We start from the raw sequence: 563,439 nt of genomic DNA, 5'->3' as shown, positions 1-563,439 counted from the left end.
AGAGTCTTATTACAATAAAAAATATGCATTTTTATCTTAAATATTTAGAGTCATTGGTAAAACATAAGGAAAGAATAATTTTGAGAAATCTGAAATGTATACATCATGTATTTTCCAACAATTGAACTAACTGCAATCAATAACTACTAAGGGACTTGAAGAAATTTTCAACATAGAGGCAGGTATAATAGTTTCTTTGTTAATCCAAATTATTCCCCATTATCTTTTACATGTTGCAATCTATTTCTCACAGTTCAAGATGTTTCTCACAGTTAGAAGGTTTATAATTTAAAGCATTCTAAAGAACATGAAAATATTTTGTATTGGCTTAAGCAGTTTAATCTGTATTTGATTATTTTAAATTACTTTAAACATTTTCCATCTTTTTAAAAACTCTATCCTTTTAGCTAAACTTATTTACAAATCTGACATTCACATTAAATTAAAATGATTACAAATCCATGAAAAAGTGTTCCAGAATTCTTGAGGTTTTATTATGATTAAAAAATATGTTATGTGCATCGACTTCCTAATATTGACTCTTATCTTCTGACCTAAAGAAGCCTTCGCTGTATTAGCAGAAGTTTATCCTAAAATCTCAGCATTTCCACAATAATGAGAAAACAGCAGTTTAAAAGTTCTGAACCTACTCATGACTTTACTGTTTCTACTTTTAGAACAGGGCTGACCTTTCTCAGGCATAAATTTTTAAGGAAACATTCACATGACTTTTGGGGACTTTAAAAAATTAGGAACTTTACCCTTGAGTTTGATATGATTGATGTCCATACATTTTTCACTTTATAACCATGGAGAATGGCTATGATAAAAATTGATGTTATTTTGACAATTTGATGCTAAAAACTCTAAAAAACGTTCTTTTCTAAAAATAGCACAAAATGTCTATTATGGAAATACGAAACTGGTTAATCGAATCCTGGTTACCTAGAAATTATCATTTCTATTACATAATCGTTTTGTGTATGTGTGTCCTCTCTTCCTAAGATTTTGAGACTTAAAAATTTATGTGAAAGAACAGTGCTTTATCTATGTAAACTGGCATGTGTTGAAAGAACATTGTGAAGCTGGAATTTGCATTTCTTCTTTTAAAAAAGAGCAAGAATATTTCTGCTGTTTAAATTTTAGTACTCATCAAGCCCAGCTCAAAATTTACTTTGTCCTTCATATTTACCCTGGTCTTTCCAGATATATTTAATCTTTCCTCTACTTAAAGATTTCAACAACAACAAAAAACCACAACCAAGCTCACAGATACAGAGAACAGATGGGCGGTTGCCAGAAGCAGAGAGTGGGAGGTGGGCAAAATGGGTTAAGGGGGTCAGAAGGTACAAACTACTAGTTCTAAAATAACTAAGTCATGGACATGTAATGTACATCATGGTGACTATAGCTAATAAGACTGCAGTGCACACACACACACACACACAGAAGCAGCCCTTGCTTTGTATGGTTCTGATATGCAAAAATTTCAGAGACTACAATTTAGTTAAATAACACCAGTCTCCAAACAACACAATTCAAATCACTTACCATTTTATATTAGCTCTTCAATCCACACATCACTATGTGAAAAACAGATGCTCATCACAATCAAATCAAAGAAGTTTTGAAAAATATGGTGGGGGTGCCTTGGTGGCTCAATCAGATAAGCATCTTACTCTTGGTTTCAGCTCGGGTCATGATCTCAGGGTCCTGAGATCGAGCCTGTGTAGGGCTCCCTGCTCAACACAGAGTCTACTTAACTCTCTCTCCCTCTTCCTCTGCCGCTCCCCCATCAAATAAATAAATCTTTAAAAATAAAAAAATAAAAATTTACAGTTTAAAAAGTTGTATGAATTAATAAAAAATAACTTAATAAACATTCTATGGTTAGTATATGGCTTGGCACATAGTAAATGCTCAATAAGTGGTAACAATTATAAATAATTTAGAATGGGAAATAATACTCTCTTGTGCCCAGATATGTGATTGTTCATAATCAGATGTAGTTTGCAGCTGTGTTCTTAAACTGCAACAAAGTTCAGAACTATTTAAAATATAAAATCTCGGGCGCCTGGGTGGCTCAGATGGTTAAGCGTCTGCCTTCGGCTCAGGTCATGATCTCAGGGTCCTGGGATCGAGTCCCGCATCGGGCTCCCTGCTCCTTGGGAGCCTGCTTCTCCCCCTGCCTCTCTCTCTCTCTCTCTCTGTCTCTCATGAATAAATAAATAAAATTTAAAAATAAATAAATAAAATAAAATATAAAATCTCGGGGCACCTGGGTGGCTCAGTCGTTAAGCGTCTGCCTTCAGCTCAGGTCACGATCCCAGGGTCCTGGGATCGAGCCCGGCATCGGGCTCCCTGCTCGGCGGGAAGCCTGCTTCTCCCTCTCCCACTCCCCCTGCTTGTGTTCCCTCTCTCGCTGTGTCTCTCTCTGTCAAATAAATAAATAAAATCTTTAAAATATATATATAAAATCTCATTAGTAAGAAACAGACTCAGTGGATGTTAAAAGTTACATTAGAAAGTTATTAAGTAAAGTAAGTAATGTCCTCCTTAATAATACTTAGAAAATTTTGTGGTACTCTTGACTAGTCTTTTCATTAGCTTGAAACTTATTTCTCCAACTCAGGCAAGATTATCCATCCAGTCATTCATCTAACATTTATTCAGTGACTCCAATATGACCGTGTCCAGTGTGGATGATATGAGCTGGTCTGTCTGAACTAGTCTCTGAATCATGAATGTCCATCAAAATAACCTGATAACCCGATTCTCTCTTACTCTTCATCTATGCTGCCTTCTTCCTCCCTCCCTTTCCTTCCCTTTCCCTCTCCTCTCCTTTTCCTTCCTTCCTTCCTTCCTTCCTTCCTTCCTTCCTTCCTTCCTTCCTTCCTTCCTTCCTTCCTTCCTGCCTTCCTGCCTTCCTTCCTGCCTTCCTCCCTGCCTTCCTTCCTGCCTTCTCACCTCTTTTCCTCTAAACCTTCCCCAGTAAGGAAGAGATTTTGATAACATCATGTCTGCCTTCTTTCAGAATATAACCTATAAACTCTGAATTTTCCCAGAGTGACTGAACTACAAATTGGGATCACATATTTGATAAATTAATTAAATGATGTTGAAGTTTTTCTGATTAAAAGTCAGAACAGGTGAACAGTTTATCACAATCCAATACAAATCTTTATCACTTCCTTTTTCCCTTCCTCCAGTTGCACACGCCCTGTGCAAATTTGCCATTTCTCTTGTTCATTCTATTCCTCTTTTATGTTTCTCGTTAAAATGTTACATTTATACCCAATATTGTTCACACTCTACAAGGTTTTTATCACTTAGATAAAAGCAATCTACTTGATGCACAGCTGGTTTCCAGTATGATCTAATTGCTTTTGTGATATGTCTCAGACATCTAATGCCACACAGAGCTTGCTGAGCTTTTTCACATAAGTAAATTAAATTACTTGCAGATGAACTTGTTTTATAACATGTATCTGGAAAAAGTTTCAGCTCATTTAGTGAAATGTCTAACAACAAATTCCATTGAAAATGTGCCTGCATTCACTAGATAGTCCATTGTGTATCTTATTTCTCTGATTTATTTTGGTTTCTTCCCACATATTTCTAAACCATAATTTTGTTTATAAATATTGATGTTGTTTGTTTATACCAAATTTCATTCCTTTATGTTAATGGTTTCTTTTTATTTTCAATTCCAATACACTAATCAAAATTTATAATTAAAGAAGTTTAGCTGAGTTGTATTTTTGTTTGGTTTGCATGATTACTGTTATTAAAATAAGCCATATCACTTAAAGTCCATGAACCTACATTTCTAAAAATTAGCTAATTGGTTTTAATTTTACATCCCTACACCATTTTTACAGGATCAAATTTTGTCATCTTGCTTTAGATTATGCTTATTTTAACTTTTAAATTAAAAGATTGCAAGTTGAATACCATATGTTTATTAAATGCTTGCATAGCTTTATATATAAGTGAACCCTTTTTGGTTTTATTTTATGAGGTATTTGGGGTAAAAATTACATCTGGAAAGAGTAGCAAAGAAAACAAAACAAGTAATGGTTCTACTAAAAGTTTAACATTATTACCTTCATGTTTCATTTTAGAAATTGCGATTTTGGTAAAAATAATCATGTTTACTACATCCATTACTTTGTATTATCTTAATCTAATGAAATATCAAGCAGAAGCATGGGTTGGATGGTTGGAAGCACTGGTAGCAGAGAGACATTTTGCAGGCAAAATAAAATAACACTACTAAAAAACACTTATTCCTAATTATTTAAGAATTGAGAACCTAACATTTATAGACATTTTTAAATTGTGATGTATAAATACTATATTATCTTTCAGCCAAGTATAAGTAGGCATGTATTTTCTATGATTATTCAATCTCATCAATGCATGTATATAAAATGTTTGCCTGCAATTTACAAAAAGGGGTAACTGCTTAAAATTTGCATATTTTTGTATTTTCAGCAATCACTAAGTAAGCTTTTAAAGCTCTAAGATGTGTAAAAATGCCTGTACTATGTATAACAATAGAATAAATTAGATACTAATGAGTATTGGAAGCAATCAAATAGTCTAGGGGACTAAAATGGAAATATAATGACAAAGATGGATTAAGAATATTGATGAGAGAGAAGCACAATTAGAAATTAGATAATAAAAGCAAACTGCCATAGGATTAATCAAGTAGATGTGTCACTTGAAAAAAAAAAGTTCAATAGGGTATAATCATCATGAAATGGCATAAAATATATGTGTTACATTTGTGCACAAACGAATTTAGAGATATTTGGGCAAAGTTTAGAAACACTGAAACACTGAATATATATGCAAATATAGTCATGATTGGAAGAATTCAAACCATATTACAAGGTAGGCATTTACCTAACTTTGTCCATGAGGCCCCTTTCCAGTTTGCTGCATGGACCATGGCATAGAGCCCAAACAGAAAGGACTGGTCCTACTGGTCTGAGAAGACAACAGGTTAGAAATCACAGCTGCCAGTAGATTTAGAAATTGGAAGGCAAAATCCTGAGGCCAAAGGACCAAAAGCTTGGTATTTGGGGACAGCAGTTAAGTATATTTGACACATCCCTGAAATGTCAAAAGTGAAGGCTCTGCTAGACCTCAGCAAGTGGTCAGGAGTGAAAGGGAAGCCAGCTGGGCTGTTCACCTGCAGCCTGTCAGAGGTTCTGTTTCCTTAGATCTCGCTCATATTTGGACCTTGTGGAAGGTTGTCAAGAGAGGTCACTATTGAAGGGTTTTCTAATAGGGGACATATTCTCAGCATAAAGAATGGTGTCATTGGTAGACATCGAGCAATGGAAGTGGGGTATTCTACGTGCCTTTCCAGAGGACATGCATCACCCTTTAAAAGAAAACTGCAATAATGTTTCTAACACTAAAGTATTCTAACAATCTGAAAATGTCTACAAACACACACACACACACACAAAGTCACCTTTAACCACCTACTAAAACTGGAGGGTACCACAATCTAACTGCAAGGAAGGTCATTGAGAGGATGTGACTGGCTGGTTGACCTGGGAGCTGAGCCCAGCAACTGGAGGCTCCTCACCCACTACCTGTCCTTGGCATGTGGCTTCTGCTTGCCTTCCCCACTCCCAGAAGCTGCCCCAAGGACAAAGCCTTGAGATAGTGATGTGGTGTTAAAAGCATCTGGCCAGTATATGTACCCACGTAAGGCCTCTATATAAACTTTTAAGATTTGGCAGGCGGGTGCTGAGACCTATTTGTCTTGCTGCTGCGCAAGACAAGCCTCCTATGTAAGTTCCTTTGCTTATTAGACCTGCTCCCTGCCAATCTGGAGTGGCCTGCCTTTTCCTTCTGTCTCTCCCTGCCCTCCGCATGAGGGACCGGTTCACATTTCACCCAGGAAGCTTCCAAGAGGGTTGTGAACCAACAACAAGGCAACTGAGTAAGGCTTCTTCTATTCCTTACTTTTCCACTCCCCAGTCCCTTCTGACTCTGTTTGGACTCTGTCATGTGAAATCTCACTGCTCTATGACCTCAATGTTGGAGATGCCACTTAGCTCTCCAGGCAATAGCCCAGCTGAGCTGTTAGCCAACAGCCAGCATCAGTGGCCAGCCATGTAAGTGAGTTCTTGGTTATCCTGCCCATCCATCCATCCATCTTCAAATGACTGAAGCCCCCACTACCATCTCCCTATGACCCCTGAGCTACTTCAAACAAGAATAGTATGGAAAAGTCATGCCCAAATTCCTGACATACAAACTCATGAGCAAAAGAAAATGGTTTTTTAATCACTTATTTTGGGGTAATTTTTTATATGTCAGTAGTAATTAAAACAAGAAAGCTCTGATCATTTGGATTATTCAGGAAATATTCACTTTCACTGCTGCTGGACTTAGACTTAGGATTTGCGTTAGCCGAGAAAAATTCTTGAAATGGGCTTGTACAGTGGACCTCGCCCTCTCACATTTTTGCTATTATGAGGAGAAGAAACTTGTGACCCTTTATATGTGGGTGCAGAATGAATACATGAAGCACAGAATGGAGCTTGGTTAGCAGCAAGAAGCCAAGCCCAGGCAGACATACACCCTGACACCCAGCTATCCATCTGAGCCAAGACCAGTAGAACAACCTCAACAGAGCTGCAGATATTAAGCATGTATTATGCAGGTATTATGGCACTGAGATTTTGTAACTGCTGTGGAACAATTTGATAACAAAGCTGACTGATAACAGCAGCTCACTCTGGGAACAATATATGGGTATTATTTAGGCTGGAAGTGAAAATCAGAGATGGAGAAACTATGGTTCAACTAAAATAATGAATAACCCAATTCGTATAGCGCAACAGTGGTGATTAAGAGCATGGGATTTGGACATGTGCCTGAAATAGTTGTAGTTACATCTAGAAAAATTGTAATTTCTCTTTTGAAACAGAGGAGAAAAAAGCAGTGGCTCCAGAGTGTGAGACAGCTATATAAGAAGGCTAGTTTTCTAGGGTAAAGATTGTAGAGTGCACAGGATCACAAGATAATATTACCATACATTTTAAACTTATCAGGTACAAACTTTAAAATTTATGGAAAGCAAGGGGTACCTGGGGGGCTCAGTAAGTTAAGCCTCGCACTCTTGGTTTAGCTCAGGTCCTGACCTCAAGGTCCTGAGATAAGCTTGTGTTGGGTGGGTGTGGAGCCCACTTAAGATTATCTCTCTCCCTCTCCTGCTGCCCCTCGCCACTCCCCACTCCCCAACCCCCTGGTGCATGCCTGCACATGAGCACTTTCTCTCTCAAATATTAACTCTTAAAAAAAAAAAAAAAAAAATGGAAAGTAAAATAAGCTGAAGACTATCCCTAGTGACCTCATCTACATGTCACAAGGAGTTTCTATCTCATCTTCCCATTGGAAAAGCCTACTGTGGTTGTAACACACAAACATGGAGCAAGACCCCATTCACACTCTAACTTCCCTTCCCTTCCCATCCTCTGCCTTACCTGATCTGATCTTATCTTAGTCAAGCCACCAAGAAGACCAGAAACATCCTCTACTCTCCTATTTGTAAAGTCAGGATGTAGCCTGCCTAGCTATACTCTACAACAAGTAGTTGAACATATAATTATCCAGCACTGCAATTTTAAAATTTACCATTAAACAATCATAACTGTATTGTCTTCACTTTCGTTAACAGATCGTAATTTTGTTCTTTGAAAGGGTGATTTGGCTTTAAGAATAGTTCTGAGAGAACAATTTGCATTTTCTCTTCTTAAACAGGTCTCAAGATTTTCCTTCTCTTAAATAGGAATGATGATCCGGATGACCCACTTATAAATGTTAGTGTTCAGCTTTCATTTGCAAGAGCTCATAGAGAACTGCCCTCTGACTAATCAAAACTCACTTATACCACTAAATATCCTGATTTTTTATCTTGATTTTACATTTCAATTTTCATGCATAAATAACATGTATAAACTTTAGGGACTCTTATATTAACAGGGAATACAAGATATTGATTTGGTTTGGTTGAAATACATAGATTCTGCCTAACATGACTTACTCCAGTCCAAAACTTCTTACTACCCAGCTTCCTTCTAGCCACATTTTTGGGTCTGATTGTCAGAAAAATACACATGGAAGAAATTTAGTGCAAATTCGGTCTCATCATCAGGCTGCCTTAAAATGTATTTGGATCAGTATGAAAAATATCACAGAAAAAAAGGGAGAGGTGGTCCTATGATGACAGGATGGTTTCAGAATGTGTGAATATTTATTGTGAAAGCTTGTGAACATTTAATTAAGTTGCCTTATCTTTTGTCTTAAATTCTTAAAAAGACAACCATATTAATCCAGCCTAATAATCACTTCAGAATTTTAAAAGTCTATTGATTTTTTTTTCTTCTAAAATCTCAATAAGATCTGTCCCTAGAGAATTCTATAAAAGGGCAAAAGATGTCTTTGCAGCCTTGACTCTTTCAGACACTTGGCAGTTTAATGACTCATTGTACTTATAAATGTTCCTGATAAAGCTCTTTTATTTTAATTCTGTAATTTAATTTATATCATTACATTTCACACAGAATTTTCTCATTTCTGCTACCTGATTCACACATCATTAAATGTCTACTTATGCAGTTGATAGTCTCTTATAAACATCAAGTATGTCTTCTCTACTTGGCCTTTGATAATCTTTTGTAATCGATCTCTTCTTGGAAATGGACAGAAGTGATTTTCTACATTCAGACATCTATAACATGGTGTGTGAAATCACTTATCTTAAAATAAAACTTCAATTGCACATACACTGATACTGAGAAATAACTATTACTAAAGGATAATGCTAAAAATTAATTATGTCCCTTAGATTTAGGTTTGCCCAGATCTTGGAGACATTAATATTGAGTCAGCTCTTTGCTTACTAGGGTATTAGTTTCCCACAGCATAGTTTGAAACTTTAGATCAGAAGATGTACAACTGAGTATTAAATATATATATATATATATATATATAATTTTACACTGAAGCATAAACTGTAATAGATATGAAATTCCAATGGAAGTTGTCAAACCAAAATATAATCTTCCAAAAGATAATTATGAGAACTGTTTATAGGATTCTTGACTCCCTTCACCTACCTTGAGAATATAAAGTAATCAAGTGAAAGCATCGCAAGGAAATTTTCTTTGATGAGGGCTTGTGCCTCCCTCTGAGCCTTCCTCCTTGTCAAAGAGGAAATGTGAGGACTCTCTCCCTTTGAACCACAGGCCTCTCTGGTAGGGTCAGGTATAAGTTCCCTGAGATTTGCAGACGTGGGAGACTGAAGTCTGACTAATGTCTGATAAAGTCAAAGCTACCTTTGAACTGGGATATGACTCCTACGTGGAAAATCTAGAGACCAAGGAGAAAGCTGATAGACTGTGTGGGGGCAGATCTAAGGAGTATCATTGCCATGAGATAGATTTGCTCTCAGAGTTCTCAGACATGAGTTGCACAAATGTTTTCTAGAGATGAGAGTCTCATATATAACTGGGGACCACTAAGAAGCTGGAGGTATAATTCCTGATATCCTGGGAGTCAGAAATGGTTATCCATGAGAGAAGGTCAAGGGGGAAAGATAGCAAAAGTCCCCCAAAGAGCCCTGGAGAGAGTTAGCTTTAACCAGCTGCCAGGCTTGGGAAGCTGGAAAGGATCCACAAATAGAGATTATCCAATTACCTTAAATCCCCTCCCTCCCTCTACCTTGAATATTTTGAAGGCAAAATGTAAGGTAGCCGTGGAAAATCTGGAATAACTCCGAGACAAGAAGAGCACACCTCAAGTCAGGTTTGAGGTTTTTATTTTTGTAAAGAACTTGAAATTCCAACTACTAAGTTAAGACAGCATTTGAAAATTAAAATGTCTTGAAAGACTTACATATAGGCAAGCAGAAAAAACAGGGGACCAACCAAAGCTTTCATACAGGGCCAGGAAATTTTTATCCCAACTTAGTGCATCTTAAAGGGATGATGGGTGACAAAAAAAAAAAAAAAAAAAATAGAGACGTTATTATGTCATGAGTTTTGTTATTTCAGCATGAAGATGACATAATTTTTGAAAGATTAAAGAAAAATACCTTGTATGATTGAAAATGTATTGTACTTTATTTAGTAAAAATAATGACATTTTATGGTTTTAAAATATGATATTAAAATCAACTATTGCTAATATTACAAGATTCCCAAAATTATATTATTTGAAACTTATTTTAATAAATGTCAGATTTGGACTTAACTGGAGTTTCAATCCAGAATAAATAATATTAATTGGCTGTTTCTAAATATTTTTTTCAACAAGTATTAAAAAAATGTCTTCCGTGTTTATCCTTCCCTCATTTAGACCTAGCATGATACCTGACAAAATATATCACTTATAAATGTTTGGTGACAGACTCACTTGGGGGGAGGCAGTCTGTTGGTTTTGGATAGTCAAATATTCAAATTAATACAAACTCACATTTCTAGTTTACCTATGTACCACCAAAGAGGTAATTATACCTCCAATATCAGAAGAGAAAAAAATCAAAGCTCAGTAAGTTTAGTTTCCCCAAATCACACCGCCAGCAAAGCCAGTATAAACCGGCTCCTTGACTCCAAAGGCTGCACTATTTCCTCTACATTTTATCACTCATGGTGAGCCAGAATAATTCATAACATACCTGCATATTTTTCTAATGGAATTAATTAAAACCAAATCGAGTTATCAATATATTACTGAACTAGGTCACTTTATAAAAGTCTTGATAAAAAACAAAACAAAACACTACAATCTCTCAGACATACCAATTTGGCTGTTTGAAAAAACAAAAACAAAAAAAGTTTGTTTTGCATGGTTTGTTAGCAAACTAGGAAAATTCTGAAGCTAATTTGTCTTAAAATATTTACAAAAGATAAAAAGCATCCATTATTCACATTTGCATTCATCAGTGCCTTCCCTGGCACTGCTTTGTAAGCCTGGGAGATTAATCTGTGAACAAGACAATATTTTTATTCTTATGCAATTTACATTGAAATGGAAGAAACAAACAAGTAAGTTTGAGGTGGTATTAAATTCACCAAAAGGCTTCTGTGTAATCGGCATTTTTTTTTTTTTAAAGATTTTATTTATTTATTTGAGAGAGAGAGAATGAGAGACAGAGAGCATGAGAGGGAGGAGGGTCAGAGGGAGAAGCAGACTCCCTGCCGAGCAGGGAGCCCGATGCGGGACTCGATCCCGGGACTCCAGGATCATGACCTGAGCCGAAGGCAGTCGCTTAACCGACTGAGCCACCCAGGCGCCCCTCGGCATTTTCTAAACAAAAAATAATTTTAAAATCTGTTTGGAAGCAGATATTTTTATTAAGATTGAAACACAAGTGCTTATTCATTGGCTAAATACATGTCATACTGAGAGACAAGTACTAAAAAAGTTGTACTTTCGTATTATTAATAGATATAAAAATATCCTTTAATGCCTTCAGCAGCAATATCTTAAAAGACCACAAGATGGTGACATTACTCTATAAGAACAAGGCTTTAGTTCCAATAGTATAAATATTTTTCAGTTTTCTAAATCAAAAGTTGAAGCTTTCAGGGTTTCTTTTTTACTGTTTTGAAAGTAAAGTTGGGATTTCAAGAATATATAACTGTTGAAATCACATCAAAGAGTGATTTTCCAAATTAATATTTTAAAAATCTATGAGATATTTTAAACAGCAGTATGAATAATGCATCAACCAGAGCTTTGGCAAACACTGAATATTTCACTTTTAAAATTCTTGACCTAAAGTTATGGTGGCTCATCTGTTATGCTTACACACATTTTTTTTCTTGTGGAGTTTCACTATTTGGACTTGCCTTGGCTGTCCTTGATAACAAATTGTGGAATGGTTATATGTCAAAATCACTTAAAATATCTTGATATCAGAAAAGATTGCATTGATACTTTCTAATTACGCTAAACAGACGACTATTTCAGGCTATTTGTGTCAAAAGCTAAGAATTTGTACTAGCAAAACACTAAAATAATCATTTATGTCTTCTCTCTACATCAGATTTTATTTTTTGCTTATTTATCAGATTGTCTGTTGTCAACTCTACATCCTATTCATTCTCCTCTGAATCAGGAGAATCCCTTTCCAGTGTGGTCCTATGTTAAGATCTAACAATGAGAGGCTCTCATTTGAGATTTTAAAGACAGAAGAAAAAGAGAAGCCCTTCTTTTCCGTGGCATTTGCAAACAGAGAGGCAAGCAGCACATAAGAGGTATGCGGCAACTTCCAGAATGAATTCCTATAAATCTTCCATCTCAGTGCTGTAGGCACCTGGAATGAGCAGGTTTTCCTGAAATCATTCAAGTTGATAACATCTAAGTGAGCTTCTACAAATTACCCGTTTTAGGGTTGTAGGCAGCTGATCATTGACTGCGATGTAATTTTGGTAAACTCTAGCAGCATTTTTTCCGACCTTTACTCCCCAGTCCGTTTCAACAGATGTGTAAACCTCCTACTCCCCGTATTAAAACCACTCTTTCTTGGAAGACATAGAGTGGCATCTGCTTTCCTGACGTGGCCCACACTGATACAATCCTATAAATTCTGAAGGAATAAAATGAGAACAGATCATGTGAAAGTGTGTATCTATGTTTGAATTACCAACCTTAAATACGTAAGGTGACATAGTAACCTCAGAAGTACAGTTATAACAATCACAACAAACCTTCCCACTCAGAAAGAAGAAAGGGAGGCACATAGCAGTCACTGAGCCATAGCAACTGTGAATTTCTTCCAGCAAATTTTGCCAAGAAAGCTTATCTGGAAGATAAAGAATGTTCCTTAGAATCTTGTTATGTGGGGCGCCTGGGTGGTTCAGTTGGTTAAGCAACTGCCTTCGGCTCAGGTCATGATCCTGGAGTCCTGGGATCGAGTCCCACATCGGGCTCCCTGCTCAGCAGGGAGTCTGCTTCTCCCTCTGACCCTCCTCCCTCTCATGCTCTCTGTCTCTCATTGTCTCTCTCGCAAATAAATAAAATCTTAAAAAAAAAAAAAAAAAAATCTTGTTATGCTTGCTTGCTGGGAGTAGCTCCCTAATCCTTGTCCTTTTGACTTTACCCTCTGGGTTATCCGTTGCTTTTTCTTTTTTCTCTTCAGCCACTTCTTTCCAATAGAAATTCAGGGAACTTCAGGTCAACATCTTGAAGAGCCTCGCTCTTAATTCAGGCTGGTTGCACCCTGGCAGTATGATGCTCTCAAACACCTTATTGGCCTTTTGTCGATTTTATTCTAATTAATTAAATGTTGCTAATGTGCCAATAGCAATGCCTACAATTATTTTCAAGATAAAGCTCTGTCTAAAGTTACCTAGCTTTCTTGGAGGAGCCAAACTCTTAGTCTTTTTGTTCTGAGCCACTTTCTGCAATGAACACATTTGCTAAGACCACCGTGATCCATTTAGAGTTTTTACTATAAAGGGCTTTTTGAACAAACCTTGGGCTGAATTTTGTTTGTAGGTTGAGTTTTAGTCATTCTTTGTTACTCAGAGCATTTCTAAATGCATCTTTTACTGTTTGGATAACAGAAGGAGTTGTATCTTTCAGCACTGCAAGGATATCTCTAATAAATTGCATTTTTGAACTGACTCTGAAATATGAAAATATTGTTGAAGTTTTATGTTGCCTTGTATCAGAAACTGCTATAGTCTCTTATTAATTATAATAGTCATCTTTAGAGTCTATACACAAAGACATATTGTTTCTAAATATTGACAATATTATTTTTGTTCAATCTGTACAATTCTTTTTTTTAATTCTTTGTTTTTGGGGTTTTTTTTGCTTCATTTCACTTGCTGGGACACTCAGTACAATGGTGAATGGAAATGATGTATCCTTTATTCATTCCTGATATTAGAGAGAAAACTCTCAGTGTGATGAGGGAGCAGAAGGCAAGCTGAGGACAAAGCATAAGCTGACACCTCATGACCAACCGCCACATACACGCCCCCCACAAACTCCCTACCCTGCCCCATTCCCAGGTGGGATATGTGTGACATTTCTCAGGTACTCCTGGCTGCCCTAAAGCTATGGGAAGGAAAAACAAATGGTTAACTAATAGAGATCACAGTCCAACAAGACATGAGTCTCCCTCAGTTTACAAAATGTCTTAGTGATTTACAAGAAAAAAGCATTCTTATCAATAACCTGACTTCCAATCAGAGAGGGAGACAAACTATATGAGATTCTTTTTTTTTTTAAAGATTTTTTATTTATTTATTTGAGAGAGAGAGAATGAGAGACAGAGAGCACGAGAGGGAAGAGGGTCAGATGGAGAAGCAGACCCCCCGCTGAGCAGGGAGCCCGACGTGGGACTTGATCCTAGGACTCCAGGATCATGACCTGAGCCAAAGGCAGTTGCTTAACCAACTGAGCCACCCAGGCGCCCCAAACTGTATGAGATTCTTGACTCCAGAAAATAAACTGAGGGTTGTGGAAAGGGAGGTGAGTGGGGGGATGGGGTAACTGGGTGATGGGCATTAAAGAGGGCACGTGATATGATGAGCACTGGACAATATACTTAACTAATGAATCACTGAACATTATATCAAAAACTAATGATGTACTATACCTTGGCTAATTGAAATTAAATAAAAAACGAACAAACAATAACCTGACTTCCAGAAGGAAACTCCCAACTGTCTTAATGTTAATGCCTTACTAGAGGAAAAAACAACCTTAACTTAACAATAGCAAGGCCTCCAATATCTTGTAGGCCCTCTTTAGCATACAAATATTCTTTTGAAAACCTCCCTTTTTCCTTACCCCCAACTCTCAAGTATATAATCAGTCACCCCTCACAACCCCAGTGTAGCAGCTATTTATGCCCACGGGGTCCTATCCTGTGCTTTAATAAAACCACCATTTTGCATCAAAGACATCTCAAGAATTCCTTCTTGGCCACTGGCTTCGGACCCCACCCACATTGAAAACTACATCAAATGTTTCATCACTGAATGTGAGGTTGGCCATAGCTTATCACATACATTTTATATTAAGGAACTCTCTACTCCTACTTTACTAAGAAGTTCTTATCACTGATAGATATCAAATTTCTTCAAATGCTTTTTCTGAATCTATTGAGATAATTAAATGATTTTTTTCCTTACTCCACTAATGTGGTGAATTATAGTATTTGGTCAAAGAATGTAAAAAAAAAAAAAATCCTTGAATTCGCAACATAAGCCCAACTTTCTCATGACATATTATGCTTTTTTATACATGGCTTGATTGGCTTTTTAAATATTTTTTCTAGGATATTCGCATTTCTTAAGTAAAAATTGGCATGTAATGATCCTTTCTTGAAAAGTCCTTGTCAGGTTTTTGTATCAAATTTTACTTGATACAAAATGCTGCCTTCACTAATGGGTTAAAAAAGTTTCAATCTTTAAAAAAAAAAAAAAGCTTTCTTTCTTTTTCTATTCTCTGGGAAGTTTACCCGCCCTTAAATTTTCAATGAAATTCACTGGGAAAGACTGGGATATTGTATTTGAAGACCTTAAACTATGGTTTCATTTTCTTAATAGTTTTTAAATGATTGAGATTATCTCATCTCTTATTTGTGTTTTCTAAGTTCTTTAACAAAATGTGTTCATTTCATCTAAATTTTCAAATATTTTCAACTAAACTTGTTCATACAGTTATCTTAATACCTCTTGATATATGAACTATATCTATGGTGATATTTCCTTTTACCTTCTTTATATTAAGGTTTTTTTCCTTTTTTTGATTTAACTAGTTAGTTATTCTTTCAAAGTTTTTCTTTGACCCAACCTTTGTCTTATTTGATACTTACTAGTATATGTTACCTATTTCATTAATTTAATTCATTAATAATTTAATTTACTCCCTTAATTTTACTAATTTATCCTCTCATCTTCATTACTTCTCTCCAGTTTTCCTTGATTATATGTCATTGTTTATTTTTCAATTTCTGGAGTTGGATTCTTAGATTTTGATCTTCAGTCTTTTTTTTTTTTCAAATATATCTATTTTAGCTTTATATTTCTGGAAGAAAGAAGTAGGAGAAAATAACAGCTGTAAAAGATAAAGAGTGATGGACTATGCAATAATGGTGAAGAGGTTAAGTAAGATATAAAAACTATCCATCGGATTTGATATTGAAAGTCAAATTGCTATGGATTCAGATACAATTTTTTTCAAATTTTTATTTAAATTTTAGTTAGTTAACATATATTGCAATATTGGTTTCAGGAGTAGAAATTGGTGGTTCATCACTTACATACAACACCCAGTACTCATCATAACACGTGCCGTCCTTAATACCTTCACTCATCTAGCCCATCCCTCACCCACTCCCCTCCATCAACCTTCAGTTTGATCTCTATCATTAAGAGTCTCTTATGGTATGTTTCCCCTTCTCTTTTTTTTCACTTCCCATATGTTCATCTGTTTTGTCCACATATGAATGAAATCATATGATATTTATCTTTCTCTAACTGACTTATTTCACTTAGCATAATACCCTCAGGTTCTATCCATGTCATTCCAAATGGCAAGATTTCCTTTTTTTTCTCTATTTTTTTATTATGTTATGTTAATCACCATACATTACATCATTAGTTTTTTTTTAAAGATTTTATTTATTTATTTGACAGAGAGAGATACAGCGAGAGAGGGAACACAAGCAAGGGGAGTAGGAGAGGGAGAAGCAGGCTTCCCTGCGGAGCAGGGAGCCCAATGTGGGGCTCGATCCCAGGACCCTGGGATCATGACTTGAGCCGAAGGCAGACACTTAACGACTGAGCCACCCAGGCGCCCCACATCATTAGTTTTTGATGTAGTGTTCCATGATTCACTGTTTGCGTATAACACCCAGGGCTCCATGCAGTACATGCCCTCTTTAATACCCATCACCAGGCTAACCCATCCCCCCACACCCCTCCCCTCTAGAACCCTCAGTTTATTTCTCAGAGTCCATAGTCTCTCATGGTTCATCTCCCCCTCCGATTTCCCCCCCTTCATTTTTCCCTTCCTGCTATCTTGTTTTTTTTTTTTCTTTTAACATATAATGTATTATTTGTTTCAGAGGTTCAGGTCTGTGATTCAACAGTCTTACACAATTCATAGCGCTCACCATAGCACATACCCTCCCCAATGTCTATCACCCAGCCACCCCATCCCTCCCACCCCCCACCACTCCAGCCACCCTCAGTTTGTTTCCTGAGATTAAGAATTCCTCATATCAGTGAGGTCATATGATACCTGTCGTTCTCTGACTGACTTATTTCGCTCAGCATAATACCCTCCAGTTCCATCCACATCATTGAAAATGGCAAGATTTCATTCCTTTTGATGGCTGCATAATATTCCATTGTATATATATATATATACCACATCTTCTTTATCCATTCATCTGTCAATGGACATCTTGGCTCATTCCATAGTTTGGCTATTGTGGACATTGCTGCTATAAACATCGGGTACACGTACCCCTTTGGATCCCTACATTTGTATCTTTGGGGTAAATACCCAGTAGTGCAATTGCTGGATCCTATGGTAGCTCTATTTTCAACTTTTTGAGGAACCTCCATATTGTTTTCCAGAGTGGCTGCACCAGCTTGCATTTCCACCAACAGTGTAGGAGGGTTCCCCTTTCTCCGCATGCCCACCAACATCTGTTACTTCCTGACTTGTTAATTTTAGCCATTCTGACTCACACCACATTTTCTTTACCCATTCATCAGTCATTGAACATTTGGGCTCTTGCCATAGTTTGGCTATTGTTGATAATGGTGTTATAAACATCAGGGTGCATATACCCCTTTGAATCTATATTTTTGTATTATTTGGGTAAATACCTACTAGTGCAATTGCTGGATCATGGGGTAGTTTTATTTTTAACTTTTTGAGGAAACTCCGTACTGTTTTCCAGAGTGGCTGTACCAGTTTATATTCCCACCAAAAGTGTAAGAGGGTTCCCTTTCTCTGCATCCTCACCAAAACCTGTTGCTTCTTGTGTTGTTAATTTTAGCTATTCTGACAGGTGTGAGGTGGTGGTATCTCATCATGTCAGATACATTTTAACTAGATAACTAACTCCGAAACTGCATCTTTCTTTATTCTTTTTTTTTTAAGATTTATTTATTTATTTGAGAAAGAGAAAGCTCGAGTGGGTGGAGGGGCAGAGGGAGAGGAAGAAAGAGAATCCCAAGCAGACTCCCTACTGAGCATGGAGCCTGACACGGGGCTCTATCTCACAACCCACGAATGAGATCATGACCTGAGCCGAAATCATGAGTCAGACGCTTAACCAACTGAGCTACCCAGGTGCCCCTACATCTTTCTTTATACTTAAGTTGACTCCTTTGATAACAACTTGGCTTCAGCTATTGAATGGAAAATTGTCTAAAAGTTATCAGTGATAGTCTAGGAAAATCCTTTGTCTTGTTAATGCTTATTATCATGTTCTACTTTATTTGCACTAACTTGTTGACATAAAATTTGTAATACAGAAGAGAAAATCAACAGAATTTTCTAAGCAAGTTGAAAATATACCCAATAAAATATTTCTAAGTATGTTCAGACTGTTTAAGTCAAACCTTTCAATTCTATGACTAAACAAAATAATCAAATTATCTGTAATATTTTATGTGTAAAAATGTGCATTGGGACTCTATATTAATAAAACTTTCTAAACATGTTAGAACTGAGAGTGCAATAATATTTATATTAACAGAGTAAATCTAGAAGAATATTTAATGACAGGTAAAAATTTCATGATAATCTATTAAATGAAAGAGTAGGTTGAAGAATCAAGGTATTCGAAACCACCAGTGAAAATGATAGCCCAAAATATCAGCAGTTAGAAGCTGGATTCATTCCAGATGAAATATAAATAATTGAAGTTTTTGAAAAGATTTTTTTTTAATGCCTAGAGTCTTTAGAAAGCTAAATAAGGAATTGCATCACTAGAGAATCTTCTCCAAAGTTGAAAAGGCATAAATGATACAAAAAAACAGGTATGAAAAAGTAAATAAATTGAAAATCTGACAAGTCAAAATGCTATCTCTAAAAGAAAACTGTCCAATAGAAGAGAGCTGAACACAGTCAGAAACTTGGTGAAATGCAGATAATGAGGAATTTTTATAGAATCCAGTATTGAGAGACAATTAAATGTAAAAAGTACAAAAGAGAATTAGGAGACTTGAAAGATAAATTGATAGGCACCACCTATAATAGGAATCCAAAAAACAAGGATGAATTGTAGAAAATCACTTAAGAAAACAAGAGCTGAGTGAAAGACCTGAGTCCTGAGAGGAAATTTGCATTCTGAGTTCCAAGCCTGCTTGGAATTAAATAAGATAAATTCTTACCTAGTTATATTATATTGAAAGTGAAAATTATCAAGAATTAAAGATAAACAATTATACATGCAAATGGAGAGGAAAGTCAGATCACCAAAAAAGATCATGTTAGAGCCGATTAGAGACAATAGACTCACAATATACTTACTATCAACAATAATAAATGCCAAATGACATTGGTAAGACATGCTGAAGGAAATAACATTCAACTAAAAAATTTTTATTTCCAGCTGAATTATTATTTAAGAATATCAGTGGAGTGGCTGGTTGGTAGTCAGTGGAATACGTGACTCTTGATCTCATAGTTGTGAGGTCAAGCTCCACATTGGGTTTAAAGCATACTTAAAAAAATAAATTTTTAAAAAATTTAAAAAATAAAAATATGAGCAAAATAAAGATAATTTCAGACATAAAAAGAATGAGTTCATAGTCCACAGATACACACCAAAAGACTTATTAAAATATATACTTAAACAGGAAGAAAATTGAGCCCAGATGTGAGGAGTGGTTATATGAAAAATACAATGAAAAATGGTAGAATGATTTGTGAGACATATGGTCGCCAATTGGTGAGCAAAAACAATGACAAAGATTCTAAATCAATAGCAGCAAGAGAGCGATTATTCAGACAGTGGTTAGGACAATTAACTTTTTTGTCTTTTGAAGAGATAATGTTGCATAATTTTACATTGTGTTAGAAAAAAATAGTTAAGGATGCATATTACATATTTAAAGTTAACTGTTGTAAGAAGAGTTATATACTCTATTACTTCTAAAACAACAGAAGTGTGAGGAAGAGATAGAGAGTACATTATCTGCCCACCCAGGTGCATAAAACAAAAGGGAGTAAGGAATTAAAAATAAAAGGTAAAAAATAAAACTGATAAATAGAAAACACAAAATAAATCCCACAGTATATACAATCACGATAAATATAAACTAGTTATATCCATCTATTTAAATAAGGGAATCAAAACATAACTATGTTTAATCTGCTCACAAGATAAATGGTAAAGTTATACCTCACAGAAAATTCGAAAAATAAAAAGACCAGAATATATTAAGCAAAATCTTTCAGAAAAATACTTTTCAAAGTAGAGCCAATGAGATAACATTAAAAACAAGTGAATTTGGTGAAAACTGATCTATTTAATATAAAAAGAAATAAATTTGAATTTAAGGTCAAAAGTAGAGAAGCAGATGGACACAGTACATAACAACAAAAGACATAATTCAACAAAAATTGGGTTAGGCTTACTAGTGCTCAAAGATATCTTATTATCCAGCCATTCTAGACATATGGAAACTTGCAATTTTCATTTCCTTTGCAGTGAGGTGGTCCTATGTGAGTAATTCTAGGTAATGAAATGAGAAGAGAAAAGATGTGTGTCCCTTAGAAGCTGAGGCAATGGAGAGTCCATGTATGATTTCTCCAGTCTGGCTCTTCTGCCACAAAGACTGAGGCTGTCTGTTCTTGACCAGAGGTTGCCAATAAAAATATACTGTGACCCACATAGATAGTTATAAATTTTTTTAGCCAGTTTTTAAAAAAGTAATATGAAACCAATAAAGTTAATTTTAATAGCATGTTTAATTTCACCCAAATATATCCAAAATAATGCCATTTCAACATGTAATCAGTATAAAAATTACTAATAAAATGTTTTGCACTTTTTCCCTGAAATTCAGGGTATTTTGCGCTTACAGCATATTTCTGTTCAGATAGCCACATATCAAGTGCTCAGTAACTAATAAGAGTCTTACTATATTGGACACCATAGTTTTACAAAGTGGACTTGCCATGTGGAGCTCACATCACTTAGGGTTGCTGAGTTACCGTACAGACGACAATTTCCCTGAGGAATCCACTAGATTCACAATGGATTTTCTATGAGAAAGAAATAAATCTTTGCTGCCATGGAAAATTTTATTCTTTATACTGAATCATATTCTACATATCACGAAGATACAAAGATAATAACAATCATGATTTTCTAGGCACACAAAAGTATAGCTTTGACATATATAAAGCAAAAACTGACATAATTCCAAGAATAATTCATAAAAAATGATCATTCAAGGAGATTTTTATGTGTGTCTATGAAAAAGTTATAGACAGTAGCTCAAAATTTAATAAGATTATAGAAGGTTTGAATTAAGGTTATTCTAACGAACATCTACAGATGGAACCTATATCTAACAATAGATATTATTTGTTTTCTTAAGCATACATGGAGCATTTTCTTTATAATTTTCATGTGCTACTCTTGAAAGCATTATCAATAAAGCTAAAAAATTCACATCATACAATTTACTCTCACCATAATGTGAATATGTTGTGGCACAAAACTAAAAAGAGATAAAAGTCTTGTGGGTTTAAAAACTCAAATATAAGTATATTCTTTAATGACTCACAAAGAACAATGATGATAGGTTTCCAAAACCTTTTTTAGTGAAATTTTTACAACCTTAAATTCATCAGTTTAATAAGAAACTGAAAGAAATTGTTAAGCAGTCAATTGAAGAAGCTTGGAAGAGAACAGAGACCTATTTTAAGAAAGTGGAAGAAAGAATATTAAAAACAAATAGTATAAATTAATTTTGAAAAACAAGAGGAAAGATTTCTTAAAAATTAAAAAAAAACAACTATTTGAAACCTCTAGTAAGACAGATAAAGAAAAAAAGTGATAGTACAAATGAATTATATTACAAATAGAGAAGGAAAATATAAGTATATAGAGAAGTTTTTTTAATAAGGAAAAAATTTAAGAAAGTTTTGAGACGAGAATTTTAAAAGCTCTGTACTACTTGCCTGGTAGACTTGCTTAGCACTAAATAGAAACAAAGGAGAGATAAAAGAAAATTATATCAGTTGCCCTGTGTGAAGTGTATCTTGGAGTATGCAGGGTAATTATTGTTACAACTGACATATCCCTGCTGTTTAATGTGTATAAGTATATTCCCTCATACGGAAGTGTGCAAAACTGTCCTGTTTCTTTTGTGTGATATTTCTCTATTAATTATGCATATATTTGAGTGATGTTTTAATATTATAACAAAAAATAAATTCAAGTGGTATTATACATAGAATTTTTATTCAAAATATTTTTATACCACCTCCTACAGTATTTAAAGCTGACCAGATGCAAAGTATGTTAAATAAGTGAAAGTTTATTTCTTTTGGTTCTAAGATGAATCATAATTATATTTTAGACTGAGAAGGGATATGGAAAATCCCCCTTGTAAAAGAATTTTGATTATCTTAATATTGATTTGTTTGTAAGGGAATGGGAAGGAAAAGTCGAGTCTAAAATGAGAAACCTGCACTTTTCAAAAGCTAAATTGGCCCTGAACTCAAAACAGTTTAATATATTAGAGATGTTCCTACTGATGGAAAAATAGGCTACTCTGTGAAAATGCTGGCACCATATAAAGTTTTTGCTCTATAATGTTCTACACACAATCTAGTAGAGAATAAACATAAGGAATTAGCATTTCTGTGGTAAATGAGATCACGCAATCCCCATGGTATGCCATGAAGTAAACTCACAACACAGAGTTTAAGTTATTTTGATGGATGGACTAGATATGGAAAGCACAACGCAATGAAATTACAAGTTTCTTGCTTTAGTTATCAGTTCTTAACAAGACTGATAACAGGTTGATTTATTAATTTCACCCAGGCAGAAAGATAGAGTGGGAGGATATTGGAAAGAAGAAATGTCAGTATTTCAAGTTATCAGATACAGATACTTATGAATAAACCAAGATATCCTCAAGTACATAACATAGAGAAAAAAGGATAGCTATCTAAATGTGGAAAGGGACTTGCTGTTTACCACAAAGACAAAGATGCATAATGTCTTTTAATCAATATGTAAAGTGTTACAGATATAAATGTCATGATTATTTTCAGTTCAATTCAACAAACATTTATTAAGAAACTATTACCTGCCAGCCATTGGGAAAGGTCCTGGGGACACACAGATACAGAGTTAAACTGAGGGTTGCAAAAAGCTTCTGGCCAAGTAAGGAAGAGAGACAAGTAAACTAATAAAATCTGAGGATTTAAAGGGATAGCATAATTGAAATATGTACGTAGAATCACTATAGAATAAAAAGAAATTCATCTTTTTTTTTTAAAGATTTTATTTATTTATTTGAGAGAGAGCACATGAGAGGGGGGAGGGTCAAGGAGAGAGGCAGACTCCCTGCTGAGCAGGGAGCCCGCTGCGGGACTCGATCCTGGGGCTCCAGGATCATGACTTGAGCCGAAGGCAGTCGCTTAACCAACTGAGCCACCCAGGCGCCCCAAAAAAGAAATTTATCTTACCTAGGAGTCAGAAAGCCTTTCTGGATGAGATGACATCAGATCTGAGTTCTGAAGACAGAGAAAAGAGCTTATGTCTTTGCAATGGATAGAGTGTTACTAGGTTAGTGACTGCAGGCAAAGTGGTGTCCTGATGGATCATGACTCGGTGCTAACATTTTGACCGTAATCCTGGGTAAAATAACAAACAACTTATTTCAGTTTTGGTCACCTTATCTATAAAGAAAGGATTTTGCAATACGTACTTTTAAAATAGTCATGAGGTTTAGAAATATGTATATGAAAGCACAATAATAAAAAATTAATAGCAATAACAACAATAAATTAATAATCATATTTCATGAGTGCTTAATACAGAAAAACTAAAATGAACACTTTTCATACATAATCATATTTAATTTTGAGCACAATCCTGTGATCCATATTATTATCCTCATTATAGTGGTATAAATTTAGGCTTAGAAATATTAGACAAGCTCTAAAACATTATTTAATATTACATTTCAATATCACCAGCTGAAATTCGATTAGGGATGGAACAGAGACTGCAGAATTTAGCACAGTTCTTTGTTCATAGTAAGGGTTCAACAAATATTTGTTAAATTAATAAGTGTTTTGGAAAGACCCAGGCATGTCTAATTCCAAAAGTCACACTCTTAAAATTACAAAGTAAGTAAATATTTTGGAAAAATAGCTATTCACATTCACTGCCCATTTTTATTTATTTTTTTATTTTATTTATTTATTTTTAAAGATTTTATTTATTTATTTGACAGAGAGACACAGCGAGAGAGGGAACACAAGCAGGGGGAGTGGGAGAGGGAGAAGCAGGCCTCCTGAGGAGCAGGGAGCCCGATGTGGGGCTCGATCCCAGCACCCTGGGATCATGACCTGAGCCGAAGGCAGACGCTTAAAGACTGAGCCACCCAGGTGCCCCTCCACTGCCCATTTTTAAATCAGGTGTTTGTTGTTGTTGTTGTTATTGAGTTGTATGAGTTTTTAAAATCTTTTGAATTATCAACCCTTATCAGATATACCATTTGCAAGTATCTTCTCTCATTCAGTAGGTTGCCTTTTCGTTTTGTTGATGGATTTGCTGTACAAAAACTTCATTTGATGTAATCCCATTTGTTCATGTTAGCTTTTGTTGTCCTTGTCTGAGGAGACATAGCCCAAAAAAACATTGCTAAGACCAAGTCAAAGAGCTTACTGTCTATATTTTCTTCTAGGAGTTTGGGGCCCCTGGGTGGCCCCAATATATATATTTTCTTCTAGGAGTTTTATGGTTTCAGGACTTACATTCAAGTCTTTAATTCATTTTGAGTTTATTTTTGTATATGGTATAAGATAACCCAGTTTCATTCCTTTGCATGTGGCTGTCCAGTTTTCTGAATGCCATTTATTGAAGAGACAGTCTTTCCCCCATTGTATGTTCTTGCCTCCTTGGTTGTAGATTAATTGAGCTGATAAGCATGGGTTTATTTCTGGACTCTCTATTCTCTTCCATTGATCTAAGAAGACACACAGAAGGCCAACAGGCACATGAAAAGACGTTCAACATCACTCATCATCAGGGAAATGCAAATCAAAACCACAATGAGAAACCACCTCATACTTGTTAGAATGGCCATTATCAAAAAACAAGAAATAAATGTTGATGAGGATGGGAAGAAAAGGGAACCCTCACTCACTGTTGATGGGAATGTAAATGATACACCCACTATGGAAAACAGTATGAGTCTTCCACAAAACAAATTTTCAAAATAGAACTACCAAATGGTCCAGCAATTCCACTACTGGGTTATATTTCTGAAGAAAATGAAAACACTAATTTGAGAAGATATATGTACCTTTATGTTCATTGCAACATTATTTATATTAGCCACGATATGGAAGCAACCTAAGTGTCCATTGATGAAAAAATGGATAAAGAGGATATATATATATATACATACAGTGTGATATTATTCAGTCATAAAAAAGAATGAAATCTTACCATTTGAAACAACAGAGATGGGCCTCCTCAGACAAGGACAACATAGTGATTTATTCACTGGGCTGAACTTAGTGATGTTATCCAATGCTTCCATGGTGTCAGTATTATATCTAAAACAATAGTTAACATTTAAATTGCATTCCCAACATGGCATATTTTCTTGCTGAATTATATATCTATAAAAGCTTTAGTTTTCTTCTAGTGTATTTTCAGTTAGTAATATTTTCTAAAACATTGTTTGTCTGTGATAAACAAACATACCAGTGCCTAAGTCAAAGAAATCAGTATCAATATACCTCAAATTTCAAAATATGACTTTCACTATTTAAAAAATCTCCTTTTGTAAACAGTAACTTTCTTATATGTTTGCTTTTAAAGTATGCATCTTCCTACAATATATTTTTTTTAATTTTAAGAAAAAAATTATCTTCTTTTGTATACAGGTTGCCAAGAAAAGTAATACATATGATTCCAATTCATAAGGGCAGCACACTAGGCAGTTACTTTTAGCATCTGGTTTGTTATAAAGCTCAGTATACCCTCAAGACATACCCTTCATAAACACTGAACACGAGAAACACTGTTCATATTAAATTGGGCTGCATGAATACAGAAGTCATGAAATTAAATTATTACTGGTATTCAGAGAAAATGGTAGTATTCCAGCCTTTAAATAAGAACTCCACTTTATTCCTAAAAACTGAAGTTATTAAACTGTAAATCAGAACCATGCTGGGGTTCTAAGCTATTCCTGATTTTCAAACCACTTGAGGTATTTTAGAAATACTGTTCTACATTTCCTCTCCCCTCAAGTTTACTTTCACAAGACACTGAAAGCCTTTCAGATGATTTGTTTTTCATTTTCTTATTTTTATAAGCAGGCAGCATAAATTATGTAGCAGGTGCTGAAATATGCACCTGACCTAGAATATGTGAATAGATGGATTCACAAACCACTATCAAGTACCATACATAGCGCAGCACAGCTCCAGGGCAAAGGATGCCTTTTTCATGAAGATACCTAATTTAAACATATTTTTCCTCTACCTCATACATTCTCACCATACTTTTTGCTACGTTGGAACTGGAATAGTGCAGGATTCTATGAGCAATATTTATTTATAAAAAAAAATCATAGGGGTCTGGAAAATACGAATGGTAGAACCATTGCTTACATTGTTAACCCCACCTGTAATGCTCTCTTCTTTCCTCTTTCCTATCTGAATTGAGCTAAGTCCTCAGTTCAGTGTGGGAATATTGAAATCACTGGGGTTTTTTAAGATCATAGAAACCTGAGTTTGGATTGCTTCTTCTCTAGATGCTTGCAATAAGTCTGATGCAACTTCCCTTCCCTTCCATTTCTGAAATGTGGATGTGATTGTGAAACATTCTGCACCAGAGAGGTGAGGGTGAGATTGTAGAACAGTGCAACAAGACAGGCGTCAATCCCCTTAAAACTTCTCAGCACACAGCCAATCAATAAATGAACTTTTATTTTGCTTAATCCATGAATATATCTAGTCTGTATATTATAGCAACTGAAATTAGATTCTAACTAGCATGTTTATATGTCATGTATACATTATGCAGATACATACAACCTAAAGAACTAGTCTTACACTTAATAGAAAAAGATTGCAGCATTCTCATTAAAGTCACAGATAAAACAAGAATGTACCCTATCACCTCTTTTGATCATTGTTGCAGTAATAACCACCACTGTAATTATGTTAAAGCAATATATTCAAGGCATTAAAAAATTGAGGAGAGAAAATAAAATTATATTTATTTGCCAGTTATATGGTTGTAATGTGTAACATTCAAGACAATAAATTAGAAATATATTACAAGATAAAATATATTTTAGTTTAAAAAGATAAACATCAATACAAAAGGCATTTATTATAGGTTAAGAAGTATTTAATATGCTGTATTTCTAATGACAATTTGACATTTTTACTCATGAAATTTAATTTAAAATTATAATTTTATGTTATGTTTATGTTTTCTTAATAAACTGAATACTTAAACAGAGTTCTTGCAAATTTATGTTATTAAAAGTCGATTTTAAGTCTTGAGTGATTTGGGTTTCATAAAGGAGGCATCAGTTGTCCTCATTCTTGGTGACAGTTAATATAGTGAAGCATTACAGTCAATCAATATCTCTCCTATTCTTTACAAGTGGGAATTAGGAGAATTTCAAGAACTGTTTGGTTGAATTTTCTGGAAATCTAATAGATATGCTGACAGTTTCCACGTAAATATTCTAGCTGGAATATTTTAAGGGAAGAAAAAATTTGGCTCAGAGAATCTTTGGCTTAAGTTGTAAGAAATGGAAGACTAAAGTTATTATTTTTATATAAAAATTAAACAGAACTTAAAATATAGTAATACATTTCTTATACTGAAATAACACATATCAAATTTTTGCTTACTCATCTCAAAAAAATTATATTGAGCTTGTTTTGATGATAACGAGGTACTTATGAAAATCCAAGATAGCTATGAGAATATATGATTTAGCTTTTACAATCTCCTACTTACTTTGGCTTCTGTCCTTTTGTGGTGTTTTATTGCAAATAAAATGGTAATTGCAATTGATGTCATTGAAATAGCAATAATTAATAAAAGTACATCTTATTTGGTTTTCGATAAAAAGTTATTTGTTTTTGTTTTATATAACTAAAACTCAGCTTCACACAAAGATTTCAAAAGGTCAGTTGTTTACATTTTCAATAATGGGATAATTTACATGGGGAACACATATGCTTTGATAATATAAATTCTGAAATTCTATAGCTGGTGATTTAAGGTTCATGCTCTCCTCTCCTCCTCAATCCAACCCTTCAGCCAGCTCTATATTTTTACTATCTGTCAGTTAAATGTTCCTTTCTTTGTTCATTCCCATATTTACTATACATGTATACAATGGAGTATCAAAGTATCCCACTAAATTGTCTACTGCACTAATTACAAATCCAAGCTAATCTCCATAAAACATTTGCCTCATTATATTACTTGCTCCTAAATTTTCAATGTCTTCTTCATCCGTAGGATAAAGTCTATATTTTTATCTTGGTATTTAAAGCTCATTTCACTCTGTCTAAACTACTTTGTAGCATTATCTTTTATTACTCTCCAACATGAGCCCTTAGTTCTATTCAAAATAGCAAAAGGATTTAAGGCTGTAAGATAACTTTTACTAAGAAAGGTTGACACTAAACAAGTAAAAAAAAGAATCAGATAGTACCAAATGTTATGTAGAAAATCAAGAAGAGTAACATAATAAAGAATGAATCAGATAGTGTCAGTAGGAAATATTAGATAAGATGTTGCTGGTGCTTCACTCTCAGACTCTGATATTTGAGCTAAGAGCTGAATAATAAGTAATTAATCATGTGAAATTCTGAGAAAAAATAGGTTCCAGGCCCTAGGAACAGCAAAGACCTCAAGGTAGAAACCAGGAACATGTCCATAGCAGCATATTCAAGAAACCAAAAGAAGACCAGTGTGCCTGAAGCAGAATGAGCAAGAAGGAAAGATCCAGAAGGGTCTGGGTCATGACAACATTATAGGCCATGGTGAGGAGTTTAGGTTGTATTCCAAGTCTGTTCATAATCTGCTAAAGATTTTATGCAGTAGGGTGACATGACCTAATTTATATATTTTTTAAAAGTATCTTGGTTGTCAAGGATGGAACTGAAGGGGAAAAAAAAAAAAAGCAAAATATCTGATAATCCAAACAAGAGGTTATATTGGTCTGGGTTTAGAAGTGATTAGCAGAGATGTATTGGAGTGGAGGATTTGGAGTTAATTATTGAAATGGAGCCAAAATACTTGCTAATGTGTTAGGTTGGGGAGTTAGAGAAGAATCAAGGATGGCATTCAGATTTTTTTCTGAAGCAACTGGGTACAATTTACTTAGATGAAGAGTCTGAGAAAAAAAGAAAATCATTCATTTAATCATTCAATAGTTATTTTGAAAATTACTATGAACTATTGTTTTAAATACTGGAATTCTAATGACTAAACAAAATACATCCTAGTAGGAAGGAGAAAGAAAACAAACAAAATACAATGTTAGATAGTGATAACTCTGATACACAGACACAGAATACAACATGACTCTTCAGTTGGGCAGACAGAGAGATTTGGTGTGAGGAAGTGACACTGAAGTTAAGTTGAATAGCAGGGAAGTCACTGGAAAGATCATTCTAGGCACACCAAACAGTGATACAAAATTCTAAAGTGACCTTGATGTGTTTGAGAAATGGAAAAGCAAGTAAACACAGAGCATGGCCTACAAAATGGTAGTGTTGTAACATGAAAGGTGAAGGCCAGATTCTGTAGGGTTTTGCAACCAGGGTAATTTTGAAGGTAATTTATAGGATGACTTTAATCAAGGAGAGTGCATAACCTGGTTTACATTTTAAAGGATCATTCTGTTTATGGTATGGAAAACAACTTACAGGAAAATAAAAGCAGAAGAAAGGAATTTGTTGAGAAACTATTAGTTTCAAAGGAGATAGGAGCTTGAGTAAAAGTGGTCATAGCAGAGGAAAATGGGGAGAGGAAAATAGATTCTGAACAGGTTTTGAGAGTGTGGGTTTAAGAGTTCTGTTTTTTAAAAAGTGAAGTTTGAGATGCCGAGCAGAATAAAAATGAAGAGGTCAACGGAAGAACAGCAATGAATTGTGAGAAGCTTAGATGTGTGTTCAGGGTGGGAAATTTAATGTTGGCAGTCATCAGCCTACGAATAGAATCTTAAAACACCCTGTTTATAGAGAAGGAAAGAGTCAAGGATTAAACTCTGGAGTACTCTACTTTTAGAAGTGGGTTAGAGGCGTAGAGATGAATAAACACAGTGTTTAGCACATGGTTAGGCTCAATAGTTGTTTCTTGAATTAAATTGGCGGTTGTTATAATACCTGTTAACTGGATCACCCTGTTCACAGAGAAAGTTTTATTAGCGCAGTTGCAGTGGAAAAGTCAGGCAAAGTAATGGCAGATCTCCCAATAGGATGTTACTTGTTTTCCAATTCAAAATTAGTGAAAGTTTTGTAATTTTAGGACATTTTAAAACTTGATTTATAATTTTCAGTTATAATGTATGTGATTAAATACTAAATACAGATCTATAGTTATAAGGTATGAAAATCCATTTTATACTAGTTTTGGCCAAAATATGGAGGGTAAATACATCGGTTCAAAAACAAACCATTGGAAAGGCAAAGTTGCAATTCACCAAATCAGATGCTTGTATGTATTCTCCTCTACTTCTCCATCTTTTGTCTTCACCTCTCTTCATTTTCTCCTTCTAAGCCTGACTTTTCCCACATGGTAGAAAATTGCTATGGGTAATACCAGAGTTCCACACTTAGAAAATTCTCTAAACCTAAATTCCCTAAACCTCAGTTGACTTTACTATAAACTGGAGTTAAGAGGAATGATACAATTTATCTAATGATAAGGTATAGAGGTATGTAGAGTGCTTGGAACAGTTCTTGGTTCAAAGCCCATTTATTTATTTATTTATTTATTTATTTATTTATTTATTTATTTTAAAGAATTTATTTATTTATTTGAGAGAAAGAGAGAGAGAGAATAAGAGGGAGGAGCAGAGGGAGAGGAACAAGCAGACTCCCCACTGAGCACGGAGCCCGACTTGGGGCTCCATTCCACGACCCCGAGATCATGACCTGAGCCAAAATCAAGAGTTGGTTGCTTAAACTGAGCCACCCAGGCACTCCTCAAAGTCCATTAAAAAAAAAAAAAATCTCCCTCTCTTTGCCCTGGAGGAGCTTTTGGTCCAGTATGGCTGTCATATTAAGATAAACTGGAACTTTACTTTTGACAAAAGAATATTAAAATAAATTACAATTTTTTTTGTTATTCTCTCTTTTTTTTTTAAGATTTTATTTATTTATTTGACAGAGAGAGAGACCACAAGCAGGGGGAATGGCAGAGGGAGAGGGAGAAGCAGGCTCCCAGCTGAGCAGGGAACCTGACATGGGCCTCAATTCCAGGGCTCTGGAATCATGACATGAGCCGAAGGCAGATGCTTAACCGACTGAGCCACCCAGGCACCCCTTTTTGTTATTTTCTAAAATAAAATCTAACCACTCATTTGGCATTGAGATTTTTATCATATTATGTTAAAGTAAAAGGTGATATATTAAGATTAATTATTTCCATAATTGTCATGACTATATTTTGCATTAACATTCAATTCAACTCTAAGAATTCTATATACTGGCATCTAAATAACTCAAGTACTCACTACTGGGGAACAGAAAAGATATGGTTTACTGCTACAGAAATCATAGTGAAACACAAAAGGGTTTCAGTATCTTTGCATATGAAGGCACAGACAACAGCATATAGTAATTTTATCCTCAAATTATTTGATGCAATATTAAATCATTTACTTTGGTACTGTCCTTTTGTTCAGAACCAGAATGTATTAATGAGGTTCACCCTCTTTGTAGAAAGATTGAATTATTCTTTAGAATGCAAAATTCCTTGCCCCCTGGGGCACCTGGGTGGCACAATCAGTTCAGTGCCTGACTCTTGATTTTGGTTCAGGTCATGATCCCAGGGTCCAGGGATCAAGCCTCACATCGGGCTTCCCACTCATCGGGGAGTCTGCTTCTCCCTCTCCCTCTCCCTCTGCCTCTGCCTCTCACCCTGGCTTGTGCTCACCTTTCTTTTTCTTTCTTTCTTTCTTTCTTTCTTTCTTTCTTTCTTTCTTTCTTTCTTTCTTTCTTTCTTTCTTTCTTTCTTTCTTTCTTTCTCTTTCTTTCTTTTTCTTTCTTTCCTTTTCTATCTTTTCCTTTCTTTCTTTTTCTTTCTTCTTTCTTTCTCTTTCTTTCTCTCAAATAAATAAATAAAATCTAAAAACAAACAAACAAAGCTTCAGTTTATCACTATGAAGATCTAAGAAAGATTTCTTGATGGTTCTGGCAGGCGGAGGGGAATAACAACCATTGCAAAATATGTTCAGAACCTTCTCCATAATAAAAGCTACTTTCCAGGTAAAAGACCTGTACCAGAGCCTTTTCCAGAATGGGGAAGGGCATTCCTCTAAACTTAACGTCCTCTGGGTTTGCTGTCTCACCTATCACGGAAAAAAAATTCAACAGAAGTCAAGCCTTCAAGGATGTAGATTGAAAAGACTACAGCCAGGGAATGAGGTAGGGACAGGATAAAAAGTTATACCACTGGAGAAATACTGAGGTCAGAGCCCACATATATGGACCCACTAAAACACTGAGATTTAATCTGAAGGTTATAGAATGCAAAAAGGGAAAAGAATGACAAAACAGAAAACATATAAGAAGTGTGGGACATTACCAAATGTTTTAACATACATGTAATTAGATTCACGAAAGAGAAGAGAAGAAAGAGAAAAGGGAGCTGAAAGTAATGATGGTTGAGAATTTTCCAAAGTGAATGCCAGACATCAAATCGCAAATCAAGGAAACACAGAAAACACAAACAAGATTAAGAAAAAAAAAATTAACCACATCATATTCATCCTGCAGAAACCAGAGAAAAATGTCTTGAAAGTAAGGAACATCTTATCTACAGAGGAACGAGGATAAGAATTTTAGTGGACTTCCATCTGAAGCCATGCTAAGTGGAGATTTCAAGGAAAATGGTATGAGTCTTCTGAAATACATAGTCTCACAAGTTTGCATAAGATATGAAAATGTAAAATAATGATATATGTCAAACAAATAAATTTACACCTGAACACAATGACAATTTAGACAAATTATGCATTATTCAAGCAACTGTAAGCTTGATTTTGGAAAATATTAATAAAGTTTTATTTTAAGATGCCAGAAAGACTTAGTCCAAATGATTTTTGATTCTCTGCTTGAAAGTTGGACATGTAACAGGGACATTAATATATTAATATTAATGCTATATAGTGTATAGTAATATAGTTTATAGTAATATATAATTCATATTAATATAGTCACACTGGATATTCATTTGGATTAGAGTTTTTCATAAATATTTCCCTAAAACTCATAAAATTCATGAAACTGTCAGAATGAATTTAATTCTTATTTTTGTACTGCCTGAATGATGTATCCTTACAACATAGTTTATATGGACAAAATAAGTACATTTCGATAAGGATTATAACAGTCAAATAATCTATTTTAGCAATTTCCAGAGTATTTGAAGGTAATATTAAAAAACACTGGTTTTAAAATACAAAGATCAATAAGTTTTATTTATGGTCCAACTGTTAGAGAAATATATTAACTTAAATATTCTTTTTTATCCTAAATGCCTTAGTAAACTTTCTTAAGAATAGCAAATTCTGTTCTGTCTCTGTAAAATCTACCATATCAAATTATTCATTTGCCTCTCATTTTCTGGCACCATGGTGATTAATTTCTTTTTACTTTCCCTTACAATTCTGACAGGCACACCAGGATTCTTGTTCAAGATCAAGAATAAAAGGCTAACAAACACCATCATATTGTCACAGCCCATACAAAAGAATGCAGAAGGGATTGAGCTTGTGAATGATGGAAATGCCAGTGGAACTTTTGTCTATTACCCAGTATCCTCAAGAAGAATTATCAAATATTATTTGCCCTTCAAAACTGTTTTCCCTTCTGGGGGAAAAATAAATTATGTAAATAAAGAGTTAGAAGAGTTTGATCTTCATTAGTAAATGACAATGGACAATTTTATTTTCAACTATATTGAAGAACTTTAGCAATGCTATTGAATGGTTAGACTTCTGACTAGACACTAGGTTTTTTTGCAATGAACAATGCTTTCTCTGCCTGGTAGAGGTGTCTTTACATAAAGTCAAAATAAAATATACTTTACAACCAAAAGGATTTTTAAAGTGCTACATTAGGCACACAAAACCATACATATTAATAAAAATAATGCAATGACAAAATAGGTAGTAATTTTCTTAATCTGAGAGTAGAATATTTTGGTAAAAAAATGTGCTTTTTTCAAATGTATTAGATATCATCAAATTACATACCAAGTTGTGCTGGTTATATTGGCATTATCATGGCTTAGAAACTTTTGTTTCTCCACACCCCACCAAAGCTTGGTGTTAGCAAATATTTTCATTTTGTCATTCTTTTATGTGTAAAATAGTATCTTATTGTTTATTTTGTGTTTTTCCAAATATTATAAATAGAAAGGTTGAGTATTTATTTATATGACTCTTGCTCACTAGGATCTTCTGTTACATAGTTTGTTCACTTTTCTATTCTGTTGATGATTCTTAATAACTTAGAAGTATTCATTACTAGTTCTTTGTCAAGTATTTGTGACATCAACAACAACCTAGTTGTGATTATTTTCTCCCAGTCTGTGTTTTTTTAATTAATTTTTTTGTACCTTTTATAAAAACATGCATTAACATAGACAAATTTTTTACAAATTTTATTTCAGGTTTTATGACATTGAGTCCTATTTAAGAACTACTTCACTACTACAAGGTGATATATTTTCTTCTAAAAATTTAAAGCTTAGTTTTTATCATTTAGCTCCTTTGTCCATCAGGGATTTTTTTCATATTTGCTATGAGGTAGGATTTTAACTTTCTTTTTTCTACATAGAAAATCAGTATTCTCTGCACCACCGAAGAATCTATCCTTTCTGTGCTGATCTGCAACGCTTCCCAGTTCATGAAATTAAAGTTCCATTTGTCTGTGGATCTGTTCCTCAGGTTTCATTAATTAAATTGTTCTAGCAAAGCTTTCCCCAATACCAGCTCCCCCTGAATGGATATAGCTTTATAGTATATCTTTATATCTAGAAGTCAAATCGTTCCCCAAATGCTGGATATATTTCATTTGCCCATCACTACCACTCTCCACCCTGCCCCATCCTCTTCTATGGTTTTCATACAAGTGAGTATTGGACTTTTTTTTTTTTTTTCACTTAATAGACTTACTGGTTAAAACAGTTTTAAACCTTATGGAAAAATTTAGCAGGTTGTACAGAGAGTTCCCATATATTCTCTTTCCCTGTGCACAGTTTCACCTATTATTAATGTTTTGCATTAATGTGGTATCTTTTTTATAATTAATGAATCCAGTCTTAATACATTATTATTAACTAAATTCCATAGTTTGCCTTAAGGTTCACTGTTTGTGTTGTAAAATTCTAGGGGTTTTGACATGCATAATTTCATGTACCATTATAGAATCATACAGAATAGTTTCATTGTTCTGAAAATTCCTTGAGATTCACCTATTCATCCCTCTCCAGACCCTTGAGCCCCTGGCAACCACTGATTTTTACTGTCCCTACAGTTTTTCCTTTTTCAGAATGGTCAGAGAGCTGGAATCATGTAATAGCTGTTACAGATTGGCTTCTATTATTTAGTAATGTGCAATTAAGTTTCATCTATCTTTTGTGGCTTTCTAGCTCATTTTTTGTTGTTGTTATTGAATGATACTGCATTGTATGGATGTACCACAGTATGTTTATTTTGTCACCTATTGAAGGATATTTTGGTTGCTTTTAGTTTAGAGCAATTATAAATAAAACTACTATAGTATATTTTTGAAGAGGTATCTTTTCAGATTCTTGACCATTTTTAATTGTTTTCTGATTGTAGAGTCTGAAAAGTTCTGTGTATATTCTGGATACCAATACTCTAACAGCTATGTGTTTTGCCAATATTTTCTCCCAGTCTGTAGCTTGTTTTTCTTTCTCTTATCATTGTCTTTCACAGAGCAAAACTTTTTAGTTTGTTTTAACTTACCAATGTCTTTTCCTGTGGCTAGTGGTTCTAGGGTCATATTGAATAAATCATCACCAAACCCAAGGTCACCTAGATTTTTTTCTTTTATTTTCTAGAAGTTTTATGGTTTTGCATTTTACAGTTGGGTCTATGATTTATTTTGAGTAATTTTTTTTGTTAAGGGTATAAGATGTATGTCTACCTCCTTTTGCTTGCTTGCTTGCTTGCTTGCTTGCTTTTTTTCTTTCTTTCTTTCTTTCTTTGCATTATACATTCCCACCTTTTCAATTCTTTTTTTAACAGAATTAACATTGCATAGAAAGGACATTATTAGTTCTTTGAAGTTTTAGTGAATTTCACCTTTAAAATGGTCTGGTTCTGGTGTCTTTGGGGGATGAGTAGTTTATCTTGATTAATAATTACAATTTTTAGTGCTTAGGGGATTTTAAAGATCTCTATTTTTTTCTTGAAAGAATTTTGATTATTGGTGTTATTTTAGTAAATAATCCATTGCATAAAAACTTTCACATTTATTGACATAAACTTTTTCACTATATATATGTTATGATGTATATTAAATATATATTTAATTTCTATCTCCAGTTATTTCTGCTTTTTATTCCATATTTTAATGAAGTCTTTTGTTATTGTTTTATTTTTCTGATAAATGTTACTAAAGATTTTTCTATTGTATTATCCTTTCTAAAAAATCAGCTTTGGTTTTGATGATCTTCACATGTATATTGTATGTTTCACTATTTTTATTTTATTAATTTCTAGTCTTACCTTTATTGTGTTCATTCTCCTTTTCTTTCACCTACATTCTTGTCCTTGTAAGTTTCTTGTGTTAGATTCTTAGCTCATAGAATTTCAATTTTTCTTGATTGAAAATGAAATATTCTGAAATTTTGTCATATCTTTTAAAATTAATGCATTCTGTTCTATTTTGTAACATCCATTGATTTTTTTCCCTCTCAAAGACATGGATTTTCTTTTCGGGGCATTTAAAACTTTTACAACCTATAGTAATTTTTTTACTATATTAGTTATTATTGCATGTCTCACTTAACTGCATTGTATCAAACAATAAGGTCTCTATAATATTTATTGTTTTAAATTTCTAGAGACATAATTGTGAAAAGCACATGTTCTTTTTTTGTAAGTATATTTGCACATAAAAAATGTATTTTTCCATATCAGGCTTCAGAGATTACCATATTTCTATTAGATAAACCCATCTTAAATCTTTATTTTTATTTCTTAATCTCCTTTATCTCTTTATTGTCTTTAAAATGTATTAAAATATCTCCATTGACTCTGTATTTAAGAATTTCTCTATTAATTTTTCAGATTTACTTTATAAATGTTAAAGCCATGTTATTGGATGTATGCAAGTTCAATTACTCTATGTCTTCTTTGTAGATTCTTCACTTGATTACTAAATTGTATTCCTATCTCTCATCTTTTTTGTCTGACATTACTATTGTAACATCAAATTTTGGGGGCGCTAATATTTTTCTTTTCACCCTCCTCCCCACAACTTGAATCCATTTTCTTCATGCTCAATAATGTTCTGTAACAGTTCTTTCTGTGAGAGCCTATGAGTTGAAACTTTGCTTAATGTTTTATGACTCACAAATGTCTTTATTGTTTCCACTTTGGATGATAGCTTGGCTATCAAAAAATGCTAGGCTGTCTAAGTTTCCCAGAACTTAGATAATATCCTGGGAGAATATTCTGGTATTTACTGTTGTTAATGAGAAGGAACCTTTTAATCTAGTTATCAGACCTTTGTAGGTATGTTATTTTCCTCTCACATACTTTAACATTTTTGTTTCACCTTTAGTATTTTACAATTCACTTTGAATCTCTGAGTAATGGTTTCATATTAGGTTAGTTGGCTTAGTACACAGAGTGGGCACTTGATTTGGGGATTCATAAATTCCTTCAATCTGGATGATTCTAAATTGTTGTCCATTGATGTCCAATTTTTTTCTTCTGCAATTCCTTATGTTTAGTGCACTAGTGCTCAGAATATTCACAATATTCTTTTTTTTTTTTTAAGATTTTTTATTTACTTGACAGAGAGAACAAGCATAAACAGGGGGAGTGGCAGGCAGAGGGAGAGGGCAAAGTAGGCTCCCCATTGAGTAAGGAGCCCAATGCAGGACTCGGTCCCAGGAGTCCGGAATCATGACCTGAGCCAAAGGCAGACGCTTCACCGCCTGAGCCACCCAGGCACCCTATTCACAATATTTTTGTAGAAGCGCTATTTGTCTCTACTACATTATAATTGGGCTTGTCCATGTGACTTGCTTTGACCATTGAAATTCAAGTGGGAGTGGTATGTGCCACACTCTAAGCAGATGCATTAAGATAGTAATGACATGGTTGTATCGTATCCCCCCATTCCCCATGACATGCTTTGTAAATAAGAACTCAACATTTGTTATTTTTATTACTAATACATTTCAGTCATTTTTATTTAGCTTTGTATGAGCAGAATCTGACATAAAAACCTATGAAACAAACATTAAAAATTCTCAGTCTATCCTCTTCTAAATCTTCTTCTATTTATATTTTTATCTTTTTTCTCTGGGAATGTTTCTCAATATTTACTAATCTAATGTATCAGTGAAAATTTCTATAAGAAAGTGATGGTTTATTCCAAAGGATTTAACTGAAGAGTATTTAATGGATTAGCTGTTTTCAGAAGTGAAGGTATGCCTAAGAAACTAATAATGAATGGTGAAGCACCCAGTGAGAAGTAATCGTGGACATTGTTACTATCCTAGGCCTGAAGGAAAAAAAAAAAAAAAAAGGAAGAGAATGGTTTTAGAATCTAGTACCTGCGGAGGCAGTGTAAGAAGGTAAGTTCTCTAGGGACTATAAGCAAAGTCACAAAGGAATGCAAGTATTGTCAGACCGTCATGGGGCTTAGCAAGAGTACAGAAAATTTCTCCCACTGTGTCTATTCTAATAACTTCCAATCTACTGCAGGAGCCTCCCTGTGTCCAGTCCCAACTAGATGTCAAAATGTAGGAACTCCAGATGATGCAGCCTAAAGAATTCAGTCTCTAAGAGCATAGAATATGGTGCAAAATGGCAGGGAACAGATTTAGGTTTGGGAGAAGAGGAAAACAAAGAATGGTCAGAACACTTTTAAGACTTACTTATTTGAAAGAGAGAGAGAGAATGCAGGGCAGAGAGGCAGAGGGAGAGAAAGTATTAAACAGACTCTGCGCTGAACGCGGAGCTAGATCCCACCACCCTGAAATCATGCGCCTGAAATCACGACCGAAGCTGAAACCAAAAGTCGGATGAGACTGCGCCAACCAGGCAGCCCACTCAGAACACTTTTAAACCACTGATTTCTCTGTTTGACCAAGTCTAGTAAAGAAGTTGTGGATGAAACAGGAATAAAAACATATTCAACCCTCAGGTTACTATGTCATAGGTTAAGAATGAAATCAAAACCAAAACAAAACCTTTTCTATTCTTGATTTGTGATTAATTTTTGGTATAAGCATTGAAAAAACAAAGAGATCAAGAATTCATGGGTTTGAATTATTAATTAGATTTAGTGTGGGGAAAAGGATTACTCAAAACATAAAAACATTTTAAAAAAGAAGTCACATCTATTGACACTTTCATTTTTTAAATTAGGTAACATTTTAGGTTATAGGAAAAGAAGCTGGATATGCATAATTCAACTGTTATTAAAAGAATAGTGATGGGGCGCCTGGGTGGCTCAGTTGGTTAAGCGACTGGCTCTTGATTTCAGCTCAGGTCATGATCTCAGGGTCCTGGGATCCAGCCCCCATCAGGCTTTGCACTCAGTGCAGATTCTCTCTCTCCCTCTCCCTCAGTCCCTCCCCCTGCATTCTCTCCTCCCTCTCTCTTTCTCTCTAGAATAAATAAGTAAATGTTTAAAAAAAAAAAAAAGAATAATGAGTAGACTTCCAATCTGGCTATTAGAGAATAGGTTGTATAAAAATAACCTGTCTGCCAAAACAACTATAAAAACAACACAAGGGGCACCTGGGTTGCTCAGTCAGTTAAGCCGCTACCTTCAACTCAGGTCATGATCCCAGGGTCCTGGAATCGAGCCCCACGTCTGGCTCCCTGTTCAGCGGGGAGTCTGCTTCTCCCTCTGTCACTGCCCCTCCCCCTACTCATGCTCTCTCTCGCTTTTCTCTCTCTCAAATAAATAAATAAAATCTAAAAAGAAAACAATGCAAACTACATGAAACACATATTTGCATGTTTTGTAGATCAGCAACACAGTCAGAACTTGAGGCCTGTGATCCTTGAGAGAAGAGAAATGCATGGACATGAGTTCCATAGTCATCTTTGCTTCTAACTTTGCCAATTGTCAGTGAAGGACAATAGAGTATGAATAGAAAGCTCCACTCACACAGAGCTGAGGAAGCAGAGATAATGAAATCTAGGATCTCCAAGGGGCTGGAAATGGAGGGAAAGAAAATGCTGAAAAGGGAATCCAAAAATTTGCATGAAATTTTCTTTTGACAGTTTGGATGTCAAAGCCGCTCAAAGGAAGGGCATATCTCAAAACAAACACACTGGAAAGCAGAGCTGGGATGCTAAAGATCTGAACAGAAGTTTTTAACAGATTTATAGTTCTGGGAAGACAGAAGCTGGAGTTCAAGAGACCTGATAAAGACCTCAGGGTCTCAGCTGAGATTCTTGAAGGTTTATGCCATGGGAGGAGGGAAAGCAGAAGTGTATCAGCCTTCACATAGCCAAAAACCTACTCTTGACAATAATAAAGTCATCTTCATCTAATAATTGCATGGTCTTAAAATATTTTCCCACAGATTGCTTATTGTTTGCCAGAAATAAAAGCAATAATTCTACAGTGGAAAAATCAGACCTGGTGAAATGATCAAAATAAATTTCACCAATGAGGAACAAATGGAAAATATGTGCCCCTCAGATATAATATTCTGAGAAAAACACAGCATCATATATGTAATTTTTCAGGCAAGAATACATTACCTGAATCAAATCAGAAAAAAAAAATTAAAAAAATTTTTTCTTAATAAAAGGTGAGGGAGCCGTATTCTTCAATGTCACAAAAGGCAAAATAAGACTGTAAAAATGTTCCATATTTTAAAAGGCTGAAGTGGCGTGATGACTAAATGCAATTTCTGAACTAGACTAGTACTGTACTGGAGAGGAACAAAGGCTTTAATGACATTATGGGTGAATTGAAAAAATTGGAGTAGGAAGTGGTAGCTTAAATGAAAGTATTTCAAATGATGTTAAATTTACTGCATTTGGTAACTGTACTTTGATTAGGTAATATCTAAATTTTTTAAAATTATTTATTTGAGAGAGAGAGAGAGAGTACAAGAGAGAACAAGCAGGTGGGGAGCGGCAGGCAAAGGCAGAGGGAGAAGCAGACTCCCCACTGAGCAGGGAGCCCCATGCAATGTGGGGCTCAATCCCAGGACCCGGGGATCATGACCTGAGCCAGACAGATGCTTAACCAACTGAGCCACCCAGGCGCCCCAGTAATATCTCTCTTCTTAAAAAACAGACACTGGAACATTCAGGGGCAAAGAACTATGATGCACCCAAACAACTTTAAATGGTTCAATAAAAAACTATGTATATATATGAAGAGAGTACACATGCATCAAATAATTTAAAATGAAATAAAATAAAATAAAATACTAATGTTATTCTGAATAAAGGGTATATAGGTGTTCCTTTAATTCTTATAACTTTTCTCTAAATTTGAAATCACTTCTAAAAAGTTTCCAAAAATCAAATACAGTAATCTCACCAAAACACTGAACAGAAAAATCATATGTTCTTCTGTTAGGTACAGAAAAGGCATTAGATAAAACAGCACCCATTCAGGATAAAATTGTCAAAACAATAGCAATAGAAAGGAATCTGCTTGATCTGATTAATAGTATTTGCAAAATCCCTATATCTAAATCATACTTAAAGGTAAAAATGTACTTCTCCCTTAGGTCAGAACCAGGCAAAGATATTCATTATTATTACTTCTATCTAGATTTTTACCCAAGATCCTACTCAAGAAAATAAAGAGAGGAAAAGTAATTATGCAGTCAAATGCTCTACCCCTGAGCTATACCCCCAGGAAAAGTAATTATGCACAAGGATTGAAAAAATTTTTTACAGATCTAGTACCCAGATCTTGCTTTGAAAAAACTACTCTCCATTTAAAAGACCAAGGTTCTCTGAAGAAATGACTGATTCTAGATCTGCAGAATGCAAAAATGAGCCTGGAATATCTTTTTCGTCAAGAAGAAAATACGCGAAGACTAATGGTGTCAGGATACATGGAGGTAGAAACTGGCTGGAAGGAACCTCCCCTAACAAAATGTGGGGCCTAAGTTTAGTATCAAAATGAATAATGAACTTAATGGCTGATAGATAACACATTGAAGTAAAACAAACACACATAGATCCACAATAATATTAAAAAGAAAGAGGAAAGGGAAAATGTTGGGTTAAGAGGAATGTACTAAAAAATAAAAGAATCAGAAAATTATGATTTTCTATCTGCTAATGTAGTTTTAATGACTCTAACAAGAGTAATCAATAGGATATAAAACAATTTGTGACATGTTGGATAAAAGTATATTTACAAGATCTCAGAGTGTCACTCCACAGATGATTTATTAACTACAAAGGAGAAAATGTGCTTTTACAATGGAAAGGTTTGTGTGTTACTCCTGGCATTGCCAATAGTGGAAAGACCATATGCCTCCAGCTATGATACAGTAAGAGGTACCTAACATCACCCATACCATGGTCTTGTCAAAAATAGTTGACCTAAGTCAAGTCATAAACATATTTATTAATCAAAATGTGGGCTGTTCTGCAAGACAAAAGGGCTGGACTCTTCAAAGAATCAAATATGAAGAATGGCAGAAAATTCTAGGACTTCTACAGATTGTGAGAAATTGAAGAGACATAACCAATAATGATTCATCAATATGTACTGAATCCTCAATGGTATAAAACAAATTTGTAACAGACATTTTTGCTACAACTGAGAAAATTTTGCTTGTTGTATCATGACTTTGAATTCATACTAATTTTCTAAAATGTAATATATTGTGGCTGGGTAGGAAAATGTCCTTGTCTTAGATGATTCATGCTGAAGTAGTTAGGAGTGAAATGTCTTGATGTTTGCAGCATTCATTTAGAGAGAGAAGGGAAAATAGAGCAGGTAGATAGCATATTAGCATATTAACAATTGGTCAATGTTAGTGATGGGTACACAGGTGTTCACTTTACTCTTCAGTCAACTTTCCTGAGCATTTGAAATTTTTCAAAATAAAAGACAAATTTTTAAAAATTTAAAAGCAGACCTCTAAACTGAAGCATGTTTTTGTTTTTGAAAGCTGATTTCTCATTTAAATGAATTTGACACGGGTCCAGACTAATTATCAAAGCATGAGCATTTTGAAGGATACCATTAATTGAAATTCAGAGCTGTGATACTAACAATTCAGAGTGAAGTGGCTATATTATGAACAACGTGCTTTTTTCACAGGGTCTGATCCATATTATTTGGAGTGTTTTTCTTTTTTGATTGAAAACATCAAGGTTTTATTTAATTGTATAAATTATGCCCTTGGTTTAAAAACTCAACAAAATAGATGCAAAAAATTAATTACAATATTGTCAGAATCAACCATTAAACAGCACGATACAAGCATCGTAAAATTAGCATTTTCATCTAATTATGCTAGTGTCATCTGCTAATTTCAAAAAGACCCTATACACAGACATTATTTTTCAAAGCATCCTTACACAAACCCTTAATTCATTTTGAGCCTTGTAACAACATTTAGAATCAGTCAAAGTTCTGAAAGAGATGATCCTTACTTCTCAAAAAGAAATTAGGAGAATTATGGTTTATTAACTTTGAATTCAAAGAAGGTGAATGCTATGCAAAATGATGGGGTTTTTTGCCTTAGTTCTTATGACTGGCAATGCTTCCAAAGATTAAGTTATCTCAAATTGCTCAATATAACGATTTAGTGAAATCTTGTCAGAAAATATTTCTTTTATTTCTTCTTATTCCTTTCTCACAGGCATTAAATGTTTTTGTTATACTAAGAAATGTGTGCAGTGATCTAAGTGTATTGTGAGGGTAAAGGTTGAATTTTCCTGACAATCTCTCAAATATTCCTTTCCCAATATGCAGCCTACAGATAACGTTGATCACTTCTGTGCACTTATAATATCAATCACTTTATTAGGTGCTTAATAAACATCTGCTATTAAAAATAAATTCTATACGTGAAATACTTTTCTCAATAGACTGCACCTCCTCCTTTTAACCTCCTTATGGGCAAAATTGTTCTTGATTGGTTTATGATTTCTTCAGTCTCTCCTTCAATAAAGATGTATTGAAAGCCTACTACAGTTCATAGTCTATGTTAGCTTCTGGATTTGCAAAAATTATTAAGGTGTGTTCTCTGCCCTTTAAGGGATCTTAAATCTAGGGAAGACAAAGACATTTGAAAATAGATCACAAAAACTTCATCTTATGATAGCAATAAAATAATTGTCTGCAAAGAGCCATAAGACCAAAATAATTGCTGATGATATGTTGATCCTTATCCCAAATGGTTGATTCCTTCACTTTTATACAAGAGAAATGATAATTATTAAGGCAAGAGCAGATAGTCCCCTTAAAATTTATGGTTCTTAATTATTAGAGATAAATCAATGTTTGTTATTAAAGATAAATAGTAGGTATTGAGGATAGTTGATGAGAAAATAAGAATCTAGAAAAAAAATTATTGCAATCTGTTAATCATTTACACTTATCTCAATTAATCTTAGTTCTGTTTTTGTCAAACACAGACTATTAAAAGGAATTTATGTTGAAAATTGCGTTTGAACCTTCTGAGTTCCTTTAATTCTTGCATTTGTTAAAAATTCAATACTTTTTCTATTTTATTTAATCCTGCCAGTATTACTATACTAGTAAAATCAGGTGTGAATAAGAGATTTCTGATTATGAAAGCTGCTTAGGACCTGTGAAAACATCAAGTATTCTCATTATATAAACCTACTTCTGATAGAATTAAAAACTGTGACTGTTAACTCTGATATGAACTAGACACTTGGAGGAGTATATTTAAAAGCTTAGGTTAAAAGAAAATTTGGGGGGCTCAAATCCTGGGTTGTAGGAGAGAGTTCTGTTGTCATTACAAAACTTTATGCATTTGAGGAAAGAATATCAATCACGGTTACTAATGATTCTATGGGAATGCAGGTGCTCAATTTCTGCCATTGCTTCTAGTATTTTTTTTTTCTTGTCTTAGAGAATGAGGTGTCCATAACTCATCTGAGGACAATCTTCACCCATGTTTGGAATTCCATCACCACCTGCCACGTCAGAGACCTTAATTCTAGTAGGTTAAAATTGCCAGCCAAATACTGATCACAGCCAAATCTCTAGCTCAGAATTTTTTTCAAGAACCAGGTCCCGTGAGTCCATCCTTTCTGTTTGACATTTCTAGTTATATATCCTATAGTCACCCAAATTCAAATGATAAGTTTGAGCAAGGATTATTAGTTGCAAGCAACAGAAGCTGACTCTAGATCGTTTAAATGTCCAATACAATTTTTGAAAGGGCCAGAAAACCTGAATTGAGACTTAAAGAGCTAGAAATGGTTACTAATATTGGGGTGCAGAACACTTCCTCCGCCAGTCAACTGAGCACTAAACACCAAGCAACATTTTTCCACTGGGCAACTGATATTGCAGTTTCTACCCTCCTATGATGACTACTACTATGACTATCAATACTACTGCTGCAATACTATCAGTACTACAAGCAATAGTAGTACTACTACTCGAGAGAGGGAAGAGAAACAGGGAGAGAGATCAACTCCAGCACTGATTGCTTGTGTCACCAGCTTCAAAATTAAAGCCCATTGCAAGAAATCACTGAAGCAAAGATCATATGCCCGCCTGTATCTGCTCCATTTGAAACTGGGAAAGTTTCTAGTCTAATGTTCACAGTTAAGTTCATTATCTTCCCTCTCTCTTTTTACCCTATTTTTTATTTCTCTAAATGACATCACAAACCAGTCAAACTTGAATTGCATCTTGGACTCCTCACTCCCCTATTTTCAATCATTCCAGGTCCTATATATCAATCTTCTTAATAGCTATTAGATCTATCTTCTTCTTACTGTCTTAATTTAAGTCCTCATAATTTCTCATTTGCATTATTGCAACAACTTATTAGATTCTCTGCCTGCCTCCAGTAATCCCTCTGCAATCCATTTCCCAGATGATCAGAATGCTCTTTCTAAAATGAAAATCTGGGACACCTGGGTGGCTCAGTCGGTAAGCGTCTGCCTTCGGCTCAGGTCATGATCCCAGAGTCATGGGATCAAGTCCCACATCGGGCTCTCTGCTCCGCAGGGAGCCTGCTTCTCCCCCTGCCTCTGTCTCTCATGAATAAATAAATAAAATCTTAAAATAAATAAATAAATAAAATAAAATGAAAATCTTCCCAAGTGTCTCATATGTTCTAATCCTTCAGTTTCTCTACTAGCCTTCAAGGCAGACTAAAGTAACTAGGATGTCTATATTCAAAGCCATTGCTATCTGGTTTCTTTTTGTCTCCCATGTCACTAACTTAGTTCATGCAAATCACTACCGCCAACATCACTACCATTATCATGACAACCATATATTAGTTCAAAGCCTATGGAAGTGTATACAGCTCCATTACTATCATGGACGTAACTACAGCAAAACAGTGTGAAGCTAGATTTAGATTTCCTTTAATAACAAAATTAAAGATAACAACAAAAATGGATGGATAATTGTTTGTTTTTGCTTCCACGTTTTACATTTTATTTTTTGTTTTTTAAATTGAGATATAATTGACATTTAACATTATATTAATTTCAGGTGTACAGCATAATCAGTCAAAGCTTGTATGCACTGTGAAATGATCATCACATTAACTCTAGTTTCTGAAACTTAGGTAGTGACGAGAGAAACCCCAAGCAATGAATTGGAAAATCCAGAAAGAAAGGATTCTGATATGCTTAATGGGGGGGGGGGTGCTATATGCTTTCCATTTTATTTGTTTTACTTTCCATAAGAAATTAATACCAATAAAAAGCCAAATGATCTTGCATCTGACCTTAAGGAATACAAACTTGAAACTTAAACCTTTGTTATGAAATATGAGGACTCTGGATTGTGAATGGTTTTGCTGTATAGAGAACAAATTAAAGGTTTGGTGTCAAAGATCCAAAATTTAGAGTTCCAGATTTACCACTAACCAGGAATCTTGGAACATTACTTTCTCAGAGCCTCAACTGTCAAAAAGTTACATAGCAATGCCTGTCTCAAAGAATAAGGTAAGATTATGAAAGCATGCAGCATAGTGGTAGACTAAGAGTTAGTTTCCCTGTGTTCTTTATGTGTCCAGACACTAAAATTTAATGTGAATACAATTATAATAATGACAATAATAGTAATCAATATTATTGAGCCTTTCCTATGTGCCATTAATCTAACAGGTTTTTAAAAAAGATTTTATTTATCCATTTGAGAAAGAGAGAGTGAGCAAGAGAAAGCACAAGCAGGGTGAAGGGCAGAGGGAGAAGAAGACTCCCTCCTGAGCAGGGAGCCTGATATGGGACTCGATCCCGGAACTCCGGGATCATGACCTGAGCCGAAAGCAGACGCTTAACCAACTGAGCCGCCCAGGCTCTCTAATCTAACAGTTTTATGCATATAATCTAATTTAATCCCCACAACAACAGTTTGAGGGCTGAATCAAGGAAAGAACTAATTGTAAAGGATATTTAAAAGTATATTATAAATTTACATTATTTTCTTATACGCAACTATGAAATTATAAACTAATTTTAGAAAGCTAATTATGTTCAGTAAAATCAATCTCCAGTTCATACAGAAATACACTTCCAACTGTAATATGACAGAAATACCCATACACTTTTAAGGTGCTATTTTCGTAAAGTGATCTGATGTTGATGGCAAATGGTTTTCTCCCACCCAGAATCTAGGCCAAAAGGGAAAAATCTCTTTGTAGTCTTATTCTGCAGACAGATTTTTTTTCTTATACTCCCTTTCACTGGGTGAGGTTTTAAAGATCCTAGCTTTATGTAGTGGTCTCAGTTTCAAATCCACTCCTTATTCAGAATTAAGAATCAAGACTCTTGATTACTAAAAAAGACCAACAACCACAGGCTGACATAATTAACAGGCTAGACTTATGATTCTGCCTTCCAAGTTCTTCCTTTCCTTTTCTCTATTGCCGTGGGGTTTTTTTTCTTTTTTCCCCTCCCTCCTTCCCTCCCTCCCTCTCCTTCCCTTCCTACCTTTCTTTTTTTGTCATTTAGAATTTACTTTGTTGTGAGAACAACAAAACAATGAAAAAATATGTATTTGGTTTTATCTACTATTTATAGTTAGGATATCTCTTCTGGACTACTGCTGAAAACAGAATACAATATTAGTTTTTTAAAATACATTTTACTGAAACCAGAACAGAAAAATAGGGAATTAGCAAGAGATAAAACCAGAATTAACATCATTTATTTGCAATGTACTTGTTTTTTCTAATTTCTTTACTTGTTTATAGATTTATTGTCAATATTTTTACAACTATTCCATCAAAAGCAAGTAGACACACATACAGAAGAGTACATAAATTAAAAGTTTAAGTTATTAATAATAAACTCATCCATGAAAATGCCACCCAAGAAGTAAAAATTACCAACATCTTGAACATACTTAAAACATTTAGAAACTCTATTTAGTTCCCATTCCATGTATATGTATATATGTGTGTGTATATATATATGGAATTAAGTTATTACTATTGTTTTATAGTATCAATATGCACTTAGACTCACTAGACATTTATGTCCTCTGCTGTTCTTCATTAAGTCCTATGTCTGACTTCCCATCCGTAATATTTTTCTCTCCCTTAAAAAGCACCCTTTCATATTACCTTTTGTAAAATTATGATCTGTTGAATTCTCAGTTTTAGTTTGTCTGAAAATATGTCTCATGTTTCTTTTTAAAGGATCTTTTTCTGAGTTTGAAATGCTAAGCTTGCAGTCATAATCTTTCATTACTTGGAAGATGTCATTGTGTTGTCTTCTGGCTTCTGTGAGAAGTCAGTTGTTTGTCCTGTGGTTGCTCTTGTGACTGTCATTGGTCCTTTTCTCCTGGCTGTTTTAAAAACCATGAGAGACGATGGACTCTGAGAAACAAACTGAGGGTTCTAGAGGGGAGGGGGTGGGGGGATGGGTTAGCCTGGTGATGGGTAATAAAGAGGGCACGTTCTGCCTGGAGCACTGGGTGTTATGCACAAACAATGAATCATGGAACATTACATCGAAAACTCATGATGTAATGTATGGTGATTAACATAACATAATAATAATAAAAAAATAAAAACTTTCATACTTGATTTTTAGTAGGTGTACTCTAATGTAGATAGGTGGAGTTTTCTTTATGTATGTCCTGCTTGGGTTTCATAAGTTTTAGGACACTCTCAGCTTCATCAGACATTGCTTCTGCCCCCAATATATCCTTCTTTTTGTACCTGGATTCCAATGACAGATATGTTAGATTTTTCATTTATCTTCATTACTTTTATCCTCTCTTCAATATTTTCCATTATTATGTCTGTCTGTGTCGTTTTGAATGTTTCCTGTCCTATATTCTAGTCCACTAAATCATTTTATTCAGCTCTGTCTAATCTGTCCAACTGGTCTATTTTTTTGAAGAATTAGACTTTGCATTGATTTTTTTTTTTTTTACTGCTTCTAATTCACTGTTCAAATTTTCACTGTTGTCTTTTACTTCCTTGAATTTATTCATCATAATTGTTCTGCAGTCCATGTGTAATAGCTCCATGATCTGTATCCCCTATGGTACTGCTTCTATTTTGTATTCTTTCTCTCTTTTTAAGAATATTGTCTTACCTCTTCATATTACTATTAGTTTTTGAGTGCTGAACACCATATATAAATTTTGTAAAAATATTATTTTCTGCATGATATTATCTCCTTTATCATGAGCCCTGAGTTCTAATTTTGGTCCTTACAGCCTTGTGAGCTTTTTGAAAGATTTTTAGTTTCTCAGCTATCTGGGAGTAGTGGCCTCAAATGTCCACGATTTTTTTGTTTGTTTTACTCTTCTCTTTAAATTTTTACTTACATTTCTTCATCTTCAAACATTTTATTTTATTTCATTATTTTTTTTTATTTTTCAGTTTTTCTAACCAGCTTCTCTAGGGATGGTTCAATAATTACTTCTTTTGCCATTATCAAAATTTAATTACTTCTAAGATAAAAGATATAAGTGTATTTACTGAGAAGTCAGCTTATAAATGTTCAGGTTGGAGGTCAGATCATCTGCCCTGGTGAAGAAGGCTGTGCTATGATCTCAATGTTTGTGTCCCCCCAAAATGCATATGGTGAAATCCTAATCCCCAACATGAGAGTGTTAAGAGGTGGAAACTTGGGCGCCTGGGTGGCTCAGTTGGTTAAGCGACTGCCTTCGGCTCAGGTCATGATCCTGGAGTCCCTGGATCGAGTCCCGCATCGGGCCCCCTGCTCGGCAGAGAGTCTGCTTCTCCCTCTGACCCTCCCCCCTCTCATGTGCTCTCTCTCATTCTCTCTCTCTCAAATAAATAAATAAAATCTTTAAAAAAAAAAAAGAGGTGGAAACTTGAGGGGTGATTAGGTCTGGAAGGTGGAGTCTTCATAAATGAGATTAGTGCCTTTCTAAAAGAGACCCCAGAGAGATCCCTTGTCCCTTTGCCATATGAGATTATAGCTGAAAGGGATTATCTATGGACCAGAAAGTGAGTTTCATTAGACATTGAATCTACTGGCAACTTGATCTTGGATTTCTCAGCCTCCAGAACTGTGAGAATTTCTATTGTTTATATGCCACCCAGTCTATGGCATTTTATTATAGCAGCCTGAATGGACTAAGACAAATAGCAAGGAGGCTTTGAAAAGAAAAAAAATTACTTTGGACAGTTGTGTGACATCCTCTGTAGGTAATTTAAAAAAAAAAAAAAGGAAGAAAAGAAAAAGCTAGCTAGAAATTGTCTGGAAAACTGTGTGGACTCATAAACTGTGTTATTTTAGAGTGGATCAGAATTTCATACAGCAGATATCTCCCTAATAATTTTCTTTGCCTTGAAGTATGTGCACTATCCTCAATTTAACCAATCTTTATTCATTGCTTTCCTATACAAATTATCATTAAAAAAAATGAATTGGGTTTAGTCATACCCTTGCAGAAGTTCGCAATCCAGTGTGTATTTTTGTGTATGTGCACATCTGCTACACACTTAAGTATGGGGTAGGAAAAACATGCAAAGACTGTATTTAATTTTAATATAAAATATACTGGGGTAAATCTTAAAATGGAGCTACAAAGCACGGGTTCATGAAAAAAAGGAGAATTCAATTGGTACTGAAGGGATATTGTGTAAATTCTTGGGAGTATATTTTAATGGTCTGAGTAGGATAGACAACTATGACAAATATTGGGAGTAGGAAGCACATTCCAGACCCATGTGAAGAGCCTGAGCAAAGGTCTTCAAGGAGTAATACATGGCGGTTGCTAAACTAACTAACACTAACTAAACTAACTAACACTAAACTAAAATGCATCACTAATAATAATAAGGTCAGATTAAGATTTACCAGAGAGCTCTAGCTATTTGAGGATTAAACCATAATGACATGGAGAATTTCATTCATCAGAAATTCCTATAGGCAATTTTCACAATATAATCACAAAAAAAGAAAGACCACACTACACAGAGGGGGTTCTAGATATTTCTTTTCATGAGGAGAAATGGAAGATCAGAAGGTGTTGCCAGGTCCTTGTCAGGTTTTAGACTAACCAAGTGCATGTGACAATTGGAAGGACATATGTTAAAAATAGATGGGATCCTGAGGCCAAAAAGCCCACAATAAAAGTGTAGACCCACTCCCTACCTTTCCCCTGTCTATGAATTACTATAAATACTTTTAGAAGTTTTCATCTGTTTACCCCCCTGTATTTCTGTAACTGATTATGTAATTAACAATTTTAGATAATACCTTTTTACTCCTTCTCCTGTAGATGAAATTTACCTCATATAGACCTACCTTGCTCTCTCATTAATGAATATAGCTTTATCCAAATTTTAATAAGTGCTCTACTATTGAGAGAATTATAAATTTTTCATTACAGAATCAAGTAGAGTTCTATGGATTTCCTTTCTTGTACAACTTAATTTTCTGAAGTTAATAGCTCCCTCATTTTTCACTTGCCTGATTTTCTATAGGCCTATTCTTAAATTCAACTACATGGTAAGATTAAGCACATACTTGTTTCCTCTGAATATTCATACTCATCAAATAACTATTATTTTTTATTTCTTCCTGTTTCAAACTGGATAGATTACTCTCAAGACATGCTGCATATCTATAATCCTGGGCTTTTTTTATGGTTCTTTTATGTTGAACGGTTTGCTATTTCTTATTATTTTTCTTTTTCTTTGCTTACTGCTTCCCTTATATTAGTACCTTCATAAGTAATTGCCTAAGTAGAAGAAAGGTGCATATCTGAGCCCTTGAATGTCTGCATCCCTTTATTCTGACGTTACAGTTCAATAATCAATTTGCTAGGTCTATTATTCTAGGTTGATATTTAGAATTTTGAAGACTTTATTCCATTCTTATGTCATGTAAGTTTTATGTGTTTAAATTTCATTCTTTTTCTCATTTTTATATAAATTGTTTTTCCTTTCTTCAAGTTTTTACCATGTCCACATTAATCTCTAGAGTTATATTCATATTTTCTGATTTGTAAAAGGTTTGTCTAATCCAGTTCACTGGTCACTTAGAGAGCCTTTTAAAATGAAAGTCTCAGCAGTGCCTGGATAGCACAGTTGGTTAAACAATCAACTCTTGGTTTTGGCTCAGGTCTCGATCTCATGCATTATGGGATTGAGCCCCACATCAGGCTCTGCATTCAGCACGCAGTCTGCTTAAGACTCTCTCTCTGTCTCCCTTTGCCTCTCCCCCTGCACACAGACACACATACTCTCTCTCTCTCTAAAATAAATAAATCTTAAAAAAAAATGAAATGAAAGTCTCATGTTTCATGTTCTTCATGTAAGGATTTTTTTCCTTATTTAATTTTTTGGAAAATTTTTCCTTTAATTTTTTTCTATTATCCTTTTCTTGAAATTTTAAAATCAGAAAATCTATTTCTGTCTCTCTCTTTCTGTGTGTGTGTATCTGTGTATGTGTGTATATGTGTATGTATCCCTGTTTTTTAATCTTTTCTACTTTCCAGAAGTTATCTTTGACATTATCCTTTCAGTCTTCTACTGGATGTTTTATTTATGCTATTACAATTTATTTCTAAGGCCTTTTTTTTTAATCTTTTTCTCTGATTGTTTCTTGCCAATATTACCCTGATAGCAAAAAGTATATTAAAAATAAATGTTCAATACCATATTCATCAAGGAAATGCAAATTAAAACAATGAGATACCACTATACATCTATTAGAATGGCCAGATTCCAGAACACTGACACCACCAAATGCTGGCGAGGATGTGGAGCAACAGAAACTCTCAATTACTGGTAGAAATGCAAAATGGTACAGCAACTTTGGAAGACAGTTGGACATTTTCTTACAAAACTAAACATACTCTGACTATACAATATAACAATTGTACTATTTGGTATTTATTGAAAGCAATTGCAAACTTAGGCCCACAAAAAAACCTACACACAAATGTTTATAGCAGCTTTCTTCGTAATTGCCAAAACTTGGAAGAATCCCAAAAACCCTTCAGTAGGTAAATGGATAAATAAATGGTGACACATACAGACAATGGAATATAATTCAGTACTAAAAAGAAATGAGCTATCATACCAAGAAAAGATATGAAAGAAACTTAAATGCATATTACTAAGTGAAAGAAGCCAGTAGGAAATGACTGCATATAGTATGATTGCAACTATATGGCACTCTGGAAAAGATGAAACTATGAAGACAATAAAAAGATTAGTGTTTTCCATAAGTAGGGTCGGTAGGGAGAGATAAATAAGCAGAGTACAGAGAATTCTTAGGGCAGTGAAAATACGCGGTATAATGTTGTAATGATGGATATATGCCATTATGTATTTACCCAAACTCACAAAATGCCCAATACCATGAGTGTTGGACTATAGACTGTGGGTGATTCTGATGTTTCAATGTAGATTCATCCTTGGGACAAATATACCACTCTGGTGGGGGATGTTAATGATGGAGAAAGTTATGCATGTGTGGGGAGAGGGGGTGTATGGGAAATCTGTAGACCATCCTTTCAATTTTGTTGTGAACCTAAAACTACTCATAAAAAAGTAAAGTTTACAACAAAAAAGGAGTGATGAACTAAAAAGTTGATTGGAGGAGTTCATAAAGAAAGACATGTCCACTCACTGATATAATTTAGAATTAGCAGATGGAGGTATCATTTTCACGAAGCCATCTCTCCAAGGCGGATTGTGTTGAGAGGAGGATTCTTTGACTTGCTGTCTGGGAGAGGTGGAATAGGAAGGCATGGACATGTATCCAGCTATCTTTTCTCTGAGAGTAGAGATGTGGATAAGGGGTAAAGGAATCGATCATTTCTTTGCTAACTTTCATCATATCTGAGTGCTTGATGTATAAGAGTCCATGAGTATTTACCATTCAATTTTTCCATAGAAAGAATTTTGTCTTTCTATGAATTGGGGCAGTGGAGTAAGGTGGGGAGAAGAAAGGAAAAGAGCAAGAGACAGAATGACTTCTGCATAAGACAAAGATCTCCTGGCCCATATTGTATAATCATTCATCAGTTTTACCATATTCTTCCCTTTAGAGTTCTAATTCCCTGAAAACCTTCTACTGTCCTTTAAATAATTTCTTTTAATCTCCTTCCTGCTTATGCCACATGCTTCTTCTCAAAACAATTTCAGAAAAAAAATATTTTAAACTCTTCTCTCAAAATTTTTTACTTCACTGATGTCTCTTAGATTTTCAATTGTCATCACATCTTCTTTCCTAAATCTGGTGACAAATAGGTTTCATGACAAATGCCACCTGCACTAAACTATAATGGCTGTTTGAAAGACTGTAGGGAGAGGGGATTTAAGGCCAATTCCAGCTTAACAGAAACGAGTTCTGGAGCTGATTAGTGATGTTTGCAGGAGTCGAGGGAATGAGGAGTCTGGGGCAAATGCTGTGTTTGCTGCTACTGATTTAAACCTTTCACACAGACAACAAACTCTTTTCAGTTTAACTTTTTACTGTTTTTATTACCCATTTGTGACGCTGACTCATTTATATAACTAACAACAACTTTAGCACAAAGTGTGAAGACATGATATTAACTTTATCTACAAGACAATTGCATCATGTATGAAACATGGAACAAGACCTCACTTACCAAGTCCATAGAATATTTGTGAAAATCAAATGAGAGAATATGCATAAAAACACCATGAAAATTTCCATCTTGATAAATTAGTAAATGTTTTCTAAGGCAAAAGATACGTTATTGATCTTCCTTTTCACTAGGCAGTACCCAAAACAAAGCTTTGCACACGACAGACATACAATCAATATTTTTTTGAATTGAGTTGTGTCACTCACTTGCTCTATGAAATTCTTTCCTGATTATTTTGACCTGGAGAAAGACAAAGAGAGAGAGTGTTTATGTGTGTGAAGGAGCAATGGAGTGCTATAACTATAGTAGGCCAAAATCAATAAATTATCATTTTGAACATTCACACATAATTGATAATGGAGTTCAGCATATCTCTTTTGCAATATAACGTCCTTAGGGGAAAGGAATTGTGTCTCATCCTATCTAGAAAATTATGTAGTAAAATGTCCAGCACTATAGACATGAGATAAATAATAATTATTGTTGGTGAATTAGCCTGGTGAAATGTTCCCTAATAGCATCCCATAAGACTATAAAATATGACTTGTTCTAAAGTTAAAAGTAAAGGCTGCTAGTTCTTTAATCCCCCCCACATTTCTTTTTCATCTTGGGGCAAATGGTTTTCAGGACCATTAACCTATTTAGCAGAATTCCACTTTGTTATTTGCCAGCTTCTATACCTGGATTTTTGTAAAGCCATACCCATTCTATCAAGTTTATAGCATTTCTACCAGAATGCTTACTTAGGACTTCCAATATTAAGAATGATAAAAACAACTTTCCAACTCACTGTTTCATTGAAGAGCATGAAACACATGCACATTTAAACTAAATATGACTATATTCCCTAATTCTTCCTAGCTCAAATCTGCTCCACTTTCTGACTCTTCGAATCACTCAAAATGAATCATTATTTGTTTATTCATTCAAACAAGGCAGGTTCTAATCATCCTCATATTTTCCTTCTCCTTGACTACCATATTCAGTCATGTACTAAGAATACTTGATTTTACCTTCTAAAAACCTTTGACTCTATTCTCAGTTCCACTGTCATTGACTTTGTCCAGGTCATTATGATTTTAGGAGACAGTAGCCATAACATCTTAACTGCTTTCTCTCCCTTTCCTCTCTTCAAATTACTGGCAATCCTGCACCAAACTTTGTTTTCAAAAATTAGTGTCACACTCCTACTTAAGAACCTCTGACAAATGATCACTGCTCACGTTATAACCAACACATATCTCCATAAATCTGGTTCTAACCTTTTTTACTAACAACACCATACCTCTCTTTTCTCCTTTCACAAAAGCCAGTGTCCCTGCCACGCTGACCATTTCAGCATCTATCTCTTTTACATTGCTATCCCTTGGCCCAGAGCAATCTCCTTTCCTGCAATGTCTTTCCTTTCCCATGTTTACTATGGAACATCTTCATTAATCCCTCACTAGTTTGAAATTGGCCGCTGTGAAGCAGACAGTCTACAGATGTTATATATTTGGGTGGAACAAGTTCAAAAACAAAATGAAATTGAAATGCCTTTTGATATGCTTTACCCTCACTCTCCACCATTCCTGAGTGTCTTACTCTATCCTGATCCAACGTTACCTGACAAGCTTCTATTTGCCTCTGTTTCTAATAAATAATAGCCTTTATAACACAGGATTGTTTTATTATTATTGTTAAGCATTTGTCCATAAATATAGCTTGCTAAAAATTTTTCCAATTTAGGCTGACCAAAAGTACTGGTTTTCCCAAATTGTTCTGATTCTAGCAGTGAAAGTCCTGCATCCAGGGAAATCTCTCCGTCCCAGGCAAACCAGAACAGTTGTTTACGCTACCAATATCCCCAACCAGAATCAATCATTTCCATCTCTGGGCTCCTTTTGTACAGTATGCACACTTACTTTTATAGAACTTTATACATTTTTTGTTTTGCATAACATTTGTCTGTTTTTCTCAATTTCTTTTTTTTTTTTAAGATTTTTTTATTTATTTATTTGACAGAGAGAGAGACAGCGAGAGAGGGAACACAGGCAGGGGGAGTGGGAGAGGGAGAAGCAGGCCTCCCACCGAGCAGGGAGCCCGATGCAGGGCTCGATTCCAGGACCCTGGGATCATGACCTGAGCCAAAGGCAGATGCCCAACGACTGAGCCACCCAGGCGCCCCTGTTTTTCTCAATTTCTGATTGCTTATGGATTTTTTTGTGCCCTTAATTCCCCAAACGGCACCCTAATTTTTAGGGAAAATATAACTAAATGAATTCCACAGAAGAATTCAAATGATCAGCCATTGGCCTGGAAAAAAACGTATTTGTTGAATCAATATTTACTTTTAATGGGAGGACTTCAGCAAATAATTTGTAGATAGAATGGGGGAAGTGGAAAATTACTTGAGTATGTGTTCCTGCTGTGATATGGATGAATAATCCTGAATGGACCTAAAACCAGCATAGCTGTTGCCCAAAATTTAGACTCCAGGCCCTAATGCATTAAACTGATCCTAGACATATGAGCCATATATAAATTCTTCTTTGTTTCCTCTGTATTATATGTTAACTTAATTTGTTGTTTTTACTGTGAAAAAAACTATCTTAACTCTTTATATGATCTATACAAATTGTCAGATACTTTTCCATTACTAATGACATAGTTCATTAGGTCTGTGGTCAGAGAGATTACTTGGAGAAAAAAATTACATATTTATAATGCATATATATGAAGAATATTTTTTAGAAAATATTATAAAAGACAAATCTATAAAACTCAGACTGCCAAAATTTGTAATATTAATGAAATACAGCTATACTGAAGCTGGGAGTGAGGCATAATCATCTTTTTCTACCAAACTTAGTCTGAGAGTGAAGCAATTTTCCATACTTTGTTCTAAGAGCAGGAAAATACAGTAGTCGACACAGTGGGTTCTGGACAGAATCCTCCCATAAATGTGAATTTGAATGTAACCTTTGGAAATGTATCTATCGTCTCTATAGTTCAGTTTACTCAGCTGTGAAATAAGGAAAACATCTAACTATCTGGATTTCTATGAATTAAATATCACTGATTAAGCAGTTAGTACCACAAATAACAGGTAGCATATCCTTGATAAATTCCAGTAGTTACTGTTACCACTTTATTTGAATTTGTATTTCTAATGGTTGGATAGGTGGATATAACTAAAAAGTCACAAAATGTGTACTATGTTTGTTTTCTTGTATCTGTTACTTTCCCTAACACATTTGCAACTGATTGAAATATATATATATATATACATGATTGAGAGAGATGAAGATCAAGATATAACTTCCTTGATAAAGACTGAACTGGTGCACAGCTTCTGTGTACAACACCAGCATGCTTCCTTATACTTCATTCCAGAGTTCACTTACTCTACCAAACTGCAGGCCTCTTTCTCATAGGGACAAAGTCCAGACCAATTTGGTTATCATACGACAGGGAAAGCAGATCACATTGTCTTCTCAGTACCCACAGGGGATGGAGTTAATAACTCACTGTTACTCCCTTGACAGGAGGAAGTGAGAGAATGTAGAAAAGATGAAGGTTTCCCCATCTGCGCTTTTCCCTCTTGGAAGTGGAATGGAAATTTTCTCCCTTTATGCAGATATAATTAATTAGTGGAGGAATAAGTATTTGTCTTTAATAATGCATGATATTATTTTTATGATAGTTGACTCAAAAAGGATGTTATATAATTAAAAGCAGTTATAAACCAACAAAGTAGCAATATGATCAATTATTTACACTAAATGTTATATAATCCTAGCTATGCTACAAATAGGAAAAGAGGAAATTGACATACATGATTTGAAACTCCTGTAATACAAAAAATCTGTGCTTACTACAACCTTAAGAAAGCCCACATATCTTTAAGTTTGTCCAAAAAATAATAGCAGTTTAGATAGCCTATAATCCTGTTTTGTTCTCAGGCCAAAATATAACAATCCAAAGCATGCTGTTTAGGGAATTTGAAGAAACAGTCTGAAAAATTCTATCATCTTGTCAAAGAAGAGAGAGGAGATCGGGGGGAATGGATGAGAGGACAGATAGGTTTCTCTTAAAGAGGGATAAAAAAACACCTGCCTTGTGTGCAGTATGGGTTTCTTATAAGTGCTGACCTAGGCAAACACTCCAGGGATCAGGGAAAATTGGTGATCTAGTAAAATATGGTCTTTAGCTAAAGGTCAAATGAAATTGTACTGGAAACCTTGGGGATACTTTAAAGTGGGAGCTAAAGACAGGGGGCTGCTCATTAGAGCTTGTGCTTAAGTACCAGTTTCACTTTATCAGGGAAATTGTTCATTTGTGTGAAAATTTGACCTCTGTCAGTTTGCCAAGCAAGCTGGGCCCGCGGGTGAGCTCAGGCTCACGTGTGCTTGCAGAAGTTAAAGCTACCTGGGGACTACTTTCAAAGGACACTGCCAAGGTTAGCAGACCCAAAATTTGACCTTCCTCTTCTTTCTTTCCATTTATATCTGTTTGTAAAGTTCAAATGGTTCCTTTTTTTTTCCCCAAAAAAGAAAGCACTTCAAATGCAATAAAGTGATAAAAGATTCCAAAGGGATGCAGCTATAAAAAGAGAAGGTGAAATAAAAATGTTTCACTTAGGAATCCTGGTTTTTTAGGGAAATATAATGCAGACAGCTAATAACAATCACCCAATTTCTTAACCTAGATTAGATTTAGCTTTAAAATTTTATGGCACTACCACCTTTTACCCAGAACCATGTATTATTGCTAATGCATTAATGAAGGAAAAGAGGACAGAGGCTTTTTTCACAGGATGTTTGTTCTCCAGAGAAGCTAATAATCCAGAATTCTTTTTTTTTTTTTTAGATTTTATTTATTTATTTGACATATAGAGAGAGAGAACAAGCAGGGGGAGTGGCAAGCAGAGGGAGAGGGAGAAGCAGGCTCCTGCTAAGCAAGGAGCCGGGTGAGGGGCTTGATCCCAGGACCCTCGGATCATGACCTGAGCCAAAGGCAGCTGCTTAACCGACTGAGCCACCCAGGGACCCCCAGAATTCTTTAATGCTCCAAATATGTGGACCTTCCTATCACATATCCATATAAATTAATCTACAAAGGAAAGGGAATGATGGGCCATGATTTAATGGTATGGATATATAATGATGAGACTATCATTGAATTTTAAAAATCGGTATTAAGTAACTAATACATGCTAAGATTTTTATTTTTTCTTTCATATGTCTATATGCAATTATTTTGCTTTTGAATGTATCTATTTGCTTATTATCAGTGTCCTTGACCTACTGTCTATGCTTCCAGAAGGAATGGATTTAATCTTATTAACTGCTGCATTCCCGACATCTAGAACAGCACCTGACATATTTGTTTATACTGTTTCTACATAGTACTTATTTGTACTATTTTACTCTTTCTATATGCATAAATACACATGACAGATATGCCCATATATATTTTCTCCTATAATCATTTTAACAACCCTGTGAAGTCGTTATTTAAAAAATAATAATGTTGATGTTTACTTTCATGGCTACTGAGTCGTAATGTGGTAACTTTGTAATTGCATGGACTTCTCCCTTGTCACAATAGATTTTATTTTTATTTGTAATATAGAAAGTATTTTGATTTATATTGTTGGCATAGAGCTCTGCACAATTTTCCTAGCATAATTAAAATTACTATAGTCAAGCACTTTACTAGGAGCTTTGCCCACATTATTTCATATATGCGTGGGAAGGTAAGGCTATTATTGGCTTGAACCATAAGAAATTTTTGATACCCCATTATTTTTAACTTGCATAAATAGCAATTTCATGTGGTTCAGTCTGATATTAATTCCATTTACCTGAGGTTTAGAGAAATTAAATAAGTTGTATGAAGCCCAATATCAGTAAACAATACACTTAAGAGCTGAATCTGTATTTAATTACAAATGCCATCTTCTTTTTCTAGCTTCTAAAAAAGGGCTTTCGAGTGGAATCTCAGCAGGATAAACATGACACAGTATTTCAGATATTCTCTTTTAAAACAAACATGGAATTATATGGAGTAAAGTGCAAAATTACACAAATTCTTAAGAAAACAAGAGGCTCTGGAGACATTTCACACAATGTGGAATCAGGTCGCTGTTAGTAGTACTCTACTTGAGATTGGTAGGAAGCAGAGCACACTCAATCCCAGAGATCCCTTCCTTACCACTATTTTAGAGTAATTGCCTATACTGAGATTAGCCATTGATCAATACAATTGTATAATCTACTGAGGAAGAGGAAAAGGTTATTTTCTTTGAAGGGAAAAAATCAATTTCTTATAAATGTCATAAATATGCAATAATTTGCTTCAGAGTCACTGTCAAAGTAAATCTTAATATATTTGCTAATAGTTTAAAATGAATATGGATGGGTATGGAATATACGTAGGTAAAATGTGCTTTTTTTGGAAAATTAAAAAATATTTTGTCCCTTTTTAAGTTATGTTCTATATGCCATTACTTTAAGTTTTTTTTCAATTGCCAGTTAGTTAACATACAGTGTAATATTAGTTTCAAGTGTACAATATAGTGATTCGACACTTCTATAGATCTCATCACAAGTGCATTCCTTAATCCCCATCACCAATACAATTCATCCCCCCACCCACCTCCCCTCTGGTAATCATTAGTTTGTTCTCTAGAGTTAAGAGTCTGTTTCTTGCTTTGCCTCACTCTCTCTTTTTTTCCCTTGCTCGTTTTTGTTCCTTAAATTCCACATATGAGTGAAATCATATGATATTTGTCTTTCTCTGACTTTTTTCACTTAGCATAATATACTCTAGCTCCATCCATGTTGTTGCAAATGGCAAGATTTCATTCTTTTATTTAAAGACTTATTTATTTGAGAGAGAGAGAGAGGAGGGAAGGGCAAAGGGAGAGAGAGGGAGAGCCCCCGTGGGACTCAATCTCATAACCCTGAGATCACAACTGGCCAGAACCAAGAGTCAGATGCTCAACCGATTGCTCCACACAAGCACCCCAAGATTTAATTCTTTTATATGCCATTACTTTCTTCTCTTTCCTTCTCAATATCAAAAATTATAGTTGCTACATTTCTATTATGTTATAAATCATTAAAATGAAAGACAGTATTTCTGAAAATTTTTATTATATTGAAGGCAATATTTAATTTCTGGTTGTAATTTAGAAACTTATGAAATCTCCAAACACTTTTGATTTTCTGTATAAGCAGAAAATGAAAAAGATTCAAAGATACAAAGTATTCAAAGATTCAGAAAAGAGACTACTACAGGTAAATAGTGCAGTGACCCAAGTGTCATTTAGATAAGTAATTATCTCAATTGACTTTCAATGAAATACGTTCCTTTTCAATTAGAATTCTAAGTGGGATCACATAAATTATTTAAGGAACTGATTATTTCAGTTACAGTCATCGCATACAGCTTTCTGAGCAGCCTTACTTTCCTAAAATAACATGTATGCTCTACAAATATAAAAACAGAAAAGCAACTTTGACTTTTTTTTTTTGCCTTGAATTCTTATTCAATGAGCGAAAGATTGTATTGAAGAAAATGAAATGGATATATAATTTTATGTTTAGCTGATTTCTCTACTTCCTCAAACTCCTATTTACCTATTAACAAAGCAATTAGAAAAAAAAATTATCATGTAAAACTCTCATTCCACACTAGCACCTAGTTAGCTTTCCAGTGTATTTTATCAAGAAGTAATAAGGAGGGCAGAAATGGTGTTTGTTTTTAAATACTATATAATGAGATTAGGAATAACTTCTATAATCCTCAAAAGAGAAAGACAGGAGAGTTAATTTTTTCCCTTAAGGAGATGGAGAAGTTAAAGTCTGGCTGAACACTGAGACTTGAAATAGGTAAGCAGCACTAACAAAGATGCAGTGCCTCTCACTATCACAGACAGCTGGAGTTAATTGTATTAGTTATGGTAATAGTGCCCTCCAGAGGAATTCTGCAGGAATTTGAAAGGCATAGGGAAAATTAAATGCTGTGAAAATGATGAATTTAAATACACACTTAAAGTAAATTACTGTATTAATCTTACCTAGATATTAATGCATACATTAATTTAAGTTCAGTGCTGAGAGTTAATACTATATCCATCATTACAAATATCAACAAGCATACACTTTTTATTATTTTAGGCCATTTTTGAATTCTTACATATTATACTCTTAGTATATTCTAAAATATTTCATGTTTAAAAAAAAGTCATGTTATTTTAAAGTAAATTTAGTTCAAGGAAACAGTAAAGGACTGAGATTAAGGCATTCAAATTTGTGACTTGTTACTTTTCCTTCATTGTGTTTCTTTCTGCGAGTTTCTAGAAATTAGTGCAAATAGAGCTATATTCTTGTATTAATATCACTGAAATTAGGTAAAATTATAAACAATCAACATCAATTATTAGAAGTAAATATATGGGGGGTTCAAAGTACCAGATTATAAATAGCAAGTTCCAATTAACACCACAAAATGTTCAGTTAAAATAGGTAAAATAGGTAATAAATACATGAAATGAAAAATAAGCCTCCTTATATTCGTCATTTAAATATTTATACTTTCTTAATTTTAGAGAATGCATAATGATTATTTCACATGATGATTTATTGTTATTATCATCAACATTGTTTTTGCCATTTCATTATGCTAAGCACTGAGGGAAATGCTGGGAAAAGAGAATTCATATTTAAGGATTTCACCGCTTTTTACCTCACTCACCATTGCCAGTCACCACCATAATTCACCAAATGCATAATTTTCTGCATTTAAAATCTCGGAGAAAAAAACAAAATATCAGAAAGCAAGTTCCTCTCAGTAGTTTACTAACATCATTGTAAAGAGAGTGAAATTTTTCTTTTAAAATTTAATACCAGAAACCAAAAAAGGAAGAGAATGACTGGAAGACAAAAATAAGACCAAAGAACAAAGACAACAAACAAAAACAGCAACAAATATGGTAGACATTAATCCAATTATATCAATAATCACATTGAATGTCAATGATCTAAATTCACCAATTAAAAGACAAAAATTATCAGAGCAGATCAAAAAACAAGGTCCAACTATACGTTGTCTACAAGAAACCCACTTTAAAGATTGACTGATTGATTGATTGATTTTAGAGAGAGCCTGATGCAGAGCTCGATCTCACAACCCTGAGCTCATGACCTGAGCCAAAATCAAGAGTCGGTCACCTAACCCACTGAGCCACGCAGGTGCCCCTCATAAGTACCTATTTGCTTTTTAAATTACTGTTTTAGAATCACTGTTCCTATGTTCAAAAATAAATTTGGATTATATTTGTTCCTTTCCTTATCTGTTTTCCTACTTTGATGGGATTTGGGGTTTTTGGGTATCTAGTTCATAACCTCATTAAAGAGTAAGTTTTCCATTCTTTCAAAAAGTTTTGCACAATCAATTATCTGTTTCTTCAAGGTTGTGCGTATCTTATATTAATGCTTTAAGAAAAACAAAATAAAAAATAACTTATACTCTATGTCGGAGGCATGTCCATTTGATCAAACTTGTATTCCTCAAAACCTTATGATGTAATGTATGGTGATTAACATAACATAATAATAATAAAATAAATAAATAAATAAAAACTTGTATTCAAGACTATTGTTCTAATATTCTATATGCTTCTACTGCTTTTTGCTTTAGCAATTTTTCAAAAGTTGGATTAATATCTCAAAATTCTATTGTGGTTTTTAAATATTTTGATTATTTTAATTTTTGCTCTGTAAATCTTGAAGTTATGTTGTTAGGTATGTTCAGGTTCAAGATTTTTATGTTTTTATTGAATTCCTATATCATATATATAGAATATTTTTACTCACTAATGATTGTTTTGCCTTCAGTCTATTTTTTCTCATACTAATACAGATATCACAGTTTTCTTTTGCTAAGTGTTTGCCTGACATATCTTTTTATATTATTTACCTTACACCCTCTTCTTTATTTTCTTAATGTCTCCATATTTCACATTTTCACTTTTTGTATAATGTACTTATTTTTGTTTTAAGATTTTATTTATTTATTTGACAGAGAAAGAGACCGCGAGAGAGGGAACACAAGCAGGGGGAGTGGGAGAGGTTGAGAAGCAGGCTCCCGGCTGAGCAGGGAGCCCGATGCGGGGCTCAATCCCAGGACCCCGGGATCATGACCTGAGCCGAAGGCAGGCATTTAACGACTGAGCCACACAGGCGACCCTAATGTACTTATTTATTATTTATTTTCCCTTTCCTTTTAGAAATTTAATTTCATGAGGGCAGGAATATTTATATGTTTGATTCAGTGATGTACTGAAACATCTATAACAATGCCTGGCACATAATAAGATCTCAAAAGATATTAGTTGAAAAACAAAGATATTAGTTCAATGAATATCACGATGTCTTTCATAAATAACATTTAACTGGATACCTTTATATTTTAGTCTAAACCAGAGTCTCTGTCTTTTAACTTGAAAGGTTCTTCCTTTTTATTGTAATTATCAACATATTTGGATTTATTTCTACATTGTATTTCTTGCTTTCCATGCTTCAAAGCTATTTACCATGCTTTTTAAAACAGCCTTGTTTTTCTTAATCCACTTGTTAACTTTCTTCTTTTATCTGATTTTTCTTTATTCCCTTTACTGGTTTCAAAATATACATATTATTTCTGTATTATTAAGGATTACAATAAAAGGTTTTTTTCCATATATATGTGACTTAACATGGTCTACAACGAATCTTAGACCTTGCTAATCTCTTGGACTGGGGGACTTCAGCAGGGCACTGTGTGTTGTATCCATCTCCGTATTATCTGAGGTACAGATCTCAGGTCTTGATTTCTCACAAGGAAACATTTTTCTTTATCTAACAGGGAAATATGTTGGTTTTTCTTTTCTTCCAAAACTGGTGGCCAAAGTATGTCTAATACCTCTTTCACTTATTGGGAAGTTCCTTGTAGATTCAAAATTTATTACAAGAGTCTTTTTAAACTCATACACCCAAAGTAATCACAAGGTAAGCTTATGCTCTTAAACGTAGCTTCGTCCCCTCTTCCTGCATGCCACTGGAGGTTTCTTGTCTTTTGTAAGAACTCAGATGAGTAATTCATATCATTCAGCACTTCAAATTATTTGTAGAGATGAGGGAGGATTTTTGCATTCGTTTAAATGACAAGTTAATGGAAATAGCTTTGTTGCTGTAAATTATTACGCTAATACTACTTGGTGTGAGTTGTTGTTTGTTGTTGTTTGCGAAAGAGAGAACCCATATACACAAGCAGGTGGTGAGGGGGCAGAGGGGCAGAGGAAGAGAGAGAATCCCAAGTAGGCTCCATGTTCCATGCTCTTGAGAATCCCAAGTAGGACCCTGAGATCATGACCTGAGCTAAAATCAAGAGTTGGACGCTCAACCCACGGAGGCACCCAGGCACCCCAGTGTGAGTTTTAATGGAAAGTGAGGAAGCTGCTCAAACATATATAGCACCATAACAGCAGGATTTCTAAAGTAGAAGTGTACAGAATATCACCAATATTTACAGAAATATTGTAGAGTTTAGTATATTCACAAGGTGTATATTGGGAATTCAAGCTAATTTCACTCATCAGGACTAATTATAGATCTATAAAGTGATATAAAGGCCTCCAACTGATGCAACTGAATCAGTGAGTGTTTTATAATAATCTACAAAGGGAAAAATGATGATTATTAACTAGATCTGTAAGAAGGAAGGGCCCAGGTGCATTGTTAACAAAGACAGAAGTTTTAGGAATTCTTTTTGATAATTATTCTTACTTATAGCAACAGAATTCAATTAACTTGAAAATGCTATTACTACATTTTTAAAGCAATATTTCAGTGTATTTTCAGAATAGACTTTTCTAATTGAATTTTTAATTAAATAAAAAAAGGAAAAATAGCACTCTACCCTAATGTAATCCCATTTCTAATTACGAATATTGAAATAATGTAAAGTTACCATGTAGATATAACAAACTCACACTGCACCAACTTTCATGTGATTTTTAGGAATTACCAGTAATATCTACTATTATGTTTTAACAAAAATGGATGAGCTTCACTAATTAAGCAGATGAAATTTTATCACATTTTATCCCTGTATAGAATCTGGGATAAATAATTTAGTTAGTTCTAATGAGGCTCAGATTTTATACACACACATACACACACATACACACACATTTTTTAATAACATCATAATATGTTAGTATTGCAAAAGATGTAAGTAACCATTAACCCTTTAATTTTTATAGGCTTTATAGATGAAGAAACTAAGATTAGAAGTTTAAGAAATTTACCACAAATTACAAAATAATTACAACAAAGCTGAGCTACCCAATTAGGTCTACTAATTCTAGGTGGAAGCTTTTTTCACTAAGACTAATGGTTCTCAAAAGTCATCGATAAGCTTGCATGTCCTAGACACCTTTGAGGAGGGCCATGAGTTCAAATAATTTCATAAAAATACAAAACTTAGTCTCCTTTTTCATTTTGTTGACATTTGTACTGATGGTGCAAAAGCAATTATGGATGAAACTGATCACAAGCCAAACAAATGGAACTAAATTGTTCTAGTTGTTATTGTGTTCTTCACTAGCCTACAGGGACAGTTAAAAAAAAAAAAAGAAAGAAAAGAAAAAAGGTAACATTCATTAAGAATGAATTGAGTAAAAAAATATTTTTTTTATAAAATCTGATTAAGTCATATAATCATTCTTTGTATAAAATCTCAAACTTCAGGGGCACCTGGGTGGCTCAGTTGGTTAGGCGTCTGCCTTCAGCTCAGGTCAGGATCCCAGGGTCTTGGGATTGAGTCCCACATCAGGCTCCTTACTCAGCAGGGAGCCTGCTTCTCCCTCTCCCTCTGCCTGCTGTTCCCCCTGCTTGCGCTCTCTCTCTCTGTCAAATAAATAAATAAAATCTTAAAAAATAAAATAAAATCTCAAACTTTAAATACAAGTTATTTTAACACTTTGTTTAATCAAATAAGAATTGCACATAGAGCATGCTTGTTACATGTTAAAATATAAAATTATCAGGAGGAGAGGCAAATGTGCAACTGCTCGAATTGAAAAATGAACTATACATTTCTAAAGAACACCATTTTTACTTACTGGAATGAGTGACAGAGAAATTATGGCTACTCAACTTAGGTATTGAATATTTGGTATTTTTTTAAGATTTATTTATTTGAGAGAGAGAGAGAAAGAAAGCAGGGGAGGGCGGGGGGAGAGGGAGAGAGAACATCCTCAAGCCAACTCTCTGCTAAGTGTGGAGCCCTACATGGGGCTTCTCAGGACCCTGAGATCATGACCTGAGCTGAAATCAAGAGTCTGAAGCTTAACCGACTGAGCCATCCAGGTGCCCCCTTGAATATGTGGTGTCCTTAAAAATGAAGTGAGCTTGTCATTTCAAAGAAAACAATTATTTGTTGCCAAAACAAAACAAAACAAAGCAAAACAAAAAATCTTAATCTTTGAAGCAAAAGTCTGAATTCTGGAAGAATTGTACCCACCACTCTGAACTCTTCATGTTGCCAATACTTAAACAGATTAGTGGTGATTACTAATAAACGTGATTTGTTTTTGGATATTCTATAATGAAACATGCCAATACCTGGAACAGATGCATAACCCAGTAAATCAGTATTTTCTAAATAAACAATGCTTGGTGTTATAAAATAATGCATGAGTAAAAGATCTATTGCAAGATAAAACTGTGAATTTTAATGTAGCTGTGTGTAAAAGGTTTGTTAACAGGATTTCATATTCCATATTGTACTAACACTTAATGAGTGTTACTAACATTTAATGAGTTATGGTGTAGTATCAAAGAATAATATCCACACTCATTTGAAAAGAATAGTAACACACTGAATGCAGAAAAGTTTATCAGAATCTATCTGCTTTTCTTAAACCAGACACTAACAGGTTTTGCAAAATGTTTTAAAAAATGCTACTTCTCTCTCTCTCTCTCTCTCTGGACACTGTAGTTATTTTTTCATTAAAATGTCCTATTTATTTGTCATATAATAGTTTATTATTTACAAATGATACCATGCCAATAAAAGGATTATAAGAGACTACTATGAATATCATATGCCAACAAATTGGACCATCTAAAAAAATGAATAAATTCCTAGAAACATATAACTTACCAAGACTGAATCAAGAAGAAATAGAAATCTGAATAAGCCAAATACCACTAAAGAGATTGGATCAGTAATCAAAAACCTCCCCCCCACACAAAATAACCCACTACCAGATGATGAATTTTACCAAACATTTAAAGAAGAATTAATACCAATCCTTCTCAAACTCTTCCAAAAACAGAAGAAAAAGGAATATTCCCAAATTCACTTTACAAGGCCAGTATTATCCTGATACCAAAGCCAGACAAGGTACTACAAGAAAAGTAAATTATAGGCCAATATCCTTGATAAACATAGATGCAAAAAAATCATCAACACAATATTAGCAAATCAAATTCAACAGTACACTGAAAGAATCATACACTATGATCAAGTGAGAGTTAGTCCAAGGAGGCAAGGTGATTCAACATTCACAAATCAATCAATGTGATATTTCACATTAACAAAATGAAGGATAAAATAATATGATCATCTCAATAGTTGACAAAATTCAACATTCATTCATGATAAAAACTCTCAACGAACTGGGTACAGAGGGCACGTACCTAAAAATAATAAAGGCCATAAATGACAAGCCTACTGCTAATATCATACTCAATGATGAGCTTTCTTCTAAGATCATGAATAAGAAAAAGATTCCTACTCTTACCACTTTCATTCAGTATAGTCCAAGAAGTCCTACCCAGAGTACTTAAGCAAGAAAAAGAAATAAAAGGCGTTCAAATTGGAAAGGAAGAAGTAAAGTTTTCTCTATTTGCAGATGACATGGTATTATATATACAGAAGACCTTAAAGGCACTACAAAAAAAATTAGAACTAAAAAACAAATATGGTAAATTTGCAGGACACAAAATCAAGATAAAAAATCAGTTGTGTTTATATACAATAACAACAAACTATCAGAAAAAAATGAAAAGAATCCCATTTACAATAATAAAAATATATATAAAAAATAAAATACTTAGGAATAAATATAACCAAAGAGGTGAAAAATCTGTACAAGGAAAATTATAAGAATTAATATTGTTAAAATGTCCATACTATCCAATGTGATCTACAGATTTAATACAATCTCTATCAAAATTCCAATGGCCATTTTTCACAGAAATAGAACAAACAGTACTAAAATTTGTATGGAATCACAAAAGACCCTGAATAGCTGAAGCAATTTTAAGAAAGAAGAGTAAAGCTTGAGGCATCACACTTCCTGATTCAAATGATATTACAAATCTATAGTAATGAAAACAGAATGGTGTTAGCATAAAAACAGACACAGAGATCAATGAAACAGAATGGAGAGCCAGAAACAAATCCACACATGTATAGTCAACTCATTTACAACAAACGAGTTAAGAATATACAATGGAGAAAGGATAGTCCCTTCAATGAATATGCTGAGAAAACTCAAAGCCACATGCAAAAAAAAATGAAACTGGACCACTATCTTACACCATACACAAAATCAACTCAAGATGGATAAAATACTTGAGTGTAAGACCTGAAACCATAAAACTCCTAGAAGAAAACATAGGAGAAAACATAGGAGAAAATCTCTTTGACATTAGTCTTGCCAGTGATTGTTTGGATTTGACACCAAAAGCAAAGGCAACAAAATCGCAAATAAACAAGTGGGACTGCCTCAAATTAAAAACTTTCTTCCCAGCCAACCATCAACATCTATCAACATCAACAGAATGGGAAAAAGTATTTGCAAATCATATATCTAACAATGGGTTAATATCTAAAATATACAAAGAATTCATACAACACAATAGTGAAAAAAGAATCTGATTAAAAATGTGCAAAGAAGTTGAATAAACATCTTTCCAAAGACATACAAAGAGCCAACAGATACATGAAAAGGTACTCAACATCACTAATCATCATGGAAATGCAAATCAAAACTACAATGAGATGTCACCTCATGCCTGTTAGAATGGCTATCATCAAAAGGACAAGAAATAACAATTAACAAGGATGTTGAGAAAAGTGAACCCTCATGAATTGTTGGTAGGAATGCATATTGGTGTAGCCACTAAGGAAAACAGTATGGAGTTTCCTCAAAAATCCCCAAAATAGCTACCATATGATTCAGCAATCCCACTTCTGAGTATATATCCAAAGAAAATGGAAACAGGATCTCGAAGAGATATCTGCATTCACGTTCTGTAGCCAAGAAATGGAAAGAACCTAAGTATCCATCAGTGGATGAATGGATAAAGAAAATACAGTATTTATATACAACAGAATATTATCCAGCCATGAGAAAGGACACCCTGCCATTTGCAACAAGATGGATGGACCTTGAGGGATTATGCTAAGTGAAATAAGTCAGATAGAGAAAGACAAATACTGTATGGTCTCACTTATATGTGGAATTTTAAAAAGCTAAATTAATAGAAACAGATAGTAAAATGGGAGTTCCTAGGGGCTGGGGACTAGGAAAAGAGGGAGATAATGGTCAAAAGTACAAACTTCCAGTTATGGGCGCCTGGGTGGCTCCATCAGTTAAGCGTCTGCCTTCAACTCAGGTCATGATTTCAGGGTCCTGGGATTGAGTCCCACGTCGGGCTCCCTGTTCAGCAGGGAGTCTGCTTCTCCCTCTCCCTCTGCCCTTCCCCTCCGCTCATATTTTCCCTCTCTCAAATAAAAAAAATTTAAAAAAATCTTTAAAAAAAAAGATTTCTGTATTATATCATTGAAAGTTGCTAACAGAGTAGATCTTAAATGTGTTCACCATAAAAAATAAACAGTAATTAGGTGGCATTTTGTCGGTGTTAACTAATGCTACAGAGGCTATCACTTCACAATATATAAGTGTACTAAATCAATATGTTGTATACCTTAAACATGCACAATTAGATGTCAGTTATATCTCAATAAAGCTGGAAAAAATAAATACACAGAAATATATATATATATTTTAAATGTTTCTCAATTTTAATTTCCAATATGGTAAATCCTAAAAGATATAACTTACATAAACAGAAGCTATTCAGCAGTTTTTATCTTTATTTATTTTTATTTTTTTATTTTTTTAAGATTTTATTTATTTATTTGAGAGAGAGAGAGTGCAAGAGGGGGTAGGGTTAGAGGGAGAAGCAGACTCCCTACCAAGCAGGGAGCCCGATGTGGGACTCGATCCCGGGACTCCAGGATCATGACCTGAGCCGAAGGCAGTCGCTTAACCAACTGAGCCACCCAGGCACCAGCAGTTTTTATCTTTAAAAAGATAAAAGATTCTTGAGACCAAAAAGCTTTTAGAATTGCTCCATTAGACTTAACTCCATTTCTAATGAGACCAATCTAGTAATCTTTTTTTTAAAGATTTTATTTATTTATTTGACACAGAGAGAGAGAGGGATCCCAAGTAGGCAGAGCGGCAGGCAGAAGGAGAGGGAGAAGCAGGCTCCCTGCTGAGCAGAGAGCCCGATGTGATGCGGGGCTTAATCCCAGAATCCTGGGATTATGACCTGAGCTGAAGCAGATGCTTAACCAACTGAGCCACCCAGGCACCCTCTAGTAATCTTTTTACAGAGAAGTATGTAAGAGCTACAACATACTCCACTTTAATCCCAACTCCACTAAACCATCAATGAAAACTTTTAGATTTCATATGGGTGACAGAAAAAGAGAGTGACAATTTCAAACCATAATCAAGTTTCTAAGAGAAGTTTATAAAAGACCTTGTATAGTCTTGACCTCCCTGTCCAGGCCTTGGGAACTAGTGAAAGAGGGAGGATTAAACAACTGGATTATTACCAGTAACCATTTAGTTGTATAAATTAAATGTGTCAATAGAAAGTGTTAACGGAAGAGATGGGAGAAAATGACTTTGATAGTTGTCATGCCAGTCACTTAAGGTGCTCAAACAAAGCATGGGAACATGGAATTTTAGTTGTAGCAACTGATAAGATAAAATCAAGGGTGAACAAAAATCCTTTCATGGTGTTGTAGTGAATCATTAAACATGTAATAAGCTTCTAAACTCACCCTGTTTGCATTTCTAATGGAGACAGAAATAAAATTTAAAATAGAGAAGAAAATATATGGTGATCATACTAACATACAGTGTGTTGTGAAATATTTAATCACAAAAATGCCTAAATAATTATAAAAAGTATTAGTTCATAAATGGAGTTTGAATTCCCATAAGCAAAATTTTCTTCAATGTGCATTTTTTAAAAAATTCTGGGATAGTTGTTTTGGATAAAAAATTGTTGAGAGAATACGGTGAAGCAAAAATGCTTTGTTAATCAGCTAACTGTTAAAGATCTTGGTTTGAAACTCTTCTTTTAGAGATGGGACTGTAAAACCCAGAAAGGTTAAATGATATGGTCAGGGTCAGTATTTGACTTCCACCTGGTCCAAAGAACAAATGCAGAGTCAAAATCAAAAGGGGGTAAAAAAGAAACTTTAGAAACACAGAGAGATAATTGCACATTTTAGCCACAAGTAGAGTGTGCAGCCACAGAATAACAGTGAGAAAGAGACCTAAACCCTCAAAAACCAATGTCAAGATAATAAAGTCTTTATTACGGAGCCATCACATTGGATTTTTTCATTTTCTACTTTATGAAGCTAGCTTTCATTTTTAATGAATATACCCATTTTCTATGGTTCTGCATTTTAAAATAGAATTTCAAATTCAGAAATTCTAAACCTAACAGTGGGCTTCGCACTGAATCTACCATTTTAATCATTTTTAAAGGACACTCAAGTTCATTAATGTATTAAACATTCTGAGTATATTTATGTGCTAGATATTCCTATACATAACAGATATATTTAAAAGATTATGATTGAATCCCTGCGTTCAAGAGTTAATGTTAAAAAAAAAGAGTTAATGTTCAGTGGAAGAGAACAAAATGACAATTATAGCTCAAGGTATTGTGTGATAATAGCTATGAGACACAGAGGCTCTATTACAAGAGTTTAGTATAAAAATAATGATAGAAGAATATTAGCTATCAAAGTGGTCTTGGTAAGTTAAAGATATAGAATCCAGCAAAATAAATTTATCTGCCAAAGAAAATTCCCCCAAATTTTATAATATATAACAAAGTAGAAAACTAACTGCCAGTCAATAGAGATAACAAGATACTCAAAAGTTAATAACAAAGCCTAAAAAATAAAATACGATAAACCAAAGATAATACCAATATAACTGACTCTGGTCAAATCCTTAGTAGATAGACATTTTAGATTGTAATATGTTAGGCAGTATAACAAATTGGAATTTTGGAAGTTTTTAGTGGATTGATAAAGGGGCATAATAAAAAAGAGAATTTGGTAGGCACAAACTCTGCATTACTTTTAGTGGAATTCTGAGCTTATCTGATATCTGATTTCTTGGTCTCTGAGAAGCACTTTTCTCCAGATGGTATTTCTAAGTCCAGGTACTTATTTTCTCTGATATCTTACATTATCTTTCTATAAGTGATTTTAAAGTAAATTAAGGTATTAACCAAGTCAGGAAAATATTAGGATTCCCAGTCATTGTTTGATGAAATACATCTTTAGCACTGCCAAAATGCTATCAATTGCTTGGAGCTGTAGAGAATAACCAAGGAGAAGACACAGTCCTGTCCTTAGGACAATTACAGTACATTTGTAACAATAAACATTAATTTTAGAAAAACAATTCAGAAATAATGCATGACAATATGGAGTTAAATGCAAAGTCTGCATCATAGGTAATACAGAATATTGATGGCATCTGGAAAGGAAAGAAAACACAATCTCCTTTTTTAATTTAGCAAGCTAGATTATTATAAAAGATTCCTTTTGAAGTCAGATTTGGATGAAATTCTCTGATTTTTCTACGTGTACTCAGGCACGTCTTATATTTCTTCTGGCTCTCAATTTTTCAAATATAAATGGGATGTATTTTCATTTGCCCAGCCTTTTTTTTTTAAGATTTATTTACTTATTTATTTTAGAGAGAAAGAGAGTGAGCACGAGTGCAGGGGGGCGGTGAAGAGGGAGAGGATTTTAAGCAGACTTTGTGCTGAGTGTGGAGCCCAACATGGAGCTTGATCTCACAACCCTGAGATGAGGGCCTGATTAGAAACGAAAAGTTGGATGTTTAACCCACAGCACCACCCAGGCACCCCTGTCCAGCCTTTTTTTTTTTTTTAAGATTTTATTTATTCATTTGATAGAAAGAGACACAGTGAGAGAGGGAACACAAGCAGGGGGAGTGGGAGAGGGAGAGGCAGGCTTCCCATGGAGCAGGGAGCCTGACGCGGGGCTCGATCCCAGGACCCTGGGATCATGACCTGAGCCGAAGGCAGACGCTTAACGACTGAGCCACCCAGGAACTGCCGCCCAGCCTTTTTAACAGAATTTTTGCGAGGGTCAAATGATAAAGCATGTGAACTGAATAGTACAATAAGAGATTAAATGGGCATCTGTATTTCAAGATATTTAATTTGGAGGCATGTGATCCAAAAAGTTAGGGAAACACTACGGAAAAAGAAAAAAGACATATTCTACAATACCCAGTTCAGTGGGAGTATTTCTTACTCAACAACCATGCTGCTTTATTCTTTATGTTTTATTACTCTTATTTTCAATAAATTCCCATTTTAACTCAAAGTTAACATCTGTATTTTACATTTTTTATGTTTGTGTAATATAATTAAATACTGAAAAGAAGTTATTTCATAGTGAAGGATTTACTTACATTTCAATATTATATCAGAAAATTGTTAAGGTAGGTCTGAATACTTCTACAGCATTCTCTTACATCATTGCTATATAAGGCAGAGTCCAATTCAGTCACTTACCATTAGCCATATGGCTGTCATGCAGATTGGAATTCCCTGATGATCAAAATTAGAACATCCTCTTCCCACAGGCTGACTTATATAGAAGTTCAAATTATAATCAATTGTTTGCAAAGTCTGAAGCAGAAAAATAGGAATTTTATAATTTGAACATTTAATGGCAGTAGACTAAGATGATGAGACTCATTTATTTTTATGTTGGAGATCATCTATCCCAGAATTTCCCAAATCATATTATAATGGGTTGATGAAGAAAAATGATATGTTGTGTAAAACAATTTGTACTCAACTAATTGTAGAAATTTGCTTTCTCATTGCAAGACTTCTTATAGCTTTTCATACCAGAGTGTTCATTCTTATGTCTCAGAGGGAAATCTAATAAGCCTTATTTCCCAAATAGATTTTTTTTTTTAATTTGGCAGGGGATGGGAGCTGAACATCTGATCTCTCCCAGTACTAGAGATCCAAGAAACCCAGGCTTAGACTATGTAATTATAATACTTAAAAGGCTCCAGTTTCTCCTCCCAAGATGGGTGGACATCTTTTCTGTGGCATGTCCAACATCTATGGGGAAGGGGAAGGAGCCAAGACCATCAGAATCAATGAGATTCAAATTAATGAGAAGTGATGGGAAGCAGAAAGTGATACCTCTAAATATATGTCCATCAGAATTTAATGAATCAAGGAGATAGAGCTTTTAAATAATACAACCAACATAAATATATATTTATATTTTTATAGTTATCTGGAGAGATCAGAACATAGTGTAGATGCAAAACTTTGTATAGCATAATGAAATATGCTTTGCTTTAAAAGGAAAGAGAGGAGGGGAGAGGAAGGGAAGAAAAGGGAGGAGAGATGAGATTAACTTCCTGGATTGTGAACTATGGAAGTGGTACCTGAGAGTTGCCAAGGGCACCTGAGAATGGTGTAGAAACAGAACCAGAAATGAGATAGCAAGAAAGACCAAATCCTGATGATAGTATTGAATTCTTAGATCAAGCAGTATCTGAGGTCAACTATATCTCTTAATTTTTTAATTATATAAACTTGTAAATTCTCTCTTTCCCTCCCTCACCTGCTAAATCAACTGGCAACCAAAATAGGTTTTACTGATTCACTTGGGCAATAACTGGATAGGTTTCCTCAACTTTGATTTCATAGTTGCCTTTTGCATGTTTCTATTACTGACCAATCACCCTTAAAATTGTCATATTCTTTATATATACGAAGGTCATATAATATACAGGAAGACAATACTTTGGGGCATGTCTTGTTCCTATCCTATATCTCTTTGAGGTGATTTATCTCTGTTCTGACCAATTATGCACTGGTTTTAAATTTATTTCTCCAGGGAATTTTGTTTTATTCGTAAGTTCTCATTTGTTTTCCGTCTGTACTACTTGCAGGCATAATTGTGAACTCAGTGAAAAAGCTCCAACCACCTTCTTTTATGTAAATCTCTCTGATCTAATAGGGTACTTTTTGTTATTAGGACTCTAGCATATATTCTCTGTATCCTAAGCACACAAAACAGTATCCAGCACCTCGTAGGCTTGAAGGTTGTTGGATTTCTTCCTAGACAGAGTAATTAATCTGCAATTTTCTCTTGCTGGGACTTTCACCGTGCTTGAACTGCACATAGACTGAAAAATTTGGTCTGCCTCTCTTTCTCTCACTCTTTGCCAAGAAAAGATGTTCTTAAGGTCACTGAGATTTTTAGGAAATAAATATTATACAATTGTTAATGATTATATAGTATTATGTTTTTTAACCTATTGGTGGTAATTTCATATTGAATAAGAATTACTTTCAAAAAATGAGTATCTAATGGTGAAATTTAATTGAAGAGAGTTTGAGACTATTAACCCTGTTTGCCAACTTAAATTATATCAGTATCCATTTTCCCCTTAAAATTGCTAATATTGGGCACCTGGGTGGCTCAGTTGTTAAGCGTCTGCCTTCGGCTCAGGTCATGATCCCAGGGTCCTGGGATCGAGCCCCACATCGGGCTCCCTGCTCCGCGGGAAGCCTGTTTCTCCCTCTCCCACTCCCCCTGCTTGTGTTCCCTCTCTCGCTGTCTCTCTGTCAAATAAATAAATAAAATCTTTTTTAAAAATTGCTAATATTCTTGTTCATCTGTTTCTCCTACTTCCACTGTAAGTATTTTCATCTTCCTCGTAGTTCTTCTAGGCCTTCAATAATGAGTAAGCTTCATCTCATAAATAAACTATTCTGTTGAGACTGTTTGGAGCAAAGTATTATATATACTGTTTCCTGGATTAGAAAGAAATGGAGCCAAGATCAGTTAGTGATATCTGCCATATGGGGAGGAGTAGTTGTTCATGTACAATAAATTTGCTCCTCGAAATTTAGCCAAATGTTTGTACGATACCATTACGATTATTTGACTAGACTGTATATCTACAATCTTCCATGTGACCAGAATTAGAAATTAAAACAGGGATTAAAAATGTTTTTAGTCTTCAGGGGTACCTGGGAGGTGCAGAAGGTTAAGCCTCTGACTCTTGGTTTCAGCTCAGGTCATGATCTCAGGGTCCTGGGATGAGCTCCACAGCACCAGCACAGGGCTCCCTGCTCATCAGGGGGGTCTGCTAGGCTCCCCCTCCCTCTGCCCTTGCCCCTACTCATGCTCTCTCTCTCTCTTTCTCTGACATAAATAGATAAATCTTTAAAAAAATGTTTTCAATTTTACCTGATTTTTTTTATTAAAAAAGTAAAACCTTAGAAATACCAATAGTGGGGCGCCTGGGTGGCTCAGTCGTTAAGCGTCTGCCTTCGGCTCAGGTCATGATCCCAGGCTCCTGGGATCGAGCCCCGCATCGGGCTCCCTGCTCGGCAGGAAGCCTGCTTCTCCCTCTCCCACTCCCCCTGCTTGTGTTCCCTCTCTGGCTGTGTCTCTCGCTGTCAAATAAATAAATAAATAAATAAAATCTTTAAAAAAAAAAAAAAGAAATACCAATAGTTCCTTTAAAACTCTTTTTGTTTAATTTATTTTTTTTAAAGATTTTATTTATTTATTTGACAGAGAGAGAGAGAGAGCACAAGCGGGGGGAGCTGCAGGCAGAGGGAGAGGGAGAAGCAGGCTTCCTGCCGAGCAGAGAGCCTCAAGTGTGGCTCGATCCCAGAACCCTGGGATCACAACCCGAGCCAAAGGCAGACACTCAACCAACTAAGCCACCCAGTCGTCCCCCTTTAAAATCTTTTAATTGAGATGAAAATATTGTTTTCTTGGAGGTGACAAATGTGGGATGCCCTGGACTTAAATCTGAACTCTAGCTAATGACAAGTTTACTAACTTAATGTAGTCGGAATTACTCAGGAAACAAAGGCAGATTATCTCATGTCTTATGGCAAACAAAACGTATATTCATTAATTAACCTTAGAATATATTATTAACTAGCACTTCTAAGGCTTAGCACATCTTTAACTGTGTTAATGACAGTATTCCATTTTTCTATGTACTATTACTAGATACAGGGAAGCAGAACAACTTTGTTTTTTGGTTTTATCAAGGGGAAAAAGTAAAATTGACAAATTTATCCCTAATATAGCAGTCAAAAAATCTTTCACTTTTTCTGCATTTTCCATATATCAGTGTTTTCTTTAACTTTAATCCACCAGTGGGGGAGGTGGGGAATATCATATTTGCTTGAAAGAAGCATATATTTCTCATGAGGCATGATTTTTCTCAAAACCAAGTCTGACTTCAGCACAATCACAATGAGCTGTTTCTTGATTTTTAGAGAAGCATCTAATTTCCAGAAGGTGGCGCCCTAGAATAGTTGGGACCCCAAATTTGCTTTCATCTGAAACACAGCAGAGGTGCATTCATTAACATTCAAGTTAACCAAAATTCTGGAAACACAGAGTGTGTACTCAAACCAAATAAATGCCTGCTGCCTTGTATTTGATAGCTTTTAAAGCTCTGAGTATTTTTCTATGTCTCTGACCTGACTTCCTGTCTGGGAAAACTAGCAACACAACAGTGTAGATATTGCAGCATTAAAATAAAATAGATAAAAATATAATGGGACATGTTAGAAAAGTAGGCCAGTTTTACAGAAGAGTATACCAGCTTCTGTTTTGACTTTCAATAAAGTTCATTTATAAATGTACTTGAATAACCTTTGATGCCATAGAATTGTATTATATGCAAAATACATGCAAAATCAGATAATTATGGAAATTTATAATTTCCCAGAGATTATTAAAGAAATAGCTGAAATTATAAAAACCTTGGTTTGTAATTTAAGCATATGGAGAAGCGGAAAAAGAAGTAGAAAGTAAGAAGAGATATAAAAAGAATTTCTTCTTTAGAGAAGAATTCCATTAATTCTTGAATTTTCTAAGAAGAGTTCTTAGAAATATCTTTGTCTAGTGAAAAGATATGTGGCATTATGGAAGTAATATAGTTTGGCTATAGTAAACTGATCCATTTTCTATGAGGGACAAATTGGGAACATGTGTCATCCTGCTGAGACTGCAAATATTTCCAACACATTTATTTATTTTTATTGGCAGTAAGAATTTATTCAGTGGTCAAAGTCAAACTATATTTAGAATGTCGAAGTCCACTTACACTGTCAACTAATAATTTTCTGAGATAATTGGAGGTTTTAGTCACACTCATTTATGTCCTGAGAGCTATTTGTCTGAGTATGATTGCTTACCAGTTAGTATACAAACCACAAATGCATCTCTTATAGAACTGTAAGTATGTGACAAAATTACAGGCTGCCTAAAGCATGTTTCAAACACATCATGTAAAATGTATCTCATGCAGCACTTCTACCACAAATGCATTAATGAGCGTCACTCTTACTTTTTGAAACTTTAAGGTGCTCCATAGTTTAAAATACCTGTTGAGGTCAAGCACAGATACCTGACTTACATATTTGAATATTTATGCTGTTTTTTGTTTTTAAAGATTTTATTTTTTTATTTGACAGAGAGATAGACAGAAGAGCACAAGCAGAGGGAGTGGCAGAGGGAGAGGGAGAAGCAGGCTCTGCACTGAGCAGGAAGCCTGATGCGGGACTCGATCCCAGGACCCTGAGATCATGACCTAAGCCGAAGGCAGACGCTTAACCATCTGAGCCACCCAGGCACCCGAATATTTATGCTGTTATATGAAATCTATTTTTCTTGAATATGCAACAAAAATGTTTTATCCAAAACATTTAACCCAAAATCAATTTAACCCAGGGGCGCCTAGGTGGCTCAGTTGGTTAAGCGACTGCCTTCGGCTCAGGTCATGATCCTGGAGTCCCGGGATCGAGTCCCGCATCGGGCTCCCTGCTCGGCAGGGAGTCTGCTTCTCCCTCTGACCCTCCTCCCTCTCATGCTCTCTGTCTCTCATTCTCTCTGTCTCAAATAAATAAATAAAATCTTTAAAAAAAATCAATTTAACCCAAAGATGGATTATTCAAAAGTAATCATCCTTTGGTCTTGGTTAGATTATAACGTCTCTGCAGCCTCAATACACAATGCATTATAGAAATATATATACTACACTCATTTATAGGGATTTGTGAGGATGTTTGCAAATTGAACCAGCAATTTATCTTGACGGAAAAGACTGAGCATACCAAAATTACATGTGACGCTTTAGCAATATTACTATCTCTACTAATAATCCATCCCTGAATATAATAAACTCTCTTCAATGATTTTAAAATATGTAAATTAAATTTATTTTTCTTTAAATTTGTCTTAAAATAGAGTTTAGAGTTGTTCCCAGTTAAAAAGCTATGAAACAACTCCTTCAAATATTGGATTTAAGTAGACCAAATATTCAGATTCAAATCGATGTTTCGAGTTCTTAGGCAAATATCAACCAAGACAGGATGTCAAAAAAAAAAAAAAAGTAAGTAAAAATTAACCTGATTATGGGGCTTCCAGTTCTGGCTGAAATGAGTAATGTTTATCAGATTTAAAATTCTGCTGCAAATAACTACAAAACTAGACAAAATTGGAAAACAGAGAACTCAGGGTTGTGATCAGTGAGAGAAAGAAAACACGGAAAATGAGCTCTAAGTTCATCCTGGGCTTTCTGCTAGGGATTACTTTCCAATTTAAGAAGTGGAGCTCAGACACAGAACAGCAATCTCCCTGAGGAGGAGGAACAAAGATTGGAGTTCTGCACCACCAAAGTACCTGTTATTCGCAGGGAAGGGTCCCAGAAAGAAGGCAGCTGGACAGAGAACTCCACAAATCTGGGTAAGAGTCACCTTGCGTCTTTGTGCAAATTCTAAGCTGTGCATGTGTAGAGAGAGTCTCCATAGGCATGGCATACTGTTCTGGAGATCTATAAACCCAACTGAGAGTCTAGGCATGGCAGTACTAGAATATATCATAGACCTCACCAGCCAGAAGGGAGAGACTGTGTTGAACATCCTAGTATTTAAGTCAAAAATCCAGAATTGCCAGGCTTCGTGCAATGCTGGTCTATCCCTGTATTGTAATTAAGCTCAAAATGATCCAGTTGAAACTCTAGTAGTAAAGTCACTTGCCTGCCAGGGCAAAATTGAAGACCCTTCACAGTCTTCTGAATCCAGATCTATAAAGGTGGGAGAAATCGAAGGTGATAGGCTTTAGGACAGTAATTGCATCTGAGAGGAGGGGTGCGATTGTTTTGGAAGGAGTCTGATGCAACTTTCCCTGGGATGATGGAAATGTCCTATATTTTGACAGAGCTCTGAGTGAGGTCTATGCATTCTTCCAAACATCAAACTGTGCACGTAATATCTATACATTTCACTGTATATAAATTATGTCTCCAAAAAAATATTACATTCAAACAAGATAACAGGAAAAAAGGGAGGTGCACTTAAAAAAGTCGTGCTAAATTTTTTTATGGAATGGAAGAGGAATTTCCTTCCTTACTGTATTCATTTTGGCTCCAAAAGGCAACAAAATGAATAAAGAAATAAAAGTTAATTTTTTAAAACTTTTTTTAAACAAATGTATGTGGTTAGTAGAAATAATAAAAAAAGGCACAGAAGCAGGTTCAAGATCTATTGACAATAAATTCTTAAAATAAATGTATTGGTGCTTATTATGTTCAAAAAGCAAGAGAATAGGAATAAAATGCAAGACTGTAAAAATGCATATATACATATCATAATATAAGGCAGAAAGTAATAAATGCCTCAAAAGTTGTTGAGATAAAGAACAATGCAATTTTAGAAAAACAAGAGATGTTAAGAAGGGTTTTATCTGGATAAATTAAACCCAAAAAGGTGAGCACAGACTCAAAAGTAACTTAGCCATCTTGTTGCCAGGGACACTGTACTTTGTAGCTGGAGTGCAATGATATTCTCGAAGGCCTAAAAGTATTCATGTATTTTCCAAATGCCCAAAATATAATTCCACTATGATTATCACTATCCTTTATGTTCAAATTCTAATTATCTACGGTAAGGTAAAATATAACCATTAGTAAATAACATCAGCCCAAACCGATCTGGCGACTTCAACTAATTTCCTTTCACTTTCAGGAGAACAGTTAGCCAAATATTTTCTTCTGATCTCTACTCCTCAAGCTTCATATTTCAGCTTTGTTCTCACCCTGGCAACTCTATTAGCCATAAGGCAGTGAGAATTTTCTCAGGTTGCTCCAAAGAGACATACCTGAGCAAGAGAGGAAAAAAAATGCATATAGCCCTTTGGTCTTGGATTTGAGAAACACAAGCTTTGGCGTAAGGAGGAATACACTTTTAGTTTTGTTTTTATTTTCTTAAAAATGTAGAAAAATTTAGGACGCCTGGGTGGCTCAGTCGGTTAAGCATCTGCCTTCGGCTCAGGTCATGATCCCAGGGTCCTGGGATTGAGTCCTGCATCGGGCTCCTTGTTCAGCGGGGAGCCTGCTTCTCCCTCTCCCTCTGCCTACCACTCCCCCTGCTTATGGTCCTGCTCTCTCTCTTGCTCGCTCTCTGTCAAATAAATAAATAAATAAATAAATAATCTTTTTAAAAAATGTAGAAAAATTTACTCACGATGTCTTATGCAAAAAAAAGTCTGAATTCCTTTTAAAATCAATCCTGTGTTTCTTTTTGTGCACTCTGTACTCTGAATATTAATTTTACACACACTTAATGATCTAAGAGAGTTTTCAGTTGTTATTAAGCTTTAATTCATTTTTTTCAGAATGGAAATTAGAATTAATTAGATACTAGAATTAATTTAATGATTACTGGCATCAATATTCAGTGGAAAAATTTTTAATGCAAATATTCTCTGAAAATAATTATTGGACAACAATTAAATTTTTATTCTAAATTGTGGAATATAAATATTTGTACTATTCTTATTTTGAACATGCACCCAGCCAGGAATAGTCAGTTTGAATCTTTGACTTAATTTTTGTGAGTAATGAAAGTAAAATTTTAAGAAAAATAATCATTTGAATTTATGTATACTATAGTAGTTAACGTAGTTTTAATTTAAATTCTGCAACAAAGATGCCCAAAATACAGCAGTGTAAACAAGACAAAATTTTCTCTTTCGTGTTTTCTCTCTCTTCTTTATATCTAAGGTAGGGATAAGAACCAGCAATTCAGGGGCGCCTGGGTGGCTCAGTAGGTTAAGCAACTGGCTCTTGGTTTTGGCTCAGGTCATGATCTCGGGGTCATTTGATTGAGCCCCACGTTGGGCTCCATACTCGGTGAAGAGTCTGCTTAAGATTCTCTCTCTCCCTCCCCCTCCCTCTGCCCCTGCCCCACACTCTCTCTCTAAATTAAATAAATAAAATCTTTTAAAAACAACAACAACAACAAATAGCAATTTAGCTTTACCTTCCTCAGCACAAGGTATCCCTTTCCAAGGTGGCTATTCTATTCATCACCATCTCCCAGGAGTTTGTGTTGGGGAGGGGGGAAGGGCAGATGGGAGAATGCGTATACAATCCTTTTAAGGGCACAACTGGAAGACTCACGCATCACTTCTTTTCACATTTCACTGAGAACTAGTAACTTGCCCACATCTCATTGAAAGGGGGGCTGGGAAGTGTGGCCTTTGAGTGGGTGGCTATTACTATAAGGAGGGAAAAGGATACAACTTGCAGCCTGCCACCAAATTTCCAGGTGTACAACTTCGTTCCCTATCTCTGCTCCTTCTACACACATGTACACATCCAATAGTATAAAGTCTCATTCAAAAAACAGAAGAGCACAGTGTTGGAGGTACAGTGGTGAGCATAGATAGCTGCCTTCTAAAACAATGAAGAATAGGAAAAGCACAACTCTCATTTTTCAAAGCGATTGTCAAATCCTATTGGATAGGAATTTCAAACATTCCCTTGTCTGGCAGCAAAATTATCAGAATAAATCCTGATTATATTTTCTGGGAGGAATTCTTTCACCCCTTGTCATTTATGGTTCCTGTTTTTTTACTATGGGATATTTTTTTACTATGGGATATTTTTTTACTATGGGATATTTATCCATTATTTCTATTGCCATAGGGACTGGTTTTCTTGTGACCATCCTGATTTATATGCATTGCCCTGGTGTAATATTGAATGAATGAATTCGTTGTTCTGAATGTGTCCCTTTCACTCTCAAAAGAATTTGATGACCCTATAATTATCTCCTTACAAGAGAACTGGATGCTATTCAGACTGCCTACATTCTATGGCCTATATTCTGCAAAGCCACTTTGGGAGGCTTCTGAAATTGCTTTAAAGGTCAAACACACCTTGGCTTTTACAAATCAATACAATCCCTAAAAAACTTAGTAAGCTTTTGATCTAGTTACTGACCATCAGATCCACAGGCAAATAACCATCACCAAAGATCTAATCTAGACAAGGTTTTTATGCTTGCAGACTACCTTCCTGTATTTACTGGTTTCTTTGCTCAGCACGTTTCTGCTTCCCTTCAATTTAATGGTGTCTACTTTGAAACTATCTGAAAATATTAGTTTAGATAGGAAAGCATCACCCTTAATCCAACCTTTGAAACTAGAATGGACCCCAATTAACCAAGAAGTTTTAATGTGGGCACTGGATGCGTATTTACTGTTAAAGCAGCTTCTTTAAAATCCCCTCTTATAACCAGCCCAAGTATGTCTTTTCATAGAACTTTGCACAACAAGAAACAGCCAACATATCTAAATGGTCTGTGTTTTTTCAGTGTTCTGAGTTCTGAGTTCACGGAAGTTACGTGCGTTTTCTTTCAGCAAGTAGTCTACCTTTTTTAAGGATGACAAGTGACAGTCTTACCAAATGTTGTATGATGCTGTCATTGGGATGTTGTAAATGCTGTGTGCCAGCCTGCAATATCTGTGCTCTTGCCTCCCACTACGTGTTAGACCAAGGCCTCTTTTTTTTTTTTTTTTAGTATGGTAGAGTTCCACTTCTAGTACCCAAGTTAAGTTTTATTTAAGATGAAGATGTCATTAGAAAGAGACTAAAATCCAGCATTTTAAAGATTTTATTGATTTACTTGAGAGATAGATAGTGAGAGACAGAGCACAAGAGGGAGGAGGGAGAAGCAGGCTCCTCACCAAGCAGGGAGCCTGATGTGGGGTTCGATCCCGGGACCCTGGGATCATAACCTGAGCTGAAGGAAGACGCTTAACCGACTGAGCCACCCAGGCACCCCCCAGCATTTTAAATAAGATAGATGTATGTCTCATAAAATAATTCAGAGCAATCTACCATTCTCAACATGTAACTTCCATCTCTGGATTCAGGGAAGTGGTGCAACTTTTGCCTTCATATAGTGATCAGTAAGAGGGAAAGGTGCCAGAATATTGCACGCTGTATCATTGTAAGGACAAAACCCAGAAGTATCAAATCTAACATCTGTTTAAATTCCATTATCTAGAATTTAGACACATGGTCATACCTTTCAGTAAGGGGGGCTGAGAAAGGCACTCTTTAATGGAATAGATATGTGACCCATCGAAACTATATTATGGAAAGAGATGAAGAACAGATATGGGGCAACAACTCATAGTCTGACATGCTACTGTGTTATTCAGAAACAAATCTAAATACTTAAAGCAGGAAGAAAAACATAATTCAGAGAATATAGTACTTTCAAAAAATGATGAAAGGAAGAGCCAAAGCTGTGGGCTCTAAACTGGAAAAAATACTCCAGAACAGACATATCCAGGAATCGAGGCCACCACTGTAACTACTGAGTACAAACATTCCACTTTAAAAGCAACCCCTTAAACAGAAAACTGGGAATTAGCTGTCACCACTACTTTTGCCATAGCTGCCTCCCAACACCCAGGGAAGGAGGGAGGAGTATTGCTTTGGAAACCATGAACTTGCTTGGCAGTAGAAAAGAAACTCCAAAACAACACAAATATTCCTTGCTTTCACCTTTTAAAATGTGTTCCAATACATCTTATTGGTAGAACCTAATTCTCACCCCGACTCCTGGGAAGTGTCACTTTAAGCTTTTCGGAATCTACAGGCAGACACGTACAGAAGGAAAAAGGTTGGAATGGTGTTTAGTGAACCAATCCACAGCATTTGCCAGTGCTACTAATAAACAATGAGCACCCCAGGAGAGCAGATATTATTAAAATACTGTTTTATTTCAAATGAATACTCTTTAATGAACTCTTCATTTGTGTTTATTCTTTAGTAATTGAATAATCCTTTAGAATAAAACGATTTGGATTAATTTCACTAAGAATGGCAAAAAACATAGTTTGTATAAGGTTTGGAAATATTAATATCAATTTCTTGCTCCTTTATACTAGACTTTAAACAAACACTACTTTTGAAGGTCTGAAAGTTCTATCTTTACAAGGACTTCATACTTTATTGATACACTTTTTCCTTATGCCCCAGGCTAAAGTGAATGAAAGAACAAGCAATTTACTTTTCATATAGCAGCAATGCAACTAGCACTTAATTTCAAAATGACTTGATCAGGACATTTCTTTTCTTTGTCGGTTTCCTAATATTTGAAGTAGGAATATACAAATAACTTTATCATATCTGCAACTGCCTTCACTTGTTTTTCAATGAGGTACTAACTGGGTTCAGATAACCATACTAGGTAGTTCTGGGGGAAGGAAATCTAAGCTCCATGATAGGAGGGACCTTGCCAGTTTATCAGACCACACCCAGAACCAAGCAGGTGCTAGGCACCTAGTAGATAACCTATCAGAATTCTTGACTTAATAAGTGAGGTCCTATTTTCAAAAGGATTTATGCAAATAATATTAAGAGGAATGGGGGGTAGGGAAATTGCTGAGCATATATGAAACTTGCATGTTGCCAGTCTCAAGGTTGTGAATTATAATGCTCCTTATCAAAATTTCAAGATTACTTTTAAATTCTATCTTATTGTTAAAGCCTAGGTTGAAGAATCTTTCCCAGGTGTGAGGCAAGACTACAGGCTGACTAGCAAGGATACTTATAGAACCTATCTTGGAATGTGTTTTCTAAAAATTAAGGCATTTAAAAAAATAAAAAATTAAAATTAAGGCATTTTGAAAAAATAAATTATATTTACTTTAAAGTGGGAGGAAATAAACATATGTAGGAAAAAAGTTTATATGTACTTGGACATTAATTTCTTAATGCCATGAGCAGGAAAGTTTTAGGAGTCTATCCACCAAAACACTTAAAACTCTTGTTTCCAACACTTTTTAATTTTTCATTTTATAATAAAAAGCAGGGATAAGATAACCTAAAGTAATAGTAACACAACACACAGGAAATAGAAGAAACTGATACTGTAAAGATTGCCTTTTTCCCAAAAGACTTGCAATTTCAGCATTGACGGCTAATCATTTTGTCTTAAATGTTTTGCCTGAAAAATGAGTAACTTTTCGGTAAGAGACAAAGTTTTGCCTGTTTAAGTAGTCGGCATTGAACAAAACCATGAGAAAGTGAATTATAGAAATAGCACAATTGTCCATCTGATTTTATTTTTAATTAAAAGTTCTACTGAAATAGCTAAGCATACATATTAAGTAAGGAAATAGATGGTATTGAAGGGCATATTTTCAAAGAAAACAAAGTACTAGGTACATTTCGGTACCCATTCTTGTTAACAAATAATAGTTATCAAACCATGCTAACCTTAATCTTTCAGTTCCTCCAAGATTAGATTGTTCCCTTTCAAAACAATTCAGCTCTCTCAGCTTCTCCTCAAATGTACACGAGTATACTATAACAGGATAAGAGAGTTGTAGGTCCAAAAATGCCCAATTTTTCAAGGGAGTATTTTCTTAAAAATTAGTGGCCCATTTTAGGAATTAATGTAAGGAGATAATGAGTGCTTAGCATAAATGTATTAAGGAAAGATCATTACATGTAAAGCTATTTTTAAACCCCTCTACCTCTCCAGAGTCTCAAAGTTCAGAATTGCAATCTAGGTTATGATTAAAATATAAAGGTGCAACCATTTTCACTTTCCATTTGCAGGCGAAGATTCTACTTTGTCTTAATCTCTCACACCTGTGTTGCTCTGTAAGGAAAGGAGTATGAGGGAAGGATGTACATTTTGAACCTTTGATATTATAAATATCTTTTCATAAGAGCACTGAAAGTGAATTAAATTCACAATTTTCTGTTCTCCATCCTTCCATCAAAGAAATCCAGTCTTAAAAAAAAAAAAAAACTAATATAAAATTAAAAGAAAGGAAAAAAAAAAAAACAAGAAAAAAGTGAGGATCCTATGATTATATTTTGGTAACAAAAAAACTGACCCAGGGCGCCTGGGTGGCTCAGTTGGTTAAGCGACTGCTTTCGGCTCAGGTCATGATCCTGGAGTCCCTGGATCGAGTCCCGCATCGGGCTCCCTGCTCAGCGGGGGGTCTGCTTCTCCCTCTGACCCTCTTCCCTCTCATGCTATCTCTCATTCTCTCTGTCTCAAATAAATAAATAAAATCTTAAAAAAAATGTTAAAAAAAAAAAAAAACTGACCCAACATATTTTTGGTTGCTAAAACTTTCTCCAATAAAGCAAGCATGCTTCTGGTTGAACCTTGTTCCTGGATCCAATTAGATAATTTTATGGGCTGCCACAAAATTTCCACTCATTGCTCATTTTCAACAGCAGTATACCAAAATAAGAACAACAAACTACCCACATCTATTTTCTTGTTAGCCTTCTAAATATTCCTTTTTATTTCTGTTTCTTTGAAATATGATTAGATAATAAGAAATATTTTAAAAATCAAAATTTACAATAGTCCTGAGGTTGAGAAAACAAAATGGACATTTTCCTAAACTTGAAAAAAAAAGAACATATTAAATAAAGAAAATAACTTGATAGTCAAACTCACAGAATGGCTAGACTAGCATTTTCAAGGGTTCACTTCTGCTTCTCCGAATTGAAACCACTTGGTCCTGTCCCCAGCCACTCCTGCATTCACATGCATAGTAATATGACCAAAAACACGGAGGAGAAATATGCTCACCTTATCCACTTTTTTCAAAAATATATTCTTGTTTGCATGTTGCTGTTTGGCACAAATTCTGTTTAGCACAGAGAAGCTAATTCATTGTTAAGTTTTGTGCTTAAATGCTGTATTCATTATGTGAGCTCCTTTTTTCCATATAGCCCTCCAGGCTTTGATGAAAAATAGATTCCTAAACAAGCCAAACCTGCCAAACAGGAATAAAAGCTTTCAGTGGAAGCATAATGTTCCCTTGAAACAGAAGTGTTTTAGCTTGTACAAGCATATTTCACTCTTGAAAAGAAAGGAGATCACGTTTCATTTCAGGAAGATGTATGCTTCAGGTAAGACATTGAAACAAGTAAACTTCCTGTACTTAACCAAATACATAGAAGAGTATTTGAATTCCAATGTATTGTTGAGGGAAAGTAGCTCCTTAATCATATTGTAAAACTTAAATGGTAGAGGAGTTTAAAATCTGAGTAAGTTTGTAAATATTCTCCAGATGAACTGATTATGCCTTGATTGTCCCTTTTCTCCCGCGCTCCCTCTTTCCCTCCTCCCTCTCTTCGGCTGACCCCACAGATATCATATCCTTTATGTCATCTCCTAATTCCTCACTTTTACGTCTATCAGAGTCTTGAGCCAATTTCAGTCATGTCTGCTGGTAGATTTTTTTCTTTGTGCACTTTTTCTTCAGTATCTTGAAGCTGGTGCCAGTAGTCTATAGACTGCATGCTGATGATGACTCCAAAAGGATTTTCTTATTAAAGGAAGGGTGGATATTCTTAACATATGGGCTTCATACTGACTGGAGTCCCTGCTGGAGAAAAGCAGCTGGTTTCCTTCTGTTCTGTCTCCAGGCTGGGCTCCTGCCTTGTCCTGCCTGCTTGCCGCTGTGCTGGCAGCTCACAGAAGGCCCACGGGAACGCATATATGTCCCAATCACCCCATTACTTTCTTACCTGGCAAACAAATAGATCTCTGGTACTTAGGATTAAAGACAGAAATGATATGCTCTACTTTAAAAAAGTAATTATAGTATGTAATTTGTGTATAGTGTCAAACTTTTTAACTGTGTATCAGGTAACAGCAGAGAGGTTAAAGAACACATGTCACTTGCGTTATGAATAACGTCACCTAGGTCATTAGTAACGTCATCAAGAGCTCAGATTTGAATCCAGGTTTTCTTGTTCCAACTCAAGGGCTCTTTCCATGACGTGCAACTCCTATTCCATATATGTCTACTTGCCATCTGGGCCACGCAGAAAGTAAGTCTGTGAATTGAGCATCAGGAAATAGTACCAGGACCGAGATGGCAAAGAAGACGGCTGCAGCCAGCTTCTACGCAAAAGGATCACGTTAAGCAGATGAGTTAACTGATTCATTGATTGAACACGCTCATTTATTGCCAGTGTCAGCCTCCAGGCCATGATTTCACTTTTTTTCCTCTCAGAGCTGGGATCATTTTCTCCGTGAGGAAGCCCTCTTCAAGTAAGCAAACAGCACAGTGTAATTCTCTTGGATCTTAGAAAGAAAAAGTGATATAGTAGTCATTTCCTATCTAGAAATATATTGCATTGGATGTCTGATTAAATTATTAGTTTCTTTTCCAAATTTATGATCCAGTGAAATGATATACTGATAATCATAGCGAAAAATGAATCCTTATAATTATTTAGGCATAAATCTATTTCTTATCAGCTCTTAGCAATAGTCCTTTAATGATACAATTTGTCCATTTTTAAGTTATTAGTTATTTTTCTGTTGGATGGAATATTTTCAAGAATTATTTTCTGCTACAAGAATAAGGATGATGTGTATCTTTGAATGTCTAACTTAACACAAACATGTTTCTTTTCTTGACAACTTTATTTTGTATTTCTAAATATTTTCCTTTTTTATTGTGATTTTTTTTCTTCTTGGGTTATTTAGAAATGTTTTGAAGTTGAATATTTATGAGTTATTTTGTAAATTATCTTCTTTTTATTGATATTTAACTATATACTGGGGTCAGACAGAATAGTCTATGTAATACTGACTTTGAATTATGTTAAAAGTCAGAGAATATATGCCCAAGTTCCGTAAGCAATGCTTGTCCTTGAAAAGAATGTGTAATTTCCATTAATTGAATGCAAAATTCTACATACGTCCATTACATCAAGCTTGTTATTTTTTTCAACTCTTCTGCATGCCTAATGATATTTTATCTAATTGATCTATAAATCTTGTGAGATTTCTATGCAATCCTTTCATTATGAAAGTGGATTTGTCTGTTTCTCTTGTAGCACTATAATGTGTAACGGCATGAATTCTGAAGGAATTGCTTTTAGTATATACACATTTCAGATACCTACAAGGTGAATTGAATCTTTTAGTTCTATAAAGTGCTTCTTTTCTCCTCCAGACATGTTTTTTGCAGGTAACGGTCTGTTTGGGCTCTTTTTAACATAATGACACCAGTTTTCTGTTGTTACCATTTACCTTGGGTATGTTTTCCTGTCCTTTTCATTTTAAGCAATCCTTATTCTTGCATATCTAGTATGTCTCCATACAACTGATGAGCTTTTTTCTTTTTTAATACAATGTCACAATCTAGAGATTTTACAAAATATATTCAGACCATTTATATTTATGTGTTTCTGACACACACTTTTTTATTTCTACTGTTTTAGAGAAGGCTTATATTTGTACAATTTTCTGTATTTTCCTGACACCACTGGACCTTCTTCCAAATTGATCAAGGGTCGTTGTTGTTGTTACTGCTTTCATGTCCTTTCTTTCTGCTGTAGAAAGATATACCCTCTGTTATCTTAGGGGTTACATCTAAAAATTTAACGTGCATTCTTGAAACATCTAGAGTTATCTATATCTGTACTTCTTCCTGGACAATACAAAGAACTTTTAAAATTTGGATCACCCAACCCTGACTTACATAGCCTTGTGGTCTAGTACTTAATTATATCTAATTTATTTTAATCTCCAAATTAACAATTATTATTGTTTATACAGCCAATGTTAGTTTAGAATAATTCACATATTTACTACAATTTTACTCATCATTCTTTATGAGAACATGTTTTCATCTTGTTCTACTTCTTGAAAGACAGTTTTGCTAAGTATTGATTGACTTATGTTCCTCATCTGATTTTTTTCACCATCATTGTTGGCTCTCCCTTTTGTTGTGATATTTTTGCTTAGGTCGCATTCTGATTACTTTCTTATAATTGTGCATCTTTGAATAGGAGTGATTTTTTCTGAGACAGCTCCTTCTTGAAAGACTGTGTATGAAGGAAACCAGGGAAATTAGCTAAGTGAGCACACAGCTTGGATTCAGATCTGTTGTTCAAAACATTTTCTCATCAACACTCTACCTTTTGGGTAAACAGTCTCCAAGACAGAAGGACATCTACCTGGCCCACAGTGAAGGCCGGAATGTATGATCAGATGGGCCATGACAAGGTTATTTGTCTTCAGCTAATTGAAACCAGTGTCACCACTTTTGTTCTCCTCTACCTCTTGAGACTAATAGCCCGTTCTCTAAAAGCATGCATGGGATGTCTGCATGCTTGCTTACTCGGCAACCCTGTTCTTCAATTATTTGGAGAATTCTCTTTCTTAGAGTCTTCATGATGATATTCTCCTCCCACAGTATTGAAATAATTCTATACATCTGATTGGTTATTTATTCATTGTGTGTTTTTGTGTGTGCATGTGTGCATGTCCATATGTTTGCATATACACATGCATGGCTATGTACTCAAACTTCAAGAACAAAATGTTTATCCAGAGAAATTAGTGATATGAGTATTTTCTTTTTATCTGTACTCTGATCAATTATGTTCTGATTGAATCCCCTCACATATGCCCTATTTTCTAGTTCCCAATGAGCTTTCAATTTATCCAAGTCTAAGGACCTAAAAATAATTCCACACACCCATACCTAGCTTCAGATTATCTGAATACATTATTACACACATATACGTGCATGCACACATGCTACACACACACTCAAACACGTACATCCTCAGGAAAAAAACTGCTGTCCGGAGGTTTTTAATCTTTTTTTCAAACTTACAGTGATTTTTATACAAGTACAGTACTTAGCTTGCTAATTTTTATATAATACGATGTAATTACCTTTTTACCTCATGCTTTAAGTTTATGTTACTACCAATCAATAATCTTTTATAATACTAGTTGTCCAAAAGATGATATCAAAATCACTAACATCAAGAGTGGGTTGTTGAGTTGATCTCTTAAAATATAATAATCCTTTTTTTCTAATTGTTAAGGGTTGATTCTAACTCTTGCATTTCCTAGCTATATAAGCTCCTAAAAATGCTTACATGCTTTGTGCCTCAATTTCTTCTAAAATGAAGAAATTGATAATCCCTATTCAAAAGACTGTCATGAAGCTTAAGTTTTGTATTAGGATTAAATAAGTTAAAAACAGAAAGCACTTAGAATAATGCTTTGCACATTCTAAGTTATCACTCAATAGCTGTTTGCAATGGTTGTAATTATTAGATTATATTTTTTCTTCCTAAGCAGCATGTTCCAGAATATATTCTGACAGACAATGTTCCAGAAAATATTAATGAGTGTGGCTAGAAGGGGTATGGCCATGTCTGGGTTTTCATTCTCCTGTTAACAGAACATATAGTTAGGCTCATGGTCCAGTCTGGGCTAATCCTAGTACTTCACTCTCTGCCTACCACTGACCGCTGGGATTTACCCAAAAGATGTGCATATTATCTAAGCCAGCTCAATCAGATTCCTGCTCTAAATTGTTAAACTGATGTCATTTACTATGCAGGAAAAACATGCTTCCCAAAAGTCTCTACCCATATATCCCATTCAGAAGAAAAACCCATTTTGCTGTAGTAAATACAGAAGACAATATATTTAGAGAAAAAGAACTTCAAGAGGGAAAAAGAGAGGCTTAGTTGTGACAGTGTTCATGTTCCTAGTTCACGTCATATTCCCTATTGCATTTTCTGCCACTTGTGACCAAGAGGACTGACCAAAACAAAAGTGCTCTCAAAAAAGTATCTTGAGTAACCCAGAGTTAAAATACTGCAAATTATAACCCTTTCTTGACATTTACAAGGCTTAGTAAAATTTCTTTGTATTTCTACGTTAAAACAAACAAAAACATGCTTACCTTTGTGTAAATCAGCATTTCTCAAACATATTTGGGCGTTTTTTCCTGACAACTTCCTGTAACAAATGACAAATTCATGTTTCATACCACAACCTAGTGTTTCACAGTGGTCTGAGAACCACTGATATGGGATTCTCATGATTCCACATTTTAGATCTATATTCCCTATAAAACTTTACGATTGTAATCCATTTTTAATGGTGTTAAGATTTTTTTATCCAGGTGATTAAGTGTGTCTGCCCAGTTACATCTATTAAGCAACCTAGTATTTCTTTCATGTCTAACTTAAACTAAAAATTGATACATGCTAGGGTTGATTCATGCATTTTCTTTTTAGTTTCTTTGATGCATACATCTATAGCTGCTTAGTTAGTACATTGTTTTAATTACTGTATCCTTAAAAATGTGTATTATTTTTCATATGCAAGTCCCTACTAATATTTTTCCATCCATTTCTTTGCCAAAAGTGCCTTACAATCAGCTTATCAGTTTCCCAAATAACGGTATTGAATTAAATGTATAAATTCTTCCAAAGTTTATATTTTAATTTTACTTCTTCTCATCTTGAAATATTGTGTCTCCACATTTTTAAGGATTTAACACATTCTCCATACATAAGCATATCATTACAAACAATAATAATCTCCTCCTTTCTAATGGTTATACCTTCATTTATCTTATTGCATTGGCTATATTTCTAAAATAATTTGACAGAAGAAATAATTTTCTTATTCTTGATTTGAAGGAGAAATTTCATGTTTCTTCATTAAATAAAATTTGGTTGTTAGTGTGTGCAAATTATTTTTTATCTGTTTAATTACGTTTTTTTTTCATTTGTAGTTCACCATTTAAAAAAATCATAAATAGATGAAAATATCAAATCCAAAAATTATTTTTCTGCTATGATTTATTGATGAACTACTTATTAAAAGATTCAATCTTGGGCAGATTAAAAAAGAAAAATTATATTGGGGCGCCTGGGTGGCTCAGTCGTTAAGCATCTGCCTTCGGCTCAGGTCATGATTCCAGGGTCCTGGGATCGAGCCCCGCATCGGGCTCCCTGCTCGGCCGGGAGCCTGCTTCTCCCTCTCCCACTCCCCCTGCTTGTGTTCCCCTCTCTCACTGTGTCTCTCTCTGTCAAATAAATAAAATCTTAAAAAAAAAAAAAAAAGAAAAATTATAAAATGTAAATATAAAAGTTTCATTAATAAATTGAGTTGGTTACAAAATCCCAGAAGTGTCCATTAATTCACTTTTTAAAAAGTGAACACACATCGGGGCGCCTGGGTGGCTCAGTTGGTTAAGCGACTGCCTTCGGCTCAGGTCATGATCCTGGAGTCCCGGGATCGAGTCCTGCATCGGGCTCCCTGCTCAGCAAGGAGCCTGCTTCTCCCTCTAACCCTACCCCCTCTCATGTACTCTCTCTCTCTCATTCTCGCTCTCTCAAATAAATAAATAAATCTTTAAAATAAATTAATTAATTAAAAAAATAAAAAGTGAACACACAGACACTTTTATTTGATACACAAATGCCCACATCTATTACAACTTCTTTAGAAATTGCAATAAAATGATCTCGATGCTTTTTGTCCTCTATTGCTTTCTGATACTAGACACCAATATTTACTATCTTGTTTAATTTTGTGTGCTTGTGTGTGTGTATGTCTGTGTGCATATGGTATGTGTATGTTTGAGTAACGTATTTGACAACACTTTTAACTTTGCTTTGATGCTTTTGTGTTTCTGTTGCAAAAATTACACAATTGAGAATATATTTTTGAATAATGATTTTTAATCCAATTAGCTACTTGTATTTACTGTCATTAGAGATGCAATTGATCCTACCTGAGTCATTCTGTTTTCTGTTCTTAACACATATTTTTAATTTCCTATTGCCCCGTTGATTATAATGTAAATGTCATCAAATTTTGATTCTTTTAGCATTCTAGAAACTCTACATGCCATTTGTCTTCAACTAATAAGACTCTGTAATACATAACAATTATATATATATGCTAAAAATACATATGAACTTATTTTTTTCTTTTTTTAAATTTTTTTAAGATTTATTTATTTATTTATTTAGAGCATGAGGAGGGGTGGAAGGCAGGGGCAGTGGGAGAATGAGAGAGAATCTCAAGCAGATTCCACACTGAGCACAGAACTCACCATGGGACTTGATCTCATGACCCGGAAATCATGACATGAGCGGAAACCAAGAGTCAGACGCTCAACCAACTGAGCCACTCTGGCACCCCTGAACTTATTTTTTCTTAATCATCAATAAAAAGAAAACAGCATAATTTTATCCCCTTTCTTCTTGTAAAACAGAAAATTAGCATGCCTTTCAGTTTTAGTTGAAAGACTACAATTTTCATCTAGTTTATTAATACCAAATAATTTTTGAAGTTATATTTAAAATTGTCTGTAATAATTATTAAGTCTAAGTCAGTGTTAACCAATTTTTAAAAGTTACTCTTAGTTCCTAATTCTTGAATTCTTATCTTGATTAAAATTTTGTTAACTGATGCACCTTTTCCATTAGAAGGGTACAAAGATTTCTGAGCACATACTTACATGTAAATATGTTTTAGCTGGTCTCACAAAATGGAAAATTGAACATTCAAAACTATGTAACTATGTAGCTATTGTTCCCTTGTCTTAAAGATGAAATCCATGTATAAGCTAACTTTTTTTCCTCTTTTCTTCCCTCTTCCCACCTCACCTCTTCTTTTCAAAGGTAAATACTTTATTTTTTTAAATTTAAGAAGTTTACATATTTTTTCTTAATTTTTTCTAGTTGTGTGTGTATGTGTCATATACGTATGCAGGTTTGATATGCATGTTCAGAGCTTTACTCAGCCGTTTGATTTACAATCTTTAATATTACCTTTCTATTTGTTTCATTTTATTTTTAGAATTTCAGTATGATGTTAGATGTGCTTACTCTGTTGCAATTGCAATAGCACCTCCCACTCATTTCCATCACTAACTCTTTTTCCTTTGTATTCAAATTTCATTTTCTATTGTGCCAATTCTACTTTTATTTATTTTTATTTTATTTATTTATTTATTTATTTATTTATTTATTTATTTATTTAAAGATTTTATTTATTTATTTGTCAGAGAGAGAGAGCACAAGCAGGGGAAGGGGCAAGCAGAGGAAGAAGCAGGCTCCCCGCTGAGCTAGGAGCCCAATGTGGGACTGGATCCCAGGACCCTGGGATCATGACCTGAGCCGAAGGCTGACGCTTAACCAACTGAGCCACCCTGGTGCCCCTGTATTTTAAATATTTTATTTATTTATTTGACAGAGAGAGAGAGCATGAGCTAGGGGGAGAGGCAGAGAGAAAGGGAGACGCAGATGCAGGGCTCTATCCCAGGACCGTGAGATCATGACCTGAGCGGAAGGCAGACGCTTAACCAACTGAGCCACCCAGGCACCCCCCAATTCTGCTTTTAATGGATATTTTAAATGTGTGACCAAATTTTTAGTTTCTTTACATTTCAACAGCTCATTAAGCTCCGTTTTTATTAACATCTCCCTTTTATCTAATTTCTTCTATATTTTTATCCTGTATTTTATTGCTATTTTATTTTGTACTTTATTTTTATATTATATTTAATCAAACACATGGTTCCTTAATTTTATAAAAAGCATATAGCTTGGGGCACCCAGGTGGCTCAGTCAGTTAAGCATCTGACTTTGGCTCAGGTCATGATCTCAGGGTTCTGGGATGAGCCCCGCATCTGCGTCTCCCCACATTGGGCTCCCCACTCAGCAGGAAGTCTGCTTTTACCCCCTCTCTCCCCTTCTGCTCCTCCCCCTGCTTGTGCTCTCTCTGTCTCTCTCTCACATAAATAAATAAATCTTTAAAATATATATGTAGCTTAAGTTTTTATACAATTTACTTAGGTATACTATAGCATATATTTTTCAAAAGTAATTTTTCCTTTCATGTATTGTTAGTCATTTTACTTCTTACAAAATATTTTCACATCTCCTGTGTTGATTTTTTTTTCTCAATTACTCATCTTTTAGGAATGAAGGTTTTCTCCACTGATGACTCATAAATAATGTCTGTAGCTTCTCCTGGTTCCTTTTATTTTTACCTGGTTACTGTTAGAACATGTTTCTTAGGTTTTTGCTACAGGAACAGTAAATATGAGCAGACTTAGTTTAATTACTGGTCACTAACAGTCAGTTTAGCTAAATTCTGAACTTTATCTCTCTTGCTTTCATTGTCTGGTTGACCACTTTGAGAAGGTAGATATATTTCTAGGTAATTCTAATCAATATATAGTCCTTTTGCCAAAAATAGTCTAGTTTTGCACTTTCTCTTCTCCCATTCCCAGATGTAGTAAACCAAATGCTTAGCCACTGTAGACTCCAGATATTTGCATTAATGCAAAATTTAATCTTAGAAAGCATGTAAAAAGAGGGTTGATAAAGCAACACTTGCTTCAGATATCCTTTTTTGGGTTGTTAGGAAAGTTGATCAGACCCTAGATACAAGTCAGGCAATAGCAGGGAAATGAGTCATCTCCTTACCATTTTTCAGGCTGGCAGATTTATTCTTCAGATAACAAAGTAAGTGTCAGCCATTTTTTTTTCCCCTTCTATTTCAGTTTGATCTACTTTGACTCACATATGGTGAAAACTGGGGTGATCAAATGAATGGTTGTCAGTCTTTGTGGCTGGCAATGTCATATTCGTACTATGAATATATATAGTTCAGTTTTTAAATTTTTTTTTAAATATAGGATTAATTTTTTAAATCACATACTAACATCCAGATGCCATTCTAAAGAAAATAACTGATCTTGAAACCCCAATTTCTTTTATTATCATTATTCTAAGATTAAGGAACTGAACTCATTTACTAAACTCAGTCTGTGAACCAATTTTTATTTTGGTAATTTATAAACTTTCAAGGATGTTTTAAAATTTTCTGATTCTGCCTTACTGTTTATTTTTTTCATTTAGCCTTTACATACTGTTAAATAACAAACATTCAACCAAGTAAATTTTAAAGATCTAATTGGCTTTATTAAACAATTCATAAATCATCAACATCCCATCTAGCATAACAGAGGGACGTTCTGAGGAGTTGTACACAGTGGAAGGTTTTTATAGAAGGAGGATGGGGCAAGAAAGTTATTAGCAAAGGACAAGGATTGTTTCAAGCAAGGCTGCTTGCTTTGGGGGAAAGGCTAGGGGTCTTATGCAGATTACCTAATCTTCCCTTTGGGGTTGGGAGGAATGGAGAGGGCTCTAAGCAGACTCATTGGTGCTGATGGAAAAAATCCTGACTGACCAGTTAAGACTGCATTTCTAGAGGAGATGGAAACTGCAATTATATTAAGTATTAAGCCCTGGTTTGGAAACTAGATCTAAGTGACATCATTTTGGGCCTGTGGTTTTCTTTTAAACAATACTATTTCACTCAACTCTTATACTATGTTGATTTTTAAATGCATTCTTATTGTTGTAGCTTCTATGCAGTGAATAATATTATGTATGCCTTTCAGATGTATATTTTAAATAGAACCCACATATTTTAAAGGAACGCTTTGTGGTGTATAAGTTGGTACAATAAATATGTCCGTAGAAGCATTAAAATTACCACTGTATTTATATTATGTTTTTTCCTACACTTTTTTTTTTTTTTTTGAGAGAGAAAGCACATGTGCGTGAGGTGGGTGGTGTGGAGGGGCAGAGGGAGAGGGAGAGAGAGAGAATCTTAAGATCTTAAGCAGGCTCCACATCCAGCATGGAGCCCCATGTGGGGCTCGAACTCAGGACTCTGAGATCATGACCTGAGCCGAAATCAAGAGTTAGATACTTAACTGACTGAGCCACCCAGGTGCCCCTCCTACACTTGGATTTTTAAAAATGTCTAGGATCACTCTTTAAATCATATTCAAATCAAATTCATCATAACAATAACTCTTTCAAAGATTCAGCTGAAATCTAGATTTCTTGAGAATTCATATTATATGCTAAAGATTATGTTAATGCTAATATCATTAAGGAGGTATCTCTTCATACCTGTAATATTTTGAACATTTAATTCACCTATAAGTCTGAATGTATTTGGTTAAAAAAGTGGACATGTTTCTAGCTACTAGAACAGTAATAAATACCATGTGGCATGCGTGCCTATGCTCCCATTTCTGCATCCAGGCAGATGGTGGTAATGGGGCATTATCACTCCCTGAGCTTTGCTCAGCCACACAATTCTTCTCAAACTGTGTCCTGGAAAGCTACTACATTTCATTTGTGAGATAAAACTATTTACTGCTTTAGTTTCAGATCCATATTAGAGTTCTCCCAAAGGAAAAATTGTTATTGACTTGCTTCTGCTACTTATTTCAAATATTTACAAAGAGGTTAACCTTTTGCATGTATGGAAAATTTTGCTAAGCTATGTTAGTATTTAGCAAAGAAGCTTAAACTAGATGGAAATAAATATGACAATCAATCAATATTTTTATATTTATTTAAAAATGCCTAGATTCGTGTTTTTAAAAAGGTAAAATAGATTTAAAAAATTATATATTGGAGGATCTGGTAGAAAAGCAATTTGCTTTAGTTTCATAGAATTATGTTTAGCGCCTGGAATTGTCCTATTATTGCTTCCCAAGAAAATATTTAAGGGTTAAGTTCCTGGGTCAGATAAAACAAAGTAGTTCAAATGATTTGGGGCCAGAATACTATGAAATTTAGCCTAGTTATATACCTATTTGTGTTTTTACTCTAATTCTTGGCAGTTTGAAATGACAGAAAACAATCTATTGCTGGTACTTTATAATGAAAATGTATAATGTTTCATAAATATAAATCCTTTTAAAGAATAGTTTCATATTCTAAAAATGTAAATTTGATATGCCTGTAATTGATTACTATAAGCATACTAATATATTGTTATTTAAACAATTTCAATATGTTTAAATTAAACAGCTAATTTTAAAAACTAGATCAGAATTAACTAGTGCTTTGTATTCCATGCCCCCTCAATGTAAGAAGAGTGACAGAAATTCCAAGTTGCAAAATATAGGGGGAAGCACTTTTTTCCAGATGAGATTTAATCTATACAAGATGTGTTGTTGAATTCTTTAGCCTTCCTCCACTTCCTTTGCCTAAAGGGAAATCTGGCTCTACCCAGGACCTGCTCCTTTGCAGCCCTCCTGTGGAAGCTGTTCCTTCTCCCATGCCCACATACCAAGGAACAGGAGGCAAGGCCAATGTTCATCTAGATTGCCACTGCCTTACAGGTCCTTCATTTCCAACATTTTATTCTTTTTTAAAAAAATATATATTTATTTTAGAGAGAGAGCACGTGGGGGTGGGTGGGAGGCGTTAGGGGCAGAGGGAGAGGAAGAGAGGAATTTTAAGCTGACTCCACACTGAGTGCAGAGCCTGACACCCTTCGTGGAGCTCCATCTCTGGACCCTGAGACCATGACCTGAGCCGAAACCAAGAGTTGGAGGCTCAACCGACTGTGCACCCAGGTGCCCCTCTAACACTTTATTCTTAAACAACAGTTCATACGTAAACTCTATTCTTCAGAATCCCACGACATCTTGCTCTATTGCCTACATCCCTGGTACTTACTAACATCCACTGACCTTGTTTCTCCAAATCTATTAGGGACTTCTGCTCCTAGGGCACCTGGTTCAGTGTGTGCATTTCACATTCTAACTCCAGGCCTCCCAGAGAACTGGAAAACCATTTCATCATGAATGCACTAAATAAAATGATTTCCTCCTCTTAGTAACAGCATAGTCATGTTTTTTCTGGTCTCATGGCAACACCATAAGGAACCACATTTCCCAAACTTCCTTGCGGTTTTATATTCAGGCCAATGGATGTGAAAAGAAATACATGCAACTACCCAATAAGGTTCTTAAAAGGAAGCCACTTGCCTTTCACTTTTTTCCCGCTTTCTAGTTCCAGAAGTGGACAAAGTGAGGTGATAGTGGCTTACAGTTTTCTTCCTACTTCTCAGACTATTTTGTATTTTCACTTTGGGGTCCATTCTTTAAATATGCGTTGTCTCCCACATCAGAATTCCATTTTTAGATTGATTAAATCTTTTCTTAATTAATTAAACCGTCCTTAAACAAGGCTCATGGGTTCAACTGTAAAACCTATCTCCTGAATTAAAGAACCATATGTGCAAATATTTACTCAGCATCTTCACTTAGATTTTGTACAAATCCTCAAGTTCCACATGTGTGCAAAATCAGGCTACCTATTCCCTTTGCAAAATTTATGATATTAGCAATGACATGGAGCAAGTATACAGGTTAATGTGCTATTATAACTTGAACAACCACCCTCTGTGTCAAGAGATGAACCTTTCCTGCCACCCAAAAAGCCCCCCATGCATCTCCCCATCACAATACCCATCCTCTCCCCCCAAATAAACACCTTTCTGGTATCACACTGTACTTTTCTATATAGTTTCATCATCCAAATGTATATACATAAAGTGGATGGCTTTGTTTTGCCTTTTTTTCCTTTGGCAGTCAGGTGGGAGTGGGTATGTTTTTATAGTTTTTTTTTTCAATTAATGTATTCCATTTTCATTCTTTTTTTTCCTTGCAATATATTTGTTGAAGAAACTTATTTTTCCTATATCGATTTCTATCCTCTTTTTAGTTTAACATGTTCCTCTGCCCTCTATGTTTCTTGGGCATTAGTGATTGGATTAAGGTTAAATTATTTACAAGACTTCTTCATGGTAGTTTTGAATTCTATGTCAGAAAGCACAAAATACCTGGATGCCTTTCTTTTTTCTGTTGTTAGCAGCCTCCAATGCTTGATGCCTAGATTTTATAATTCATGACATTGTAAACTATTGATAACCCAATTTATCATTCTTTCTTCATTTATTAGTTGTGATACTTCTACAAAGAGAAATTTTGCCTTAGTTATGCAGGGATCATTTCATATAAAAAAAGACAAAACAAATATTTTATGGTGTACTCTATCAACCCTGTGTTGTACAAAGGCAATTAGTCATATGTGTGTATGTGTGTCATTATGAATTTATGCATTTAAACACATATGGTATGTTTTCATCCATTTCAGTTATTATACTTTTTGGCCAATGAGAGCCTTTTCAAGTTGGCTTTCACTTCCTATTGATGCACCCTTGTATCTGCTGATATCTTCCTTACTAATTACAGTAATAGGATCTCTTAGACTCACCTCGTGCATTATTTTCTCTAGATCAGAAATGAGCTGGTCTCCCAAGTAGTCCTGCTTTTAATAAGTAGTATTTCAATATCACAATCTGGATGTTAGTGATGCTTACTGCTATTGAGATGGGCGGTTTTTTTTTTCTAGGCCTTTCCAAGGAATACCACTATAGATAGATAAATAGAGATGAGAAAAAGAGAGAGCTTTTTTTAAAAAAAAACTTCATGAGTGGGCAACTGAGTGGCTTAGTTGGTTAAGTGACTTCCTTCGGCTCAGGTCATGATCCCAGGGTCCTGGGATTGAGTCCCACATCCAGCTCCCCTGCTCTGCTGGGAGCCTGCTTCTCCCTCTGCCTCTGCCTGCCACTCCCCCTCCTTGTAATCTCTCTCTCTCTCTCACTCTGTCATATAAATAAATTTTTTAAAAAAAAAGGGCGCCTGGGTGGCTCAGTTGGTTAAACGGTTGCCTTTAGCTCAGGTCATGATCTCAGGGTCCTGGGATCGAGCCCCATATCGGGCTCCCTGCTCACTGGGGGGTCTGCTTCTCCATCTCCTTCTGCTGATCTCTCACTCATGCTCTGTCTCTCTCAAATAAATGAATAAAATCTTAAAAAAACAAACAAACAAACAAAAAACTTCATGAGTTCACGCTGATGCTTTCAGTTCTGATCCTATACTAAAGAAAACTCATCTCAAGGGCACTGGGGATGCTAGAATACTCATTTGTTTCATCCAGCATTACACACCTTTCATTCTCTTATTTACTCTTTTTTTATTTTATTTTATTTTATTTTATTTTTTATGTTAATCACCATACATTACATCATTAGTTTTTGATGTGGTTTTCCATGATTCATTGTTTGCATATAACAACCAGTGCTCCCTTCAGTATGTGCCCTATTTAATACCCATCACCAGGCTAACCCATTCCCCAAACTCCCTCCTCTCTAGAACCCTCAGTTTGTTTCTCAGAGTCCATAGTCTCTCATGTTTCGTCTCCCCCTCCGATTCCCCCCCCTTCATTTTTCCCTTCCTGCTATTTTCTTCTTCTTCTTTTTTTTTTTTTTTAACATATAATGTATTATTTGTTTCAGAGGTACAGGTCTATGATTCAACAATCTTACACAATTCACAGCACTCACCATAGTACATACCTTCCCCAATGTCTATCACCCAGCCACCCCATCCCTCCCGCCCCCCCCACACTCCAGCAACCCTCAGTTTGTTTCCTGAGATTAAGAAGTCCTCATATCAGTGAGATCATATGATACATGTCTTTCTCTAACTGACTTATTTCGCTCAGCATAATACCATTTACCGAATTCCTGTATAAGTTCTAGCAGTTTTGAGGTGGAGTCTTTTGGGTTTTCCACATAAAGTATCATATCATCTGCAAAGGTTGAGAGTTTGACTTCTTCTTTGCCAATTTGGATGCCTTTTATTTCTTTTTGTTGTCTGATTGCTGTGGCTAGGACTTTTAGTACTATGTTGAATAGCAGTGGTGATAGTGGACATCCCTGCTGTGTTCCTGATCTTAGGGGAAAGATCTCAGTTTTTCCCCATTAAGAATGATATTCACTGTGGGTTTTTCATAGATGGCTTTTATGATATTGAGGTGTGTACCCTCTATCCCTATACTCTGAAGAGTTTTGATCAAGAAAGGATGCTGTACTTTGTCAAATGCTTTTTCTGCATCTATTGAGAGGATCATATGGTTCTTATTCTTTCTTTTAATAATGTATTGTAACACATTGATTGATTTGCAGATGTTGAACCAACCTTGCAGCCCAGGGATAAATCCCACTTGGTCATGGTGAATAATCCTTTTAATGTACTGTTGGATCCTATTGGCTAGTATTTTGGTGAGAATTTTTGCATCCATGTTCATCAAGGATATTGGTCTGTAATTCTCCTTTTTGATGGGGTCTTTGTCTGGTTTTGGGATCAAGGTAATGGTGGCCTTATAAAATGAGTTTGGAAGTTTTCCTTCCATTTCTAATTTTTGGAACAGTTTCAGAAGAATAGGTATTAATTCTTCTTTAAATGTTTGGTAGAATTCCCCTGGGAAGCCATCTGGCCCTGGGCTTTTGTTTGTTGGGAGATTTTTGATGACTGCTTCAATTTCCTTAGTGGTTATAGGTCGTTCAGGTTTTCTATTTCTTCCTGGTTCAGTTTTGGTAGTTGATACATCTCTAGGAATTCATCCATTTCTTCCAGATTAATTTGCTGGCATATAGTCACTCATAATATGTTCTGATAATTGTTTGTATTTCTTTGGTGTTGGTTGTGATCTCTCCCCTGTCATTCATGATTTTATTTATTTGGGTCCTTTCTCTTTTCTTTTTGATAAATCTGGCCAGGGGTTTATCAATCTTGTTAATTCTTTCAAAGAACCAGCCCCTAGTTTCATTGATCTGTTCTACTGTTCTTTTGGTTTCTATTTCATTGATTTCTGCTCTGATCTTTATTATTTCTCTTCTCCTGCTGGGTTTAGGCTTTATTTGCTGTTCTTTCTCCAGCTCCTTTAGGTGTAGGGTTAGGTTGTGTATTTGAGACCTTTCTTGTTTCTTTAGAAAGGCTTGTATTGCTATACACTTTCCTCTTAGGACTGCCTTTGCTGCATCCCAAAGATTTTGAACAGTTGTGTTTTCATTTTCATTGGTTTCCATGAATTTTTAAAATTCTTCTTTAACTTCCTGGTTGAACATTCATTCTTTAGTAGGATGCATTTAGCCTCCCCTCTTGTGATTGAGTTCTAGTTTCAAAGCATTGTGGTCTAAAAATATGCAGGGAATGATCCCAGTCTTTTGGTACCAGTTGAGACCTGATTTGTGACCTAGGATGTGATCTATTCTGAAGAATGTTCCATGGGCACTAGAGAAGAATGTGTATTCTGTTGCTTTGAGATGGAATGTTCTAAATATATCTGTGAAGTCCATTTGGTCCAGTGTGTCATTTAAAGTCTTTATTTCCTTGCTGATCTTTTGCTTAGATGATCTGTCCATTTCAGTGAGGGGTGTTAAAGTCCCCCACTATTATTATATTGTTGTCAATGTGTTTCTTTGCTTTTGTTATTAATTGCCTTATATAATTGGCTGCTCCCATATTAGGGGCATAGATATTTACAATTGTTAGATCTTCTTGTTGGATAGACCCTTTAAGTAGGATATAGTGTCCTTTCTCATCTCTTATTATAGTGTTTGGTTTAAAATCTAATTTGTCTGATATAAGGATTGCTTTCTTTTGGTGTCCATTAACATGGTAAATGGTTTTCCACCCCCTCACTTTCAATCTGGAGGTATCTTTGGGTCTAAAATGAGTCTCTTGCAGACAGCATGTCAATGGGTCTTGTTTTTTTATCCAACCTGATACCCTGTGTCTTTTAATTGGAGCATTTACATTCAGGGTAACTATTGAAAGATATGAATTTAGTGCCACTGTATTGCCTGTAAGGTGACTGTTCCTGTATGTCTGTGTTCCTTTCTGGTCTTCGTTACTTTCAGACTTTCTCTTTGCTTAGAGGGCCCCTTTCAATATTTCTTGTAAGGCTGGTTTCATGTTTGCAAATTCCTTTAGTTTTTGTTTGTCCTGGATGATTTTCATCCCTCCTTCTATTTTCGATGACAGCCTAGCTGGATATAGTATTCTTGGCTGCATATTTTTCTCATTTAGTGCTCTGAATATATCATGCCAGTCCTTTCTGGCCTGCCAGGTCTCTGTGGATAGGTCTGCTGCCAATCTGATGTTTCTACCATTGTAGGTTACAGATCTTTTGTCCCGAGCTGCTCTCAGGATTTTCTCTTTGTCTCTGAGACTCGTAAGTTTTACATTAGATGTTGGGGTGTTGACCTATTTTTATTGATTTTGATGGGGGTTCTCTGTGCCTCCTGGATTTTGATGCCTGTTTCCTTCCCCAAATTAGGGAAGTTCTCTGCTATAATTTACTCCAATATACCTTCTGCCCCCCTCTCTCTTTCTTCTTCTTCTGGGATCCCAATTATTCTAATATTGTTTTGTCTTATAGTATCACTTATCTCTTGAATTCTGCCTTCATGATCCAGTAGTTGTTTATCTTTTTCTCAGCATCTTCATTTTCCATCATTTGGTCTTCTATATCACTAATTGATTCTTCTGACTCATTTATCCTATCAGAGTCTCCATTTTTTATTACACCTTATTAATAGCCATTTTGATTTCCACTTGGTTAGATTTTAGTTCTTTTATTTCTCCAGAAAGGGTTTCTCTAATATATTCCATGCTTTTTTCAAACCCAGCTAGCATCTTTAAAATCATCATTCTGAACTCTAGTTCTGACATCTTACTAATGTCCGTATTGATTAGGTCCCTGGCAGTCAGTACTGCCTCTTGTTCTTTTTTTTGAGGTGATTTTTTCCGTCTTGTCATTTTGTCCAGAGGACAATAGATGAATGAGAGAACAAAATGCTAACAGGGTAACAACGACCCCAGATCAGAAGAGACCTGAAACTGGGAGAAAAGAAAGGGAAAGAAAGAAAAGAGAAAAAAAAAAAGAAAAAGATAAAAAAAAAAAAAGAATATGATCAAATATGATCAGGCTGGTGCCTAGATCAGTGCCACACACTAGATTTTGGCCATATTTTGGTCTGTTAGAAGAAAGTGCCTCCCAAAATTTTAAAGGTTTTATAAAAGGAATTGATAAGAGAAAAAGTTGATTGAAAAAAGAAAGAGGAATTTGGAAAAAAAAAAAAAAAGGAAGAATGTGATCAGGCAGGAGACTAGAACAAAGCCATACACTAGAGATTTAGGATATATTTTGGTCTGTTAGAAGAAACTGTATCCCAAAATTTTAAAGAGAGAACAACTTATATATACCAAAAATAAGGTTAACTACTATGAAGGGATAGAATATGACTCTAAAAATGAAAAATAAAAAAAGATTTTTAAAAAAGAGATTGATAAGATGTTGGTTGAAAAAGGGAAAAAGAAAAATTGAAGAGGAAAAAAAAGAAAATTAAAAAAATTAACTTTGAAAGACTAAAGAATCATGGGGGAGAAAGCCAAGAATTCTACGTGCAGTATTCCCCTAGTGCTGGAGTTCTGCTGTTCTCATTGATTGGTGAACTTGGTCTTGGATGGTTGTTCTTGCTGATCTGTGGGAGGGGCCTGTCGCAGTGGTTCTCCAATGTCTTTGCCGGAGGCGGGATTGCCCCGCCCTTGCCGGGGGCGGGCTAAGTAATCTGCTCAGATTTGCTCTGGGAGCTTTTGTTCCCTGCAAGCTTTCTGCATGGCTTTGGAGGACGAGAGTGAAAATGGCAGCCTCCCAATCTCTGTCCCGGAGGAGCCGAGAACTCGGGGCCCCACTCCTCAATGCAGCCCCAGAGAAAAGCAGTCAATCACTCCCGTCTCCCCAGTCTCCGGCCGCACTTCGTGCTCACCTGGCCTGTGACTGAGCATTTCTATCTCTGGCACTCAACCCCATGTGGAGTCTCCAAACCCAGCAGATCCCTGCGGTGCGCTCCCGCACCGCTCCTCCTGGGGGAGGAAGGGGAGTCTCCCTGGATCTGCTTCTTTTTGGGTCCCACTTCCAGAAAGTGGTCGCTTTTCCATTCAGAGAGTTGCTGCTATTCTTTCTTCGATCTCCTGTTGAGTTCATAGGTGTTCAGAATGGTTTGATCCCTATCTAACTGAATTACTGGGACTGGATGAAGTTTAGGTCTTCTACTCCTCCACCATCTTGCTCCTCCGATACAGATGTTTTTATTACTACCATAAAATACACACAAATCTATTATAAAAAGTTAAAATTTATCCAAATTTACATACACACTTACAGATCATACATGGCTCTATTCAGTTGAGAAAAATGTAAACAAATGTAAACATGCAGTATTAAATTATAATTGCTTAAAATGAACTTAGTACATACTGCATTACTGTAATAATTTCATAGAGACTTCCTGTTGCTATTGTGGTGAGTCCAAGTGTTGCAAATATCCACTTAAAACGCCATGTGATGCTAGTCATTTCCACGTGAGCAATTCCTCTCTCCAGTAAACTGCATATTGGAGCAAAAAGTGATTTCTTGAGGTTCTTGCATATTTTTCATCATGTTTAGTATAATATCATCAGCCTGAATAACACCATGGGACCCATACAAAGTGTCACTAGAGATGTTGGAAGTTTGCCCAAGAAGCAGAGAAAAGTCATAACATTACAAGAAAAAGTTGAATTGCTTCATATGTACTGTAGATGGAGGTCTGTAGCTGCAGAGCCCACCGTTGTGAAATAATTGAATCCAGCATATGAACTATTGTTAAAAAAAGAAAAGGAAATTTATGAATCGATGATGGCAGCCACACTAGCAGGCATAAGAACCTTGCACTTTTTGTGAAATATCTTTTTATCTCATTGAAAATGCAGCTTTTATGTGAGTGCAGGATTACTAAAAAAAGGCATACCCATATACCTAATATAAGCAATATATACAACTGAGTCTAATATGACTCAAGACAAAGCAGTCATTAAATGACATCTTAAGGCAAAAGAATGGTGGAGGATCTAAAGCTAGAGAATTTAATGCCAGCAAAGGATGGTTTGATAATTTTAGAAAGAAGTTTGTCTTTAAAAAATGTCAAGATAACAAGAGAAGCAGCTTCTGTTGATCAAGAGGGGGCAGTCCCCAGATGGCATTAAGAAAATCACTGAGGAGAAAAGATATCTGCCTGGACAGGCTTTTAATGCAGATGGAAGTGTCCTATTCTGGGGAAAAAATATCACAAAGGACATTTATTAGTAAGGAAGAGAAGCAAGCCCCAGGATTTAAGGCAGGAAGGGACAGGCTAACCCTATTATTTTGTGCAAATGCAGAACTGCCCTTATCTATTAAGCTTCTAACCCCAGGCTTTGGAGAAAGACAAACACTAGCTACCAATCTTTTTCTTGTATAACAAGAAGGGCTGGACAACAAGAACCCTTTTTTTCTGGATTAGTACCATTGATGCTTTGTCCCTGAAGTCAGGAAGTATCTAGTCACTGAGGGACTGCCTTTTAAAGTTCTTCTGATATTGGACAATGCCTCTGGCTACCCAGAACCCCATGAGCTCAACACCAAGGGCATCAAAGTGGCCTACTTGCCCCCAATCACAAAGTCTCTATAATCAGGGGATAATAAGGACCTTTAAGGCTCATTACACACAGTACATATGGAAAGGATTGTCAACACTATGGAAGAGAACCTTAATAGAGAGAACCTCATGAATGTCTGGAAGGATTACACCATTAAAGATGCCATCGCTGTGAAAAAACCATGAAAACCTTGATTCCCAAAACAGTAAATTCCTGCTGGAGAAAACTGTGTCCAGATGCGGTGCATGAGTCCAGAGGATTTTTGACAGAGCCAATCAAGGCAATCATAATATTGTGGATATGGCAACAAAGGTGTAGGATGAAGGGTTTCAAGTTATCGATTTTGGAGAAATTCAAGAGCTAAACGGAGGAATTAAGACAACTTGATGGAGATGAGTGCTTCCAAACCAGTGCCAGATGATGAGGAAGAAAATATAGATGAAGCAGTACCAAAAAACAAATTAACATTAGATAATCTAGCTAAGGAAGGGTTCCCAATTATTCAAGACTGTTTTCGACTTCTTTTAGACATGGGCCCTTCCATAATACATGTGCTAGAAGTAAAGCAAATGATAAAGAAGGATTGGTTCAGTATAGAAACATTTTTAGAGAAATGAAAAAGCAAAAAAAGTCAAAATTACTGTGTATTTTTGTAAAGTTACACCGAGTGTGCCTGAATCTCCTGCCTCCCCTTCCATCTCCTCCACTGATCCCTCTGCCATGCCTGAAATGGCAAAACCAAGCCCTCCCCTCCCCTACTCTTCCTCCTCAGCTTGCTCAGTCTGAAGACAATGAGGATAAAGACCTTTATGATGATCCACTTCCATTTAGTGGACAGTATATAATCCTCAAGCTGTACAGTTCATAAACTTATGTGTGTGTGTCTTTGTGTGGAAATCTAATAACTATATGGCAAGAACTGTATGGGACATTTTTATGTCATTAAGTATTCATTGTGTAGAACATTGTGTATAAGACTTGTATGGAAGTGGATAGCCTGTCCTTACATAGGCATAGTGTGAGTGATATTTAATATAAAATAATCATGTGTTAGTTTTCTTTCTGTTTTATAACTTTACTTTCAAAAACTCACATTACCATACAGTAAGTCTCTCTAGTAATTGGAGAAACTGAGTATCAGACTATCATCACAGGTAAATGGCTTTTTAAAAATGTAACAAAGGAGGCGCTTGGGTGGCTTAGTTGGTTAAGTGTCTGACTCATGATTTTGGCACAGGTCATGATCTCATGGGTCATGGGACATTGGGCTCCATGCTCAGCATGGAGTCTGCTGGACATTCTCTCCCTTGGCCCTTCCCCCAATTCCCAGGCCTGCATGCACTCTCTCTCCCTTGCTCTCTCTCAAATAAATGAATAAATCTTTTTAAAAACGTAACAATGTTTCCTATACTGTATTATGAATATAAATGTAATGCTGTAGGCTATAAAAATTTTATGACTTATGCATCAGTGCATAGGCAATTGTTTGATTACACTAGGCTATCATAAAGCAATCATATTGCTGTGTCTGTTATCAGTGCACGAATCATGGTACCTGTAATAAATATCAATTTGTTTTTCACATTATCTTTTATTTTTGATGTCTAGTCTTAGTAATATATATAATACCTACAGTGTTTTGTATTATATAAGACAATATTATGTAGGTTCTGACAGACGATTCATTTTTTATTTTATTTTTTTTTAAAGATTTTATTTATTTGACAGAGAGAGACACAGCGAGAGAGGGAACACAAGCAGGGGGAGTGGGAGAGGGAGAAGCAGGCTTCCCGCTGACCAGGGAGCCCGATGCGGGGCTCGATCCCAGGACCCTGGGATCATGACCTGAGCCAAAGGCAGACGCTTAACGACTGAGCCACCCAGGTGCCCCCAGATGATTCATTTTTTAAACAAATGACCTAAACTTTGTATCAATAAGTACGGTACAGTACTGTGAATGTATTTTCTCTTCCTTATGATTTTCTTGATAACAATATGTGTTAATCGACCATTTACCTTATTGGCAAGGCTACCAGTCAACGGTAGGCTATTAGTAGATATTTGGGGGGAATCAAAAGTTACATGTGGATTTCTGACTGCAAGAGGGATCAGCATCCCTAACCACTGCATTGTTCAAGGGTCAACTGTAGATGTATGAATATATGAGTTCATTTATTTAAGCTAATATCTCCTCAAAATAAGGATAAATAAGAGCTTCAGATTTTTCATATATAAGAAGTTTAGGCAGTCTAATTGATGAGAAGTGAGGCTTCTATTGGATTATACGTGTATAAGAAAATGTCAATTATTCATGTAAAAAGACACCTAATAGAGACTTTTGGAGATTAATGTTTTCCCCAAGCACCTCTTGCCTTCACTTAGGTGAAAATAATATCAGGGCTCATGATAATAATAATAATACATTTACCTCATCATAACCCAATTCCAAATTAGATATAATATAAATTATATATATAATTGTTTGAGGTCTTCTCTATATCCATACAGCAAATTGAGCTGAGAAAGTTCAACTTTATGTCTAGCTAAAAGATAAGTGTCTCTGTGTGTCTGCATGATATATATAATTGGTTCAGCAGATGAAGAAAGATGGGAATTTCAGATCATCCTTCCAGGAACCAGGTTAGCTCCATAGTCTATAGACTTTCCCTCCACCTTACTGACAATACAGGTGGTTTGGCTTGATTAGACTTTGACATGTCTTATGTTGGCATGATCTTTATCTTCTATGACATTTATATATGTTTTAGAAACTGTTACATTTCCAAGGCCTACAATTTGTTATCTGATATAAAAATCATTTTTCTTCAGGCTTGTAATATATTTCTCTCACCCTCTTCTCATGTCCCCCCTGCAGATATACGAATTCAGTAGTATAGCCAGGACTTTTTGAATCAAGAACAGACACCTCCAAACATTTTCTTTGTTCTTTTATAAAACAAACATTTTTGTTCCCATTCTGGACACTGGGGCTATTTGGATGATATCTGCACCGTTGTAGATTTAGCAAATGGAAGCAGCAGGCAAGGGCTGCCCTTTCTCTGATAGGTGCCTAAACTCTGTCTGTACTTTATCCTGAGGCCAGATGAGTGATTAACCCTCAACAAAAAATTGATCTCTGAAAAGTTGAACTGACTGGAAGGTAATAAGCAATTGCAGTAAACTAAGTTGTCATTATTAACATCTTTTAAATATCCCATTTGAATTTAGCTGAATGTACCAACAAAGAATAAAGGACTGTTCTTGTGCTGTCTGTTATACTTCCAGTCTCTGGTTTTCCAATCAATTTAGGAAGCAGCTTCCAGTTTGCATATTGTATTAATTTTATATTGCTACTATAACAAATGATTACAGACTTGGTGCCTTAAAACAAAACAATTTTTCATACAATTCTGTAGGACAGAAATACAACATCGGTCTCATTGTGCTAAAATCAGTGTTGGAAGGGCTGTGTCCCTTTCAGGAGGCTTTTAGGGGAAAATCTGTTTCCTTGTCCTTTCTAGCTTCTAAAGGCTGTTTGAATTCCTTGGCTTATGGCCCCTTTTTTCCATTTTCAAAGCCAGCAAAAGCAGGTTGAGTCTTTTTCAAATCACATCACTCTGACCACCTCTTCCATTTTTAAAAATCCTTGTGATTATGCTGAGCCCACTCAGGTATTCTCCCTATTTTAAGGTCAGCTGATTAAGAAACCTAATCCATCTGCAACCTTTAATTCCTCTTTCCCATATAACTTAAGATATTCACAGGTTTCTTATGTATTAAGAAATGGAAATATTTGGGAAGGGGGCATTTTTCTGCCTATTACACATTTTTTTTTTTCGTTCTGAAGTCTTATTTAAATCAGGAACCAATAGCCATGTCCTCTCAATTATGTTGTAATTGCTTTTAATCTGTATGTACAGTTCTGCCTCAAAGTCAAGGTATATGACTCACGATTATTTTATTCATTACTTCATAATGCAACGTGTACATATTTGCCAGTTGGTACTAAATAATGTTTCTATTTGTTTATAAACTAAGAAATAATTTAGCTTCTAGATTGTGATGGTAAGGATGGGATTTAAAATTATTATAAAATTCCTTAAAATCACCAAATTTAATATTAAAAAAGTGAATCTGAAATTTTGTTTTTATTACATTTTCAATATAGATAAGTATTTCTCATTCTCCTTTATCTCATGATAATGAGATTTTTCAGAGAGGCCTCTAACCCATTTCAAGTTTTAGAACTGTGAGAAATACTTGAAAAAATATTGTTATTAATAAAAATTTAAAAGTTTTCAACTCTTTTCATTGGAGATTCTTTGAGTTGAGTTGGTACTGTGTTGTGGTGCCTAAATTCAGGCATGCTAGATGTGATATTAGTATGATATGATCACCTATATGTCTCTTTAATCCTTGCTTAAAACAATTCTGTAAACACAAACTTGGAGACCTTGGGTAAGTTAATTCACCTTTCTGTGTTTCAGTTTTCTCATTTGTTAAGTGGCAATAATAATATCACAAGTTGAGATGAGAAATAAATGTATTAATACATGTAAGCATGTATATGTATATAGAGTAGCAGCACAGAGTTGGTCTCAAAATATTAGGTATCACTACTATTATTAACAACAACAAATGCAGGGGGGAAGATGGTGTAGGAGTAGGGGACCCTATTTCAACTGGTCCTGGGAATTAAGCTGGATATCTACCAGACCACTCTGAGCACCCACGAAACCAGCCTGAGATGTAAGAAGATCTGGATCTCTAGAAACAGAATATCGCAGGCGGTTGGTTTTGAGGTACGAAGTGGGGAGCCGTGATGCCGCGGGCACATATCGGAGGATAAACGGCAGCGGGAGGGTGCCTGGAGGTGGGGATCCTACACCGCCGGTGAGAGACAGTCTCACGCGCTGCAGACAGGAAGAGACTTGCAGACCGGTAGCGTCAGGGAAAGGACTCTAGGGCAGCCCCCCGGGGCAGAAACCTGGAGCGGCGGGGATGCTCGGGCGAACTGGGAGCGGCTGGTGGTTTTAGAAGTACAAAGGGCAGGGACGTGCCCCGACCTGGAGGCAGCACTGGGGGTGCTGTGGAGGGGTACACAACCCAGGCCGCTGCAGTTTATAGCAGCACGGACAGAAACGGAGACAGTGTGGCCTGGAGAGCTCATTGAAGAACAGACTGAGGTCTCTGCTCCGAGGCAGAGGGTTGGAAATGGTCTCTTCTGCTCTGACTCATGGAAGAGACACGAAAAGCCGCCAGGGAAAGCCACCAGAGAACAAAAGTCCCAAAGACTGATTCCCGCTGAGCCCATCCCCTACCACAGGGGGGCAGGGCAACTCCGCCCAAACAGGGTTGCCTGAGTAACAGCGCAGCAGGCCCCTCCCACAGAAGACAGGCTGGGAAAACAAGAGGCCAGCAACCCTAAGGTCCCAAGAAAACAGGTGCATCTTGCTTGGGTCCTGGTCAATAATTTGGACTCTATACATTCCCTCAAACATCCATCAACAGAATGACTAGGAGGAGGAGCCCCCAAAATAGAAAAGACTCAGAGATTATGACTTATGCTGCAGATTTACAAATGGATGCAGATATAACCAAGATGTCAGAGACGGAATTCAGGCTAGCAATTGTGAAGACAATGGCTAGAATGGAGAAATCAATTAATGGCAACATAGAGTCTCTAAGGGCAGAAATGAAAACTGAATTGGCAGAACTTAAAAATGCTATCAATGAGATCCAATCCAATCTAGATAATCTAACAGCTAGGGTAAATGAGGCAGAAGAGCGAATAAGCGACCTGGAAGGCAATATAATAGATAAAAATGGAAAAGAGGAGGCCAGGGAAAAACAACTCAGAATCCATGAAAACAGAATCAGAGAAATAAGTGACACCATGAAGTGTTCCAATGTCAGAATAATTGGAATCCCAGAGGGAGTGGAGAGAGAGAGAGGACTAGAAGATGTATTTGAGCAAGTCATAGCTAAGAACTTCCCTAATCTGAGGAATGAAACAAACATTCGAGTCCTAGAGGCAGAGAGGACCCCTCCCAAGATCAAGGAAAACAGGCCAACACCCCGGCATGTAATAGTAAAACTTGCAAATCTTAGAACCAAGGAAACCATCTTAAGGGCAGTTAGGGGGAAGAGATTCCTTATGTACAGAGGGAGGAACATCAGAATAACGTCAGACCTATCCACAGAGACCTGGCAAGCCAGAAAGGCCTGGCAAGACATATTCAGGGTACTAAATGAGAAGAACATGCAGCCAAGAATACTTTATCCGGCAAGGCTTTCATTTAGAATGGATGGAGAGATGCAGAGCTTTCACGACCAGCAGAAACTGAAAGAATATGTGACCACTAAGCCGGCCCTGCAAGAAATATTAAGGGGGGTTGATATTCAGCACAGGGTTGTAGATTGGATAAAAAGACAGGACCCATCCATATGCTGTCTACAAGAGACTCATTTTGAACGTAAAGATACATCCAGACTGAAAGTGAAGGGATGGAGATCCATCTTCCATGCCAGCGGACCTCAAAAGAAAGCTGGGGTAGCAATTCTTATATCAGGCAAATTATATTTTAAACTAAAGTCTGTAGTTAGAGACACAGAAGGACACTGTATCATTCTTAAAGGGTCTATCCAACAAGATCTACCAATTGTAAATATCTATGCCCCCAACACGGGAGCAGCCATCTACATAAGCCGACTGTTAACCAAAATAAAGAGTCATACTGATAACAATACGTTAATTGTAGAAGACCTCAATACTCCACTCTCAGCAATGGACAGATCATCTAAGCAGAAAATCAACAAGGAAACAAGAGCTTTGAATGATACATTGGACCAGATGGACCTCATAGATATTTATAGAACATTCCACCCTAAAACAACAGAATACTCATTCTTCTCGAGCCCATATGGAACTTTCTCCAGAATAGACCATATACTGGTCACAAATCAGGTCTCAACCGATACCAAAAGACTGAGATTATTCCCTGCATATTCTCAGACCACAATGCTCTAAAACTGGAACTCAATCATAAGAAAAAAATTGGCAGAAATTCAAACACTTGGAAGCTAAAGACCACTCTGCTCGAGAATGTTTGGGTCAACCAAGAAATCAAAGAAGAACTTACACAATTCATGGAAATCAATGAGAATGAAAACACATCAGTCCAAAATCTATGGGATACTGCAAAGGCGGTCCTAAGGGGGAAATACATAGCCATCCAAGCCTCACTCAAAAAAATAGAAAAATCCCGAATTCACCAACTAACTCTACACCTTAAAGAACTAGAGAAAAAGCAACAAACGATGCCTAAGCCATGCATTAGAAGAGAAATAATTAAAATTAGAGCAGAAATCAATGAATTAGAAACCAGAAACACAGTAGATCAGATCAACAAAACTAGAAGTTGGTTCTTTGAAAGAATTAATAAGATTGATAAACCACTGGCCAGACTTATCCAAAAGAAAAGAGAAAGGACCCAAATTAATAAAATTATGAATGAAAGGGGAGAGATCATGACTAACACCAAGGAAATAGAAACAATGATTAGAAATTATTATCAACAACTATATGCCAATAAACTGAGCAATCTGGATGAAATGGAGGCCTTCCTGGAAACCTATAAGCTGCCAAGACTGAAACAGGAAGAAATTGACAACCTGAAAGGCCAATAACTAGTAACGAGATTGAAACAGTGATCAAAAATAATACCAAAATAATACCAAAAGTAATACCTATTCTACTGAAGCTGTTTCAAAAAATAGAAACAGAAGGAAAACTTCCATACTCATTCTATGAGGCCAGCATTACCTTAATCCCCAAACCAGGCAAAGACCTCATCAAAAAGGAGAATTTCAGACCGATAGCCTTGATGAATATGGATTCCAAAATCCTCAACAAAATCCTAGCTAATAGGATCCAACAATACATTAAAAGGATCATCCACCACGACCAAGTAGGATTTATCCTGGGATGCAAGGGTGTTTCAACATTCGCAAATCAATCAGTGTGATAGAACACATTAATAAGAGGAGGGAGAAGAACCATATGGTCCTCTCAATTGATGCAGAAAAAGCATTTGACAAAATACAACATCCTTTCCTGATTAAAACTCTTCAGAGTATAGGGATAGAGGGAACATTCCTCAAGTTTAGAAAATCCATCTATGAAAAATCCACAGCAAATATCATCCTCAGTGGGAAAAAGCTGAGAGCCTTTCCCTTAAGATCAGGAACACGTCCAGGATGCCCACTCTCGCCACTATTGTTCAACATAGTACCAGAAGTCCTAGCAACAGCAATCAGACAACAAAAAGAAATAAAAGGTATTCAAATTGGCAAAGAAGTCAAACTCTTTTCACAGACGACATGATACTTTATGTGGAAAACCCAAAAGACTCCACCCCCAAATTACTAGAACTCATCCAGCAATTCAGTAATGTGGCAGGATACAAAATCAATGCTCAGAAATCAGTTGCTTTCTTATATACTAACAACGCAACTGTAGAAAGAGAAATTAGAGAAACGATTCCATTTACAATAGCACCAAAAACCATAAGATACCTCGGAATAAACCTAACCAAAGAGGTAAAGGATCTATACTCTAGGAACTACAAAACACTCATGAAAGAAATTGAAGAAGACACAAAAAGATGGAAAAGTATTCCATGCTCACGGATCGGAAGAATAAACATTGTTAAAATGTCTATGCTACCCAGAGCAATCTATACCTTCAATGCCATCCAGATCAAAATTCCAATGACATTTTTCAAAGTGCTGGAACAAACAATCCTAAAATTTGTATGGAATCAGAAAAGACTCCGAATCACCAAGGAAATGTTGAAAAAGAAAAACAAAGCTGGGGGCATCACGTTGCCCGGTTTCAAGCTATTTTACAAAGCTGTGATCACCAAGACAGCATGGTACTGGCATAAAAACAGACATATAGACCAATGGAACAGAATAGAGAGCCCAGATATGGACCCTCAACTCTATGGTCAAATAATCTTTGACAAAGCAGGAAAAAACATGCAACGGAAAAAAGGCAGTCTCTTCAATAAATGGTGCTGGGAAAATTGGACAGCCACATGCAGAAGAATGAAACTCGACCATTCTCTAACACCATTCACAAAGATAAACTCAAAGTGGATGAAAGACCTCAATGTGAAACAGGAAGCCATCAAAATCCTAGAGGAGAACATAGGCAGTAACCTCTTTGACATCGGCCACAGCAACTTCTTTCAAGATACATCTCCAAAAGCTAGTGAAACAAAAGCAAAAATGAACTTTTGGGACTTCATCAAGATAAAAGGCTTCTGCACAGCAAAGGAAACAGTCAACAAAACAAAGAGGCAACCCACAGAATGGGAGAAGATATTTGCAAATGACAATACAGATAAAGGGCTGGTATCCAAGATCTATAAAGAACTTCTCAAACTCAACACCCAAAAAACAAATAATCAAATCAAAAAGTGGGCAGAAGATATGAAAAGACACTTCTCTGAAGAAGACATACAAATGGCTAACAGACACATGAAAAAATGTTCATTATCATTAGCCATCAGGGAAATCCAAATCAAAACCACATTGAGATACCACCTTACACCAGTTAGAATGGCAAAAATGGACAGGGAAAGAAACAACAAATGTTGGAGAGGTTGTGGAGAAAGGGGAACTCTCTTACACTGTTGGTGGGAATGCAAGTTGGTATAGCCACTTTGGAAAACAGCGTGGAGGTTCCTCAAAAATTTAAAAATAGAGCTACCCTATGACCCAGCAATTGCACCACTGGCTATTTACCCCAAAGACACAGATGTAGTGAAAAGAAGGGCCATATGTACCCCAATGTTCATAGCAGCAATGTTTGCAATAGCCAAACTATGGAAAGAGCCGAGATGCCCTTCAACTGATGAATGGATAAAGAAGATGTGGTCCATATATACAATGGAATATTACTCAGCCATCAGAAAAGATGAATGCCCAAATTTTACATCAACATGGATGGGACTGGAGGAGATTATGCTAAGTGAAATAAGTCAAGCTGAGAAAGTCAATTATCATATGGTTTCACTTATTTGTGGAACATAAGGAATAGCATGGAGGACATTAGGAGAAGGAAGGGAAAAATGGAGGTGGGGAATTGGAGGGAGAGATGAACCATGAGAGACTATGGACCTGAGAAACAAACAGGGTTCTAGAGGGGAGGGGGGAGGGGGGATTGGTTAGCCCAGTGATGGGTATTAAGGAGGGCACGTACTGAATGGAGCACTGGGTGTTATACGCAAACAATGAATCATGGAACACTACATCAAAAACTAATGATGTATTGTATGGTGACTAACATAGCATAATAAAATTAAAAAAAAAAATGCTACAGGCTAAAGGAATTTTTAACTTCAGGATCAGACTAGTGATACCTTTAAAGATCTTCTTTAATGGCTCTACAAAATTAAAAAATCATTTTTAAAAAGCCAATCAGTTCTTTGAAGCCACAAAAAAATTATAAAGTCACTTTATTTTTTTATGTATAAAGAAAAATCACATTTTTTCTTTTTAAATTTTTAATTTAATTTTTTTATCATTTTATTTTTTGTCATCATGATAAGTATAGTCTTTAATCCCCATCCTCTATTTCCCCCAATTCCCCACCTGCATCCCCTTTAGTAACCTTCAGTTTGCTCTCTAATAGCTAAGAATCTGTTTCTTGGTTTGTCTCTCTTTTTTTTCCTTTGCTCCTTTGTTTCTTCCACATATGAGTGAAATCATGTGGTATTTGTCTTTCTCTGACTGACTTGCTTAGCATTATATTCCCTAGCTCTAACCATATTGTTACAAATAGTATTCCAGTGTGTGTGTGTGTGTGTGTGTGTGTGTGTGTGTGTGTGTATACCACCTCTTCTTTATCCATTCCCCTATTGATTGACACTTGGGCTGCTTCCACATTGGCTATTGTAAATAATGTAATGCTGCAATCAACATGGGGGTGCATGTATCCCTTTGAATTATTGTTTTTGTACTTTTTGGGTAAATACACAGTAGTTGAACTACTGGATCGTAGGGTAGTTCTATTTTTAACTTTTTGAGGAATCTCCATACTGTTTTCCATAGTGGCTGTACCGGTTTGCATTCCCACTAACACTGCAAGAGGATTTTTTCTCCACATCTTTGCCAATACTTGTTTTCTTGTGGTTTTGATTTTAGCCATTTGACATGTGTAAGGTGATAACCTCAAAGCAAGTTTTGATTTGCATTTCCCTGGTGATAAGTGATGTTGAGCATCTTTTTATGTGTCTGTTATCCATCTGTATGTCTTTGGAGGAATGTCTCTTCTTGTCTTCTGTCCATTTTTTAATTGGATTATCTGTTTCTTTGGCTGCTGTGTTTTATCAGTTCTTTATATATTTTGATACTAGCCCTTTATCAGATATGTCATTTGCAAATACCTTCTCCCATTCAGTAGGTTATCTTTTGGTTTTGTTGATTATTCCCTTTTTATTCACATTTTTATTTTGACATTGTCCCAATAATTTATTTTTGTTTTTGTTTCCCTTGCCTTAGGAGACATATCTAGAAAAATGCTCCTACAGTTGATGTCAGAGAGATTACTGCCTGTGCTCTTTTTAAGGATTTTTATGGTTTCAGGTCTCACATTTAGGTCTTTAATCCATTTTGAGTTTATTTTTGTGTATGATAAAAGAAAGTGGTCCAATTTTATTATTTTTGCATGTGGCTGTCCAGTTTTCCCAACACCATTTGTTGAAGATACTGTCTTTTTCTCATTGAATATTCATTCCTCCTTTGTCAAAGATTAATTGACCATATAATTGTGGATTTATTTCTAGGTTGCTGTTCTATTCCATTGATCTATGTGTCCATATTTATGTCAGTACCGTACTCTTTTAATTACTACTGCTTTGTAATGTAACTTGAAATCTGGGTTACAATAACTCCAGCTTTGTTTTTCTTTTCAAGATTGTTTTGGCTGTTCAAGGTTGTGGCTCCATACAAATTTTAGGATGGTCTTTTCTAGTTCTGTGAAAAATGCTGTTGGTATTTTGATAGGAATTACATTAAATGTATAGATTGCTTTGAGTAGTGTAGACCTTTTTAAAAAATATATTTTATTTATTTACTTGAGAGAGACAAAGATAGTGAGAGAGAGAGCACCAGTGGGAAGGAGAAGGAGAAGCAGGCTCCCCGCTGAGTAGGGAGCCGGATATGGGGCTCAATCCCAGGACCCCAGGATCATGACCTGAGCCAAAGGCAGCCACCTAACTGGCTAAGCTACCCAGGCACCCCAGTATAGACCTTTTAACAATATTTGTTCTTCCAATCCATGAGCATGGAATGTCTTTCCATTTCTTTGTGTCATCTGGAATTTCTTTCATTGGTGTTTTATAATTTTCAGAGTACAGGTCTTTCTTTCACCTCTTTAGTTTATTCCTAGGTATTTTTTTGGTTTTGGTGCAACTGTAAGTGTGACTGTTTTCTTGATTTCACTTTTTGCTGCTTCATTATTAGTGTATAGGAATGCAACAGATTTCTGTACATTGATTTTGTATCCTGCAACTTTACTGAATTCATTTATCAGTTCCAGTAGATTTTTGGTGGAGTCTTCAGGGTTTTCTATATATAGTATCATGTAACCTGCAAATGAGAGTTTTACCTCTTTTTTACCAATTTGGACGCCTTTTTTTCTTTATGTTGTCTAATTACTATATCTAGAACTTCCAGTACTATGTCGAATAAAAATGTTTGAGTGGACATCCTTAACTTGTTCCTGACCTTAGAGGAAAAGCTCTCAGTTTTTCCCTATTGAGTATGCTGTTGGCTATGGGTTTTTCATACAAGGCTTTATCATGTTGAGCTCTATTCCTTCCAGACCTACTTTGCAGAGGGTTTGTATCATGAATGGATGTTGTACTTTGTCAAATCCTTTTTCTGCATCTACTGAAATGACCATATTGTTTTTATCCTTTCTCTTATTGATGTGACATATGTTGATTGTTTTGTGAATATTGAACCACCCTTGTATCCTGGGAATAAATCCCACTTGGTCATGGTGTATGGTTTTTTTTAATGTATTGTTGAACTCGGTTTGCTAATATTTTGTTAAGGATATTTGCATCTATATTCATAAGAGATATTGGTCTGTAGTTCTCTCTCTTTTTTTTTTAAAGATTATTTGAGAGAGAGAGAGAACACAGCAGGAGGAGGGACAGAGGGTGAGGAAGAGAGAATCCTCAAGCAGACTCCTCCTTGAGCATGGAGCCCATCATGGTCCATGATCCCAGGACCCTGAGATCATGACCTGAGCTGAAATCAAAAGCCCGGCGCTTAACAAACTGAGCCACCCAGGTGCTTCTGTAGTTCTCTTTTTTTGTGTTGTCTTTATCTGGTTTGGTATCAGGGTGATACTGGCCTAATAGAATGAATATGGAAGTTTTCCTTCCTCTTGTATTTTTTTGGAATAGTTTGAGAATAGGTATTAACTCTTCTTTAAATGGTAGAATTTGCTGTGAAGCCATCTGGTCCTGGACTTTTGTTTTTTGGGAGTTTTTTGATTACTGATTCAATTTCATTGCTGGTAATTGGTCTGTTAAATTTTCTATTTCTTCCTGTTTTAGTTTTGATAGGCTATATGTTTCTAGGAGTTTATCCATTTCTTCTAAGTTGTCCAGTTTGTTGGCACATAGGTTTTCATAACATTCTGTTACAAATGTTTGTATTTCTGTAATGTTGTTTGTTATGCCTTCTCTTTCATTAGTGATTTTGTTTATTTGGGTACTCCTCTCTTTTTTTTTTTTTTTTTTGGATGAGTCTTGCTGGAAGCTTATCAATTTTGTTGATCTTCCTTTTGCTGCGTTTGGGTTTTATTTGTAAATTTATTAAAATCACCTTGATATAACCACATTTACCATATTTAAACTAAAATAGAACAGGCTGGGCTAAGAAAGACTCCAACAAGCTATTAACTCTGGTTGTCAGAATTAAAGTCACACCTGCTGACAAATCCTGAGTTTCATGACAGAGTCAGATGAGGGATTCTTGTTTTTGTTTTAATATTTTATTTATTTATTTATGTATTCTTGTTATTTTATTTTAATTTTATTATTTATTTATTTTTATTATCATGTTCAGTATTTATTAATTTTAGAGAGAGAGAGAGCATGAGCGGGAGGGGAACAGGGAGAGGAAGAGAGAATCTCAAGCAGACTCCATGCCCAGCGTGGAGCCCAACATGAGGCTCGATCCCATGATCCCAAGATCATGATCTGAGTCAAAACAAAGAATTGGATGCTGAACTGACTATGCCATCCAGTTACCCTGAGTTTTCATTGTTTTAATGAACCGTAGTATTCATTATTAACATGAAGATAAAAAATGGCAATTCCTGAAAAAGATTGTGGCTAGATAATGTGACCTATGAATTAGAATAGTTTGGAATAACATTTTATAGATTAATTTTTTTTGGTTAACACTTCATTCTATACACTTCTTACTTACATCTCTTGGAAGTCTTTCCCAAATCTATCAGTTTAATTCTTGACTGCACTGAACTGAAACTATTCCCCAAATCTATCAGTTCAATTTCTTGAGTAAAGCAGTATAATAAATCTAATTCATTTATTTCTTAGGTGATTATGAGTTTAAGTTTAGTGCCAACAGAATAAAAATCAATTGCCATTGCAAAATATTGATAGAGAATCATATTTGATAGTGAACCACTATTACAATTATCCCTTTTTTTTAGTCTTTAACACACAAACATATAATTGTTAAGGGAATTTAAAAATTCATAAAAAAGACACAAATACTTCTCAATTTCATTTTCTTATAACTCAATTATAATTTTTAACTTATTAAATCATCTGTTCAACAAATACAGATGTGCAACTACTGTGAGTAAAGCAAAATACTAGGTACTGAGTTTTAAGTGAGAAAGATTAACATGGTCTAATGATATAATGGGAAAGTGAAATCTTACATATATAGCATCTATAGATGTTATCCTGAGGCAGTGAGAAAACCACTGAAAAGCTATATCCAGAAGATATACTCGCTTAGTCTCTTAAATACATCACTATAATATTTAAAAAAAAATGGATTATAGGACACAAGAATGGATGCAGAAAATGTAGAAGCAGTTTCAGAGACAACGCCACATTCCAGTTAAGGGGATAAAAGCTTTAAACTAGCATTGTGGCAGTGGCAGACAGGGAGAAGAAAGATTTTCTACAGGAACTGGTAGTTTATTTGATATAGGAGAATAAAAATGAGGTAAGATTCAAAGATGAAACTCTGGTTTCTGGTCTGAGCAATTGAGTGGATGGTCAAGTCATTTTCTGTTACAGAGAACACTGGGATAGGAGCAGGTTCTTGGGTGAACTATGATACAAGTCTTGGACTTTCTCTTGGAGGTTAAAAAATTTCCAAGTGGTGGGCGCCTGGGTGGCTCAGTCGGTTAAGCGTCTGCCTTCGGCTCAGGTCATGATCCTGGAGTCCCGGGATCGAGTCCCGCATCGGGCTCCCTGCTCTGCGGGGAGCCTGCTTCTCCCTCTGCCTCTGCCTCTCTCTCTCTGACTCTCATGAATAAATAAATAAAATCTTAAAAAAAAAAAATTTCCAAGTGGAGACACTGAGAAGCTAATAATAAGAATAGTCTAGGAGTCATTAACATATAATGGTACTTTAAGCCACAGGAAGTATGAAATAACTTACAAGGAGAGACTAATTGAGAAGAAAAGAAGCTCTGACAAGTGTCAGTGGAAAATGAGTAATAAGCAAAGGAGTCTTTGAGAAAGAATAAACAAAGAAGGACTCAGAGAGTACAGTATCACAGAGAGTCAAAGTAAGAAAGCAAAAAATTTTAAAATGAGAAGTATGGTGAAAGGAATAAGGATTGTAGACAGATAGAGTAAAATAGAAACTGATGAATATTGGAGTGACTGGGTGGCTCAGTCCAGTAAGGGCCTGCCTTTGGGAGCCCCAGAAAGGATTCCCTGCTCAGTGGGGAGCCTGCTTCTCCCTCTCCCTCTGCCTGCAGCTCCCCGCGCCCACCGTCAAGTAAATAAATAAAATCTTTAAATAAAAAAAAAGAAACTGATGAATGTCAATGGAATTTACTGACATGAAGCTCATTTGTGAACCTAATGAAAGTTATTTTGGAGAAATAATGAAAGAAGTTTGCAATTGTTGGGGCGCCTGGGTGGCTCAGTCTGCCTTCAGCTCAGGTCATGGTCCCAGGGTCCTGGGATCAAGCCCCACATCAGGCTCCCTGCTCAGCGGGAAGCCTGCTTCTCCCTCTCCCACTCCCCCTGCTTGTGTTCCCTCTCTCACTCTGTCTCTCTCTGTCAAATAAATAAATAAAATCTTAAAAAAAAAGAAGTTTGCAATTGTTTAAAGAGTTTTGGGAAGGGGAAGAAAGGGTCTAGCCAACTTACAAGAAAATTGGTTATGGCAAGGAGAAAAAAGTTAAGACTATGTCTAGGAATGGAGTAATTGCTGATAAAGAGACTGTTTAGCTAATAGAAGACTTTAACATGCTAGCATACTTATAGATAATTGAATTCAGAGGGAGATGACAAGTGGAGGCAAACGGATCTTCAGTAGGAGAAGGAGTTCAAGAGGAATATTGACTTTTGATTGATTCATGAAATTCCTGTCATAATTCAGGTGGACTTACTTTTCTCTTTATAGGAGTTTCACAAATCCAAAGTCAATACTCCCCCTACAGACTTTAATGTTGTGAGCCCCAATGGAGTTTTAGATTATTCATGAATAATTTTATTTGCTAAGAAGCAGCTTCAAAACAATTGTTATATATTTACTCATCATATTTGTTTTTTGCAAGTTCTTTTATTTCTAATTAATCAAAGAATTTTTTGTTTCTTTTTATGTTTTCTCTAGGAAAATTCCTATCCTCTTTTATAATATCATCAGGTATATATCTGGAGCAGAATCAACCCTCTCATTTACATAAAATAAAAAATGGCATATTGTTGGAAAACAGATCTAAATACCAGTGAATCACATCAAGAGCAGAATGAGCACCAAGAATTTCAATCTGTAAATCAGTTCCTTTTCCCTAGCCCAGTCAGTCTGGGTTTTGATCAGCTAGTAGATGAGATCAGTAATAACATTCCGCTCTATCAGAGTGAAGTTGAAGAAAACACTGTTTTTGTACCCAGTGCACCAAGCGGAGACTCACAAACACATTCGTTAGATGAAACACACCAAATATCCTTGAATGAATTAACTTCTAAAAGCTCAGAACTCTCCTGTCACCAAGTTAGGAAAACACCAGTAATTGGCTTTAGGAGCTCTTTGCTACCAAATCCTGAAAACATGAACAAAGGAAGCTCTTGGGGAAACCCCATAGGAAAATATCATGGTGTTGATGATTACAGATTCAATATTTTAGCTTCATCATCCACTAGTTTGGATAAAATTAATTCACAGAGAGAATTAGAAAATGAAAATCATAACTACCACATAGGATTTGAAAGTAGCATCCCTTCTACATATCCATCCTTTTCAACTGACTTCATGCCAAAAGAAGAGAATAAAAGATGTAGGAATATGGACATTGTGGAACATTCTCTGATGCCTTTTGAAGGTTCTTCTTTACCCAGGACCTGGGAAAATACATGGCTAAAGAATAGAGAGGTATGTATTATATATGTTGACTTAAAAAAAAAAGAATCTGAAAGAATCATCCAATAATGTACTGGATTAATTTGGTAATGAGAGTCACTCATCTTAAATAGGAAAATGTATTAATATTATTTGTGAAAAAAATAATTTATTATTCACAAATTCTGTGTTCCTAAATTAATTATTTTTTTCTGAAGAAAAAGAAATTTATATCATTTTTAAAGGTCCAGTTTAGGCAAAACTAAATAAAATGTTATAGTCCTTACATTTTATTGGATAAAAATATAATTGGAGGTTTTGATGAAAGTACTTTTGATTCTTATTGTTATTATGCACACAGAAACATACATATATCTCATTAGATTTATATTTTGAGTCATACTGTCATAAGTTAAAACTTTATGTCATTATGGTAGGAAAAATGTCCTTTTGCCCAGAGGCTCCTAAATTATACTGTTGGCAGGCATCTTCTACTGGGATCATTCCAAGAGTAGGAAATTAAGCAATCATGTGCAATTCATCCTAATGGTTTCATCAGTAGTTCTCCAATTTAGTCACCATAGAGTTTCTTGTATAATATTTGAATATTTCTCTGCTTACCCTGAGTCTAGACACAAGTGAAACTAGAAGTAAACAGTAAAAAAAAAAAAAAGAAAGAAAGAAAGAAAGAAGAAAGAAAGGAGGAAAGAAAGAAAGAAAGAAAGAAAGAAAGAAAGAAAGAAAGAAAGAAAGAAAGAGAAACATTATTGCAGCTGCAGTTTACAGGGTGAAGCAAAAGAATTCCTCATTTATTCAACAATTATCATATTCTTAAAACAAACATGATATACTAGGCATAATGAATGCAAAGAAAAGACATGATACTTGATTCAGAAATAGCATATTGCTCAAATTAACTTGTCAACAAATAATGGCAACAAAGTAAAATAACAGAATGAGTCCACAGGAGAAGAAATACCTAATTCTGTCTGAGGCATATGCAGAGGAGGTAGAAACTCAACTGATGTGCATTAAAAGTCAATGAATTTTAGGGTCATCTCTTTCTGATCAGGGCAGAATAACAAGTACTAAACTTCTCCTGAATCAGGCACTGAACAGAAGGCAGTACAGGACATGACCCTTGAGAGAAGGGAAACACCCTAGTGTTGCATGATCATTCTCCTTTCAGCTTGGGGGCACTTTCTTGCTAGTAGAGCAGGATAGTAGAGCCCAATTTAACCAGCATTATCACTAAGCTTGAGAAGGCAGAGCCTGCATTCCAGAGCAGAGTACATTTCCAGCTATGCAATGGGTGGAAGTCAGAAATCTGCATGAGATTTACTGTAGATTTTTGGCCAAGCAAGTGTGTTCACCACACACAAGTGGAAGTTATGCAGTGCCAAAGTTCTAACCTAGCAAGAGAAGACACTGAGCTGAGTACTTCAGGCATTCAATTGAGATTACCCAAAGCTATCTCTTAAGAGTATAAAACAAATACTCTAGAGTGAATGCTGCACCTACCAAAATAGATGTGGTTTAACAAAAAATAAAATAAAGGCTGAAGAGACCAAAGGGTCTTACTGCCTGCCAGAGAAAATTATATGCATTGTAAAAAAAAAAACCAACACAATTTATAATGTGTCATGTATAATGTTGAACATATAATAATAAATACACAGATATGTAAAAGAAGCAAGGAATTATGGCCCAAAATCAAGAAAATAACCCAGTCAATACAAAGAGATTCTGACACAGTCCGGATGTTGAAATTAACAGAGACTTTAAGGTGGTTATAAAAAGAATGTTGAAATAGATGAAGTAAAAGATGGACATGATGAGTAGACCAATGAAGAATCTCAAAAGAGAGTTAGAAACTACAAAAAAAAAATAAAGACTATGAAAATTCTAGTACTAAAAATATAATACCTGAAATGGAAAATCACCCAGTGATTACAGATCTAAGAAGTTCAACATTCCCAAACAGAATAAATACAAAGACAACCACCTGTAAGACAAATCATAAACATCTGTGAACAAAAGGTAAAGAGAAAATCATAAAAGACAGCAGCAAGGGAAAACAGATTTCACACAGTGGAACAACAATCTGAATTAAAGCAAATTTCTATCAGAAACAATAGAAGCCAGACAACAATGGAATGACATTTTAAAAGATATATATCTATACCTGTATAATATATAGATATATCTATATATAGATACATATACATACATTATATATATATATATATCCATACTTTTGTATCCATTGAGTATACACTTCAAAACTTAAAATGAAATAGATATATAAACAAATATTGAGAGAAATTAGTCAGCTAACATGCACACAAAAATACTAAATAAGTGCTTTGAATGCAAGGAAAATGAGATGGAATCTAGAAATGAATAAAGTGGGGTGCCCAGGTGGCTCAGTCGGTTAAGCGTTTGCCTTTGGCTCAGGTCATGATCCCAGAGTCCTGGGATCAAGTCCTGCATTGGGCTACTTGCTCAGCGGGGAGCCTGCTCCTCCCTCTGTCTGCTCTGCCTGCCACTCCCCGTTTGTGCTCTCTCTCTCTGACAAATAAGTAAATAAAATCTTAAAAAAAGAAAAAAAGAAAAAAAGAAACGAACAAAGAGCAGTATAAATAGTAAATATATTAGTAACTATGAAAACCTATTTTTGATAGCTGTGTAAAGCAAAACAACAGCATTTTATTGAGAGTTATTATATATATAGATAGATGAAAATATATGATAACAATAGCATAAAGGATGGAAGGGGTAAATGTTATTTGCTATTGTGAATTCTTACATTGTAAATGCAGTAGTAGAGTATTAAGTACACTGTGATATATTGAGGATGCATATTGTTATTTTGAAGCTAAGACAGCCACTAGAAAAATAATACTGAGAAGAAAAACTAAAAATCCAACAGAGGAATTAAATGAAATGAAAAAAAAATTAAATAAACCAAAAAAAAAGCAGGGAAGGAAAAATAGAAGAATAAAACAGAATAGAAACAAATAGAAACAAAAATGAGTATGGCAGTCTTAAATCCAACAATATCTATAAGTATACTAAATATAAATAGACTAAACTTTCCAAGTAAAAAGGAGAAATTGACAAACTAGATTAAAAAAAAGATTTAATTACTATCTACAAGAGATAAACTTAAGGCACAAATAAGTTGAAAGTAAAAGAAATAAAAAGATATAATATTCAATCAGCAAACAAAAAGCTGATTATTAATAGCAGAAAAAGCACAGTTCAAGGCAGAGTATTATTAGTATTTGTATTATTATCATTTCATAATGACAACAGGGTCAATCCGGAAGATACAATAAACTTAAATGTGTTATGTACCTAATAACAGCTTCAATATATACAAAGCAAAAATTACTTCTTTTAAAGTTAATCATACACCCACCTTCTGATGAGCCATTTATGGATTTATTGATAAGAAATAAAACACAGGTCCACATAAATATTTGTATATGAAAATTAATAGTTTTCTTTATAAAAACTATGAACAACCCAAATGTCCATCCACAGGAAGATGGATAAACAAATTGTGAAATAGTCATCAATAGAATAGTACTAATTGGCAATAAAAAAATGAACTATTGATGTGTGGCAACACAGATAAATTTAAAAATATACATCATTTGAGTGAAAAAAAAAAAACAGAAAGGAGAACATAGACTTAATCTATAATGTTAGCAATCTGAATAACAGTAGTTACCAAATGGATGTACAGTTTGACAGAAGGAGGTATGGGGGCACTTTCTAACATGATGGAGATGTTCTATTTTTTTATTGTGATATTGATAGCATGGTTATCTACATTCCTCAAACTTAAATTATATATTTAAGAGTCATACATTTTCTATACACATGACTTCACTTAAAAAATCCCCCATAAATAAAAATAAAAACCAGAATGAACTGAAGGGATGCAGGATGAGATGTCCCAAACTGTGCCACTTTGGTATAAAGATTATATCAAGTTAAAAGTAATAAATACCAAGCAGATGCTGAAAAACTCTCCACTTCCCCCATAACTGCTTGAATTTACCTTGGAAAGGAGAGCCTGCAAAGGAAGAGAGCTAATAACAGAGACTTCCCTTTACCTAAGGAACTTATGTGCATAATAGGGCAACCCTTGTTTTTCAAACATTTCCTTTCACCTTCTTGCTAATGGCTTTCCTCCCCTTTGTGTCCTCAGGCCCCTACCCCTCTCCTCAGTTCATATAAACTTGGGGTTGCCTCATTGTTTTTATAATCTCCTGTCTGTGTGAATTCCCCATACTCAAGCCTGTAAAATTTGATTTTCTCCTGTTATTTTGTCTCCTGTCAATCTGATGTTAAGTCCAGCTAGAAGGACAATAGGGCAGAGGAAAGTCTTCCTTCCTGACAGAATCTTTAAAACAAAATTAAAATTGTAGAATTGTATTAATGTTTTCTCCACACCAAACTATATTAATTTAACAGTTTTTATTTTAAGCTGACAGGTTTTTCTCTTCAGCTAGTTGAAGTACCTCAAGGCAGTAATAAGACTCTGGCCTCCTTCTGCGACAAAGTAAAAACGTGAGTGTTGCTATTTCATTAAACTTTGAAATTTTTGTACCAGCAAAAATTTGTCTATTTTAATTTAACATCACTGATTAATTTTGGATGTAAAATGTTAAAGTTTTTAAATAATTTTTAACATAATGAAAAATATAAATTTGTGACAAATTAGTTCATTAACTTCTGGTATTGTTTTTGTTGTTTTTAGTCAAATAATTTTATTCTCTTGAAAATTTAGTTAAAGCTAAATGTTTCATAATTTCATACCTGCCCTTGCTATCTATTGATCATTTAGTCTGCAGTGATTTAATTTCTCCTTTAATAACATAACTGACTGACTTCTCTGGTTCTGTCACAAAATAGCATTGATTTATCCTTCTTATCTGGGATATACTGTTTAAAATGGTGAGAGTGTCCTCCTCTTAATAATTTAATCTTATCTTGAATGAACTGCCAAAATAAATGAGCAAATGCATGGGTGTTTGTCCATCGAAAAACAAATTTATTCACTAGGGGATATTACAAAAACAGCACTGATCCTCTTTTTGCCCCATTAAAATGAACTTATAAATATAGATGTCTTTTTTTAAGACCAGTTTCTCATTAGCAGTTAAAATTTATATAACGCCATCTCTTCTATTGCTAAGGTTCCTGAAAGTTTTGAAAAATTAATGCATTTACATTTTGTTCTTTTGATTTTTATCTATTTATAGCTGTTTTAAAAATAATAAATACACATATAAATGAACTACAATTTATTTATCAGCTATAGCAGCTTACTACTAAATGATAGTTTGGGATTAAAGACTGGAATCATTTATTTAATCATTAATTTAAAAGGTTATTGGAAAGCCTAATAACTAGTCCATGTATGAGAGATATTCAAATGTAGAACAAACAGAAAGGCAAGGTCTCTGCCCTAAAAAACTTGTAACCATATTGGAAGAATTGAAAGGCACACAGATAAAAAACAAAAAACAAACAAACAAATAAACCAAGGAGCTCAAATCCATGAAAATATTTAATGTTTAATCAATATCTCACTTGTTAACAGAAAAAAATTAAAATGACTCTTTGGATTCCTAAATTAGGATCTTTAAAGATATCAATATTGATTCTTTTAAGAATAAACTACTCACTGTCAAAAATTGACAAGCACTGCCAGGAACTTTACACTTTAAATCTAAAATGTGATCATTTCTACTCTCCAAGCAGGAGAAAAAGCTCTCTTAATATCACAAGATATCATTCAGTATAAATCCATTGACAAAACACTTATTACTAGTCCTTCCCATCACTTTTTTTTAACATAATGTAATATCCTTAGATGAAATCTTTGTGGATGCAATAGTGACACAAAATATTTTATGTAATGGTTTGTCAGTAGTTCATGGTGCATTTTCTGAATTTTTAAATGTAATTTTTCTCAATGGTTCTTTTCAAAGTAACCATGAAAACTAAAACAGACAAACAATAATCTACTTTATAGAGTAGTGAAAGGAAGATATAGGTTATATTCACACACACTTGCTTTTCAATAATCTTTTTCGATGTATATTCATATATAAAATAATTAAATTTATAGATGCATAATTATTTTGTACACAAACACACAATTCATTCAACAGCAACTATTTCGGAGGATCTATGTACTAGGCACTGTCCAAGGCTCTTAATTCAAAAGAAGATCAAATTGAGTTTGAAAGCCAAATTTCATAAGAGGGTCACAATAGAATGGATTTATGTACCCAATTTCATCTGTTTTTTTTGTCTAATATTTAAATAACCATACATAAAAGTGTTATTGATATTTCTGTTATACACCCTTTAAAGAAGCTATCTAATTTGCTGGATTTGGTTTCTTGTTGTGACATATTTTCAAGCCACATCTTTCAAGGAATGTGTCATATTTTCGTAAAAAATGTAATAAAATGGCATAGCATATGACAAGTTTTGAATACAGTAGACACTCGACAAAATTTTAGGAGAGAATAGGTGATTAATTTGCATTTTAAATTTAATTCCCCCAAACAGTAGAAGCTTAAATCATGTATGCATGGAGTAGTATCCCATCATATGGTGAATGATAAATCATAAAGCCCCTCAACCAGAACTGGAGTCTATTCTTTTATCATAGTTATAACAAAGGAGAGTGGCCCAAATGGGGTCTCAACCTGTAGTTCTGGAGTAGCAGCAGTAATGGCTTACTTGGGAAACTGTTAGTAGGGAAAATGTGAAGATTCCTCCATAGAGCTATTGAATCAGCAAGGATGAGGATAGGACTCAGAAAATAAAGTAATTCTGATGCATGCCATGCACTTTTCATTTGTCAGGCCCCTCAAGGAGGGGATGTTTCTGTGCAATTTAAGGGCATAGAGATTAAGCTACTTCAGTGAGCCTGGCACTACTTTGATGCTGCCCAAATAGAATGAATGCCAAGGATGTAATTCATATCGATACATTACATAGAATGCATAGTATACCTTCCATACACAGAATGTATAACTTTCTCTTTGGGACTAGCACTACAAAATTTAGATGTCTGCATAATTAACAACAATAACAACAACAACAAAACCCATGATTTCATATTCATCATCAAAGGCATTTTAAAACATCTAAGTTGCAAATAATTTTATGTTGTATTCTGCACGTGGGCAATAACACGGATCGACAAGGATTCAGCTATAATAATATATAATGATAATTATGATAATCATATGGGTATATGCTTACATTCTACAAAAATCTTTTGCATGCCTTTTCACTTTTAATCCTTGCAATGAACCTTTGAAGTAGATACAAATACCTTCATTTGTACAAAGAACTGGTCAAATAACTTGCCTCTGACCATAAAACTACTAATTGGAAGAATCAGGATTCAAGCTCAAGGCTTCTGATTCCAAGGATAAACTATTTTGCAATTCTCTGACTCATTTGAGCAATAAAGAATTGTTCAGTGTGTACAAATGACTTCTGGGCTAAATTACTTACGTAAATCCAGAGATTTGTGTAAAATCCAAAAATTTACAGCCAAGAATGGTATTTACCAATTGGACATAAGGTAATTTATTTTAAAAAATCCTTAAATCAAAATGAGTGACTTCCAGCTTGAGAAATTTATCAAAAACCAAGGGGAGGCATTTAGGCTTCGAAAGTAATGTCAATGAAGGAAGTAATCATTATTCAGAGTGACTTCTCATGCTTAATGAATGACAATGTAGTCTTAATTGCTTCAAATGAGATGCTCCTGGGGAAATCTAAAGAATGGTCCTTTACAGTTATTTTGGTATAATTGTCATCTTTACCAGTCTGGCCTAGCTAACAGCACTGTACCGCAAATCAGCTACTGATTGTTTTCATATTTTAAATCTTCTATAGCAAAACTGTGCATGAAGTTTCTTATAATCTTCTCCTAAGTATTGTTTTCTATATATTTTTCAGAATAAGAGAGACATATCATGCAGCTGACATTAATTCCAATTCAGGGAAGATCTGGAGCACTACTACAGCATTTCCCTATCAGCTCTTTTCTAATACTAAGTTTAACATAAATATTTGTATTGATAACTCAACACAACTACTTCATTTTATGCCATATGGTAAGCAACCTTGCAAATAAGTATAAAAATCTACATAAGCTGGTATAGGCTGCATAGCCTTGAATCCACAGACCGAAAGCATTTTAAGAAGTGTTATTAAATGCTAGTATTTTGCCCTGAAGTGAAATTAAGAGGAAAACAGCTGGAAACCTTTTGTTGACATTTGTTTAGCTATTATTTTTAAGAGCTCTCTTCACATAGCTCACCCCAGGACACTTTACTTTCCTGCTATAAAATAGTTGATGGCAAGAGTAACAAATTTTTAGCATATTAAAAACAAAACCTAATTTCAAAAAGAGTATAGATAAAGCATGTGAATGAATATGAATGAATATACATGTATGAAAATGGCAATACTACCCATTAGAAACAACTATGTCATTCAAATGTGAATAAATTAGGACATAAAACAGGCAACGATACATAGTCTTTATTCCCACTGTAAAAACTATAGGAGCCTTATGCAATAGATCCATTGAATCAGTCTCCGGGGATGGATCCTGGAACCCAGAATCTGCATTTTATCAAACTCATCAGATGATTCTTATTTTTCTAAAGTTTTAGAATCTCTTTAAAGTTGTTTAATATTTTATTTCACTGTTATTGTCAACTGTTTTGCAAAACAATAATAGTTCTTCAAACATTAGTTGTTACTAAATGAGTTTCTGCCTATGAACTGTTTTTTCTTGACAAATAATGAGCCAACAAATATTTTCTTTCATTGATTGTTACTAATATAATTATTATTTTGATTTTTTCTTTCTTTTTCTAGTCAAGATTCTGAGTTAGTGCAGATGGCTACAAACATAACAATGTTATGTTGGAATATTTAGTTAGGGCCATCTGGTTTGAAACTAACAAAAACCAACTCCTGCTGCCTTAAGAAAAAAACACTCTTAAAGAATATAGAGATTTCTTACAGAATTTAAGAGTAAGAATTCAGCAGATTCAGGAATGTACTAAAGGCACAGATGAAATAAGCAGTCCAAAATTCCTGTATGCATCTCACCTCATCTCTTCTATATAACTGTTTCTTAGGTTTCCCTTGCTTTCTGCTGACTTATTTCCCTTGCTTTTCCAGAACACATGGAAAGCCAAGATCTCAAGCTTAAATGCTATTTGGCCAGCTCCCTAAAGAAAATTCAGTCTCTCTATTAGATCTAATTCCAAATTTCTAAAAGTAGGATTCTGATTGCCAAGCCAAAATCAGTGGTGTTGAACCCTGAGCCAATCACAATCTGTGTTATCTTGGCCTCAGTTGCTGGAGAAGAGGGAATAACCCTGAACTAGGGAGACCACTTCTCTTCTTCCAGCTTAAAATATTTAACTTCCAACATCTCTCTCTCTCTCTCTGGATGTTCTTTTGTTGAATGTGGCAAGTTGGAGGTCATTTTTTACTTTTATGAGAAGTTTCAGGAAATTGATTAGGTCACTGTGTCTAGTGTTAGAGATGTATAATAGTAAAGAGGATGTCTACTCTCAAGGATATTAAAAATGTTTATGAGAAGGAGGAAGAGGAGGTGGAGGAAGGGGTGAAGTACAGAGGAAGAAGGAGGACGAAGCAGAGGAGAAAGGACACGTTCAAGAAAACACACAGAGCTGCACATGCCACTGTTGGGAGGAAAACCTTTCCTCTATTCACTTACATTTGAAGGGGGTGGGGTGGTGGCTGTGACTTAGCTGACAATAGATTAGTAGGAGAAAAGGCAAAGTTATTTACACATGTATGCAGGGGTTACTTGCTGAATACCCAGAGGTAAAGGTTTATATACTAATTTAATATAAAAGTATGTGTGTGTGTGTGGGCAGGGGGTGTCACTTGGAGCTTCAATAGGAAAATAGGAACTATATATATGTATTCATGATAGTGGATGGGCAGTCTGTCTCCTTCCTGGAATTTGCAGGAAATTCCCTCCGAGGGAAGTTAATGGAAGCTGTATTAGGGAGTCTCTGCTTTAGTCAGATAAAGAAAGTTCAGATAAGATTTCAAATGTTTTCACTTTGAAATAATCTTTACGCCAAAATTGTGATCCTTTCAGCACTTTATATAAGTGTTTTACTAGTAAATACAGATGTGCTATAAAGAACAAAATAGTGTATCTGAAGAATATATCAAGAATGACTTTAACAAAAGGTAGAAGCTGTTCCTAGAAATTTAGGGAATAATGAAATCTAGATAAATAAAGAGGAGGAGATGGGTGAGGATAAGGCATTTTCATCCAAAGAGAACAGTTTCCCCAAGAGTGAGGAAATGGAATCCTTTAGAGAATTAGGTTTTTTTGAGCAAAGAATTCTGTGTTCCATAATCTTCAATTATCACCTCAATGAAGATTATTCCCTTGTCCTTATTTCCATGTACAAAATTGCTCTAGAGTGTCTTTCCTTTCAGATTTAGATGATTCATGGTTAGAACTGTATTAGGAGGCCATTTGTGACCCGCAAAGTGTTGGAAGTAGAAGTCAGTTTGCAAAGATTAAAGAGTGATTGAGAATGGTTTACAGAAGTTATCTACTTTTTAAAGAAGTTTGGCAGTAATGGTAAGGTTAAAAAAATACTATCATAATGGAATGAAATGGATGAGGGGAGATTTTATTGGAAGATTAAACAGAAACAGAAATTTTAAGAAAAAACAAAAGCATCTTTGGATCGGAGAATATTGAATATATAAAAGAAAAGGGACTTAATTGAAGGAAATGGAACCTAGTATAGGAAAAACAGAGATTAAGAAGTAAGATATAGCAAAAAGCAATGATTCTTATATCTCAAAAGATGGGTAAAGAGATAGAGGATGATGTGCAAAAAACTAGATTTGATGCACAGGGTAGTTAATTAAAGAATCTTTAAAGAAGGGCATTTTCCTCTTCAATATGGTAGGCAATATGGTCAACAGGTTGAGAAGGACTGCATAAAGTGGAAGAGTACAAGAAATTGGGGAAAGTATTATCTTAGTTGCCAAAGTGAAGGTACGAGTATAAAATATACTTAAAAGAAGCCATAGTACTTGTTGGCTTACAATATGGATGAGAAGTTTAACTTACAGACACTTAATGGCTGACTTCAAGGAGAAAGATCATAATTTCAGGTCTAATTTGAAGTAATAATGAAACATTCAAAGAGTAACATGAAACATAAAGTAGGAGATAATTAAGCCAAAGTGTAGGAGAGAAGTAAGAGTAGAAATTGGATTATGGAGTCTGTCACATTGAATGGAAAGATGGTTGTAGTGAAATAATGAATTCATGCATGCCCCCTATAGCACTGGGGGTGCAGCCTGGAAATGGGAGAGCCAAATTAACTAAAATGAACTGGTGTCTCTGGGGATAATTTCCTGCCATCATATACTGCAATATCCTCCCCTCCTTGTCAGAGCCCTTACAGTCATGATTTTGCTGTGGCCATATTTTCTTCTAGCTTCCAATACCATTTCAATCATTATTCCCAAGCAACAGAGTATTTAAGATACTCTCTACCATGTCAAACCATTAACACAACCCCTAATTCCATGATGATATTTACCATTTTTTCTCTGACCATTTCTTAGAAAATACCTTGATCTACCATAAAACCCACACTTTAAAATCCAGCATTATTCTCTTCCCCCGTTTTTTTGTGGCAGGTCCTGCAATGTCAGTTGCACTACATTTTGTTAGCCAGTTTGTGTCAAAAACCTTTTCTTCCAAACAAAAAGGTATGGAAGTAAAAGAAGCTATAGCAAAAAACAAACAAACAAACAAAAACAAACAAACAAACAAAAAATAATTGCAAACTAAACACAACTCAGATGAATACAATTGAGAGTTTGCAGTATGCTGTTCAAATTCCCACTGGTTAGGGGTCATAAGTACAGTCTGTTTGCACTTGCTTCATTGATTGAGACTGCGAGATCACACTCAAAGCATGGAGATATATATAGATATATATATATATATATATATATATATATATATATATATATATATAATTTTCAACTATCATCATTTATGGTTATAAATGAGCCCTGTACTATTTGTCATTTATAATTAGGAAAATATTTAACAGACAAATATTACTGTAGCAAGTCAGTATGGTTCTGGCCACTATTAAATGGCATATGTATGTAAGAGCTTAGTGGGGAGATTATGGAATGTAAAGACAAAGGAATTTACCTTATAGTATGCTTACATTTTGAGCTCCATAGAAGGTAGAGAAAAAAAGCACATGTTCATTAAAGTTATTATAATGCTGTCCAAGATGGAAACTTGAGTGATTCTCACATGGGAAAGGAAGAACGATAAGCTTGGAGACTTAGAATCATTGACAGCACAGGCTTTGGAATCTGACAGATTTAGGTTAGACTCTTGACTTGCCACTTATCACTCACTGAATCTCCTAAGTCCCTATGAGTAACCACAGTAGAATACTTTTTTAAAAAAAGATTTTATTTACTTATTTGAAAGAGAGAATGAGAGAGAGAGACAGGAGAGGGAGAGGGGCAGAGGGACAAGCAGACTCCCCTCTGAGCAGCCCAATGCAGGGTTTGATCTCAGGACCCGAGAGATCATAACCTGAGCCAAAATCAGACCCTCAACCGACTGAGCCACCCAGCTGCCCTCACAGAATACTTTTTTATGCAGAGCCACAATGTATTAAGATTTTAACATGAGGAATACAATATCTAGCTCTGTCAGTAATATGAAGACAAACTGATTAAAGAAAATACAAAGAATTGTTTTTCAAAGTATCTCCAAATTTAATCAGACTAATAAATGAGATGCATCTCATTTTAATTCCTCTTGATGGAGCTAGACAGTTACAATAGTTCATAATGTATATATCTTTTTTTGTGCTCAAAACCTTTATCCCAGGCAATATATGATAAGCTCTTATTAACTTTTTATTATTCACCTTTGTTTTTAGCTAATTATCTTGTCAAAGACCTAATTGCAGAGATTCTACATTTTTGTACAAATGACCAGTTATTCCCCAAAGATCATCTTCTAAGTATATGTGGCTATGAAGAATTTTTGCAGAAGTAAGTATCTTATTAAGGTAAAATTTGATCATTGTTATAACCTATGCTAAGGCATACTTCATTTTTTTAAAACATACTTTGTACAAACACTATACTCTTATAACTAACATAATTAAATCAATTTTGCCCTTTTTAAGGTGAATTCAAAATTTTATGACTCATGGCAACAGTCTCACTCTTGGTTTTATTTAGTATTTTGTGTATTTATGGCAACATGTATTTAAGCGACCTGTGACCAGGAGGGTGATATTCTCAGGACATGGAAATTTCAGTTTTGAAACCAAAAAAATCCTGGGCAAAACAAGTCACTGTAATAAAGCTTATTAGAACTGATCACAATTTTTTAAAAGTAACAAGTTATTTTGTAATAAGTAATTTTTTATTTGGAATAATATTAGTATGCTGATTAAATGCTGATTTTTAAAAATCACAGAGGGTTTCAGTATGAGCATTGTAACATTTTCATAAAAGAGTAACCTTCATTTCTTTAGTCAGGCAGCTCTTATAACAATTAGAAAAGTCTAGGTAGGTCAACTGCAGATAGTTATTTGATAGAAAACTCACTTTCTCTTATTATATCACAATTATGACTATTCTGAAATTCCTTAAAGACCAACCTTGAAAATATAATACAATTTTAAGAAAGGAGATATTCCTCTGCTGGTACTGCAGTTATTCTAGATAGTAAAGTCATAAACTAAAGTAGTCAATAAAGTGAATTGTCATTTACATTTTTTCCTTTGTGTTTCCACAAGTGTCTAAAGAATGACAACAGTCTCATGGAAGTAAAAGTGTATTTGGTTTCAGATACTCATTGTCACTGTCATTATTATTCCATCATAAATGTATGTGAAAATTTGATGAATTTAACAATATTATCAGCAAATCCAGTCCTTTATTGTGCAATGTTAACTGTGAGTGACTTTTAAGACAGAATATTTCTCTTTTTGTAATCCCAGTTATTACAAAATAATAATAAAGATTTATATGAAATCACAGATGTTTTTGTACTGAACTCACAGATACCCCCCTTCTCTATTTGAACCTATTAACATACCCAATGACTAGGCTGCTACCCTCTTCCAACATATGGTATTTGAAAGTATATGCAAAGAGCAAGGAGAAATACTTGAGAAATGTAACCTTATACTGAATACTCATTAAAATTCATCTTCTGAATGTATATGTCTCCAAATTCTGGACTTTGGCTAATGTCAAACATTAGATACAAAAAATTAGAGACATTATTAAATTTATGTATTTAGTGTTACCAGTAGGAAATATCATCCCACAAGCAAAAGTGATAAAGAGATAGAAATTTGGAAGAGTATAATGTGAACAAATTTATAATGGACCTTGTATTAATTGCTGTTTCAGATGTGTAAGTCATCCATAATAGCTCAATTGTTGACTGGTAAAAATGTATATATCATTTTGGGTTTTTTTCTTATTAATATGAACATAATAGATTTCTAAAATATTTTATAGTCATTTGTTTCTAACAAAATTTCATTTACCTGGGTTTTTATTAAGATAGTAAAGTTACAAGTATTAGTATAGATTAATTATACTCATTTTTCCCTACTGGAATTTGAAAGATATGTATATATCAGGGATTTACTTACTATTTAAGATTAACATCCTATGTGTTTGGTATGACTTTTTAAAATAAGCATAACATTCATTATCATTCTTTCTAACATCTAAATCATTCAGTTTTGTTTTTTTGTTTGTTTACTCTCTTGCAATTTGTCTAAAAAAATATGTCTTGGGGTGCCTGGGTGGCTCAGCTGGTTCTCTCTGTCTCTACCTATCCCTCCCTCTTTCTCTCCTTCTGTCCCTCCTCTCCCACTCTCTCTCTCTCTCTCAAAAAAAAAAATAATAATAATAAATTTAAAAACCATGTCCTTAAATACTTGGAAATCTTCATAATGTTGTTCTATAGAGGGAACACAGGTAACACACAATAAAGTTAATAATGTAATAGGTAATAATTTAGACTCAGCAGTTATAGTACTACATCTGGAGTATTTGACTAGCTTTGATTGTAATAATAATAACCATTTATCAAGTGCTCATTATTTGGTTACCTCATATTGGGTAGACTTCTAAGTCTTATGACATTATCAGTATGATAGATACTGTAATTACCCTTGTTTTACAGACAGGAAGTCTGAGGCTTTGTTTAAGATCATAGTTTAAGCTGGTAGAGTGAAGCCTGAATTCAAACCTGGGTTTGGCTGTTTGCCCTGGGTCTGAACTATGAAACAATAGTGCAAAAGCTCTTGAAGGATATACAAGAAATAGTAAATAGGTTCTTCATGCTGGAGCACAGGGTGAAAAATATGTGTAGTTTCTTAGGTGTCTGCAGGAATGGGGTGCAGAGATTGTATTAGTCTACTTCAACTCCTATTGAAAACCACACACATATAAGACATTTGGTTAAGCGCCCGGCTAGCTCAGTCGGTAGAGCATGAGACTCTTAAGACATTTGGTTAATCATTGAGAATACAAAGGTAAGTTACATATAATCTTTACCCTCTCCCTTGCCTAAAAATTCATAAAGCCCTGTAATGCCCTATTATGTGGACAGTATTAACATTATTATAATCCAAATGCTTGTAGATCACAGAGGGATTAATGGCAAGAATATGGAAACCGTGCAAAGAAAAGTCAATGATAAACTTGTATTTAAAGAATAAATACTGAGGAAAAAGAATCAGTACCATGTGATAAAATGTTAATGGCCTTAGAATATATAAAATACACTTAAATTTTGTTTTGAAAAAATAATTATCAAGAAAAAAACAGGCTAAGAATGTGAGTAGCATGAATAGAAATTCAATAGACAAGAAATTATTTAAAGAATTTAACTAATAAACATCCAATTAAAACAATGAGATACCGTTTTTGCCCCTCAAATTCTTAAAATACTTATGATGAAATTCAGTTGGAAATGGACAATATACAAACAGCTGCTAGAAATATATATTGATATAGCACTTACTGAAGAGAATTTTGTCAAACATGTTAAAGGTCTGTAGAAATGTGTCTAAAACTGATAGATCATCTGTGTTTCAGCAATTCTGCTTCATTGAATATTTCTAAGTAACAATCATAATACAAAAAGACTTATTATAAAGGATATTTACCATAACATAATTTCTAGTATTAACAATAAGAAGAACAGAAACTGGGAAAAAATGGAATCTCCAATAGTACTCCGAAATAGAAGTAAGATAGGTCATGAACATAATTGTATTATAAAATGACATAGAATATATAAATTATTAAAAATATAGCATCATATATCTTGAAATAAAAACATGCATCATAGTTTTTAAGGATGAAAAGGTATCTTTTCAAATCATGTTTAAATATATTAATTTTTGTTAAAACAAGTGTATTTCTATTCAGAAAGTAAGAAGAAATCTTTTTTTTTAAAGATTTTATTTATTCATTTGAGAGGGAGTTAGAGTGAGAGAGAGAGTGCCTGAGCACAAGCCTGGGGGGAGGGGGGAGAGGCAGACTCCCCGCTGAGCAGGGAGCCCAATGCAGGGCTCTATCCCAGGACCCTGGGATCATGATCCCAGCAGAGGGCAGACGCTCAACCGACTGAGCCACCCAGGTGCCCCGAAAAGAAGTCTTATACACTAAAATGTTAAAGTAGTTAATTTCACCTTGAAAAAGAACTACAATACAAATGATAATTATTTATTTCATTTTAATTTACAAAACTCCGATAAACCTGATTTTTTTGCTATCAAGAGATTAAGGTGGGGCGCCTGGGTGGCTCAGTCGTTAGGCGTCTGCCTTCGGCTCAGGTCATGATCCCGGGGTCCTGGGATCGAGCCCCACATCAGGCTCCCTGCTCAGCGGGAAGCCTGCTTCTCCCTCTCCCACTCCCCCTGCTTGTGTTCCCTCTCTCGCTGTGTCTCTCTCTGTCAAATAAATAAAATCTTAAAAAAAAAAAAAAGTTCTTAAAAAAAAAAGAGAGATTAAGGAAATAAATAATTTCTCATGGAGATGAAAATAATAACAGTAAAACAACAGCAAAATCTACTTCCCTTATTAAAAGTCTTTAATGGAGTAAAATTTTCACACATAGAGAAGCATTATTTCCATTTTACAGGTGGGAAAATTGAGGGTAGGAGAAAATAGTAACTTATAATAATAAAATAATAAGGTTACAAAATTTGGAAGCAGCAAAGTCAGGATAGCACAAGTTTATCTGGCTCTGAAGCCCGAATCTTTCTAATATATAACAAAGTCCCCTTCATAATAAAGGGCCACTTGAAAATAAATATTATAGGGATGATGTTTCATTGGGGAAAATGACCAGTTACTTGGGTTGTAAACATGGGTTTATAATTCAGCACACAGCATTTAGGTCAAACACAAGGAAATCATAACTTGTAGAACACTCATTTTCTGACATATTTAAATTTTTAACAATTTTAACCAGAAAACATTTAGAAATGATTTGACTAAAACAAAGGTAAATCATAACCACTAAAGGTGAGCTTGTTAAATTTCTGATTAGAAAAAAATTTTCTTTTTGGAATTTTGAGACTCTTTAAGCAATAGGTATTATCAAAACAAATTCTGCACACTATTGATAATGCTACTCTATTACTGTTGCTTTGGCAAGATGAGTTTAACTTCCTTTAACTTCAATTTCTTTATTTAAAAAAAAAATATTTTTAATGTATTGTTCTACTTTACAAGTGAGCCATAGGATTACATTTTAGTAATCTTTAATTCCAAATATAAGAATTTTATTAAGCCTCTACTAATCTTTTCAGGGTGTATGGATTGCTTTGAGCTCCAGTGAAGTGTAGGTCTAAATAAATTAAAATATTATGTGGTTGTTCAGATACAGTGAACTTAAAAGTAGAGAAGTATTCTCTCTTCCCCTGCCCCACCAAAAAAACACTATTATTTTTGTGGAATGATTTAGAAATTTTTTTTTTCATTTTAAATTCTCCTTATGTTATCAGAACTATGCTTTTCAATCTGTTCTGCATTATGAAGATAGAGATAAATTATATTTAGTTGCTACTTTTGCCATTTCTCATCTATTTTAGACTAGGTAAGGGCAAATCCTTAAAATGTAAACTCCTTGGTTTCTTCCAGTCAGTATATTTGTCTGACTATTCTAAGACTTTTTGCACCACAATTAAAATGCCAATGGTCTGGATATTTTCTCATAACTCTGTTAATCGTGTATTTATGATGCTCTATTCGTATTTCCTCCTTAAGTCATACTTTGTTATTGCATTGAACTCACCTGTCTTTAGAGGCCCAGGGATATTACTAACCTAATAATTTGGACTCTATGAAAAAAAATTTACATTTTCCAAAACAGTACATTGAACAAAACTGAATTTAATAAAGCAATTAAGATACTATTTATATTCCATAACCTATTGCAAAATTAAGAAAGATAACTTTTCTAGGGAGTACAAATTCCCTTTTTTATATGTCAACTATATTATTATGGCAATTCATTTATAAAATAACATTCATCCTAATTTAGTATTACCAACTTTTTCTGTAAATTAAAACATTCCGTTTTCTCTCTCTCTCTCTCTCTCTCTCTCTCTCTCTCCCTTTCTCCTCCCTCCCCCCCATTTCTCTTGCTCTTGCTCTGTCTCCTCCTCTCCCTGTTCAATGTTTCCATAAATACAGGAATTCACTTTAATAGCATGTCTCCGTAACTATTCTCAAAAATGAGAAGGTTCCTGACCTCTTACACCTAGATATCATGTCTTTACCACATACTTCAATTATATCAAATAGTTTCATTAACTACAGTATTCTCCTCAAAAATTGCTTTCTTTATACATGGTTTTAAATAATATAATATATTATGAACAAAGAAAAAATTAAAGAATTAGGTCAGAAACTATCAATTTTCACATAGGCTCAAGATAGCTTAATACAAAATGGTCAGCACTATGAAGTATGGAATACAGAAACTGCAAATTAGAATCGGAATAAATTAAATAGAGAAGTAATAGAAGGATAAAAGGAATCTTGTACATTCAAAAAATATTAACATCTTCCATCATGTTCCTGGTCTGTCGACCCCAAATTAATTACTACAGTAGGAAATGTCCTTGGTAATTTCATTTCCTCTTTTCCCATGATTTTATCCAGTAGGCAGACCCCATCAGGCTAACCAATAGCAGGCTTGAGGACAGGACCTACTACTACTACCTCTTTTCTTCCCCGTTAGACGCAGTACAGATATAAAACCCAGAGTGTGCCTGCTTCTGCTTTCCTTCCAGGGAGTAACAAGACTCATATCTTCACCTACTCTTGTAACCATCTTACATGAGCTTTTTCTTCATAAATATACTTGTAATATATGAAGTATAATTTTACTTCATAATTGTACCCCTTAGTATCTAGCCCAGCATTTACCGGGAGTGCAGGGTTTTCTGTTTCTTACTCCTAACCTATGTGATGTAAGTAATTTCTTCTCTCAAAAGTCTTGCTATGTGTTTTACTTTCTAATTCAGCTTAAAAACAATGTTTCTTAGGTGCTGTGTGAAACAATAACATTTACTGCATTTTGTTGAATAAATCATGACTGTACCGTCAGTAGCAATTCACAAGTGCTGCATAAGAAGAAACCAAATAATCTTTCTTGAAAATTCTGCTTGGGCCAGTTGTTTACAGTTATGACCAGGTGTTATATTCTTGATTTAAACAAAACAAAATGAAACAAAAGAAAACTGTTCTTTATGATTTCATTGACTTTTTCAAGGAATGCTAGAACCCAGAGTGCTAAAAAAATGTAAAAAGAAAAAAAAAACCTATGTAATTAAAAATCTTACTTTGAAATTGTCATATACATTCTTAAATCTAAATTTAAAAGGCATTATCTACCTCTTTATTCATCAGCAGCATTGATTAGTTTGATCTGGCTATCTACTTGGGAGTCTCTTTTCTCTCTTCTGACCTTTCCTAGTAGAGAAAATGTTGAATAACCTTTGATTAGAGTGAAAAGTCCTCTTTGAAAATTAAATCTAATTAGAATTTTAAAATAATCTTCTTAAAAAAACCTACTGTTTAAAAAAATTAGCTAATCTCATGACAATTTGTATTAATTTATTCTTTAAACATTTGATTATAAATTGGAATTGTTTTATTCAAAGTAATCAGACTATTAAATACCAGTAAGGAAAACGCTAAGTTATATAAAGTTGAAGCTATATAAAGTTTAAACTTTATATATAATGTTTATACTCACCAGCAGTAAAAACTGGGTTGTATATATTCCTGGGGGGGAAAAATGAGTCTCTTTCTTCTTAATAAAATTAAGGATTCCATTTAGCAAACTTGAACAAATTATTTTCAGCATATTTGGAACAGCCTAAGATTACCAATATTATAATCGACTCTTTTTAGCTTTTTAGACTTAATTTGGTCAAATAAATAGCTTAAGGTATTTTTCTCTTTTACATAACTTTGCTCTTCCTCTTATAAATCACAAAATCATGTCAGAGAGTGAGAAAAAAACATGTCATAACTTTGAGAGCTCTCACATATAATAATAAAAGTTGTGTTCTGGTAATAAATCATTCATTAAGAGTATCTTGAGTTACTTCAATTCAGTTATTAGATCTCCTTCAGAGTACTTTTCCTAACATTTAAAAATTAATTTTGGGGTGTGCCTGGGTGGCTCAGTTGGTTAAGCGACTGCCTTCGGCTCAGGTCATGATCCTGGAGTCCCGGGATCGAGTCCCGCATCAGGCTCCCTGCTCGGCGGGGAGTCTGCTTCTCCCTCTGACCCTCCTCCCTCTCATGCTCTCTGTCTCTCATTCTCTCTGTCTCAAATAAATAAATAAAATCTTTAAAAAAAATTAATTTTGGCTTCTATCTTTAATAAATAGTTAGCTAAAATAATGATAATAATATACTGTATAAACTTGCATTTGGTTTTAACCAATAATTCTATAAAGGAACAAATGTCCTAATATGTGAATACTCTCTATATAACTTCATTTGAAAGTAATTCCCCAAAGAAAGAGCTTGTGCTAAATAAAGGTTGTTTGTTATTAAAAGCTACAGGTAAGAATTATAGCATATTTCAGACCCAAGTTTTCTTTGTGTATGTGTGTTTGTTTTCTTTTTTTTAATTTAATTTTAATTTTTTTTATTGTTATGTCAGACCCAAGTTTTCTAAAAAGCTTTGTAATGCTTATACACGCATCATAAACCAACAGACTTGATTCTTTTTATCAAGTTTTTATAAAAGATTTTATAAAAGTTTTACAAGTTTTTATAAAAATAAAAACCTGTTGCATGATTTTTCCAAGAAGACAAAGAAAATCAGAACTAAACAAAGGTATATAATTTAATTTTATTATACCAAAACTATAATAATCAATAGGCAGCTATCAAGTTATTTTTGTTACTTAAAAACATTTACTTCTAAAAACTAAGAAATAAAAATCCCACTCCCACCCTCCACAAATTTTGAATCAACTGGAGTTCTATTTTTCTTAAGGTAAAGGAATTAGCTGGAGAATATGTGAATTGCGTAGTATTTCAAATTAGCCAGTATCATCTTAATGAGGCCTAAATGAATTATTTTAAGTTTAGTTCTTGAATGTTTTGTATTAGTAAAGTCTAAAGAATGTTTCTCCTCTGGAGGTTTGTGGGAAAAATAATGAAACCTTTGAAATGGGATAAGATCTGTATTTTTTATTTTCTTGAGTTGGTGACTGTATTACAAATTTTGCACACCATATCTCCAAAATAACTCCCTGGAGTTTAGTATACATTTTTGCAAAGGACACAAAGTTCCACATTCACCGATATGTTTCCTCCTTATTTACTTTCTATCTTCTTTATTTATTTAAATTGTTGTGCTAGTATTTGTCTTTTGTGAATGCACAGCTTAAAAGAGGGCATTATAAACTTGAAAGTTGTTACAAAACATTTCCTCTAGATTAAAAAAAATTGAATTTAAAAAAGTATGTACTATATATGTAAAGAAATACAACCATATTCAATTGAAGAGGCATGAGAGATAGTTGCCTTTTTACAAGCTGGAGGGAATTCTCTTTTTTTTTTAAGATTTTATTTATTTATTTATTTATTTATTTATTTATTTATTTACTTGCTTACTTACTTACTTACTTACTTACTTACTTACTTACTTACTTACTTACTTACTTATTTTTCTGATGTAGTGTTCCGTGATTCATTGTTTGCATATAACACCCAGTGCTCCATTCAATATGTGCCCTCTTTAATACCCATCACCAGGCTAACCCATCCCCCCACCCCCCTCTCAGTTTGTTTCTCAGAGTCCATAGTCTCTCATGGTTCGTCTCCCTCTCCGATTTCCCCCCCTTCATTTTTCCCTTCCTACTATCTTCTTTTATATATAATAATGTATTACTTGTTTCAGAGGTACAGGTCTGTGATTCATCAGTCTTCCACAATTCACAGCGCTCACCATAGCACCTACCCTCTCCAATGTCTATCACCCAGCCACCCCATCCTTCCCACCCCCCACCACTCCAGCAACCCTCAGTTTGTTTCCTAAGATTAAGAATGCTGGAGGAAATTCTGAAGAAAAAAACAGGCATCCGAAAAGAAAGGTTTAGATCTCTTAGGTGCAGTTCCGTCTTGAATTGCAGCTGCTGGGATCAATTTATGTCCCATAGAGGGTCCCTATTCAAAACCATGACCCTCGTCTACTAAACACCCTATGGCTGTGAGCCCTAGTTTTAGAATAGTCTCACTAAATCATGAAGTTTAACTTGTCCTATTCATGGTTTCCCTGAAAGCAAAATAACAATAAAATTGAGGAGCACTGGTTGAGGAAAACAATGTACCACTGATCTTTATTTATGTTGAGTAGCAACAAATAACACTTTAAGCATAAATCCAGGGTGTTTTCGTTATTTACAAAATTTACTAGAATTAAGGATTATGATAGATGTAACATCATCAACATTTTTAAGTGGCAAATACAAAAGGAATATGTGTATGCACAGAATACACACACATAAGTATTTGAAAAATATTCTCTGGAGTGCTACAATACTATTATTTTAATATTTTGTTATATTTACCTTACATCTCTTAGTCAACCTAAGTATTAAAAGGAAGCTTAATTGTTGAATTTCCTTAAAGAAATATCTTTAATAGCTCTCAGCAATCCTGGCTCTCAGTTTTTATAAAATCAAATGGACTTACATTTTTTTCCTATATATGACTATAATATTTCACAATGCATCTCTGTGACTACTTCTTACATATAAGAACAGAGAATATTTAAATCTAACTAGGTGATCCTATAAAAAAAGGATATGTATTTATTCCAATAAAAGAATAATGTTTGTAAATGTGAGTTTACAAGGAGTGCCTATCCTGATGGTAATCAATATTTGTAGGTCCAACATTACTCAGGATGTCTTTTTTTGCCCATAAGATAAATTTGATGTATTCATTTTTTGGTGTTAGGTAAAGTCATTACTCTCTCTTTATATAAACACACTGCTATAGAAATACTTTAAAATAACATGAGCTACTGGGCGCCTGGGTGGCTCAGTTGGTTAAGCGACTGCCTTCGGCTCAGGTCATGATCCTGGAGTCCCGGGATCGAGTCCCTCATCGGGCTCCCTGCTCAGCAGGGAGTCTGCTTCTCCCTCTGACCCTCCTCCCTCTCATGCTCTCTGTCTCTTATTCTTTCTGTCTCAAATAAATAAATAAAATCTTAAAAAAAAAAAAGAAACATGAGCTACTTATGAATAGGAAATAAGAGTGCAAGGATTCAGCTTTTTGGTGTTTAAATCTTAAATGGCAGGTATACTCATAACAGTTCCTAAGATAGTAGCTAACAACACATAGCTGGAATCAAAGATTTGTTGATGGAATAAATAAATGGATGTGCAGAATTTTGATTTACTAGTATATATGAAGAAAAAACCTAAACTTTTCCTTGTATCATTAAGATTCAGTTCATTTAACAGTCTAAGATTTCTTACATGATTATTAAATAAAATTACTAAGAACCCATATTTGAAATGTTACCAGATTGAGAAAAACATCTAATGTGTATAATCTGAAGCAGATAATTCCAATATTCACATTATAAGCATAGTAATACCTAACATGGCCTTTTCTCTTAGTGCTCAAATCCTGTTCTCCATTATTACCCACCTTAGCTGCAATGTTTTTTTGTTTCTCTTTCTCTTGCTATGGTAGGCTTTTTTCCTATCTTTTCTGATACCTAGAGTCATCTAACACTGATTGATTTTTCCTTATTCCATTTACTCATTAAATTCTATATACCAACCTTCTTTCTATTCCTTAATGCTTTTGTTTTCTTTTTCTCTCTTCTCTTTCCTCTAGATGAGCTCTGTCCAATGGAAATGTAATGTGGGCCACATAATTATTTTAAATTTTCTACTAGCCACTTTAAAAACATATAAAAAGAAACTGGTAGAAATAAATTTTAATGCAATATTTTATTTATTTAACTCAAATATTTTATTTAACCAAAATGGTATCATTTCAACATGTAATCAAAATTTTAAAAATATTGAGATGTTTTATATTCCTTGTCTGTGCTAAATTTCTTCAAAATTCAGTATGTATTTTATGCTTAGAGCACATCTTAATTCAGACAAGTGACATTTTAAGTGTTCAATAGCCACATGTGTCTAGTGGTTACTATATTGGATAGTATAGCCCTAGATCATCATAAACAAATTGACCAAAATGGTGGTCTTACCAAGTAGATTGATGGCAAAGTGGTGAATAGTAGTTTATAGCTCTTAGAAAGCGTATGGTTATTGGAGACTCTATAACATCAGAGACTTAATCTTAAGTGACAATTCTAGCACAATAATAGTTTTTGTTATTGCTAACACACATAAAAAGGACTGCCAGTATTTTAAATATGATATCTAAAAAATGAGGTACTAAGTAAAATCTCAATACAACATGTTCTGTAACATAAATTAGCTTACCCATAGACGTCACATGTAAAACATTCTGGCATATTAATGTTTTGTTCCACTAAAAACAGTGGCTAAAAGTAAAGTACAGAGGAAGCTGCTGAGAGTGACAGTATTGTACACAGTGACCAGTGACCATTCACCAAACGTGCATTTCTTTTTTCTCAACTCAGCCTCAAGCTCTGTCTTGAAAATGCTTACTGCAGAATGCCACAATTTTTGTGCATTTTGCTCTTGCCTCTGTATTTAGAAGCATCAAAGGTTTCTTATATCCTCTTCCAACCAAACTAGTTGGCTTTTAATTTACTATGATATTTCTTTATATTTTTTGAAATTAGATGCATCTTTTAAAAATTTTATTGTATTTAAATTCAATTAATTAACATATAGTGTATTATTAGTTTTAGAGGTAGAGTTCATCAGTTGCATATAACACCTAGTGCTTATTATATCACATGCCCCCCTTAATGTCCATCACCAAGTTACACCTCCCACCCACCCACCTCCGCTCCAGCATCCCTCAGTTTGCTTCCTATGGCAAAGAGTCTCTTATGGTTTGTCTCCCTCTCTGATTTTGTCTCATTTTATTTTTCCCTCCCTTCCCCTATGATCCTCTGTTTTGTTTCTTAAATTCTGCATGAGTGAAATCGTATGATAATTGTCTTTCTCTGATTGACTTATTTCTCTTAGCATAATACCGTCTAGTTCCATCCACGTCATTGCAAATGGTAAGATTTCATTTTTGATGGCTGAGTAATATTCCATTATATATATATATATCACATCTTCCTTATGCATTCATATGTCGATGGACATCTGGGCTCTTTCCATAGTTTGGTTATTGTGGACATGGCTGCTATAAACACTGGGGTGCAGGTGCCCCTTCGGATCACTACATTTGTATCTTTGGGGTAAATACCTAGTAGTGCAATTGCTGGGTCATAGGGTAGCTCTATTGTCAACTTTTTGAGAACCTCCATACTGTTTTCCAGAGTGGTTGCACCAGCTTGCATTCCCACCAACAGTGTAAGAGGGTTCCCCTTTCTCTATACCTTGCCAACATTTGTCTTTCCCTGACTTGTTAATTTTAGCCATTCTGACCAGTGAAGTAGTATCTCATTGTGGTTTTGATTTGTATTTCCCTGATGCTGCGTGATGTTGAGCATTTTTTCATGTGTCTGTTGGCCATTTGTATGTCTTCTTTGCAGAAACATCTGTTCATGTCTTCTGCCCATTTCTTGACTGGATTATTTATTTTTGGGGTTTGAGTTTGATAAGTTCTTTATAGATCTTAGTTACTAGCCCTTTATCTGATAAGACATTTGCAAATATCTTCTCCCATTCTGTTGGTTGTCTTTTGGTTTTGTATGAGTTTCCTTTGCTTTTTATCTTGATGAAGTCCCAATAGTTTATTTTTGCTTTTGTTTTCCTTGCCTTTGGAGACACATCTAGCAAGAAGTTGCTTTAAAACTGTGCTGATATTTTTATTAAGATTTGTATATGTGTGTCCATGTGTGTTCTGGTTAGAGACCTATATTGATTTGAGTGGTGTCTTCCAACCCTATTTTCCCAAGAAAACTGTTATTTTTAGCCCACAATTTGCAAAACACCTCACTGCCCCCTTATATAAAAAGAAACATGTGGGAAAAAAGAAAGAAAAAAAGAAACACGTGTATCATATTATACCAGGAATGCCTGAATCTATAAATAAATTTTAAGTATGCTATTTTTACTCCAAATATTTATGTTCTAATGTCTGGTCTTATTTTGTCAAACCCAGTGTCCTTATTTGCAAAATGAGAGATTTGGGCCAGAACTGTTCTTCCTTTCCAGTTTTGAGATCTTTCTTCATGCAAAATCATACATGATACCCCATAATTAGAATGATAATTAGTTATCTTCAGGACTGGATTAATATAGTAAAATGCAAATCTACCCACCAGCCCACCAAAATTCTCATGAAACAACAGGAAAATTTATTACTAAAAAACATCCTGGTAAAACAAGAAGAGTGACAGCATGGGAAGGACGAAAAAATTGCAAGGGGATTGTGGAACTCCTAGATAAAATGCCAAAAGATATTTAAAATAGGAGGAACTTGGGACATTCACTTGACAGCTTTATAAAAAACAAAACAATTTCCTAAGGAATGATGCACTTTCAAAATTAGCTCAAGGAGAGAAGTATAAAAGTAGGAAAACAATGAACAGTGTGGAGTGAAAAGTTAGTTTTCGGCAAATTGCACCAAAACTTCAGGGACTAGAGATTTTCCAATTATATAAACTGTTCCAGGACAGAGAAAACATATATGTAGTTTACAAGGCTGGCCTAACTGTGATGCCTAAAACAAATAAAGGTAATAAAATATTAAAATTATAGGCCTATCTAAATTTTGATATATGCAAAAAAACCTTAAAAATCTGCTAACTAAATCTGCTAGTGGGACAAATCTACACAAAAATGTAAAGATAATTTACATTAGGAAAATCTATTAGTGTAATTAGTATATTAACACATTCAAGAAAAAAAAGATCTTCTCAATATGATGCACCAGATACAGAAAACCTATCTGATAAAATTTGAAACTTATTTATAATTTTTAAAAATCATTAACAAAATAGAACACGAAAATATATAGCAGGAATACACAGCAAATATCATATCTGACTGTTAATCATTTGAGGCATTTCCTATAAAAGCAAGAGAATGAGAAGGGCGTCTCTATCATACTACTATCCAAGAGTGTTCTAGACAACAGGAAGCAAAAATGTTGGGAAGAAATAGATAAAACTCTAATTATTTTAAAAGAATATAATTTTCTATTTAGAAAATCCAAAATAATCAACTGAAAAATCATTAGGTATTACAGCAGGATTCCACAAGCTAAGTCAACACATAAAACCAATTAATAAATATGAAAAAAAAACTTTGACTTATAATATAACAGAATCTTTAAAATATCTTGCAAAAAGCATAATATGTGTAATGATGACCTGAAAGAAAACTAACACTTTACTCAAGGGCATAAAAGAGAATTAGAGTGCATGTAAAAATATACTTATCTTTGAAAAGAAGATTCAATATTATAAAAATACCAATTCTTCTTACATAATCCCATAAATTAAATATAAGTCAACACTATATTAGCATTTTCTCCCTAGCACTGGCACACTAATTCTAAAATTGTTCTGGAAGAGAAACTGTGCAAAAATAGATAATATAATTTTTTAAATAGTGACTTTCATTTCCACACTTCAAAATATGCTAGAATATTGAATAATTGAAACAATTTGGTATTGGCACAGGAATAGATGTGTAGATTAATGGGATATTTAGAGTCCAGAAATAGATCAGATATTTATGAAAACTGGTCATGTGATAAATGTAATAGGTCAGAGATGAAAAGAGGTCATTAAAGATGTTCCAGACAATTGCCATTATGTTGGAAAAATATCTAAAATTGGAGCTACATATCACTTTTTACTCAACAAATGCATTCCAGATAGATTGTATATAAAGACATAAGTATAAAGAACAAAAAAGAAAGTGTTGCTATAAAAAAAATTAAGTCGAATTCTTTATAGATTATTGATAAAGAGGAATCATTAAAAACTATTACTGCTAAATTAAATGTGGAAGAAACAACTTTAAAGGATTAGAGCAATTCCTCATATCAGTGAGGTCATGTGATACATGTCTTTCTCTGACTGACTTATTTTGCTCAGCATAATACCCTCCAGTTCCAACCATGAGGAATTCTTAATCTCAGGAAACAAACTGAGGGTTGCTGGAGCGGTGGGGGGTGGGAGGGATGGGGTGGCTGGCTGATAGACATTGGGAGGGTATGTGCGATGGTGAGCGCTGTGAATTGTGTAAGACTGTTGAATCACAGACCTGTACCTCTGAAACAAATAATACATTACATGTAAAAAAAAAAAAAAAGAAGAAGAAGAAGAAGAAGAAGATAGCAGGAGGGGAAGAATGAAGCGGGGGAAATCGGAGGGGGAGACGAACCATGAGAGACTATGGACTCTGAGAAACAAACTAAGGGTTCTAGAGGGGAGGGGGTTGGGGGAATGGGTTAGCCTGGTGATGGGTATTAAAGAGGGCACATACTGAATGGAGCACTGGGTGTTATACGCAAACAATGAATCATGGAACACTACATCAAAAACTAATGATGTAATGTATGGTGATTAATATAACATAATAATAAAAAATAAAATAAAAATAAAAGATTAGAGCAATAATTATAAAAATCTAAACCAATTCCTTATTCAGGTTGTTCTTCAAGTCCAAGTACATGCTCTTTATAAAGAAGGTGGAACTAGAAATTAGAGATAATTACTTACAGGTTTGGTTTATGCCAGAAAGAAGCCATAAAATTGTACTCAACAGACCCTGCATCCTATATCAAAGGATTTCTTTACTCTGATATTAAAACTTAGGCGATTGAGAGTCTATTTAGATATTTTTAGTTAAAAAATGAAATGTTCTAAGATGTCTTTTTTATAATTCCCATCTCTAACTTTGTTTTATTTACACTTTTCTTGATCTCATCAGTTTAGTGATAAGAGAATATGGAACTACAATTGAAAATGGTCTCTAATTGGGCAATTGGAGGGCAATGGGAGAGAAATGAACTGAAGTCATTTTAGGCTCAAAGGCTTATTTGATAGTGTGATAAACACTGGGATTAAATTGAGGTTACAATGGAAAAGACTTAAGATACATGTTATTTAAAAATTAGGTAACCACTGGAAGATTAAAAATACATTTATGTCTCCCAAGCCTCAAAAGATAAAGAAGAGACTCAAAGAAGACTCAATCTCAACAAATGAAGGAAAATAATTAAAAAATCATAGTTAATATAAACCAACTATAACATAGCAAAAGGCATTGCTATGAGTGAGATAGTTTAAATTTTCTGATTATAAAGCAGTCTCAGAAAATGAGTTAAAAGACATTTAGCTATAGGCTAGAGATATAGCTAAAATAAAATGATTTCATTTTTAACAGAAATATATATGTACTTGGCCACTTATTTTGACTTACAAAAGAAGTGCCATAAATGCCGAGTAATTGTTATTCTGGAAAAGAGAAAGAGAATTTTTCTTATCTGTTTTATTTTTTACAGTTTACTACAATTCAAATGTTTTCCGTGAGACTACATTCCTATAAAGTAAGTTTAAAAAAATGGAGAGATGAGTTATAGGGGAAAAAAGAGACTTGCAAAATCTGATAATTACCCCAAATCTGATAATTACTCAGATCTTGCCATACACACATACACACACACATCCATACACAGAGAGAGGTAAAGATAAGGGAAGAATTAGATCCTACTTTTAGAAAGGGGTAGAATTGGCAGATATAGGTTGTCCAGTTAAATTTGAATTTCATAAAGACCCCCAATTTTTAAATTATATATAAAATATTACATGACACATACCCATACTAAAAAAATTATTCACTATTATCTGAAATTCATATTTATCGGCCATCTTCTATTTTATCTGGAGGCCCTAGTAAGGGGCATACATACAGGTGGGTGAAGTAAAAAAGTTAGTTCAAGAAAGTAGTAACGATATCTGAGACTGAAGTCACTAGACTGGGGTCCATTGTCCAGACTTCAACACACTGAGGAAAGGAAATTTTGATAGCAAGGTGGGCTACTACTCTTAAGCTGGTTCCCCGAATAAGAATAGGAAAACAGGACTCTAAGCATGGAAAGAGGATTTGGGGTTGGGGGGTGAAAGGAGAGGAACTTGAATCCATGTGAGAATATGGAGAATGCCCTTGGAGCAGAACTTGGGTGATGAGGAAGGCAGGAGCTCAAGGAAAACACATGCCATTCCTTATGTTTAGACTAGCAATAGAAATAACTCAAGGAGCAATATAGAGCTCGTGGAGAGCACTGGGACAGGAATCTAACAGGAGGAAGGGACATAGGGTGTAGAACACATGTTGTGAATACTAACATTCACCATTTTGACAACTGGATAGGTGTTGAGTTTTCTTAAAAAAAAAATAGCAATTGTCAAAATAAGAACATTTACAGAAAATTTAGTAGCTATTAACAGAGTAATGCTTTATTTTTCTGCCATTGTTGAAAATAAGTGGTCCCAAATATTTAGTGAATTTTCCAGATAAATGAATGTATCACCTTAAGGGCCTCCCTCAAATGTTTTAACATATAAGGTTTTTTCCTCTTCTGAAACCCTTCATATATTTAACTAAGATCCTTAAACAAAGTACATGAACAAATTCATCCTTTTTAAAGACTCTTACAGAGGGAGAGAAGGAATGGAGGAAGGAAGGAAAGAAGGAAGGAAGGAAGGAAGGAAGGAAGGAAGGAAGGAAGGAAGGAAGGAAGGAAGGAAGGAAGGAAGGAGGGAGGGAGGGAGGGAGGGAGGGAAGGAGGGAGGGAGGGAGGGAGGGAGGGAGGGAGGGAAGGAAGGAAGGAAGGAAGGAAGGAAGGAAGGAAGGAAGGAAGGAAGGAAGGAAGGAAGGAAAGGAAGGAAGGAAGGAAGGAAAGAAAGGAGGGAGGGACAGAGGAAAAAAGAAAGAAAAATTATGCCATTAGAAATTTCTGAAATATGTAGGGATATTTTTTCTGTTTAATTTGCTCATCAACCCTTTGCTGTAGATATTAATAATATCAATTCTAAAAAGTATATATTGAGTTTCAGATAGTTTAATTGGCCTGCCTATCATGGAGCTAGTATATCTGTCTCTAAAGCCTATGACATTTCCACCTCACTGCTCCATATGGTCTCCACATATACTTTGTGTCATCAGTTAGACCTCCCAGAAGCATGTTGTCCTCAGCTTTGAGATGGCCGGATAAAACTAACTCTGAATATGGAAAATATTCTTTATTATAATTTATGTCCATTCTAAAGGTATCTAATCATTTTCTAACTTGATACACTTTATTTTTTTAAATATTTTATTTATTTATTTGACAGAGAGAGACATAGAGAGAGCAGGAACACAAGCAGGGGGAGTGGGAGAGGGAGAAGCAGGCTTCCCGCGGAGCAGGGAGCCAGATGTGGGGCTCGATCCCAGGGCCCTGGGATCATGACCTGAGCCAAAGGCAGACGCTTAACGAATGAGCCACCCAGGCGTCCCTAACTTGATACACTTTAAAAATAATTGTAATAGCTTGATAACTGTAATATTTTAAGTTGTCATTTAAAAATGAATATGAGGATATATTTTTAAATAAATGTATAAAACTAAGGCTATATAAAAAACTTTTACCAGACTAAGTTCCAAAAAAAAAAAGAAAAGAAAAGAAACAAAGTGAGCAAAGAGAGAGAGGAAAACATACACTTGGGGGTTTTATGGGAGGAAATGACTGTATTCATTTTTTTTCTCCCTAGTGATTATTCTTTGGGGAGCCACAAAATATTTCAGAAAGATAAATCTGTTATTCAACTCAATCTGCAGAAAAATGGGAAAGTTCCAGGAAAGTTATCTCGACAGGTAAGATTTTCTTAGCCTTGGTTTCAATTTGCAAGCTGATCATTTTAAGGACAATATTCCTATCTTTATGGATTGTTGTCAATTTGGAATTACATAGCTTAATGAATACATGTTCATTTGAGTATATTTACTGAAACATAATGAAATATTTATCTAAATGCCTGTTAACAATTTGGACTGAAGCAATTACATGAACACATTACTGCAACCTTAGTATAATAGCAAATCAATTGGTCTCTTGGAAAAATCATTTATGAGAAACTTATTAAAGTTATTACATTCATACTATCCATGAAGCCACTAGGAAGTGAACAGAATAAAAAATGTGAAGGGGAAACCACTGAAGAAAGAAAAATAACACAACTCTCATTCTATCTGAAGACTGTTTATGTCGGTATCAACACAATTTAAATCAGGACAGATTAATATTCATAATATATATAATAAAACTACCTCAAAAGGGATTACTGTACTTTAATGACACAATTTCATGCTGTTAGATATGAATTTTATTCCCTATGTGATGGCTTGAGTTATTTCAAACCCAAATTGCACAGTATGCAATGAACTTTGATATTTTGGCAGCTTTATCTGTAGAATCTTCCAATTACCTGCTTTAAGCAAAAATCCCATCACCCTGTCATTTACATCAGAAAACAGATTTCCAGTGCATGACTCTTTTTCTTTTTTTTCTAGTTTGAGGTGTTTCATCATAAAAAGTGTCAGGTGGTGCATTAGGTTGCAATATATCTATGTGGAATATAACATAATGAGGCCAAAAGAGAGTTGTTTAGAAAAATCTTTTGGAACTGGTACTCAACTCAGCCAGTGTTGACAGCTCCAGAGCTATGCATCTGAAATCTCCACAGAGAAACATTATAAAGTACAACTAATACTCTCAATATTAATATATCCTAAGAGTCTTCAAATTGTCCTCAATGTTTTGAAAAAGCTGAAATCATAATGTTTCATTTCAACATGGAGGAAGATGAGAAAATGTATGATTAGAATTTCTATTCTCCTTGAGAACTTTCATGTTGCTAAAAAATAACTTATCTCATTGGGAGTAATTCACAAATCACTAACATTTGTTTCATGTAAATTAAGGTTTATACTTAAATCCATTTAACACCACTACTCGGATACAATGTGTACTGACATGTATTTTATGTCTGGGAATTCACATTTCTATTATATTTAAACTTCACAATAATTCTATGTGGCAAATATTATTAAAAATAACGAGAGTGAATCACAGGGAGCTCCATAACTTTCCCCAGATCATATTCATGGGACTAGTAAGCAAGCAGAGGAGCTTGGGTCTGAACCCAGTCAGTCTCCATAGCCCATACTTTATGCTATCAATTTATATGACAAGTACATTTAAGATTTAGAGGTGACTGAACTCAAAAGGTTTAGATGTGACTTTCAGCACAATTGGTAAAAATTCTAGCCATATATATATATATGAGTATATATATATATTCTTTTTGTTTGTTTGCTATTTTAGAGAGAGAGTGGGGGAGGGGCAAAGAGAGAGGAAGAGAGAGAATCTTAAACAGGCTCCACTCCCAGCACTGAGCCTGACAGGGGCCTTGATCTCAAGACCTTGAGATCATGACCTGAGCCGAAATCAAGAGTCAGACATTTAGCCGACTGAGCCACCGAAGCGCCCCTTGTTTTGTTTTCCACAGCTATTCTACTTACCCCAAAGTCTGGGACATCATAGGTGTTTACATGTATTAACTCACAACAGCTCAAGAGCAAAAAAAAAAAGGGATAATTACTATTATTTTCCTTTTTTTTTTTTAAAGATTTTATTTATTTATTTGACAAAGAGAGAGAGAGAGAGAACAGGAACACAAGCAGGGGGAGTGGGAGAGGGAGAAGCAGGCTTCCTGCGGAGCAGGGAGCCTGATGCGGGGCTCGATCCCAGGACCCTGAGATCATGACCTGAGCCGAAGGCAGACGCCTAACGACTGAGCCACCCAGGCGCCCCTATTATTTTCCTTTTTTAAATAAAAGTACTGAAAATTCAAAAGAGTAACTGAATGGCCCAAAGTCTCACAGCTAGTAAATAAGGGAGATGGGATTTGAGCAAAGCTAGTCTGGTGACAGAGCTCACTATATCACAATGCCAGCCAATTAAGTATCTCTGGGGTATTGTCATATGCTGTTGGGACAAGCATATAATCATTTCTGGGTGTAAAGTGTATAACTGTCACTAGAAATGCCTGCTTTTCAATGTGTCACTTGGATCATAGCAGGAAGTAAGTTACATGGCTGCCTTTTTTATGCTTCAACTCACAAACTTTACTCCTACAGTGAATATCACCATCTCTTGGCTAATTCAACAGTGTACAGGTAAAGAGTATAAATGCTTTTTCTCATCCACAACTTTTCCTAGCACTAACACTGTTATTTAGAAATAGATAATATGCTTGATGCACAGATGTTTATATATTCTCCATTCACTCAAAATATTAACTATATGACTGCTGTGTATTAGGCCCTACTTTAATGTTAGTTAGAGTACTGAACAAAATCAACAAAATCCCAGCCTCATTCAGCCAGCTCTGACTCTCAATTAAAGAGTGGTGGTGGCCTCCATACAGACTATTAGAAAGGCATTCCATGTTCCCATCTCCCAAAATCCTGGTTCTTGAAGGATTTTTTTTTAGCATCATATTTCTAAAGAGAAGATATTACATTTTATTAAAATCTATAAAGATTTACTTTGATACCATGCTAAGTACATTACATATATAATCTAAAAATAATTAATTCAACAAATATTTCTTAAATACTTTTTACATGATATTTAGTACTTGCCTTTGAGGATCTCATATGTGAAGGAATAGGTTAGTGAACCTACTTAAAATTCAGAATTATGAATGAGAAAATATATATGCAGATTTATACTTATTTGTTCATTGAACAAATGATAATTGAGCACCTACTATATACCAGGCACTCTTCTAAACACTGGAGATACAGAGACAAACAAGACATCTCATTACTTATTCTAGAATGCAGAATTCTCATCCTAGTAAAGAAGACATGCAATAAACAAATATACATTTAAAAGGCTGATAGACTTAGGGGCATCTGGGTGGCTCAGTCAGTTGAGTATCCAACTCTCGGTTTTGGCTCAGGTCATGATCTCATGGGTCATTGGATCAAGCCCCACAAAGGGCTCTACCTACCCTCAGCAGGGAGTCTGCTGAGGGTAGGTAGATTCCCTCCCTCTTCTCCCTCCCTCCACTCATGCACGTGCTCACATGCATTCTCTCTCTCTCTAAAGTAAAATAAAATATTTTTTTAAAAAAGTCTGATAGAGATATGTGCTTTGAAAGAAAAGATAACTATGCTTCTAAAGCCTAGGGTAAGAAGACCTGATACAGATGAATATGAAGGACCAGCTGTGGTGATTATTTTTATGTATAAATCCTAGAGCATATAGACCTAGCTTTTAACTTAAAAAATAAAGAGTGTTAAATTTACTGATTTGGCAACTTGTTTAAAAACAGATTCTGGATTCGTACTGCCAAATTCAAATGTCTGCTCTTGGACAAATGCTTATATTCACTCTAGTTTTCTGGTTTAAAAAATGTGAGTAATACATACCTAATATGATTATTATTATAAGAACTTAATTGAGAAATGTAAATGAAGAGCTTAAATCAGTGCCTGTGCCTAATCAGGACTACACAAGTATCAATTATTGATGTAATAAACTTAGGGTGTTAGACTAGATGGTATTTTAGCCTTTTACTATTAAAAACGCTATATGGTAAGGAGATACTGAATGGTCTCCTCTCTTGATTCTATTGTTTAATGTGGTGTCAAAATTCTCTATGATTTTCATAACTTTTGCTGTATAAAAACATTTATAAACAATTATATTTTCTTTCCAGTAAAATAACATAAAATGGCTTATGATATTCTTTCTATATAATACTAGGAACATAATGATGATTGTCATTCCATTAAATTTATTGACATCATTGCCTTACAGTAGATACTTTAGAGTTCTCTAATTCTACAAGCATATTGCAAAACTCAATTCATCTCAGATGCCTTTCCTATTTTAAAATTGCTTGTGTTATACTGAAATATGGTAATTTAATTCTTGTTCCATGAGATTATTCATAAAATACGTTGACAGCCCTTAGAAATCTTTCTAGATTTCAAAATTTTACAATCCCCGTCCTGATTAGATGTGTATAACTGAGTCTTTTACAAAAAAAAAAATTGTTCTTTCTTTATCTCTCTCAAATTTGATAAGTATTGCCAACATTGTCAATATTAATCATAAAATCAAGATTTCATTCTAGCTCAAGGAAACATTCACAGAACACATACAACAGTAGATTTTTGTATGAAAAAGGCAGAAAAGAACATCTCAACTTTTTCCTTAAGATGAAAGGATGGATGGTCTTCAGCTTTGAAGAAAAGTAAAGTGTAAAATACAGTCCATGGACAACTGCTCAAACCTGTTCTCCAGACTTTTGAGCTCCTTTAAACAAAAATAATTTTCTTATAAGTGACAATATGACAAAGGCCAATTTCTCCCCCAAAAGCATCTCTGGAAGCCAAGGAAAGTGGTTTTAAAATGAATATGATTATGCTATACAGAAAGATGCAAATAAGTCATTATTTATATGCTTGCTTTTAACTTCAGAAAGAGGTTTCTTTTCTTCTTCTGAAAGTGTTTCTTTTTTATAGCATGCATTCAAAGTATTGTATTATAGGGATGGCCTTATTTTCTCCATGTAACAGCTTCCTTACTCTTCCTCACAAAATCACCCAATAAAAATATTAATATACCTTTGACCTTAGGCCGTATAAAGGTTTTCCTTCTGATGTTCTCTGTCAGGAGTTTTAATAGGCAGTTTTAAGAATAGATAGTATATTAACATACAAGATTACATGCACTCCAGGCATTTAGGGACACACTCAGCTCTCAAACTTAAAGCTATGCATAGTGAAATAGTGCCATTATGAGGGAGTATATTGCATTCTCCCTTGCAGACTTGCATAGGATTTTCATGAGTGCCTGTTGCGGAAGAGCTAATCGAGGAGTTATGGGCGTGTGTGTGTATGCGTGTGTGTTTGTGTGTTTATGCATATGGACCACAGTACTGATATTTTATGATGAGTAGTTTCTGCTCATCTTGGGAGAAAACACATGCCTCCTGATAACTCCTCTTACACTAACATTTGGGAGGCAAGATGTGGTAAAGTTGAAAAATGGAGTTCATTCTGAGTCTGCCAGCCAATCTGGCAAGCTGTCAAGTCTCATACTGCCATGGCATCCACAGCCTAAATGTAAAGAAACTGTGCATGTATGTCAGTGAACTAGTGTCTCCAAAACTGCCTTCTTGTTAGGAGAACTTAATGTTTGACCTTGGTGCTGCCAGGATGTTTTTCAATTGTCCTTGAGGTTTATCCTCAACCAAAGCCCAGTTTTCTGATTCACTTTTTGAAAAGAGTGCTTACAGATTTAAGAAGAATCTTGTAAAGTCTTTAAAACAAAGTATTAAAATGATGAATGAGGGTTATCAAAAGATGTGAATAAAATGATAGCAGGAAGTTACAGACTTATTTTTATCTGGTACTCATTCCTATTCACTCTATAAATATTAATATATTCTGCTGTCTACAGCATGAAGATGACCACAGTCAGTTTTATCTGAACCCACTTCTAGAATTCATGCATATTTGGAAAGTATCCAGGTAAGATATTTTATTTTGTTCCAAGACTAGTTTCTGACTGAGTTCTCAAGTGCCAAATCACAATATTTTTCAGTTGATTGTAAAAACTGTCCCTTCACTAGTACCGTGGAAGCTGTTGTACTTTTAATAGATATCTCCGTTTGGCAAATTTTGTTAATAACTATCTATTCTTCACAGCTGTTCAGATACATTTGAAGAGCTGCTAACACCTTCCAGAACAATCTAACATTCATTTTAAAATCTCTCTGCTACCAGTTCTTACATTTTCAAGGATTTTTTTTCTCATTCATTTTGTGAATTTGAGTGTGCATGTGTCACTAAGCTCTTTGTATAACTGAATTTCCATACTTTGCAAGTCAAAACCTCCTGCTTTAAATTTCTTTCTTGAACTTCCTAAAAATAATTGGTATATCATAAACAGAGGAGTGTTAATTCAAATTGGAAAACTCAAATGACAATAAATGAACATATCCTAATTGATTCTGATATCTAAATGTATGTATGTATTATTTGAAAAATAGACCCATCAAGAAGCTAAACTGGGAGAAGATATCGGTGCTACACTATGGGTTTATCTGGAATTAAAGTTGTTCTGAGCTGACTGAGCAAAAAATGGGGTATCGGATGTGTATATCATTAATCTCTGAAGCAAATCCCAATATAAAAATATGAGTTAAAATTGTTTTTAGTGACTATTCATAATAGCTATCAATCACTTTAGTGGAGTTATTGTACATTTTGCATACATTATCTCATCTAATTCTTCCTACAACCCTGTGATAAGACACAGAATTTACTTCAGAATCAAAGAAACTAAAGTTCTAGAAGATTAAATACCTTACCTAAGGCCACTCAGTTCATTACTGGTAGGACCAAAATTAGGTCTGCCTGAAATTTGTAAAGACCAACTGTCTGAAATTTACAAGGACCATATATATATATTTTTTATTAAACTACTGTGTCTTTCCATATGTGCCTCTCTTTATTTCCCCCAAAATATTCGTCCTCAACAATAAAATCATAGAATGGGTAGGACTAGGGAGGACTTTCAATATAATCTAACCCAAATTTTTATTTTATAGCTAATTACATGGATCAGGTATAGGCTCCCATCAAAATGACATATTAATAAAGGCTGTAGTTTCCTTATTCCAAAATAAATTTATCCAAAAAAAAAAAAAAAACCTGTAGAGAGAGACATCAAATCTGACAAATTCTTTACAAAGGGAGAAATCCTTGGGAGACAAAGGACTGTTTTGAATTAGTTTGGTGGAAGGTTGTGACTTACATGTAGACAGCTGCTGCCTGGGACACAGAGAAACAAGAGGAGGCTAGAATAAGAAGGTGAGAGCAAGGCAGTTTTCCTTCTGTTCCTGCCTCACCCTGCCATTGTCTGGTCCTTCACAGAAGACTGGTGACCTTGACCATTGTGCAGTACAGGTGTTCACAGGGTTAAATTAGGGCAAAGCAAAAGCTCTGCCACAGTGAAGACTAGAGGAAATCTGACAGGGACAGACTAGCCTCAGAATCTAACTCCTCCACACCTTCTCTTTAACCCCAGGATAGTGCTGCTTATCCTCTGGTAAGGAAACTAAAACACAGAAAATTTCAAAAATTTGTCAACCATCATACAGATAATTAATGCTCTAGCTAGGACTAAAACCAAATGTCTAACTCTCAGTGAGTCTTATTCCACTTCAATTGTATACGTTGTATATAATTTTATAAGTACATATAAAATATTTATATATAAAATGTATGTAAAATATTTATATATAACACATATATAAATATAAAATTTTATATTTACATATAAAGTTGTATACAGAGTATATTTTTTATTTTATACATGGTATTTTATATTATTGACATATATTTTATATTATTTTATATATAATGGCATTATATAAGTGTGTATATGTGTATATATATGTGTGCATGTGTATATATTTATCCATCATCCATTGATGGACATTTAGGTTGTTTGTATGTCTTGGCTATTGTGAATAATGCTGCAATGAACTTGGGAGTGCAGCTATCTCTTCAAGATAGTGATTTCATTTCCTTTTAATACAAGAAGTGAGAATCCTGGATGTAATGATAGTTTTACTTTTTTAAAAAATTTTCTGAGGAACCTTCATACTGTTTTCCAGAGCAGTTGTACCAATTTACGTTCCCAACAGTACACCAGGGTTCTCTTCTCCACAGGTTTGACAAGAGTCTTTTTGATAATAGCCATTCCTAACAGGTGTGAGGTGTTATCTCATCATGGTTGTGATTTGCATTTCCCCAATGATTAATGATATTGTTCAGGTACTTGTTGTTCAGATGCTTCGTGACCATTTGCATACATTTTTTTTTAGGAGAAATGTCCACTCAAGTCCTCTGTCCATTTTTTTAAAATTGGGATTGATTTTTCACTGTTGAGTTTTACATTTTAGATATCAATCTCTTATCAATATGGTTTGCAAATATTTTCTCCCATAACCTAGGTTGCCTTTTCATTTTGTTCATTCATTCCTTTGCTGTGCAGAGCAAGGTTTAAAGTTTAAGATAGGGGTGTAATTTCATTCTTTTGCATGAGAATATCCACTTATCTCAACACTATTTATTGAAGAGACTATCCTTTCCCCATTGATTATTCTTGGCTCCTTGTCAAATAATACTTGACCATATATGTATAGATTTATTTCTGGGCTCTCGGAGTCTGTTCAACTGGTCTATGTGACTGTTTTTATATCAGTGTCATAATTCTTTTGATTTCCAAAGCTTTGTAATATAGTTTGAAATCAGGAAGTGTGATGACTCCGGATTTGTTCTTTCTCAAGATTGCTTTGGCTATTCAGGGTATTTTGATGTTCCTTATTAATTTTAGGATTGTTTTTTTTCTTATTTCTGTGAAAAATGACACTGGAATTTTGATAAAATTATATTGAATGGGGCACCTGGCTGGCTCAATCAGTAGAGCATGTGACTCTTGATCTCAGGGTCATGAGTTCAAGCCCCATGTTGGGTGCAGCGCTTACTTAAAATATAAAATCTATAGATGGCTCTAAGTAGTATGGACATTTTAACAATATTAACCCTTCTGATCTAAAATCTTGAAAGTCTATTTATGTGTTTCAATTTCTTTCATCAATGTGTTATAGTTTTCAGTGTATAGATCTTTCACTTCCTTGGTTTAATTTATTCCTAAATATATTTTTTATGCTTTTGTAAGTGGGATTTTTTTCTTAATTTTTCAAAACTTTCATTGTCAGCGTATAGAAACCCAACTGATTTGTATATATTTATCTTGCATCCTGAAACTTTACAGAATTCATTCATTAGTTCTAAGAGTATTTTAGTGGAGTCTTCAGGATTTTCTACATACAAGATTGTATCATCATCAAATAGACACAATTTTACTTCTCCTTCCAGTCTGAATGCCTTTTATTTCATTTTCTTGTCTGATTACTCTAAGACTTCTAGTACAATGTTGAATAGGAATGGTGAGCGTGGGAACCCTTATTTTGTTCCTGATTTTAGAAGAAGTACTTCCAACATCTTACCACTGAGTATGATGATAGCTGTGGGTTGTCATACATGAACTCTATTATGTTGAGATGTTTTTCCATACCCAATTTGTTGAAAGTTTTTCTGAGAGGATGTTACATTTTTTCAAATGCTTTTTCTGCTTCTATTGAGATGATCAATGATTTCTGTCTTTCATTTTATTAATGTGCTTTATCACATTTATTGATTTGTGTAGTTAAATCATCCTTGCATACCAGGGATAAATTTTCTCGGTCATGGTGTATATGATCCTTTTAATGTGCTGTTGAATTTGGTGTGCAAGTATTTTGTTGGGAAATTTTGCATCTATAATCATCAGGGATATTGGCCTGTAGTTTTCTTTTCTTGTAGTGTCCTTCTCTGGCTCTGGCATCAGGGTAATTCTGGCTTCATATAATGAGTTTGGGAGTGTCCCCACCTCTTCAAGATTTTGGAAGAGTTTGAGAAGAATTGACATTAATTTGTCTTTAAAAATTTGGTAGGATTTATCAATGAAGCCATCTGCCCCTGATTTTTTTTTTTTTGTTGGGAGGTTTTTGATTACCAACTTAATCTTATTGGTCGATTCAGATTTTCTATTTCTTTCTCTTTTTTTTTAAATGTTTTATTTATTTATTCATGAAAGTCAGAGAGAGAGAGAGGCAGAGGCAGAGGGAGAAGCAGGCTCCCCGCCTAGCAGGGAGCCCGATGTGGGACTCGATCCCAGAACCCTGGGATCATGACCTGAGCCGAAGGCAGACGCTTAACCATCTGAGCCACCCAGGCGCCTCTCTATTTCTTTCTGATTCAGTCTTGGTGGGTGGTATTTTCTAGGAATTTATCCAGTATTCTAGGTTGCCCAATTTTTTGGCATATAATTGTTCATAGTAGTCCTTTTGCTCCTTCTTTGTTTCTTTTAGCAGTTTTTTAAAAAGATTTTATTTATTTGAGAGAGAGAGAGAGAAGTGGAGGGAGGGGCAGAGGGAGAGAGACAAGCTGACTCCCCACTGAGCAGGGAGCCAGATGCAAGACTTGATCCCAGGATCCTGGGCTCATGACCTGAGCTGAACACAGACAACTGACTGAGCAACCCAGGTGCCCCTTAAAACAGCTTTTAAATTAAAGTCTATTTTGTGTAATATAAGTAAAGCTACCTCTGCTCATTTTTGGTCTCTATATGCATGAAGTACCTTTTTCCATCCCTTCGCTGTGAATGTGTGTGTCTTTGAGGCTGAAGGGAGTCTCTTGCAGGCAGTATATAGTTGTGCCTTTATTCACTCAGCCACTCTTTGCCTTTTGACTGAAAAACTTTACATTTTTTTTTTAAGATTTTATTTGTTTATCTGAGAGAGAGAGAGGGAGCACAAGCAGGCGGGAGGGTCAGAGGGAGAAGTGGAAGCAGACTCCCCATTGAGCAGGGAGCCCCATGCAGGACTCAATCCCAGGACCCCAGGACCATGACTTGAGCAGAAGGCAGACGCTTAACCAACTGAGCCACCCAGGCACCCCACACCTTTTTTTTTTTTTTAATTTTATTTATCTGAGAGAAAGAGACAGCATGAGCGGGGGGAGGGGCAGATGGAGAGAGAAAACTTTACACTTAAAGTAATTACTGATAGATAATGACTTAGAATTGACATCTTGTTAATTGTTTTCTGGCTGTTTTGTCCTTCCTTCCTTCCTCTCTCCCTCCCACCCTGCCTGCCTTCCTTCCTGAATTGCTGATTTGCCATAGATGTATAGTTTGATTCCCTTCTCTACCTTTTGAGTATCCATGATAGGTTTTTGTTTTGTGTTTACTCTGAGGTTTACTTGAAATATGTTACAGATATAAAATTCTTTTAAGCTGATAACAATTTAACTTTATTTGCATAAAAACTCTACTATTTACTCTGCCCCCAAATCTTATGCTTTTGATGTCAGAATTTATATCTCTTTATATCATATATCCATTGACAATAATTACAGCTATAACTATTTTTAATACTTTTTCCCTTTAACCTCTATACTAGAGTTAAGTGATTGACACATCACTATTACAGTATTGTGAATCCAACTATATACTTACCTTTCCAGAAAGGTGTATTGCATATTTTCATGTTTTCCTGTTACTAATTAGTATCTTTTCATTTCAGCTTGAAGAACTAGCATTTCTTCCAAGGCAGGTCTTATGGTGAAGCATTCGCTTTGCCTTTGTTTGTGAGTCTTTATCTCACCTTCATTTCTGAAGGACAGTTTTGCTAGGTAAAGTATTCTTGGGTGGCAGGGGTTATTTTTGTTTTTGTTTTTTCTTTCAGCAACTTAAATTTATCATCCTACTCTCTCCTAGCCTGTAGGATTTCTGCTGACAAATCCACTCATAGCTTTATGGTGGTTCTCTTTTAAGAGGAAAAATTTTTCTCTCTTGCTACCTTTGAAATTCTCTCTTGTTTTTGCTTTTAGACAGTTTTATTATTGTTACGTGTCTTAGAGAAATCATTTTGGACTGAAATTATGAGATGAACTATTATTAAATGAACTTGGATGTCCAAATCTCTCCCCAGGTTTGGGAAATTCAAAAGCCATTATCTTTAAATAAACTTACTGCTCCTTTCTCACTCTCTTCTCCTTCTGGGACTCCAGTGACATGTACATTGTTTCTTTTTATGGTGTCCCATGAATCCTATAGGCCTTCTTAATTCCTTTTTTTTTTTCTTTTTGTTCCTCTGCTTAAGTAATTTCAAATAATCTGTCTTTGAGCTTACTGATTTTTTCTTCTGCTTGGTCCCTTCTGCCGAAGCTCTTTATTGAATTCTTCAGTTCAACCACTGTATTCTTTAGCTCCAAAACTTCTGGTTCTTTTTTATCTTTTCTATACCTTTGTTGAAGTTCTCATTTTGTTCTTATATTGTGTTGCTGATTTCATTAAATTGTCTCTCTGTGTTCTCTTATATTTCTGAGTATCTTTAGAACAATTATTTTAAATTTTTTGTCAGGCCATTCATGGATCTTCATTTCTTTGAGGTCAGTTGCTATAAGTTTACTGTGTTCCTTTGGTAGAATCATATTTCCCTGACTCTTTGTGATCCCTGGAGCCTTGCATAGGTGTCTGTGCATGGGAAGAAGCAGTCACATCTTCCAGACTTTATGGGCTGACCTCAGGAAAGGACCTTCATCTGTAGGTGAGACACAATGGAGCATGCTATGACCCTCGGTCTAGTGATGCCAGGCACCAAGTGCAGAGTCATGTGGAAGACCCAGATCTGGTGAGTGTGATGACTCCTCAGGTCAGGCCCCTGGGGCCCACAACATTAACTCTGTGGTCCTTTGAAGTGCTAGGGTCCTTGAAATGGCTGCAAGTGCTGTTGGCATCTTCAGTGGTGCCTCCAGGTCCAGTACCTAAGGACCAGGACAGGCAATGGTTGTTGCTAGAGCTGGTGTCATGCATACACACAGTTGCAGGGGCCAGCTGCAGGTGCCTATGTAGTGGCAGGGGCTGGTTGCAGACATACATATAGTTGGGGAGGGCAGGGCCAGCAGCAAGGACTAGGACTAACTGTAGGTGCATTGGCACTGTGAGGACCCTGGCTGTTGGCATGCACTCCTGTGGCTGCAGACCTTGGTCATGTGCACAGCAGTGGAGGCTGTTATGGGAGTCAGGCTGGTTAGATGCAGGTACACAGCTGGAGGGGCTGGTTGCAAGCAAGCCCAACTGTGTGAGTCAATGACAGGAAACAGGGCCAGGACCAGGCCCACAAACAGCTGTGGGGACCCTGGCTGTTCAGTGTGCATTCCTGTGACTGCAGTGTCTCCATAAGACATATGCACGGCAGTGAAGGCCAGTACAAAATTCAGGCCAAGGGCTTGCAGGTGCACAGCTTGGGAACCAGTTACAGGTCAGCCCTGTGGTGGCAGTGGGGTGAGGAAGGGAGTGGAGAGGGACTCAAGCAGCTGCTGTTTGTGAATGTGAATACCTGTGTGTGGGGGGAAACAGTGAAATTTGCAGGGGAGGTCTGCAGCTGCTATGTTGGTTGTTGGTTTCTTCAGTGGTAAAAACTACTGGGGCCCTCTGCAGAGCAGGTCACTGGGAACCATAGTAACTCCCACTGTGTGACTGATACTGGTAGACCTAGCCCTTCTTCCTTGTTCCTAGCTGTCTTTATGCATCTCCGCTTTGCTGGTGTCTGCATGGAGTAAAACCAATGCAGGTCCTTCTTGTAGTGGCCCAAAAGGCTGGGGAAGCTGCTGGTTCACCACTCTCCCTTTCCCAGCAAGGGGGTTTCCCTCTTGGCAGTGAGCAATGCTGGCCTACAGGATGGGATGAGGCAGGCAAAATGAAACTGCCCGCTCTTCCCTTTTCGTGTGGTTATTCTCAGGTTTTGTAGTTGTTGTTGTTCTACAGTGTTGTGGAAGTTTCTTAGAAGGATTCCTAAACTCTTCCAGAGCTGTTCTTGTTCATGGGTAGTTGTCTAACTGTGGGAAGAAAGAGGCTGGGATCTCCTACTTTGCCATCTTGGTGACTTCCAGGACTTTGCTTTCTGAAATACAAGGCTATTCTGCCAGCCCTCCTCAGACCACTTTATGGTGTCATTAAAAGATCAAACACTAGATGGCAGGAGCTTTGTTTTCACTTTTCCTCTTCCTGACTTCCTTTTAGAAGTTGGGCAAATCACATACCTTCATTAGTTTCTAGGAGGTTTTCTATAAAATAAATATAATATTTAATAGCAAGGTGCTGAACTAGGTATATATTCTTGAGGGTCTTTTAAGTGCTAGGGTCAGATTTTATATAAAAACCTTCTCTCCAATAACCAAAATTTTTCACAATTCTTTTCCTATACCTCCACTGACTTTTTACATAGTCTGTGAATTTTGTCTTGAACTGTTATATGTAATGCAACTAAAATGATGATTTAATAAAGGCTGAGAAGGCAGCTATTGTAAAATATATTGGTGTGTTTTAACACTGTTTTTGTGTTCTATGATTTGTTCAATTCAATTCAGGAGTTTTTAGGACAAATAGGAAGGGAAAGTCATAATGTTTAGGAAAATAATTTTGGTAAGTGAACTCAAAAGAACCTCTACTAATCTCACGCCTATTCCACCAAAGCATAGATCAAGTTGGAGCAATAAGAGCAGCTCAGGAAAGAAAAACACAGAGGTTTGATGTCAAAGACAACCTTATCTATTATAAATATATGTCATTAATTCTGAAAGCAATTCTCTTCAAGATTTTGCATATTTAACAATTCTTGATGTTAGTATTTGTCATTATCTGCTCATGAATCCTTTTGTAACTTACATTTTGAATTAAGAGTAGTTTGATACAATGAACAGTCTTTGAGAGGTTTGGTTAATTTGTCATGGACTTTTTTTGGAGTTCTAAGGTTTTCAAATATGTTTGTAGCCTATCAAGTTATGCAAAACTTATAAACATTCATCTGAAATGGTTTTTAAAATAGTGTCAATAGCAATCCTTTTTTAACCATGTCTGCTATAGAATCATGGACAAAACAGAGCTTATGATAAATATGCTAAAGTTAATATTAGTTTTCCTCCCCACTTTTAAACAGTTGTTTTTTTTTTTCTTTCCAGACAGTGCCTCTCAACAGTAATCAAAAAATATGACTTCCACCTGAAATCCCTATTGAAAACCCAGGTATTAACTTTAGTTACTTCACCCGTCAATTCCACAAGCATCTATTAACCATTAACTCTTTTTCTAAAACTTAACAGTTTTCTGAAGATACAAAGATGAATAAAGTAGAAGGTCTATACTTGAGCAGCTTTCATTCTATCATGGCAAAACAGACAAGTAAACAGACATGCGTTAATAAAGTGTCATAGCTACTGCGAAAGACCTATGTGTATATAGGGCACAAAAAAAAGTTATCAATTTTACCTATTTGATCTGAATATTGAAAAATGAGTATGCCAGCTAGGGAAGTGGCACGGTGAAGGAAGGTGGGGAGTGGGGATAACTTTCAGCAAAAAAACACCATGAATAGAAGCAGTTAGGAAAAAAGCCTGCTATGATTTGAAAACTGTATGAAATTTGGAATGGCTACAATTAGGGTTCAAGGCCTGAAAAGAGACCAGATGAAAGGGGCAAGCAGGGGCTGTTATATAGGATCTTAAGGACACTTTATGGACAATTTAATGACTTTCTAATTTATCAGCTGATGACATGGAGCCATTATGCAAGGCAGTAGAATGACAGATGGGTGATTAGAGGAGCATTTCATTAGCCCAAAGAGATGATGAGGGTATTGACAAAAACTCTACAATAGGGGTGGGTAGGAGGGGACAAATTCATAATAGGTAAAAATATGCAACTTATATGATTTGGTGAAAGACTATGAGTAAAACAAAAGAAGAGAGTGTCTAGAATACCTCCACATTCCTGGCTGCTAACTGACTGCATAGAGACATCAGTTCACTAAAATAGCAAAGAGAAGAGAAGCTAGCTTGACATGGAAAAATGACGGATTTAGTCCAAGACTACTAAGATTTGGTCGCCAACAGGGCATCCAAAGTGTGGTCACCATTAAGCAGATCATTTCTTATAGCTTATTCTTCCAGGGAAGGGTTAATCTTCCACAGATAAAACAACCTATGATTATAGAAAATTGTGTAAGACAGTGTTTTGTTTTTTTTTTTTAAGATTTATTTATTTATTTGAGAGAGAGAGAGAATGGGGGGAGGGGCAGAAAGAGAAAGGAGAGAGAAACCCAAGCAGACTCCAAGTTGAGCACAGAGCCCAGCACAGGGCTCGACCTGAGCCGAAACCAAGAGTCAGACAACCAACCGACTACACCACCAGGCACCCCAAGACAGTGGTTTTAAAACAAGTGAGGATTTCTTTCTCCATTAAATAATTGACTCCTGATATATATATGAAAAGATAAAGAACCTAGGTAACTAAAAGATTCTGAAAATAACAAATAATATTTCTTGATGAAGATACCAAACTCATGTGAATTCCACATAAATATTCAAAGACACAGTGATAACAAACACACAACTCATATACCCTTCCAAAGTGTAATCTTCTCATTCTAATTCCATTTTTCTTTCTTGAGCCTGGCTTAAATCTGGAAGTTCAAAATGTGAAATGTGAAAAAAACTCACAGATTGGTTTAAGCCTCATAAAAGTGTCATAATTAGTACTTCTTTCAGCTTGATTCTTCACATTTGTGATAGTCATTCTTTCTAATGTAGAATTTGAAATTTACCAGGCACCCAAAGCAAATGAAGACTTCATTCCTAGATCATTTATGTCTCTTGACTATATGGAAATATATTTTTGAGGTTATGGTAAACTACTTATGAATGAATTGTAATTACCTAAATGTCTTGGTACTGCTCATGTATCAAAAATGCCTTTTTATACACACACACATACACACACACAAACATTGTTGAGAATTTGTAAAGTTCTTAATTTCCAAGAGGTTTGATCATCTTACTCATACATAAAGCCTCCAATATTTCCACTTTAAAAGAATCCATTGATTCTTGTAAATTGTTCCAGTATGAATTAAAAGTTGGCAAAACATCAAATATCTACTGTCTTTACATTAACACTGGCAAATAGTTATCATCACCCACATCTGAATTATTTTAAAAATAGGCCACAGAGTCTGTGATTTTCCAGATGAACTCTTTCAAAACAATGAGCTTTTTAAATGTGATTCTTCCTATGAAGTATCACTGGTAAATATCTGAGAAGTGAGGACAGACTGTGATATGATCAATTCACAATTTTGTGCTTCCTATTTATTTGAAAATTGCATTTAGTAGCATTTCATCAATGTTGAAAGCAGTACTAATTTGAAAAACAATTTTTTAAATATTTCCCAAACTTGGATTATTAAACATATTTTTTTTAAATAGCAAACATGCAGGCTGAATAAATATGACATGAATATTATTGAGTAATATGGATAATTTAAATTTTCAAATATTTTATTTCCCCAGCCATTGTCATTTAACATATTTTAGACTTGACTTATTTCAGATTGGACATTCTGATTATTATGTTTGCTAAATAGATAGTTTTGTAAGTAGTTTACATAGAACTTTTCCTTTGAACATTTTCTTCCTCTCACCTATTCCACTAATACCTAGAAAGGTAAGGAATATTTTCTATATTCATCCTATATTCTGCATTCATCTCTAATATTTCAGAGAAATTAAAAATAGAAGAGAAAGAATTTTCCCCCTAAGATATTACTCAATGCTTACTTAATGCAAATTAGTGAACTATTTACTCACTGGAATCAAGAGAAATGGAAATCAGAACCATACTCTGAAGTTGCTGATGATCTAGTTGGAAAGACAGCATATTCACACATATAATATACATACAGAGCAAAGCAGTGTAAAACAAGATTTCAATCTATGTGCAAGAATCAACTTCTAATTCAAAGTGCTTAAGCACTGTCTCTAAAATTTTTATTACAATGCCAAATAGCCCTTTAGAGAAAGTTAACAATCCTACCACTGATGATAAACTTATACTAGAATCTAGCAACTGGTGAACTAACTGTAAACTAGATGGAAATTGATTGAGAAAAATCTACTCATGCTTCAAAACATGGTTTGGCTTCATGAAATATCTTCTTGGTCTACAAAAAGCTATAAACCTCCAAACACTTTACCATCTAGCTCATGACTCAGAGAGTGTACCAACTAGATAACAAGAATGACATCTCTATTATTCAGGTGTAAGTAACTCAATGAGTAAGGAAGAATAATAATTATCTCACAGTTTCCTCTCCCTGAGACCAAAATCCAACTGTATTCAGCCTCTAGACAGAGTCTAAAAATTCCATATACAAGTAGAAATAAAGGGGGCACAAAGGGATCTTATATATTTAGCTTTATTAGAACTGAAGCTCTTTTAGTAACAGGTAGATCTATTATTGGATTTTAGAAGTTCAATTCAAACATAATTTAAACAGAGTGGCAGTAAAGACAGAATTTAGGAGCAGAGATTCCAAAGTCAGATATCTGTATGACAGCCCTCCATCACTATGGAAGTTTTTATTCAACTTTCCTAGAGTTCATATTATTCATCACTAGAGTGAATATAATAAAATATAATGATATTTTTTAAAATTAATAAAAAGTGGATGTGATGTGTTTAATATAACATAGTGGTTTGAAGATAAAAAGTGTTCAAGTAAAAATAAGTACAAGTATTATTTTATTGCTATGAGAGTTACTATTTTTAACACTATTACTAAAGTAGAGGACTGTACAGGATCCAGAAGAAAAATGTCAAAAACCGATTTGCATTCACAATAGAATATAAGAAGAGGTAGAAAAGGACCAAAAAAATCATAAGAAGAAAATAGAAGGACCCAGTTAAAGGTTACAAAAGAAGTCAAGGAGATGAAGGAGATAAAATCAGGTCACAAGGAAAATAAAACACAACTGCAGAATTGGAACCTGCCTTAGCAGAAATAAAGCGCATACTGAAACTACTAAAAGTCAAACCTATTATGTATAGAACATTCTCAGACTTAAAGAATAAAAAAAAGAAAAAGTGAAACTAGATTTTCAATAAGGAAGATAATCACTAGCCAACATAATTTGTATTCCAAGTGAAATGGAAAGCACTGACGGGTTCCGTCAAAGGAATAACATGATCTGACATTTTATTTGGGATTTATGCAGTGAATTATATAATACATGAAAAACATATAATAATATATATACAAATTAAAGAATAATATCAGAACAGGCATTCTTATTAAACAATAAGTTTAGCAACAAAATATTGCCAGTATCATAGGATCTGCCCATGTGCCATGAACGTTGGGGTCCCTCTTTTCACTACATCTGTATCTACATAAGAGGTAATCTTTGGAGAAAAGTGTTCTGTAGCTTTTCTTTTCACCACTTCATCTTTTCCCATTTCACTATCAAAGGATATCTAGGGGCGCCTGGGTGGCTCAATCGTTAAGCGTCTGCCTTCGGCTCAGGTCATGATCTCAGGGTCCTGGGATCAAGCCCCACATCAGGCTCCCTGCTCCATGGGAAGCCTGCTTCTCCCTCCCCCACTCCCCCTGCTTGTGTTCCCTCTCTCGCTGTGTCTCTCTCTGTCAAACAAATAAATAAAATCTTTAAAAAAAAAAAAAAGGATATCTATGCATTCATTAGCAATATAAAGTTTAGGTTTCCTTTTTAATATCTACCTAAATGGAATCAAGCTATATAAAGTTTTTGAGCCATGTATCTTTCACTCGTTGTTTTCAGATTTATCCACCTTGTTCCATGTGGTTATGATTTGTTTCCATTGTTATATGGTACTCAATTAGATCAAAGAACCTCTATGTATTTATCTATTCTACTGTTGATGTATACTTGAGCTAATATCAAGAATTTTTCTAGGGTATATACCTAGGGTCATAGACCCTTTTCTAATAGGGTCACATGTATTTCATAACAGATGAGAGTTCCCATTGCCCCATTTTCTCACCAACGTGTGGTACAGTCCAACCTTTTAAAATTTTGCCTAAAGAGGTGTATGTTTTGATCATATTTCAGTTTTAATTTTCATTTCCCTGAATATGAAAATTCATTATTCTTTACTTTTTAAAATAAAACATCAAACTGTCAATCTTTTTATTCCTGAAGTATTATTTATTTTTTAATTATGTTCAATTAGCCAGCATATAGTACATCATTAGTTTTTGATGTAGTGTTCAATGATTGATTATTTGTGTATAACACCCAGTGCTCATCCAAACACGTGCCCTCCTTTATACCTATCACCTAGTTACCCCACCCCCTCCCTTCTGTAACCCTCAGTTTATTTCCCAGAATCCAGAGTCTCCCATGGTTTGTCTCCCTCTCTGATTTCTTCCCATTCAATATTCCCTCCCCTTCCCCATGGTCCTCTGCGCTATTCCTTATGTTCCACATATGATTAAAACCATATGATAATTGTCTTTATCTGCTTGCTTTTTTCACTTAGCATAATCCTCTCCAGTTCCACCCATGTCAATGCAAATGGTAGGTATTCATACTTTCTGATGGCTGAGTAATACTCCATTGTATATATGAACCACATCTTCTTTATCCATTCATCTGTTGAAGGATGTCTCGGCTCCTTCCACAGTTTGGTAATTGTGGACACTGCTGCTATGAACACTGGGGTCCCTTCTTTTCACTACATCTGTATCTTTGGGGTAATTATCTAGTAGTGCAATTGCTGGGTCATAGGGTAACTCTATTTTTAATGTCTTGAAGAACCTCCACACTGTTTTCCAGAGTGGCTATACAAGCTTGCATTCCCACCAACAGTGTAAGAGGGTTCCCCTTTCTCCACTTCCTCACCAACATTTGCTGTTTCCTGTCTTGTTAATTTTTGCCATTCTAACTGGTGTATCTCATTGTGGTTTTGATTTGTATTTCCCTGATGTCTAGTGATGTTGAGCCTTTTTTCATGTGTCTGTTAGCCATTTGTATGTCTTCCTTGGAGAAGGGTCTGTTCATGTCTTCTGCCCATTTCTTGACTGGATTATTTGTTTTTTGGGTGTTGAGTTTGATAAACTGTCCTTTTTTATGATATATATATATAGTCAGACTTCTCATCCATTTTCTACATTACCTTATCTTTTTCAAATAGATTCATGGGAACTACTTATATATTTACTCATCATTTGATTATGTGTATTGTAAATATTTCCTTTTAGCTGGTGGCTTGTCTTTCCACCTTCATTATGGTTTGTATTTATTAAATTAACTATCCAGAAGTTTAATTGACATAAAATAAAACACACTCATGTTAACCATATAGTTTGACTAGTTTTGAAAATGTATATGCCTATGTAACCACCACAGAAATCAAGATATAAAATATTTCCATCACACCCAAAAGTGCCCAACTGCTTTTTTGCAGGTAATATCTTCCATCCTAGATACCATGCAACCCAAGATATATGGATTTTCTTTGCCTTGAACTCCAGTAGAATTTTACTATTAAGTGATAAGAACAGGACTCTTGGTTTTTGTTAATCTTAAGGAGAATGTTACAGTCCTTTACCAACTGAGTAAGAAGTTATTTGGAGTTTATGTAGTTTTGGCATGAAGTTAGTTGCCCTTTACTAGGTTGAAGAAGTTTCCTTCTATTCCTCGTTCGCTAGGAGTTTATATTGTAGATGGGTGATAAATTTTGTCAAATGCCTTTTCTGTATCAATACAGATAGGCATATGGTTTTTGTCATTATTCCTTTCAAATTTTAAAAATATTTTTGCATTACTGGGATTAACCATACTTGTGAAAATTTAAAACTTTTTATCTGGCTTCAATTGGTTAATATTTTGTTAAGGGTATTTGCATTTATATTGATGAGATACATCAGTCTGTATTTTTATTTTGTTGTAATGTTGTAGTTTGATTTTGATGTTGGAGTAGTACAGGACTTATAAATTGAGAGATATTCCATTTCAGTATATTCTGAAAGAATTTGAGATTTGATTTGATTTCTTCCTTAAATGTTTGATAAAATTTACCAATGAAATCATCTTTTCTGAGTTTTCCTTGTGGCAAGGATTTTAGTTATAAATTCAATTTCTTTAATTCACATAAAACTACTCAAATGTTAAAGCCATCAACTTCCCTCTAAAGCTTAGCGGCATCCCACAAATTTTGATATGCTGGCCATTATTTCTTTAAATATCTCTTAACCCCATTCTTATGTCTCTAGAACTACAACTGCATATGTGACTTTGACAGCTCTTAGATGTCATGTGTTAGTTTTTCTCCCCACTGTTTTCTTCCCTTCATGTTTCATTTAGGATAATTTCTCTTGACATATCTTCAATTTCACTGATAATTTCCCTAGCTATGTTCAATCTGCTGATGAGCCCACTGAAGGAATTCAGCTCTAATATCACATATATTTTTATATTTCTATCATTTAAATTTGCTTTTCTACATAGTTTCCATCTCTGTGTTGAAGTTCCCCATCTGATCATGCATGTTGTCCATATTTTCTCCTAGATCCTGTAACATGTTAATTATAGTTATTTTAAAGTCCTTATCTGATTATTCCAACATCTAGGTCATATATAGATTTGTCAATTGTTTCATCTACTGACAATGGGTTATTGTATCTTGCTTTTTTATACAAATTGTAATTTTTGATTGAGTGCTAAACATCGCATGGAGAATAGTAGAGAATGAGGTAAATTTAATTCACAACTGCAAATGGGCAATGTTCTTCTTCAGTTATGCTACTACTATGCATGGCTGATATAATCCAGTCAAGATTTGTGCTTTATTTGTGTTTTATTATCATTATCGTAGGGCACTTCACACTTCAAATTCCTTCAAATAGTGGTTAGCCACTATTACCTGTACTTAGAGTGGGGCTTGTGCTGCCAGAATTTTTTCCTCAGTATTCCTGCTTCACTTTCAGCTTTCAACAGCCCCTGCTCGCCTATGCCACAGAGATAGTCCCTATCAATACTCTTGTCTCTCCCCCGGCACTACTCTGCTCTTTGTTTATTATTCAAAATAGACTCATCCTCTGTAGTAAGGTAAAGGGAGGTCTGTGTTGTAATGATCAGTCACAGCCATAGGCAGACTGTGTTCTACTGTCTCGAGATTGGAACTTTCTGAGAATCCCTGCCCCTCCACATGGCAGCCAAACTGTGCCTTATATCTGTGGTTAATCTTATACAGAAGATGATTTTCTGCCCTTTCTGACACCGGTAGCTGGCCTGTGATTGGTATCAATGTAGGATCCTGACTCAAGACAGAGTATCCTTCCCCTTCCCCATGGGCCAAAGGTTTTTACTTTGACTTTCCCCTCACTGGCAAAGGATCTTCAGCTATGTCTACCTCTAACCCACAGGGAGACTGCTTTGCTTTCTCTCCCTTTCCCCACAAAGTAAGATTTTTTTGCCTGGGATCAGGGTGACAGAGAGTGTTCTGCCCTTTTAATGTTTTAATTTTCCTAGTACCAGCAACCAGCAGCATAAGACTTTTGCTTCTTGTTAGAGAAGGCTCCACAGAAATGGACAGGCCTTTGTGCCTGTGTCCCAGAAACAACTGATCATCTGTTACATACTGGACCACTAAATGGACCTTCATTTTCCTGAACAATATTTCCCCTAAACAGCTGGTAAGCATCCATGGAAAAGAGCTTAAATAATGATTGTAAACTCTCCTTATGTTATAAACTCCCAGATATTCCAAACTGACATGCTAGCTCATACCTGGCCCTTTAAGAATTTGTTGTAATTTTAGTTAATTTATTCTTACCCTCTTGTATAGTGGTCACCTCTTTCTCCTGTGCTCTGCTAAAGGTCAAAGACTTTGTATGCCCCATCTCTCCTTGGAGGGGCCTATCATTCTTTGGAATCCAATATATTTGGTCACTTGTGACCTCAAATCTCTAATGAGGTCAGGAAAAATTATGATTTTTGTATATTATCTGCCTTTTTTCATTGCAACGGTGTGACCAAATATCTATATTTTAAGCTGAAATGGAACTCCAAAGACTAATTTTTTTAAAATTTTTTTTATTGTTATGTTAATCCCCATACATTACATCATTAGTTTTAGATGTAGTGTTCCATGATTCATTGTTTGTGCAGAACGTGCCCTCCTCAATACCCATCACCAGGCTAACCCATCCTCCCACCCCCCTCCCCTCTAGAACCCTCAGTTTGTTTTTCAGAGTCCATTGTCTCTCATGGTTCGTCTACCCCTCCGATTTCCCCCCCTTCATTCTTCCCCTCCTGCTACCTTCTTCTTTTTTTTTTTCTTAACATATATTGCATTATTTGTTTCAGAGGTACAGATCTGAGATTCAACAGTCCAAAGACTAATTTTTAAAAGATTTTATTTTTAAGTAATCTCTACACCCAACATAGGTCTCAAGCCCACAACTCTGAGATCAAGAGTCACATGCTTTCTGACTGAGCCAGCCAGGCACCCCTCCAAAGACTATTTTTAATCTTTAAGGAACAAACAATTTATAATAGCAATAACTAGTTCATCTGGAACAAAAATAATTCTAACTTCTCAATTTGTCTCCAAACTCATTAATTGAATTTGGCAATTTTCAGTGTGTAAATATAAGCAGAAATTCACTAAGGTTTATATAAAACTTGGAAAATGGCAAGCTCTTACATGGCTGTTCCTTTGGTCTCCATCACAGCTAAATAACAGTGGGGAGGAAAGGATATGTTGTTTTGTTTTGTTTTGTCTTCCAGAAAGATGCAGAGGAGAAAAGTTGTCACCAATCTTCCCCAATGTTCAAAATACTTTTAGGATATGCTTAATATCTAAAGTATTAAAATGCTGCTCCTCAGAGTCCATGATACATCAAATATTTCCTAAAATAGGCTTGGAATATACCACATAAAATAACAAAAGTGCATTATTGTCAGTTTTCACTAACCCAAAGAGTCACAAAGATAGAAAGAATTTAGAGGTAGTCCAGTTCAAATCCTATGTAATGCAAAAATCTCTCGACATTCCTGACTGTTTGCATACCTGTAATGTGAAGGAACCCTCTACTGACAGGACAGTCTCTCAAATTTTGAACAAATAATTTTTACAAAGATTTTCCTCATACTGAGTCAAAATGAGTGTCTCTAAGTTTCCAACCATTTGTTCTAATTTATCATTCTAGAGCTACTTACAGTACATCTAATCACCTTTTCACTTAAACAGCCTTCAAATACTTGGAAATAGTTATCATGTTTCCTTTTCCTTCTTTTTCTTCCAAGCTAAAGTTTCCTAGTACCATCAACTACCTTTAGTTTATGTCCATTAAACTATAGTCTTCTGGCTCAGGTCTCAACACTGTGTGCTCCATCTGTGACCCAAACTCCCTTCTCCATCACGTAATATTAGATGTTCTGAAATGTTACATGCTCAACGTTCAATTTTTCTTTCCTCCATAGTCTCTTTTTAGACAGTCATATCTAAATTCTTGGCGAGGTGTCACCTCTATGAAAATTATGGTCAAATTTAGTTTTATTTTCACTTGAAATCAGATGCTAATGCATGTTTCATACCTGTAGAATCTCTCATATGGCGGATCAGCCATAATAGGATTTGTAAATTTTAGGCTGATTATTCCCCTTCTATGAGGGTTTGTGTGTGTGTGTGTGCACGCGCACATGCACACATATACCCATGTGTGTTTATATTAGAGGAAACTCCAGGGTTTTGGAATTTAGAAAAGTGTTTCCATAGAGCAGTTTTGCATTTGTTTCTGCCTGGGTCCAAAATTGTCACTATATTCTGGAACAATTTTTTGGCATAAATTCCTGCCATAGTATAAATCCATACTTCCCAGCTACACATAGAGTTTTTCAGGTAGTCATTGTCCTCACCCAAAGCTCCTGGGTAAAGAGAGCCTTTCTCAAAAGCTCTCTTGGTCAGTAGGCATAGTTTTTCTCCCACCTTTTGCAGGTGACAGTCTATCCAGTGTCAGGGGTTTATTCAGAGATTTCAGCTCCAGATCTGCTCCTTTCCCTACTTCCCCCTACTGGTTTAGACTAAAATCTCAGCACTTGTCCCATCTTGAGCAGTAAACACCAGTCGTTAAACCTGAAGGCCTAAATCTAATCTGGTATTTCCCTCAGGCCATTGTAGCATCAATGTTGAAGACACTGCTCTGGCTTTAAGTTCCCTCTTTAAATTTCTGTCACCCAGAAATGTATCCTTTGTTTTGAGCTAAGCTATACATTTACACTTTTTTCTTACAGTTCATCTAGTGTTTATATGAGCATGTGTTCTGTGTGTGTGTGTTTTCTCAATCCAACAGTTGGCAGAGCTAGAATCTCATTGCATTTCCCAATATCTGGAGGTTGTGTCTGCTTGGTTGTTGCTGTGGAAGGTCAAGCTTTGCATATCAAAAGTCACATGCATCATAATCTCATCAAAAATCTTACCAACATTTGTTGCCTTAATTAATGGCACCCTATCTTCTTGGTTTCCCAAGCATAAAATTTTAGAATCATTTAAATCCAAACTTTCTGTTGGCCCACACATCCAACTAATCATCAAGTTAATTCTACTATTAGAATAATTCACATAGCATATTCTAGCAATCTCAGTGATTCAGGAATGTAATGAATATAATATTTATCTTTCAGAATTTGAGGAAGATTAAATGAGATAAATAGATCAGATATGAAGCACTTCAAGACTAGAGTTAAGAGATGGAGTAAATTAGCTACTCACTGACCCAAGTCAACTCAGCATTTGCATTTTAATTAGTAATATTTTAAGGATTTCCTCAAATTCACATCACACATCTACTTCAAATGTATGAATGAAAACTAAACATAGCACTAATACATGCCCTTCTTACAGCTTTTATTACCTTTTAGTTTTTATTTTATTGGTTATATGGAGATGTACAGTGTCTGATTTCTCATATAAACTGAAAAATTTGTGTGAATGAGTAAAAATAAAAAATGAATTAATTAACTAAAATTTAACCCTTATTCTCTGCCAGACACGTTTTCATATTTCATCTTATTTAATCATTATAGCAGCCCTATAATTAATTATTATTTTTCCAATTTTACAGAAAAGAAAACTTAGATCCACAGAAGTTAATTAGATAATAGTCGCAGGTACAAATGGAGCAGAACCAGGATTTTAACACAGATAACCTTACTGGAGAGCTGAAAACAAAGTCTACTATACTGTTTGGAATGAGTATATTAATAGTATATCAATAGTTGGGTTGCTCTTCTTTAGGAAAGTCTAACTTGTCAAGTCCAGTTTCAGATGTCATATCCAGAACTAAACTCCTATTCAGATTATACACATGGAAAATGTGGTGGGGATATTAACTTCCTATTTATGGAGAGTATATGGCTTTCAATTTAATTAAAAATGAAGTAGATCTGCTGTCAGTCATGTCACAATGTTGACTCATATTGAGTTCAAATGCAAATAAAACAACTGGCTTTTTCCATATGAATTACTCATAAATTTTTCTTCTCCATGTTATAATTGAGTAGTTGTGTTTTTTTAATATGGAAAAGATTTAAGATATATTCCAAATAAATTGCATCTTCTTATTTTTCATCCATAGCAAAATGTAGATAATATTATTGAAGAAGTAAAAAATATATGCAGTGTTCTGGGGTGTGTGGAGACCAAACAAATTACAGATGCTGTAAATGAACTACGTCTAATTCTTCAGAGAAAAACAGAGGTAAATATACTCATTTATTAGACAGTAATTATTTTAAACCCGAGTTCAATAATTAAGAAAAGTGAAAGAATTTTGAGTAAGTACTGTGTGTTTGTGTGTATGTGTCTGTGTATGTGTTTGCACACATATATTTCAATCATTTGGGGCTAATGGAAACTTGATTCTATACCAAAAGGATTTAATTAAATTAAAAGGAAATTTCTTACACCTTTGAAGTTTGTAACTGCAATATACTTTCCAAGTGAGACCGAAATCAATCCTACCATTCTACCTAGAGGAATACATTTATATAATAACATTCACAGGCAAGTGTTTATATAGACTATTAATGGGTCTCATGTGCACCAGTATATGCAGGGGCAAGTATCCATGCTTACATGGACAAGCACATATACAGGAAAGAAAAGACTAGTTTTTGTGCTATCTTTTGCTGAATTTGCAATGCACACTGCTTATATGATCCCAAAGCATGCAATAATATCCTGTTTCCTTCAGTTTAAAATATAACTATTAGGTGATTTTTTTTTTTAAATCTCAGAAATCTGATGTAGAATTACATGTGTAATTATTGTCCAAGAAAAAGATTAGTATATTTGGTCACAATAAATCCATTCAATCTTGTTATTAGTTTAGCAAATGATGAAGCAGAAAGATATGATGATGATAATAATAACTAATACTTGATAGTGCATTGCAATAATAAAATAGTTTCACTTATTTATTATTTCATTTTTATTTTATTTCAATGCATCCTCATATCAATGCCATGAAGTTGGTATTTTAATGTTAATTTTATTATTAAAATCTGATGCTTAGAATGTTTATGTACAGAGGATTAATAAGTGGCAAAATAGAGATTTGAACCCAGGCCTCTTCCTCAATATATGTGAAACTTCATAGCAGAGAGTGATTACATGTATTCCTTATCTGTATGGAAAGGAACAGCACAGACTACCTTGAATATGCCAGGCTTCTTCTGTAAAATTGGAACAATAATAATTAATTATAGGGTTGCTATAATGATTAAATAAGATAAAATGTGAAAAAGTGACTGACAGCCTCTTCCTCAATATATATGAAACTTCATAACAGAGAGTGATTACATGCATTCCTTATCTGCATGGAAAGGAACAGCACAGACTACCTTGAATATGCCAGGCTTGAAATTTCAAAAAGATTGATTTAGAAAGTGGACAATTATATTAGTATATATAAATCATCATCATTGTTTCAAATAGATGACTATGAAAAAAATCAGTAATTTCTTAATGTCTTTTATAAGTCTTATTTTAACTAGAGCTTGTTTTTGTAATTAGAGAGTAATAATAAATATAGAAATTTAAATACCTTGTTCACATTACATAGTGACAGTGATGACTCAGGAGCAGTGGAATCATCCTATCAAAAGATTTTCCAGATAAACATCCATTAAAAGCTAAAATCCCAAAGCAAAGAAGAAATCAAAATTTAAAAAATATAATCAATAAATACCAAAATTTGATGTCTGAAATTAATAACTATTTATTTTATTACATTTTTCTTAAAGGGAAAATATCTACTCTTATACCTTCCAATTATAGAAGAAAATGAAATAACTATGTAGTCTCCAAAGCTGTTTTTATATGTACATTTTAATATTCATGGTCTTCTTAAATGATAACAAGGTAAAAAATTTGAAGTGATCACATTTAATCTGGTCATATTTTTTACTCTGTGTCAGAGTGGTAAAATTATACATAGTCTTGAAAAGCCTATCATCAGTATGATGTGAAAATAAGTATTTTGATGAACTCAAAAACTTAAGAATTATATGATGCTAAGAGCTTTTCTTTGTGTATAACCCAGTTATACACAAACAATGAATCATGGAACACTACATCAAAAACTAATGATATAATGTATGGCGATTAACATAATAAAATAAAATAAAATAAAAAGAATTTATATTAATATATTGAAAAAAAAAAGAAGAGCTTTCCAATAGCTAAAGTTAAGTCAGGATAACAAGATAGTGAGAGTTAACTTTCAACAAGCTACTAGTTTCTCTTAGATGATCACATTTGGGAGACAGTATAAGCTGATGATAAAATACAAAGAGTTTAGGGTCATGCAAATATGACTTGAACTCAATATCTACCAGTTTTTAGCTGAACATCCTTGGGAAAATTAACTCACATCTCTGAGTTTCAGCTTTCCTCACTGCATGTATGCATGCATAAAAAACTAACTAAATAAATAAATAATAACAGAATTTGCAGGGTTTCTATGAGCATTACAAATAATGTTAATAAAGGTCCAGATGATAGTGTTTCTTGCATGAGTCATTATTATAACTGGAGGTAGTGGGGATGGTGCTGGTGGTAGTTTTGGAGACTCCTTCCCATTAGCCAACATGAAGGTTTTAATTTGCACAAGCACCACTTAGGTTCTCGTTTTCTCACAACCATTGATTATAGCCAGCCTCATGACTGATGTGAGCCTTTGCCAGAGGAGGAGACCACATGCATGAATGTGGGCACATGTCTTTCCATCTGTTAAGACCACTTGGTTGTGCTTCAATTTTTATGTCCGGCTTTCAGTGAATCAGTACAAACAAAAAACTGATCAAAGAATGAGGAAAATCTAATTTTAGGATAAAACAGTTCTAATGCTATTAAAATATTACTAGATACAAAAAGCTTTATCTTTAAAACACTCATTTTCTGAAACTCCCTAAAAGAACAAAAATAACAATTTTCTTAGAAATATCAAAACTTCAATATAGTTGAAGCCAAAAGAATCCTTCAAAGAAAAACTGAGTATTTCCTAGGAAAGCTATGAACAATTATAATTCTCAAAAAAAGCTCATATTCACATTTCACATTTCTTATCTACTTATGAGCACTAAATTATATGTGATTATTGACACATAAAAATAGAGTTAACAATCACGAGTTTTATTTCATATATGTCAATGGCAAAAAATAGTTTAATACCCCTTAATAAGCAGATTCTTATTTTGAATACACTTTAAAAGTTCACTTATTCTAACCTTCATTCAAACTTTTTGTTCATCTCTTTCTCTAACCTAACCATGAGCCCACCTATATAAGAATGTTGGTACAAATAGTAAGCACATTTTTCAGAATTCGTGTAGTAACCAACTGCAGTTAACAATGCCAAAGTATCTACAGTGTGTCTACCCACCATGAACCTAAGATTAAAGAAATACTGAGAAAAATTAATCTTCTGCCAACAAACTCAAATTTGAGAAGCTTTCCTTTCCCTTGGCTGCATTTTTTGGTCAACTTGCAAGAGACTATTTCCTGCCATACAGAGAAGTAATTAGGTATTTATTAAATGTAAGTTTTAGCAAGATGATGAATTATATCACAAATACAGTTATACTCTCGCTCATGCTCTCACTCAGCATTGGAAACAATTTTCCATCCTTCAAAATTATATTCCAGAATCTAACATAATATATTTCCATTACATGTTCATACAATAAATGAAACACAAAGTGAAAAATATGGTCTTACACATTGTGCTGTAGGTGGATGTCATGGTGATTTTAAACTACAAGTTTATATTTCTGAATAAATTGAATTCTAGTGAAGTCAGGCTAACATATTTAATAGTCTCACCCACATGGATGGGGTGAAGATCTTATGTGTAGTTACTAAGCCTAGTGGTTGAAACTATGCTCCAGTGAAATATTATACCTAAGAGAAATGCTTCTGAAAAGGTTCATGTGAACAATGCTTTTAAGTGAAAAGCTGTATATAAATTTAATTACATTTTAAACATGATACAAGTGTTTTCTCTCCAAAGGAATATTGTAGCAAGTTCTTTGTTACAAGAAAACAATTATTCCTCAGTTTGTTTGAGAAACTGAGCTTTCATTAATTAAAAGAAAACTTGTCCAAGCAAAATTTTTTTAAAAATTAGCATTAGTTTAAATGGATCATATTAGGAAATGTTTTTGCTTTTGTACTGAAACCTTATTTTTAGTGAATCTGTGAATCACCTTATATAGGTTTTGTGATAATGAGTTTATCACCAGTGATTCCTAAACCAATAAAGTAATTTTAGGCCTCTGACAAATATAAATGCAAATAAACAAACAAGCAAATAAATAAATAAAACCATACCAATGGAAGTGAACAAAAATGACAATAAAAAATAAGATTTCAGGTAGTACTTTTTTAAAAAATTTAAAATGATATGGTCACCAGTGTTTTACTATCAGTTTTTTAAAAATCTCCTAAGAATAAATAAAAAATGAAACCATATCATGAGTCTGTATAATTTTGCCCACGTCCATCCAGCCCTCTTTTCATTGCAGCCCAAAATTGCAATTGAATAACTGCTAATAATAAGAACTGGACATATTAAACAGAGAATTAAAATGCACTTATTTCAAAAAATCATTCACTGCTGTGAAAAGGGAATTGAGGTTAGCCAATATATACAGAACTTTTCTAATAATACTAAATAGGCTTAACTTATTCTAAATTTTTTTCAGTCAAAAATCTAGACTGTTTACTAAAATATTCAGAAGGCTTTTCTTTCATCTTACAATTTAGCTTCCTTCTGTTTATGAAGCAACACTGATATATGACACCAATAAATATTTCGTGTTTTTACCATGCCAGAGAAATTTTAGTGTTTAGATCTGGATATTATCAGTTTGATTGTTTTGTGAATTTGTTTTCTAAATAACAATTGTATCTTTGCACTTATTTTTCTTTTTCAGAATTTTCATCAAAATTCAGAGACTTCAGCAAAAGGTAAAACATACATGTACCCACATTAAAAAAAAAAAGTTATAGAACCCAAAATAATTTATTGTTTTTTCAATTATTCATCCAAATATAAAGGTAACACATACACAGAAATATTTTTTGAAGTGAAAATGCTTTGCTAAAACTCTTTTTACTGATGGAAATGATTATTCTACAAGTGAATAAAAATCCACTCTCTAAACTTCTAGCCTGACATTTTTAAGAAATGGGAAAAGTCAAGAGATCTATAAAAATGAAAGGAATACTGAAAATATTCTTATAACTATTCCAAGAAACTATAAAATTTTATTTAGCTAATTATATGTTGATGCAAGAAGAGTCAGAAAAGTAGCAGATGTCTTTCTTCAAAGTCACCAATTTCAGATTTAAATTCAAACTCTATTTGAAAGACCAATCTAACATAATATGTAGGAGGATTAGGTTCTGGAATAATTAGTGTTCACAGAGGCTCTGAGCCTATAAAACTGCAAGCCGCAGAAGGACTTCTCCTCTACAGAAAATAGTGGATGAATAATAGTATGATATAGAGCAAAGAACCCAGCTTTTGGAATCTGGTTAATTTCAACTCTGCCACTTTTTGACTCTTTGTGATCTTAAAGAATTCTTTGATCCTAAGTTTCCCTAATATGTATATAAGTCATGATAGTATTTAATGTGCAGGATGTGGTCAGAGTTGTTCCTGTTTGCAAAAGTAAATGGTATTTGGCATATCAACACTCTAAGTACCTTCAAGGAAACTGACCCACGGAAGTTCAACTCACACTCTAGGTGTAGAGGTCATAGTGAAGTGCAAATGATAACCCCAACCTGCCTTCCAAGCCTTAATCGTTTTGGTGAGAAAGTTATGGACAGAGGGATATCTTCTCAAATCTAATTCCCACCACTCAAAAGAAGACACAATTACATTTGAAGAACTCCACTTCACATCACAGAGGAAAATGGGATGGCAGAGGGCATGGAGAAAAAAACAAATTGCTAGTGCAAAAATCCCTATTCCAGGCATTCATAAAACTCTAGAATATCATAAACGAAAGGGAAAGATAGACACCCCCTAAAAATATCACTAACCGAGTCCAAGTGATAGAATGAGGAGTCAACAAGCTGGAGGTATGCTTATACGGAATTGGACCTCTGAATAAAATGCCCTTATCCCATATTCCTCAGGGGTTGAGATATAAGATCCCACAAAACTATGTAGGAATGTTCCCAAAGGTTTATATTCAATGCTAAGTCATCACAGATTCTAATTAATGTATTTGAATCAAATATATATTGCCACTGTTTCTCAATTTTATGATACTATAACTCTTTTCTCAGACTAAAATCAGGTGTGATAAACATTATTACTCCATATTTCACCACCAAGCCCAGTATCTTGTGTCCCTAGTACATTTCTGAGGATATCTGAAATGTACTCTTCATCCAGAATTCTGATAGTAAAGCATAATGCATAAGCACACATCTCTATATTACCTCAAAAAAGCAAATTATAACCAAGAACTGTATTTCTGCACAAGAAATCAAGAGTAATTTTTGAGTAATTATCCAAATAATTAAGATTTCCCAAAATACATGCTGGGGCTTGAATTAATAAGATCTCTGAACCAACTTCATGATTTATTTTAGATGTGTATTCATTTGCACAAGATTGGGGAATTAACAAGAAGTTTGTTACTTCCCTGCTTCAGAGTACCAACAGCACAATGTGGGGACCTGGGAAACATGCTTCTATAAATTTATAATTCCCTGCCTCTGTTGGTCAGGAGAATCTCTGTTGGTTGGCCTCCAGAGTTTGATGAATCCTATGCTGCTTTACTCTTCTGTTTTATTAATTGCTACTGCTGATTTCCCAGAGAATTTTAATTAGAGCTCTTTCATGCTGCTTGTCCCCTCAGACTGTTTCAACAAAGGACACCATTTTAAGTAAAAATTTGGCCATCTTATAAATTTTGTACAAATTTATGAATAACTAAGTGAATAATAGCATGTGTTGAACAACAACAACAACAACAACAACAAATTTAATTATGGACAGACCTACTGAGCGGCAGGATGTGGGAAGAAGTCCCATGCTGAAAATAGCCTGTTTTTTTGAGTAGCCAAATTGTCTGGTATTGGAACGCTGCAGACTAATGGAGGAAAAAGCTGGCTCTTTGTATTAATTTTCTTTGCAAAACAACTAGAGACTACAAGCAATTTATGCTTCAGAAACAACTTGATGAGGAAGTGCATGTGATTGAAAAAAACAACAGCACTATTGTGTGCCTTGACTTGGCGTGCATCAAATCACATCAGATCACATCAAATCACGGTCATTTTTTTAAGAACGAATTTTCTAACGGTGTGCTTACTCGTTCTCTCGATGACTCCTCAGCGGCCTGGGGTTCAGTCACAGCGCTCTTCTCGGAGTTGTGGGCGCGCCCCGCTCAGGCGCAGAGGTGCGCCAAGCCCGCCGCCACCGTGGGCGGGGCGGTGTGCCACAGGGGTGTCGGGACCACATCTGGGACAGATGAGAGCAACGTCCTGGTCAGCGTGTGGAAGCAGAACCTCGAGTCTGGAGAAGAACTGGGGTCCCAGGCTGGACCACTACAAAGGCAAGGCCACGCAGCCCATCTTCCTCATCAGGTATTCCCAATACCGCGTGGACGCCTCCTCGCAAAAGGATTTCACTACCGACTCCCCTAGGTGGCAAACGCGCTGAGCTAACTGGTGTCCGACTCGCAAGCGTGGCGTTGAAGCTTCAGGAAATCGAGCATTCCTCCATGACTCATGTAATAGAAACCACTGACATCATCAGCAAACACGTGCCAGGAGTCTGCAAAGTCAGCACAGACTTGCTGAGGGAAGGCGCCCCCCTCCAGCCTACGGAGTGGAACCTGCCCAAGTCTCCGCGGAAGCCAGACACGGAGGGTATTACGAAGGCAGAGCCCGAACTGCATCCCAAACTGCATCCACCCAGCAGACGCCAGGCCGCAGAACAGTTCTGGGGCCACGCGCTCTTTCGCAGCCTGGTGTGTCTGGCGCCACGCTTCCTGCACACGGCTGGCTCCGCCTCTCCCTCGGCAGCCGCGGCATTACCCGCGTGGTGGTGCCGCCCACTGGCCAGGTAGCGCTCCGGACCCTCGGGGACACCGAGTTCAGGCCTCCTGACAGGATCGCCCGCTCTCCTCCGCCCTGTGCCTAGTTCAGTGGGTTCCACGAAAGAACCGCAGAGTCCTTCTCCGTCTTCCCGCCACCACGGGCTAAGCTGCGGTTCCATGTCATTTCTCCAGGACGTAGTGGCGGAAAAGTAGAAATATCTAAAATGTGGCCTCTCCGCATGTTTTCCTGGCCCAGGATGGGAAAGGATAGCATTCAGATCAGACCAGCCTGATTTCTTTCTCAGGGTTTTCTGCCTTCGCTTGTCTACCAGAACGAACCTGTAGGATTTAAGGAGCCTATTTTGGGGATTGGTCGAAGGCTGACAGATGTTGTGTGAGGACGATGGACAGATTCACACCGAGGGGTCTTTGACCATGACCACAGCGAGCTGTGCGAACCCTCCGGAGACTCCTTCGGCCAAGCCCGTCAAGGCATGAGGACTCCGCGGAGGGCACCAGAGCTTCCATTCACAACTTCACTTCAGACTGTCTTTTCATTTCCTAAACCCTTTTATCGCTTAAGTATTTGTCGAAGATATTCCTGATCTGGCTCAAAAAATAATAATGATTGAGCTTTTACATTTGAGTTTACTCATTTAACTCTTGAAACACTACTATAGTGGAATATTAAAAACAATCACAAGTGAGCATATTAAAGTATATGCATATTAATGCATACAAAATGTCAGTGGTGAGAATTATTCACTGGCCCCGCTAAGAAGTCTGACACTGAACTCCACCCGTGGGATAACGTTCATCATCCTCAAAAGCTTCTCCATTGTAATGGCGTCATCTTTCCTGATTTTGATTCAGAGTTCACAACCTGTACTACCTGGTCCCTTTCATCAGTCTTTTCTTCCTTCCTCTCAGGTAGGAATTTTTCCAGGGAAGAGAATTTATTGGGAGAACGAAAGCCAGGAAAGTTTACCTTAAATTCAGTGATTAGGTCTTTTCATATGGTCTAGGATATATTGGTATGCCTTTATTTAGTACACACTTAGAGCTATTAGCCCCTGTACTTAGTCTTTTTTTTTTTTTTTTTTTTCATTTTCTTCCTTCATGACAAGTTACTTTTAGGAATAATCAATAAACCCCTCTTAAAAAACTAATAGTAAAACTTAAGGCTTTGATTTTGAAGAGATTTAGTAAGCATCATAAATCTTTCATTTCAGGCTTATTTCAGATCCAACCAGGTACTATTACTGTTCTCTTTTTACAGCAGCACAATGTATATGATTAGGGTTCAGTTAATGGTAAGCATCATAGCATTGTCAAATTTATTATGATTAATTTTTAGATGGGACTTGTTTGAAGAACTTACAAGCCATTTAGAAAATCTGTTCCTTGTCTGAAAATTAATTCTAAACAATAATAAACTGGAACAAAAAATACTCCAAATTATAGAATGCCAAATTAGTAATCAAAAACTTTGGTTTATGATTAAAGGCCATGCTTCCAAGATTTCTGCAACTGAAGATATGAAAGCTTATTGATTATATACACTACTATCAGCTAATTCAGGCTGCATACAGATGGCTAATTGGCTTCAGTTGGTGGATGGTCATTTTAATTAAATTTTATTTAAAATTTATCATAAGATATTTCAAAGCTGTAATTCATGGCTTACAATAAATATGGCCCTTCAAAGATGACCCTGATTTCTATCCTTTTTTTCCCCTTAGGCTTGATAGAGAAAGTGACAACTGAACTATCCAGGTCCATCTACCAGCTTATCAATGCCTATTGCTGCAGCTTTTATGCAGATTTCCAGCTTCTAAATGTACCTGATGACATTTCCTATATAAATCCTGGGCTCCATTCCCACCTTAGCTTCACAGTGTATGCAGTTCACAACATTCCAGAGACTTGGGTGCACAGGTGAGTGGTAGTGAGTTTTTCATAAAAATGTTAATTTTTACATGGCTTCTAATTAGAGTATAATTTGTCTTGTTCTTATTTGCAGGAGCAAATATTTTGTAAAAATTTTGAAATTTAACCAGTGCAGATTTATCTTAAAACCATTTTTAAAAACTTCATTTCCAAATGCACATTCCTTTTTCCTCAAGTCTTTTCCCATTCTCCAGATTAAAAATCGCTGCATATTGTCAGTATATCATTAGGGAAACAGAGAATGCTCATCCTATTTAGTGATTGCCCTAATATTTTTTAACATTTGAGTTTAAATGACTAATGCTAATTAATAGAACAGAGAGAGAGAGAGCACACACACAGGGAGTAGTACTTAATAGAAAAGAATCACTCTGATACCTATCAAGTTGTGAGTGGTAGATATTTTATGAAATTAGTACCTTGATTAAGTGGGAATTAGCCAAGAGTTATTTGAGTTACAATGGAAATTAACCACAATTATGCATGGAGCGTTGCTAGATTTTAGGTTGGCTCTATTATGTAGCATTTTTTTGAATAACATAATTAGATTAATATTATAATCATTATTTTAAATTCCTTATAGATTAAATCTATAAGAGAATGTGGATTAAATCAATTAAAGTTAATAAGAGAATAGTAATTTATAAATGGATTTATCGTACCCACCCATTTCGCACCTCAAAGAAGAACTGAAACCATTTCAGTAAAGAGAAAAAATTGCTATATGTATTTTTGCAAGTAACTGACCCGTACAAATAGTTAATTAGAAAGAAAAAAATTACCTTTGTATGTAAAAAACACTACCTGTGTACACATACACATAATTCTTTAAATCCATGAGAGGAGGGGTCCCTGGGTGGTTCAGTTGGTTAAGTGTCTGCCTTCGGCTCAGGTAATGATCTCAGGGTCCTGGGATTCAGCCCTGTGCCTGGCTCCCTGCTCAGTATGGGATCTGCTTATCCCTCTCCCTCTGCCCCTCCCCCCCATTGTGCATGCATGCATCCTCTCTCCCTCTCTCTGTCAAGTAAATAAATAAAATCTTTAAAAATCAATCAATCTATGAGATGAGTATGTAAAAAACACTATACACATACACATATTTCTTTAAATCCATGGGATGATTCTTTTATGCCTTTTCTTTCTTATAAAGGCCTGATGTATAATATAATAAACTGCTACTCTGATGGTTTCTTACAATATTTTAACCATTAGTACATACTTATTAATTTTAATTAACATGGAAAAACTATGTAGCCAGATAAATATGGATAAAGCTACATGCACAAGTCTGCATGTATATATGGTGTGACTGTTGTTTATTTTTTTCTATTTTTTTTTCTATTCTCTGCTTCACTTATTTCTGATGTAATACTTATGATTTTCTTCCTTCATTTAACTTTGGACTTAGTTTGTTCCTCTTTTTCTAGTTCCTTCAATATAAAGTTAGGTTGTTTATTTTTTATACTTCTAATATAGGAATTTATAGTTATCAACTTCTCTCTTAGTACTGCTTTTGCTGCATCTCATAAGTTTTGGTATGGTGTGTGTTCATTTTCATTTGTAACAATATATTTTCTAATTTCCCATTTGAGTTCCTATTTGACCATTGATTATTCAAAAGTGTTAAATTCTATAAATTTGTTAATTTTCCAGTTTTCTTTCTGCTATTGATTTCTAGTTTTATCCCATTGTGGTCAGAAAATACATATGGTATGATTTCAGTCTTTTCAAATTTGTTAAGACTTGTTTTGTGACCTAACACATGATCTATGCTAGAGAATGTTCCATGTGTTCTATAGAAGAATGTGTATTCTCCTGTTATTGGATGGAATGTTCTGTATTTATCTATTAGGTTCAATCTGGTTGTTGTATCCATTATTAAAAGTGGGCTATTGAAATCTATTATTGTGTTGCTGTCTGTTTCTTCCTTCAGTTCTGTCAATGTTTGCTTAATATATTTGCTCCAATTTGGGGTGCATATATATTTACAATTGTTATATCCTCTTGACGAATTCACCCTTTTTATCATTGTATAATGTCCATCTTTATCTCTTGTGACATTTTTTGACTTAAGGTCTATCATGTCTTATGTATGAAAGGCAACCCCTACTGTCTTTTGATTGCCATTTGCATGGAGCATCTTCTTCTGTTCTTTCACTTTCAGCCTATATGTGTCCTTAAATCTAAAGTGAGTCTCTTGTAGGCAGCATGTAATTGGATCTTGTTTTTTTATCCATTCAGCTATGCTATGTCTTTTGATTATGGCATTTACTCCATTTGCATTTAAGGTAACTAATGTGTTTTGTTGATTATTCGTAATGACATACTTTGATTCCTTTATTTTCTTTTGTGTATCTTCTCTAGGTAGGCATTTTCTTTGTAATGACCATAGACCTTATATAAAGCATCTTACATTTAAAACAGCTTCAGTCACTTACAAAAACTCTACTCTTTTTTTCTCCCCTCACCACACTTTATGTTATTGATACCACAAATTACATCATTTTGTTTTACATATTGTTATAATTATAGTTTTTTAATACTTTGCCCTTTACATTCTATACCAGAGTTAAGAGTGGTTCATGCACAATTACTAAAGTATTTTACTGTATTCTGTATTTGTCTACATATTTACCTTTACCAGTGACCTTTGTGCTTTTGTATGCTTTTGTGTTGCTATCTAGCTAGCATATTTTTATTTCAAATTTGAAGACTACCTTTAGCCTTTCTTGTAAATCAGGTCTTGTGGTGATGACATTCCTCAGGTTTTGTTTATCTGGGGAAGTATTTCTTTCTCCTTTATTTTTGAAGGACACTTTTGCCAGATATAATATTCTTGATTAGTAATTTTGACTTTCAGAATTTTGAATATATCATCCCACTCCCTTCTGGCCTGCAAGGGTTCTGCTGAGCAATCTGCTGATGAACTTATAAGATCTCTCTTTTATCTGGTGGGTCACTTTTTTCTAGCTGCTTTCAAAATTCTTTCTTTTTGACTTTTGATAATTTGATTTTAATGTGTTTTAGTGTGGTCTTCTTTGGGCTCATCCTAGTATGGTTTGCGGGGTTTCTTGAATCTGGATGTCAATTTCCTTACACACAATTGAGAACTTTTCAGCTATTATTTCTTTAGATAAGCTTTCTGCCTCTTTTTCTCTATCTTCTCCTCCTGGACTCACATAATGTGTGTATTTGTCTAGTTGATGATGTCCCAGAAGTCCCCTAAGCTTTCTTTACTCTTCTTCATTCTTCTTTCTTTTAGTTCCTCTGATTGGATAACTTCAAATGACTTATCTTTGAGTTCATTGATTCTTCCTTCTGCTTGATCAAGTCTACTCTTGAAACTTTCTAGTGATTTTTTTTTTCAATTCAGTCATTATATTCTTCAGTTCCAAAATTTCTGTGTGGTTCTTTTTAATATTTTTTGTCTCTTTGTTTATAATCTCATTTTGTTCATGCATCATTTTCCCAAGCTTGTTGAACATTTTTATGATGATTATTTTGAGTTTTTTGTCAGGTAATTCATATACTTTGATTTATTTAAGGATGGTTTCTGGAGATTTATTTTATTCCTTTTGTTGGGCCATATTCCCCTCTTTCTTTGTATGCCTTGTTACTTTGTACTGACGTCTGTGCATTTGAAAAAATACAGTTTTATTGATTGGTTTCATACAGAGAAATAATGTCACCAATCAGCACAACTAGAGATTCTGGGGCCTTTCAAATCTTTTCTATTCTCTGGATTTGTGTGTGTAAATTCCCAATTAGAGAAGTTTTACTTCTTTCTTCAGGCGCTCATAATTTCTTGCTCTCCCTAGTGTCTGTCTACGGCACTACAAGTTTCCTGGTGCTGCTGTAAACTCCCCAGCTGTTTTTGTTTTTTGGTTGTTTTAGGATTTTACATATTTATTTGAGAGAGAGAGGGAGTATGAACAGGAAAGGGGCAGAGGGAGAAGCAGACTCCCCACTGAGCAGCCTGATGTGGGATCAACCTGAGCTGAAGGCAGATGCTTAACCTACTGAGACACCCAGGAGCCCTACCCTCATCTGTTTTGGGTTCTCAGCTCTTCCCTGGCATCCAGAGTATGCCAGGTCCCATCTATGCTATGAGTTGGGTAAGACAGAAACCAGTCTTTCAGGCTGCCACCCAAAAAGCTGGAACATTGGACACATACTCCAGCTCTTTTTCTCCTTTGGTAGAAGCCAGAAGTTGGGGATTTTTTCCTGTTCATTTTGCACTGAGAAGCCAGAAGTTGATTTTTGTTTTGTTTTGTTTTGTTTTCCTGTTCATTTTACAATGAGTTGGGGATTTTTTCCTGTTCATTTTGCACTGAGATGGGACAGTGGCAAGTGAATTTGTGCTAGTTCAAACCATTGGCTTTGTTCTCAGAGGCCCCCAACCTGGCACCCATTCCTATTCAGCATTTAGATTTAGGCAGGACAGAAACTAGTCCCTTAGATAGCCCCTTAAAAAGTCTGAATGCTAGACATATGTTCAGTCTTCTCTTTCCCACCCCAGGGAAAGGCTGAGAGTTGGGAGTTTCCTCCTGATCACACTGCACTCTGCCAGGGAAGGAGTTCTGGAAAAGGACACAAATTTTCCTACTGATTTCTATGTGACTGGTTTGTGCTTGCCTGGAGTGCAAGAGTTTCTTGTTTCTGAATTTCTCACGAAGGGAATTGATCCATGTATTGTTGAATTGGTGTTTCCATGGGGGAAGGAGAGTCTGGGGCTTTCTGTTGTACCATCTTGCAGATGTCACCCAACATAAATTTTTAAAGTTATTTTTAAAGCATACTTTACACAAGCAGATGTAACTTTATCATTTGACTTTTAACTATAAAAATAATTGACCCATATAGAAATATAGAAATATATATAAATATAGAAATAACTATAAAAATAGCATATAGAAAACTGCTCTCTTTATAGTTTTCAGCTTTTTGAATATTTTTGTTTTTAGCTATAAAGCATTTTCTTTTTCCTGTTGGCTTACATATGCTGGAAAGAAGTTGTGCCAAGTGAGAAGCTACAGAAATATTCCAGTCAAAAAATTGTTTTTTCTCTTGGTCAACTGGAATGAAATGTAAGTTTAATCTTTATTTTGGCAGTATCATTTATCCAATAAAGATCAAGGATTCTTTTTCTCTCTTTTTTAAAGTGGAAGGTGTGATTTTTTTTTTAAATATTGCCAGTTGATGTGATTCAGTGATGTGATAGATATGCTCATACTAATAGATAACTGACCATACAGTTCAACAGATTAAAAGTCCATTTAGAAATCTAGACAAGTGTCCAATCCACATTACCAAACTGATCAAAAAGGGAAATTGGAAAAAACAGAATTATTAATCATTCACAGACTGTGGATGTAAAGATACCCTCTATTTGGGGTTGGGGGAAGTAGATTCCAGGTATAACAATGAAGAAACATGTAATCTTCACTTTCCCATGAAAGCCAATTATAAATTTATTTAAACAGTCAAGTTTTTTGATAATAATTATCTATGCATGTGCAAACTACCATCTAATTTGGGTGATTGGCTCCTAGTTTCTCATTTTAGAGACACTTATTAAATCAAGAAGGAAAAAAGTACCTTCTTGACACAGTTCATTCCTTCTTGCTCTCCTCTGTCCCCTTCCCTCCACCTCAAGTCTTTACTCAGAATCTCAGGGAGTTCATAGGCCCTATCTATGGCTATTTCGTGATTATTTCCACTTTTTCTTGCTGTTCCTATGACACTACTCCATTAGCTTTCAATCATTTCTCTGGGGTCTCCAATGCTGTACTGACAGTCAATTTTCTTCCCACCTCAAATAGAAGAAAACCAACCTATGTCTCATCCCCCCTTTACCAGATCTGGCTTTCTTGGAAGATGCTTTGATTCCCCAATATTGTCCTTTTTCACTGAGAAATATGTGCTGAAATTTCTGGGACTCCGAGGATGGTGTTAGATAGCACCACTTATCCTAATCTTAGTGTTACCACAATCAATGGAGACATGACATGTGGCCTTCAATTTTTACGTACTCCATGGTTCCTTCTATGCAAAAGCAATTCCTCCTTTTACTAGGACTATGACAACATTTATCTTCCCTTAGGCTCTTAATTCCCTTAACCAAAGACCTGATATTCAATTACAAAGTCCTCTTCTATTGCACAGAATGAATTCTGCTTGTGAAATTCTTCAGTGGTTCCCCAATTCTCATAAGGTAAAATACAAATCCTTTAGCACAGCACACGAGGCTCCCAGTGGTTTGGCCCCTGCCTATCTCTGCACCTTTATCTCTGAAGTTAACCCCACTCTACGGCCCTGCACCCAGTCATTCTGCATTTGATCTATTTACCCTAACTATAAACTGAGAAGTCATGCCTCTGCTAGGGGTCCTCCATCTGTCAAGAGTACAGTGTCTTGGGCACCTGGGTGGCTCAGTTGGTTGAGCGACTGCCTTCGGCTCAGGTCAGGATCCTGGAGTCCCTGGATCGAGTCCCTCATCGGGCTCCCTGCTCGGCAAGGAGCCTGCTTCTCCCTCTAACCCTCCCCCCTCTCATGTACTTTCTCGCTCTCTCAAATAAATAAATAAATCTTAAAAAAAAAAAAAAAAAAGAGTACAGTGTCTTTACTGCCCACCTTGGGAACACCTAATTATCTTTTTTTTTTATGTATGTTAATCACCATATATTACATCATTAGTTTTTGATGTAGTGTTCCATGATTCATTGTTTACGTATAACACCCAGTGCTCCATGCAGAACGTGCCCTCCTTAATACCCGTCACCAGGCTAACCCATCCCCCCACCCCCCTCCCCTCTAGAACCCTCAGTTTGTTTCTCAGAGTCCATAGTCTCTCATGGTTCGCCTCCTAATTATCTTTCAAGACACTCTTTCACCTTCTCTGTAAACTCTTTTGTATCATTAGAAATAATTGGCCACTTTTCTTTTGTTGGTTGATGGGAACTTCAATCTACTCTCTTATGGTCCCTTCCTGAATGTGTTTGCTTATATTTCTGTTTGCTTTTGCCAAATGATACAAAGATCTTTTTTGTGGTTTTTGTCATTTTATTTTCTTTTTAAAATTTTTCATTCTGGCCATAGCAGTATAAGCAGTATCAGATAGAGTAAGAATTCAGTAATTGTTCTTGGGCAAATGAATGAATTTCATGTAACAAGTGATTCTTTAAAAATATTATTAATCAGCTCAATGACTAAAATTATTCTTCTGACTTAATTAAAACTTACTCCTAGTTATTTCAAAAAATCAGATTAATTTTCAACCAATAGATATGTGCTATCATTTAATTCAATAAAAAAACCCTACTAAATCTAAAGTCAGTTTTTTAAAAATCCCCCCCAAAAAAGTCCCCAAATAAATTGAAAATCCTTAGTGCTGTTGGAATAACTACACTGATATATTTTTCTTCTGTTCCTTCAAGACTGTACATGCGTTATTTTTACGGTGAGTTTTTTGTTTCCCTCAATAGAGTTAGTGACCTCAACCTAAAATTATTTTCATTTTATTTCATTTCCATTAAAAATAGTTATTTACCATTTTTCTAGGTGCCTGTAGCATTCTTTATATATTTTATTAACATATATCTATTACACAATAATTGATTATACATTTCATCACTAGACTGTACACTTAAGGACAGAAACTTTGTTATTTAATAATATATGACATAGATTTTGACTACATATTTCAATCATGATAATATACCCCAAATATATTATCTCATCTTAACAACAAAAAAATGAAACAGGTATTGTCACCCTTTTTTAAAGATCAGAATATTGAGGTTACAAAGTTTAATTAACTTGCCCCAGGTCTTACAATGAGTAAATGGCAGAACTAGTGCTCAGACCTACTCTCACTCCAAAGCTGATGTTTTTACTGTGATTTCTATACTATTTCTTAAAACATATAAAATCCTTGGCAGAGTATTAATATTCTATAAGTAGTTCTTTCATCTTAAATTTAAAAAAAAAGTTCTACTCCATTCTCTTACCAGCAGCCACCCCATTTTTTTCCCTCTGCTTTAGTGTAAAACCCTTCCAGAGAGTTGTATATATTCACTTTCTTCAGTTTTTTTTTTCTCTGCTCTAAAATATACTCCAATTAGGCTTTCATCTCCTCTGTTTCACTGATATTGCCCATTAGAGTCACTAGTGACCTGCATAGTTAATCTAATGTTAGTTTCTCAGTCTTCATCTTACATGATCTATTTAGGAGCATTTGGCACTGTTGATCTCACCCTCCGTCTTGACCTATGCTCTCCTCTTGGCTCCCATATTCTTTTTGCTTTCCTCCTCCTGTACTGGACATTCCCTCTCTATTTTCTTTTCTTTCCACAGACTGATCATGGTCTTAGCACTTATGCCTCTTTTCTGTTGTATTTACCTTTCTCCTTTAGCTTTCTCTTATCATCACATAGCTTTGAATGCCGTCTATATGTCAGAATCTCCAAAAATTATATCACCAACACAGGCATCAGTCACAAACTCCACACTTACACATTCAGCATGTCTAAAACAGTACTCTTAAGCTTGCATTCCAAACTTGTTCCATCCATGGATAGCCACCCTGGACTGTCATTTTCAGTGCCAGTTGTTCAGGTCACATCTTTACCCTGAATCTCGTTCTCTTAGATCCCATGTCCAGGAAATCCTACAGGCTCTCCCTTCAGAATACTTCTCATCACTTTCTTTGGTCTAGGCCCTCATTCTCTCTCCCCTGAATTACCACAGTAGCTATATAATGGTCTCCCTACTTCTCTTGCACCCCTATAGTCCTTCTCACACAGTAGCTAAAGTGACTTCTTTTAAAATGTAAGTCAGGCTATGTTATTATTCTGTTTAAAAGTCCTGAATTGGCTTCCTGTTTAACATCACAAAAATCCTTACAATGCTGTGTTGTCAAATATCAGTATTAAAAGGAGAGTTCTAAACATTGTGATTTTATTAAATCTCCCATTTTTCACTATGAAATTTACTCTGGTCTTAGGGAAACTATTGCATATAGAAGGAAAAAAATTTCAGAAAAATTTTCGTGTTTATTCATTTTTTCAGCAGTAGAGTAAGGTAAATATATGGTTAAAACTTGCAGTCTATGCCAGCTGCTTGCATAAAAAGGAGCACTTCAACTTCTTACTGATTTGTCCCTTTAAGTGTTTTTCTCCTTTTTTTGGTCTAAAAGTTCATTCCTTTGATTTTTCGATAGCTGTGTAGAAGTTTAAAAAAAAGATTTTCCAGTGAATGTGAGATTATTCTGGCTTTAAAAATCCATAGGTATTCAAGAAATGAATAAATAACTATTCAGAGAGCATGTATTCTTTCCTAGAAGAATTTATTCTTATTAATAAAAAATGACAAAATGGAGATTGACAGTAACTATCCACTGTAACTTATTGAATTTTTGTCATTCTTGAGGTGAAAGCTCACTAATAAGTGAAGTTAGACATGAAAAAGCCAGACTCAATGAGAAAAAGAACACTCTAGATTAGGTGAGAAATACAGTGAAATTATAGCTTTCATTCTAGCACAGAAACATGAAAACTGAATAGAAAATCAATTATAAGTAAAGAGAGAACATTCAAGAAATTACTGTGCATTCCACAAGAGCATCAACATTTTATGTTGAGTTTCAGAACTTCTTCTAAGCTGAGAAGTATGTCCACATTATCTTAAGTGGATATTATGAGTGTGAAAGAATATGAAGGAAAAGAAAGACTTTTAAATATCTAAATATAAAACAAATTAATTTTTTAATAATCTAAACTTTGCTAATCTTGAAAAAATAGATTTTCTTTACCATAGTCTTCACTTTATTTCCCTTCCCTACATTTAACTAGAATTAAATTTCATCTGTCTACAATGGTTAATATAAATCATTACTTTATTGATTGAATAATGAATGTATTACTGATGTATTGCTACCATTTGCCACCTATTGTCTTATACAATGTTTGATCCATTATGTGGATAAGGAAAAATGAGGCTTATTAGTCATAGGGCTGATATTTGAATGCAAATATATCCAGGTCCAAACTTCTCACTGTCCTCTCCACACAGCTTACATATGGACATCTCAGAATTAATATTAATCAATTATATCATGCCTTAAACTGCACATATTACCCCATCTCAATTTCCTTTTTATTTTATATTTCTGTATCAGTTAAAGTTATCAACTATAATGTAATCTAGAAGTCTAGAATTCATCTTTAATTCTTCATTGTCCTATTCTACTAATATGTTGTCAGTCAAATATTAGTTATTCATTTTACCTCTAAAATAGCTCTTCTGTCTTCTCTCTTGTTAGCTGCTTTATTGCCACCCAGGATCTGGGGCTCTTTATCACAGGGAAGAGCATATTGGGGAGATGGGTGTGTACTTCTTCAAAATCAGTATGGTCACTAGCTGAATTGACACCTCATTATTTCTTAGGCTGGATTCTGACCCCCCCGCCACTCATAAAAGGGGGTCACCAATGTCTTATTTGACACTTTGAGTAAAGACTTCTCCCTAATATCCAGATTAGACAGCCAACTGCTACTGTGAGAAAATGCTCAATATTACCTGAGGATTCAACTCAGTCAGCACCTTCCAATTGAACATTGGCTTTGGTCATCATCAGTCCTCTCCTAATTACCTACTGTTTAAACAATTTGATGTCAAAATTCAACTGGGAATCACAAGGCCAGTGGATTCTGTTTATACTCCTCAACCTAATACCATCAGTTATCATACAATACAAGCTGTCCCATTTGCTCTTCCAGTCACTTTTTTTCTTTTCCCATCCTTTGGTGAATCGGCTCCCATGAGTCTTCACTTTGCTAACCTCTGTTTAGTTTTTCCATTTCTTCCTAGCATTCTCATTTTCCAGCAAACATATAAATTTCTTGATGTCTTTCATTTCCTTGTCTCACAAATAGATCTCTCCTAAATGCCATACTTGTCTTGATATTCTTATAATAGAATCTAATTATTTCTATATGACTAAGATGACTCCAAAAAGGAAAGAAAAGTACCCTTCTCCCTACCCTCCATTAGAGACCTCAGATCACACTCTCAACTTTCTAACAAAGCTTTTTCTTCTTGGACACTTATGCCACCCAGGTGTACCCCTCCCAGTCTTTATAGTATCATTTGTAACCTTCTAGACGTTCTCTTTTATATATTAATGGATTTGATATCTGAATTCAAGTTTTTCTCACCATTAACGATCCTGTGTTTATCCTTGGTTGCATTTTTTGCCCAATATCAACAATCCATCCAGGGTCTGTATTTGGGATTCCTTCACCTTGACCTATCCAGAAATTGGTATGTCCATTACGTTTTATCAGTCATCCCCCAAAAGCCTGGGGATCTCTTACCCAGAATGGTTCACATTTAAAATCGTAAACAACTCTCTATACTTTTAGCTTTCTTGGGAAAATATTCCCTTTTGCCATTAAGAAAAAGCTCAAATTCCCTTGCCTGGCATACAGAGTTCTTAAGCATTCTGGCAACTACCTACCTTTTTCAGTGACATCCTCTATAACTTCCCCAACCAACTTGACCACATCCCTCGTTCTAGCCACAATGAGGTACTCACCATTTCTCAGCTACACTTAATCTTTCCATGAATGAACGACCTTGTCTATGTACTTTTCTCTTCTTGGAATATTTTTTTCCCAAATCTCCATCTAATTATAGCCAACTTACTCTTTAAGACCCATTTCAAGTTATCTCCTTCCTTCCCCCATTCCCTAAGACAATGTTAGTCATTCTTTCTTCTGTGTTTACAAAGAGTAAATGCATAAGTCATTATAAATTTTAAAAATAAGCTTACATGTCAAAATTATAATTAAAGCAATCCCCATTGATTGAATAACCCATCTCATTACTCTATATATTTCTGCCATATTCCCATTTTTACAAGATCAAACACAAAAGTTCAAAAGGATCCCTCAATTCCTAGCTGAATTGGTCACTAGCTGAATTGACACCTCGTTATTTCTTATTAATTATTAAAGTTAATTTTATCACATACCATTATATTAAAAAATATCTATGAAAATATCATTGTAACTGGGTAGATAATCTACTTTTTTCTTTTATTTTAAGGATCAATTTTCCTCTTGAAATAAAGTCACTTCCAAGGGAATCCATGCTCACTATAAGATTGTTTGGGATTGCCTATGCAACCAATAATGCCAATTTATTGGCTTGGACTTGTCTTCCAGTGTTTCCAAAAGAGTAAGTATATCATTTGTTCTTAATAAAGCTCTCATATCAATAAAAAATCTCCTTGGAAATGACTATTTTGCAGTATGTGGAATAATGAGAAAATCAAGAAGACATTTTATTCAAAATTGAGGTAGCTCAATATAAATCATGACTATTGAATGTGGAACTGAAAGCAAAAATGTAGAAATGGCTTTAGAAACAGGCTTCATGCTCAATTTGTCAACTGGGTCATTTATAATAAAAAGGTATTGGCATGACCAATTTCAATTGCTTTTCCTTCTCTGACCAACCAGTTTCTCTGGCATTAGTAATTCAGAATGACTTAGATCAATACTGTCATTTAGGAACAATGTGAATCATGGAATTCTGGCTGAAGTAAAATTATACAATGTAACTGGTCTGCTGATCTTTTATTGCCAAGAAGAAAATATTTGGTAACTTGAAGATGAAATCTTTCAGAAAAGTAAACCAACTATGAGTTCAGATAGTCTATCAGAACTAATGGCCATTGCAAAATTAACTGTTGACTTAACCATAAGGATTTGGAAAAATTAATACTTAGAATATTGATAAAGTCAATTACATGGTTTTTTATACTATTAAGGAAAAAATATTTCAATTAAATCAGCTTAGTTAATTTTCACATGGCAGGACTTGCTTTACAATCAAATTATAAAATACAGGACCTTCAAAAAATTAGAGTGTATATTGCTATTTTAATAGTTACAAAGAATGTTTGTAACACAAAATGTAATAATATAATAATATAAATAATATAAAAATGCTAAGAAAATTCTTCATCAGTTTTTGTTCCCAAATTTAGTCATTATAAATAAATTATGATCCAAACAATTGTGGTAAATCTTTAAGATCATCTTTTTGGATTAATTCTGATCTGGTGTGTGTGTGTGTTGCTCTATTATTTGTTTTCACGCGTCCATTTCCTCGTATATGTTTCTTGATGACAGTAATATATTTATCTTTGTAATATCTATCATCTAATATTGTAGCTCTTTTTTCTAAAATTTTATTTATTTATTTATTTGACAGAGAGAGACACAGCGAGAGAGGGAACACAAGTAGGGGGAGTGGGAGAGGGAGAAGCAGGCTTCCTGCAGAGCAGGGAGCCCGATGCGGGGCTTGATCCCAGGACCCCGGGATCATGACCTGAGTCAAAGATAGACACTTAACAACTGAGCCAGGCGCCCCTAACATTGTAGCTCTTATAAATAGGCGATCAGTGGAGGTTTGTTTATTAAATTGAACTAGAAAAAAATCAAACCCTATAGGAGATTTAGAATAAAGTAAAATTTCAAAAGTCTATAAGAAACTGTTTAGCCCTCAGGTGGCTGGCTGGCTCAATTGGTAGAGCATGTGACATTTTTTTTTTTTTTAAGATTTATTTACTTATTTGAGAGAGAGAGAACATGTGGGGGGGGAGAGGGCAGAGGGAGAGAGAATCTCAAGCAGACTACCCACTGAGCATGGAGGCCAAGATGGGCCTCTGTATCATGACCCTGAGATCATGACCTGAGCCGAAATCAAGAGTTGGATGCTTAACTGACTGAGCCATCCAAGTTCCCCCAGCAGGCAACTTTTGATCTCGGGGTGGCAAGTTCAAGCCCCATGTTGGGTGTAGAGATTATTTAAAAATAAAAATTAAAAAAAAAGAAATAGTTTAGCCCTAAAAGTAATACCTACTGCTGTTAGCAGATGTTTCAAAAATCTTATTTGTGGGCTAAGAACTTTCATTACTTTCTCACTAGGAGCAGCTCTGCAAGTGCCCTTCCTTCTCTTGAGTGAGTTTCTTTAAAGTTTCAACTGCTGTGTTTGTAACATCTAGCATGTTTGTAGAATAAAATTTCTAGCTATTCACTGAAAAAATTCAGTCCATTTTATTCCCTTCCATCATCTAATACATTACTTTGCACATAACATGCAATCAATAAACATTAAATATTTAAGAAGTTTGGAATATATCTTTCAGACTAATCCTCAAGGCTTTTTTCTAGATGGTTATGATAGTAAAAATACTATCTCCATGTTGTTTTGTCATGTATCATTTACCATTAGTAAACATTTTTATGTGAGTGCTCATCTGGGACTGATACTAGGTGGTGTTTTCCTAAGGGAAAGAGATTGAAATTGTGGATGATGAGACATCACATCAGAAAACAAAACTTACTTCAAAGAGCACTTTGATAAGCATTTGTAAATATATTTCTAAAAGAGCATTTCTCATGAAAAATCAGAAAATCTGCTTCTCTCCTGGGCTAAACAATTTGAAGAAATCCAGATCTTTTCAAGACATCAGAAATCCGTCATGTAGGGCAATTAGGGAATGTGATGACTCCCACTGTGTTCATTGCTCTGAGTGACAGAGATTCTAACCCAATTTATTTGATGCAGGTATTTCCAGATCACAGCAAACAGGTCACTTAATTTCATTTCCTTTCATGGAATCACCCCTGTCCATAAACATTTCATATTAAATCTGTCACTTATTACAGTTTGAATTGCTCATACCTAACCATGTGGAGCTGTCATGAGCACTTACATCTTTATTTGTCCAACCTACACACAGCCTGAAAATATGCCGAATTAAAGGCTTCCTATCTCTTTGTGGTTTTCAGAAGAACCAATGGGTGATTAAACTCAAATATATCAGGTATGGCTGCATCAGGAATGTCCACAAATAAAAATAAACTTAAACACTTTGAAGCACAGAAATTCACCTTCAGATCTATAAAAAACATCCGAAGTACAAAGGCAAAATTTTGCCCACCGAAGTTTTATAATCCTCTCTTTTGCAGATGGAATTTCCACTGCATCTATATTCACGATGCCTCCATACTGCAATAAGAAAGTGCTTTTCTTATCTCAACTTCTGTGAGCTAGCTTCCCTACTTAAGTTCAAAACAAATAGTGTGCTAGTTACTTAGCATTTCTAAATTGTGATAAACTCCTTCAACACAAAAGTCCTCAACATTGAATAATAGATTCTCCTGGGGAGATTTTAAAATAAATCCCAAACCCAAATGTTCCCAAATATTCTGATTTAATTGATCTGCAGTGGGGTCCAGGTATCGGTATTCTCAAAGCTCTCTGGGTGTGTAAAAGACCAGAAAAATTGGAGTATTTTCAGATTTTCAAAAGAGACCCAAAATAAATCTTAATTTCAAAACAACTTGATTCCTTAGATTGTTGCCTAAGTAGCCAACCCTGACCCCACTGTATCTTATCATTTCAGATATATCCTCAAAATCAAATTTATAAAAAAAGTTGTGGGTGGGAAGTCCTTATTATCTATCCTTCCTGTCCAAGAGAGACCCACAAAGCTCAAATAGTAAAAATACCTCATTTACAGATGGAGATCTCTATGATAAAGGAAGGTTACGGGACTTTTTATAAGTCACCAGCCTAGAATAGAACAAGAACCAGAATGCAAGTCTGACTTCTCTCTACATGTGTTACTACCTTAAGCTAGCCCCCTTCCTGCCCTTAGGTGTCACACCTTGCTCCATGAATGCACTGTGACAATCTCAACCATATACAATAAGCTTCTGCCTCAGCTTTGCCTGTGCTCTGCTCTTGGGCATGAAACCTATTAGACCTATGATCAGCAAAATCTCAGAGTTTTATAACATCAGATCCTATGGACATGCTCGCTGCCCATATTCGGAGTCTTTTCTATTCTTGGTCCCAGAATGCCGAGCCATGATGCACATAAAATCCTACAGCTAAAAGTGACAATAATTATTTTATTCAAACCATTTATTTCACAGCTAGAGGAACAGGGGTCCAGAGAGGGTAAACCAGCCCATCTGTTCTGGTGCCACAGATTTGAGGTTGGTTTTTCTAGGCCTAAGAATTTATACAATATTGAAATCAAATAGATCCTTAAGGATATTCCAGAACAAATACTTTGAAATGTTATATTTAGCAGTGTGGCCCTTTTTCTAATGGTATATAATTCAAAATCTCAGAGTATAAGAGTGATGACCAGTCCATGTGTTTTGTTGGGTGATGAATGGGAAAAGGGGATTTAAAATCCTGGCATCCAATCTATTTGCCATCTCCTTACCACCTTTATAACATGCACCTCCAACCATCAAGCCATATGAAAACAAATATAAAACTCCTTTGAAAACCACTGATTTTATCCAAGAAGTTCAAAGAAGTTAAACTTAGCCTACCTTATGAAGATAGGGTACAGATGTCTTGAAATAGTCTGTTTTTTTTTTTTTTTCCACAAAAGAAACTGTTTCCCATTTCCTATCTTCATCATGTTTTTAATTGTTTGCTTAATTTTAAATTGACTTAATAAACCTTCTAACAGTAGTAATATAAAAACTACTGTGGTCCCCACTGGCCTGGGTATTAAAAGTTTCCATTTTCATCTTCTTCCTGAGACCACCATCTTAGATGTGTTTTCTTCACATCTTAATTCCACTAATCATCTTCATCATCCCCATATTTTATTTACAGGCATCTTTGGGAATTTATTAGAGATTACAGATATTAATATATTAGAATATATTAGATATTACAAATATCTATTTGTAGAGATATTTGCAGTATCTCAAAAGATGTTTAAGTACAATCCATTATCAGAAAATTAGCTAATATTAAACATACAGAGAGCCCAAAGAATGGTGCCAGCCATCCTTTCCCTCTTGAATTGCCTTGAAGCATGTGGTATATAAGCTTCACTTAGACAGCTACAAGTTTATTCTCCCTATTCTCTATTGCTTGGTAAGTCTCTTCATATACATACTTGATTCAAATGTTCGGACTTCATTCTGTACAATATGCCTCAGGGTTAAGCCCATAGCAACTGTTAATCCAGACTTCATCCAAGGAGAGTAATGAAGATACTGACAGTTTTTCTTGAGTCCCTTCATCCACTGTAGGAATTAGCTTAGAACACTTAAGATTTTCAAAGCGAAGTATGGTCAAGACATGTAAGTATAGTAAGGTCATAAGTGTAATTCATCATACAACTTAGCTGTGAAGAAAAAATGCAATAAATAAATCACACTTTTCCTCATGAATTCCTGCCCTGTAACTAATAAGGAGAAAAAACTTTACATCAGTGACAAAATATCAGGCAATTCAGTAATTTAAATAGTTCTTTTAGAAATATACAGCGTCTTTTGGATAAAACATTCAGTCACTCAGATAGCTTCCTGACACCCTGATTCTCTGTCTAAGAGGGTGTCTGCATTCACAGGATCAGAAAGGAACAGATGCTTTGGCCTGGTGACTTCCGATATCCAAATCAAATGCACGTTTTAAGCTGGTGACTGCTTGTTACAGCTAGTGTAGCTCATGACTGGGGCTCTTCTAGCTTGGCTAGGGCTTACTGGCATTCCCTGAATGACTTGGGCTCTCTTAGGTACCGTAGAGCCATCCGAGGTTTAATTGTGACTCCCAGTTGACATCAGCTTGGATTGTTCGATCAGATGCCCTTATCACAGAGACACCTTATCCCCACCACATGACCCCTTTTGGAGGACCCCTCACCCAGATATTTTTAGCTGTTTCTACATTTCATCCTTTCTATACAGAGACCAAAGAGGGCCTAATAAAGCTAAACTCAAGAGCTCCTTCTGTCTCTTTGCCATGTGGCCCCAACTTTAAGGTCATGACACGAGTAGGTACAGGAGTGGCTCAAGATGTGATTTTCCTCCAGGATTTGAAGCAGAGTGCTAAAGGAGCAAGCACCCTCTGCCTTGAACTGTGCTCATTTATCTAACACTTCTCTGCATTTGACTTCCAAAGGCAGAAAAGGGGGAAATTGGGACACCTCTGCCTGTCATACCATCCTGTTTCCTCTTTATCTTCTGCTTCCCCTAATCTCAAATTGCCAGAAAGTGGTGGCGATCTCCACCCAATATGCCACATGCTCCTTCATTCCTGTTAACCCTTAACCATGGACAGAATATTTTCTATAAATATTATGGGGAATATTAACATCTGAGTCCTCCAAGTTTGGTGTTAGATGTGCTCCTTCTTCCTCTTGCATTCTGCCTGAAGCTAATCCAAAACTTTTTCCAGGCAGATGGATGCTTCAGACCATTTTGGGGAAGGTTATATACTCTATAATGAAAAATGAATTAATAATTTTCTAATCTTTATATCATTAAGCTGACTTTTAGGTTGCTAATACCATCCCCTCTGGATTGTTATCTGAAAAAACAAGTTTCACCAGCTGAAGGAGGTATGGAACAAAGGGATAAAGAAAATTCAAAATTCATCCTGCTAGAAGAATAACCCTGGGTCTTATAAAAATATCTGTCCAATAATGTTTACAAATTATACTCCCTTGGGCAGATACTTTCTAACAATATCTTTAGACATGGAAAATAAGCAAGCCTCAGAAAGCTAAAGGTTTAAAGAGAACTTTACTTGTTAGATTTTTCCTTCATATTTTTTGTAGTGTCTGTTAAAGGGAATAATGGAATTTGATAGTATTTTTTTTATTTTCAAGTTTTTATTTAAATAGCAGTTAGTTAACATAGAGTGTAATATTAGTTTCAGGAGCAGAATTTACTGATTCATCACTTACATACAATACCCTGTGCTCATCACAGCAAGTGCACTCCTTAATCCACATCACCCATTTAACCCATCCCCCCCCACCTACCTCCCCTCAGCAACCCTCAGTTTGTTCTCTACAGTTAAGAGTCTGTTTATGGTTTGCCGCTTTCTCTTTCTCCCCACTATGTTCATCTGTTTTGCCCAGTGGGGGCAGGGCTTAGGTTTAGGCCACCAGTGTTGGTGCTGTGCAGTTTAGTGATGTTGGTTTAGGCTGAGGGGTCAGGGAGAGGAATGGCAGCTCCTTTGTCCCCCCATAGGGGAGTCTGTGCTTGCTGTTTTCAGGGAAACCCTCCTAGAAGAGTGAATAATTTCCTGTCCTGCATCATAGGTGTTTTTCAGATCACTGTTTTCATGCTATCTGTGTCTGGGTTACTTGCCTGCCTGGAGCAGCACCATGCACTTTGGATTTTAGGCCAGCCAGGGCAGCTGAGTTTTAAAACTCCAATCTTTAAGGGTACCGGGGTTACTTTCAGTTAAGTGTCTTGACTCTTGACCTCAGCTTAGGTCTTGATCTCGGGATTGTGAGTTCAAGCACCATGTGGAGCCTACTTGAAAATCAATCAATCAATCAATCTCCAAACTTTAGGGACCTGCTGTGGCAGGGACATACACTGGTCTTCTGGGGGAGGATCTCGCTGCCCTGGTATTTGTGCAGATTTGACCCAAAAGGACAGTTGCACCAGAGTGCAGGAGTGTGGGATTTGGAGCAAAGTGCACCAAGGAGCCAGTGTCCAGGTTTGCTGCCATGAGCAGGTGTCTCTGCATCTATGCTGAGGGTTGGGGGGAAGGAAATGGTGCCCACCAGCTCCTTTGTCCCCAGAAAGGCAATGCCTCCTCTCTCAGATGAACTCCAAGAAGGGGGACCCATCTTCCAGTGCATCTCAGGTCATCCACAGATCATGCCCTATGCTTCCTGAAGTACCTGCCTGCCTTCTCTATAGGAGCACTGCAGCGCCCTCAGGGCTTTATACCAGCCAAGCCATGAACCTCTAAAACTCCAGTCTTTGAGCCCTGCTGGTGGCAAATATGAAAATCAGCCCCTCTTATTTTCCTGGTCAATGGCTTTGGGGAATTGTTTTCCTTGTGCAATCCCCTGTGTGCTCCTCTTTCTCTTGTCTCTCTCTGTGACCAGGGCTCCCACCCCTCCACACATCTCCACACCTCCTACCTCCCATGATGTGGCCTCCTCTCTCCCTCTAGTTGTGTAGTTTGTTCTGTAAGTCCTCAGATTGATTTCTTGGGTATTCAGAATGATTTGATATTTATCTAGCTGTGTTTGAGGGACAAGGCAAGCCTAGGGTCCTCCTACTACTCTGCCATCTTAGCTCCTTCCCCCTCTATGGTGTTTCAAAAAGACTTGATGTCTTAAAGTTCTTTAAAAACTTTCATTTTTGTTGTCTTGCTTACATTTTTATTTTGGTATATTAAAGTCAAAGACTGTCCTCCGTGATCACTGGAACATTTTACTAATAATCTAATTTATACATACAGTCAAGTATAGATTCCCTTTTAATTCCTATGAAGATCTGTGGATTTGGATGTTACTGAAGCTGTTAAAACCATCCATGAATTCTTCCTGTCTAAAGTCTTCATGTATGCATCCTCATTTACAGTGGTAATTTACAACCTATTTTTAAACATTCAGACTATGAATAATCTTTCTATTTAGAAGCATTTCCTCTCTGAAGTCCCACAACTATTTGATTCTGCAGATCGTATGCTAACTTAAATATTTTCTTTCTATAAATTTAGAGCTCATACCTTTAATGATGCTCAGGAAATTTAGTCACTTTGTGGAGCAAACATGTTCTGAAGAGTTGATATCTTTATTGACTTGAGGTACTCATAACTCCAAGAATCTCAATCCCATCTTGTAATCAATACTGTTGGATATTAAAAATAAATTCTACCTGTCAGAAACTATTGTGGAAATAATTTTTTCATGTGGAAAATAAATGTAGCTGTCTGTGAACATAACCATGCATGTCGTATATTAGAATTAACTACTAATCAGTATCTAGACTTGTGGAATATTGTATTGTATTTCTATTCTAGCTACTGAATGAAGCCACAGAAATAGCTGGTTATGTTTACATTCCAAAAGAAAGCATTTATAGATAATAATAACTTCCCTCTTGAAGTGACTCTTGTCTATCTATATGTGTTGTCTTTTGTAGCAAATCCATTCTGGGGTCTATGCTATTCAGTATGACATTACAGAATGAACCTCCCATAGAAATGATAGCTCCAGGAGTGTGGGATATAAGCCAGCCATCTCCAGTGATCCTGCAGGTAAGAGTCAGGCTATGAGATTAAAGTATACATGGGAAAAAAAAAAAAAAAAAAAAAAGTATACACAGCAAGTATTGGTTGATAAGTAGCTTCTCAATTACAGAAACAATTTTCTTCTAGAATCACACATTTTAATAGTCTTCTCTTCCTCCAATCTGCTGGGATTTGTAAAACCTCTAGTTCTTTTATTTTGTATTCAGTACTCTCAAAGCACTTTTCCTCCAGCTTATATAATAGCAATTTCAAGCCATTCTCCATCAAACATGATCATGAAGGAAAGAAATGAAGTGTTGCCATTAGTATATTCATTATGTGGATTCACTATTCTTTCCATTGTCTGAAAACAGACATTGGTATATATTATTAACTTGGTACTTTACACCTGCCTTTGCATTGTGTCATGTTTCCTTAAAATCCTTCAGTTGTACATTTCCTATATGACTAGTAATTAGGTCAGTAGTGGAGGAGAAACTGCAAACAAAATCCATTCAACATACTTTCTTTACTTTTAAGACCCCTCTTCTTTCTGTGATTTGTTTTTTTTTTTTTTTAAGATTTTATTTATTTATTCATGAGAGACAGAGAGAGACAGAGAGAGAGAGAGAAGCAGAGGGAGAAGCAGGCTCCCAAGGAGCAGGGAGCCCTCTGTGATTTGTAATCATGAATAAAAGGTGGCTGGGCGCCTGGGTGGCTCAGTTGGTTAAGCGACTGCCTTCGGCTCAGGTCATGATCCCGGAGTCCCGGGATCGAGTCCCGCATCGGGCTCCCTGCTCGGCGGGGAGTCTGCTTCTCCCTCTAACCCTACCCCCTCTTGCGCTCTCTCTCTCACTCTCTCTCTAATAAATAAAATTAAAAAATCTTTTTAAAAAAATGTTTAAAAAAATTAAAAAAAAAAATTAAAGGTGGCTAATGATTCCAGACTTTGGTCCTTACTGCTGAGAGCTCCTTGTGTGTTCATCATTATAAATGATCATATTGGTCAGATACATGAAGCATGGCCATTCTCATATATGGAAATGCAGGGAATATGGACTTTCCATCTCTATAGGGAAAAACTGGGAACTGCTATCTGGGCAGCACTCTCTAGAACTGGATTTCTCAACTCAACACTAATGACATTTTGGACCAGATAACTCTTCGTTGTGGCAGCTGCCTTATACATTGTGGGATATTTAGCAGCATCTTTGGGTTCTACCTACTAGGTGCCAGTAGCACCTGCCTAGTTCTGACAATCAAAAAAAATGCTTCTTGATATTGTCAGATGTCCTCTAGGGATAAAATTGCCCTCAGCTGAGCAGAGCTGTTCTAGAGAAAGCTAGTGGAGTCTCTTGAGTTCTTAAGCTTCCAGGTTTGGGGTGAGGGACAAAGTGTAGCAAGATGTTGAAACTAGAAGAGAAAAATAATACTAATAAAAATGTGGCTTCCACTGTGAAGGAGGAAGTCCTTGCCAAACATCGATTTACTTCTAATTCATTGATGTGATGATGAAAAAGAGTGTCTAGTTTCAATATTGGCACAACATCGTAGATACTCAACATGTAATGGCTTATTATTTAGCAGATGTTCCATTGTAACATGACGACTACCTTTCTTTAAGAGGCCAAATGCAGGAGCACCTGGGTGGCTCAGTTGGTTAAGTATCTGACTGTTGACATCAGCTCAGGTCATGATCTCAGGGTGGTGAGATCAAGCTCCAAGTTGGGCTCTGCGTGCTCAGCATGGAGTCTGCCTGAGATTCTCTCTCTGCCTCTCCCCCGATCATGATCTATAAATAAATAAAATCTTTTAAAAAATGCATTTTTTAACAGACTATTGCTTGCCAGATATAAACTACCTCAGTTTAATGAGAATTTTCCAAGTCTGACCATTGCCCAAGCTTTGAGGATATAAAGTTATGATTCAACGGGTCTTTATCAGCATTGGTGGGGGTGGAAGAAGTAAGAGAGACTATCAGATGATTCTTCTCAGATGAGAGGAATAGCTCCTTTAGAACACAGATCCTGGCAAGTGGAATCTGAGGATTAGTTTCAAGTATTCAATAGGAGCATAGATTTCCAACTAGACATCTGGAGCTATAACCAAATTTATCTTTAAAAAAAGGTGGGGGGGACATGAAAATCGTTCAACATCATGCAAAAAGTTAAATAATCTAATTTTTATAAAATAATTTCAAATGGTATAGACATAAAAGGAAACATCTCAGGATATTTGTAATTGATGATAAAATATACAAAATAAAATAGGAGTTATTAAAGTTAAAACTCTTACTAACCGATGTCACTCTAATTATATATAGCTAAATTTAGAGTAGAATCTTTCAGCCTAAAGATTATAGTAAGGAAATTAGCAAATTCTGCAACCAGTATTTGTGTTAAGGAGTCAAGATGGGTATCAGGGAAAGACATCGGGCTCAGAGTTAGAAAATCTGGATTATAGTTTTAGCTCTTAAACAGAAAACTTTATAACTTTGGACAAGTCACCAAACATATTTTCACCTCTGTACAATGAAAGGGTTACACTATGCCTATCCAACTTCTTTCAGATCTGTACTTTTCTGATCATCTTTATTAGATAGCTACTGCCCCATGATTGCCACCCTAGTATGAGAAAGGATATGATATGTCACAGAACCTGAATCCTTTAAGTCCATCACTTTTTTTTAGGTTCTATGGCTTAAGTGCCACCGAAAGCAGTGGGTGGAGTGAAGTATATCTGAGTTCAGAAATGGACAAAGATTGGGGCGCCTGGGTGGCTCAGTCAGTTGTTTGCCTTCAGCTCAGGACATGATCCCAGGGTCCTGGGACCGAGGCCCGCATCCAACCCTGCATTGGGCTCCTTGCTCAGCAGGGAGCCTACTTCTCCCTCTCCCACTGCCTGCCACTACCCCTCCTTGTGCTCTCACTATTTCTCTGTCAAATAAATAAGTAAAATCTTAAAAAAAAAGAAAAAAGAAAAAAGAAATGGAGACAGATTATTGCATGTTTCCATTGACCCGGATCTCCCTCAACTTCCTACCTCTCTCTGTGTACAATCAAGTAGAGTGGCTCTATCATAATTTAAGAACTAAGAGCAGAGTGGAGAGGGAGGAGCAAGATGGCAGAGGAGTAGGAGACCTAAATTTCGTCTGGTCCAGGAATTCAGCTAGATAGGGATCAAACCATTCTGAACACCTACGAACTCAACAGGAGATCAAAGAAAAGAATAGCAGCAACTCTCGGAACAGAAAAGCGACCACTTTCTGGAAGGTAGGACGTGTGGAGAAGTGAATCTGAGGTGATATTTGGGAAGATAGATGGTGGGGGAGGGAGCCTCCATCAGCTGCTACTGGCAAGTGATAGAGCAGCAGAGGACAAAATTGGAAATTTTAGAAGTCTGCTCCACTGAGGGACATCGCTCCAGTGGCTAAACAGGGGGTGGAACACTTGCTGGGACGGTGTGGTTTCAGGACCCTCGGGGTCACAGAAAGACCGGGGGTGCCTGAGTGCAGCAGAGCTCCAGGTATCAGAGCAGGGAAGCTGGCTGCAGAGACCGAGCCGAGGAGTGGGCTCACAGCTTGGGGTTACCATAAACCGTGATCTGCAGCACAGTCGGGCCACTGCTCTTCCAGCAGGGATCCAACAAGCGGCAGATCCGGGGAGACTCCCCTTCCTCCCCCAGGAGGAGCAGCGCAGGAGTGCACTGCAGGGATCTGCTGGGTTTGGAGACTCCACATGGGGTCATGTGCTAGAGATAGAAATGCTCGGTCACAGGCCGGGTGAGCACAGTGTGCGGCCGGAGACTGGGGAGACAGGAGTGATTGACTGCTTTTCTCTGGAGGTGCACTGAAGAGTGGGGCCCCGAGTTCTCGGCTCCTCCGGGGCAGAGATTGGGAGGCTGCCATTTTCACTCTTGTCTTCCAAAGCTGTACTGAAAACTTGCAGGGAACAAAAGCTCCCGAGAGCAAGACCAAGCAGATTACTTAGACTGGACCCGGTGAGGGCAGGACAATTCCGCCTCTGGCAAGGACATTTGAGAACAACTGAAACAGGCCCCTTCCCCAGAAGATCAGCAAGAACAGCCAGCCAAGACCAAGTTTACCGATCAATGAGAACAGCAGAATTCCAGCGCTAGGGGAATACTGCACATAGAATTCATGGCTTTATTCCCATGATTCTGTAGTCTTTCAAAATTAATTTTTTTTAATTTTCTTTTCTTTTCATTTTAGAGTCATATTCTATCCCTTCATAGTGCTTAACCTAATTTTTGGTATATATATAAGTTGTTCTCGCTTTAAAATGTTAGGTTACAGTTTCTTCTAACAGACCAAAATATACCCTAAATCTCTAGTGTATGGCTTTGTTCTGGTCTCTTGCCTGATCATATTCTCTCCCTTTTATTTTTTTAAAACCTCTTTCTTTTTTCAAACAACTTCCTTTCTTATCAATTCCTTTTATAAAATCTATTATAATTTTCATCTTTACAGTCATATTCCATCCCTTCATTGTATTAACCCTTATTTTTGTACATATATAAGCTTTTCTTTAAAATTTTGGGAGGTACTTTCTTCTAACAGACCAAAATACACCCAAAATCTAGTGTGCGACACTGATCTATGCACCAGCCTGTTCATATTTGATCATATTCTGCTTTTTGTTTGTTTGTTTGTTTTTTGTTTGTTTGTTTGTTTTTCTTTTGATTTTTTTTTTCTTTTTTCTTTCTTTCCCTTTCTTTTCCCCAGTTTCAGGTCTCTTCTGATTTGTTTACTGTATATTTTTCTGGAGTCATTGTTACCCTGTAAGCAGTTTTTTCTCTCATTCATTTTTTCTCCTCTAGACAAAATGATAGGATGGAAAAATTCACCTCAAAAAAAAAAAAAAAAAAAAGAATAAGGGACGCCTGGGTGGCTCAGTCGGTTAAGCGTCTGCCTTCGGCTCAGGTCATGATCCCAGGGTCCTGGGATCGAGTCCTGCATCGGGCTCCCTGCGCTGCGGGGAGCCTGCTTCTCCCTCTGCCTCTGTCTCTCTCTCTGTCTCTCATGAATAAATAAATAAAATCTTTAAAAAAAAAAAAGAAGAAGAGGCAGTGCCAACTGCCAGGGACCTAATCAATATGGACATTAGTAAGATGTCGGAACTAGAGTTCAGAATGATGATTTTAAAGATACTAGCTGGGCTTGAAAAAAGAATGGAAGATATTAGAGAAACCCTTTATGGAGAAATAAAAGAACTAAAATCTAACCAAGTCAAAATCAAAAAGGCTATTAATGAGGTACAATCAAAAATGGAGACTCTAACTGCTAGGATAAATGAGGCAAAAGAGAGAATTAGTGATATAGGAGACCAAATGATGGACAATGAAGAAGCTGAGAAAAAGAGAGATAAACAACTAATGGATCACAAGGGCAGAATTCAATAGATAAGTGATACCATAAGACAAAATAATATTAGAATAATTGGGATCCCAGAAGAAGAAGAAAGAGAGAGAGGGGCAGAAGGTATATTGGAGCAAATTATAGCAGAAAACTTCCCTAATTTGGGGAAGGAACCAGGCATCAAAATCCAGGAGGCACAGAGAACCCCCATCAAAATCAATAAAAATAGGTCAACACCCCAACATCTAATAGTAAATGTTATGAGTCTCACAGACAAAGAGAAAATCCTGAAAGCAGCTCAGGAGAAGAGATCTGTAACCTACAATGGTAGAAACATTAGATTGTCAACAGACCTATCCATAGAGACCTGGCAGGCCAGAAAGGACTGGCATGATATATTCAGAGCACTAAATGAGAAAAATATACAGCCAAGAATACTATATCCAGCTAGGCTGTCATTGAAAATAGAAGGAGAGATAAAAAGCTTCCAGGACAAACAAAAACTAAAGAATTTGCAAACATGAAACCAGCCTTACAAGAAATATTGAAAGGGGTTCTCTAAGCAAAGAGAGAGCCTAAAAGTAACATAGACCAGAAAGGAACACAGACAATATACAGTAAGAGTCACCTTACAGGCAATACAAAGGCACTAAATTCCTATCTTTCAATAGTACCCTGAATGTAAATGGGCTAAATGCCCAATCAAAAGACATAGGCTATCAGTTTGGATAAAAAAACAAGACCCATCAATATGCTGTCTGCAAGAGACTCATTTTAGACCCAAAGACACCCCCAGATTGAAAGTGAGGGGGTAGAAAGCCATTTTACCATGCTAATGGACACCAAAAGAAAGCTGGGGTGGCAATCCTTATATCAGACAAATTAGATTTTAAACCAAAGACTATAATAAGAGATGAGAAAGGACACTATATCATATTTAAAGGGTCTATCCAACAAGAAGATCTAACAATTGTAAATATCGATGCCCCTAACATGGGAGCAGCCAATTATATAAGCCAATTAATAACAAAATCAAAGAAACACATCAACAACAATACAATAATAGTGGGGGACTTTAACACCCCCCTCACTGAAATGGACAGATCATCTAAGCAAAAGATCAACAAGGAAATAAAGACTTTAAATGCCACACTGGACCAAATGGACTTCACAGATGTATTCAAAACATTTCATCCCAAAGCAACAGAATACACATTCTTCTCTAGTGCCCATGGAACATTCTCCAGAATAGATCACATCCTAGGTCACAAATCAGGTCTCAACTGGTACCAAAAGAGTGGGATCATTCCCTGCCTATTTTCAGACCACAATGCTTTGAAACTAGAACTCAATCACAAGAGGAAAGTTGGAAAGAACTCAAATACATGGAGGCTAAAGAGCATCCTACTAAAGAATGAATGGTTTAACCAGGAAATTAAAGAAGAATTAAAAAAAAAATCGTAGAAACAAGTGAAAATGAAAACACAACTGTTCAAAATCTTTGGGATGCAGCAAAGGCAGTCCTAAGAGGAAAGTGTATAGCAATACAAGCCTCTCTCAAGAAACAAGAAAGGTCTCAAAGACACAACCTAACCCTACACCTAAAGGAGCTGGAGAAAGAAAAGCAAATAAAGCCTAAACCCAGCAGGAGAAGATAAATAATAAAGATCAGAGCAGAAATCAATGAAATAGAAACTAAAAGAACAGTAGAACAGATCAATGAAATTAGGAGCTGGTTCTTTGAAAGAATTAACAAGATTGATAAACCCCTGGCCAGACTTATCAAAAAGAAAAGAGAAAGGACCCAAAATCATGATCAAGAAAATCATGAATGAAAGAGGAGAAATCACAACCAACACCAAAGAAATACAAACAATTATAAGAACATATTATGAGCAACTCTATGCCAGCAAATTAGATAACCTAGAAGAAATGGATGCATTCCTAGAGATGTATCAACTACCAAAATTGAACCAGGAAGAAATAGAAAACCTGAACAGCCTATAACCACTAAGGAAATTGAAGCAGTAATCAAAAATCTCCCAACAAACAAAAGCCCAGGGCCAGATGGCTTCCCAGGGGAATTCTACCAAACATTTCAAGAAGAATTAATACCTATTCTTCTGAAACTGTCCCAAAAAATAGAAATGGAAGGAAAACTTCCAAACTCATTTTATGAGGCCAGCATTACCTTGATCCCAAAACCAGACAAAGACCCCATCAAAAAGGAGAATTACAGACCAATATCCCTCATGAACATGGATGCAAAAATTCTCACCAAAATACTAGCCAATAGGATCCAACAGTATGTTAAAAGGATTATTCACCATGACCAAGTGGGATTTATCCCTGTGCTGCAAGGTCGGTTCAACATCCACAAATCAATCAATGTGATATAATACATTAATAAAAGAAAGAACAAGAACCGTATGATCCTCTCAATAGATGCAGAAAAAGCACTTGACAAAGTACAGCATCCTTTCTTGATCAAAACTCTTCAGAGCATCGCTAAAGTCAAGGGAAGCAAGGGCAAAAATGAACTATTGGGACTTCATCAAGATAAAAAGCTTTTGCACAGCAAAAGAAGCAGCCAACATCAATATCATAGAAGCCATCTATGAAAAACCCACAGCGAATATCATTCTCAATGGGGAAAAACTGAGAGCTTTCCCCCTAAGATCAGGAATACGGCTGGGATGTCCACTGTCACCACTGCTATTCAACATAGCACTAGAAGTCCTGGCCACAGAAATCAGACGATAAAAAGAAGTAAAAGGCATCTGAATCAGCAAAGAAGAAGTCAAACTCTCACTCTTTGCAGATGATATGATACATTGTGTGGAAAACCCAAAAGACTCCACCCCAAAACCGCTAGAACTCATACAGGAATTCAGTAAAGTGGCAGGATATAAAATCAATGCACAGATCTGTGGCATTCCTATACACCAACAACAAGACAGAAGAAAGAGAAATTAAGGAGTCGACCACATTTACAATTGCACCCAAAACCATAAGATACCTAGGAATAAATCTAACCAAAGAGGCAAAGAATCTGTACTCAGAAAACTATAAAATACTCATGAAAGAAATTGAGGAAGACAAAAAGAAAGGGAAAAACGTTCCATGCTCATGGATTGGAAGAACAAATATTGTGAAGATGTCAATGCTACCTAGAGCAATCTACACATTTAATGCAATCCTTATCAAAAAACCATCGACTTTTTTCAAAGAAATGGAACAAATAATCCTAAAATTTGTATGGAACGAGAAAAGACCCCAAATAGCCAGAGGAATATTGAAAAAGAAAAGCAAAGCTGGTGGCATCACAATTTCAGACTTCAAGCTCTATTACAAAGCTGTTATCATCAAGACAGTGTGGTACTGGCACAAAAACAGATACATAGATCAATGGAACAGAATAGAGAGCCCAGAAATGGACCCTCAACTCTATGGTCAACTAATTTTGACAAAGCAGGAAAGAATGTCCAATGGGGAAAAGACAGTCTCTTCAATAAATGGTGTTGGGAAAGTTGGACAGCCACATGCAGAAGAATGAAACTGGACCATTTCCTTACACCACACACAAAAATAGACTCAAAATGGTTGAAAGACCTCAATGTGAGACAGGAGTCCATCAAAATCCTACAACAGACAGCAACCTTTTCGACCTCAGCCACAGCAACTTCTTCCTAGAAACATCACCAAAGGCAAGGGAAGCAAGGGCAAAAATGAACTATTGGGACTTCATCAAGATAAAAAGCTTTTGCACAGCAAAAGGAACAGCCAACAAAACCAAAAGACAACCGACAGAATGGGAGAAGATATTTGCAAATGACATATCAGATAAAGGGCTAGTATCCAAAATCTATAAGGAACTTATCAAACTCAACACCCAAAGAACAAAGAATCCAATCAAGAAATGGGCAGAAGACATGAACAGACATTTTTCCAAAGAAGACATCCAAATGGCCAACAGACACATGAAAAAGTGCTCAACATCGCTTGGCATCAGGGAAATCCAAATGAAAACCTCAATGAGATACTACCTCACACCAGTCAGGATGGCTAAAATTAACAAGTCAGGAAATGACAGATGTTGGCAGGGTTGTGGAGAAAGGGGAACCCTCCTACACTGTTGGTGGGAATGCAAGCTGGTGCAACCACTCTGGAAAACAGTATGGAGGTTCCTCAAAAAGTTGAAAATGGAGCTACCATATAATCCAGCAATTGCACTACTGGGTATTTACCCAAAGATACAAATGTAGGGATCCGAAGGGGTACGTGCACCCTGATGTTTATAGCAGTAATGTCCACAATAGCCAAACTATGGAAAGAGCCAAGATATCCATCGACAGACGAATGGATAAAGAAGATGTGGTATAAATATACAATGGAATATTATGCAGCCATCAAAAGTAATGAAATCTTGCCATTTGCAAGGACGTGGATGGAATTGGAGGGTATTATGCTGAGTGAAATAAGTCAATCAGAGAAAGACATGTATCATATGATCTCACTGATATGAGGAATTATTAATCTCAGGAAACAAACTGAGGGTTGCTGTAGTGGTAGGGGGTGGGAGGGATGGGGTGGCTGGTTGATAGACACTGGGGAGGGTATGTGCTATGGTGAGCACTATGAATTGTGTAAGACTGTTGAATCACAGACCTGTACCTCTGAAACAAATAATACATTACATGTTAAACCAAAAAAGATGATAGCAGGAAGTGAAAAATGAATGGGGCGGAAATCGGTGGGGGAGACGAACCATGAGAGACTCTGGACTCTGAGAAACAAACTGAGAGTTCTAGAGGGGAGGGGTGTGGGGGGATGGGTTAGCCTGGTGATGGGTATTAAAGAGGGCATGTACTGAGTGGAGCACTGTGTGTTATACACAAACAATGAATCATGGAACACTACATCAAAAACTAATGATGTAATGTATAGTGATATAACATAACATTAAAATTAAATTATATTAATAAAATAAAATAAAATAAAAAAGAACTAAGAGCAGAGTTTTAGACAATGTTGCTCTTGTTCTATTTCATATTCCTCTACTTCCCCACCTCCCCATTCATGTCTAAATTCACTATATTCTGGCTTGTTAGTCTTAGTTACCCGATCCAGTGGTGGTTTTATTTCTCTTCAGACTAGCTTTTGCAACTTTTGGCACTCTTTCCTATTGGAGAACACTCTTTTCCTCTCATTATCCTTTCTCTGTTTCCTTCCCAGGCTCCCCTTCTGCTAATCCTCCCTGTTGACAGTTCTCAAAAGTTCCATGTACTGCCCATTGTTATTCTCAGTATATATACTCTCCTGGGAAAACTTCTTAAAAAGCTTTGTTGAGATAGAATTCACATACCGTACAACCTTCCCTTTTAAAGTGTGCAATTCATTTTTTGGGATTTTTTTTTTTTTTTTTTTAGTTCTTTCAAAGATATGTACAATTACCACCAACATCAATTTTAGAGCATTTTCATCACGTCAATTAGCAAACCTATATCCTTTAGCTATCACCTCTTATTCTCCCATTTTCCCCAACTCTAAAAAACTGCTAATCTACTTTCTGTCTCTATAGATTCACCTATTCTGCATATTTCATATAGATTAAATCATACAATACTTGGTCTTTTGTGACTGGCTTCTTTCATTTAGTATAATGTTTCACAAAGTTCATCTACATTATAGCATACATCAGTATTCATTCCTTTTTTATTGTTGAATAATATTACATTGGCTGGATATACTACTATACTTTATCCATTCATTAGTTGATAATGCATTTAGATTGTTTCTACATTTTAGCTATTGAGAATGGCACTGCTGTGAACATTTGTGTACAAGTTTGTGTGTGGATGTATGTTTTCATTTATCTTGGAGATTATATATATATATATCATTAGAATTGCTAGATCTCATTCATTTCTAAGGTTTTATTCACAATATCTATCCAGGTTCACTTTTTAATCTATCTCTAGTTCGTATATTTCACACTACACACTTCAGACAAATATAGCCACATACCTGCTGAAACTCCCACCTGGATATTCTACAGACAGCTTCAAAGAAAACATATCCCAAACTGAGCTCATCTTTCTCTCCAAATTGCTCTCATCCCCTGAATTATTTATGTCTGTTCATGCCCCCACATACACGTACTTGTTTCATTTGCCTCATCCCTCTTTATCCCTACTCATACTCAGTCTGTGCTATACCCTGCCAATTTACCTCCCATATGTTTCCCACGTGTATCCTTTCTATTCGCCACATCTGCCCTAGTTCAAAAATTCCCTCCTAGGTTACAATAGTTTAGCTGGCTTTCTTGTTTTTAGTTTTGTCATTCTATAATCCAAAATCCATAAGTTTGATCTTCCTAAAACTTAAATTTGAACCTGCCACTCTTCTATTTACACTCTTCAATAACTCAGCACTACCTAGAGAATTAAGGTCACGCTCTACAGCATGACTCCCCTCCCACTGTTTCTCTTGCCACTCCTTAGCTGACACTTCAAGCTCCAGCAACTTTGAAAATGTAGTTTCTGACATGCACTGTCCTGCTTTTACCTTATGTGCATTTACAAATACTGTTTCCTGCTTGTGGTGTGCCCTCCCTCTTCCTCTCACCATCCACACTGCCTACCCCTCCTCTGACATTATTTGTGTAATTAATATTCATCTTTTAGGATCCATAGGCCCTCCTCTAGGAATCTCTCCCATATGCTCTCCTCTCTTTCCACCCCAAGCAGGGTTAAGTGACCTTCCTTTGCATTCACATAATAACCAGTAAGACTTTTATCAACACATGAACCACATTATACTTCTTTCTCATTGACTTTTTGCCCATTGACTTGTGATTTCTGAAGGCATTGGGTGTTTTATCCCTAACATCTAGCATAGTGCCTGAAATATAATATTTGTAAAATCAATGCTATGTGTCCATACATTTTATCACTACAATAACCCAACGCACAGATGTTTCTAAACTTTGCACTTTATTGCAATTATTGGAATCCAGATTCTAGAGTGTTTGGTTCTCCCTTTTATCTAAGTGGCCTTCCTCTTAAACTAATTCATACTTACTTACTCACCCAAAGTATTTTACTTTACCGAACATTGTATTAGATGCTTACACTTCATTATCAACAATGTTAGGGGGAGGCAACAGTCTTATTGATACCAGGTCTTTAGAACACAGTACCTTTTGCATCCTAATGTAGCAGATTTTTGTTTTTGTTTTTGTTTTTTTCCATCACTCCTGAACTGCCTTATGGATCCCTCTTTTACATTTCCTTCTTTAAGACTCACCACAATTACCATCCAGTTGGTAGGCATCCTTCCTTACCCTGAAATACCATAGTACTTATGATCTAACGTTCATGTGCCTCATAATATCCAAATACATCTACAGTCCAGGGGGTAGTTCTTTGAACAAGTTGACAGAATCATGGGGACCCAAACTGGGCCCATTGGCACCTCTGGGCATGGTTGTGGGTCATGGACACCAGGGACATTCACAGCAGCTTCCTCAAGGAATTCCAAGTCATAAAGTCACAGTAGGAATCATAGTGGTGAAGTGTAAATGGAGAAGGATGAGGAGAGGAAGTGAAGTAAGAGGCATAAATAGAACACAAGAAGTCAATATCCAGATGTATAAGGAGGTGTGAATTAAAGGACTGGATAATCAGGTCTGAATATTTTCCTGCATCTCAGAGAAAAGAGCCTCATAATTTTTTGTTGTTGTTGTTCTTGAAATCAGGAGTCTATCCTCAATGCTTGAGGCAGGAATGTAATAAATAGATGTTATGGCTCATGCAATGGAGACATTTGAGGAGATCTCCTGGAGCACTCCATTAAAAATACTTTTGAGACCAAAGCAGGCTTGGCTAGTTACAATCATAGAAGGAGAAAACCAGAGTCACATGTTTGCCATTACTGACTTGAAGCACAACTTCGGGGTACTATGTATCTATATTGTACCATACTTTAATTGTTAATGTATACCTTTTCTCCTTAATTAGACTTTAAGTTCTTTGAAGGTGATGGATACTTTTTATATCTTCCATAAAGCATGATATGCAAAAAAATTCTAGAGCAAATATAATAACATATACTTTGTGGGAACTTCACTTCTGTGAAAAATTACAACAAAAGGCATTTGGGAGAAATTCCAATATTTCCTATCAGTGGGTCAGGAATCAGTAATTATAGCCTCATAACATATGACATAATGCAGTCTGTATAGGGACTCATTCATATATCAGAAATTAAAAATTCATAAGTGAAATATATCAAAGAATTTATTATATATTTGTGCACAGGGATACTTCTATATTCTCATCCAGTAACTTTAGTTTCCTCATCCACCCTGCTCTTCACTTAAAACCAACATAAAATTGAACTAGTTCATCAAATACTATTTCTAGTATTTTTGTTTCATGTGTTTAAAATATTTGAGCACATAGAGTAACATAACCTGCCAATGCTAGAGCTACCTCTCTCTAAGGAACCAAAATTAATCTTTTTGTCAAGAGGGAAAATTTATTATAATATCGCTTTTCTATGACTCATTTCTTTTATCATGTTGGAGTATTAAATGGTACAGTATAACAAAAATTATACCAAAAACAAATGTGGCAACAAATTTTATAGGTTATAAAATTGCTAAAACTTTTTTCTAGTAAATAACCCAAATAGATTCAACCATATTTCAAGCTGTAACTCACACAGTCTACCTTATGTTTCTCAATTTTCTCTGAGATCCCAAACTAACATAGTTCAGCAGAGAAAAATTATTTAGATTTTTTTAATATAAAAAAATATTATAACTTTAAACACACATATGGGCATTAAAATATCTAGCTCATTTACATGGTTTGAAACTGTATATTTTGTTAACTGTTTTTTTTTTATTTTACTTGATTCAGATTATCACTGAAACATGGTTTACTAGAAAACACATTCTGCCAAAAAAAGTGGCCTGAATTCTAGCCCTGTCTATAAATCTGAACTACAGAGCAAGAGCAAAAATACTGTATTTGGTTATACACTTACACAGATCTTTACCAGAAATTTCATGTCTACAAAGTGGTTTACAGCCCTGTAGATTTCCTGAAGTAGAAACCAACATAGAGTAATTCTTTTTATTTTCTCAGGTATTTATATGAGAAAAGTGTAATTACCATCTACATTTTTTTTAAAGATTTTATTTATTTATTTGAGAGAGAGAGAATAAGAAAGAGAGCACATGAGAGGGGGGAGGGTCTGAGGGAGAAGCAGACTCCCTGCCGAGCAGGGAGCCCAATGCGGGACTTGATCCCAGGACTCCAGGATCATGACCTGAGCCGAAGGCAGTCGCTTAACCAACTGAGCCACCCAGGCGCCCCTAGCATCTACATTTTTTATCATTTAATAATAGAAAGATATCTTAATACTTAACTGTATAAAGTATATAATTTCAGCATTAAACAACAATGTAATATTTAAATTTATGAAACTTCATATATTGTTATTTTTTCTCATTTTTCCTCAGATAACATTACACATTACTAATTTATGCCACTTATATAAATAATTGAGGATTTGCTAAATACCATATATATTTAAATACCAAGTCCAAAACCTAATGATTCTTTTTGTTTTTTTAAAGATTTTACTTATTTATGTTAGAGAGAGATAGAGAGCACACAAGTAGCAGGGGGGCAGAAGGAGAGGAAGAGAGAGAATCTCAAGCAGACTCTGCACTAAGCATAGAGCCTGACGTGGGGCTCGATCCTGCGACCCTGAGCCAAAATCAAGAGTCGGATGCTTAACCAGCCACCCAGGTGTCCCAACCCTAATGATTCTTTTAAAAATTATTTTTAAGTGGAAAAGAACACAGAAATAACATAGGAATTTTCCTTTAGTTTCTACAAACTAGGTAGAGAATATTAAATTAATGATGCATTTTGAGGCATTCAATACATGGCAAACCATTTCTTTATTTCAGATTGACTTTCCAGCAACTGAGTGGGAGTATATGAAACTTGATTCTGAAGAGAATAGAAATAACCTTGAAGAACCACCAAAAGAGTGTTTAAAACATATTGCCAGACTTTCACAGAAACAATCTCCCTTACTGTAAGTGACCCAGGTCTTGTGAGTGAATTTTGCCTGCTGTTTTTGATACATGAATTATACTGGAAGTCACATCTGTTGGATGATCAATTAATGTTTAGGAGCTAAATTAGTAATTCTGTATGTTTTTTAAAGATTTTTTTTCCCATTGCTTTTAACAACTTTAACTTTAGTCAAAGGACAAATAAAAAGATTGGAAATCATTCAGTTCAGTACAACAAAGCAGGGACTGATTAGATATATATCAGCATTTAACAAGGAAAAACCATTGCTCAACCATCCTTCAACTGAGTAAAAAGTTGTTTTAGTAAATAAGTAAGAGCAAAATTTAATTTTCATGGCAGATTTAAAAAGAATAGATATAAATAATGTTTTAATAGCACTAAGTTAGTGACTAAGGAGTACTTAAATTTTGTCAAACACTAATTCTCTGAAAAATAAAATAAAATCCCAAGAAGAGATATAAGAGAACTAGTGATATTAGTACTTTCTACTTGGTAATATCTAAGCCATAGCTGATTGTGCTCATTAATAGCATGCAAAAGCATAAAACTAAGGAAGTAACTTTTTATGTGTATACTGTGATAAGATATGAAACGTGATAAAGCCTTTCATTCCAAGAATAAGAAATTGTTTAAATATTTTGAACAGGAGAGTCATGTGATCTAAATAATCTTTTTGAGTAGACCCTTGGACCGCAAGTTGAAGAATGGATTAGAGAGAAATTAAGAATGGAAGCAGTACAGCAAGAAGGTTGATGTAATTTTTTAACCGAGAGGTCGTGGTGACTAAAACTAGGGTGATGACAATGGACATTGGTAAAAATGGCTGGATTTGGGACCAAGATCTATTTTGGAAATTGAGAAGACATGACTTTATAATTACTAGTAACTAGGGGATAAGCCAAGTGAGAAAGCAAGAAATCAATAGATTGCCTATTTGAAATGATTGAATAGGCAGATGTTAAGAGTCATTTTCTGGAGAAGGAATAAGTTTTGGCCATTTCAGATTGAGGCGTTGCGTGTGATCAAGATTTCTGTTTTGGGTAATATTATTGCCCTTATCTCTAATTTCACCTTGTAATACTCTTTTCCTCATTCACTCCATCCAGTGACATCAGTCTCCTTTATATACTTCCAATGTGCTGGTACCTCTCCCATCTCAAGACCTTTTCATTTTGGTGTTCCCTCTACCTGAAATACTCCTTCTTCAATGCTTCACATGACTGAATCTCTCATCCTGTAGGTCAGGTCTTCACTGAATTGTGATTTTCTTAAAGAAGCATTCTTTGAGTACCCTACCTAATGAAGTTTTTTCTCTTTACTCTCTGTCTTATTACCTTTTATTATCACACTTAACACACTCTATTATCATCTTGTTTGTTAATGTTTTTTCTTGTCTTCCTCATAAATTTGTAAGAACTGGGAGAGCAAGGAACCCATCTATCTTGTTTGTCACTATATTTCCAGTACTGTACACTGTGCTGATAAATAATACATGTAAAATAAATGTTATAATGAATAAAGTTCTTTCACATAGTATCTGATATAAAAAGTTGCTTAAGGGTTATAAATGATGGACTATTCTCATAGTCCTCATGATACATTTTGATAATCCATTGTTATACTAGACTACTGTCAACTAGGTGAAGCATTTTTTTCTACTACTTACTCAAAAATACAAAACATTACATATAACAAATGTGTCGCATATCAGACTAACATATTTGTAATGTTTTTTTAAAATATGAAAAAGGTGCCATGCTTTGAAATTTTAAGTATATTCATTTTTTTTAAAGATTTTATTTATTTATTTATTTGTTAGAGAGAGAGAGAGAGAATGAGAGCAAGAACACAAGCAAGGAGAGTGGCAGGCAGAGGGAGAAGCAGACTCCCCACGGAGCAAGGAGCCCAATGCAGGACTCAATCCCAGGACCATAGGATCAGACCTGAGCCAAAGGCAGATGCTTAACCGAGCCACCCAGGCATCCCATGAAATTTTAAGTATATTCAAACAAACAAGATCAAAAGCAACAAATAATGACTGTAACTCCCTTTATATATTAGGAGTTTATGTTTTTAAGTTTATCCCACTGAATCCCAACTTGTTTTAGACCTCAGTTTCTATTTAAATGAATAATTTATACATAAAACAAGTGACATTTTCCTCTGTTTCACTTACTCAAATACAAATACAATATTAAGCTCAGTACAGTAGAATTTCATTCTGATTGTGAAAAAGATGAACAGGCTTCAATGTGATAAAATTTGTGTTAGAATCAGATTAATTTCAAAAAAAGAATCAGATTAACTTGTTTCAAAATACCACATTTTGTCATTTATATAGTGACAATTATTCCTTCTTTCAAATTTATCTAACCAGAGTCAAGAAATTCAGACTCAATGAAATTCAATGAAAATGTACCTATAATATTTGTAAAAATTTTAAAAATATAGATTCTTGAGGACAGCTAAGAGTGTTTCTAATATGAAAAAGATTCCAGAACAAAAGATAGAAAAAGTTGTTTTGAAAGAAATTACTGCTTCCACTTCTAGCTATGAAAGGCACCTATTACTAGACTACTTCTCCTGACTTAAAGGAATATGAGACAAGAAAAATACATATGAAACAAATGTTTTCAGAAATTGGATGGGGCTTGAGGTGCGCTCATGAATAAAGTGTTTTTCAGCCTGGAGGCACTTTCTACATCATGGCTCTGGGAGGTATAATCAAAGAAGTGGTCTTGCTGAGATTAAAAAAAAAAAAAAGTGGGCAGAGATCAGAGTTTAATGATGCTGAAGCAGCTGGAATTTCTAGAGCATAATAGTAGAGAAGGATAGGAGCTACAGAAATACATATCTGAGTACTTAGCTACTCATGAGCAGGTAGAGATTTTGTAAGCCTGCAAAAGAGCCATCACAGGGAAATGTGAAATGAATGTAGATTCCACAGGTTGCACAGTGCGGGAAGACAGAGAAATATTGACCAATAAGAATGAAAAAAGATCCCAGAACACCCCAAGCATTCAACAAAGAAACCAGAAAGATGCATATTAAGAGTAAGTGTTCTCTAGCCCAAGATGAAAGACTATGCGAGGCCCAACCTATCATTAAAACAAGTCTCAAAAGGCTAAAGTTGATCTGCTAGTGCTTAAACTGCCTATTAAAAAAAATCAAAACATTTAACACTGAAAAGATGGCAAAATGCAGACAATGTAGCATTTTAAATATTTAATGTACAATCGATAATTGCTAAACATAGAAGGACTCAGGAATATGTAACCAGAGCCCAGGATAGGAGGAAGCAGTTAACAGAGACAAATCCAAATATTTTTAAACTAGCAGCTAATGATTTAAATACAACTATTAAAAAGACATCTATGGATTTACAAAAAAAAAAAAAAAAAAGGTGTATATGAGTGAACAAATGAAGTCTCAGTAAATAAAATTGTAAATTTAAAAGCTGAAAAACAATATCTAAATTTTCTAAAAATCACTGGAAAGGCTTAATAGATTGCATAATAAAGAAACAACAGTGAGCTTGAAGAAAGGGCGATAGAAAATAAGCCATGTTGAAGTACAGAAAAAAAGAATCCTAAAAATAGTGATAGATCCTTGTAACCTATCAGACAATACTGACAATATCTGTATTGGACACACAGGAGTGGAGAGAAAGATCTAGGCCAAAAATAAAATAAAAAAAAATAAGTGATAATAGTCAAAATTTTACAATTTTTTTTGAACTTCTACCCACAGATATAAGAAACCAAACACACAGACACACCCACACATCCATATTATAGTCAAATTTCTAAAACTAAACATAAAGATAAAAATTCTTAAAGCGGGCACCTGGGTGGCTCAGTTGGTTAAGCCACTGCCTTCGGCTCAGGTCATGATCCTGGAGTCCCGGGATCGAGTCCCGCATCGGGCTTCCTGCTCGGCAGGGAGTATGCTTCTCCCTCTGACCCTCCTCCCTCTCATGCTCTCTGTCTCTCATTCTCTCTGTCTCAAATAAATAAATAAAATCTTAAAAAAAAAAAAATTCTTAAAGCATCAGAGAAAATAAACAAATTCCTACAGGGGAACAACTATCATATTAACTCCAGATTTCTTATCAGAAATAATGGGAGCCAAAAGACAGTAGACTATTATCTTACATCTAGAAAGGGAAAAAGAAAATCTATCAACTTTGAATTCTATAACCAGTAAAATTATATTTCAAAAATGAAGGTGGAATAAAAATATTTCCAATTAAACACAGCTGAATTTGTTTATGATCAGCTTATCTGTACTGTAAGAAATCTTAAAGGAAATACTACCAGCTGAAAGAAAAGGATAAATAGATGAAACTCAATATATAAGAATAAATGAAAAGCACTACAAAGGGAAAATAGGTGGGAAAGAAAATTACTTTTACTTACACACTTACCAATTTCTTTAAAAAATAATTAACTATATAAGGCAAAAATAATTACAATGTACTGCTGGATTTGTACTATATGAAAATAAAATGTATAACAACTATAATAAGAATGAGAAATGGAAGAATGAAAGCATACTGTTTTAAGGTTCTTATACATAAGGCGAATTAATATTAATATTAATATTAATTCACTGTTGGCTGTGATGTGCTAAAGATAATATTGCAATCTCTAGAGAACTACACCACCCAAATTTTAGGTGCACATTTACAGAACAAGAGGAATACAAAAATGAAATACAAGAAAATAATTCAAAAGATGACAGGAAAAAAAGGGAAAAGGGACAAAGAAATGATTTGAAATTATATCCATACTATGTTAAATATAAATTGAATAAAAACTCTAATTAAAAACAGAAACTGTCACCTACCTTACAAAAGCAACATGCAACTTTATGCTACTTATAGGCGTATATTTAAATATAAGGATTCAGCTAGATTAAAAATGGAAAAAGATACATAAGAAAAATTATATCATCTTGATAGATTTGGGGAAAAAGACAATTGACAAAATTCAACACTCATTCATAATAAAAACTCACAAAACTAGGAATAGAATGGAACTTTCTCAACCTTAAAATCCCGAGTTAAATCTAGATCTATGGAAAAATCTAGAGTTAACATCATATTAAATGGTGCAAGAATGAATGCTTTCCCCCTACAACTGGAAAGCAAGGATATCTATCTAAATATTTCTCTTCAGTGTTGTATTGGAAGTCCTAGCCAGTGCACTATTATAAGAAAAAGAAATTAAATGTGTCAAACTGGGAAAGAAGGAAATAAAACTTCCTCTATTTTCAGATGATATGATTATTGTAAGATCATAGCATTTAGCATCAATGTACAAAATGCAATTGTATTTCAGTGAAAAACAGAAAATAAATTTTGTTTTAAAATTCAATTTACAGGGGCACCTGGGTGGCTCAGTCAGTCAGGTGTCCCACTCTTGATTTCGGCTCAGGTCATGACTTCAGGGTCATGAGATCAAGTCCCTTGATGGGCTCTCCACTCAGCAGGGAATTTGTTTGTCTCCCTCTTCCTCTGCCCCTCGCCCTACTCAATCTCTCTCTCTCTCTCAAATAAATAAATAAATCTTTAGGACATTGGGGAGGGTATGTGTTGTGGTGAGTGCTGTGTATTGTGTAAGACTGATGAATCACAGACCTGTACCCCTGAAACAAATAATACATTATTTTTTAATAATAAAAAAATAAATAAAATAAATAAAAAATAAAAATAAAATAAAATCCAATTAACTATCAAAACCTCTACATTAAAAAGTATAAAACTTTGCTAAGAGAAATTAAAGAAAACCTCAATAAATGGAAGGTTATAGCATGTCATTGATTAGAATACTCCCTATTGTTAAGATGACAACTCTAATTCTCCCCAAATTAGTCATATAGATACCACTATGCACCCATTAGAATGGATAATATCTTAAAATGGGCAAAATCAAGTGTTAGCAAGAATGTGGTACAACCAGCACTATCATACTCTGCACATAATAGTGTAAAATTTTACAACCACTTCAGAAAATATTTTGACAGTTTCTTCAAAAGGTAAACAAACACCTGATATAAAACCCAGTCATCCCCCTCCCAGGAACTTCCTAGGAAAAATGAAAAAATACATCCTTACAAACACTTGCATACAAGTGTTTACAGCAGCTTTACTCATAATATCCCCAAACAGGAACTTCAAATGTCCATCAGATAGGAGAATGGATAAGCAAACTGTGGTATATTCATACAAAGGAATAATGCTCATTAGTTAAAATGTATGGACTATTGATATACTCAACAATATGGATAATTTTAAAACATACTGAGTCACAGAAGCTATAAATAAAAGTATTTACTCTATGATTCCATTTATGTGAAGTTCTAAAATAGGTAATATTAATCCTGAGTGAAAGAAATCCTGCCAGTGCTTACCTCTGTTTGCATGAGAAAACTTGTATCTTGAAAGGAGTATGGTTTTTATTCAGAATATGCATTTGTTAAAATTTATTGAACTGAATGTGTGCATTCCTTTTGATGTAAAGTGTGCTTCACTAAAAGAAAGTAAAAGAAAAATATCTTGTTCAATACTGGGGAGAAAGGAATTTAATCAGAACAAAATAATTTGGTTTAGTCAGAATTTGATAATTTTGTAACGGAATTTTTTCTTCTGAGGACTTTCTGGTGGGGAAGGTAGTGACAAAATAGGACAGTAGCCCAAATATACTTCAAAAATCTCTATAATCCAACCCTTTCATTTTGTAGATGAAGGTGGCTTTTAAAAATGTAGAGAAATATTAACCTTTAAAATATTTTAATATTTCTTACTAACCTTCTTAGAAGTTTTAGCTAATTTAAGCTGAGCAACACTGTCAGTTTGGAGGAGACAGTGTTCAAAAGCTGTCATTGTCATGTGAGAAATGCTGTCCTCCAGTTGAACTGTGGTTCTGAATGCTTCTGCCGGAGTGTGATCAAAACATGATAAACTGTCAGCAAGTCAATGGCCCTAGTCCTAGATTTCGATCTTCTGTTTGGAACCATTCTCCAGGGGGAAACACTTGGGCATTTAAAGAAATCCTATTCACTGGCATTCTAACTCCAAACTTCCAGCTAAATATGAGAATTTAAAGCCCAAATCCAGGGATGAATTGAAATCTTTGTTTTTGAAGCTTAGTGCAGAGTTTTCTGAACTCTCATGAAACTTGCTTTGAGATGAAGGAATATCATTTTTTAAATATGTCATTGCTTCACAGGCACACTTGGGTCTAAATTAACTTGTAAAGAAAGTAAGAGAGTAAATTTTCGATTACCTCTGTTCTAAATAGTACATGTGGCAGGATTCAGATAAAACTTCCTCTGCCCTAAAGGAGACAGAGATTTTGTTAACCAAAATGACATTTTTGTCATTATTATGACAAAATGAGAGGGAGGAAAAATAAATATGAATTATCTCAACTGAACTCTCTTTTATTTTTCCATAAAAGAAGGAAGTTAGTAGGAAATAAGCTAATAAAATAACCTATCAAATTGTCCCAAGAAGATAAGGGACATGTTTTCCAAAGTAAACTAAAATGAAATTCAAAGAACTGAGTAAGATTTTGTACTATAACATTTGTTAGTGTAGCAAACTCCAATAAATTACAGTTTCCAATCTGGTTTTGCAGACTCTCTGAGGAAAAGAGAAGATACTTATGGTTTTATCGCTTCTACTGCAATAATGAAAACTGCTCCCTTCCTTTGGTCCTGGGTAGTGCCCCTGGATGGGATGAAAGAACTGTTTCAGAAATACATACCATTTTGAGAAGATGGAAATTTTCTTGCCCTTTGGAGGCACTTGGACTTCTGACTGCTAGGTAAGAATTGTATAAAAAGCATGATATTACAGATGAGAAAAATTTGAAGAGAAAAAAATAGGACTCTATGATTAATTCAATAGCTATTCTGGTTGTTCCCAATTTCAATAGCTATAGATATTAAATTTAGAAAAATGTAAACTATGAATATAAATTTTAAACAGATCTAAGCTATAATTCAGTCTTCTGTACTAAACTGGAAGTATAATTAATGGTCTTAGTTTCTTAAATGAAGAGTTGATTACTCTTACAGAAATAACAAAACAAATAGGGAAAAATAAAATTCTCTACTCTTTACCCCTCTCAAAAGAAAAAAGTCCTTAATAATTGGGACCATATCTTTTATACAAAATGCCCCACTTATAGTAGATGTACAATAAATATGCCAATGATAACAGTAAGAAAAAAAGGGAAAAAGTTATCCCTTATATATTCTCCAGAACTTCTCACAGAATAAAATACACAGGGATGCAGTTGGAGGTGGAGTAATGATGTCTTCTCATAGTTAGACACGGGGAAACATGTGGGAATAAGTGTGGAAGCTGGCTCTGGTTTGGGGAAACAGCTCTTCCTTGGCTTCTATTTTATATTAAAAGCCAAGAAGAGCTATTTTAAATCGGTCTTGATAAGCATCAGTTCACTGATGCCATGAAGAAAGTCTGCAGTCTCTCAATCAGAGAAGAATTGTGGAGCCCAGTTTAATTCTGAATTCTCTCTCAAGGTCCTGACAGAAGGGAAATGTGGGGGAGAGAGTGACACAAAGGACTTTTCAAACTGATTTACTTAGGTTTATGTTAAAATTAGTGTACTTTCCAAAACTTCTGGGATAGAAAAGGAGGTGAAAGTTTTCTTTTTCTACCACAATGAGATACCACTTCACACTCATTAGGATGACTATAATCAAAAAGACAAATAAGTATTGCCAGGATGTGAAGAAATTACAAAACTCACGCATTGCTGGTGGGAATGTACAATGATGCAACCGCTTTGGAAAATAATTTTCAGTTCCTTAAATATAAAACATTGAGTTACTGTATGACCAACAATTCCACTCTTAAGTATATACCCAAGATAAAATACATGTTCAATCAAAAACTCACACATGGATATTCAGAGAAGCAATATTTATAATAGCCAAAAAGGAGAAACAACCCAAATGACCATCAACTAATGAATGGATAAATAAAATGTGGTCTATCCATACAATGTAATATTATTCAGTAATAAAAAGGAATGAGTAATAATACATGTTACAACATGAGTAAACCTTGAAAACATTATGCTGAATGAAAGAAGCCAGTCACAAAAGATTGTATGATTCCATTTATAAGAAATGTCCCAAATTGGCAAATCTATAGATACAAAAAGTAGATTAGTGGTTGCCTAGGTCTAGGGAAGGTTGGGGAAAAAGGGGTTGATTGCTAATGGTATGAAGTTTCTTTTTGTAGTCATAGTTACACAACTCTGGGAACATGGTAAATACCATTGAATTGTACACTTTAAGTAAATTGTATGGCATTTGAATTATGTCTCAAAAAAGCTATTTAATCTTAAAAGAATAGTTATAAAGGTAAACAATAGAGGTATGAATAATATTTCTTTTTTTTTGTATTTTTTTATTATGTTATGTTAATCACCATACATTACATCATTAGTTTTTTTCTAGTTTTTTTTATTATTATGTTATGTTAATCACCATACGTTACATCATTAGTTTTTATTTTATTTTATTTTATTTATTTATTTGACAGAGAGAAACACAGCGAGAGAGGGAACACAAGCAGAGGGAGTAGGAGAGGGAGAAGCAGGCTCTCCGCTGAGCAGGGAGCCCGATGCGGGGCTCGATCCCAGGACCCTGAGATCATGACCTGAGCCGAAGGCAGACACTTAATGACTGAGCCACCCAGGCGCCCCAACATCATTAGTTTTTGATGTAGTGTTCCATGATTCATTGTTTGCGTATAACACCCAGTGCTCCATGCAGAACGTGCCCTCTTTAATACCCATCACCAGGCTAACCCATCCCCCCATGACCCTCCCCTCTAGAACCCTCAGTTTGTTTCTCAGAGTCCAGAGTCTCTCATGGTTCGTCTCCCCCTCTGATTTCACCCCCCTCATTTTTCCCTTCCTACTATCTTTTTTTTTTTTTACATATAATGTATTATTTGTTTCAGAGGTATAAGTCTGTGATTCAAGTCTTACACAATTCACAGCGCTCACCATAATACATACCCTCCCCAATGTCTATCACCCAGCCACCCCATCCCTCCCACCCCCCACCACTCCAGCAACCCTCAGTTTGTTTCCTGAGATTAAGAATTCCTCATATCAGTGAGATCATATGATACGTCTTTCTCTGATTGACTTATTTCGCTCAGCATACCCTCCAGTTCCATCCACATCGTTGCAAATGGCAAGAATTCATTCCTTTTGATGGCTGCATAATATTCCATTGTGTGTGTGTGTGTGTGTGTGTGTACACACACCACACCTTCTTTATCCATTCATCTGTCGAAGGACATCTTGGCTCTTTCCATAGTTTGGCTATTGTGGACGTTGCTGCTATAAACATCTGGGTGCCGTATCCCTTCGGATCCCTACATTTGTATCTTTGGGGTAAATACCCAGTAGTGCAATTTCTGGGTCATATGGTAGCTCTATTTTCAACTTTTTGAGGAACCTCCATACTGTTTTCCAGAGTGGTTGCACAAGCTTGCATTCCCACCAACAGTGTAGGAGGGTTCCCCTTTCTCTGCATCCCCGCCAACATCTATTGATTCCCGACTTGTTAATTTTAGCCATTCTGACTGGTGTGAGGTGGTATCTCATTGAGGTTTTGATTTGGATATCCCTGATGCCGAGCGATGTTGAGCACTTTTTCATGTGTCTATTGGTCATTTGGATGTCTTCTTTGGAAAAATGTCTGTTCATGTCTTCTGCCCATTTCTTGATTGGATCATTTGTTCTTTGGGTGTTGAGTTTAATAAGTTCTTTATAGAATTTTGATATCTCTATAATGTTTCTAAAACCTAATTTTTTCACTAGATGATATAACATCTTTCTAGTTTCTAAAGCATAAACTGGCTTTATGGAGGGGAATTATTATTGTTTTACTAAGATATTCCTTGGTCTATTTTAAAGATATTTAAATGTGTCAACTAATACTTTTTATAAAGTTTATGGGATATTTCTTAGAAAAATCTTTTTTGAATACCAAGTTTTTAAAGGTTATAAAAAATTTTTGATCTTTTTTCAGAGGTAAATAGGTTGTTGCTCTCACATAACAAGGATCTGGAATTCCCAGCAAACAGATTTCATTATATATAATGCATATACCAGAAACATGCAGATCACACATGAATATACTTTCAGTCAACATAAGCAGTAGGCATTTACTCAAGGGGTAAATCAGTAATGAGCCAAACCTTCATACATGTGCAAATGTACAATTAACAGCGGATTATTTTAGATCCTAAGTGTCCTTCGAATATTAAAAATTAGCTAGGAGACCGCTTCTGCAACAGCCATGTGAAAGCTGTATCTTGCAATTTTCATGTAGAAGTGGCTTCATATCACATCTCATGCACCTAGCATTGCACAGCCAAGGACCATGTTGAACATCATGCCAAAGACCATGAGTTCTGCAATTCCAATACCAACAAATTCTGATGACCTGAAGCTTAACTCTGATTATGGTCTCAATTTCATCAATACAATGTCTGTGTCCTAGGAGCTCCTTCGGGCATATGGGTTGGACCTGTTCAGACCTTTTGTTTCACAACACTGAAATGTTGAGTGGAAAGTACTGAGAGTCCTATTTCCCTTTTCCCTATCTGTAAGGTAATAGTTATAATAAGCCTCTTCATATGTGGTCTGAGCATGTCATACGGCTACACCCTTGCCTATCAAAACAAACACTCCAATGGTTATTCAGCAGCAATTATCACCAGTAGGCAGGTGAAAAAGCTGAGCACACGTTAAAACTGCCTCATAGCTTCCTAACACCGGAAGAAGTCCATGGCTATTAGCGCTCCTGCTCCAACCAGCACAGAGAGCCCCAGGTAGATATACTGCGATGACTCATCCTCTGATAATAAATCCTTCATGGTGCCTCCAAACCAAAACCATAGTCCAAAAGCAATGACAGCTGACCGGGTCAGCCAAAAGAGCAGGTTGAAGCCAAGCAGTAGGTACTTGATGCACCCCGAACACCTGCAGAGGCGCCCCACGAGGCCCACGCTCTATTGGGATCCTGAGTCCCCAACCCCGCACTCGAGCTCAGAGTTGGGGCACCCTCTTATAAAAATCTTTGTCAGAATAAAGCCTATAATACTGCTTAGTCTTCTTGCTTGTAAAATGAAAGGACTCACTAGACGGACTTCAATATTCTCTGATCCCTGATAAGTAAGCATAATTCTGTTTATAGTGAACCTTCTCTACCTAAATAGATGCTGAAAATCTATTTGACACAAAATGTTTTAAATATAAAGATCAAATTATTACTTAGTGACCCTTAGTACTATCTAATTTTAATAGTCACAATAACCCTATGAGACAAATACTATTATTATTCCAATTGTACCTGTAAGGAAGCTGAAGCTTACAGAGATTAAGTTGCCCAATGGAACGCTAGTAAATTGAGGAGCTCAGGTTAAATCCAGAGATTTAGAGCTTGAGGTCTTAACTGCAATGCTTACAGCCTTTCTACATAAATACTCTAGGCTATTTACATATTAAATTTGTAAGTAAAACTATCTTAAAATGGTCTTATTATAGTAAATAGCAGTACTGAACTATCTAATCATGCTTGGATGTTTCTACTTCGCTGTGTAATTTTTTTTTTCTGAACAATCAGATTTTTAGAAATTATAGGGACTGGTTTCAAAGTAGAGTGCTGTTTATTAAGCATTATTCAGGAAACTTAGCAGAAATTTGATTTATTTGAACATTGGACAGTTCCCTATCATGCACCAAAGAAGGTCACTGGGAAGGTTAAAATATTTCCATTGCACTCATTCTATGACTCCCACTCTCTTTAACTGAACTACTAAAAAACTTGAGGACAAGCTGTTTCCAAAAATGAACCTTTCAACTTCTCTAAATTCAAAAGCTGACTTTTCTGAGAACAAACAGTTTGTGCTTGTTAAGTGAGTTGTCAGAGTGAGGTCTTCAGAAATCTGTATTTTTTTCTCCTTTGAATAGTCTATTTTTCCAATGGTTTAACCTCTTGAGAACTGGTGTGCTCCATTTCTAGCTCAGAGAATTTTAATATTGCTGTTTATTTAATCCAACCTAAAGATTCACCACCTCCTTTTGGTTTATTTTTAGCACGAGACATGTTGAGATTTAATTTACCTAGTGTGGGGCATGGGGTGTTAATATTTCCACTACTGAGTGCCAGCAGTGTGCTCACTGGGTACTGATATTTCCATTAAAGAAGGCAGTGCTGTCAGAATACCAGAGACCAAGGGCTAAGGTCTGTGGTTCCTGGCAGATGGTTGCTATTTTCTTGAACTCTGATGTGCAGGCATAACTATTCAACTGCTAATAGCAAGCAGAAATTACCCAAGGAATTAAAAGACAGTTCAAGGAAAGTATTCATTTAAAAATAGCAACTCTGAACTGGCATCAGAGCACTACATCAGAAGCTTAAATAAAAATTTGACAAGGTACTAGAACTTGCCATCCTACATGATGTAAAATTATTATTTTGCAGGAAGAACAATGCTTAACAGGCAGTACCTTAGCTTCCAAAATCAGTTTCCTTGGAAAAATGTTTCAAAAACATGTTTGCATGAAACCACTATATCTTTTATTGTAGAGATTAATTTACACTAAAGACATTCTTTTTTTTTTTTTAAGTTTCTACAACTTTTTTTTTAGACTTTATTTATTTGACAGAGAGAGACAGCAAGAGAGGGAACACAAGCAGGCAGAGTGGGGGGGGAGGAGAGAAACAGGGGGAGGGGGGAGAGAGAAGGAGGCCTCCCGCGGAGCAGGGAGCCCGATGAGGGGCTGGATCCCAGGACCCTGGGATCATGACCTGAGCCAAAGGCAGCTGCTTAACGACTGAGCCACCCAGGGACCGCTACACTAAAGACATTCTTGACTAGCAGGGCACCTGGGTGGCTCAGTCATTAAGCGTCTGCCTTCGGCTCAGGTCATGATCCCAGGGTTCTGGGATCCAGCCCCGCATCGGGCTCCCTGCTCCGCGGGAGGCCTCCTTCTCCCTCCCCCCTCCCCCTGCTTGTGTTCCCTCTCTCACTGTCTCTCTGTCAAATAAATAAAAAATCTTTAAAAAAAAAAAGACATTCTTGACTAGCATTATAAGTAGGTAGCATGGAATATGGAAAAGGAGACAGTTATAACTTCCACATTAGACTAATTAAGTGATGGATGATGGTGTATCTTTCCCATTTATATATTGAGCACAAATATGTGTGTGTGGAAATTCACATGCAATGAATCAAAGAAACTGAATAATAAGTCATAGTGACTATCTCTAAAAAACAATTTCGAGAAAAAGACTAATGCTAAAGATCACCCCACAATATATTCCATACTATAACCAAAGTATTAAGTGCTATATGTGCCCAAAGGAGAGGGAGACAGATTCTTTCTGAGAAGGTAAGGAAATCTTCACAAAGGAATTGAATTCTGAGTTGAAATATTCATAGTAATTTCCTGAGTGGAGAAGAGAGGAAATGGCATTTCAAGAAGAAAGACTAGCATGTGCATAGTTATAGAGGTTCAGAGAATAGTGAGTAATTTAATATCATAATAGAAGGGAACTGTACTGTGAGACAAGACTGAAAAGGATAGGTCAGTTTAGGATGTTTTAGGTCTCATGAGCCAGGTAGTTACTATGGACTCATTTCTGCAGCCCATGAAATTTTATTAAGAATGGGAGTCATACTATCAGATTTATGTTATACAAAAATAATGCTGACATCATTGTGAAGGATGGACTAAAGAAAGAAAATGAGAGGAAGGATTTTAGATAGATGTCAGGTATTGAAATAGTCCATTTGAAAAATGGTCTGGGCCTGAAAATAGTAGAGATCCACAGAGCAGATCTGAGAAACATTTCAGAGGAAACTTAAGAAAAGAGAAGAGATAAGGAAGACTTTGAGCTTTCCGTTTTGGGTAAATGATAGAAAACTATATCATTAATCAAAACAAGGTTTATAGAAGAAAGAGAAAATTTGGGTGATGTAAGATAGAGAGTTCTATTTTGGAATGTTGCATAATTAAAAACCTGTGGGGCATCCAGAAGGAGAGACCAGTATGCAGTTTTATATTCAGACCTGAAGCCTAGTAGAGAAACCAAAACTTGAAAAATAATATGTGAATTATTGGCTTGAAGGTAGTAACTGAAGCCATAGAAGTAGAGGTACTGTGTGTATATATGTAGAGGAAGTTAGAAAGGGGCATAAGATGGAACCCTGGAGAGTAGCAACATTTTAAGAGCAGTATAGAGCAAACAAAGGCAGGAAAGGCAATAGGAAGAGTGACCAAGAGGTCAGAGGAGATGGAGAAAGGAGTGGTAATTTAGAATTCATAAAAAAGGTTTTCAAAAGGGGTGCCTGGGTGGCTCAGTTGGTTAAGTGTTGGACTTTTGGTTTCAGCTCAGATCATGATCTCAGGGTCCTGAGATGGAACCCTGTGTTAGGCTCTGTTCTCAGTGTGGAGTCTGCTTGAGATTCTCTCTCTCTGCCCCTTCCCCTGCACTCTCTCTCACACACACTCTCTCTCTCTTTCTTAAATAAATAAATTTTTTTAAAAAGGGTTTCAAAGGTTTTGGAGAGGTATTAAGTAGAATTAAGTCTAAAAACAAATCAATGGATTGAGACTAGAGCAGTCACTGATGGTATTCATGAGACAATTATAACAATGCAGTAAAGTTGGATGCCATATTTCAAGATCCTAAAGAGGAAATAGAGAGAAATAAATTAAATAAATTGTGACTCTTGAAATAGGATTGATGGTAAAGGCTTTGAGGTTTGGGGTTGGGTATGCTTGTTCAAATAAAAAAAATTCAAACATGTTTACAAATTGACATGAAGAATGATGCACAAAGGGAAGATCAGAAAGTAGAGGGATGTTGAAGTGGTGCAATGAGGTTTTAACGGCCAAGAGCCTAGAACAAAAGTACAAATGGGAATTTTATCCAAGGAAAGGAAGAGAGTAACTTCTTCATCTCAGGTAGGAGGCAAGGAAAATTATGAATACAGTTATAGATAAATATGAATATGGGGAAGAGAAAAATGTGGAAGTTTCAATATTGTTGATGAAGGAAGAGTCAATACTCTTCTGATATACTGATAATGAGAAATGTAGACTAGCATAAACCCAAAGGTGTATATCTTGTCTGTGTGCACTTTTAGAGAGTTTTTGGAGTTGCTTCCAAATTTCACAGTTGACAGCATAAGTTTTGAAATCAGACATATCTGACTCTTCCATTTATTACTTGAATGACCTTGGACAAACTTCCTTATCTATAAAATGGGGGGTAATAACATTATGTGCCTTATAGGATAAAGTACTTACAAGAGTATTCAATAAAATTCTACCAATCATCTTTATCATTATTATCCTCTTCATCATAATTATATTAAGAGTTTAGAGTTTTCAGATTTTTTTAATGCCAAACTATAAAAATTGATAAATTGATAATTTTATTTCAATTAAGCTTAAATAAGTTAAATTCACTTGTTAAAATGTATATGATAAATATTTCACAGTTGAATAATGACATAGCTTGCAAAGCACTTTCGTAATATATTATATGATTTGTTCTATAAAACAACCTCTTTAATATTATTACCAACATTTACAATTTCCCCCATTTTACTGATCCCCATTTTACAGATGAAGAAACTGAAACCCAATTTGTCTATTCATTTACTCAATGATTATTTACTGATGGCTTACTCATGTAAGGCACTTCATTTGGCACTAGAACTAGCATAATGCACAAAATTGCATCTTTTAAAGATCATTCTGGCTTCTGAGTGAAGCATAAATTTGGTGAGAGAAGCAAAAGTAAATGAGGGACAGTTAGGAAGCTATAGAAGTAGTCTAAGCATCAGAGGATAGGAAATAAGCCTTAGAAGTGTGGTAGTGGTAATGAAATAAAATGAACAGAATCAGAACATTTAAAAGTGACAGGATTGAATGAGGAAGGACAGTGAAAAAGGAGGGTGTCAAAGATAACTTCTAGGTTTCTGTATAAATGCAAGTGAGTGGAAAATAGAAACATTCACTAAGATGGACACTCTGAGTAACAAATAGATTTTAGAAGAAGAACCCTGCCATTCAGGTTGGGGTAGGCTGGCTTTGACATGTGCTTGAGATGGCTGGTGATGGTTCAAGGAAGAAATCTAAGCTAGAGATCCCAATTTGGAAATCATCCACAGAAAGATGGGAATTAAGTTAAGGGTATAGATAAATTTGCTTAGAGAGAAAGTGTAAGATGGGAAAAGAAGACCCTTCATATCTAAACTCAAAACCCCTTATTATTTTTAATAATGTCATGCTGCTTTTGCATGTAATGTTGAATCCATCCAAACACAAAATTTCTGGGGCACCTGGGTGGCTCAGTTGGTTAGGCATCTGCCTTCAGCTCAGGTCATGATCCCAGGGTCCTGAGATCGAGCCTCTCATTGGGCTCCCTGCTTGGCGGGAAGTCTGCTTTTCCCTCTCCCTCTGCCCCTTCCCCCTGCTCATGCTCTCTCTCTCTCAAATAAATAAATAAAATCTTAAAAAAAAAAAACCACAGAATTTCTATATGGTGCTTCCAGTATACCACTTGCTTTATGTGGTGCCTTTCTAAGCTCGCCTGTATGTAAAATCAAGTGTAATCATATAGAAGAACAAAATCAGTAACTTTAGCTCTTTAATTATGAATAAGTCTAATTAATACCATAAATATATAGTTAATTCTCAATTTCTATATGCAAATCCATGGGCTTTCCATCAAGAAATATCTCTGCACAATTCCTAATGTCTCTTTGGATCATTCTTATTCCTACTGGGTTATGACTGGACCAATGTCCTAGTCCAATTAGACAAATTATATTACTCACTATTATGTCTCTATTGATCATTTAGAATGTCATAAAATAAATAATACATTCAAGCTCATTTTGTGGATTTCATGTAAGTCTATATGATAATATTTAGACAAAAGAGAAAAAGGCCTTCCTAGAAGTACTACAGAAAGCCTGTTGGCTTAGTATTCTGGATATTTGGATTCTAGTTTCAGTGCCACCAACAGATGGCCTTGGGCAAACAGCTCAAACTCTCTGACTCTTAGTTTTTTCATCTGTATAATCAGGAGATTGATCCAGGTCTCCAAGTTTCCTTGAGTTCTAATATTCTGTAATCATGTGAAAATCCTTGAAGGAACATGAATTATTCAGTGGGTAGAGGTTTACAATCATCTTAAAGAATCCTTATTCCCCACTTCCCCTAGAATAAAATTTCTTCTGTCATATCTGATCATTTTTAGTACTAGAAAAATAGCAAATATATTCGTATTGACATTTTTCTTCCAAGTTGATGCTGAGTGTGTCATCAGACTCAAAACCTGCTGGAGAAACAGTTCTGCACTTCTGATAGTTTTCTAATTCTAATCTGACATTGGGGCTTTTAACTATGAATAGCCTCATGGCATTCTGCATGAATTCTTACTGTGTATTCCGAAGTCTGACATTTCTCTTACACTTAAATTTGATTTCAAATTTCTTTGCTTTTCATTTTACCCAAAGTTGCTTTTTTTAAGGGTTGACATTTGTTACATTGCATTTGGCTTTTACCCATCACTTCAAAGTTTTTTGAGTAAGATATTGACCCTGTATCATTTTTCAAACTAGAAAAAGAAGAACAAAAGAGAAAAACGATGATATGGGGCGAAAATAAGAAAGGAATAGAAATGACAAAAAAACAAGTCAAGTGAAAGAAGTTGACATGTGTATTTTTCTGTTGAAATTTCACTCCATGATGCCACTGGCCCTGTTGAAGGTTGTCTGGATCCTTGGTGATGTTCCTTTCACCCTCTGAGAAGAGTTGTCAATGATTGAGGGGAGAGAAAAGGAATGATGATCCCTAAATTTGAGCATTGGTCATGTGATTTCAAAGCCCGTTTGTCATTCAGGGAAAAGATAAGTTGATGGCTGCTGTCTTCAAAACAGACCACAGGTGCAGATTCCTTAATATATGGCCCCACAACAATAACACATGCCAAACTACATTCTCAAAACTAGGTTTGCAGTCCCCACGGTGCTAATAGGGGTGTTGCAAGGTCAAGACTATTTCCACAATAACTCTAATATGTCACTTGCCTCTGTCACATGTATTCACTTATGCATGTAGAGTGTTTTCAGACATGCAGTATTGCATCAGATCTAATACAGAAAGAGATAGGGGAATCTAGTTGTCTTCTATTAAGCCAGACATTATAGATACTTGTAAAAATCTAAAAAAGTATCATTCTTCTCTCTAAATATTTTCTTTGTTTTTGAAAGTATAGCTGTTTTTCATAGGAATATATTGTTTATGTTAACATGTAATGGGGTAATTGATGTTATCTTAAATGAATTGATAAATATTTCTTAAATGTCCTGGGTTTGTTTCTAATATGGCAATTCTTGATAGATATAACTCACATAAAGAAAAATTCTTTGGAATCTTCCATAATTTTTAAGAGTGTTGAAAGGGTCTTAAGACCAAAAATAGGAGAACCTCTGTTGCACAGCAACTTAAACACTGGGCAGTTCCTACTTCTACATTCAGCTAAAGAGTTATCTAAATACTTGATACTCTTCCTTTCCTGCCCAGGTAAGGATTACTATTCCATCTTAATCCTCTGCTTAACCATAAATTTTGTGTTTACACTGTTGGCAAAATACAGAGCTGATATTTCACTAAAGTTCCTTTGAAAATGTTTATCTTGAAATTGCTTTCATTTTACTTAATTTTTTCACCTTTGCATTTTTTAGCCACATGTCTTTAGTTTCCTTTTATTAAATTTTACAACTCTAGTCTTCAAGGAGCAGTTTTTTCTTTGTATCTAAATGAACTCATTGGACAAAGAACTATAGGCAATTTTTAAATATTTCCTTAACAATTATTGTACAGAGTTATATTTATCTTAGCTGTGGTATTATGTCCTTTTACAGATACCAAAGACTCCGTTGTTAGCTCAAATTAGAGGAAACTAAGGCCTGAATAGATAGAATCACTGCTCATGAAACTCATATAAAACTGAATAGTAAGCCAGTGTGATGTTTTGCTTTTGACCAAAATTGGTTTTGCTCTCTATTCAGACATGCTTGGAAAGTAAATTAAATAACCTAAAGTTACTTAAATGGACAATTAAAATGATGAATAACCTTAAAGAAGTGATTATTTCACATGAACTCTTGTTACACTTAATTTTAAAAATTCATAATAAATAAAAATTCCTCACCTTACATGATCTTCTCTCCAACAAGTCGTAGAATTTTACTGACCTTGCATCTTTTTAATATCTCAAATCCGATAGAGTGCCATTTATTACATTATAAATGATTTATTTTCTGAATGATTATAAGAAAGCTTCTTACAAATTTAAGTAAATGAGGTCCTCGTTAATATCAGCCTAATGAATCTTCTAATGATACTTTCATTTCTTCCCCAGACTCAAGGTATAATGCCCATGCCTCTAGTAATTAGTAGTCCCAAGGTTAGCAGAATCACTAGAGAGTGGCTCCTGGTTTATTATTGGCAGGAATTATATGTATTTTTCAAGCAAGTCAGGTCACTGGAAAGTACAATAACCTGGCTTATGGAAAATTTGAAATAGTTTGCAGTCCTTCTGCCACATATAACATTTCAGTCTGTAAATATCCCACGACATTCAGAAAATCTGGGTACACTCACCTCATTGAGGAATGCGTTACTGAGCATGAAATGCCAATAACTATATCCCAAGAGAATGTTTAAACAATTTCAGACAACATCACAGGGAAGAAATGCCAAGAGTTGTGGAACGTATTTGTCCATTGATCTTTGCCTGAGTTCAGGGCCCTGGAAAGGTGTTAAGCAGAAATTCTCCAGAGGCAGAGATCCCTATTTGGACCTATTATGCTAAAAGAATATTTTAAGTCAACCAAAAAAATATAATACTTTTACACAATGATGTTTATTCTTAAAGGAACATATGATTTGGAGCTTTTTTCTAGTGCTGGTAATGAACTTGCACTTATTCATATATATTCATAATTAGTTAAATGAGCCTTACTTTTTAAAATCATTATATTTTAGTAACCCATGAAACTTGCATATAGAAAGTTGGAAAAACTTTAAAAATTAAGCTTAAGAAAGAAAACTAAAATCATCCATGAAATTTCCATTCAGATATTTATTATTAATATTTTTAATGTTCTCATCTTTTTGTCAAGCTTATGGAAAAATATGCACATTTTTAAATGGCATTATACTGCATATATTTTTCATTATATTTTCATATCACTAAATATTCTTTTAATATTTTTCGACTACATGTATTCTATTATATGGTCATAGCTTATTTAACTTTTATTTTAGACATTTATGTAATATCCAATTTCATATATCCTCACATATATCTCTGATTATCTTCTTAGGATAAATTCCCAAAAGTAGATCATTAGATCAAGGAATAATCAAATTTAAAAATTTTTTTTAAAATGCATGTTGCTATATATTGCCATTATGTATGAAGGGACACATTTCCCAGGAGCTTCACTAACACTGCCAACATCTCTCTTAATGTGGCCAACTCTTCCTAAAATAATCAAATGAAAGTTATATTTGTATATGCTTTAGTGTTGTTAGGCCTTAGTCACATCTCAGGATGTCATGTGGTTAGTTTTTTAGCAATTTCTCTTCCAATTTCTTCCTAAACTTCATGCAAGAGTAGTGAATAAAAAGATCCACTCCTTTCCATTAATGTGTAAAAATGTTCTTCCCAACAGTTTCACATATTAATACAAGTAGATAATTTTTTGGGGGCTGTACAGATGTAACTAATGTTTGTTCTCCTATTCCTGAAGGAGTCTGAAAAAAAATAATACATCCTTCTTTTTTATTACATTCAGATTTGTTTTTCTCTCACCCTTTTGACTGAGAGGAAACAAATTTTAAAAACCTGGGACTTACATAAGTGGTATTTTTGAGTTAAATCTATTACTACCAATGTAAATTATTTCAGAGCACAGCAAGAAATAAAATGGGCTCAATAATATGATTTTTCTCATTATTATCATCACGATCAATGCATTTTTATTAATGACCCAATATGTACGGAGCATGGTGCTAAATCCTAAGAATTAAAAAAAAAAAAAGAGGCTAGAACAGTTGATTTATTCACTAGTTGAAGAATGATGACACATATATAAAAAATGATAAATTCCAATAAACACTAGCATATCTTAATTGCCCAATGGAGTCAGCCAGTCAATGCCCTTGGAGTTCAGAGAAGTGATTAGTAAAGATTGGGATAGTTACTTTTAAGAGGATTTGATCCACATTTTGAAAGAGGACTGGAAATTTAACAAGATAAGAGAAGCTCTTCCAAATGGGGTTACAGAGCTCACAAAGGTGAGAATGCACATGACATTTTCAGAGGAAAATAACCAGTAAGCCAAAGCAGTTTATTCAGTATTACAATAAGAGAAAAATCTCGTGTTCTTCTAGCCTTGGCTATCTAGATAAGCAGTGTGGGCCTAAGAGAGGTACGTCGGAAATAGAAAACCATTTAATGTTTTATGAGAAATGAACTTAGAAATAATTTAGGGAAATTTATAAGGTATTACTATGAAAAATGTTAGTACCAGCATGAGATAATTATGGCCTAGACTAGCTAGTTGCAGAAGAAACTAAAAACAGGCATAATGCTAGAGTACCATTAGGATTAAAAAAGCCAACTGAACTTGGCAAATGATTAGATATAAAGATAAGAGACTACTAAGAACTTATTATTCAGCTGTGCTTGTTTCAGGGATTCATAATGAATGAGCCTGCCTTCAACCAAGTACATAATATAGAATCCCCTGAGAAGGCTGTGACAAACTCTACAGGGGGCTACCAAGTAGCTGGAACAGCTTCCCAAGTAAATTGGTCCTTGAGTTTTGACTTCAAAGATGAATTGAATTTTGCCAGATGAGAAAGGGGGGAAAACTCAATGAAGAGGGCAAAAGAGGGAGAAAATATGACTCAAAATTTTAGACCTACATGATTGGAGAAAGATAGTAATGCAGACCAAAAGAGGAAAGTCTAGCAGTAGAGATGTTTTAGGTGGAAAGATAATTCAGTTTAGACATTCTGCAAACATATGTGTAGAGCATATTCACCAATCTGGGGGCATCTGGGACACATCCATGAACAAAACAGGCAAAAGCTTTCTGCTTTCATGCAGTTTACATTCTAGTATTTGGAAATAAATACATAATTAGAGGTATAGTGTTCACCAAAGAGTTTTGTTTTATTGCGATGTTTGTTTCTGTTTTCTTTCTCTATTGTCATTCATATCAATAAGATAAAATAAGCACAAAAGAAAACATGGGTGACTAGTATCCGACTTTAGTCATCACTTAGGCAGGAAAATGTTCTGAGTAACTATTCCCTCTAAGACTTCAAACTGTCCTCAAACTGACCTTGATGTCTACAGGCTTCAGATAAATCGTTTAGTAATTGAGAGCAATAAATTAAAATCAATCACATTTAGTTAGGAGAAAGTAGTCTCAGTGTGCTAAAACAAGCTCACCTTCTTCTAGCTTTGCATTTTTATTGCACCCTTTCTGCTGTCCACCTGTGCTTGATGCTATGCTGGGATCTTCTGACCTTAGCAGTACTTCAGGAGATGTGTCTGGACTATAGTTTTCTTACTAGGTCTTACTGCTAGATTGTTCAAAAGGAGAAAATTATTGGAAAAGTATTCACTGGTCAGAAATAAGCGTTTCGAGTGACTAACTGTGGAGTGAAATTTTTGTTGCAATTAAAATACTCAGTTTAATTTAAGATAAAATATGTAAAACATTACATTTAAGCATTACATTTCAAACTGCTATCAGGGCCAGTTGAGAGATACTAAGTAATACCAGTTTTCCTTTTCTTTTTCTTTTTCTTTTTTTAAAGGTTTTATTTATTTGACAGAGGGAGACACAGCGAGAGAGGGAACACAAGCAGGGGGAGTGGGCGAGGGAGAAGCAGGCTGCCCACTGAGCAGGGAGCCCGATGCGGGGCTCAATCCCAGGACTCTGGGACCATGACCCAAGCCAAAGGCAGACGCCTAACAACTGAGCCACCCAGGCGCCCCATACCAGTTTTCCTTTTCACTGAACTGCATAGAATTCATTTCACCCTTCAGTAACCTGATATGCTGAAGAGACTGGACATTAAAGACTTTAAAGTTTCCTGACCTCCTTAGTATTAAGAGCCAGTCTTCAGAGCTCTCACCTGATTGGTTGAAAGCACTCAGTTTGTTTCCATGCAAAAGGATTTTTGACTTTTGTTTTTATTTATTTCCTTGTTTTTTAATCAGTTTCAGTTACTATAAGTAGTTCCTTCAAGTTTTAAATTATGCATATCAACTTTTTCTGAAAACTTGTTTATTTAAAATTAATTGTTCTTACAAAAGCCCCAGTTATATCTAATCATGTCAAAGCAGTATGTCAAAAGCATGTCAAAATGGTGTGGTGCCGAAAGTTATCTCTAGGCACTTCCCAGGAGCTTGGAGATAATTGAATCTAATTCTTCTGGTGGAACAAGATGATGGCAGCCTGAAGAGCGCATCTGAGGATTAATTGTTTTGGGGATAGATATTCAAATGCTAAGTACTTTCATAAATTTAGTTCAGTAACAAACATTTATTAAGTGTCTAATGGGTGCTAAATCTTAAAACAGACATATGCAATCCAAAAATGAATAAGGCACAATTACCCTCAAGACCTTCATATCCTGGTAAGATTTAGTCTTATTAAATTATTTTTATTTATTAGATTTCTGATTTTTCATTATGATCTGGCCAAAACTCCTTTAAATATATTATATCTCACTTTTAATCATATAAACCATCAGGTCTCTAGCTGGTAATAATTTACTTAACAAATGCATGGTTAAATAATAAGCCAAGATTTCCATACACTTTAGAAAAGATTTTAGATATCCTACAATCCTTTATCGACAAGCTGGCAATTTCTGATTTAAATCGAAGTTTCCAAAATTGAGTTGAAAAGGCTTTTTATTGCAATCCACATGAGAGTACAGAATGTGGAAAAATAATAATCTGATGCTAATAATCATCTTAATTAATTGTGAGATTATGATTTTATCTTCTGTGCTGGGGGTGGAATTCATTCTCTCTTCTCCCTGACATTTTTCATGGATTACTCCATACCCTTAATCGCTAATAGATATAATTATTTTGTATTAGTTTTCCAGATCAAGAAATTCGTAAAGTGGCAGTTCAACAATTAGACAACATCTTGAATGATGAACTACTGGAATATCTCCCACAGCTAGTTCAGGTAAGAACAGCAGAGTTTCCAAAGGATTCTAGAATTTTAACTAATAATCCTCTAAAAAGAGTTTCCAATAAGTCAAAAGTAGGCTACCTAAAGTGGTATTGTAATTTGGCAAGCCAGGGACTAAATTATAGCTCATGTGTCAACATGGGTAACATAGACATTCTTTAGCCCAAACTGGTAGTTACAAAAAAGGTCTAGAAGAGCCAAAGGGGACATTTTTTAATATTATTATTATTTAGAATTGGGGAAAAAAATAGAAATGCAGGTGATAAAATCTTTTCATCTAAATATGTAGAACAATTAAAATTAAATTAATGTTATTTAGAAAATAGTTTTTTGCTAGGCAGCTCCTCATAATATATGTGTTTCTTGCCTTTCCCTTAGAACATTCTAACATTGATTATAAATCTATAAAAGAGGTTTTGTAAGATAATACCTGAATTCTGCCAACAGATACTGCATTTTAGTCACAACATTAAACATCACAACGTTGGCGTAATTTTAGAAAATAATGTGGCCAGATAAATGAAATATAGAAATATGAGCAAAGATTGATTTAGTCTGAGTATTTTGAAACATAAACAAGCATACATCTTGCAAATGACCACGTAAATGATTGAATATCCAAACTACAAATAATATTGTTTTCCCAAGTTGACTATGTAATGAGGACTGAATAGGTAGTTTTAATAGAGTGGTCTTTATGTTTTTCGTTTTTTGTTTTGTTTTTTAACTCTGATGTTTTCTTACCCAAAAGGTCAGGTTGTAATTACAAGCTATTTAAATGCCAGGTGCCTCAGTTTTTTAACATTTAAGACAGAGAACTTTTTTTTTAAAGCTTTTATTTATTTGAGAGAGAGAGAGCACAAGAGGGGTGGAGGGGGAAGGGGCAGAGGGAGAAGCAGACTCCCCGCAGAGCACGGAGCCTGATGTGGGGCTCAGATCATGACCTGAGCTGAAGTTAGACACTTAACCTCTTAACCAACTGAGCTACCCAAGTGCCCCTAGGACAGAGAACTTTGAGACTAATGGGGGAAACCCCTATCAGTGACGGGAATACCATATTGCTTTGCACATGGAATATGCACTTCTCTGAAGGACTCCTAAAGCGAAAGCTGGTTTAGAAATAGCTATACCATATAGTTACTCTTACCAGTTTTTATAGTTGTGATTTTTCTATACTTATCAGGATAGTGTAGTGAAAATAAAAATTAATCAAACTTGTAGGAACACTGTTCATCTCATGATTCATGAGTATTGGCAGCATGCTCTATCTAACCTAAATCAAAAAAGTAAGTTTTTACAAAATCTTATATATACTAAACCCATTTGAAAATGGCAGTCTGGAATAAATAAGCAATACGCTTGGCACCAGGAAAATCGCTGAGAGCCATATATCTGCAAATCCAAATTCATATGACAAGGTGTACACAAAATCGAACAAAGCAAATACACAGAAGTAAAATTAGGAAGTGTTGCAATGACTCCCTAATTAAAAATGAAGATTATAAAATGTTTTGAGATGGAGAGAAATGACTCGAAAACAAATAAAACTGAGAAGAATTTTCAAAACATTTATTATAGAATTTGCCCTTAAACTTCCATGTTCTCCCCAACTTTAAAACTTTTAAACACATAAAAACTTTTGAAATGCAAAAAATTCCACCCTACTGATTATTTTCTTGAAGTATGTTATTTTTTTATGTATTATATTATTAGAATTATGCAGGATGTATGAAAGAAATAAGGCAGGACTTTAAGACCATAACAAAAACAGAACATATTGTTCATAGCCAGAAAGCAATTAAGACACAGACCCAGAGGTTACGGCAAACCACAAGTCAACATCGTGTGGGTAGGTTCCAAGAACAGTTCATAATAATGCAGTGTGCACCAGAAATATTGCCTGCCTTCTAGATGGTGAGGTAGGATTGGGGGAAATTACACCAGTGCACAGAGTGATGCAGGGAGTTCGGAAACAAGTGAAGCAATTTAAGAGCAACAAGTAGGTATTCAGGAAGAAATAATGGGGAAATCTAAAAGGAAAGCTAAAAAGACAAGCATGGAAGTAAATTCTAAGACATCTCTCTCTTGCTTATGTGCTCATATGATATGCTATTAGGGCATCAACAAAACTTATGACTTGGTCAGCCCAGTATTAGCAAGTAAGTGAAAGCAAGCCATTGCTGCAACTTAAGAGAACATATATTATGGTCTTTATACATTCAGACAGCATTAAGAGTTTATGCAAATTTGCTGAAATCATCTTTGGCACTCTTACACCTTAGAAATTCATAAACTTTCCCATCCTTGAGTATGGTCAGCATATTGAGGTATTTCTTCAGGTGTGTATGTGAATGCGTGTTGTGCCCACTTTTGTCTGTTGTCTGTACTGTGGTATAAAACCTGGCTTAAACTCTGTGTGTGTGTGTGACTTAAATGGCTATTGAGCAACTAAAAATAGAAGTTTTGCCTCTTAAACAGGGATGGAAATTTTTATGAAGAGAGCCTGGTTTTCATTTTCATATATATTTAGATTTCTGGGATGATGATGGGGCCCAGGTACTTCCTGTGGACAGTGAAGCCCCTGCAGAGTACCGAATTAGGTCCATGAGGATATTAGGAGCTGTCATTACTGTCTGTATGTTCCACCAGGTTGGGTATCCTAGAAAATCCTAAAGAGCTGTTCACAGAGGCGATGAGGGAAAGGATTTGGGGAGGGGTGAGCTAGGGTGGCACCCAAGCAGCTCTGAAACCTCTAAGTAAAGTTTCAGGTTCTGCAGGGTAATAGTGATGTATCAATTGGTGATTTCAGTTAAGGCTTTGAATGTGCATTAATTTCATTCCACAAAGAAAAGAAATATCTACTATTTAATAATGCCACTAGGAAACTAATCATACTATGTATTTTTGTGTGTGCCAGGATTCTCCTCCTAGGCATGGTTGAACTCCACCAACCATCTGCTCTTATTTATTATCCTGTGATACTAAAGCATAAATAAGAAAGAGACTACACAAATCCAAATTGTGATGTGTGTGCTATGTTATTATACACCAGCTAATAAGGTTACCTTATAATAATATATCAAATATCAAATATAATTTTAACATTTTGTTAAAATGTTTATGCTGTTTTCCTTTGTCTTTTCATAAGCCTCTTAAGCCCCTTTGTATTTTGCTAGAATTTTGTTACTGAGAAGAAGAGTAAATTAATTATATCTCTTACTTCAGGCTGTCAAGTTTGAATGGAACCTTGAAAGTCCTCTGGTACAACTCCTATTGCACCGTTCACTGCAAAGCATCCAGATTGCCCATCGTCTTTACTGGTAAGATTAACTAAAATAAGATAGGATGTCTTTTTTTGTTGTCAGCTTCTCTCTGTGGGACAGCATTAGAAGAAGTACAAGATTTCTTACCTTGTAATTGATATAAACCTCCACTTATTTTTTTTATTTTTATTTTTTAAAGATTTTATTTATTTATTAGAGAGCGAGCGAGAGAGAAACAGCATGAGAGGGGAGAGGGTCAGAGGGAGAAGCAGGCTCCCCGCTGAGCCGGGAGCCCGATGTGGGACTCGATCCCAGGACCCTGGGATCATGACCTGAGCCGAAGGCAGCCGCTCAACCAACTGAGCCACCCATGCGCCCGATATAAACCTCCACTTAAAGTTCAGCCAAATTCGAGTCTTTGTCAAGGTTATTTTTATTGATGAGTATAATTTAACTGTCATCATCTTTAAAATCTTCCTTTTGTACAGTTGCTGCTGTTTAAATCCAATCAGAATTTTAACTCTGGATGATATCTTTCCTATAGCTTTATTATTTTTTTAAGAGAGAGGGAGAGAGTGCATGCACTCACATATGTATGGCAGACAACATCTACTAGCTTTAATTTCTAGGGAAGAACTTTAATTAATAGGAAAAAAGAGAATCTCATTTTTTAGTATGTTTTTCTGCTTAAAGAAATGTTACTCGTGTTAACATCACTCTTCCCATGAAAATAACTCAAGCATTTCATAGCAAAGTAGAGATACAAGGAATTGTTAGGCACCAGCGTTCATTTTGATGTTCATTTTCTTCTCAAATGTCTAATATAAAAAACAGAACATTTTCCTCTTCTATGTCAGTATAGGGAGGCATCATACACATGACTAGCCCTGGGTCCTTCACTGAATGGACTCTTTCATCAAGCTTTGAATGAAGTCTTATTCTCCCCAGGTTTTCATTCAGCTACTACCTTGCTAAGGGAACTTAAGTGGACATATTTGGTGGTCTTTTGCTCTCACAGTAAAACTAGGACTAAATTACCAGGGCCCAGCTGTGCACATGCAGACTTGTGACAGAAGGGGGCAGAAGAGGGCTGCTTGAACTGTCAAGCTTGATGCCAAACCAGAGATGGCAAGGCTAGAGCAATTCCAGGAGATTGACCCAATCAGGTATTAGGCAATTGATATCACTGGTGAAGTCAAAACTGGATTGGAGAGAGAATATGAGCAGGAGTCAGGGACTAACCTAAATCAGGAATTAGGGCCCAAAGAACAAGTTGTTGCTGCAGTGTCTGCTGGTCCTGAATGACTTAAGGCACTGGTATTTCGGGCACCACAAGGCCTTTACAAGGTGGCAATGGCATTAAAGGACCAAATCCTATGAGCTTTAAGATACCACTCATAAAATTGAGATGATGCAAAATCTTCCCATTCATTTTCTAAACGCTCTGTCCTAAACTTTTCTTATCTAGAATTTTGGGGCAATTTCTCAAATCAAGGACTACTGTAAATAAAGCAACACAGTGTGGAAATTTTGCATCTTGTGATTGAAGTCACACCTGTCCCTCTCATCCTTTCTTTTCTTTTTTTTTTTTTTTGAAAGAGAACTTTTTATTACTTTTATGTACAGAAAATTCAACAGCGTCCGCTCAGCCTAGTTTAGTGGCCACTTTAGTTTTTGCCTTTTCCAGTTTGGCGACGCAAGCCACTGACTCTGGACGCAGGACATTGCTCCCCCGGTGGCAGCGGATCTCATCATATCTGTCATTGTAATTGGGCCTAATGGCTGCCACCAGCTTAGCCAGAGCTCCTTTGTCTTCCAAGTTAACCTGTGTGAAGGCGACAGTGGTGCAGGTCTTCCTGTGGACCAGACCCCAGGCTGGCCTCCCTCTCATCCTTTCTCCTAAATATGGCTCACCTGATGCCTAAAATTCTATTATCAGTGAGTCACTACTTCAGGTTAAGCATTGTTCCCTCCCAGAATTTTTTTTCTAATGTGGAAATACATATATTCAGAACATAATGCTCATGATGAATTAGTTGATCATTTGTTCATTTATGTGACAAACCTTGAGATACTAGACACTGTTGAACTATTAAGGATAAAGCAGAATAGTCCTTTGCCTAAACAAGCTCACAAGCTAACAACACAACAGCTAGCAGAAAGGCAGCAGGGAAGATCCACTGGCTATGTGAAGGGGAAAACTGACCACAGATCCTGTCCACTTTATGGTGATCTATCCCAAATACAACCACAAGATAGAGAGGCAAAGCTGGCCATCAAGTAAATAAAAAAGCCTAAACATGCACTCCAGTTCTGCCAGAGTTAAATACCAATGAAGGCATACAAATGAATACACAGAGGAGGTCAGTCCTCTCTCTACTTTGAGATCTGAAACACTCCCTGAATTAAGAGTAAAGAGCCGTACTTCAGCGATTTATCACAGTGTAATAGAGCATGCATGATACAGAATCAATAGAAGGTTTTAAAGCCTCTCCTTTACCTTCTAGAATTGTTATATTACTACTAATTCACCTTTTACCTTCACAATGTAATGAATAATAAATTATTGCTTCACTCTTTTGTAAAGGAAAGATATGTCTTGCTGTCATTTAATATTGATCTCTTATAATCATTTTTCACCTTATTGTTCTCAGAAAAGTATACACAGGAGAAAGACTCTACAATAGCAATTTGCTAAGCTAACAATAGCTATTCTCTACCTCAACCAACCTGAAAAACGTCATAGATATTTTTAAGAAAGTTTACATTTTATGCAATAATCTGTAAAATCCATTAGCGTAGTTTTCTAGTTAAGGCACAATATAGGAACAGCTGGGGGTTTTTTTGTTTGTTTGTTTTATTTCCATTTTATGTGATAAGGGTTTTATATAGTTCTTTTCATAAAAAGACTTTTAAAAACAGAATGCAATTTTAAACTAATTTTCTTATATCATTTGTGTTATTTCTTTTATTAAATACATGAAAATAGAATCTTACAATCTTATACAAAGTTCTACCTCAAATCAATGCAAAAGCCAGGAACAAAGCTCCACCTTAAATTTATCCCTAATTTAAATTATGTCTTCTTCAAATTCTTCTATTTTGTTAAAAAAAAAAAGTAAAGAGTTAAAAAAAAGTGAACATTTTGTGCATACATACTGACCTCAAATGTTGGAACTTGCACCAGATCTGGCATGTGGGAACTGAACTTTCTAATCCACTCTCCAGCAATTTTTCATTACAACAGCCACATGCAATTAGATCACTGCTTCCTTAGATGGTAATCTGGTATTCCTATAATAGTATCAGTCTTCCTCTGTCATAGTTTATGCTGGGGATTTGGGGTAAGGCCTTGAAGAACAGCATTATACTGCTTAATTTTCATTGTTTCTCAGTCATACTACAGCTTTACTTTAGCCAACAAAATATATGGTCAACAAAAAGGATATCTATTCTTCCTTAATATGACCTTAATATTAGTAATTATCTTTGTCTTCTGATAATATTTGAATTTGGCCTCCCAAATAAATAGACTAATAAATACTCATAGAGTTATAGGATTTGGGAGTCAAATGGAACCTTACGAATGCTATAGCACTTTTTTTTCTCACCCAGAAAGGGATTTCAACAAATTAAGTGACTCATCCAATGACAATCATCTAGCTAGCTAAAGAATTGAGATTTTTCATGGCATCTCATGCCCACTTCAGGTCTCTTTCCAATTCACCACCTACTTCTAAGAAAAGTACAACTTGAAGAATTCACAAAATGTTTGTTTTTCTATCAATAATTAGGAACTCATTCAAGTAAACTAAAGTGGTGGCTTTTCCTTAACTTGAATGCAAAACTGAAGAAAAAACAATATCCCAAATTGAGATCTTTGTATCTAATACTCAAAGTTTTTGCCATTAGGTGTCGGCATAATCCACAACTGCTGTCAATTATAATATTAATTAATAGGCATGTGCAGGAAGCTCCAAAAAAATTGTTACTTGAAGGAATTTTGAAGAGAACAGTAGGTTTTTCCCAGAATTTTTCTTTTGTAGTTCCTGATTCATACCTAAAACACTAAATTTGTTCTCTTAGTTCTACTATTAAACCGTCAGTGATAAGAAAACAATTCCTGAGTTATTTATTTATTAGACTCAGTTTGTACTTATCTTTCAATACTTATTATATAAAACTAAGACTTTATGTTGTATAAAACCAAGACTCAGTTTTCTCAAAAACACTATTTAATTAAGCCAGCAATATGCTAATGAAATTCAAGTCAACCCTTTTCATCAAGTTAAATGAGTTAGAAAATAAATTCCTGTAGTCCAGGCCAGAACTTGGCAATAATAAAATGTAAGCAAAATCCATCTTTAGTTTCCTTCTACGTAAAAATGCCCAGTAAGCAATTGGATATAGAAGCCTACAGAGCAGGAGAAAGATCTGGAATGGTAACAGAATGGGAATGTATCAGCACATTGATATTACTTGCCAAGCTTCCATCTTATGGTTCAGTCATCCTCCGAATTTGGAGTTCTCACCCAGATTCCTCATACCTGGATCCAGATTTTAAAAAAGAAGACCAGAGCATCATGTCAAAAGTATTTTCAGGGGCCAGGTCTAGAAAGGGCACATACCTCTTTTGCCTACATTCCATAGGTCAAAAGTCAGTAACAAGACCCCACCTACATGCAAGGGAAAATATGAAAACAGACCAGAAGCAAAATACTGTTTGATCTGGTAAATCCAGAGCAGTGTCTGCCACAGAGGTAAAGCAATGTAGATGACTGAAGAAATTTGACAATCAAGTTGCTGAGAAAGAGGACATGGAAGGAAAACCAGTACTCAGTGTTACATATATTAATCGCCTTTCTTTTCAAAAACTAAGATTGATCTCAATAGACAAAAAAGACTATTTATTGCCTAACTACTTGAATAGAATCATCATTTTGGCAGACATCCTTTGAGAATGTCTTTTGTCTAACAATTATGTAAGTATTTCCAAGAGATTTAACCTATGGGTATATTTTTAAACCATTTTACCTAGATGGCTCATTATTAACTTATTTATCTAGCTATGGTGGACAACTGGTATCTTGGCCCAAGAGGTCCAAAACTGAATTAAATATCCCTACCCTCTCCTTGTCTTTCAATCCTTGTGCTCACTATGTCCAAACCTCCTTTTTTATATGCAATATCCTGGTTAACAGCCACTACCAAGATATCCAACACAGAAAATCTGGGAAACATTATTCTTACCGACAACCTTCCTCATTCAATCAGTCTTTAAGACCTGACTATTGTTTCTCATAAATATGTCTTAAATTTGTCTCTTTTCTATATCCATGGCTAGCACCTTAGTTCAAGCCTTCAGTATTACCTACATGGACAATTACAACAGCTCTCTACTTGTTTCTTGTTTTTGTTTTGGGTTTTTTGTTTTGTTTTTTTTTCACTTCCATTCTTACCTACCTTCAGCCCATCCATCCTCCACACTGTTCTTGGTATAATCTTTATGTAATACGATTTGATCCTTAACTCATAAAGTAGGTTCTAGTTCCAAGGTAACCCACAGCTGGCTAGCATAATTCCGTAATTCCAATCACCTCTTGCTGATAGAGTTTAGAATTTTTAGATGTTGAAAAAAAAAATCTATTCTTCCTTAATATGACCTTGCAGTGGATTTGCATGATTTCAACTCTGCCTGCTTCCCATCCCCATTTTGAATGACTTTCTACATCCAAACATAGTCTTTTCTATTCTCAAGTAGTTATTCAAATTTCCAGAGATCTTTCATGCCCTTGTGGCTTTGTACATGGTATTTCTCTCTGCTTGAAATGCAGTTGCTCTGTTGTTTGCACAGAGTCCTTTGGGACCCAGCTCAAATTTTTATCCTCTTTGAAGATGTCTCAGCCCTTGTATACACTGCCGATACAGTTCTAAGCATATTACATATTTTGTTTACTTCACCATTTACCTTTTCTTTAAGATATTTTGGGCTGCAAATAACAAAAATGCTGATTGAACTGGCTTAAATGATATGAAAAATTAATAATCTCACATAACAAGAAGTTCATCAGTAGAGTGGTTCCAGAGTTTTTTATCGCAGCAGCTCACCGATTTTGTCATAGACCCAGTTTCTTTGCATCTTTTTGTTCTGTCATCCTCAGTGTGTTTACTTGTCCTTAGTCCAGTTCACAACATGGTTACAAGGAGACTGCCACAGGTGATATCACGTTCATACATGACACCACGCAGCAAAAGGAAAGGGGCTGATCCTTCTTCAACAAGAAAAATTTTCTTCTAAACTTCATAGCAGAGTTAACTTCCTTTATCATTTGCCAGAATTGGGTCACAGATTATCCTGAGACAATCACCTGATCAGATGGCAATCAGGTGAACTAACTTACCTAATTGATTTAGAATATTCAGAATATACCCCTAAACTGGTCTTCTTCCCTGAAGGTTTTGCTATCTGAACAAAATCTGATTCTTTCTTCAGTTGTGAAGGGGAGACTAGATTTAGTCTAGATAAAACCCTATGTTCCCTTTCTGGATCGTGAGGCCCTATCTTAATCATCCATCCTTAACATAGCACATATAACTGGTATTCAATAAGTACCTGTTGAATGAATTAAAATAAAATAATCATACCACATACATTTATGCTGCCTACAGGCTAACTTATCTTGACTACTGTACTTAAAACAGCAATCAAGTCATAGCATACTGAACAAGCCATATTATACTGAAGTCATTATATTAAGTGTATAAGTTCCCATTGGTACTCTCATAATCACTTTTGCTCTTCTTAAAAAATAGAATTCCCTAGCTCCCTGTAATCAGGGGAAGTTGAGTTAAATGACTTACAGATAAATATGATCCTCTGGAATAAAAGTTTTTAAAGAGCTATCAGTTGTTAAAAATGATTGGGTCTACAGTATGAAGTGCTTTATATTGACTTAACTATGCTGTTCCTTAAAACCCTGATTAAAAATAAAGGGCTATAGGGGTTCCTGGGTGGCTCAGTCAGTTAAGCGTCTGACTTCAGCTCCGGTCATGATCTCAGGGACCTGCGATGGAGCCCCATGTTGGGCTGCCTGCTCAGTGGGGAGTCTGCTTCTCCCTCTCCCTCTGCCCCTCCCCTTCCGCCCTGCTTGTCCTCTCTCTCTCTCAAATAAATAAATAAAATCTTTTAAAAAATAAATAAAAGGCTGTACCTAGTGATTTGACAAGAAGCGTTTTATGGGGAAATCTTAAGTTAGTAAGCAGCTACTTAAAATATAATTTTCTATGTTAAGACTATATGAGTTTGGGGGAATTACTGAGCAATTTCTGATTTTTACTGGCTCCTAAGAGGTTTGATAGTTTTTTGTTATTGTTTTGTTTTGTATCAGCTGGTGAGTAAGTTCTTATTTTCAGGCTCCACTTTACTTTCTATGTTTACTCATCAAAAGATCACTCTTTGAAAAGGTTGAATGGAGGTTTTTCTTGCTTTTCTTCTAACTCAATTTTCTATTTCCTTTGTATTATGATAGTTACAAGAGAAAGACAGTTACTTTGCTGTTCCTTGTCTAAAGAACTTCATATGTGTGGCTTTTTGCAGCAAAATCCAGACTTGTATATTTCAATCAAACACTTGTCATGTTTAATAACTTAGAATTCTTGTTTTTGTTTTGGCATGTATGATTCAGTTTTGACCAATGACAAGTGACCAGCTTGCACAAATAATGCTCATCTTCTCTGGAGTTGGCAGTCCGCCTGAAACACTAACCACTCTTGACAGATATGCCACATAATTGTATCTTGCTTGGGTTTAGTGATCTGAAATCGTTAAAGGGAGGAATCCTAATGTACATGTCACTTTCTTTTTTAAATTAGGGCACTGTGTACCTATGTTTCCTAGGGTGTTATAAATGTCCTTAATTTACCAAAAAGGTGGAACTTTTATTATTTTCTTCCAAGTAAAATTTACTATCACTCTTAGAGAAGCTGCTGCTCAATAAACTGTTGACATAAACTGATTGATGATTCTGAAAATCTCACCAGACTTAATCTAGAGCTGCAGTAACTGAAAGTTGTGGGAATAACTGCACAAGTAGACCAATGGACTTCAGTGAACAGATGCAGGAAGGTGCATAAGTTTATTAAGAAAAGAGAGAGTATTATGTTAGTCATCCATTCTTTCATTTATCTGTTCCCTAAGTTTTTATTGAGTGCCTCTTATATACACAATTTATAGCTTTTTTGCAAAAGGGATAGAAAATATAAGCAAATGATAATAAACATGGTTTAAGCAATGTGGTATTTTTTTTTTTTTAAGTTTCCTGGCTGTTTTAGGCAGTTATCACAGATGTTAGAGTCTATTTTTCAATTCTGCTGTCTCAACAAATTAGTTTTAAACATTTCATTCAGGGATTTTCAAATCCTCTTTGATCAGATTATAAACCCAGATTCAATGTATTCCTTCACAATTAAAGTAGTTTTGTCAACTGTCCAGAGAACCCCTACCAGGATCGAGGAACTTCAGGAACTGAACTGAGGGTCGGATAGTGACTTGGATAATCTTTAAGATATCTGACTATTCTTTCTCTGCTATGAAGACCAGAATACTAAGGTTTATCGACTCTAGTATGGCTCTGACTTATAGAGTATTACTAAAGAATTCTGACCATCTAACTGTCTTCAATACTTTTTTATCCTTACAGGTAGAAATAATGTAGTTAATCCCAGATACTATGCTAGTCACTTTTTCATATATTCTCAACAACTCCATTATCTCCATTTTTCAGATGAAGAAATTAGTACTTAAAGAGGCTAAATATGCAATGCTACTAAGTAGAACAGCCAAAATTTGACCCTGTGCCCTATCCACAATGACCTTCCACCCACTTAAATATAATGAAGGATATAACAAAGAACAATAAAAAGCAGAATAGTGTAACAGTAAGAGAACAGGATTTGGGGGAAAATATACTTGAGTAGAAATTCAAACTCAGGTCTCTATTAGCTGTATGGTCTTAGAAAAATTACTTAACCTCCTGATTTTTTTCATAATCTATAAAGGAAATGTAATTATGCCTAATAGAATTATTGTTAAAATAAATTGAGATCATGTTAATATATATTTAGTACATCCAAAGGATATATATGTTTAATCATTTAGTATTCCCAAAATTCCAGTTCCCAACGTCATATCACAAATTAATAATTATATATAGAATTCAGATCTTGGATTCTTGACATTTTACTCCTCATTCCTACCATTGTTCTTTCTTTGTTTTATTCTAATTCAAATTTAAAATTAAAGTTTAATAACAATTTGAAATGAGTGGAAGTGGGAACAGAAAAGTCACTGTATAAACTAGTTTAGAGACTTGTTGAGCAAAGTATCTTGAAACACTCTAATTGTCAGAAAAAGTTGGCAATATATGCATCATTTAGTATCAGAGAAATTTAACAGATGAAGGAATCTAGCAACATTCACAGATCACCTGTTGATAAATATTTTCTCACTCACATCACTCATCTGTTAGCACAGTTCAGAAGAAGAAAATATGAGTAAAAATTTTCATTGATCTTTTGGTTATTTTATAGGATTAGGTTATGAACTACAAATGAAAAATTATACTCATGCAAGAAGATGGGAACTTAAAAGGCAAAGAACTTAAAGAACCCCTTTTAGAACCATGTATCTGAAGTATGTTTCAAGTAAAAAATGTTCTTGTTGAAAATAAAAATAACTTCAATTGAGTGTACTCATTTAAAATAAAGCATATCAGAAGGGAGGTGGGTGGGGGGAAGGGTGAAATAGGTGAAGAGTATTAAGAGTACACTTATTATGAGCATTGAGTATGATGTATAGAATTGTTGAATCACTATACTGTACACTTGAAGCTAATATAACACTGTGTGTTAACTATACTAGAACTAAAATTAAAAACTTAAATAAATAAATAAACAAACCCTTTATAACAGGAAAAGAATGGATCTTGTGTTGCTAAACCTACCATACTAGAAAAGCATTGTAGACCAGCTGAGAAAGATATAAATTCACTGAAACAACTCATGAACTAGGGAAGAAAATGTGATTGGTGGTTATCTTGGATTTTTCCATTATTAAGCCATATTTTTAAATCCTGAATGGTTTACTCCTTTGGTATAAAATATTTATAATGAACCTTATTGCTGAGCATATGACTGCAGTGAGATAATTTATTCTTGAGGTATAATGATAAACCTGCTATTTATACAGGATTCACTTCCATGGTCAGAGTTAGCAATTCCTTCTCATTTGACAATTGGTTAATGACAAGTGATGATTGCACGTGTCTCTTTTCTCTTTCCTCTACCCCAGTATACTTAGCAATGATTATCTTGAAGAAGTCATTTGTTGTTTCGGTATATACATTAAAGTTATGACCAGTTGGTGCTCCAACCTCTGGATAACACTATACCCATCAGTTTTGGTATTTTATATTAAGGCAACTAGTGATACCAGCTATGACACATCAAGCTTTTTGGTTCTGGGTAATTGACTTAAAATTTCTGAGCCTCCATTTCCTCATCTGTAAAACAAGAATAAAATACTTACCAAACGTACTTAACATGAGACCTGACACCTATAGCTAATCTGTACGTATACATTGAATAAATCAATAATTGGAAGAATTGAAATTTTTTTGAAAGTGAAGTGACATAAAATTATGCAATATGCCTTGTACAGCCCCTAGCCTTAACAAACGTTTCTTCTTATTTTTCTTCCTTTTATTTTTTAATCAAATGATGACACTTCATTTGTTGGAGGATAGTTTAAGAACATTTTAATCAACACTCCCCGACTGAAGTATGTTATCAGATAAGTGGGCATAAATCTATAACTCTGTGATCTAATTCATGCACATTTCATCTAAGTGTAAATGGGAAAACCATGTAAGTGGGAAAAGTTCTGGGACACATCTAGTATTTCTCACCATCCCACATCTTGCCTCAATTCTGGACAGTTTCATTTCTAAATGGATGATTCAGCTAAAAAATGCCTCAAGAGCCCTTCACATCCTATTTTACTGATAAATTTTAGCTCCTTCACACTTCAACAACCACTTTCCATGGCTACGTATTAAATCTTTTCATCACTAGGGATGGCTCTTCATCCAAAGTTTTAAACTCAGAAATCTAATGTATTAGCCCTTTTGCATTTTGACTTTACCATACATACTAAACCTAGAGTTCACTGCCAATAGAAATTTGACTCCTGATGTCAGCCTTTCTTCAGGCTCATTGGGCCACTCATACTGTGACTTACTTTCCTAGCGATTTTCCTAACTATTCATTTACATATCTGAGCTAATTTCCTCCATCTCCCTCTGTATCTACCAAGTCACTTACGAAATGTCTCAGGAATCAATACTCCCCTCTCCATCTCCACTAAACCCTTAGCTCAGGACATTATGATTTCCTGATTAATACTGCTATTGTTTAATATTTCATCTACCCAACTCAATGATTCTGCAATGCTCATAAGATAAAGATAAGGGGTACCTGGGTGGCTCAGTTGGTTAAGCATCTGCCTTCAGCTCAGGTCATGATCTCAGGGTCCTGGGATCGAGCCCTGCTTCAGGCTCCATGCTCAGTGGGGAGTCTGCTTCTTCTTCTCCCTCTGCCCCTCCCCCCCAACTCATGCTCTCTCTCTCTCTCTAATGAATTATAAAATCTTTGAAAAAAGTGGGATGCCTGGGTGGCTCATCAGTTAAGCGTCTACCTTCAGATCAGGTCATGATCCCAAGGTCCTGGCATCGAGTCCCACATCAGGCTCCTTGCTCAGTGGGGAGCCTCCTTCTCCCTCTCCATCTGCCTGCTGCTCCCCCTGCTTGTGCTCTCCCAATCTCTCTCTCTCTCTCTCTGACAAATAAATAAATAAAACCTTTTTTAAAAATCTTTAAAAAATAAAAATAAATACAAAATTTAAAAAGATAAAGATCAAATTCATTAGTCTTATTCTATATAAAATATCAAACAGAATAAATTTTATTTTATTATCAGTGTTAGAAAAACTTGTGTTTCTGTGTGTTTGGAACTTGTGGTAACAAAGCCAGCAGTTTGTTTTTAACATATGAAAATGTTGGCTTTCTTAACTCATAGGGTAATAGTTCACAGTTTAGGATCTACTTCACTGTGCCTGGATGCAAACCCTGGTTCTACTATTTATTAGGTGTCTTTCATAAGACCAATTTTTGTCAGTCATTAAAATGAGGATAATAATAATACTTAATTTCACAGGATCATTGTGAGAATTAAGGTAATAAGATTTGGGACCATAGAATTGGACAACTTTGTGACACAGAGAATCCAACCAGGTGTCAGGTTTATATCTGCAAGTTGTGGTCCTATCTCAGAGGAAGAATTTATTCATTAAACAAATATTATTAAGCACCTTCCATTGAGGAAAAAATCATGTTGTGGTATTCAGGGGTACAGGGATACAGCAATGGATAAAATAGACAAAAATCCCTACCCTTCCTTATATAGCTTTTAAGAGAAATAAGATATATACTTGCAAGATATGGATAAAAGCTAGGGAGAAAAATGAAACAATTAGGAGATATAAGGAATGTGAGGGTTGGGGAAGTGCAATTTTAAGATAGAGTAGCAAGGAAAGGCCATATTAAAAAGATGGCATTAGGAAAAAGACCTCAGTGAAGTAAGAGAATGGATGGATATGTGTCTAAGGAAGAGAAAATGAGGAAGATGAAATAGCATATGCAAAGGCACTGAGGTGTGTTCGGGTTGTTAGAGAAAAACCAGTGTAGGTTTCTGAGGCTACAATGAGGCCATTGTAGCTGGGTTAACCTGAGCAAGGGGAAAAATAATAGGAAATGAAGTCAGAGGGGAAAAGGGGAAAGGTGAGGACAGGTTATGTAAAAATTTCCTTGCCGTTATTAGGATATTGGCTTCAATTTAAGTAAAATGGCAAGTCATTAGAGGGTTCTGAGAAGATAAAAGACATGATTTGGTTTATATTTTAACAGAATCACTCTGACTGTTGTGTTGAGGACCAATTGAAGAAGAGCAGTGGCAGGAGCAAGAAAATCAGTTAGAAGGCTAATGCGATAATCCAGATAAAAGATTATAGTGGCTCAGATCAGGGAACAGCAGTAGAAGAAGTGAAAAATCATTAAATTCTGGGTTTATTTATAAAAGTAAAGTAAACAGAATTTTCTGATGGATTGGCTGAGGGGCATGAGAGAAACAATTAACTAATGATACTAAGATTGTTGCCTGAACAACTGAAAGAATAGATTTTCAGGAAGGCATGTTCTAACGGTGAAAAAAAGATATCAAGAGATCAATTTGGACCTATTAAAATCTGAAGTAACTACTGAACATCTTTATCTGGACTACAGATAAAAATGAAGGAATTATCATATCAATGCAAAGATGAGGTTTAAAGGCATGAGTAGGTGATATCATGGAAGAATGAGAACAGATAGAAAGGCAAAGAAGTCCAAATATTTGGTGGTCAAGCCAACATTTAAAAGCCAAAGAGAAGGCAGAAACAAAATAAGACTAAAAAGAAGGAGTCAGAGATGTAAAAGATGAATGAAGTAAGTATTGAATCCTACAAGACTAAAGAAAGTATAAAAGTAAAAGTGATATGATTAACTGTGTCAGATGCTGCTAATAGGTCAAGTAACTTTGAGATCTGAGTAGCACCATGAAGATCATTGGAGGTCATTGAAACAACAGTTTCAGTGAATGGAGGTGAAAGCCTAGTAGGAACACACTCAAGAGTTAGAAAGAGAAATATCAGAGACAATAACTTGGAGTTATGCTGAGAGATATGGGGTGGTAGCTGAAAAAGCTGAAGAAGAAAATGGAATAATGAGAGGCGTTGTTTTGCTTTGTTTTGTTTTTTGTTCTGTTTTGTTTAGGATGGGAGAAATAACAGCTTTTTTATATGCTGGTGGAAAAAATAGGGTGATGTTGATAAGACAAGAGAAAGTGGGGAAATTTCTCATGCAAAGGTGTTGAGCAATGATAGGGATTAGGATCTATGGCACAAGAGGATTGGCACACAGAGTCCATACATAGTAACAAGAAGAAATGAAAAATAGATGGGAATAGGTATGTGAGTAGACATAATTGTAGTTGCTTTTGTAGTGAAGGAAACAAAATCATCTTTTGAATGGGGCAGAAGGTGTTGGCAGTTTGAGAAAAGTGGATTCATTTGAAATTACTGCTTATAAATTTAAACTAGAAAAATATGTGGTTTTCTCCTTCCCAGGAAATAAATGGAGTGCTGGATTTAACCAGAAATGTTGTTCACCATAGTACATCATGAAACTAGGGAGGCAAGAGAATTGAAGGTATATGCAAAAGATGGACAATATAATGATTTATAACTTACAATATTAAACCATGAAACTTAATTTGTGTAAGGACAGAAGTGAGGGCATAAATTGTATTGAGGAGAGTAAAAGAACTGATGAATTCTAGAGGTCCTTATAGACAAAAAGGTGCAAGCATTGGGATTACTAGAGGCAGAGAACTAGGAAAATAGGAGGTGGTGGGTGGAGGGTGAGATGTCTAAAATTGAAATTAAAGAGAGCTTGCAAACACTGATAATAATGAAGTCAAGTATTTAACATGAGATTGACTGATATTAAAGATAAAATCATCAAAGAAAAGAGATTAAGGAATTGAGAGTACAGGATACTAAAAGACTCATCTACATGGATAGTGAAATCACCAAAAATTGTGATGTAAGTGATGTTGGAAGGAGTGACAAGTGACCCTGTAACTAAAATCTTTAAGTAATTAAGGCAAGTATGTATGTGAATCAGAATTTCTCTTAAGTTTAGTGGTTACAGAGCCAGAAGGGAAGTCCTTTAAATATTTTAAGATCCAGAGAAAAACAAAACTTATTTGAGTGACACAGCAGCATGCAGGAGGATAGGGAGCTGGGAGGGCAGGAATGGGGTTAGGAGGCAGGTATGAGGGGATGTAGGAGAATGTCAGTGTCAGTCTGAAAAATTATCTAATTTCTAATGTGAATCTAAGGAACATGGGTTGAAAGATTCCCTCAGTTGGAAGCCATTGACCTAGAAATTACAAAATAGGTCTCAACTGGTCAGCATCCCACCCAGAAACCAGTCTGGTGGCTAGGAAACCTAATCAATCAGAGAAAGGAACACAAAAATTGTTTAGAAAGGTAGTTCCAAGATTGTTTGGGATATCATTTTTGCTTTTTTAATGACAAAGCATTTTCATGTTTTATTATAAATATGTTCAAACATCTATAAAAATAGAGAAGATAGTACCATGACCACATATACCCTTACACATACATACTGCCACCAAGTTTCAACAATTATCAAGATTTTGGTACATTTGAGAAAGTGTCATTTATTTCTTAGATTTATGATTAGATATAGGAATATTCGAGAGAATTAAACTGTAGTAATTATTATTACATTTGTATGTATGCCACCTTAGTTTTTTTTTAATATTTTAGAGAATTTGGTCTTTAGAATAACAGATTAACCAAGTAATCAAATTGGCTTGTGATTTTAAGTTGAAATGGTACTGCATATATAAGTCATATGGAATAGTTGAGTAAACAGTATATCATATTTATAGTATTTCCAGTATTATGTACCAGATATAATAAAAAAATTTTCTCTATCAAGACAGACCACTGAGTAACTTAAAAAGAAAATTGAATATACTAAATTTACAAATGAAGTTCACAATGTCTCAGAGCATTAGGTTCCTTACTGGGAAGACAGTAATCAAAGACCTTCCCTCCCTAAAAGCCATTGTTAAAATTTGGTACGTTTATAAAGGGTCTAAGATATGTAAATTAAGCTTAAAAGTTTAAGAAAATTTGTGTTTTTTAAATTTAAAAGTTAATAAAGTGAATATTAATTTTTAAAGCCAAAATAATTTTTGAAAAATATTTTCTAGACTCAAAGCTGTTTAAAAACACCAGAAGACTGATAGTGTTAAGAACAGTGGTTGGCACATAGTAAACATTCATTAAATGTCATTGCTTGCCTTTGGCTCCTTATATACTTGAAGTCAAAAACTAAGCTGACTTCTAACACAACCTTGTAGTATGAATTCTGAATACTCCCCTGTCTCCTGGGTTCACCTTTCCCATCTGTACCTTGCCTTTGCTTCATTTTCCATATTTAATTTAAATTTTATTTATTTATTTGAGAGAAAGAGAGAGAGACAGAGAAACAGCATGAGAGGGGAGAGGGTCAGAGGGAGAAGCAGGCTCCCGCTGAGCCGGGAGCCCGATGTGGGACTCGATCCCAGGACTCCGGGATTATGACCTGAGCCGAAGGCAGTTGCTTAACCAACTGAGCCACCCAGGTGCCCTAAATTTTATTTTTCTACATTGTATATAAATAACAAATACATAAATAGAAAACCATATAAGCCCTTTACATTTGGTCCCTGACTTGCTTTTTCAGCCTCATTTTTTACTATTCGTTCAATGCACTCGTGGTCATACCGTACCAACATATCTGCTAGTGCCTGGTGATATCCTGACTTTCACATTTTCCTGCTATTTAAAGATACCCTGGTGATGGGTATTAAGGAGGGCATGTACTGCAGGGACCACTGGGTGTTATACGAAAACAATGGATCGTGGATCACCACATCAAAAACTAATGATGTATTGTATGGTGACTAACGTAACATAATAAAATTAAAAAAATAATAATATAGATACTAAAATACTCTTCGTCCCTTTTTTCCTGGAAAACTTCTTAGCATCGCTCAATACTCAGTTTAAATATCTTCTCTAAATCTTCTCTATTCTTTGCTAGAGTCAGTTAAGCCTTTCTTTGGACTGCCAAACTTCTTGTTTATATTGCTTATCAAATTGTTTGGGAATTAATTGTTTAAAATCTGTTCTCTTGCCTAAGCTCCTAACTTCCTTAAATTCTCCTACAATGATTTCTTTGAATTATTTCAGTCAAGAGTTGGTAAATATAGGATATAATTTCCCCAAATTACTTAGTTGGCTTATTCATTCATTTAATTACTCATTTGCAAAAATATTGTGCTTGGGCCTACTTATTTTCTATATGCAACAAACTCAAAATTATTTACAGTAATAGCAGTCCCAGATTTTCCAATGATACAGCAAAGAACACACCAGTGGAGCGGATGATAAAAGCACAATAAAAGCAGGAGAACAGTGTGCTAAAGACAGAAGCACAAGTGCCGACTGCAGCAATGCAGATTGTTTTACTTAAACCCCTGATTAAACTGTTCTTTAAGCTTTGTTTTCTTTTAATCTCTTAGTTTTGGCTATGCATTTTATTATTCAAATGAAGCTATAAAATGCAAAACTTTAAATAAACAACATTTTAATTCAGTAGTGGGACTGAATACTAGTTTCCATTAAGGAGAAAAAACATTTGACCAAGTATCAGCAGCATTTAAGATCTGTACTCTATTAAAGACATTAAATTGGAATTTAATGTATATTTTTGCATAACATATTTAAATGAAATCTATATTGAAATGAATGGTCACTGTTACTTTATTTCAGATGATAATATTAACCCTCAAACTATGGAAATAACGGTATTCATCTCACTCAGAGATATTTATTTATAAAATATTTATTGATTTATTTATTTGAGAAAGAGAGAGAGAGCACAAGCAGGAGGGGCAAAGGGAGAGGGAGAGAGAATCTCAAGCAGATTCTGCCAGAACATGGAGCCTGATGAGGGGATTGATCTCACGACCCTCAGATCAGCACCTGAGCCAACACCAAGATTTGGATGCTTAATCGACTGAACCACCTAGGCGCCCCCTCACTCAGAAATATTTAATGATACTGAGTGTGGAGTACTGTAAAATATGCAGTGGACCAATGGGATGCCTGGGTGGCTCAGTCGGTTAAGTGTCTGCCTTCAGCTCAGGTCATGATCCCAGGGTCCTGGGTTCGAGTTCCGCAATGGGCTCCTTGCTCAGCAGGGAGCCTGTTCCTCTCTCTGCCTCTGCAGCTCCTCCTGCTTGTGCTCTCTCTCTCTCTCTCTCTCTCTGACAAATAAATAAATAAAATCTTAAATAAAATAAAATGCACAAAAAACACACACACACAAAATAAGGCAAAAGAGAGGCAGAATGAACAGAAAATTATTTCATGGCAAAAGTGATGTTATGATTCTAATAAGAAGATGGATTGCTAAATCAAAATATATAACTAGAAATTCTATTCCTGATCTCTTCCCATTCTTTAATAATTACACATGCCATCTCTAATCATTTAGACATAAGAAAGATGCAAGGATTTCCTTAGTATGGGCTGGCAAAGTTTTTGTGGAAAACATTTTAGAGTGTAATGACCTTCTCCTCACCACCCAAGAGCTGTTTATTTACAAAGTTGCCACTTCAGCATTCTCAATTCATGAAGCATTACATAACTGTGCAAATATTCACTTCGGGCCTGACTCCTATTCATAACTCTCATAGGTATCAAATGTATTTCATTTGATAAGAAACAAATATTAACTTTTCTTCTTGTCCATCAGAGAGTATCAAAGACTATTCTCTTACAAAATGAATATGTAAATGAATCGATGAATATAAAATCTCCCATTCCGATAAAATCTATACTACTCTCCAAACAAAAGGAGTCATCTTCTCTCTATAACATTAGGTTTGACCTTCAATCCTCCTTCCTGGAATGACCTCCTGAGTCATAATCTTCACCAGTTCCATCACTAGTATGAGGTCTTACTTGAACAACTTCAATCTCAAGAATTTCTAGCTCTGCTCAAGTCTTATATCACATTGCCTTTATCAGTCAATTGGTACAGTAGTTTCTTCTTATCTTCAGAGGGTATGTTTGTTCTAAGACCTCCAGTGGATGCCTGAAACACAGATAGTACCAAACCCTATATATGCTATGTTTTTTCCTAGACATACTTATGACAAAGTTTAATTTATAAATTAGGTACAATAAGAGATTAACAATAATAATAAAATGGAACAATTCTAAAATATACCATGATAGAAGTTACATGAATGTGGTGTCTCCCTCTCTCTCAAAGTATCTTATTGTACTGTACTCACCCTTCTTTTTGTGATAATGTGAGATGGTAAAATGCCTCTGTGATGAGATGAAGTGAGGTGAATGATGTTGGCATTGTGATGTGCTATTGGGCTACTACTGAGCTGCTGCTGGACTGTGGCTGTCCACAAGTAACAGAAGCCATGGAAGATGAGACTGTAGATAAGGGGGGACAACTACATGTGTGTTTCAGTCTTGCATGTAGGCTTGCATCTTATGAATTCTCACATTTAACACAACACATGTAACAAATGCTCTCATCGGTATTTTTACTGAGCTTGGGTTGTGGTTCTGATGTTTTCCGGCTGTATAATCTTAAATTCTCTGAACGTCAGTTTCCGCAGTGTAGAACGCGGGTAGTGATGACCAGGTCTGCATACAAGAGTCAGTAAGTGGTGGTGGTGGGAAACCGGATACATAACTCACACAGTACATTAACTTCCAAATGTATCAAAGACTTACAAAGAGAGAGAGAGAGAGAAACAGACCATAAAAATACTAGAGAAACAAAAGATGGGAGAATTTATTTTATAAATAGGAAAAACTTTAATAGACCAAGTGTTTTGTATATAAAGTTTTTTTTAGTAGCAAAGAACTAATTTCTTTAATGAATATGGAACCCCTACAAATCCAGAAAAATGATTAAAAGATATTGATAAGTAATTTAATAAAAATAAATATATTGGTCCTTAATCACATGAATTGGTGTTCAACCTGAGTCATAATAATAGAAATTAAAATATAAACATATACCACTTTAACCTGTCAGATTGGCAACAATAAAAATAAAAAATTTGGTGGCATTCCACTGCTGAAAGTGTAGACAGACTCCCAGGTGCAGGTGGAAGTTTAAATCTTATGACCTGTATGGGTTTTTTTATTAACATATTTTACATTTTTAAATTCACTTACCTTTTAACAAAATCACTTTGCTTTTAACTACTTATTACAAATATAGTAGGGCATGTGAAAATGATATATGTGTGATAATATTCACTATAGCTTTGGTTGTAGAAAACAATCAGAAACAAATACTCATCAACAGAGAACTGGTGAAGGTTTTGTCACACCTATAAAAATAAAATTCTATATACTTTAGAAAGAACTCTATATACTGATTTAACACTGTCTCAAGATGTATTATTCCATTTTAAAAGCAACATGTAGTCTGTGTGTGTAATATGTCACTATTCTCATAAAAAAAATAAGAAATATATTTTTACCTACTTCCCCTTGATAGCAAACGCATGGAAAATCTTTGTAAGGATAAAAAAGAAACTAGTGGTAATGCTTTTGTATGGGTGGGTGGGGGGATTGGCACAGGGAAAGGAGGAGAGACTTAATTTTCACTATAGTCCTGTTTACATCTTTCGGACATTGTAACATAGATTCATTACCTATTCAAAAAGTAAAAGAAGTAGACAATTTTTTAAACCTCTAATTAGCCATGCTTTAGGGCAACAGACTGTATAATCTCCTCGTATCTTTTTTATAAGAAACATAATTTAGTCACTGCCAATCCATTTAATTACTTTATCATATAGAAGGGAATAAACTTGAAGATGATCTCACCAGATAACTTCTGTTTGCCTCTCCAGAACCACTCTCTCCCTTCACCCTGCTCCCTGCCCAGGGAAACTAACCTACATGGATAGCATACAGAGTTTCTTTTGCTGTGATTGGATACAGCCAGTGGGTAGCCCCAGCAGATTACAAGGAAAGAAGAAAGTGCTGTTGGGATGTATTACCTGTCTCATGTTCTGTAAGGCTCTCTCTCCCTCACTTGGCTCTGTCTTCACTGCTCCTTTCAGTTATGAACACTCTCCTGAAATCCCATAACTCTCCCATACCTCAGGCCTAAGAAGGTTAACAAATCCATTGTTCCTGTCCCCAACTTAATACCTATTCAGTGTGGTTTCCTTCCACCCCCACCCATATCTTTTTTTAACAGTCTCATTAAATCTTCCCCAAATTATTTAAATGGGCATCATTTCCTATTTGGACTCCGACTGTTACAGTGAAGGAAGTAGGTTGTGTTGTTGCTGGTGGTTGTTTTGCTGTAACAATATAGGAAGGAACAAAAGAATGTGTTTTATCATTGGCCTGAACCATGTGCAAGAATATCATGGTTAGGGAGTTATCGATTAACATGAAAATAATATATATATTAGAGTATTCAAAACAAAATGCACTCTATCTAGTCTACTCATTTTCAAAGGCTAAGCTTTCTTTTTTGTTTCTTTTTAAAAATTTTTATTGTTAGATGTTTCTACTATTTAATAGTACACCTACTATAGAATAGAGAGTAGAAAGAGTTCAGTGAAATTCCTTCATTTAGAAGGTATGAAAAACATATTGATATCTCCTTGTAGGAGATCTTAAATTTTTTCAGTTTCTTTTCACGACTCCGTGGTTAGGTCATTAAATACAGACATGGAACTACATATTGTAGTAACCATTGCATTATTAATATAAAGATAGTCATCGATACCCTCACTTGATTCATGTGTCAGGTCATCATTTTTCACTTATGACTACATGACGTCATGAAAGAAGAGTGAATTCCACAACATATAGTAATTGACATGGCCCTTTTCACTTATGCTTGGTCAAGTAGATTTATGTTATTTTGAATGGCAAAATCATTACAATACTTTGTAATAATATAGGAAGTAACCATGAGGAATTTTTGTCCAGACAGATGTTCAGTGGTTATCTTCTGACAAAACACTTAAGAAAGTCAAATATAAAAATGAGTTATGCATTTTCATTTACAGAATATGAGTTCCAAATTTGCAGCCTGTCCTATAATGTCTAGTAGTATGCTACTTGGCAGATATTCTCTGAAAACACACACCCACAGACACACACACCCCGATCTCATGTGCCTCTTCAAGATAAAGGTAATTTTTAATAGTAGGAAAAGTAAATATTTTTTTTAAGTGTACTACAGAGGGATTATTTTGAAAATGTTATGTTTGGATAGATTTTCACAGCTAAGTGGATTTGATGCCAAAATTTATGTAAAAATATTACTTGCAAAATTTCTCATATCTGTATACTTTTAAAACGTGAGGACAAAAAATTCTAACTTGTTACAAAATCTTCTAAATAAAAAATTTAAAGGTATAAAAATGCAACAATTTCCACTAGTTTATAAGAACAACTAGTAACTATCAGGTAATACTAAAATTTCTCACAAAATGTTTAAAATGTTTGCTTAGCTATTAAATAGTAACATTAAAAATTACTATTACTATTATTATTCAAAATACATCAATGACAGTATAGACTCTGTTGCATTTTCCCCACTTGGATCTCTGCATCTTTGTGAAGATCTTTCACAGCAATGAAGCCAAAGAAACCAAATATGTAAACCAGACTTCTGCACCATAAAATGATAAACTAAGATCTTAAATATATTGCAGAATATTCAATAATATAATTCTTACTGAGAAGTATTAATAATAATGCTGAGATTGAACAAAAAATGCACTGTAGTTAAAACGTACAAATAGAATTTTAATTATTTTTAAATATTAGCTACCCTTTTTCTTTCTTTTTAAAATTTTTCCTTTCTGTATGTTTTATAATGTAATATATTAGCCTGAAAGAATATGCATATAACTCTTGAGAAAACATATATATCTGAGAGTTGCTCCACAATTTTTTTCCTCTGAGGAATATGTGATGAAAAGTTATGTGACCTGTGCTTTTTTTTTTTTAAGATTTTATTTATTTATTTGTCAGAGAGAGAACTAGAGAAAGAGCACAAGCAGGGGGAGCAGCAGGCAGAGGGAGAAGCAGGCTCCCCTCTGAACAAGGAGCCCAATGTGGAACTCCATTCCTGGACCCTGAGATCGTGACCTGAGCCAAAGGCAGACGCTTAACCAACTGAGCCACCCAGGTGTCCTGACCCGTGCTTTTAATAACTGACTTGCAGGTCCTGAGTGTCAGGGGTAAGCCTTAGGTTCAGTATTAAAGTTCAAGGAAACACTCTCATTTTGAGGTTAATGGCAATACTAAACACATTGGAAAGTGCCTGTAGGAATCTTCTTACAGGTGTTGATTCTGAATAGTAATTTTGAAGCAACAAAGAGAGACCCTCCATCAGCTTTGTTTTGTTCTTTTTAATTAAAATAAGAGAAAGAGGAAGTAATTTGCTATTGAATAATTTGTGTAAGTGAACACAGCTCAATTAGCTTTTAAATGTAAGTTTTAATTAGTGTTCTGACTCAGTGCCTAATCTGAATGTTGTCAGTTATCTGTGGTTTAGAGCAATCCATGCCAAAGTTTACTCCTGTTTGTTAGGAAGAGCCAAGAGTTTGCTTAATTCCACCCCACTGCTTAGCATGTTATTAACGTAAATCTCCTTGTAGCTTTAAGTGATCTAAGAAAGCCATTGTATACTTATGTGATACACGTCCTCTTTTCAAAATAGAGTTTTTCTACTAATTTCTTCCAGTAAGTGCAAATTAGTAATATTCATTCATTCACTTAATTAATTCAGCAAATATTTAATGAATGCCTACTGTATATTAAGCACTGTCCCATGTCCTGGAAATGCAGCAGTAAACAAAGTAAAAACTCTGAGCCCTCAGGGAGCTTACCTGCTAGTGGAAAAGACAAATAATAAACAAGATAAATAAAGTGTATAAAATATTCCGTTATAATAAATACCAAAATAAAAATAATAAAACAGGGAACTGTTTTGGGGGAGAAGGTACAATTTTAAGTGAAGTGTCCAGGAAAGACCTCTCTGAGAAGGCGGTATCTGAATGAAGATATTGGAGGGAGCCAGCCATGAAAATACTAGGTGAAGAACATTCCATACTGAGAAAACCAAATGCAAAGATATCAAAGTATGATAGCATGTTAGGTAAGTGTGAGAAACCAGTGTGGTTTTGCTAGTGGTGGTCGTGTGGTCATATACATCAGGAGAGGAAACAGATCATACAGGACCTTACAGGTTTTTGTAAGGTGAATGAGTATGTGAAGGAGAAGAGAATCCATTAACAGGATCACTTTGCTGGCTGTTTTGTGAATAGCATTAAGGAGACAAAGGCAAAAGCAGAAATGTCATGTATTCTAGGAGGCTAATGCAGTAATCAAGTGAGAAATGATACTGCATTATATGAAGGTGGTACCTTGAGATGGTAATATTATATTCTAATTTTGAATTTTAGAATTCAGAAAATTTTATAATTTTCTATTCTAAATGTGAGGTAGAGCTGACAGCTTATTGTTAAATTGAATGGAAGGTGTATTCATTATCTAATGCTGCACAACAAATCACCCCCAAATCTTAGTGGCTTAAAAACCATATATTTATTATCTCACTCTTTCTATGGGTCAGGAATTCAGGCATGGCTTAGCTGGTTCCTCTGCTTCAGGGTTTCTCACTCAAGAGGTTGTAATCAAGGTAGCCTGGGATCCATAGTCACCTCAGGATTTACCTGCAACAGGATTTACTTCCAGTTTCACTCAGTTATTTTTGACAGGATTCAGTTCCTTGTCAGGAAGCCCCCTTTATCAGAACAAGCTTGCAAGAAAAGCCAGAGAAAATACCAGCAAGATGAAAATCAGTCTTTTATAACATAATCACAGAAGTAACATCCCATCACTTTTGTCATATTCCATGGTTAGAAGCAAGTCACCAGATTCAACCCATCTCAATGGAGGGGATTCCACAACACCATGAACACCAGGATGCAGGGATCATTGGGAGTCATATCAAAAGATGCTTTCCACCTGAGGTGTGAAGGGAAAAAAAAGAGCTAGGAAGACTCTCATGTAAATAACAGTGAATAGAATCATTTTATTTGATAAAGTCTCTTTGGTGTTTGAATTTCAATTTTTCTTCCTTGAATTGCAGAATTTGAGTTGCAATATATTTTAAGTTCCAAATCTTCATGATACTTTCTTTTAAAAGACTTTCTGCCTCCATTCATAATTCACTGACATCTGCCTTATGCCATCTTTTTTTGTTTTCTTCACCATTCTGGAGTGCCCAGAAGTGACCCAGACATATTTATTAAGGTGTAAAATGTGCCCATTATTGGGTTACAGGACAGTAACACTGAGTCCTTGCCCTCAAGAAGAACTCAGCAAGAGCAGTTGTTTACTAGCCAGTTTAATAAGAGATTTAAATAAATCTAGACACAAGTTTAAGAATAAATAAAGTTTTCAAAAGGTTAAAGGATTTGTCCAAAGCCATGCTTCTAGTAAGTGGCAGAGCTGGATTTGGGATGCACCTGTCTTATTTTGTAGTCTGTCCTCTTTACACAACAGTTTTCAGTTTCTAAGAATTATGTATTCCTGAGAGACAAAACTAATACCCTTGAAACCATCAAAAAGTGGTTATTTGTAAAGAATTTTAATGTAAAATGAGAATGAAATTGAAACCTAGAAAAATGAGCAATCTCCAGGATGAACTGGACGAGAAATTGACTGGAAGGAGACAAGACCAAAATGGAGCTGTGAAGAGTGGGTAGGATAATGATATGCATATTATATTGTACTTTGCGGTTTGTGCATAGGAAATTATTAGATAAATGTGAATTTAAGATTGATATCAGCAGAGAATGGTTGCATGCTTTTGCTTGGGCCTGCAAAGTTACATATTACCTCTTTTTTTCCTAAATTTTGTTTTATTTATGACAGTAACTGATAAAGTAGAAAAATGAATATGCATATGATGTATTCCTGCATAATCCCTTCAATACGGAAAAATAATTTAACAATCTTTTTTTAGTGCCCATCGGGAAGTTATTCTATTATGTAGACTACTAATAATCCAGACCATATTTCAGGGCCACTTGCACTGGCCTCAGTTCTGTGTGAGCCTGTTTCTACCTGTCTAAACCACATCACTGATTTTGGAAGATGTATGTTTGTTCATACTGTTCCAAAAAACTTCCCTAGGGCTTTATGTTGCAACTCTCCAGCAAGTGCGTGTTCTCAAACTCTCCTTCTTTGTATTGTAATCATCTGTCCTGATTTAAAAACTTTTCAATCTCTACAAAATAAGAATCAGGTGCACTGATTTATTTGCAATGAAAGCCCCACAACTTTTATTCCAGACCATCTTTCAATCAGTATGAATCTAGTGATACTCATGGGAGAGTTAGCTGCCAGTTTGGGGACTTTCTATACATAGTAAACATGAAAAGTGATGAAGTTGATTGTGTACATGGATCTAGAGTTGTGTTAATCATGTTTATAGTGAGTTAAACCTAATCAAAAAATTAGCATTATTAATATCTAAATATTATATAATACGACCTTTTTGTCAAAAAATTATACCATCCTTTTTTATAATCTTTTCCTTTTTAATGTTAACAATTTATTTTACATCAATCTTTAAAAGATAAGATTTAAACATCTGAAATGTTATGGGTTAGCTCTTCCTATTCTTATTTGCTACCATCATCATAGCCACCGTTACTTAGCTTAGTTTTATAGACATGAAAGGATGGGAAAATTTTAGGGATAGATCTTCCAATTGTTTTTAATTTCCAAGAGTGTACTGAATATTTTAATATATTACTATCTTAAGGAATGAAAGAAATATCAGTATGAATCAATAGTTACCCAGGCATACTGTATTTAAATTTAGAGTAAAATATTTCCATATCCCGAACAATTTGCCGATATGATGAGCCATGGAGCATAACAAGAAATTAGGAAACAGTTATTTTGGTTGAAAACTTCTTTTATTACAACAAAATCCTCAAGGATATGTTCACAGGAGAGGATGAAAGATTCATCTCTACTGTTTACATATCGATTCTTACAAATGTGTAGACTGCTTTGCTTCTTTATACGATATACTTAGTGTTTTCCTATATGAACAATCAAATTTTCCTACTTGGATTTTATATTGGAAACACATTAGTTATATTGAGATTCATATCTAGTCTGTTGAGTGCTTAACCTGTGTCTAAATTGAACTCTTGAATAAAATATACTCAATATAACCGAGTCTATGCTGTATAAAGAATCACTGCTATACTGAAGCTCTCTGAACCTAAAGCTGGAAAGGGAGGGTTTCATTTCCTTTCATGAATTTTTGTACACTGGCCTATTATTTGGTCAGCATGGTATAGTGGTTAAGAGTGATGACCCTAGATTCAGGTAAATGTGAATTTGAATCTGACACTGAGTAGTTGTGTGACTGTAAAAATGTTTCTTAACCTCCCTGAGACTTAATTACTTAATATGCGAAACAGTATGATTAAAGATATTGCCTCATAAGATGTTAATTAGGATTGAGATCATGTTTATAAAGCACTTAGCACAATGCCTAGAATAATTAAACCACTCAATATATCTTAGTCTTAGCTATTATTTTTGTTGTTTTTATATCAAAATTAGAAAATACAGATCAGCAAAAAAAAAAAAAATTTTTAATTTCACTAATCCTAGCATTCAAGTTTAGCCCCTGTTAAGGGAAGCAATATTGTCTAGTGGTTAAGCACACAGACCCTGCACATTAATTACCAGGGTAGAATCTCAGATTTCCCACTCACTATTTAAGTTACTTTGAAAAAAGTCAACTTTCAGGACCTGAATTCCCTCAGCTGTAAAATAGAGAGTAGTAATAGTACTTACTCTGCAGGTTTAATGTAAAAATCAAATGAGTTAATATATGTAAATGCTTAGAACAGATCCTGTAATTCTGTTGTGATATATACGTGTTAGCCTTTAGTAAACCCTGATAATGAACATTCTTCTAAACTGTGTGCTTATGTGTATGTATGTGTACGATCTGTACGTTATATATATATACAAAAATGAATTATATTGTAGATATTGTGTTGTACATAGCTTTATAAAAAAATTTATCTTGAACATCTTTCCAAAAAGTAATTGTACTTTCAAGTATCATTTTTACAAATTACCTATATTCTATTGTTAATTAATATCATTACTTATAATATCATGATTTATTATGATATAATTAGCTAACCCCTATTATTGGATATTCAGATTGTTTTCAATATTTTCCTATTATATTCATATTGAGATTATTATTATTGATTATATATTGATTATATTATTGAGATTGTGGTTAAATACTTGCATAGGTCCTTTGTTATTTCTTTGGACTATTTTCTTTTTGTTTGTTTCAAGTTTTTGCGTAAATTCTAGTTAGTTAACATATAGTGTAATATTAGTTTCAGGAGTAGAATTTAGTGATTCATCACTTACATATAACACCCAGTGTTCATCACAAGTGCCCTCCTTAATACACATCACCCATTTAGCCCATCCCCCACACTCCTCCCCTCCAGCAACCCTGTTTGTTCTCTATAGTTAATAGTCTCTTATGGTTTGCCTCCCTCTCTTTTTTTTTTCTTCCTTCCCCTATGTTCCTCTGTTTTGTTTCTTAAATTCCACATCTGAGTGAAATCATATAGTATTTGTCTTTCTCTGACTTATTTTGCTTAGCATAATATACTCTAGCTCCATCCATGTTGATGCAAATGGCAAGATTTCATTATTTTTGATGACTGAGTAGTATTTCATTGTATCTATATATACCACATCTTCTTTATGCATTCATCAGTCAATGGACATGTGGGCTCTTTCCATAATTTGGCTATTACTGATAATGCTGCTATAAACATCAGAGTGCATGTGCCCCTTCAACTCAGTATTTTTGTATCCTTGGACTATTTTCTAAGAGTGGAATTGCTGGAGCAGAGAATGTAAATGTTTATGATTCTTTTGATCTACATTGCTTTCTCTTAAGGCTGTAGAGACTTACACTCCTACTGGCATGCACAAGAGTAGCTGTTTCCTATACCATCACCCACACTTGCACTCCAACTGGATTTGATAATAATGTCTAACTGTTGGGTTCATTTAATTACAAATGAGGTTGGACATGGTTTTCTGTTAATTTTTCTTTAGTATTTAATTGAATAGTATACTTATTTTAAAAGGCTTATTCTATAATATGTGTTACAAAGAATTCTATTTCTCAGTAAGGTCAACCAGTACATGTATTAGTTCACTAGTGCTGCTGTAACAAATTACCACCAACTTAGTTTTGGACATCAAAAATCCTAAAATGGGTCTTATCAGGCTAAAATCAAGGTATTAGCAGAGCTGCATTCTTTCTGGAGGCTCTAGGGGAAAAAATACTTCCTTGCTTTTTTCAGCTTCTAGAGGCTGCCCACATTCCTTGGCGCATGGGCCCCTTCCACCAGGGGCATCAGTCTGCTCTCTGCTTCCATCACAACTCCTTCTCTTCACTCTGAAACTCCAGCTCCCTCTTATAAGGAAATTGTATTACATTGGGCCGACCCAAATAATACAGGACACGCTTCTCCTCAAAATCTTTACTTAATCATATCTATAAGTCCCTTTTACCATATAAGGTAATATATTCACAGGTTTTGGGGATTAGGACATGAACATAGTGGGGTGAAGGGGGTGCATTACTTGGCTTACCACAACAAGTTACCGTCATTTCTTCCTAGTGTAGCCATTACTTTAATCCACAATATATTAGCTAATTTTTTAAAAGGCTGAAGAGATTCAACTCTAATATTAAACTTCATATATGGTCTACAGAATATTAGATACTATTTAAATTAAAACATGACCCTTTTGCAAAAGATTGATCCTGCACTTTGGAACACCACACATACACAAAATATGATTTTTCCCTTAAATGGATTTTTACAAGCATATTATAGCTTATATTAGGATAAAATATAGTGAAATCATGTAAGCAATCCTTGTTCCTCTCATTTCCTTATGTTTTCATTATTTGACTACCTTGGTTCAGGCCTATTTTTGGTAGATCACTGACAGAGGATAAGTCAAAAGGCATTGATAATTCTGAAATCTGGGCTAATGCCCATGGGAAAGCTGAATGAGACAACTGCATATTTTTAACCTGTGAGAAAGTCCAAAAACTTAGGGCCAAGTTTATAAGAGAAGAAGTTTTAAATGTGGACCCTCTGGTTTTATTCCAAGTAATGTCAGTTTACAGCTTTGCAAGTTGGATTTCTGGCTCAGGAATTTCTTCCCACTGATTAATTGGCCTCATTTCAACACATAATATCGGCTGCTTTCTAAAGACCAACTTGCTAACCAACAATATAATCTATTCTCTGTATTACTAATTAAATCATCCAGTGTTTCCAGTGGTTTGAAAAAGCTTTTTTCTTTTTCTTTAATGTTGTCATTTATGAAATGTAGCATTCATTTGGCATACACAGGAATAACGCAGCCTTTATCAATGTGTTTAAAACTATAGTTTTTCTGTAAAGCATAGGAAAATTCAGCAGTTGATGAGCATATATTTGATTTTGACTCTAATTATTATTAATAATCCTTATCATCAGCATTGATTGCTGTGATCTGATTTCTATCATTCTTTTAGAGTCATAGATTTTAGAGTCATTGTCATGGTATACCTCACATACCAAAATTTTATTACATACAGAATAGTTTCACCATGTGATTTTCAAGCATACTTATGGTAAAACATACCAATTTTCAATAACATATCTAAGGAAAATTAAATACAAAGGCAGCAAGAAACCAAAACATTATCTTCCCTTGACAATGATAGCTCAGCAGTTGAATAAATTCTGAAAACAGAAATTGTTAGCCACCTCTCCCCCTTTCCTCTTTAATGTCTCAATCCAAGTTTCTCCTGTCACAGACAAACCAGGCATAGCAACATGGAGGATTCCTGTTAAATGTTTACACGAGGGGAAGAATGCTCTCTAATTAATCACCAGTGGACTGCATGGGTGAATATGTGTTGATTGTGTTTCTGATGCAGGTGTTCATAATTTCAATGGAATTTTATGAACACAGGGCATTTAGTAGTTTTTATTCTAGATTGCAAACTGGCAATTAAGATGGTGTTTGTATTTATGGGATCACAGAAGCAAAGAATGTGAAAATGGAAGAGACCTTTTATGCCTTCATGACCTTTCTCTCATTTTACAAGTGAGGAAACTCATCACTGAGACTCAGTGTCTCCTTACCCCAAACCCCTTTGTGTTAGCTCTTAATGAGTTTATTGACGGCCTCAGAGCTGGCAATAGGCAAATCTACAAAGATCATAAAGGCTCTTTGCTTCTCTACCCCACCCATTACTTTTTTCCCTTGTTTTATTTTTTACTTTTTTAATTTTATTGTTATGTTAATCACCATACATTGCCCATTACTTTTTAATCTTACTTCTTCCATGACCACTTGCCGGTTTTCAGTGCTTCCCCTCTTCTTCATATCAAAGTCAGTCTAAGCTCTGATCTCAGACTTTCACATTTCGCTGTGTACTTGATTCCATTATTACCTTCCCCAGAATTATTTACATTACCAAATCATAAACTGTTGAATGATGAAATGAATTGTCTGGCATTAGTGAATGAATGAGGTGGTGAAACTTGAAAATTGGCTGCCTCTTAAGTGTAAAACTGGCCCTATATGCCCTTAAGTAATGTTATATTTAAAAGAGAGAGAGAGAGCGTTGGTCTCAGACACCTAGAGTGCTTTAGTGCTGTCAACATCCCACAAACATTTTGTATAGATTTTATTTTTAATTGTTTTCATTAACTAAATATGAAAAGGGAATATAAAACAGGTCTAAAACTATAAATGACCATGCAACAAACACGCTCACATGCATCATCAAGTTTAAGATATATCAAAATATGAATTTTGACACCTGTGTGACCTATCCCAATCACATCCATTTAATCTTTCCTATCAGAAGAAAGAATGACTTTTAAGTTAATTATTCAGATTCATTTCTGTTATTTGACCACTCACCTTTATACCCTTACAAAATGTATTATTTAGTTTTATGTGTTTTTAACACTCTGTAAATAGAGTCATTGTGTATGCCTTCTGCAAATTACTTTTTTGGTAAAACATTATGATCTTGAAATTTATGCGTGTTTGTAATTCTAGTTTATTAAATTTCAAAGTAGTACTCTATTGTATAAATATATCACAATTATTTATTCTGCTTTGGATGCCAGGAATATTTATTTAAATACTGATGCATTTAGGGGTGCCTGGGTGGCTCAGTTGGTTAAGCAGTCTCTTGGTTTTAGCTCGGGTCATGATCTAAGGGTTGTGGGATCAAGCCCTGCAATGGGCTCTGCACTTAGCAGGGAGTCTGCTTGAAGGTTCTCTACCCCTCCCTCTACCTTTACCCCAATTCGCACGTGCATGCACTCTCTCTCTTTCTAAAATAAATAAATCTTGAAAAATAAATAAATACTGATACATTTAGATTTATTTTTATCATCTTATTTTGTGCTTTTTTAGGTATGTTTATCTTCCAGGTTTTTTTCTCCTTTTTTTCTTTCAATGATTTATTTATTCCATTATCTCTCCTTACTAGTTTGACATTTTTTTTAAAGATTTTATTTATTTATTTGACAGAGAGAGACACAGCGAGAGAGGGAACACAAGCAGAGGAATAAGGAGAGGGAGAAGCAGGCTTCCTGCCAAGCAGGGAGCCCTATGCAGGGCTTGATTCCAGGGCCCCAGGATCATGACCCAAGTCGAAGGCAGACGCTTAATGACTGAGCCACCCAGGCACCCCTAGTTTGACATTTTTAAGCTCTTTCTAGTCTTTTAGTAATTGCACTAGAAATTACAACATTTATACTTATCAGAATATAAGATTGAAAAATAAGAAGGTTTATTCATTTATTCGTCCATTCAGAGCACTGATACAGCCCTTGGAATATCTCGGTAAAACACACAAACAAAAACCCTGCCCTATCACAACTACATTTTGATTTTGTGAAAATTTACATCTTAGTGACCTCAGCACTCTTTATCTCTGAACAACTTGCCTCCTAGTTTATATAGTATTGCTGTTATGTATTATAGCTCTATTTTGTTTTATATTTGACTCTATAATATAGTTATTATTTGTATGTTTAGTGAATATTTGTGTATATTTTCCACTTTCTTTGTTCATTACTCCTTGCATCTTAGGCTTTTCATTTAAAGTCACTTTCCTTCTATCTAAAGGGCATTCTTTGTGGAGACGGGTTGATGCAAACTCTGGCCACTATAATCTAAGATAACTTTAATTCACCTTCATTTTTGAAAAATATATTGTTGTATATTGATACAGTTCTAGGTTGACAATTGCTTTCTTTTAGCAGTTTGAATATATTCTTCTGTTTCTTGACTTCAGCTGTGGTTATTGAGAAATCGTTCATCATTTTAGTTATTTCTTTGTCATTATTTTTTTTTTTCTGGCTATTTTTAAGTACTTCTCTTTGTCCTTGGATTTACTATGATGTGTGTAGATGTTGACTTGTTTTTGTTTATTCTGCTTAGAACTTTGATCTTCTGACCTTAAAGATTAAAGTTTTTCATCAGTTCTGGAAGTTTCTCAACTTTTATTCCTTCGAATACTGTTTTTCCTCCATTCTTTCTCTACTCTCCTCCTGAAATCCAATTAAATATATATTACATTCTATTTTATTTATCTTTTTTATTGCTTTTCCATATTTTTTTAGTTTTTTAATCTCCCTGGACTAGATCTAGATAATTTTTTCAACTCTGCCCTCCTGTTCATTAATTCTCTCTTTGGCTATTTTTAATGTTTTGCAGTTTGTGCATGTGTGTTGAAAGAGAGTTTTAAATTTATATTAATCACATTTTTATTTCTGAAAGTTATTTTTATTATTTATCTTACTATAGTGTCTCTCTCTTCATCTTTTTAATTCTTTCTTTGAATTCTTTAAACATGTGAAATATAAATATTTTTGTTGCATGTTTGATAATTCTAACAGGTGAAGTCTATATGGGTCTGATTCTTCCATCTTTTATTGCTGCTAATTATGATTCATGGTTCCCTGTTTCTTTATGTAAATTTGGATATTTGATTAAGAGCTCATATTTTCTGGAAGCATATTTGTGGGCATTCTAATCAGTTGGTATAAGGCCTGCCTCAGTAGAAGGTAGATTCCTTCAAAGAGGACTTGTGTTTGCTTCTGCCAGGTGGCTGAGAGCTCTTTCAATCCAGAATGATAATAATTATTTGCTCAAGGATTTTTTTGACCACTGGTGTACTATGTGTGTGAAATATAAACCCAGGTAGGAGCTAGAAGAATTCCCCCACTCTGCACCAAAGTTTCAGGAAGTTAATTTTCCTTGTGCTTTGGAAGTTATCTAGCTGATTTTAGTTGACTCTTATGCTAAAGACCTATCCTTTTGGGCTCCAAGATTTTTGTGTAGATCTCTTATTAAGTTTCCTGTTCTTAGGGCACAGTCTTTGTTTCTTACCCCCATGTGAAAAACGAAACTCCAAGTTGCTTGAGTTCAATAAATGAAAGCCAGAATCTGCCTTCAGAGTCTTGTTTACCTCTCCACATTTGTGCCTTTTCTTAATTTTTTTGTTATCTGAGAAATTTTTACTTTCCTCCTGTCTCATCGATGCATTTAATGCATTTAAAAATAAATATTTTAAATTATAATCTAGTATATGGGTTTTTTTCTGCAGGAAATTTGGTTAGAACATTTAAACATCTACTGCTGGAAACAGAAGTCAATATCAATTTAAAATATACTTTCAAAACTGTTGTAAGAAGCAATATGCATATTATGACTCATTGCTTACTATGTCTCTCCAGTATTTAACACAGTGTCTTGATCTTAGTAATCTTTCAAAAAAATTATATATGTACACATATACCCACTAAGAATACGGGACAGGCATTGTTTTTTAGATATTTATTAAGTGGCAGGCACTATAATAAGTTTCACATGGATTAGCTCATGTAATCTTCACCACAACTGTATGCTCTCCTAAAGAAAACTCACATTCTGTAGAATCATTTACTAAAGGAATAAGGATTATGTGGGGAAAATGTTGAACCTGAGTATTCAAAATTTCTATGAACATTGTTATTAGAGCACTAGGCAAAATAACAGTAAATTTTTAAAAATCTTAATAATAAATACCAGAATAATTTTTAAAGATGTTACATTTCTAATAAAGAAATAATAAATATAAAATTTAATTTAAAAATGTAAGGTAAACATACCTAGAAGTACTCTCATATTAGAATATTTCACAAGAGAGCTCATGGCTACTTCAAGCCAAGAAGACTTAGATACTACTAGAAACTACTGGAACACTACTGTTTTTCCTCCATGGTTTATTGTGTTCAACTCTTTTCTATACTTTGCATTCAGCTGCTACTTCTTAGTGGCACATAACATTAACATGCTGGAAAAGATTGCTTATGAACCAATGTGACTTCTGCATTATGCTAATATCATTCCCCATATGTTAATCTGACATGAGCTAATTCACATTAAAGAAGCATGTGCTATTGTAGAACAGACTATGTTAATATCCTCATCTTCCAGATAAGGAAAATGAGACTTACATCATTAAGTAACTTGCCCAAAGTTATTCAGCTAATAAGTCTGAACCTGGGATTTGAGCAGTGTGATTCCAGATAGTCCTAACTACTACGTGTCTCTTTGGTATAATAGATCCAAACAAATGAAGGTCCACCTGAGACCAGATAAAGTATGATAAAGACTGTGGCTACATGGGAACTTGCTATGGACTGTCTTTTTAGAATTATACAATTTTAAAATTATCATAGAATCACTCTGAAAATTATCTTAGATGGATCAATTTTTCTAAAATTTTGATTTTTAATTGCTTTAACCTTGGATTAACATCTCAAAAACAATCACCATGTCAGAGTTGTGAAGATATTCCAGGATTAAATACTGTAAAGTAGTAAGCACTATTTCCATGGCTTACTTTGGTGTTAGTCTATATCAGCAGGAAAAGAGAAAGGGCATGCACGTTCGTTTAGTTATCTATTCATTTATCTAAACTTTATTGAGTACTACCTAGTTGCTGGGTTGCATCAGTGAACAAAACAAAATTTGTGCTTTTAGGGAATTATATTCTAGAAGGAAAAAAGAAAATATACAAATAAATGTATAATGTCAAGTGGTAACAAGCACTATTAAGACAAATAGAGCAGTGTTTAGGATGCTGCTGGTAGGGATAGTAAGATACTCCACAAATACCTGAATAAAGTGAAGGGCAGGGGGATCCATTTGAATGCCTGGAAAAAACTCTTTAAGATTGAGAGCTGGGTTATGTGGTACACCAGAAAAGGCCAGGTGGTGAACTAGAGTGAACCATGGGGTTGGAAGTGAGGCCATGTTGGTAAGTAGGGATCAGATTATCATAAGCCATAGCAAGAATTTTGGATTATATTATGAATGAGATAGAAATTCTTTTTTTAAATGTATTTGAACAGGGAAAAATATGAACTGATTCACAATTTAAAAGTCTCATAGCTTTTGCATGGTGAATAGATTTTGTATGTGTCTGTGTGCAAGTGGGGGATGTAAGGATGAAAATAGGAAGAATAGTTCAAGTAGTCCAAATTTGGAGTAAAGTAATAGTGATGAAACTGGTATAAAGCAGTCAGATTCAGGATATGCATTAAAGGTAGAAACAATTTATTGATGTAGATTTCTCTTGTGAACATGAAACCATGCAAAATTCCCATCAACAATAGAAGAAGAAGAAATAGCAAGCTTAATGAACTTAAAAAAAAAAAAGGCAAAACACCAATAAAAATTGGAAAAATGTCCTTAACCATTGTCACATTCCATCTTGAAATATTCAGATCTCTGCTTTCAACCCCAAACATCTTCAGGGTTGGTACTAGCATATTGGTTTCAAAGTTTTTTAATTTGTAGAACCCTTTTAAAAAAACAAAATCTTATACCATAGCACAATATATAAAATACATTGTATTTTATTCATGTAGATGTTTTACAAAAATCCAAGCTTGTAGCATTTATAATAAATTTATTCAGTTAAGTAATAAGATTATTTTAAAGAATATAAAAAAAGTTAGTGCCTTCATGAAACTTAAACCTTTGTTCAACTGCATGATAACTGAATGGACGGTTGAATTTATTTAGGGAAGATTAAAAGTTTCAAGAACTAACACATGGGAAAAAGTCAACAGCAAACCACTTTACTTCATCATAGGAAGGAGAAAGCTCTGTTTAGATGACTCTGGGGTCAGATAATCACCATTACCCTTCCCTAACCTTCATCTGCTGCAAACTTAATTCAATCACACATGAATAAAGTATTAACATTTGACACAGATAGAATTAATAACCTATGTTTTTACTTTGTATGTTCCTAATAGAACTAATAGGATAATGCAAAATCACAGTTCTTAACACACACACACACAATCAGTAGGTTTCTTTATTTTTACCTTTCACTGTTATTTTTACTGAGCTGACTTTTGGAGCTTATCATGTTTTAGAAGAACAAGTACTGAATGACCTTACTTTTGTCCTTCATAGTGTACTATTTTTGAAATGCTGTAAGATAGGAAGCCGTGTACAAATGACTTGATGTTGTTACTAACTGTCCAGTTAATCATTGATTACAAATTCACCAATTAAGTCAAACAAGTTACAAGCTGGCAAACAGCTTTTAAATATACAGACACTGCTTCAGAGAATTGATTCTACTCCTCTGACTCTTAGAATCGTTCTGGGTATAGTTGTCTTTTTTCTGGTAGGAAATCCAATGCACAGAATGCTGACTTCCAAAACCAAGAAGCAAGGGGATGACAGAATAATATTTTTCATTTCAAAATGTTTTCCTTGATTGGCTTCCTTGTTGATTCTTGAATGCTCTCCCTAGACATAGCCTTTAAAAAAATTTTTTAACTAAAATTTCATTTAGAGTTAATTTTTCAGAAACTTTTCAACTATTTCAAGCAAAGTAGACCTGAATCAAGAACCAGTATAGACGAGATTTACCTGATAAGAAGCCTGATAAATATTTCACTTTTGATAAATAAGGTCCTTCCCTGGGAATCTGCAGAACAGGCTCCTCACTTTCCATGATCAAATGTTTGGGCTGTTACCCTCTTACAAGGATCACTGCCCCTTTTCTTATAAATCCTTCTGCCAGGCTCTACTCACTACCTCACAACTGCCAACTATTCTTTCTTGCTTTCAGAAATGCCTCATCTTTGAATGCATGGGCCTATTCTTTAAAAGCTTCAAAGGAAATTCCTGGACTTCTTTATGTTTGATTGTTCAATTGACCTGACTGACACGGTTTCCTTAAGTTCAGTTAAAGGTCGTGATACTTGAGGGAACAAATAGTTATTGTGACATCTTCTCCCTTTATTGCCTATAAATAATACATCATCATTAATTGTTGTATCTTAGAGTCTTTGAGCAGTTACAGTCTTTGTTTAAAAACCAATTTCTGACCATTTATGATTCAAAATTGTTTTTTCCAAGATTGAGTTTAATTAAAAAAAATAATAATGAATGTAAATGCTGCCATGGATTACTTTTTAAAAAATATTTTAATTTCACCCTTGTTGCAGTGAACAAAAAAGGCATGTGCTTAACGACCAGAAAAATGAGTCAATGTATTGATGTGAAACTGAGCGGCTTAATTTCATGTCAAAGGTGAATAATGCACAAGATAAACCAATAACTGAAATGGATCTTAGGGAGAAGAAAGAAAATTCAACATGGTTTTATTTCTCTGAAATTATAACATCATAAACCTTGTAATCTACTTTTTGTAGCAAAAGGGTCTGTAGAAATTGTTGAGTATGTTCTTTGAATATGCACACAGGTTCTTTCAATCAAATATTCAGATAAAAAGCCTCTGTATTGTATTTCCAAGCATTTTTTTCCAAGTCAGAGTTAAATGCTTCATTTGGAAATGTGACTAACAGCTCCTCAGGCCCCTCAGGCCTTAAACTATTGTTCCTAATATGGAGCTGCCTGAGAGGCCCATTTCTGATAAGGAGACTCTTACCTGAAAAGTAGTTTATAACTTCTTTGATGTTAGTGCAATGAAGCTTTTGACTCTGCATAAAATTGAAATGATCATTTCTTATGGGAAATAAGAGTAAGCCCCGTGAAGTGGGAGAGGGGAATGTTTCCTTAGAAATACTTTCATAGGGGCGCCTGGGTGGCTCAGATGGTTGAGCGTCTGCCTTCGGCTCAGGTCATGATTCCGGGGTCCTGGGATCGAGTCCCACATCAGGCTCCCTGCTCCTTGGGAGCCTGCTTCTCCCTCTGCCTCTCTCTCTCTCTGTCTCTCATGAATAAATAAATAAAATCTTTAAAAAAAAAAAAAAAGAAAAGAAAAGAAATACTTTCATAAACTAGGCAATTAATGGCAGTAAATTGCTTACTTCAACTATGACCTTTTCAAAGACATGATACGCTCATTATACTGGACTTTTAATCATATTTCAAATTATAATTGAAGTTTATTTAAACTAGCTGTTAAATGTATTATTCTGACTTTATCCTATGGATGCTCATCTCATATTTAACACTTTAGCTCCTTTAAACATTTTCTAATAGCCCATCTTTCCCGAATTTTCTCCATAGTATTCTCTTTGTCTCCATCACTCCTTCCTCTCCACATTTAGTTTCTTATACTATCTTCTGATCTTTCAATATATTTTTCTCTTTAAAAGATGCATACATGCTGGGGCGCCTGGGTGGCTCAGCCGTTAAGCATCTGCCTTCGGCTCAGGTCATGATCTCAGGGTCCTGGGATCCAGCCCCACATCGGGCTCCCTGCTCCACAGGAAGCCTGCTTCTCCCTCTCCCACTCCCCCTGCTTGTGTTCCCTCTCTCGCTGTGTCTCTCTCTGTCAAATAAATAAATAAAATCTTAAAAAAAAAAAAAGATGCATACATGCTTCATTCACCTATAGTTTGTTTTTTTTTAAAAAGCTTATTTGACAAACTAGTTATTACAGTATTAGATAGCCTCACTTCTTACTTCCCAGCTACCTTCCCTATGTGCTTAAAATTCTTTAAGTGAGGAAAAACAGGGGCTCCTGGGTGTCTCAGTTGGTTAAGCGTCTGATTCTTGATTTTGGCTCAGGTCATGATCTCAGGGTCCTGGGATCGAGCCCCACATTGGACTCCATGCTCAGTGCAGAGTCTGCTTGGGATTCTCTCTCTCTCTCCCTCTGTCCCTACCCCCACTTAGGCTCTCTATCTCTCTCTAAAATAAATAAATAAATAAATCTTTTAAAAAAATATTTAAGTGAGGAAAAACAAAGAACTGCCACCTACTACTTTTTTTTTTTTCTCCATTTACGCTTTACGAGACTTGGTACTACCAACCTTGTTGGTAGATGTGGAGCCCTGTATAGAGTTGACCTGAGAGTTAAAGCCCAACACGCTTTCTTCATCACATCCAGCAATTGCGTTTCATCTTTTAATCCACTCATCTTTCTGTTTCTGACCATAGTAGGAAGTGGATTTCCAATTTAGGCATAAGAGGGTAAAAAGATTTGGAAAAGTATTTTTTTATAATAGCATTATAAATTGGGAGATTATTAATTATGAAATAAGCATGAGTAAAGATAGGTGGCTGGCATGGGGGCAGTTAAGGTCATAATAGACATGGATCCAGACCCACATTTGGGTTGGGAGTTAGTCAAGGCCAGGGTATTGGGCAAGGTCGCTGGTTGGTAGATGAGTGTTAAAATCAGGGCACAAGTTCAAGGAAGGAAGGGTGTTTGTCACTTGGTCAGAGAGCTGTCAGGTAGAGAGACTTTCTGATAACTTAGAAGTGCGTATCTCAAAAATGTCTTTCAGGAGTCATAGTCCCATGCAGTTGGGGCTCAGTGGTCAAAAGTAAACTTTCAAGGAGCTGGATGTGCGTTGGTGGTATAGTGGTGAGCATAGCTGCCTTTCAAGGAGCTGGATGTGCAGTTCCAGTCATGGAGAGTCACAGCGCACTTCAAGATGTTTAAGGCTCCAAAAAGTCCTGTGCTTTAGAACAATTTTGTTTATATGGCTTTTCCCAAAACTATCTGACCTGTTGGCATTCCTTGAATGAACACTCTGGAAACTTAAGCCTTGGATGCATCCTTACCACTTCCTGTCTCAGCTTCATATCCAGGCACCAAGTTCTGTAAGCCCCAGGGATTCTTTCCTCAAAGAATCTCTTGCAGGTCTTCCTTCCTTCCTGCTGCCACTTGTGTTCAGGTTAGTGGTTCTCATTGTCAGTAGGAGTGAGGAGAAATAGACATAGCTCACATCGATAAGTGTGTGTAGTTTGAAAAATCAAATTCAACATTATAATATTTGATTGTTCATCATCAAGATAATTTACTTGATTTCAAAGTTTACTAAAGAAGTGAGATTGATTTTATGTATCAATAGAGAGAATAGGTTTTAAGAAGTCAAGAAACACTGATTTGGACCTTTATGAGGCCTCAGGCATTTTATTAGACTTAGTCTAAATTGTTTCTCTGCCCTTCCATGTACCATAGCCACTCTCAGCAATGCAATTATCTGAAAAGGAATAAATGAAAACTTGTTCTCATCTCAAGAAGCTATAAATATGCACTGGACACCAAAAGACTGCTACAGAAGAACCAGTTTCCTGACATCAGGCAAGATAATTACTCTCTATAGAACTTACTCTTATTTGCAAAATGAATGCACAGGATTTGATCAATCTCAACATATAAATTTAGCATCTCTTCCCTACTCAAAAATCTGGAATGCATGTATTACTCTCCTTAATTCTAGCTATAGAACAAATCCCATCTTCTTAGCTAGGTATTTAAGATCTTTCATAATATATCACAAGTCTGTCTTTACAACTTTTTTTCCACTAGTCCCCACTATAAACACTCTGCTATTGTCAGATTTTTCAGGTCATTATTGCCTGAATAATCCTTACTTATTTCTATCACAGAGCCTTTGCTTATGACAGTCTCATTTTTGGAAACTTCTTACCACTTACTTCTTTTACAACTCATACTCACCCATGTCTTACTTATTTCTTAGGAGTTAATGTACATCTGACCTTTCATAATCATTCTGAACAACAACAATCTCCTCCTAATTAATTTTCTGTAACAAAAATTTTTATGCCATTATTTGATTCTCATAATGTTAAGGCCTTGTGTATTTAAGTATATCTTACTTCCCCCATCAAAGTTGTATGTGCCTCTGAGGCTAGGAACTCTTTCACTTCAATGGCTTTCTCACAATGCCTAACAATATATACCCATGGTCAGTAATTAATATTTATGAACATTTGGGTATTATTAATGGGAGATCTAGAAATCCACAAGAGGGTGTATTTATGTCAAATTCAAAGCTGCACCCCAAAACTCAAAATGGCTTACCCTTAGAAAGCTGTGAGAAATGTGATTGTATTATTTTAGACTGAAACAGTGCTACTTCCTCACTAACTTACTCAAAACAGAAACTAATTCAACTTCTCTTTATTTTCAAATTTGAAAGGACACTCAGCATTTCTTGATTCAAAAAATAAGTTCTTCTTCAAAGAAGAAATGGATTAAGCAGTCATTAATTTGGTTCAAGTGGTTATATTATACATTTTTTAATTCTTTTAGAATTTGCTTTTGCTTAAAGTATCTTATTTTAAAATGTATCCACATCTTAAGAATGAAACGTCTGTGGATATTTTAATTGTATTTTTTGGACTCTGGCTTTGTGCCTAAAGATGTTCTTTGGGGCACCTGGGTGGCTCAGTCGGTGAAGTGTCTGCCTTCAGCTCAGGTCATGATCTCAGGGTCCTGGGATCAAGCCCCAAGTCAGGCTCCCTCCTCAGTGGGAAGTTTGCTTCTCTCTCTACCTCTGTCCCCCTCCCCCTGCTTGTGCTCTCTGTTCTGTCTCTCAAATAAATAAATAAATAAAATCTTTTTAAAACATTTTAAAAACTAAAAAAATATTTTCTTTTATTAGCTGTACTTAGCTGTCTAAAGGTCTGCATTCCAGTTGCTTTATATAACATCTTAAAATTATCTAACATATTCATTTTTGTATCTGTTTAGCATCTGTTCTCTCCCTACTATAATGTAAACTACATGGTCAGAAGAATTTCAGTCATCAGATCACCATGGCATCTTCGTCATTACTCTACTGACATATTAACAGGTCTATGTAGGTAGTTAGAATTTATCTTTTGGGTTTTTTATGATGTTTAAAAATTTTTTATTTAAATTTTAGTTAGTTAACATTCAGTGCAATATTGGTTTCAGGAGTAGGATTCAGTGATTCAGCACTTACAACACCCAGTATTTATCACAAGTGACTTCCTTAATACCCATCATCCATTAAGCCCATCCCCCCACCCACCTTCCTCCATCCACCCTGTTTGTTCTTTATCATTGAGAGTCTTTTATGGTTTGTTTCCCTCTTTTTTCCCCCTTTTCCCCCTTCCCATATGTTCATCTGTTTTGTTTCTTAAATTCTACATATGAGTGAAATTATACGGTCTTTGTCGTTCTCTGACTGACTTATTTCACTTAGCATAATACATTATAACCCCATCCACATAATTATATATGGCAAGATTTCATTTTCTGATGGCTGAGTAATATTCCATTATATATAGATAGATAGATAGATAGATAGATAGATAGATAGATAGATAATATATATAATATATAGATGAATAGATATCTACCACATGTATAGAGATCTTATATATTTATACAGATATATATACCACATCTTCTTCATCATTCATCAGTTAATGCTCATTTGGGCTCCCTCCATAGTTTTGCTATTGTGGATAATGCAGCTATAAACATCAGGGTGCATGTACCCCTTTGAATCTGTATTTTTGTATCCTTTGGGTAAATACCTAGTAGTTCAATTGCTGGATCAGAGGGTAGTTCTATTTTTAACTTTTTTTTTTTAAGTAGGCTCCACACCCAGCATGGAGCCCAATGTGGGGCTTGAATTCATGTCTCTGATATCAAGACCTGAGCTGAGATCAAGAGTCAGACACTTAACCAACTGAGCCACTCAGGTGCCCCTATATTTAACTTTTTGAGGAACCTTCATTACTGTTTTCCAGAGTGGATGCACCAGTTTTCATTCCCACCAACAGGGGAAGAGGGTTCCCCTTTCTCCACATCCTCACCAACACCTGTTGTTTCTTGTGTTGTTTATTTTAGCCATTCTGACAGGTGTGAGGTGGTATCTCATCATGATTTTGATTTGTATTTCCCTGATGATGAGTGATGTTGTGCATCTTTTCATGTGTCTGCTAGCCATCTGGATGTCTTCTTTGGAAAAGTTATCTATTCATATCTTCTGCCCATTTCTTAACTGGATTATTTGTTTTTGGGGTGTTGAGTTTGATAAGTTCTTCATAGATTTTGGATACTAACCCTTTATCAGATGTGTCATTTGCAAATATCTTCTCCCATTCCGTAGGCTGCCTTTTAGTTTTATTGAGAATCTATTTTTTTTTAATAAATAAATACTTGCATAAACAAGAACAAGTCACTCTTACTCTTTTGGCCTGAACCATTGCATCTCTAAATATAGAAAAGTTTATCTATTCTGGTATGTTTTAAATATGTGCTTCTTCAAACCACAAAGTTCCCTTTGAGCTACCTTGATGCTTGAAAAAGGAGAATAAAACCAACAGTGGTCTAGCACCTATCTCACTCTCAATTAGGAAAATCTTTTTTTATCTGTTTGTCTAATGGGGGTGGGAGTAGAAGAAGGAAGATGGTTCTAAATAAGATTTTGTTTAAAAATATATACTGTTTTTACAATTAAAAAAAGAACTTCTAAATAATATGCTTTCCATAAATCTATAGTCTCCACTCCTATTTTACAGTTTATCTTTCTGGGGCATTTTTTTATTGGGCAAATACTGAAAGAAATAATTATTCTCTCCACTACTACACAAACTCTAACATAGAAGTGATTAACATGTGTCTTATGAAAAAAACAAAATGCTATTGTATTTCTGGGCCAGTCTAGCCATTTATATGGCATTGAAGTTTACAATGTCGATTTCCATCTTATTCTTATGACTGCTACTCTTTTGCTGCTCAACCAATTCAGATTAAATATTGACAACAAAAAGCCCAGCTCTATGGGTCAACTATAAATGATATACCTAGAGCAACTATTCAGTATTTGTTGAGAAACTAAGAAAACTACTCAGATATATTCAGTCTTATCAGTAATAGTAATGATCACTTTAGAAGGTCTGCTGAATCAGTTACATTATTGTTCTTATACTGGTGCCTTGACTTCAACTATTGCTGTTATCATAATACATTTGTTTGGTTTGTTATTATAGTGGTTGTTTTGCCAGTGCTTTAGACAATGACATGAAACAAACTGAAGATACTAAATTTGAATATCCTTGAAGCCAGACTTGTCTTGAACGGTGGTGAAAGCGTCACCATTCTTCTTACTTGCTTATAATAAACTGAGCATGTTGGCTAAAGAAATACCTTTAACTTAGCAATTCTGATTGAGAAAACTTTAGGTTTTCCATTCAGTCATGTTTTAGAAAACATTTTTTTTTAAATGAGCCATACTGTAATGAAAAATATTTATGAAATCTAAAGAAATATGAGGTAGGGCGCCTGGGTGGCTCAGATGGTTAAGCATCTGCCTTCGGCTCAGGTCATGATCTCAGGGCCCTGGGATCGAGTCCCGCATCGGGCTCCCTGCTCCTTGGGAGCCTGCTTCTCCCTCTGCCTCTCTCTCTCTCTCTGTCTGTCATGAATAAATAAATAAAATCTTTAAAAATAAATAAATAAATAAAAAATAAAGAAATATGAGGTAGAATTCCAACTGCATGTATCTAAGAATAGCTAGAACAACTATTATTTTTGACAGAGCATGTATTATTTCACTCATAATTCAAATTAAGAATTTTCAAATTCTGACCTAAAATAAATGCCACTTTCTTAAAAATGTGAACAGTAAACTACTTGTTTTTTTAATGTGTGTGTCAGAAAAAAAAAAAGAAAATTGCTAACCAATTAATTCCAAAGCAATTTCAGTTATCTGCCCTTTGAGCACTATTCTCCAACCTCTACTGATAATTTCAGAGACAAAGAAAGAGTCTCATTAAAGTAAGGCTCCTGAAACTTTTCTTAAAGGATAATTATGAAGGGAAAGTCTCATAAAGGAGTAAATGATTTGGTGCTTCAAAATGAAAAAGACTTGTTTCTGAAGAGGACCTAAAACAAAAATAACAATTGAAATAAAAGCCACCCGTAGATTGTTATAGGCTATTTTAATTTTGATAGCTATACCTTTAACTGCTCACATCATAAATAAGACTAAATTTCAGGGTCTGACTCTTTTTGAACCGATATTATTGGTAACAGACCATCTAAACATCTTACAAACAAGTGTTTGGAAATCCTTTGGAAATAAATGCTCTGATTACTTACCTAAATAGATATAGTCTCCCACACAGACATACTCCCTTACAAACACACATCACTTTTTTCTTACATTTGTCATTTTTTCCCTCTGATAGAAAAGAGCTTCTCTTCAAATTACCTAACATTTAGCTAATGTAATTTTGCCAATGATGGACTTTCCATCTGACCATCCTCAACTAAATCTATTTACTTAAGCAATTATTTTTGCTTAATAAAAATTGCTCCAATATTTTGTCGCCATGATCTGACTTCTGAAATCACAATATGATGGAGCATCTCTAGTAATCTCTTGGAGTGTTTCAAAATTTTCAAATAATTAATTAATGTGTAGGTTAATAAATATATTTTAAATATCTGCATATACATGTATAGTATTAAATTTTTTGGACAGTAGAGGAAATAGCATGTGAAAATATAATTTAATAGGATTCTCTAATTCCAGAATAATTAAGAAATTACTTTAGGTTCATACCCTAAAATTTTAATCAAGAAATGGAAGAAACTAATTTTAGGAAAACCAGGTTTATTTACTTAGTAGTCAATTCATTTATTCAACGATATTGACTGGTTATTCTTATCACAATCAGAAACTCTGTTAGGCCACAAAAGTATAAAGTCATAGACCTGCCCTAAGGAATTTAAAGTCAAATAGAGAAGAGATTAAAACAAAACAAAACAAAGCAATTAAAGCACAATTGGAAAAAAAAAAGTACAATTAAAAAAAAATATATTAAAAGAATAATGGATACAGGAAAGTACTTCACCCTTACACAGGGAATGCTGCACGCCTGCCCAGGAAAGACTTTTTGGGAAAGGTGTTAATTAAGTTGAACATTAAGGGATAAAAAGGTGTTGGCATATTGAAATATTATTTCAGACCCAGAGGATGGGATGATGCAAAAGTATTGTAACCTGAGAAGGTAGAGAAGATTCAAATTATTATAAGTTGTACTTTATGTTTGAAATGTGAGCACATGAACAAGACTTTAAGATGCAAAGACACTAAATCATGATTTAAGTTATACTAGTACTTTATATTTTATCCTGAAGGCTATCTGGATTTTAACCACAAGAACAAGACTTCACTTGGCTAAGTAAAGGGAACTAATTTGAGGGAGAAAAAATTTTAAAATGCAGGTGGTAGGAAAATCAAGTACCAGAAGATTCCAGTAATACCTTGAAGAAATTAAGGCCTCAATTAAATTCTGTCAGTGGGAGCAGAGAGAAGAAATTAGATCTGAGAACTATTTAGATGGTGAATGTATTAAGTCATGGTAACAAATTTGATGTGGCTAAAGGTGAGAGAAGAATGACGGATAACTGCTTAATTTTTAGTTAGGGTGATGGAAGGCTGGTGATTCTATTCATGGAGGTAATTCAAGTGAAAAAGAAGGTATTGGGGGGAATGATAATGAAACTAGTCATGTTAAGGTTGAAATGCCTTAGGAAAATTTAAGAATGTGATATCTTATAGACAGATGAACATGTAGGTCCAGACCCCCCCAAAAAAGGAGTTCTAGGCTGGAAACTACATCAATCAGCTAAGGCTGCCACAACAGAATACCTAGGACTTGGTGGCCAAAACAATAAAAATTTGTTTTCTCACAATTCTTTAGCTTGGAAGTTTAAACTCAAGGTGTCAGTAGGATTGTTTTCTGTTGAGACCTCTCTTCCTGACTTGCAGACAGCTGCCTTCTTGCTGGGTCCTCACATGACCTTTTTTCTCTGTGAACATGTTTTTTTGGTCTCTCATCCTCTTCTTATATGGACACCAGTTCTACTGGATTAGGTTCCCACCCTTATAACCTCATTTAATATTAATTACCTCGTTGAAGGTCTATCCCCAAATACAGTTACACTGGGGGTTAGAGCTTTAACGTTTGAATTTTAGGAGACAAAATTCCAACCATAACAGAAACATAGATTTAATGACAGGACAGACATTATCATCATCATCATTTTACAAATGGAGAGACTGAGGTTGAGCAGTGATCTGCTAAGTTACTTGGGTAGTGATCTAGAGAACGTTGGAAATGGAATGTGTCCTCTTTTCTCATGCATATGATCTAATGGACAGGACAGTTATCCCTGCCTGGCAAGTTCCATCTGCACAAGAACAATGACAATATCATCACATAAATCAACCGAGAATTAGCTGGGTAGGTTGTGGAGGCCTTATCAAACCCTACTAAGTCTTTACTGAATTTCCAAAGAGAATAGGATTAAATGGTGCTAGCCAACCTCAAGGGACATGCAATTTCATGACAGTGAGCAAGAATGTCCCAGAAATTTTCTCAGGACATCAAACACAGCTCAAATCTTATGGATAACATCCCAGGGAACCTTTAATATCCTCACAGAATAAACCACGCTATTTGTGACTCAAGAATGAAGAGTGAAGCAGCTGCCCCAGCTGTGATTTGAAACTGAGGTTCCAGGGAAACTAGGTATTTCAAAGCTAGCTTTGCCTTACACTTATAAACCTGCCCCTCCGGCTGTGTTCAAACACACGAATTGTTCACTGCACAATATGATGATTATCCAGCCTTCACCAGAGGGCTATGTAAGAACAAAAGGCTGAGGGGTAAAGAGGATCTTTATTATTAGGTTGCTATTTTTATGAAACATTCATATAGCAAAGGGATTGCCTTGCTTTTAAAAGAAATTTTGTTAAGGAAACTTTATGAAAAAGATGCTTACACTGCCTTTAAAGCAACTATACATGTATTCAGAAAAAAAAGAAAAAAAAGCTGAGTTAGAAACTCAGCTCAGAACCATATTTTCCAAAAGTAATGGAAAATGTAGACATCTACTGGACTTAATTTAAAATTCCAGGAGCATAGATTTCAGCATTAATTCTATGTCAAGCAGAATTTATTTTATTTCAGCACATGTGCTGATGTTAGTGACTCCCTACTTCTCTTTTGCCCCAACTTGAAATCATTTGGAACCACAGGCCCAATTAAGATGGGTAGCTCAAGGCACATCTGTTGTGTGTGTACAGTGCATTTGGATTCTTAGATCCCCAAATGCATTCAGGGTGTTACTTTCAATTCAGCAACTTTCCCTCTACTCTCCTAGTCCCACCCAGCACTATCAGTAGTATACGTAAACCACAGGAGGCCAGTTCCTTAGAAATTATGGTATTGGTCTCACATTCTAAAGTGAGGAAGGATGGAGTAGAGGTGGGTCAGATGTATGATTTGGCATTGTCCACATGTAAAGTCGAGCCCCCATATTCTGTTCTTTTTGTAGGCTAGGCAAGAGAAAGAAAAGTATTCCTGCTTATAAGTATTTCACACAAAAATATACTTAGGTTAACAAGCTTTTCTTTAAAAGTTCAAAAAAAGTTAAAAATAGAAAGGAAAATACTATTAGATATTTTGGTGATTGGGTAGGGTGTTTATAGATAGCAGGACAAAATGAAGTGAGGCACTTTGGAAAGAAAGAAGGCAATCTGGAGAGCATGAGACTTCTGAGGGTTAGAAAACAGGAAGCCAGAGAAAGAGATTAAAGATAAGCACAGTAGGAAAGTAGCAAGAAAGGATTTCTAGATTGTGTATTAGTTTCAGGCTAAGTCATTAACTGGTACCCATGTCAGGGCATCAGGAGGTGGTACAGTATGATGGTAAAGAACCAGGGCTTTGGAGTCAGATAAACTTGAATTTGAATCCCTGGTCTGATTGGGTGACTGTGCAAGTTACTTGACCTCTACAAACTATATTATCCTTGTCTGTAAGATGGAAGGAGTCATTACCTGGAGCAAATATGAGGATTACCTAACACAGCTATGTAGAATGCTTGGGAAATGCCTGGCATAGAGTAAATGCTTGATAAATTCATAGGGATTAAAAATATAGAGCCCTATAGCTGGAAGGTCGCTTGCTGTACCTCATCTATTCCAACTTTTACAGACTAGAAAAGTGAAGGGCCAAAGTATTAAGTTTCTCACTAGGGGTAATACAAGCAGAAAATTGTCTTCCAAATCACGTTTTAATGGTTGTTAGGACACTGTGTTAGTCAGCTCAAGTTACAATAAAAAAAGTAACATAGACTATGTGCCTTAAGCAACAGGAATTTATTTCTTATGGTTCTGGAGGCTGGGAAAGCTAAAATCAAGATGCTAGCCAATTTCATTTTCTCAGGAGGGCCCTCTTCCCAGCTTGTAGATGGATGCTGGACACCTTCTTGCTGTGTCCTCATGTGGCAGATAAAGCAGAGAGCTCCAGTCTCTTTTTCTTCTTTTAAGGGCATTAATCCCATAAGTGGGCCCCACTCTCAGGACTTCATCTAAACCGAATCACCTCCCAAAGGCCCCACCTCCAAATATCACCACTTTGGGTGTTAGGCCTTCAATATATAAATTTGGGGGTGAAGGGACACATAACATAACAGTCCACTAACAGACACAGAATATGGTACTATGGAAAGAGCCTGGAGCAGTGGTTTAGGGACTCGGGTTTTTAGTCGTAAGACCTTAGGCAAGTCCTTTAATCTTTCAGTTTTCTCACCTAGTAAATGTGAAGGGTGGGAGATGTTATCTGGAAATGTCATTCAGTCCCATGCTCCAGTAATATTACTCTCTGAGTATATCAGTATAATGTACGGTGAGAGATAATGGGTTTGACTAGGGTAAGAAGGACAGGACTAATTGGGAGCATGGAACAATAGGACAAAAGGAGAGAGTAGAGCCAGGTGGAGTTTTCAGCAAATGAAGAACAACAGGAGCATCAGGGAAAGCAGGAAACCAGAATGTGAAAAAAGAGATGCAGTTCAGGAGGGTCTCATAGATACCTATCTCTTCCAACTGTGCCCAAGGCTAAAATTCCATCTATTTTGTTTTGTTTTAGTGTTTAATAAGCATATATGGAGTACCATGGTGGGGGCTGAGAAGGATCACTAAGAGTTATTCACAGCTTGGTGCTTAATTTAGAAGAGTGATTTGAATAAAATATCTTAAAAGCAGTAAGTGTATGTTGGAAACGGAGAAGGACAGAGTTGCTGCTTTTAAATCACATTATTCAGTATCTTTAACATGTAAACCTATGAATGAATACATGTGAGTAGATCAGCAAGATGAGTAGAAAGGGCTCTGATTCCTTATTATAGATTCAGGAATCTCTTCAGAGGAACTTATCTCCTCAGCATAGTTTTGGGGTTTTGGGGGGTTTTGTTTGTTTGTTTGTTTTCCCTTCATAGCTCCCAGCTGAGGCTAAGAGGGCATCACTGCTATATAACAGTAAATCCTGATGACAAATGTTTACACAAACTGGGTACCATCTATGGCTAATTTTCCTTCAGAAAAAAATACCATTTAAGTTTATGATTAAACATGTGACTGGTCATACCTGTTAAAGATTTTATTTAACCATAATGATAAACTATCAATTATAATAGTAACTGCATACCTACATATCCACATATATGCAGTGTTAATAACCTATTGCTGAAGAAACAAGTTTGACTTCTTGAAAACAATTCCGTGTGTAGCAATAATTGCCCATAAATAAAGTCAAAAGGGGCACTGTTTTTATAGAAGTGGCAAGGGAATAAAGAAAAAGAAAAATCTCAGCCAACCCTCTTCAGAGTTTTGAGATAAAATCCCCTCAGTTCTTATTCTGCATTTTGAGGCATTTTTTTCTCATGCAGTGCAATCAGTGCATTTCCTGAAGCTGTATTTCTTCTTATACTGACTTAGATTTTTAACGGCCTTACCTAGTTCTCTTTAAACTGGCTGAGCTTGGTAGTCTCCAACAGAAGTTTTTATTATTTTTAAAATACTACCTTTGCTCTTTCATATTCCCTAATTAAAACCAGAGTAGAGGGGCGCCTGGGTGGCTCAGTTGGTTAAGCGACTGACTGCCTTTGGCTCAGGTCGTGATCCTGGAGTCCCGGGATCGAGTCTCGCATCGGGCTCCCTGCTCAGCTGGGGGTCTGCTTCTCCCTCTGACCCTCTTCCCTCTCGTGCTCTCTGTCTCTCATTCTCTCTCTCTCAAATAAATAAATTTAAAAAAAATCTTTAAAACCAGAGTAGATCCCACAGTTTCCTGCTCACTTTTAGATCAAAAACTCCTACTAGTTTTGTCCATTTTAAAACTTCAATTTCTTCTCCAATTTGACAAACACCTCCTCCCTATTCTTCAGCACCAGCCAAGTTTTGGTTTGGGAGCTCGCAGTGGGTAGAGAATAAGATCTGATATTTCACTCCTCTTCTTTCTCTTTTCTGGTTCTTACTTCTCTTGACTTGGGAATAGAAAGAAAAGAAAGAAATGTGACCTTCACACTTGGACAAACAATTGCAATCCTCTCTCTGAGGTCTCTGATTTTCCATCAAGGCTCTGTGTGGTTTCACTGTGAAAACTGGCTACCTCACATGGCTGAGTTCTTAGGGCAGTCTTGCAGGAGCATCCCATAGAGAGATCTGGCCTTGGATCAACCCCTTTCTACACAAGGAGTGGATCACATATAATTACTTTCCATGCATTTATTTGAACCATGAAAAACTTGTACATCCTTGCTTTGCCAAACAGTTGAGGTGCGGGAGTGTGGGCTGCTCCTTTCCTAGCTTGTCTCTCTATCCTGCCCTAGCATTATCTTCCTGTTCACATAAGCTCAGGGGAAATTAACAAACCCTCTTTCAGAACAGAAATCTAACCTGGGAATGAGGCAAGAGTCTCCAATTCTGGCACACAGCTGAATAAATGGCTCTCTTTGGGCTTTCCTCTTTGGACTTTGCAGAGAGAACTGGGCATAGCGGAACTAGTCTATTCCTCACTAGGCTAATGACTCATGACTTTCAAACATGTTGATATGGGTACTTCCTTTTCCAAAGCCATTGGTCCCCTGCTTCTCAGCCATTCCAGTCTTCCAGTTGTTAGCATTAAAGCAGGGCTCTTAGTTTCCCAGAACAGCTACATATACTGCCTCCCTCACTGCCCTAAGCCATCAGGCCCTCTGTCTTGTTCTGTGTTAGGTAAGTCCTAAAAAAAATCTTGCCATTGCCCTATTGCACTCATTAGTACAACATTTTTACTCAGAAAGGATCTCCTACTAGGTACACAAACACTTGGCTAGACAAAGCAACAGATGGTACATAGGCCTATTCACACTTTTAAATGGGTCAAAAAGTATGTTAGTAGTAATAAAACAACAAAATGTCAGGGGTATAACAGAATATACATGCCCAAATGAGCCAGATCAAATCATTTTTTAAATCCTTTTGGGGCTTTTTATGATCCATAAAAGAAAACCATTTTTATTACATTTATAGTTTTTTTAAATCTGAAATAGTATACTCAAATTGATCACTCATCCAATTCACCAGACTTGGCTCCAGATGACTTTTGTTTATTTTCAGTAAACAAGATATGCCCCAAAATATCCTCAGGGTTAACACTGTGGATGTTTAAAAAATATGCTGCATATTCTAAAGGTAATACAAATAAATAAACACAAAAACAAAGAAAATGGGAAAAAAATATGAAAATAGGCATATTCATTAGTTTTACTATAGCAACAAATAGCCCCAAAGTTTCCGTGGCTTGCAACAACACAGATTTATTTCTCGCCTGTTCAGTACATAGGATGTGGACTTACTGTAGTTCTGCTTGGCTCCACTGGACTCCACACAGCAATGCTTAGCTCTGCTTTACATAGTCTTGTTACTCCATGATTGGAGGAACAACACCCCAGCTGGGACATACTGTTTTCATGGCAGAAAGCAGAAGTACAAGCTGCCAAACCAATCCATAATAGCACATTTAAAGCATCTGCATGGACATGGGCCTACATTTCATCAGTCACCTCCTATTGAACAAAATGAGTCACATGACCAACCCTGACACTGGGTAGAGAAGTCACAAAACAAGGAGCAGATGTATGATATTCAGAGGAGGAAAGCATAGAGTTGGAAACAATAATCAGATCTACCACATAGTGTCAGCACAATGGGAATGTCATTAGTATGAACATATAACATTTCAAAGAGAACACTTTTGAGGTGGTAATAAATATTAAGTGTATAAATTATATATACAATTAAGTCAGTTACATACTTTATGGGCCTCTCTCACATATTTAAGTGTTCTAAAAATGTATACAATCTCTACAGTATGGATGTCATTACTTTCTGAATTTATTTCCTTTTAATAGTTTTATATTTAAGAATTGTTACAAAATAGTGTATTGACAGATATTGCACTATTGACTGGAAATTACGTTTCCTCAAACCTGGCCAATATAATGCTCTTTACATGCAAAATTCAACAGAAGTTCAGTGTTATATTTCAAAAAAGCAAATTAGTATTCTAAGAATAAACTAGTCCTAGGAAATGATTATCCTTGCAAGGACTATAAAATGTATCGAGTTCCTGGGGCATCTGGGTGGCTCAGTTGGTTAAACATTTGACTCTTGATTTCAGCTCAGGTCATGATCTCAAGGTCATGAGATCGATCCCCACAAAGGCTCTGTGCAGAACATGAAGCCTGCTTAAGATTCTCTGTCTCCCTCTCCCTCTCTACCCCTCCCCTACCCCCACTCGTGCCCATGCTCTCTTTCTGTCTCTCTCTAAAAAAAAAAAAAAGAAGTATCAAGGTCCTCAGTTTGGAAAATATTAAATAAATGTTTTAAACACTAAGAAGTAAAATAAAGTTGTCCTTTACAAAGGACATGCCTTTTACTTCTTTTTTTTTTTTTTTTTTTTTAAAGTAGGCTCCATGTCCAGCATGGAGCTGACAACCATGACATCGAGACCTGGGCTAAGATCAAGAGTCAAATGTTTAACCAACTGAGCCACCCAGGCACCCTACATGCTTTTTTACTTCTTAATCACACTATTAAAATCTTAAAATTAGTAATTCCATATCAAGTATTAATATCAATCTTTATATGTCCCAGGGTTTTAAATACAATTGAAGAAGTGACCTAGAATCCTCCTGTGGTCACTAAAAACTGGTCTATTGAGACTCACACCTTGCCTTGTATCAACAAACATGAGAGAAAATGGGAAGGGGAGGTCCTGGAATGATCTGAAATCACTCATCTTCATTGTGTAGCTCAGTTCTTTTCTGCTCTAGGATGTTGTTTCCCCTTTTCACTCACAAGGTCAAAATTTAAGGCAGCCTGTAAGATGTGGGATACTGTGCTATTGAGAACTACAATTAGACCTTCACTGAAGAGAGTCAGGAGGCAAGGAGGGCGGGGATGGTGTGATGACTCTATTCTGTCCTGCTGGTAGTCTGAGAAGTGAGAACTATGTACTTCTCCTGTGGCTCTAGGAAGTCATTCACTATGGGATCATTAACAGCCATGAGCATGAAGAAACAGAGACAATCTCAATATCCAAGGAAAATCTCCCTATCATGCAATCTGGGGTTTCTATATCTTAGGTCTCTCTGAGTCCACCATGATCCCCTTAATTCAGTCAAATACCTTTATAACATCCTCTAACAACTGTGCTGTTACCTTAGTTTCCTCCTTATTCTTGCTTCTGCTTCTCATCCTTAACACTGTCCAAACCTTTAATCAGCTAGATTTTATGCATTTATCATCATTTTAACATTGTCATGACTTACAGTCTGTAAGAGGTGTACAAAATCATATCAAATTGAATTATATCCTTGAATCTCACAGATATTAGGATAAACAGGTCTCTGGCATTTTAAGATTTACCTCACAGTGTATACACAGTCACATTGCATGCACCTTAAAAGTCTGATATTTCACCACCAAATCTTGATACTTCTCAGTCCCTTGGTCTTAACTTTGAAAATAAAAAAAAAAATTATTTGACGCAGGCAATGCTGCTTCTCTTAGGTGACAATGTCTTTTGAAAAAGGTTTCTGTGATGTTCAAGAGAGAGTGGCAGGCTGTTAGCTAATCTTACACACACAGGCAATGGATACAAACTACGGCATGAGTGGTTTAGCGCTTCCTTATGTAAAAGTCATCGATGCAGAACTGAGTATCCCTCTACCTCAAATTATATAGTCCGACTTTCTTTGCAGTTGTTTAAAATGAAAGGACACATTAATTTTTCTTGACTGTGTAAGGACACAGGGATGGACTATTTGACCTCTCATGGTCATCTCCTACCTCTACTACTCCACGATTTCAATTCCACAATGTATAAAGACAAACTCTTCACTAGTCGGGTAAAAAGCCATAAAGCTTGAGCCAGATATCACCGGGAGAACATCTGATCTTAGTGGGGATGCAGGGTTGGAATGAGGCATATTCTACAAGGAAAATAATCACAGTGGAATACACTGAATTTTCTTTGCTTTTTATATATATTTTTAGAACACACTCATATTCTCTCTGCAAATCTTCCCTGCTCTGTTTTATTTTGAGCAAGGAATAAAATTGTGTTTTTCTCCTTGAAAAAATCAAATATATTTCTAACAAAAAAAATTAAGAGTATTATGAACACAAAATTTTATAATTCTGACAGTTCCCATGACCCCTCTAATCTCTAAAGGTATCTTTTTAAAAAATTATTTTAGTAAAAAGTTTACTTCATCTGTACAAAATTTTTCCTTTTATCATGCATATAGCAGTCAGATTATAGAGTTATACTTATGTACAAGAACTGGTTAAAAATATTTTTAAAACAAGCGACTCAATATTCAAATTGTATGAAAATGCTGGCAGACATTGATAGAGATATAGAAATATTCTACCTGTCATATTTACCCCAAAGATACAAACGTAGTGATCTGAAGGGGCACATCCACCCCGATGTTTATAGCAACAATGTCCGCAATAGCCAAACGTTGGAAAGAGCCAAGATGTCCATTGACAGATGAATGGATAAAGAGGATGTGGTATATATATACAATGGAATATTATGCAGCCATCAAAAGGAATGAAATCTTGCCATTTTCAATGATGTGGATGGAACTGGAGGGTATTATGCTGAGCGAAATAAGTCAATCAGAGAAAGACATGTATCATATGATCTCACTGATATGAGGAATTCTTAATCTCAGGAAGCAAACTGAGGGTTGCTGGAGAGGTGGGGGGTGGGAGGGTTGGAGTGGCTGGGTGATAGACATTGGGGAGGGTATGTGCTATGGTGAGCACTGTGAATTGTGTAAGACTGATGAATCACAGACCTGTACCTCTGAAACAAATAATACATTATATGTTAAAAAAAAGAAGATATTAGGAAGGGAAAAATGAAGGGGGGGAAATCAGAGGGGGAGATGAGCCATGAGAGATTATGGACTCTGAGAAACAAACTGAGGGTTCTGGTGGGGGGGGGGGCGGTTAGCCTGGTGATGGGTATTAAAGAGGGCACATATTGAATGGAGCACTGGGTGTTATACGCAAACAATGAATCATGGAACACTACATCAAAAACTAATGATGTAATGTATGGTGATTAACATAACATAATAAAAGAAAAAAGAAAGCTTAAAGAAATATTCTACCTGTCAAGTACCTAGCTCACTGAAACCCAAGTACACTATAAAATGGTATATTACCAAAGTCCTCAAAATATGGAGAGAATCTGAGAGATATACAATTTTACATAAAATGTCTTAAAAATTTTACATGTGGATGCTTGCATTTGTGGCTTTCCAATTCACACTCACACAACACTCATTTTCTTAGAGCTTCCAAATAATGACAGGTTTCATTTATTACATCTGACATTCCAAATGCTCACTGTAGGGGTAAGCATAGGAAAACTTCATTGCTATTATTCTTACATTGAAAATAAGCAGGTATCAATGGATTACATTTTTTCATCAATACATCTTTAACCCTTTGAGGGTTTTTTTTAATGCTTTCCAGAGGTAAATAAGAACTGTTATTCCAGGGGTGCCTGGTGGCTCAGTTGTTAAGCATCTGTCTTAGGCTCAGGTCATGATCCCAGAGTCCTGGGATCGAGCCCCGCATCGGGCTCCTTGCTCAGCGGGGAGCCTGCTTCTCCCTCTCCCACTCTCCCTGCTTGTGTTCCCTCTCTCGCTGTCTCTCTCTGTGTCAAAAAATAAATAAAATCTTTAAAAAAAAAAAAAAAGAACTGTTATTTCACTTAAAAGCAAAAGAGGTGCTAGAAGATAAGTTGGCTTCATAACAATGACAAGAGAGCAAGCCCTCACCTAAAAAAAAGAAAAAAAAGGTAGACTCAATTTTTTTAACTTTTTAACTTAATTTTTCTAAATACATAGAAACAGAGAACATAGAACAAATGAAAATAATGTGTTATAGTCTCTGTAACATAATACAGAAACAGAGATGCAAAATTAAGAATGCAGAATGAAATTCATCTATATACTTTTCAATTGCTCTGCATTTAATCCTTTTTTTAGTATTCTATTCTCACAATAACTTTCTTCTATTTTCTTGAATGTTAAATTTTCAGAGAAGGACAAGACTAGAGACCAGTTAAGAGGAAAAGAATCAATCAAAGAGAGGTTAACATTCAAAGGAATAAGGGTTTTGTTTTTGTTTTTGTTTTTTCCTATTTCAGTGGTTTAGGGCAGAATAGAAAGTAAAGTTTGAGCATATTAGAATTAGTTTCAAGGCAATAGAAATTGTCACATGGCAGACAAAGTAATAAAATATTTGTTACTTCTCCATTATCTAGCATAGTATTCTCACTTTTTTAAGTGCTATGCCTCCCATGTTCATGACATGAGCAGACAGCCAGGCCGGGACAGAAGTTGGCTGAGGGAGGCCACAAAATATGAACAATGTTGGCTGACTGATAGGTACATTGTGCTAAGCCCTTCTGAATGCATTAGCTCATTCTGTGTTCTGTACAGCTCCACAGAGTCAACGTTATTACTTTATTTTATAGATAAAGAAATACAATCTCAGCCTAGTTTAGTAACTAACCTAAATTACTTATAAATTACTTATAAGTCAGAGGGCTGAGATTTGAATCCAGAAATGCCTGAAAACAAAAACCATGTCTTCCTCCAAGTAATCAAGGAGAGATACTTGAAGAAAGAGAAATATGTAGGTATGTGACAGTGGGGGGGGCATTGCCTTTTGAAGAAAAGTAGGAAAAGGAAGGTTGATGGTTGAGTTCCAATATAGTGTGGTCACTTATAAGTACTATTTCTAAAATATTGTCCTTATTTGAATAAGAAGTCAAAGTATGTTCTTAAGTATTTGTTATAGAATTAAGAAGCCTAAAGAAGAAGAAGTGCACTGTGAATTGAAATGAGAAAAGGCAGGTCTCTTATTGATTCTTCACTCTAGGAACCTCATTAGCTATCAGATAGAATTTGATGACTGCCAACGAATAAACAACATTTTCCCCGATTCCAGGCTGTTAAACTGCCCAAAGCCACCAAATACAGATTAGTCTGAAGTGCACTAATTGTTCCTGCTGGAGGTGGTTAAAAAATTAGCTGTGGATACAAGAATTCTTTTTTTCTCTTTCCTTTAGGCTGCTAAAGGATGCACAGAATGAAACTTATTTTAAAAGCTGGTATCAGAAGCTGTTGGCTGCTCTCCAATTCTGTTCAGGAAAAGCCTTGAGTGATGAGTTTTCCAAGGAGAAGAAACTTATTAAAATTCTGGGAGACATCGGGGAAAAAGTCAAGTCTGCCAGTGACCCTCAAAGACAGGTTTGTTGAGAAATTAATCTTCATGTAGTGTTTTATTTAATCTTTTGTTCAATTAAATTTTAATTTCATAGCTTATAAAGCAGATTCATTGTCTATACTTAGTTATAAAACACCCAACTCAAATACTTTAATCAAGATTTTTTTTAAAGATTTTATTTATTTATTTATTTGACAGAGAGAGACATAGCAAGAGCAGGAACACAAGCAGGGGGAGTGGGAGAGGGAGAAGCAAGCTTCCCACAGAGCAGGGAGCCCGATGTGGGGCTCAATCCCAGGACCCTGGGATCATGACCTGAGCCGAAGGCAGATGCTTAATGGCTGAGCCACCCAGGCGCCCCTCAAGATTTTTTTTCAATTTACAATCCTAAAGTTAATGATAATGTCTACCACAAGGACATGTTTTTTTAAGATTTTATTTTATTTATTTGTGAGAGAGAGAGAGAGCACAAGCAAATGGTGGGAGGAGCACAAGGGGAGACAGAGAGGAAGAGAATCTCCAGTGGACTCTCCACTGAGTGTGGAGCCCAATATGAGGCTCAATCTCACGACCCTGAAGTCATAACCTCAGCCAAAACCAAGACTTGAACGCCTAACTGACTGAGGCACCCAGGTACCCCAATATAGTTTTTTGATCTAAGTAGCCATGCAGCATATGGGGAGTACCTGACAAGGAGAAATAAACTTAAAGGCAGTTTGGTTAAAAAGACCAGATGAAGTAATTTCCTCAAAATGGCAGCACAACTCACACTAGTAGAAGTCCAGAGGGGACTTTTTAGGGTACTCTTGTCCAAGGTACAAAATCGAGGTCTAGATTTTTCTAACACTACGCTAATCAAAATAAAGACTTTTTTGGCAAAACAATTAATTAAATTAAGCAAATCAATAGTGGTGTGGATAGTAAAACTTTTATACTAAAATCCATGAATGATAGTCAAAATATTGTGTGTTTTTCATTACTGATTATAATAATGGACCTGGCTATTCTTTTTCTTGATCTGATTGAAGAATATTAGTTCTTTTTAATTATCTGCATCACTAGTTTCCCTTACTGATATAGACCACTAAGCAGGTTCTCTTACGTTCAACATTCTAGATGCAGGGAGATAGTGGGCATCTATCCATTGTATTAATAACATCATTCAGGAACAATTAATACTTACAGACTGGGAGTTAAGGATGGAAAGATGACTAAAACATGAATTGTGTCCTCAAAGGGAGCACATAGTTTCTCTCCACCCACTGTCTAAAATCAAAAAGAGTTTTCAACATAATAATATAGAAACATTGACAGGCAAAGTGTCCCAGAATTCTTTCCCAGCCCAGTATTTTTCTTGCTGGAAGTCATTCATTTGATAGAAGTGCCAGAAGCTATGGCCCTTCACCTATATGGAAATAAATAGGAAATAAAAAGCATAAGCATGGAATTTATTCTTAAATGGGAAACAATAAACTCTAGATTGACAGAAAAACCATAAGATAAATAATATGGCAATAAAAAAACAAGCTTCTATAATTTCTTCATATTACTGCAGATTAATTTTTCTAGTGATAGAAAAAAATGAAAGCAAGTAAATAAACTGGTTTAAAATTTATAAAATTTATGTATGAGTTTAGTCTTTATTTCTTAGATTTTAAAATTCCTCACATATTTGAGATGCATACAACAGTTAAATAAGTCTGATGCCTTTTTTGACCATTTACATTAAGTTCCAAAAAGCTATTGACATTATTCTTTCAAATAAATATATTTCTCTCACCTAGACTGTTTTTGTGATAACACTTCTTCACATAAAAATAAGAAAATAAAAATAAAAGAGATGAAAGAAGCATTTACAATTTCGCACAATTCAAGTTACTGTTAGCTGTTTTTTCTATTTCATTTGAAAAAGTACTATTTAGTGTTGTACGGAAGTGTTGAATCACTGTATTGTACACCTGAAACTAATATTACACTGTATGTTAACTCACAGGGATTTAAATAAAAACTTAAAAAAAAACCTTTTTAATAGATAATTCATAATTCTGCAAACCTACTTATAAATTTATGTCTGCTTATTCGGATAAAGGCTAGAATGTTTAATATATTAAAATTGTCTCCTTGATTATTTTTCCTCAGATTCCTAGAAGTTATTTCTTTATACATTGTTTTTCTCTGCTGTTTACTATTAAGCCATGTCATCTCGTCAAAAATAAAATAAAATAAATAAAAAGTACTAATTAAACTGTGTGAAAGAAGATATTTTTCCACCTTGCTCTTCTGGATTCTGGGAGCAGTAGTTTCTATTATTTGCCAATGACCCAGGAGTAAGAGCTAAGAAACTCTTGGGAGTTAATTAAACATTATTAATCTGATACCTTCGTTTTTAGAATTGGACTTAAAGAGTTTCTGAAAGTGGGCTTAAAGGAGCTCTTATATTTTGAATTATTGTTTTTCTGCTCTTTTTGTTAGGGGATACACAATTTTAAAGGTGTTGCTTGTGGTTTCAGACCTTCCACAGGTACAGAGAACTGTGGAAGGGAATGAGGCAAGTATCAGGAATATACTCATTGTTATTTAGTAAACCATTTGCTCAAATATATTGCTATTTCTGACAATTGTCATTTTTGCCATTATTGCTCTTAGTATATGTGATTTTTTTTTTCTGAAATGTACTATCACTATTAAGTATAAATCTTGAGGGTTACAAACTAAGATTCCAGGAAATTATCAGAATTGGGTTGTGTCAACAATTACTTAAAGCAGGTATTGTAAGATGGTGGGCCTCAAGTCATAGCCAACCCATCACGTTTTGTTCGAACAGAATAGTTGGTTTTGGTTTTGCTTTTAATTGAATTTAAAATCCTGTAGAAAATGCATGAACTCTTTAGTTCCCCATTTCCCCCAACACTCTCTATTATTTTTAACCCTCTGCTTCCTTATATGTGGCTACATCACCTACTTGACCCCAAAGCATCCAAGTGTGCAACCCCTGAATTAAAGAGTTTATTTAATCAATAGAAGAAAATTATAACTTGAAAGAAAGTCAAGTTCTTTACAGTTTCTAAAATGCTTTTTCAAATGATTTTTTCACAGGAGGTACTAAAGAAAGAGATTGGCAGACTAGAAGAATTCTTTCAGTGTATAAAGACCTGCCACCTTCCTCTGAACCCTGCCCTGTGTATAAAGGGTATTGATCGTGATGTAAGTCAGTTTATTTAGTACGTAAGTTGAGTACTTTTGTATTGTTTAATTCACTGTATGTTTTTGAAATGGCAAAAACAATTTGTAAATTGTCACTGCAAGTATTTTAAGAAAAAAGTAATTGAATCCTATCCAAACTATGTGCTGCATTTGATGCACTGTGTAAGGTTGAGATTGCACTGGCCTCATCACTTGATTTGCTGGTTTAGAAATAAACTATCAGTTCAGTAAAAATAAATAAATAAATAAATAAATAAATAAATAAATAAACAAACAAACTTCTCACTAAATTAATTTATCAATTTATTCAAAATGGTTGATTTGGTGACCTTAAGCAGGCTGGTTTTAGTTTCATGCTTATTTAGATTATGTGCATACCCATGCTTAGTACACTAGGATATTATGAGCTACAACACCTCAGTTTTTATTTAATTTAAAATTCACTGAAACTCGTGTCAGTGTGCCATATAATATATTTTGTGATTTTACTTATGCCTGGAGTGACCTTTCTGGCATCAGAAACAATTTCTTTCTCTTCTTAAGCCTCTATCAGTCACACTTCTCTAACTTAGAATCATTCTTTCTCCTTTCATCTCCATTAACTTTATTAGCCTCCTTCTCAAAAGCCCAAGAGTAGAAAGCACTAATAGAAGAAAGATTGGTAAGTGAGACTCAGAAGTGAAGAGGTTAAACTATCACGCATGCACAGTAAATGTTACTTGACTGACATTATAATATAATCAAGAAAACAAATCCAATAATTAGGAGAAAAACTAGACCTTTATTAGTATGAATATAAAAAGTTTTGCTAAAAAGTTGGTACTATTATGTTTACAACCTTGCTGCCTCAGGCTGAGGGTCACCAGCTCAGGAGTCACCACCCCTAGCACTGTAGCTGGGACCACACTCCTTTTCTATACCTACCTGCAGACAGTGGTACTTTCTTTGAGTCCGGAAAGTATGCCAAGTAAAGCTCCCTCTTTGCTCCATTTGCTCTGGCCAGCTGTGCCTGGCACAATGCTCAGCACCTGTGTGTAGAGCAATAAACAGGGCAGATGTGGCCAGGTGACACTCTCTCCTGAGGAACATTTTAGTCCATCCTACAGTCCTGCCAAACAAGAAAGTCTGAAGGAACATACATGACATCTGAAGATGTGGTGAATGTGGCAAGGTTTCAATCAGAGCCTGCATCAGAGGATCCAAAAGAAAAGAGCCTCTAAGAGTGTAATGAGTATGATAAGACATTTAGAAAGACCTCTCAGTCAATGGTTCTTTTGAGAATCTACTAAGCGGGGAAGCCCCATGAATGCAGCAAACATGGGAAGATCTGTCATCACTACTCCCATCTCATTCAATATCAGAGATTCCATAATTGGAAAAAAAACCTTATAAATGTGCTTTATGCGTAAAAACCTTCACGCAGAGTTCCCTACTCATTGACCCTCAAATAACTCATCCTCAGGAGAAGACATAAATTTCATGAGTGTAGGAGGCTTTCATTCAGAGTAAAATCCTTTTCTAATATCCAGTAATTCACATTAGTGAGAAACATTACAGTTGAAATAATGTGGGCAAGCTCTCTGTTCCAACAGAAACCATTTTGACCCCCAGAGAATCCATACTGGGAAGAAGCCTTAAGTATAATGAACATAGTAAGGCCTTCAGTCGGGTAAATGTCTTATTTGACATCAGAGCCTCCACACTAGGGAACAAGCACAATAAATGCAGGCAGTATGGAAAAGGCTTCAGTCAGAACTCAACCTGTTGGCTATGAGCAAATTCATACCAGAGAAAAACATTTGGAACACAGTGTGGCAAGATAATCAGTGAGAGTAAATGTCTTATTTTATGTCACCTGACTTCACACAAGCAAAAAACCCCTTAAGTATGGAAAATATGCAGTCAAGACACACATTTCGTTATATAACAGAGAATTCACACTGGTGAAAAATCCTATGAATGTGATAGGTATGGGAAGGTCTTTGGTGATAGCACCAAGGTTACGATGTCAAAGAACCCATCTGGGGAGAAACTTTATAAATGCAATGATTGTGGGAAAGCCACTAGTGAGAGTTCACAGTTTATCATGCATCAGAGAGTTCACACTGGAGAGAAGCCCTATGAAGATAGTATGGGAAAGCCTACAGTCAACATTTTGTTTTAATCACCATCAGTAAACTACACTGGAGAGAAGCATTCACACCAATCCCCTTCTTAAAGTGTGGCTCTCCAAGATAGAGGACAAAGGTCTTAGCTTTGAGTTAAGACTTCTTTCAAAGAATTTTCACCCTCGTCTCTCCTTGGAACCACTAATTACAATGGGCCATTTCCTATTTTCCTTTGGATCACTAGGGAATGGACCATTTGGGAAAGTGGTTGTAACTTAATGCAATCCTCCTCCACTCCTGGGAAAGTAAGAACCACACACTTCATTTACTAATAGGTTTCTTTCCTTTTTAAAAACTATTTTAAATCTGTGTCATTAGTGTATACTTCTCAAGAACAGGGGTCATATCTTTCTTTCTCTATTCCAGCTCTTCTTATATTCTTTTCTCTATTCCAGCTCTTTTATCTCACCATTTACATAAAATTATCTTCCAAGACTCCAACTCATTCTTTCCTGTCTCCTGGTTGTGGCCCTTGCAATCCACTTTTAACAACTAATCTAAATTCTCATTGTTTGCCTTTCCCTACCTAGAAAGCATTTTTTTAAACCTTTTTGCTAATCTCTGTTTTTCCCAATCTTCAAATCCAGCTCATCTCTGGAGGACTTCTCTTCTTTAAGTGCTTCTTCATTCAACTGTGATAAATGGCCTTGTAAATTATTTTCAACTTAATGCATATGTGTTTGTGTTCATACCAACTTTCTGTAGGCTCTTGGAGAGTAGATATGGTATCTCTGATATCACATAAATAATGGTTTGTGCATATTAGTTGTCAAATATAAAATATTTTCGACATGACTCTCAAAAAGTATACTGCATGTGGAAACCAAAATATAAAACAATGAAAGCAAAATAGCTCCGAGTGATATAACTAAGAAGGGCTAAGCCTTGTCTTCATCCTCCCTTTGCCCTTTTTCCCTTCCCTGGACTTGGGATGCCTCAAAGAGACCCCCAAGAATTGGATGAGCACAGTTTGAAAACCACTGATCTAGACTCATTTCTGGCCTAATACAGGATTTCCTAATTCAATACCATGACAGAAGGGCTTATGTTCCCTGACTGACTGATTCTCGAAGCAAGAATTCATTACTTAACAAGCAGCCTCACCCATTTACTATAAGTCTCAAACTGATTGAGGTTTTGATTTGGATTTCCCTGTTGGCAGGGATGCAGAGAAAGGGGAACACTCCTACACTGTTGGTGGGAATGCAAGCTGGTGCAGCCACTCTGGAAAACAGTATGGAGGTTCCTCAAAAAGTTGAAAATAGAGCTACCATACACCCCAGCAATTGCACTACTGGGTATTTACCCCAAAGATACAAATGTAGGGATCCAAAGGGGTACGTACACCCCAATGTTTATAGCAGCAATGTCCACAATAGCCAAACGTTGGAAAGAGCCAAGATGTCCATCGACAGATGAATGGATAAAGAAGATGTGGTATACACACACACACACACACACACACACACACACAATGGAATATTATGCACCCATCAAAAGGAATGAAATCTTGCCATTTGCAATGACGTGGATGGAACTGGAGGGTATTATGCTGAGTGAAATAAGTCAATCAGAGAAAGATATGTATCAAATGATCTCACTGATATGAGGAGTTCTTAATCTCAGGAAACAAAGTGAGGGTTGCTGGAGTGGTGGGGGGTGGGAGAGATGGGGTGGCTGGGTGATAGACACTGGGGAGGATATGTACTATGGTGAGTGCTGTGAATTGTGTAAGACTGTTGAATCACAGACCTGTACCTCTGAAACAAATAATACATCATATGTTTAAAAAAAAAGAAGAAGAAGAAGAAGAAGAAGATAGTAGGAAGGGAAAAATGAAGGGGGGGGAATCGGAGGGGAGACAAACCATGAGAGACTATGGACTCTGAGAAACAAACTGAGGGTTCCAGAGGGGAAGGGAGTGGGGAGATGGGTTAGCCTGGTGATGGATATTAAAGAGAGCATGTACTGCATGGAGCACTGGGTGTTATACGCAAACAATGAATCATGGAATACTACATCAAAAACTAATAATGTAATGTATGGTGATTAACATAACATAATAATAAAAAAAATCTCAAACTGATTCAGTAAGCAAGGGTTTCCCTTTGCTTAGGGATTAAGTTAGATTTCTGTTGATAGGTTAAGTTAAAAAAATATATATCCTTTCCTCTCTACTTCTAGCAATTTCAGACTTCTCAAAAAATAATGATATTCAAACTGATCCTTCAACATGTATTGATGTCATATTTTACTAAGTTGATAAACTGAAACGATCAAGTTCTTTTCCTTTATTTAGTATTGATTTAACTCTTCACTGTCAACAGAAAGTCTCTAATAGCCTAAAGACATACAACCTTTTAGCACTCAAACAGCTGTAAGAACATAAAAGGAAAATAAGCAAAAAGGAAAGTATAATGGAAAGTAGTCAATATCATAAAGCTGAAAATGGAAATGCAAAGTATAACTGAAAGAAAGGAAAGGAGGAAACACGCTGTTATTTGTAAAGATAAGAAAATGTTCATTAACAAAAAGGGAAAAAGAATGCATTTTTTTTTTTTGAGTATCTAATTAGTGTCAGGCACTGTACTGTGGAAGGTCTTTTATATCTATTAGCCCATATATCTATTACAAATATGCTTGAGATAGGTGTTATTATCCCCATTTTACAGTGGGATACAAACATTTAAGTAGCTTGTCCAAGGTCTTGCAGCTAGTAAGTTACAAAGTTCAAATTTGAACTTCTTAACCGTATATCCATATTTCCTTAATGTATTCTGCAGGGAAGAAATAATTAAAAGGAAATCAATTTTTGAATAGCAATTTTATCTTTTAGATATTAACTATCATAAACACAATGCCTACATACTACTTAATTTATTTAAATCCCCAACATTTCATCACTGTTCAGTGAGAAAAAGAGTAGAAGCTGCCAAGAAGCTGGATTTTCAGTTTCTAAGTAAAGGCTTTGGTTAGTAGACTGAAGTTGTTTTGTTGTTTTTAATAAATATGTTTATTTGTTCCAAAGTGTAAAAATTATTCATATGTGTTACATTTGCTCATATAACAAATTATGCAAGAGGCCCATGATTTCAGGGAAAGTGTTCTTTTTGCTTTATTTTGCTCACCATTTTTCTCTTCCCTTTCTATAGGCATGTTCATATTTCACATCTCACGCTTTGCCATTGAAGATTACTTTCATCAATGCTAACCCAATGGGCAAAAACATCGGCGTCATTTTTAAGGTACAAAAACATCAAATTGATTTCACAGTTAGAATTATTGAGTTATTTCTTGCAAAAAGAAATTATTATAGGTATTTTCCTCTGACAACCACACAGAGGATTCCAGTTATTTTTGATTCTGCATTTTTACAGAATTATAGTACATGTCAAACAATGATTGACAATAAATCAATCATTACTGGCTCAAGCTAGTGAACCTTCAGTGAAAAACTTAAGAAGATATGTTTCAATAAATGAAATTATACATTTTTGAGTAGCACAGAAAGTGGAATGTGTGGTGAACCCCTAGTGAGTTTTCTTTTGATTTAGATACTAAATTAAAATCAGTATTAGCTAAAATTCAAATTATATGTTAATTTAACATAAAATTCTTATCTGCAGGCACTTGCTTACTTTAGTAATTTGGATTATTTTCTTATTTTCAAATAAATAGAGGCCAAGTCAGTCTTTATCATGAATCCCATAGGAAAGTAGAGTAAAATGTAGTTACAGGGGTATAGACAAATAGGAAAGAGGGACCAAAGAAGAAGCTGTAAGTGAAAAGGAAGACTTTAGAGTCATTCAGTTAATTTAATCAAGTATTCAGCCAAACCAGATAATCAGGTCTCAGAGTGATTTATTTGGTGGATTTTGACTATTTTTGAGGATAATTTTTAGCACACCCATACTTTGGCTTTGACCTGTGTAACTTCAAGCATTAATGGTCACAAAACAGCACATTTTGGGTGAAGAAAAAAAAAATACCAAAAATTTCATCTTGGAATATTTTTCTGCATATAATTTAGAAAACATTTTCAAAACCAAACCTGTTAGTTTAAAAGCAGAAAACCAACCTTCCCCTTTGGATATATTCCATTTCCTTCACCTATGCTAGAAAATTACCCCTTAATCATTTCTTATTATCAAAGGCTGTTTACTCTGAAAACTTTTTAACCACCTTCATAATATAAGAAGTCAATGATTTAAAGTCAGATGAATCCTATGTGTGCTATTTATACTCTTAGTCAAGAAGCTCTTGGTATTCTAACTGTATATCAGCATATAAATTTATGGCATACCAAATAATGTTTTAGTTAGAAAGAAATCTCTCTTGGCTGAGTTTAAAATTTGAATAAACATTCATCAAGCCTCTCTTCACTAGACTTTAAATCTAAGATATTGCACGTGGATGATAAATTAAAAGATTATTATCAGCGAACAACATTCCAAGCAACTTCTAATTTGATGGCTGAAGCTTCTGTAATCATTTAAAGGAAAGTTCTTATTTTCTTTAATCTTCTTTCAGAAACACAGGCGTTCTTAATACTAACAAAACAATTGAAACCATCCTAAGTGGGGCTGGAAATGTATTGGAGGAAAGAAATGATATATACCATATTTGAAGGCCTTTAATGGAATTCAAAGAGAAATCTAGAGTCTATAATTTTGTTTTTAACAGGCCGGAGATGATCTTCGTCAGGATATGCTTGTTCTACAGATTATTCAAGTGATGGACAATATTTGGCTGCAGGAGGGCTTGGATATGCAAATGATCATTTATAGATGTTTATCCACAGGAAAAGGTCAAGGTCAGTATAGATTAGAAAGTGATTTGACTTACATTATTTATCTCAAACATTCACTGGTAACATGACATCAAACTTTCCACAGCCTTCATTTTAGACTATAAATTTTAAAGTCAAAAGAACAATACAAAGTCATTCTTCTTCCTTAAAGAGAATTATTTTCAAAAGTGGTAAGTCAAAGTAATTTAGAATGTCAAAGAATGTAATGTCTTTTTTGATATTAATTAGGATTTTGACAATCCAAATGTTAACTGTGGTATCTTTTTGTGTGTCTTTTGTATGTTTTTTCCCTTTTTTAAAGATAATAACAGAAAAGCTTATTCATTCAAAAAAATTCAATTGTTGCCTATTAACACAAAATTTACAAAGTTGCAAATGCTTAAATTAGTTCTGAACATTCTAAATATATTATAAATCTGCATTTAATTTCTAAAAGACCTTTAAATAAATCATAATATCAGTAGTCAAAGATGTCCAAACATGCAAATTTTGAACATACTTTTTTCTTTATAAAAGCCAAGATGTTAATATGGAAATATAATTACATTTATACACATTTCAATGAAAGTAACGTCGGTGGTCCACCCAAATTATTACCATCACAAGTGAAAGTTGTACTTAATTACAATCATGCTGAATTGAAGAAATAATTCCCAAAATACTTCATAATCTTTTTTGAATGTGGTCACTGCCACTTAGAATTTCATTCAACTAATTGGTAGGATAGCAAATACATCTGCATAAACAAAAGGATAAAAAAAATCATAGAACTAGAAAAGGGACCTAGAACCATGTAGTTGTTGTTGTTATTCAGGCAGGGCTACAATTTAAACCTAACAGAAAAACTATCATTGTCTGCCCCCCAGTTCCTGAGGTCCCACTACAAGCCTCAGTACCCCAGCCAACTGTGACTTGAAATTTTAGAAGCTAGGTATGGAAGTACCTCCGTGTTAGGTTAACTTGCAACCTGATACTTCAGGATGACTCTATTACAAGTCATACTACCCAATTATTTTGATTCTGATAATAGGACTCTTGCTTCCATGACAAGTATCCACCCCTAAACCCTTTCGAAAGCTCTATTTCCTAAAAGAGTCTTTATCATTTCTACTCAGATTGTTATTCCTTGCATTTACTCTCCTTTTTCTTACATAAAGTAACCTATTTCTTTCAAATCCTAATGTATTGAAAGAGTAAGAATAAAGCTAGATGAGCCAAACTGAACTTTTTGATGTCACATGGATTACCTTTTCTTCAGAGATTGAATACATCACTGACCTCAGTGGAATTCTTCAATTGCATGTACTCATTTCTCAGTTTCAAATTATATAATGTAACAGAGGCTAAATCTTTTAAAGTTAATAAAACGACTCAGCAAAAATGAATGTAGACTTACCCAAAATTGCAGATGTCATAAGACAAACAAGCTATTAATCCTCCTATCTACCAACAATCTTCTGTAGTTGTTAAGATTTGAAAGAGCATTATATTGGCAAAATACTTCTTCAAGAAAAATAGAAATCATTAAAGCAAACATCATGTTTAGAAGATCAGGTTCCATTTTTAATATGCTTCCAAGGCTTATTGAATATCTATTATTTTCAAGAAATATCACAAAGTAAGGTAAGGAATACTAAAATGAGGTAAACAGAGTTGCTACCCATAAAGGAGAGTATATTCCAGGCCAGAAGTTTGCATGACTTTATCAACATTATTGTTGATTATAATTCTTATGACTAAGGGGGAGGAGAAAAGTGGCAGAGGAGTAGGAAACCTAAATTTCATCTGGTCCCAGGAATTCAGCTAGATAGGGATCAAACCATTCTGAACAACTATGAATAGGATATCAAAGAAAAGAATAGCAGCAACTCTCAGAACAGAAAAGCGACCACTTTCTGGAAGGTAGGACATGCGGAGAAGTGAATCCGAGGCGATACTTGGGAAGATAGATGGCCGGGGAGGGGTCCTCCGTCAGCTGCTTCTCACAAGTGATAGAGCAGCAGAGGACAAAATCAGAACTTTTAGAAGTCTGCTCCACTGAAGGTTGTCACTCCGTGGCTAAGCGGGGTGTGGAACCCTCACGGGGACAGTGTGGTCTCAGGACCCTCGGGGTCATAGAAAGACTGGGGGTGCCTGAGTGTGGCAGAACTCCCAGGTATTGGACCAGGGAAGCTGGCTGCAGAGACTGAGCCGAGGAGTGGGCTCTCAGCTTGGCATTGCCATAAATTGTGATCTGCGGCACAGTCGGGCCACTGCTCTTCCAGCAGGGATCCAACAAGTGGCAGATCCAGGGAAACTCCCCGTCCTCCCCCTGGAGGGGTGGTGCAGGAGCACACCACAGGGATCTGCTGGGTTTGGAGACACCACATGGGGTCATGTGCCAGAGATAGAAATGCTTGGTCGCAGGCAGGTGAGCACGGAGTGCGGCCAGAGACTGGGGAGACGGGTGTGACTGGCTGCTTTTCTCTGGGGGCTCACGGAGGAGTGGGGCCCCGAGTTCTCGGCTCCTCGGGGCAGAGATTGGGAGGCCGCCATTTTCACTCTCGTCCTCCAAAGCTGTACTGAAAGCTTGCAGGGAACAAAAGCTCCTGAGAGCAAACCCGAGCAGATTACTTAGCCTGGAATGGGCGAGGGCGGGGTAATTCTGCCTCCAGCAAAGACTTTTGGGAACCATGGCAACAGGCCCCTTCCCCAGAAGATCAGCAAGAACAGCCAGCCAAGACCAAATTTACCGATCAATGAGAAAGGCAGAACTCCACCGCTAGGGGAATACTGCACATAGAATCCATGGTTTTTTTCCCATGATTCCTTAGTCTTTCAAAGTTAATTTGTTTAATTTTCTTTTTTTTCTATTTTTTCTTTTTTGAATTTTTCTTTTTCCCTTTTTCAACCAATATCATATCAATCCTTTTTTTTTTAATCTTTTTTATTTTTCATTTTTAGAGTCATATTCTATCCCTTCATAGTAGTTAACCTTATTTTTGGTATATATATATAAGTTGTTCTCACTTTAAAATTTTGGGATACAGTTTCTTCTAACAGAACAAAATATACCCTAAATCTCTAGTGTATGGCTTTGTTCTAGTCTCGTGCCTGATCACATTCTCTCCCTTTTTTTTTTAAATCTTCTTCTTTCTTTTTTCAACCACTTCTTATCTTATCAATTCCTTTTATAAAATCTTTTATAATTTTCATCTTTACAGTCATATTCCATCCCTTCATTTTATTTACCCTTATTTTTGTACATATATAAGTTTTTCTTTCTTTAAAATTTTGGGAGGCACTTTCTTCTAACAGACCAAAATGCACCAAAATCTAGTGTGTGGCACTGATCTATGCACCAGCCTGATCATATTTGATCATATTCTGTTTTTCGTTTGTTTGTTTGTTTTTATCTTTTTCTTTTTCTTTTTTCTTTCTTTCCCTTTCTTTTCCCCCAGTGTCAGGTCTCTTCTGATTTGTTCAGTGTATATTTTTCTGGGGTTGTTGTTACCCTGTTAGCATTTTGTTCTCTCATTCATCTATTGTCCTCTGGACAAAATGACAAGATGGAAAAAAATCACCTCAAAAAAAAAAAAAAAGAACAAGAGGCAGTACCGACTGCCAGGGACCTAATCAATACGGACATTAGTAAAATGTCAGAACTAGAGTTCAGAATGATGACTTTAAAGATACTAGCTGGGCTTGAAAAAAGCATGGAAGATATTAGAGAAACCTTTTCTGGAGAAATAAAAGAACTAAAATCTAACCAAGTCGAAATCAAAAAGGCTATTAATGAAGTGCAATCAAAAATGGAGGCTCTAACTGCTAGGATAAATGAAGCAGAAGAGAGGATTAGTGATCTAGGCCAAATGATGGAAATTAAAAAAAGCTGAGAAAAAGAGAGATAAACAACTAATGGATCATGAGGGAAGAATTCGAGAGATAAATGATACAATAAGATGAAACAAGATTAGAATAATTGGGAGCCCAGAAGAAGAAGAAAGAGGCGGGGAGCAGAAGGTATATTGGAGCAAATTATAGCAGAGAACTTCCCTAATTTGGGGAAGGACACAGGCATCAAAATCCAGGAGGCACAGAGAACCCCTCTCAAAATCAATAAAAATAGGTCAACACCCCAACATCTAATAGTAAAACTTACAAGTCTCAGAGACAAAGAGAAAATCCTGAAAGCACCTTGGGACAAGATCTGTAACCTACAATCATAGAAACATTAGATCAGCAACAGACCTATCCACAGAGACCTGGCAGGCCAGAAAGGATTGGCATGATATATTCAGAGCACTAAATGAGAAAAATATGCAGCCAAGAATACTATATCCAGCTAGGCTGTCATTGAAAATAGAAGGAGAGATCAAAATCTTCCAGGACAAACAAAAACTAAAGGAATTTGTAAACACGAAACCAGCCCTACAAGAAATATTGAAAGGGGTTCTCTAAGCAAAGAGAGAGCCTAAAAGTAACATAGACCAGACAGGAACACCGACAATATACAGTAACAGTCACCTTACAGGCAATACAAAGGCAGTAAATTCCTATCTTTCAATAGTTACCCTGAATGTAAATGGGCTAAATGCCCCAACCAAAAGACACAGGCTATCAGATTGGATAAAAAAACAAGACCCATCGATATGTTGTCTGCAAGAGACTCATTTTAGACCCAAAGACACCCCCAGATTGAAAGTGAGGGGCTAGAAAACCATTTACCATGCTAATGGACACCAAAAGAAACCTGGGATGGCAATCCTTATATCAGACAAATTAGATTTTAAACCAAAGACTATAATTAGAGATGAGGAAGGACACTATATCCTACTTAAAGGGTCTATCCAACAAGAAGATTTAACAATTGTAAATATCTATGCCCCTAACATGGGAGCGGCCAATTATATAAGCCAATTAATAACAAAGGCAAAGAAACACATCAACAACAATACAATAATAGTGGGGGACTTTAACACCCCCCTCACTGAAATGGACAGATCCTCTAAGCAAAAGATCAACAAGGAAATAAAGACTTTAAATGACACACCAGATCAAATGGACCTCACAGATATATTCAGAACATTCCACCCAAAAGCAACAGAATACACATTCTTCTCTACTGCGCATGGAACATTCTCCAGAATAGATCACATCCTAGGTCACAAATCAGGTCTCAACCAGTACCAAAAGACTGGGATCATTCCCTGCCTATTTTCAGACCACAATGCTTTGAAACTAGAACTCAATCACAAGAGGAAAGTTGGAAAGAACTCAAATACATGGAGGCTAAAGAACATCTTACTAAAGAATGAATATTCAACCAGGAAGTTAAAGATGAATTACAAAAATCCACGGAAACCAATGAAAATGAAAACACAACTGTGCAAAATCTTTGGGATGCAGCAAAGGCAGTCCTAAGAGGGAAGTATATAGCAATACAAGCCTTTCTCAAGAAATAAGAAAGGTGTCAAATACACAACCTAACCCTACACCTAAAGGAGCTGGAGAAAGAACAGCAAATAAAGCCTAAACCCAGCAGGAGAAGAGAAATAATAAAGATCAGAGCAGAAATAAATGAAATAGAAACCAAAAGAACAGTAGAACAGATCAACGAAACTAGGAGCTGTTTTGTTGAAAGAATTAACAAAATTGATAAACCCCTGGCCAGACTTATCAAAAGAAAAGAGAAATGACCCAAATCAAGAAAATCATGAATGAAAGAGGAGAAATCACAACCAACACCAGAGAAATACAAACAATTATAAGAACATGTTATGAGCAACAATATGCCAGCAAATTAGATAATCTGGAAGAAATGGATGCATTCCTAGAGATGTATCAACTACCAAAACTGAACCAGGAAGAAACAGAAAACCTGAACAGACCTAGAACCACTAAGGAAATTGAAGCAGACATCAAAAATCTCCCAACAAACAAAAGCCCAGGGCCAAATGGCTTCCCAGGGGAAATCTACCAAATATTTAAAGAAGAATTAATACCTATTCTTCTGAAACTATTCCAAAAAATAGAAATGGAAGGAAAACTTCCAAACTCATTTTATGAGGCCACCATTACCTTGATCCCCAACCAGGCAAAGACCCCATCAAAAAGGAGAATTACAGACCAATATCCCTGATGAACATGGATACAAAAATTCTCACCAAAATACTAGCCAATAGGATCCAACAGTACATTAAAAGGATTATTTACCAGGACCAAGTGGGATTTATCCCTGGGCTGCAAGGTTGGTTCAACACCCACAAATCAATCAATGTGTTACAATACATTAATAAAAGAAAGAACAAGAACCATATGATCCTCTCAATAGATGTAGAAAAAGCATTTGACAAAGTACAGTACCCTATCTTGATCAAAACTCTTCAGAGTATAGGGATAGAGGGCACAAACCTCAATATCATAAAAGCCATCTATGAAAAACCCACAGCAAATACCATTCTCAATGGGGAAAAACTGAGTACTTTCCCCCTAAGGTCAGGAACATCGCAGGGATGTCCACTATCACCACTGCTATCCAACATAGTATTAGAAGTCCTACCCACAGCAATCAGACAACAAAAAGAAATAAAAGGCATCCAAATTGGCAAAGAAGAAGTCAAACTCTCACTCTTTGCAGATGATATGATACATTATGTGGAAAACCCAAAAGACTCCACCCCAAAACTGCTAGAACTCATACAGGAATTCAGCAAAGTGGCAGGATATAAAATCAATGCACAGAAATCAGTGGCATTCCTATACACCAACAACAAGACAGAAGAAAGAGAAATTAAGGAGTCCATCCCATTTACAATTGCACCCAAAACCGTAAGACCTAGGAATAAATCTAACCAAAGAGGCAAAGAATCTGTACTCAGAAAACGATAAAATACTCATGAAAGAAATTGAGGAAGACACAAAGAAAGGGAAAAACGTTCCATGTTCATGGATTGGAAGAACAAATATTGTAAAGATGTCAATGCTACCTAGAGCAATCTACACATTCAGTGCAATCCCCATCAAAATACCATCCACTTTTTTCAAAGAAATGGAACAAATAATCCTAAAATTTGTATGGAACCAGAAAAAACCCTGAATAGCCAGAGGAATATTGAAAAAGAAAAGCAAAGCTGGTGGCATCACAATTCCAGACTTCAAGCTGTATTACAAAGCTGTCATCATCAAGACAGTATGGTACTGGCACAAAAACAGACACATAGATCAATGGACCAGAATAGAGAGCCCAGAAATAAACTCTCAACTCTATGGTCAACTAATCTTTGACAAAGCAGGAAAGAATGTCCAATGGAAAAAAGACAGTCTCTTCAACAAATGGTGTTGGGAAAATTGGACATGCAGAAGAATGAAACTGGACCATTTCCTTACACCACACACAAAAATAGACTCCAAATGGTTGAAAGACCTCAATGTGAGACAGGAGTCCCTCAAAATCCCAAAGGAGAACACAGGCAGCAACCTCTTTGACCTCAGCCTCAGCAACTTCTTCCTAGAAACATCGCCAAAGGCAAGGGAAGCAAGGGCAAAAATGAACTATTGGGACTTCATCAAGATAAAAAGCTTTTGCAAAGCAAAGGAAACAGTCAACAAAACCAAAAGACAACCAACAGAATGGGAGAAGATATTTGCAAATGACATATCAGATAAGGGGCTAGTATCCAAAATCTATAAAGAACTTATCAAACTCAACACCCAAAGAACAAATGATCCAATCAAGAAATGGGCAGAAGACATGAACAGACATTTTTCCAAAGAAGACATCCAAATGGCCAACAGACACATGAAAAAGTGCTCAATATCGCTCGGCATCAGGGAAATCCAAATCAAAACCTCAATGAGATACCACCTCACACCAGTCAGAATGGCTAAAATTAACAAGTCAGGAAACGACAATGTTGGCAGGAATGAGGAGAAAGAGGAACCCTCCTACACTGTTGGTGGGAATGAAAACTGGGCAGCCACTCTGGAAAACAGTATGGAGGTTCCTCAAAAAGTTGAAAATAGAGCTGCCCTACGACCCAGCAATTGCACTACTGGGTATTTACCCCAAAGATACAAATGTAGGGATCCGAAGGGGTACGTGCACCCTGATGTTTATAGCAGCAATGTCCACAGTAGCCAAACTATGGAAAGAGCCAAGGTGTCCATCGACAGATGAATGGATAAAGAAGAAGTGGTATATATATATATATATATATATATATATATATATATATATAATGGAATATTATGCAGCCATCAAAAAAAATGATATCTTGCCATTTGCAATGACGTGGATGGATATGGAGGGTCTTATGCTGAGTGAAATAAGTCAATCAGAGAAAGACATGTATCATATGATCTCACTGATATGAGGAATTCTTAATCTCAGGAAACAAACTGAGGGTTGCTGGAGTGGTGGGAGTAGGAGGGATGGAGTGGCTGGGTGATAGACATTGGGGTGGGTATGTGCTATGGTGAGTGCTGTGAATTGTGTGAGACTGTTGAATCACAGACCTGTACCTCTGAAACAAATAATCCATTATATGTAAAAAAGAAAAAAAAAAAGAAGAAGAAGAAGAAGATATCAGGAAGGGAAAAATGAAGGGGGGGAAATCGGAGGGGGAGACCAACCAGGAAAGACTATGGACTCTGAGAAACAAACTGAGGGTTCAGAGGGGAGGAGAGTGGGTGGATGGGTTAGCCTGGTGATGGGTATTAAAGAGGGTACATACTGAATGGAACACTAGGTTTCATAATCAATCAATCATGGAACTCTACATCAAAAACTAATAATGTAATGTATGGTGATTAACATAACATAATAAAATAAAAAAAAATTCTCATGACTACTTTGTATATGATGTCCTAGGAGTTTTGGGGGGAGATTATCAGGGCAAATAAAAATTCTTTAAGATTTATTTTATTGCTGGCTCTCCAAATCTGATGGGCATAAAAATTACTTAGGGAAATTGAGGGAATAGATATAACCAGCCCCAACCAAGTACTAAATCAGGTTTTCTATTTGGGTATTAAAGAGGGGAGGGGGTTCCCATGTCTCTGTAACTGTATAAAGCTGCTCCAGTGTTTCTTTGCACTCCATTTTGAGAGCTACTGCCTTATATGATACCACCTTAAAAAGTTTTGTCCCTAAGAACCCAGCAGCATTGACATCACCTGGGAGCTTGTTAGAAATGCAGAATCTCAGGACTCACCCCCACCCTAAAGAATCAGAACCTACATTTTAACAAGATTCCTAAATGATACAAATATGCACTAAAATTGGAGAAACTCTGCATTAGAGGACTATAAGAATAGAACTACACGGATTACTCAATGCACACAGAATTGTTATAAGTATTTAAAAGGTGTATGATACATACTAGCTTAAAATGTATAAGATATAATTTATCGTTTTAATTGATACACAAAATTTAGCCACCGTGATTATTATAAATTAGGTGCAAGGTTTTCAGAGTAGTCAGCAATGTAAGTGTTATGATAAATGGCTTGGGATTTAGCAAAGATTAGTTCCCTAAAGACAAATGTGATCTGAAAAGTAACTGATATTTTTACAGCACAGTATCTAAGTGGTGCTAATGATCTAAATCTTAATTTTGGTCATGGTCAAATGTGAGGCAATGAAGCACTAAAGAGCCAGATAGGAGGTGATTTCCCTTTAGAAGGATTAAGTGGAAGAACTGGAAACATGAGGGAAATGTTCAGGGTTAGGGGCGCCTGGGTGGCTCAGTTGGATAAGCGACTGCCTTCGGCTCAGGTCATGATCCTGGAGTCCCGGGATCGAGTCCCGCATCGGGCTCCCTGCTCGGCGAGGAGCCTGCTTCTCCCTCTGACCTTCCTTCTTCTCATGCTCTCTGTCTCTCATTCTCTCTCTCTCAAATAAATAAATAAAATCTTTAAAAAAAAAAAAAGAAATGTTCAGGGTTAGAAAGAGGAATCACCTCTTTCTAAAGTAATTACATTTCTACTAAATATAATGCTTTACATTTGCTATCTCAGTTAATACCCATCAGAAAATCCGCACAAGAGCCAAGTACTGTTAGCTATAATATTAAGGATATGCCCAAGATCTGGAGTGTTAAGTTTTTCTTCCTTCCTTCCTTTCTTTCTTTCTTTTTCTTTCTTTCTTTCTTTCTTTCTTTCTTTCTTTCTTTCTTTCTTTCTTTCTTTCTTTCTTTCTTTCTTTTTCTTTCTTTCTTTCTTTCTTTCTTTCTTTCTTTCTTTCTTTCTTTCTTCTTTCTTTCTTTCTTTCTTTCTTTCTTTCTTCTCTCTTTCTTTCTTCTTTCTTTCTTTCTTCTTTCTTTTTCTTCCCCTTCTTTCCTTCCTTCCTTGCTTCCTTCCTCCTTCCTCCCTCCCTCCCCCTCCCTTTCTTTCTTTTTCTTTCTTTCTTTCTTTCTTTCTTTCTTTCTTTCTTTCTTTCTTTCTTTCTTTCTTCTTTCTTTCTTTCTTTTCCTTCCTTCCTTCCTTCTTTCCTTCCTTCCTTTCTTCCTTCCTTCCTTTTTCTTCTTTCTTTCTTTCTTTCTTTCTTTCTTTCTTTCTTTCTTTCTTTCTTTTCTTTCTTTCTTTCTTTCTTTCTTTTGTTTTTTCTTTCTTCTTTCTTCTGATAGATGTGATCCCAAACACTACAAATTGCCTCATTGCCCCCTAGGATTTGGAAAAATTAGAAAGGCCATCTAGGTAAGTCTCCTTCAGGAAAGAAGGTTTGCAAAGAAAAGGGTAACCCACGTAGTGCTGGCAACTATTGTTGTTACGTAGTTCAAGATGTGATTCCTAAGTATTCCTCATCCTGTGAAGAAAGAATTATTTCTATAATCTCTTTTTTATCAACCAGGGTTGGTGCAGATGGTACCTGATGCCATAACCCTAGCAAAGATCCATCGCCATTCTGGACTGATAGGACCATTGAAAGAAAACACAATCAAAAAGTGGTTCAGTCAGCACAACCATTTAAAGGCAGATTATGAAAAGGTTTGTCCTGCTGTAGCTAATTTTAAATAATGTATTAAATAAGATGCTCTGGATGCTCTGGATCATTAGCTAATGTGGTTTATGAAAAAGTAAATTAAGTACACCTTGAGTTCTAATTCACTGTCATCAGCTTAGTAATAATGATCCAGTTTAAATGGTATATTAACTAGGTAAAATTTCTGTATTTGGTTTTACTTCCTACAGCTATCTCTTCTGAGATGATGTTCCTTGAAACTATCTCTTTCAAGTTACCTCTGCATGTCTGTACACAATCTCCAATTTCTATAAATCCCCCTCCTTCCTTTGCAATGCATTTCTTCTGCTAAGCTCTACTCTTCCAGGCCTTATTCTTTTAGTGTTTGCAGAAGGCATAATAGAGTTTTTGTTTTTGCTTTTGTTTTTGTTTTTGTTTTAGCATCTCAGAACTTTACAAAATGTAGCGTTTTATTTGACTGCAAACCTTTTATCCCACTTTACTTCATACTGGCATCTGGCCTGCAGTGTACAGATATGCAGATTCTGCCCCACACCAGGGCTCCCAGCTAAGGGGATGAGTTGGTTAAAACCAGGCTTTGTTCTACTTGCCAAGGCATGAACTGGTACAACAGGGTCTACCCGGAAGCAGAGGTACCTTTATGCTAATTCACACAAAGATACAATATAGGCTAACATTGAGTTTGGTTGGAACTGTCCAGAGCACTGAAATTCCTTCATCCTAGGAAACACCTCAGTCCTGAGCAAACTGGGACAATTGGTCACCCGAGTTAGAACAGGCCGTGATAGAGAGACCCAAGAGTTCATCTATTCCAGACTTCTGTGAGGTTGGAGTAGAACAAAATACAGGCCTTTGGAGGTCAAATAACAAAGATAAGATGACATTATCTTGAAATCTTTTTTAGCCATTCCCAAAATTATAGCTTGAGTTTTAACAAATCTCTGGGGTTATATTATTTGAGGTATTTTCACATACATTTGCTCTTCACAACTACCATGTAAGGGTATCTTTTATTATCTTCACTTTATAAGTGAAAAATATCTAGAGAGACAAATTAAATGACTTGTTCAGGTACTTGGGATATCGAGAACTAAGACATATAGTTCAGTGACACAGATTTCCACTTCAGCAGGTCAGCCACACCATTCTAGGAGACCCATTACTGCGGCCCAACCACTCACTCATGGTTACACCATGGTTACAGTCAAAGTTGCATCATTGATGAAAATGATGTGTACCCAGGGACCATTTTGAAAATAAAGAGTAATTTTGGCAAGAAACCTCTGTTTCTTAAAGAAACAGAAGGCAAAATTGACTCAGTAGTAATCTACTTCCACCCACACAGACATTCACTGATATATACTGTACCAAATCACTTTGGGATAGCAACTGGATTACCTATTATAAAGATAAATATAAAATATTACATATATCTCAATATGGCTTTTTCTGTGTTAAAAATTCAAAGATTCAAATAGATATTTTAAATTTCTCTGGGAATAGGCAATATTGAATCATTTTGTTCCTTCTTTCACCTTGAAAAAAAATCATTCAATATTGTATATTTGAGACATCAAAAAACCACACCAGGAATCTTCTTCAATAAACTATGAAAATTAGATCTGACTGAGTAAAAGAGATATTTTGCACAATTTCAATGAAAACATCCATTAGGCCAAAGAAGAGGTTGCTTCATGTTCTGTAGCCTATCAAGAGCCAGTCATTTAATCATAATCTCTCAACTGAGATGTAGAAGTAGTTCTCGATTATGTAATTTTGCTTTTTATGATAGTTTTTACCATTAGCTCTGATGCTAATGCATTTGCTTATTTTGTGTGTGTGTTATCTTTGTGTTATTGTTTTTCAACTGATTAGGCCTTGAGGAACTTTTTCTATTCCTGTGCTGGCTGGTGTGTGGTAACGTTCATCCTGGGAGTCTGTGACCGACATAACGACAATATCATGCTGACAAAGTCAGGCCACATGTTTCATATTGACTTTGGAAAATTCCTAGGTCATGCACAAACATTTGGAGGGATAAAAAGGTCAGTGTGCAAATAATGTTTATTACAGTAATTAAGCAATGTCCTAGAGTGATATGTAACATGTAATGGCATAGAAACCCAGCAGATGACTTGCTCCCCATCTCCCCCCAGATGACATAAACATGTTTATATATCTAATAAGATTGAAGGAAATATTTTTTCAATAGATTGTTAATGGAACAAATTAGGTTTCCTCAAATTGTTAGTGGACTTCTCCCCTGAGACACTAATCCTGTTCCAGGCTGAATTGTCTGAAATATAATATTTTCATTTTCTTATAAACCTTGAATGGACAATGAGGCATGAATTCATGGTCTCAATACATCTGGTATATTGCCCATAGCAGTCACCACCCCTGGTCTACGTATCATAAAACTAGCACATTTCCTACACTGAAATAGCCTTGAATCATTCCAAAAATACCTAGTGAGCAACTACCATTCAAGGCTCTGAGGATGTAACAGTAAACAAGGCAGACACAAACCCTAATCTCTTTCTAGTAGAGATGACACACATTAAACAAGTTAGCATGCAAAGAAATAATATGAGGAAATGAGGAGTTTAATTTATTAATAAGAAACTGAAGCAAAGAAATGGGATAGAGGGTGACTGGAGCAGGGATGCTATTTTTAAAGAGGCCTCTAGGAAGAGATGAGACACTGTGTAATTAATGATCCACCTTGTGGAAATCCATGAGAATAGTATCCTAAGAAGAGAGAACAGCAAAAATAACAGTCGTGCACATGGAAATAAGCCTAGTATGTTCCAATGACAAGTAGGCCTAGGGCCTAGAGGTGGATGGAGAGGAGCAGGTGGTAGGAGGTTAAGGTGAAGATTTCAGTGGAGGCCAGATCAAGTAGGGCACTGAAGACATGGTATGGAGGTTGGCTTTTATTTTAGGTTCAGGGGCAAGCTATTGATGGATTTCAGTGGATTTCAAAACTCTTTCCTGCTGTCCTGTGAAACAGTGAGACCAGTTAGGAGTCAACTACAATGATTAAGGCAAGACCTTAATGGAAAAGAAGTGGTAAAAACTGACAGATTGAGAATATATTTTGGAGTCAGAGTCATAGAACCTGCTAATTGATTGGACACTGGCCATGATTAATGGGCTGGGGGAGGGGCTTAGCAGGTAGGAGAAGAAAGGAAAACATTCAAGGATGACTCCTGGATTTTGGTCTTAACAAATAATTATATCATTTACTGAACCCAAAAAGAATTGGTGGCTGAATAAGTTTTTGTTTTTTATTTGAACTGGGGCAAGGAAACCCAAAGTTTAAGACTAAAAATCCCTTGCTTTAAAAAGATACTTCACCTGAAAGTAGAAATGGGATCAAACCATTCTAAAGAGTAATCAGTCACTTTTAGCTAAAAGCAGCTCCCCCAAAGAAGAAATAATGTCTCCTACAATATAGCATGATGAACTTTCATTAGATGGCCATTATCTGGTATTAAAATGCAAGCATAAACTACATAATATGATCTTCCCTATTTTGTAGAGACATACAAATGGAATCATTTCACTTGTTATTCTTTTCAATATATTGTCTTCTATGCTAACTACATTGAGAAAATTCACCACATCTGCATTCATTCCTTAAAAATCTACTGAGGTTGGTCTGTGTAATACCAGGACTGTAATAAACCTTGGGGACACAAAGGGTAATAGTCCACATTTACCACCTCAATGGGGCTTGCTCTTTCTTAGAATACTGGAAGACAAAAACATAAATAATCACTGTAAAATGTGGACAGGGCAGATAAAGAGTTGTACGGACTATTAGAACATCCATAGAGGCAGGATGCCTAGTTTATGAAAGACAAATGTTAATTAACATACATGAGCATATACATAATTTACTCACATAACATGCTTTCCCTAGAATCCACTCTTCCCCAGAAATTTAAAGATTAAATTATAGTTTTGACATCTTTATTTATTTTGCTGTATGGTCTACTGGAAATTTGGGTTAACCCTTATTTATTTAACCAGCAACAGCGTTGACCATAGGGTTAAAAAAGGAATAAAAATATTTCGGTCCCACAGAAAAAGTTCAGGGAAACATAAAAAGTAAAGAATAAGTTACTAAACAATATGGTAAGTGCTGTAATGGAGATATGTACCAGGGTCTATAGAAAAGGTGGAGGCAAATTTGCTTGTTTATTAATATTACAACAGCTACTGCTGCTTCTATATTTGGCAAATTTTTGACATATAATATTATATTAGTTTCAGGTGTACAACATAGTGATTCAACAATTCTATATATTACAAAATACTGCAAGTGTAGTCACCATCTGTCACCACACAGTTATTACAATATTATTAACTATATTCCCTATGCTGTGCATTTCATCCCTGTGACTTATTTATTTTATAACTGGAAGTTTGTACCTATTAATCCCTTTCATCTATTTTGCTACCTCCTACTTCCCTTGCTTCTGGCAACTACCAGTTCTGGGTATTTATGAGTTTGTCTCTGTTTTTTGTTTGTTTGTTTGTTTGTTGTATTTTGTTTTTCAGATTCCACATATAAGTGAAATCATATGGTATTTGTCTTTGTCTGATTTATTTCACTTAGCATGATACTCTCTGGAACCATTCATGTTGTCATGAATGGCAAGACTTCATTCTTTTTCATGGCTGAGTAATATTCCATTGTGTATATATGCCACATCTTTATCCATTCATCTACTGATGGACATAAACATAGGGGTGCATATATTTTTTCAAATTAATGTTTTCATTTTCTTCATGTAAATTACTGGATTATATGGTACTTCTGTTTTTAACTTTTTGAGGAACCTCCATGCTACTTTCCATAGAGACTGTACCCAATTTACATTCTTACCAACTGCACAAGAGTTTTGTTTTCTCCACATCCTCACCAACATTTGTTTTTTCTTGCTTTTTGGTACTAGCCATTCTAACAGCTATAAAGTGGTATCTCATTGTGGTTTTGATTTGCATTTCCCTGATGATCTGTGATATTCAGCATCTTTACATATATCTGTTGGCTGTTTGTATGTCTTATTTGGAAAAATGTCTATTCAGGTCCTCTTTTGGCAATTTGAAATCTTTTTCGTGCAATGTCTGAGGTACATGAAAATGTACCCCGCACAGATCCTCACTCATAGTAGGTTCTTAATATTGCTTATCAGGTAATAAACTATTCATAGGGAATCATTCAATCGTTCAATAATTCAATAATTATTGATTGGATCAATGAAAATGAAGTTGGCACTATCTTCCTTTGAGATTATTGATTATTGTTCACAAGTTAAGGGGGCCAACTGCAGCACTATGATCCATTTGGATTATTATTTGCAAGATTTTATCTCCATCAGTGGCTATGTAAGACTCATTAGCAATGTCTCCTTGGATTTCTGTCTTAAAACTGAACTTCTGCCCTGAGTTTAAAAGTTAAACTGAACTATTCCTACTCATTATTACTCCTATATCTTTTGAATTGTATTCTAATAATTTTCTTCCAAGTCTCTTTGGCTGTTTCAAGAGTTCATTTGAATGTTGTTTCATAAGCTAACTGACTTCTTCTGTCCTAGGACCATTGGTTGTTCTTATTGGTTACTAGGTTGACAATAGGTTTCTTATAAATCAAACCTCTGTATCCCCCTATGACACATGAACATTCTTATTTATACTACATTTTTTACATTATAGACCTGATCTTTAGAGAAAAGCCTAGCTTCACCTAACTTCTTCTAAACACATGCTAGACATATTAATAACCGGCTCATAAAGTACAAAGCCAGGTATGTAAATCATGCCCTAGGACTATGCTAATCTCTCACAGTCTAGCAAAGCCATATAATGCTCTAGTAATAGCCAGTAATAACCCAGGATCATACTCCTTAACATAAAATGCTGCACCCACTGAGACAAGAAAATACATGTATCCCAGACACATGTGTTTATACTACTATTTACTCTTTAAAAACATAGAGGAGGAAAGTATTTGTATAAATTTTTAGGTTACTTTTAAGGATCACTAACACATATCAGCTAATTTCACTTCATAATGCACTTGCCTAAATCATTGCTCAACTGCACATATAGAGTAGTAATTTCCAGTTGTGGATAGTTTATGGGTTGGCAAAAAAGAAATCATGTACATACATAAGACCCCCTCTAAGTTGTAGATATATCCTTTAGCCAAGGATACAGAATTTAATAATGGAAATTAGCAGACCAACAGAGCAGTACCAGATGTAGTGTGTCTGGGAATAAATTTTCCTTTGATCTTTGGTTTCCTTAAAAGCAAGAGCAATGAGGTGATGTTTTCCTTACAAGCAGGATCTTGAGAGAGAAACTGATTTCTTGCTGGGCCATTGCCCCTTATATTCATATTTACATCACCATTCCAGAATATCTCACACTAAACATTTATGTGATTCTGTTTAGAAAATGTCCATAGACATTGGCTTTCCTGATTCTTGGATTATATTGAGTTAGCCCAGCAACACTCTCATTTGAAATTCTTACCCGGTGTCCTTGAACCATTCCTCTGAATTCATTCTCCCAGAAATCTGGAAAGCCCATGCTTGGACCAAATTGGAACCTCCTGTAGACTTTCTAACTTTGAAGAAAGAAAAAGAAATGTCATCTCAGTTATGAATATGAAGGATTTCAGATCCTATATATTAACAAACAATCCTTCCTTATTGGTTTTAATTAAGAGATTAGATAAAGAGAATTTATACCAATGGATTAAATCACAGGGCAATTCAGCCCTAGCATTCCTTAATGATTCTGGGGAAAATTTGGCTAACCCTTACAATGGAAACAATGAAGAATTTCACCAACTTTCTGAAGCCAATTGGTTTTTCTTTTGAAATATTGCTTAATTATTATCTTCTTTCTTTATTTTCTCTCACAAAGATTCAAATTAAAGTGGTTAACAAATTATGCATCCACAATTTTTCATTCAAATTTCCTCTGTAACAATGATTTCTATATAGCAAATTTTTCATTACTTAAAAGATATCATTGTAATAAACTGTAAATTTCAACTTAGTAATTTCTTGATGGTGACTTTCTCTTATGGAGGAGGAAAAATTAAGGAAGGTCTTTTATTGGTGATGTTTATTGTTCTTCTAATTCATTGGTTCATATTTTTATTTTTTCAAACTATATTTTCACAGTCAATATGGTCTTTCACTTCAGTAATGCTAGACTTGCATGAAGTCTTTAATTTTAGAGGTTGTATGAGTGGTGGTTAAGCTCAGATACCTTGGAGATAAATTGTATGATTTTTTTTTAATTCCGTACTACAATGTACTAATGATGTGACCTTGAACAAATGGCTTCTCTGTGATTCAATTTAGATTTTTATGAAACAGATTTTTTTGAAGATTAACTGATACATGTAAAGTGCTTAGAAGAGTGTCTAGCATCACATAAAGACTCTAGAAATATTGTAACTAACTGTAATGTAAGTACTCCAAACAAAGTGACAAGAAATGAGACTGCATCTCTAGGTGATTATTGTGTCTTTGTGTTTAAAATTATTTAAATATCTTATTTTGGTACTTTTTTTAAAGTATGCACTCTGAAATTCATGAGTTGAACTATTAGTCCTTAAAGTTCTCTGACTTTGAGGCTTGTTGTCTGATTACATTGCAATCTTGTTGGTTGCATTATTCTTCGGATTTATTTAGACTGTAAGGTATTTAACCAAGTCATTTTTTTTTTTTAAGATTTTATTTATTTATTTGACAGAGACAGAGACAGTGAGAGCAGGAACATAAGCAGGGGGAGTGGGAGAGGGAGAAGCAGGCTTCCCGCTGAGCAGGGAGCCTGATGTGGGGCTCGATCCCAGGACTCTGACCTGAGCCGAAGGCAGCCGCTTAACGACTGAGCCACCCAGGCGCCCCTAACCAAGTCATTCTTGGCTTCTGATATAATTTCAGACATAAGCAGAAGTGTGCTAGACCTGGATCACTCTAGCTTGCAAGAGCATATTGTGTGTATTCCTTCTCAGCTCCATGTTCAATGACATCACTCTGGTAGCCTGAAACCAGCTATAGTGAATATATATATATACACCATGAAAATTGACAAATGTCACAAGTAAGAGCTTTCTTTTTTTCTAAAAAAAATGAGTTGGTTATTAAATATATGCCAGCATATCAGAGGACATAAATCCATTTAAAACAGACGAAAAATCATTCCAGACAGACAAAATAAAATTTCAGACACAGACAAAACACAGACACAGACAAAACAATTCCAGAACACAGACAAAATAAAATTTCAACTCTTTTCTTTTTCTATTAAAATATTTACATGAAGATAACCAAAATACTATGTAAATATCTTCTTGTAGCATGGTTTATACCCTTTTCAAGCTTTATCCCTGTAGATCACCAATCACCAAATATAATTAATCTCAGAATTTTCATCTCAATATTAGTCATAAAAATTCCCTGTATCTATAATCATCTTGACATTATCTTCAATAGTTAATTACTACTGATTTAAAAATTTTTTGTTTAATTTCTAATTTGGGTATTGTAATGTTTATATTCTAAATATCCTTAATTTAAAACCATCCTTGAAAAAAAAAAAAAACTCCCTTAACAGATTAAAAGATTTTTTTGTCTTACTCCAATCATTCTGATTTAATGTAATATTCATAGTAATCCAGATGCTATATAGGCATTAATGATCTCCCACATGCTTTAATTACTATCTTAATGTTCTTTGAAATTAGGTGAGTCTCATTGGTCTGTTATTCACACAGTTGTTTATTAATAAACATTGTGGTTCTTTTTACTGAAAGCAGTATCTGAAAAAAAGCACACTTCCCAATACCTCTCCAACTGTGAGTGCCTTAAGGGCATCTTTGTATCTTAAGCACCTAGCTAGTTCCTGACACTTAGCAGAGGCTCAGTTTTGGTTGATTGAAGGATCACTACAAAAATGTCATAAAATTTACCTCTCTTGACCTAAGAAAGTACAATTTTCCTGAAGATAAAATTATTAATAACCTGCTATATTCTGTTATTCTAACTACAAATTTACCAAGGGATTTTTAGTTAATGGTAAAAAGTCTACATGTGGGAGTCTGGGGAATGAGACTCAAAATTTGATAATCATTACCTCACACTGATTAAGATGGATAATATTAAAAAACAGAAAACAAGTCTTGGTGAGAATGAGAAGAAATTGGACCTCCTGTACAACGTTAGTGAAAATGTAAAATGGTCCCACTACTATGGGACAGAGTATGGCCTCAAAAAATATTATGTTTCTCAAAAAACTTATAAAAAATTACCATATGATCCAGCAATTCTACTTCTGGGTATGTACTCAAAAGAACTGAAAGCAGGGTCTCAAAGAGATCTTTGTACACTCATGTTTATAGCAGCATTATTCGCAATAACTAAAATGTGGAAGCAAACCAAGGGTCCATTACAGATGAATGGATAAGCAGAATGTGGCATATAGATACAATAGAATATTATTCAGCCTTAAAAGGAAGGAAATTCTAAGACTACTACAACATGGATGGACCTTGAGGACATTATGTTAAGTGAAATAAACCAGCCACAAAAAGACAAATACTGCATGATTTCACTTGCATGAGGTACTTAGGGTAATCACAGTCATAGAAACAAAAAGCAAAATAGTGGTGGCCAGCTGCTGGGTGGAGGGGGGAATGGGGAGTTATTGTTTAATGAGTATAGTGTTTCAGTTTTATAAGATGAAAAGAATTATGCAGATGGATGATGGCGATGGGTTGCACAATATTATGAATATATTTAATACCCCTGAACTATACATTTAAAAATTGTTGAGATGATAATTTTTTTGTAATGTGCATTCTACCACAACAAAATAATTGAAAAAAAAATTGGTACACTATAAGTTTCACAAAGCCAGTTCCAGGCAAACTACAACTAATATCTGAATAGTGCTCTGATGTTCAAAGTACTCTCAGATAGACTTATTGCCAGAGAAAGTTTGTTCTGTCATTTTCATCTACTCACTATCATTTCTTCTTCTCCCACCCCCCTTATTATTCCACTAGGTTTTATTATCTGGTTTCTTCTGAGTAACCTTTTTTATATCTACCTCCTTCCCTGTATATATAGAAAACAGTTCCTCCAATTAAAAAAAAAATGCATTTTCTTCAAAGAGAGACTTGTAAGTTTTCAGATGAGAAAAATGGGGGATGATTAAGTGCTAAAGAAAGGATGGAGTGTTTGAGAAAGAGGGAATAAAAGGAACAAAATGAGAGAGGGAAGAAGAGAGGGAGAGAGAACAATTAAAATAGTGGGAGGATTCTGCCTTCTGGCACTCAGTGAGTCTGTACTCCATTATGAACAAAGTATGCTTGACATGGAGGATATGCAAGCTCTCCTCAGTTAGTCGAAGGTACAATGTGCTTGTCAATATAAGCATCTTAGAGATTCAACTGAGTCTGAATCTAGTTTTTAAAGAAAGGTTACACATATCTCTTAAACATGAGCCTAGTATAAAAACTTCATCTGGTATCCAACTGAAGAAACAGTACCTACTCCTATACAGAGTTTAACTCATGGTGTTAAACTTAGTAAGAGATAAAATGTCCATTTTAAGCATGATTCATAAATTTTGATCATGCAAATGGTAACTTTATGGGTGATTTAAATGTTTTCAGAGGCAACTTGGACTATTCTTGATTTTCATTTCCAACTTGATTTGAGAACCTAATCCTATTTAAAATGTGATAATACAATCCAATTTTACACAAGCATTATGGCATTGATAATCTTTTCCTCATAGTTAGACTAACATCTGTTCCAAGCATACTCTGGAATTCCATGCAAAGCATAACTGTACACTTATTCTTGAACTCAAACTCAAAGGAGGAAACATGAGATTTTAGAGGTGCTGACCTGACCAATCTCTTCTTGTCCTCATAAAATCCTGACCTACTATAAATTCACACCCAAAATATCAAACTTAAGAAAGTACGACTGATCATTTTAAGAGGTAGCTGTTCTAACAACCCTTTTCAAACAAGAGAGATAATGTATCTGAGCCTGACAGAAACACCAGAGTCAGTATCTAAAGTTTCTAAGCAGTTTAAGATCAGGGTTCTCTCAGAGTCTATGGACCCACAGTGTATCTACAAGAGGCTAGACTAGGAGGAAAAAAAAAAACATATTTTACACTTAACAGATTATTGGTGAGAGTCCCCTTAGTTAATAATTGCTGAGAACTTGGAGATCTCATGGGGCATTAAATGTTCTTTTTGTAATGTACATGCACCCTTATGTTTTCTCTATATTGCACATAGGAGATTTCCTGTGTTGTGTAATTATATGAGGTTCTGTCCTATCCAATGAAGATTCCAAATTTGCCTTCTCAATTAACTCATAGATATTAGACAAGAGACTTGGGTTGTTTCTGTTGGACAGCAAAATGTGTTCTCTGAAATGTAGGTCGCTTGTAATATCAGGAAAAGTGTAGGCTTAAACATTCCCCAGTGTATTCTGTTTTCTGCATTCATTTATTTGTATACTAATATCACCATTCACTATGATGGGAGTCTGCAATTTTTTAAATCTCTAAGAAAATATATTTTAATGTTACTATGATATTTTCTGGGGGCAAAACCATCTGAAATTCATGAAATTAATAATAATAATTTCAGTAATAAAAATAAAATATATCTCATTACTGAGTCCCACATTTCAATTCAGGGTACAAATACATATTCAAACACTCGAGTCTAAAGTTTGGGACTAAAGTTTATGTCCATTTACTGACATTTTCAGTTGCTCAAGTAAATACTAGATGAACTATAGTATAAAAAAAAAGAAATATATATGTTCACAGAGCCCGGGAGACAGATTCTATTGTCATGAATCCTTCATAGAGTTCTCTGTCTTTCCATTTCACTCTCCAGATCCCCTGCCTCCATCAGCAACACTGAAATAGGTAGTTCTTCTCACATCGCTCAGTATTATCACTGGGAGTGGCAAAAAGTAAGCATTCCTTAATGTGATGCTGCATCATCTGGTATAGGGAATCAGATTCTAAAGGAAATTGTCAAAATTACCCTTTAAAGCCTCATAAGTACTTGGTATGCATTAGCTAATTAATCCTCACAGGAACTCTTTGAGGCAGCTGCTATTATTTTCTCTAATTTAGAGATCAAGAACTAAGACAGAGAAAAGTCTTAGTTGTTATAACTTGTCCAAAATCATGCGCAGTAGGTGGTAGGACCCTTGGGAAGATGCCATGTAGGAAACTGATACTCCCATTTCTCAATAATCCCAGCACACTCTGTTTTTTCTCCAGTACTGGGACAGATGGCTGTTTCTTTAGTTAGTAACAGATGACATAGTTATCCTGCATTTATGGCCACAATATATATTAAATTCATATCTTTAACAACTACAATCAAATATGTTGCAAGATGATTGTACTGTGAGAGGCATTCACAAACTAAGACCATGTGGTAAAGTAGCAGGGCCACTCTCCCATCTATGGGCAATGTGCTCTCAGGGTGAAAAAGCAGGCACAATTGTCATTCTCTTTTAATTTTTTTTTCTTATATTTAAAAAAAGCCATCTAATAGAAATAGCTAAGAGAAGTTAAATGCTTGTGGGATGTGACTCTAGTTTTCAGAGCCCACCAGGGACTGTTTTATTGAACTTTGGATGGCCAAAGACCACTCTGAGCTGTTGGGATGAAGCCCAAGGGTTATTATCTAGACTGTAGAATTCACATTGGAGGAAGTTACTTCTGTGAATTATGGTGTCCTTAAATAGCTTATGTGCTCAATACTTTAAAATCAAACATCATTCATTTTTAAAGTATGTATATATTTGCTTAAGGAATAAAACAATAAATGGAAGACCACTCATTTTAAGGATACAGCACCTCAGTTATTTCAGAGGATATCCATTACAATTAGGATGCTTGGTCCATTTTCCTTAAAAATATATTTCAGAATAGGGCAGTCTCCACTGTGAGGGCTAGTGATATTGAGAAGATTTCAAGAGGGAGTGTAACAATGGCAGGACTTTGAAGAAAGTGTGAGAGCTTAAATTAGTGGGAAAAAGAAGAAAGAAGCCTATATTTAACAGTCGAGTATTGTGAATAAAAGTGTGAAGGCAGAAGATAAGCATGTGCCATAACCCACTCATCTTTCTCTGTGCTACACCACAGCAGCCAAATGCTGCAAGAAACCATCGAGAGGGGCGCCTGGGTGGCTCAGTTGTTAAGTGTCTGCCTTCAGCTCAGGCCATGATCCCAGCGTCCTGGGATCGAACCCCGCATCGGGCTCCCTGCTCAGCAGGAAGCCTGCTTCTCCCTTTCCCACTCCCCCACTTGTGTTCCCCCTCTCGCCTGTCTCTCTCTGTCAAATAAATAAATAAATAATCTTAAAAAAAAAAAAAAAAAGAAACCATCAAGACTACAGGGCAAAAATTGTCCCCATTTTCAAATAGGCTGTCCTCACAGCCCAGAAATCCCACAATGCTTCTGTGCTCATCTCACTATTTCATGCTCCACAAGGATTTGTACTTTATTCTTGCAGGATGAAATTCAGGTCCCTCCTAACCATTATTCTCCACTCCCTACTTTAGATAGACAACCACAACTCCTACTTTATTGGGAAAATAGAAACAATAACAGAGCCTGCTTTTCTACTCAATACAAAACTCACAAACTTAATTACATAAATTTCTTCCTTCCTGTTAGAGTAGATTTGTTTTTCTCTTCTAAACCAATCCCTCCATTGTGCTTTAGAGCCATTTCCCACCCACCTTCTAACATACATTATACTATCAATAATTCGTTTTTCCTTGCATATTTATCCTCTCCGTCTTAAATAATCCTTTTAAATATCCTTGTCTCTCCAAAGTTTAAATAACCTTGTCTCAAATGCCCAATTTCCATACCACTTTGCTCATCACAAACTTCCTCAAGGAGTTGTCTAAATTCTTGACATCTTTTCCTTACTTTTCATTCCATAACCACTTCAATCTGACTTTATGCTTTATTAGATGATAAAATCAGGGGCATCTGGGTGGCTCTGTCGGTTGAGCAACTGACTCTTGATTTCAGCTCAGGTCTATCTCAGGGTCCTGGGATTGAGCAGCAGGGGAGTCTGCTCGAGATTCTCTCCCTCTCCCTTTGCCCCTCCCCCTGGTGCACGCTCTCTCTCTTTCTCTTTCTCTCTAATAAATAAGTAAATCTTTAAAAAATGATAAGATCAACAATGACCTGCATAGTGTTTAATTCAATAAATCCATTCCTCATTTTACCTGATTTATCAGCAGATTTCAGTGGTATTGACTTCTCCTTCCTCCAAATATCTCTCCACTTGCCTTCTTGAATAGTTTATCACTCTCTGGTTTTTTCCCTTTCTCAGTATTCAATACAGGAGATTCCCTTGTACCATAGCACTAAATGTTAAATTCCACACGACTCATCTTAACCCTCTTCTCTTAACTCCCTGCAGTCTCCACCAAACTAGTATCAGCCACCCAAGTCTTCTATCAGTATCAATATCCAGATGACTCATACAAATTTTAATTAAACATTTTATTTTGAGATAATTGTAGATTCACATACAGTTGTAAGAAATAATACAAAGGAATCCATGTACCCTTTGCCAGTTCCCCCTAACAGTAACATCTTATGAAATCATAGTATACTATCATAACCAGGATATTGATATTGATATAGTCCAGATGCAGAAGAGTTTCAAAGCCCCTAGTATTCTTTGTGCCCTTCTATGGTCATATTCACTTTCCTCTCACCCTTGTCCCCTTCCATTCTTATCTCCTGGCAACCACTAATTTGTTCTTCATTTCTATAATTTTGTCTTTTCAAGAATATTATGTAAATGTAATCAGATGGTATGTAACCTTTGATTGGCTTTTTCACACAGCATAATTCTCTGGAGAGCCACCCAAGCTGTTCTGTGTATCAATAGTTTGTTCCTATTATTGACAAATAATAGCCCATAGTATGGATAAACCACAGTTTGTTTAACTATTCACTGATGGAAGGACATCTGGATTATTTCCAGTTTCTAGGTATTACAAATAAAGCTGCCATGGGGGTGCCTGAGTGGCTCAGATGGTTAAGTGTCTGCCTTCGGCTCAGGTCATGATCCCAGGGTCCTGGAATCGAGCCTCATGTAGGACTCCCTGCTCCAGTGGGGAGTCCACTTCTCCCTCTCCCCCTGCTCCCTCCCCCCACTCATGCTCTCTCTCCCCTCTCTCTCTCAAATAAATAAATAAAATCTTTTAAAAAATAAAGCTACTATGAACAGTCATGTATAGGCTTCTGTCTGAATATAAATTTTCATTTCTCTGAGACAAATTTCCAAAAATATAATTGCCAGGTTGTATGGTAGTTGTGATGTGGGAAACAAAGGCAAAAGAAAAATTAAATTTTCATACTACTTACAACCCATTGACAAGTTCTTGAAACAGGCAGAGTGACATTCCTCTAGAAACTCAGCTGCCTGGAAGTTAATACTTTGCTAAGAGCAAATCACAGTCTTAGCTTAACATTATCCCAGCAGCCCAGGATCCTGTAAGTCTACTTTAACATATAAAAATTTCTTTGGAAACTTCCTTTTTCTCTAACCCCCAAGATATATGTTGGCAATCATCCCCCCAGCATATGACCCACTGATATACATCTGCAGGGCCTCATGACTAGGGTCTTACTAGACAGTGATAAATGACCTTTTCCTACCAAAACCAACCCCCTTCGGGTCCTGGAAACCTTGCTTCCAAATTCCTATCCCTAACCCTCCTCCCAACTTGAAATTATATGATTGGCTACTCCTCATGACCACAGGGCAACTCTTTCTGCCCACAGGTCCTGTGCTTTACTAAAACCATCTTTTTGCACCAAAGACATCTCAAGAATTCTTTCTTTTGTACATCAGTTGCACGTTGTTGTTGTTGTTGTTTAAGAAACTACCAAGTGGACTACCAAGTGGTCTTCCCGAGTAGCTATACCATTTTATATTAACACATCAATGTATGAGTGATCCAGTTTCTCCATATCCTTGCAAGCATTTAGTATTGTCATTAACTTTTTATTTTAACCATTCTGATAGGTATGTAGTGATATCTTATTTTGGTTTTAATTTGCATTCCCCTAACAGCTGATGTTGAACATTCTTTCATGTGTTAATTTACCATCTGCATATCCTCTTCTCTTGTCTTTGCATGTCTTTTGCCAATTTTCTAATTATATTGTTTGATTTTCTTTTACAGTTAAATTTTGAGACTTCTTTATAAATTATAGGTACTACTCTTCTGCTGGCTATGTGATCTGCAAAAACTGTCTCCCAGTCTATAACTTGTCTTTTTATTCTCTTAAAAACTCTCTGCATAGCCCTAGATCCCAAAGATTTTCTTCTACATTTTTTTCTAAAAGTTTTATAGTTTTACATTTTATATTTAAGTCTGTAATCCACTTTAAGTTAACTTTTATATTAGGTATGAGGTTTTGATCTCTTTTTGCCTATGAATGTCCAGTTGCTCCAGTATCATCTGATCAAAAGCCTATATCCTTCCTCCACTGGATTGCTTTTGCACCTTCACCAAAAATCAGTTACAAAAATCATATTTGCATGAGTTTATTTCTGTTATTTATCCTGTTCAAATGATCTATTTGTCTACCCCTCTAATGCAGGATAGTTGGAAGAAAGGCAGGCAGGGACAAGAGGCTCCTGCCCTAAGAGGAAACCAAACTTAAAAGATTTTTACACCACCCTGGAAGGAACCCTCCACTCTTTCCTACATGATAGGTAGACGACAAAAACCTGATTGGATGACAGGCACATGGAGTGTTAATCAGATTAAAACAGCCCACCAACCAGCCCATAAAAACCCCTAGACTTAGAAACTCAGGTGGCAACCCTCTCGGGTCCCCTCCCTCTTGGGGAGCTTTGTACTATCACTCAATAATTATGGCTCAATAAACTTTGCTTTCCTGCCTCCACACTTCCCCTGGTCTGTTCCTTCCTCTTCATTCTTCAAAGCGGCGTGACAAAGAACTGAGGACACTAAAGAAAAAGAAATCCTGTAACACCTCCACCAATACCCGTTCCTTACTCAACTGTCCCTGATACCACACAGACAGGGGACTGAGGTCCCTCATTACAACTTGGTGAGAATGGAATTTTAGGATCCCTTTAGAGCCTTCACTGGTGTGGTGGGGGAGTGGAATTATGTTTTGGGGGGTTTTTTGTTTGTTTGTTTGTTTGTTTTTCTGCAATATTTGGCTGGAGTAGAGTGGTTATTGTCTAAAATTTTTTTGTCTCATTAGGCTACCCTTTTCCTGGGCCTTTGGCTAGAAAGAGCAGGCTTTTCTTGGCAATTTTTTTTTGTCTGCACCCACTGGCATTTTCAGACTGCCATCTCCTTGCGCTCTATGTTTGGAATATATGTGGCAAAAAGAACACCCAGAGAATTCACCACCATGTTGTTTCTTGAGTCCTGAGGTCCTTAGGTAGTCAAAGTAGTAATCTAACTCACAAAATTTTACCTCCAGGCTAGATCTTTTCTTTATGGTCTGAAAATAAGTATCACAATACCTCATTGTCATCTGCTCCTGTATGTCTCAAAGACACCTCAGAAGTAACTCGTTCAAAGCTGAACCCACTCTGAACATTGCACTATAGTCTTCCTGACACACAATCCAAAAATGTAAAGGTGTTCCTAACATTCTTCTCCTTTTCATTTTGAACCATATGAAGTCCTCTTGGTTTTTGATTCAAAATATTTGTTGTCTTCCCACTTCTCTGTATCTGCATAACACAATCCTAATCTAAGCTATGCTCATATCTAATCAAAATATTTTGCAAAAGTCTCTTATCTGATCTACTCACATACACCTTCCCTTTTCCAAATTCTTCTCCATGTTACAGCTGGAGGGACCTTTTCAAAACATTGTCATTATTATCAATACGTTTTTATTGCTTTTAGAATATTTATTTTTAAAATCTTTAACCTTACCTATAAGCCTCACACATATCTATTGTAGATGCTCAATAAATATTTGTTGATAAATAACTATAGTACTCTAACATTTTGGGTGCATGCCTCCCTAGCTGGATTAAAGTCACCTAATGGAGAGACATATCCTGAAAACTTATGCACTCTCAGTGCAGTGATGATGATCTTAGTATTCTAATGAGTTTATACAAGGAGATTACATCTACAAAATGGTTAAAGGGGGAGTTAATGCATAAAAAATAACAAACAGCAAATTATTAATTGTCCTGCTATTCCCCATATCAAATGAATTTATTTGTCTCCTTAATAATTAGTATTTGTTTGTAACAGAAATATCCTTAAATTTCTCAAGTATATATGCATTTTTAAAGTACTACTTACTTCTCACTTATATTGGACATCTAGAAATTATTCTCAGCATTTTTACAGGATAATACTTTCAGAGAAGGACTGATTATAAGTTAATAAAAAGATTAACTTTGACAACAAAATGACAGAATTATAACAAATAAGATGTTCACATGGCCTTCCCACATAAATGTTAAATTATCTAACTTTTTCACTGCATGAGCTATGTATATTTACTGTTGCATCCATTGCAGAATACCATCAACATATTGTTTGAGACATTAAGAGTAGATAAAGGAAAGAAAATAATGTCTCTCCCCTTGAAAATCACACAGGTCATTTGGGGGAAAAGTCATAAGACAATTGAGACTATAAAGAATGAAATATATTAGCTGTAGGGCTAAATTAAAAGATAAGGCAAAGTAGGAGAGAAATTGGCAAAGGATGGGTAAATTAGAGAAGACTTACTAGAAAAAAAATTAGGACATTAGGTGAGAGGCAGAGAGAGAGAGAGAGAGAGAGAGAGAAACATGGCCAGAAGCAGGAAACAATACAGGTAAAAGGTACAGAAGCAAGAACAGGTAGGGCTTAGGCAAATAATAGTAAAACTACTAATCTGGAATTAGAAACAGTAAGATAGTCACAACAAGAAATTTCTGGTAAAATTGTCCAGCTACAAGTGAGAGGTTTTCAGCATATGAATCAGCAATAACAGTATGGACTCTAAGAGATCAAATAGTTTCCAATCTTCTCTCTTGCCACAACCAATTTATATCTCAGATTTATAAGTATTGCTTAAATTCCAGACATAGTCTCCAATACATTAATTCTATGACCACGGATTAGGTTTGCATTTGAGTGAACTGATAAAGCACATCCCAGCTACGATTCTTACAGCTTGTAGGGATGGGATAGGATTCTGTTTCATGTGCGCAACTTCTTTCCATTCATAGAAAATTTTAGTCTAAGTCATTTTAAAGATTGGTCAGAAGTGAGTCATGCAAGTCATATAGAAAAAATGTAGCATTTTATTTTGTTGGACCCACTGAAAATTTAGATTATGATAATATTTAAACACAGCTAAGATTGGGTCCTTCAATATTATTATTAGTTCATATTTTCTCTAACTTAGATATGTTTCTTTGTGTATTTGACTTTCTGCTGTGGTGTTTCTTCATCTGATTTATAATGGTGGTTACCATGGAAGGAGGAAATGTGTTATCACATGAACCTGAGCATAATTACAACAACTTTCCAAGGGAAATCCACTTGGTCAAGCATATGGAAGAAAAAAGGATATATATCACATTAGAAAAGAAAATTTAAGGAAGTTGTATGATTTAAGACTCTCTTAAAATTATTTCAAAAGTTCCATTCAATATAATAAAAATAAATATAGTATAAAGAGTAGGGGGTGCCTGGGTGGCTCAGTTGGTTAGGCGACTGCCTTCGGCTCAGGTCATGATCCTGGAGTCCCGGGATCGAGTCCCGCATCGGGCTCCCTGCTCGGCGGGGAGTCTGCTTCTCCCTCTGACCCTCCTCCCTCTCATGCTCTCTGTCTCTCATTCTCTCTCTCTCAAATAAATAAATAAAATCTTTAAAAAAAAAAGAGTAGGAAAAAAATTGGAAATTTCTTATACATAGAAATATATTTTTTTCTGATTATGAAAGTCTGGAATATTGCTAAAACTCTAGTAAAATGTTAGCGATAGTGATGACTACATGTGTGAGCTATATAGAAAAAGTGCTACCAAATTCAAAGGTCCACTTAAGGGTTTTTGCAGACAAAGAGGTTACATGGAGTTGTTGGGAGTAAATTAAACCTTGAAGGAAGGATGGAAATTCACTGGCAGCATTTTTGTAGAGAGAAGGAGATTTAGTTATGACAAAATTCAGCTCTGAGAACCCATTCATTTTTATTAGTTTGAGGACTAATAATAGTATTTAACATTAATTGAGTGCTCACTATGTGCCAGACTGTGTTCTGTTATATGCTTTAACCTGTTTAATCCTTTCAAAAGTCCCAAGAGTCAACTGCCTTTGTCTTCATTTTACAGAGGAGGAAATTAAGGCATGGAGAGGACAGGTAACTTGCCCAGAATCACAGAAGTAGTAAGTGCTAGAACATGATTGAAAACATGGCTAACAAGGGCCTGAAATCTGTGCCCCCTGCATAGAGCTTCTAATCATAGCAATTTAAAAGTGTGTAGCCTTCTCTATGTGTCATGCATTTGTGTACATGTTTTTAGTAATCTTCACAGCAATTCTAAGAGCTAGGTATTACTGACCTCAGAGATGAGGAAATTGAGATACAGCAGGTCTGGGATTAGAACCCACGGTATATCTCCTGTTTTCAATAGCTCTGCTTCCAGCTTGGCTAAAATACAAGGCTATAAAGTAAATTCATAGCATACAGATTGGATAAATCAATGAAGGCCAAAAATAAAAGTATTTGAGGCAAACATTTTGAAATTTGAACTTGATTCTTTTTTTTTAAGATTTTATTTTTTCATCTGAGAGAGAGAGAATGAGAGAGAGCATGGGGGGGGGAGGGTCAGAGGGAGAAGCAGACTCCCCGCTGAGCAGGGAGCCCGATGCGGGACTCAGTCCCAGGACTCCAGGATCATGACCTGAGCCGAAGGCAGTGGCTCAACCAACTGAGCCACACAGGTGCCCCTGGACTTGATGCTTAAGACACATTCCTCAGTATCTAGGTGCTCAATAAAGTTTGTTCAATGAATGAATGACTGAATGAATGAATGAATATAAAGTTAAGATATTGTTACACCAGCCTCCCCGCCAGTCAATGGTAGCATGGATCGCTAAAATAAATAAATAAAATAAAATAATTACAATCAAACAGAGGTAGATTATTTATTTTCTTTAAAATACTTGCCTGTGGTCAGATTCTACTGATCCAGATCAGCTACAAAATGCCTGGGTTGTAGCTTTCTGATCTGAATATCTACACTTCTGACACGTCTAAGTTAGATTAGCAAGATTTTTTATTCTATTGTATTTTTATTCAAATGCTAATCATACAACAATACAGAACATAATCAGTCTTTATTAAAAAAAAAAAGAGGCTTTCTCAATAGTCCATGACTTTTTTCAATTATTGCTTAGACTAACCTTAATTATATCTAGGCTGCTAGGCTCAAATTTTAAAATATGTTTTATTTCAATTCATTCAAAAATCTTTACTTTAAAAACAATGTTTACCCAAAACTGTATTCCCATCTCAAATGTTTCTGGAGGACCTTAAGCCAAAATAGTATCAGCATGGTTTGTTTCATCATTATTCTTCATATCACAGAGAAGTGTTTCCAATCCCTCCTCGGCTAATCTCTTAGAAATGCTATTGCTTCATCTTGGGTCTCTTCATGTCTCAAAGAACATGAGAAAAAAAATGACAAAAATAGAGAAAACACGATCACTTCTCTGGTCCTTTGTTTTCCTATTTCTTCAACCTTGGGACTACGGGAGGCAATATTATTTACCTACCAACTCATATTGGTTTGCTCATATTTCCTTCTTTCTGATCAATATTTTTATTGGGCCTAGTGTGAAATGAAATACAGCCTCCTTTTTTTTCCCCTTACAAAGCATATGACAGTGAATTTAAATTTTTTCATAGATTGCCTTTTGAAAGAACTTGTCATTACATATCTTAGCTATTACCTGAAACTTTTTCCCTAAAGAGTCAATATCTTCTAAGACAAAAAAAGAAAAAAAGAAAACTTAAAAAAAAAACCCAAAACATGAGGTCAAATACATGGTGTGTTCTATTTTTTTAAAATTTAGCAACAATTTAGCAATATAGTTTCTGTAAAATCACCTTTGTTATTAATTGGCCTTAGATTAATTTTTAATGGATAATATTTCCATTAAATGTAACTTGGAATTAAATATTTGAGACCATATTATAAAATAACTTGTTCTTCCTTTTCTGTTGCAGCCCAGCTAAACTATTCAAACCCTACAATTAGCAAGTTTCTCCAGCTATCCCATAAAGGAGGTGGTTCCATTCCTTAGAGTAGAGAGAAAATAACATAAAAAATTTAAATGAAAATAAGTTGCTGTAACTGCCTAATTGAGCTCTACACACCATTTCTCCTCCTGCTTATGGTTGCTATTGTTTTTGGGTTTGTAGGGACCGAGCGCCTTTTATTTTTACTTCAGAGATGGAGTACTTTATTACAGAGGGTGGGAAAAACCCACAGCATTTCCAAGATTTTGTGGAGCTTTGCTGTCAAGCTTATAATATTGTCAGAAGGCACAGTCGGCTGCTCTTGAACCTATTAGAAATGGTAAGTTCCTTGGGGAAACAAAAATAATACACTTCATTTATGTCTCTCTTTCAGTAGTCTATTTTTTCTAATGGCTTGGCATTCCCCAAAGAGCTATTCAAACCAGAAGGGAATGAACAAGCTAAAAGTACCATTGTATAATTTATAAACACATTTCTTAATAATTCATTCCATTAGTTCACAGTTATTGTCTCAAACATTTCTATTCACAATAATATTGATGTATTCAGGGGTTATCTCAGTATATTTTGATTAAAGATTAAGGACAATAATTTAGAATATTGTATCAGTTGTATTGTGCTTAAGGATTTTTCAAAAGTACTTTAAAAAATACTAGATTAAGGACAGTAATTTAGAATACTGTATCTAGTTGTATTGTGCTTAAGGATTTTTCGAAAGTACTTTAAAAAATACTATCTCATTTACACCCATAGCAACCCAATGATGTAGACCAGACAAGAATTTTTCCTGGCTCCCCTCCCAATCTCTGCCTTTTTCCAGATTAAGAACCTGGGGGTCAAAGATATAAGACAGCTTCCTAGCAACTCAACCAGAGAGTAGTACATTTAGTGGTGTACATTGGTTCCTACTTAGTCATGCTCCTATATGCTCTCTGTTGACTTACAGTGGAAAATTTAAGTTTCATTCCACTGGCCAATGTTAAAGAGATGGAGACTAGATATACAGGGTGAAAGGAGAGGGATCTGATAGAAATATCTTCTGGGAGAAGGATGGGGTGATTCCTTTAGACACATAACATACACACTAGTAATTGTAGCAAAATGTAGGAGAGAAACACAACTTTGGTAAATCAGGAAGGTGTTTGGAGCCAATGCAATCATAAAAAACAGCTGGTTTAGAATATTCAGATGACAATAATTCTACCAGATGCTGTTAAGGGCACAGACTTCTTACTTAACTCCAATAAGATGATGCTTCTCATCTATCAAATGAAGATAATAGCATCTACCTTGTAGGATTGATGAATAAATGACCTAAAAGTGAATGTTTTGCATGAACATTATACTAAGTGTTTTATGTGTATTAATTGATTTATATTTCATAATAACCCTATTAGATAATTAATATAAAGCACTTAACACAGTGCCTGTCATGTGGTAGGGTTCAATTATTTTATTATACTAGATCCTATTAATCCAAAAGAGCACTGTCCAATAGAGTATCTCCTACTCATGTGTGGTTACTTAAATTTAAATTAATTAGTATTGACTAAACTTTAAAATTTAGCTCCTCAGTCTCACTAGCCACATTTCAAGTGTTCAATAGCCACACATGGCTAGTGATACCATATTGGACAACACAGTTATAAAGCATTTCCAACACTGCAGGAAGTTCTATTGGGTAGTGCTGAATAAATGTTGACCTTGTTGCAATGAAGATTTGACTGGATCCTTGTTTTAACTTTCAAACAACATATGCACCTTACTCTGTCTTAAAAAATAGATATTTTAAAAAAACACTATAAACATGTCATCTTTCATGTATAAAGACACTTTGGTTTCTTCATGTGTGAACTGGATATGTAGTTTTTCCCATTTCCAGAATTTTCAAGTTGGCTGTTCCAATAATAGCTAATGATTAATATTGGTAGATTTGCATTCTATCTCCCAATTCTATTGGGCCATATTGCAATTATGAGATGGCTTATGGCTCATAATCTGTGTTCCTACCACAAAGGAAACTTTACAAGGACTAACTCTGTGATCTTGACTCCATTTACATATAAATATCTAGGTAGTATCATTCTAATATTCTCTGGGTCTCTAACAGGTTCTAAATCATGAATCCCTGACTTCATGAGTACTGTATGCCAAAAACTGTGAGGATACATTAACATATGAGACCTAGGCAGCCTTAAAATTTTCACTATGGTAAGGAAGATAAAATTCATGTATACAATAAATGAGGTGTCCAGCCTTTTTAAATGTCTATAATGTCATAAATAACTGCATACAAAGAGTAAGTACCATACTCTAACAACTGCTTGAACCAACCACAGACATTTTAAAAATAAACCCAAAGTAGAAAAGCACAAATACAGATTATGCTATTTCTCAGGTGACACTAAAATTATGCTGAATAACAAAAGTGAGCATATTAAGTAAAAGGACAACCATTTGAAAAAATTGATTGAAAAAGCTATTGGGATTTTTTCTCTTGTTTAATAAACTTTTCTACTTACCTAAAAAGAAAACTTATAGCACATGTGTCATAATATATAAAAAGTTATTTTTATAAGGCACCTGGCTGGATCAGTCAGTTAAGTATCCAACTTTTGATTTCGGCTCAGGTCATGATCTCAGGGTAATGAGATCAAGCCCTGTGTGGGCTCCACGTTGAGAGGGAAGTCTGCTTAAAATTCTCTGTCCCTCTCCCTCTGCTCCTCCCCACTCACATACGTGCACACTCTATCTCTAAAAAAAAACAACTATAATGTAAAGAGTTTATATAATGTTATTTCACTTAAAAGAAGTAGATGGTGTTTTATCAAGTACCTGAAGTAATTTTTCATAAAAAATATTAAAATCAAATGTTGAAGGTTTCTGTTACATAGTATGCCCAAAAAATCTCCCTATGTTCTAATTATATCAAGTCTTGACTTCAAGGCTAAGGAGGAAATTTTGACAGTAAAAAGCACGAATTCAGATTAAGCAAATAATCTTAGATTTAGACTCTCACAGAAGCTGAAACAGATCAGGAGCAATGTTGACAAATTAGACCAATGAATAAATACATATGAAACAGTAGTATGTTATTGCCTCTGTTTCTGGTCATTTACCTCTCCAGTCTCTGCTTTTCAGGTTTCTTTCTTATGGGATTCTGTAGATAACCAAAGCATCAGTAAAGGTTTCAGGACCACATTTTCTCTGGCATAGTTTCCTATAAAATAAAAACCGAATTTAAATTTGTGAAAGATTATTTTCTGCCCATGTAAGTAATCAATATTTCCTTCAATTCTGTCTCAAACTGACTCTTGTTGTATTAACTTCTTTTAAAAGAACTCAATCTACTACTCCATGACCCAGTTACAACCTGAGAAATAATTGACATGGGTCATAACTTCTATCTTCTGTGAATGGTCTGTATCCAGGGTTATGAGTCACAAGTGTTTGGTGAGTCTACTGTGGAGTTAATGGCTCATCTCTTGTTGAGAACAGCATATTTCCAGTTATCCACAGTCCTTTTTATTTACTCCTGGGAGAAGCAGGGAAAAAATAATCCATGAAATTCCCATCTTGCTGAAAAGCAAAACATCTGTAGGAGACCCAAGAGTGTTGCTGGCTGAATTCACTAACATAAAAGCCTGTATTTCATCAGCTTTTCTCTCATTAAAAAATCAATATCAGCTATTATGGAAGGCTCCCAAAGAACACAGGGACCATTCACCCAGTTTAAAATGTTTATCACACCCATTATTATATCAGATATTTCCCAGAAGAAATCTTTCTAACTGCTCTATGTGGTGGCAAAGAGTGTCTGTTTCCCTAAGCATAACGATCAAAATAGCTTTGGACTTAGTAGGAGGAGAACAGAAGTTGAAAATTTTGAAGTGTTCCTCTCCTTTAAAAAGGAAATGATCTGTTTATCACCTGTATCTTTTCATTACCTATACTAGCCTAGCCACCCTTTCCCTTTCCTATTGCCCCAAATAAAGTTATTACCCCTGGAATCGAGGCTAAGAGGGACTTGAACCACATCTCTGTGAGTCAGAGAACAGACATGATTAAGTGGACCCCAGTGTGAGGTCATCCATACTCCGAAGGCAGGGTCACAATACTCAGTCTCCTCTCTCAACAAGGGCAAAGCTTGCACTTGTTTACTTTCAAGCAACCACATAACAAGGAGAGAGCTGGATTCATCTACTTTGAAGCCATCTACACTTGGCAGTTGGTGTATAATGGGAGTGGGGGGAGAAGAAGGAGTATGTATAGGGTGTACTTCCCAAGAAAATGTTTGACAGAGTTCTAAGCAAGCAGGTGAATTCTGAGTATCCAGAGAAACCAGAAAGCAATGCAGATCTAAGGAAGAAGCTCTTCTTAGCAAATGGACAATCATAGTCTGATAAAGGGGAAACTTTCACAATAAGTACCCAGATGTCTCTAGAACTAGTACAAAACTGAAAAGATAAAGCCTAATCTAGACTTAAGTTGCTGCTGGAAATATACTCTCTATGGTTGATTTTAAATTTCATAGTCAGGGTTGAACTTGCTACTTCTAGGCTTTTAGTGCCTTACAAGGTCAGACATTTTTTTTTTCATTCATTCATTCATTCATTCACTCATTCATTCATGCATGCAAGCATGCATTATTTTACAGATTTTCACTAAGTTCTATTTGCAAGGCACCAAGCTTGACAATATAAACAATTTAACATCAAATAACAACTCAGTTCTTGTCCTCAAAGGACTTCAAATTGAATGTGATAAACATATATGTGAACAAAACATAGTATTTGAAAGAGGTGTGACCAAGATTGGATTGCTGTACAAAGAAAGCAGTAATTAATTCTTACCAAGAAAATCTGTGGTGCTTCAAAAAGAAAGACATATTTAAGCTGAGCTTTCAAAAGGAATTTCAATAGATAAGGAGGGAGAGGAAAGGAATCTTGGCTGAGAGAAAAATATATGTGTGGAGGCTCGAAGAGCATGCGCATGACATGTGTTGGAAATAGAGATAATCAAATGTACCTAGTCTGTGGTACAAAGGAAGACCTATATAGAAATAGATGAAGTGACAGATCACAGTTAGATTATAAAAGACATTTATGACCAGAATGAGGATTTTGGACTTTGATATATAGACATCTGAGAACCTAGAAGTTTTTTTGCTTTTGATGAAGAGAGTACCATCATCTAGCTTGGATTTTAAACAGATAACTCAGAAGTTATGTAATTAGAGAGAGAGGGATTAAAGAACTAGAAAAAGGCTACTCAAGTTATCTAAGCTAATGAAGATGAGGAGCTGAACTAGGATAGTAATTGCAGTGGGAAGGGGAATGAATACAAGAGATCCTTGAGGTGGTTTTTATAGAATAATGTAACTGACATTGGGAGTCAGGAAGAAGAATCAAAGATGTGAAGTTCTTGTTAATTGGACAATGGTGGCAGTTTAAATGGCACTGTGAAACAGGAAAAAGGAATTTATAGGAGAAGAGAATTTGCTCAAATTTAGATATCATGTATTTTGATGATCCATGAGGAGAAGCAGTTAACACCTTTCTAGGACTACCTGATCCATTTCGTCATTTTAATTACTGTTAATGACTCCCAAATCTATATTTACAGCTATATGCTTTAGATTCCACCCAGCCATCCAAATATATCCAATTAATTATCCAACTCTACTTCCTACATATCTTTAAAATCCAATAAATTATATTTTTTCTTTATTCCTAAACATTCTCCTAGTTTAGTCTTTTATTCAGCTTCACTTTAATCCACATTCCATAAATAACGACGATGATCTTTTTAAAACACAATTCAGTTATTTTCATGCCCATTTAAAAACACTAAAAGAGCTGTCTTGCCTTTAGGATAAAGTACAAAACTTTTATATTGCTAAAAGATCTTACTCTACCTAACTCTTCAGCCCCATCTCTTGTCACCCATCCATAGGATATCTTATGTTCCAGAAGCTCTCCTGGAATTCTTTTTGTGAACTAATGAAAGATGTCTTGCTCTCCTCAGTACATCTATGTATGCTGTTCCCTCTGCCTGAGTGGGGACAGTAGGAAAGACAACAGTTTCAAATCCATTTCTTTCTCGCTTGAACTTCATCAAGTCAATCACAACTTCACCCATCTTTCCTAGCCATATTCTCATTTTATCCTTTATTTTTAGCATTAGTAGCATTGTTCTTAACTTCCCACCACTCTAAGAGTGCCTCTATTCCAGAACAGGAAATAATTTATCATCTTAGTCATAGAGGTAATGTTGACATTCTCCTCCTTCTTCTCCTCCTCGTGCTCCTCCTCCTTCTTCTTTTTCAAAGCTTAAATTTATTTCAGAAAGATCTTTTTCTCAAAAAATATTTTCTTTATTTTTGCCTGTAACTAAAATGAATATTATCCCTTCAGTCTACATTATAGTATAAACACAGTACGTTTCCAAAGGTTGGCAGAAAAAAATATCTGAGACTTAGTATAATTTTATCTTTACTTCATTGTTTTAATAATCTTTAATAAATGGAATCACCACTTAACTAGGGAAAATTGTGTTTTTAGGATATGAGTCATAGAGTCATGAAAGAATGTAAGATTAAGAACCAGAGGGATGAGTTTTATACTCTGTGCTTCCACGCCATTTGATCTGGACACTTCACTTACACTTTTGGGGGGATTAAGTTTTTCTTCTTTAAAATGGGTATTGCAATATAATTTCTGTGTAACAATTTATAAGTATAAATCCTTTCCTTATTCATTAACCATTTGATTGCCCTAGAACATGTTGGGTGTTCTTATCTCTACTTTAAAAGAGAAAATGGAGATTCAAAGAAGTTAAGAAACTTTTTTCATGATTATTCAGATTTTAAATAGTAGGTCTAGAGATTCTGACACTAGAACCCTAATTAGTCTACTGTCCAGTGCTGAATATTCCTCTTCTACAAGAAGACAAGGTGAGGTTAATCATACTATCACGCTTACTTCACTGGTTTATGATGAAGATAAAATTAAATTATTAATCTGCAAGCACTTTGACAACTTTATTTGTTCTTCTTCTTATTATTATTGTTTGTTGCTTCTGTTAGTAAACACAGGGAGTTAAAAAAAACATGAATTATATCCATTCGTGTTTACAAACTGAAAAGCGTTGTTATGTAAATTTAAGTTTATATGTATTTGTAGAATTAACCAAATAAGCTTAACCAAACTTGACTAAGTAAGATTTGATTTACGTTTATTCTGAGTTTTTTTGTTTTTCTTCTGTTTGTTTTGCTAAGATGATACATGCAGGATTGCCTGAGCTGGGTGGAATCCAAGACCTGAAATATGTGTATAATAATCTTCGTCCACAAGACACAGACCTGGAAGCAACAAGTCATTTTACCAAGTAAGATTAGCTGTGAATGTATGAATGTACATACACTCATGTGTACAGATACATGTTTCACATTTGAGTTGATTTCAGGGTGAACAATCATTGGTATAAAGCTGTCATTTCTAGAACCAGCCTGTGTCTTCTTTCCCAGGGGATGGAAAGGGAGCAATGTGAATGTCTAGCAGAAGGCCTTAGTCAATGTTTTTGTAGCATGCTATTGTTTGCTACCCAGCCTCTTCATCTAATACATTGCTCAATAAGAGGTCACTAAAAAGAGCAAGGCTGACATAAATAGATTGGTTGTTCTACTTGAACTGTGTCCAGGAAAACAATTTAGAAAAAGAGATTTATGATGAGATATGGACTCACTACTTTCATCTCTAAGGCAATACAAATATTAGAAACTTGGTAACTATCTTTTATTTTTAATCTATTTTTTACTAAGCAAGGCTGGGAAAACACTAATGCACATCAAAGTAAGAGTCTGGGCGGAATACAGTGAATATTAATTGGACTCAAAATCATTGTCAAAAGGGTGCTGCATTTTATAATAGAAGATTCCTTTGAATTTCAATATTTGAATGGATAGCATAATTGCTAGCAAGTTTTAGGGCTCAATAAATGTTAGCCATAATTATTATCATAGTAAATAGTTTAAGTAGAGAAATACAGTGCTCTTTCCTGTAACTTCTTAATATTAACTCTTATTTGAGTCTACTTTTTATTTGTTCTGATACTTTTAATAAAAAATTTATAAGTACAGATAATACTTTTTTTAATGGATATATGCTTTGTCCTTCTGAGGAAAACAGTATTTACAAAATCTTTCCCACCCAATTATTACTTTTTCTCCCCTCCTTCCAGAATGTATAGTGAAGGCTCTCTATTACAATGGACTAATGAGAGTTAATTGGGACATCCTACATACTTGATGAATTTCACTTTTGCAAAGAATCTTTGTTTTGTGAACTCTAATTGAAAGGCTGCTATTGTGGTTGAGTAGAAGCAATATGGCATAATTAGAGAATACTAGAACTGGAGGTGCCCTTATACTGTATTCTGACAATAAATATGCAAATGAGGAAACAGATTCAAAGAATTAGAGGTCTTGCCCACGATTAAAGAAGTAGTAAGAAACAGAGCTACGATTAGGGACCATAAAAGTCCCTGGTCTAGGGTTTTTCAACATTCAATACTGGAAACAATATGATATCATTAAGGAACACCAGGCAGAGCCCTTGCCAAAACTATACCTTCCTGCTACTTAATTTGTTTCTGAAATTCTACCATTAGAGATTCTTTAGTGGAGTCTGGTAGGTTTTTTGAGTCTTTAAAAATGCCCTTTAATAGAGGGAACATTCTGCATGGAGCACTGGGTGTTATACGCAAACAGTGAATCATGGAACACTACATCAAAAACTAATGATGTAATGTATGGTGATTAACATAACATAATAATTTTTAAAAATGCCCTTTAATCGTAAAAGTTATCTCTGAAAGAAGCATTTGTTTATGTCCACTTAGAAAGCTACAAATATTAGTTGACAATCATCTGTGGCCAAAGCCACTAGCTTGAAGATTTTCATAAGTGTTCCAGATCCCTGGTTTTATGGATAATGACCCTCAAGTTGCCTCAACTAATGGGGCAGGAGATTTGTGTAAGAAATCCAAGAGAAAGGCTAACAACTTGCCTCAGAAAGAGCAGAAGGTCTTCTGTCCCAGAGCCTGGAAGGTCCTTTGGAGTTCAAGACAGCCCTGGGATCCCATCAGCAGGAAGCAGACTTTCACACTAGCTGCTCCCCCAGTCCAATTAACTCCATCCTAAGATCACATGGTACCAAAACACACCCCTCTCAGGCTATTCCATTAGGATCTGAGTGGGATACCTTTCTTTAAAATGAGCTACTGCACAACAGGCACAATGATTGATGTGTCAGTGGAAGCAGGTGGGGAGACAGAGGAGGAGCATGGAGAGGTCCAATAAAGGTAGAGGTTGGAAACATGTGATTAGGTTAAAGCTTGTGTTTGATGTGTCATTGTTTAGATAGTTTACAAATAGTCCCTACTACCATTTAAAGCAAAGGGAAAAAACTATATATTGGATGAAGAAAAGCTCTTTCAGGCTCTGGCCATTTTATTTGTCCACCAGAGTTCCATCCCTCCACATTTCCTGACTTCAACTGATACATCCAGATCTGTAAAAAGAAGAATCTTAGATATGGGTGAGCTTTCCTACATTGATTTATCCCCTCTTCCTATTCAAGAGATTGTGAACTAATATGGGAAGTAGATCTGAAACCACTAATCTCCTGGCAGTGAGCTAGACCTCATTATCCTGCCTGCATATCTCTGCCAGGCTAATTTTCTCACTTTCAGATGTTATATAGTATGTTCTGTTAATTAAACTTCTTTCTACAACTTTATGGTAAAAAACTTGTTCTCCATTGCAGACTTAAAAAGCATCTAGTCAATTAAATGAGGGCACATCCTTTCTCTGTTCAATAATTGTCTTTGACTTGCCGTTTCCTACTGCTTACTTTTCAGGACCTTATGATCTGATTGTCTTTATCAAGGTTTATCCACCCCACCCCATTACTCCCAAATGAGTCATCTTCTGGGTAGATAACTTTTTCAATATACATTCATTCCTCTTTTGTCTATTTAACGCATCAGAAATGCTTCCAAGGAATCATAAAATTACTGGAATAGAGGGGGGAGTCTGATCTAACTTTCAGTTCTACCTATTCTTTGAGATGCTGGACCATTCGTACCTCATCCATGAAACCTGATTATTCTAGTAGTGACTAGTCTTTTTTTCTATAATTCTACAGAACATGTACTACTTCCTGCTATACTTAATTTATTACTAAATTACATGTTGTCTAGTATATCACCTTAATATACTGGTTGGTTATACCAGTTTCTCCCAAGTAAAATAGGGGACATAGTCCCATTTTTCCACTTTTAAAAATATCTAAATGTGAAACAAGTTTTATTCCCCTTAAGATATATTTAAAAGTTTAACAGAAAATCCAATGTAAACATCAAACATTAAGTATATAAAAGTTATATAACAATGACTAACATTTAACATAGTACTTCTTATGTGTCAGGCCCTGTTCTAAGTGCTTTTCATGTGGTAACTTGTTTAATCATCATAACAAGTCTGTGAGATAATATCATTTTAATGTACATTTTTAGATTAGGACATTGAGACCCCAGAGAGGTTAAGTAATTTGCCAAAGGATATAGCCAGCTGTAGACAGAACCACAATGTGTATCCAGGGGTTATGCTCCAGAGTGGGGGTCTTAAACTCCACCCTGTGTGCTCAAAACCATGTCTCTCATATGCAGGCTCTTGGGATAGGCTGGTTCATAATTCAGACCATAGTTTTCTCAAGGTCCCTTAGAGCCCAGTTGGGCTACAGTTTGAACAAAGTAGATCTTTTCTCAGGCAATAATCCTCATATCCTGAATATCCCAAGCCTTGAGAGAGGACAGATGTCCCTTCCCAGTACTATTATCTCTGTGCGATCACCAGGTGTCTCCTGGATGTTTGGTTTAAGATCTGCTATAATTGCCACCCTGGGGGACCACCATGGGATAATTTGCCTAGTGACTCCAAAATAGTCACCCTCTTTCCTTTTTCTGTTTTGGCCCTTTAACAGATGTCTTGAACCTTTCTCTATTTTTCCCCTTGTCTGCTCAGAGAAAGATTTCTCTCATGGGAGCATGAGACTCACTCTCCTTTTAACTTCCAAGAGCCTGTCTCAGTAATATATTTTATCCTATAATCTCAATCACATACCTTTATTTTTAGATATGATTTAATGTGTTTTGAGTTTGCCTCTCCACCTGTTCTCTAAATTCTTTGGTAAGCAAATGTAGATCAAGTGTTGAGAATCTTTTCTACCACACAGCACTGTGAAGAACCTATTATGGAGATTCAAGAAACCTCAATTAATTGTGACTGAGATTCTTAACCATTTTAAAAAGTTACTTATAATTTTTACAACTGATTATAGAATATTTCTTTTGTCAATACTTAATGTATAGAGTGAATTTATAAAAGTAGCCTGAATAATTAAAAACAAGAGTGGAACCTTTAATGACATGATCCACATGGTTAAAATTAATGATAAAAATTATGTGCACTTGCTTATTTTTCTATGTATATAATATCGTTATCTTAAGCTGTGTTCTCTGACATCACATGGATTCCAAAACTTAAGGAGGTACTTGAAGTGTAGACGTCAGTGCACATAATTTACCAAAAGAGAAATGAAGTTATGTAATGGATTCAGCGTTAGTGCTGGTACTTCAATGAGTGGCATTAACTCTTTTAATATACTTATGAGCACTCCTGTATATTTAAAGTCCTTGTTCTCTTTGTTCTGATGGGCTAAAAGTGCTTTATGCCGCTGTTTATTCTGGTATTAGTACTAAAATAGAAATAAAAATAAGATAAGAAAATCCACCCACCACCACCACCACCACCACCAAGCTCACAGATCTGGGCCATGAATGAGGACTAAGCCCTCTGAGACACAGCATGTGTGGCTACCTTAAGTACCCTAGTCTTGACTACAGTATTAGCATTAAGAGGCTGCCCTCTTGACATTGTATGAGACTTAAAAGAAAGAAATGACTTTTCCTGTCTCTCCAAGAGAGTACTCAATCTATGAACCACATAGGATCCTATCTTATTCTTTGGTATTCACATTCAGGGTTAAGAGCTGATCGTAAGAGTTTCAGAAGATGCTGTACTCCACATGGCATTAAAAATTGTATTATAATTAATGGTATTTAGAGGAAAATGAGAATAAAATTGGTTTACTGGCCACAAAGATTTTTCACAGCACTGCCAACTCTTCTCTCTGCTTCCCTTACTTTTTTCTACTCACCTTACAGCTGAGTGCTGTTGAATAGAATCAAGAAAGTCTCATGACTCAGTTCCTGAAATTGATACTCTCATGTAATATCTCTGCCAAGCTCACTGCTAGGCAACAAAGGCAACGATCCATTAAAATGCTGTCCGAATGGGTTATTTTAGAATTTTCAATCACTTTCAAACCTCGGGTTAGCTGTCCTTAGAAACAGATAACTATTTCACAGACCAGACTGGGATCATTAAGCATAAACTTCCCTGCCTACCTGCCCTCCCACATACAGATCATGCTTTTCACTTCATTCATTTTCTGCTCCAAAAATGTGAGAGGAAATTTTCCATGTATTCCCAGATATTCCATTTGGCCTGCCACACAGATTCTTTGGTTTAATAAGTATAAGATCTCCTGTCCTTCGGCTAAAACTGAAGGCAGCTTGAAGCAAAACACAAAACTCCAAACTTTAAAAAAAAAAAATTTGTATTCATGAGGTATTTTGGTAGCAAGAACCAGAGATTCTATCTGATACCCTTAGAGAAAAGGGTATATATGGACTCAAACTATAACCTAACAAATCCCAGAAACCAATGGGACCTGGCTAGTTTCCAGTGGAAACAAAGATCTTCTACTCTGTTTAATCGACCTTTTTGCCCATTGGCCAGTACTCTAGTCTAAATTCCAAAGAGAAACAGTCTTAATTGACTTAACTAGTTGCCTTTGTCCCAAATGGACAGGATCCTTCACACAAAGCCATCATGGATTCTGTTGCCCATCCTTACACCTATTATGGGCCACCCCTTGAAAAAGAACAGCCTAGAGTTTCTTCTCTGAATTTTGAGCTTTAGAAAGAACAATCTTAGTTATGAGGGGCCACTCAAGTGCAGAGCAGACATGATGACTGTCCCAAGTATAACTATAAACCACTGGAAATGTCGATGCCATCTGGAAAGAGTGCTCCTGGACTCCTCCTAACAGAGCCAGAGTCTGTGAGCCACCTACAGTGTGCAGACATAATGCCAGAAACTCCCAGTGTTTCTGTCACTCCTCCTTAGTTATTTTTCATGGCTACAGGGTGAGACGAGACTCTGTGCTCAAATGTCTCAAAACACAGTTCAATGGCCTTTTGTCTGTTTCTCTTCAAAATTGAGAAAGAAAATATGGGACAGGGATGCAGATCCCTGGATTCTTTTATCATTAAATTTTCTTGATGCTTTTTAAATACTTGGCAAATTGTTATCTCATGGATTCTTGTAATTCCACAAATATGGGTCAAAATTTTCCTTTGCCTTAGATTAACCATTGATACCCACAGAAATAAATGCTCACCAGAAAAACAAACAAACAAACAAACAAAACAACAGAACCTGGAGAAATTAACAATCATGGTGTCCAACTTTCCCTAAATTAGGAAAGCAAATTTCAAAGAGAAATGCAAATTCAAACAGGTGGAAGTTTCCCTTTCATTGTGAAAGTCTCCCAATTTAAAAAAAAATGAATTATAAAAACAAATCTGAACTAAATGACTTTATAAATTACTTTTTTAACTGCAGGTATAATACCTTTTACAATGCTGTATTTCCTAAGTTGCGTGACCCAGTCACACTCACTACAATGTTTGATAGCTTAGCTGTTGTTCTAAATTTCTGCAATAGGAGAGTCTCTGTTTTTGAATTATATATGCTACACTGAGAATTTGCCCAATTTCCCTAAATATCAAGTCATGATACACCTTAGCTATTAGCTTTAAAAAAAAAAAGATATTTTAACTCTTTAGGAGACTATCAGTCTAAAGGCTAAGAGCATTTGGAAAGTTCAATGTACCCACCAAGAGTGCCAGAAGTCATTAGTTAACAAGAGATGAATGGTCCAGATGGCGCTGTTTCACAACAGCCGATCACCCCCCAACACCTACCTGCATCAGCCTACTCTTATTGTAGTAAATGACTGAAGTCATTTACTATTTTTAAATATATTTTTTTCACACTTTAAAGATTTTTATTACCTTAATTATAGCACCATTTATCACTGTGGATTTTTCTATATTATTGCATGTTAAGATTTATTTTCCTGCTTTGTGTAAGATTTCATTTTAATACCATCAATAAAATAAGCTGGCTTGGTGGGGGGGGTTGGTCAATGGGAATAGACACCTGGAATATCATTTCACTGGCGTAATACTTACATATAATAAGACCAATCCATCAACATTTTTCTAGGCCTTTCTTCCATTTGCTCTGATTTGGTTGTTTTTTTTTTTAAGTAACTTCCCTAAGAAAGTGTAAGAATTACTTATTGATAGTCAAGACCATGGAGCCTAGAATTCTTGTTTGTATGCAGAGTTAGATGCCTGTGATGACATTTACATAAGGCTCACTAACCTTGTAAGTAAATTTTGAAGACTGCAAACTTTAACTTGGAACACAGCAAAGTTTTTTGTGTTTTGGTTTTTTTTTTGTAAGCTAAGTTCTAAACAATGAAGCAAGAGAAAGAAAAAAAAAAGGAAGAAAAGAAAGAAAGATAAACCTGCCCCTTGTTTTAATCATTATCTAATTTATTTTTTGTAGGATTTCAAGAGTTTACCACAAGTCATTTTCCAAAAAACCATAAATCTGCACATTTGTTTTCTTTTGTATCCCTCTATGTAGTTTGCTACCTTTTGGGCTCATATATATTCATTTCTTTACTTATTTGGTAGTAAGCTTTCTGAAATAATATTTGCATAATATTATTCTATTTCCAATTACTTTTCATATGTTACCTAATTCAATTCTGTCAACAGTCTTGGGAAAATGGCATGGTTTAGTCATCACCTATGTTTTATAGATGAAACAACTGAGTTTCCTGGAAGCTAATTGACTTTCTTGAGATCATGGACAGAACTAATAAGTGAGTTCAATATAGAGCAAAATTGATTTCTTGCATAAAAGATGCTCTTCCCAGGACTTTAAGCAAAATCACATGGTAATTTTTCACATGGTGAAAAATCCGACATGTGGAACTCTTAATGCTCTGATAATCTCAGATAAATATAGATTTTTTTAACTTAGTGTCTTCAGGTTAGGTGAAAGAATATGGCAAGAAAATATCCAAACATCTAAATGTTTAACAAGAAAATATCTAAATGCTTATAACCATGTATCTCAAATTAGGGTGCCAGGCCATCAAAGCCACAAGGATTACCATGAGATATTCTTTCATAATATCATTTTATTTAAAAGTTAGAACAAGGGGTGCCTGGGTGGCTCAGATGGTTAAGCGTCTGCCTTTGACTCAGGTCATGATCCCAGGGTCCTGGAATCGAGCCCCACATCGGGCTCCTGGCTCAGCAGGGAGCCTGCTTCTCCCTCTGCCTCTCTCCCTGCCCATGTTCTCTCTCTCTCTCTGTATCTCTGTGTCTCAAATGAATAAATAAAATCTTAAAAAATAATAATAATAAAAGTTAGAACAAGAAGGTTAAATTTTTGTGTTCATATATGTGTACATACATGTGTAGCCAGTCATCTATTTTTCATGTCAGACAATCTTGAATTTTTAAAAATAAAAATGCACAGAGATGAACTTGTTTTATTGTATACCAAGGATGCATCAGCAATGATTATTTACTGAATTCATTTCAGAATGGTATTGGTTTTTTGGTTTAAAAATATGGGTTTGAATACTTATTGTTCCAGTATAAACTTGTAACAAAGTAGGAATTATCTTGATAGCGCACTTTACAGGCTTAAGTATGAGAAAGTTTTGGGAAGACATTTTAGAGATTACAAATTCAACATTGAACTATTATTTTTCTTCATGGAATAAAAGAAATTGTGACAAAGTTGTATTAAGTCATTGTTCCCTCTGAATCGTTAAGAATGACTCACGAACCTGGACATTCAATCAGTAACTCCAAAAAAAGAAAAAAAAAAAAAAGTACTGTACGTATCACACATGCCAAAACCAATGCAACAAAAATGAAGTTTGGAGGTTAGATGAAGAAATTTGTTCATGGAGAGTATGAGTCACTTGAAACTTTTCTATTTATATATGATAAAATTACAGAGTCAATGGTAAAATGAGAATGTTCTTAAACAAATTCCCTCACAGATAAAGTCTTTTGAAAATATTTCCCTGAGACTATTGAAGAGACTGGTTAGTAAAACAGGTATTCTATCAAACCACAAAAATGATATAAACAACTTCAGCAATAAGAATATATTCTTGAAATTTCCATCCTGTTGCCTCAGAAACTTCGCTCAACTGTCGTTCCACAGCGTTATAGACACCTCTCCTCAGTGGTTGTTCCGATGTGACTCACAAAGCAGTGAAAACTACTTGCCCCTTACAGTCACATATTGTATAAATGCAAGTTCAAAAAATATTATAATATTTAATCTGAGGAAAAAAATACTACTGTTCTCTGTATGTTGAACCTGATGTGGAAGATCAGACCTCCTGGATTCAACCCAGTTTTCTGAGACTGATAAACTCAATTGCTCATTCACACACACACACATAGCTAGGAAACCTGTTCGTAGCAGCTGTTTCTAATGATAAGCAATTTAAAATATTTAAGTCATATGAAAAGGTGAATATATTATGAAGCAGTATAGATTTTGTACACATTTAAGATAGGACATAAGGCTTAAGATTTTATGGTTATTGTATAACCCTTTGGACTATGTTCCCTGGCTATAAAAAATACCATTAAATGTTTTTCTAAGGTTTGTTTTTATGTAAAAATTAAAGGATCATTATTTTAGTGCCTTTATTCCACCTAAGAATTGCATGCTAAATCTATTTAATTGGCTAATCTTAAAGACAAAGTTGAAAGACTGTTTATTATAAATAATCCACAATGAGAGCAAAGACAGGAATCAGATAAACGTGAGTTGAAATTTTCATTACTACCTTCTAAATAATGTCACCTTTGGTATTCATTTAACCTTTCTTGGTCTTTTTTTTTTTTAATCTATTGCTAAAATAATTTTACTATTTTCTTATAAGGATGAAAAGATTAACATAAGGCATTCAGTGTAGTGCTTGCCAAAGGATATATACTCCCTGAGGGCAGAAATCTGATTTTTCTCTACCTCTATGTCCCACCACATAGAACAGTGCCTGGCAGAGAGTTAGAAGTGTTTATCAGGATGATCTAGAGGTTTCCCTTAAGAAATTTAAGAACTGGGTCCTTCCAACTGGGGCTTTGAACCTGTAATATGAGGATACTCCAAAGTATAATCCTGCTGATGCTGCCATTAAACAAAATATATCTGATTTATGCAGGTGGTAGGGGCTACCACCTGCATAAATCAGATCCTTGCAGAGGCCTGTAACCCACTACTCTCAGGTCCCCAGTCCCAGATTGGGTCATATTAAAAAGCACTATTCTATCTGACCTGTTAAATCTGTCACCTATGAAATAGGAGATGGATTTAGGTGAAAGTCTACCCTAAAACTATAGGCTTATCATAAAAGTTCATCCTTCATCTCAAGTCTTCTTAGATCTTAACTGTTGGACAGTGTAAGAGTAAGGCATGGATGTAGTTGAGATTTTGTGAAGGTGAGTACATCAGAACTTAGGACATATGGTTCATAGCAGATCTTTATGAGAAGAGAGTACATGCTGTCATCCTAGAGTTTCCACCACAATACATGAAATATGTTCAGTAAATATTTGTTGAATGAATGAATGAATGAATGGTTGGATCTCCATAAATCATGATTAGCATTGTACTCATACTACTATTATTATCTTCATTCTTTAAACTATGAATGAGAAAAGAAATGAATGTTTTATATTATACAATATACCCATAAATTCATAAAGTCAAAGAATATCTTTAGGAACATGAACACTGTGGAAATGAATAATGATCAGAGTCATATTTTAACTTATTTAACAAATTTTGGCCTAGATTGATGTATAGTAATGGAAAATTTTGGAATTTACTTTAAAGAGTCTAATACCAGAACAAGATAAATGGGTTTGGAGCTTTATAAAATTGAGGAAAAAATTATTAAACATTATTGAACTACATTGTTAACACTGAGGACATAACAGATTAGTCTAGAAGGCATTGCATCATAACTTTGATAGATGCCAACCCAGAAAGTGGTATTTAATTATATTCAACATCCATTCCTCTTAGAAAATTTTAGTAATCTCAGAATAGAAGGAAACTTAGATAAACATCATACTTTTAAAAGTGGAAAATTGCAAGCATTCCCATTAATGTCAGGAAAAAGATAATAATGTCTTTATATTGATAAGTAAAGCCCTATGCTTAAGTTTTAGTATATTGTTATTTTCCATTTGAATAAGACAACAAAGAAGATAATCCTAAGGAATTAAAAAAATATGGAATAACAAGAGTCAGTAAAGTAAGTAGTTACAAGATAAACAGTCAAGACTCTGTAGTAAAAAAGATTAAAGGGGAAACGTTATATGATCACCTCAATAGATACAGAAAATGTAGTTAATAAAATTTATAATTACTTGTTTCTTAAAAACTCCAGAAATAGAAAGGAATGTCCTTAGCTAAAACTGAACAGAAAACATTATACTTAATGGTGAAACATTGAAAACTTCTTTGTAATCAGGAACAAACCAAAAATGTTTGCTATCACCACTTCCATTTAACATTGATCTGGGTCTTAGCAGTGCAAAGGTAACAAAAACTATCATTTTTGCAGATTACATGACTGTGTCCATAAATATTTCAAAAGATCATACAGAAATATTGTTAAAATCAATGAGAGTTTAAAATTACATACAGGGTGCCTGAGTGGCTCGGATGGTTAAGCATCTGCCTTCAACTCAAGTCATGATTTCAGGGTCCTGGGATTGAGCCCCTTTTTGGGCTCCTGGCTCAGCAAGGAGTCTGATTCTCCTTCTTCCTCTACCTCTCTCTCTCCTGCTCATTCTCTGTCTCTCTCTCTCTGTCTCAAATGAATAAACAACAACAACAAAATCATAAAATCTACTTACATATTATCAAATGTTGGTTAAAATTTAGGAAAAGATAGTATTTACAATTTGTCATTAACAAATATGTGTTCAATTAGGGAATAAATCTAACAAAAGATACGCAAAATTTTCACAGGAAAAAATCTAAACTCATAAAGGGAGATGTAAAACAAGACTTAACTAAATGAAGAAATCTACCACGCTTACGGGTGCATGTCTTAATATTGTAAAGATGTTAATTCCACCCAAATTGATTTATACTTTCAATACAGTACCACTCAAATCCTTACACATTTATTTTTTGTATGGGTGAGCTTGATAAGCCGATTCTATGGAAGAAGATATTTGTAAATGACATATCAGATAAATGGTTAATATCCAAAATCTATAAAAAATTTATCAAATTCAACACCCAAAAACAAATAATCTAGTTAAGAAATAGGCGGAAGACATGAATAAACACTTTTCCAAAGACATCCAGAAGGCTAAAAGACACATGAAAATATGCTCAACATCACTCATCATCAGGGAAATACAAATCAAAACCACAATGATATTATCACCTCACACTTGTCAGAGTGGCTAAAATTAACAAGTCAGGAAACAACAGATGTTGGTGAGGATGCAGAGAAAGGGGAACCCTACCGCACTGCTGGTGGGAATGCAAACTGGTGCAGCCACTCTGGAAAACAGTAGGGAGGTTCCTCAAAAAGTTAAAAATAGAACTCCCCTACAACCCAGCAATTGTACTACAAGGTATTTATCCAAAGGATACAAAAAATGATGATTCAAAGGGTCACAGGCACCCCAATGTTTATAGCAGCACTATCAACAATAGCCAAATTATAGAAAGAGCCCAAATGTCCATGAATGGATAGAGAAGATGTGGTATACATATACAGATAAAGATATATATATATAGTGAAATATTATTCTGCGATCACAAAGCATGAAATCTTGCCATTTGCCACAATGTAGATGGAACTAGAGTATATTATGCTAAGAGAAATAAGTCAGTTAGAAAGACAAATACATGATTTCACTCATGTGGAATTTAAGAAACAAAACAGATGAACATGGGGGAAGGGAAGGGAAAATAAAATAAGACAAAAACAGAGAGAGAGGCAAACCGTAAGAGACACTTAAAATAGAAAATAAATGGGGTTGCTGGAGAGGTGGTGGATAGAGGGGTGGACTAAATGGGTAATGAGCATTAAAGAAGGCATTTTTGGGGGGCATTTGATGAGCACTGGGGGTTATATATAAGTGATGAATCACTAAATTCTACTCCTGAAACCAATACCACACTATATGTTAACTAACTTGAATTTAAATAAAATAAAATAAAAATAGAATATATTTGGGAGATTAGAGGGCCTAAAATAGTGAAAAAAAATACCTAAAGAAGAAGAGGATAAAAGAGCTTGTGGATTTCAAGACTTATTATAAGTTCCAGCTTTTAAGGAAGTGTAGTATTGACACAGAAATGGCCAAATGACAAGTGCAACAGAATAAAGAGGCCAGAAGCAGGCCTAGGCATATATAGAGGCTTAGTATTGGACAAAATTGAATCAGCAAGGAAAGAATAGTCTTTGCAATTAAAAAAAAAAAAAGGTTAGATTTATGACTGTACATCTATACTTTCAGATACTGTGTGGTCATTTCAAAAATAGGTCTAACTCTGTGTTCTGAATTAGAAAGATTGCTCACTCAACAGATATTTTGGGGTCACCTACTATGCACCACTTACTATAAAATTTTTCTTTCAAAATATATTACTAAGTTAAAATAGCAGATTACAACATTGCTTAGAATTGTAATTTTTGACTCCTGTCTTTTTTTACTTCTATCTCACACAACATCACAATCCTTACAAAATGGTGCTCTTTTTGTCTGTCTAATTCCATTCTTCCCTTCCTCACTCTATCAGCCATTCTTTGCCATCTGCCAAACACCAGTCACCCATCTACCTCTGAGTTTCTGGAATAGCTATTGTTTCTTCTTCGAATGTCCTCCATCACAAATCCCCATGGCCTACACTCGGCAAATCAAGGTCTGTTAGTGTCCTTTACAGCATATATTACTTTCTCAAATCCTTTATTTTTAAATGTTTATTTCATTATTGTCTGAATTTCACATTATATAAACTCTATAAAGGGAGAAATTTCTGTTATTCATTGCTATATCCCAACACTAGAATAGCACCTGGCATGTAGTAGGAGTAAAGATAGTGTGTATGTATCTCTGTGTATCTGTTTGCACAAATGTATAAAGAAAACTCAAAAGAATAATATCAAATTGTTTCTAGCAGTTATTTCTGGAGGAGAGTGGCACTGGAAGAAGGATGAAGGGAAACTTTCCCATTTTACTTCATATTTTACTGTGTTGCTTGAATTATATATTATAACAAGTCAAGTTTTTTAATGTTCCTGAATCTCTTCCAGATAAAACAGACATATTAAATAGGGTAGCAAAACTCAAAAACTATGGACAATACCTACAACAAAACTATGCAAGAAAGTATTCCCAAGAACCCTAAAATACAAGCAGGTAGGACAAACCATTCAGCTATAAGACCTGTGTAACAGCATGTTATGGGAAGAAGCTAAAGAAGCAATAGGCCATCTGATTGGCCTGAGAACACGACTCCAAAGACCCCACAGGTACTCATTGGAAAGCTGAGCAGATCAATTTGATAACAGCAGCTAACACTGGGAAGAATTTTCACACATTCCAATTCACTGGGAAGGGCAAGTGTTCAGTGGCAGATCTGAAAAGGTCAAAGAACTTTATGAGCTTTCGGAGGTAACTGGAGCTTCCTTCCAGGAAAAAGTCCTACACTGAAGAGAAACTGCTAGATGTATACTCCAAGATGAGAGGAGAAAGATTACAGAAGAAAAGGAAAACCAAAGTCCAGAAAAAATTGGGGGTGAGGGGATAAGCAAAAGAAGCATATCTCAGAAAATATGAAACAACATTTTTATCACTGTTTCTATACCAAGGAAAAGGGAGCTTCAGACCCTCAAAAACCTTCTACTCCTTCCTGAAAGTTCAGGAATGCTAATTTCATATTAAAATGAGCAAGCAATGATGTAATGTATGGTGATTAACATAACATAATAAAATTAAAATAAAATAAAATGAGCAAGCAAAATGGATCATGTTTGAACGTCATACAAAATTATAATGAGAAATAAAGAAATAAGATGTAAAACAAAATCCATACAATGAAGTATGCCAGAAAGATATTCCCACCAAAGGAAGAAACTGTATCCTTATATTTCAAATTGAGCTAAAAGAAATCAAGACAATGATAATGACATGAAAGAACAATATATATCAGAATTAAAAAAACTCAGAAATGAGGTGATTGAATCCAAGAAAAAAAATAAAAGAAAACATAATTTTTAATTGCATTTTTTCATTTTTATTTAAATACCAGTTAGTTAAAATACATGTACTATTAGTTGCAGGTCATACAGTGTAATATTAGTTATTTACAGTGAATCAACACTTCCATACAACAGCTGGTGCCCATCATAAGTGCACACCTTAATCCCCATCACTTATTTAACCCGTCCCTCCACCCACCTCCCTTCTGGTCACCATCAGATTGTTTTCTATAGTTAAGACTCTGTTTTTTGGAATGCCTCTCTCTCTCTTTTTTTCCCCTTTGCTCGTTTGTTTTGTTTCTTAAATTCTACATATGAGTGAAATATACATATGTTACTTATCATTCTCTGACTTATTTTGCTTAGCTTAATAGTTTCTAGCTCCATCCATCATTGCAATTGACAAGATTTCATTCTTTCTATGGCTGAATAATATTCCATTATATATATACACCACATCTTTATCCATTCATCAGTCGATGGACATGTGGGCTCTTTCCATAATTTGGTTATCGTAGATTTGTTGCTATAATGTTGCTATAAATATTGGCATACATGTATCATTTTCAATTCGTATTTTTGTATTCTTTGGGTAGATAGTCAGTAGTGTAACTGCTGGGCCATAGGGTAGTTCTATTTTTAACTTTAAAGAGCCTCCAAACTGTTTTCCACAGTGGCTGCAGCAATTTGCATTCCCATCCACAGTGCAAGAGGGTTCCCCTTTCTCCACATCCTAGCCAACACCTGTTGTTTCTTGTGTTGTTGATTTTAGACATTCTGAGAGGTGTGAGGTGATATTTCATTATAGTTTTGGTTTGCATTTCCTTAATGATAAGTGATGTTGATCATCTTTCCATGTGTCTGTTAGCCAAATGTATGCATTCTTTGAAAAATGTCTTTTCATGTGTTCTGTCCATTTTTAAACTGGGTCATTTGGGTTTGGGGTGTTGAGTTTTATAAGCTCTATATATTTTGGATACTAACCCTTTATAGATATGTCATTGCAAATATCTTCTCCCATTCCATAGGTTATCTTTTACTTTCGTTGATTGTTTGCTTCACTGTGCAGAAGCTTTTTATTTTGATGAAATCCAAATAGTTTATTTTTGCTTTTGTTTCCCTCACCTCAGAAGACATCTAGAAAGAAGTTGCTATAGCCAATGTCAAAGAAGTTACTGCCTGTGTTTTTTTCCAGGATTTTTATGGTTTCAGGTCTCACATTTAGGTCTTTGATCCATTTTAAATTTATTTTTGTGTGCGGTGTAAGAAAGTGGTCCAGTTTCATTCTTTTGCATGTTGCTGTCCAGTTTTCCAACACCATGTGTCGAAGAGACTTTTTCCCATTGGATATTCTTTCCTGCTTTGTCAAAGATTAATTGGCCATATAGTTGTGGGTTCATTTCTGGGAAAAGAAAACAATTTTAAAAGCAAACCAGAAGGAACACAGAATAAACATGACAATATAACAGAGGCCTCCAGAGAAAAAGATGAACAAAAAGAGGACTTTTAAAATAAAAGCAGTGAAAATCCAACATATATATACATAATGAAAGTCCCTGAAAAAGAAAACCAAAATAATATATTAAAATGGTATCAAAGCTAAATTATTTATTTAGTATTTTTTAAAAGATTTATTTATTTATTTTAGAGAGACAGAGAGCAAGAGTGCTGGGGGGAGGGGCAAGGGGAAAGGGAGAGAGAGAATCTCAAGCAGGCTCCATGCTGCCCAAATCAGGGCTCGACCTTAGGACCCTGAGATCATGACCTGAGGCAAAATCAAGAGTCAAATGTTTAACTGACAGAGCCACCCAGATGCCCCTTTATTTAGTATTTTAATAAATACTAGTATCATAATTACATTTTCTGAAGTCAAAAGACTTGAAATTACATTGAAATACATTGAATATTTGGGAAAATTACCTATAATAACCAACCTGAAACATATTTTAGAAAAACTATTGGACTCTGAAGAAAAAGAAACTTCCTTCAAGCATCCAGCAAAAAGACCAAATTATTTATAAGAGAAAGAAGTGTAGTATATTATCAGTTTTGAATACTAATTCTTTATTCCAAAACAAAATGGAATGATGTTTTTATGGCACTCAAAAAAGAAAATGTGAAGGGCTCCTGGGTGGCTCAGTCGGTTAAGCATCTGCCTTTGGCTCACATAATGATCTGAGGTCCTGGGATGGAGCCCCATGTCAGGGTCCCTGCTCAGTGGGGAGTCTGCTTCTTCCTTCCCCCTCCCCCACTTGTGCTCGCTCTCTCTCAAATAAATAAATAAAATCTTTTTTTAAAAAAAAGAGGGGGGGGCGGAGCAAGATGGTGGAGGAGTAGGAGACCTGGATTTTGTCTCCTCTCAGGAATTCAGCTGGATAGGGATCAAACCATTCTGAACACCTACAAACCCAACAGGAGATCGAAGAAAAGAAGAGCAACAACTCTCTCATCAGAAAAGCGACCACTTTCTGGAAGGTAGGACGTGCGGAGAAGTGAATCCGAGGCAATTTTCAGGAGGATAGATGGCGGGGGAGGGGCCACTGTCGGCCGCTTCTGGCAAGTGATAGAGCCACGGAGCACAAAATCGGAACTTTCAGAAATCTGCTCCACTTAGGGACATCACTCTGGTGGCTAAGCGGGGGGTGGAACCCTCTGGGACAGTGTGGTCTCAGGACCCTCGGGGTCACAGAAAGACCAGGGGTGTCTGAGTGTGGCAGAGCTCCCAGGTATCAGAGTAGGGAAGCCGGCTGCAGAGGCAGAGCCCAGGCGCGGGCTCTCAGCTCAGGGTTGTCAAACCATGATCCGCGGCACAGTCGGGCCACTGCTCTTCCAGCAGGGATCCAACAAGCGGCAGATCCGGGGAGACTCACCTTCCTCCCCCGGGAGGAGCCACGCGGGAGTGCACCGCAGGGATCTGCTGGGTTTGGAGATTCCACACGGGGTCAGGTGCCAGAGATAGAAATGCGTGGTCACAGGCCAGGTGAGCATGGAGTGCGGCCGGAGACCGGGGAGACGGGAGTGACTGACGGCTTTTCTCTGGGGGCTCACTGAGGAGCGGGCCCCGAGTTCTCGGCTCCTCCGACGCAGAGATTGGGAGGCCGCCATTTTCACGCTCAGCCTCCAAAGCTGTACAGAAAGCTCGCAGGGAACAAAAGCCCCGGAGAGCAAACCCGAGCAGATTACTTAGCCGGGAGGGGGCAAGGGCGGGGCAATTCCGCCTCCGGCAGAGACACTTGGAAACCACGGCAACAGGCCCCTCCCCAGAAGATCGGCGAGAACAGCCAGCCAAGACCAAGTTTACCGATCAATGAGAACGGCAGAACTCCAGCGCTGGGGGACTACTGCACATAGAATTCATGGCTTATTTTACCATGATTCTTTAGTCTTTCAAAGTTAATTTTTTATTAACTGTCTTTTTTTCTTTTTTTCTTTTTTTTGAATTTTTCTTTTTCCCTTTTTCAACCAACATCTTATCAATCCCTTTTTTTAAAAAACATTTTTATTTTTCATTTTTAGAGTCATATTCTATCCCTTCATAGTAGTTACCTGTATTTTTGGCATATATATATAAGTTGTTCTCTCTTTAAAATTTTGAGATAGTTTCTTCTAACAGATTAAAATATACCCTAAATCTCTAGTATATGGTGTTTTCTACTCCCCTGCCTGATCACATTCTCTCCCTTTTTTTTTTCTTTTTTCTTTTTTTAAATCCTCTTCTTTCTTTTTTCAAGCAAGTTCTTATCAATTCCTTTTATAAAATCTTTTATAATTTCCATCTTTACAGTCATATTCCATCCCTTCATCATATCAACCCTTATTTTTGTACATATATAAGTTTTTCTTTCTTTAAAATTTTGGGAGGCACTTTCTTCTAAAAGACCAAAATACACCCCAAATCTAGTGTGTGGCACTGATCTATATACCAGCCTGATCATATTTGATCACATTCTGGTTTTTTTTGTTGTTGTTGTTTTGTTTTGTTTGTTTTTGTTTGTTTTTATCTTTATCTTTTTCTTTTTTTTCTTTTTCTTTTTTCTCTCTTTCTGTTTCTTGTTCCACTGCTTCAGGTCTTTTCTGATTTGTTTAGAGTATATTTTCTGGGGACGTTGTTACTCTGCTAGCATTTTGTTCTCTCATTAATCTATTCTCCTCTGCACAAAATGACAAGATGGAAAAAATCACCTCAACAAAAAGAACAAGAGGTAGTACCGACTGCCAGGGACCTACTCAATACGCACATTAGTACGATGTCAGATCTAGAGTTCAGAATCATCACTTTAAAGATACTAGCTGGGCTTGAAAAAAATATGGAAGTTATTAGAGAAACCCTTTCTGGAGAAGTAAAAGAACTAAAATCTAACCAAGTAGAAATCAAAAAGGCTATTAATGAGGTGCAATCAAAAATGGGGGCGCTAACTGCTAGGATAAATGAGGCAGAAGAGAGAATCAGTAATATAGAAGACCAAATGATGGAAAATAAAGAAGCTGAGAAAAAGAGAGATAAACAACTACTGGATCACGAGGGCAGAATTCGAGAGATAAGCAATACCATAAGACGAAACAACATTAGAATAATTGGGATCCCAGAAGAAGAAGAAAGAGAGAGAGGGCCAGAAGGTATAATGGAGCAAATTATAGCAGAGAACTTCCCTAATTTGGGGAAGGAAACAGGCATCAAAATCCAGGAAGCACAGAGGATGCCTCTCAAAATCAATAAAAATAGGTCAACACCCCGACATCTAATAGTAAAACTTACGAGTCTCATAGACAAAGAGAAAATCCTGACAGCAGCTCGGGAGAAGAGATATGTAACCTACAATGGTAGAAACATTAGATTGGCAACAAACCTATCCACAGAGACCTGGCAGGCCAGAAAGGACTGGCAGGATATATTCAGAGCACTAAATGAGAAAAATATGCAGCCAAGAATACTATATCCAGCTAGGCTGTCATTGAAAATTGAAGGAGAGATAAAAAAGCTTCCAGGACAAACAAAAATTAAAGGAATTTGCAAACACAAAACCAGCCCTACAAGAAATATTGAAAGGGGTCCTCTAAGCAAAGAGAGACCCTAAAAGCAACATAGACCAGAAAGGAACACAGACAATATACGGTAACACTCACCTTACAGGCAATACAATGGCACTAAATTCCTATCTTTCAATAGTTACCCTGAATGTAAATGGGCTCAATGCCCCAATCAAAAGACACAGGCTATCAGACTGGATTAAAAAACAAGACCCATTGATATACTGTCTGCAAGAGACTCATTTTAGAACCAAAGACACCCCCAGATTGAAAGTGAGGGGGTGGACAACCATTTACCATGCTAATGGACACCAAAAGAAAGCTGGGGTGGCAATCCTTATATCAGACAAATTAGATTTTAAACCAAAGACTGTAATAAGAGATGAGGAAGGACATTATATCCTACTTAAAGGGTCTATCCAACAAGAAGATCTAACAATTTTAAATATCTATGCCCCCAACATGGGAGCAGCCAATTATATAAGGCAATTAATAACAAAGGCAAAGAAACACATCAACAACAATACAATAATAGTGGGGGACTTTAACACCCCCTCACTGAAATGGACAGATTGTCTAAGCAAAAGATCAACAAGGAAATAAAGACTTTAAATGACACACTGGACCAAATGGACTTCACAGACATATTCAGAACATTTCATCCCAAAGCAACGGAATACACATTCTTCTCTAGTGCCCATGGAACATTCTCCAGAATAGATCACATCCTAGGTCATAAATCAGGTCTCAACCAGTACCAAAAGATTGGGATCATTCCCTGCCTATTTTCAGACCACAATGCTTTGAAACTAGAACTCAATCACAGGAGGAAAGTCGGAAAGAACTCAAATACATGGAGGCTAAAGAGCATCCTACTGAAGAATGAATGGATCAACCAGGAAATTAAAGAAGAATTAAAAAAATACATGGAAACCAATGAAAATGAAAACACAACTGTTCAAAATCTGTGGGATGCAGCAGGAGAAGAGAAATAATAAAGATCAGAGCAGAAATCAATGAAATAGAAACTAAAAGAACAGTAGAACAGATCAACAAAACTAGGAGCTGGTTCTTTGAAAGAATTAACAAGATTGATAAACCCCTGGCCAGACTTATCAAAAAGAAAAGAGAAATGACCCAAATCAACAAAATCATGAATGAAAGAGGAGAGATCACAACCAACACCAAAGAAATACAAACAATTATAAGAACATATTATGAGCAACTCTATGCCAGCAAATTAGATAACCTGGAAGAAATGGATGCATTCCTAGAGATGTATCAACTACCAAAACTGAACCAGGAAGAAATAGAAAATCTGAACAGACCTATAACCACTAAGGAAATTGAAGCAATCATCAAATATCTCCCAAAAAGAAAAGCCCAGGGCCAGATGGCTTCCCAGGGGAATTCTACCAAATATTTAAAGAAGAATTAATACCTATTCTTCTGAAACTGTTCCAAAAAAATAGAAATGGAAGGAAAACTTCCAAACTCATTTTATGAGGCCAGCATTACCTTGATCCCAAAACCAGACAAAGACCCCATCAAAAAGGAGAATTACAGACCAATATCCCTGATGAACATGGATGCAAAAATTCTCACCAAAATACTAGCCAATAGGATCCAACAGTACATTAAAAGAATTATTCACCACAACCAAGTGGGATTTATCCCTGGGCTGCAAGGTTGGTTCAGCATCTGCTAATCAATCAATGTGATACAATACATTAACAAAAGAAAGACCAAGAATCATATGATCCTCTCAGTAGATGCAGAAAAAGCTTTTGACAAAGTACAGCATCCTTTCTTGATCAAAACTCTTCAGAGTATAGGCATAGAGGGTACATACCTCAATATCATAAAAGCCATCTATGAAAAACCCACAGCAAATCTCATTCTCAATGGGGATAAACTGAGAGCTTTCCCCCTAAGGTCAGGAATGTGGCAGGGATGTCCACTGTCACCACTGCTATTCAACATAGTATTGGAAGTCCTAGCCACAGCAATCAGACAATAAAAAGAAATAAAAGGCATCCAAATCGGCAAAGAAGAAGTCAAACTCTCACTCTTTGCAGATGATATGATACTTTATTTGGAAAACCCCAAAGACTCCACCCCAAAACTGCTAGAACTCATACAGGAATTCAGCAAAGTGGCAGGATATAAAATCAATGCACAGAAATCAGTGGCATTCCTATACACCAACAACAAGACAGAAGAAAGAGAAATTAAGGAGTCGATCCCATTTACAATTGCACCCAAAACGATAAGATACCTAGGAATAAATCTAACCAAAGAGGCAAAGAATCTGTACTCAGAAAACTATAAAATACTCATGAAAGAAATTGAGGAAGACACAAAGAAATGGAAAAACGTTCCATGCTCATGGATTGGAAGAACAAATATTGTAAAGATGTCAATGCTACCTAGAGCAATCTACACATTCAATGCAATCCCCATCAAAATACCATCCACTTTTTCCAAAGAAATGGAACAAATAATCCTAAAATTTGTATGGAACCAGAAAAGACCCCACATAGCCAGAGGAATGTTGAAAAAGAAAAGCAAAGCTGGCGGCATCACAATCCCGGACTTCCAGCTCTATTACAAAGCTGTCATCATCAAGACAGCATGGTACTGGCACAAAAACAGACACATAGATCAATGGAACAGAATAGAGAGCCCAGAAATGGACCCTCAACTCTATGGTCAACTCATCTTTGACAAAGCAGGAAAGAATGTCCAATGGAACAAAGACAGTCTCTTCAACAAATGGTGTTGGGAAAATTGGACATGCAGAAGAATGAAACTGGACCATTTCCTTACACCACACACAAAAATAGACTCCAAATGGTTGAAAGACCTCAATGTGAGACAGGAGTCCCTCAAAATCCCAAAGGAGAACACAGGCAGCAACCTCTTTGACCTCAGCCTCAGCAACTTCTTCCTAGAAACATCGCCAAAGGCAAGGGAAGCAAGGGCAAAAATGAACTATTGGGACTTCATCAAGATAAAAAGCTTTTGCAAAGCAAAGGAAACAGTCAACAAAACCAAAAGACAACCGACAGAATGGGAGAAGATATTTGCAAATGACATATCAGATAAGGGGCTAGTATCCAAAATCTATAAAGAACTTATCAAACTCAACACCCAAAGAACAAATGATCCAATCAAGAAATGGGCAGAAGACATGAACAGACATTTTTCCAAAGAAGACATCCAAATGGCCAACAAACACATGAAAAAGTGCTCAATATCGCTGGGCATCAGGGAAATCCAAATCAAAACCTCAATGAGATACCACCTCACACCAGTCAGAATGGCTAAAATTAACAAGTCAGGAAACGACAGATGTTGGCGGGGATGCGGAGAAAGGGGAACCCTCCTACACTGTTGGTGGGAATGCAAGCTGGTGCAGCCACTCTGGAAAACAGTATGGAGGTTCCTCAAAAAGTTGAAAATAGAGCTACCATATGATCCAGCAATTGCACTACCGGGTATTTACCCCAAAGATACAAAAGTAGGGATCCGAAAGGGTACGTGCACCCCGATGTTTATAGCAGCAATGTCCACAATAGCCAAACTGTGGAAAGAGCCAAGATGTCCATCGACAGATGAATGGATAAAGAAGAGGTGGTATATATATACAGTGGAATATTATGCAGCCATCAAAAGGAATGAGATCTTGCCATTTGCAATGACGTGGATGGAACTGGAGGATATTATGCTGAGTGAAATAAGTCAAACAGAGAAAGACATGTATCATATGATCTCACTGATATGAGGAATTCTTAATTGCAGGAAACAAACTGAGGGTCGCTGGAGTGGGGGGTGGGGTGGGAAGGATGGGGTGACTAGGTGATAGACACTGGGGAGGGTATGTGCTCTGGTAAGCGCTGTGAATTGTGCAAGACTGTTGAATCTCAGATCTGTACCTCTGAAACAAATAATGCAATATATGTTAAGAAAAATAAAGAAGAAGAAGAAGGTAGCGGGAGGGGAAGAATGAAGTGAGGGAAATCGGAGGGGTAGACAAACCATGAGAGACGATGGACTCTGAAAAACAAACTGAGGGTTCTAGAGGGGAGGGGGGTGGGAGGATGGGTTAGCCTGGTGGTGGGTATTGAGGAGGGCACATTCTGCATGGAGCACTGGGTGTGATGCACAAACAATGAATCATGGAACACTTCATCTAAAACTAATGATGTAATGTATGGGGATTAACATAAGAATAAAAAAAATAAATCTAAAAAAAAATAAAAAAAAAAAGAGAGAAAGAAAATGTGAGCCAAGGATGATGTATCTAGACAAACTGACTTTCAAGTCAAGCCACAAACTATTGTCAACATCCAAAATTCAGAAACTTATTTCTTTGAAGCACTTTCTGAGGAAGTTAGTAGAGAATGAACTTCAGGTAGTCAAAATGACGGAGATGCGGACATAATGCCTGGTAGAAAATTTAAGATTTAATGATAGTTAGAAGAGAGACTATGTAGTATGTATAGTACAGATACTATACAATGTAAATAGAATAGCTCTATGAAAAATGGAAGTGGAATAAGAAGCACATGTGAAGAACAGAATAAGCACACCATTTGCTTTATAGTATTAACTGGGATGAAAAGGACAACCCTGCAAATCAGATACCTGAGAAGAGGGTACAGAGGGGATAAAGAACATTATATGAAGATATTTTTATCTTATGCAGCCACCAAAAAAAATGAAATCTTGCCATTTGCAATGATGTGGATGGAACTAGAGGGTATTATGCTAAGCGAAATAAGTCAATCAGAGAAAGACAAGTGTCATATGATGTCACTGATATGTGGAATTTGAGAAACAAGACAGAGGATCATAGGGGAAAGGAGGGAAAAATGAAACAATACAAAACCAGAAAGGGAGACAAACCATAAGAGACTCTTAATCTCAGGTAACAAACTGAAGGTTGCTGGAGTGGAGGGGAATGGGAAGGATGGGGTGGCTGGATGAGGGACATTGGGGAGGGTATGTGCTATGGTGAGCGCTGTGAATTGTGTAAGACTGATGAATCACAGACCTGTACCTCTGAAACAAGTAATACATTATATGTCCAAAAAAAAGCTATTTATATCATTGGAACACAATTGCAAACCTCAAGTACAAGGGGAAAAAAAGGACTTTAAAAAGCAGAAACACATCGAAACCAAACCAAAGACCACAAGGTGAAAAATAATTCTTACAGTATACTGTATATTAAATATAGTATGTCATATGCAACTTTTTTGCCACATAGTTTAGAGAAGAACACAACAATATATAAAAATAAAATGAAAAGGCAGTAAAAGTTAAACCATATTTTTTTAAATATTTAAATATGGGGAAGAGAAAGAATAATACAGAGAGTACAAGAATGGATGCTCAGCTTCTTGGACTATACATTGTTCTGTAGCTTTAAATTCTGGAATTATTTAAATATTTTAAATGAGTATAAACTAAAATTAAATTTTAAATGAATCATTCCTAAAAATAGAAAACAAACCTAAAGTAAGTCAAAAGACAAAATTACAATTATTTTTCTATTTCACCAAGTGGGTTTCTTTTATATCTGCTAACAACTCAAGATGTGGACTTGGGGTTTATAAAAATAACATTTAATATTTGGGCTCCAAATAAACAGACATGGTTCTCGACTTTTTCCTCCACATCTAACAAACACAAGAAAACAAATCTTAAATTAAATGAGTCAACTCAGGGAAATGTTACTCACTATCTTTTCTTTTTCATTTCTCTAGGAAAATAAAGGAAAGTCTGGAGTGCTTCCCTGTTAAGTTAAATAACTTGATCCATACACTTGCACAAATGACAGCCATAAGTCCTGCTAAATCTACTTCACAGACTTTTCCCCATGAATCCTGTATGCTGAACGCAACCAGGTCAATTCAAAGAGCGACAATTTTAGGGTTCAGCAAGAAAACTAGTAATGTAAGTCAACACCGTCATTTTGACTTAAATATCATTTGACTTCATCGCAGACTTCCCTTCACTATGCTACACATCCTTCCTTACATCATGATATTTTTTTACTATGCAAATGAAAAATCAGTTACAGTTTGAGCAGAAGTGCCATTAAAAGAGAATGTTCTAAGGAGAAATCGTAACAACCAGAGCTATTAGTAGAGAACCATCAAAGAGAACAGTTCGTGGTAGACTATAAATCAAGAGCTAATTAAAGTGTCCACATGAAAAAAAGAGCAGAAATTAGGCAGTCTGTTCCCAGCACATAAGATTATGATACTTTTATATACTGTGTTTATAGGTAATTTTGCCTTTACAAATTGCATCTTTTAGCTCTTGCGATGACTTTTTGCAGAAAGGTTCTTGTTTTGTTTAGCTCACATGAAACCAGATTTTAAAATGTATCACAGGTTGATAATGCCACCTTCTGATTTTTGTCTATTTATTTTCTGCAGCTGTATCTAATCCGGGTGACACACAGTAACAATGAATCAAGCCTGACAGAAAAATCATTTGACCAGTTTTCAAAACTTCACAGCCAACTTCAGAAGCAGTTTGCATCATTGACTCTCCCAGAGTAAGGCACTGTCCTCCCCAGGGTTTTGCCTGCAGTACTTGTCCTTGAACATAAGGAAAAATTATGGTTATGGTATTTTCTATTTGTGAGCAACACAGCATTCTGACTCCAATGCCATTGAACCTATCCCAGCAGAGTCTGTATTGCTTCCAGAGTAAAGAAACTTTGTTTCATAAAACAGAACAAGGTTCGCAATTTCTCAGTTTGCTTCTAGCCATTGATTTTGTAGACAGAAAAATTCAGAAGCAATTTCATTTTCCATCAGTTATCAGGAAAATTGTTTTATTTGCCTGTTTTTAAGTTTAATCTTTTTAGTTTTTTCTAGAAAAAATGAAATTGAAATTGAAAATGCAGAACTAAATTGGATATATCTATTCTTTCAACAAATAACTGCAGTAAAAAGCTCTGATATGTGTATTTCTTGTACCAGAAAACAATTCATTAATATCATTTAGTATATAAGTAAAATTTAGTAATATCAACTTACTTTCATTGTGAATTATTAACTTTGACTTGGATTATCTAAATTTAATTTGTTGTTATGTTCATTGTCAAACAATTATGAAAACCATTGCTTTTGTTCAGGTTATAATTTAAAAAATACTAAACATAAACACATTAAGAATATAACTGAAAATTACTTCTCTTCAGACAAACCTTCTAAAATACATCACTTAGAACTAACCAAATTTAGGTCATAGACTTCAGTGTATACCAAAGGAGTATCTTGACTTTAAGAAGATGAACTTGCCAGAGGTTATATTGGCACTTAGGGTAAATCAAATGTTATTTTATCTATATTGACATTTTTGTTAAGTAAATGGTCCTTTAACAATATGAATGTCCATATCTGACCTGACATACTTTTTACATGTGGATTTTTATCAAGCTTTCAGGATTTAGTCACTTTCCAAAACATAACTCTAAGCAAAGTTATCAATGGATGGAGAGACACTGTGCAATATTGAAGAGTGAAGTACTTCATGTTTGTGAAAAACTGCTTGCAGATGTCACAGAAATTTTGAAATGCAGATGCTTTAAGCATCAGGAGGTGAACAAATTAGAGTAAGAGTATGTTCAAGAGACTGAAAGGAAAGGAATGTCATTATGGAAACTTAAAAGCAGCACCAGCTTCAAGAATTACCAAAAAAACATCTGATAGAATAGCAGAAAAGGAGGAGCTAGCAAAAAAAAAAAAAAAAAGCAAAGTTTGACTGCAAATATCAAATTCAACATCAGTGTTGCCACTGTACTCTACTAATTAATGATTTAAAATATGTTAGTCATTGTTAAGTGGCTGCCCTTTTTGGTTTCAAAAACTTCTCTGCTTTACACTTTTATCTGTGCACTACATATTAGGACAACTTGTAAAACCTTAAAAGTGTTAGTAATCTCTCTCCATATGCCTCTTCTCAATTTTCAGCTTTAGTTAGGATTATGCCTTGCTCAACACCACTGCCTGATATTTAGATTGATTTTAAAACCATTCCAACAATGTGTATGTGTGTGCATATGTGTGGTGTTTTGGGGGGGGCATATATTTCCTGTATGCCCTTGACAATATTTGTATGCTGACAATCCCAAGGGAGCTAAGGGAGCTAAGGCTTCCAGTGATGCATATAAATGAAGGATGAATGCAAGATTTCCTCTGACTCCTAAATCTACTAAGAGAAGCCCTACAAGAATTATGTAAACCTGCTCTAGAGATTATGATCAGAAAGTTAGAGTCATCAAGAATAAAATTTAGATTAGTTGTAGTGCAAATAGTGGTCTTCAAAGGGGGCTATTTATACCTCTAGGTACCTTCCAAAGATACAAGGATACACAGGCATGGAAATCTTCTGTAAAATTAATGGTCTTCTTTAAAATTAACCTGCTTAAGAAGGGTTGACTTCCTTTCCCTCTTCTACTTTCAACATTGCTCTTCTCCCAACCATCCAGAATCTTATTTTGGTACATTGCCCCAGAGAGGAAAAAATCTCTGAGAATGAAATAAAAGGCAAACCAAAACATTGGTTCAATACAAATATTGAAAAAAGGAATTATTCTAATAATCAGATATAAAATCTGTTTGCAAGTCAAGTGTTTCCTAATATTTGGCTTGAACAAAATGGAGGGAGGACATGATGTCATTGTCAGATAAAAGATCATAAAAAATCATTTTCAAAAAATGATTGCTATATTATATGTGGCATATAACTCAAAAGCATTTCAACAATTGAATGACATTACTATGACTAAATTTTTCAATTCTCTTGTACTTAATTATATACAAGGCTTTTAGTACATACCTCTGTAAAAACAACAACAAAGGAATAGAATTGATGTTGAACTCCATTTTCTTTTAGCAATAAGGAAAATTCATCTACAGATATACAAATTAATATTTAAAACCTGCTCAATCCATTTATCAAATGCATTTCTGGTTTGGTTAATTGCATATGGTACTAAATGTTGTAATAATTAAATCTGAATGAAAAATTTTAATACTTTATGCCTTAGAACTGCAGGAGAACTTTTTAAAAATAAAATGTCAATTATTTAAATACACAAATATTATTTTGGACTTCCTTAACATTTCCAACAAGAAGCAGTGAATAGGATGGCCTGCAGTTGATACCTACATACTTCTGTGCTTGCTGACAGTCTTTCACTATCCCTCATGCCCATTACCCCAGGGAAATATCTATACCAAAGAAGCAGAAGTGTGAAGGAGGAAGCAGCAAGACTGCAGTCAGAGAAACCTGCTAGATAGTTCTGAAAAAGATATATTTAGCCAGCAAAATATGTTACCAATGCTAACCATTAACAAGTCATTCCACTAAGTAATTGGTCTTAATCACATCTAACCCATCAAGATGAATTATCAGATAGTGCAGGGGAAATTCTGCAAGTTAGACTCTTGAGGAAAGTGATACTCTATTCTAAAAGACTAAGACCAGATGGAAACATATGTTACTTGGTAAAATGTTTAATTTAGTTAGTGTAGAAATATTTCTAGCGAACCCAAAAGAAACAATACAATCTGACCTTTTTCAAAAATTATGAATCATTAACTTAAGAAAGTACTTATTAAGTCTCCATATATATTTAAAGGACAAAATGTGTGGTCTTCTATAAACACAGCAAGAAAGAACATATATATTAATATGTTAAATTAAACTAAATTAGTATTAATATTAATAAAGTTAAAATAGCACAAATGACCACAACCATGTTAATGAAACCCTCAGGATTAATAATGTGTTCCATTTTTTAAAAATATTTTCATTGGCCCTTCAACCTGATGCTATAAGTTCATGAATAACCTAAGATGCAAATTTTCAAACTAATGAAGATACACTTTTTTTTTTTAAACAGATTTCCTCATTGGTGGCACTTACCTTTTACAAATTCAGACCACAAAAGATTCAAAGACCTAAATCATTACATGGAACAGATATTAAATGGATCATATGAAGTTGCAAATGTATGTTACAATTTACTTTTATATTTTTATGAAAATATCCACTATTTTATGTATTATTACTAGAAATCTTGTTACATACTTGATGATAACATTCTTGTACTCCTTTATGCATTCAACAAATGTGCATGCCCAATATGTGTAAAATTCCTGAACAGGAAACTGGAACAGTAAAAAAAGGTATAGCACCTTGACCTCAAATAACAAAATAATATGTATTAGTGGACTATCAGGGCTAGGAAATGCCCTAGTATTTTAGAGAATTAAGAATTATTTCTGACTGTGATAGTGAAAAGGATTCAGGGAGAAGAGAGCATCTGATTTGAATCTTTAACACCAGGTAGGATTTTTTTTAATGTATTATTTGTTTCAGGGGTACAGGTCTGTGATTCATCAGTCTTTTATAATACCCAGTGCTCATTACAACACATACCTCCCCGATGTCCATCACCCAGTTACCCCATCCCTCTACCCTCTCCCTCCTCCCCCCCCCCACAACCCTCAGTTTGTTTCCTAAGATTAAGAGTCTCTTATGGTTTTTCTCCTTCAGAGGTTTCATCTTCTCATTTTTTCCTCTCTTCCCCTATGATCTTTTGCCTTGTCTCTTAAATTCCGCATATGAGTGAGATCATAGTGTTTTAAAAAGAGTTGGCCTAGGGAAGTATTTCAAATAGAACGAAACAATATAGGAAAGGTCATAAGTGAAAGAAGAAGGAGGAGGAAGAGGAGGGGGGATATCATTAGATTCTATTGCTCCTGTGATAAATTATGACAAATTTGGCAGTTTAAAACAGCACAGGTCTATTTTCTTTCAGTTCTGAAAGTTAGAATTCTGAAAAAGGGCCTTAAGGGACCAAACTCAAGGCATTGGTAGACTGGATCTTTTGGGAGATAGAGGGGAAAAAACTCATTTCCTTGCCTTTTCAGTGTCTAGAGATTTCCTGCATCCCTTGGCTTGTGCCCTTTACAGCAACTGCACACCCTGACCTCTGCTTCTGTCATCACATCTCTCTCGGACTCTTAGTCGGACTCTCCTTGTGTTTACACTGGGCCCACCTGAATAATCCAGGATAATCTCACCATTTCAAGATTCTTAATTTAATTTTATCTGCAAAGCCCCTTTTGCCACGTAAGGTAATACACATTCACAGGTCCTGGGGATTAGAATGCAAACATCTTTGGAGGGCCATTATTCTATCACAGAAATACATGAAGAAGTGCAAGAACACAATTCAGTTGGATCTCAACATTCTTGTGAGGTATCTGTGAAAGGAACATTAAAACCAGTAAGGAGGTCAGGGCCAGGTTGTCAAGAGCTAAAGCTAAGCCTTAGAGGGTAGTGAGAACCTAAAAACAATAAAAAGAATAACAAATATGAGAAGAATATTCTCCCAGATATATTGACCTTGTTCTCAACAACCTCTTATCCCAGATCCTGGCTCTCCTTACTGGACTGGAACTACATTCTTTTCAATTTTTAGCTTTTTAAATTGTATAACATGTATCCAGAAAAGTCTACAAAAGATTTGGTAGAAGTGACACTGCATGGCTTTCAAGTTAGGGTAGAAAAGGCCGTGCAGCTTCTGCCAATTCCTCTCCATGTATTCCCTATGGAAACCTTCAGCTTCCGTATAAGAAACTGAGCTCCCCTGAGTCTGCCAGGTGGTAGAGAGATGCCCAGGGAACACTGCTCTGCCGGTGCCCAGCTGAGGTTCCAGCCAGCAGCTAGCATCAACGTCACAGTATTTTGAGTGGATGACTTTAGTTAGCTCCAATCACCAAATGACTGTTTATTAGAGACCTCAAGCCAGAACACCATAGATGAGCTCAGCCAAACCCCAGAATTGAGAGACAATGACAAAATGATTGTTTGTTTAAACCAGCAATGCAGGGATAGACCACATCTAAGGTACATGGATTTTCATTGTTATACAGCATTCCGTTACATGAATATATTGCAATTTGTAGATTCCTCTCTACATAGACATTTGGAATCTTTCCAAGTTGGGGTTATTACAAATAATGGTGTTATGAACATTCTTTTACTTGTATGTCTCTTCATGCACTCGCATTGGTCATTCACCTAGGAACAGAATTTCTGGATTTTAGGATATGATTATCTTCAACAATAGAGGCTCCTGCTTGCAATGAATAAGTGTTGCCATTTCCCACAACCTTATCTATACCTGGTATTGCCAGTCTTTCTAATTTTAGCCATTCTGGTGAGTGTGCATCTCATTGCATTTTAGTCTGTATTTTCCTAACTACAAATGAGATGGAACACCTTTTCATATGGTTGGTCATTTGGATATCCTCTTCAGTGAAGTGCCAGTTTATGTCTCTTGCCCTTTTTCTATTAAATTATATGACATTCTTTTACTGATTATAGTATTTTTCATACATTGTGGATAGAAGTCCTTTGTTAAGTAAATACATTGTAATGATTTTCTTTCACTCTGTGTTTTGTCCCCTTGTTCTTTTTATTATGTCTTCTGATAAACAGAAACTCTTCATTTTAATATAGTAAAATGTATTGATATTTTCTTATATGATTAAAACATGCCCTACCTCCATGTCATAAAGAGAGTTTCCTATATTATCTTCTAGAAGCTTTGTTGTTTTACCTTTCACATTTAAACCTACAATCTGTCTAGAGTGGACTTTAGTGCATGGTGTGAAATAAAAGTCATCTTATTTTTTTTTTCCATGTAGATTTTGAATTGTTCCAATATATTTAAAAGACTTTCCTTTTCTTGTTATTTGCTGTGCCACCTTTGTGATAATTTAAATATCCATCCATGTATGTGTCTACTTCAGGCTCTATGTTCTATGCCACTGTGATCTCTTTGTCTACCCTTGTGCCAACAGTCTTAATTACTGTAGCTTTATAATAAGTCTTGAAATCTAGCAGAGTAAGTTCTCCTATTTTATCCTTATTCTTAAACAGTATTTTGGACTTCTGCATTTCCATGTAAATTTTTCTTTTTTTTTTTAAGATTTTATTTATTTGAGAGAAAGAGAGAGAGAATGAGCTGGTGGTGGGGGAGAGCAATGGGAGATAGAGAGAGAAGCAGACTCCTTGCTGAGCAGGGGGTCTGATGTAAGGCTCCATTTCAGGGCCCAGAGATCATGACCTGAGCCAAAGGCAGATGCTTAACCGACTGAGCCTCCCAGGCACCCCAAAATTTTAAATTTCTCTTGTCAATTCCATGCAAAAGCCAACTGGATTTTAGTTGAAAATGCATCTTAATATCTTACAATCCATTATCATGTACCTATTTAAATTTTTAAAAAAATTTTTTCTCAATAATAGCTTATTCTTATATGCATAGAGATCTTAAAAATACTTTATTTTACTTGATACCTTATTGTACCTTTTTAAAATTCCGTTTTGTTCTTTTTTACCAGTATATAGATACAACTGATTTTGTATATTGACAGTTTTCTCAACAACCTTACTAAATTCACTTCTAATTCTAACAACTTATTTGTATTTTTTTAATATTCTCCTTAACATCATATTGTCTGCAAATAACAGGAGTTTTTTCTTTCCAATATTTATATTTTATATTTCTTTTTCTGGCTCTTTTGTACTCTGTAGGGCCTCCAAGTGGTGATGGCAGATATGCTTATGTTATTTCTGGATTCAGGGAAGAACTGTCTAAAGTTCCTCATTAAGTATACAGGTTTTGTAGGTACCCTTTAATATTTTAAGAAAGTTTCCTTACGGTGTAAAAAAAAAACTGACAATAAAGAAAATTGAATTTATCGGGCGCCTGGGTGGCTCAGTTGGTTAAGCGACTGCCTTCAGCTCAGGTCATGATCCTGGAGTCCTGGGATCGAGTCCCGCATAGGGCTTCCTGCTCAGCAGGGAGTCTGCTTCTCCCTCTGACCCTCTTCCCTCTCCTGCTGTCTCTTATTCCCTCTCTCAAATAAATAAATAAAACCTTTAAAAAAAAAAAAAAAGAAAATTGAATTTATCAAATTTTTTTTCTGAATCTATTGGGCTGATCAATGATCACCCATAATAAATGGTTTTTCTCCTTTATTCTGTGAGTGTGGTGAATTGCACTGATAAATTTTCTGATTTTAAACAAATTTGCATTACTAAGATAAATTCTACCTGGTCACAATATATTATTCTTTTTATGTGTTGCTGGATTTGATTTAACATTTTCTTTAGCATTTGTTTTCAGCTTTGTTTATGACAAAGATATTCTATCTTATAATGTCTTACCAGGTTAGAATGGAGAATATTCTGGCCTCATAATATTAGTTGCAAAGACTTCTTGCTTTTCTTCTTTTCTCTGGATGAGTTTGCATAAAATTGGTTTTATTTCTTTAATTTGGAAAGCCATGTAGGTCCGGAGATTCAATTTATTTAAGAGTTACAGGACAATTCACATTTTCTATTTCTTCCTGGGTCTAAGTTCTAGTTCTCTAGGAATTTGTGCTTATTTATTGGCATAAAATTATTCAGAGCATCTTCTCCCAATCTTTTTAACACCTATAGGATCTGAAAAGATGTCTGCTCTTCTATTCCTTACATATGTCATTTTCTAGTCAGTCTTGCCAGAGGATTATGAATTTTACCAATCTTTGCAAATGAAATGTGGGATTTATTGACTCTTTCTATTATATTATTTTTCTATTTCATTTATGTCTGATCTTTATTATTTCCTTTCTTCTGCTTCCTTTGGTTATAATTTGCTGTTCTATTTATTACATTCTCAGATAGTTACTTGTTTATTTTCAACCTGTCCTCACTTACATATTTAAAATTCTAAATCCCCCCTCCTAATCAAGATTTAATTGCACCCCACAAGTTTTTACATACAATATTGTATCTTCTTTATCATTCTCCTAAAATACTTATAAATGTTTACTATGATGTTTCCTGTGACCATGGATTAAGTCTATTTAACCCAGTTGAATTTTTTTATGTTATACTAATAATATATATCCCATAAACCTAATAAGTTCTATGTTGTTTTATACAATCAATATCTATTTAATATTACCCACATATCTCATTTCCATTATTATAACTCTTGACTTTATATCGGATGCTGCTTTCCCTCTACCTGAAGAATACCATTTATTATTTCCTTTAATATGAATTTGCTGCTAGAAAAATTTCTAAATTTGTATTTGTCTGAAAAGTTTTTATTTGTCTTCATTCTCAGAGGATATTTTAGCTGACTATAGTATCTGGATAACAATGATTTTATTTTAAAATCTTTAAAGCTATTAGTTCATTGTCTTTTAGCTTCCACTGATTCTGTGTAAAACCCACCTATTGTATTTGTTGCCTCTTTGAAACTATTTTTTCTTTATTTATCTGCTTTTAATATTTCTCTTTTTACTGTTAGTTTTCACAGTTTTATTTTAATTGCTCAGATATAAGTTTGTTTCTACTTATCATGCCTTTTAGCACTTCCTGAATTTGTTCCCTGATGTCTTTCATCAGTTTTGGAAAGTTCTGTCATTATTGTTTCAAATATTGTTAATATTTTTTCCTCTCCTTTTTTTTCTGAAGCTATAATAACATATAAGCTAACCCTTCTCGCTGTATCCTCCGTGTGTCATGCCTCTAGTCCTGTATTTTTTATCCTTTTGTTCTCCATAACTTATTCTCAATAGTTTTTTCTGACTTACCTTCTGAGTTATTTATTCTCTACTTATCTATGTTTAGTATACTGTTAAATCCATCCTTTGAGCTCTTAATTTCAGTTATTATATTTTTCAGTCTTAGAATTCCCTTTTTTTCAGTTTCTCGTTCTTTGCTGAAAATCTGTCCATTTTAATAAGCATAGTTTTTTTTTAAGATCTTTTTATTTATTTATTTGTGAGAGAGAGAGCGAATGAGCAGGGGGAGGGGCAGAGGGAGAGAGAGAGAGGGAGAATCTCAAGCAGACTCTCTGCTGAGTTAGGAGCCCAATGCAGGGCTTGATCCCAGGACCCTGAGATCATGATCTGAACTGAAATCAAAAGTGGGACATTCAACCAACTGAGTTGTCATCTTCCAGATGACAACTAAAAATAGGTATTTTTAAATCTTTCTAAAAACTTCAATACTGGGGCCCACTGCATATATATTTCTATTGTCTAGTTTTCTACTAGTCTTTAATCATTCAGTCTTGTTCCTTTGTAAGCCTAGTTATTTTCCTTTTTATTGTGGCCAGATATTGTACTGCAACGTCTTTTGTAGAAATAATTGGAGGCCTCTGTTGCTGTTATCTTAGTCTAGAGAACTGTAATATCTGAGGACATTAACAATCTAGGATTGCTGAAATTCAATTGCAGGGATTCAGATTTTTCAAAACCAAACTGTAGCTTTTATGAGGGCCTATTTCTGGCTCATCTTTTTCCCTAGCTGTGAATTTGAATCTAAATCCAAAATAAGGCAGATTCAACAAGAGCCTCCTTGGCAAGTCTGGAATCTATTTCCTTTCCTATGATCTCTGCAAAGTGGTCAAAAGTACTGCTCAAACCTATGTCAATTAACACCCACAACAAAAATGTAGTGCCAACACCCGATTCACATTTCCAAATCCTTGCCCCAGATCTCAGCCTGGTAATTCTTCACTATCTTGTTAGCGCTCGGATGCTTTCAAGCAAAGTTTAAAAAAACAAATGGTAGTAATCCAGTTACCCTCAGCAGGAGGTCTGCACTAATGACTTAATCTACTCTCATCAAAAATAAGAGTCTAGAGGGAACCTGGGTGGCTCAGTTGTTAAGCGTCTGCCTTCGGCTCAGGTCATGATCCCAGGGTCCTGGGATCGAGTCCCACATCGGGCTCCTTGCTCGCCAGGGAGCCTGCTTCTCCCTCTACTGCTCTGCCTGCCGCTCCCCCTCCTTGTGCTCTCTTCTCTCTGACAAATAAATAAATAAATAAAATCTTTAAAAAAAAAAATAGGAGTCTAGAACTGCAATCCTTACCCATACTACCCTCAGCTTTCAAAGATATCTGCCATTCTGTCTCCTCACCCTCCTTCTATGCTCAACTATACATTTTTCTCTCATAGGTAACCATTTCAAAAGGTCGAGGTCTATTGACACTTCCCATCTGAAAAAATATTGAAGGATTTCTTGGTGAGGTGTTTGGTATGCTCCCCAGTGATTCTGAGAATAGCCTGGAAAATTGAAGAGAAATGCCAGACCCCAATTCTCCTCCCCTCTCTCATATGGCTCAAAAAAAGCATTCTTAAGATCCCCCCACCCCATACACACACATATATGTATATAAGCTATACACACATACAGATGTTACAGCTCCTTATGAATGTTCAAGGGAGCACTACCTCTCTTTAATATCAGGTGTTCATAACACTATCTGCATGAAAGGTTTCTATGAGACAAATGCTAAGTTTCAGAGGCAAGTACCAAACTAACAGAATCTTCCAGAGTTCTTGGACAGACATAGGACCCTTTAGGGATTTATCTAGAACACTATCCCTAAGGGTACAGGGTGCACGCCTGTTAGGGTTTTTTGTCTTTTAATGCAAAAAATGGAAATCATTTTTGGAATATTCTTAAGTAATCCACATATCTGAAATAATTTTGGTGTCACCAATGGGACTATATTTCTAATAGTAATCATGCTAGCCAACAAGCTACCTTTTTTTTTTTTAAAGATTTTATTTATTTATTTGACAGAGAGAGACACGGCGGGAGAGGGAACACAAGCAGGGGGAGTGGGAGAGGGAGAAGCAGGCTTCCCGCTGAGCAGGGAGCCTGATGCGGGGCTCGACCCCAGGACCCTGGGATCATGACCTGAGCCAAAGGCAGATGCTTAACGACTGAGTCACCCAGGCGCCCCCAAGCTACCATTTTTATTTAGAAAATCTAATCTCTGCCATTCAATATGCTAATTAATAAAATGCCCCTTGTTGATGGAGTTGTGAGTGAATGACAGAAGCACTTATACTGACAGCCCTAGTGTGGCTTTCCCAATTAAAATATTAAGAACCCCTTCTTTTCTCCTCCCCCATCCAGCTGCCCCTCTTGGTGCAGCCTTGATTCAGACATAAACAGGACATTTCTGAACTCTGCAGTCTTAATTAAATGCCAGCAGCACTTGGGTTATACCATGTGTATGATATATAATATCATGCTGTATATGTAGACATATTTTAAGCTTCAGTAAATTGCAGGCATTGTAAAAGGAGGACTAGACTAGACTGGGACTTAATAAAGGGTCAAAGAATCCTGTTTTACTCAGCTGTTACTTCCAAAAACCTTTCTTCTCCACTTGGAACTTGGGAAAGTCATTAGATGAGACCAGGCATGGTTTGAATTTTTAAAAATTTCTTGCTATGTAGCAGAGTAAATCAGTGTTTATCAAGGAAACCTTACTGAAATTTAAAAATACAATATATTAATGAATGTATTAAAAATTCTATATCGGGGTGCTTGGGTGGCTCAGATGGTTAAGCGTCTGCCTTTGGCTCAGGTCATGATCCCACGGTCCTGGAATCCGGTCCCACATCGGGCTCCCTGCTCCTTGGGAAACTGCTTCTCCCTCTGCCTCTCTCTCTCTCTCTGTCTCTGTCCCTCATGAATAAATAAAAATAAAAAATCTTAAAAATAAATAAATAAATAAATAAATAAATAAATAAATAAATAAATAAAAATTCTATCTTGGGATGCCTGGGTGGCTCAGTCGTTGGGTGTCTGCCTTCGGCTCAGGTCATGATCTCAGGGTCCTGGGATCAAGCCCCTCATCGGGCTCCCTGCTCAACAGGAAGCCTGCTTCTCCCTCTCCCACTCCCCCTGCTTGTGTTCCCTCTCTTGCTGTGTCTCTCTCTGTCAAATAAATAAAATCTTTTAAAAGAAAATTCTATCTCAACTGTAGGTTCGCTGATTTAGGATGTGAGCTTACTGCTGTACATCCCAAATGAGTAATATTGTGGTTTGATGTTGAATAGACCCACTTAAAAGAAGAAAATCCCACAATTCAGACCACAAGGGTCCTATGGCTATTAGAAAAAAACCCCAAAATTGTCAGTAATGACTACGTTAGATTCCATATAGTCAGGAGCAAGAGGTGAGACTTTTGAATCCCTATGACCAGTTTCTAAGACTAGTGGTTTTCAAAGCACAATTTCTGGACTGTGCTAGGAACCTCACTTGGGAGCTTATAAGAATGCAAATTTTTGGCCCCATCCTAGACAAACTAAATCAGAAATTTTGGCCATTGGTTATTTTATTAAGTTTATTTTTTTATTTGTATTAATCTCTATACCCATCATGGAGCTCAAATTCATGACCCTGAGATCAATCACATGCTCTACCGACTGAGCCAGCCAGGGGCCCCAAATCAGACATTTTGGAGATGAGGCCCAGCAGTCTGTGTTTTAACAAGCCCTCCGGGGTGTTTTGATGCATGCTATTGTTTGAGAAAAATTACTCATACTATAGACATCTTTCCCTTTTGTCCAGTTTGGATATGGTCAGACATTTGGCCTTCAATATAGTAGATACTCAGGTATCCTACTATATTATTGACTTTTCGCAAATATGGACTCAGGAAGATTGTGCTACAATAATTTTTCCAGGCCTATAGACTCTCAGCTGGAGATGCTATTTTGTATCAAAGGACAAGTGGCTGAGCACTTATGTAGGTATACTTAACTCAATTCCAAGTGATTTAGAGAAGACATCCCAGAGAGTAGGACATTCAAGTTGTTTTTAAAGGGCAAATAGGAGTTAGTAAATAGAAACTGGGAGAAAGTTGTGTTAGATAAAGGGAACTCTAAAGATACAGCATCCATTATGGTTATTGCTTTTCTTTTGTTTTGAAGCTTAAAAATTCAGTGACTATATTCATTCAGTTTTTACCCATTTATAGCGCAGTTACAAATTCATCAATATTCAATAAATATTTTAAATGAATAATAACAGAATCATTAGCATATATTAACCATGGGATTTATATTGCTTTTCAAAACCTAAAAGATGGAAATTTTGCATCTGAAAACACTTAGCAGCAGTCTCTTATTTATTCTTATATCCTACAAGTTTGGGTTTTTTAAAGAAATTAGCTCATGCTTCAGAAACACGTCATTTATTTATGTTTTACACAGAAACTACTAAACTAATAAGTAATAAATGTTTTAAAATTTGTAGAAAAAAAAAGATGGGGGGCTCCCAGGCAAGGTGGCCCCTCCCTTCCTCTCCCCCACCCACACTTAGTTTTTCCTCTGGATCAAACATGTAATAAAGAGAGTGTTTGGAGGGACGCCTGAATGGCTCAGTTGGTTAAGCGTCTGCCTTCGGCTCAAGTCATGATCCCAGGGTCCTGGAATCAAGTCCCGCATCGGGCTCCTTGCTCAGTGAGAAGCCTGCTTCTCCCTCTGCCTGCCACTCCTCTGCTTGTGCTCACTCTCTCTCTCTCTGATAAATAAATAAATTTTTTTTTAAAAAGAGAGAATGTTTGGAATCTGAAAAAATAAAAATAATAAATAAAATTTGTAGAAAAATTGAAAATTTGGATGATGTTAAAAAATAAAAATTAATGTAATTTTGATATTTTTCCTTGCCCCAGCGTATAATCCCACATGAACCCCATGACGGAGACCTCTGGCTTGCTAGAGAATAATACTGAGAGTCCTACTAGCTGCTAACTTAGAGACAAATTCTACTCGTTACCTAGTACCAAGCCCAGGAATACTGCCTGGCTGTGCTTCTAAAAGATGAGCATTAATAGTGCACTGAGTCATGATTGTACCCTTCAGAAAGGCCGCTCAGAGCACATTTTAATATGTCTGTTATGAATAAAAAGAAATAAACAGTATGTATTCATCATGGGAATAGAACTATGTAATGAGGAAACTGAAAACAAAGATGTAAAATAATTGTTGAAAACAGTATTAGGCAATAGTAAAGCAATACTATAATAAATGGTTATATGTAGATCTATTGCATATGCATAAATTTAAACTATTGTCCATGCATACTCAATATAAATTGTATCCTATCTTTTAAATATATTTGGTTTTATGTCTTAATCAGTGAGTAATGGGAAATGTGACATAACAGAGGCTTCTGCCCTATAGGATCAAGGCGACTTAATTTATTTCATTGGATTTCAAGTGCTTTTTGTATATTTAAGAATATAGAATGTTGACATCTTTTTAAGGAAACTTTATGCCCAACATGGGACTTGAACTCAAGGGTCTCATGCTCTACCGCCTGAGCCAGCCAGGTGCCCCTTTTTAGAATGTTGACATCTTAATGTTCTTTACTTACTCTGACATTCTCTGAAGGCCACGTCCATTAACTTATTCTACAAAGGGCCTCATGGATATGGCAGCTGTCTATAAGGAAAAATGCGGAGGGGATAGTGAATAGGATTGTCATCCTTGTGTGCTGAAGGTTGCCTCACTAATTATACAAAAGCTGTTTTAAAGGCTATGCCTTTTCAGGATAATTGACAAAATATCTAGTAACCATGGAAGGTTCCAGGCTTTAGCTTATTTAGGCAGAAACAAGTAAGTGCAAAGTGGAGAGAACTTCTGATTTCTGGCCCTAGTGTGAATAAGGCAAATATTGAGATCCGTTTTCATGTGGCAGCAGCCTTTTGCTAGGGAACTCTTAAATGTATCTGCTCACAGGATCAGTTCATATAGAAGTGGTAGCAGAGGACTGTTAATGAGAGGGGAAAGCAAAGGAGTCAGACATAACAAGTAGGGAAGACTTGCAAAAGTGCAGCTTAACACAGCAAGGCTTAGTGAATATTGTTGCCCATCACAATCATTGCTGCATACACACAGATGAACAAAACCACTGAACATGGAGCTCACAGGATTCTTCACATTCACCTTTGCTAATGTGCTAATGAAAGTACTACTGTAGATACCCCAGGAAGAGATGTTTTTATTTTGTTTTGTGTTGTTTTTAATCTCTATTGGTTAGTATTTAGGCAAAGGAAAGCTGAAGAAATTTCAGGCACCACACTTTTTTTCTTGGAGGAATTAAGGTCTAAGAGTTGAGTGAGGAAAAAAAAAAAAAAAACTAGAAAGGAAAAGAAGAGGTATTTATATCATCAAACATGAGACACTATTGTAAAATCATAGATCCTAGAAATGCTCCAAGTGAGAATGTGTCAGCCAACTTCTAACACTGGACTTCCACAGAAGGGTAATTCCATTTGTCTCATACCAAAGGAAGCCAATATTATAAGTGCGCCTTCTCCCAAAGGAACATTCCCTCTAATAATTTAACTGAATTTTGCACAGTGAGTATTTAGAATACATTAAAATACCTTCCTGGAATGTAAATCCTATATCTATTTATTAGTTGTCATTTCTGTACTACAAAATAAATAAAGTAGTGCTATATTAACAAAAATCAAATCAAAAATTAAATGTGGGCACTAGCATTATAGGGGCCACTTTGGAAAACTACTGTATCAGTCATTCAACAAATGTTTATTGATTGCCTACAGTATATACTGTCTGGCCAGGGACGGGGGGCAAAAGAGCACCTAGTGATCGATTTTTTTCAAATAATTTGAGGAGGTTTTAAAAAGTATGCTCTGAGGCCCCATCCTTGGAAATGCTGATTTGCTAGATAAAGGCTGATATTTAGGTATCTGTGTTGTTTTTTAAGAACACAAGTGATTTAGATGCACAGCCAGATTTGAGAAATTCTATTCTAGAAAGTCGAAAGCTGAATCAGATGTCGACACCCCTAAGGAGCTTACAGTCTATCAATAGTCTATGTTGATAAGGGCCAATGGCCCCATAAAGACTTTTATAAATTCATTCATTGGTTTTACCCCTTTATTCCTAAGGAATTTTGTGGGACTTGATACAATACTCATAATATGGATTACATGGTAATAGAAAAATAATAATTTGACAGAGATATCATCAGATGCTGATTAGCATTAATAAGCAGTGTGACCTGCCTAATCACCCAAGTTCTTTGTGCATAATGCATAATGTGGTCAGTTTTCAATTATCTTCAAATGGATTAATCATGGTGAAAGCTTTACGTGTCTCCATATATTGGTAGACACTTCCTTGATTCAGTTTTTTTATATACTGGAAATGAAAACTTATTTTAAGATTAACTAAATAAGTTTCCCCGGGTGGCTCAGTTGGTTAAGCATCTACCTTCAGCTTGGGTCATGATCCTAGAGTCCTGGGATCAAACCTTGCATCAGGGTCCCTGCTCAGCGGGGGGCTTGTTTCTTCCTCTCCCTCTGCCACTGCCCCTGCTTCGGCTCTCTGTCAAATAAATAGATAAAATCTTTTTTAAAAATTGACTAAATAAAACATTATTGACCTAAAAATCACATAAATGATTTCAAAGTAAAGAGTTTTTTTGAGATTTTTAAAAATTTTATATTATTGATATAGTTTTTCCCTGTAAACAGTTATGTACATGGTTATCTACATAAACACCAAAATCTATAAAGTCATGGATGTAACATGAGTATTTTAATTATTTTCAGTGATGTGAATGACTTAGGGGAAATTTTTATACATTCATAAATTTCCTTTCCTCTTCCAACAAAAGAAGAGGTTTAAAGTAAATTTATATTTGTGATAAATATTCCTGCGATAGGATAATCCCCATCTCTGGCCCTAGAAAAGTCCTTATAAAATTGTTTTTCTTCTTGAGGCGCCTAGGTGGTGCAGCTGGTTAAGCGTCCAACTCTTGGTTTTGGTCACGATCTCAGGGTTGTGAGATCGAGCCCCACATGGGCCTTGCTCAGCGCAGAGTCTGTTTAAGATTCTCCCTCCCTCTGCCCCTGAGCGAGCCCCAAAACAAAATACTTTTCTTCTTTCATAGCTGCTTATCATATGGCAGTGTAGGAAAAGCAAATAATCTTACTATGCCTATACATTAAAACTCATATTCTTTTTTAGTTACATTAGTACATTTATTACTAAAGTACATTTAGTACATTTATTTGTAACTGTTTAAAGTATTTTATATCACTGTATATAACTATGTGAACATTTTTAAATTTGTATTGGGCATGTATAACTATAACATTACTATGTATAACACTAGATTAAGAGCTTTAAATTGGTTGTAGAGAACAAATAGGAGAGATTCAACTAATACCATATAAACTTTATTCTCAAAGCGTTTATAATATTGTGATAAATACAGACATGAACATAAAGAAATGTATGGCAGTGAATGGAAAAAGGGGGAGAGAGGAAGTAGGAGATACAGCTTGAATATAAAATGGGACAACCTTAACTTGTTAAAATCAACTGTCATATTCCCTTCTAGGATCATTCCTGATTCTAAGCAGTCTTGCTTTTTGTCAAGGAAATGAGATAAAAAGTCTCTTTTAAAGTCCAGTGGTGGTATCTGAGTTAAATTAGATGGGACAGATGTCTTTGGGGCTTTAGTCTAAAGACACAAAAGCAACAGAGATAGAGGGATGCTTGTAAATATCTGAGACCATGTCTCTCTGTCTGTTTGCCTGTCTGCCTCTCTCTCTCACACACACACATAATCTGTGGATAAAAGAAAATAGACATAAATGAAGACTATAATTACATACTACCTCAGTATCTCTTCTTGTGAGGTTGGAAACATCAGTTTAGACATCCTAGTCCTGTATCTACCTGGTTTTTGTTTGTTTAGTTTTACTTTCTCTTCTCACACTAATAGAAACTTCTTTTTTCCTTTCAATGTAATTTCATTCCACAAGCAAATGATAGTTGTGATAACAGGAATTGTTTTTGCTTTAAATTTTGCTGTTTTGGTGGAATTGTGCTGCGAACTAAGTAAGATCTTTATAAAGAACAATATAAACATAAAGTTATAGCAAATGATTGCAGTACCTAAACACACATGTATCCACATTTTACTTCAGCTGAGATATATAAACAGCTGTTGTTTTTTAAAATTTTAAAACCATATTAATTGTAATTTCTAACTCTTTGCAATATTGCTATTCATTTCTAAAAGCCTCTTAAAATAAGGAATAGTATCCCTATGGTTTAAACAATGTTATTTTTTTCAGCAGAAATCAAATGTCAACATAAATCCAAATGGGTAAATCCTATCTTAATAGTGAACATATGTTTCTTGTCCCCTGCTTGCTAAACCCACATGTTAATTACTACATTTGTCACTACATTGCTCTTTTCCTATTTGGAGCTGGCTGAGATTACATTGCAGGCAGGATAAATGTCACATGTGTACCATCAGTAAAACCAAGATTATTTTTCAGAGTCTAGTGAAGTACTGATGACATTTTAGAATCAGAATTATAAAAGATTCTTTAGAAGTTCACCATTCTTCATAGTGTCATTCTTCTATGTAACTCCAATACGAATATAGTGGGTTGAACTACATTAAAGACTGGACATTCTGACAAGCTGCTTTATGAAAAAGGCAATAAAATACAATTACTGTTTGACTTTGATTTAAAACTCTTATGAGAATTCATTTTTAAATTCACATTTTTACAGCCTTTCACAGTGTTTGAGAGAGATAGATTTAGCTTATTGTTTTAACTCACTGAAACTAAATCTTGCAGCCAATTCTAGATGTTGGTTGGCCTGTTAATAAATGGGAATTCCTAATGTGTTATTTTAAAGTAAGAAAAAATTGATCTCAATGTTATATTACGTTACTTCTGATCTTTGAAAATACTTCAAGTCTCTGTGGTCTTTGAGAGCAAGAATATGCTCATATGATATAAGAAAAACACTTAAGTTTTCAGCAACTTTAAATTTATCAACTTTATCAAAAATCAATCATTTTAAATTGCAAATGGCTTTATAATATAATTCGCAAACAACATATTAATAAGATTTCTGATTTCAACAAAAAATAAGCTGAGACAGACTTTAATTTTAAAATTGTTCAATTGGCTTTCAAATTTGCTCTTTATTGACTTCATTTGTAATTTTAAAGTACATTATTAGACATTTTTAAACCATTATTAGTTAGATAAACATCTACTCTAGCAATATATATAATAACCTCATAAAGCATTTAACATAGCCTAATGCATTTACTGGAACAACTGATATATAAAAGACCAGTAACTTTAGAGTCCCTGAACAAATCCCAAACTTTTATTAACTTATTCACCAAATATATAATGTTCCACATAGGAGGGATGTTCCAAATATTTAAGAAGCATTAGGGCACAGGCACTGACCAGTCAGGATAAGTGCCAATCACTAAGCTACCGGAGCTAATATTGGTTGAGTATTTGCTGTGATGGGGAAAACTGTAGGAAGACAGTGGAGAGTGGGGGCAAACAGGAGTTTAGATAAAAATATACTAAGTTTGAGTTCCATATGAAATTTCTAATTAGAAATGTCAAGTGGAAAATTGAATGTCTTGAGTTGAGGGAAAAAGAGAGGCTAGAAATAAAAATATTGGAGTCGTCAGCAAATAATTGGTTTTCAAAGCCATGAGATTGGGTGAGATTACTTAAGGTGAAATATAAATATAAAAGAGAAGAGATCTGAGGGCTAGACCATGCAGCACACCAATTTTAAAGTTTGAGAGGATGGGAGAGAATCAACAAGAGAAGCTGAGAAAAAGCAACCTGTTGGAGACCAGAAGTATCTTATGCCTAGAATCCAAGAGAAAAACCTATTTTAAAGGAAAACTCAGCCATTTCAAATACTACTGATAGGTCAAAATTTGGGAATTGGCCACTGGATTTAACAAAATGGATATCAATAGTGAATCTAACAAGAACAGTTTGATGGGAGTGTTAGGAACAAAACTGTGATTAGAATAGGCTCAGAAGAGAATATGAAGAGAGGAATTTGGGATAGAAAGTAGAAAATTATCCTTGAAGGGGCTTTGCTCTAAGGATGAACAGGAATAAGATAGTATGCAGAGAAATGTAGGTCAGGAATTTGTTTATTGAAATAAGTCATAACATATATGTATGCTGCTAGGAAGATCCACTGAAGAAGCAAAAATTGATGTTGAGAGAAATGAGAACTTAGCCAGAGACCAAAGTGTTGACCATGAGTAGAGAACAAGGAATGGGATCTAGTGCCCAAATCAGTCTCAGATTAAAGCACAGACAGGCCACCCATGTAATAGAGGAAAGGACAGAAGTGAGGCAAGACGACAGATGTTTGGTGGAAGCTTATAGAAATTCTTTTCTGTTTCTATTTTTTCTGTCAACAAGAAGACAGCCTTGAGAAGACCGAAAGAGGGGGAAAGTGTGTTGGCGTGTTGAGGAGCAAGGATAAGTATTAAATAGACCTATAGATGAATAGAAGAATAAATGGACTACTGACATGTATAGCTTGCCAGAAAATCTTAAACACCAACTTGAGGATGGTGGGCATGAGGTGATAGTAAGACCAGTGAGTGTGGTTGAGTGCTTTTCTCCAGGAACATTCAGCAGACCTGCTACAGTTGCAGAGTTGGCAGAGAATGACCCAAGTTGGGTTTTTGACAAATATATAATAAAACAAAAGGAGAGAGGAACAAACAAGTTGAAAGAAATATGCAGTGGCGTTATTAGTATCAACTATTGGATCCAAATTGTCCAAGAAGGGACACGAGAATATGAAAGGAGTTAAGGCCAGTGAAAAGGTCTTAGAGTCAACAGATTGTTTGAGTTGTATAACTAGAGGGAATGAGCTGGAAAGGAGGAAGATGGAAATTTTAAAATCAATTATTTTGAGATCCAGCAACATTACTTTTCCTACCCTCTTTATTGCTCTTATTGATTTCTGCCTCCATTGACACTGAATCATATTTCTCCTCAAGAATGAAAACAATCTTGTTACAATAAGGAATTAGTATTTAGTATGTCACCCACACCCGGAATTACAAATGAGGATTTCAAGGATATGACAGTGTAAACACAAGGGAATAATTAGCTAGTGGTGACATTTCAGACACTAATTGGGAAGATATTCTGCCTACTATTGAAGTTTAATAACCATTGGGTGGTGAGGCCAAAATGTCGCCAGAGAAGAATAATTGACTAGTTGTCAAAAGGCCAAAGAAGGTCAAATTTTCTTCAACAAATTCTGCACAGTCTGAAGTTTGACTTCAAGCTTTCAAAATAAGTAAACTTGATTTGGTCAGCATCCTGAATATGGATACATTTCTTGAGGATAGATTCTTACTAAGCAAGCTCACAAGAGATCAATACATAGAGATCAAAATTAGTAATTAACAAATTCATGATGCATAAAACTGCTACATAGATAAGAATACTTTCATTAGAAAACCAATGTATTCTATATCTAAAGACAGATCTCAGCTCTGGTTAAGAAAGATTTATTGAGCAAAAATACTGTACTAGATATGAGTGAATAAATGTCAATCCCCGTTCTTGATATCTTACTGACTAGGCTAAAAGAGTAGAAAAGAAAGCATGTGATAAACCTTGGGCAAATGGGTGGATAGGAGTGGAAAGATGGTTAATGGAACATGTAGGAAGACAAGGAGGTGAGAGAGCATAACCACTTGAAGAAATAAATATAATTCAGCCATAGTTAAGCATAAAATACTGAAGGAGAAATGGTAAGAGATGAAGAGGGGAAATGAGCAAGATCCCAATCAAGAAAGGTCATACAAACCTTGTGAAGCAGTTGACCTATTTCTTAAGAGCAATGGGGAGCCACTGCCAAATTTTAAGCAGTTAACTGTTAGATTTTTATTTTGAAATACCAGTTTGACAATTAAGTAGAGAATAGATTGAAGCAAAGGGTAACAGGATAAGGCTTAAGAAGCTCTGCTGTAATTTAGGTGAGAAGTAATGATGCTAGAAGTCAGAAGCATACCTGGAAGGAAGAAATGGATTGTTGTGATATTTAGGAATTAAAGTCAATAAGACTTAGCAATAAATATTATGTGTGGGGTAAGGGAGAACAGAGAGTCTAAAAAGATACACCTTATTTTGAGCCTGGACATAGGAAGAAGTAGCAATTTGAGGGCAAAGAAAATGCATTTGTTGGTGCATTTTTCAATTTTAATTGTCTTTCCAAGAGTCAAGAAAGCTAACAAATAGGTATTTTGAAATAGAGGGCTGAGGCTCAGGAGATAGATCTGAAATGAAGGTTTAGATTTGTGCATCATTATAGAAGCCACCAAAAGGGATAACATCACCCAGAAAGAATGGGTCAGTAATGAGAGGGATGGCCTGGAAGTAAGGAACACTGGAACTTAAATTACAAGCAGAAGAAAAGGGAGCCTGAGAAAAAAAAAGTTCAAAAAAAAAAAAAAAAGAGAGAGATGGTAGGACAGATAGAAGCAAAACTGGGAGAACTTAGTACTATAAAAGCAAATGAAAGAGTTTTTCACTAAAAATGGAACAGCTATGTAAAGTTCAAGAAAAGGGGTGCCTGGGTGTCTCAAACGCTTAAGCAGCTGCCTTCGGCTCAGGTCATGATCTCAGGGTCCTGGGATCAAGCCCCACATAGGGTTCCCTGCTCAGCGGCGAGTCTGCTTCTCCCTCTCTCTCTGTGATCTCTCTCACTCTCTCTCAAATAAATAAATAAAAATCTTTAAAAAAAATAAAGGTCAAGAAAACCCCATTGGATTTGGGGGGAAAAAAAGACATTTGAAAAGAAAAAGTTGTTGGAAATGATGGTAAGAACATTTTTGGAGGACAATTAGTGGCAGAAATCTGAGTGCCGTAGATCATAAAGTGAGTTGAAATTGAAGAAGTGGAACCAGTATGAATGTTGGCAGCTCTTTCCGTAAGTTTTGTCAAGGAGGGGGAAAATAACACAGGATCTGAAAGGGACATTAGTGACAAGGTAATATTCATGTGTGAGTATATTTTACGTGGGTTGACTCCTCTGTTTGCTAGTTGTTAATGGAGAGACTGCTTTACACTGGTGAGAAAGAAAGGAAGAAGGTAAAGGTACTAAAGTATAGATTGGGATATTCCACAAGGTTCCTGAGGAGGAAGGAATAGAATCTAGGTCATAGATGAAGGGATCACCACTGGGTGCTGTGTTAGTTAGCTCAGGCTTCCATAACAAAGTACCACACACTGGGTGATTTAAACAGCAGAAATACAGTGTCTCCCATTTTTGGAATCTGAAAGTCTGAAATCAAGGTGTCCACTAGGTTGGTTCCTTCTGATAGCTGCGACGGAAAAATTTATTCCAGGTCTCTCTCCTTGACTTATAAAAAACCATCTTCTGCCTGTGTCTCTTCACATTATCTTTCCTACATGAATGTCTGTTATCTAAATTTCCCCTTTTTATAAAGACACCAGTCATATTGGATTAGGGGTCCATCCCCCCATCACAGGAGTCCCACCTGTGAATAGGAGCAATAAATATATATAAGATATGAAGAAATATTATACTTTGTCTTATTTTTCAGAGTGGTTGTGTGATTAGTTTTTTCCTCTCTGAGCCAGTTCAACAAACAATTGAAGAATCATCGCTCATGGACCTAGGCAAGTAATTTCATCAGTATTATTATGTACAATTTTTGAGTTTCAACATAACTGTGCAAAAAATATCACAACTATATTTTTTTCAACTTTCAAAGTAAAATCTTTTCAAAGAATAAACTTTAAGAGTCTTTTCTATTTCCAAAGCTTTTTAACCCCTTAGAAAATGTTCAAGTTAAATTAAACTGACATATGTTTGTCCAAATATAATAACTACATGATGTCACACTATTAACTCATTTCTATTAATTGTGCATTGAGGTGGAATTGCATTTCAGAGACAGAGTTCCTGTTTTCCCCCTGCAGGTAAGTCTTCTAGTTTACTCAACAGCTTAGGAAGCAACAAAAATAAATATTAGGCAATAACAATGATTATGAATTATCTCGCAGTTTCACCCTTATCTCTTAAAGCTCAGTAATTACTCTACCTCCCTCATGAAATCTTTTTATTACCTGGATCCCAAACTAGCCCAGCACAATTATCCACCCTATTCTCTGCCAAATGTGTGTTAATTCTAATTACTTTTCTAACATTTCTCCAAACTGGCAGGAACTCTCTTTGAATGTCCCAACAAATTTAAGCATTCATAATAAAATTCCATTGCCAATAGCTATCCAATACTGAGACCGGTTTTTATCTCACACAAGATTTGCAAGCCTGTAATTTGCTAGACCTCACCCCACTTTCCTTTGCAATTCACAGTCTTTATTTTATCCATATCTCCTTCTGATTCTCTGCCTTTAAGTTTAGGCCCATCTGCTTATCACTTCTGCTTGTATCTGACACTGTAGTTACCTACCCTTAGGTACATAATTCTATACAACCAGATCAAGTTGAATAGTGTAATTGCTTAAGCTGTATATTTATGTGTGTGTCTGCCTGCTACTTCTGTTAAACTGAAGTAACTTTAAACTGAGAACTCACTTCCCCACTATGCATTGCTTTGTACTCACAGCTCCAAATTAACGTATGAGGATTGTACCTCTCTCATTCCCCTATATTTTGCTCATTTGGCCTCACTCTCTAAGACACTTTGCTTATATAGCTAAACCATAAACATAAGTAAATAAGGTCATTTCTTACAATTTGTAGCATGTATCTAAAGAAGAATGATATCCACAAAAAATATTTCCTTATTATTGTCATAGTACACAAATATCTAACAAATACCTTCTTTTTAAAAATACTGTTAGCTGGGGATATTTTTTACCATTAATATTTATAAACTTGAATTAACCAGATTTAAAAAAACATAAGGTTGCTGATTTCTAGAGCTGTCAGACATTTTAAAAAGTAATAGGTTGACCTCTATTCTGTCATCAATGTCCTTAAAGAAAATTGATTCTCTATGTATCAAAAAATTAAACTGTGGATCACTATCAATTTTTTAGTTTTGCTGATAGTATTATTTCTCTGTAAGGTGTTTGAAATTCATAAGAACACAAAAAGTTAGGATTATTATTGTAAAAAATAAAATGTTTGAATTTTTTTCTCATTCACTTATTTCTTACTACATCATTCAATATTCAAGACTTGTTTTGGCAGAATGATGATGGACAAAAGACTTGATTCTCAATATTCGGTTGCATATGAAATATAGCCTATTGTTTTAAAACAATAAAACACATCTTCTAAGCAGAATATGCAAATAATTACAAGAAACAAGGATTACCAGAAAGTTGGTCCTCCTTGTATTCTTTAAATTATTTTCTTTTCCATACTTCCAAATTCTTCATACTTTTGTCATGTTCATAAACAAAAAAGAACAATATTTATTTTAAGCACTATTTGTGTTAGTTAGTTGAAACTTTCTGCTTATGTTGTTAAATGATTAGAGGACAAAATTATTTAAATGTATTAAAATGTTGGTTGACAGTGGATGACCTTAAGAAAAAAATCTCAAGACTTTACCATATTTACTACTTCTACTAACAAGTTTGAGTAGATTCTGGATAACTATGTATCTAAGCACATGACTTGTAAGGATCATATTAGTAATAATTTGTAATCCTGGATCTGAGAGATATTAATATTCCTTTGCCTTTACTCACCAACTAAACGTGCCTTGGTAGGACAATATAAGAATTTGTCTTTTTAAAGTGCCAAGCCAATCATCACTCTTCTGTACTTCACACTTTTCCTTGGCTTCTCATTGCCCTTAGGTAGAGCCAATGTCATGGGCTTATGACCGGTACAGTCACGCGAGGCATAGTGCTTAGAAAGGTCCTGCATTTGGTTTAATACTCAGCTGTCACTGTCTTGAAATTCTTAATAATTTTTGTAAAAGGAACCCCACATTTTCATTTTGCATTTTCATATCACTGAGCCTCAGAAATTATGTAGCTACCCCTGCCCTTAGGATAAAGACCAAAATCTTCATGATGGCATCCCAGCAGAATCTGGCATCCCCCAATTTCCCTTTCCAGCCTTAATATCAGGCCCTTCTCTATCTTGATTCTTGTGTTTTCCCAGCTCTTCAACTAAGACAAGCCCCTCAGTGCCTAACAGATGCACCTTTCTCTGCCTGGACCACTTGACCCTATTTTACCTTCTCTGGTTTTTGTTTTGTTTTGTTTTGTTTTGTCTGCATCCTTCAGATCTCATTTTATTTGTCTTTGCTATATACTCTTAAAATGTTTTTCTTCAAAATTATTCCAATGATGTTTATGGCTTGTGTGTTTCTTTGTAGACTAGAAATCCATGAAGACATAATCCATGTCTGTAATCATGCTACTACTCACAATTACCACTTCCTGTGGCGGTGCCCTGGCCCAAGGAATTCACTGCCTCCCCACCACTAGAATTTTCTTGAAGTATTACCTGGAAAAAAATCTTCTACATGTTATCACATTAAATATTATGGAATCAACCACACGCAACCAAAGCACTACCCAGAAAGTTGCCAGATTTTATCTTGTATATTCTTTAACTCTCTACTGACATGATCCTCTATACTCCCTCCAAATTAATATAGGCCCCATGCTAAATCGTACCTCCACAAAAATATAAAATTATCCGTCCTCCACCAGTACACAACACTGACATGCAGAAGATAGATTTTTGTCAAGGTATAGAGACAATAACATAGGTAATGGAGTAGAAAATAATCAAAGACAACAGTTGTCAGGGTTAAGAGGCTGAATTAATGAGCATATTTAGATGTCATTGATAATTACAAATGGTTACAAACAGGAGCTTTTAATCATTACCTCACATCACTACCTCCAATTGGAGATGCTAATTTAAAAGGGAACATAAAGCCACAGTCTCCGTGACAGGGTGTCTCTGGTTAATGTGAGAGCTACTTGTTCTAGCAGAGCCCAGATCAATTATCTATAGGTTGAATTATGGTACCAGGTTTTCGATGTAAATTTTAATGATATGGAAGGACAGAAGGGGAGGGCTAGGAGTACTTAGAAATAAGTACTTATATTAAATTGTTTCTGAAAGTTGAAAGCCTTAAAATATTATGCATTTTACTATATTATATCATACAATATCATGTTTCCAATTAGAAAATTATTTTAGACTTTTACTTGTGGCTGATGGGGGCAAGAAAAGATGAAAAGAAGATGAGAGAAGAGTTATTCTAATTACTTCATTTCTAATAGCTGGGTATCAAAGATATCACTAAAATCTAACAAATCAGGCAATAAAAAAGTCAACATATATAATATTAGTGTTAGAGAAACACTAAGAGCACAACATTGAATATAACTGGGTGGTAGATGAAAGAAGAGTGCAAAAGATTATGCACACTAATTTTATCTCTGTTTCTATTAGGAAACAAAATTGTCAAAAAATTAAAAGTCTAAGAATACTAAATAAAAATAACCACTAGAACAAAAGTAAAAGCTTTTCTAAGTACCACAAGTACATAAAAATAAAAAAAAATTCCTTAGCCAAAGACTTTCTCTAAAAATCATAAAAACAAAAATGTATTTCTTTAATAACATAAAACAGTAAGAAGAAAGAGAAAATGAATCTATTATATCAATAAGTATAAATGGACTTAATTCATCCATAAAGAAAAAAAATTGCCAATTGGAGCAACAGTATAAATCATAACTCTATACTTTACGTAAAAACACACCTAAGACAAAATAAAATTTAAAAATTGAAAATTAAACTCCAAGCATAGGTATATTAGGCAAGAAGCATTGAATTAAACAAGAATGCAACTTTAAACTATAATAAGTACAATTCTCAATAAAGATATGAGCACTTATATATAAATAATGGTTTTATATATATATATCAGTTATATGACAGCAACATATATAAAGCAGAAGTTATGGAACATTCAAGGAAAAATACACAACAGACTGGTAATAGGATATTCTAATTCATTTTTTTTATTTATGAAAGGCTGAGTGAAAAAAAATAACTAGATACATAGAAAACTAAATTGTAAAATTAAAAAAAGGCAAACTTTATTAATTTATATCAAACATTTTATCCTGAACATCATGAAAATAGATTATATATTAGGCCACAAAGAAAATTTCAATTAATCCTAAAAAGTAGAAATAGTACAAACACATTTTCTAATCATGAAAAAGTAAAGTGAGAAATTAATTTTAAAAATTCAGAAAGCTAAAAGATACTTGTTTGGAGATTTAAAAACATAAGCTCTCTTGAACAACTCTTGGGCCAAAAGGACTTAAAAAACAAAATTGCAAAATTTCTAAAGAATAGCTGTACATCTCAGAAACCATAGGAGAGAGATAAAGCAATGCTCAGTAATTGGAATAATTGGAATAAGACCTTAAAACAAACCAAAGGAATAAAAAAAAAAAAGAAATGGATGAAGATGCAAGGAGAAATTAATGAGTTAGAACACAGAAAACAGAATAAATAAATCTGGAAGCTAAAAGTAAAATAAAGAAGTCAGTAGATAATCAAAAGAATGGGGACAAATACAAATATATAAAATACAAAAGGAGAATCAAGAAGTAACTGTAGAAATAGATGAAACTGAAGAATAGTAAGAGACTACTTTGTTCAAGTTTACAAAGCTAAATTTGTAAATCTGAAATAGTGTTTCAGGGAAACACAATTTACTCACCCTACAAAAGATCAAGTTTGATAGAAAAGAAAATGCTTCAAAAAGCAACATTTAGAACAGTACGAAGTTCAGATGATTTCCAGAGGGATTCTACAAAACCCTTAAAAAGTAGATAATTCTGCTGTTATTTAAGCAATTCCAGAGCAAAGTAAGGAAATTTTCCATATTATTTTTATGAAGCTCATAAGGTATGTATGCCAGTATCTTCAAGGATACAAGAACAGCAAAAAAGGAATCACAACTTAATCTCACTTCTGAGTATCAGTGGAAAATTCTAAGTAAAATATTTGCCAAAATAGTTCATCAACACACTAAAGAAATATAATTCACCAGGACCAGAAATGTAAGAATCGTTCAATATTGGTAATATACAGTGTAATATACAGTATACATGTTATCATCTTAAAAGATTTAAGGAGTTTAAGAAACAAGGTAGAGGATCATAGGGAAAGAAAGGAAAAAATGAAACAAGATGAAACCAGAGAGGGAGACAGACCATAGGAGACTCTTAATCTTAGGAAACAAACTGAGGGTTGCTGAAGGGGAAATGGGTGAGGGGATGGGGTAACCAGGTGATGGACATTGGGAAGGGTATGTGTTGTAATGAGCACTGGGTATTATATAAGACTGATGAATCACAGACCTCTACCCCTGAAACAAATAATACATTATATGTTAATTAATTTAATTTAAATTTTAAAATAAATAAATAAAAGGATTTAAGGAGAAAATCATATGGTTGTCTCTATAGACTGAAAAGGCATTTGATAAATTTCAATAAAATTTATTGACAAAGCACTCAAATAAAAATAAATAGTTAAAGCTTTAACATGAGAAAATGAATCTACCTTGGCTATCCAAAGCCCACATCAGGCATGACAGGGCAACAGTAGAAAAGCATTTCCACTGAAGTATAAAATAAGACACTATGAGCCTGATCATCACAATAACCAACAGATGGCTCACGCTTTCACCTCCTTCACATCTTTGCTCAAAATTTACCTTCAAGGAGAGGTAGCCTGATCATCCCATCTAAAATTGCAAACTGACATTTATTCTGCTAGTCCACAGTGCCTTCATCATGTTCTGGATTTTTTTTCTTATCATTTATCATATTCAGCTTATCATAAACTTATTTATTATGTGTTTTGCTTTTTTATATCTCCCCACTACTATAGAAATGCCAAGAGAGGAATTTTGCCTAATGTTCCAAGGGCCTAGAGCAGTGCCTTTTCCATAAAATGTCAATAAATATTTTTGAAATGACTGTATGAAATAAAAAGAAAATTAGAAACAAACTTTGGCAAAAAGAATACAAAACAAACAATGTCTACCAGTAATATGATCCCACACCTAGAAAAATAAGAATCAACTAAGAATCTATAACAAATGATGAAGACCCATTAAAGGTATCAGGTACCACATTGACATATAGCTATCTATTGCATATAAGAATACGCAGTAGAATATAAATAAAAGAATAAAGGTAGAAGAAAGATAGAAGAAAGATCCCATTTGCAGTAGCAGGGGGAAAATATACCTAGGAATAAATTGAACAGGAAAAGATCAAATGAAGAAAACTTTTAAACATTACTCAGGAATTTCAAAAATGCCTTGAACAAATTAAAAGACATAGCATGCTCTCATATAGGAAGATTCTACATCATAAAAATGTCAGATATTTCTGATTTAATTTTAAATATATTTTTTCTTTTTTTAAATTGTATTTTATTATGTTATGTTAGTCACCATACAGTACATCATTAGTTTTTGATGTAGTGTTCCATGATTCATTGTTTAATATAATACCCAGTGCTCCATTCAATATGTGCCCTCTTCAATACCCATCACCAGGCTAACCCATCCCACGCCCCCCTCCCCTCTAGAACCCTCAGTTTGTTTCTTAGAGTCCATAGTCTCTCACGGTTCATCTCCCCTCCAAGTTCACCCCCTTCATTTTTCCCTTCCTACTATCTTTTTTTTTTTTTTTAACATGTAATGTATTATTTGTTTCAGAGGTACAGGTCTGTGATTCAACAGTCTTACACAATTCACAGCGCTCACCATAGCACATACCCTCCCCAATGTCTATCACCCTGCCACCTCCCACCCCCCACCACTCCAGCAACCCTCAGTTTGTTTCCTGAGATTAAGAATTCCTCATATCAGTGAGATCATATGATACATGTCTTTCTCTGATTGACTTATTTTGCTTAGCATAATATACTCTAGTTCCATCCACGTCATTGCAAATGGCAAGATTTCAGGGTTTTTTGATGGCTGCATAATATTCCATTGTGTGTGTGTGTGTGTGTGTGTGTGTGTACCACATCTTCTTTATCCATTCATCTGTCGATGGACATCTTGGCTCTTTCCATAGTTTGGCTATTGTGGACATTGCTGTTATAAACATTGAGGTGCACGTACCCCTTCGGATCCCTACATTTGTATCTTTGGGGTAAATACCCAGTAGTGCAATTGCTAGGTCATATGGTGGCTCTATTTTCAACTTTTTGAGGAACCTCCATACTGTTTTCCAGAGTGGTTGCACAAGCTTGCATTCCCACCAACAGTGTAGGAGGGTTCCCCTTTCTCTGCATCCTCACCAACATCTGTCATTTCCCAACTTGTTAATTTTAGCCATTCTGACTGGTGTGAGGTGGTATCTCATTGAGGTTTTGATTTGGATTTCCCTGATGCCGAGCGATGTTGAGCACTTTTTCATGTGTCTCTTGACCATTTGGATGTCTTCTTTTCTAATTTTGAATATATTTTTAAAAATATTAATGGATTTATTTTTAACTAGATAAGTTAATTCTACAGTTCATAAACAAAAATAAATAAAGGCCAGAAAAATTTAACAAAAGCATAGAAGTAAGACTAGCCCTATCATATATAAAACTCATTACAAAGCCTCACTAATTGAAACATGTGGTGTTGGCCCAAAAAGGATGAATAAATAGAACATAATAGAATGTCCATAAATAGAGTCAAATACATTCAGGGATTTAATATGTGGTCAGACCACTAAGAAAAAATTCAATAAATAGTGTTGAGATAGCATATTTCACACCATGTGCCAGGATAAATACCAAATGGATGAAAGACTTTTAATGTAAATAACAAAGTCATATATATGACAAAGAAAACATAGAAAAAAATCCTTTATAATCTGAGGATGAGCTAGTATAGTTATGACTACAAATCCAGAAGCCATGATAATTTTGCAGGATATAAAAAACTACAGCAAAATTTTACAAAATTCAAAGATAAATGACAAAATGGATGACATATTTACAATTTATCACAAACAGTTGGTTATCTAATATATAACCATCTCCTAAAAATTGATAAGAAAAAGACCAATGACCAAATAGAATATTGTATAAAGAATTTGAAATGACAATAGGCACACACACACAAAAAAATACAAAGGCTCTTAAACAAAAGAAAGGATCCTCAAACTCACTCATAATAAAAATGCAAATCAAAATTACACTGGTATTATTTTTAACTCATCAGATTGGCAAAAATTCAAAAATTTAATTAGTAAACTTGGTTACAAATCAGCAGACACTCATACACTGCTGGTGGTAATGCAAATTGGTACAACCTCCATGGAAGGTGATTTGGCAGCATTTATCAAAATTACAAATGCTAATACCCTTCGACCAGCAATTCTGCTGCTGGAAATTTATCCTATAATATTATTATCCTATAATAATATAATATCCTATACTATCCTCTGGAGGGATATATGGGAAGCTAATGAAATAATGGTAGGGGAACTCGGTGGATAGGTGTTAGGAATGGGAGGAAGATGTTTTACTGTATGCTTTTAAAATAAATTTTTATTTTTTAGTTATATGAATATATTATCATCTGTAAAAAGATTTTGAAATGCTGCTTTTTTAACATTAATGGACACATTGTGCATAATAAGTGCTGTATTAGCTGTTATAGTGTCATGCATTCAAACATTTCGACACAATCATGCTAGGATCGGTAATATTTTAAGAGCTCTTAAGGTTTTTATAAATGGTTGGATTAAGCATAATCAGATTCTCCAGACTAACTTGAATCAGAAAACCAAAATATTCTAGCCATCTTCTTGTCCATATGAAACTATTCTCAAAATTCTCCTTCTCTGGGTTCTTCATTTAACTCTTTCCCTTAGATTATTGCCCCTTCTTTGCCCTTTTACAGCATGATGTTTAAGAACATAGACTTTAGAGATCATTTAACCCTGCATGGTTTATTGTCTACATGACCTTTGACCAAATGCCTTTGTTTCCTCATGTGTAACACAAACTTTATAGACTTGCTTTGAATATTGAGTTAGTTCATGTACATAAAGCTCTTAGCCCAATGTTTGGCATACAGTAAGAGTTCTAGAAATACTAAGTACCTCTACTATTACCACATTGACTATTAAAACTTCCTGGTGCCCTGAATTTTCACTGAATTCTGAACTCTGCCGTGATTGACGGATACTGATTACTAATCTTGCACTAGAGTCTCAGAGTGGAATATCACTTCAGTCAGTTCAAGTAACAGTTACATGGTTATTATTTAGACAATCATAAATTTATGCTAATTTCTCACCTTCAAATTAAAACTCCTCTGATCAAACACATTGAGTTTCTATGTAGTAATCTTTCCATTCTTTAATTCAAAAATAATGCTCATTGTGCATCAAAAAGTCATCAGCATTTTTAACATGCTCATACCAAAAATCCAATTATATTTTTTTTACTATAAATGCAATTTACCTCAGTACTACACTCAGAATTATCTCATAGTATCTCTAACTCACAATGTCTCTCAGTCATTGTAAACAAATAAAAATATTTTAAGGTAGAATATTTTTATTATTTTTATGTGATTACCATTTCAATTGTAAGAAACAATGCCAATTTTAATTATTTCAATGTCATAATCCACGTTAACAATAGCATTAATTAATATTACCTACATACAGTGTGTAAACTACTTTTACAAACATGTAAAAATCTTTGGAAAAGGAAACATACCAGTAAGGCTTAATTATCAAAGTTTAAAGAGGATTAGAGAGATGAGACTGACTTTCAGAAAACAATTGTGGACCACAATGAGCCCACAGTAGAACATTGCCAAATTTCTTGTTACAAATAAACTTCTCTCTAACTTCCCTCAGAGAATATACAACCAGAGTAACCAGTGGAAATATCAGAAAAACTACAAATTATGCTTAATTTGGGGGCTATAAACCAGAAATTTTTAATTAAAAAACCAAAGCCTTCATTTTAATGATGGAACGATATAACTTGAAAAAAAATAAGACTACTTTTGTTATTAAATAAATGTTTGGTGTGACATTATGGAGCAGGCACTGACTTATATATCCCTTGGGGATATAGGAAAAAAGTAACCTTGAGGGAGATTATAATCCACTAAGCAAATTGAGGCATGTTAAAATAATAATTATGATACAAATATTAAGTAATAAGGGCTGTGCTAAGGGAGTTCAAAGGGAGGTGACAACAGAAGCTATTTTGCATTTTAATTAGGCATTTTAGAAAGATAAAAGTTCAATAGCCAAAAATGGTGGAAGAGGTCATTTCAAATAAAGAGAATAATATGAGCAATGACTGGAAGGAAATAGCAGAGCATGTTTGTAGAATTGAACATACAGACTACAGCATGGAATAGTAACAATGGGAAATTAAAAAACAGATTCAATAAGAAGCAACAATGTACGTCTGAGAAATTCAGATTTTTTTTCATAAGCACTGGAAAGCTATGAACAGTACTTTTATCAAAAGAGTAATTTTAGAGAAGTTGCTGTAGGAAGAATATACTGGTTAATTGTGTACAAATAGATTTGGGCTTTAGGAGAGGAGAAGAGAATGTTCTAGTAGTTCAGACAAAAGATTCTTAACTAGGAGCTATGGAAATAAGAAGAGATGAATGCAAATATATGGAGAAAACTATTACTAATTGCAAACATTTATTGAGAGATTACATTGTGAAAACTTTTTAATTTCTCAGTTGATCATCTCAACTATCCTGAAGTAGGTAACTATTATCTCCATTTTAAGGAAGTCAATTAACTTAGTCATAAGTTAATTATACACACATAACATAGTCTTAAGTATAGTTCTGGGACCTGAACCCCAGGCTCACTGACTTTTAAAGCCAACACTTTCTCTCTCTAATACTTAAGCTTATTGTAGTGAATGTTGAGAAAACTGAAGCCAAAAATGGCACTAGGTTTTCAAGCTTAAATAATTGGGAAAATAATCAATCAAAACAAACACAAAATCAATCAAAAACACAAAATATGAGGAGGAAGTTTTGGTTCAGGATGATTAGACACAAATCCCATCTTTAAACAACTCAGTTTTCCTAAAGAGTATTATGTTTTCTGCATGATCTGAAGAATGTTTCTTTTGCACATTATTCATTGGTTCCATTTTAGTCCTTAAAAGTTTAATTTATCCTGTGATGAACCACTTCCAATTTAACCCACTGAAATTCTATCACTTTATCAGGTGAGAAGTTTCCTGACAAGACGCCTAAGGTGCAGTTAGTGATATCACATGAGGATGCGAAGCTGACCATCCTGGTGAAACACATGAAAAACATTGTAAGTTTATTATTTCTAATAAGAAACATGTAAACCTACATTTAGAAATCACTTTCCTCCTTCTGGCAATTAATGTCAACATGAGTGAGAGGAATGGGGCCAGCCACCAAGTTTAAGTGAGGAACAGTGGGCAATGTTCTGCCTCAGTATGATGGTGATCCCTGGGGTAAAGACTATAAAATATTTTACAGGCAATGTCCTAGGATGAAAATTAGGCTTTATTCACAATGAAGTGTCAGGCCAAATCTAGTGAAAAAGGTTTGAAAATGCAGGAATAGGTAGATTATTAAGATCCAAAGGGAAAAAAGCTAGGTCCCAAGCATTTACATCTACCTCATCCTGCTGAGCTTAGTGGAAGATTAACTCATCTCTTTAAATAATGTCAGCACTTTATCTGTAAAGCCAGTAACTCTTAGGCTTTCCCCCCAGATGCCCACTGAGTATGTTGAGTTTCTACCACCAGAACAGTTACCATGTTCTGATATAATTACTCAAGATATATCTTTCCCCTCAAAATATGATAATTTTTTTTGAGAACAGGAACCCCATCTTTGAATCCCAGAACCTAGGACAGCAATGATAGTTAGCTTCTAAAGAAAACTAAAACTGTTCCATGATAGTCCATTCCTCTCTAAAGACGGGTCCAGGCAGAGGCCTGGAGAGCAATTGGAACATTGTCATTAAGAGAGGGAGGTTTTTCGGGACGCCTGGGTGGCTCAGTCATTAAGCGTCTGCCTTCGGCTCAGGTCATGATCCCAGGGTCCTGGGATCGAGTCCCACATCAGGCTCCTTGCTCAGTGAGGAGCCTGCTTCTCCCTCTCCCTCTGCTGCTCCCCCTGCTTGTGCTCTCTCTCTCTCTGACAAATAAATAAAAATCTTAAAAAAAAAAAAAAAAAAAAGAGGGAGGTTTTTGCGTCAGCGTTTAATTGATTAATCGTCCCAGTCTGTGTGCAGTATACAGAAAGGGGTAACTCTAAGCCTAGCTACTTCTCCAGTTTTCCCTTAATCTGCTCAAAACAGGTTCTCCATGTGGTAAAACTCCCTAGGAGATCGCTTGATATAGAAAAACTCAGTAGCACTATTTGCTCCATCCCTTATGCATATAAGTCTCTCACGACATGCTTGGAAAGACTTAAAAGAGCAAACTCTTTTCATTGTGACGTGTATCTGGAACGTACTAGAATTTAATAAATACCTGTTCAATGAACAAATAGTTGGCATAATTTGCGGGAGATACATCCTTTACAAACTTAGTACTAGCTAGATATCCAAGGATGCTTGTTTGTAAATCTGTGGTGTTCATAATCCTCAATTTTGGTAAGAGCTGGGTAAATATTAGTAGATGTGTTTTTGTAGACATTTTACTCATTAAAATAATTATTTTCAATTGCTTTTGATAAGATAATCATCTTAAATGAAAATAGGAGTTGTTTAAGAAATTCTTAGTCTGGGAAATGAAGATTCAATTAGATATTATTTATGGCTATCAGCGTGTTCATAGACTTTAAGCATCTACATTAATATTTGTGATAAGGTAACAGAATGTTAAGAAATGGTGTTAATCAATTTGACAGAACTTACATTTGTATATGATATATGATTATTAATTGAAAATAGTCCTCTTGGAAATATTTATTCCAGTCATGTCATTGCTCAAAACGGTTTTAGAACACGCTTGTTGATGTTGCTTTTAGATCTGGCACATAAACCACACAGTAAACTTGGTGATATTACTCAATAGTCATGCCTAATATTTGATCAAAAGCAGTATTAACCAAATTGGTCACCCATTTTATTCACCAGATAAAATCCCCAAATTACTTTTGACAGTTTTCAAAAATGCATTTTATAGTGAGATGAAGTTCACTAACAATAAGAATATTCAAAACAAATGTGATGCAGGCATGAAGGGAGGGGAGAGAGTGAGTAAGAGCAAAAATTTAAGATTTAGGTCAAGTGATGGGTAAGTGGCAAATGACCAGGTGAATCCTACCAGAAGTAAAAGAAACACCTACGGCCCCTATAGAGCCTATACATTGCCAATGTCCTCTGAAAGAAAGTTATTAATAATGAAGAGATACTTCTTGCAGTCTGACTTCTCAGTCTCTTCTCCCCGGTCTCTTAGCACTGCCCTAGAATTCATTCCTACATGTCTTCTCTTTTCTATTTCCAGCCCTGTGGCTTTAAATATCACTTACATGTCTTTCTCTTCTATATTTATAACTCCAGCTTGGAATTTTCCCTAAAATCCAAAGGCGTATGTATAACTGATTACTCAACAACTCTAGTAGAAATTGAATAGGCATCACAAACTTAAGATACACCAAATCAAACTTCTGATTATTGCCCCCTAAACCTGCTTCTTTTACAATCTTTCTCATGTCAGGAAATAGCACCTTCATCCTACTATTTGCTCAAGTTAAAGTCCTTAGAGTCATTTGACATCTCTCACAAACGACAACCAATTTATCAGCAAGTTCTGTTGGCTCTGCTTTCACAATAAATCCAGAATGCCACCACTTTGCACCTTCACTGCTACCACAACTACCATAAATTGGTCGAGCCACCATCATCCCCCACCTGAATCACTGTTGTAATCCCTTAACAGGTCTCCCTGCTTCTGCCTGTATTTCCTTCTAATCTCTTCCTAACCTAGGAACCAGAATATTCCTTTGAGCATAAAAGTCAGATCTTGTCATTCTTCTCTCATATTTTTCTGTGGGTGAGGCTTCACATCACTTACAGTTAAAGCCATAAGTACTTATTAATCAATGAGGTCCTACCAATCTGGCCTCTGTGACCTTTCCAACCTCATCTCCACAGACTCCCTCAGTCACTCCACTCCAGCCTCAGTGACTTCCTTCCTGCTCCTTCAATATGACCAGCATGTTTCTGCCCCAGGACATTTCTACCTGTTATTCACGTTATCTGGAATGTTCTTGCCCAGGTTCATGGCTCAATCTCACATGTCCTGAGGGACTATGTCTTACTGCCATGTTTTCAGTGAGGTCCTTTCTGACTCTTACATGGAAAACTGCAAAACCACTACTTGTTGCCACTTCCAAACTTCCTTTCCTTCTTTACTTTCTCCACTGCCCTGTATTACTGCTGTAACCCAAGGGGCTAAAACAATGTCAAGTACACAGTAGGTGTTCAATGAATACTTTGTTGAATAAAAGAATGTCAAATTATTTCTGATGTAAACAACTAAGAATTAGGATCTTGTTCACCTTGCAAAAATCATCACCACAAAGTTCTCATGCCTTGCATTTTTCACAGCTTCCTTTAAATGACTATTTTATTTCTTCTGCTTATCTGAAGACAGAGATAACACTATAATATAAATGACAGGAAAATCTATCTATAAATTCTCCACATATTTTCTTTGCTCATTTCAAGTTTTAACTAATTGTTACTTATTTTTTGAGCCTTTTGTATTTTCACATTCCAAAGTAATCAGACTAAAGAAGTTGTGCTTCATTTTAATGTTAAAATGAATTATTCTTCCTGCAGTTCTGTTATATTTAATATTAAGTGTGATGAAAAGAATTGTTTATCTTATATTGAATCTTTGAAGCTTTGCTCTAAGAATTACTTTCCTTCTGTGAATTTACAAGCGAAAACAAAATTGCTAAAATTTTCCCCTTTTAAAGAAGCCCAAAATGATTTATTCTAGTGAACAGAGACCGACAAAATAATGCAGTTATTTAGAAGCTCGGCCAAGATTTTTTAAAATAATATTTCAATTTATGTAACAAGGAAACATATAAAAATCATTTATATTGGAAAAAATTTTTAAATATTTCTAGCATTTTCCCATATAGCCCACTATAAAATGCCTCTAGCCTTGACATCTGCATGTCTCTATACGTTGCTGTGTCTACAATGTCTCTCTTGGTCTCATGGATTCCCCTCATCTGTGTCACTTCCACACTCTTTTCTTTTACCTGCTTCAGAATATGTGTATTCTTGAAGGCTCTAAAAGTAATCAATAAGGATTCTAGACTCTTTCTGATATTGAATATGCTCACACTGTCAGAGACTCTTACACTGTAACAATATAATATGATTTCAAGTGAGGAAAAACAGAAGCAGGACATGCCTCAAATGGAGGGCTGTTTAATCCTTTCATAAGAGACAAAATAGAAGAGAATAGTTGCTATATGAAAATTAACAGGAGAAAAGATAAGAAATAACAAGTGTTGACAAGAATGTGGAAAAAAAGGGAACCCTTGTGCACATTCCTAACAACAACATAATGTAGATTAGTGGGAATGTAAATTGGTGCAGCCACTATAAAAATCAGTGTGGTTTCCTCAAAAAATTAAAAATAGAAATAAATACCATATGATCCAGTAATTTCACTACTGAATATTTACCCAAGAGGATGTAAATACTAATTTGAAAAGATACATGTACCCTTATATTTATGGCAGCATTATTTACAATAGCCAAGATATGGAAGCAACTCATGTGTCCATTGACTAATGAATGGATAAGGAAGATGTGGTATGTGTATGTATATATATATATGTGTATATATATATGTATGTATATATATATACATATATATATGTCAGAGAAAGACAAGTACCATATGATTTTACTTATATGTGGAATCTAAAAAATAAAACAAATAAATGAACAAAAGCAGAAACAGACCTATAAATATAGAAAACAAACTGTATTGTTGCCAGAGGGAGGGAGTAGGGGAACGAGTAAATGGGTGAAGGGAAGTGGGAAATGCAGGCTTCCAATTATGGAATGAATAATTCATGGAGATAAAAGGTACAGCATAGGAAATATAGCCAATGATAATGTAATAGCATTGTATGGTGACAGATGGTAGTTACACTGTGGTAAGCTTAGGATAACATATAGACTTGTTGAATCACTATGTTGTACACCTGAAACTAATGTAACATTGCAAGCCACCTATACTTCAATTAAAAAAAAAAAGACTTTTGTAGCCTTATTACCAATAAGTGACTCGTACAGTAATTAATTAAAAGGTCTGTTTCATCTTGCTATGAATATTCATGGTATTAGACCTTCCATCTATAGGCTCAGAAGGGATAAAGGAGCAGAAACGATGGGGCTTGTCTCATTCTATAAGAAGACAGATGTATCTAGAGAGACAATACTGGGGTAAAAACTTGATCTCATCATTTATAGCCCTTAAGCTTGTCTTCTGACCATATCAAGTTCTCCAACAGTAAAAGAATTGGCTTCAAAAGCAGTAAGGATAAAACCGTGTTCTCATTTCTTTTCTCCCTCCTCTCCTCACTTTCTCCTCTATTTTCTTTTCCTTTATTTTTCTTTTCACTTTTCTTTCCAACTATTATCAGCCCAAATTTAGCTATAGGACAGAATATAAAAATACCTAAGATTTAAATGTGTCCCTTTTATTGTTGGATTTGCTTAAACATTTGGGGTGATAGACATCGGGTACTAGATTTTAAAACACACACACATTTGAACTTTAATACACTGAAATAAATATATTCTAAAAAAATGAACAAGAGAGAAAGAAGTAGACTCAAACACATCAGTAAGAACCCCAGGCTAAACACACACACACACACACACACACACTTTCCTACATTTTATTTTCTATTTAAAAACTTTCTTACAATTTTAATGTGTATGTGTAGCTTGGAGTTCTTACTTTTAAAATATACATTCCTATGTGCAATTCCCAGTGATTTTGATTATGTAACTGCGGGTTGGTATTTCTTTTCTTTTCTTTTTTTTTAAGAGATTGAGAGAGCACATATATGAGCCAGGGGTAGGGAGGGACAGAGGGAAAGGGAAAGAGAGAATCCCATGCAGGCTCCATGCCCAGCATGGAGCCCAATTTTGGGGCTCCATCCCATGACCTTGAGATCATGACCTGAGCCAAAATCAAGAGTTGGACACTTAACAAACTGAGCCACCGAGGCACCTGTAGGTTAGTATTTCTACATCTGTGTTTTACAGGCATTACTAGTCTCATAGATCCCTATATTCTTTCATATCTAAACTTGTTTTCTTCTCTCCTGCTCCCAAATATGAGCATTCCAGAAGGCTCTTTGACACAAGTCGTCCATGGACCACACTTTGAGGAACATTTCTCAAGTGGTTAATTAGCCCACAAATGGCACTCTACATACAGTGTGAGTTCTGTACATGGCACTAAGCAAATTATGGTGCCTGTTGGAGAAGAGAACAGTTAGATTTAGTAAAGTTAACAAAAAAGCATTGTGAGGGGCACCCGGTGGCTCAGTCAGTTAAGCGTCTGACTCTGGATTTTGGCTCAGGTCATGATATCATGGTCGTGAAATTGAGTCCCATGTGGGGCTCCGCACTCAGCATGGAGTCTGCTTGAGATTCTATCTCCCTCTCCCTCTGCCTTCCCCCCCACACACACTTCTGCTCACACACTTGCTCTCTCTCTCTAAAAAAAAAAAAACTGTAGGAGGGATGCCTGGGTGGCACAGTCAGTTGAGCAGCTGACTCTTGGTTTCATCTCGGGTTCTGATCTCAGGGTCATGAGATGGAGCCCTGCATTGGGCTCCATGCTCAGCATGGAATCTGCTCAAGTTTCTCTCTCCCTGTCCCTCTGCCCCTCCCGGTCATGCTCTCTCTTTCTCTAAAATAAATAAATCTAAAAAAAAAAAAAAAGAGGGTTGTGAAAATAAAGCACAGATGATAACAATGCTCAACATGTAAAAATAACAATCTTCTGTGTATCCTTTTAAAACTAAGTTGGCTAAATCCTCTGACTATCCCAATTCAATTTTTTTAATCTAGATTTTTTTTAAAAAATTTGTCATTTTTCCATCCTAGGTGCACTTCAATCTAAATAAACATCAATTTCTTCATAAAAGATAATTTTCTGATAATAATTATCCCATCAATTGTATTTGGCTTATATTTCATTAATAAGAAATGATTCTTCTAGAGTTGTCCCATTATGACATAGATCTCCCATTTCAAAGAATATGATGCAAAGCAGTGGATAGTGAAGAGTAGCCAGCCCAGATATAACTATTTCATTGTTTTATGATTTTTTTACCAAGGAAACACTGACCCTCAAAGATTACCAATTATTTCTTAATGAAACAAACCATAAATTGTTCTTAAATCTATGATAAATCATATGCTAATGATAATTGATCCCTTTCCAACATCAATATCTTTACTCCTTCATGAACTTTACTATTCTCGGGATCTTTTTTTTTAAGATTTTATTTATTTATTTGACAGAGAGAGAGAGAGACAGTGAGAGAGGGAACACAAGCAGGGGGAGTGGGAGAGGGAGAAGCAGGCTTTCCCCAGAGCAGGGAGCCCAATGTGGGGCTTGATCCCGGGAGTCCGGGATCACGACCTGAGCCGAAGGCAGACGCTTAACCGACTGCGCCACCCAGGTGCCCCTATTCTCAGGATCTTGATGAAACTTCACTGTCCATATATTTTCTAAACCTCTTTGATAGCACTCTTTCTGAGGCTTCCTTAGCGCTCATAAATTTGAACTAGTTAATGTACATAGTGGCTTAATAAATACTGGCTTCACCTTTTGCCCTTAAATGTGAAGATTTTCTTATATTTAGGGCTTTAACTCTTCAAACCGATTTCCTAAAAAATTCCATTCAGTCTTGTGACTTCAAAGATTATATGAATTACTCTTAAATTTATATCTCTACTTTAAATATTTCCCTGAACTCGATTTACATATGTTCAACTGCCTGATGGGCATGTACATTCTGATATCTTCCCATCTCTTTAAACTCAATAGTTCTAAATTATAGTTCTCTACTTTTCTAAAATCAACTCTCAGTCTTGACTATTTTTTTAAATTTTTTAAAAAGATTTTATTTATTTATTTGATAGAGAGAATGAGAAAGAGAGAGAGAGCATGGGGGTGGGTCAGAGGGAGAAGCAGACTCCCTGCTGAGCAGGGAGCCTGACGCAGGACTTGATCTTGAGACTCCAGGATCATGACCTGAGCCAAAGGCAATCATTCAACCAAATGAGCCACCCAGGTGCCCTCAGTCTTGACTACTTATTTCAAAATATTGTTGCATCAACCTCAAGTAACCCATGATCAAAACTTCTCTATAATTTATTTTCTATATTTTAACTTATTCCAATATTCCTATGTATAATAATCAGCAACCCTTTTTAGTTTCCTGTTACTTTTATTATTGCCAAAATCCTATTCTATATTCTCTATTAATTCATCTGTAGGTTATTTTGATTGATTTTTATGATATTCCTATCTTTGTTTTCTACTTCCTTTAATCCATTCTGCATTAAAACATCCTAAAATTCCATTTTTAACATATCAATAAAAAATGCTAAAAGAATCTTTGTAAAACTCAAATCCCTTAGCCTAATATTTAAGGTACTATACAGTTTAGCCACACCTACCTTTATATCCACCCTCCCCAACACAAAACTTACATTCTAGATGGTTCATTCATTGTTTACCAAAAACATTCCAGTCCTTCTAGCAAACTATAGCATACTTCTACTTATGTTCTATTTACCTTCTACATTCAATTCAACTTCCAGGCTCAGCTCAAACCTCTCATCCTTGCTGAAGCTCCTGGGTCACCCTTGCTCCTAGTGATCCTTCTCTCCATTGGCCTCCTGTTATACCTACTGTTTACACCATCCATTTGATATTTACTGCCTTATCTCAGCTCTTGAAACTTTTATCATTGTGGTTCATCCTGTAGTTTCAATTGTTTTGAAAATATACTGATTGTAAAAATTATGGGAAATATATTTTGCATACTCTGCAGTGCTTAGCATAATACTATGCCCTTAATACATGTTTGTTAAATAAGTGACTATTTATTTAAGTGTACATTACTGTGAAAAATAGCCACAATGCAGATCAGTTTAATTTGAGCTATATTTATAAGTGAATAGCTTTTCTCTGTGAATTTTGCTGTCTATAATACATGATGCTAAACTTGAGAATGACAAATATTTGACCTTCACATCTGTCTCACTTGAAAATAAAGTGATTTCATGCTGAGGATTATTTCTCTAAATATTCAGCAACTCTGGACATTTACCATATCTCCAGCTGACATAGCCATCAATGTACATGATGCAAATTTTATCTAATCACTCTCTGTTCTTTACTGACAGGCTTGTACCCTAATTGCTATTCTTTATCCAAATCTCCCTCAATTCTACATTAAACTCAAACAAACCAAGAAGCAAAACATAAGCGAGGGTCCTGACATTGGTCCTCTTAATCTGGTTCCTTCCTGTTTTTTCTGAAATCAACTTGGGAGTCACATTAGCATCATAGTTGCAAAAGACATCCCTCACCCAACAACAAAAATTTGGCATCCATTCACAGACAAAAGTATCTTTGTGGGAGCCATGGAACCTAACACCATATACCAAGGGGTTTAGGAGGACTCTCACCCACCCATATACCAGATAATAGACACACAGACCTCGGTCCCAGCTGAGGACCCTAAAGTGGCTCATGAACTGGTTCAAGCCCCTCTTAGCCATGGTTAGGGAGCTCCTGGAAAGCACTGTCTTTTAACAGTCATCCACAGATGAAAGAGCCTATGTGGAAGTCCAAGTTTGCAGAGGGGAAGTTTCATCACATTGTTGTGGAAAAAAACATGAGTTTGAACACTTTGAAGTGGGCAGTTAATAAAGACTGGAGGAGGTGACAACTACTTCAAATTTGAAGACAACAATGCAAAACTTTAAGTAACATGAAAAATCAAGGTAACATGACACCACCAAAGGATCACAATCATCTTTCACTAACCAAACTCAAAGACGTGAAAATATGTGATTTCTTGACATGAAGAATTCAAATAACTTTTCAAAGGAAACCCAATAAGCTACAGAAAGCACAGAAAGACAATTCAACAAAATCAGGAAAATAATACATGAAAAAGAATGAGAAGTTTATCAGAGAGATAGAAATTTTTTTTAAAAAAGGAAAGAGAAATTTTGGAGCTGATGAATATTATAAATGAAAGTAAAAATGCAACAGAGAGCATCACCAGCAGAATGGATCAAGCAAAATAACAATCTGTGAGCTAGAGGACAGGAATTTGAAATCATCCAATAAGTGGAGAACAAAAAAGGAAAAATAAAAATAAAAAAGAAATGAAAAATACTGAAGAAAGCCCATGTGATCTTAGGATACCTAAGAACTCTGAATTATTGGAGTTCCAGAGAAGAAAAGGAGAAGGGACAGAAAGCACATTTAAAGAAATAATGATTGAATACTTTCCAAATCTGGGGGGAGATTTGGGTATCTAAATTCATGAAGCTCATAGTTCCCCAAACAGGCTCTATTTAAAGAGATCCTCTTCAAAATACACTATAATGAAATGGTCAAAAATCAAAGACAAAGAGAGAATCTTGAAAGCAGTCAGAGGGGAAAAAACTTGTAACTTACAAGAGACCCTCCATAAGGTTATCAGCAGATTTCCCAGCAAAAACCTTACAGGTCAGGGGAGGATGGAATGATATATTCAAAGTACTGAACTAAAATAAATGCTAAGCAAGAATACTTTACCTGGCAAACTGTCCTTCAGAAATAAAGGAGAGATAAAGACTTTTCCAGACAAATAAAAGCTAGAATATTTCATTACCACCAGACCTGCCTTATAAGAAATGCTGAAAGGAATTTTTCAAGCTGAAATGAAAGGATACTGGTAGATAACATAAATACATATGAAAATATACAACCCGTGGCAAAAATAAGTGTACAGTCAAAGTCAGAGTATTCAAATAGTGTAATATGGTTGAGTGTTAACAATTTAGCTCTAATATAAAGGTTAAAGGACAAGAGTATTAAAAATAACTATAGAGGAGCAAGATGGCAGAGGAGTAGGAGACCTAAATTTCGTCTGGTCCCAGGAATTCAGCTAATAGGGATCAAACCATTCTGAACATCCACGAACTCAACAGAAGATTGAAGAAAAGAATAGCAGCAACTCTCTGAACAGAAAAGCAACCACTTTCTGGAAGGTAGGACATGCGGAGAAGTGAATCCAAGGCGATATTCGGGAAGATAAACCCCAGGGGGAGGGAGCCTCCATCAGCCGCTACCGGCAAGTGATAGAGCAGCGGAGCACAAAATTGGAACTTTTAGAAGTCAGCTCTGCTGAGGAACGTAGCTCCAGTGGCTAAGCGGGGGGTGGAACCCTCATGGGACAGTGTGGTCTCAGGACCCTTGGGGTCACAGAAAGACCAGGGGGACCTGAGTGCTGCAGACCTCCCAGGTATCGGAGCCGGGAAGCTGGCTGCAGTGACAGAGCCGAGGCGCGGGCTCTCAGCTCGGAATTGCCATAAACTGTGATCTGTGGCACAGTCGGGCCATTGCTCCTCCAGCAGGGACCCAACAAGCAACAGATCCGAGAAGACTCCCCTTCCTCCCATGGGAGGAGTGGTGAGGGAGTGCACCACAGGGATCTGCTGGATTTGGAGACTCGACACGGAGTTGTGTGCCAGAGATCAAAATGCTAGGTCACAGGCCGGGTGAGCACTGAGTGCAGCTGGAGACCAGGGAGACAGGAGTGATTGACTGCTTTTCTCAGGGGGCGCACTGAGGAATGTGGCCCCAAGTTCTCAGCTCCTCTGGGGCAGAGATTGGGAGGCCCCCATTTTCACTCTCATCCTCCAAAGCTGTATGGAAGGCTTGCAGGGAACAAAAACTCCCAAGAGCAAACCCGAGCAGATTACTTAGCCTGGAATGGGCGAGGGTGGGGCAATTCTGCCTCCAGCAAAGACAGGCCCCTCCCCGAGAAGATCAGCAAGAACAGCAAGCCAAGACCAAGTTTACCGATCAATGAAAACAGCAGAACTCCAGCGCTAGGGGAATACAGCACATAGAATTCAAGGCTTTTTTTCCATGATTCTTTAGTCTTTCAAAGTTAATTTTTTTTAACTTTCTTTTTCTTTTTTTTTAATTTTTTTTATCCCTTTCTCAACCAACATCTTATCAATCCTTTTTTTAAAATCTTTTTATTTTTTATTTTTAGAGTCATATTCTAACCCTTCATAGTAGTTAACCTTATTTTTGGCATATATATAAGTTGTTCTCTCTTTAAAATTTTAGGATACGGTTTCTTCTAACAGACCAAAATATACCCTAAATCTCTAGTGTATAGCTTTGTTCTAGTCTCCTACCTGATCACATTCTCTCCCTTTTTTTTTTTTTAATTTCTCTTCTTTCTTTTTTCAACCAACTTCTTATCTTACCAATTCCTATTATAAAATCTTTTATAATTTTCATCTTTACAGTCATATTCTTTCCCTTCATCATATTTACCCTTATTTTTGTACACATATAAGCTTTCCTTTCTTTAAAATTTTGGGAGATAGTTTCTTCTAACAGACGAAAATATGCCCAAAATCTAGTATGTGGCACTGATCTATACACCAGCCTGATTGTATTTGATCACATTTTGTTTTTTTATCTTCTTCCTTTTCTTTTTTTTCTTTTTTTTTTCCTTCCCTTTCTCTTCCCCAGTTCCAGATCTCTTCTGATTTGTTTAGTGTATATTTTTCTGGAGTCATTGTTACCATGTTAGCATTTTGTTCTCTCATTCATCTATTCTCCTCTGGACAAAATGACAAGATGGAAAAAAATCACCTCAAAAAAAAGAACAAGAGGCCGTACCAACTGCCAGGGACCTAATCAATATGGACATCAGCAAGACGTCAGAACTAGAGTTAAGAATGATGATTTTAAAGATACTAGCTGGGCTTGAAAAAAGCATGGAAGGTATTAGAGAAAACCTTTCTGGAGAAATGAAAGAACTAAAATCTAACCAAGTCAAAATCAAAAAGGCTATTAATGAGGTGCAATCAAAAAAGGAGGCTCTAACTGCTAGGATAATGAGACAGAAGAGAGAATTAGTGATCTAGAAGACCAAATGATGGAAAATAAAGAAGCTGAGAAAAAGAGAGATAAACAACTACTGGATTACGAGGGCAGAATTTGAGAGATAAGTGATACCATAAGATGAAACAAAATTAGAATAATTGGGAGCCCAGAAGAAGAAGAAGAGAGAGAGGGACAGAAAGTACATTGGAGCAAATTATAGCAGAGAACTTCCCTAATTTGGGGAAGGACACAGGCATCAAAATCCAGGAGGCACAGAGAACCCCTCTCAAAATCAATAAAAATAGGTCAACACCCCAACATCTAATACTAAAACTTACGAGTCTCAGAGACAAAGAGAAAATCCTGAAAGCAGCTCGGGAGAAGAGATCTGTAACCTACAATGGTAGAAACATTAGATTGGCAACAGACCTATCCACAGAGATCTGGCAGGCCAGAAAGAATTGGTATGATATCTTCAGAGCACTAAATGAGAAAAATATGCAGCCAGAATACTATATCCAGCTAGGCTGTCATTGAAAACAGAAGGAGAGATAAAAAGCTTCCAGGACAAACAAAAACTAAAGGAATTTGCAAACACAAAACCAGCCCTACAAGAAATATTGAAAGGGGTCCTCTAAGCAAAGAGAGAGCCTAAAAGTAACATAGATCAGAAAGGAACAGAGACAATATACAGTAACAGTCACCTTACAGGCAATACAAAGGCACTAAATTCATATCTTTCAATAGTTACCCTGAATGTAAATGGGCTAAATGCCCCAATCAAAAGACACAGGCTATCAGATTGGATAAAAAAACAAGACCCATCGATATGCTGTCTGCAGGAGATTCATTTTAGACCCAAAGTCATCCCAAATTGAAGTGGGGGGGGTGGAAAACCATTTACCATGCTAATGGACACCAAAAGAAACCTGGGGTGGCAATCCTTATAACAGACAAATTAGATTTTAAACCAAAGACTGTAATAAGAGATGAGGAAGGACACTATATCCTACTTAAAGGGTCTATCCAACAAGAAGATCTAACAATTGTAAATATCTATGCCCTTAACATGGGAGCAGCCAATTATATAAGCCAATTAATAACAAAAGCAAAGAAACACATCGACAACAATATAATAATAGTGGGGGACTTTAAAACCCCTCTCACTGAAATGGACAGATCATCTAAGCAAAAGATCAACAAGGAAATAAAGGCTTTAAAAGACACACTGGACCAAATGGACTTCACAGACATATTCAGAACATTCCATCCCAAAGCAACGGAATACACATTCTTCTCTAGTGCCCATGCAACATTCTTCAGATAGATCACATCCTAGGTCACAAATCAGGTCTCAACCAGTACCAAAAGACTTGGATCATTCCCTGCATATTTTCGGACCACAGTGCTTTGAAACTAGAACTCAATCACAAGAGGAAAGTCGGAAAGAACTCAAATACATGGAGGCTAAAGAGCATCCTACTAAAGAATGAATGGGTCAACCAGGAAATTAAAGAAGAATTTAAAAAATTCTTGGAAACCAGTGAAAATGAAAACACAACTGTTCAAAATATTTGGGATGCAGCAAAGGCAGTCCTAAAAGGAAAGTATATAGCAATACAAGCCTTTCTCAAGAAACAAGAAAGGTCTCAAAGACACAACCTAACCCTACACCTAAAGGAGCTGGAGAAAGAACAGCAAATAAAGCCTAAACCCAGCAGGAGAAGAGAAATAATAGAGATCAGAGCAGAAATCAATGAAATACAAACCAAAAGAACAGTAGAACAAATCAATGAAACTAGGAGCTGGTTCTTTGAAAGAGTTTATAAGATTGATAAACCCCTGGCCAGACTTATCAAAAAGAAAAGGGAAAGGACCCAGATAAATAAAACCATGAATGAGATGGGAGAGATCACAACCAACACCAAAGAAATACAAACAATTATAAGAACATGTTATGAGCAACTATGTGCCAGCAAATTAGATAATCTGCAAGAAATGGATGCATTCCTAGAGATGTCTAAACTAAAGAAGAATAGAAAACATGAACAGACCTATAACCACTAAGGAAATTGAAGCAGTAATCAAAAATCTCCCAATAAACAAGAGCCCAGGGCCAAAAGGCTTCCCAGGGGAATTCTACCAAACATTTCAAGAAGAATTAGTACCTATTCTTCTGAAACTGTTCCAAAAAATAGAAATGGAAGGAAAACTTCCAAACTCGTTTTATGAGGCCAACATTACCTTGATCCCAAAACCAGACAAAGACCCCATCAAAAAGGAGAATTACAGACCAATATTCTTGATTAACATGGATGCAAAATTTCTCACCAAAATACTAGCCAATACGATCCAACAATACATTAAAAGGATTACCCACCACAACCAAGTGGAATTTATCCCTGGGCTGCAAGTTTGGTTCAACATCCACAAATCAATCAACGTGATACAATACATTAAGAAAAGAAGGAACACGAACCATATGATCCTCTCAATAGATGCAGAAAAAACATTTGACAAAGTACAGCATCCTTTCTTGATCAAAACTCTTCAGAGTATAGGGATAGAGGGCACAAACCTCAATATCATAAAAGCCATCTATGAAAAACCCACAGTGAATAATATTCTCAATGGGGAAAAACTGAGAGCTTTCCCCCAAGGTCAGGAACACGGCAGGGATGTCCACTATCACCACTGCCATTCAACATAGTACTAGAAGTCCTAGCTACAGCAATCAGACAACAAAAAGAAATAAAAGGCATCTGAATCAACAAAGAAGTCAAACTCTCACTCTTTGCAGATGATATGATACTTTACATGGGAAACCCAAGAGACTCCACCCCAAAACTGCTAGAACTCATACAGGAATTCAGTAAAGTGGCAGGATATAAAATCAATGCACAGAAATCAGTGGCATTCCTATACACCAACAACAAGACAGAAGAAAGAGAAATGAAGGAGTTAATCCCATTTACAATTGCACCAAAACCATAAGATACCTAGGAATAAATCTAACCAAAGAGACAAAGAATCCATACTCCGAAAACTATAGAATACTCATGAAATAAATTGAGGAAGACACAAAGGGAAAAAAGTTCCATGCTCATGGATTGGAAGAACAAATATTGTGAAGATGTCAATGCTGCCTAGAGCACTCTACAAATTCAGTGCAATCCCCATCAAAATACCATCCACTTTTTTCAAAGAAATGGAACAAATAATCCTAAAATTTGTATGGAACCAGAAAAGACCCCACATAGCCAGAGGAATGTTGAAAAAGAAAAGCAAAGCTGGCGGCATCACAATTCCGGACTTCCAGCTCTATTACAAAGCTGTCATTATCAAGACAGTATAGTACTGGCACAAAAACAGACACATAGATCAATGGAACAGAATAAAGAGCCCAGAAATGGACCCTCAACTCTATGGTCAACTAATCTTCGACAAAGCAGGAAAGAATGTCCAATGGAAAAAAGAGTCTCTTCAACAAATGGTGTTGGGAAAATTGGACAGCCACGTGCAGAAGAATGAAACTGGACCATTTCCTTACACCACACACAAAAATAGACTCCAAATGGTTGAAAGACCTCAATGTGAGACAGGTGTCCATCAAAATCCTAAAGGAGAACACAGGCAGCAACCTCTTCGACCTCAGCCACAACAACTTCTTCCTGGAAACATCGCCAAAGGCAAGGGAAGCAAGGGCAAAAATGAACTATTGGAACTTCATCAAGATAAAAAGCCTTTGCACAGCAAAAGAAACACTCAACAAAACTGAAAGACAACTAACAGAATCTGAGAAGGTATTTGCAAATGACATATTAGATAAAGGGCTAGTATCCAAAATCTATAAAGAACTTATCAAACTCAACACCCAAAGAACAAATGATCCAATCAAGAAATGGGCAGAAGACATGAACAGACATTTTTCCAAAGAAGACATCCAAATGGCCAACAGACACATGAAAAAGTGCTCAACATTGCTCAGCATCAGGGAAATCCAAATCAAAACCTCAATGAGATACCACCTCACACCACTCACAATGGCTACAATTAACAAGTCAGGAAATGACAGATGCTGGAGGGGATGCAGAGAAAGGGGAACCCTCCTACACTGCTGGTGGGAATGCAAGCTGATGCAGCCACTCTGGAAAACAGTATGGAGGTTCCTCAAAAAGTTGAAAATAGAACTACCATATGACCCAGCAATTGCACTACTGGGTATTTACCCCAAAGATACAAATGTAAGGATCCGAAGGGGTGCATGCACCACAATGTTTATAGCAGCAATGTCCACAATAGCCAAACTGTGGAAAGAGCCAAGATGTCCATCGACAGACGAATGGGTAAAGAAGATGTGGTATATATATAATAGAATATTATGCAGCCATCAAAAGGAATGAAATCTTGCCATTTGCAATGACGTGGATGGATCTGGAGGGTATTATGCTGAGTGAAATAAATCAATCAGAGAAAGACATGTATCATATGATCTCACTGATATGAGGAATTCTTAATCTCAGGAAACAAACTGAGGGTTGCTGGAGTGGTGGGGGGTGGGAGGGATGGGGGGGCTGGGTGATAGACATTGGGGAGGGTATGTGCTATGGTGAGCACTGTGATTTGTGTAAGACTGTTGAATCACAGACCTGTACCTCTGAAACAAATAATACATTATATGTTAAAAAAAAAAGATAGTAGGAAGGGTAAAATGAAGGGGCGGAAATCGGAGGGGGAGATGAACCATGAGAGACTATGGATTCTAAGAAACAAACTGAGGGTTCTAGAAGGGAGGTGGTGGGGGGATGGGTTAGCCTGGTGATGGGTATTAAAGAGGGCATGTTCTGCATGGAGCACTGGGTGTTATATGCAAACAATGAATCATGGAACACTATATCAAAAACTAATGATGTAATGTATGGTGATTAACATAACATAATAAAATTTTTTAAAAGAAGAAAAGAAAAATAACTACAGCTGCAGGGTGCCTGGGTGGCTCAGTAGGTTAGGTGTCTGCCTTTGGCTCCAGTCATGATCCCAGGGTCCTGGGATGGAGTCCCATGTAGGGCTCCTTGCTTAGCAGGGTGTCTGTTTCTCCCTCTCCCTCTGCCCCTCCACCCCACTCATGCTCGCTTGCTCTCTCTCTCAAATAAATAAATAAAATCTTAAAAAAAATAAATAACTGGAGCACCTGGGTGGCTCAGTCGGTTAAGTGTCTCGCTTTGGCTCAGGTCATGGTCCCAGGGCCCTGGGATCTATCCCTGCATCAGGCTCCCTGCTCAGTGGAGAACCTGCTTCTCCCTCTCCCTCTGCCTGTTGCTCTGCCTACTTGTGATGTCTCCCTCTCTCGCTCTATGTCGAATAAATAAATAAATAAAATATTTTTCAAAAAGGATTTTTATTTATTTATTTGACAGAGAGAGAGCAAGCACAAGTAGGGGGAGTGGCAGGCAGAGGGAGAGGGAGAAGCAGTCTCCCCACTGAGTAGGGAGCCCGATGCAGGCTTTGGTCTCAGGGCCCTGGGATCATGACCTGAGCCGAAGCCAGACGCTTAACCAACTGAGCCACCCAGGCACCCCTAAATAAAAATCTTTTAAAAAATAAAATAAGTAGATAAATAACTATAGCTACAATAATTTGTTAATTAATAAACAGTATAAAAAGGGGTAAATTGTGACTTCAAAAACAAAAGATGAGGGAATAAAGGGTAGAGTTTTTGTATGTGATTAAAATAAATTTATCAGCATAAGTAGACTATTATACCTAAGTTTGTTTTTAAGATTTATTTCTTTGGTGGGGGAAGGGGCAGAGAGAGAGGAAGAGGAAAGCTTAAGCAGCGTCCCCCCTGAGCTGGACACAGGGCTCAATCCCACCACCCTAAGATCATGGCCTGAGCTGAAATCAAGAGTCAGACTCCCAGTCGACTGCACCACCCAGGTACCCCATACCTAAGATGTTTTATGTAAGCTCCATGGTAACCACAAAGCAAAAACCTGTAGTAAGTTCACAAAGGATAAAGGGAAGGGAAATCAAAGCATAGCACTAAAAAAAAATCATCAGTTCACAAAAGAAGGCAGCAGGAAAGGAAGAAAAGGACAAGGGAACTAAAAAATAACCAGAAAACAATTAATAAGATGACATTAGTGAAGTCCTTAGCTATCAATAATTACTCTACATGTAAATGGATTGAATTCTTGATCAAAAGGCATGGAGTGGCTGGATGGAAAAAAAAATGACCCAATTATATGCTGCCTATAAACACTCATTTCACCTTATTTTTGTCTTCTATAGCCTTACTGATTTTCTGTATGCTAGTTCTATGAATTATTAAGAGAAGGGTGTTAAAATCTTTAATTATAATTATGAATTTGTATAATGTTATATGAACATTTAAGATTATTATGTTCTCTCGATTAATTGGCCCCTTTATCATTATGAAATGAACTTCTTTATTCATGGTAGTATTTTTTGCTGTCAAATATACTTCATCAGATATTTATATAAATTTTCCGGTTTTCCTTTGATTCATGTTAGCATGGTATACATTTTCCATCATTTTACCTTTAACCTTTCATCTCTTTACATTTAAAGTATATTTGATATAGATAGATAATATACACATAGATGATAGATGATAGATAGAGATAGATGATAGATAGATGATAGGTGATAGATTAGATAGATGATAGATGATAGATGGTAGATGATAGATAGATGATAGATGATAGATGATAGATGATAGATAGATAGATAGATAGATAGATAGATAGATAGATGACCATACTATAGTTGTACCTAGCAATCTCTGGGTCATAGATATATTGAACTTATAAACACATATAACTTTTTAAAGTTCTCCCAAATGCTATTCCTAAGCCAAGTGTTTCATATCCTGGATTTGCAGAATGAGTTTTTCAGACCCAAAAGAAGAATTTGGCATTGAGTCTATTGTATCTAACCTTGTTAGATATGGTTCATCATTGTAGATCTTCACATCTCAGTCCTTATTACGTGATCAAGCATATTGGCCATAACACTCAGATTACTGACAGCTGTACATCTCATATCTGTATCTTTATTTAAATCAGGATAAAACTGTTTAGTAGGACAGAATCAAGGCAAATATTTGAGGTATATAGGTAGGAAACTCATACTTTACCTCTGAATTACTAGTTTCTGGGTTTTTTGCAAAAAAAACTTCAATACTATCAAGTATAACATCATAAATCTAATCTTTCAGTATTTCATCTGTTCTTCACAATTCCTCAATAATCATTAACAAAATGTAGTCTGTCTCTTATTTGTACAGTTTTCTTAGCATTTGGGGATAGAAGCTAAGAGTTAGAGGATTTGAAATCATTTAGAGTGCTTCAGTGCCACTGTAAAAAAAAAAAGGCTTAATTACACTTAACTCATAAACAATTCTTCAGTGTTTTCTATCAAGTAGATTGTAAAAAATAAATGAGGTTTAAAGCCTTACTTTGTACATGTTATTAAGATTGAGAAATGGAAAAGCTTGCAGAACTTCACAAGACACTTCAGTAGCAAAGTCGGGAGCTCTAATTAAAATTCTGGATCTTTAGAAGCAATTCAATTCCTATGTATTGAGTCAGAAAATATAAGAATTCAATCTATTAGACTGTGACTTCTATCTAGTTGTTAACTGCAAGTTGAGGATTAAAAATTTTTAATATGTATGTAATAAGATGAGCATGCCCATGAGTTTGTTATTTCTTTGAAAGTAGAAATGGTTTCAGCAACTCTTCTGTGACCTCTCATAGATCATCCAAAGTGTTAGACACATGGTGGTGTGATTTTTGAATTGATTGTTTTAAAAAATTACTGAAAATCACCTATTAGTGACAAGAATTCAATTAAAGGCTTAATTGGCGTGAAATGAAGCAGAAAACCATCTTAATTTAATTCATGAGGACCTGAAATCCTCCCATTCTATATTAACAAACACACACAGAAAGGTTGGAAACATCATTCCATCATTTCTTTAACTGAAGCACTGAGCAAACTATATATCATAAGTACTTTTCTTGTACTTCTGTAATTTTATTGCACATTGTCATTTTTATAAAAAGACCCTCTTCATGGTAGCTAGCCTGAGTTTCAGAACTGTAATTTGACAGGCACATAGATGTGGAAAATGCTTTTTTATTGTTATTTTGTTTCTGGCATAGACCTCAGGTTTTGATAACACTATCATATTTTAATCATTAGCAGTTGATTTCTACCAAAGCCTATTTTATCATATGATTGGAAACATTTAAGTTAAAATAAAAACTTGATGGGAAATTCTCATCAATTATTTGTCAAAAAGATAAGAACCTATTAAATACAATTAAGCTTTGAATTAATCTACGGAAGTTATTTTTAAACCATCTATCTTCATCATATTTCTGATAAAACTTGATCTAGAAGTGCTCTTAATTTGAATCTGGCCATTTCCCTTGCATTCTCTGTAGAGGGTAGTGGTTAAGAGCCCAAGTTGTAATAAAACCTTTTCAATAAAATAAAGACAATAATACTGGCTCAATGGTTATTTTAAGATAGTGCTTTAAGTAAATACTCATTATGTGATAGCTATCATTATTATTATTATTGCCTTGTATGAAAAATAAGTATCTTCTTCATAAACTCATATGAAAATACTAAAAGGGTTGCTGGCCTACCCTGCAATGTGAAATGGTTTTATTTACTTTATAAACAGTTTACATTGTGCTTTGTTTTTATAGCAACATGCTACTGGTTACTCTTTTTTTCTTAATTTTGATAAATTAACCAGTTTTTTCAATATGGTTTTATTCATTGACCACAAAAACAACAGAAGTAGCATTGATTTAAAACTCTATGTGCAATGTGGGGCAAGAAAGGAAGGCAGAATTAGCATATTTAATTATTTATACACCTAAAACAATACCATTAAGAAGTCAGCATTGTGAATAATGATTTACTAATACACATATATGCATTTTAATTTTTATACCCAAAACAATAACCAAAATAAGAATCTCCTATATTTCACTCTTAGTTGAAGAAGAAGTGTCTGCATCAGTGATGCTAAGAATATGCTAAAGCCTTCATTTCCAACCTTTTCAATTAGAGGGACCTCTTTCTAAACTTTAAAAAAGTTTTCTAAAAATCTGATAAATTTAAGAAATATGAAACAATTTTTAAACTACTATAAATTCAGTTAGTGCTTTTAAAATATTAAAATTTTATCAAAATCACCTACATATATTTGAAAAAATAGTAGTACATATGTATGAGACATATTTATTTCCTCTGTAGGGAATGCTTGGTGCAAATGTGGATCCAGCACCTTACCTCCACCCAAAGGTCCCCAGTAGGCACACTGTAATTAAATTGAATGTACCTGTTTCTGTTCCTTTCATGTACTCCACAAAGGGGTGCACAGAAGGGGAAACTGCATAAGGCATGGGGGAAAAAATGACTTTAGTTCACACACCACCATCTATTAGGCCTCCAAGAAATTGTCAGATCATTGCTAGCTCCTAGGAGATTTAAATAACCTGTTGTACTTTTGTTAAGGAGATTTTTTTTAAAGGAGGTAAGTGGAAACAGTCCAGAGAGGTGGGGAGAACTATCACAGAAGACTGGAAAAGGTGTCAGGAAAGGAGGACAGCAATCAGAGACCAAGTGTTCAGGGGAATGTGAGGATGGTGACTAAGGATTAGTTTGAGACTGATTACAAGCAATTACGTTACAAATCCAGTCTAGCTCCAGTTGCAGGCAGAAAGGGGTAAAGAAAGGAAGTAAGCATCTAATTGTTTAGTAGCTGAGAGATGAGATAAAATCAAAGTTTTAGAAGTGAACTATTGAGTTATCAGACATAACAAGCAGACCTTGATACAAATACTCCTGATCAGCCATGAAACCCAACAAAATACATGTGAAGATCTGTTCTATCTGCAGAGAGATGCCATCAAACAGCAAGTGTTCAGGGTAAACACCTAGGGCAAACCTTGGGAACAGACCCCCAAGACACATACACTTTCACCTTAGGACGTTAAGAACACTTCTAGTTTTTATATTGCATGATAGATATTGATTTGACAAATAGCTATAGAGCATTTTCAAAGAGCTAGATGTTATAAATCTATAGCTCATCCTTTCAGTCGTTTGATAACTATTAATTTAGTATTCACTGTATGCCAAGCACTGTGTTAGGAACAGGATTTCTAGGAAAGAAAGGAATGTCGTGAAAGAAAGGCAGAATGACGAAAGGGAAGAAAAGTGTACGGTAAAGGGAAGCCCAATCTCAAGGGAGGATTTAATTTTTCATTGGAGATTCAGAGGCCCATTGAAAGATTAAGATGAAGGAACTGAGGGTGGGGTTAGGGTAATAGAGTAGTGAGTCACGAATGGAGCCAGAGCCCAAAGGAAATGTGAGGGGAGGGAAGTGTAAAATATCAAGACGTGGATTTTCCTTTGAAAGAATTTCTAAGCTCATAAGGGAGCTAACATATATAAAACTTCTAAAAATATAAAAAATGAGAAACATTTTACCAGAAAAATCTAGGATTCAGAGTTAGGATGAGTAACAAAAATGAAGTTTGGATGACTTCATGTCGTCTTCTGAGCATAGTAAAAATATTAACCAGAATTCTAGAAGAAAGTAGTAGCGCTGTTTGACTTCAATCCACTGTGAATAAGGAAAACCTCTGGGTGATACAAGGAAACTTATTGTTCAGACTGAGCATCAGACTAAGAAGTCAGTATCTCCAAGCCTTACGATTCCTCAGGTCAAAGTGTTAAATCTTTGTGAAGATCTAAAATGCAACCAGAGTAAAAATCCTAGGTTAAGACATTTAGACAAGTATAGGTTATTTAATTACTTTAAAGTTAAATTTAATTCACATAAACATAAGGGCAGGGGATGAAATGAGAAGTATTGATAAGAAGACAGCTAGAGTTTTTTTATACTAAGCTATGATCTTTAAGAAACAGGATATGGTGAAAGTAAGAAAGAAAAAAAAATAACATTGATTAAGACAGCTGCTTTGGAAAAAAACAAAACAAAAAAAGAATCTCTGAAAGACCTGAGAAATCAATAGTCTGCATTGAAAACTGTTAAGGACAGACTAAGCCCACTGCTGCTCAGATCTAATGCACCCCTGATTTTGAATTGAAATCTGTGCTGTTCTATTATTCTAAAAACTCTAGGATATTCAAGGACTTTGTCAAGGACATTAACTTAGAAACAGAAACCCAACCCTGTAGTTGCTAAATGCTTGGTGAAGGCTGGTAATGCAAAATATCTTTCTCCCTCAGTGATTGGGAGTTTATTCTTTAGGCAGTGGGGAAAGTGACATGATCAAAGCAGCTTTATAGGAAGGTTAAGTACAAGGGTGATCTATGGAGTGAATGAAGGAAAGAAGTGGGAAGACTATGGCATAAAAAGTCATTAAAATCCAGTTACAATAAATTAGGAAATAAAGATCTGTGGTGGCAGATGAACTGGGGCAAACAGGGAGGATATTGATCTCGGTACACACTTGGATTTGAAAATCAGTGACAAGGGAGACACTAAAGAAAACAAATAGTATGATTTAATATAATTTGAGCAAGTTGGAAAATTTTGTTTTGGAGTGATAAGGAAGGATAGAAGATAGATTTTGGTTAGATTTTATATAAGGATGCCAAGAAGATATTCAGGTGGAAATAGTCACAGGTCACTAGGCTGGGATTCAAAGGATGAACTAGAGATTCTTTATTTGAGTGTCATTTAAATGGTTCTCAATTAGGGTTAATTTTGTCCCCCAAATGATATTTGGCAATGTCTGGAGACATTTTTGGTTGTCACAACTGGTAAGATGTTGCTATTGGAATTTGGTGGGTAGAGGTCAGTGATGGTGTTAAAATATTCGCAGTGTGTAGAACAGCCCCCTACAACAAAAGATTATGTGGCACCAAGTGTTGATAGTGCCAAGGTTAAGGAACTCTGCTCATAGATGTCATAGTGCATTAGGGATATCTTGTCCAATCAGTGTATATAGTATATTTACGTTCAATTTAAATTTAATTTATAGAAAATAAAAATAGTATCAAACATTTAGGTCTTACTCTATTTCATGCATTGTCCTCACATTACATGGTTTATTTAATCTTTTGAATGCTGTAAGGCATATATTACCTTTATCCTCCTTTATAGGTTAGGAAACAGATCCACTAAAAAATTAAGATACCTGCCAAAAGCCACATAGCTGGCAAATTTGGGGGCCCAGATTGCAATCAAAAAGTCCATTTTCAGAACCATGATTCTAACCACTAAGTTGGAGCATACAGCCATTATAGGTATGGTACCCTCAACACCATGGCAGACAAGAGAGAATTACACAGAGCAAAATATTATACTGCCTTCATCCTTCTCCCCAAGCCAAACTAAACCAAAACAAATCAAACAAAACAAAAGCACTCTCTCAAATATTAATAGCAATGTCTTTCTCTGTCACTGAAGATTCCATTATGCCATTGATACATTTGAGACACTGAGCATTTTGTCTTGGAGGAGGGTTTCAGGTGGGGGAGGAGACCTTGAGCTCTATCTAAAGCAGCAGTTTTGACAATCTTAGCATTTGACATATGATGTGTCCAGATGCACTGCATCTAATTTATGAGTAATAATAAAGAGCCAAATTTTCCTAATGTAATTTTTACTATATAAATTAGAACTGAGTAAAAATTAGTACTATAGTAATATATATCATATTTTCTTACTTTCTACTATGCTTTTTGGGGGGCCAAAGAAAGACATAAATTTAAAGCTAATGACATTGGGGGTGGCACTGAATGTTCACATGTAAATGTCCCCGTGATTCAGAAGACTGAAATGTATTTGTTGAAAATTACCAATTTAGGGGCGCCTGGGTGGCTCAGTTGGTTAAGCGACTGCCTTCGGCTCAGGTCATGATCCTGGAGTCCCGGGATCGAGTCCCACATCGGGCTCCCTGCTCAGCAGAGAGTCTGCTTCTGACCCTACTCCTCTCATGTTCTCTCTCTCATTCTCTCTCTCTCTCTCGCTCTCAAATAAATAAATAAAATCTTAAAAAAAAATTACCGATATAATGGTTAGAATGTAGTCAACAAAATAAACATTTAATTCCTCAAGTTTGACTTTTAAATCATCCTCTTTGAATATAAATTACACAAACACTTATCTTTTTATCAAACTAGATATTCAGAGTTTTAGTATGATTTACTCTCCATTTGGTCAAGATGACAAAGGTGAAGCACATTTCTTTGAAGTGCGGTGGCTTCCAAATTTTTGAAACAGTGCACTTATTCCTCAAATGAATATCAAGGAATAAAAGTATCCAGTGATGCCTGGGTGACTCAGGCTGTTAAGCGTCTGCCTTTGGCTCAGGTTATGGTCCCAGGGTCCTGGTATTGAGCCCTGAGTTAGGCTCCCTACTCAGCAGGGAATCTGCTTCTCCCTCTCCCTCTGCCCCGCCCCCTGCTTGTGCTCTCTCTCTCTCTCTGTCAAATAAATAAATAAAATCTTTAAAAAGAAAGAAAGAAAAATATCCATAATAAGGAAAGGTGGAAAAGAAGAGGAGAGAATTTCTGAAGCCAGAATGGGGAAGCTGGGATGGGAGGTAGTTGGGGAGAGGACAATTGGAGAGAGGGGGCCTAAAGATCTAGCCATTTGACAACATTGATCTACCCGTCAGGCAGCATTTTAGGCAACTTTGGGGGCTCCATAGAACATAGTTTGAGAAGGATTATCCAATATATTTTAGGGTAATTTAGATAATAAAATTATAATAACTATCTTAAAATCTTGTAAGTATATTAAAGTTGCAAGTCTAACTGATATTCTAATTAAATTCTGCTTAAATGTGATATTATGTAATATGCATATATATTTCATTAAATGCTACATTTTATTTTATGTGTTAAACTTGCATTTTTTATTTTCAAGTGGTGGAGAGTATCCTGAGGCACTTAATTCCTGTTTCTGCCTGTGGCTTATATTCATCTCTTGACCATTTTTGTCAAAATGCAAATGTACTTTTTACTGTAAAAAACTAAAGTAAATTATATTTAATAGGCTTTTAAATATAGTTTTCTGACACAACACTTAATTTAAAACGGACAATTTTACTCTTTTACACTGTGCTTTGGGAATATTTTTGAGGATTGATGTATTTCTTTTGATTGTTCTCTTATTTTCTGATAAACAGTACTGTAATAAATTTTGATCCTGCCTTTGGTCTTGATATTTAGTAGCTATGTATTTGTTTTCTTTGATAGCAACATGCATTAATATTTATAACCATTTTCCTTTGCAGCATCTCCCAGATGGCTCTGCGCCCAGTGCACATGTTGAATTTTATCTTTTACCATACCCCAGTGAAGTTCGTAGGAGGAAAACAAAATCTGTTCCAAAATGTACCGACCCCACTTATAATGAAATTGTAAGTATGATTCATCCCTTGTCCTGTCGCTTTGTATTTTTTCTTACCATTTTTTAGCTTAACAACCAAATATGGAAAATTTGCAGTAATTGGCAGCATTATTCCATAAAGGGAAGACATTTCACAAAATAGCCACTATGTGCTGATCACTGTTCTAGATACTATGGGAACTGGAAAATACAGATTCTGCTTTCAAAGCACTTACAAACCAATTTTCAAATTGTGGCAAGCCTCCAGCAAGAGCCCAGGATGGATTTTTTTTTTTTTTTTTTTTTTTGCCTAACATTATCCCTGACTTCATCTTATTTTCTCTAACCTTATTTTCCTTTACCTGGTTTTCCTTACCAAATAACTTTATCATAGTCTTTCCTGTGTATAACAATAAACTTCATAAAATCTCCTTTGAAAAACAAAAGAAAATAAACAAGTACAAAGCACAAATTAAATTAACTTACATGTAGCTCTCTAATTCATTTGTATCTCACAATTTGAATATCCAATCCCCTACTTCTTTCTGAGGCAAACCCTACATTTATTCTCTTGATTCCATCTCTTCCCATCTCTTCTGTACCTTGCTCGGATGATTATTTGTTTGCCTTTCATAAGGCTCTCTTATCCACTGCATCCTTAGGTCAGTAATCTTAAAAAACAAACAAACAAACTCCTCAACTCAGCCTTTCTAAAGCATCCATATTTTCTTTCCTTCCCTAGCACCCTCAGACTTTTGCAAAAGTTGGGGTGCCTTGGGTGGCTCAGTCGGTTAAGCGTCTGCCTTCAGCTCAGATCATGATCCCAGGGTCCTGGGATGGAGTCCCGCATCAGTCTCCCTGCTCAGCGGGGAGCCAGCTTCTCCCTCTCCCTCCCCACTCGCTCTTGATCTCTATCGCCATCTCTGTCTGTCTGTCTGTCTCTCTCTCTCAAATAAATAAATAAAAAGTCTTTAAAAAAAAACTTTTGCAAAAGTGACTCACAAGAAACGTGACTCACATTTCTTGCTCTCACTTCATCACTTCCTTTGCATCCTTCAATCCTGTGCAGTGTGGATTCTGAACTTAATTGATGCTGCTTTCTTAGAGTGACATCCGTGGCCTGCTAATGGCTTAATCTAATGAGCCCTCTACTCTACTGAGCCGTTACACAGCTGCATTGCTGGCTGCAGGCTCTTTTTTACACCTCCCTTTTGCTTGAGTCTTACCTTCTCTTAACTCCCTTCCATCTTCTTTGCTCACTCACTCAATTTCCTTCATTGCCATTCTTCCTCTGAAAACTATTGTTGTTTGCTGGAATTCCACGATCTACCCTCATTGCCTCGTGATACATACGCTCTCAAAATTATCTTATAAACCTACAAATTTTCATTTAACACCTCTATGTGGGTTGCATCTGAATTTATTCCTCCAGTCCTGGCTTCGGTCCTAACCTTTTGACCTGCGCTTCTGCCTGATTACTGAAGAGAGCTTCATTTTAGTGTCTCCTAGACACTTTTAAACCAGGCCTCCCTCCTCTATTTACCATCTCAAAAGATACATTCTAATGACACAGCCCTCTCGCTCACTCATTTTTCCAACTAATCCCCAAGTTTTGTCAGTTTAACAATTTGTTACGTGTGCAGCTACCTGCCTCTTGCATCCATCACCTTCTGTTGGCCCCATCGCTGCTGCTTTGTTTGACGTCCCTGTGACTTTGGCTATTATATAATAGCCTCCCATCTGCCTCTTGTGTTTTCAGTTGAATCATTCACATTTCTATCTAAGATGTCTTTCAATAACCAGTCATATTTATTTCTCTACAATTTAAATTTTTTTCAAAGGCTCCTCACTGACTACTTGGTAATGTACAGAATCCTAGATGTGACACTGATAGCCCTTAAAATGTGACCCAGTAACTTTCCTGAATGATCACTTGGATAATATAGTCTTCATACACTTTAAAAATATTGTTTTGAGATCACTGTAGATTCATATGCCGTAGGAAGCAATAATACACAGAGAATTCAAATAACCTTTAGCCACTTTCCTTCAATGGTAATATCCTGTATGACTATAGTACAATATCACAACCAGGAAATTGACATTGGTACAATTCACTGACCTTAATGAGATTTCACTAGTTTTACATGTGTTCATGTGTATTTAGTTCTATGCGTTTTTTATTTTAATTCCTGTTAGTTCTATGCATTTGTATCACGTGGGTAGATTTGTGTGACCATCGCCACAGTCAAGGTACAGAAGAGTTCCATCACAAGGATTCCTGGTGCTACCCTATTATAGCCACAGATACTCCTCTCCTTCTAATGCCACCGCCACCCCCAATCACTGGCTACTAGTAATCTGTTCTCCATCTTTATAATTTTGTCATTTCAAATGTTATACAAATGGAATCATACAGTTTGTAACATTTTGAAATTGGCTTTTTTTATTCACCATAACTCCCTAGCAAGCCATCCAAATAGCTGCATGTATCAATAGTTTGTTTCTTTTCACTGTTGAATCGTAGTCGTGGTATGGAATATGATATTTTCTTTTTTTTTTTAAGATATTTATTTATTTGAGAGAGAGAATGAGATAGAGAGAGCATGAGAGGGGGGAGGGTCAGAGGGAGAAGCAGACTCCCCGCCGAGCCTGGAGCCCAATGCAGGACTCGATCCCCGGACTCCAGGATCATGACCTGAGCCGAAGGCAGTCGCCCAACCAACTGAGCCACCCAGGCACCCTGGAATATGATATTTTCTTTAACTGTTCACCCATTAAAGGACATCTGGGTTATTTCTGGCTTGGGCTATTGCAAACAAAGCTGTTGTGAACAGTGTTCTATAGATTTTTGTGTAAACATAAGTTGTAATTTCTCTAACATAAATGCTCAAGATATAATTACTGGAATACATGGCAGTTGGCATATTTAGTTTTACAAAAAATTGCCATACTCTTTTTCTGTACTGTTTTACACTCCCACTAGCAATGCATCTATTTTCTCTGAATCTCTGCCATTTGTTATTAACTATTTGCTATTTTTGTTATTATTTGTTATTATTTGCTTGTTATTTGTTATTATTTATTATTTGTTATTATTTGTAACAAGTTTGTTATTATTACTATTATTTAGTTCTTTTGAAAGGTATAGTGTGATACCTCATTGTGGTTTTAATTTGTATTTACCTAATAACTAATGATCCTGAACTTCTGGTCATGCACTTATTTACCATCCTCTTTGGTGAAATGTCTCTTCATGTCTTTGCTCATTTGCTTATTGGATAGTTTGCGTTTTTACTGCTGAGTTTTGAGAGTTCTTTATATATTATGGATAGTAGTCCTTTGTCAGATAAGTGGTTTGCAAATACTTTCTACCTGTCCTTGGCTTATCTTTTCATCCTCTTCTCAGGGTCTTTCAAATTAAAAGTTTTTAATTTTGGTTTTGTATAGTTTATCAAATTTTCCTTTTATAGACTGTAAGTCTAAGAGCTCTTCACCTAGCACTAAGTCCTAAAGATGTTTTCCTATATTTTTTTCTAAATGTTTTATAGTTTTACAATTTTATATTTAAGCCCATTATCCATTTGGAGTTAATTTTTGAATAATATGTGAAGTTTAGGTTGGAGTTCTTTTTTTTTTTTTTTTTACCATGAATGCCGATTACTCCAGAATGATTTATTGGAAAAGCAATGCAATGAAATGTCTTTTGTACCTTTGTCAAAAATAAGTCAGGAATATTTGTGCATTCATGACCTTTTATTTCCTCATACCTAATCATATTCTCAAGTCACATAAGACATCTTGTCATTCCCTTAATAGTCTCTATGACATCTGAGATGGAGCTCATGTCCTTTACCCTTTCTGCTCTTCTCTGCCAACTTTGAAGCTTACCGCAAATGTGGACTCTGAACCACTCTTTCCTCCTACACTCTTACACCACACTTAACCATATTTTACTTAGTCCTACGTGTTTTTCTTCTAGTATATTGTAAATTTCTTGAGGATGAGGAAAATATCTTATCTTCTTAGTATCTTTAAAACTTAGTTGTTTCTAAAAAGATTTGTGGAATTAAATATTTGGGGTAGTTTTATAAGTGACACTTCATATGCATGTGTAAAAATGTAAAATTATATATATTTATACATATAATTTAGTAAGGAAAGATCTCTTGACATTTTCTTATTTTTCATGATGTCAACAGCTAGAGATAATACCCTCCCAACTGTGTATCAGTAGTTTCCATATGTTCTGAGTACAAGACACCCTATATCAATATCACGAAATTTGTCCAGACTTAATGTTGTGCTTCATCATTTGTAATCTCAGGAGGGTCATAATGACAAAAAGCCACTAACGATTCAAGAGTTTAAATAAACTTGTGTTTTATTTATTTCAAGCTACATGTATTATTTAAAAAAATTAGCAAATACACATGCATGGAGATTATTTTATAATGCTTATTGTATCCATAAATTTTCTAATTACTTGCAGTAATTCTAGCTCCTCCCACATTCATGGCCCATTGATCAGAAATCACTGCAATACTTTCTTCATCAGCCAACACTTGTAGCTTGGACACACACTTTTATACTTTGAACACTTTTAAAAATTGTTTCAAAAACAATAGTCCATAGTCCATGCCTAGTACACTTCAATTTATACATAACCCAAATGAGTGGAAATGTGAATTAATATGTGGATAAGTGACTATTTTTAGTAGTAATGATCATCATATAAACAAGTTTGGTGGGAAAGCTAGTTGAATTTAGAAAGCCAAGAGAAAAAAAAGACAACAATAATTTAATTTTTCTCCCATTATGTTCTGTGTCCATATCAATATAACAAGAATCTTTTTGAATGAAATGAAAACGAAATGAAAAAAAAAGTACACCAGTTTTAACTCTGGTTTTACTTTCTCTTGCCTTCTGCTATGATGTAGGCTTCATCTCTGTGCCAAACCCCTCAATTATTTCACCAAAAATGTGTATGTGTTTTCTAGGAAGCCCAGTAAATTATCGCGTGGCATCCACCTTATTTTTTTTTAAAGATTTTATTTATTTATCTGAGACAGAGAGCACATGAGAGGGGGGAGGGTCAGAGAGAGAAGCAGGCTCCCTGCCGAGCAGGGAGCCCCATGCGGGACTCGATCCTGGAACTCCAGGATCATGACCTGAGCCGAAGGCAGTCACCCAACCAACTGAGCCACCCAGGCGCCCCCACCTTATTTTTAACTTCTCCCCTGTTTTGCATCCTGAGCACTGCTGCATCAGCCACGCGGTATGACTGGGATTTCTCAAACTGCCAAAGCCCTTCAATGTTCTAGGAAGTAGGAGAGAATGACCTCACTCTCCTTTTTTTATGTAAATCTCTTAAAGGAATAAAAAGGGCATATTACATTGCATCACCAATGTCTTACAAAGCTTTTCATGAAAATAATTATTTCCATTTTTATTCAGAGCTCTCTCTCTCTCTCTCTCTGTCTCCCTAATACCCAGACTGAGAAAGGTTGAGTCAGGGACGCTGCCAAGAGTCCCTTTCATATCCACCCTTCAGATACTAAACTTTTTTGATACAGGGCCAAGCTTGTCTGTTTGACACTCCCCAGAGTGATTCCCTACAGACTTTGTCAGCAGTCTCCCTGAAAACCCCTATCATATACAAATCCCTGTTGTAGACATGACTGGGCTGAAGGTAGGGTGGAGCTGGCAGTAGGAATGCTCACAACGCTGTCTACAGCTTTTAAGAAGCAGAGCTAGGATTCTGGCTCCAATGCCATTGCTCTTTCCTCTCTATTATCTTTGGCATCTGGTTAAAAACCATCATTTTTTTTCAATGATTCTTTAGAAATACAGATTCTATTTTATAACAGAATTATATTGTTAGAGTCAACGTATTTTTTACATTGTATTCTTTTCTTAGATGTCATTCTATCATAAAATATAAAGAAGAAATTAGAAAGGACATTAGAACAGGAACATTCTATGTGTTTTACATACCTTAAAGTATCTTGCAGAGTGTGTATGATTATTTAGCATAGCACTAAGTATATGGTATACTCAGTAAGCCATAGCCATTGTTATCTATATCCTCTCATTTGATATTCATAACATGATGAAAATTCTATTTGTAAATGAAGTCATTGAGGCCCTGATGTCAAACATTTCAACCAGGGTCAAGCAACCAGTTTTCAAGTCCAGAACTGCCAGATTCCAAAACCCATATTGGTCCCACTAAGATATGCTCTTGTCCCTCCCTCTCCCCACCCAAGAGTTCTCCCGTTCTCACTTATGTTGAACTCTCCTTTTCATTATCCTGCCTCCTTACTCCCCTCCCAACCAACACATTTCAGTTTCCATGTTATTGGTCTTCTTTAGAATGAAGTCATTCTAAATACAATAAATACACTTTAGAATTATTTACTATACCCCCATGTCAAATAACATACAATGAGTGCTTGTATACAAGTTACCAGATATTAATTACCCTAAACAAGGTTTTTCTGTTTCATGTAATAATTTCAAACCTACAAATTCAGTATTTGTCAGAAGACAATGAAGACTTAGTGTATGTCTATGGGTAAAAAGTATTATAAAGTGAAATTGAAAAAGCTGTGCATTTTGATTCTATTCATGTGAAGACAAAATACATAAAGCATTTGGTGAAAAAGTCTCAAAGAATATAATCATTTGTGTACTTCTTTAGCATTACCCACTAATTATTCATTGCACAGTAAGAAAAAAGTGGTTATTTTTTTTCTTTCTTATTTATTTCTTTTTTAAGTTTTCATTTAAATTCCAGTTAGTTAACATACAGAGTAGTATTAGTTTCAGGTGTACAATATAGTGAATCAACACTTTTATACATCACCTGGTGCTCATCACAAGTAAGAGTGCTAATTTTTTTAACAACACTATGGATGCAGTAAAGCAATTAAAATAGACATATATCATCTATGATGTGCAATGATTACATGTTTATAAAACTTCAGTTACTTGTAAGAAAATAATTTTTGCATAATGAAGCCCAAGGAAAGAAATCTGTAAGTTAATATAAACTCTGGAGTTCAAATGTTTGTATTTTAACCAGAAAGGCAATTAATTCTTAAAGTCATTTCTTGAGAATTTCAGCTTGCTAAATACCAGGGAGATTCAATTCTGTCTGGAACTGTTTTCTCCAGTAGACTAATGCAAAATACCAAGAAACAGCTGTTCTTCTTTGTGTATTTGATGGATCTTTTTCAGCTATAATTTACTAGTGTTCAATATGTACCAGACTTTGTAGTAAGGTTTACATTCATTATCTTGCTTATTCTTCCCCACAATGCTAAAGGGCAAATATTATTATCATCATTATGCAAATGAGAAAACATATAGTTGACAATAGATTCATATAAACATAAATTATTATGTCATAGAAATTTATATCTTTAGAGCTTATTTATATGATTCACAGAGTTCTTAAGCCAGACTTTCACAAAACCCTAAGGCTTAGAGTTATTCTATTTTTCTACTTCACATACAGTAACACTTTGAGGGCCCCTTCATCTATTTGCTCTGTAAAATAAATGACTTTGTCTGCTGAAAGTGTTGTGGGGAGGAAAATGGAGGATAGTGTAGACAGTTCAAAATCGCCACTGTAGAGAAGAGGAAAAGGAACTTTCTCTGAAGTCTTGGAAAGATAAGAGTCTAGGAGGAGACATGGCTCACAGAGTCCACACTGGGCATCCCATTGCTATTAAAGAGGATGAATTAAAGTGGTAGGGTTTTGAGATTTTTAAGGCAGCCCTTAAAATCCTTTACTATCCCAGGGGAACTCAATAAATGAAATGGAATAATTTGAATCAGCAATCCTAAGAAAATTAAAAGATAATCTTCTGCCTGGAATGAGAGTAAGATTCTAGAAGAGGAGGTAGCCAGGAACTGTCACATGAGGCAGGGTAGACTGGATTAACATAGTATATTGCATCTCATGTCCCTTGACTGAATTGTTATTTATTTCATAAGTAAATCATTGTTCAGAAGAGCTGTCAGATTGATCTTGAATAGAATTTCATTGATAACTTTTGGGGTTCATAAATGGTAGACAAATGAAATGCAATGCACCAAAAACCATATCCATACACACTGAGGAGGCCTCCCAACTGACTCAAAGGGCTTCCTTCTCAAGTTTTTCCTCTACTTTTTTGCATATATAGAGAACACTTCTTTCTATCTTGTAGCTTGGCTATAAAAAGCAAGCAAGTTTGTAGCAGCGTATGAAACTCTTTTTCTAAATGTGTTCTAAGGAGTTTCCCTGGCAATCATGTTGGATTTATGCACAGCTCTCCCCTCCCTTCATGATGGGTAACTAATTTCTTGATAGTACTACACTTCTGAAGTTTCTTTACTACTGTAGGCACCCAACGGTAATGCCCATGACTTCTTTCCTGGATATTATAAAGCACAGTTAAACAGATCCCTTTTTAGAAACTAATTACATGACTAGCAAGTGGGAAAGAGCAAGACACAAAACTGTACATACAGCAAAATTACAGCTCAGGTTCTTAAAAAGTAATTATATATGTAAAACAAAAAGAACACTGAAATGTTAACTATAATTATCTTCCAGTGGTGGAAATATGGATTTTCCTTTCTTTTTTGTTTCATACATATTTTATTTAATAAGCATGTGTTTTCATAATTAAAAATTAAACCATTTTAAATAAATTAAAGTAAGCATAGAATGAATTCTTCACATGTAGATGTAAATATTGCTATACTGCACTAAATTAACAAGGAAATCATGGAGATTGGTCTGCTCTCTTCATTAGTCTTCAGCAAAGAAAGATAGTGTTCAAGGTCCCATGTTGCACAATAAATTCAAGGACAGTTAAAAGGTGATGGGTACTTAAATTTCTTCCTAGAGAATAATTTACAGTCATATTAAATTTGGGATGAACAATTATTAATGGAATCAGAATAAATTCTAAGCTTCTTAGAGAAATATTCTGTCATTAAACTCCATTATGTTAGCAGAATCTTTAGCTTTCCAGAATTAGAGTTAGACATGAAAGATTCTTCATTAACCTAACTATTCCAAGCTAAATGATATTAACAGCTAAATATTTTTATTAAAAGCAATATTTTTAAAGGTGCATTTAAGCATATCTGATCTATATTTTAATTATTCTTTCCCTTTTCAGGTGGTGTATGATGAAGTCACAGAGCTCCGAGGACATGTCTTAATGCTTATTGTGAAGAGCAAAACCATATTTGTGGGAGCAATTAACATCCAACTTTATAGTGTCCCTCTCAATGAAGAAAAATGGTATCCACTAGGAAACTGTATAATTTGACCATTTCTATCAACCAATGCATTATTCATTAACTACTTATATCTTTTTCCACTTCTGGGCCTCTTTATCACAAGAGCAGGACATTTTTGTTTTCAAAGATAGCTTAGTGTACCAAGGACACAAGAAAAAGAAATAAGAATAGTCTTTGAGAAACAAACTGAGAGTTCTAGGGCGGAGGCGGGTGGGGGGATGGGTTAGCCTGGTGATGGGTATTAAAGAGGGCATATATTGAATGGAGCACTGGGTGTTATACGCAAACAATGAATCATGGAACACTACATAAAAAAAAGAAAAAAAGAAAGAATAGTCTTTTATAGTAATATATTCTCTATTGTGTTTCATTGTTTTCTTAGAATATTTTCTCCTTGGGGCGCCTGGGTGGCTCAGTCGTTAAGCATCTGCCTTCGGCTCAGGTCATGATCCCAGGGTCCTGGGATCGAGCCCCGCATCGGGCTCCCTGCTCCGCGGGAAGCCTGCTTCTCCCTCTCCTACTCCCCCAGCTTGTGTTCCCTCTCTCACTGTGTCTCTCTCTGTCAAATAAATAAATAAAATCTTTAAAAAAAAAAAAAGAATATTTTCTCCTTAATAAAGTGCCAGTTTATTGTCTAAAATTCAATATGCAAAATAATAACAGAACATTTAATTTTAATATATCTTTTAAATCAAATATGTGTTCACATTTTTTAACTGTGTACCTATGGTTACAGCAACACTGTTACTGTGGTTTCCAAGAAATACAGCAATAAATAAATCTGATCAATTAATTCAAGACCTAAGTATATCTGTAACAAATTTTTAAACTTGAATTAAATATATATACTTGCATACTGACTCCTTTTTATTATGGGAATTAATAAGCTCCAGCTTTTCAATCAGAAAAACAAAGGATAGGAGCGCCTGGTTGGCTCAGTTCGTTAAGCGACTGCCTTCGGCTCAGGTCATGATCCTGGAGTCCCAGGATCGAGTCCCGCATCGGGCTCCCTGCTTGGCAGGGAGACTGCTTCTCCCTCTGACCCTCCCCCATCTCATGCTCTCTCTCTCTATCTCATTCTCTCTCTCAAATAAATAAATAAAATCTTTAAAAAAAAAAAGAAAAAGAAAGGATAAATACCTGTAATTCTTAAATCCAATTTTTGGAAGAAACTTCTTTGTATTACCCTTTTCAATGTCAATCAATTAATCATCACTGGATTTCACCAAACTAGGGGTATGATCACTTTTTAAATTTCATTACCCCTTAAGTCCAAGATGTCAAACTCAAACTCTCCCCTCTGATCAAAACCTCTTCTCTTTGCACATCAAGAATTTCTCTTATTTCTGAATCTACTTTCATACCCATCATGATCTGAGTAGATAATCTTACAGATTTCCACCTGCAAAGTAGGTACAACTCAAAACACTATGCCACATTCTTTAAGAGAAGCAAATAGGAGTTCCTTTTTAGTGTCTGTTATTTAAATTACTAAAAAAAAAGTTAAACTCTTGCTTTTTTTCAATGCTTCACTGTGAATGAATAGAAATGTAATTTAAGCTCTTATATATGGTCATCTACATAATGATGTAAACATGTAAAGGACTGTAAATTTATTCACTGAAAAGATTTGAGTGCCAGCCTACAACAGGCAGAGAGACAGGGCAGACAACTGCACTGAAAGGAAAAGTGTCTCAGACACAACAGCAGGGCATAAGCAACACACATAGGGTACTCTCTTGAAGTGCGAGGTTCTGGTTAGTAGGGGACACTGTACTGCAGTGCACTTCAGGACCTCTTCATCATAAAGTCACTACTTTCAAGAACAGAAGATATAGCTGACTTTCTTAACACAGAGAAACAGACACAGAGAGGCAGGCAAAATGAGGAGACAGAGAAATTTATCCTAAACAAAAGAACAGGACAAGCCATACCCTAAGATCTAAGCAAAACAGATATAAGTAACATGCCTGATAGAGAATTTAAAACAATGATAAGAAGGATACTCGCTGGACCTGAGAAAAGAGTGGAAGAAATGTGTTAGACCCTTAACACAGAAATAAGGAATAACATAGCAGAGATAAAGGGCTCAATAAACAACATGAGAAATGCACTTGATGGAATGAAGAGCAGGATGGAAGAAGCAGAGGAATAAATTAGTGACCAGAAGACAGAAATGGAAAGTAATGAAACTGAACAAAAGAGAGAAAAAAGAATTTTGCAAAATGAGAATAGGCTTAGTGAACTCAGTGGCTCCATCAGATGTAATAATATTTGTATTATAGGAAACCCAGAAGAAGAAGAGAGGAAAAAAGGAGCAGAAAATTTATTTGAATAAATAATAGCTGAAAACTCCCCAAATCTGGGGAAAGAAACAGATTTCCAGATCCTGGAAGCACAGAGAACTCCCATGAAAATCAACAAAAGCAGAACCACACCAAGACATAGTTGTAATTAAATCGGCAAAATATAGTGATAAAGAAAAGATTTTTAAAGCAGCAAGACAAAGGAAGACAGTAATTTACAAGGGAAAATCCCTAAGGCTTGCAGGAGTTTTTTCAGCAGAAACTTTGCAAGACAAAAGGGAAGTGACATGATACATTCAAAGTGCTGAATGGGAAAAATCTGCAGCCAAGAATATTCTACCCAGCAAAGCCAACATTCAGAATAAAAGGAGAGATAAAGAGTTTCCCAGACAAACAAAAACTAAAGGAGTTCATGACCATTAAACCACCCTGCAAGAAATATTAAAGGGGACTCTCTGAAAAAGGAGAGACCAAAAGTGACAGTTTAAAGATAGGAACCACAAAAGCAGTAAAAATGAGTATTTCTGTAAAAAATCAGTCAAGGTACTCACAAAATAAATGGATACAAAATATAACAACATATACATGAAAGATGTGGTATATATATACAATGGAATATTATGCAGCCATCAAAAGGAATGAGATCTTGCCATTTGCAACGACGTGGATAGAACTGGAGGGTATTATGTTGAGTGAAATAAGTCAAACAGAGAAAGACATGTATCATATGATCTCACTGATATGAGGAATTCTTAATTGTAGGAAACAAACTGAGGGTTGCTGGAGTGGGGGGTGGGGTGGGAGGGATGGGGTGACTAGGTGATAGACACTGGGGAGGGTATGTGCTCTGGTAAGCACTGTGAATTGTGCAAGACTGTTGGATCTCAGATCTGTACCTCTGAAACAAATAATGCAATATATGTTAAGAAAAAAAAAAAGAAGAAGAAGGTAGCAGGAGGGGAAGAATGAAGCGGGGGAAATCGGAGGGGTAGACGAACCATGAGAGACGATGGACCCTGAAAAACAAACAGGGTCTAGAGGGGAGGGGGGTGGGAGGATGGGTTAGCCTGGTATTGAGGAGGGCACATTCTGCATGGAGCACTGGGTGTTATGCACAAACAATGAATCATGGAACACTTCATCTAAAACTAATGATGTAATGTATGGGGATTAACATAAGAATAATAAATAAATAAATAAATAAATAAATAAATAAATAAATAAATAAAAATTAAAAAAAAGAAATGGAGAGGAAAGGAGTAAAAAATGGGTTCAAACTTAAACAACCATCAACTTAATATAGACTGTAATATGCAGGTTATATGCAAGCATAATGGCAACCATATATCAAAACTAACAAGTATGCATAAAGAGAAATAAATCCAAATATATCACTAAAGAAAATCAGCAAACCCTAAAAGAGAGAAAAACAGGAAACAATCAGAGAAAATCTTGGAAACAACCACAAAACAAATAATAAAATGACAATATATACCTATCAATAATTACTTTGAATGTAAATGAACTAAACACTCCAATCAACAGACATAGGGTGACAGAATCGATGAGAAAACAAGACCCACCTACATGCTGCCTACAAGAGATTCATTTTAGACCTAAAGACATCTGCAAATTGAATGTGAGGGAAGGGAGAAACATCTATCATGCAAATGGAGATCAAAAGAAAGCCAGAGTAGCAATACTTGTATCAGACAAAATAGACTTTAAAACAAAGACTGTAACAAGAGACAAAGAAGGACTCTATATAATGATAAAGGGGACAATCCATCAAGATATAAGCATTGTAAATATTTATGCGACTAGTATAGGAGCACTGAAATATATAAAACAATAACAAACATAAAGGAACTAATCAATAATAATACAATATTAGGAAAGGACTTTAACACCTCACATCAATGGACTGATCATCTAAACAGAAAATCAACAAGGAAACAATGGCTTTGAATGCACATGGGAACAGATGAATTTAACAGATATATGCAGAACATATTATCCTCAAACAGCAGAACACACATTCTTTTCAAATGCACATGGAACATTCTCTGGAATAGATCACATATTAGCCCACAAAACAAGCTTCAACAAATTCAAGAATATTGAAATCATACCGTGCACCTTTTCTGACCACACTATGAAACTAAAAGTCAACCACAAGAAAAAATCTGGAAAAACCACAGATACATGGAAGTTAAATAAAAGCCTACTAAACAATGAGTGAGTCAACCAGGAAATAAAAGAAGAAATAAAAAAAAATACATGGAAATAAATGAAAACACAATGGTCCAAAACCTTTGGGATGCAGCAAAAACGGTCCTAAGAGAGAAGTTTATAGCAATAGAGCAATATCTCAAGAAGCAAGAAAAATCTCAAGTAAATAACCTAACCATACACCTAAAGGAGCTGCAAAAAGAATAACAAAAATCTAAAACCAGCAGAAGAAAATAATAAATACTAGAGCAGAAGTGATATAAAAACTAAAAACAAACAAACAAACAAAAAACAATAGAACAGAACAATGAAACCAGGAGCTGCTTCTTTGAAAAAAATCAAGAAAATTGATAAACTTCTAGTCAAACTTATGAACAAAAAAAGAGAAAAGACTCAAATAAATCAAATCACAAATGATAAAGGAGAAATAACAAACAACACCACAGAAATACAAGCCATTATAAGATAACTTTATGAAAAACAATATGCCAAAAAACTGGGCAACCTAGAAGAAATGGATAAATTCCTAGAAACATATAAACTACCAAAACTGAAACAAGAATAAGTAAAAATTTTGAACCGACTGAACCAGCAAAGTAATTACATCAGTAATCAAAATAACTCCCAATAAACACAAGTCCAGGACCAGATGGCTTCACAGGTGAATTTTGCCAAATGTCTAAAGAAGAGTTAATACTTAATCATCTCAAACTATTCCAAAAAATAGAAAAGGAAGGAAAACTCAAATTCATTCTCTGAGGCCAGAATGACTCTGAGTCCAAAACCAGATAAAGACAGCACTAAAAAAGAGAACTACAGGACAATAGCCCTCATGAACATAGATGCAAAAATCCTCAACAAAATACTAGCACACCAAATCCAACAGTACATTTAAAAATTCATTCACCATGATCAAGTGGGGTTTATTCCTGGGTTGCAAGGGTGGTTCAATATTTGTAAATCAATAAGCTTTATGCATCCCATCAATAAGAGAAAGTATAAGAACCATATGATCATTTCAATAGACACAGATAAAGCATTTGACAAAGTTTCCATCCATTCATGATAAAACCCTCAACAAAGTAAGTTTAGAGGGAACATTACTCAACATAATAAAGGCCATATATGAAAAACTCACAGCTACATCATCCTCAATGGGGAAAAACTGAGAGCTTCTCCCCTAAAGTCAGGAACAAGACAAGGATGTCCACCCTCACCACTTTTACTCAACATAGTACTGGAAGTCCTAGCCACAGCAATCAGACAACAACAACAACAACAAAAATAAAAGGCATCCAAATCAGTAAGGAAGAAGTAAAACTTTCACTATTTGCAGGTGACATGATACTCTATGTAGAAAACTCAAAAGACTAGCAAAAAACTGCTAGAACTGATCAATGAATTCAGTAAAGTAACAGGATACAAAATCAACATGCAGAAATCTGTTGCATTTCTATACAGCAATAAAGAAGCAGCAGACAGAGAAATTAAGAAAGCAATCCCCTTTACAACTGCACCAAAAATAATAAGATATCTAGGAGTAAACTTAACCAAAGTGGTGAAAGACCTGTACTCTAAAAACTATAAAAAACTGATGAAATAAATTGAAGACGATACAAAGAAATGGAAAAACATTCCATGCTCATGGATTAGAAGAACAAATATTGTTAAAATGTCTATACTACCAAAAGCAATCTACACATTCAATGCAATCCCTCTCAAAATACCACCAGCATTTTTCACAGAGCTAGAACAAACAATCCTAAAATTTGTATGGAACCACAAAAGACCCCAAATAGCCAAAGCAATCTTGAAAAAGAAAAGCAAAGCTGAAAGCATCACAATTCCAGATTTCAAATGATATTACAAAGCTGTAGTAATTAAAACAATATGGTACTGGCACAAAAATAAACACATAGATCAATAGAACAGAAGAGAAAACCCATAAATAAACCCACAACTATATGGTCAACAAATCTTTGACAAGCAGGAAAGAACATCTAATTGGAAAAAGACACTCTTCAACAAATGGTGTTGGGAAAACTGGACAGCTATATGCAGAAGAATGAAACTGGATGACTTTCTTAAACCATACACAAAAATAAATTCAAAATAGATTAAAGACCTAAATGAGAGACTTGAAACTATAAAAATCCTAGAAAAGAACTCAACAGTAACCTCTTTGACATCGGCCATAGCAACTTCTTTCTAAATCTGTCTCCTGAGGCAAGAGAAACAAAAGCAAAAAATAAACTACTAAGACTACATCAAAATAAAAAGCTTCTGCACAGTGAAGGAAACAATCAACAAAACTAAAAGGCAACCTACAGAATGGGAGAAGATATTTGCAAATGACTTATCTGATAAAGGGTTAGTATCCAAAATATATAAAGAATTAACAAAACTCAACACCCCCAAAACAAATAATCCAGTTAAAAATTGGGCAGAAGACATGAACAGACATTTCTCTAAAGATGTACAAATGGCCAACAGACACATGAAAAGATTTCATCATCATTCATCATCATCAGGGAAATGCAAATCACAACTACAATGAGATATCACCTCCACCTATCAGAATGGCTAAAATCAACAAAACAAAAAACAGCAGGTGTTGGTGAGGATGTGAAGAAAAAGGAACACTTGTGCGCTGCTGGTGGGAATGCAGACTCGACAGCCAATGTGGAAACAGGTATGGAGATTCCTTAAAAAGTTAAAAATAGAACTGCCCTGTAATCCAACAATTGCACTACTGGGTATTTACCCAAAGAATACAAAAACACTAATTCAAAGGGATACATGCACCTCTATGTTTATTGCAACATTATTTTTATAGCCAAGATATGGAAACAACCCAAGTGTCCCTCGATTGATGAATGGATATTGAATAATAAAATATTATTCAGCCATAAAAAAGAATGAAATCTTTCCAAATACAATGACATGGATGGAGCTGGAGAGTGTAAATGCTATGCGAAATAAGTCAGTCAGAGAAAGAAAATATCATATGATTTCACTCAAATGTGGAATTTAGGAAACAAAACAAGCAAAGGAGAAAAAAGAGACAGAGACAAATACAGAAACAGACTATTAATTATAGAGAACAAACTGAAGGTTACCAAGGAGGAGGGGGATAGGGGGGATGGCTTAAATAGGTGATGGGGATTAATGAGTACACTTTTGATGAGCACTGAATGATGTATGGAATTGTTGAATTACTATACTATAAACCTGAAGCTAATATAATACTGTATATTAGCTAACTGGAATTAAAATAAAAACTTAAAGAAAATATTTGAGTGCCTGGTATGAGTTAATGTGGTCCCATTTAAAACACATGATCATCCTGCTCAATTAAGTCATCAATGCTGCTGGGCAATCACTCTATATGTTCCAGGTCCCTTCACTCTCCCTTTCTGCTAGACAATGACCATAAGCTCTTCTCTCTACTGAAACCCTAGCACCTTCTACCCCAATCCTCTCTTTCAGCTGATGTTTCCTAATTCACTTAGAAATTAGAATCAGTCAAAAGACCCCTGCAGATTCCACTATGGCATCTACCCACAGCAGATCCTATGTTCCACCTTCCTACTCATTACCATAGGAAAACTAACTACCTGTGCTCCTGCACAAAACCAACCTCTCAACTTGTACATGTGATCCCAACCCCTCCCACCTATTCACAAATGTTACTGGAATTCTCTTCTGCTCAAAAGCATCATTTCTTTATTTAATACTGGGGAGAATTCCCTTCAACATAAAATCATGATGTGCATGGTTACATAATGTTACCAACCATTATAAAAAACCTATCAGCACCCTCCTTCCTCTTTTAAATACTTATCCATTGCCTATTCCTCTTTGTAGCAAAACTCTTCAAAACAATTTTCTCTACTCTGTCTCTGGTCTCTCTGCTTGTATTTTTTCTCAGACCCATTCCAAGGAGGTATATGCCCCAAACACTTCACCAGAACTACTTTTATCAAGGTCTCTACTGACTTTCACACAGCTAAACCCAAAGGTCAATTTTCAGCCCTAATCTGACCTTACATATCAGCAGTATTTGACACAATCAGTAACTCTATCTTCCTCAGTATTCCTTCTTCATTTGGCTTCCAGGACACCCACACCCTCTTGTGCTTTCCTCCTATAACATTTGTCACTCCTTCTCAGTTTTCTGTGCAGGAGCATCGTCTTCTCCACAACCTCAGTGTTGGTGTGTCCCAGAGTTCCCTCCTGGGTCCTCTTCTCCATCAACCTTCACTCTCTAATGATCTCCTCTATTCTCATGGCTTTAAATACCATCTGTTTGCTGATGATCCCCAGTTTTATAACTCCAGCCCAGATCCCCTCCCCAATTCTAGAGTTCCTTATCCAACTGTCTACTCAATATTCCCCTGAATATCTAATATCCAGTATCCCAAACTCAGCATGTCTAAAACTCTTGATCTTTTCCCTTCAAACCTGTTTTTTTAATTAAAAATTTTTTTAAATATTTTATTTGTTTATTTGCCAAAGAGAGAGAGATAGCACAAGCAGGTGGAGCAGCAGGGAGAGGGTGAATCAGGCTCCCCGCCGAGGAAGGAGCCTGATGCGGGACTCGATCCCAGGACCCTGGGATCATGACCTGAGCCAAAGGCAGGAGCTTAGCTGACTGAGCCACCCAGGCATCCCTCAAACTGATTTTAAAGAGCAAAAAACTAGAAGTAATCTTTGATACCCTCCCCCTCTCTTTCTCTGAATAAAATTCAGTCCATCAGAAATTCCTGTTGGCTCTATCTTAAAATATATCCCAAAGCCAATCACTTATCACTCTCCATCTGTTACTGTTCTGGTTCAAGGTACCACTGTCATCTTTATCCCAGATTACTACAGTCACCTTCTTCTAAGTAGTCTCTCTGTTTCTATGTTTACCCTGTCCTCTTTATAGTCTATTCTCAACACAGAAGCTAGAGGGATCATGTCATTCATCTGCTCAAAACTCTCCAGGAACTGCTAATCTCAGAGTAAAAGCCCAAACCTTTAAAATAACCTAAGAGGCCCTATGTTTCCAGCCTTCCATCAGCTACCTCTCTGATTTTTAACTCCCATTACATCCTCCTTTGCTCAACACTGGCCTCCTTTCTGCTCCCTGAGCACACCAGGCATGCTTCCACCCTGGATTCTTTATCAGATAGCTCCTTCTTTCCAAAAGGTGCTTTTGTCCCATAAATCCACTTGCCTAACTCTCTCACCTCTTTCAAGTCTTGATCAAATGTTTCCAGCTCCATCAGGTCTACACTGACCACTCTTTGTAATACTGTAACCTTCCCTAGCCCCAGATAAACATCAGATCCTTCCCCCTCTACTCTACTTTTCTTCTTATGCACTTATCATCTTTGAACATTCTATACAATTTACTTCTTTTATTTATTATTTATGGTTTGTTTCCTTTCACTAAAAAATAAGCCCCAAGGCAAGAGGAGTCCTTGCCCTGGTGCCCTCACCATAGAGAAATTTGCTTCCTCCAGTTGTCTTAGGCACACCCAGAACCCTCATTCTAGACAACATTCCCGGTACCAGGACTCCAGAACTCCCTACCTGAACAGCCTTTGCAGGCTTCTTCAAGGGCGCATTCATCTAAAGTGATACTTCATCACTAGTGTGAGCAATGCATAGGCCCTAATGGTGACCAAAGGGAGGCTGCCTGCAGGGTATATGGATACAGCTTGAATGTGCCAGATGGAGTATCCATGGACGTCCATAGGCATCCACAGCAAAAGACAGACTAGGGCAGGAAGAAAAAAGTGGGGCATACAGAGTTTCCTAGGAGAGGAGCCAGCCCTTTTCAGGCCACCATAACCTGATGACAATCTCCAAGAAGTCCAAGATTCTAAATTAAAACCTGTCTTTGAAGGTGTTTATGAAGATGCATTTGTCACAATAAGAGAACAAAGCATATTATATTTAACAGCTTGTTAGTTTTATTTATAACCTTTAAATTTAGGCAGAAGGTAAGTAGTTTTTATGGATTGAATCATGTCTCCCCAAAATTCATATGTTGAATTCCTAACCCCCACCACAGAATGTGACCTTATTTGGAACAGGGTCACTGCAGATGTAATTAGTTAAGATGAGATCACACTAGAGTAGGGTAGGCCCCTGACCCAATATGACCGGTGTCTTTATAAAAGAGGCAAATTTGGACACAGACTCAGACATGGAAAGAACACCACATGAACATGAAGGTAGTAGAGATTGGGGTGAGGCATCCGCAAACCAAGGAACACCAAAGATTGCCAACAAACTCCCCAAAACTAGGAGAGAGGCATAGAACAAATTATCAGGAGGAACCAAGCCTGCCAACCCCTTAACTTCTAGTCTCCAGGAGAGCAAGACAAAAAAATATCTATTGTTTAAGTCACTCGGTTTGTGGTAACTAATTAATTCATGGAGTCTTCATTTGTTTTCCTGTTTCAGCCCCACAAATACCTGGTACATAGTTGATGTCCAATAAGTATTTGTGAATTATTGCCAAAATAAATGACTGAATGGCCCACCAGTGAACAAGAAAAATAAAGTCCCTAATATTAATTTTCATTCATATAATGTTTTAAAGCTCCCTTAGTCTTTTTTATAAATGTACTTTATTTGTTCCCTACAAGAAGTCTAATGAGAATGGGGAAAGGAGGATTTATTATATTCTTAGAGAATAATGACATTCAAATGTCTCATCATAACATCATCCTCCCATTCAAATGAAATTTTAAATGGAGCGTGTGTGTGCAAGAGAGAGAGAGACAGAGACAGAGAGACAGAGAGGTATATTTTAGGGGGAAGGAGCAGAGGGAGAGAGAGAATCATAAGCAGGCTCCACACCCAGCGTGGAGCCCAACATGGGGCTCAATCTCACAACCCTGAGATCATGACCTGAGGCAAAATCAAGAATCAGATGCTTAACTGACTGAGCCACCCAGGCACCCCAAGAGAGGTATTTTTTTTTAAGATTTTATTTATTTATTTGACAGAGAGAGAGACAACGAGAGAGGGAACACAAGCAAGGGGAGTGTGAGAGGGAGAAGCAGGCTTCCCGCAGAGCAGGGAGCCCGACGCAGGGCTCGATCCCAGGACCCCGGATCATGACCTGAGCCGAAGGCAAACGCTTAACGACTGAGCCACCCAGGCACCCCAAGAGAGGTATTTTTAAGTTAAGTGGATGTGAGGGACCTGAAGCATTCGACAATTGGCCACCCCCTCAACCCCCTCCCAAACTGTTCATTCTGATCTTAAAAATTCCTGAGAAACTTCCACAGAAAAGTAAGACATCTGAAAAAGCACAAGCTAAAAGAACCAGAAGATCAGGGGTGCCTGGGTGGCTCAGTTGGTTAAATGTCTGCCTTCGGCTCAGGTCATGATCCCAGGGTCCTGGGATTGAGCCCCGTGTCAGGATCTCTGCTCAACAGGAGTCTGCTTCTCCATCTCCCTCTGCCCCTCTCCCCACTCATGCTTGCTCCCTCTCTCTATCTCAAATAAATAAAAATAAATTTTTTTTAAAAAAAAGAAAGAATCTGAAGATCACATATAAAACGTAGCTACCGATAACAGTTAAGTATTTGTGATAGCAGAGACCCACTTCCAGCAAACATAGTTCAACATAGTTCAAAATCAAATCAGGATTTGATTCCAAGAGGAAATGGATTATTGGGAGAGTCCCACTATTTACATATTATCCAGGCCAAAAGTGAAGACTTGGTAGCACATGAGAGAAATGTTACTGACTAAAGCAACTGCTCAGCAATTTCAGCCCTATATTGCAACACACATGTCACAAATTAAGATATATTTTATTTCCGAGCACAGGATCTTGTATGCTCTGAAAATATTTTAGTTGAACTGATTAAACCTAACTAAATCTTTTTCTTCAGAAAGAATGTTGGGGCCAACATGGTATTAACACAGAAGTTTCAGTGGATAAAGACACCCTGCTTCCATTTCAGGCTTTGGTAAGTGTGGGCCATGTGAATGCATTAATCTTGGTATTTTGTAATGACTTCTATTGCACCAAATGACTGGTTTTTATCATTAAAGGAATATAGCATTAAACCTTAGGCATTCATGAATACAGACCACAGAAGATTTAGTCCCTGGAACAAAACAGACTATAAGGAAAGACAACCCTTTTTTATTTTCTTAAATAAGCTTTTTAAGCATTAGGTGATAAAAGAACATTGGCAGAGTGCCTGGGTGGCTCAGTCAGTTAAGCATCCAACTCTTGATTTCAGCTGAGGTCATGATCTCAGGTTGTGAGATCTAGCCCACTGGGATTCTGCTTCTCTCACTCTCCCTCTCCATCACCCTCTGCCCCTCTCCTACTTGTGAGGACCCATGCGCACATGCACTCACTCTCTCTCACTCTCTCTCTCAAATAAATAAATAAATCTTTAAAAAAAAAAAAAAAAGGAAGAACATTGGCTGTTTTCTTTAATGGATTTCTTAGCCAGATCTCTAGATACTAGGACAGAAATTTGAACAGTGGCTGAATTCAAAATGTGCTACAAATTTTAGTGGAGTTGTAGCTTGAAATTTTTAGCTCCAGACATGAGTATGCTTGCCTACTATATCAACTTCCCCAAATTGTGTTCTTCTGTGTGTGTGTGTGTGCGTGTGTGCTATTTTGAAATGAACATAGGGTGATAGAGCAATGGAGGAGAAAAAAACAAACTTAAATTCATGTAGCATGCACATTAGACCTCTGTTACTTCAACAAAAGTTTCAAGCAGGCTCAGTATTTGATCATTAAAGAAACTCTGGTTATTAGAGCTCAGAGTTTCAAACCATGGCTGTAATCATAAAAGGAATGTTGATTGTGTTAATATTTAAATCAAAAGGACTGGGGACTCTTTTTATAAAGAGAATATGCCCTCTTCCTAGGCTGAGGTCAAAAAAATAACTGACTGAGGTTATTAAATGCCCCAAAATTGAGAAAGCAATTTAAAGGTCTGTGTCTGTCAGCCTGTGGCTCTGAGATTCTGATTTTCCCCAGGAACCAAGAAGAAACTGGAGTAGCTTAAATAGGTGCCTTATTTCTTGCCATCAGAACAAGTGTAATAGAAGAAGGAAAATAAAATAGAAGATGTCAAACTGTGCAGTAATGAGAAAGATATTTCCTTAAAAGAAATACTGAGATCTTAAAACATAGGCTGGGAAGATATGAAGGAGAAATGAGATGCTAAGAGCTGAGAGGAAGAACTACAAAGTTAAAAAGGTGGTAATGCTCAAGTATAACTTCTCTGAAGGAAGGTGATAGAAAAGGGCAATATATTTCAGTTGTTACCAGTTCAGAAAGGAAGACTGGTACCTAAAAAAATCGATCAGATCAAAAGAGGAAACGCCTTGGAGAGCAGATATAATGACATCCTGGAGAGAACTAAGGTCAGAAATTTTTTAAAAAGATTCCTCTTAAAGCAGCAGCATGTTGTAAGAACAACTGGCAAACCATCCCTTAAAAACTAGGACAGAAAACTAAAGTGGTTAAGAAAATCTGGTCAGATTTGAGAGGGAAACCCCAGGAAGATAGGGGCAAATGACTCCGACAATTATTGTGTGACATTCAGAGGAATAGAATTATCACCAAGAGGGTGGCATATTTGGAAAACATATTTGGAAAATTTATGGAACTGGTATTCCAAAGGAAAATTAAGCAAAGGGAGAACTTACTAGAAGGAAGTCAGACAAGATGATTACAGGTCAGGTCTTGATCTGGAGCACATGTTGGTCTAATGGGAATAGTATCTTTTAGGTGGGACTGTCCTACTCAAGAGGGTCAAGATAGTCACAACTTGTTTGAAAGGGTTGTGTGACAAACATGGAAACTCACTGACTTCATCTTTCTCAAGGCAAAACTTTAAGAGTGGAAAGATAGAAAAACAAATGTCCTGGCCAGAGGGCAAAGGCAAAGGGAAAAAGGCACTGGGGTCCAGGAAACAATGTTGTCCCTCTGTGAGCTAGAGAAGAAGCCAAAATAAGAAGCTGAACACAAAGTTACAAACCCAGATGAAACTATCTGAAAAGAATAAGAATATGGAAACAATAAAGGAAAAAAAAAAAACAAAGACTTTAACTGAAGAAAATACTATTTGACACTTGTTAAAATTGAGGAAAGAGTTTTTTCAAGATCAGATGGCAAAAACATTAATCGTCACTAGACCTCTATTGTTTACAGACATCAACCACAGCTTTGGGTAAGGGATCTGCAGCCAGGGACCCTCCAGCTGAAATAAACATGGTGATGGGGGTGAAGATAGTCCCTAGGACAGGGAACCAAGTAGAAGAGCTGCCAGTGACCAAGGTTGGGAAAGGTTGAATAAGTAGTATTAGATTGTATCCCAAAGTAGAAAATAGTTATCCATGAGTCCATGTTGATATGAATGACTGCATGAATAGATAAATGGGGAAAAAGAGACAAAGCTCCCATGCAGAAGAATTCCAAATAATTTATTCAGGTATTCTGCCTTCTAGAAGGTGAAACATAGCTACCCATTCTTTAGGTATGGGTTGCTCATTGTGACTTCCTCCCAAAGAATGTATGGAAAGTGGGGGTGGGGGGTAGTTTTACAGTGGAGAAACTTAACAAACACTAACTCAATCAGGTAATGAAGATCAATATCAACAGTGAAAAATCATGGTGACAGTTTGCACCTTTGGTAAGATTTGATGAAAATGACCTCTGAGGTCCTCCTTCCAAAAACTCATAGCTTCAGTCTAATTATGAGAAAAAACCTCAGTCAAACTCAATTGACAGACATTCTACCAAATACTTGACTAGTAATTTTCAAAACTGTCAAGTTCATCAAAAACAAAGAATGCCTGACAAACTGTCACAGCCAAAAGGAGCCTCAGGAGACATGACTGGTAAATGTAATGTATATCCTCGATGGGATTCTGGAACAGAAAAATGACATTAGGTAAAAACTAAAGAAATTTGAATAAAAAATGAACTTTAGGGCGCCTGGGTGGCTCAGTTGGTTGAGCGACTGCCTTCGGCTCGGGTCATGATCCTGGAGTCCCTGGATCGAGTCCTGCATCGGGCTCCCTGCTCGGCAGGGAGTCTGCTTCTCCCTCTGACCCTCCTCCCTCTCATGCTCTCTGTCTCTCATTCTCTCTGTCTCGAATAAATAAATAAAATCTTTTAAAAAAATGAACTTTAGTTAATAATAGTGGATCGATATTGGCTCATTAGTTGCAACAAATATATTATATTAATATGTTAATAATATTGGTGGAGGGTGACATCAGCAAAAGTGATGGAGTACGGAATTCCAAAGGTTCATCTCTCCACATAAAACAACAACAGTAACAACAACAACAACAACAAAAGACCAGCCAATAAACTGGCAAAAACTGTCAAAATGAACTTTATTGGAATTATGAAAACAAATCAAATTCTACAGGAAAAAAAAAAAAAGGATGTTTAATCAAGAAAAGACAAGTGAATTTTAATAACAGAGTTTTGCAGTGTTTAAATTATCCTGGCCCCATCCCCCACTCCCCAACTTAGTGGCTACATTAAAGACAATAGCTCACATTCCTGGTATAGATTCCTAATATGGGAGGAAGCAGAATAGATCTTACTCTGAAAGAACTGTGGTTGTTTTGACCTGTGTGCAGTTCCCTGAAGGACCAGCTCAAAGGGCTCGTCTTTATTTCACCTAACTTAGAACTCTCCCAGTGCTGAAGTGGCTGCCCAGGGATCATCTGTTGAAAGCATTCAAGAGCAAATATATTAGCACTGCTGCTGGGGACGAGGGATAACAACTGGGCAAACAATAGACCAACTGAAATGCCTAGAAAGAAAGGCTAGGGAATGAGATGATTTGGGGAACAAGGGCCTTAAAAAGCTTTTACATGTCTGTGGGAATCTGTAAGACCACACACATGCTCAGGGCAGAGCTTGTTCACATAAGACCTGTGAATGCACAAACCTCTCATCCCCAGCTGACCTCCAGGCTCTAAGCAACAAGAAGTGAAGTCTAAGACACAGTTGCAAGCTTCCTGGCTGAGTGTTGAAGGCATCCCCCAAAATACACACAGAGCCCATATATACAAAGACTGGATTTTTAAATTAAAAAAAAATTGGATTCCAATAATTTGAAGAAATTTCTGTCAAATCACTAGTTGACTACCAAGTAAAAAGAATAGGGACTTCAATGAACATACACAATAAAGAATGTAACACTAGTTCAGAAAATTCACTAAACAAATAGCTACTACAATAAAAAGCAGCAACAAACTTCAAAGAAAAGGGGAAATCTGGTTTCCAGAGTTGTCACATTATAATATTCAAAATGTCCAATCTTCAGCAAAACATTATAAGGCATGCAAATAAATAAGGAAGTATCTGCTATACATAGGGCAAAAAAGAAATTAATAGAAATCATCCCTGAGAAATACTAGTCACTGGAGTTGGTAGACAGAGACTTTAAAAAAACTTTTAAATGTGCTCAAAGAGCTAAAGAAAATTGCATACAAAGAATTAAAGGAAACCATAAGAATGATACCTCACCAAAGAGAGAATATCAATAAAGAGATAATACAAAACAGACAACTGGGAATTGGCAGAGTTTGGCTTTAAAAAAAAAAAAAAATCTTCAGACATTGTTATCTTTGCCTTTGCTTTTGCCTGAGTTTCTTTCTTAGTCAACCGGCTTGTTCACTAACTCCTGTAGTGAGAAAGGGGAAACAAACTAACATTTGTTGAAGATCCCTAGTACATGATTTAGTCTTCACAAAACTCAGTAAGTTAAGCAATGGTATCTCCATTAAAAAAAAATAAATCTCAAAAAAGTCAAGAAATATTTTGAACCCAGTAGTCAAACCCAGTTCTGGCTGGAATTCAAAGTCCGTGCACTTTCTACCACACCACTCTGCCTGAAGATGAGGGACTCGCCCACAGCTCTACCAGATTCCTTTCCTAGTGAACAACACAGGGTGGGGAGTTGCGTGGGGAACTGGGGAGCACTTTGGATCCTGAAGAGGAATAGAAGTGATGGGAAAAATTGTTATCCAAAGTCTACCTTCAGGAGATAATACCCAAAAGATAGTCAGATTTCTGATGTTGTCAAAATTAATATCCAGGGGCGACTGGGTGCCTCAGTCGGTTAAGCATCTGTCTTCGGTTGGGGTCATGGTCCCAGGGTTGTGGGATCGAGTCCCGCATTGGGCTCCCTGCTCAGTGGGGAGCCTACTTCTCCCTCTGCCTCTGCTGTTCCCCCTGCTTATGTTCTCTTTTTATCTAATTGATTAAAAAAATTAATATCCATTTAACATCTTTTATTGATAATTATGCTAAAAAAAAAAACCTGTCTCTCAGTCTCAAACTGTATTATCAGAAACATCCCCCTCACTCTGAAAAACAAACTGAGGGTTCTAGAGGGGAGGGGTGGGAGGATGGGTTAGCCTGGTGATGGGTATTGAGGAGGGCACATTCTGCATGGAGCACTGGGTGTTATGCATAAACAATGAATCATGGAACACTACATCTAAAACTAATGATGCAATGTATGGGGATAATATAAGAATAAAAAAATTTAAAAAAAAGAAGAGATAAAAATCATATGATCATCTCAATAGTTGCAGCAAACACAATTGATAAGATTCAATATCCTTTTATGATGAAACTCTCAGCAGACCGGGTGGAGAGGGAAATTACCTCAACATAAATAAAGATCACATATAACAAGCTCACAGCTAACATAATACTCAACAGTGCAAAGGTGAAATTTTCCCTCTCACATGAAGAATAAGATAAGGATGCCACTCTTGCCACTTTTATTCAAAACAATACTGAAAATCCTAACCACAGCAGTTAAGAAAGAAAAGAAAGAAAAGCGTCCAAATTGGAAAGGAAGAAATGCAATTGTCTCAATTACAGATGACATGATATTATATATACAGGACCCTAAAGACTCCACCAAAAAACAGAACCAATAAAAAAGTCAGGAAAATTGCTGGATATAAAATCAATATACAAAAAATTTGTTTTTTTTTAATGCACTAACAGTGATCTGTTAGATACAGAATTTTTTGAAAAAAATGCCATTTATAATAACATAAAAAATAAAATACTTAGGCATAAATTTATTCAAGGAGGTGAAGGAATTGTACACTAAAAACAATAAGATACTGATAAAAGAAGTTGAAGAAGACACAAATGAATGGAAAGCTATTCCATGCTCATACATTGGAAGAATTAATGTTAGTTGGAAATCAGGAAGTGTTTTGTTCTCCAGTTTTGTTCTGCTTTCTCAAGATTGTTTTGGCTTTTTAGGTCTTTTTTTGTTTGTTTGTTTCATACAAACTTGAGATGGTTTTTCCTGTTACAGTGATAATCACCATTGGGATTTTGATGGGGATTGCATTGAATGTGTAGATTGCTTTAGGTAGGAAGGCTATTTTAACAATATTTGGAGAGGACACAAAATTACACTTCAATACTTCTAAACTTTGTAAAAATTGCAATGAATAAAAGCAAACTAATTAAAAAAAGAAAAGAAAAGAAAAGAAACATCCCCCTCCACCTCCTTATTATCCTAACCTCCTATACCCCTCAGGAACTAGTGGATAGTGGTATTTGAGAGAACAACAACCATACCTTCAATACTGTCCTCTATAGAATATCACATTAAAGATGTTATTTCTTAAGAAGAAACACACATACAATTTTTTTTTTTTTAAGAGACAGAGAGAGAGAGAGGCAGAGGGAGAAGCAGGCTTCCCGCTGAGCAGGGAGCCCGATGCGGGACTCGATCCCAGGACCCTGGGATCATGACCTGAGCCGAAGGCAGACGCTTAACCATCTGAGCCACCCAGGCGCCCACACATACAATTTTTTAAATAGATTTCTACTCACTAGGAAGTTCCCCACTGATAATAATTCCTCGGAAAGTTGGAAAATCTAAGAATACACCTTTGCCATTTTACCAGCTTAACAGTTGACTAAGTTCCTATTGAGGTGATTTAAACGAAGAACATTTTTGAGAGGAAAGCCTTGCTCATCTATTGGAAACCTGTTGGAACCCGACCTACAACATATAGCATCAAAATTACTCAGGCCAAACAGGAACTGAGAGCAACACCAGCAGCGCGAGCATCTCCCACCCCTGGAGCCCCAGGGCTGCAGCCCTGCAGACCCCTGCTGGAACAAGGACACCGTGAGTGCTGGACCCCCATCTTCTGACACACTGAAGACAGGACCTACGTCCTGGGGAAGCCCACAGAACTTAGAGTAATTCATCTCCACCTGCAAGGCTCTACTCACTGCAGATTATCTCACTACCAGCTGACAAGAAAGAGATTTGTCACTTTCTGGGTAGAAGTGCTCAAACCCCAAAGCCATGCTTGCTGCCCAGGCATGCTGCCTGCTGACATGCATTTCAGGCCTATCCTCTGCTCTGATTCACATCTACTCACTCATCAGAACACACAAGTGCAGTTTTCATAGTGTAGTGGTTATCATGTTCGCCTCACAGAACACACAAGTGCAGAGAGAGCTCACCTAGCAAAAAATTCTGATTGATCTTTCCTATTTTCAATTACCAATGTGAACAGAGACCAAAAAAAATTTTTGATACATGAGAAAATTAATAGAGAAGCTTCAGGGGAGTAATCAGGGTAACTTCTCCCATTGAAAAAAGCTACTGCAAACAGGATGATAATAGTGACAATAGCTAAAACGTATGTGGCACTCATGTTTCAGTCACTGTCTCAAATTCTTCACATATATTTGTCAATTTAATCCTTGTTACAATGATTATTATCTTGACTCCCCTGATGCAAAAACTAAAAAGCAAAAAAAAAAAAAAAAGTTGAATAATTTGCCCAAGGTCCCTTAGCTAGTAGGTGGCGGAGGCTACGAACCTAAGAAATCAAGTGCCAGAATTCAGCCTCTTAATCACTGGGCTATATTCTCTTTCAATTATACTTCTAGACATTTTTTTTCCATTCTTATTATGGGTCAGGCACAGTAGTAAACATTTTATATACATTATTTCATTTGAACTTTTTTTAATTATGTTATGTTAATCATTAGTTTTTGATGTAGTGTTCCATGATTCATTGTTTGCGTATAACATCCAGTGCTCCATGCCCATCACTCTAATACCCATCACCAGGCTAACCCATCCCCCCACCCCCCTCCCCTCTAGAACCCTGTTTGTTTCTCAGAGTCCATAGTCTCATGGTTCATCTCCCCCTCCGATTTCCCCCCCTTCATGTTTCCCCTCCTGCTATCTTCTTCTTCTTCTTTTTTTTTTTTTTACATATAATGTATTATTTGTTTCAGAGGTACAGGTCTGTGTTTCAACAGTCTTACACAATTCACAGCGATCACCATAGCACATACCCTCCCCAGTGTCTATCAACCAGCCACCCCATCCCTCCCACCCGCCACCACTCCAGCAACCCTCAGTTTGTTTCCTGAGATTAAGAATTCCTCATATCAGTGAGATCATATGATGCATGTCTTTCTCTGATTGACTTATTTCACTCAGCATAATACCCCCCGGTTCCACCCACATCATTGCAAATGGCAAGATTTCATTCCTTTTGATGGCTGCATAATATTCCACTGTATATATATACCACATCTTCTTTATCCATTCATCTATCGGTGGACATCTTGGCTCTTTCCACAGTTTGGCTATTGTGGACATTGCTGCTATAAACATCGGGCTGCACGTACCCCTTCGAATCCCTACATTTGTATCTTTGTGGTAAATACCCAGTAGTGCAATTGCTGGATCATATAGTAGCTCTATTTTCAACTTTTTGAGGAACCTCCACACTGTTTTCCAGAGTGGCTGCTCAGCTTGCATTCCCACCAACAGTGTAGGAGGGTTCCCCTTTCTCTGCATCCCTGCTAACATCTGTCATTTCCTGACTTGTTAATTTTAGCCATTCTGACTGGTGTGAGATGGTATCTTATTGAGGTTTTGATTTGGATTTCCCTGATGCTGAGCAATGTTGAGCACTTTTTCATGTGTCTGTTGGCCATTTGGATGTCTTCCTTGGGAAAATGTCTGTTCATGTCTTCTGCCCATTTCTTGATTGGATCATTTGTTCTTTGGGTGTTGAGTTTGATAAGTTCTTTATAGACTTTGGTTGCTAGCCCTTTATCTGATATGTCATTTGCAAATACCTTCTCAGATTCTGTCAGTTGTCTTTCGGTTTTGTTGACTGTTTCTTTTGCTATGCAAAAGCTGTTTATCTTGATGAAGTCCCAATAGTTCATTTTTGCCCTTGCTTCCCTTGCCTTTGGCGATGTTTTTAGGAAGAAGTTGCTGGGGCTGAGGTCGAAGAGGTTGCTGCCTGTGTTCTCCCTTAAGATTTTGATGGACTCCTGTCTTACATTTAGGTCTTTCAACCATTTGGAGTCTATTTTTGTGTGTGGTGTAAGGAAATGGTCCAGTTTCATTCTTCTGCATGTGGCTGTCCAATTTTCCCAACACCATTTATTGAAGAGACTGTCTTTTTTCCATTGGACATTCTTTCCTGCTTTGTCAAAGATTAGTTGACCATAGAGTTGAGGGTCCATTTCTGGGCTCTCTATTCTGTTCCATTGATCTATGTGTCTGTTTTTGTGCCAGTACCATACTGTCTTGATGATGACAGCTTTGTAATAGAGCTGGAAGTCCAGAATTGTGATGCCATCAGCTTTGCTTTTCTTTTTCAACATTCCTCTGGCTATGTGGGGTCTTTTCTGGTTCCATACAAATTTTAGGATTCTTTGTTCCATTTCTTCGAAAAAAGTGGATGGCATTTTGATAGGGAGTGCATTAAATGTATAGATTGCTCTAGGTAGCATTGACATCTTCACAATATTTGTTCTTCCAATCCATGAGCATGGAATGTTTTTCCATTTCTTTGTGTCTTCCTCAATTTCTTTCATGAGTATTTTATCATTTTCTGAGTACAGATCCTTTGCCTCTTTGGTTAGATTTATTCCTAGGTATCTTATGGTTTGGGGTGCAATTGTAAATGGGATCGACTCCTTAATTTCTCTTTCTTCAGTCTTGTTGGTGTATAGGAATGCCACAGATCTGTGCATTGATTTTATATCCTGTCACTTTACTGAATTCCTGTATGAGTTCTAGCAGTTTTGGGGTGAAGTCTTTTGGGTTTTCCACGTAAAGTATCATGTCATCTGCAAAGAGTGAGAGTTTCACTTCTTCTTTGCTGATTTGGATGCCTTTTATTTCTTTTTGTTGCCTGATTGCTGTGGCTAGGACTTCTAATACTATGATGAATAGCAGTGGTGATAGTGGACATCCCTGCCATGTTCCTGACCTTAGGGGGAAAGCTCTCAGTTTTTTCCCATTGAGAATATTATTCACTGTGGGTTTTTCATAGATGGCTTTTATGATATTGAGATATGTACCCTCTATCCCTATACTCTGAAGAGTTTTGATCAAGAAAGGATGCTGTATTTTGTCAAATGCTTTTTCTGCATCTGTTGAGAGGATCATATGGTTCTTGTTCTTTCTTTTATTAATGTATTGTATCACATTGGTTGATTTGTGGATGTTGAGCAAACCTTGCAGTGCAGGGATAAATCCCACGTGGTTGTGGTGAATAATCCTTTTAATGTACTGTACTGTACATTATACTGTACAAAATACTGGCTAGTAATTTGGTGAGAATTTTTGCATCCATGTTCATCAGGGATATTGGTCTGTAATTCTCCTTTTTGATGGGGTCTTTGTCTGGTTTGGGGATCAAGGTAATGGTGGCCTCATAAAACGAGTTTGGAAGTTTTCCTTCCATTTCTATTTTTTGGAACAGTTTCAGAAGAATAGGTACTAATTCTTCTTGAAATGTTTGGTAGAATTCCCCTAGGAAGCCATGTGGCCCTAGGCTTTTGTTTGTTGGGAGATTTTTGATTACTGTTTCAATTTCCTTAGTGGTTATAAGTCTGCTCAGGTTTTCTATTTCTTCCTGGTTCAATTTTGGTAGTTTAGACCTCTCTAGGAATGCATCCATTTCTTCCAGATTATCTAATTTGCTGGCACATAATTGCTCATAATATGTTCTTATAATGGTTTGTATTTCTTTGGTATTGGTTGTAATCTCTCCTCTTTCATTCATGATTTTGTTGATTTGGGTCCTTTCCCTTTTCTTTTTGATAAGTCTGGCCAGGGGTTTATCAAACTTATTAATTCTTTCAAAAAAACAGCTCCTAATTTCATTGATCTGTTCTACTGTTCTTTTGGTTTCTATTTCATTGATTTCTGCTCTGATCTTTATTATTTCTCTTCTCCTGCTGGGTTTAGGCTTTATTTGCTGTTCTTTCTCCAGCTCCTTTAGGTGTAGGGTTAGGTTGTGTCTTTGAGACCTTTCTTGTTTCTTGAGAAAGGCTTGTATTGCTATATACTTTCCTCTTAGGACTGCTTTTGCTGCATCCCACAGATTTTGAACAGTTGTGTTTTCATTTTCATTGGTTTCCAAGAATTTTTTAAATTCTTCTTTAATTTCCTGGTTGACCCATTCATTCTTTAGTAGGATGCTCTTTAGTCTCCATGTATTTGAGTTCTTTCCAACTTTCCTCTTGTGATTGAGTTCTAGTTTCAAAGCATTGTGGTCTGAAAATAGGCAGGGAATGATCCCACTCTTTTGGTACCAGTTGAGACCTGATTTGTGACCTAGGATGTGATCTTATTCTGGAGAATGTTGCATGAGCACTAGAGAAGAATGTGTATTCTGTTGCTTTTGGGTGGAATGTTCTGAATATATCTGTGAGGTCCATTTGGTCTGGTGTGTCATTTAAAGTCTTTATTTCCTTGTTGATCTTTTGCTTAGAGGATCTGTCCATTTCAGTGAGGGGGGTGTTAAAGTCCCCCACTATTATTGTATTGTTGTTGATGTGTTTCTTTGCTTTTGTTATTAATTGGCTTATATAATTGGCTGCTCCCGTGATAGGGGCATAGATATTTATAATTGTCAGATCTTCTTGTTGGATAGACCCTTTAATAATGATATAGTGTCCTTCCTCATCTCTAATTATAGTCTTTGGTTTAAAATCTAATTTGTCTGTTATAAGGATTGCCACCCCAGGTTTCTTTTGGTGTCCATTAGCATGGTAAATGGTTTTCTAGCCCCTCACTTTCAATCTGGGGGTGTCTTTGGTTCTAAAATGAGTCTCTTGCAGGCAGCATATCGATGGGTCTTGTTTTTTAATCCACCCTGATAGCCTGTGTCTTTTGATTGGGGCATTGAGCCCATTTACATTCAGGGTAACTATCGAAAGATATGAATTTAGTGCCTTTGTATTGCCTGTAAGGTGACTGTTACTGTATATTGTCGGTGTTCCTTTCTGGTCTATGTTGCTTTTAGGCTCTCTCTTTGCTTAGAAGACCCCTTTCAATATTTCTTGTAGGGCTGGTTTCGTGTTTGCAAATTCCTTTAGTTTTTGTTTGTCTGGGAAACTTTTTCTCTCCTTCTGTTTTCAATGACAGCCTAGCTGGATATAGTATTCTTGGCTACATATTTTTCTCATTTAGTGCTCTGAATATATCATGCCAGTCCTTTCTGGCCTGCCAGATCTCTGTGGATAGGTCTGTTGCCAATCTAATGTTTCTACCATTGTAGGTTACAGATCTCTTCTCCTGAGCTGCTTTCAGGATTTTCTCTTTGTCTCTGAGACTTGTAAGTTTTACTATTAGATGTCAGGGTATTGACCTATTTTTATTGATCTTGAGGGGGGTTCTCTGTGCCTCCTGGATTTTGATGCCTGTGTCCTTCCCCAAATTAGGGAAGTTCTCTCCTATAATTTGTTCCAATATACCTTCTGCCCCTCTCTCTCTTTCTTCTCCTTCTGGGATCCCAATTATTCTACTTTTGTTTCATCTTATGGCATCACTTATCTCTCGAATTCTGCCCTCATGATCAAGTAGTTACCTCTCTTTTCCTCAGCTTCTTTATTTTCCATCATTTGGTCTTCTATATCACTAATCCTCCCTTCTGCTTCATTTATCCTAGCAGTTAGAGCCTCCATTTTTGACTGCATTTCATTACTAGCCCTTTTGATTTTGACTTGGTTAGATTTTAGTTCTTTCATTTCTCCAGAAAGGTTTTCTCTAATATCTTCCATGCTTTTTTCAAGCCCAGCTAGTATCTTTAAAATCGTCATTCTGAACTCTATTTCTGACATCTTACTGATGTCCATATTGATTAGGTCCCTGGCAGTCAGTACTGCCTCTTGTTCTTTTTTTTGAGGTGATTTTTTCCGTCTTGTCATTTTGTCCAGAGGATAATAGATGAATGAGAGAACAAAATGCTTACAGGGTAACAATGACCCCAGAAAAATATACACTAAACAAATCAGAAGAGATCTGGCACCAGGGGAAAAGAAAGGGAAAGAAAGAAAAAAGAAAAAAGAAAAAAAAAAGATAGAAAAAGGAAAAAAACAGAATATGATCAAATATGATCAGGCTGGTGCATAGATCAGTGCCACACACTAGATTTTGGGCATGTTTGGTCTGTTAGAAGAAAGTGCCTCCCAAAATTTTAAAGAAAGAAAAACAGGGCACCTGGGTGGCTCAGATGGTTAAAAGTCTGCCTTTAGGGCGCCTGGGTGGCTCAGTCGTTAAGCGTCTGCCTTTGGCTCAGGTCATGATCCCGGGGTCCTGGGATGGAGTCCCACATCGGGCTCCCTGCTCAGCAAGGAGCCTGCTTCTCCCTCTGCCTCTCTCTCTCTGTCTCCTATGAATAAATAAAATCTAAAAAAAAAAAAAAAGAAAGAAAGAAAAACATATATGTACAAAAATAAGGGTAAATATGATGAAGGGATTGAATATAACTGTAAAGATGAAAATTATAAAAGATTTTATAATAGGAATTGATAATATAAGAAGTTGGTTGAAAAAAGAAAGAAAAGGATTTTAAAAAAAAGGGGGGATATTATGTGATCAGGCAGGAGACTAGAACAAAGCCATACACTAGAGATTTAGGGTATATTTTGGTCTGTTAGAAGAAACTGTATCCCAAAATTTTAAAGAGAGAACAACTTATATACATATATACCAAAAATAAGGTTAACTACTATGAAGGGATAGAATATGACTCTAAAAATGAAAAATAAAAAGATTTTTTTAAAAGGGTGATAAGATGTTGGTTGAAAAAGGGAAAAAAAGAAATTCAAAAAAAAAAAGGTAAAAAAAAATTAACTTTGAAAGACTAAAGAATCATGGTAAAAAAGCCATGGATTCTATGTGCAGTATTCCCCTAGCGCTGGAGTTCTGCCATTCTCACTGATCAGTAGACTTGGTCTTGGCTGGCTGTTCTTGCTGATTTTCTGGGGGAGGGACATGTTGCCATGGTTCCCAAATGTCTTTGCCAGAGGCGGAATTGCCCTGCCCTTGCCCCTCCGGGCTAAGTAATCTGCTCGGGTTTGCTCTCGGGAGCTTTTGTTCCCTGCAAGCTTTCAGTACAGCTTTGGAGGACGAAAGTGAAAATGGCGACCTCCCAATCTCTGCCCCAGAGGAGTGGAGAACTCGGGGCCCCGCTTCTCAGTGCGCCCCCAGAGAAAAGCCATCAGTCACTCCCGTCTCCCCATCTCCGGCCGCACTCCCTGCTCACCCAGCCTGTGACTGAGCATTTCTATCTCTGGCACATGACCCTGTGTGGAGTCTCCAAACCCAGCAGACCCCTGCGGTGCGCTCCCACGCTGCTCCTCCTGGGGGAGGAAGGGGAGTCTCCCCAGATCTGCCGCTTGTTGGGTCCCTACTGGAGGAGCAGTGGCCCGACTGTGCCGTGGATCACGGTTTATGGCAACTCCAAGCTGAGAGCCTGTGCTTCAGCTCCGTCTCTGCAGCCGGCTTCCCCACTCCAATACCTGGGAGCTCTGCAGCACTCAGGCACCCCCCATCTTTCTGTGACCCCAAGGGTCCTGAGACCACACTCTCCCGCGAGGGTTCCACTCCCCACTTAGCCACTGGAGCAACGTCCCTCAGCGGAGTCAACTTCTAAAAGTTCTGATTTTGTGCTCCACTGCTCTATCACTTGCCAGTAGCAGCTGATGCAGGCCTCCTCCCTGCGCAGTCTATCTTCCCGAATACCGCCTCAGATTCACTTCTCCACATGTCCTACCTTCCAGAAAGTAGTCGCTTTTCTGTTCAGAGAGTTGCTGCTATTCTTTTCTTTGATCTCCTGTTGAGTTTGTAGGTGTTCAGAATGGTTTGATCCTTATCCAGCTGAATTCCTGGGACCAGATGAAATTTAGGTCTCCTACTCCTCTGCCATCTTGCTCCTCCCTCTCATTTGATCTTTATTTTAATTCTGGTAGGCATTTTATCCTCATTTTCTAAAAATCTAGTTCATGGGGAGGGGGTGGCAGAATGAGCAGAAAAGCAGAAGGGAATTAAAAGGTACAAATTTCTAGTTATAAGATAAATAAGATAATATACAGCATAGGGAATGTAGTTAATAATATTGTAACAAGTTTGTGTGGTGACAGATCACCATGGTGATCACTTCTTAATGTATATAAATGTTAAATCACTATGTTGTACACCTGAACTTAATCTAATATTGTATGTCAACTACACTTCAATAGAAATAATATTTTAATTATAATAAAGGGGTCAGACTGGGTTGGTACACCCCACACTTACAAAAATCTAGTTCATATTCTCAGCAAGATCTAAAAGATACTGTCTTAGCTCAGGCTGCTAGAATAAAATACCACAGACTGAATGACTTAAAAAACAGACATTTGTTTCAGTTCTAGAGGCTGGGAAGTCCATGATCAAGGTGCCAATAGATTCAGATCCTGAAGAGAGCTCTTTTCCTGGCTTGTGGGCTACCACCTTCTCATTACATCCTTATATGGTAGAGAGAAAAGCTCTGTGACCCTTCCTCCTCCTATAAGAGCACAAATCCCATCATGGGGGCTCTGATCTTATGACCTCATCTAAACTTAATTACCTCCCAAAGGCCCACCTCCTAATAAGATCACAGTGGGGGCTAGAGCTTCAACATACGAATTTTGGGAGGGACACAAACATTCAGTGCATAACAGATATCAAATCAACAAGTAGAAATATGCTACCTTAAAACAAGATCAATATAAAAATAAAGTGTTTAGGGAAATAACATTTTTCAGAAGTTGTCCTACACCTGATCGCTACATTTCCACAATTACAAAACTTACACATACCACACACATACAACACAAAGAATGGACACTACCAAAAATCAGATTATTGATTTGGACATATCAGTTGTCTTTGTTACTGAGAAATAGAAGTGAACTTAAAGATTATTTGGTTCAGAAACCTCACTTTAAAAAAGGAGTAAATTAGCAATGAGAGCTAAAGGCCTGTTCCCAAGACGACTTCAACATATTATTTTGAACACATTTCTTAACCTCTTTAATTTTTAGTGTCTTTATCTGCAAAATTTCCTGGGATTGTTATGAGGATTAAACTAGTTAATGCATATGAAACACTGAGCACAATGCTTGGAATATTGTTAGTACATAATATATGTCTTTATTGCTACTATCATCATCATCATCATTATTATTATCATCATTGGTAGTAGACATGGTCTCCTGATGTCCAATTCAGTATTCTTTTCACATTATCATTGAACAATTTTAAGCATTTCTCTATAATACTGCAAAATAAGAGGGGGAAATCGGAGGGAGAGATGAACCATGAGAGACTATGGACTCTGAGAAACAAACTGAGGGTTCTAGAGGGGAAGGGGGTAGGGGGGTGGGTTAGCCTGGTGATGGGTATTAAAGAGGGCACGCATTGAATGGAGCACTGGGTGTTATATGCAAACAATGAATCATGGAACACTACATCAAAAACTAATGATGTATGGTGACTAACATAACATCATAAAATTAAATTTAAAAAAATACCAATGTTTATATTGTTAGTCAAACTTTTTTTTAAATGAGCTCCTTTACTTGATCAAATCAGGAAGCTTTCACTCAGGAAAATCACTTAAGGAAAACACAGTTTATAGTTATATATATATAAGGATCAAACTTAATAATGTGTGTGAAAACATTTTGTAAACTGCTAAGTGCTATCCAAATAAGATATTGTATTGTCTTATTGGATTGGATCCACCATATACTGAGGAGGGCTGGAAAGAGACACATATCAGAAAATGACATAATAACTACCATGTCCTTTCTGTGGAATAAGGGATGGTGTGCGAGTCAGCATAATGGAGAAAGCCTGAAACCAAGAAGAGCAGAAGTGAGGCCAGCACTCCAGAGCTATACCCACCCCTAGGGTAGGCACCAGCCCCATGTGGTTACTTCAATTTAAATTAAAACAAAACTAGAAATTCAGTTCCTCGGTGACACTAGCCATGTCATCAGTGGTGAATAATCATGTGCACCTAGTGGTTCCCCTACTGGACAGAGGGGCATAGAACAATTCTATCACCACAGACAAGCCTATGGGATGGCACATTCTAGAGAAATGACAAGGGAAAGGAGATTTGAAATTTTTTCAAAATACAAAATAGGATAAAAGAGGGGCACCTGGGTGGCTCAGATGGTTAAGCATCTGCCTTCCACTCAAGTCATGATCCCAGGGTCCTGGGATCAAGCCCCACATCGGGCTCCTTACTCAGCGGGGGGCCTGCTTCTCCCTCTCCCTCTATTCTCCCCCTGCTTGTGCTCTCTTGCTCTCTCTGCCAAATAAATTTTTTTTAAAAAATCTCAAAAAAGAATAAAAGGCATTATTTGATACCATTGTGTATCATGATTTACAGCTTTATAGTTTTTACATAATTTACATATTTTACTTCAGAAAACTGTTTTGCATTACTGTCTTTTAACAAGAAAATATAGCTGTCACCTTGTTCTAATTAGTTCTCAGCACCTCTGTTATGTACTGTCTCTCCTGCAATAATCCATTTCTAGCCCCCAGGCTCAGTCTCCATTGCTCATCTAGCCAAAAACTTTCTTGAATTAAGTTAGGCTTTTGATTGATTGTTTCTCTGCTTTTACTCATTATGCTGTGTGCTAGTTCCCTCATTTCTCACTGGATCATTTAATACATTATCTCTCATCATGTAAGTTTTAATATAGAGTGTGGAATCACATCAAATGCCTTGAAAAAGAGGGAATTAATATAAATTCTGAGTAAACCAACTATATCAAAAATAAATTTGTAGCATTTAATATACTTTTAACATTCCATATGCTGGAGGCTGATTTCCATTCCTACAATGCATCACACTTGAATGAATATAAAAGGAAATCAGAATATTTGTTTTCATTCTTTGACATTTTATTTTCTGACTCTGACTTTCTTATGGACCAGAACCCAGAGAAGCAAGTCCCACTGAGGACCACGACCACTCCAAGGTGACCTCACTGGGAAGAAACAGAAAAAGACATACTCTGAATTCATTCTTTTCTCTCTCTTCAATCCCCTGTTAGTCTTCTCCTCACAGCCTTTGCATTTCTAAATAGTCCTCTGATTATGCTATTGAACTGGTTTGAGGACCATACTTAGAAAGCCCTGAATTCAGATAAACTGAAGAGCTTTTTAAAATCCCAACACTCAAGCAATGCCACACCTATTTTGTCAGAATCCCTGAAAATATTTTTTTTTACTGTTCTAAATGACACCAGCATGAAGATAAGGTTGAAAACCACTGGTCTAGACTAAGAACAAAAGTAATTATTTGGGTATTTTAAATAGATCTAAAAAAATTCAAGCACAAGTCTATCCTTTGTTTTGGTTTAAATATCCATAATTTACTAACTTCAGAATAAAACGTGATATATATGTATGAGTGTGTGTGCACATGTATGTGTGTTTGTATATGTGGTGAATGTGTATATTTGTGTGCACATAAATTAGTTTTAATAGACCTCCTGAAGAGATTAGTTAACATTTTAAAAACTCTAATGAGGAATCTACACTCCAAAGGTATGAGCTTCAAATATCCCTGCCTGTATTTACACAATAGAGTACATCAATTAGCTTAAGGGATATTAGAAATAGTGTGTCTTGGTTAAAGGAATGGTGTTCAGTATATGTGGACTGGCCATAAATATTGTCAAGCAGCACCATGCACATTTCTGTCAAGTCCAGCACCCCACAGAGTCTAGAATAGTGCTCTACGCTTACCACTCCACCAATCTCGTGTCCCCCAATTTAAGGAAGCTTTATCACCTGATCTGATTAGAGGATTGGCTGATCTTACTGTTAGAACACACATTGTCACAGCCAAGTCAGGAAAACCTTCTGTGTACCATTGAGGCAGATTACTGGTGAGAATGTCCAAAAGAGAGCTGAGACTATATTATTTTCTTAGAGTCTGTATTTTTTCAATTTTTTTGAGACCTAACTGAAGTTCAATTAACCTCACATGTTTCAGGTGTACTATTTGAGCAGTTCTGACATATATATACCTTTATTAAAGCATCACCACAATCAAGATAACATTTCCATCCCTACCAAAAGTTTCCTTTTAATCCAGCCTTACTTCCATCCCAAACCCCCTTCAACTGATTTGCTTTCTGTCACTATAGTTTGAACTTTCTATAATTGTAAATAAATAGAACCACACAATATGTACTTATTTTGCTTATATTCTTTTATTCATCATAATGATTTTGAGGTTCATTGATATTTATGCATATTTCAATAATTTAGTCCTTTTTGTCCTTTTATGGTGTTAAATAGTATTCCATTGTATGGCTATAACACAATTTGTCTATCCACTCACCTGCTAATGGACATTTGGGTAGTTTCTGGTTTGTAGCTATTATAAATAAAACTGCTATCGACAGTCATATGTATAAAGTATTGGGCAGACAGGGTGCTTGGGGGACACGGTTAAGTGTCTGCCTTCGGCTCAGGTCATGATCCCAGGGTCCTCCCTCTCCCCCTCTCTCTCTCTCTCATGAATAAATAAATAAAATCTTAAAAAATAAATAAATAAAGTATTGTGCACACATATGTTTTCATTTCTCTTGGGTAAATATCTAGGAGTCATGTGTGGGTATATGTTTATATACCTTGGGGAATATCTGAGTCATATGTAAGTATATGTTTCACTTTATAAGAAACTACCAAACTGTTTCCAAAGTGATTATACCATTTTACATTCCCATCAGCAAAGTATAAAAATTCCAGTTTCAACCTCCTTCCCAACATCTGTAGGGCCCCTTTTATTCTATTTTAGCCATTCTATTGGTAATTCATTGTACTTTTAATTTGTATTTCCCTAATCACTAGTGATGTTGAGCATCTTTTTATACACTTATTGAGCACATATATTTTCCTTTGGGAAGTGCAGGTTCAAATATTTTGCTCATTTTTACTGGGTTGTCTTATTGACTTGTGAGTATTCTTTATATAGTGTATATACAAGTATTTTGATAGATATGTTAAAAATCTCTCTCCCCATCTGTAGATTGCCTTTTCATTTTTGTATTTCAAAAAGCAAAAGTTCTCTTTTTTTAAATGAAGTTCAACTTACCATCTCTTTTATATATGTCATGCTTTAATGTTCCAACAAACCTCCGCCTACCCCAAAGTTACAAAGATATTCTATCTGCTTTCTTCTAAAAGTTTTACAGTTTTTGTTTTAATTTCAGACTTTGACATTTACATCTATAATCCATTTTGAGTTAATTTTTGTATATTAAGTGATGTAATCAAAACATTTACTTTTTTTCCAGACTGCCCTGGGGCAGTAACCCAGATTCTGGCATTTACTGTAGACCTTGGGCAACTCAATATTTCTGGGACTGTTTCATTACCAATAAAATATAGGATTGCTGAAAGGATTTAAGTTAATTTGTGTTTAATACTTGGCACATGTTAGGTACTGCTAACACTGCAGATATGTATCACATTAGAAAAGTAATCGCCCTGGGAGAACAGGAAAGATGACTGAAAGTGTGAAAGTTAAATTGTATATACATGGAAAGGAGAAAGAAGGCACTGGTTGCTGAAAATGTGCAAGACATTTGTAAGGCATTAAACATCAACTCTCCCCCCACTACCGCCACGTGTTGGGCTGGTGTGTAACTATACAAGACACATAGATTCTAATCTCTCCTAAGTTCAAAACCCACTTTAAGCCACCCCTTTGATGTGTGAAATTGAAATTTCTAGGGGCTAGGAAAAATGCTTGCTCTCATTATACAGAGAGCTCAAACTTCTGGTGTAAGAATCCAAACTGCATCATAAGAATCCTTTGTTGGTACAAATATTGCCTGAGGGTTATTACTTTGAAATAAATGCAATTTAATAAAGGTTTATGTAGCACCAAGACTATGGAATCTTAATAACTCCTGAAAAATGAAACTCATATATTCCCACAATAAAATGTTCATTGTTCAAGCTCATAAGGGCTTCACTGAGAGTGATTCCATTTTCACTACACCAGGCCACAGCATGAGCTTCTTACCATTGTGGTTCCCAAATATCCCTTGACATTTGCATAAAGGTTTTAACTGCGACCCTTGGAGGCGCTATCTTGGGTGCATTGTCTGCTCAAAATCACCATACACTCCCCATACCCAAAATTAAAATAAAGACCTCTTTTTTATGACTACAGGGAGCTTCTCCACACTTCTTTCAGAGATCGGGCAACTTTAGTCCTCAGCAACCAGCATCAGTGGCTTCCAGTGGCCACCCATCTCCCAAACAAAAGTCAGAAGAAGTCTAAATGGTGAGACTGTGCTCTTAATGTTTTCTGAGGCCCTAAACAACCACAAGCAGAAAAAAGAGAGAAAAGGTCAAAATCAACAACATAACAAAATTTTCCTATCACACTGATCACTACAAGGTAATGCATGTTACAGAAGGAGAAGCCAAGTTTCTGTCAATGCCCTCCAGCCAAAGGTCACCAGGAACACACAGAGTTGGCTTTATTGCTCTTTGCAATAAGGAGATGGACAAACAGGGAACCGTGGGGCATCTCAGTAAAAGGATGTTGAAAAGCACTTCTTATTGGATTTAGTCTTGCGTTAGATGATTGGGTAAGGGGGCGCAGTTCAAGGAAGTAGGGCTCTTCTCTGCATTGGATGTTGTCAAGAGTAGGGGGCAATTCTATGATTGGAATAAATCTCATCCATAAGATAAAAAGAATGAATCAAGGCAAAAGGTATAATTGGTAAAGAATCAACAGTCGAGGGGCACCTGGGTGGCTCAGTCGATTAAGCATTTGCCTTCAGTTCAGGTCATGATCCCAAAGTCGTGGGATCAAGTCCGGCATTGGGCTCCCTGCTCAGCAGGGGGTCTGCTTCTCCCTCTCCCAAATAAAATGTTGTTTATGTGAATGTGTTGTTCTGTGAAGCCGGTCATGTTCAACAGGACACCATGGTCTAACTGCAAATGTCAGGCCAGCTCCTAACAATGACAGGGCCCACCTGATAGCACAACATCAGTTCCTAGCTGTCATCTTGTCAGTTGTGTGGAAACACACACCAAGGAACATGACCTAGTCTAAAAGATGGTGGATGGCTTCCCTGAGGAACTGACATTTCAACTGAGAGTTTAAAAGATAAAAAGTCTTCTGTTGCCACAGCTCAGAGGTTCACTTCTTTCTATTTCTTTCCACTCAACAATGCTATTTTTTCCTGCAAGTGAATTATGCCTAGGGGCGCCTGGGTTGCTCAGTGGGTTAAGTGGCTGACTCTTGATTTTGGCACAGGTCACAATCTCATGGGTCTAGATGGATCTCTGCCTCGGGTCCAATGCTCAGCATGGAGTCTGCTTGAGATTCTCTCCCTCTCCTTCCCCCTCTGCTCCTCCCCTCAACCTACTCCTGCTCTCTCTCTGTCTAAAATAAATAAATAAAATCTTAAAAAAAAAAAATCATGCCTAGACAGCATGAATCAAAGCTGGCTTCTCACATCACTCCCAACCTTCTCTAAAATGAGAGCATTACCTAGCTGTGGAGTTTCTATGGTAGTTGGTGAGAAAATTAATAATAATAGTAGTAGGAGTAGTAATAATAATATGCCAGTTCAATTCAAAAGGAAAGTAAATGATAAATAATGCATACAAAAAAATTGGACTAAAGATGTTTAAAGACATTATAAGATTATTGGACAGGAAGTAAAATGATCCAATGTTTCCTTTCAAAAGTGCATTTCTGATGTAGAGTGGGATATTGAAAAATGGAAGACTTGGTCTTCAAAGTTAGTGAGCTGAATTTGATTAATACCTGAAGCAAAAGTGAGGGGAAAAAAATTGTATATATCCTTTTTTCTACCTCATTTCAAATCTTGATGGTATAAATAAGAAATAGAAGTTTATCCTGCTGCAAAACTCACCTGATCAGAGTCTTTAAGTCTCATGGAATTCCAGATCTTCAGAAGACTTTAGGAGTTTAGAAAGGTTAAAGCCTCGGATCAACAGGCTGAACGCCCCACCTGCTATTAGACTGAACAATAGATGATTTTAAAAAAATCTTTTTATTATCTGGCAAAATAAAAGTATCCCTCTGAGAACTGGCTGTGCCTCTGCACTGGGAATAGGGTACCCCACTCTTAAATCTAGAACGACCACGAGGGAGTATCTGGGTGACGATGCATTGGGACTTTTCTTACCACTTATGGCTTGGGTATTTGAATTCCCAGTGGCATCTTTATTTTAAATATTTGGTTCTGAGGATAAACCATGGTAGTAAAATACGGTAGTTGTGTTATTTTGTATTTTTCTGGCCATCGAGAGAGAATGCATTAGTAAACATCTCAAAGTCATTTTTGGTATTTTACTTATAAGTTCAGGTTTAATTTCAACAAATTAATTCTGATCTCTGAGGGTCCCCTAATTAGTCAAAAATTGTGCTGCATACTTTTGCCTCACTCCCATGCAACAATGTGGTAGAATAAGTATTAATATGCCTGGGGTTTTTTGAAAAAGAAGAGTTAATAAGGAACTATATTATTCTACATACGACGTTTAGTAAATCAAAGTGCTGCTGATGGCGAGAAGCCCAGCATACGAAATAGCACAGGAATCTCATCTCTGACCAAAGACAATCTTCAAAGTACATTAGCACAGGTTCAGAAATAGTGTGAATTCAGAGAGCCAAGCACAGAAGTCCGCAGAGCAGATCTCTTCTACAGATATGGAGATTGAACACTGTTTGACTGCAAATCAATTTCACAGGCACTCATAAAAATGTCTGTGTAATTACAGGGTACCAAACCCAATGCCCAGCATCTGAGAAATAGCCTGAGAAGGCAGGGGCTAATTACTGCCTAGGATATAAAAGGGCACAAAGCACCTGGGAATCTAATTCCAGTTCACTACAACATGCAGCAGTGGGTGTCTAGAAGTTAAAACACTCTTAGATTTCACAGTTCTTTTTACTGATAAATATTTGCCAACATATCTTATATAATCAGACATATTTTAAGAGCTTGTAAGTTCTACTCATTTACAAGCAAGTTGCAAGAGCAGCCTCAGCAGCCGAAGGGCAGGAGAACTGCGCTGCAAGAGAGTCACATTGTCGGGACCCTCTGAACTGTTTTCCTTTCTTTTTTTCCACCGTTCTATTTTGAATACTAAAGGAGAATTTGCTCAATATTTCTGTTTTTGTAAATAATCATTTTTCTTTATGTTTTAAAAAAAGAAAAAAGGTATGGACGTTCATTTTGGCTGTTTTATTATGATGTATAGCTAATGATCTGTCAGGTACTATTAGCTGCTATCTGACGTACCACACATAAATAAACAGTGCAGCAGGCTCAAGACTCTCACCCATTTTGGAAAACAAAGGAACACGACGGTAACCTGCAAAAGGAATCATATCTAATTAGGACAATAAAAATAAACCAGCAGTGTTCTCGATAGTGCTACCAAGAATCTAGCTTTACTAAGCATATGTAAAAACTATAACTGCATAGTTATATTCATCTTGTATATTAATTTCCTAGAAAAAAGAAAATATCTGGTTTCTGTTCTGACTTCTTATTGCCTAACACTGAGCACACAGCTCACACTTCTCCTCCCTCAAAGTGCAGTGTGCTAAATTAGCCACCATCCTTCTGCTGCAGAAAGACTGTTTCTGAGGTACCGCTCAGATGGTGATAGAGAAGTAAACACATTGGGACAAGGTAATTGGAGGAATAGCATAAATCACCTCTGCAGGGTGACTGCAACATAAAGGCAGCTCTGAAAGAGTCAAGAAAGGATGATCTTGGGCTCCCAGGCTCTTCTTGGGCTGGCAGAATGAGTCACTGCTTTTCCCTTCTCTCTGATTCCATGCTTTATTTCTTTGTGGTAGTCATGACTACTCTTAATTGAAACAAAAGAGTGATGATCCATGTAAAGAAATGCTCATCCATGCCAAGTTTGTCTAATTTATCTTCCTAGCGATCCCAAACCACAATCCCACCTTCCACATGAGAACACGTTTCTGTAATATACCACTGAGAGAAAATATGTGTCAATACATAAAATTTCCTTTACATCTGACTTTCATTTGGTGTATACATGTGTGTCTTTGGGAAATGTAAGTTCTAATTGTTAGCACAACCATCTTACTTTTTGGAATATTACCTTTGTTCATGCATAGAACTGGTAAAGTATATTGGCCAAGAAATTCATTTCCGGTTATTAAACCTTGATTTTCAACAACAAAACGTATCAAAGCCAATTCTGGCACCTGAATAATGAATGTGAATGTTTCATTCCATCTTGGACAAAAAGCTGAAATATAAAGGAAGATATCATCAAAGAATCATAGACACTATCTCTAGGGAGTAATGCATGGTATCTGTTCTCTGAAATTTTTCTTTTCAACACTTAGTAATATTAACAGCTTATGTTTTAGAGCACTTAAATTTTTCACACATCCAATGAGAAAGGAATAATAATGACAGTAACAATAATTATTGGGTTTTTAGTATTGCTGGGCAATACGATAAGAACTTGAAGTAGATAATCTCATTTCATCCTTACAACAAACCCATCAGGGTTATTAGTATCCATATTTACAGATGAGAAAACTGAGCCAGAAAGATGTTACGTAACTTCCTCGGGGTTTCACACACACAGCCATTAAGTGGCAGGACAGGAATTCAAACAAATGGAGTCCGATTTCAGAGCAGAAACATTTCATCACTAGGCAATATGACTGCTGTGTTTAGGCATTGCCCTAACAAAAGAGTTAAATAACATCATTTTTCTATACCGGCTCCTATTATGGGAAGAGCTCCATAGACAGTTGTTGGCCTGAGAGCTAAGTACTCCAAAGCCAGCCTTTGATCCTTCTTTTGAATAAGTGTTCATTTTAAAGTCCCAAGTAGATGAGTCATTTAGATCTCCAGCAAAATAATCATCCCAAACAACCATCTCTTGCCAAGTAAGAAATCCAAATTGTGTCACAATATGACCCAAATCATCCAATACTTAAGCATAATTTAATGGAATTAAGAAATTCACATCCAGATCAAATATACAGCCTACTTAGATTCAGAGAAAAATAATATGTATTGCTTTCATGTACAAAGGTAATGTCGATAGGTTTTGTTCTTTGAGTTACCTTTCCAGAAGTATGAAAGAATTTGTGACTAATTATATTTTCTGTTTTCTGTGGTGCATCTGTGGGCACAGGCACACATTTACCAGATAATAATCCAGGATGCAATCTATGCCCATGAAAATATTAAACCAATTGACTCATGCTGGTATAATGAATGTATTGTCTTTCCTTAAGAAAAGAAATAATTCCATGGAGTGCAGGGGCAGATCTAAGAGTCAGTTCTTTTTTTATTTTTTAATCTTTTTATTAACATATAATGTATTATTTGTTTCAGGGGTACAGGTCTGTGATTCATCAGTCTTACACAATTCACAGTGCTCACCATAGCACATACCCTCCCCAATGTCCATCACCCAGCCACCCCATCCCTCCCACCCCCCACCACTCCAGCAACCCTCAGTTTGTTTCCTGAGATTAAGAGTCTCTTATGGTTTGTCTCCCTCTCTGGTTTCATTTTGTTTCATTTTTCCCTCCCTTCCCTATGATCCTCTGTCTTGTTTCTCAACTTCCTCATATTAGTGTCAATTCTTTATAGACTCTTTAAAATGTGCACAAAATTCTTATACTGATTTATCTTCCTCCTCTAACCCTACTTCATTATAAACTCTCTCTCTCACACACATACACATATAGATCATATGTATTATATGCAAAAGCCCTTTTAGGAAAGAAAGAAAAGAAGAAAGAAAGAAAGAAAAAGAAAGAAGAAAGAAAGAAAGAAGAAAGAAAGAAAGAAAGAAAGAAAGAAAGAAAGAAAGAAAGAAAGAAAGAAAGAAAGAAAGAAAGAAAGAAAGAAAAAGAAAGAAAGAGGGGCGCCTGGGTGACTCAGTCGTTAAGCATCTGCCTTCGGCTCAGGTCATGATCCCAGGGTCCTGGGACTGAGCCCCGCATCGGGTTCTCTGCTCGGCCGGGAGCCTGCTTCTCCCTCTCCCACTCCCCCTGCTTGTGTTCCCTCTCTAGCTGTCTCTCTCTCTCTCTCTCTCTATTAAATAAATAAAATAAAATCTTTAAAAAAAAAAAAGAAAAGAAAAAGAGAAAAAGAAAGAAGAAAGAAAGAAAGAAAGAAAGAAGAAAGGAAAGAAAGAAAGGAAGGAAGGAAGGAAGAAAGAAAGAAGAAGAAAGAAGAAAGAAGAAAGAAAGAAAGAAGAAAGAAAGAAAGAAGAAAGAAAGAAAGAAAGAAAGAAAGAAAGAAAGAAAGAAAGAAAGAAAGAAAGAAAGAAAGAAAGAAAGAAGAAAGAAAGGGAGAAAGGAAGGGAGGAAGGAAGGAAGGAAGAAAGAAGAAAGGAGAGAGGGAAGGAGGGAGGGAGGAAGGAAGGAAAGAAAGAAGGAAAGAAAGGGGGAGAGGGAGGGAAGGAGGAAAGGAAGGAAACCAGGATAACAATTTGATAGTTACAAGCATAGTTTTCTCGGGCATGACCAAAACTGAAGAATTACTTCCACACCTTATCCAAATGTGATCTTTTTTCCTTCCAGACTCTCATTTCTCTTATTATACCGCAATTACTCTAGGAGCTAAGCCATCCTAGAATCCCTCTTGTCCAGCTATCTAGACTTTTATTCCTGCTAGTCTTCCTCATATACATCCTCCACCCCTTTTCTGATGCCATGGGCCTTCTTTGACTGGAATTCCCCATCCTCTAGCCATGAAATCATATCCTGACTCTATTTTGTATTTTCATTTCTCTCGCATACACTTCTTCCTATCAAATCTGCAGAAACAATCTCCCTAAAACTCAAGTATGTTAGTGCTATATCCCTGTTCAAGAGTTTTAATTTTGTTCATTTTCTACAGAAAAGAAATTACCTAACATCTTATCATGGCTTTCACAATTTTCCATGGCCATACCCAACATAACTTTCTCATTTTATCTTTAAGGACCCTGTATTCCACCCATATTAAATTTCTGTATTTTTCCCTAGCATATTTGAATTTAGTCTTCTCCAGGTGTTAGGGCTCATATTATTCCTTTTGCCTTCAATGCCTTCATCCTCAATCTCTGTAAAAAATTCTATTCATTCTCCAAGAACCATCTCCAAATTTGCCTGTTCCACTACAATTCTCATATTTTCCTTAAAACACTAATGACTTTATCATAATTGTTTTATTGTATCTCATCTCTCATGCCAAACTGAGAACTATCTAAAATAGAGTTGATCGGGACATACATAGTAATATGTTTAATAAACAGAGATTTTAAGTTTCTTTGATACTTATCACCAGGATTCTAATAAAACAGGCTCAGTATTGTTAGATAAAGCAAATTTAATTTCTGTAGGAATATTTCCATAAAACCCAGGGATATAATCTAAATTCTAATGGGAGCTAGAATCATATTATGAGAGGTGCATTGAATAAACAAATGTTCCGTGCATTTTGTTATGAAGATTCAAGTAAGGGGATGAAGAGAACAAGAGAAAGGGTACTATATGCTTCCTGACATAGCAATTACCATTTCGTGACACCGCCATCGTAGTATGCCTTCAACTCTAAGGCATGCCAAATAGTGCAGTGAGTCTTCACCAATATCCCTTCCCATAGATAACCTAGGATGAAGTAGCCAAAACTTCCCACATCTTCTTTCCATACCCTTTGCACTAGGGGGACACTGGAGGAGTATTTGGGGTGTCACTACAGGGGCAGATGGTGGATATTATTGGAGATCATCACCCAAGGAGAAAAAGACTAATACAACTGCACCTGTTTTTCCATTGGTGCCATTTAACCTGGCACATATTTCCAGACTCACAAATGAAGCCCACTCTACTTTGGGAATATCCACCCAAAGAAGATTTTAGACTCAAGAATCAGTTCCCAGGTCTCCTCCAAGGTGACCCTGACTAAAGGTCAATCCCAGGAATCTACACTTTAATATCCTTAATGATTTCACCCTCAACAAAGATGTGACGCTGTTAGTAGTGTATTATATAAAATATCACGGGATGCTGGAACTGAAAATCTTACCCAAGTCATTTCTTCCATTCCTACATTTCCCTTCTGGCAAAAATGACTGAATTATGAATCCAAATATTGTATGAGTAGGTTTCTATGGCATCCTTAGCCAGAGCCAAAAGCCACAGACCTTTGATCTAAAATAATTCAAACAGTGAAATAAAAATGGGTAACATACTATATCAGAATAATCATATGTTCTTTATTTTACACAAAGGTTAGAAGCTAAGTAGATTTGCAGCCATCAAAATGTCCCTTTAATTCAGCAATATGGGAAGAAACATGAAAAGGAGGTCAAAGGAAAAAAAAATAGTAATTTTTCAGGTCAGATAAATTTTTGTATCTGTAATCTGAAAATATATCTAAACAATACATTGAATCACTATCAAATTGTTTTCACTGCATATAACCCTTTGGTCAGCTAAAACCTAATTCAAAGCCCTTGCCTTAGGAATAATAAAACTCTATCACTAGATAAATTTTAAGCTTTCAAACAAGAAGCCTAGTAGAAGTTCAATAAAAATATATTGGGAGCTCACCATTTCTTTTAATTACACGAGTCTGCCGTTTCACATGATCATTTGGAACACCAAAAATTTCTAGAACCACTAGTGTGTCAGCTTTGTTAGATGATGAATGGTTACTGGGAGGTAACTGGATACCACTGATGAGCTGCACAAAAATATTTGAATGCAAAAATTTAAAAGGATATCAAACTGCATAATCACATAATTTCAAAATAAAATATGTATTCCAAAAAAATAATAGACTCTCAGTTCCCACAAAAAAATTAAAAGTGGAATATAACACAAATTTTAAAATTTAACTCTTATCCTCAAGTGTCAGTAAGTGAATACTAGGAATATGTCTATATTATTCCACTTTACTAATATATAGTTATAGTAAAATTCACATTGTCTGGGATTTATAGTTCAACATTTTTTTAATTTTTAAAGTCTTTGTTATGGTTGTTATAAGGCACTGCTTAAAAGTATTGTTAGAATCATAGTCTACTGTAATTCAGCTTGAATTACTCTGAAAACATGAACTATCTTGAAATTCATACTGTATGTAAACAGCCAAAAATTAGAAACAATATTAATACTACTTCTGAAATGTAAGAAAAAACACTGCATAATTTCCTATGACAGTATTTTTTTCATAGTATAATTTATGTTTGGATAATTTATGATAAAATTTTATATTATTTATTATTGTCAGTATTATCATAAGTAATTTGAGTCTGACAAAATCAATGATTTCATATGTATATTAGGGACTGGGTATCAGAAGAACACTTAAAGTAATTTACAATAGTTTCATTTAACCTTGTATTAGTCAAACTAGCTGTTGAAGCAAAGTTTTGTCTTACTTTAGGGAACAAAGTCCAAACAAAAAACACTATTTCAAAGTGCACTAATTTGTAAAATGTACTAATATAAAAATTCAGGCATAATTTCAATTTCTGAACATTATAATAAAAAGGAACAAAAATAATTGTTTGAAAAAAAAGAAAGGAGGAAGGAAAGAAGAAAGGAAGAGAAAAAAAGAAAAAGAAACAGAAAAAGTGCCAATGTATAATTTTTCCTTTCCTACATCCACACATTATAACATTAGCTGGAAACCAGAGTGACTATGTAAATATTTAACAACAACTATGGAATGGGCATTGATCAATCAGCCTAATTAGACATCAGGGAAGTTGGAACATTGGCCATAATCAATAAGTACACTGATACCAGAGCCTCCCAGCTGAGTATCTCCTCCGCAGGTTAACAGACCCTTACCAATATGGAGAAGGTTCGGCTTTGGTGCACCTTGTGTCAAGAAATATATAAAATAAAAAATAATAATAATTGAATATCAGAACTGAAAAAGAATTTAGAGTCTATTATTCAAATACTTTTTACACTCTGAGTCACAGAGGCTTTCCAGGTGCCACCACGGAGATAGATATCAAAAAGAAAACCCTTGATGGTCAACTAGAGTACCTCTGCTTTCATCTATTGGCCTTATGCATAAGATTTTGAACTTAGAAAATGGTTGTATCGTATTTATAAGTTTGAGAATGATTGACCTAATCCAAAACTCTCCATTTGCAGATGACAGAGATTAAACCAGAAATGTTGAAATGTCTTCATCAAGGACATAAAGCTAATGGTAAAACTAGGTCTCTTGATTCCCGAGTCATGCCTTCCACAACTTGTACAAGTTGTAATCAAAGCTCTCCAGGACGATCAAAGCAAGAGAGAAGGACCCACATGGCTATGGCAGCAGTTTGCCAGGAAAATCATTAATCCTGCCTGTTTTATTACCTACATCCCTATATGCCACTTACATCCCTATATGAGACCCTTCAGAAACAAACAGGTGGCATCTGTAAACATCTGTGCATACTAGCTATCTTCCATCTTTGCTTTCTCAATGAAAGAACACATCTGTTGTCCTTACTATTTCTAACTTGCAAAAGAAATCATTCAATTAACTTACATATATTGAGCATACACTTTGTGTCAGGCACTGTGGATAAGACTTGAACAAAACACAGTCTTTATCCTTCCAGGGCCTTCAGACAAGTGGGGGAGAAACACAAGTCCAAGTAAATAAACAATTACAGACATACCTCATGTTATTGAGCTTTGTTTTACTCTATTTTGCATATATTGCATTTTTTACAAACTGAAGATTTGTGGCAATTCTGCATTGAGCAAGTCTATGGGCACCATTTTCCTAACAGCAATTGCCCACTTCATGTTTCTCTGTCACATTTTTGTAATTCTCACAATATTTCGAACTTTTTCACTATTATTATATTTATTATGGGGATCTGTGATCAGTGATCTTTGATGTTACTGTTGTGATTGTTTGGAGGTGTCACCAACCATGCCCATATAAGACAGCACACTAATACATGTGCGTGTTCTGACTGCAGATAGGGTGGAGACAGCAAGAGAACTACAGTCAGAATTGGAGCCCCAAGATGTGACTGAATTACTCCAATCTCATGGTCAAACTTGAACAAATGAGGAGTTGGTGGATGAGCAAAGAAAGTGATTTCTTGAGCTGGGATCTACTCCTGGTGAAGATGCTGTGACGATTGTCGAAATAACAACAAAGGATTTAGAAGACTACATCAACATAGTTGACAAATGGTACCACAGCCACCCTGACCTTGAGCAACCACCACCCTGATCAGTCAGCAGCCGTCCACATCCAGGCAAGACCTTCCACCAGCCAAAAGATTGTGACTCGCTCAAAGCTCAGATGATGGTTAGCACTTTTTAGTGACAAAGTATTTTTAATTAAGGTAGGTACATTGTTTTTTTAGACATAATACATTGCACATTTAATAGACTATAGTATAAACATAACTTTCATATACTCTGGGAAACCAAAAAGTTCATTTGGCTTGCTTTATTGTGATATTCACTCTATTGTGGTGGTCTGGAACCAAACCTGCAATATCGCTGATGTATACCTGTATAATACATATTATGGCATAGGGTGTTATGGAAAAACAAAACTACAAAAAGAAGCCTAACTAATTTAGTGTAGGAAAAAAAAAAAAAAAAACTTCTGAAAAGAAGTGACCCTTGAGTCTTGAAAAATGAGTCTGAATGCAAAAGGCAGGTGAAGGATGGGAGAATGACCCAGTCAAATGAAAAAGCATATGTAATGCGTGGAGGTGTCATATGGTTACAGAATAAGGTGCAAGACTAGAAGTGGAGAAAGATGGGCCTAGAGAATTAGGCTAAGCCCTGACTGAGAAAGCAAGCAGGACACCCAAAGAAACATTAAGTAGGCACAATGAGATTAGCACTGGGGCACAATGTCTCTGGGCAATTTGTGGAAGACGAATCAGAACTGAGACAGGCTATGTGAAAAACCCTTAGGAGGCCAAAGAAATAAATGTGATGACAGGTAACAAATTCCTTAAAAAAGGGGGAGGGGGGCCAGTGGCAAATGGCATCAGACCAAGGGATTGGATAAGGATGACATTTCTAATCAATAAAATTTAGAGATGGGACATGGGAAGTAACAGATGTGGAAGAGAAGAATGCTTCCCAATTTTCTAGCCTGAATTAATTGACACAATGAATTCAATGGAGATCACTGACATTTAAAGAAAATAAGATTGGACTAGGAAGGGATGTTCAGCCTTTAATATATTAAGCTTAACAGAACAAGGATTAAACAGGTAAGGATGTTAAGTAGGATATTTAAAATATGTCTTTACATTCCAGAAATGAAGGCAGATTGAAGATTTGAGCACTGTTGGTAGTTGAAACCATCAACGTATATAAAAGGACACAAGGAGAATATTTAGAGATAAGGATTAAGAAAAAGCCTTAGCCTAACAGACACATGAAAAAATGCTCTACATCACTTGGCATCAGGGAAATACAAATCAAAACCACAAGATATCACCTCACACTGGTCAGAATGGCTAAGATTAGCAAGTCAGGAAACGAGATGTTGGCGAGGATGTGGAAAATGGGGAAACCTCTTGCACTCTTGGTGGGAGTGCAAGCTGATGCAGCCACTCTGGAAAGCAATATGGAGGTTCCTAAAAAAGTTAAAAATAGAACTACCTTATGATCCAGAAATTGCACTACTAGGTATTTATCCAAAGGATACAAAAATAGTGATTCAAAGAGACACATGCAACCCAATGTTTATAGCAGCAATGGCCACAATAGCCAAACTATGGAAAGAGCCCAGATGTCCACCGACAGATGAATGGACAAAGAAGTGGTATATATATATATATATGTATATGTGTATATATATGTATATGCTTACTTTGAGTAGTATTCCATTGTATATATTCATATATACAATGGAATACTACTCATCCATCAAAAAGAATGAACTCTTGCCATTTGCAGCAACATGTATGGACTAGAGGGTACTATGATAAGCAAAATAAGTCAAAGAAAGACAAATACCATATGATTTCACTCATGTGGAATTTAAGGAGCAAAACAGATGAACAAAGGGGAAGGGAAGAAAAAATAAGATTAAAAACAGAGAGGGTGGCAAACCAGAAGAGACTCAACTCTGGGAAACAAACTGGGGGTTGCTGGAGACTAGGTGAGTGAGGCGATGGGGTACCTGGGTGACAGGCAGTAAGGAGGGCATGTGATGTAATGAGCACTGGGTGTTATATGCAACTGACGAATCACTAAATTTTACCCCTGAAACTAATAATATGCTATATGTTAACTAAATTGAATTTAAATTAAAAAAATTTTTAAAAAAGAAAAAGCCTTAACAACATAAATACTTCAGAGGCAGGTAGAGTAAAGGAGCCCACAAATTTGAGAAAGAAAGAATCACTTGGGAAGAAGAGAAAAAAAGAGAGAGAGAGAGGGAGAGAGGAAAGCCCCAGATGCACAGCAAGGAGATTTGTGAAGAGTAGGAGGGGACCATACAAAGTGGCTGATTCATCCCTTTTTCTCACTAGAACAGCTACTACAATGACTAGATTAGGTGTTTAGAACAATGTAGCTTTTCACATATTTTCATTCACGCAAAAAAACAACAGGCAGACACTGGTACAAATGTGGAAAATGTTGAAATACCACCCACCTTACAGGGGCTAAAGAGATCAACAGAAATTTAAAGGCCCTAAAGGAAGTCAATGGAACTTAAAATATTAATGTATACTTTCTAGCTTATATCATAACAAAAAGTAAAAGAAAAAGTTATTAATCTTTTAAATTTTTGTATTAAAAAAATACAAAAAAAAGGGTGCCTGGGTGGCTCAGTTGGTTAAGCGGCTGCCTTTGGCTCAGGTCAGGGTCCCAGGATCCTGAGATCGAGTCCCACATCGGGTTCTCTGCTCATCGAGGAGTCTGCTTTTCCCTCTGTGCTCTCCCCCTCTCTCTCTCTCTCAAATAAATAAATAAAATCTTAAAAAAAAATAAAAAATAAAAAAAACGCCAAAGTTATGATAATATTTGCAAAGTAAGCTTAATGAAGAATATTTTGCTGGATCTTAGAAAGAGTGCCAACTAATTGATTTGGGGCAGCATCCAGTGCTGGAGGCAATTTCTACTATATGCCCCTACTTTTCTACCCTACATGCCCCTACTTTTAGAGTCACAGAATCCAGGGCGTGTGGGTAGCTCAGTCAGTTAAGCACCCACTCTTGATTTTGGCTCAGGTCACAATCTCAGGTTTGTGGGATCCAGACCCACGTCAGACTCTGTGTTCAGCATGGAGTCTGCTTATCCCTCTCCCCCACCCCCTTGCTTACATTCTCTAACTCTCTTAAAGAAATAAAATCTTTAAAAAAAATTTAAAGTTACAAAATCCCTAACAACCAAGGAAAAAGTCAGCTACATACTCACTGGTACTGTTTCTTTCAGGGGCTGAGATCATTTCTTTCTCATTCAACTTTGCTCTACTCTCTTTCCACATTAATCTCTGAAAGATAGCAACATCTCTTAAATCTCCATTCTAAGCCAGGACAAAAAGGCTAGGGCCGGAAGTGGATGAAAGTGGTCCCCCAAGTCCTGTGACATCAGGACAGTAGAGGAAGGAGCCGAGAGAGGAAGGTTTATGAAGGGCATGCAGTCTGGGTTAGAGCGTCTCCTGCACTCTGACCGCCAGGACGCCAGAGCAGGGAAGCTCCCACCAGACAGCACAGCAGGCAACACTCCCCTCAATCAGAACAGCAAACACAAAAATCTTCACCAGGGACAGCAATACAAGTACCAAAATTCCAGAACAGAATCTGAAATGGTTCATACGGTTCTAGGAGCAACCAGCTAAACAAAGAGAGGGACCAAAGAGCCCTACCCACCCAATTTGTTACAAACCATAGGTTTGTAGATACAATCTAAAATAGAATTGCTGGGGTGCCTGGGTGGCTCAGTTGGTTAAGCGTCTGCCTTCGGCTCAGGTCAGGATCCCAGGGTCCTGGGACCGAGCCCCATATTGGGCTTCCTGCTCAGCGAGAAGCCTGCTTGTCCCTCTCCCACTCTCCCTGATGGTGTTCCTTCTCTTGCTGTCTCTCTCTCTGTCAAATAAATGAATGAATGAATGAATGAATGAATGAATAAATAAATAAATAAATAAAATATTTTAAAAAATAGAATTGCTTATAACTAAGTGGAGAGAAAAAAGCTAAGGGCTTTTTAGAAGATTCAGGGACATTTAAAAAAAGGAAATAAATAGAGCACTTAAGTTATAGAAAAATAAGAAAGTTTTCAGAAAGTCTATACTTTTTGGAAACAATAAATTTTAGACAACTACTTTTGCTCCCAATAAAATCACACAGAATCTAAGAAGACAGGGATTGGGGGTTGGGGAAGGACGCTGGATAGGATACAGACAGAAATAAAAATGAAGCAGCATGAGGTAAATAAAAATTGGAGGGGAGAAACTGATAATGCAGGAGAAAAATTCATATCTACATTAGAATTGGTAAAGAATAAAATCAGATATGGAAGAAAACCAAAGGCAGAAAAAAAGAGACAGTGATAGAGTTGACAGGAATTAGTAAACATGCAGGCAGATACTCAAGAAAAGCATACGGATAACTTTTGGTTTCCAAATACTAATCAAAGAATATTCAGAGACAAGGGGTTAAAAATCTGGAACTGTGAAAGTCTAATGCTGGAGATTAATGACAAAGCAAAGAGCTCCTAAAATTTTCTAGTAAAATTCTATAAAGTTAAGGAGGGAGAGAGTCGCATATCTACAAGGTAACTAGTGGGCTGAACTCAGACTTCTCTGTCACAATATTAAATGCCTAAAGACAATGGGATAATATAGACTTTGGAGAGGAGAAGCTTTCAGCCTCAATATTTCTATTCACAAGCAGGTAATCATTCATGCAAAAAGTCAACAAAAAGTTTTTCAGAGATGGAGCGATACCGAAAAAGATGAACAGAAATTTTTTTTTTTAAAGATTTTATTTATCTGACAGATAGAGAGACAGCGAGAGAGGGAACACAAGCAGGGGGAGTGGGAGAGGGAGAAGCAGGCTTCCCTCAAAGCAGGGAGCCCGATGCGGGACTCGATCCCAGGACCCCGGGATCATGACCTGAGCCGAAGGCAGACGCTTAACGACTGAGCCACCCAGGCGCCCCAAGATGAACAGAAATTTAAAGGACATTAAAGGAAATCAGTGGAACTCAAAATATTAATGCAGACTCTCTAGCTTCTATAGTAACCTCCCCCCAAAAGAAAAAGTTATTCATCTTACCCTTATCGTAAGTGTAACTGGATCAATGTCTTTTGGTGTTTCATTTGGATTAAACTCTGTTTTAATATCTCTTAGGAAATGTGGTTTCAAAATATATCCAGAACAACCATTATCCAAAAATTTCCCATTTTGAAGATCCATAGGCAGACCAGGGGTCTGGAAGTTTAAGGCCACTGTGAGAAAAAAGTATTCTGTTATTGTCAGGAAAGAGAGGGTACATCTAAAGAAACACAGCTCAAAGATTTACTGAAACCGAATCATGGATTTTATATGTCCGAACATTTTAAGAGTGAGCATCATTAGCCAAATAATTCCTGATTTTTAAACATGTCTTCCTGCTATGTGTATATTAATGTATGAACGTGGGTTTTAATTTTTAAATTATAGCTTTGGTTTAAACATCAGACTGATACACAGTATAGATTATAGAATAGCAATGTGTAGGTCAGATGACATTCAGGAGATATGAGAATAGAGAAAATCAGTACACTTAATGCCAGAAGGAAAGACACTGAGTATATTTTAAATTTTCAGGCCCAAAGAGATACTGTTATCACTTGAAGAGGAAGTGGGAAACAAGCAGAGCAATAATTGGTGTTAAAATATAGAAGTCCCTCCATGGAGGTTGGTAAAAAGCCACTGTATGCAGTACCATCCTCCACTTCCCTAATACCCCCTCACCCACCTATCCTAACCCTACTCTCCCCCTCCCTCCACAAACCGATGGGCATTGCCAAGCCAGGAGCAGAGGCGTTCACACCTGGGACCCTCTGACTGGTTAGTGCCTGTGCTGTAACAGTGAATCAATTTGGAATAGGGAGGGTCTGGTAAAGACAAGTACCGGAGCCACGTAATCTCATTCACTTTTCAATACTGTGAATGCAGAAGCTGGTGTAAAGTATAAAAGGCAGAGGTCCCTTGATTTAAAGAAGCCCTTAGCAAATCTTTCAAGCAAAGGATTTGATATTCACTGTCCTCTTACATCCATTTTGATGTCTTTTTTCCCTTCCTACCCTTCCAATGCCAACTCTCCATGAATTGAACTTCCATGCCCCTAACCCTCCCTTAGAGTTACCCTCTCTGACCCATTTAGGAATAACTTCAGCTCTTGAAACTAATGATTCGTCATTATTGCCTGACCCTAAAACACCCAGGGCCAAAAAAATCTACTTGGGAAGCTCTTTTCATAAATCTTTCATTAATTCACAAAATGAACTTATTTTATCTTATTTTTGCAGAAACTCAATATTGTATATAACATACCCATTTGACAACCTATATTCCAAAATTCTTGAGGATTAAAATTAGAGGAGTCTGCTCTTGCTGCTTTGGGATAAATTCTGGTAATGAACTTGCTGGTGTGAAGAATAAACTCGTGGCCTAAAAAAATATATATGAGAACATCGTGAAAGATTTCAAATAAATAATAAACTGCTATGTTTCTATATATTATATAATTCTACAATTGTTTCAGTACTTTTGATATGTATGTCTTAGCAAAAATATTTGTAATTCATGGAAATCAAAATAAATCCATGCCTTTGTTTGACAGTGTAATTCACTGTTACTGAGAAGTTAATAATTTTTTATCATACAATTTTATGTATATTAATCATTCACTTGAGGAAAAATGATTAAATAATATATTTGTTTTTCACATCCAAATTAATCTCACTTTGACATAAGAATATATAAAATTTTCAAATAAAATGCATCCATGTTTTAAAAAAAAGTTGTATCTTTCTCCATTTTGTCTTTTTTTTTTTAAGATTTTATTTATTTGAGACAGAGAGAATGACATACAGAGAGCATGAGAGGGAGGAGGGTCAGAGGGAGAAGCAGACTCCCTGCCGAGCAGGGAGCCCGATGCGGGACTCGATCCTGGGACTCCAGGATCATGACCTGACCCGAAGGCAGTCGCCCAACCAACTGAGCCACCCAGGCGCCCCTTGTCTTTTTTTTTACTTTGGTTTTTGCATTAGGGCAGAATCACATGTAAGTCATATAAAGATATATAATGCCATCCAAATTAATCCAGTTGAATAACCAACAGATTCTCAGGGTTGAAAGGGATGTTAAAGTTATTCAGTTCAGCTCACAACCCTAACCACCACAGCATCTTCCCTCAAAATTCCTTCAATCTCTGTTTGCATCTCTCCATTGAAAGAGAACTTGCTATCTCCCAGTACAGCAGTCCCCCCTTATCCGTGGTTTTGCTTCCGGTGGTCTCAGTGACCTACAGTCAACCAGAGTCTGAAGCAGATGATCCTACTCCTGACAAATCACCAGAAGTTTGCAAATACCCTACAATCATTCATCTCATCTCATCTCATCACGTAGACATTTTACCATCTCACATAATCACAAGAAGGATGAGTGAAGTACAATAAGATATTTTGAGAGAGATCACATTCACATAACTTTCATTACAGTATATTGTTACCATTGTTCTATTTCATTATTAGTTATTGTTGTCAATCTCTGTGCCTAACTTATAAATTAAATTTATCATAGATGGAAGCCTGCTTCTCCCTCTCCCACTCCCCCTGCTTGTGTTCCCTCTCTCACTGTGTCTCTCTCTGTCAAATAAATAAGTAAAATCTTAAAACAAAACAAAAAAAAAAAACATAGTATATGTAGGGTTCAGTGCTCCACAGTGTCAGGCATCCACTGGGGGTCTTGGAATGTGTCTCCCATGGATAAGGGGACTACTGTAGTTCTGATTATTTTCAGATGTTTTCCTTACTGAGATAAGGTCTATACTTATAATACACACACACACACACACACAGTCCATTTGTTTCTCTATCTTTTATGTTTTTACTTATATATTTTTATAAGTTTCTATTTATATATGTTCTATCTAAATCACTTGAGATTCAAAACTAATATGTACTAATTTGTACCCTTTACCATTGGACATCCTTCAAATTTTTGGACATAGATTTCGTGTTTCTCCAAGGCTTTTATTCTTTCACTAAGCAGATCCTGTTCCCACAACTACTCCTGCTAATACGATGATCAGTATCGGGAGAAATGGTTACTGCCTGGGGCCCACTACATTTGCTGGTCAAACTGGAATTGAATTGATGCCCTCTCATTCCACATACTATTTTTTAGGAAGCATTGTCAAGTAGAAAAATTATAATTACTGAAGTTAATAATTATAATCAACTTCATCAGCTCTCAATTTTAGAAGTTATACACTCCTTGAGAGAAAGAAAGCTACTCGCGTATAAAGGCACCATGTTGTCCAACTATCATGATCCCTTATCCAGCCCTAAGCAAGATATTTATCTTTTGGTAAGAAGTGTACTCTTCTGGATCTTAATTTTCCTATCTACAAAGTGATAAACACAAATGATCACGAAAGACCCTTAACATAATATGATCTAGTTACTTCTGAAATTGACCTTTAGAAATTAAACATGTTATGTTATTATAAATGCAATTTATGTTCATCTTAGATAAATGAGAAAATCAAAAAAATAAGAAATAAAACTAATATAATCTCATCACTTAATTAATAACCAGTAACCCTTGGTATATATCTTTCCACTCTGTTGTCATAGGTATATTCTTATTTTTTAATTGAATCATATTGTTTGTTCCCTTATATAAACTTCCTTTTTTTAACTTAAAAATAACATAAAAAATCATTCCAATACTATTCACCTACTACATTATTTTTAAATGATTGAAAAGTATCCATGCATATAAAAAGTTGTTTGTTTCTTATTTTTCTGCATTATAAAATTGGTAACATTTAAGTTTTTAATAATAATGGACATTCTGGGTGCCTGGGTGGCTCAGTCGGTTAAGCATCTGCCTTCAGCTCAGGTCATGATCCTGGGACCGAGTCCTGTGTCAGGCTCCCTGCTCCACAGGGAGTCTGCTTCTCCCTCCCCCCTCCCCCCACTCGTTCTCTCTCTCTCTCCCTCTCTCTCTCTCAAATAAATAAATAAAATCTTTTTAAAAATTAAAAAAAATAATGATGGACATTATCTTAGAGTACACCTTTGCCCACATCATTAATTATTTATCATTGGATTTTGGTGCAAGAAAAATGCCCTATACTCTTTCCAAAGAAATGATGGTGCTACATTTTATGACTCTATTCAGAACCGCTCAGTGCCTTTTCAAATTTTGAGCAGGTGTCTAATACAATGAGAGTGAGAGAATTATAACAACTTTTGTTGTGCCCAGAGGGCTTGTCCCCTTGAGAAACAACAAAAACTATCCAATAATTTGAAAGAATAGAGACTAGCAAAGTAGGTCATTCAAGTTCAAACTCGGCTGACAATACTCACAGTAAGAAATATATCTTATATCACACGCAACACACAATACACACACATAATTGTTTCATAAAATAATACTCTTATTGCATCTCCATTATTCTATTCTATTCCATTCTATTCTACTCTATTATTTTAATGGTGGTGGTTCAGATTTACTGAATTGATTTTTGATCATCATCTACAGCTTAAAAAACAAACAAAAAGGGCCTAAAATATCCAGAGTCAGTTTGAAGAGATGAGCTGCAGTATGCCTCAAAACCCTTGGGTGCCAGTGGCCAGCCCAAAGTGGTTAACCAACAAATATATCAGAATCCGCATTTCCAAACAGCCAACAGCTGGTTTGAGTCAGTTGCAGGTGCTGATTTGCCTGCCATGGTGTTTCTATACAGGACGGTAGATTGCATTGTTTAAGAAGGATTTGGAGAGTCACTTGACTGCTGAGTTAATTGCCCATCCCTTTCCCCCCCCTTCTTAAATTCAGGTTATCCCCAATCATATAAGTCTGAGAATAGGGTAGAGTCGGCTTCCCATTCTCTTTCCAAGGCCTTGTTGCATCTTTGGCTCTAGCAAACAGAATAATCCACCTCAGGTTCAGAATCAGAAGACAGTGAAAAGATGCGGAGACCAATGGTACCACTGCAGATGTGCAGGGACAGTGCATACTCTGTACAGCCATCTGGCAGCCTGGCGTGGATGCCATGTCCTCCTTCTCCCTCACCTTGGACACACAGCCTCCAGGTCTATTTAATTGTCTACCTCAGGTGCCTACTGAGTCCACAGTTCACCATGGCTCCCTCTACCATGAGCCCTCATCTCCTCCCTACAGGGAGTCTCGCCTTTACACTGTTATCAAAGGCATCCTTCAGAAACACAGAGGGGATGGTGTGATTCCTGAGATTTCAATCCTGTTCACCTTTCTTGTGATTTGGCTCTGCCTACCTCTGCAGCCTTGTCACTCATCGCTCTCCTCTACAAACAGCTCACCAGGGCCCCACCCACAAAACTGTCCACACTGGACATTCTCAATCAAAATTTCATGACTTAAAGAAGTCAAATAAGTTCTGTGAAATCACTTATTGTGATTTGAGGTATATAGCCTTTTTTTAATTACATTAAATATGTTGAAAATTTATGAGAATATAGTTTTAGAAATGTCACTGACCAATCTTAACACCCTTGCAGTGAATTAAAGTTGTTTAAATACTTCATCTGTTTGAAACATAAGAATTTACCTTTCAACTTTGAAAGTTTTCGGGCTTCTGACTCCCCAATAGAATTACTCTCATTAAATTGCTGATATAGTCTTGAATGCTGAAAGCTTATGAACTTCTCGGCTTTGGTATAAATGACAAGATCAGATAAGGCCATAGCCACTTTTACCTATGTGGTATAAAAATAAAATGCAGAAATTTCATATTTTTGCAATAAATCATTTGAAAAATTCCTTTTCCAATAAAGTAAATATGCTTTCAGATCAATTATATAAGTCTTTTCATAATATTATCTCCTCAAAAACCGTTTGGAATGCATCAATGTGATTATTTTGTATTCAATGTGATTGAATAGTATTTAATGTTAACATGAGACAGCATACATTTAAAATCCCAACTAATGTAGTAAGTATTGAAGATGACAATTATTACTATTTCCTTTTTCCCAAAGATCTGTTTATTCTTGTGAATTTTGCAACTTGAGGATATTTAGTCATGAGTAAGTATATGTCCAATATGATCTAACATTTGGGAATAACTTCTGCTGTATGGTACACATTTATTCTTTTACATGTCAGCAACTAGACCTTCTACACCTCTGCTATCCCCTTCCCAAGTTTTGTTTTGGGAAAACATTCAATCCATGGGCTTAAGTATTGATAATGTGGCTCAGACCTGGCTAATCAGAGCTTTGCAGTTCCCTAGCAATTGCATTTGACTCTGGGCTGTGCCCATAACTTGATTATAGCCAATGCCCAAAAACATTCGCTTTGTCATGTGAGAGATAAGTAGGTCTTCCATTGGATTGAGCCTGAAAGCATCTGAAGCTAAAGCTTTGGAGAAGTCTTGCACCAATGTAGAGAAAGTGGATCCAAAGTTAGAGAAAGAAAGTTCTGTGGAGTTTGCTTGAGATATTATACCACGTAATTCCTGAAATCTGAACCCCTTTCCCTGAACTTTTCATTGATGTGGGCCAATTAACTAATTCACATTTTACTTAAACCAGCTGAATTAGTTTAATGTCACTTGCAACCCAAGATACCTTCTTTTGTCATGCTAATTTGTATACTTATAATCTATATATTATAATGGTGATTTTCTTGTCTCTGACAGTATGGTCTCCTTGAGGGCAGAAATATTATGTTGTTTGTATTTTGTACATTGCACAATGCCTAGTACATAAAAATGCATAAAATTGGACCATTAAGAAAACATTAAAAACAGCCAGGAGCACCTGGGTGGCTCAGTTGATTAGGTGTCTGACTTGATTTCAGCTCAGGTCATGATCTCATGGGTCATGAGATCCAGTGCCTGTCAGGCTCCACACTCAGTTGGGAGTCTGCTGGAGAGTCTCTCCCTCTCTCTCCCTCTGCCCCTTCCCCCACTCTTGCCCTACTCTCTCTTTCTCTCAAATAAAGAAATAAATTTAAAAAAATAAAAACAACACATATAACTTTAAAATATTCTTTTCCCATGTTAATTTTTTCTAAACAAGTTTTAAATGAAAGACTAGAATTTTTAGAAGGAGAAAAAGATTTTTCCCTCAAAAAAAAAAAAAGTTTAATTCTCTACCAGTAAGAAAATAAAACAACTTTTCAATCACTTGTAAGATTTTCACAAAGTATCATCTCACCCTCCTTCTCCTGAAAAGTGGTAATCCAGCTGCATTAATTGCCCCTGCTTCCTTCTGTGAATCATCTTCTAAAATAGCCAATGCTTTTGATTCTTTGATTTCATCGTCCACATCTTGATCTATCTCTTCATATTCTTCTACCTGACCATGCTTATCAGAACCTTTTCTTTCACGGGTTTCCCTTAAGGATCCTATTTTCTTGTTTCTAACTAATATTTTGAATTTTAATGCCTACAGAAACGATTTGAAAGAGAGAAACAATTACACATTTACAGGGAAGTTTGCATTTGAACAGTCATTGAAAAGTCTTTCACCATGTTTTCAGTTAGCCCACAGTAGTAAAATATGTAAGAACTCCATCTTTTTCCATACTCCTATAATACCTTAATAGAAACCAGTGATATTATAGTATTGACCAAAATTTACCCCAAAATAAGCCTGTTATATGATTGGGACTTACTATGGCTCCATTTGTTTTACTTTCCAAAAATTCCTACTATTTTAAAAAATTGACATACATGAAAATTATATGTGTATATATATGTATACACACATATTGTATATATGTATAATTTATATATATTTATTTATGATACATTTTCTATATTTTTATATATATATTAAAATGCTTGAAATGCTATAAAAGAATGTTACAACTTCTGGTAGTAAATGCTTCAGATCATTACTTTGTTATCCAACATTAAAAAGTATTAAATGAAATCAGGTATTCAAAAATGTCTATTGTAATGTTTGACACCTAGAATAGATTAAATTTAAGTTAAAGATTTGCAAATCTTCTTCATATTTCAACTGTATTGGCCACAAGCATCATCAACTCAATATTTCCTGTCCATCAAAACAAGGATCATGGCAAAATTGACCATCAGAGTCACTCATTCTAAATCCAAAGACTTCCAGTTCCTTTCTTTCCCTTATTTATCCCTGCCCTTTTCAACTATTAATTAATTTATCAACGTACTTTTTTTTTTTTTCTAAGGAGGCTCCACACCGAATGTGGGGCTTGAACTCATGACCCTGGGATCAAGAGTTACATGCTCTACTGACTGAGCCAGCCAGGCACCCCTATCAATGTACTTATTAAATGCCTGTTATGTTTAATATATAATGCTGCTGAAATCTGGACTATGAAATAAAGTTCTTTTCTTCAAGGAGCTTGATTTGTCCATTCCCTTTACTATTCTCAGGTACCCATTCCAATTATTCTATCACGTTAGACCTTCTCTCTATTACTATGGCCCTTATATTACTCTCTAATATGGAGCTTACCAAAGTGCACTATGCAACCACATTCATCAAAAGCATCACCTGGGCTCAGTCAATTAAGCATCCGACTCTGAATTGGCTCAGGTCATGATCTCAGGGTCATGAAATCATGCCCTGCATCGGGCTCCACACTGAGTAAGGAGTCTGCTTAAGATTCTCTCTCTACCTCTCCCTCTCCCCCTGCTCTCTCTCTCTTAAATAGATAAATAAATCTTAAAAAAAAAAATCATCACCTGGAGTGCTTGTTAAAGGAACAGATTCCTGGGATCTACTTCAAAATTAAAGAATCAGAATCTTGAGTTGTAGGGCTGGAATTATGCCGCTTTAACAAGTCTCTAGGCAATTCTTTTGTACCCCAGTGACCAAGTGAGGAATGAGAAAGGACTCTATCTCCAATTCCTCATTTAGTCATTGAAAAGCATTCCCTTACTTTAGTACAGAAGCAAAAACGTTAATGAAAACTACATATCTGGATGCAGAAAGTTGATTTATAAATAGGAGGAGGAATCCTATTCCTAGAAAACTATACATTGTTATAATTTCCTGAATTAGACCATTAGATTAAACCTTAGATTACATCTTTGATTAGATTAAATATTTGATGGTATGTTTCCAGCACGTTTCACAAGGTCTTTAATCTCTTTTCTGTCATAATTGAGCACATTTAGTTGTGAGCATTCTCATGGGGTGAAAGAGTCAGTTTTTCCATCTGTTCAATTTTTTTTGTTCATTTCAATACTATCATGATTCTTATACTTCTCATCACCAGTGTCACAACTTTCGTCTTTAAATTTTCCACTCATCTAAATAAAATATGGAAAAATATAAGGGAAAATATTCAAATATTACAAAAACACTGCTCTAAATACCAAAATGATGACACGTCAAAATGAAACTATTGATTGTTAGACAATCATGCAAAAAAAAAAAAAGTGTCATGCAAAAAAAAAAAAAAAGTTCGCTCGTCTATCACCTGATGAAATTTGGGGTGAGGAGACTAGGCTGGCAGAAGAAACTAAGAAAGACTGGCCAGAGAGGAAAGAGGAAAACCTAAAAAATATGGTATTACAGAAGAAAGTGTTCCAAGGAAAGGAAGGAGGCTTCCCAGTATTGAATGTTGTGAAGGAAAGAAGTCAGATGGTGACTGAAATAGGTCTGTTAGAATTTACTGGTAGAAAAGTCTCTGATGACAATGAGAAACTTACTGAGGTGCAGGTGGAAGAAGAAGCTCATTAGGTTGTGAGGAGATGAGAAAGTGGAAATTTGGGTTGAAACAGAGAATAATAAAGAGATAGCTGAAGAGAAATCGAAATCATGAGGCTAGTGTGGGCGTGCTTTTTTAAACCAAGTATTTGAGTATGCTCAGTTGAAGATGGAAAGGATCCCGTAAGAGACACGGAAACTGAAAAGAGCAGATTTAAAAAAAAAAAAAAAAGGGGGAAGGGAAGGGGCACCTAGGTGGCACAGTCAGTTAAGCATCTGACTCTTGGTTTCGGCTCAGGTGGTGATCTCAGGGCTGTGAGATTGAACCTTGCATGGGGCTCCACACTCAGTGCAGTCTGCTTAGATTCTTTCTCCCTCTGCCCCTCCCCCAATCTCTTTCTCCCTCTCTCCCTCTCAAGTAAATAAATAATTTTTTTTAAAAGGGGGTGGGGCAAGCCACCCAGATGCTAAGGAACTGGACACGGACTCTATTAATAACCTAGATCTTTGCCTCTTTCTTCACCTTTGCCTATAAAACATACCAAATTCCTGTGGCCTACTATTAACTGACTTGAAATTTTGGACTCATGGGGTATGGCACACAATAAAAATGTGAGCTTTTACCTATATCCCTATATATTCTCTTTATCAACATACATTTACCTAGATGCTCACGGGAACATTTCCCAGGCAACACATTGCAAAGATACACCTCTATGCATCATCAAAACTAAGCATTTTCATTGATCTCTCAACCAGTTTTATTGATCAATATAATAGTGACATGCTTTTTCTTTTTTTATAAACCTGAGCTTCTGAGACAAAAGGTTACCTTTGGTGAAGGTAGTTTGTCTGGATAATCATCAAGCATATCAGAAAGCAAGGCATCTCCAAAAACAGACTGCAAAATGTCTGCTATCACTTCTTGTTGGGAAGGTGAGCAGTGGTTTTCTAAAGAGAGCACCACTGGGTAGTCAGATGTCTAAAAAATTAACCATTGCTACGGTTATTGATCAGAATGCCTCAACGATTTTAATGCAATTAATAGAAACAGTTCATCTATTTTAAAACTTACATTCAATGTTCTGTACTTTTGCAAAATAAGTATTCTTTAAACTGAAATTACTTTTGATTTTGACATAACAGGGAACATTAAATCTGTATGAAAAGGAAGATTATTACTATTTATACTAGAAATATAGGAAACAATTGAAGCATCCAACAGTAGGTATTTGTTTAAATAAATTATGCCACGTCCATTTAAAGGAATGATATAAGTCTGGTAAGAAGGAGGTAAAGCTATATATACTGCTATAGAAAGTTATCTATGATATCTTCTTAGGAAGAAAAAACCAAGTTGCTAAAGAGTAAAGTTCTACATTTTAATGGTTTAAGCATATATATATTTGCTTACCATATATATTTATTTATTTAGAATTTTTAAATGTGAAGGAAACTTTAACACAGAGAAGTTAGAGGAGATGTTAATTTTCTACTTTTTTAGTCAAAGTCTATAATCAAAACTCATGGCTTTATAATTAGAAACAAAGATAAAGATAATAATAAAGAGAATCTAAAAAAAAAAAGAGAGAGAATCTATTAAGTAAAGATGGCTTTACAAAGATATTTTATGCCATTTGTCACACAAAATAGAGAAACCACATTCATTTTGGAGTCTCGTTTAAAATTATTTTCTTTATTTTGTTTCCTATATACTTACCAGGACACAAATTTACCAACTTGTAAACAAGCCAAGGACTTGCAAGGCCTGTTGCATTATCATAGACCTTTGAATAGGAGATACAATATTCTTCCTTTTTAATGTATGAGTATATTGGTTTCTTGTGGCTGCTGTAGCAATCGACCACAAACTTGGTGGCTTGAAGCAACAGAAATTTATTCTTTCATAATTCTAGGGGCCAACCTATAAAAGCAGTTTCACTGGCTAAAATCAAGGGAGCAGCAGGCTCTAAGGGAGATCTATTCCTTCCCTCTTACAGCTTCTGGTGGTTGCCAACCTTTGTTGGCTTGTGGCCATGTCACTCCAATCTCTACCCCTCATCTTTAGGTTGTCTCCTCTTTGTGGCATTTGGGCCCACCCAGTAATCCTGGATAATCACCTTATCTCAAGGTCCTTGATTTCATCCATCTGCAAAGACTCTTTTTCCAAATAAAGTAACATTTACAGGTTCCAAGAAGTAGAACCTTTGTGGGCCCTTATTCAGCCTACTACAATAACCTCATATATACTCACATACATATAAATGCCCTAGTCTAATATCAAGAGAACATTGTAAAATTTTTTCCCAAATATAAAAAATGATTTTGAAAATAGGCAAAGTGATGGCCTCCAGACAGATTTCTCAATTAGACCCTGACACTCATTGGGGAAAGTTCATCTTTTTTGAGGGGGGAGGGGGGTCTTCTGTGGTCTTTGGCTCCACCTTCAGGGAAGGTCCTCTTGTCTTATCTTGGGCCACATTTGAAGTATGTATTGAGGAGTTTGCTTTCCTTAATACCAGGCTACCTTTGCAGCTCACTTCTTGACCAAGGGTTGTTTTAAGGCTCACCTAAGAATCACACTTGTGTTTTATTTTGCCATGTTGTGTCATGCTATGTTTTGGCAATGTAATTCCCTTAAAATGTTAGACTCCTTACATATACCCACAGTTCTTTCCTAGTCATAATTATCGTCTATTTTATTTTATTGCTCTCTCTTCCCCAAATTAATGGTGACTATCTTGAGTAGAAAATTCAACCTTCATAGAGAAGAACACAGACAGCAACCTCTGTGTCCTCAGCTGCAGCAACTTCTTGCTAGAACGTCTCCAAAGGCAAGGGAAACAAAGGCAAAAATGAGCTATGGGGACTTCATCAAGATAAAAAGCTTTTGCAAAGCGAAAGAAACAGCCACAAAACCAAAAGACCACCGACAGAATGGGAGAAGATATTTGCAAATGACATATCAGATAAAGGGCTAGTATCCAAAATCTATAAAGAACTTATCAAACTCAACACCCAAAGAACAAATAATCCAATCAAGAAATGGGCAGAAGACATGAACAGATGTTTCTCCAAAGAAGACATCCAAATGGCCAACAGACACATGAAAAAATGTTCAACATCACTCGGCATCAGGGAAATCCAAATCAAAACCACAACAAGATACCACCTCACACCAGTCAGAATGGCTAAAGTTAACCACTCAGGAAACACAGATGTTGGTGAGGATGCAGAGAAAAGGACACCCTCTTACACTGTTGATGAGAATGTAACCTGGTGCAGCCACTCTGGAAAACAGTATGGCCGTTCCTCAAAAGGTTGAAAATAAAGCTATCCTTTGACCCAGCAATTGCACTTTTGGGTATTTACCCCAAAGGTACAAATGTAGTGATCCAAAAGAGCACCTGCACCCCAATGTTTATAGCCAAACTATGATAAGAGCCCAGATGTCCATCAACAGATGAATGGATAAAGAAGATGTGGTATCTATATACAATAGAATACTACTCAGCCATCAAAAAAATGAAATCTTGCCATTTGTGATGACGTGGGTAGAACTAGAGGGTATTATGCTAAGTGAAATAAGTCAGTCAGAGAAAGACAACTATCATATGATCTTGCTGATATGTGGAATTTAAGAAACAAAACAGAGGATAATAGGGGAAGAGAAGAAAAAAATAAAACAAGATGAAATCAGAGAGGGAGACAAACCATAAGAAACTCTTAAGCACAGGACACAAACTGAGGGTTGTTGGAGGGCACAGGGGTGGGGGGATGGGGACTGGGTGATAGACATTAAGGAGGGCATATGATGTAATGAACACTGGGTATTATATAAGACTGAGGAATCACTGACTTCTACCTCTGAAACGAATAACACATTATATGTTAATTGAATTTAAATAAAAAATAAATAAATAAGAATATACACAGTTATTATTCCACTTACATAAAGTATAAAAACAGGAAAACTTAATATGTGGTATTAGAAGTCAAGACAGTTGCCAGCTCTTGTTTGGGGGTTAATGACTAGGAAAGGCACAAGAAAGGTCTCTGGCTATTGGTTATGTATGTTCAATTTGTAGAAAGGTATCAACCTGTATGATGTTGATTTATATACTTGTACATAAATATAATACAGATTATATTTCAATAAAAATTTTGTAAAAAATGCAAGGTGGGAGTGAAAAATAAATAAATATATGATAAAATAAAATAATGTAATATAATCTTTCAAAAAAAAAAAGAAAGAAAATTCAATCTTTGATCTAACCTTTGCTACAAAACTGAGTCACCCTGTTCAGCTGAGAAGTCTCATTGAGTCTTTGTTGTTCAAAACCTTTTTTTCATTCCATCTCTTTCTCTTTGAGTCTTAGAAGCTGTAAGGGTTTCCATACTTTCAAGGCCTTTGAATTTTTAGATTGCCTCTATTCCCTCAGTTACCCACCCTGAAGGATGGGAGAGGGCTTGCTATGCAAGTATTTGGGAAGTGTTTTGGACAAAAGGAACAGGGAGTTTAAGGGCTTTGAGCTGTGTCTGAAAAAGAGTAAGGAGGCCAGAATGGCCGTGTGAACAATGGAGACACAAGTAGGAGTCAGAGGTAACAGAAAACAGGTTAAATGTGTATTTCAGTTCATATTTTGAGTGGGATTGAAGGTTTTGAGAAGGGGAATGACATGATTTGGCTTACCAAAAAGTCACTCTTGCTGAAACATTGAGATGAAACTGCAGGGGAAAGGGAAAGAAGGGGTTAATTGCAATATTCCAAGTGAGAGGTGATGGTAGTTGCCCAGGACAGTGACAGTGAGAGTGGGGAGAAGGGGTTAAATTCAGTATATATTTTGAAAGTAGACCCACAAGGATATACTAAAGAACTTATTGAAGGGTTGGAGAGAAATGAGGTGAGAAGGGTTAAAGTTGATAATGATTTAGGCTTGAACACAGGAGTTACCAGTAACTGAGATGGGGAAGACCATGAGAAGAGCAGACCCGGACGGAAGAGGAATATCTGGAACTCAGTTCTAAGCATGTTAAGTTAAATATGCCAGTTAAATATGCAAGAGGAGAGGGGTGCCTTTGTGGCTCAGTCGTTAAGTGTCTGCCTTTGGCTCAGGTCATGATCTCAGGGTCCTGGGATCAAGCCCCGCATCGGGCTCCCTGCTCAGCGGGAAGCCTGCTTCTCCCTCTCCCACTCCCCCTCTTGTGTTCCCTCTCTCGCTATATCTCTCTCTGTCAAATAAATAAATTAAATCTTAAAAAAAATATATGCAAGAGGAGATATCCAGGACATACTTGTCTATGTTGGTATAGAGTTCAAGGGAGAGATATAAATTTAGAAATCATTAGAAATTAAATGTTTAAGAGGATCAATGCCGGGGCGCCTGGGTGGCTCAGTCGTTAAGCGTCTGCCTTCAGCTCAGGTCATGATCCCAGGGTCCTGGGATCGAGCCCCACATCGGGCTCCCTGCTCAGCAGGAAGCCTGCTTCTCCCTCTCCCACTCCCCCTGCTTGTGTTCCCTCTCTTGCTGTGTCTCTCTGTCAAATAAATAAATAAAATCTTAAAAAAAAAAAAAAGAGAATCAACGCCATGTATTAATGTTTTATACTAAAATAGAAATTTTTCATGTTTTATATGTATATTTTGTAAAGTTTTAGTATTTTATACTCATATAATAAAGGAGTCGATTTAAATTTGTGATTTTTAAGTTATGTTTATATTTACAGATAATGTATTGACCTACTTAGGAGAACTTCAAGTTTATCAAATTTGTAAGTTTAATTTATTAGATATACATTGTTTAAGTACTCAGTAAGATTTTATTAAATCTCTTCAATGGCACTGCAATTGAAGTACTTAAGAAAGAAATCAAATATACTAACTTTACAAAAACAATTTAAAATGTCTGAAGGTGGTTAATTAGCCAAGTTCGTAAATAGAACCAAGTATTATTTTAAGCAGAGTGTTAAAACCCACTCAACTTATAGACTAGGATTTGTAGGCTGAATTTAGAAGCTCTCAAAAGAACTAGATCTCTGAATCTGTAACCTTAATAAATCCAACAATAATTTTTTAAAATCCACAGTAAACTTCTAAACATTCTTTGCTGTATGGATTGCTGCCATCATAGTCACAAAAACTGTCAACAATCTATATAATACATTGTTGACATATTTTATTGTGCATTTTGAAAGTAAAGTACTTGAATGTTGGTAAAATATTTACTATTATATAGACCAGTATTTCTCAAATTTTTTTTGGCCATAACTCACAGCAAGAAATATATTTTACATTGTAACACAATACACACACACACACACACACTATATATATATACACACACACACATATAATTAAACAAAAAGTTCCCTGAAACTTTCATCCCACTACTTGAGATTAACTTTGATAAATCTACCCTTAACTACATACTACATAGATCATAACACACCATTTGAAATATCACTGATCTAAACTAAGGTCGAGCATTATAGGATTTTGAAGCAAGTAAATTATATTTGGCTTAGATAACTATAACAAAGATACGCACGTACCATGAATGCATATTTCTGTATCGATTGGATGACAGTTTTAAACAGAAGCTTGCTGGTGAGTGTATAACCGTGGTATACAACAGGTTCATTTCGTGATCCATCCCAGCAGTCAATTTCCAGACAGCGACATCCTTTCACAAGGGCACTAGCAAAATTGAAACAAAATAAATTGTCATTTCTGGATCACTAAAAATGTATGCTATAGTACCAAAATATCCCAAAAACTATTTGTGATTTTGCAACAAATGTATAACAGAATCCATAAAAAAGACAAGGAGTTGCGTTGAACTGAACACACTTTGCTTCTTTTCTGTGAGCACAGCCCAGCATGGAAGTAACATGTGCCATCCACAGTTTCAGCACCACCAAGATGGTGCAATGTGGAGTTCTGGGCACTGTGAATCCTGCAATTTCTCCCTAGTCCTTACGCTCTCATTTCTACAAGGGCAGGAACTAAAATTTCAGTCTCGTAAAAAAATGTTTTCTAGATATAGTTCATAATCAATAAACATTTATTGTGTTTTTATTAGGAAAAAAATGGGAATTCTAGGGATGTAAGAAAACAAGTGGCAGGCAGACAGAAGTGATCTCCTAAAATACAATCTTGGAAGAGAAACTGAATGAAAAGAGGGCTGACTTGAGACATCAGGATTTTGGAATTGACAGCCATGTATCAGGAAGCAGATAGAAGAAGCCCGCTGCTATACTCGAAGATCTTTTTCCCAGAGAAAACCAAGTTAACACTTGTTTTCCAGGAAGTATATTGAGTTATCCCACTATGTCTAAGCCAGTGGTTTTCAGTCAGGACAATTTTGACCCCTAGGAGACATTTGGCAATGTCTGCAGACACTTTGGGTTGCCACACCTGGGAATGGGAAGGAAATTTGTAACTGGAATCTAATTCATAGAAGCCAGTGTTCCTGCTAAACATTCTACCATGCACAGGACCAGAACCCCACAGCAAGGAACAATCTGACCTCAAATGTGAAGATTTGAAAAACCCTACCCTAAACCATAACAGGAAAAGGGAGTGTGGTCCCAACATCAAGTACTTGATAGAAAATCAGTAGGTCTCCCAAACAGAAACAAAGGGACCATATGAGAAAATAGACCTTTTAGATCTAACACTCCTTGGGGGATCAAATTTAGTCAACTTTCTAAGGATATGACTCAAGCAATAGTCAGGGACAAGTGTTAACTGAGCAAAGATAAAGCAATTACGACCCCCAAATCCAGGTGCTGAATTCAGAAAATAAAGAGACCTTATGCTCCTTTGGGAATAATATGGATGAAAGATGGAGGGAACCCGAGGAGGTAGAGCATTAGAGGGGAAGGATATCTCGTCTATCTTGGAGGCTTCACCAAAACAGTGCAAAATATAAAATTAAATAATTAATAAATTTTTTTGAGTTTTTTGGAGGTTTGTTTTTTAAGACCATTTTTGTTTTACTTTTTAGGTGCACACGGCTTTATTCAGGTATATAGTTATGCACTATAATGTAAAATTTCAGAGTTTTGTTAGTCTGCTTCTCCTTGTGTTGGAGAAATGACCTAGTGTGCTCTTCTAAGAAAATTTTGTTTACCCATTGATATTTCCATGGGTGAATTAGGTGATAATCTAATTTACGTACAAGTCCTGAACTGGGCTATATTTGTAGAATTCAAAATGAATGTATTTCTCTTCTCATCTTGTGGATTTATTTACATATTTAGATTTTAAATTGGAGAAGAAGCAATATCTATTTGTAAACTTTATTAATTGCCATTAAAAAATGTTTGCATCACTCTCCTCTTAGTTGATTGTCAAAGTAAATTATCTTGCCCTTTTTTTATCACTACAAAATATCAGTCCTCTGGGCTGTTACCAGAGAATAATATTGAACGTTCCGCTGGGAAAACAAAAAAAAACTGCCAAAAACCAAATTGTGAAAGAAAACTTTCCATGAAGGACAACCTAAATAATACTGCTTCTTGCTACTTCTCTAGATAGCTTTAATTTTATCCTTAGATCAAGCCAACCTTTACCGAACTGTTTATTTCCACTACATGGTTTGGTCCCCGGCAAAAATGATTTGAGTGGATTTCACTGTGTCAAGCCAACTCCTTTTATTCAGAGACACATAAAAGAAAGTTGTGTCTCCCCCAGTGGTGTTAGGGAAGCCACTTTCTACTATTTCACACTGAATCCCCTTTTAGGAAAAGAATAATAGAAATGTCTCTGTCACTCAGTAAAAAAAAAAAAAAAAAAATTCCACTTAAATAAGTTTAAGGGGCTTTTCATGGATTAAAATATTTAATGCTATAAGGCAGTTAATATTAGTCTTCCTCTTTTAGAGATGAGGACGTTGAGAATCAAAGAGGTTGGAGCTGGGGCGCCTGGGTGGCTCAGTCCTTAAGCATCTGCCTTCAGCTCAGGTCATGATCCCAGGGTCCTGGGGTCGAGCCCCACGTCAGGCTCCATGTTCAGTGGGAAGACTGCTTCTCCCTCTCCCATTCCCCCTACTTGTGTTCCCTCTCTCGCTGTGTCTCTCTCTGGCAAATAAATAAATAACCTTTAAAAAAAAACCAAAGAGGTTGTAGCTGACACATAATTAACAAAGGACGGAAAGAGAGGAAAGATCAGCACCAGAAACTTTGCGTTAATCGATCGTTACATTATACCACCTCTCCTATGTAGAGAAATTTTGAAAAACTTGCATTCTAAGAGTGTATCTTCCACAAGTGGGTGGAAGAAATACAATTAAATTTAAATACAATTAAATTAAATTAAAATTTAAATGTTTAGTTGGGCGGAATATTTTCTTCATTCAAAAGCAAATTTTCTGCATTTCTAAGTCAACTTGACTAAAATGCATTTTTCCCTTTTTAAAAAATTAATTAAGTATGAGTAGAAATTTCTGTAATGAAAGTATAGCTATGAATTGGGTTATCCTTATGGAATTCTAAATGGATACATTTCTGAGCTCATGGATTCATGTGTTTACCTAAGATTTTAAATTGGTGAAGCCATGTTCATTTGTAAGTTTAATATTATCATGGAATTATGAAATATCTTTTCCACCCATGATATCCTTAATTAATGTCAACCAATCACATAGCTTTGAATATCATCTGTGTATTGATGACTTCCAATTCTATTTTTCTAGTCTAGATATTTCTTCTAAGTCCCAGACACATATACTTACCTGACTGACCTAGCCCTTTGACAATGAATTGGTATCTCAACTAAATGTGGGAACTGTTACACTCTTGCTTTTGCCTCACAACCTAGAATGGCCTCAGCAGGCTTCACTATCTCTGTCAATAGTATCATTGTACGCTAAGTTATCAGGCCAAAAATCTTGATAGTATTCTCTTTCCCTTATACCTCCCTTCAGATCACCTGGTAAGCCTTCTTGGCTCCACCTCCTTAAAATATTTCAAATTCAACCACTGATCTCAACAGCTGCCTCATGAATTCATCATCTACATAACCATCACCAGCTGCATTGCTAATATATCTTCTCTAGTCATCTTCTACCTCCACTCCTACACCATCAGTCTTTCCTGCACAGTAGAAAGTAAATCGAATTATGACATTTTAAGGAAAACCTCTCCAATGGCTTCCCAATGCAACTGGAATAAAATCCAGTCTCCTTTCCATGGCCTCTAAGACCCTCATAAACTGACCGTGTCTACTTCCTCAAACTCATCTCCCTTCATTCTCCATTCATTTGTTTCCAGCCAAACTTGCTTTCTCTCATTTGAATATACCTAAGCATTTATTATTTCTTCTACTTAGTGTGCCCTTCCTACCAAATATTTCTGAGGTTTCCTCTTTATCATCACTCAGACCAAACTATGTGACCCCTTGAGAATCCTTTCTTGACACTTTAACTAAAGTAACACCCTCCACCCCATCTTTACTTTCTCTCATGTTACCCTAGTTTACTTTCTCCATGTGACTAATCTGTCCTTGAAAATATCAGTCTGTTTACCTGCTTATGATGTCTATTCTCATGAACACATGAGCTCTGAAAATCTTGTTCACCAATAGATTCTCAGATGACTGCCTAAGCTGAAGCCTGGTATTGACAGTGTGATACATTGTAGAGTGCAAACTTCGAGGTGTGGCATAGATTGCTTAATCTATGTAAATCATTTGACATATAAATCTCTATATTTATCTATCTAATCTATAAATGCCAAAGTATATAATTTATCTATTTATGTGTTGCCTTTACTTGTAGATGGTGTCTTGATGTCTGGGAAATAATTTTAACTATATTTTTTAAAAATCTAAGATGTTTTGGGGCCCCTGGATGGCTCAGCCGTTAAGCGTCTGCCTTCGGCTCAGGTCATGATCTCAGGGTCCTGGGATCGAGCCCCACATCGGGCTCCCTGCTCGGCGGGGAGCCTGCTTCTCCCTCTCCCACTCCCCCTGCTTGTGTTCCCTCTCTCGCTGTGTCTCTCTCTGTCAAATAAATAAATAAAATCTTTAAAAAATCTAAGATGTTTTGGTGAAATAAGATAAGAACATTCTTCTTCATATAGTTTCCTATAGGAGGTATCCAAATTATTCAGGAAACCTCAGAGGGGCAATAATCAGGGAAAGAAGGTCAATAGGCAGAATTTGAAGGAAAGTGTATGATACTAAAATATAGAATAATTATATAGCCATCAAAGGTTGGCTCTCCAAGATATTCACAAATCAAAATTTCTTTTTCCTATGTTTTTGCACAACATCCATAGTCTTCTTTTACTGTGAATTACCACTTATTGGAACTTCCAAGTGCTGTAAAATGTAATGGATATAAAAATCAAAATAAATACCTTACATATCCCCAAAGGTCACTTGGTCCCAGTAACTGGTCAGATACCAAGTATGTATTATGTGAACTTGAAATAAAATAATCATTTAATGGATGATTCATATCTTGATAAACTTTTCCACAATCAGTTTTAAGTATTTGACATTCAGGTGAACCCATGTATCTTATAAAACCTTCAAATGACATCTGGTGTGCTCTCTTAACTATAAAAAATAAATTAAAGGGATGCAGAAATATCATTAACTGTATAAAAATTACATCTCATTTTAAAATTTATTCTATAGTAGAGCATGTTTCTAAAATATTCATTTAGAATTAATATTGATACTATTTCTAATTTTTCTGTGGAAACAATTTTTTTCTAATGAATACCCCTAGTTCTTCTATATCAACATTCAAGTAGAGAGTATATTATTTAATTCATCTCTGATTTTTTAACGTTTTAAAATACGTATAAGAGGGGTGCCTGGGTGGCTCAGTCGTTGGGCATCTGCCTTCGGCTCAGGTCATGATCCCATGGTCCTGGGATCAAGCCTCGCATCGGGCTCCCTGCTCGGCAGGAAGCCTGCTTCTCCCTCTCCCACTCCCCCTGCTTGTGTTCCCTCTCTCACTGTGTCTCTCTCTGTCAAATAAATAAATAAAATCTTTAAAAAAAATACATATAGGAAAATACATATATCATAGGTCAATGAATTTCCATAAGCTAAACATCTAGATAAGCAGCACCCACCTCAAAAAACAAAACATTGCAGCACCCCAGAAGCCTGCCTTCTGCTAACTTTTCAGTTTCTCCCTCCTAACTGTATTCAGTGGTCTGGCTTCTAAACACCTAGATTAGTTTTCTCTGTTTTTTGTGCTTTATAGGAATGAATTCACACACTACGTATTTTTTTGTGGCTGATTTATTTTGCTCAACATTGTTTCTATGATTTATTCATAGCTGCATATAGTTAGACATTGTTTATTCCCATTGTTGGATAGTATTCCATTGTGTGAGTACACCACAATTATTTATCAATTTTATTCTTGAGGAGCAGTTAGATCATTTCCAGTTGGAGGCTCTTACAGAGAATGCTGCTATAAACAACCAGTAAATGTCTTTTGGTGCAAATATGTATACATTTCTGTTGGGTACATGTTTATGAATGGAATTGCTGGATCATTTGCATATTAGCATCTTTAGTAAACTATCGCTGAACTTTTATACTATTGGCATAACATTACCAAAATTATGTATTTAAGCAAAACACTGACTCTGGAATCAGACAGTTTTAGTTAAATCTATTTACTTGTTACACATTAAGCATGTTAGTTAACTTCTCCCTATCTTTGGGATGATAGTAATCATAGCTCCTATCCTTATATATTAGTTACATAAATTAGCTCTATCAATGCTAGTTGTTATTATTATTTTGTTATTCATAATTCAGTTTGTCTCAAAATAACAGCTGGTGTGAATATTCACTTTAAACTAGAGAGTGATCCTTGACAAAGAATTTTATTTCTGGGAATTTATACTATAGAAATAGAGACTCAGACAAAGATTGATATGCAAGAATGCTCGCTCACACTAGCGTTATTTATAAAAGCAAAATAAATGGGGGAGAAAACAAATTAAGGCTCAAAATATGATACAGTACTAAGCAGCAATTAAAGATAATGTATCAGAAAAAATATATAGTGACAAAAGTAAATGTTTATTACTTCATAAAAGTGAAAAAGCCAGCATTCAAAATGCTATTACAATTTTGGCTTAAAAAAATGAAAGCTAGAAAAGAATACATAAAATGTTTATAGGCAGGCAAACTCTCTGTTTGAAAGACATGAAAATTTAGGAGTATGGGAGCACATGGGCAAATGCATCATATATTGTAATAGTAAAGATTTGCATGAATTTATTCTTTTTTCTGGAGCAGTGATTGCTTTATAGCCCTTTTGAACTACTGAATAATTAAGTTAATATCTTTGATAATGAAATAGAAAACAAACAAACTCATTTTGTGCCCTTAAAAACTACAAGATTGAGATGAGAGTTAATCTCATGGATATTTAAAAGATTTTATTTATTTATTTGAGACAGAGAGAATGAGAGAGACATAGAGCACATGAGAGGGGGGAGGGTCAGAGGGAGAAGCAGACTCCCTGCCGAGCAGGGAGCCCGATGCGGGACTCGATCCCGGGACTCCAGGATCATGACCTGAACCGAAGGCAGTCGCTTAACCAACTGAGCCACCCAGGCGCCCAATCTCATGGATATTTAAAAACCTCTTTTGGTGCATATCACGTACCAAAGTGGGATGAGATTGAGGAGCCAGCAGTATTTGGGACTATCCAATCATAATTCTAATTGGCCTTAATAAGTGATCAATAAGCATGTAAATGAAACACAAGGTCTTGGGTGTGTGTGAAAGTATCTGAGCCGGAGGGAGGCTCAAACGATGTAATGGATGAACAGTGTAGTATTATAGTTAAAATGCAAACACAGTTCCAAGATGTCACTGCCAACCATTTCATTATCCTTTTTTCTTTTTGATTTACCCCTGCAGGTAACGGTGCCAAAGTAATTTTTTTTTTTTTTTTGAATACTCACTACTACATCAGTGCTACTCAAAGAGCTTATCTGTGGACTGGTTGTTTCCAGTCAGCAATTGCATAAAGAGCTTGAGCCAAAACATAAATCAATTCACTACTTCTTTAGAGAAAATTTTTGCTGTTAAAAAAAGAAGTAGACAGCTGAACTTATCAGGCATGCTTAGTGGTGTAGTTGTTTTACATCCTGGTGCAAGCTCTTTATCTTGTTGCAAACCTGCAAAAATTTTAATAGTGATCACACCAAACTCTTACTAGTACTGCATTCAGTCTTACCACTGCAACTCTCCAAAATCTTTTCATGACAGTGAGTCGTGGAGCCCAAATCCTAATTATGACCTGCAAGACAAACATGACTTGATCCCTGCTCATCTCCCAAATTCATCTTGCCCTCATTCTCCAAGTTCCAGCCACACTGTTCTCTTATTTCTTGAATTCTCCAACTCATGTCCAATACTTTTCTTCCCTTGACCTCAGAAACTTCTCCCATTTTGTCACATGACTAGTTCTTTCTTATCAATTTGGTGTCAGCTTAAAGGTCACATCCTCAGAATGGACCACCCTAAACACCCAACCCAGCTAGTCTTCCTGGGTTGTTTACTCTCTATCACGCACAGTACAGAGCATTCTGTGGAATCATCCTTTTATATATTTATTCATTGTCAGTCTCCTTCACACCCCCATCATTAACATAAGACCTACTTTGCCTTATTCTTCATAAGGCAGTATCCTCAGTCCCCAGAAGCAGACTTGGTTGCCACAAATAAATATTGGAATAAGTTATGAATATGTGACTCAATGAAGAAATGTTTGATTTTGTTAGAACCCATATTATCATAAACATTGGTACATAAACCAACTTTCAAATGAGGCAGAACTTGAACTTTCATACTTCCCTTGTTAAATAAATATTCTGAGCTATTTTATTAATTTGTGTAGGGCTAAACACTGCTTTAATGGTACTTTTACATAATTATGTGAATATTTTATTATATTATGTCTATTTTCATTTAAAGATACGCATAAGTGGAAAAAATGTGAAATGTTTTGCCCATTAAAAAGTGGGACAAAGATCAAAAATTATATGACACATGATTAGCTTAAATGGTCATTTAATTCAAACTAGAGGACTAAGGGTGCCTGGGTGGCTCAGTAGGGCTTCAGCTCAGGTCATGATCTCGGGTCCTGGGATTGAGCCCCTGTCAGGCTCCCCGCTCAGTGAAGAGTCTGCTTCTCCCTCTCCCTCTACCCCTGCTTCCACTCATGCTCTCCCTCTCTCTCTCTCTTTCAAATAAATAAAATCTTTTAAAAAATAAAATAAAATAAACCAGATGACTATATTCAAAAATGAAGGAAAATTTTTTTCATGTTTATGAAACTTTATAGACAATTATGTATATAAACAATGAAGAAAGTAGTGATTTTATAATATTTTACTTTTTTCCTAGAATAGTTTTCACTTAGCTATTTAATACTTCCATATATTTTCAGTAGTATAATGTATAAATGTAGAAGACTATTACTTGGTTTTTAACTTATTAATGAAAATGAAGACTCTTTCATCACAGTACATGTAACAGAATCTCATCTTGCTTTCCATGCCTAAACTGGTCTCTGAACACTTAAGAGATATACCAAAGCAGTTTAAAAAAAAAAAAAAAAAAAAAGGAAGCTTGACAATGAAGTAGGAAAGAATGTAACTGTTTTCACAGTGCAGTTTTCTAAAAAGTATATATACAGTCTATAAAATATAGAAATAAAACTGCCAATATTTTACATTATCCAGAAGAAATCTGACCCATCCCAAAATTTTAACTTGATAACTGTAATTCATAAAAAAATACTGTGCATTTAGATATTTGAGAAAACTTTGAAATGTAAGCATACCTTCTTCAATAGGCTCATACTTTTGAATGATCTCAAAAGCAATATTTGTGGTCATGTCAAGTGCATACTGTTCTTGTATCAAAAATTGAAGCAGGTTTTTTTCAAAAAGAAATCTCTGGTTTCCAGAATATGTGTTGAAAATCTCAATAATTTCTTCTCTGTGTGCAATAATTCGATAAATTGATCTAAATTCTTCTATGGTGATTCTTCCTTGCTTCAGCCTGTCATTATCCTACTAAAAAAAAATGACTGGTGGGCTCACATTGTGAATATAAAAAATACACAAAATAAATAGTTTATAGAGTATTTGTGTAATATATATAACAACTAATACTTGAAAGAAGATGAATCTTACATTGGATTCTTATCTCAAATAAAATATATAGAACTGCATGAAATGATGCTGAAGTTGGAAAAAGGTAAGTGGAAAATACCACTTAAAACCCAGTGGCCAAAGATGTCCATCGACAGATGAATGGATAAAGAAGATGTGGTATATATATGCAATGGAATATTATGCAGCCATCAAAAGGAATGATACCTTGCCATTTGCAACGACATGGATAGAACTGGAGGGTATTATGCTGAGCAAAATAAGTCAATCAGAGAAAGACATGTATCATATGACCTCACTGATATGAGGAATTCTTAATCGCAGGAAACAAACTGAAGGTTCCTGGAGTGGGGGGTGGGGTGGGAGGGATGGGTGACTGGGTGATAGACACTGGGGAGGGTATGTGCTCTAGTAAGCACTGTGAATTGTGCAAGACTGTTGAATCTCGGATCTGTACCTCTGAAACAAATAATGCAATATATGTTAAAAAAAAAAAAAAAGAAGAAGGTAGCAGGAGGGGAAGAATGAAGGGGGGGAAATCGGAGGGGTAGACGAACCATGAGAGACGATGGACTCTGAAAAACAAACTGAGGGTTCTAGAGGGGAGGGGGGTGGGAGGATGGGTTAGCCTGGTGATGGGTATTGAGGAGGGCACATTCTGCATGGAGCACTGGGTATTATGCACAAACAATGAATCATGGAACACTACATCTAAAACTAATGATGTAATGTATGGGGATTGACAAAAGAATAAAAAAAAATAAAAAACAAAAAAATTTAAAAAATTTTAAAAATAAATAAATAAATAAATAAATAAATACTCAGACCAGGAAAAAAAAAAAAAAAACAGTGGCCATAGTGGGAATGGAAAAATGTGTGGGAGTTGATGAGCATTCTAAATTGTCTTTCAATTATACGTTTCATTTTTCTCTTCCACTCTCCTTCAGTACCTTCTTACAGCCATGTGAGATGGTTTGTAATCCCATGCCACTGATACACATAAACATCAGAGTAAATCTGAGACATTCAAGGTCACTGTAAACTTCAGAATTTGCAGGGGTGGTAATAGCACTACAGTAACCACAGTAGCTACGGAGAATCTTGAGGAAGTGAAATGTACATTATCACTGAAGGATTGGGGGCAGCGACAAACAAGGTGGGTTCTGATAAGAAAGAGTGGATTCACCTGGCTTTTCTGGAAAATTCATGTTTGAACTTTATGAGATGGAAACAAGAAAGTGGGCTGTGTCCAATTATTAAAAGCATCAGAAATAGTGTGAGGTTCTGAGTAGGAAAATGAGTAGCAGAAGTAAAAGTGTAGAATGACCAGTTGGGCGTGACCAATTGGAAGTGACAGAGAACTGCAGGATGGAACATAAATTAAACTCTCTGAGCTTCATATTCTTCATCTGAAAAATGGCATTTTTCACTACCTATGTCATCAAGTTGCTGTGAGGACTGCAAATATACAATAAATGGTTGTTCTAGATATCAATGTATTGCTATGTCTTATCAAGTTCTGCTTCCCTCACATCATCCAGCCTAGTGTCTCATCTTTTGCACTTTTGCTCATAAAATGAACCCCTACGGTACAACAGCAAAAGTTCAGTGGTAGACCAGACAGTTTGATATGAGGGATCCAAGAAGCAGTCTGAGCTGGGAATTGAATATGAAGAGTATCAGGTTAGTTCACAAAGGAATGTGAATCCATGCGTATGGGGCAACATGAGGAAGCAGGGACTGGGATGAAGCCCCAAATGGGAATGAGATGAAGATAAGCTTGGGAGAAAAGCTGGGATCTGTTCTTGGCAAATTGGGCCCAGAGCTCATTCAACAATAATAGCACCTTAAAATTATATAATCTTAAAGTAATTCATGTTATCAATTATCTTTGTAGACTAACAAGATTCAACTTACTATTTTTAAATTCTGTATTAAAGTCAATGTCATAGAATTAAATTTATTTTATTTTAGCCCCATCCCACTCATAATTTGTTATATGATCTTTAACAAGCCCATAAAAATCAAGTGTCCCTGTAATTCCCACAAATTTGGTTATATAAAATTGTATAAATTAAAAATTACAGTCCTATTAAGTAGCAGTATAAAATAAAATACATTATCCACTAAGTGATGAAAGTTTTATTACTTTCAAGCAAGGTTTAAACTTGGCCATCTGACTTGCTCTGTTTTGTTTTTCCCAAAAGATCAAAGTTGTCATCTGATACTAGAAAGAATTAGAGATGTAAAGTTCAAACAAAATTCCACAAATCCAAATAACTGCTATTTGATCCAACCCAAAGGAGTTAACAGTCAAACACTAATTAAATTACCAAAAAATAAAAACCACACAGAATAGATGAAAATTGTATTACTGAAGATGGGAAATTTTAATTTTAGTAGAAAGAGAGAAGGAAAAGGAAAGCAAAGGAAGTCAGTAATGATGGAGCCTGGATAACGAAATCAGCAGCAGGGAAAGCGGGAAAAAGGAAAGCGATAAGCAAGAAGGATTCAAATCTGAGTACTGACACACATAATAGTATCAAAACTGATAGATTACCAATGTATAAATTTAATATCTCCCCTGTAGGAGGAAACTGGGGCTCAGAAATCTTAGGTCAATTGTCCCCAGTCCCACAGGCATGGTAGACCAGGATTTGAACTAACTCCAAAACCACACAGAGGAACAGCAGGAAGAAAGACATGTCAATACACCATCATGCATATCGACAGTATATAAGTAGAAATAAATTGTGTAAAATACAAATCTGATCCTTTCAACCACCTGTTAAATTGCTCAGTATTTCTTTTTTGTCTTCAAGACAAAACCCAAACTGTATCGTGTTGGCATCCAAGGTCCTTTAAGATGTCATTGATGGTGTCTGCTCTAATCCTTTTCTTTCTTGCACCTCACACTTTTGGTGCTCTGAATTAGTTACAGTACAAATACCAAACTCTCTTGCTATTGCATAGGCTGTTTCTTCTGTCTGGAATACCCTTCTTTCACTTCCTAACTTACTAATTTTTACTAATTCTTGGAAAAGTATCCTCCTCTAGAAGTCTTCCCAAATGTTCCTTTCTGTCTCCCCCAGGCCACATCAGATAGCCCACCTCTGTTTTTTTTTTTATAAGACTCTGAATCTTCTTCTATCATAGAATTTATTACACTGGAATGAAAGCCTTTTTTTTTCTAAATCCCTTCTAGAATTGCCTTGAACAGGAAGTTTGCCATTTGCTTCTTGTACTCTTAGTACTTAAAAGAATAAAAGAATGCCTGACTGAAGGTATTAAGAACATGATCTAACACCTAAACAGTTTTACAATTCTGGTGAAATACGTGCATTTAACTGGATAAAGAGTTAACATATCCCTAAACCTAGGAAGAATAGGAAAATATATTTTTAAATACATATTACCAAAAATATGCAAAATCTTGGGCCCCACTTCAGGGAATACTACAGCTTTTAGAAATGTTACATATTAATAATTTATAAATACAGCATAAAACAAGAGTAATGAAGCCATTTTTCTCTTGTTTAAAAAAAATTCATTAAGTGGTTAGTCTCTACAAGGCATTACAAAAAGAACTTTACCAAACAACCCATTCAATGTTTATGTATAATTTAAAAGTATATGTCTTACCTTAAGACCATGAACACCATGAAGGTAGATATTTTATTCTTTTTATTCCCAATGCCTAGTACTGGACCTAGCCTAGCATAGGACATTAGTGACTGTATGTTTGAATGAATGGTTGAAAACATGAAGATAAAAGAACATATTAAAATGATTCTATTGATATTCTGATAGTATGCTTTCAGAAAACAAAATTAAAGCTTTTCTTGTAACCATTTTCCCTTGCTCAATTTGCTAGTAAAAAGATGAAGTGTCACTTAAAATAATGACCTCACAAGAAATTTGATCTATCGAAACACAGAATTCCCTTTTAAATTAAGATGAGGTGTTTCAATTTGTCTCCAAAATTACACTAAAAACAGAGTATTCAAAATATATCACAGGAAATGATATGATTTGCCACCTTTTTCCCCAAACTCTGACATACTAATTTACACTGCTTAACAACTCTGTCTTCTCTCTGTCTTCCCTTTCTTCCTAACTAAATATATGAATCAGAAATGAAATAGAGTAGTAAGGATGTAAAGGCAACACCTTATCAGTGCCCCCTGGGAGCTCATATTCTAGAAAAGGAAAGCTGACATGAAAGTGTTAAAATGGACACTTTACACACAACAGAAAAAGAAAGTTGGGCAATTCCTCTTGGAGACAAAAGGTCTTCATAGAAGAGGTGATCCTGGAGCTGAACTTTCATTGAGAAAGAAGATGGTTGCCCGAAAGTGAAGAGGAAAAGGGTTATTCTAATTGTTGGGATCAGAGCAAATAAAACACATGACAGTACAAAACAGGAATGTGATTAGAGAGGATGTTAGTGAAGCTGCAGTGAGAGATAAAGGTGAAGTCAAAATTGCATCCTAGAGGCCCCTTGGATGCCACACTGAGGCTCTCAGACTTCATTCTCAACCAGTGACTGACTGATGAGCTTTAATGAGGGAAATCATGTAGATTTTGTTTTAGAAAGATCATTCTGACAGCTACATACAAGGTAGGATTAAAAGCAAGGAACCAGTTTATAGGGCTATTCTAACTTTAATGGACATATAAGTCACTGAGGGACTTGTTCAAGTGCAGTCAGCTTCAATATGTCTGATTCTGTGTTTCTAACAAGTTCCCAGGGGATGCAAGAGATGCTAGTCTGAGGAGCACACTTTGAGTAGCGAGCAGTTGGAGACCAATTGACTTTGTGTAGGAATAAAATAGCCCTTAAAAGATTTGAAAATTTGATGTAAAGGTAAAGTAAGAGAAAGAGTCTGGGACTCTCTCGGGTTTCTGGCTTGGATAACTGAGAGAATAGTGCTGCCATCTTCAAGAAAAAGGAAGACAGTTTTGAAAGGAAAGATGGTTTATCTTAAATATAATAAACGTGAAGTATCTTCACCCAAACCAAGAGAGCCAGGAGACAATTAGTTGGGATGGGAAGTGAGGATTGGTGTATTATAGGAGAAAACACAAGGATTTTGCAGGCAGACAGACCCAGATATGAGTTTCCACAGTAATATGACATAAACAAATTAAATCAACATTCTTATCCTCTATATCTCTATGTGTAAAAAGAGACTAATAACAATTTCCTTGGATGTACATTGAAATAATGTATGCAAAAACCTAACACAAGGCCTAGAATATGGCAGGTGATGAACAAATAGTAGCATGTACATGATAGAAAACTGTGTTCAAGATAGAAAACTTGTGCTTTGTTCCCATTAACGTGGTAATGAAAGTCATTGAAAGGCAATAAGGTGGTGACCCAGGAACCTCCAGAACTCACCTCCTCCCATGGACATACCAAATCTACAACTACATATGTGACAATTCCCTCTGCAAGAAATCCAAAAACTATTTGAGTGAACTAACTTCCCTTCATATTGGACAAAGGAGAAAAAATTCTGTATCAAAATAGGCAGGAGAGGCTGAGACACAATCTGTCCACAAACCTCACCCACAACATGGTGACATATAATTGGGAGAAAACCCACAACTCTCTGCTTCTCCCTGAGGAGTGAGGGGTTTGGACCCAACTTCTAGTGCCCCATCTTTTAAGACTTCCACCTGAGAGATAGGCTCTCAAAATACCTAGCTCCTAAAGCCAACTGGGGTTTGTGTCCGCAAGATCCACAAAGCTATAGTAAACCATTCTTAACAGTTCACAAGGACTCATGATGGCTATCCCCCTAGGGCTCAGCACGGAGGCAGCAGACTAACACAGAGTTTTTTTTCCCTGAAAGAGGCCTATGTGGTTATCTTAAAAGCTACAGCCTGAGAGTCATGCTTCTGATCCAACACAGGTGGAAAGGCAGACTACAATCTTCCCTAGAGACCAGGGAGGCCAGAAGGTACCGTCTTCGTGTTTCTCTCTGTCTCCCTCCAGATCACGAGTATCTCCCTGAAACAAGCATGTGCACACATCTGGCACTCCAGCTTTTGCAGCTGCCACTCAAAGGATGACAGCCTGGATCTGACAGCCAGTAGGGTTTGTGCTCACAGGTTCAGCAGAACTGTGGCAAAGAAAGCAAAAACCCTTGGCTAGTTGTCCCACTGGAGCTTGGTGCAGAGGGAGTTACAGAGACACTCATTTCCAGTCTTTCCCTGAAAAAGGTTTATTTGTATACTTTAAAAGCTGCTACCTGGGGGATCGGGCTTCTAATCAGCCCACATCTAGGTGCTGACTGGGATCCTCCCCTTTGGAACACTGATAGGTCTTGGCATTCCCTCAATGACAGGGAGACACTAAGAATAAAGTAGGCTGCTTGGACAAAGTTTGAGAAACAAACAAAAGCTAAGGCTGAGCTGAACAGTAAGTTTCATCTTCTAAATGAGGCCGCTCCTTCAAGACTGGTAGAGGTGGCTGTTCTATCTAAAGCACAGAAGCCAACACAGAGAGTAAAAGAAAATGAAGAAACAGAGGGATACGTTCCAAACAAAAGAACAAAATAAACAGAAACAGACCTAAATGAAACAGAGATAAGAGATTTACCAGATAAAGAATTCAAATAATGGTTATAAACAATATGAAAATTACTCAAAAAATTAAAAATAGAACTAACTACCATATCATACAACAATTCCACTTCCTGATATTTATTCAAAGGAAACAAAATCACTATTTTGAAAAGATCTCTGTACCTCCATGTTTATTACAGCATTATTTACAATAGCCAAGAGATGGAAGCCACCTAAGTGTCTATCAACAGATGAATAAAGAAAATATGAACTAACTACTCTGCCATAGAAAAGAAGGAAATTCTATAATTTGTGACTTCATGGATAAACCTTGAGGCCATTATGTCAAATGAAATAAGTCAGAGAAAGACCAATACTAAATTATCTCACTTATAAGGGGAATCTTAAAAAAACTGAACTCATAGAAACAGAGAACAGATTGATGATTACCAGAGGCAGGGCTGATGGGGTGGAAGAAATGGGTGAAGGTGGTCAAAAGGTACAAACTTCCAATTATAAGATAAACAAGTACTAGGGATGAAATGTACATGATGACTGTAGCTAACACTGATACAGCATATATAATAATAAGTTCTGGGGATATAACACACAGTTTGGTAACTAAATTAGCAATACCGTATTGCATATTTGAAAGTTGCTACAAGAGTCATCTTAAAAGTTCTAATCACAGGGCACCTGGGTGGCTCAGTTGGTTAAGCGACTGCCTTCGGCTCAGGTCATGATCCTGGAGTCCCGGGATCTAGTCCCACATCGGGCTCCCTGCTCAGCGGGGGGTCTGCTTCCCCCTCTGCCCTCTTCCCTCTCGTGCTCTCTGTCTCTCATTCTCTCTCTCTCAAATAAATAAATAAAATCTTTAAAAAAAAAAGTTCTAATCACAGAAAAAGAAATTTGTACCTATGTGAGCTGATGGATATTTACTAAATTTATTGTGGTAATCATTTTTCAATATACACATATGTCAAATCATCATGTTGTACACCTGAAACTAATACAATGTTGGATGTCAATTATATCACAATAAAACTGGAGAAAAAAGAAAAGTTAATAAAATTGTTCAGAATAGTATATAAAGTAAAAATAAATAAAATTAAGAACTCAACTTTAAGAGAAGAGCAAAAGAAAAAATGATGGCAGGACAGATGAAAAAGGAATGATCAGAAATTTAAAAGAAAACTAGGAGAGAGTGATGTCATAGAAGTCAGAATGGGGAGTAGTTTAAGAAAAGAGGGATAAATAAAATGCAGAGAGAGCCTAACCATTGTATTTACCATTTTAAAAAATTGAGGTTTTCAAGGTAGGTGTAAAGGCAAAATTTATTGCAATGAATTATCGAAGTGGAGAAAGAAATGTAAAGGATTCTTTCAGTTTATCTGCTAAAGGAGAGAATGTAGTGTTTAGAAAAGGATATGGAGCTATTTGTTTTTGAGATAAAAAATAAGCTTAGACTGTGGAGGACCAACTAAGGTAGGAAATCATAAACCAAACAAAAATATAAGTGGCTGAGTTGACACAAGTTTCATATTTGTAAGGCAGAGGCAGCAGAGATATACGTTCCCTCCTCTCTCTACCTTTTAACTCTCAAACCACTCTACATTGCTGCCAGATTTATCCTAAAATTTTCACAATTTCCCTACTCAAAAATTTTCAGTGGCTACCCATTGCCTATAACAGTAAATCCAAATTCCATAGCCTACCACTCAGGATTTTTGTCATCTGGCCATGCCTAGCATTTGCAGCCATTTCTCACCACTCCCTTCATGCATCCTACATGCAAGTCATACTTCATTACCTTTTACTCCCCGAGCACTTCTCACACTGTACTCTTACACATACTGCTTATTATTCTTCAAGGGCCAACAAGAATGCTTCCTCTACAATGGCATCTTTTATAGAAGCCCACGTTTGAGTCTCTGTCTCCTCAGATTCCCTGTATGTATTACCTATGAAATTTATTATAATCTACATATAAAATAGTAATTTCTGCATTTCTTCTCCTTCTAATGAGAGAAAGAGAGCACTTTATTAATTTTTTACAATCCATAGTTTCTAACAGAGTGCCAAGCACATACTATAGATTTAATAATGGCTGTTAACTGCTTAGAGAATTTGAAAACTTAAGGTAAGCACAATTATAACATGAATTCTTAAAATTAAGAAAGATGCTATTTCATACTCAACCAACAATCAAGAAGGTAGTCTCAGGCTAGCAATGTGTATTGAAATGACACATGGTATTTCCTATAAAATATCTTGCACACTACAAATTAAAGACAATGATTTAAAGTAATAAAGATTTTTTAATAAAGGGATTAAAAAATCTTAGGGAATTGCTCTTCAAGTCATGACTCAATAATTAATTTTGTAAAATGAAATTTAGAATATTTTTCCAAGGTCATAAATGTACATCTTCTTTACTTAAATTTCATGGTAAATATTTACCCAATAAGGAAATAAATTCACATCATAATTTATGCCAGCTTCTTAAGAAATCAATAAACATAAGGCAATTTTCTATATTTTTTGAACAATTATGATTGTTATAGCTTCAACTAATATTTGTTGAGTGTTTACTCTTTGCCAAGCCTACTATTAGACACATTCACAAATAATATTTAATATTCAGCACAATCCTGCAAGATAACTGTATCAGTATCCCCATTCTGCAGATTACGATGTTTGCTCAGAACAACTTCTGGGTTGCCAAGTCCTACACAGTTAAGATCTAGTGGAGTAAAGAGTCTCCATGCCCATTGAGCTTGCCAATAACAATAGCCCTGAAACTCTAGAAGATTTTGGTCATCAAAATAAGATTCATCATGATTCATTTTATTTACTCTGGCTACAAGCTGTACCCATGAAGTGTAGAAAGACAGACAACAAAAGTTGAAACAAAACAGTCCAATGTTTAAGAAGCCTAATTTTTAACTATCCAGAAAATTTAGTAGGCCAATACACCTTCCCTAGCATTCTATTTAATTAACATTTTAATGCATATATGGCAATTTAGCCTAAGACAGCAAAGTATTATTTATTAAAGGGCCTAGGGGAATTATTTTAATAGATAAAGATTGCTTATCCAGATCATCAGCCCTGTTTATATACAATGTATGCTTTAAATTATTTGAGGTCATTTGAAAGGGGCTTTGAAGAATTCTAAGCAACCTCTGCCCCTCTAATTTTTATAATTCACATTGTTTTCATAGCCACTCCAAAAAGGTTTTGCTAAACAAAATAGACCTTCATTCCTGCCATGTCCAAATAATCATCAGTTTCAATTAATGAGCTACTGCCTTACTTGTTATAACTGCTGCACATTCGACATAATACTTTTAAATATGGCATGCATTTTACTCAAGTGCATTTCAGACACATATCTTTATTTTGCAGATAATTCAAAGCAACCTGATAATCACTGAATAAGATTTATCATATTTCACATTTGATGGAGATTTAATACATTACCTCTACATTGTATTACGTGTGAATTTTATTAAACTAGAAAGTACATAATTGTTTCTCCCTTTGAGTGACACTACTGGGGGAAAATTCTACATGTAAAGATCTTTCACAAAAACTTACGTTCTTCAGGTATGGTATTAGACATGAGTTGATTAAAATCCTGATAGCTTATGGCAGCATATACTGCTTGCATTCATAAATACAACCTGAAACCCGTCTTTTACTGCAATCTCTTAAGAAGTACAGCTTTTTTTTTAACCTCCTCTTTGTGATTTGTAAACATGGGGGCTAAATCTTATTGAGAGAAGTACTTGATGGGGGGCTGCTCTCCATGGTCTCCCATGTCTCTGCAAGTTTCTGAGCAGAGGCACCAACACTTTCTTCAGAACTAGCTGTTGAAAGATGTTTGCATAACGAGAGATAGTATCTCCTTCCATAGGAAAGAGCAGGTTTACTGTGCATGATAAAAGATTGGGTTTCCTTAAGCTTGAGGTCCTTCTCTGGTAACTCAATCCGCTGCATGTGCATGTGTCAATTGGCCCTCTTCACATCAAGCTTTAGGAACTGAGGCTGGGAGAAATGGCACCAAAATGCTGATGCTCTTTCAGTTGCTATTTTTGTGAGTAACAAGTTATTTTCCCTGAACCAGAAACATGCCTCTGCCATCATCCATGAAATTATATCAGGCTAATTGGTTAGCTTGCAAGTAGATAACACAAGCTTCACAGTTTGCAATAATGGTAACATTTCAACATAGGTTGTTATCTGGGTAGTCTATTTCAAAAAACACTATCAGCTTCAGGATTTCTATCTTCCTAACTATCTAGATTGGCTAATCTAGTATTCTTGCCTGATTCGCCAAGAAATTTGCCATCTTCCTAAGGCAAACTCAGCTGAATGCTTGACTTCTTCTCTTGTACTTACCATCTTTCCCTCTGTCCTCTAGTGAAAGAATTGAGTCAGGTTCCCTCCCTAGTGGTTCTTCTTCAAACAAAAAGAATTTGGGGCATGATTTTCTACTTTGATGTGAGTTAAATGCCATTTTTCTCAATATTACTTATTCCTTCTATAAATTATTAAGATCTAATCCATTTACCATTTCATCATTTATATGATTTTGATCTAATCATATGAGCAATCCTAATCTGTGAACATTCCTATATTCAGCTTATAGTACTAAATTAATAATCTGGTATTATTTCAAATTTTATTAATAGTTCATTTTACCACCTACCTAAATTCTCTCCTTCTTGATTATAAACATATTTAGCATAATTAATTGCTTTAATTCTTAAGAGACTGATTTTTCATATGTATTTTCTGCAGAAAGCATCCAAGTAGCTATTGACATTTCCCAATATTGAATCAAGCCCTTCCTAGGATGGGGTAGACAAGGAGCGGATATCATCTCACCTTGAAAACAGATTTCACATGAATATAATTGCACGGAATATCTAATTTTTCAAGTAATCTGTAAGTTTTTTCTACGTTAATTTTTCCACCTTTAAATTCATCCCGAATCTTTGACAAAAACCATGTACGAAGCACAAAAAAAGAAGTTAAGGAAATTCTCACAGAAAATCATTAAGTACTTAAAATGCCTAAAGAAGTATTTTATTTCTATTCAGTTTAATGCTTTTATTTTTATTTTTAAGGGATAGTCTATTTTGTGCTCAAGGGACAAGATAATTCTATAATAAATATTTAAAACAAAACTAGGTAGGTACTATTCTGTAGTAAAGGTATGAAAGGGCATATATAACACAATAAAAAGTACAGGTAAAGAATAAAAATAAACATTTGAGAAATCAAG

General features: G+C 35.7%; 2 protein-coding genes and 2 pseudogenes across 3 annotated transcripts; 2 read left to right on the top strand and 2 right to left on the bottom strand.

The window, feature by feature from the left end:
* The first annotated feature begins 129,873 nt into the window (after positions 1–129,873).
* Positions 129,874–475,717, top strand: PIK3C2G (phosphatidylinositol-4-phosphate 3-kinase catalytic subunit type 2 gamma). Of its 2 annotated transcripts, XM_045869225.2 has the most exons (32): positions 129,874–130,551; positions 135,020–135,102; positions 138,529–138,686; positions 143,583–143,697; positions 163,076–163,178; positions 168,847–168,917; positions 178,026–178,089; positions 190,520–190,642; positions 195,381–195,414; positions 200,252–200,447; positions 205,424–205,546; positions 212,568–212,699; positions 221,471–221,585; positions 236,924–237,054; positions 244,700–244,888; positions 262,347–262,440; positions 265,672–265,766; positions 325,483–325,663; positions 328,737–328,844; positions 334,165–334,257; positions 335,696–335,825; positions 346,654–346,790; positions 348,661–348,830; positions 369,343–369,499; positions 376,460–376,569; positions 402,587–402,776; positions 403,265–403,386; positions 406,747–406,855; positions 427,170–427,245; positions 438,845–438,939; positions 466,132–466,257; positions 475,409–475,717. In XM_045869225.2, exons 1-32 carry the CDS (start codon positions 129,874–129,876, stop codon positions 475,559–475,561), a joined length of 4,461 nt encoding a protein of 1,486 aa, XP_045725181.1. In that variant the 3' UTR covers positions 475,562–475,717. The 2 variants fall into 2 exon arrangements, with proteins under 2 accessions (XP_045725181.1, XP_045725191.1); XM_045869235.2 differs by lacking the exon at positions 205,424–205,546.
* LOC123844967 (serine/threonine-protein phosphatase PGAM5, mitochondrial-like) lies at positions 197,629–198,613 on the top strand (annotated as a pseudogene).
* On the bottom strand, positions 248,456–257,817 carry LOC123844966 (tetraspanin-2-like; annotated as a pseudogene).
* Positions 475,718–512,758: 37,041 nt separating the features above from the next.
* Positions 512,759–563,168, bottom strand: PLCZ1 (phospholipase C zeta 1). Its single transcript, XM_045869199.1, is given in 13 exon segments — positions 512,759–512,844; positions 513,613–513,762; positions 518,087–518,219; positions 525,766–525,938; positions 527,029–527,145; positions 531,299–531,450; positions 532,906–532,978; positions 533,057–533,141; positions 536,230–536,379; positions 541,950–542,094; positions 546,762–546,963; positions 551,237–551,468; positions 563,040–563,168. Coding segments are annotated over 12 exon segments (1,521 nt in total). The 5' UTR covers positions 551,292–551,468; positions 563,040–563,168.
* Positions 563,169–563,439: the final 271 nt, after the last annotated feature.

This window comes from Mirounga angustirostris, unplaced genomic scaffold, assembly GCF_029215605.1.
Source record: "Mirounga angustirostris isolate CCGP_5_RB_7025 unplaced genomic scaffold, mMirAng1.0.hap1 SCAF_5, whole genome shotgun sequence".
Lineage (NCBI taxonomy): Eukaryota > Metazoa > Chordata > Mammalia > Carnivora > Phocidae > Mirounga > Mirounga angustirostris.
This window is presented reverse-complemented; position numbering and strand designations above follow the sequence as displayed.

Coding starts and splice junctions, on each gene's coding strand:
- PIK3C2G (XM_045869225.2), top strand. CDS start 129,874: ATGGCATATTGTTGGAAAACAGATCTAAATACCAGTGAATCACATCAA. Junction 195,415..200,251: donor TTCAGAGACTTCAGCAAAAG/GTAAAACATACA, acceptor TTTTCCCCTTAG/GCTTGATAGAGAAAGTGACA. Junction 200,448..205,423: donor CCAGAGACTTGGGTGCACAG/GTGAGTGGTAGT, acceptor TTTTGTTTTTAG/CTATAAAGCATTTTCTTTTT.